At 40.8% G+C, this 576,716-nt stretch overlaps 1 protein-coding gene and 2 long non-coding RNA genes across 11 annotated transcripts; all 3 read left to right on the top strand.

Annotated features, from left to right (window-relative positions):
- The first annotated feature begins 91,931 nt into the window (after positions 1-91,931).
- Positions 91,932-389,142, top strand: MED13L (mediator complex subunit 13L). 8 transcript variants are annotated; one of them, XR_013366559.1, is made up of 33 exons: positions 91,932-92,088; positions 126,753-126,990; positions 243,031-243,115; positions 256,734-256,817; positions 327,997-328,142; positions 330,974-331,168; positions 331,563-331,751; positions 335,389-335,554; positions 337,442-337,546; positions 341,620-342,348; positions 343,344-343,569; positions 344,567-344,672; positions 344,983-345,107; positions 348,154-348,253; positions 353,266-353,486; positions 353,774-353,979; positions 357,481-358,418; positions 362,469-362,648; positions 363,267-363,490; positions 365,362-365,554; positions 366,219-366,645; positions 367,420-367,639; positions 368,823-369,011; positions 372,918-373,141; positions 373,335-373,477; positions 376,833-376,991; positions 378,315-378,491; positions 380,246-380,403; positions 382,825-382,986; positions 385,114-385,226; positions 385,796-385,831; positions 386,250-387,322; positions 387,647-389,142. XR_013366559.1 is itself a non-coding variant. In XM_077875776.1 (32 exons), exons 1-32 carry the CDS (start codon positions 92,017-92,019, stop codon positions 386,380-386,382), a joined length of 6,666 nt encoding a protein of 2,221 aa, XP_077731902.1. In that variant the 5' UTR covers positions 91,932-92,016; the 3' UTR covers positions 386,383-389,142. The 8 variants fall into 8 exon arrangements, 6 of the variants coding, with proteins under 6 accessions (XP_077731902.1, XP_077731901.1, XP_077731903.1 ...); XM_077875776.1 differs by having other exon boundaries at positions 353,269-353,486; positions 386,250-389,142; XM_077875775.1 differs by having other exon boundaries at positions 386,250-389,142.
- Positions 389,143-468,200: 79,058 nt separating this feature from the next.
- LOC144299496 (uncharacterized) lies at positions 468,201-472,123 on the top strand. Of its 2 annotated transcripts, XR_013366202.1 has the most exons (4): positions 468,201-468,540; positions 469,392-469,578; positions 470,709-470,874; positions 471,734-472,116. It is a non-coding gene; the product is annotated as an uncharacterized LOC144299496 (long non-coding RNA). The 2 variants fall into 2 exon arrangements; XR_013366201.1 differs by having other exon boundaries at positions 468,204-468,540; positions 470,709-472,123.
- Positions 472,124-510,750: 38,627 nt separating this feature from the next.
- Positions 510,751-576,372, top strand: LOC144299495 (uncharacterized). The gene is made up of 5 exons (XR_013366200.1): positions 510,751-510,869; positions 511,595-511,776; positions 526,405-526,648; positions 551,102-551,160; positions 575,804-576,372. It is a non-coding gene; the product is annotated as an uncharacterized LOC144299495 (long non-coding RNA).
- The last annotated feature ends 344 nt before the right edge of the window (positions 576,373-576,716 follow it).

Genomic DNA, 576,716 nt, shown 5'->3' with positions numbered 1-576,716 from the left:
ATGAATCATCACAATAATTTGCGTCTTTTGCGGTAGTAGGTGCACGGCTCCATTTCTCGCAGCGATGGTGAAGCCTGCCAAAATAAATTAACTTTCCCACATCAGTGACTCATTTGGCAGGAATAACAGCCTCGCGAACTGAATAGAGAATGAAGAGGGAGGAGGGCTATGGGGGGGGGGGGGGCTGGGAGAGGAGCTTTGTAATGACTCAAGATAGAAGAACCAGCTCCTTATTCTCTCTCTCCCTCTCTCTCTCTCTCTCTCTCTCTCTCTCTCTCTCTCGCCAAAAATGTAGCTCCAATGTTCACATTTAATCTTTGAAGTCTGGGAAATAGAGTCTCCAAGCTATTAAGCTGTTCTGGACAGAAGAAGCAAAGAAGGGAGGCAGCATTGTCTGTCCCTTGCTGAGTGGGTGGGAATTTGGGGCTCACCGTGGCCACACCGTGCAGGGCAGGTCAGGCCGGGGGTCTCAGGCCACCTCCCCCCCACACACCTCCCCGACCCTGGGTCGGTGCTGGGTGCTCCAGACACTTGCCCTGGCCCAGCCATTCTCACACCCTGCCCACACCTCCTCCAGTGGCTGGGGAAGCTTCAGGGCAGAGCGAGGAAAGATCAAAGACGGAGACCACGGGTCCTAGAAAGGAAGAGACTTAATTACCTCCTTCTTGTCCGCATGGGGGGTTTTACGAGGAGGCCTCCAGGAGGGGTTTGCCCGTCTCCTAGAAACCAGGCCAGAGGCAGTGAGCCTGGGATAAAAGAGACTGACGACAGACACAAAAAGGAACTTTTTCATCTCTGAAAATGATGATGTTCCCCCCAAAACAGGGCTCCAACGGTTCTGATGGGCTTGGTCTCCCGCTCAAGCTTTCTCTGGCTTCCCATTGGCTGGGGGATACAGTCCGTTTTAGAATATAATGGGTAAGAGCCTGGGCTTGGGGCCAGAGGGACGGGGTTGGACTCACTGCCTGGGAAGTTGACTTTGCTTTCCCAGCCGTTACTCTGTCAAGTGTTGTACTTGTTTGATACAAATGCTGCCCGTGATTTGTCATCATGGAACTTTGTTCCACAAACTGGGGGGTGGGGGGATTGTAAACAACAGAAATGTATGGTCTCATGGTTCCGGAGGCCAGAAGCTAGAAATTCAAGGGTTGGCGGGGTTGCTCCCTTCTGAGGGCAGTGGCGGGAAAGGTCTGTTCTAGGGCTGTCTTCTCCCGGCCTGTCTCTGTGAGTCTGTGTCTGTGTCCAAACCTACCCTTTCTAGAAGGACAGCAGTCATAATGGAGCAGGGCTCACCCTATTAACCTCAACTAAATGGATTATGCTTGCAAGGACCCTATCTCCACATATGGCCACATTTGAAGGTTCTGGGGCTTAGGACTTCACCCTATGAATCTGGGGAGGATAGAATTCAACCCATAAAGAATGGGTACATAGTAGAACCTATCTTGAAGGGTAGCTGCAAAGATTGAATGAGACAATGCATGCAACGGGCTTAGTCCAAAGCCTGGTGGGTTGTAAGTGTCCAAAAATAACATGACCTAAGATAATCATCATTATGGTCATAGACATGCTGGGTCAATTATCCAGTGACTCTTTCTGTCTTCTTCTTTCTATATTGATAAATTCTCCTGATGATGTTCAGGACAGCAACCTATCCAGACCCAGCAAATGGATCATAGATGCTTTTAAATTTTAATTAATTAATTAATTTTATTTTATTTTATTTTTTCTTGAGAGGCGCAGAGAGAGAGAGAGGCAGAGACACAGGCAGAGGGAGAAGCAGGCTCCTTGCAGGGAGCCTGATGTGGGATTCAATCCTGGGATGATGAGATCACACCCTGAGCCAAAGGCAGACTCTCAACTGCTGAGCCACCCAGGGGTCCCTTATTTATTTATTTATTTTAAAGATTTTATTTATTTATTTGAGAGAGAGAGAATGAGCAGGAAGAGGGGCTGAAAGGGAGGGAGAAGCAGGCTCCCTGCTAAGCAAGTGGCCTGGCATAGGACTCCATCCTAGGACCCTGGTATCATGACCTGAGCTGAAGGCAGATAGATGCTTAACAGACTGAGCCATCCAGGAGCCCCTAGATGTTTTTTTAAAGGACATTATTGTTCTTCTTTGTCAGTGATTGGTCTGAGGGTGGGCAGGTGACCCAGTTCTGGCCAAACAGATGTAAAAAGAAGTCCTGGAGGAGGGGGTGTGTCTTGGTAAGATTTTCCTTTCCCTAGGGAGAAAGAATTGCATGTGAACAACTCCTGTCTTTTCCTCCTATTCTGTATTTGGCAGTCATGGGAGGATGTGATACCTTGTGCCATGGCAGCTTTCTTGCAACCATGAGAACAGACATCATCAAAACTCCAAGGTTGATGGAATAAAAAATGAAAATAGCCTAGGGTCCTGGGTGACACTTTGAGCTCTGACTAGATAGGACCGTGTGCCCCTTAGCCCTTTGTTAAATAAGTAGTAAAGGTTCATATAGCTTAAGCCACGAGGAGTGGGTTTCTGGGATGTCCAATCTGTTACATAACTGATTATTATCAGGGCAAGCCAGCCTCCAAGGTAGCCTCCAGGGATCCCTGACTCTTGGGCACTCCTCTGTGAGTACTTGTGTAGTCCCTCTCTCAAGTTGAAAGTGCTGGCCTGCTATTCAATAGCATATTGTGGAAACGATGGACAGGACCATCCAAGGCTGAGTCCTCAATGACATTGTGGCCTCTGACTCATGCTCACTCTTGGATCACTCACCTGGTGGGAAGCCAGACAGTATGTCATGAGGACTCTCAAGCAGCCTTATGGGTAAGTCCATGTGGTAAAGAATGAGGCCTCCTGCCAACAGCTAGCACCGATTTGCCAGGCACTCGAGTGTGCCATCTTGGAAACAGGTCGTCCAGCCCCAGTCTAGCCTTCAGGCCACTACAGTCCCAGCTGACATCAGGACTGCAATGTCACCAGAGAAACTGAGCCAGAACCAGCCCTCCAAGCTGCTCCAGAATTAGTGACTCACAGAAACTGTGAGATATAAATGTTTATTATTATGAACCACTGAGTTTGGTGATGATTTGTTACATAGCATTAGGTCACTATATACCTATTATTTGAGACCATCTAAGGTCTGCCCCCATCTTACCTTCCTAGCCTTATTTCCCATAGTCCTTTCACCTATAGGGAAAGGATCAGTGTGATGCATACTCCTGATGGTCTTTCAGGCTCACTCTGCTTCCCTTCCCTGGAACACCCTCTCCCACATTCCAGCAAGTTCTATCCAGCTCATCCTTTCAAACCTTGTAGCTCAAATTTCTTCTTCATGAAGCTTTTATCAGTTCTCCTTGAAAGTGATTTCTCTTCTTTCTACACTTCTAGAGCAATTGATATGTATTTTTAGAACCAGTTAACATTTATTGGGCACCTACTGTGTTAGATACGGAGAGTACAAGTGCAAATAATGAATGGTATCCCTAAAATTGAAGATCTTATGTTTTTAAGTGGATGTTATAGTTATATATGTAGCTTTTTTCCTTAAGGAATCATAGTCCCTTGAGACCAGGTTCAGTAACTAATTCTAATCCTTACCCCCCCACCCCCCGCCAAGCTCTTAGCCATGAATATCTATCAAATGAATGACTATAAGAAATTTTAGTAGAGGCTTTAGTAGATAAACCCACGCAAAATGATTTAAGCAGTAAACAGTATTTATTAGGTCATAAATAAATTCCATAGGTAAAGCTTCAGGCAAGGCTGGATCTAGGAGCTCAATGTCATCAGTGCCTGGAATCTCTATTTCATGGGATTGTGTTGTTTCATTCTCACAAACATCACCTTCACAAGGTAGCCTTTAGCAGCTCCCAACCCTGAGACCAATGGACAGAACATCTCTTTCCCCTCTGATCTTATAAAAGTCTCAGGATTAACTCTGATTATCCCTGATTGAATCACACAGACATCCCTGAACTAATTCACTGTGGCTAGGGCAAATGCAGTGCTCTGGATGGTTAGACCTAAGTCACATATTCACCCTATATTAGCTATCTGTTGCTGCATAACAAATTACCCCCACACTCAGCAGTTTTTAAAAGAGATTATTTATTTATTTATTTATTTATTTATTTGAAAGAGAGAGCACACACACATGTGAGTGGGGGAGGGGCAGAGGGAGAAGGAGAGAGAGAATCCCAAACAGACTCTGCACTGAGCACGGAGCCTGACACAGGGCTCAATCTCACAACCCTAAGAGCATGACCTGAGCCTAAATCAACAGTCAGACGGTTGACTGACCTAGCCACCCAAGCACCCCCCAAACTTAGCAGTTTAAAACAATTCCCATTTATTATCTCATAGTTTCTGTGGGTCAGGAGTCCAGACACAGCTCAGTTGGGTCCTCTGCTTCACATTCTCTTACAAGACTTCTATCAAGGTGTTGGTCCTGGGTCTCCAGTCTCATCTGATGGCTCAACTGGGGAAGCATCCACTTTCAGACTTACTCCATGTTTGTTAGACTTACTCCATGTTTGTTGGCAGGATTTGGTTCCTTGCAGGATGCTGGACTAAGGGCTTTGAGTTCTCACTGGCTGTTACCCTGGCAGGAGGTAGCCCTTGGTTCCTTGCCACATGGGCTCTCCCACATGGCAGCTTACTTCCTCAAAGCGTGCAAGCTAAGAGAGCAACTGAGATAGTCTGCTGGCAAGACAGAAATCACAATCTATAATTTAATCACAGAGGTAACACCACAGAAGCCAGTCGATAGGTCCAGTCATACTCAGGAGGAAGGGATAAACCCAAGGTTGTAAACATCTAGCGAGAGGGATCCAGGGGGGTGGGGGGTGGGGGGGTCATTGTGGAAGATTCTCTACTACACACCTGTATTAGTCAGAGGTGAATGCTGGAGTTCCATTTTTCCTCAACTTTGCTAGTTTGAAAGTTTGTAAAAATGATTTCTGGGGTGCCTGGGTGGCTCAGTCAGTTGGGTGTCTGCCTTTGGCTCAGGTCATGATCCCAGAGAGTCTGCTTCTCCCTCTCCCTCTGCTACTCCCTCTACTTGTTCTCTCTCTCTCTCTCTCTCTCTCACTAATAGATAAAGAAAATCCTTAAAATACAATGGTTTCTAAGTGTGGTTTAGCTTGCATATTCCGAATAAGGGTTGTCGTAGGTCTCCTCCTATTTGTCTCATAACTGCATTTCTCTCTAACTGCTCTTTAACTGCTTAGTATTAGGTCAGCCTTTGAATCCCCAAACAAGATTATAAAATTCCCAGGAGCAAGGATCATGTCCCTGTAGGGCACACAGGCCGAGTCCTCTGCCCAGCTAAAGACTGAACAAATGGTATTAATAACCGACGAGTTTCAGGCTTTTCTGATGTTTGCTGAACTCATGGTTCTTTCACAAGAGGGACTTTAATCTACATAAAATATATATGTGTAACTGCAAGAAGCGGCAAACTGTACCAGGTTCATGGAACTCAGGAGAACTGCCTGTCAAGTCTGCGATGAATCAGGTAAATTTAACCCTGCACCTCATCACTGTGAAAAGAGTGGCTTGATTTGAAGGAGGTGGACAGGAATATTGTTTTGTTCTTGGGACAAATGAAAGATTAACTTTTCAGTCTTCTTTTAAAAATCCTCAAAGAGGTTCTAGAGCTGAAATTATTCTTAATTGGGCTAACTTAGCACTAGCTCCTGAATATTCGCACGAGTGGAATGAGATTTCAGCTGTTTTAAACCTTGAATTTGTCTTTCTCATCTTACTCTGCCAGGCTTCCCCAGTCCAAGGATTTTGCACCCTGCTCTCTGAATCGAAACGGAGGCCTTTTTTTTTTTTTTTTTTAAGATTTTATTTATTTATTCATGAGAGACATGGAGAGAGAGGCAGAGACACAGGCAGAGGGAGAAGCAGGCTCCCTACATGGAGCCCGATGTAGGACTCGATCCTGGATCCCAGGATCACGACATGAGCCAAATGCTCGGCCACTGAGCTGAAACAGAGGCCTTCTTCAAGGCTGAAGTCTCCAGTCTGACTGGCTTCTGCTTCTACTTACCAAACACAGGGCAGCAGCTGGAGGTTGGGTAGGCTGGGAAGGAATAACTTTCTGGGCTTTTTTTTTTTTTTTTTCCTGTCTCCAGCAGACGTGAAGATTTATCAGTACAGTGGAAGTGGCCTGAACTGGGATCAAATCCTGACCCTTCCACTCCCTCCCTAGCAGTTGACCTTGGGCAAAATCACTTAGCATTCCGAAGCCTCAATTGCTTCATCTGTTAAAAGGAGATTCTAATCTCTCCCACAAAGGTCATGATACCTGATGTGCAGATAAATGTTTTTTTTTTAAAGATTTTATTTATTTATTCATGAAAGACACACACAGAGAGAGAGGCAGAGACACAGGCAGAGGAAGAAGCAGGCTCCATGCAGGGAGTCTGACGTGGGACTCGATCTCTGGGTCCAGGATCACGCCCTGGGCCGAAGGCAGGAGCTAAACCACTGAGCCACCCAGGGATTCCCAGATAAATGTTTAATAACTGGCTCTTTGGAGGAAACCCCCGTTTGTAGCATTTGCCAGTTACTATGGTGTAAATATGGCCAATTTCAAGCTGCCAAGGTGAGGTCACAGAACAGAGCTGGGAAGAGATGCACAGTAGCATATGCCTCCGCATGGTATTATCACTATACAGGCACAATAGAAATAATCCCAAAAGCATAGATAATAGAAAACTGTAGTAAATTAATTGAGGAATTTTAAGTGTTTATTTCCTTTGTTTATAACGTATTTCATTGTAAGCTGATATAATTTCTTTTCAAAAATAATAGCTGTGCCTCCCTGCTCTCAAAAATCCTATACTTTGGGGCCATGGGATCGTAAGTTGAGATGGAGGAGACAAGCCTGTGGGTCACTCAAGTACTGTATCGTTTAATGAGAAGTATAGGGCCGGGAATGCAAAAATCAAACAGGCTTGTATTCAAACACTGTTCCCCCAGATGAGTGGCGAGGTCAGGCAGTTCACTCTCTCTGTAAAATAATCCTCTTGTGTAAAATAATTAATTTACGCTCATCCGTAAAATAATCCTCCTTTCTGTGGGTTATTGTCATGTCTAAATGAGATAACACGGGGAAAGTGTTTAGCACAGAGCCTGGTACATAGTAACAGCTCAATAAATGCCACATGCTTACATTCATGCGATAATGGCACTAATGGAGAAGTGTGACAGTCGCATTGGGAGCCTGGCAGAGGGACAAACTAAGGAGCTGGGTTCAAGCCAGGCATGAGGAAGCAGGCAGGGGCTGCAGCCGGAGCTGGAAAATTGGGAGTCGGTTTCCCTTGGGAAAAAAATAAAACTCAAACAGGAACCTGAGCCTGCCCCTTGCATTGGATCAAAGCCACTGTCTCTGAGGTGGGAACAAGGGACAGGAGGACAAATCAGGGGGCTTAAAAAATAAAAGCCAGTAAACTGATGGGAGGCACTGCTTGTTTTCTTCACACAGAGGCTGCTGTGGGGTCTCTGCCTAGAGAATTGTGAACTCATGGTGGGGAACCATGTAGGAACCACCTCCTCAGACCAAAGCTGAACTTCAGAAAAGATCGGTTGCTTGGATAAGGAACAGATCCGGTTACTCAACCCAACCTGTCCTTATCGCCAAAGACCCAGCTCAACGTCCTCTCAGGCTCAGACAGAAACAACAGGACTCTGGGTGGTGACCAGTTCCTGTCCTCAGAGCTGAATGTGGGGCGGGGGGAAGCGTGGACTCAGTCTCCAGTGCTCCTCCACCAGGAGACAACCTGGGTGGTGCCTATGGGAGCTTAATGGCACCTGTCTGGACAAGAGGAAGAGGCTGGCAGGTGTGGCTCCCTTGCAAAGGGCTAGGAAGATTCCCAGGCAGCCGTGTGCAGGCTGCAGCTCTTCCCGGCTGAATCGGGTTTTTCTTAAACCAGAAATTACCAGTTGTCGTTAACTGCAAAGATGCACCCAATCAGCCCATCAACTTGGCTGGCCACTTTTGATCTGCTCCCAGATGCAGCCCTGACTCGCATCCCTAACTTCCTCTTTCTGGGCTGCAAACAGATGTTAACAATAGCCAACCTTACTGAGTGCCAGGCCCTTTATCTGCAGACTCTCGACCCCACAGCAGTCTCTGAGATCAGCTTTATCCTATTATCCCCATTTCATCGGTGAGAAAACTGAGTTCCAGTAAGAGAACAGACCCATCCATAGTCACCCAGCTAACAAGTGGCCAGAGGCAGGATTTAAACTCAGATCTGTGAGCTCCACAGCGCCCGGCTCCTAGTGGCCGCCTCCGATGTCGTGTTCCCGGACACATTGCCCCTGGGGCGGCCAGGACTGGGGTGTGGAGGCTCTGCAAAACAGGGGAGGGCTTGCTCTGGGTTCACACATTCACTGGCTCCTGCCCCAGCCCTGCCCCTGGGACAGGACATGGTGCCCCCAGGGCAGGCCCGGGTGCTTATTGCCCACGCCAAGGTCAGGGCAGTTCCCAGACAGGAAGAACATTCTGGTCAAACCAGCTCTGACCAGAGTTCCTTTCTCCCAGTGTCCTTCCCTAGGGTTCTCTTCAGCTCTCTCCAGGCCTTGGGACTTGGGAGGCAGGCTTGGAAAAGGAAATTTCAGAGGCGCCCCGGACTCCTAGCCCTGGCGGCAGAGGGAGCCTTCCTCCTGTGTCCTCCACAGCTCTCCCCGACGGAGATGTCCCTCCGGGGTGAGCTCAGGGGTCCAGGCTCTGGGCACAGTCATCACACAGGCCCGGCTTTGAGCCCCGCCTTCACTTCCAACCACCTGGGGGATTTCGGACAATGAAAGTTCCCCTCTCTGAGCCATGGTTTCCCCATCTGGAAAATGGGACCAAGGATGCATGCTTTTAGGGTGTATTGGTTTCTTGTGGCTGCTCTAACAGATGGCCACAAACTGGATAACTAGAATAACAACAGTCGTTTCCTGCACAGTTCTGGAGGCCCCAAGTTCAAATTCAAGGTGTTGGCAGTGCGGCGCTTCCCTGAACACTCTAAGGGAAAAATCCTTCCTTGTGTCTCCCAGCATCTGGTGGCCCCAGGTGGCCCTGGCCCGTGGATCTTCACTGCGGTCTCTGCCTCTCCCTTCACATGGCCTTGTGGCTGTGTCTTCTAAGGACACTGTCATTGGATGCAGCGTGATATCAAATGGGGTCACATTCTGAGGTTCTGGGGCACACGAACCTGGTGGGGGGGGCACTACATAGAAACGGACCTGATCTCCCCTCTGCCCTATCCTACACCTCTTGGGGGCTGCGACAGCATTTAATTTTGTGTGTCAACTTGACAGGGCCACTGGATGCCCAGATGTTTGGTTCGACATTACTTCTGGGTGTGTCTGCGAGGGTGTTTAAGGATGAGATTAGCATTTGAATGGGGAGCCGCAGTAAAGCAGGTGGCCCTCCCCTCCCCCATGTGGGTGGGCCTCATTCACCTCCCCACTCCCCACCCCATATAAGAAGGGAACAAAAAACCGGGGAGAGTGGGAAGCATCCGTGTTCTCCTGCCCTTGGACTGGAGCTACACCTCCAGCTCTCCCGCTTGCAGATAGCAGATCGTGGGACTTCTCAGCCTCCGTAACTGCATGAGCCAATTTCTTATAATACCGTTCTTTTTCTCCCTCTCCTTCCCAATAGGTAGACAGATGGAGAGAGACAGAGATAGGTATACGTGGTATCTGTATCATATACTGTGTATCTATATCTAAGTGTCTATTTGTCTATACCATATATCTCCAATATATGTCAGATAGAGGATATCTATATAAAATCTAAATTATACAAAACTATCTAGATGGATACAATTATATATGTTTCTTTGGTTTTGTTTCTCTAGAGAACTCTGATTAATACAGAGGCTTTTTCCCCCGGGGAAAGAGAAGGGCTGCTTCCAAGAGCAGCGGACTCGGGCGGTGGCTAGAGGCCCGTCCCCCCCCCCAGGGCCAGCTCTCGGCATGGACAGGCTCTTCTCTCCCACTTCTGGCTAAGTGTGGGGGAGGATGAATCAAGGCCAGACTCTCCACTCGTCTGAACTGTTCTTTCCATGGAAATAAACTTTCCCAGAGAGGCACCCTGCCCCCTCGCTATTCTCTATCCAGAGCCTGAATTGACAGCCACGTCTCTCACGACTGGAGAGCCACCGCTGGCAGGAGCCTGGCACGTGGGGTGTCGCGTGGGGCCATCGCGACGATGGCAGTTTGCGGGGTGGGGGGTGGCGGGGAGAGCTGAGGGTTAGAGAGGACAGACCGCAGCCCAAGGGTACATGGGCCACAGACGTGGCTGTGTTTGAAGGTTACCCCGATTGCGGGGGACACCAGCCCTCGGCACAGACCGTTGGTGATGACACTTGCTCCGTGCCGGGCTGCGCAACAGGGATGTGCTCGGCGCATCCTCGTAGCCACCTTGCGAGGCTGTCGCCCCAGCCTCCAAACAGGGCTCAAACAGGCTAGAATCAAAGTTCAAAGAAGGGCAGTCCTGACTCCGTGATCCCGACTGTCTGTCGGAGTCAGGGTCAAACCTAAGGCTGCCCATCCCCCAAGGCCCTCCTTTCCCCTCCTGCAGACCCCTCTCTGATCTCAGACTTCTCCGTCTTCCTGATCCTTCCCTCTGTGGGGGCAGGTGTGGGAGGAAGGTTTCCCAGGAGGAGGGGGGCGGGGCAAGGGGCTATCTCCTTCATCTGGTCTTCATTCTGCAGAGAATGAGAAAGAGCCTGTGTGTGTGTGTGTGTGTGTGTGTGTGTAGGCAGGGGAGGGACAGGGATGGGGGCAGGCCGACATTCCTGGGGGGGTGGGCCAGGGCTGGTGTAGGCATCCATGCCTCCTCTCCCCCTCCTCCTCCCCAAGGATTCTAGTAGGCGGCCTGGGACGAATGAATGGAGCAAAGCGAGGTCGGCACGTCGCAGGGGGGTCAGCAGGCCGCGGGTCAGGGCCCTCGCCTCTGCCTCCCTGGGTTCCTGAGCGCCGAGGATTACAGCTTGGGCTTCTGCTGTTTAATCAGCTGGTAGCAATTTAACCATTACACCCCAGTGAGAGAATCCAAGACATTTCCTAGAGGAGGGGGAAAGGGAAAGGCTCAGATGGGAGGAATGCAGAAGAGAGGGGGGTAGAGACACAAACAGCTTTATTAAAAAGAAAAGTCAGTTGGGGGGGGGCATGATCTGTAATTGTATCTCAGCTTGAAATAAAACTCGCAGGCCTGGGTGGGTGGGGACGCAGATCCCCAGAGATGCTGGGGGGTTGAGGTGGAGAAGGTGGGTGCAGGCTGGGGGTGGGGGACAAGAGAGGAGCCTGGCAGTGGGATGTGGGCAGGGGTTTTGTCTCCTGCAATGAGGGGCGGTCTCAAGACCGGGAGAAGGCCCTGCGTCTTGCAAGCCTGGCTGGATGCGGGCGCGCCTCTGAAACCCAGAACAGCCAAGCAGTTGAGCGAGGATGGCCTCGCTTTGCACCACGGGCTTATTTGTAAGAATTTGGAAAATGAGATGGGTAGGTGAAGTAAGATTCTTTATAAAGTGCATTTTCATTCTTTAAAAAGCAAAAACCAAAAACTTCCCAGCTCACAGCCTTTATTCTGGGCCCCAGTGGCCTTAAGTGGCCACGTCTGAGCCAGGCTGACCTGGCTGCTGCACTCAGGCCCCCAAGCCAGGTGGGAGGGAGCCTCCCCAGGGGCCTGATGCAGAGCAGGGAAGGGCACCTGGAACAAAGCTTCTGGGCATAGAAAGAGCACCCACCTTGAAGTCTGATTTGACCCCCAGGGCTGGCTGAGTTAACTGTGGCAGGTTGCTAAGCCTCTCTGAACCTCCAGCCTTCCTCTCCATTTACAGGGGCTGGCTGGCACACGCTTTCTGCAGAGGGTCAGATGGTAAATACCTTTGCAGGCCATCCGGTCTCCGTGGCAGCTGTTCAGATTTTTTGCTGCAGCACGTGTAAGACAATGGTTATTCATAAATGAAGAAGTGTAGCTGCATCCAACAAAACTTTATTTACAAAAGTAGATAGCTGGCCCTGGGGCTGTGGTTTGCTTCCCCCATGGTTTAGAAAATAGGAATGAGGGGATGCCTGGGTGGCTCAGTGGTTAAGTATCTGCCTTTGGCTCAGGGCATGATCCTGAAGCCACGGGATCAAGTTGTGCATCGGGGTCCCTGCAGGGAGCCTGCTTCTCCTTCTGCCTGTGTCTCTGCCTCTCTGTGTTTCTCATGAATAAGTAAATAAAACCTTAAAAAAAAAAAAAAAAGAAAATAGGAATGAAGATGCCCATCTCCTGGGGTTCCAGTGAGAATGAAACAGTGGCATGTGGTAGCACATTGGCAGGGTCTGAAACACATTGGCTGATTGTCACCCAGGTGGGGTGAGGGAGACAGCTGAGACTTTTCTGACCAACAGACTTTCTACTAACTTTCCACACTGGGTGGTGCAACAATTAAGTCGGCAAATAAGCCACTAGTGGGAGAGTCTAACAGGACAAGGGCCTCAGTGCTGAGGACCTGGGCTTTGCAGGATGAATAGGAGTTTTCAAAAAGAGGATGTGGAGGAGAAAGAAGTAACTTTCTTTTTCTTTAAATTTTGTTCATTTATTTAAAGAGAGAGTGCACATGAGGAGGGGAAGGGGCAGAGGGAGAAGGAGAAGGTATTTCAAGCAGATTCTGTGCTGAGTGTAGAGCCCAACTTGGGGCTTGATCTCACAACCCAGAGATCATGACCTGAGCCGATATCAAGAGTCAGACACTTAACTGACTGGGCCACCCAGGCGCCCCCAAGAAGTGACATTTCTGCTCAGAGGAATAGCACATGCAGAGACACAGAGGCAGGAAGGTACAGGTTAGGCTGTGGGTATGGAGTAGGATTTGGATGAAAATGGAGAAGGAAAAAGGCAGATGTCAAAGATCAGGCTTTTCCCCATACTCTATCTTGGGTTAGGAACAGAGATGATTATTTCAGGCTGAAGGGGATGTTGGGGGCCTGACAACCAAAGGGCTTCTCAGCTCTTCCATTGGACTGTTCCTTTCCATTTGTTCTCCATGCCCTACAGTCCCCAGTGAGCGACTCTCCACTTCCTCCAGGCAGGGAGGCTGCAGGATATTCTGATTAAAATCAGACACAGGGATCCCTGGGTAGCTCAGTGGTTTAGCTCCTGCCTTTGGCCGAGAGCATGATCCTGGAGTCCCGGGATCGAGCCCCACGTCAGGCTCCCTACATGGAGCCTGCCTCTCCCTCTGCCTGTATCTATTCTTCTTTCTCCCTCTCTCTGTGTATCTCATGAATAAATAAATAAAATCTTAAATAATAATAATAAAATAAAATAAAATCACAGACACAGACATTAAACATTTGCTTGCCGTGTGGTCTTTGGTAAATGTCTTCACCTTTCTGGGTTTCTATTTCCCCCTACAAAATGGGGTTATAATCTTATAATGGACATCCGCTGGGGAATTAAATGGGATGATGAAGGACAATGCTTAACACAGGGCTTGTCTGGCACATAGCAAGCATGAATAAACAGAGGCATGTTCCCTCAGCCCCCACTGCCAAAGGCTCTAAATGAGCTACATGGGGGTACACTGGTGCCCAAGTCTGGAAGGTCTGGGTGGGGCCTTGGCCTTTCTCTCTGCCACTGGACATGGACTTCAGGCATTCAGCCCCACTCCCTTACTGCTAGGCTGGGGAATCCTATCTCTTATGCAAACTACGCTTTCCCAGCCCCATTTTCCAGATGAGGAGACTGAGGCCTAGTAGAGGGTCTAACGGACTTCCTCAGAATCAAACAACTATCACAGCATCTGGCAGAGCTGGTGTTTGGAACTAAGCAGAGGGCATTCCAAACCCCAGGCTCTTTGGGGGCCACACTGAGACCCCCTGCCTCCTAAGACCCCGCCTACCCAAAGATCCAAGCTGCCATCTTGGTAGGGTGCCCAACTATCTGGCTTTGTTCAGCAGGGAGGAGGTGTCAGGATGCCAGAATTCCAAGGCTAAACGGGCCAGGAGCCCTCCTCTGCATGCCAGGCCCCGGCCCTGAGCCCTGTCCCCCTCTCCCCAGCCCACCCTCGACAGTACCTGCTTCCCGCCCCGCATTCGGACTGCCTCCCCTGGGCGCAGAGCTGGACTGTGCAGCTCGAGCCCTCCACGGCCAGTGCTGGGACTCCCCGTCGGTTCCACAAAGTCAGCCTTTGTGAGATCACCTGAGGGCACGCTGCACTAAAATTAAAGCATTAGTTAAAATACATAAAACATGCACAGCGAAAGGGATGGAAACAGCTGAAATCGTATAATAAAACATGTCATTACAGCAGATTAGGATGAAAAATCGTTCTTGCATTAATGCCCCAAAGGTTGGCAAACTGAGAGTCCGTAAATATGTCAGGAAACGCACACACAGGCGCCCCAGCACCGAGATGTGCGTCCGGAGGAGTCTCAGAGGCAGTGGTGACAGCCCAAGGGGTAGCCTTCTATGCATTTCCTCCAGTGCACGGCCCCAGTTTCCAGCACATTCGGGACATAGCCTGAGGAAGGGGCAGGGGTTCTGAGATCTGCCGAGTGTAGCAGGGGCTCCGCAGTCTTCCATAAGTGTGTGTGTGTGTGGGGGGGGTCCCTGCGACGTGGAAACAGTCTGTACAAGATCAGCCTCCTGCCCCTTGCACGACCGCCTATCAGAGATCTATCTCCCTGGACACTGACCTGGGTTGGTGAGGCTCCCACCCGGGGCACCCGGGGTGCACATGACCCCGCAGGCTTGCTGCTAATGGGATCACAGTCTGTTTGCCATATTGGGGGTGGGAGGTAAGATTTCGGCAAGGCTAGGTGCAAGCCAACTTTTACCCACTGTTGCTCCCAGCTGGGGTTGGCTGTCACTTGCCTGCCCTTGGGACGCCCCTGGGGGAGGGAGCCTCAGTAGGGGACCAACCATCCCTGTTTGCCTGGAATTGTGCACCAAAGGCCCTACATCCTGGGGAACCTCAGGGTCCCAGGTGAACTGGGATGGCTGGTCCCCTCCAGCAAAGCCCCAGTCCTGTGGCTCTTTCAGGGTTGAATGTCCCTCGGTTACATTTTACATTTTTCAATTAAGGATGGGCAAAGCCATTGAAATCACATCAACTCATTCTTCAGTCTTTCTTTTCCCGCTGGGTGAAAAAAAAAAAAAAAAAGAACAGAACATATAACTCAGGTTATAGGAATTAGCAGAAAGATATGAATGGCGCATGTGTGTCACCAAGGGCCTACTGTCCACTGCCGATCAGCAAATTAGCCAATTGCTTCTGGGTTGATCTTTCTGGCGGGTCTTAGGGTCTGTTTTATTTAACTGACGGCATCTGTCTCTGATAGCAGGGCTCTCGGAGTGATAAATTGCATCCATATTTACTCTTCTTCCTAAAGCTAATTGTTGGGGGGGTTGTGTTTTAAATACCTTTTTGATGTGCTAAGAGCTCCCCGCGAGGTAAATAAACAGACCGTTAGGTTGAGCCTGGAAGCATCTGCAGAAGTGCAATCTCCTAATTTCTGGTAGTTAATGGACATTAACCTCTCAGGCTTTCCTCTCTCTGCTCACACCCTCATCCAGTAATCATTGTCATTACTTATAATAACATTTCACACTTGCAGGTCAGCTTGGCTTTCTAAGTGCTCTGGTCTCGCCTAATGAGTAGCTTTTGAATCTAAATAATGAAGTATTTGCCCTTCTCAGATTTCCACATCTAGGGCAGAGAATGCTCTTCTTCGACCTTTAGGTTGGAGCGTGTGCACATGCACAGACGCACGCACACGTACACACACATTCAAGGGCATGTATACTCACACCTGTGCACGCGTGCATGTCCGCACACCCGCTTCCTCACCAATGGACGCTAATATCACGTGTCACTTCCTTATCTTCAAGGTGCACTAATCATCATAGCTACCGGATTTTGAGTGCTTAAAATCTGCCCAGTGGCTGTGCTCAAGGCTTTCCACCGCAGCAGTGTGGAGTAGGCGGTCAGCCCATTCTACAGATGGAAAAACTGAGGGCCCGAGAGGTGCAGTGACTCCCTCAGGGTCACACGGTTGGTAAGTTACAAGGTACTCTTCCATGCTATGATGGTCACCAAGGCCTGCACCCTTGGCCACCACTGACCCAAATGACCCCGGCTGACGTGGGATCTTAGAATGCTCTTGCCCACTGTCCTCGTGCAAACTTGGGGAGAGAAGAGTATGGAGGAGCCCCTTCTTGCGGGTAGCATTTGGCAGCCACCAACCCCTTTACTAAAAGGAGCCAGAAATGGCACTGTTCCCTCCAGTCCCCTTGTGGCATTAGGGCCATCTGAACCTGGACCTCCCGTCTCCCAGATGGCTTCTCTTGTCCCTGCCTCCCTTTCCAGATGGAGACAGCACTACTCCCTCTTCCCAGCCAGGAAGGGGCAGAGTGGCACTGGGGCCCGTGCGAGGGCTGCCACCACCAGGTCAGGGCCACCGAGGGCCGCAAGTCCAGGCTCCTGTGCCTTCTAGCCCTAAGGAGACAAGACTGCGGTAAGCTCAGCATCCTTTCTCCTGGCAGCTTGAAGCTATTTGAGGCGTCAGACGTCCCCCGTTTGGTTTTGAGGCAAACGCCACTTGGCTATGGGAGGGGCCCCATTTTCAGCAAGTGTTCTAGCAGAATGCCAGAGACCAAAATTATATGCCTTCCCCTCACGGCTTAAAAAGCAGCCTTCAAGGGGGTTTTGCCCATGTATAATTCAAGAAGCGCCGGAGCTGGAAACTGCATACTCGGTTGGATTTTCCTTCCCAGGGAGGATCTTTGTCTCCAGCCACAATTGTTTAAAATTGCAGTGTCGCGTGCGTGGAACAGAATGGCCCTGACCCCTTGTTCAGGTGACACTTGTCAGGCCCTCCTCGTTGAGAAGCCTGCACGGGGACACACAGCTAAAAACCCGAGTGGCTTTGGTCTGCATCCAAAGTTCTTTATCTCTCTTTCTCTTTGTCCTTTTCAAGACCACAGAAGCGTGGAGGAAATAGCTCCCTGCTCTGCTGGAGTTTGGTGCTGAGCATCTTAGAGGCTCTGAGGACATCGTGCTGTCTGTGGACGGCAGTCTAACAGCCCACAGACTCTCAAACAACCAGCCTGAGTATTTATGTCACCCAGCCCCTACCAGATTAGCAGGCAAGGACGCTGGAGCCCTCCTACTCATGGCTTGCACCTTACAGACCTTGTCAGAGCTAGCTCTGCACCTAATCACAGTTTCCCTTACCAAGGCACATAATCACCCAGGGGTTGGCAGCTCTCCAGATTATTTCATGTCCTGGGTGTGGCAGGAGGGAGGACTCCAGGGGCAGGTGGATCAGGGTTCAAATCCCTGCCCGGCTACTCACGGGCTGTGTGTCCTCGAGCAAGTTGCCAAACCTCTCTGGGCCTTCTTTTGCTCGTAGATAACCTGGAGCTAATAATGACTGCCTGGTGATGTTATAAAGATTAAAGTGTTGCGTTCATAAATGCTCACCCACAATGCTCAGGGCCAGCTTCTCCGATGGGCACAGCAAGCACAGTGCCTGTGGCCGTGATACATTTAGGAACCCACAAAAACATTTCACCTCTTACAATAAGCAAGATGCACAGCTTTTTTTTTCTTAAGATTTTATTTATTTTTATTTATTCATGAGAGACACAGAGAAAGAAGAGGCGGAGACACAGGCAGAGGGAGAAGCAGGCTCCCTGCAAGGAGCCCAATGTGGGACTCGATCCCAGATCCCAGGATCACGCCCTGAGTTGAAGGCAGATGCTCAACCGCTTAGCCACCCAGGTGTCCCAGCAAGATGCATACCTTGACCACTCTGGTGGAAAGGTGAATATAACCGAGGCTGGATTGTATTCATCTTTATAACCACAGTCATCAAATATAATTTTTAGTATTTTTTTGTAGGGGAAAGGGCCCACTAAAGTCTTCATGCGGTCCTGCTAATATCTGCTCAGTACATTCTAATCATCTCCTATAAACCCCACTGCTCTCTATGGGTATGGTAATCCCCACCTGAGAGGCAAAGAGCTTGGGGCTTGGGGCTCAGGGAGGTTCAATGACTGTCAAAGCCACACTTCTGATAAGCCCTGTGCTCTTCTCGTTAAGTACCTGCTTTAGGTTAGAAGTCACCTTCATACAAGAAGGAACAGAAGTTAACCTGGTCCTGCCTTCCGTGGGGTCACAGGGGGAGCCTTTACCTAAAGGGAGTCTCAGAGCAGAAGTTAATGGTCCGGCCAGGGTCTTGGCCACATCCACTGGCTACCTGTGCTACTTACTCACTAAATTTCCTTAAATGAACTTGGTTCTTTATTTATCAAAATTAATGTATTTCAAAAGAAAAATGTCATCTCTCTACCACAAATGGAAAGCTGGGGTCCCTTGCCATGATTAAAAAAAAATGTACCTAAGTATTAAAATGTAAAATGTTCACTTATGGACCGCCCAAGATCATCTTGCATCAGGGCTGGGACCAGAGTGAGATAAGTGAGCATCAGGGTCGTGCAACTGAGGGTCGAAGATGTGTGAGTGAGGGTCAGGGTCATGGGAATGGGGGTCAAGGTCATTTAAGGGGGAGCAGGAGTCAAGTGAGTGAGGAGAAGATCCCTGTCTTTACTATAAGTGTTGATATACTTATTCCTCATGGATGTTTTTCATTAGCCTTAATTTTTACTATATTGCATTCAATATTTTATCTTGATTACTGAGTTTTTTGGCAACCACTTAAATGTTGGGTCAGAGGCAAGTGCCTCACCTGCTTCACCCCAGTCCTGGCCCTGTGTCGCATCTGGAAGGAATGTGTTCCGCTCTTGGAGTCCAAGGTCAGTGACTTCCCAGGCATCTTGGAGTAAGTCAGACCGAGCAAATGATGAGCGATGCTGGGGAGCTGCAGGCAGGGCTTGGAGATCAGTGTGGGCAGAGTGGTTGGCAAATGGATTTTGAGAACTATTTTCAAGGCCGAATTAACTTCCAGGCCTGGGGGGACCATTAACTTCTGCTCTTAGACTCCCCTTAATGGACTGAACGCTCACTCCCCACCCAAGGTAAACCTCCCGCCTCCTTCCTCCCTGGCTCGCCCTAGGCCTGGTGTTTATAAAGCCATTTGCACTCCCCAGAGAAGGAGAATGTATGGTGATTGTTTCATCATTAAGTTAACTCTGCAACAATTCAGACAGCACGGGCAGGGGGGTCAGGTGTATCCCCGTTCCTGTCCTCCTGCTGACTCACGAGTGTCTACTGTTTGTAAACACCACCCAACACCGTGAACAGGTGTAAGACCCGGCTGAGCGAGCCCAGGCTGGGGCTGGCGTGCAGAATTGCATCTTGAGTTTAGAGGGTTCTCAGGCTGCAAGTTCCAAACATTTCACAGGTCCTTTCTAGCAAAGCTAATTAACTTGCTGCTCCCCCCAGGCACCGGTGTAGAGCAAGGCATAAGAATTATTGATGTGACCGAGTTTCCTAACAGCTGGTGGGTTGGGGTGGCCTTCTTGTGCTGATCCGAGACGGTACCAGGACCTTGAACTGTGTACACACACGTACGAGTACAGACACACAACAGGCCTGAAATCCCACCAGGGGAAGTCATAAAGCTTGGGGGCGGGGGTGCGGACAGGGAGCTCTCTGAAATGTGCTATGAGGTGCAGCTCTCCTTGAAGGGGGACCCCCAAGACCGGGAGTGGATAATATCACATGGTTGAGGCGCATTCTCAAAGCTAGCGCCTGGGATGAACAGGACACCAAAGGGAAGCCAGGAAGGCTTAGGGGAGAGAGACGCTCAGAAAACATACAGCGAATGCGTCGAGAGTATAGGAGGCAGGGCGGTAGCACATTCGTTCATTGATTCAGCCAATATTTACTGAGTGCCTGCCATGTGCCAAGGGATTCATCAGTGAATGAGACAGACGACGTTACTACCCTGGTGGAGCTCATAGTCTAGTCATAAGCAATGAAACAACTCCTTATCTCAGCCTCGAAGGCCTTGTATGATCTGGCCCTGGCTTTTTCTCATCCTGTCACCCACCTCCAAACCATCAAGCTCCAGCCACTTGGCTTTCTTCTCATCTCTTGAACACACCAAACGTATTCCTACCCCAGGCCATTTGCATGTGCTGTTTCCTCTGCCTGAAGCACATTTTCCTTGGATTTTCTTACAACTCCTTCTCAACTTTCAGATCTTATAGGAAACATCACCTCCTCAGAGAGGCCTTCCCTGACCTCCCCATCTAAAGTGCCCTTCTCTTCTCTGTCACTGTCTAGCCTGCTGCCTTGTTTTATTTTCTTCTCAGTACTTACCACCCTCCTGGACAGCTATTTGTTTCTTAAGTTCGGTGCCTTTCTTCTCCATTTAAATGTGAGTTCCTTGAAAGTAGAGCCCTTGTTTAGATAAGGAAGCAAACAAAAAGTTAATAAGTGATTATGATTTGTGAAGCAGTGAGTAGCCGGTTGAGAGAGAATAGTGCTGACAGGTGTGGCCTGTTCAGCCAGGGGGTCACGGAAGGCCTCCCTTTCTAAAGGATGATATTTAAACCAGAGGCTGCCAGACAAGGAGGAGCCAGCCCAGGGAGTGGTTGGGGGCTGAGGAGGGGGGGGTCAGGCCGAGGGGCTGCGCACGTTGAAGATACCTCATTACCCCAAGATGGGTGAACAGTTGGCATTTCTCGAGGAACTGGAGACACCTCTATGGGTGGTCAGGCCTGGGGTTGAATCCTGGCTCTGCTGCCTCCCAGCTGTGTGATCTTTGGGCAAGTTCACTTCCTTCTCTGGGCCTTAATCTCCTCCTCTATAAAATGGAGATCGAAATGCCTTCCTTGAAACATGTCATAAAAAATATGTAAGATAATACATAGAGAGTCTGGTACATGGTAAGAGCTTAATTGGTGTTCATTGCTACCTCTCTTCTCTTCAAGAGGTTGCCAGGAGACACCCTGGGCTGCTGGGACCGGCCTCACTTAAGGGACGACCCACCTCATCCCCATGCCCTATGCCCGCGCCTTTGCCCTCCACAGCGTCTGAATCCACAGGCCTGGCCTCGCCCACTCCCACAGCCTGCCTGGCCCCCGGGGCCTTCGTCTGCAATCCCTCCCCGACAGCTGCCCAGAGACGGCGGTGGCTTGTCCTCCTTCAGCAGCTGAGCTGGGCGAGCCCCCAGAGCATCCAGGACCTGCGTCCTCACCATTACACCGGGCCGGGGTTTAGAGTCGGGAGGCTGTGGTTGTCCGGTATCAAAGACGCTCCACCTCCACCTTTCAGGTTCAAGACCCGGGAAGCAAGAGCATGGACAGACCCACTTTAAAGCTGAGACTGGGCCAGCAGGACCCCAGGAGCTAAGTTACCGAGCACCGCCGGGAAGCTGGGTTCACCCCTCATCAGGCGTGGCCTGACTCTGCCATCCAGGAACCCGGGGAAGGGAGCACCGCATTCCCCTTTTACAGATCAGCACAGTAGAACTGAGAAATGAAAGCACTTGCCCCAGATCCAGGAGCTGCTAAGACACGGAGTTTACAACCTGAGTGGGGGGGGGGGCAATATTAAAGATCTTGAATAACCCACACAGCACGGCCGCTGGGGGCCATGAACTCACGGCGTGGCGGTGAGCGCCCGCCAGCTGCCCAGCAGCCTCCGTGAGGCTGACTCCACTCCTGGAAACCAGGAGCTGTCCTGGGGAAGCCACCGTACTTGGGGTAAAAATGAGGGTGCTCCCTGCTGGCTCAGACAGCCTGGGAGCAGACCAGAGGATGGGCCCCAGCACCCCAGGGTAGAGAATATGTATGGAGACCAGAGGTCACCTCCACGAGGCCAGTTAGTACACTGCAAAGAAGCCGGAAAATCCCAGAAGCTTGGGCTAGAGACTGGAGGCAGCCAGACTGGAAGAACACAGCTTGGTGAATTCAAGACATACCACGGCAAATCCGAGAGCTCAGGGTGGTGGGCCCGTGGGCATTAAAGCAAGCGAGGTCTGAATATCTAGGCCAAGCTTCAGGCGTGGGAGCCCAGTCCAAATTCCTGCACATTATTCGGCCAACGCTCCTCTAATTCCATTCAGGATAGCAGCCCTTTGGTTGAACTGTCTGGACTTGAACCCAGATCCACTACCTGTTAGCTTTGCAGCCTCGACCAAGTTGCTTAACCTCTCTCTGTCTCAGTCTCCTCATCTATTAAATGTTACCGCAGGGGCACCCGAGTGGCTTAGTCGGTTCAGCATCCGACTCTTGGTTTCAACTCAGGTCTCTAGGTTGTGAGATTGAGCCCTGTGTTGGGCTCTGTGCTGAGTGCAGAGTCTGCTTGTCCCTCTCCCTCTGCTCCTCCCCCACTCTCTTTCTCAAATAAATAAATAAATGAAATCTGTAGAAACCAACCACAGGGGCGCCTGAGGTGTTTAGCCGAAGCATCTGCCTTCGGCTCAGGCCATGATCTCGGGGGTCCTGGGATCCAGCCCTGTATTGGACTCCTTGCTCAGTGGGGAATCTGCTTCTCTCTCCCCCTCCCTCCATCTGCTTGTGCTCTCTCTCTCAAATAAATAAATAAAATCTTAAAAACAACAACAAAATGTTATTGCAGTGATGATTACATACATTATACTTTTTAAGCTCTTTGAGCAGTAATCAATAAATAATTTTCCCAGGGTGTTTTATTTTTTTCCAAATATTTCATTTATTTATTTGGGTGGGGGAGAGAGACAGAGAGAGAGCACACATGAGCAGGAGGAGAGGGAGAAGCAGAATCCCTGCTGAGCAGGGAGCTCAATGTGAGGCCCGATTCCAGGACCCTGGGATCATGACCTGAGCTGAAGGCAGATGCTCAACCACTGAGCCATTCAGGTGCCCCCCAGGATGGTTTTATCGAACACTAATCACACCAAACTATTTGCTTTTTTTCCTGACGCTTTTACACCTTGTATTGGTTAGGAATTGTGCTTGGTTGTTAGTAGCAGAGAACGGAAATGATAGTGGTTTAAACAAGATAGGGGGTTATTTTCTTCTCACTGAAAAAGAAGTCCGGAGCTGGGCATGGTATGTCCCATCTTTATCTTGTTCACATTTCTGTTATCTTTAGTGCATGGTTTCCATTATCAAGGTCACAGAATTGCTGCTGCAACTCCAGCCATCATGTCTTTATTCCAGGCATGAAGAAGGAGGAAGAGGGAAAGGCAAAGGGTATCTCAATTGAGTCAGCCCCATTTTTAAGGAGCTTTCCTGGAAGCTCCACTCAACTACTTCCCACATACTATTAATCAGAAATAGCTTGGCAACAGAATCTACAAAGGAAGCTAGAAAATGTGGTCGTTTTAGTTAGTCTTTTGCCACTTCTAACAAAAATCAAAGTGTAATTGCTAAGGTAAAGGGAGTATAGATATTGAGTGGGCACCCAGCAGAATCTGCCTTTGCCCTGGATGTTTTGTGGACTTGACATATGCCCTTTCTATTAGAATCATGCTGATCTTTTGACACTTAGCTCAAATGCTACCACGTTCCCTGAAATCTTACATAGAATCCTCTTATCTGGCACACATCCCTTCCTACCTGCCGTGATTTCAACACAATAGCTAAGTTTGGCCACAGCACTGAAATGGGTCTAGTGCCATCGAGTAACCGAATTTTTAACGTTATTTAATTTTAATTAATTTAAATTTAAAAAAATTTAAAAACCTAATATTGCATTCAGTTACTGGAAAACTTTATGTTTGGAACAACTTGGATACATATATCTAATTTCTCAACTGTAAATTTTATGAAATCTAAATACAGAACCAATTATTTTCAATGAAAATTTGGCATCTGAATTAAGATGTGCTAACTTACACAGATTTCAAAAATGTAGTCCAAAAAAAAAAAAAAAAAAAGAAAGAAAGAAAGAAAGAAATGTACACTATCTCATTCATTTTTGTATTGATTAAATGTTAAAATGGTAATATTTGGGGTATAATGAATTAAATAAAATATTAAACTTCATTTCATGTGCTCCTTTTTTTTTAACTTTTTTTTTTAAGACTTTATTCATTCACTCACGAGAGACACAGACAGAGAGAGAGAGAGAGAGAGAGAGAGAGGCAGAGACACAGGCAGAGGGAGAAGCAGGCTCCATGCAGGGAGCCCAACATGGGACTTGATCCCAGGTCTCCAGGATCACGCCCTGGGCCAAGGGCGGCGCTAAACCGCTGAGCCACCCAGGGATCCCCCTCATGTGCTTCTTTTTCTCTTTTCAATATAGCTATTAGAAAAGTTTTAGGGCAGCCCGGGTAGCTCAGAGGTTTAGTGCCACCTTCAGCCCAGGGCATGATCCTGGAGACCCGAGATCGAGTCCCGCTTCCGAGTCCCCACAGGGAGCCTGCTTCTCCCTCTGCTTGTGTCTCTGCCTCTCTCTCTGTGTCTCTCATGAATAAATGAATAAAATCTAAAAAAAAGTTTTAGTTACATATGTGACTCACAGTATATATCTATTACTCATCTCTGCTTTCTACTTCAGTATTGGAGTCCATGTTAATATATCTGTCCCCCTGCTCTGTGTACATGTCTACATAAGAGCTGACACCCTACTAGAATTTATAGCTACTATGTACTGAGCACTTACTATGTGCTAGGCATAATGCTGGCTTTTTTTTTTAATTAAAAAAGTTTTAAAATAATTATAGATTCATAGGAAGTTTCAAAAATAAATAAATAAATAAATAAAAGACAAGGAGTATACCCTTCACCCAATTTTCCCCAGTGGAGACATCTTGCACAACTATAGCACAATATCCAAACCAGGAACTGGCATTGATACAATTTACTGATCTTTCATATTTCATGAGTTTGGACTTCATCGTTTGTGTACTTGTGTGTTAATGCTGTACAGTTTTATCACATGTGGATTTCTGCAATCACCATTGCAGTCAGGCCCCAGAACTGTGTTTTTTGTTTTTTTAAAGATGTATTTGTTTATTTGAGAGAGAGAAAGAGAGAGAGTAGGAGGAGGGGCAGAGGGAGAGGGAGAGAATCTCAAGCAGACTCCCCACTGAGCACTGAGCCTGACCTGGGGCTCGATCCCAGGACCCTGAGATCGTGACCTGAGCTGAAAGAAAAAGTCAGATGCTCAACTGACTGAGCCACCCAGGCGCCCCTGGACCCAGGACTGTTTGGTGGCCACAGGACTCCCTCATGCTACCCTTTTCATAGCCACAACTCCCCTCCCCTCAGTTCCTGGCAACCACTAATCTACTTTCCATTTGTTATTTTGAAAATGTTACATACATGAAATCATTCATACTTCTGAGATTTTTTTTCATTCACTTAGCATAACGCCCTTGAGATGTGTCGGAGTCATTTTATGTGTCAATAGTGCATTCTTTCCATGGCTGTGTAATATTTTGTGATATGGATGTACCACAGGGTTTTTCTTTTCCCACTCATCCTCCAGTTGAGGGGCATTTAGGTTGTTTCCAATTTGGGGTACTTACAAACAAAGCCACTGTAGATATTCACGTTACGGTTTTTGTATGCACATGGGTTTTTATTTCTCTGGGATAAAAGCCCATGAGCGCAATTGTGTGCTATGTGTTTTAATGCAACATCATTTCACTATATAATCTCTATTGCAATAGGCCACATGCTAAAGGGGAGAATATGGGCTTCGAAGAAACATGAGGATTTGGATCTTGATCTGTAGTGAGTACTGCTCTCAGTTCACTCATGTCATAAAATGGGTGTGTTTAACATAACTGTCGGGATTTGTGAGCTGAGAGATAAGCATATGCTATGGCCACACCTGGCATTGTGTGGCAGGTGGTAGGTACTCCACTAGTGCAGATTTCTTCCCCTGCATCCCCTGTGGTTCCTAGCACAGTGCCTAGAACATGGAAGGTGTCCGGAGGAAGATGGAGGTAGGAGGTGGGCCAAAGAACAGAGTCTAGCTGGGGTTTCAGAACAGGTGGGCAGGCTCACGGACTCTGCACACAGCCAGGATCTGGCCTAGAATGGAGGCCACCTGCTCTGGCTGGATTGGAATTCCTTCTTGGAGTGGCAGGTGGCAGGTGCATGCTGCTCAGTCAGCAGGTGCTTGTGGCTGGCAGTGTCAACAGTGGCTTAGAGTCATTGGTCACAACTGCAGTGAAGGCTTTCAGAGCCCCCCACTCCTACCCCTCTGCTGTGACTACTTTGAACCGGAGGTCCGGAGAAGAGAGCCCATCTCTTTTATGGTGGGTTATCTAGAATTAGCTTATGGTCATTCCTCCCTGAGCACTTACTATGCACCAGACATTGTGTATAAAGCCTCCACACAATACCAAGAGAGAGGGATTTCCATTGTCCCTGTGTTACAAATGAAAGAAGTAAGGGCCAGAGAGGTGATACTAGTTGCCTAGTTTCATATGCCCCAAATCTCCTTTATTTGATCCAATTACACTAGAATAACTAATCACCGCTTTCAGTCCCCTATATGCCATCACACCAACCCTCTCTCCCCCCCACCAACCAAGCAGATGAGCCAGTAAGAAACCACACAGGGAAGGGACTAGTGTAGCCCGAAACCCATTCTTGAGATTGTTTGCCCAGTGGTTGGATGTACAAGTGAACACTCTTACTGAGTCAACAGAATCTCAACTCAATCTGACATAAGAATGAAAATGTATTGGCTGCATTGACTAATATGTACAGGTAGCTAGTTTCAGGCACAGCTGGATCCAGATGCTCAAACAACATTGTCAGAAATCTACCTCTCTCTTTTAGCTCTTTTGGTCAGAGGCAGGTGGAGGAGGCAGTATTGGCCTCATTATTAAATACCCTTTTTCTTTGTAGGGGCAACATCGGTCACCAGCAGCATAGTGGTCCCAATGAGAAAATAAAGCATCTATTCCCAAAGCCTTGCCATCAAAGTCCCAGGATTGGCCATCACATGTGACATGCCCACTACTGATCCAATCCCTGTGTTGCCAGGAGAATGGAACACACCATTGGCTAGGCCTGGGACATGTGCCCCACCTCTAAAGTTGGGGGCAGAAGATCCCTCTCCATCCAAAGACTGATGGAAATGGTGGGATGATTCCCCAAAGTAAAAAAAAAAAAAATGGATATTCCCAGGAAAATGGTATCTGGTATCTGGGCAAACCAGACAGACAAAGCTGAGTGTCCCCCACCCCCAGCCCCATGTTTTTTTTTTTTTTTTTCTGTTCTAGCTTTGCCTGTGCCGATGTGGGGAGGAGAGATCCTCTGTTGTGCTATGTTGGAAAAATTCTCAGTGGCTTTTGGAGACAAAATAGTGTCATAGTTGCCTCCAGAGACTTCAAGGGCAATAGTTTGGGAAAGATAAGCATTCAGAGTATGTGAAACTCCAGGTTATTTTATCTCTATATAAGCTTTCTCTCTCCATTCAACAGACTTTCAGCTTTTCAGAGGTATTGAAATTGGGAGCCTCACATTGAGGGGGCCGTTGTCTGAAGCTCCCAAGTCAGGGGATTTGATTCTGTCTTTGCTCTGAGCCTGGCAGACAGAGGTAGGGAAAAGTCGGGAGGCCCCCAACTTGCTACGCCCGCGTGTCTTTGGCTGGGGGGTCCAGATCCTAGCCCAAGGCTTCCACCAGCCGGCTTGCACAGACTTTGGGCCAGCCTGGAGCTGCCCGGAAACCACTAAGCCCAAGAGGTTTGTGAGGTCCCCATAGCTCATCTGGAATTCACAGCTTCCCCCACCTCCACTCTCCGCACCCCCCCCCCCCCCCCCGGAATCATTTTGGTCCAAAACACCCTAAGTAATGGGCCGGACAGAGCAGCCACACGGAGAACAAAATGCTCTTTGGCCCTGAGCCCTCCTGCTCTGAATGTACGTGAACACGTTTCTTCTCCCACTAACAGGAAATGCAGGAAACCAGCACCAGCTGATTAAAAAAAAAAAAAAAAGTGGGAGCCCCCCCCCCCCCCCCCCCCCACCTCCACACACAAATAAAACCTTTTCAACTTGTCCAGAAACTTGCCCAAAGCACTCCTGGCCACGTTGGGGCGGGGCCCTTGTGACGTCACGCCCGCAACCAGCCAATGGGCAGGCGCTTCCGACTTCCTAATCTGCATGTTGCGGCCGCATTGGTTCAACTCCAGAGCCCTCGGCCCGGGGGTGGAGTCTTCGGGGGCGAGGTTGGCCGCGGCGGGCAGGGCCAAGGTCCGCTCCCGGCCTTCCTGCCCCGGGACGGCAGGTCCGGTCCGTGGCTCGATCAAGGAGGGGAAGGGGGGCTAACGTGGAGGTTATGAAGTCCAGGGGGCGCGGGCGGAGGAGACGTGGGCAATCCAGCAGGGACAGTGGCAGGACTTGGCCTGATGAGCTCTACTTTCCGGGCTTGACCCTGCCAACCCTCCCCCTGCCTCCCCCCAGTGATTCCGTTATCAGTTCTTTGTCTCCAACAGGGTCAGCTCTGAAATTTGGGTGAGGAGAAACCAGACGCAGGTTACTTGAATTATTATGGTTGATTTTTATCTTGTAGTGTGGCAGCTCAGGCATGTGGATTGGACACGCCAATGTGCGCACCACGACTGCATAGTTTAAGATCCTCAAATTAACAAGGGGGAAACCATTGAGTAACCTTACTTTCTCCTCTGAAGCTCAATTTTCTGAGAATGTCCTTTGTTGTTGTCTGAAAGGAGACTTGGGAGATTGAAGGAATTTGAAGCAGAGGGGTCTGTGTAGCCACTAGTGGCAATAAAAATGTCAGGAGATTGTGACATTAAAATATAGTCTGATTTCATTTATTTGGGTAGCACATAATTAGGGTTTGGCGTACATAACCTCAAAAAGCTTCCCTCTGTACCTTTGGCAGTATCGATAAAGATGGCATCTTTTGGAGCTCTGGTTTTCAACACCCAAGGTTTTGATGCAACAGGTCTGGGCAGAAATAAAGACATTTTCCACAATTGTTCCAAATGTTTCTGCCAGAGGAGGAGTACCCTTGAGAGGCTCTGCTTTGATTTTTAAATATTTACCTCCATGGTCTCTGCAAACCACTGAAATAGGGACGCCTGGGTGGCTCAGTGGTTGAGCATCAGCCTTTAGCTCAGGGCATGATCCTTGGGTGGGGGGAACCAAGTCCTACATCAGGCTCTCAGTGAGGAGTCTGCTTCTCCCTCTGCCAGTGTCTCTGCCCCCCTTTCTCTCTCTGTCTCATAAATAAATGAATAAAATCTAAAAAAAAAAAGAAAAAAGAAAAAAAAAACGCTGAAATATCTCAGCTAACTGAGGTATTTTAGCATGCAAACTTTATCTCTTTGGTTATCTCCTGTACCCAAAAGTTGTGCAGGAAGCTCTCCTCTAGACTTACATAGATTGAACTTGAAACTGGAGCCACCATAAGTATACAGAGAGGTGGGGCGACCACGATGATACGCCTTGAGGATCTCTTACCACAGGGCTTGTAATTGATTGAGAGCTTCAGTGCTGGCTTTGACATTCCCAGGTCTTGATTGAGCACAGCAGTGCTCCACCCAGGGCCCTGCCAGACATTCCTTAGACTTCACAGCGATCTAGGATGCTCCCACAAAATCTTCCTTTCCCCTCCTGAGAGTCTCAGGATGGTCCTCCTCACCTTGCCTGACTTCCTCATTTTTTTCTCACACAGGCCTTTCCCCTAACAAAATCCTTCTAGGTCACATTTGAGCCTCTGCTTCTAGCAGAATCGTGACTAACACAAAAGGGTTTGACATAGAAATTAAATTGGGTAACAAGTATAACAGGGATCCCATTTTTGGACTTTGTTTTACAGAGGAGACAGCTTCTCTTCTTGCACCCTGTCCACCTTATGTTCTGGGGGGAAGAATAGAATAAATGCCATCGCAAGAAAGCAGAGCATATGATGTGAGAGAAGCCCATCCAGACAGAAAGAGGAAGGGAAAACATTCTTGAGGACTTCAGGCATCATATGCGTAAAACATTTATGTTCTATTACTAAATAAGCCTTATGTGTTCTTTGGAGTAGACCCTCTACCACTTTCCCACTACTTTTCTTACCATTATACGTTTTTCCAGGTAATTAAATAATTTCTTTCCAAATAAATTCTATCATTTGAATCACTCTTTTAGACTTTCTTTCCTGACACAGTTCAAATTAGTGAGTTCAAATTTTCAGATGCCATGCTGTATTAGCTAAGAATATGTATGTAGGGGAGAGGGCGAAAAACGCCTTACTTTCTTGTGCTCATTTTGCTCTTTCCTCTGCAGCACTATCTTACTCCAGGGAACTCCATACTGTGAATGTCTCTTGGTGGTTTCTGGCCTCATGGAGACAAGAGTTCAACTTCCTTCTCATTTTTAGTTAGGATCAGATGGTTCTTTAAAAGCCCTATCCCCATCATCTTGGGGCAGGATTGGCAGTAATTGTGCTTTCAGTAATTCGGCAAACTCTCTCTTTTGGGCGAGAACAAGACTACATTCACTCTGGAGCAATACAGTGGTCCCCTTCCTTATCCGGGGTTTCACTTTCCATGGTTTTGGTTATCTGCGGTCAACCACAGTTTGGAAGCAGATGATCCTCCTGAGTATAGTCAGGTCAATAGTAGCCTAACGGCTATGTCACAATGCCCACGTCATTTACTTCACTTCTCTCCATCACGCAGGACTTTTATCATCTCATATCATCACGTCCTGTAGGTACAGGGCAAGAAGATATTTTGAGAGAGAAAGAGAAACTGCATTCACATAACTTTGGTTACAGTATATTGTTATAATCATCTTTTATTTTATTTTATTTTATTTTATTTTATTTTATTTTATTTTATTTATTTTTTTTTAAAGATTTTATTTATTTATTCATGATAGTCACACAGAGAGAGACAGAGAGGCAGAGACACAGGCAGAGGGAGAAGCAGGCTCCATGCACCGGGAGCCCGATGTGGGATTCGATCCCAGGTCTCCAGGATCACGCCCCGGGCCAAAGGCAGGCGCCAAACCGCTGCGCCACCCAGGGATCCCTCATCTTATTTTATTATTGGTTATTGTTTTTCATCTCTTACTGCATCTAATTTATAAATTAGGTTGTGTCATAGGTGTGTATGCACAGGATGAAACATAGTCTATCTAGGGTTTGGGACTCTCCATGGTCTCAAGCATCCACTGGGGGTCTTGGAATGTGTCCCCAGCAGATGAGCGAGGACCACCATACTGTTTTCGGGAGGGCAGATTTGATCAGGTCTTTCTCTGTGCAGACAGTACCTGGCTGACCCTCCAGAGCTTGGTTACTGGAGCAACTCGTGGTATTCAGAGTTGCTAACGGCAGGGCAAGCATCTCAGGCCATCAGTGCTTCCCCTCAGAGGAGGAAGTGGGTCTGGTTTCCAAGGTAGGGGACTTAGGGTCCGCAATCCCTTGAAGTTTCCAGCTGGAACCCATTTGGTGTCTGACAGTGTATTCTGCTCTCTCATTCTAGTTCTGACTATCCTTTGTTGGCGGGGAGGGAGGGGGGAGTGCCTGGTGGTACACAGAGCTCTTATACTTCTGTTATGCTCTTAACACACTGCCTGTTCACATGTCTGTCTCTCTGCGATGGTTTAGTGTAATGACTATCTCTAGGCTGCCATTACATCCCTAGTGGCTGGCATGTTGCTAACATGTAGTAGGTATTTGATAAATGTTGAATGAATGAAAGCTGCCAAGAGAGATCAGAGAATGCTTGTGTTAGACGATCCAGGTATAGACAGCTTGCTCTAGACCCTGAGGCCGGATGGATCCAGGAGAGAGAAAGCTAAGAAGGATAAGACCTAGGGTCCTCAATTTGGCCAAGTGTTAACCCAAGGCTGCCAAGGGTGATGTAATCAAAGGGATCGGCATGAACCATCATTGAGGAGGGAAGGCTGAGTTCAGTGACACAAATGTGGGTTAGAAAGTCAAGTGTGACCCATTGTCCAGGAGGGAACCGCGAGACCACACCCAGTGGTGTGGAATCATAAATCAATCTGAGGGTTAGTACACAGGTTGGAGCCAAGATACCTAGAGGACATTAGGAACAAAAGCCAAGCTAGCTAGGTCAAGACAAATGGCTCAGGACAAAGGCTATGAATGAGCTGACCGTGTCAGTGGTTCATTTGTATTGAGTGCTGGCCATGTGGCTGGGATGAGACCTGCCAGCTTAAAGGCACATGGCCAGGCCAGTCCCCATCAAACGTCTAAACATTGGAACAAGGCTGGGAACCAGACATCCCAGGCCCAGACCCATAGACCAGGAATCACCAGCCAGGTTGGGCACTTGAGATCCCTTTCAGGGGAAAGGGCCTATTAAATCAACATCCAAGTAAGCCCCAGACCCAGCCCAAAGAGAAGGGTCAACCAGTGGAGATCCAGGTAGACGAAAAGCACTAAAGTAAATACATAGCTGTTATCCCCGGAGAACCCAGATTTCAGACTGGGAACCTATTGTATACAGTTCATCCATCCTTCCAACTATCTAACCATCCAACCATCCAATCATTCATTCATTCATCCATCCATCCACCCATCCATTCATTCATTCATTTATATATTGGGTAAATGAGGATAATGTAGTGTCCCAGGATCTGGTACACTAACCTGGAAACCAAGTCCCTGGCATTGAGGTCCTGAAGTCTGTGCAGGGCCAGTCATAAACTAACTCATCGTTGGATCTTTGAAGTTATGGACTACCTCTAACTCAGAACAGTGCCCGGATGGGTTGGAAAATCTAAGCCAAGACTGACTTGTAGGTAGAGTTTTAAGTAAACCCCATTTCCATAGATTGGCTACTGCAGAAGAAGGATACCAGGCACACACACACACACACACACACACACACACACACACTCCCCTTGCTTCAAATATAGACAACTCTCGACTGCCAATGTATGGATTATCTACCTAATGATCCCAACACCTAGCAAACTTCTCCCCACTATCACTCAATCTGTGCAAAGTAATTTCTGTGTTAGCCAAAGAAGAACATAATTAGGAAGGTAAATTTGCGGAATTCAAATTACATAATGCATTCCAAAGTCAAATAGAAATCATTATGGATTAGCACAGATAGTAATGGGATCGAATCGGCAGGACTCGATCACTCATGCATTCAGGCGCTCGCTCAGCAAATGTTTATGCAGGGTGGAGGTGGGGGGAGAAGGGGCTACAGCACCTTGGAGTTTTAAGTCGGCCTTATCAGCTTGCCACCTTATTCTGAGAAGCAAGTGAACAAAGGGAAAAGATTGTAAAAATAACCTCAGGAGAGATAATCCAAGAAACACGATACCAAAACGTGTGCAGGAAGCTGTTGGGGGGGCGGGGGAGGCACATAGTGGAGTGAGAAGCCCAGATCTAGTCAGGTGTCAGGGGGTTTGAGTCCTTCCTGTCCCTGCTGAGACCTGTTTGTCTGGCCCTGACATGCCCCAGCCTTCCAGGTTGGATGGAGCCACTTGCTCATCGTCCAACTAACCTGTTGCCATGTTTCTGGCTTAGCAAAGGGAATTCAACTCTCCCATATTTCAGTCCTGGCCTCACTGGCAGGATGTGAAAGCTAAGTTGCTGAGCCTGCCTGGTAAGCTGACTCTGGACCCAAGACACCCATCACTTGGTGCTTTGGTTTGGTTCTCTTGGCTCTGAACAAAAGCCTGTCTATGATCAACCCTGCTCAACCAGTCAGGATTACCTCTGATGCTGTTTGTAACCAAAACCAGTGCAGTGGCTAAACACATAGGGTCTACTTTTTCATCAAATAAAGATTGTGCTGTTAGTCGAGTGGCTCAGTCACATCAGGAGCACTGTCTCTGAGAGTCTTTTGACCACTTGCTCATGACCACACCATGGCTGCCGCAGCTCCAGCCATCATTTTCCCAATTCAAGGCAAGAAGGTGAAGGCAGAGGCAATGCCAGCTGTGACCTCATTTGTCAAGAAAGCAAAAACCTTCTGCTCAGGTCTCATTGTCCAAAAGTGGATCACATGGCCAGATCGACATTAAGCCCTTCATGATCCAACTTCTGAGACTGGCACAGTGCTACCCAACAAAATTGCACATATTAAGAAGGAATGGAGGGGCGCCTGGGTGGCTCAGGCGGTTAAGCATCTACCTTTGGCTCAGGTCATGATCCCAGGGTCCTGAGATGGAGCCCATCAGGCTCCCGGCTCAGAGGGGAGCCTGCATCTCCCTCTCCCTCTGCTTCCAGCTCTCCCTGCTTGTGCTCTCTCTTTCTCTGACAAATATATAAATAAAATCTTAAAAACTAATAAGATGAAATGGATATTGGGTAAATTACTAACAGGGGCTACACAATTGTCAAAGCAGCTAAAAGGCAGGAGTCAGATTCTTGTCCCAGAGATATTCATTTATAAACATTACTAGGTTTACTGGGTGCTATAGGTGATACAGACTTCGTTTGATTGGGTGGGGAGTAGGTGAGAGGAAGAAGTTGGCAAGGCTAAATATGCATGACAATCTCTAGCTTTTACGGCTTCCAAATGTTTTGTGTATGTTGTTCGATTTTGTCCTGATAAACCCCGGAAGGTTGGGATGCAGAAACTGGAGCACACACAGCTTTAGGGACCTGCTGTGCCTCCCACAGCAGACAAGGCCCAGTTCCTCCACGGCGCCCACGTGGTGGATTGAAGAAGAAAGCCAAGAGCCTAGCAAGCCTTTGAACTACGATTAAGAGTGGCTGCCAGCTGCCCATGTAAGTCTGCCAAAAACACCGCGAGGGCCCTGTGCACTTTTCCCTTGTACTGCGATCCATGCCTGAGCCCCCTTTGCATCTGGGCCCTTCCTAGTTACCCTTCAAGGGCAATTCATAGTCTTCCTCCTCCAGGAAGCCTCTGAGATTGAACCTTTAGCCTAAACTAATCTGTCTTTCCCAGAGCTCCCTGCCTTGGGTGCCTAGCACTGCCCTCCACCCCCCACCCCAACCTTATTAAGCTCCTTGAGGACAGGATCCATGTCACTCTTATCTAGAACAGTGCTTGGAACTGAGATGGTGACACAGTTTTTTTGTTTTGTTTTGTTTTGTTTTGTTTTGTTTTGTTTTGTTTTGTTTTTGGTGACACAGTTTTGATTAAGCCTTTTTTTTTTCACTCTTAGAAAATGTCAGTGCCTTCAATGCCTGCAGGAGGGTCCCGATCACAACACGGCACCGAGCCCCTCACTCGGAATGAATGAGTGACGCTGATTAGGCCCTTTTGGAAAGCAAGAGGTTTGCTGCATTTTCAGGTGATTATGTTTGACCCATAGACAGTCTGGACCCCCAGGGAATAAGGACATGCCTGCAAGTACTCGGGTACTTCACACACCTGCTGGCCCCATACTAACAGCTATTGACTGGGACGATCTCGGGTCATCCAAGCCAGGTCCTTCATGTGCTTTGTCTCTTTAACCCTCCCAACCAGCCTGGACTGAGACATCCTTAGTTCTTTTATTCTTTTTGGAGACCTGATGTGACAGATCGAAGTGGATGGACCCAGGGACAAGAAAGACTGGGAAGGGGAGGGATGGGGAAGACTCTAAAAGGGTGCAGGGGAGTGGGCCCCAGAGGCTGAGATGGGGGGTGGGTGGGAGCCCAGGGAAGCTCCTCTGTGGGAACAGGTGGCTGAAGCAGGTGCCCGATAGTGGGTGGGGATTTCTAGAAAACTGCAGTGGGTGCAGAGGCAGAGCCACCAGGGAACAGCAGAGCCCTCAGGGTCTTGGGGTCACATATGAGGCATTCGCTGTTCAATATTTGCTTTTATTTCCCTGCATGGTTAATTATTGAAGTCAGGGTGTGATAAAGCCGCAGCCTTCTTGCCCAGAGAGCCGGGGTTATCTGTGCTTTTACAGCCCTGTCACACAGTAATGAAGCAGATAAGCTGCTAGGGGGTGGCTGCTCGGACCGTCATTAAAAACTGCTAAGAAATAGGGGCGAGACGGGGGTGCTCACTGTGGCAGAAAGAGACCAAGGTACCATGGGAGCAAAGTAGGGATCCGGGCTGATCTCATGGTCCGGGCTTGGGAACAAGCTCCTGGGGGGCCTGGCTCAGCTCTCCTGCTCCCCGCCTGCCACGGGGGGGAACCTAAATAACACCCCAAAGGGAGGCTTCCTCTAGGGCGCCAGCTGCCTTTCCTCAACCTGACCCCAAGTGTCAGGATATTCTCCCATCTTTTGTGGGAAGAAACAGCCTCACAGAGGCCAGCTGACTCCTTCTAAGCTCAAACTACTGCCTGTTGAGTTGTTGTTGTTGTTGTTGTTGTTTAAGATTTTATTTATTTATTCATGAGGGACACACACAAAGAGGCAGAGACACAGGCAGAGGGAGAAGCAGGCTCCCTGCGGGGAGCCCGATGTGGGACTCAATCCCAGGACCCCAGGATCATGACCCAGGCCGAAGGCAGATGCCCAACCACTGAGCCACCCAAGTGTCCCGCCTGATGGGTTGTGTCAATCATTTCCCACGTTTTCACTCAGGAGTTGGCAAATTATGGCCCGCGGGCCACCTTGGGACCCCACTGTGCTTTATGTTGTTGCCCATGAGCTGAGAAGGTCTTATACACTGGTAAGTGGTTGTGAGAAAATCAAAAGAATAATTACATAAAATTCAGACTTCAGGACCTGGAAATGAAGTTTTTAAACAGCTTCACTGAAGGACATCTGGGTGGCTCAGGGGTTGGACATTTGCCTTCGGCTTAGGGTGTGATCCTGGGCTGCCTGGATGGAGTCCCACATCGGGCTCCCTGCGTGGAGCCTGCTTCTCCCTCTGCCTGTGTCTCTGCCTCTCTCATGAATAAATAAATAAAATAAAATAATAAATAAACAGCTTCACTGAGATATACTAAATATATTGAAGATCTTTTGAAAGTGTACAATTCAGGGCTTTTTAATATGTTTCAAGGGGGTGCCAAAAAACTCAGTATCAAGATAAGTAATATCTTAATACGATACTTTTGAAAAATAAACATGAATGCTCCCTCAAATCTGTGGTGAATAAAAAATCAACATTTTATTTATTTATTTATATCAACATTAAAAAAATATTTTATTTATTTATTCATGAGAGACACACACAGAGAGAGAAGCAGAGACAGAGGCAGAGAGAGAAGCAGGCTCCATGCAGGGAGCCCGATGTGGGACTCCATCCTGGGACTTCAGGATCACACCCTAAGCCAAAGGCAGATGCTTGACCGCTGAGCTACCCAGGCGTTCCTGTATCAACATTTTAAATAAAGACAGGAACAGTAACAGTGCAGTGCCAAGCCATACTGGGGCCAGAGGGCCTCTCCCCCAAATCATTCTGATTCTGTGTTAAAATTAAATTATTTATTTATTTATTTATTAAGATTTTATTTATTTATTCATGAGAGACACAGAGAGAGGCAAAGACATAGGCAAAGGGAGAAGCAGGCTACCCATGAGGAGCCTGATGTGGGACTCAATCCCAGGACCTGAGCCAAAGGCAGACGCTCAACCACTGAGCCATCCAGGTGCCGCTAAAATTTTAATATTTGTCCATCATGGCTTTTCCCATTAATTTTTATTTCTTAAAATACAACACTAAAATATTTATCACGACTACTGAGTTTTCGGGTGTCGCCTTATATTTTGAACCCAAAACAAGTGCCTCACACCCCCACCTAAACCTCAGGTCTGAGAGCCCTGGGCTAGAGGAAGTAGCATTCAAGGTGGAGGCAGCATGACAAGGCAGGCCAGTAGCTGGGAGAGAACAATTTTGCTCAGAATCCTAGGACCTTGGTCACATTGTTTTTTTTTGTTTGTTTGTTTGTTTTGTTTTGTTTTTTTTTTACAAAGTTGACGGACCTTGATCACATTGTAAATGGCAAAATTTTCTTTTGTATTGGGAAAACATTAGGACAACATAAACAAAGATTTTACAAAAATACCTTGTTTCTGATTCTAGAAATAATAAATGGCTCTTGCCAAAAACAAACCCCACAGGAAAAAGAAAGTAAAATTCACCCCAAATCCCATCCCCCAGAGATAACTGTTTTAAGTGTCTTCAGTGTCCATCCTTCCTTCCAGATTATTCTCCACACATTTACAGAGATGGATCCATATTCAGTTTATGTAAATGAGATCACACCATGCGTGCTGTTCTGTGATGTGCCTTTTTGCTTGACAATATGTCATGAGCATCTTTCCATCTCAGTAAGTGCAGACCCACTACATCATTTTTAATGACTGTGTAGTACTCTGTCATAAAGATACAGCGGCTATACAACAAACTCCCAACCCACCAGCACGTGGCGGCTTCCAATAAGAAGGAACTCTTTTAAGAAAAGTAAATCATTTCCAATTAGTCCCAAACAACAGATTTCAGTTTTTGCCTTTTACCCTGTCTGTGCATGATGTATTTTTGCACGGGTGTGATCATCGTGAACATTCCATTTATATTCTACAAAGCTCAATATATTATAAACATTTCCTCAAGTTATTTTATGGTCTCCATCCAGTTTTCCCCTTACTGCAGTGCAGGGTCAGTGGACTTCACATAGTTTTTGTTTGCTTGTTTGTTTTAATAATCTTAAGAGTGCTTTTAAAAAAAATAAAAAATAAAATTCTTAGCTTGTTGGCCGTGTAAAAACAGTCCTTGGGTTAAATTCGGCCCCGTGGGTTTGCCAGCCTACAGGTCATTTTGCCATCTCTGTCCCTGGGCTGCAGGGAAGGTCTCTATGTATACAGCTTTTTCCTTCTTTTGAAACACTTCCTTTGGATAATTTCCCAGGAATGAGATTACCGGATAAATGGGCAGCAATGTTTTTATGGCTGCTAATATATATCTTGCTGTATTTTAAGATTGTGCCAACCAGCAATTTGGGAATATATAAGTTTCTTATAACCTCACCAGCACTTGGTATGATCAGTTTAAATTTATGCTAATTTAGTAGCCATAAAACGATACCTTGTTTTTATTTCTGTATCTGATTGTTCTCAAAGTAGGGAATGCTTTTCATGTGTTTGGTTGTTCTTTGTGAAGTTGGCTCTAGAGGACCCAAATGTTAGAATCAGCTGAAAAGCAGCTATCCTGAGCCCCTTTCTTCAGTTCAAAGATGAGATGCTCCTTTGGTTCAAATGCAAGTTTGCATGTAACTTCTCAGCGAGTCCTGCTGCATTAAAATGACAGAGAGAAGCCCAGTGAGGCCTTATCGCTCTGTGGCAGCAAAAAGGACTGGAAAGTAGGTCGAGGAATTAATCCTGCTGGTTCCAGTAATTAGAGCAGACAATGGGGTCGAAAGTTCAGGCTGAGCTGGGGAATGCAGCCGGAGTGTCTCTTACCAGGCCTGGGCACATTGCCCCCCCACCCCCCCACCCCGGCCTTCGGCACTGCCCCTGGACTAGGCCTCCCTATCATCATGACCATCCCCAAGTGCATTTTCTCCCCACCCCTTCTAATCTACAGAGCCATTTTTGGCCTTTCATCCCACGAGAAGTCAGATGGTCCCAGAGGCAGAAGCGATCCCAGTGACAGCCCTCCTGCCTTCCAAAGGAAACCCCCCAAGGTTACTTTCCTCCTCGAGCTTCAGCAACTGGTAGAAAGTGTTGGCTCTTCATCTCCAGTGGAGTCCAGAAACAATGAGAGATGCTCCTTTTCCTTTCCATGCAGGTTTGCACCAAGTCTTTAGCACATTCGGTGCATGAAAATGAAGAGCAGAGGGTTGGTAAGGTGGGACCCTGGCAGAAAGATCTCAAGTGTGAAGTCAGTGGGGAATTGAATGTAGAGTCCTGCTAACCTATTCTAAACAGGTTTTTTACATAAAGCACAGATAGCAATCTCAACTGGCTGCAGAAGCCACGGAAATAATGTGGCCAAGTGAAGGAAGCCATTGGGTGCATGACAATAGGGAGCAGTGGAGACCAAGGCGAACCAAAAAAAAAGTTCATTCCTGCCCAAAAGCATTTGCAGTCAATATTTTAAAAATCTTACTTCCGGCTCAACAAAACAAGTTTGCAAGGCTGAAGTTGACCCTGTAGGCACCCCAGCTTGTGAATTCCCAGAAGGGTCTGCAGCTTTTTCCATCCTTCCTCAGTGCCCCTCTGATAGACTCACTCTGACCCCACTATGAAAAAAGCCAAACCTTCTTCCCAAAGATTAGCTTGGGGTGGGCAGGTGGCACATGTCCAGATAATGATGTGAAGGCCCCTGCTAGATAGCACAGCTGTGGGCAAAGTTGAGAGCAGGTGGTCCAGTCTGAACATCCAGATTTGTAAGGAACAGAAATCTGCCCAGGCCCCATGGACAAGACAGGATTTATTAGAAAGACACAGTTCTTTAAGACGCTAAGGACAGGGAATCCATAAAGAACAGAGAAGCCTACTGAGAAAGGGAAAAGCCCCTGGGCAATATTCCTGGGCTGGGACAGAGGCAGCTTCTCAGACATAGGACCTGAGTACAGGCAGGGATCTTAAAATGGGTCTGTTTCATAGGATTTAGGAGCAGATACATCATTCAGTCTAACAAGCTTGAGACGTTGGCTATTTTAGACCGAGCATCCAATGAGCGCCTACCAGGAATACAACCTACCGCCGAGAACTATGCATACACACCCACCCATCTGTTTCCCCAAACTGCATGTATAATTCAACTTTCCACTAGGACCTCAGAAATGAGTTGATAGAGGCTCATTAATTAAGCTTAACGAGCTGTGTGTGGCCACCAATTAGGAGATATGTGAAGTGATTTCTCTTCCCTGGTGCTGAACCGGAGTCCCACAAAATGAGCCTGGGTGGTGAGTTGGAGAGAAAGCCCACCTTGTCTGATGCCAGGTCTTGTGTTTCCAGAGGGTTCGGACCGGGTTGAAGCTGGTGTCTGGGCAAGTATGATGCCCCAAATAGCTAAAGAGTGGGGATAAACCAGAAAGAGTTGCAAGCTGAGTCCTTCAAGAGGTGCATAATCAGCGATGGTGAATTTGTGGTGAGTCCATGGAGGTGTGAGTGGCATATGAACAGGAGTCCAAGCTGAAAGGTTGGAAACAGGGACAGTGGGAACAGAGTGAGGACAAAGAGCAAGGATGTTCCAGCCATGCCAACCTTCTTTCAACTTAACAGTGCCAAGTGCTTTCTACTTCGTATCTTTAGACATATGCTCCCCTGACCTAGAACACTCTACCTGATTCTTTGCATAGCTGAGTATTTCATAGGGTTTTTAGGCCTTGGCTCTCTTGTCATTCTTTTTGTAATGCCTTCAACAGTTGGTGTCCATTGATTTTATCCGCCCAACATCTGTACCAATTTTGGGGGGTAACAGCATCATTTTCAGTGTATCTGTCAGCTGTGCCATAGTAACAAATAGCCCCAAGTGTAGTGACTTACAACAACAAACATTGATTTCATGCTTGTTACATTTCAGCTGCTGTAGTTCTGCTCCATGTGCCTCTTACTCTGGGATACAGACTGAAGGAACAGCCGTGCTTTGGGACAATTTGGCTTGATGGCTGATGGAACACAGCAGGTGACAGATATCTCTTAAAGCTCTAGTTCAGATATGACATGTGACTATGAATCATATCTCCTGACATTCCATAGACCAAAACAAGTCTGTCAGGGATGGGGAACTACGTACCACCTCTGAGAGGCATGGCAGTTTCTGTATGTGAAGGATTTAAGATACCTCACTGGTTCCTGCTCCCCAGATACCCAGAGTTTCCCTGGTTCCTGGCCTTCCTGCACCTTGTCCAGTGTTTCCATTGCTTCCAGGAGCCACATCACATCTTTCCTACCAAATTCTAGCATTGTTTTCTGTTGCTTGCAAGCATAGAACCCTGACTGCCATGTTTACATCTCTGACTCCTGTGTTTAAACAGGGCTTCCCCTGCGATTCTCCAGGGGGGATAAAAAAATCTTCTTTGTTTTTTTATGCACCCAGATTTGTGTCATTGCTTTGCTGTTTACTTGTGTGAGGTCTTTTTCTGATACCAGACTGTAAGCTGAATGCAGGCAGGAAATGTGGCAGACTGGATTGTCACCGTAAGGCTCCAGAACTAAAATATGTCTGATATTTTTTAGTCTTGACAAATACTCATGAAATGTATGAAGGAGGTCTTAGGCATTTGGAGATCAGAACTGGAATTCTAATGTTCTTTGTGGATACTAGTTGTCTAATGTGTGTGGTGTGGATAACTCATTATGGTTTAAACGTGCAGAGTCAGTATTAACTCAGGGGCAGCCGGACATGTCAGGGCTCTTGATATGTGTGCATGATGGGGGCAGCTAAAGCACCCCAGAGAGGGGATTTCTGGATTTCCAGATCCTAAAACAGGGGCTTTCCATTTTTTTGGACCTCTGGCTCATGTAGGCAAATCCCAAAACCCTTCTTCTTGTCTTTCGCCCCGGTTTCTACTCTCTGATTTGTGCAGTGGGAGTTTTACACTGTTGGCAAACATGGAGCAGGAGCCAGACTTCCAAGAACACCGCGGCTGAGTTCTTGGTAAACCCTAGTAACATCCTAATTTTAGTTATGACTAGTAAATCGTAGTAACTCGCTTAGTAGTTTCCTAGAAAGTGGCACTTAGTCATGCATAAAGCTGGAAATCAATGAATGGATGTGTTAGTTGTTCATAAGAACCAGAGGCAGAGTAGCCTCTCAGGATTGGTTTGTGGCCTTTGGGTGGGAGCTGTAGACCCACTCAGTGGCCTACATGCAGGCCACGGACTGAGCACCACTCCACCACTGCGACCTGTAGGCAGCGGAGTTGGGGGGGGGGGGGAGCTTGGCCTCTGGAGTCACAGTGAGGGCCTGTGTATCCAAAGTAGAGCCAGAATTGTCCATAGAATGAATAAACAATACCTCCCACACCAAGGCATATGACTAGATGTTTTAGCGCTAGTACAGAGGGAAAAAATTCCTTTAAAAGCAGAGAAAAATTCAGAGTGGCTTTTTGTTGTTACGCCTTTTCTCAAACAGGGTCGGGAGCAGGTTGGTAAATTTTGGGGAGGTTTTGAAAAGGGCATCCTGGTGCTAAACATTGGGGTGGTTGAGCACGATTGCTGCAGGGGAAAAGCGTGGGGCTTGGTTTTGTGCCTCCCTTAGTGGTGGAAGCCATGGAGGACCAATTCATCCTCACCTTTCTGGACAGCCTGCAGCACCTCCCACCTGACACTGCTTCCTGAGCCTTGCACTCCCTTCCTCTGGACCAAGGCCAGCATGATACAGAGCGTTGGATTTGCATAAGCTAAATGCATGTCTGGTGTAACCCCGTCATAATAAGTTTTTAATATTATTCTTTAAAGTTGCATTAAAAAAAAAAAAAAGCCATCAGGAGTCCCTTACTCTCCACCTCTCAGCTCGGCCAAACTTCCTTTGCAAGCAGGACCTCCCACAGATGGCCCCCAGCAGCTCCAGCTCATATTCTACCGGCTTAGCAATCCTAGCAGGAAAAGAAAGCCTCTCTCCCCGTGGTTTCAGCCAAAAAATAGCTGCCATTCATTGAGTGCTTCTTCAGAGCCAAGCCCACCTCCTGAGCGCGTTCCAGGATTCTCTCATTTATTCCTCCCAGCGCCTCTGTGATATCGTTGCTATTATTATCATCCCACTTTAAAGAGAAGAGACTGAGGTTACGTAAACTAGCCCAAGGTCACAGAGCTCCTAAATGACAGAGCTGGGGCCGATGATCTTAATCACTGCACTCCATTGCCTGTGGCTGCCTCGGACTTTCCTGAAGTGATTCCCCAAATCTCTGGGACTGGGAAGGGCCCATACTTAGCCATGGCTATTGAGTATCTGCTCTGTTCCAGCTGCTTTATGGGTATTATCTCATTTTTGTCCCCATTGCCCAGATAAGGAAACTGAGGCTCAGAGAGGTTAGTTGACTTTCCCAAGCTTGTACAGACAGAAAGTAGAGAATTCGAGATTGGAACCCAAACCTGCTGGATTGTTAAAGCTCCTTGCTTAGGGCCTTGGTGCTGGGTGGTCCCTGTGCCTGAAACACCCTTCCCGAGGCACCTGTGTGTGACTCAGCCCTCTCTTTCCTCCAATCAGTTCTCAGTGAAGCCACTCCTAAGTAATCTGTTTAAATCTGCAACCTGCCCCTCCGCTTCTTCCTAACCCCCTTTGCCTGGCTTTACTTTTTCTTCTAGAGCATTTAGAACCTTTTAATACACTAGGTAATTTGCTTATTATGATTTATTACTTATTGTTTATCTTCCCCTTCTAGACAGTAAGCTTGATGAAGGCAAAGGATCTGGTCTATCCTGGCTTTCTAGAATAAGACCTTGCATAAGTAGGTGCTCAATAAATATTTGGTAAATGAATGGATGATGCTAAGACGTGAGTTCTGATAGATGGCAGGTCAAGAAATCATCCCAATGCCATGTCTTAAATTCCATACCAAGTCCTATCAGAGTGGACAAGAGCTTGGAGAGAGGCTAAGTGCATGTGGACCCAAGATGTCAGATGGCCTGTGACAGGCAGTAAAGCCAGGAGGGACCCAAGCCCCAAAGAGAGGAGCTTGGTTTTGTGCCTCCCCCAAAATCCACCCCGGAACAAGTTCAGTCCTCAGTTTTCCAGATGGCACTCAACATCTCCCACCTGACTCATTGCTTCCAGAGGATCACATTCACTTCCTCATCCAACTGGAGGTCAGGCTGCCAAATGCGGGTTGGAAAGTTAGAAAACAGAGTGAAGAGACTGTATCTTGTTCTGAGTCGGCTGTTGATCGGCCAACCTTAACAGGAACTGCAGAAAAGCTTCTCAAAGCCCACGAGTGGTGCTGGCCCTGGGACTTGAGGCAACCCCTGCCTCAGTTTCCTCTTCTGCAGATGAGCAAATGAATGTCAGTTATGAAGATCTGTATATGGTTGGGGTTCTGTGGTGACAAGGAATGTAAAGAGAGTCACTTGGGTAAAGAAATAAATTTTTGGAAGGTTGTGGTGTGGCTCTGGAATTAAAGAAGAAATGAGCCACCAGGTCTTGGGAAGAGGATAGACAGGAACGGACCTGTGGCTCTTGGCTTCAGGGACTTATGACAGATGACCACCAGATGACTCAGCAGGTGCCCACCCTCTACCCTCAAGATCCCAACTTCTAGACAAAATCTTTCACTGGTCTTGTTTGGGTGACACTCAAATGCAGGGTCAGTCAAGATAGGTTCTTTGAGTTCCTATCATGTCCCATGCTCTGTTCTAAGGCCCAAGGATACAGCCGTAAACAAGACAGACAAGATCTCTCCAGAGTAGCCTCATGGTGGGGAAGACAGATCATAATCACACAAACAAGTAATGGAATCTTAGGTCCTGACCAGTGCTATGTAGAAAATAAAATAGGGCAGACCAGGAAAAGCTTCATGGAAGGGGTGACATTTGTGACAACCTTGTAGGATTTCCATGGCAGAGAAGGAAAGAGGAATACTCTAGGCTTGAGAAGCAGTGGAGTTAATGCCACACAGGATAAAGTGCAGGGCACATCCTGGGAGTATAAATAAACCAAAGAGGAGAGTAGATGTGGAAGGAGGAAAACAGTATTGGTGTCACACCAAGTAGAGGCCCCAAGATCTAAGGAGTCTACATTTCACCTCCCAATTTAGGTGAATCAAGCAGACGGTGTTAGTTCACACAAAGTGGACTTCTCTTTCCCATTCCTTTGGAACTTGCCTTTCTCCTGCTAGAGTAATATTTTAGATTTACAATTCCGATAGGAATTCTCAAAGGAATGAGGGGTCCTACTCCCAGAAGAAGGAGGACCTTCTGGTAGAGTAGAAAAAGATAGGTCTCCTGTAATCAAAGCCATTCTTCAGTCAATAGCAAATACGTATTAAGCATCTACTTACTTATTATGGCATAATTATTACTTATTATGCCTGTGCCTGACATTGAGCCACGAGATCTTGGCTAGAATCTTCCCTACAAGGCCCTACTTCCCGCTAATGGACTCAGCTACTCACTGCTTGCCTTTAATTGTTTCAGTTCTTCAACTTCAGATCCCCAAAAGAAGTCTGGTTGTCTTGTGTTTTGAGTCCAACTATATTATAGGCCAGGCCCGGGTCCGTGAGGACCCATCCTGGGACACAAAACAGCTGACAGTAGCTCCCTACAGCAGGGTGGTTTCCATACAAAGGGAAGTTGGGTGGGATGGACTCCATGTCAACATAACCACTTAAAGTCATAAGCAAGGATTATTACGGCAGGTCAGCCCTATAATGTCCTTCAATGAAGCCAACATATTACTCCTGACTTGTGTCCAGTCATTTTATTGGTACTGGTTAGAGTCCTGTCCCAAGCTTGTGGACTCAGTCCCAGGGGCTGGGGAAAAAAGGTTACAAACTCTCCTGATGCAGATGGTAACAATGATAGGGATGCAAATTATTACAAGTTTTTACCACTGCGTTTGCATTAAACCATTTAAATACAATTAAATGATTTATCCCCTGTCCCCGTGTTCCTTTGCAGGGGATGGGAGGCACAATTAGCTAATGAGCAGTAATCTCTGAGGAAGAGGCATAATGACACAGAGTGGAGAACCAGAAACTCGTATGTTGCTGTGGTTTTGCACACTGGACCTGCCTTTCTAAAGAATGATTTGGCAATAGACATCAAACATTAAAAACACACCATCTCTTTGATCCAGGACTTCTAGGACTTTATCTGAAAGACATAATCAGAAATGTATGTGAAAATGTTCCCCCAAGGTGGCTCACTGTAGCATTAACATAATACTGAAAAATTAGAAGCAACCCAAATGTTCAACATTCAGGGATTAGTTGAGTAAATGATGGCACATCCAAAGATAGATTCCATGCAGTCCAAAACTACTGCATAGGAGCATTGTAATTGACATGAGCAGATGTGACATATGAAATAGCAGGTCATGAAACATTACGAACAATATGCCATTTTTATAAGGTTAATTTTGGAAAGCTTTGGGTGATAGGATAGCGTGGAGGAATAATAGAGCAGATAAGAGCAAGGGCTTTGAGGTCAGACACAGGAGTTCAATTCGCAGCTTCAACACTTATGCTGGGAGCCTCAGCCTCCTCATCTGTGAAATGGGGCTAAATAGTGCCTGGATAACAGCCGGGGCTCCGTACTTATCAAATAGATGTTTCTAATTAAAATGGTAGCAGATGGCATATGTGTGCGTGTCCGTGCACACATGCACACTCCCATGCTCACCTTGGTGCTTTCTGGATGCATTCAATTTTTTCTGAATTAGGCAGGTATTACTTTTGTAATTAGGAACAAAGTCATTAACATAAAAAGGAGAGGCAGAGAGGGACCCTGAGAATATTATTCAACATAAGAAATGTCATCAGGACAGAAGGAATGTCAACTGCGTGCTAATTTGCCATCTCTGTCTGCTCTCAGAGTTGTCTGTTTCAAATCATTCTGTGGCATTTCTGTTCCTCTTTTTTTTTTTAAGGACTTGAGGACTTGTTCCAAGAATTAAAAAAAAAAAAAAAGAAAGAAAAGAAAGAAAAACCCTCAAACTTCAAGCCATGTGGGTGAGCACAATTTGCAGAAAATATTTCCAAAATGTTGTAGCCGATATAAGCCATGTTTTAAACCTCAGCTATCCTAAGCAAATATCTAGATTATGCTTGCAAACCACAGGAAGTTCCTCTGCTTGGTAACACCTTGCTTGTTGGAGATAATTTAGAGAGAAGGATCCAAGGACGTTTATTGGTTTTGCCTGCCTGGCATTCACACCCCCACCCCACTTCCACCCCCACCCCCACCCCCACTCCCACCGCCACCCCCAGTCTGGCATCAGAATCTGGCCATTTCTCTGGGAAAATACCCTCCCCCTCATCCCCCACCCCCACCCCATCCTTGTGGTTCAAATGGGCCTGCCCCGGTCTAGGTTTTAGGAGTAGCCAGTGACCCAGCCCTGACTTAGACCAGGGCCACTATTCTGGCCACTGGGATTGGCTCAAGGATGGGCATGTGACCCAAGCTGGGCCAATCAGAGCCAAAGATCTTAACCCTGGGTTGGTTGGTCTTTTTGTTTTTTGACTTTCCTATTGAAGACTGGGTGCTTGCTTTCCCCTGGGAGGCTAAGCCAGTAGAATGTACCCAGGAACAGCCAGGAACAGCTTTCACAGCACTTAGGGGAAGCCTGCTTGAGAATGAAGGGAGCACAAAGGAAGAAAAGCCAGGAAATGGACAAAGTCAGTGTCCTGCTGACACCCTCTAAACATCAGCCATCCTAATGCCCGCAAACATTCCTTTCTCTTGGAGCCAGTTTGAGTTGGTTCTCTGTTGCTTGCCACTGAAAAAGTCCTGACTGTTACAGGAGGTCAGTGTGAAGTGGCAGATACATTCATGTCATTGTGAGTCCCCCCCAGTCTGTAGTGTTCACAGCATTTCAGGTGCTAATGACTCATTCAGGGTTTCTTAAGTAGAGCTCCTCCAGGACTGGCTGCAGAGAACACCTAAGAGCCCTTTGTAATTAGCTCATTAAAGGAACCCTGGCAAAGTGGTTGTCAACTTGCTTGAAAACAGTTGTCTTGAGTAGGCTAAGCCTTTCCCCAGCTACCTCGCAGAAGCACTTGGACTTCGCAGAGCATTTTTCAGAGAACAAATATAGACCCGCATTCCACCCCTGGCCCAATTAGTAGAATTCTCACGAAAATATTTAAGTAAGTCTTTATTTGTAATTCGTGCACACTATCAGAAACAGTAACACAAACAAAACATTGCAAAGAGGTTGTGTTTTCTATAGAGAGCAACCAGCCACTGTTACACATTATAATATACCCTGTAGATGCTGGTGAGGCTGTTTATTTTTCATTGTATCACTCTGCTTCCACTCCTTTTGGTGTTTACTAAGCTACAGATCGCCTCAAAATGTTGAGTTCACCAGGTTCCTTTTCCCTGTCAAAATGTTTTAAGGAACAGGCAATAATCTAAGAGGTCAATTCACCTCCAAATAAGTCTTCATTGCATGCCCAGTGGTTATAGGACAGGGTCAGGTCTGGAGGCGAAGGGAAGATGAGACAATCTAGTCCAAGTCTCTTGGGGATCATTGCCTGGTAGAGATAAGAGTGTGGTGTAGTATTGAGGGCCCTGTCTACCTGGGTTCAAATCCTGGTTCTGTCACTTTCTAGTTATGACCTTGGACAAGTTACTGAAGCTCTCTGGACCTCAGTGTTTTTCATCTGTGAAATGGGAATAATAATGCTAGGATCCACCAAATAGTTACATTAAGATGATTAAAAGAGTTAGTTATACATGAACTTCATAGAACAATACCTAGCTCTTAAGAAAAAAAAGTCCAAGTTGTCTTTCTTTCTTATTTTATGTCTTCATAGACTTCCTGCATAAGGTCTGGTGTTGATGATTTTCCAGTAATTCTCAGCTATATCTTAGAATCAAAAATCAGCATGTTTGGTGATAGTCACAAGTATCCCTCAAAAATTCTCCTAGGAAATAGCTAAACTAGTCATCCATAGATAATCTCTCAATGCAGTAGTTTCTGTCTAGCCAGTTGATCTCACACTGTTTTGGTTGAAAACAGGATGAAGCAATTTCCTTGAATTTAGGGGTCAGATTATATGAGAAATGATGATTTCTTGAACACTTGGAAAGTATTTATAAAGATTCGGCTCCTGCTCAGGGCAGCCAGGGGCCACACATGAAGAGAGGCTGATAATTCCTGTGATGACAAGGGATGAGCATTCTCAGGCCCTACACACACTCTCCTGGATATGCACATACCCTGTAGTCTGCTACAGAAACTACCTATATTTATTCTGTTCCTCTCTCTTTCACTCCAAGCACACATGACTGAATCCATGTACATTAAAGGTCTGTAGGCTGCAATTTCCCTATATTCAATTTGCTTGATAGTAAGACAGTTCAGAAATGTTAGATATTACGGCCCAGTCTAGCACCCGGGGTTCCCAACACACCTTTACCTTGGAAGTCCTTATTGTAAAAAGCATGAGATTGGTACTTCAAAGCCTCAGACTTGAGCTCAAAGCCTGGAACCACAGTCTACCGAGGTCACCGAGAGCGGCCTTGGGCCAGTCACTTTCTCTCCCAGCACCCATCTCTTCCTATGAAAAAAGAGGATCTTGGAAATATATACCACCCATGATTACTGAGAGAATGGAGATAAATTGTGTATAAATGTTAGGTTACATGAAATAATGAAAATGTTAGGTTACATGAAAGCATGAAAGTGCTTTCATGTATTATTCACTAACTCAACAAATGTAGTTGGGGACCAGGGTCCGGGGACGATGAGTCAGGCCCTAACCTCAGAAAACACCTAGCCACACAGGGAAATGTAGTAGTAACTGTGTAATGATGCTATGATGTGGCAAGTGTGATTGAGATTATTTTATACTACCTGCCAACACTCTGGTCTTTTTGAAGCTCTGAGTGAAATGATCTGTTTTGTTTTGATGGTTAGTTAATGCATGTTTGGGTAGCTCCTGTTTTGTGTTTTGGAAGAACAACACAGTTTGGGGTACGTATACATATACTTCCTGAATATCCATTTCCTTGCTAGCCACGATGTTGGGAGAACTGGCCGGTAGAAACAGTCTTTTTTGGTTCAGGGGAATAATTTTGAATAACTGCTTGTGATCAAATTAGACAGATTTGTTTCCCACTAGTAAACAGCCGCTAATAGTTACTGAACGTACGCTGGTGCATATTTTCTATTGAAAAGCAATATGGCTTGGCATCAAATAGGTCCCACCATTTACTGTGTAGTTTGTGGCAAGTTATTTAACCTGTCTGAGCCTCAGTGTCTCCTCTTGAAGTGGGACAGAAATAGTACTGGCTTCACAGCATCAACATGAGGATGCAGTAAACTGATCCGACTCCATGGGAAGTGTTCTAAAATGGCAGTTATCACCACTGGGTTCATAGAAAAAGCCTGGGCATGAGAGAGACTCTGTGCTGGGAAGACCTTTGTGACCTCTGCTGGACTCCTCAGGAGGCCAGTGGTGTTAAATTTAAGGGAGAGGTTAAGTTCTTATGTAAACATGGAAGGCAAAAATGGATGGAGTCAAATTACCTCTGCCCGTATGGTAGGGCTTATACGGTATTGTGTATGGACCATTTGGGTTTGAGAACCACTGAGTCCAACCATAGGTGGGAATAAAAGGAATGCTTGTCTAGAGTTGCCCAAGGATTCAAACCATTCTGTCTCTAAGGACAAGGGTCCAATGGAGGGCAATTTTGCCCTTCCAGGGGACATTTGGCAATGTCTAAACATTTTTGGTTGTCATAACTAAGGTGGGCTATGTGGCATCCAGTGAATAGAGGCCAGGAATATCGCTAAACATTCTGCAACACAAGGCAGTCCTCAACAACAAATAATGACCCAGCCTGGGGCACCTGGGTGGCTCAGTCAGTTAAGCCTCTGACTCTTGATCTCAGCTCAGATCTTGATTTCAGGGTCATGAGTTCAAGCCCTACGTTGGGTTTCACACTGGACACGGAGCCTACTTAAAAAAAAAAAAAAACTAATAAATAAATCCTACTGAGAAAAAAATTTTAATTAAAAAGAAAAAAGGAATTAGACAACTTAAAATGCCAGTAGTGCTGAGGTTGAGAAACCTTGCTATCAGGGAACTATCAAATCCACACTTAGAACTGAGAGATGAGTGGAGTCCTCTAGAATGTTTCTGCTTATCCTGGGGATTTAATGAGTTGCCATATGTAGGAGCCCTTAGTACAGGCCCTGGCACATAGTAGGTGCTTAATAAATGTTTCTTTCTTTCTTTCTTTTGACTTTATTTATTCATGAGAGACACACAGAGAGAGGCAGAGACATAGGCAGAGGGAGAAACAGGCTCCCTGCGGGGAGCCCGTTGCGAGACTTGATCCCAGGACTCCAGGATCATGACCTGAGCCAAAGGCAAGTGCTCAACCACTGAACCACCCAGGTGCCCCTGTTTGCTTGTTTTAAAGTTAGATCTTGCTTGATGGGGCCACCACATATACTCTGTTTCTGAGAAGCAGTGGAGAAGAGCTCTGCCACCTGCTTCCTGTCCTTCCAAGCTGGCACTTCCTGTTTTCTGCCCCATTCATCAGTGATGGATCTCCTGGTGGTATCTTCCATGACCCGGAGGCTCTAAAGCCAACATCAAATTCAGGTTGTAACTCCACTCTATCAATATTACCAACACTTTATAATTTGAATTCAAAATTAATGACTTCTCAACTCTACATAGAAAGCCTTCCTTTGCAACCATGTGATTTAAAAAAGGAGCTCTCATGAACTCAGACTCCAAATCCCCCTCCTAAATAAGCTGGATCTGAAATAGGAGTCCATGAGTTCAAAGCAAAGGAGGGGGAAGGTGGTTGGCACTTACATGCTAGGAAACTCTCAAGGACCACAAAGGCAAGAAAATTGCTTTTAAATGAAAGAAATATTTCCATTTCATTTCAACCCCTAATGTATCATATAACTCTAATATCATTCCCTGTCCAACTGAAATATTTGAATCCAAATAATTCTTAAGTCATTTGGACTCTATTCAAATGTGAATTCATCTCCTTAATCATCTCTGCCCTTATTTTTGAAATACAGACTAATATTGAAACTTAAGAGTCTACTCATGGATTTTTTTAACTTTAAGAGGAGTGTTTTATTTATTTATTTATTTATTTATTTATTTATTTAGTCACTGTTGCTTTCTTTCCCATCATTACGTATTCATCTTGAAGATCCTAAGTTTGTCTTTTTTCTATTTTTCATTTTCCTTCATTTAAATATTGTGGACAGCAAACAGACTGAATAATGATGAATATGATTAATACTCAGACTTAATAAGTCTTCTGAAAAAGACCTTTTTATTCCAAGGAGGAAGTATTATTTCAGCAGCATATGGTGTCGCAGTGACAGAGTCGAATGGAGGGTAACCAGATGGAAGGACATGGCATTTTCTGGCCAGGCTGACTCTGAGAGAGAGTCACTCATTTGGTATCCTATTCCAATAAATCCAGTATAGGAAGAGAAATTTCCCTCCAAAGTGTGTTTCTGTGTCATGTCTGTCTTGAGACCTTTCTTGAATCTAAATGCTATCTTGGAGTATCAGTGTGAAATGGAGTGAGAGGTGTTATGCTCAGATGTGCCCCGCCTTCTTGATGTTCTCCTTTTGCCTAGAACACTTACCATAGAAGACCATACCAGCAAACACACACTATTCATTCCTGGGTCTTGGGCAGACATTATCAATCAATCATAGCACTTTTTCCCCCCAAAGCCATGCATACAGCCCCTACCAATTGATTGCAGAGTAGACATGCAAGATTAAAAAAAAAAAATTTTCTGCCTCTACTAGGTAAAAAAAGATATGCTTAGAAGAGCTTTGGAATGTCACCACCATTGTATCCTTTTCCAGAAACCTCTTCAGCTCTCCAAATCCCATTTGCCCAAAGGTTGGAATAGAAGAGGGACAAGTTGGCTTTGCTTTCTACATAGCAATTTGGTTTGAAAATTTGTCTCTGAGTCTCTGAGTGTGCAGAAACAAACAAATTGAATGAATTCCCCTTCTTTCTTAATAGAACCCAAGGCCGTGGCTTTTAAGCAAGGTATAGCTTTATTTATTTGCAATTTATGTCTTGAAACCATGTAAAATTACATGCCTCCCTTCTTTCTTCCCTCCCCCCCAAAAAAACCCTTACAGCTACTGTTTTTTCTTCAAGTTCCTGGTGTTATTACTATGGGGACTTTTTTTTTCTTTTTTTCAAATAACTCCCTGATGCTACTTTATCCACAAGGCCTCAGCCTGAGATAGAATTTTAGAAACAATCTAGAACCAAAATTAATTCTACCATTTTATAATTTGCCCAGTCAGATAAAAAAAAAAAAAGTATATGATTTTCAAGTACTTTCTACACTTAAGACTAAAAACAGCAGTTTTTTTTTTTCTTTAAGCAAATGCAATTCTCTAGGTACTTACTGTAAGAGGATTTTAGTCATTGGAGACATTTAAAAAAAGATCTCAAGCAAGAATCTTTCTTCACATTTTTTTTCAAAAGGATATTTACTTTGGAAAATGCTACATTTAGAAAAATTGTGCCTTGGATGACAACTGGCCCACTAAGTTTTACTGTTTTTTTGAGGGGGAGAGTGGGGCGGAGGAGGTTGGAGGCTGTGTGAAGGCGGTTCTAGTCACCCACCAGCCAAGCACGGTTTTGGAGTTCATTTTCATTCATTTATTTCAATTCATTCATTCATTCATTCAATCCACAAACATGTTGAGGGTTTGCCATATACAGAACACTGTGCTAGACAATGGGATTCTAGCCAGGAGCAGAACACTTTCTTTGACCTCCCACCCTTCCCAACTGGGTACTGCCAGAGAATGACTCCTGATGTCAAGGCAGGAGTTCTCTTTAGGGGAATGTTGTCTCCCTAGACACTTGGGACAATGTCCAGAGACATTTTTGGTTGTCACAACTAGGGGGAGGGTGGTGCTGGCATTTAGTGGTAGGAGCCAGGATGCTGCTAACCATCCTACAATGAATGCACAGGACAGCCCCCACCACAAAGCCTCATCCAAGCCCAAAAGTCAAGAGTATGAAGGTCAGGAAACCTTGCCCTAAGGCATCCGAGATATGTAAAGAATTAACTTCTAGTTACTGGTTCTCATTAAGTACCATCCTTAGGGGAACTAAGAAAATAGTAGCTCAACTCATTTATTGTCAGGCTTTCTTCTCTCATGGAACCCTGACTGGGAACAGTTGGTACAATTGCTCTCAGGGTGCCGGCCATGAACCAGTAGCATCAGCATCACCTTGGGGGCTTGTTAGAAATGCAGAGTCTCAGGGTTTATACCAGATGAGTTGAATCAGCATCTGTATATTATGATCACTGGTGATTTGTGTGCACAGTACAGTTGGAGAATTGCTATTCTAATCAGATGTCAAATAGAAGTTTTAAGTGACGTTTTTTATAAGTGCTACTGTTAAGGGTGTCCCCCTAAATTCATGTGCAGAAATGCTAACCCATAATGTGAGGATATTTGGAGGGGAGGCTTTGGGGAGGTAATGAGGTCATAGGGTGGAGCCCTCAGGAATGGGATCAGTGCCCTTATAAAAGTGTCCCCAGAAGCTTCCTCACCCATCTACCATGTGAAGACAGAGCATCAAGACAGCTGTCTGAGAATCAGGAAGCAAGCCCTCACCAGACACAGAATCCTTGATCTTGGACTTCCTAGCCTCTACAACTGTGAGAAATAAATGTTTGCTGTCTGAGCCACCCAGTCTATGATATTTCTGTTATGGCAGCTGGAATGGACTAAGATAGCTAGGAAAGGAACCCAGTCCAAGGGGTCAGGGAAAACTTACATGAAAAATTGGCCTGTAAGTTGAGTCCTGGTTGAGAAGCAGCAATTGGCCGGGAAAAGATTGTTCCTGGCCGGGGGAACAGCATGAGGAAAGGCTCAGAAGCAGGAGGGAACTTGGTCAACTGGAGGGTCTGAAGGAAGATGTTTTGTGTCTAGAACCCAGTGAGCGAAGGGTAAGTGGCAATGAGAGTGGAGAGAGGAGCATGGCATGTGGGACTCGAGTCTAGGAGCAAGTGGGGAATGGTCAGCTGGGTTTGATTCCCAGACCCTTGGCTGGTGTGACCCTGGTAGGGATGCCATCCATGGCCATGGGACGGGATGTGGCTGATTCCACAGCCCTTCAGCGCCGTTTCCTAGGCAGTGGAGCCAACTGGTCAGACCAGGATCTGAATCCCGTGAATGATCGTTGTCCCCAGTGACCCAAGTCCACCATGAGACAGAGTGAGAACAATGCTGCTGGGGACAGAGTACTCCCTGACCCCTCTGACTTAAAGCTCCAGAGCCATTATGTCGATATATTTTTGTACAGATTTTGTAGTTTATTACACATTCTGGCAACGTTTAGATGCGATTTCAATGAGCCAGAATGTAGTACTGTAAACCTAAAACTGGATATCCCTTCAAGCTGTTAGAATCTGGCAGGAGAACTGCTCCCAATTACAAGCACAGTTTCCAACCTCACTGTTCCCGTCCTGAAAGCATTGAAAACAAAATCCATTTTTAATGAGGGACTACTAAACACTTTGCATTCTATTAATGTCCCCTTTGGGCTTCTAGGCTCTAGTATACCTTACACACAAGAAATGACCGCCACCGATGGCCAGGGCCCCGGGGTGTGCAAACATGGTGACCAATTGAACACGAATTAAGTCTTTCCTGCTCTCATCCTGTTTGATCCCTGTCAGCATGTGGACAGCCTATCAGGCTGGGTGGGGAATCAGGATGAGAGAAGTCATTTTATCACGTCGACATATACATTTGGCTGCCTGACTCCTCATCTCTAGCATATTACTAATCTTACAAGCCATCCATTATCCACTCGGTAACTGGCAAACGTGAACTTGGCTAACGTCAAAGCCGGATGATGAGATCCAAGTCAGAAGAAGTGGGAGAAAGAGAGAAAGTACAAAGATGAGCCAGACGGTTTTCCAACCTGTAAGAACATGCTGTATTTACCAGGCCGGGTACGCAATCCAAACTCTGTTCCCGTTGTTTGTCTTCTGCTCTGGGCCTGGGTTATGTTTGGTGCAAACAGGTCAGTGCCCCCCCCTTTCCCTTACTTCCATCTGATGATTGGCGTATTGTTTAGAGACGATGAGGGATGATCTTGTGCTCTGGAGGAAGTTGGCAAGAAAGTTTAATTCTATAAAAAGAAACGCGCGGTCAGGATACGGTTTCCTATTCTGAGTCAAGGCAGAGAAGAGAGTCAGAAATTCCAACCCAGAGGGTCAGGACCAGCTCCAGGACCTCTTGAATCACATCTGAAACATGTTCCCCATGCTCCTTTCTCCTCCCTGTTCTTACAACCAGCCAACTAGGATTACACAACTTGCACTAATTTTATTCCACATGTGGCTGTTTCTTATTAGAAGCCTGTACCTTATCTTTTCCTGTGCCATGTCATCTCTCCTGATTCAGGTGAATAATTCCATTTCTTAACAGGGGGATTCTGTTCACACTCTTGGCTGGATTTAAGGGGAAAAAAAAAGAAAGAAAGAAAGAAAGAAAGTACACTTAAACTTTTTCTTGCGCGGAGAGCCTTTCTTTATCTGTAACCCTGGGATCTTTCTTTCTCTGTCCGGACGGAGTCTTTCCTTCTCCATTCTGAAGGGCTCTACTCATCAGGACCCAATGGAAAAGCGAATGTTCGAGCCAATCAGCGGAAGGTCTCAGGTCACCCAATACCCAACAACTGTTTCTGGAGGGTTTTGTTTTCTCCCCCATCGGACCGGTACATTTTCTTTTTTAACTCAACTCACCAGATGTTTTGGCAGTGCAGAAACCTGGCTTTGCCGTCTTCCAAGTGGATGAAATAGGATCCAGATCACAGCACGTTGCCTCGGCTTCTCCCAACCAAGTACTTACTGGTTCTGGAGAATAATGTAAAGATCGAGTTCAGTTTTCTTTAGGTCCTGGGACTCTGGGATCCAGGTGTTGGCATTTTCTGGCCTTCCAGGCCTTAGAAGGTTTCCAGGGAAACCCCAGATTCATGAGTGTGCGTAGAGTTCCCCTCCTTTCTCCGTCACTTTTATTTTTCTGGCCGCGTATCAGAAATGGTAAAACTGCGCCCCCCGAGCCCCCGTGCGGGGGGGAAATGCAGGAGTGGCACACACGTGATTCAGGCACATCTGGAGAAAACCAGCTAGGCGATCCCCCTTTGGTGTTTGCAACTCCAGGACCCCCCCACCCTGGCCCCCGACAAAGGGGAAGGAGAGCTCCTTCGTCAGGCTCCCATCTCCCTCTGCCTCGTGCCCTGTTTTGCTTAGAACAAGCCCGAGCATGCCATGCCACCTCGCCAGGCCTTGCCAAAATCCACGAATGGCACAGAACACACATTAAACAGACGGAATGCAACATACATGTAAAGAAATAAGAGCTCTGCCAGGAAAGTTGGCAGCAGCTCTGGAATGCTTTAAACAGTGTGTGTGTGGGTAGAGCGAGCCCAGAGTCGGCTAGGGTGCCTCATTCTCAAGAGCTGTTTCTTTTACAGCCATGACCTGTTTTGCCAGTCAAAATAAATACAGTGTTAAATGCCCCCTTTTACTGGCTCCTGATACCTTGGCAATGCAGTTTGAAATATGACCTGCTCTCATTGGAAAAATGTCCTTTTAACTGAGTAGAAAGGATGTGCCCCTTCGAGGCAGTAAGTAGGGGGTTCATGGATGGTGGAGCCTCTGAACACAGACACACTCAAGAGGTAGGAGCGCAACAGCCGCGGAGTCGGTACTGCTTGTTCGTAAGTCACTGCCTCTAGAAGCTTCGTCGCAGGCACAGGGTGACTTTCAAGGTTCTCTATCACCTTGCCTTCAGCTAGGGACAGTAAAGTGGCAGCCCAGGATGGCTGCCTATTCCACAGGGACCCTTGAGGCAGCCAGGCCATTTCCTTCAGAAGGAAAAGAATAGTGATAACAAGGCACTGTCACAGGTTTACCCCACTTGGGCCATTTAGCTTTGTGGGTTCCCCATGGCCACAGGCCACTCTGTAAGCCCACCAGCATCCTGGCACGTGTGTAAGAAGCTAGATGGATTGATTTGCCCAGGAGAGAAATCACAGCAGCCGCTAATCAAGCATTTTCTGTAGACCAGGCACATCAGACATATCTTCTGAAGCATCCCCTTCTCTCAAGGCCTGAGATACCCCCTGCTTTGTACATGAAGAAACTGAAGCTTAGCGAGATCGGAGACCGCATGGCTAGTCCAGGACAGCACAGCTGTGAAAAGGGAAGCTGGAATTTGAACCCAGGCTCGTCTGCTCTCAGCAATCGGGCTGTAAGGGCCCCATGCTGGCTTCTACTGGATAGCACAATCACCTCCTTCATCCTCAGAACTGGTCAGCGGAGGCAAGGGGCTACATGCCCCACTCAAGATGTCACAGGATGGGTCAGTTTTTTTTGGGGTAACTACAAAAGATGTTCACAAACTGAGTGGCTTCGAACAACAGAAATTTATTCTCACACAATCCTGGGAAGGCCAGAAGTGTGAAAGCAGGGTGTTGGCAGGCCTGTGCAACCTCCAAAAACTCTAGAAGAGGATCCTTCCTTGTCTCTTCCAGCTCCGGTGGTTGCTGGCTTCCCTGGCTTGGGCCATATCCCTCCTGTCTCTGCCTCTGTCTTCACATGGCCTTCTTCCCTCTGTGTCCTCTCCCCTTCTCAGCTCTTCCAAGACACTTGTATTGGACATGGGGGCCCATTATAATTCAGGACAATCTTGTCCCAAAATCCTTAACTTCATTACGTCTTCAAAGATCCTCTTCCCAATAAGGTCACATACACCAGTTCCAGGGATTTGACTCTGAATATTTGCAGGGAGAAGGAGTGCATTTCTCAACCCACCGCTTAGGGAGATGATGAAGCAATTTATTCAATAAGGGTCTTTACTATTTTGCAGGCCTGCAAGATTTAGTATAAAATTTTGAAATATTTTTTCCACCCCATGTCTTCTTTCTTTTTTAATTGAACTTCGATTTGCCAACATATAGTATAACACGCAGCGCTCATCCCATCAAGTGCCCCCCTCAGTGCGCATCACTCCCATGTCTTCTTTTTAAAACAATGAGTATAGGGGCACTTGGCTGGCTCATTTGGTAGAGCACATGACTCTTAATCACAAGATCTTGAGTTCAAGCCTCACACTGGGCATGAAGCCTCCTTAAAAATAAATAAATAAATAAACAAATAAAACCATGATATGAACAATAACAACCAATGTCTAATAAACTCTTACCAAAGTTCTGGCACTTAGTGACATTGAGTGCTCACAGATATTCTGTAGTAGAGACACTGCTCTTTCCTTGCTGGACATGGTGGAAAAATAAAACTCTAAGGGGTTAAGGGATCTCACAGATCTCCAAAATCTCCCAGCCAGGAACCGGTAAGGGTAGGATTGGAACTCCAATCTGCCTGACTCTGGAGTCTGAGCTATTAGGTGGGATGCAAAACTGCTTTTTCTTGGAAATTTCGGACTTGGTTAAGAGGCTGTGGTTTGGAAGGAGGTGGAGGTATGGGGCGGTGGGACAATTTATGGCATGTTTAGCCAAGAGCTATTCTGGGGAAGCACATCCAGAAAGGCTGAAAACAGGCATTCTGATTGGGGAGGCAAACAACGAGATGGTTGATTGAGGACTACTGTCTTTTCTCTCTTGTGCCTGAGACTGGAGTCTTCCTGCAGAGACACAGGAAGTTGGAAGCAAATGAAAAAAGGCCTATTTTTATTGTTTTCCAGATTCTGGTTCAGTAACATCTGCCAATAGTTATATTCTTATTGCAGGGAAATGTTCACTTTTGTTGAGCAGCCGTATGACCCAGGAGACTGGGTAGAGCATGCAAGGCAAAATCAGCGCTGCTGGCTTGAGGATGGCTGGCTGTGAGTGGCAGGCGACTTCTGTTCCTGTAGTCTGGTGACCACATCTACTGATCCAGGCTCCCTGCCGCACGGGTTCCAGTTGCCTCTCCAGTCAGAGCCGCTGGTGGCTAGGTGTTGCAGGCATTATCTCATTTGAGTTTCTCAACAATCCTGTGAAGCCAGATCAGTAATGACCTGATCAAACGTTCAGGGAGGTGGAAGTCACTCCCCTGAATATGGCAAGTGGCAAGTACTGGGGTCTCTCCAGGTTGCCTGAGTCCAGAATCTAAGATAGTTGCTGCTGTGCTATTTTCTCTCCAAACCCATATACCAAAAATGCCTTTTCCACCCCCTGATGGAAAGGAAACGTACATAAGGTAAAGAAGAGATTCACTCATTCATTTGTTCACCTATTCATTCATCCATCTGTACATGTGTATCTCTGTCAGCACCACGTGCCAAGAAAGCTAGGAAACTCCCTTCCTGCACATATGTGCATCGGGTCCCTATGGCCAGCAGCTTGCTGGACTATGGGAATATGAAGTCACAGCCTCAGCCTCAAAGAGATGGAAAAGACAGGAAAGTGTAACAACCCATCCAGGAGAGTGTGGTAAATTATTGTAGAGATCTGGAAGGAGAGATCAAGAGAGAAGTGGAGGTCAGGAAGGCTTCCTGGAGGAGGAGACCCTTGAGTTGAGATCTGAAGGAGGAGGAGGATGGTGTCAGCGAGAGAAGGAAGGGCTGGCCCAAATTTTAGGCACTGCACAGACTCGTGGTTATGCCAGGTACAATATATGATTATCTTCATATGGATTGGTAAATAGCCAGTGGCAGGAGCCCACCCAGCATCCCTCCTCTTGACCCTCACTTCCCCATAATGCAGAGATGAAAGAGTTAGGGTACACCAGGAAGCGCCAGGACTCAGCCTCATTCCCACTGTTCAGTCCTTTTCAGTCAGTGCTGGTGCCACACTGGTTGTTACTTCTTGATTTTTCACCACTGGGCCGGGGAGCAGTTGAGTTAGGAAGCAGTACCACTAGAAAATAGGGAGCCACAGAAGTGCTGGAGGTAAGGATGGGAAACAGAACAGGCCCTCAGGGAAGGACCTTGTGTGACACATGACAAAAATAGACTTTAACTTGAAGGTAATATGAAACCCTTGTTTTTTTTTTTTTTTTTTGGCTTGTTGTTTTTTTTTATTAATGTGTTTATACATAGTGTAATGCATTCTTTTGAAGTCTACAGTTGAATGAGGGTTTTAAATTATTTATTTATTTATTTATTTATTTATTTATTTATTTATTTAAGAGAGACAGAGATAACAACAGAGATAGAGAGAGAGAGCAGGAGCCGGTAGGAGAGGGAGAAGCAGATTCCCCACTGAGCAGGGACCCTCCCCCACAATGCCAGGCTCTAGCCCAGGACCCTGGGATCATGACCTGAGCCAAAGGCAGACACTTAACTGACTGAGCCACCCAGGTGCCCCTACAGTTTGATGAGTTTTCACAAATGTTTACCCTCACAGGACCACCACTCCTACATTGATATAGAACATATCCGTTCCTCCAGAAAGTTCCCTCTGTCCCATCTATAGGAGGATTTTAGATAGGGGAGTTACATGGTTACACTTTGCATCTTTCAGTCTTGGATTAAGAAAAGTAGGGGCACCTGGGTGGCTCAGTTGGTTAAGCGTCTGCCTTTGGCTCAGGTCGTGATCCTGGGGTCCTGGGATGGAGCCCGGAGTCATGCTCCCTGCTCAGCAGAGAGCTTTCTTCTCCCTCCCCCTCTCCCTCTGCTGCTCCCCCTGCTTGTGCACCCTCTCTCTCAAATGAATGGATGAATAAATAAATACATAAATAAATATTTTAAAAAGAAAACTCTTTTGCTCATTTCCGGAGCCCTTTTTGTGGTGCACACTGTTCTGGCTGTAGAGAAGAGGGATGGGTATATTTGGGTAAAGAAAGGCAAAAGACAGTGGCATGTAGAGCTGGTTTCACAGGTGCTCAACCTATGCAGTCACTGGGGCTTGACATTTGGTTGAATGTTCTGCTGTTGCTACCTTGAAATTCTTAATTTTTGAACAAGGGAATCCATATTTTTATTTTGCGCCAGACTCCCCAAATAATGCAGTTGTGCCTGATGGATAAAGGGAATTAACAGGAAGCCCTGAGAGAGGGTATAGTGGGGGGGGGGTTGGGGGGGGGACAGTCTTAACAATCCTACAAAGAAGATCTTCTTGGGAGGAGTGCGGTAAGAAGCTAGGCAGGTAAAGAGTGAATGTCACAAGAAGGATCCGAACCCCCAAAGTTCTCTTTCGAGGGATAAGCACACCATGGTGGAGACATTTCCTATCTGCTGTTGTTCCTATAACTCTACCCACAGCACCAGTAAATGTATATGGGCCCAATTAATTACCATGACTAACACATCTGACAAGCCAAATATTAGCTCGAGAGAACTGAACACACTTACAAGTATTAAGTACAGATACAAATAATTAACAATAAGCTCACTGGCATTATTATCTTCTAATTAACCATAAAAAAAAATCACACCTTAATCCAGAACAAAATGAAAACAAAAGGAAAGTGAGACCCCTGCCAGTTCTAGAAAAGCAGGTGATATAAGGAAGAGAGATATGGCTTGGTGGATTTTAATTTGCACTAATGATGAATTTCATCAGCCTTCCTTGGCTGATAACAGAGCCAAAATAAGTGCCTTGGTCCCTGTTTCTCCCTGCTGAGGCCAGATGTCCGATGGGAAGGGTTTGGCAGAGGGCTTACAGGAGGCATCATTACCAGAGGTGGGAGGAGCGACATTGGCATTCCCCTGGAAAAATCCATCTTCATCAACCTCAGAAACGACCTCTCCTCTCGTCTCTAGGATTTGGAGCAAAGAGAAGGTGAGTTGAAAGGAGTCGATTGTCTCTCTGTGATTGGTTCTTCCTGAGAGAGGTTCTAGGTTGAGGGGTTCAGTCCAAGACCCAAAAATTAATACCTAGGCTGCAATGACAAACCCAGACAAGTATTTCCCAAACCAGGGAATCTAGAAACAAACATCTTTCTGACTGATGATCCTTTCCAGACCCTATGAGGAAGAGGCTCCTGCAATTATATGGAACACTCGGCCCTAAAAATCTCTATTTTGGTCTAAATGATGTGGCTTTGCTGCTGTGGGCTTCCCAGTTCTCTGGAAGATGCAGACATCCTTGTCTCCATTGTATTAAAGGCTCATTGCCTTTGGTGGCCTTAAAACTCATTGCAAATCACACAAGAACCCTAACAGCTTCTCTCTTGTTCACTTTCTTTCTAGCTTCTGATCAGTGCCTGCGGGGGAACATGCTATACTCACTTTATAATAATTGTGGCCATCATTACTCTGTACTAACTACCTGCAGGCTCTGTGATAAGAGCTTTTGCCACATTATCTTATTTAATACTCCCAATAGGAAATTGTGTTGGCTGTACCTTCAGAACACATTCAGAACCCAAGCATTTCTCGCCACCTCTACGCTACCACCCTGGTCCAAGGCCCCAACTCCTCTCACGTGGATTGCTGCAGCCTGCTCCCAACTGGTCTCCCTGCTGCTGCCCTTGTCTGTCTGTGGTCTATTTTCAACACAGCAGATTGAATGATGCTTTTGAAATATAAGTCAGCTCAGGTGAAAAACCGACAAGGGCTCCTTATCTCTCTCAGAATAAAATCTAGAGTCCTCACTGTGGCCCACAAAATCAGCCCCTCTATTCGCCCTCACATGCACTCTGGTCCAGGCACACTAGTCTCTTTGCTTCTATGTGAACACTCCTGCCCCAGGGCCTTTGCACTACCTCTTCCTCCCAGATAGCCACATGACTTCTCTTTCTTCCTTTAAGTCTTTGTTCAGATGTCACCTTTTAGTGAGGGTTATGTTGACCATGTCATTTAAAATGCAGGCCTGCTTTCAGCCTCCCTCTTCCACATTAAACTCATCATTATCTATTTACCTTATTATTACTTATTAGTATTGTTTATTGTCCATATCTCCCTACAAGGGCTAGGATTCTTGTCTATTTTTGCCAGGGCTAAAGAATTTATGTTAGGTGCATAATAAATATTTGTTGAATGAATAAATGATTCATGAACTATGCCCTATAATCAGTCCCATACTACAGAGGAAGAACGTGAGGGTCTCAGAAAGGTTAAGTGATTTTCCCAAGATAAGTTAGACCATGGCAGAGTTGGGACTTTAGCCCAAATCTTACTGCCCAGACTTGAAAGACATTATGCAGAAACTCAGGGGAGGTTTACCCTACACATTTCATGTTCTCTATCGTCCGGAGACTAGCTTCCTGGGGTGTTAAAAGCAAATCTTGATAAACAAATAATTACCATATAATCCCACAGCTCCACTCCTATGTATATGCCCCAAAGAAGTGAAAACAGTTGTTCAAAGAAAAATGTGTACAGGAACATTCATAGCAGCATTATTCATAAATCTAAAGGATTAAGCATCCAAACTGTCCATCAACTGATGAATGGATAAACAAGTTGTGGCATGTCCTTATGTTAGAATATTCTACAGCCATAAAGAGGACGGCAGTACTGCTTACAAGCTATAGCATGGATGAACCTTGGACATGTGATGATAAGTGAAAGAAGCCAGTCTCAGAGGGCCATGCTATGGTTCCATGTATACAAAATGTCTAGAATAGGCAAATCTACAGAGACAGAAAGGTTAGTGGTTTCCAGAGGTTGAGGGGGAAAGAAGGGATAGTAATGCTAATACACACCAGATTTCCTTTTAGGGTGATGCACTGATGGTTGCCTAACACTGTAAATACACCCCAATGCCACTGAATGGTATGTTTTTAAAATGATTAAAATGGTACATTTTATGTGAACATATTTTACTGCAATTTTTTAAAAAAGTAAATCTTTCTCTCTTTTTTAAAGATTTATTTATTTGAGAGAGGGAGAGAGAGGGAGAGGAAGTGAGTCCAAGTTGGGGGTTGGGGAGGGGCAGAGAGAGAGGGAGAAGCAGGCTCCTGGCTGGGCAGGGAGCTCTACATGGGGCTCCATCCCAGGACCCTGAGATCATGACCTGAGCTGAAGGCATCCACTCAACTGACTGAGCTGCCCACGCACCCCCAGAAAGTAAGTCTTTCAGTTCCAGCCTTGGTGAAACGATGTTTTGGTTTGGTTCTGGTTTGGTAGGCAGGCAAGTACCTAAGGATGAAACCCCTCTGTGGCAACTCTAGACTAGGAGGAGCTATGACTGATCTGTTTAAACTATGTAACAGACTTGCATCTGTGGCTTGATTAGATCGTTCAGACCATAGACTTGAACCCTGATCTTCTGCATCCTATGAAATAGTGACAAGCCTAGCATGGTGCTATTCAGATAAGTCAGGAAGCCAAGTCTTTATGTCCTTTTGCATTATCAAAGCCATATACCCTTGTTGTAAAAAAAAAAAAAAATCTAAATAATAAGAAGGTAAGTTTTCCCTTTTACTGCTATGGTTTCCACTCTGGGTGTAGCCACCACCATCTACAACCTGGCATGGATCCTTTCAGAACTTTCTCTACTCATGTACAAACATCTATATATAAATTAAATATGTGCATCTTTGTTGAAGGTGTTTTTTGCTGTTTTTTTGTTTTTGTCTGTTGGTTTTTTACAAAAATGTACTCCTACTATATATATTGGCCGTTTTTCACTCAATACCATATCTTAAGAATCTTTCCATATGAATATATACAGATTTATCTCTTTCTTCATGGCTACAGAGCGTGGAGACCATTGACACAATTAGTCTCCTCTTGTCAGGTAATTATCTTGCCTCCAATTTCTCACCATCACAAACCAGGTTGTGAGGAACATCCTGTTCATATATTCTTGCATACTTGGGGGAGTTTTTCTAGGGGAGAGATTTCTGGAAGTGAAATGGTTGGGTCAAAGCAAAAGCCTTTCTGTTCTGTGACTTTTTAGGAGCACATCAATTTGGAACACAAATGTGTATTGTCTCTGGCCTTAGGACAAAAAAAGCTAGAACTTCGAGCTTGAGGTCAGGCTTTGCTTAGCTCAGCTTCCCACCCTGCATCTTGTACTCGTAGCTATTCTCATTCATTTTATAGGCTTACTGTCTCCAGATTGACTCCAGCAGAGGGAAAAGAAATCAGGTCCTTCTGTGCCATTCTTCAAACATTTAGAGGAAATTGATTTTCCACATGGGCTGTAGCCAAGCGAGGGATGCGCCGGCACAGAAGTCCCTGCGACAGGCCATTACTATTAGCACTTGCAACAATTAGACTCAACCCAACTTGAGATATTTTATTAGCAAGTGTAATTCCTCATCAGGCTAATATTACAGATTGCCAAAAGCAGCAGCAATTCTAAAATAGGATTTACTTCGTAATCCCTTTTAAAGGGAAGAACTTGCAGAGACTTGAAGTGTCTGGAGAAAGAAAGCTTTTATTCTCCTGAGCAAGGGCAAAAGGCAGTTGGTCCAAGAAGCTCATTGCTTGCCTTGCCTTTCTGCTCTTAACCTTTGTTATGTTTTCTCCCATGGCATCAGCTGGGATGCTTTCACCTGCAAAGAAAGAAATGCAGTTCAGACTGGCCTCAATAATACAGCGATGTCATAGACCTCTTAAACCAGAAGTCCCGAGGTGAGGCAGGTTTAGGGTTGGTTGACTCCGCGTGTCAACAATGTCATCAGGAATCGGAGTTCTTTCCCAAAGCGGTTAAGAGCTCTGGCTCTGGAACCAGACCGTTTGGTAGTGAATCTCAAGTCCACCTTTTAAGAGCTGCGTGACCTTGGACAGATTACTTAACCTCTGGAAGCCTCAGTTTCCTCATCTGTGAAAAACAGGAGAATAATAGTAAAACCAACTCGCAGGGTTGTTGTGAGTGGGGAAACTTTCTCTATAAAGGACCCAATAGTAAATATTTTAGGCTTCGCTCTTGGCAGAGTAGTTGGCAGTCTCTTCAAATACTCTACTTGGCTGTTGTAGAATGAAAGCAGCCACAGACAATAGGTAAATGAGTAGGCATGGTTGTGTTCCAATAAAATTTTATTTATGGACTCTGAAAGTTGAATTTCATATAATTTTCTGTGTCCGGAAATATTACTGTTCTTTTGATTTTTATTCAACTGTTAAAAATGTAAAAACCATTCTTAGTTCATGGGCCACCCAAATGGGTGGGGTCACCCCACTGAGCTAAAAGCATATAATACATTTAGAATAGGAGTTGGCGGGCTCTAAAGGTTCAATAAATGTTTGCCACTGTTATTGCTGTAGTTATGACCATCATCCTCTCCCCACTCATCCCCTCTCCATGTTGGCTTCACTCCCAGTGTAGTAGCAAGACCGTTGCCTCAGTTCACTCAGAACTCAGGGAGTTCTCCAGAAGGAGAAGAAAGAACATGTCTTCCTATGATGATTTGTTAGGAGCAAGATCTCTCCCCACCTGTCTCACAGGTCCTCACAGGTAGCAGTGGACAGAATGGGGTCACATGTCCTCTGCCCAACCAATCACCGGCCAGGGGAGGGGTTATCCTTCTACAATCAGGCCCACTTCTGGAACTGGGGGTGGAGTCAGTTTGCCCTGAGTCACACACTGCACAGAGATTGGGTCAATGCCTGACCCAGACAGGACTTCTGTTAGGAGGTAGAGCTTGGATGCTGAGTAGGCAACGAGCCAAGCTTGCTACACCCACTCTTTCAAATCCCCGTGAATTTATCACAAGCAGAGGACCCGCTAATCCAGTTTATATATATCGTCTTATAACAAGAGCCAGCCTTTTGAAGATTTGGGCTGGAGAACATTGGCTCTGCTGACCTTTAAGTCTTTTTAAATAGCCACTGCGGTCATAACTCATTGGATCGTAAGAATTCCAAACAACTTTATAGCACTTTTGAGTTTACTACACACCCTCCCTGTCTGATGCCTCATTTGACCTTCACAGTTCTCTGAGGCAAGGATCATCGTGTTCATTTCACAGGAAAGAGGAGGAGTGACATGTCCAAGAGCACGTAGTTAAGCCTAGAAACTGGACTTCGAACTTCCCAGATTCCTGGCTCTTTTCCACCCTACCTCTTTGGGGTACTCCAAAAAATGTAGGTGAGAAGGCAACCGAAGGGATTTTACTGAAAGTCAATACAGCCCTAAAACCTGGGAAGACTTTTAGGTAAAATTTCATTATTTTCTTTGGAATGTCCACAACTCCTATATACTATGGAATCTCAGGAGATAATAATATCATAGCAATAATTATTCTGATGGAATACGAACATGCCTTTTTTTTTTTTTCTGATCTCAAAAGGGAAATGTCACAGTTCATGCGTCTCTTTATATTTAAGTCGTAATTGTAGGTGTGCCTTCTTACATTTAAGTCCTCGTTTTGGCTTGCTGACCTGCAAGATGAGAAGAGGGACTCCCCAAACAAAAGAAATTTGGTTGAGTGAACTGGCTTTATCCAAGTGAAGGAACATTATGCTTTAATGCTTATGGAAAAATTTTAATGTCTTGAGAGCCATCTTTGTTTTAAAGATTTTATTTTACTTTTTAAGTAATCTCTACCCCCAATGCAGAGCTCGAACTCATAGCCCTGAGATCAAGAGTCACATGCTTCACCAACTGAGCCAGCCAGGCATCCCCTTGAGAACAATCTTAAGATGTTGTTAAGGGATAAAATTAGGACACGAAATGACATACAGAGACAATATCAACTCTGTGTTAAAGATGATAGAAAAGATTGGCAATAAAGAAACCAAAGCATTAACTGAGTTGCCTTTGGGCAACGAAGTCATGAGTAGTTTTTTTCTTCCCAGCTTCTTTATATATTTTTCTATACTTTCCAGTCTTCCTACAATACTCATTTTTATGACCAAAGAAAAACATAAAGTAAAAGCCAGAGGAAGACTGGGTAGTTTTGCAGGCTAGGGTTTCTCATTATACAGACAGATCCTGGCAATGAGGGACTAAGTGAGGCAAACCAGGGCCATTTGCAGAGTGAAGGGATGAAAACTGTATCATGAAGAATGCTCCTCCTCCTGAGGTGACTGTGCAACCCCAGCAGAGCTGGCCAGCAGGAGAAAATGGACAGAATCCTTCAGATTTGTAGGGAGAAACTAACAGGCTGTGTGGCTTTGAGCAAATTAACCCCTCTGACCTTCAGTTGCTTCATCTGTTATAGGAGAATAATAAAGCTTAGTACTCCCATTTCAAATTCTTTCAATCATTTAATAATTTTTTTATTGAATACCTACTGTCTTAGGGTGTAGGGATGTAATAATGACCAAAGAGACAACGTTCATGCCCTCCAGCATGTAGTAAAGGGTTAGGGCTGGGAGTTGAGGTGCTTATTAGGGGAATAGCAAGTGCAAAGGTCCTGGGGTAGCCAAAGCTTGGCCCTTTATACCAGAGAGTAGTCTTACGTATCTGGAGTTTGGTGAGTAGATGGAGAATGGGAGCAGATGGGGAGAGGTGGCAGGGCCTAAGCTTTGGAGACCAGGACAAGAAACTTTGATTTCACTCTAAGTGTAATGGGAAGCCACTTAAGGGTTTTAGCCACAGACTAGCATGATCTGATTTAGAGTTTAGATCTTAAAAAAGCCACTTTGCTGCCATATAGAGGATGGATTGTAGGATTGTGTGAGACGATCAATACACAAAAGCACTTAACATTGGGTCTGGAACAAAGTAAGTGTCTTAATAAGTGGTAACTGTTTTTCATTATTATCATCGTTATCATTATTATTATTACTACTCTTTTGTCTGCCTAGAGCTGGCTCACAATTCTTGGACATTTGACTTCATGTAAAATTGACAAAGCATTCCAATGAGCCCATGAATTTTTCAGATTTGTTTTCCAGGTGTTTTCACATCCTCAGAGGGATGATGGTTGAAAGCCAAACTCAAGCTGATACCTGCAGCAGAAAAAAACAAACCAGTGGACACATTCCTGAATCCATGATTCTTTCATCCTTCAGGGGTAAGCTTTGGTTATCTTGTAGCTTAAAGAAGACCCTGGGTCTTGATTATAGGTTTCAATCTCTGCCAAAGTACTGGCTGTCCACAGGCCCTGTTGTGAAATCCAGTACATTTGGGTGTATTTAAAAATACCTCCCCTCCTGCCAACAGCCCCTTCCTTAAGACTCGGCTCAGAGATGACTTTTTCTGGGAAGTCACTGGTGACCTTGCTTGGTCACACCCCACACCAAGGCTGTGATCTCCTGTCTGTACTCTTGGAGCTTGGGTGAAGCCATAAATAGCATAACACTTAACCCCTCGACTGATGTGAATTTCTTCATCAAGGCTCTAAATCCCTGGAGCTGTGTGGGTTAATTCAATAGTCACTGGCCACGTGCAGCCCTTTAGATCTAGTTGAATTGAATGCAAATCAGATAAATTTTCAAATCTAGTCTCTCAGTTGCACTGGTCATATTTCAAGTCCTCAGTAGCCACCGGTGGGTATCGTATTGGGCAATGCAGACAGAGAATTATTTCTCTATTGAAGAAGGTTCTAGTGGACAGCACTGCCTCGAGGGGGGACAGGAATCATGTGTTATTTTTTCATTTAGGACTAGCAGGGTGCTTAAGACACAGTCTTGAGAGGCAAGCAGACACTAGTTCAAATCCCAGCTCCTAATCATACTGGCTGTGTGATCTCGGCCAAGTTCAATTTCTCAACGCTTACCCCGTGGTATGGTGGTGAAGCTTATATAAGTTAGTACCTAGGAAGGGCTTAAAACAGAGCCTAAACCCAACGTAACCCCCAAGGAAGTGTTAGCTACCCTCATCGTCATCCACAGTAAAACAGCCAGCACGTAGTAGGCCCTATTAAATGTTCACTGATTGTCTGAGTAAATGGATAAAAGAACAGCGGAATGAATGAATGAAGGGACCCTATTTCTCACTTCAATGAAAGCAGAATTGCCCTTGTGAAACCAGTAAGAATGGCACTTACTGCGTACCGGGCTCTGTTCTAAGTGCTTCACATAGTCCCCCAACAGCCCCGTGAGCAGGATAGTATTAAAAATGACCTCTTGGTGGGGGAGACTGAGGCTTCGAGGTAGGAGGTAAAAGCATACGAGGGGATGAGGATTTGAAGCAGCACCTCTCTGCCTTGGTGGAGATATGCTTCTAGACTGCTGGCTGCCACGATTGCTTCCAGTTCTGCTCTCTGGGAGGGGTGGGGGCCGGGGGTAAGGTGAGCCAGGGGTGGCGACGGGCGCAGCATCTTGCTTGCCCCTTGGGGATGGCCATGGCTCCCCATTAGGAGAACACACCTGCAGGGCGGAAGGCAGCCTGCTCGGGTTTCTCTCCCGTCCACAGAAAGGCTCCTGACCCTGGTTTCTCAGCTTCTTTTCTTCCCCCATCCATCCCCAGGGTACCCGCCCTCCGGCCATGCCCACCCCTCCCCACAACCCCACGCGCACCCCCGAGCCTTGGCGAAGCAGCAGACAAGGGCGCCTTTCTTCAAAGCGGTTCCCCTTCATCTCATAAACTCTCAGCCCTGGCCTGATTGGCTGTGCCGAAAAGGAGCCAGGCCCCCGCTCCAGTCCGCAGATACAAAGTGAGTTGTGTGCAGCTTGCCCACGTGAGACCGATCACAGGGGCCTGCCCCTCTTGGAAATCCCAGAGGACAAAATATCAGAGAGCCCCTAACCCAGGGACTGCCTGGTCACAGGATCCAAATTCTCTATGGCAAGACAAAGAAAAGCAGAGAGTTGGGCAAACCAAGACAATGAAGAGGCAGTGTGCACAAGATCACTTCTACCCCCGGAAGACTTGAAACACATTTAACCCTTTCTCCCTGAACCTTTTCCACTTCCAGCCCAACAGAGTCCGTGCACAGATGGGGCATGGAGCCCAGACGTGGAGAGAACGGTCCCCGTTGCAACCATTCCTGATGGTTCCTTTTGCCACTTTCGAGATCCTGCCTTTCCCATGAAGCATGATTCCAATGTTTCCCATTTTTAGGCACTAAAATTAGTCCAACTGTGCCTTCTAATTCTGTAGACACAACCCAGCTTTTGCAAATGTCCCTCTCTTCCATTTCTGGGTGAATTTTTGCATAGTACAGACTGCCAATTTTGTCGAGCAGTCTTGGGGGAAGATAGAAGTTTAAAATCATCTCACTGCTAACCATGAAACAAATGCTGTGAAGCCCAAAGTTCTGATTTAGAGAGAACACTGCACGTAGCAGCACTCTCAGGAGAAGAAAAAACACCAATGTCCTACATGGATCCCGGTGCTGACCGGCTCAGTAAGAATAAGGATGGTAATTTACTGAGCACTCACTAGGGAGTGAAGCAATCCCCAGGGGCTCTCATTTATTTGCCAGAATGTTACTTTCCTCTGAGGTGGATACAGATTAACCCCATTTTACAGATGAGCCAATTCAGGCCCAATGAGATTAAGTAACCTGCCTGAAGATGCAGCTAGAAATTGACCACGCAGAGATTTGCATGGGTTCGAACCCAGATCCCTCCGGCTACAAAGGCTGAATTCTCAACCTCGGGGCCCAGTGAGTGGTAGTCAGCAGTAGTTTTGTCATAAAATACAATGTATGGTTCTGCAGGAACAGAAAGATGCTTACAACCTACGAATGAAAACGCAGGCAACAAAGATTACATACTGTTTGTGGTTGTATTAAAAAAGGCTAGATAGATGCTAGATGGATAGGAGGTGGAATATTAGAACAATCTTTGCCAAAAGCTTGAGAGATTTCTCTTAGGAAATCTCCCCATTGGTGCTTTGCTTTGTTTTTCACATCTTCTTCGTGAAGCATGTATAACTTTTGCCATTAGGAAAGAAGTCTGTGTGTATGTGTGTGAGAGAGAGAGAGAAAAAGAGAGAGAGAGAGAGCTTTAAAAGCAAGAAGGAAAGAAGTTGGCAAAGTAGGCCAAGGAAGCTGGAATCTCAGTTATTTAAATCCTGTCCAAAATTGCAATTCGGAGAGTTCATAGTTACTCCAAAATGATGAATCAAAAGTCTTAAGCCACCTGCCCCCTGGACCAAGTGCAGCCAGGTGACAGTGACATTGAACCATATGCTTTGAGGTAGTGGGCGTTGAATTGAAGAGAAGGTGGAGGAGCTCACCGAAGCAAAGCTGAAGATTTTCTTCGTCACAGGCCCTCCCAAACCCTTGCGTGCGTTCGCAGCTCCTGAGCTCCAACGTTATCAAGAAATACCAGAGTCGTAGGGAGAAGGGGCAGAAAACCTTCCGCCTGGCCCCGAGGACAAATCCCTCCGAGTCTGGCAGGAGGCAGCCTCGCTGATTCCAGGCCTATATTTTTCATTTCTTGTTTTAACAGTCATAAACGCCTTCCGATGCCAAAGCAGAACACGACTTTAATCCAGATAAAATAAAATTCCTAAACTCTGCAAACTACACAGAGATTTACAAGCCAATTTTAAAAAGCAAGAGCCTTGGTTCCAAGAGTGGCACATTCCACGTGGCCGGTGCCGCTGGGGCGGCCCTGTGGGCCCTGCCTCCTGGGGACCAGGGGCCAGGCCACGCGGCTCGGCCCCGAAATCCACAGTCCCTTGGCAAAGAGAATGCAGGCAAACACTGCCCTTAATGTGGACTCTTCTCAGATCCCTGGGCTCTGGGGTCTCCTGGCTTTCAGGCGCCCTAATATGTTCCAGCTCCCCTCTCTCCGCCTCCCCCTCCACCCCCAGCTGTTGCAGAAAACCACAGTCAACCTCCCCTTCCCCTCAGCAGCCAAGTTTTCTCTAAGTAAACACAGAATGTAGCAGAAGATCAGCTCTGTTCCCTTCCCGACACTGTTAGGTTGGGTCAAGGCTGGCCTGGTACCAACCTGGAGAACTCAGGCTAGGGTGGGCTCCAGGCTAACCACGGGCTGGCTGCTGCTTGCTGAGCAAAGCCTTACTATGTGCTAAATGTTCAATGAATCCTTTAGATTCTATAAGGAGGGACCCTCTTATTCTGGATTTCACCTCCTTGCCTTCCAGCAGGTCCACTTGCCTTCAGGTAGGCTGCATCAGTGGGCTCCTGTGTACTCTGGCCTCTGATTAGGTTTGTCCAAGAAGAGAAGAGGCCCTGGCAGGAGATCTGGGGAAAGACAATGGGGTTGAGATATTAATCCCCCAAGCTTCCCCTTGCCTGTGCTGTGGGCTGGCTGTGCATCTTCCAAAAACCACTGCTCCTGATGGGTGATTTGCTCCAACAGCTCCTTTTTCCGGGTTCCAGGATTAACACATTCTTGCTCCTGCAGGCTCAGGGTCCGAGCAGCGCCTCCCTTTGCTAGACTCTGGGACTGCACTTTACCCTGCTGATCTTCCTAAACCCTGTTAATACCAATACATATAATCTCTAAATTAAACTCTGCTCAGATTGCCTAGGCTCAACGTGCCTTGTTTCCTGCCAGGCTCTCGACCCGTGCCATTCGAATCATCTCTGATTTATAGAGGAGGAAACCGAAGCTCAGAAAAAGTAAGTTACTTGTCCAGGAGTAGTTATCTGGGATCTGAATTTGGGTCAGCCTATCTTCAGAGTCCAAGCCCTTAACCTCTTCATGACTATATAAAAAATAAAATAAAACTAGCTTTTACTCAGTGTCTGCTGTGTGCCACACAGTGTCCTAAACACGTTATGCCTTTATTTCATGAGTCCTCACAAAGACCGCTGTAGGTAATACTTGCTATCCCTCTTTTACAGATGAGAAAACGGAGGCTCAGCTAGAGAACGTCACCTGCCAACAGCCACGAAGTCAGAGAGAGGGGCAGAGCTGGGGCATGAACCCAGGTCTGTTCCAGTCTTGTTACTGACCTCAGGTAACCTGCCTCCTGCAGAGGCTATGGACATGTTGGAAGCTGCAAGAGGGAATGAACCCACCATGTCCAAAGAGGAGCTTCGATGGTAGGGCTGGAGAAGCAGATTTGTTCATTAGACCCAGGAGACAGGCTTGAGTGGAAGAAAGCAGGTGGAACCAGGGTCTGGGGGATTGTAGAATGGAGGTGTGGTGCCAGGCCTGAGTGGAAAGGAGGTCAAGGCCTTTGCCAGGAGGAGGATGGGAAGCCTAGGATGCCTATGTGTCAGTGGTGGCTGGATGGAGCTTCAGTGAGGTCTGCTCCTGTTGACAAACATTTACTGAGTGCCTACTATGTGCCAAGCAAAGTGCTGGGCTCTGGGGCAATCTAGGTGGGGAGAGAGGGGCCATAAATAGGCCCACCCTGAGGAAGGACACTAGTTTGGTTTGGGGCTCAGGTGTGAGACCATTTGCCCAGCCCATTTATCATTCCTAGACACCTTATTATCAGAACTACACCCCTCACCACCGCTCCCCAACAAATCCCACTTCTCTGTGCTCTGGTATCCCACTAGAGTCCTTATGATACTTGACTCTTCACCTTTCTCCCCAGGCTCCAGCCCAGCAACCCATAAACAGGTCTCTGCTTGGTATCTGTTCTCTTGTTCATTTTAAAATACAGCCCTCAGCTCTCTATCTATCATCACCTCCTTTATAGCTTTATTAAGTTATAATTGATACACCATAATCTGCACATATTTAAACTGTGCAATTTGATAAGTTTTGACATATGTATAGACCCCTGAAACTGTCGCCACAATCGAGATCATGAATATAGGCTCATTCCCAAAGGTTTCCTCATCCCCCTTTATCATCCCCCTTCCTGACCCAGGCAACTGCAGACCTGCTTTCTGTCTCATTTATATATAAATGGAAACTTACAGAAGTCTGGCTTCTTTCACACAGCATAATTAATTTTAGATTCATCCAAGTTGTCCATCAATATTTCATTCCTTTGTATTGTTAAGTAGTAGTCTATTGTACGGATGTACCACAGTTTGTTGTTTCCTTCCTTCCTTCCTCCCTTCCTTTCTCCCTTCCATTTATCTATCCAACTATGTAGGTATCTATCTATATATCTATCATCTACGTATTGTTCATATATCTATTCATTTCTTTAGAAGTGAATCAATTTGTAAAGATGTTAGCATGGCATTTACATTTAATCACAAAAAGCATTTATATCGACCTACATGCCTGACTACAGAGAGGGATTAAATAAAGTGTGGTATACTCACACCATCATGGAAAAGAATGAGATCCTTCTACATAGTATTAGACCATACCTACCATATGGTGGCTGGTCTCAATGTGATGTCACCTTCCAAAGAATCACAAGTCCCCAAACGCCATGGCATTAGGAAATAACTGACTCTTTAATTGAAGTCTTTTGAGAAATCCTTAAGATCCAAAGGTTTCCTCATGAGTCCTAGCAGCTACTTTCCCAATACTTCCCCTTGCTTCCTCTAGACCTCAGCCTGGGTTATCTCTTGTCTCCAGGCATTCCTTCCTTCTTAATCCCACTTCTCCTATTTTAGCCCACTCTGTTCTACCCAGGGCGGCTTCAGGTCCACCCTGATGGAAGGGTGATGATGCTTAGTAATTTGGGGGTGGGGAGGGCAGATGGAGAGAGAGAGAATCTTAAGTAGGCTCCACACCTAGCACAGAGCCTACTTTAGGGCTCAGTCTCACAACCCTGAGAATATGATCTGAGCCAAAATCAAGAGTTGGATGCTCAACCAACTGAGCCACCCAGGTGCCCCTTTAATAATGTATTTTATTCCACATATATAAAAAATATATATGTCATGGGAAAATGGCTATTGCCATTCATTGCTGAGTGCAAAGAACAAGTTACAAAATCCTTATCACATTTGTAATAAGTCATCTAATTTGTTTCTTCTAAGTAGATTATGAAGTCCCTAAGTTCGGAGACTATAACTGTATTTTGTCCCTTGTATCTCCAATGCATGGTAGGTATCCTTTAAATAGATTGTTTTTACTGCTTAATTAGAGACTTGCCAACATGTTAGCGGTGGATATCACTGAGTGATGGGATCATACATCATTTTCACTTGCTCATTAATATTCATCTATATTGTTTGAATTTTTTATGAAGAGCTGTGTTTCTTTTCCTTTCCCTCTCTCTCTTATTTTATTTGTATTTTTTTTTTGGTATCATTTTTACAATCGGATAAAGCAGTAAAGGTTTAAAAATTTTTAATGTAAATGGAATGGTGGGAACTTGACGCATTTCCTTCTGGTAAGGAGGGGGACTTTTGATACCCATTAAATGACATCTGGATAATGCTGTGGTGGAAAAACCAAGCTTAAACATCATGCAATCACACCAATCCCTCAAGTTAGCAGGACCTTGATATTTACTTGGCACACACAGCCACAACATCAGGCCTTCCTGTAGCCTGCCTAGCAGACTGGTACCTAGTATGCTTGGGTTCCTCTCATTGGTTCCCACTGGCTTCCTTGGGATCTCATCAAAAGAGCCCCAAAATACAGAATCTAAGCTGGCTTGCTGTGATTGTCAGGAGGGCTATGTCATTCTTGGTTCATGGCTAATTTTCTTTAAAAAAAAAAGATTTTATTTATTTATTCATGAGAGACACACACAGAGAGAAGTAGAGACACAGGCAGAGGAAGAAGCAGGCTCCATGCAGAGAGCCCGATGTGGGACTTGATCCCAGGACCCTGGGATCACACCCTGAGCCAAAGTCAGACACTCAACCACTGAGCCACCCAGGTGTCCCCATGGCTAACTTTCTAATGTGCCCTGACACAGTTCTTGATTGGGTGGAGAGAAAAAGCATTCCTAGCACCTGGCTAGCATGGCCAAAGTGCCACCTCTTCCTGTTTCTTGGCTTTGCTACTTCTTTCTATCTATCTATCCATCCATCCCCCTATCCATCTACTACCTATCTGTCCATCCACCTACTCATCCACCTATCTATCTGGCCATCCGTCCATCTACCTGCCCCCTTATATCTATCTAATCTTCCATCGCCTATTAATCTATTGCTTTATTTATGATATTTTCCTCCTTTTTCTTTGACCATCCTTTATCTGTCCATTGATACCAGTGAAACCAGCAGATGTTAATTTCCTTCTAGAACTGGAAGAAGATGACTTTAATAGTAAGTGTGACTATCTATTAAAAACCTGTTAGTTACCAGACACCGTGTAAAGAAATCAGAAAGTGCTTAGCACATGGCCTGACACATACAAGTGCCATGGAAAAAACATTATTTTGAGTTCTTTCCTTTGTTAGTAGTTGTAATTACCGATCGTTGCTACTGCTTCAATAAAACCTCATTCATTCATGACAACTGGTACGAAGGGCAGGTTAAGAGATCTGTCTGTTAAAGGAACTGTTTAGAATCTTTAAACAAAATGAACTTTTATTTCTTTTGAGTACAGAGGAGAATTTGACAAAGGGTTCCTAAACAGTATTACTTCCTGTCTGCTCCAATCAACATTTAAAACTCATCTGGATTCCACAGGAATTTATTTGGCTAAGAGTGAGGTGCTAAAAGCCTTAAAAGAGTTTATTCTTTTAAAGACATGAAATATTTCTTGCACAATCTTCTTTATGGTCACTCTGGTAAACTTGCCTTCACAGGTAGAGCAAAGGTAAACTGCAGCTCAGGCCAGGTTGAATTATAACAAATTCCATTATTAGCACAGTTCAAATTAATGAGATTTTCCTTTGCTTTGGTTTCAAAAGAGGCTCACAGCCACTTAGTAACTTGAGACCTCTTGTGAACTCATTACTAGAATAGTTTTTAAAACACAGTTTGGTCTTTGGTTACCATAGGAAATTGCAAAGGCCCAATGACCGTGTTCCATTTTGGATTCAAGTTTTATGTTGGGCAATTCATTTAAGCTTTGATGATTTTTTAATTTAAAAAATTCCCTACCAATAGTAAAAAAAAAAAAAAAAAATCTATTAGCACACAGTGAACACATAAAAGAAATACTGACCAGTCGGGTTTATTATCTGAATTCTGTGCAAAAAAAAAAAAAAAAAAAAAAAAGAATGAAAGTAAACAAAATTTCCCAACTTTACAATATTTATCTTTAAGCTCATAGCAGCCACAGATGCAAAAGTTTGTCCTTGTGTTTTACGTCTGGCAACCTCCTAAATTAAGTTGGATTTGTCCCAAGGACCAAATAAGAAAATTAATTCATGAACTAGAGCCCTCCAGAATGTTCTTTCCTTTCATTTGGTTTAGTCACTTTTATAGTCCTTTCTTTCTTCGAAGTAATTTGGATTTGATTGCTTCTTTGTGAAATTCTAATGTCAAGACTGTGTCTAATTTCTGTTTTATGAAGAAATCTGGAAACTATACAAAGCAATGAATTGAGATGCAGAGTCAAATAAAATCTGTAATGTGATAACTCTATCAACTCTGCCTGGAAAGATGCTGTATTTCAATTAGATCTTGAGACATGTTCTTACATAAACTGACAGCATCGGATTGACAGTGTTCATCTTCCCAGAAAACACAATTTACAAGGACAGAGTGGTGAATTTGGTTCGGTATTCCAAAGATACATTGGGTGGCTTGGCCCACCCCAGCCTGAATCCAGATAGCATTTCAGAGACAGGCTCTCTTTTGGTATTAAATAAGAATCACAAACATATTAAAAATTCCCACCAAAAAAAAAAAAAAAAGGCATTTAAAATTTTAAGTCATAATAATAATACTTAGCATTTAAACAGTACTTTACATCTTCAAAGCACTCCATAAACATTGGTTCCAATTCTCCAGGCTTGTAGTAGTCTTTGATGTGGAGAAGAGCTCTGTGCACAGTGGAAGAGATAAAGCTCCATCCAGAAGAGCTGGGCCCAATTAGCTAATTGTAACACTTTCATTTCTTCCCCATTCGGTTTCATTTTTTTCCAACTACCTTTTGTTGTTCTCATTTAGAGTCCTCTCAGGGTCACCTATGCAGGTCTGCTGGTAGTATTCAGGCTTGCATCCAAACCCAGCCATAAGACCCTGCTGTATCCTCTACCCCAACTCACAGTGAAATACAAAAAACGGAACCAAATGTATTACATGTAGATTTACTTTGTTCTCAGAGTTTGCCTTTTCCATTTTTTAATGGAGTGAAATATCCTTTTGCTTATAAGACTGTAGGAAGTACTGTTTTTTAGATAGTAGATTTTAGTCTTTTTTTTTTTTTTTTGGTTCTTTCTTAGCAAAACAAGAGGTTGGCAGTCCTGTGTCAGTGTCCACCGTTCTTTCTGGAGATCGTTTATGAGATCAAAACATCAGGGCAGTCCTGGTTTTGCAGATCCTAAGACCTCAAGCAAGGTGGGTTTAACATTTATCCCAACTAGTAATATTTAGTGCAGGGAATGCTGTGGTGAGATGGACATTGTCCTGAAGCAGGTTATTTCCTCCATTCCACTCTTGGTGGAAGTATAACTTAGTATCACCTTCTGCAATATTGATAAAAGTTAGTAACTTTTGTCTTCTTTGACCAAGCAATTCTACTGCCAGAATTTTGTTTTAATGGGAAATTCACTTAAGTTTACAAAATAATATGCAAGCCCTTTGATGTACAGTATAGTGGAAATTTGTAGAGTACCAGAGGCCCACAGTAAGGGAATGGTGAAGTGTGAGAAACACCAGACAACATAATACATGCCACTCTCAGGCTAATGACATGGATCCCCGTGTCCTCCCATGGAGGGAGGTCTGTCAGGCTCATTCATTCAACACCCATTTCTTGAGCACCTACTATGTGCCAGGCACTGTTCTGGGCAGAGAATGCAATAGTGAACAAAGGAGACAGTATCCGTGCCCTCATAGAGCTTACATTCTGATGGGAAAGTTTTCACAAACAAATAAATACATATTATCAGGTAACAACATTGTTGTGAGGTTAGAAAAAAAAAAGCAAGGTGTATGGAAAAATTGCTTTGGCGATTTCTTATGAAGCTAAATATGTGTTTACCATATGGCCCAGCCATCCCACTCCTGGGATGTTACCCAAGAGAAATGAAAACTTATATTCACACCAAAACTTGTATGTGAATGTTTATAGTGCCTGGGTTTGTAATCACCCCAAACTGGAAACGACCTTAACATCCTTCAACTGATGAATGGATAAACAGACCATAGTATATCCATACAAAGAAATATTATACAATAATCAAAAGGAACGAACCACAGATTCATGCAACAACAGGGAGGAAACTCAGATGCGTTATTATACCTAATGAAGGAAACCAGACACAGAAGGCTATATACCCTATAATACCAGGTGTAGAACCTCCTGGAAAAGAAAAAGCATGTGGACAGGGAATAGATTAATCATTGCCAGGAACTGGCCCTGAAGGAAGGGGCTTTGGAAAGCTGGTGGAACTTGTAGATATTTACAATGGCTATGCTCACACAGTTGTACGTAGTATAAAATCTATTGTCAGAACTCAAAGAATTCCACTGAAAATGCTGAATTTTATGATACACAAACTGTACCTCAATCAACCTGATTAAAGAAAAAAATCAAGGTGCAAGAGCTATATATGGATTGATCTCATTTTTGTAAGTAATCAATAGGCTTGGGGAAAAAAAATTCTAGATAAATATCCAGGATGCCACATCGTTAACAGTAAGTTATCTGGGTTGGGGAAAGGGGGGGAGGTTTCATTTTCTAAATTACACATTTCTTTGATGTTTGAATATTTTATAGGTCACGTGTTACTTTCAAAATTAGAGGGAAAATTAAATTATGGTACAAAATATAGTCCTCTGTGCTGTCCAGGCTGCTGGGGAGAGGCGCAGAACTCACCTGAGAGACACTTGGGCTCTATGTTTAGGCCCTAATGCTGGCTCTGGGAGGGAGGCGGTTATCTGCTCACGCTGCTGGAGATGTGCTCTGACTTTGCAGAGCCCTTGAGAAGGCTGGGAGATTCCTTTCTCTTAGGCATGGGGCTTACTCCTCCTACAGATAAGGAAGTGCTACTGTCCCCTCTAGGCTGCTGCTGGGGGAACCCGCCTTCCAGGTCCCACAGGACAGATTTTTCGGGATGAGGCTGAATGAGGCTCAGAGCTAACATGGCCTTGATCCTCCTGCGCAGGAGAAGAGTGGCCTGTGGCCCTACGGTGATTTCACGCCTCTGATCCTAACAATTGATGCTTATAGACACTTGCACGGGGCCAGGCACTGGCCAGGGATTTACTACCTAGAATTATTTTGTAATTCCTTCATTTAACAAATATTTGACACCTGCCAACAATGATCTAGGTTCCTGGGGATCCTGTAGTGAACAAACGGAAAAAGAAAACTAACCTTGTCCTCATGGGGCTTTTATTCTAAATGGGGAAGGGGAGACGGCAGAAATGTATGAAAACAAATATATGTCAGGAGATTTTCTTCTCTTTCTTTCTTCTTTCTTTCTTTCTTTCTTTCTTTCTTTCTTTCTTTCTTTCTTTCTTTCTTTCTTTCTTTCTTTCTTTCTTTCTTTCTTTCTTTCTTTCTTTCTTTCTTTCTTTCTTTCTTCTTTCTTTCTTTCTTAGTAGGTTCCATGCTGGATACAGAGTCCAACACAAAGCTCAAAATCCCAACAGTGAGATCAAGACCTGAGTCGAGATCAAGAGTTGGACACTTAACTGACTGAGCCACCCAGGCACTCCTCTGTCAGGGGGTATTAGTTAAGAGACACTTAAACAGAGTGAGCAATGCACGAGAGATGGAGAGGAGCATATGGTTTAGGTGCAGTGGTCCTGAGAAGGCCTTTTTAATTTGGGGATATCTTTTTTTTCTTTTAAGATTTTATTTATTTATTCATGAGACACACAGAGAGAGAGAGAGAGAGAGAGAGAGAGAGAGAAGAGAGGCAGAGACACAGGCAGAGGGAGGAGCAGGCTCCATGCAGGAAGCCTGATGCGTGACTTGATCCCGGGACCAGGATCATGCCCTGAACCAAAGGCAGATGCTCAACCACTGAGCCACCCAGCTTCCCAATTTGGGGATATCTGATCTAATGAGAGAGACCCTGCAGCTGAGTGTACATGGAGAATGCTGGCAGGAGAGCAAGAAGCCAGGTCACACAGGTCTGCAGATGGGGGCAAAGTGTTTGGCTTTGAGTTTAAATGAGTTTGCAGCTACGGGAAGGCTGAGGGCAGAGGTATGATGGACTCAGCTCAGGTTTGACTAGGACCCCTCTGAGTGCTGTGTAGAAAAAAGGACATAGGGGGTCGGGACAAAGTGATGACAGCAACAAAGGACACAGGCTTAGGCTTGGGTGGTAACACATTCTGATATTTCTATGTCATTCCTCACTTTCCCCATCTGCAAAATAGGATAATAATAGTATCATATCTCCCTCATAGGGCTGTCAGAAGGATTAAAAATAAGCATGGTATAAGGTCATCCGGGTGTCATATTCGGTTAAGCATCCAGCTGTTAGTTTCAGCTCAGATCATGATCTCAGGGTTAGGAGATGGACCCCCATGTCAGAATGGAGACTGCTTCAGTTTCTCTCTCTCTCTCTCTTTCTGCCCCTCCTGCTCGTGCTCTCTCTCTAAAATAAATAAGTCTTTAAAAAATGTTTTTTAATAAAAATGAGCATAATATAAATTACCTGGTCCAATGCCTGGCACATGGGAAGAGCCCGATAAATATGTCCAGGCTTGTTGTTATTATTACCCGTCTCCCTGTGAGGCCGATTTAATTATACCCATGCCATGGATGAGAAGACTGAGTCTCAGAGGGGTGAGGCCACTTATGTAAGAACAGATGGCTGGGAAGTGGCAGAGCTGTGTTGTTCTAGGCCCCCCCAAGAACACTGGTGGGGAGGCATAATTGGCCAGTGAAAAAGACAGGAAGCTCAGAATAAGGGACAGAGGATATCTGAAGCATGGAGGAGCTCTGTAGCCTACTCTACAGGAGGAGGTAGTGACCGAGGTTCAAATCCTGCCTTGCCTTTCCAAGCTGTGTGACCTCAGGAAAGTCACTTCATCTCTCCAGGCCTCAATTGTCTGTGAAATGGGGCTGAGGCAAGATCCACCTCAAAAGAGAGTTGTGATGATTAGATGTCTGGCATAAAAGGAGGTCAATAAACACTCAGAAAACAGCATCCTCCCGAAAAGGTGGTGCGGGAAGGAGATGGGGTAACCAAGGATGTGGTTGGGGCATGTCTTGTCTGGCCTCCTTTGGATTGCACCACACAGCTCTGGTAGGAGATACAAGAAGAAAGCCTTTCGTCTGTTGGGATTTTGAGTGACTGATTAGATTATAATGAGCAGGCTCATCAGGGAGTGCATGCTATGTAAACAGTGACCTCTTCATAAAACCACAAATAGAAAACAATGCAAAATGTGCTTTGAGTTATTGCATGGTTAATGTGAAATAAAGTCTGCTCATTGGAAAATCATTTTAAAGATCTATTATTATTATTATTATTATTATTATTATTTTGAGCAAGGGGAATATTTACCCAGGTATTTTTGGTAGAATAAAGAAGGGGCTTCTCTGTTCAGTATCCGTTGTGAAATGCCGGTAGCAAATCCCCATAACACAACTCGCTAACATTTACAGAGGCTGTTGTGATTAAGTGGGAACCAAGCTACCGAAAAATCTACAACAAGAAGTCAGCAAAGTAAGATCAAGAGACTATAAAGTAAACAATATATAGAGAATGAAATGTAATTTATTTCCTTGGGGAAGCGATCTGTACCGGCAGCAGCAAGAGAGTGACTGTAGACGCACTCTATTTCCAGCCACGATAGACTATTGCAGTCAGCACATTTGAAAATTGAGAAATTGTGTACGCAATTTAAAAAACCAATTGATTACAACCCACCAGCATCATAAGAAGTGGGCAGCCCATTTGAAAAAGAAAAAACTGAGACTCAAGCAGGAGAGGTGAGTGGCTTGCTTCATCCTTGTTGAGAATCTACAACCCAGGCAACTGGAGAAACCCAGTGAGCCTGTCACTGGGGCCAAGTGGAGACAAAGGATGACTCAAATTTCACATGTGGCTTTTTTTTTTTTTTCCTCCAAATTGTCGTTTGAGAAGGACTGTGCTCTTTCCAAGGGTTGTTTCAAATAAAATGACCTGTTGCAGAAAGCAAGATCTGGCTCCAGGACAGGGACCCAGCAACAGGGGGACAGTACACTTGTGCTTGGGACTTCAAAGTGCCACAAAGTTCGGAAGGATGGGGTATGGTCCCTGGAGGACTGTGGCTCTTGTCTCATATGCCAGGACCTGGCTGTCAGTTCTCAAAAAGAGGTGTCACACAGGTGGGGTGGCCAGATTAGTTGCTGTCTCACTTACTCGGACCTCGGCTGGAGTCCCTGATTTAGGCCACCAGTGAAAAGACATTTGTCTTTCTTATAAAACCCCTAGACACTTGGGTCTGGCCCAGAGCTCAGAAAACAGAGAGGGTGAAATGCTGCTGGCAGAGTTGCCAGAGAAGTTGGCACCTCCCCTTCCAGAGCCCAGCCTGGTTCTGGGCCATCTGAGCAGCCTGCTTCTTCTGTGAACGTCCAGTCACGTTGGCACATCCCTGGAGAAAGGGTTCTGGAATCCACCTCAAGAACACACTCTTCTCTTTACAGTGGTTTTGTTCACTCTCAAACCGGAGTTGGCTGTTATATGGTGAGGCTGTTCGGATTTCAAGAGTATGCTGATATGTGTGTCCAGCCGGAGGAAATAGAATTTAATTTCATGTGATCTATGGCACCACCTGCCATGGCTGTATCCTACAACATGCAGGAAGCTTAGCGGAAGCCGGAAAGGTCGTGAATATGGTCACCTGTCTTGGGTCAAGTGGCAGGATCATCAAAGAAGAATACCAGAGGATGTTGTTCACATACTTCTTTATCGTTGGCTATTTGAAAGCAACTTATTATGGGCTGTTAAACTGATTAAAAAAATCGGAGTCACCAGAAGCAAGAGTCCTTTCCGTGTGTGCAAAAGGTGTGGGTAAAATGCCACTGAATGCACTTCATTTAAGCTTGTTAATATTTTTAACGACTCACATCATTGCTTAAATGATTCCTTTGGTGGGGCTCCTTGGAGTTGTCTCCTCCCACATTTCACAAAAGGGGCTCTGGACCTGAAGGATCCCCTGGGAGCTTTGGTTCTTAGTTAAGAGTAGCAGAAATTTCCTGACCAAGTCTGTCCAGCAGGTACCTCATGCTTTGTGTGTGGGGGCTCTTCAAATGCTACCCATGACTCTGAGAAGCAGATATGAGTGTGACCCTGCTTTAGGGATGAGGAAGCTGAGACAGAGAGAGGTTAAATCCTAGCCTCGGAGGTCAAGAGGGTCAGGGATAGAGCTAGGATTTGGACCAGGTTTTGTCCAACTATAAGATCCTTGGCCTCACTCACACCTCCAGCTGTGCTCCAAGCCAGCGACAGCTTTCACTTTATCCTCTGCCCTGTCTTAAGGGAGAGGTTGGAACAATTAGGAAATCCTTGGTGGTTATGAGCAAAGCTGTTATTGCCCAAGGCAGCTCAGCTTGATTGGTATAAGACCATTCTCTCAGAGGGAACTTAAAACCCCAAGTTAAAAATTGAATTATCAAAGCAAAGGAATGAAAAGGATAGGCCTGCCACACAGAAGTATCCATAAAGATCTTTATGGAGTGATGCCATGCATTGCCTCGTCCATACCAGGCGACAGTGGCCAAAGGCTGGCATTTGTCATCGAGCCAAGCCCCTTACAGGTTCTCCCTGGGCAGATTCAGTTCTTTTTCCTTTGAAGCTGCTGACTTAGTAGTCAGCACTCAAGAGGAAATGCAAGTGACCAAGACATCAAGCAGAAGAGCTACCTCACCAGAGTTTGGGGAAAGCAAATTCAAACAACAATGGCTCCATTTTTCACCATCAGGTTGGCAAAAATTGAAAAGGGTGGTCAGTGTCCAAATGCTGGCAAGATGGGGAGGAAGTAGACACTCTTCCCGTCTTGCTTGAGGGAGTGTGAATTGCCACAACCTTTTGGGGAAAGTCTTCCGGCTGTATTTATTAACAATAAAAATACGCATTTATTAACAATAAAAAAGCAATCTATTGTGGGGACTTTATTCTACAGAAATAAAAGTGTCAGTGCCTAAGGATATATGGATAAAGATATTTGCTCTGCCCTTATTTAGAGTAGGAAATCACTGGAAACCACCTGAATGTTCAGGGATAGGGGAATAATTGGATAAATTATGGTACAGGTGTTCTATGAAACATTATACAACTAATAAAAGAATGAGTTAGAGCTAGATATATAGGCCTGGAGGTATATTTGTGATACATTGTTAAGTGAAAAAAAGCAGATTGCAAAGTAATATATGTGACAATCCCATTTTCATAAAAAATTTAAAAAAATCCCTTAAGAAAAGTGTTTAAACTGTATGATTTGTTATGGGCATGGAGGGAGGACAGGAAGGATTCACAAAAATTTGGTAACTTTGGCCACCTCACTGGGGTAGAGAGGAGTATTCCCTTTTTCTCCATAAGCTCAAGTATTGTTTGACTTGCTCTAGCTAGCATTCTGGTACTTTTGTTATTTACAATAAAATAAATCCAACAAAGCTCATGTGATCTCCTTTGTACAGGGATGGACAAGTGACTATAATTGTTATAATTTATTGATCATTGCCTATGGGGCCACGCACTGTGCTAAGAACTTTCTCTGTGTGATCACCCTGGGAGGTCAATGCAGGAGAAGAAATGGGGGTCACGGGGGTTAAATGATCTGCTCAAGGCTGCACAGCTTGAGAACAGGGACTGGAACCCAGGTGTGTGTTACTCTGAAGCCACATTCTTAACTCCTACAAAATGCTCCCACCCTGCAGCTGTGGCAGCTTCCTGTGGTCTTTCTAATAGATGGTTCCTCCTCTGGTCATATTTTTGCTTCCATTTTCTCTCTGCCATTACATTTGGTAACCCTGAAAGGGAACTAACCTGTCATTCTCAGAGTAAGACCTGAGACTTGTATAGAGGGGAACATCTGGTTCCTGCCTGGGCCACAGGCATTGTCACCACCGGGGAAACTAAGTCATGAGAATGTCTCCGGTGAGCTCCCCACAGAGGGAACTGGGCTTAGCAGTCGGAGCACCAGGTGCCTTGTTGCTGCCTCCTCGTAGGTTGATAGGTCTTACAGGGCTGCTCAGTGGTGTATCTGAGGCTAGAACCCAGCTCCCCGGGGTTCTCATTCTGTACTCATGCTACTGGGGCAATCACACGCTACAATTCTGGCCTTCTCCCTTCCACTCTGGGACCTGGCTTTGACAGCCAAAGAAACCTCGGATGAAGTAGTTCTCCTTTGTCTCGTGTTATTTGCTTTTTTAATGTACTTTTATGGTGCCATTTGATTATCCTGTTTTCAATTTTATTGATTGATGTTTTTAACTTTTTGCACTGAATACGTAATAATATATGTTGAGTCAAAAAAAAAAAAAAAAAAGAAATTGTAAGCAGTACAACATGAACAGGAATTCCTCTCCCCACCCTAACTCCTCTTCCTTAGAGGCAACTGATATCACTAATGTCTCATGGAACCTTTCAGGAATATCTTAGTTAATGATCTATTTTTAAAAATTTTTATTTATTTTTAAGTAATCTCTTGAACTCACAACCCTGAGATCAAGTTGCACACCCTTCTATGTTCAGACTATGAGTATCATTGCCATGCCTGAGCCAGCCAGGTGCCCCAATAATCTATTTTTGAGATCATTCTATCACACATAGTGGTAACTCATTATTTTTAATGGCTGCATGGGATTTACATTATATTGGTAACAACTCCCCAAATGATGGACATGTAGATTGCTTCCAGTTTTTGCCCTGCAAACAGTAGTATAGTTCATGTCCTTGCACTACAGGTCTTTAAATATCTGTACAAGTATCTTTGTAGGATGAACTCCTAGACTTTCTAGGTCAAAGTGTATGTACATTATAATTTTGATAGTCTCTAAATTGACACCAAAGTTGTGGTGCTAATTTAGGTCTCCAGTGACATCGTGTAAGAGTTTTGCTTCCCTCCGTGTTCGCCTAAGCTTTTAAACTATTGTCAATATTGTTTTTAATTTCTGCTTTTCTTATGATGAGTGTTGTCATCTGCTTGGGCTGCTATTACAAATTACCATTCTGGCATAAGCAACAGAAATTTCTCACAGCGCTGGAGGCTGGGAAGTCCAAAATCAAGGGGCCAGCAGATTTGGTTCCTGATAAGAGCCCTCTTCCCCATTATGTCTTCACATGGCAGAGACAGATACAGAAAGACAGAGGGAACAGTCTCCCTCATGTCTCTTTTTATAAGGGCACTAACCCCATCGAGAAGGCTTCATTCTCATGACCTAATTACCTGTCAAAGGTTCCATCTTCCAGATACCATCACGTGGGGGATTAGATTTCCAACATATGTATTTTAGGGTGATACAAACATTCAGCCCATAGCAACGATGCTCATAGTCTGAACATCTTTTTACATATTTAAAAGCCATATGTCTTTCCTATTCTCTAAACGGCATGTCCTTTGCTCATTTTTCTATTAGGTTGCTCTGGGAGACTTTCTAAGAAGTTAAACCTACATATGTTGAAGAATGAGAATTTGGTGACCAAGTGTGTAGGATGAAGGCCTCCTGGGATGGAAATACATCTGGATGTGATGGACAATCTCACCATCTGTCTGCTTAGGCCCAAGTAACACCCTGCGTGTTGATAAAGTGCTTTGGTTTTCTTTTTTTTCCCCCCCTAACCATTTTAATCAAGAGTATCTTAATAGAAATGCACAACATTGGCCTGAGGGCAGTGGGTCAGCAATTAGGATCTCTTTTTGACAGATTAGGAAAAGAGGTTCAGAGAATTAAACTATGTTGGTCAAGATAACACAACCGAGGATGCCAAGGCCAATGGCAGGCATCTGCTCGTGGGACCTTCAGGTTTCAGGCTCGTGCTCCGGAGCCAAATAGACTGGGGTGTAAACTGGAGACCTTGGAGATGTCACCGCACTTCTGAGCCTTGGCTTATTAGACTAAGGATAGTAATAGTATCTTCTTTTTTGTGTTTGTTCTAAGGATTATATGAAATAACGTATGCACATTTATTATAACATGGTGTGTCAGTGGGTTTTAAGGTAGTGCCGGGCCATGGTAATACATACTATGCTGCTCATGGCTTTTGCTTTTAGCATCTTTTGTGGTAGTTCCAAAGCTCGATTCACATGTCTAAGACTTGTCTCTCGTATTTCACGCCATCTTTGCCCTGTTTTCGTCGGTCGGAGGATCCGGCTGAAACAGCTGGCTCTTCCAGGTTTGGGGGCCTGTGAGTGAAGAGTTGCTCTCCTCCCCACCTCTGCAGGGAGCAAACGCCTTGAGGGTTGGGAGCAGGCCTCCTCCTCAGACTGGCACTCCTCAGGGCTCCCAGACCATATGCTCTCAGGAAATGTTCCTTATTGAATGAATGAGGGAGGGTCTGCTCCCGACTCAGCCCTAGTACAGCGCCTGGCAGTTGCATTCCAGCACATGGCAAGAGGTCAGGAAACATTTACGCGTTGAATGAATAAACACACACAGCGCCTCGGAGTAAGGGCTCAAAAGGCATTTCTGGATTCGTTGCGCAGCGCCCGGTGCACAGAAAGCGCCAAGCGGCAGCCGCGGAGCTCCCTGGGCGAGGCTCGCGACACCCAGTGCGAGAGCTCGGACGCACGGTGCTCGGGTGCGGGGGTTCGAGTTCCGCCGCCGCTTCTTCCCCGCCGGGCGACCTCGGGCAAGTGACTCGGTCTCTTCGACTTCATCTCTTTGTGCTTCAGTTTTCTCATCTGCAAAACGCGGACGCCCGAGCGCGACCTCGCCGAGGCACTCCCGCAGCCCGGGGGACCGGCAGGCGAGCTCACCGCAGAGCCCCGCCAGGCCGCCCCGCCTGCGCCGCCCCGGGGGGCCCACGGCGGGGACCACGGGCGTTCCCGGGGCCCCGCGGTCGCGCCCCGCCGATCCGCGCCTCCGAGGGGGGCGGGGCACGGCGCCCACGCGGGGGCAGCCCACGGCAGCGGAGCCGCGCCGCCCGCGCTTCTTTCTCTCCCTCTCGCTGTCCCTCCCTCCCCCGGACGGAGGCTCCGGCCGCGCTCGGCTCAGCAGCGCCGCCCGCGAGCCGCCCTCCAGCCGCCGCCGCCGCCGCCGCCGCCGCCGCCGCCGCCGCGGCTGCAGCTCCAGCTCCGGGCCCCTCCCCCGCCCCCGCCCCCGCCCCCGCCCCCCCGCGCGGCCGGCGCCCGTCACGTGACGCGGCGCTAGCCAATGGCGGGCCGAGCCGCGGTCGGCGGCCGCCATTGCTGTCAGAGCGAGCGAGCCCGGGGAGGGAGGAGAAGCGAGGCTGACTGGGGAGGAGGGGGGGGTGGGGGAGGAAGAGGAAGGAGGGGACGTCGCTCGGCTGCCGGGGTCGCCCGCTGGCTTCGTCCGCACCCCCCCCTTCGCGAGTTCGCGCTCCGCGGCGGCGGCGGCTCCGAGGCGGCGGCGGCGGCTCCGGGGCTCGCCTCCCCTCACGCGCCGGCGGGGGCCGGGGGGAGTCGGTGGCTGGAGATAAACAAGGCGGCGGCGGCGGCGGCGGCGGTGGCGGCGGCGGCGGCGGCGGCGGCGGAGGCACAGGGAAGGCGGAGGCGGCGGCCGGCCGGGAGGCAGCGGCGGCCCTGAGAGGCGGGGAGGGCGCCGGGCCGCGCGGACAGCGCCCCCCGCCGCCGCCGGAGCCGCGCGAGCCGCCGCGGGAGCCGCCGCGGGAGCCGCCGCCGCCGCCGCCGCCCGAGCAGGAAGGAGCCGCGCGGCCGCCGCGGACCCCCCCGCCGGCCCGGGCCCGCCGCCCCCGGCGCGGCGTCGCCGCGGCGCCTCCCGCCCGCCGGCCCTCGCGCCCTCCTCCCCCGGCGGCGGCGGCCCGGCCGCCCCGCGCTCCCCGGCGAGGCGCCGCCGCCCGGCCCGGCCCGGCCTCGCCTCGGACGCCTCGCTCCGACATGCCCCGCTCTGGCGGCCGGGCTCGCGGAGGATCATGACTGCGGCAGCGAACTGGGTGGCGAACGGGGCGAGCCTGGAGGATTGTCACTCCAACCTCTTCTCGCTGGTGAGTAGCCGGGCGGCGGGGCGGGGGGCTGCGGCGGGGGGGCCCGACCTGCGCCGCCGACCAACTTTCTCCTCCCGCCGCCGGGACGTCGCCCCTCCCTCGCCGCTCCCCGCCGCCCGCCGCCCGCCGCCCGCCGCTTCTCCCCCTTTTGGATCGTCTCTCCCTCGCCTTGGATCCCGTCCAGTGTTTATTTGGCTCTTTAAAAATCATTTGTGAGCGCGGCGCTCGGCGTGGAATTTGCATGTGGAAGTCTCAAAGCTGCGGATTCTGGGTCGCACTTCGAACGCCCACCCTCTGTTGCCATCACACCCCCTTCCCCTCCCCTCTCTCCCCCCCCCTTTTTTACCCCTAAATGTGGAAGGCTTTGCCTTGTGCTGCCCGCGCCCGCGATAAGCAGCCTTTTCTCCCCCCCCCCGCCCGCCCCCCTTGCGGGATCGGCTGCCCGCCCGCCTTTCGAAATTTTTTTTTTAATTCCGTAATGACACCTGCAATTTCGCCCGAAAACAGTTGATTGAATGCGATTGTGTCAGTAAAGGACTCTTGCACCCGAAGCTCCTGCGATTGTAAACAGCGACGGCCGCCTGCCTCTCGGGGCTCCCTGCGCCGGAGAGCCGGAAAGCCATTGCACCGAGCCGACGGAAGGTGGAGGAGCCTTTTTCTTCCCTCTCTCCTCCTGTGTCTTTTAAAAACTGTTTTCTCTATCCTAACAACGAATCCACACACACACACAAAAGCAACAAGCTGGGCGGTTTGATAACATCGCTTTTATCTGCCTTCGCCTTTCTCGCGCTCTCTCTCTCTGATAATTGACAACTTTTCCCTCGGATTTGAATCGCCTGCCTTAATCTTGAAGCAGTTAGGGTGTCAATTGTTCTCCTGGAAGCCTGGCACCCGACGACGACGTCTAGATTCATCGAAATTAAAAATGTATAGGGCTCCAGCAACTTTCCTGGCGGTGGCACTGACATTTGGTGGTAAATGCCATCTTTGCTTTTTTATTGGGTCGTATTACCTAGCTCTGAAAACATTCACCTTGTTAAACCTGGCGTTTAGGCTAATAATTGCGGTGCGTGGTCTTTAAATATGTGCTTTGTGCATGAGTTACTGTATGTATAGCTATGTGCCCGGGAGACTACGAATTTGTTTAAATATTGAGCAAAGATTTGTAAACAGATGTAAGGCAATTATGTTTCAAGCGTAGAATATAATTGGAAAATTGGCTGAACGGTTTGTTTAATTTAGCTTTTAAAAAAACCCAACTTAAGTCATGTACCCTTTTTGAGGGGACTGCCTTTGGAGAGCATGCATTTTGGAAATTGTTTTCTGTAACCCCTGCAGTAGATAGAAGCATCATTTCCTTTTAATCCTTGTTTACAATTACACTGGATAAATAATTTAGTGTTCAAATTGTAATTAGTTACATTTAATTATGGGTAGGCATAGATGCTTTTTTTTTTTTCTCTTTGAGACTAGTGGAGAAATACACATTCTTGCCAACTTTTCAAATGGAAGTGTTATTTTATTAAATATTTCCTTATGCGGATAAAAAAACATCAAGACACGTGATTTTTACCTACAAAAAGACGGTGACATAATATCTGTACTTTAAAGTATAGATCAGGTCAGTCTTTTTTTTTTTTTCTTCCAACATTTTTATTTAGGTATTCAGTCTTAAAATTCAATTACAAGTTTCAGTTCTGCCTCTTCGTACTGTGATAATTTTCCCTTGATCTTTCGACATATAGGAATAGAATTCATTTTGCCACCTCTTTTCTCTCTCCCAGTATATCATTTAGTATCAGTCAGATTCAGAGACTTTAATAGATTAGCAAACATATTGATTAAGGGGTATTTAAAATGGTTTTTGTTTGGTGGCTGGTGACCACATTGACACTTTAACAGGTAATTAAAATAACCAAGTAGACCAATATTAGTGAGGAGAGAGGCCCGAAATTACCATATATCATTCAGACTGGTAATGGCTTGTGTATATGTGGCTAATTTATATACAGTAGATTTTGCAGACCAATGAAATTATACGTGTAGCCAGACTTTAGGATATATCATTTTTTTATCTTTTTTTTTTTTTTTTAACTCAAGGATGATAATGTTAAAGAGATAAGATGCTTGAGATTCTTTTGGAGAAACAAGCAATTTTATAGGAGAGGATTTTGTGTTTTATGACTGACTAAAGGTTTGTACTTTGGATATTTCTCTCCTCAGCCTTTTTAAACCAGGAATTGAGGGTTGTTGTTGTTTGTGTGTGTGTGTGTGTGTGTGTGTGTGTGTATAGTATTACTTATTAGGTGGCAACTTTGAAATAAAGAGCTGAGGAAATGCATGGGTTGACCTTTTTTATTTAACAACTGTAGAATGTCTACATTCTTTTGTGTATGAAGGGTGGATAAGGTGCTAATTTTTTTTTTTTTTAATTGAGAATCTTAAAAAGCTGATGATACTGTGAATTTTTGCTCATTCCAAATGAAGAGTTTCCTTGAAAAGCAAATACAGCAGGAACCTAGAATTTTAAAAATACGTTGTCTGAAGTACATTGTATAGAATAGTTAATTCCAAGGGAGATAAAATCATCTCCTGTTTAAAATAAAGCATGTATTACAAGGACTCTTATGTGCTTAATGATAGCATGTATTTTTCTTTTTGGCCTGCAATTTTCTGAGCAAAGTATTGTTTATAGAGAATTTACTTAGATACTCATATTAATGTGCATTGAAATATAAACTAGAGGTTAAACTACAGATCATTAGTTGGTACCACACTAATGATCCACCCACTTTCTATTACCTTGAAGGGTTCATTATGGCTTAACAAAAGTTGATTGTGCAATCAACTACCTTAAGATTTTTGTTCTTGTTTTGCTTTCTGATTTTCTACTGCATGGCATCAGATTTCCCAAATTGTCTGTTACCCCCCCCACCCCCATTTCCTAACGTGAAGAATGCCATTGTGTATGTATGATATGGGTGATTGCATGTTTCTTACTCTGCATTACTTACTGCTGCATTAAATGCATGCCTTGCTGTTACCTTTGTGAATCAAAACTGTTTTCTCATGCAGTCCATCACATTTCTGGGAAGACTCTTGTTACATATTCAGCCAGTTATGATTCAGTTAAGTGTGTTAAATCTGTCTTTTTGGAAAGTGTAACAGTCCACCCTATGGTGTGTCAGCTCACCCTTGAGGGAAGACATAATTTCCAGATAAAAATATATTTTTAGTTTTGTTTCTTTAGTCTTGTTTCTCTACTGTGATCATATGGAGGAAAGTGATTTTGTGTTCTTTAGCTAGATTTAAGTATATACTCTTTGAGGTGGGTTGGTCTAATTCTTAGGTATGTGTCTTCCACGTTTAGGTTGTTTTATTTGTTAGAATCTTCCTGACTATGGGATAATTGGGTGATGGTATCAAATTCTCTTCCCTGAATTGAAACACACATAGACATATAGTGCATACTTCCTATGAAGGACTGGACCATTAATTCTGTATATGAAGCTTTCAGGGAATCTGTTGTTGGTGACCTTTCTTTTTTTCTGAAGAGACTTTTTTTTTTTTTTTTTTTTTTTGCAGAGAGAGAAGATAGTTGTAAATATAGAAACTTTGAAATCTATTCTTTTAAGCTAGAACCAAATGGGGATGGCTATGAGTTGAAAATGAGGCAAAGGGAAGGATTTCTCTCATTTTCTCAAGTGTCAAAATACATGCACAGAGTGTTTTTTCATCCCAATTGACAATTTTAGTATTTAAACTTCAAGCATCTTTTTTTTCATGATGGTTTATTTTCTTTAATGAAAATATTCATAATTTGCTAATGTATGTTTTCTGTTTAGCATTTTGTTGTTAGTAGCACATGGTGTTACAGTATTTATATATTTTTAATAGCAATAATTGCCACCCGGTAATAGTTGCCATATTAACCTCCAATTGCTAGTAAATATTTTTAAGTACATAATAGACAGCAATTTAAGGCATAGTGTAGCAGTTTACTGGACCGTTTTAAAGAGCCATTTGTACGTGTGATGAGTTCATAATTTTAAAGAGAAAATAATGTACCTAAGACTTCCATGGTGCAAAATAATGTTGCTGTGTTACTGCTCTAAGTGCTCACTGAGAGGAAGTTAGGTTGGGACTCTCTTCTTTGTGAGAATAAAGGCCTGGGGTTGCCTTTAGGACTATAAGTGTTTATTGAGTTTATCCCAGGGGCTTATATAGCTTAGCATTTTCTTTGGAATGTTTTGCTCATGTTTTCATGGTTGTATTAGGTATTTATTTGGGGAAAAAATCTAAGGCATTCCTTTAAATAACATTAAGTTATAGTAGTGGATTATATTAGTTAGATATGTAAGAATGGATTCATCTTTTTTGTTCACTGGCTAATGTAGCCTTGTTAATTGTGAGTTAATTGTATTTATCAAACACTTTCGGAGATCTCCTCTACTCTTGAGAGTAACAAAGAGGATACTCTGTCACCAGTTTGTATTATATGCTATAAATTGAGACAACCATTTGCAAAAGATAAGTACATTCTATAGTTATGTTTGCCAGATTATTTAAAATTGAGTTGAAAAAGAAATTGAGTTGAAACTCAATGTAAATAGTAAAAAGATTGCTTATCTGGAAATTTTTTTTTTTTTTTTTTTTTTTTTTTAGTATGTGTGCTGCCGAATGAGCACTATCTGGATTTTTTTAATGAATAGTTAATACAGCTGTCAAAAGTTTGATTCAGGGATAGACTAGATATTTTTTCTGAAATGATTTGACTTATTTTTGATAGAAGAGAATAATAATAATGTTCCCTCTTTCAGTAGTAGAAGGTACTGATGTGTGTGTTTGTTTTTTTTCCTGGAAGTGGATGTTTATTTTTCATAGAAACTAGCCAGTGAAACTAGCCAGTGAGAGAGATTAAAGTTTAAGAAAATTAATAATATGATTGAATATTGGGTATTATTATTACTGAAGTGTGCTCTGCAGCTATATATTAAATTGAGAAAAAGAATTTCTGCAACATTGTTATTAGTGCCATTTGTTTAGAATGTATTGTGTGCTAATCTGCTCCAGAAGCTATTTGTGTTCTGTAGTGTTGGCCACCAGAATTTCTATTTTGTGTTTTTTTTTTTTTTTTAAAAACATTCGTATTTTGAGAAATAATATCTAATGCATTGCAAAGTGAGGTAGTTAGGTAGCCTAAAAATGTGCTGTGGGGTATAGTTAAAAAAAATTCTCTCTCTCACACACACATTTGTTTCGTAGGACTTGCTTAGAATTTTGGAATTAATGAATCAATATTTGTAATGTGTTCTTGGAGTTTAGAACTTTTTTTCCCTCTTGAATCATTTAACTTCTTTCTGATCCTGTTCAGATAATTTCCTTTTATAGTATGTGCTTTCATTGTTTATTTGAAAGATTTGAAGGTGTTAGCTTTGTTCTGTTGTGGGAATTCACTTCATTACATAGGGGAGACGATTTTCCATTAATCTCGGTAAATATTAACATAAACGAGGAATAGTAAATTCAGACTCATTTGCATGAATGAAATATGTATGCTTGCCCAATTTTTGTTTAGTATAAAGTCACTTATGTACATTGACATAGTTTTCTCTCTCTCCTTTAGTTGTTATAAAAGTTTTAAATTCAATTAAAATGTTGCGGTTGATGTTATTTCTGACAGTTCCCCCTACTCTATTATGATGTTTTATTCTTTAATTTAAAAAATCATTTGTGGTATAGATTAGATTTTATCCCCATAAATTGGCTCTCATAGTCTTCTTTTAAGAGTGCCTGTTTTGCTTGCATTTATGTTAGCATGCTTTTATGTTTGTTGGAATAGAGTTGTTTTCCTTTTTTGAACTAAGAAAATGTCTTTCAGAGTACATTTGGATTGTATTCTGGAAAAAAAGAAGAAAGATGACTTTTTATTTTTCTTTCTTTCTAGATGAGAATTAGGAGAATCAGTTGTGTCCAAGGGAAAATGTTATGTCATTGACCTCTCCATACTCTGGTTTATTATGTATATTTCTGAATGTTTATTTTCTTATTCTTGGTGAATTGTGGTAAAATCCTATTAAAACTGTAGTTTTACTACTGTGAAATAGCACAGAGCCCTGGTTGACAGCTTTCTACATTTTGTTAGTTTTTCCAGTGTGGTGAAATTCCATTACTGTTGAAGGAGCCTCCTGGGTTGATTGTATTAAAATTTCATTTGTGTCTTTATTTTGCATAGTTTAGATTTGTAACTTTAACTTAAAAAAATGGAAAGGGAAAAAAATGGCAAGGGAAGATAAAGAGAATTAGGTAAACTTGCAGGTAAATATTCTTTTCTTATTTCATCATTGGATCTCTTTATTATAATAAAGTCATAATTTGTCCTAAATCACTGCATCAATTGGATATATTTTAAGACATTTGATATTTAAATTTGAGGAAATGTTCTGTTTCAAATAAAATATAGGATTAATTGTGAATAAAATTTTTATAATATTGAGTGGAAATTTCAAAGATTGACCATCTAAAACGGTATATTGCATGAAAACTTGTGGATTTTTTTTTTTCTCTCAAAGAGCATTGATAAGTGTCTGAGGAAGTATTTTTGTGTAAGACACATGAAGCGTCCTCACAGAGTTCTACATTATTTCATTAAATAGGAAAGATGATTAAATCCATCTGGGCTTAATTTGAGAGCTAATAAGTAAAGTATTCAAAAGAGTATAATTGGTGTGAAAAAAACATTTTGTGTTGGCAATTCTTAATGATTGAATTTTAATGTCCTAAAGAGAAATAAGGAAAAACATATGGATATGTAACTCGGGAACCAGATCCTAGTTTATTTTTTTAAATTATTTTTTATTTTTTTGCATGTGTATATTTGTTTGGCACAATCCTACTCATCTTTTAAGTAGGTCAAATATCACCTCCTCCATGAAGCTTTCCCTAACTCTCACTGGCAGAACTAGTCACTCTTGCTCTGTAAATGTACCTTCTTTGTACCTGTGATAAGCACATGAGCTTCTGTAGGGCAGTGACCCTGCTACATCATCTTTGCCTTCTGTTTAATAGTTAGGCCCTCATTAACTATTTGTTAAATGAATGAATTACTGAACAACTATTCTCTATTTCCCAAGGGAGTTCTCATTGCTCATTTAGGTCCTGACCACAATTATGTTATTTTTCTTTGAATTTATTTAAATTTTTAGCTCAGTATTCTGAATATATATTTTCTAGCCTATATGTACTGTGGCTTGGTAATATTTTAGGTGAGTTCTAACCTTTTTTTTAAAGAAACTCACAACTGATCAAGAAATGTGTGCTTATCATACATCAAAGGAATAGGAATTCAGTTAGTTATTTCGTTTTCTGTAGTATAATAGGCAACCTATAGATTTTGGAACCTGTTAGAGATTTTATTTGGGGCTTGATCCAGAAGTCCTTCATTTTCATTCTTTAAGCTGTATGGTAGGGCTTTTGTTCAACCTTTAGTTTAGGATTACTTTTCATGAGCCCAGCATAATGGGCAGTAATGGGGAAAATTGAGTGGTATTCATATTTTTTATTAGTAACTAGTCAGATCGGGTTGGTTGCGTTGTGGTTATGTGCCTCAGTTTCTCCTAAAATAAACTTGATGGAAATATGGAGGGCAGGAAATATGAAAGATCATTTTGGATACCTTTTAAGGGAAGACTAGAGAATGTTCTTTAGTGACTTAACAAATTACAGCTCAAGTCAGAGAGTAGCCCTAGGCAGTTCACTAGGAAGTTGCAATGGCAAAATTAGTTGTTTTAAGTATGGCACTTTTGTTGTATTTGTACTTGTTTTAGGGGGAGCAGAAGATTAAGTTCTGTGTCTTTTGTCATAAATAAGCCATCATTGAGAAGAATAACTCGAATTTTATCTTTGGATGTTCAAATTTTCATTTGTATATGTGATTCACAGTTGTGTGGTGTATCTTTAATATGCTGAGTGATTTTGCTGTACCAACCCTAAGTTATGACTGGCTGAGCCTGGAAATTGAACTGTGGCTCTTCCTTGGGAGTTTAAGCGATTAATTCCTTGGCAGCTCCAGAGTGCTCTTTGAACTTTAAATAGTAGTTCTATTAACATTTTGAGATTTGTCTCAGGGAATGTCAGAAATAGTACTTAATAAATATCTTTTTCTTCTTAAAGACTAAATCATGTTTTAGTCTGACACACATGTCACAACCCTTACTATGTTTTTGAACAAAGTATATATTCTCAACTACTGGCTAATTTCTGTTTTCCATTTAATAATGCAACAGCATCTAAAATTATTTTTAGATATTGTTGAAGGAGTGAATTCCCCCACCCCCAACTGTAGGTTTTGCAATAGTCAGTGGAAAACTTAGTGGCCTAAGTTTTTATCCAGAGGTGTAGAATTTTACATATAGGTGTTGTTCAGTATTTTAAAATATTTTTTAAAAAGTTAATTTCTCAGTTTTTTCTCCCATGTAGAAAGTTATCCTTTGTTGCTACAAATGATGGTTAGCTTATTTTTGTTGTGTTGTACTTGATTACTTGTATTATTTATGGTAGCATTTTTATGGGAATGAACTTAAATTTATTGTCCCTGTTTAAAATGTCAGGAACACTTATCCTCTGACTGTGTAGTGTTGGCAATCAGAGCAGGCGCTCCAAAAACCCTTCTTGGCCCCAGGCAAGGGAAGTGAGGACAGCCTGGCACCTAGGCACTTTTCTAGGCATTGGAGAGAGGATTGCTATCAAAAGAGTGTTGAGAGGTGCAGATGTGTGTCCCATCCCCCGCCCCCCCCCCCCCGTCCCCTCCCCCCATGGGGAGAATTTTCCCTTTTTCCCTTCCCTTCCTCCCCACCCCCCTTCCCTTCCTGTTGGGATCAACTGCTGCTTCCTCTTTGATACACTTTAATCAAAACTTTGAGAATAGTGGCAGGTCCTGTGATGTCATCAGGAAAAGATTTTTGTATTTCTTTGTCTTTTAGCTCTTCCCTTACCTTTTTTCCTTCACTTACACCAGAGAGAAGCTTTCTACTTGCTATTCTGTGTGGTAAATGAGGACTTCTGAGCCATAGTGAAATGAAAAAGGGAATTGCGGGTGAGATTGGATGGAGTAGCCAATAAACTGGTATTTAAAAGTGTTAATTTCTTGTATGTTATGTTTGAGAAATTTAGGACTTACAGATTTCATTTGTGAATAATGTATATACATCAGTAGTGATTAAAATCTGGTTTGAACTTATAAAAGGGCTAATGCTTTGATGTGTGGGGAAAAAAGATCTACATGTATTATTTAATTTCTAAGATGCCATGTGCTGAGTGCAGGGGAGGAGCACCACTGACAGGTAGCATAGGACCTTGTAGCCAGAAACACTCAGAAGGGGTTTTAAACTGGATCTTGAAAGTTACTAGAGAGGAATGGAAAGGACATTCTTTGGAAGCTCAGTTGATAAGTCTGTCCTTGAGAATATTTACTGACTGGTATCTAGGAGAGCACTTCTGTTTTATGGTCTTGGTTCTTGGTTTCCTTTTAAAAAATTACAAAACATGTTGAAATCTGGGGTGCCTGGATGGCTCAGTCCGGTAAGCATCTGCCTTTGGCTCAGATCATGATCTCTGGGTCCTGGGATTGAGGCGCCTCCCCCCTCCCCGTTGGGTTCCCTTCTCTCTCTCCCTCTGTCTCCTGCTCCCCCTTGCTTATGCTCTCTCTTGCTCACTCACGTGTGTGCGCGCGCGTGCGCGCGCGTGTACGTGTGCTTTCTTTCTCTCAAATAAAATCTTAGAAAAAAGCTTATTGAAATCTAATTTTTGTTAGGTGGAAAATTTGAAGTGTGGGCAGGCCAATTTGGATTAAGAAATGGTGATGTTAAAATAATCAGTTTTCTAAAATAATTCAGTTCTGAACTTTAAAAAAAACAGTGCTGTATTACGCAAAATGCTAATGACTAAAGTGACAAATATTTCAGAAACTGGACAGACGTGAATCTTAAATGAGCAGATGGGATATGAAACTAAAAGCAGGAGATAATCCAAGACTATATAGAAACTATTATGAGAACTGAATTGAGGAAAAACAAGTGTGTTAAATGGTATTACATTTAATAATGTGTTTAAAAGCCTTTCTAGGATTGCTCTCTTACATAGACAAACTAGAATTGTTGAACTATGTAACTCATCCTTTAAATTTTGTGCATTTAAAACAAATTAGGTTTCAGTCCAGGATTACTTTTCATGAAGACTAGACATTTAAGTCATGAATATATGTTATATGTGCTTTTCAGTCTACTATAATTTGCTTTCTCTGCAATAAAGATAAAGAGGATAATCATGATTTTCGGAGACAGTCATAGTGGACCTTAAAAAGAAGAGGTGTAACGAGTGAAAGATGAGGAAATTTGCTATTTGGATGGCTGGGTACTTAATTGAAATCGTTATATTTGACTGTTGAGGGTAGACTCTGGATTTTGGTGGGTTGAAAAATGAATCAGTGGTACACTTTCAGCTGGAGAAGCTTGATCCAGGAAGCAAGCAGGGATTTGGGAGTGGGGATGGTAAGAGTTTGAAAGGTAGATTGAAAGAAATTTTTTAGAATCCAAGAGCCTCATTTGTGTTTGTGGGCTTAGGAGCAACAGTAGTGGAGGAGCATAAGGAAAGATGCAAGATAGAAGAAAAGTTGTTAGTTGATGAAAGGAGTCTGGCAAGAGTTGGTAGCAAGAACCCAGGCCATGGCTGGGGCCAGTGCTAGAAAAGAGTAAGACCCCTCAAATCAAAGATAAAAGGATATAAGATATGAGTAAGTGTGAAGGAAGGGCGGGGGCAGTCTCAGTTGTAGCCTGAGTGCTTTTCAAATTCAGAGATTAAATATATTGAGCTTGAGCGTAAATAAATTTAAAAGAGGGGATCCCTGGGTGGCTCAGCGGTTTGGCGCCTGCCTTTGGCCCAGGGCGCGATCCTGGAGTCCCGGGATCGAGTCCCGCGTCGGGCTCCCGGCATGGAGCCTGCTTCTCCCTCCTCCTGTGTCTCTGCCTCTCTCTCTCTCTATGTCTATCATAAAATAAATAAATAAATATTAAAAAAAAAAGAAGTAGCTAAAAATTTTGCATTTTACTTGATGTGCTTGTAATTAGTCTTTATTTTTTTATTTTCCGCTAATGGTCATTTTAAGTAGGTCAGATGTCATCTTCCTAAGTGTACACTTTAAAATTATAAAGCTAATTCTGAGCTAGTCATACTAGAATCGACATACATCTGCCCAAATGAGAAGGGCTCCTAGTAAGCCTCCTTGAAACATATCAAATACCAGTGCCATTGTCCATATATTTCTGGTCTTTTTCCTTTGAAATTGCTTTTAGAGTTTAGTCAGCCACTTTAGAAAATCTTATTTTAAAGGATGCTTCTTTGGTCAGTGCCTCCTCTTCTCTCTTTGTAATTTACTATGTTCTGCTTTTCGCTCCAAGTTGTTGCCAGTTTAGTACCTTATGATGGGGTTCTTACTAATGATGAGCAAAAACCCTAGGAAGAACTCTACTTTTGGCTATATGGCATTCATATGTTGTAGATGTGTGCTAAGAATTCCTGCCCTGCTTGTATACATCTGCCTCCCAGGTCCTGAGTCTGGTGGTTCAATGTATTTTGTTTTCAGACAGTTTCAGTGAAAATGAATTTAGTTGGTACTACATTAACTGGTAAGAGTGGATATTGGGACAAGTTAAGTAGACGTGAGATTTTTGCTTTTGGGGGATCAAAGCAAATTATCATAAGGGAGGAGTAGACTTGAGTAGAATTGTAAAGTTACATCTTGTCTGTCTAGCAAACATCAGATACCATCCTGAGGTCCATTTTTAGTGAGACTGAGGTAATCATTAAGAAAAGCCTTAGGATAAATACAAAAATATCCTGTTGAGATAATCTCTTACAATTTTAGCAGAAAGTTGGAGACCAAAGTTTTATACTGTTGGTCTACTCATTTGAGACTACCTAGTACGCTATCTTGTATCCCATAAATGCACTTTAGCAATTCTTCCACTGGTGAAGATTAGGGTAAATGGCACTTACATATATTTAGAATTTCAGTGTATTGTGGTCTGCCTTAGGGTTTAGTGGAGTGGAGCTGTAGAGGATATTTTAACTATAATAGTCATGCCTATATTAGTTATTTAAATTACAAGTTGGAGTGGCAAGTATTTTCTGGTTTTGGATTCGGGAATATAATGAATTTTTTCTCAGCTTTGTTTTTATGTTCTTCAGAGTACATGGATGAGTTTATTTATCATTCTCTTTGTAAGTTCTTTTCGCATTTAAAAAAAAAGGAATTGAGGGGTGCCTGGGTGACTCGGTTAAGCGGTTAAGCGTATGACTCTTGATTTCAGCTCAGGTTATAATCTCAGGTTTGTGAGATCAAGCCCCATACTGGGCTCCATGCTGGGTGTGGAGCCTACTTAAATTCTTTCCCTCTCCTTTTGTCCCTCCCTCTTCCCTCTAAAAAGAAAAAAAAAAAAAAAAAGAGAGAGAAAGAAAGGAATTGAAATTCTATCAAAAAATATGGTGTTATAATCGTAGATATTTTAGGAACATTTACTTTCATGATAATTATTCTCAACAACAGGCACATTTTAATTTTACAGATTTATAAAGCACCTGAGCAATATAACATTTAGAAGTTATATCAGCATAAATCTACATCCCAGCTGCTGAAGGCCATAAATATTTACTTTTCAAAATACACGTTCTTAACTAAACTTCAGTTACTAAAAACATTTTTTTTTTTTTACTAAAAACATTTTTAAAAGTATGTTGGTTTACATACAAAGTGTAATAAGTTGTGTGGATTGAGTCAAGTGTCCTGATTCCAAATAGATTAAACTCATTAGTTGTCTATAAATTACTTGAAAGAGATATGTACAAAATGATATTTTGTTGCTCTTTGGTGATACCATGGTGAAATTGAGTTTTGTAACCCAGACAGATGGTGCTATTCTTGAATCTGTGTGCAAGATCCTATAACATTTAATTCAACAGTGGAATAATTCTCATGAGAACTCATACTTTGATATGTATAAGCTAATAAACTGGCTTCTTTTTTTTTTTTTTTTTTTTTTAATTTATTTTTTATTATTGGTGTTCAATTTACTAACATACAGAATAACACCCAGTGCCCGTCACCCATTCACTCCCACCCCCCGCCCTCCTCCCCTTCTACCACCCCTAGTTCGTTTCCCAGAGTTAGGAGTCTTTATGTTCTGTCTCCCTTTCTGATATTTCCCACACATTTCTTCTCCCTTCCCTTATTTTCCCTTTCACTATTATTTATATTCCCCAAATGAATGAGAACATATAATGTTTGTCCTTCTCCGACTGACTTACTTCACTCAGCATAATACCCTCCAGTTCCATCCACGTTGAAGCAAATGGTGGGTATTTGTCATTTCTAATAGCTGAGTAATATTCCATTGTATACATAAACCACATCTTCTTTATCCACTCATCTTTCGTTGGACACCGAGGCTCCTTCCACAGTTTGGCTATCGTGGCCATTGCTGCTAGAAACATCGGGGTGCAGGTGTCCCGGCGTTTCATTGCATTTGTATCTTTGGGGTAAATCCCCAACAGTGCAATTGCTGGGTCGTAGGGCAGGTATATTTTTAACTGTTTGAGGAACCTCCACACAGTTTTCCAGAGTGGCTGCACCAGTTCACATTCCCACCAACAGTGTAAGAGGGTTCCCTTTTCTCCACATCCTCTCCAACATTTGTTGTTTCCTGCCTTGTTAATTTTTCCCATTCTCACTGGTGTGAGGTGGTATCTCATTGTGGTTTTGATTTGTATTTCCCTGATGGCAAGTGATGCAGAGCATTTTCTCATGTGCATGTTGGCCATGTCTATGTCTTCTTCTGTGAGATTTCTGTTCATGTCTTTTGCCCATTTCATGATTGGATTGTTTGTTTCTTTGGTGTTGAGTTTAATAAGTTCTTTATAGATCTTGGAAACTAGCCCTTTATCTGATATGTCATTTGCAAATATCTTCTCCCATTCTGTAGGTTGTCTTTGAGTTTTGTTGACTGTATCCTTTGCTGTGCAAAAGCTTCTTATCTTGATGAAGTCCCAATAGTTCATTTTTGCTTTTGTTTCTTTTGCCTTCGTGGATGTATCTTGCAAGAAGTTACTATGGCCGAGTTCAAAAAGGGTGTTGCCTGTGTTCTTCTCTAGGATTTTGATGGAATCTTGTCTCACATTTAGATCTTTCATCCATTTTGAGTTTATCTTGGTGTATGGTGAAAGAGAGTGGTCTAGTTTCATTCTTCTGCATGTGGATGTCCAATTTTCCCAGCACCATTTATTGAAGAGACTGTCTTTCTTCCAATGGATAGTCTTTCCTCCTTTATCGAATATTAGTTGCCCATAAAGTTCAGGGTCCACTAAACTGGCTTCTTTAATAAATTTATAAATTTGTTCTGAAAAAGAAGTATTTACTTAGGCAAGTTAATACTGGATCTGTTAAGATAAATAGCATGTTTTGGTAGTTTATCTGTTAATCTCAAGGAATATCTAAGATGGAAAATGAATGAAACTCACTAAGGTAGGCAGACACTTGTCTTCTAAAGGAGCTTTGATTTTGTTGCCAAACTTTCTCATGTGGTAGGTGTGATATACCTGACAAACTTATTAAGAACCCAAAAGAGCTGACTTGAACATTTCTCAGAAACTGAGAAATTTGGCAATCTGTGTTAGAATTCATTTTAGAAAATTGCTATTGATTTAGGTTCTTTGTGATCCACCTTACCTTTTTAGTATTGGAATTGAAAATAGAGGGCTCCTTGGTGGTTCAGTCAGTTAAGCATCTGTCTTTGGCTCAGGTCAAGATCCCAGGGTCCTGGTTTCGAATCCTATATTGGGCTCCCTGCTAAGAGCCTGCTTCTCCCTCTCCCTCTGCCTGCCATCCTGCCTACTTGTGTGTGCTCTGTCAAATAAGTAAATACTGTAAAAAAAAGAAAGTAGCAGTGTTTTAAACTGCTTAACCCAGTTTTAATAAATTATGTGGACAGAACTTTATTTGTAAAAGTTTGTTTTCAGTGGTAACTAAAATGAGATGAATAAGTTTGTCAGTTACATAAATAATAATACATAAGTTGTCCCAACATTTCTGGATGTCCTTGTCAATTATTCTTTCATTAGGTATACTTTTTATTTAATACCTAGTCTTTAATAGATGGGAGACAAGACTGAAAGGTGATGTTTGATGCCAGATTGGATGACATGAAGAACCTGGAAAGTTTGTTCCATCTGCTCTGGGAGAATGCCTGAAGGGTTTTAAGGAGGATAATGACATGATCAGATTTATGTTTCAGAGGGAAAACTCCTGTGGGCTCTGAGGTGTATAGATTGTAATAGGGAAAAACCAAAGGCAGAGAGAAGGCTCGTAGAGTAGGCTGGATGTGAGAAACCATTCAGGGATAGTAGGAGTGGAGAGAGAAATGACCAAGTGATACTTAGGAAGTACAACTGATAGGACTTGGTGACCAATACATGAGGAAACACATGGCAACAGATGTGTTCTTTCTTGGTTTTATGACATTTGCATTCTTATGTATGTAAAGCCAGGAGGAAGAGTGGGCAGCATCCATATGATAAGTTGTTAGCAGGAGACTTAGGCTTTGATCACAGGAGTGCATATGTGAAAGTATTCACTGAGCCTGGGTCCTTGCTGTTAAGTCCTACAGAACTCAAAAACAAAAATTTTTTTTTAAAGATTTTATTTATTCATGAGAGAGAGAGGCAGAGACACAGGCAGAGGCTGTGTCTCCCTGCGGGGAACCCGATTCAGGACTTGATCCCAGGACCCCGGGATCACACCCTGAGCTGAAGGCAGACGCTCAACTGCTGAGCCACCCAGGCGTCCCTCAAAAGAAGTTTTAAAGTTAATTATGGACAGGATCTTGGGGCAAAATGGCAGGAAATAGTGAAAATAAAGTAAAAACAAACATTGACATCTATAATCTGCTTGTTTTCAGAAAAGATTTGAGGGCAACCCGGGTGGCTCAGTGGTTTGGTGCCTGCCTTTAGCCCAGGGCGTGATTCTGGAGTCCGGGATCGAATCCTGCACGGAGCCTGCTTCTCCCTCTGCCTATGTTTCTGCCTGCCTCTCTCTCTCTCTCTCTCTCTCTCTGTCTCTCATGAATAAATAAATAAAATATTGAAAAAAAAAGATTTGAGGTGTGGGAAGAAGAAGGGAGAAGGCAAGGCCAGTGGGGTGGATGGAAAAGGGCCTTTGGAGAGGTATGGATGGTGATGATGGTGGTTGGAGGTAGAATTGGTATTTTGGAAGAGAAAAAGCTCATGAAACTTTGATGATCAGAAATGGGCATGAGAAACCCTGATAGGAAGAAAGAAAATGGAGGTGGGGGTACCCTAACAGCAGTGGGCTTATTACATAGCCCTTATTACATTAAGCCTTTGCTTCTAATAGTGGTAAGCTCGGGAAGCAGATTACATATTTTCCCTGCAAATCTGTTTTAGGATGTTTTCATTGAGTTTTTTATTTAAAGGTTTTGATTGCATCTCATACTGGTGATATTTTTGGTAGGAGGAGGAAATAGACTTTTAACCCTGTTTTTCTTGCCTTTGTGGAAATTGCCAATTTGTATAATGGATAGAATAGAGAAGATACTTGTAAAGACTCCAAACAGTGTGTGTCTTTGGTGCCTCTTCCTCATTCTAACTTTGAGTTCCTTTAAATTTTTATTCCAGTCATTCTATTTTTGTTCCCTCAGCACTTGGCTTTCTGATTGTACAATATTTTTATAGGTATTGAGACTGTGATTGTTATGTCATATCTTTACCTCACATTTTGGGAAAAAATTTCCCTTCCTCTGTCCTTCTCTGCCTGTCCCTCCATACCCCTCTCCTTTTTCAGCACATTCCTGGGCTCCCTGAGCTCTGGAGCCATCTGTGCCCATGCTGCACTTTTACTTGGCAGTGCCAGTTCTCAGTGAAAGCGCTAAAATGTACATATGCACTTCAGAACTCTTTGATGTAATCTCCTTGGTGTGGTGGGGATCCTCTCCTGTTGTTTTGAGTGCACTTACTGGCACAGCGTGTGCTATCCATTGTCAATTGGTTGTAATTCATTCAGCCTTCCCATGTGGGTAGATTTTTCACTTGGTTACCCTGAAGGTGGAGAGTTGGCTTTCTTGCAGTGTCATTTTTCTTTAATTTCTCTCCAAGTGAGGTAGTAACTAATGAAACACGAAATATTTCCAAGAAATGTAACTTCCAAGAAACTAAAACTATAAAAAATGAAAACAGCTAGTCTATTAGATCAGATTTACCCCAGCTCTTCCATTCTTGTTAATGTTCCCTTTTTGTGTACATAGAGGTAATCACAGTATAAATATAGTTCTTCATTCAGCTGAATTCACTAACACATTTTCCATGTGGTTACAGTTTTGTAGTTATAATTTTAAAAGAAAAGTTATTTATTTTATAAATTTAATAAAAAGTTACATAATTAGTTTCTTTTTTTTTTTTTTTTTTTACATAATTAGTTTCAAATTCAAACAACATTCAAGCAATAAAACCTGTGAAGGTTCTCTGCCCCCATGGGGAGGTAACTACCAGTAATCTAATTTTTGTCATTACAGATTTTGTGTTTTGCATATGTTTGTGTGTGTATATACATAAGCAGTTTTGAAATTTTTTATTAAATATGAGTACGTAAAAGTAGAATATATAAATCACCTATAAGGTAGAATTGTGATACAGTGAACACCCATGTGCCTAATACCCAGAGTAAGAAAAAGGACATTTTATCATTTGCATAGTCTTATGGTGCCCTTTCCTTTCCATTCTTTTTTCTCTTAAAGATTATCCTAAATTTTATGTTTATCTTTCTGTATTTTTTTTTATTATTAAGTAGGCTCCATGCCCAGCATGATGCTGAATGCAGGACTTTAATTCACGACTCTGAGATGGAGACCTGTGCTGAGATCAAGAGTCAGATGTTTACCAGACTGAGCCACCCAGGCGCCCCTATCTTTCTGTTTTTCTTTTCTTTTTTTTTCTTTTTTTATTTTTTAAGATTTTACTTATTTATTTGAGAGAGAAAGAGAACATGAGAGTGAGCAGGGAGTGGGGGTAGGGTTGAACCCCTTTTCCCCACTGCAGGAGAGGGAGAGGCAGAGGCAGAGTTTTTACTGAGCAGGGAGCCTGATGTAGGGCTCAGTCCCAGGACCCTCTTATCATGAGTCAAAGGCAGATGCTTAACTGACTGAGCCACCCAGATGCGCCCTTTGGATTTTTAAAAAGTTTTAATTATATATGTTTAGGATAAGTGTCTATATATAGTTTTACATGTTTTTGAACTTTTTGTAAGTAAAATATACTATTCTTTTGCAACTTTTTAAGTTTAATATTATGTTCTAACAATGTGTACTTATAGTTCACTCTTACGCTCATTTATGCATTCTGTTGATGATGGGTATATTTGTAGTTAAAAACTCATGAGGGATAATTCTCCAGCTTCTACTGTACCATGCTTTTTTGCTTAACATTGTCTGAAGATATTTTAAAGTAAGCAAATTTAGATATATCTCATTTTTTTCTATGTGTGTTTTTTAAAACAGTTGGTATTCTGCATTATAGGATGGGTGCACTATTGTTAGACCATCAGCTGTGAGAAACATTGGTTCACTTTTTTCCTGTAATAGTATAGTTACACTTTAAATTTTGATAGTTATAGCCATAAATTCTTAAAAAATGTGTCAGTTTACATTCCTATGGGCAATGTATAAATGTCCATTAATGAAACTTAAATTTTTTCTATTTTAAGAAATATCTCAGTGTTTTAATTTTCAGTTATTTCTAATGAAGTTATGAGCATCTTTTCATACATATGGATATGCATATTCTCTGATTTTTTTTTCTTATTTTTTGAATCATTTAATCTCTAAAAGCCCTTTTGTTTTTCTATTTAAATTTCTAGTCATTCACTAATAGGAATCTATATTTCATGTCAGATCTTTACATGTTATACACATTGTTAGAGCTTTTGCTGTTTCTAAAACTTCTTTTTAAATGCCTGAAACTGTCTAGCTGCTTGCCTGCTACATGCATTTTCTCATCAAGGTCCTGATGAGGTAGTACTATTCCCGTTTTTCATTAAAAAAAAAAAAAAAAAAAAGTGAGGGAAGAATGTTAAGTAATGTAACCAGTGTCACAAAGCCAGCAGGTGATGGAGTTGTTATTGACTTCAGAGCCTAAACACACTTAACCAGTATGTGTGTATTGTATGCTCTTCTTTCTTTTATCTATATTGCTGTAGGACTTCTATGAAGCTCCTCTTAGCTATTTTAAGCATTATTGGTTCTTTTCTGAGCCTTTTAAAAATTAACAGTGTAGACCATATAATATAGAGCAAGCATGAAGGTAGAAATCACTGGAGCATATAGATTTGCCTGAGATTAATGGAGTGATAATACAGTTTACTTTTTTTTTAAAGTTTCATCGGAGATTAATGGAGTAATAATGCAGCTTAAAATTTCTCCCCACAGATAGGGAGATAGATTTTTTTCCTCTTAGACTGCTTTATTCCAAATTGAGGAATCATTTGGCAAATGAAAAAAGATAGTTTATTGTTTTGATTGATGACTGGGGCAAGGTTTTAAAAACCAAGGTAACTGCGTAGTCTCAAAAAACAAACAAACAAACAAAAAAACCAAACAACCTTATTGGGTCACTTGTGTGGCTCAGTAGGTTAGACATCCACCTCTTGATTTAGACTCTAGTCATGATCTTAGGGTGGTAAGATGAAACCCACCTTGGCTGCACGCTGAGTGGGGAGTCTGCTGGAGATTCTGACCGCCGTCCCACATGCGTTTTCTCTCTTTCAAATAAATCTTTTAAAAAATGTGTCACCTCACTAAAAGTCTTTTACTTTTTAAGAATAAAAAAAGCTAGTTGCTGAAATGCTCACATCAAAAATGGCTTACTTTAGTACCATAATCACATGTTTGTTAAAAAACAGACAAATAGCTTAGACAAGATAGAAATTAATTTCTTTTTTATATGCAAGCAGTTTGGAGGCAGGCATTTAAGAACTGGTTTGGTTGCTTCTTAGTCACCGAGTGTCCCAGGCTTTTTCTTGTTAATCCATCATCTTTAGTTTATCACAAGTAATAGCATATTGTCTAAGATGATTGTTCAAACTCTAGTTATCATGGTGGCATTCTAGATTGGAAGGAGTTGGAAAGATTGAAAGGACATACCCCTCCTTTTTAAGGAAATTTCTTCAAAGTTCCTTATAACACTTCTGTCCATACTCAGGGAACTTTTAAGTGAGCACCTTGTTTGCTTTAGTAATACAGACTGTATGTTACTTCAGAGAAAGGAGCCATTCATTTTTGAGTAGCCAACTAAAAATGTCTGCTATATAGAGAAAATGATAGAGATTTCTGTTTATAGTCTGTTATTGCAGTTGGGCAAGAAATCATCCTAATGTCACTAATGAACTTCATTAAATAGTTCAGTTCCGGGATCCCTGGGTGGCTCTGCGGTTTAGCGCCTGTCTTTGGCCCAGGGCACGATCCTGGAGTCCCAGGATCGAGTCCCACATCGGGCTCCGGGCATGGAGCCTGCCTCTCCCTCCTCCTGTGTCTCTGCCTCTCTCTCTCTCTATGTCTATCATAAATAAATGAGTCTTTAAAAAAAAAAATAGTTCAGTTCCCAGAAATTTTCTAAGAGTTCTCTTAGTTAAGGTTAATAAATATACATCATTAACCAGTGTTCTGATGTACTTAGGCATAAGAGTAATTTTTTCAAAAACATTGCTTACTTTCTAAAAGAGATTCATAGTTTAAGAGATGCACAAGATGGTAAGATGGCATTTCGCTATATTAAAAATAGATTTTTTTGAGATTTTTTTTCGTGAATTCTGCCATTAATACATAAATTTTTGGTTATCTTTATAGAGGTATGATTTATATACCATGAAAACCCATTTTAACCAACTAAATACAGTTTCATGAGTTTTGAGAAGTGTATACCTATATGAAACCACTACTGAAATCAGAATAGAAAACATCTGTGATGTACCCCCATCTCCAGATAATCATTGTTCTTTTACTATAGATTCATTTTGCTTTTTTTAGATTTTTTTTAATCAATGGAATCATATAGAATACAGTGTTCTGTGCCAGGCTTCCTTTTGTTGCTTACGTGGGTTATTTTTGATTTTTTAATTTTAATTTTTTAAAAAGATTTATTTATTTATTCATATAGAGAGATTGGCAGAGACACAGGCAGAGGGAGAAGCAAGCTCCATGCGGGGAGCCCAATGTGGGACTCGATCCCGGGTCTCCAGGATCACACCCTGGGCTGCAGGCAGCACTAAACTGCTGCACCACCCGGGCTGCCCGGTTATTCTTTTTTAATGCTGAGTTGTAATCTCTTATGTTAATACACCACAGTTTGCTTACTCATTCATTTATTGGTGATTATGAACATTTATGTACTGGTTTTTTATGGAGCATATGTTTTTATTTCTGTGAATAGGAGCACAGTTGCTGAATCAATGTGGAAAACATAGAGTTTATAAAGAACTGTTGAATTTTTGAAATATGATTGTATCATTTTATATCTCCACTAGTTATATGAGATTTCTAATTGTGATTCTGAGGTAACATTGATTTTTCTCTCATGACCTCTTTCAGAAATTTTATAGTTTTAATTGTTAGGTTTAGGTCCATGATCCAGTGATCCATTTTGAGTTATTTTTCTTTTCTGCAATATCAGGAAGGGTGGTGTGTAGATACCTGGTTGTTCTAGCATCATTTGTTGAAAAGACTGCTTTTCTCATTGAATTACCTTGGCATCTCTGTCAAAAATCATTTGGATATATTGGATGTAAGTGTCTATGTTTACGCTTTATCTCTGGATTTTATATTCTGTTCCTTTGATCTTTATCCCTCTTATGCCAATATCACACTATTAAGATTAGTGAAATTTTATAGTATGTCTTGAAGTCTGGGCAAATTCTCCAACTTTGTTCTTTTTCAAAATTATTTTGGCTCTTCTAGGTACTTTCATTTCAATAGAAGTTTTAGAATCAGCCTGTCAATTTTTCAGAAAGGAGCCTGCAGGGACTTTATTGTGATTTCATTCAACCTATAGACCAAATTGGGAAGAATTGACATAGTAACAATTTTAGGTTTTCCAGTTCGTGAACATGATCTTGCTTCCATTTTTTTTTTTTTTTTTTTTTTTTTTTTTAGATCTTTAATTTCTGACAAGATTATTTTATAGTTTTTGGTATACTGGTCTGGAACATATGTTACCAAATTTATCTCTAAGTAGTTCATATTTTTCAGTGCTGTTTTAAGTGGCATTGTTTTAAAATATCATTTTCTACTTTTTCATGCTAGTGTGTAGAAATCCAGTTAAGTGTTGAATACTTATTGACATACTCAACTTTCCTAAACTCAGTTATTAGTTGTGATAGCTTTTTTGTACAGTCTTTAAAATTTTGTAAATGTGCATGATGATGATGTCTGTGAATAAAGATGGTTTTATATTTTCCTTTCCATTTCTATGCCTTCTACTTATTTTTCTTGCTTTATTGCATTGGCTAGTGCCTATAGTACAAAGTTGAATAGCACAGTATACTTCCTTGGTTTGTTATTGATCCTAGATGGGAAGTATTCAGTCTTCCATTGTTAGTTGTGATGTTAGCTGTAGTTTTTGAACCTATTTTTAATCTGGTTGACGAAGTTCCCTTTAATTCCTGGTTTACTTAGTTTTACCATGACTAGGTGTTGGTTTTGTTAAATGTTTTTTCTCTATTGTGATGGTTATAGGTTTTGTTCTCTTAATATTGAGGATTATATTAATGGATTTTTATTTTATTTATTTTATTTTTTTTATTTTTTTATTAATGGATTTTTAAACTGGTTCAAGTTACATTGATGGGCTTTTGAACTAATTCAGCTAAGCTTGAATTTCCAAGATATACCCCATGTGTGTGTTGTTAACCATTTTATGTATTGTTGGATTTGATTTGCTAATATTTTGTTAATATTTTAAAAATCTATGTTCATGAAAAATTAGCATGTGGATTTCTTTTCTTGCAATATCTTTGTCTTGGGTTGTAATGTTAGTCTCATAAATGATTTGAGAATTAGCTCCTCCTTTGTTTTCTGAAAGAATTTGTGCAGGATTGGTGGTATTTATAGAATTCACTAGTAAAGCCATCTTGCCTTGGAGAATACTTTGTAGGATGGTTTTAAATTATGAATTCCATTTCTTTAATAGATTTAGGGCTATTCATATTTTTAACTTTTTTGTTTTAGTTTGGTAATTATTTCAAAGAATATGTCCATTTAATGAGTAGCTGTATTTATTGGCATAAGGTTGTTTATAATAATTCTATTATCTTTTCATTGTCTTTAAAATATGAAATAATTTTTGTTTTCATTCCTGATATTAGTAATTTGACTATTTTTCTCTTTTGATTAACCTTGAGAAATTTATTTTATTGATTAAGAAAACAACAACAAGGGGCATCTGGGTGGCTTAGTTGGTTAAATGTCTGCCTTTGGCTCAGGTCATGATCCTAAGGTCCTGGGATCCTGTTCAGTGAGGAGTCTGTTTCTCCCTCTGCCACTCCCCTCTGCTTGGGCACTCTCTCTCAAATAAAGTCTTAAAAAAAAAAAAAAAAAAAAAAAAAACAGAAAAAACTCTCCAAACAAAAACAATAGCTTTTTACTTTATTGGTTTTCTCTATTGTTAGTATCTTTTATATTTCGTTCATTTCTTCTCTTTTCATTATTTTTTTTCTCAGTTTACATTTGGTTTAATTTATACTTTAGCTTCTGAAGGAAGAAGTTTGGAGCAATTTTATACCTTTTTAATATAAATATGTAAAGCTACAGATTTCTCTTTGAGTGCTGTTTTATTTGTACCCTGTATTTTTTCTGTGTATTTTGTTTTCATAATCCATCAGTTTAAAATCTTTTCTACTTTCCCTTGTGATTTCCTTTTTTTGTCTTACGTGTTGTTGAAAGGTATTTAATTTCCATATTTTTGTGGAGAAGAGCGAGTGTTCTAGATATTTTGTGACTTTCTAATTTTGTTCAGGGCACCTGGGTGGTTCAGTCAGTTAAGTGCCTGCTTTCAGCTCAGGTCATGATCTCATAGTACTGAGATCGTGCCCCAAATTGGGGGAGGGGGGGTCCCTGCTCAGTGGGGAGTCTGCTTGTGCCTTTCCCGCAGCTACTCCCCCTGCTTGTGCTCTCATTTTCTCTCAAATGAGTAAAATCTTAAAAAAACTAAAAAACTGTATCAGTATTTTATGGCACAGCATATGGTTTCTCTTGGTGACTTTCATGTGCATTTGAAAAACTTGTGTATTCTGTTGAGTGTGTTAGTATAATTTTCTTGGTAAATGTCAGATTGGTTATCTTGGTTGATGGTGCTCATGTTTTCTATGTACCTTATTGATTTTGTTTACTTTTTCTATCAGTTGATGAGAGGAAGCCTGCTGAATTATAATTCTGGATTTGTCTGTTTCTCCTTTTAGATATATCAGTTTTTGCTTCATATATTTTGAAGCCTGGTTGTTAGATGCCTGCACATTTGGGATATATGCCTTCTTGAAGAATTGACACTTCTCATTACAAAATTTCCCTCTTTATTCTTTTATAGTTCTCTTGGAGTCTACTTTGTTATTAATCTACCTATTTTAGCTCTCTTATTGTTTGTATTAGAATTTGTTTTTATAGTTAAAGTGCATTTCTTGTGGACAGTATATAGATGGGCCTTTTAAAACTTTACTTATTCTGAGAATTGATGTTTTTTACTTATAATAGACTATTTGTGTTTGATATAATTCTATTGATGATTGTGTTTAAGTCTATTATCTTGGTATTTTTCTCTATCCCATCGATTTTTGTTCCTTTTTTTCCCCTCTTATCTTGCCTGTTCTTGGATTATTTGATTTTTTTCTTATGATTCACTTTTATTTTGAATGTTGGCATCTTAAATATAATCTTTTACTTTTTAGGGACTGGTCAGGGATTTATAATATGCATCTTTTAAATTTTCACAGTTTTTAAGTATTATTAAATTTCATTTGTAATGTAAAAAACCTTAGAGCAGTATACCTACATTTTTCTCTTTCTGGGTTTTGTGCTACTGTTGTCGTATTTTTTTTCTATATCTGTATTCAATCTATGATGCATTATTTTTGTTGTAAAGAGTTAATTTGTCTTAAGGAAATTAAAAAATGAGAAAATAACTATTTTATATTCATATATTATCTACCTCAGGTACTCATTCTTCCGTATGGATCCAGATTTCCATCTGATATTTTCCTTGTATCTGAAGAACTTTTTTCAAAAGCATTCTAGTTGTATTTCTTTTTTTTTTAAATTTTTATTTATGATAGTCACAGAGAGAGAGAGAGATTGGCAGAGACATAGGCAGAGGGAGAAGCAGGCTCCATGCACCGGGAGCCCGACATGGGATTTGATCCTGGGTCTCCAGGATCGCACCCTGGGCCAAAGGCAGGCGCCAAACCGCTGCGCCACCCAGGGATCCCTCTAGTTGTATTTCTTATGGTGCAATTCCATTGGTTTCTGTTCATCTAAAAAGAAGTCTGTATTTTACCTTCACTTTTTGAAGGATTGTGTTTGATCTAGAATTCTAAATATGGACCTACCCTCCCCCCCTTCAGCATGTTCTGTTGTTTTCCTGGCTTGCATATTTTCTGTTGAGAAGTCTGTTGTAAATATTGTGTTTGTTTTCCCTTATTAAATGTGTCTTTTTTCCCTCTTGACAGCTTTTAAGATATTTTTTTTATCACTGATGATCAGAAATTTAATTTAGATTTTTTGTTTGTTTTGTTTTTTGTTTTGGGTTCACAGAATTCTTTGGGTCTAAGATGTATTGTTCTCACGACATTTGGAGACAATTTGGCTAGTTTTCAAAAACATTTTTTTTTTTAATTCTCCCTTCTGCCTTTGGATACTGGGACCCTGATTACCTGCATATTAGAGTGCTTGATAGTATTCTGCTTTTGACTTTATTAATTATTTCAATTTATAAAACCTCTCTGTTCTTCAACTTGTATAATTATATTGTATGTTGTCAACTTTCCTAACTTTTTTTTTTTTGGACTGTGCCTAATATTTACTGTCAGACTTATTTAGTGAGTTTTTAATTTTGTGTTTGGAAATTTTTATGCTTTTATATTTTTCATTTTTTAAGTTTGTTTTTTCCTTTAAATTCTTGACCATACTTAAAATAGCTGTTGTAAAATGATTTTTGATATCATCATCACTTTCGTGTCCGGGTTTCTTTTCACTGGTTTTTCTCCTGACTATCTATCTACATCTTTGAATGGTATTTTTTTATTGGCTGTTGGATTTGTGTTTATTATGTTGTTGAAAGTCTGAATTTCGGGATCCCTGGGTGGCGCAGCGGTTTAGCGCCTGCCTTTGGCCCAGGGCGCGATCCTGGAGGCCCGGGATTGAATCCCACGTCGGGCTCCGGGTGCATGGAGCCTGCTTCTCCCTCTGCCTGTGTCTCTCTGCCTCTCTCTCTCTCTCTGTGACTATCATAAATAAATAAAAAAAAAAAAAAAAAAGAAAAGAAAAAGAAGGTCTGGATTTCTTTCCTGAAAGAGCTGAATTTTGTTTTGGGTGGCAATTAAGTTACTTCTAGATGAAGTGATGGTGATAGTGATGATCATATTTTTGAGACTTGATTATTTTGGGTGGGTTAGAGCAGTCTTGATGCTAGCATATGCCTAGTTTCTTACTTTTGAGGCATGGCCCTTCTGTGGTCTCTATTGTCGAAGATGTTTTAACAGTGTTTTCACCCCGACTGTTTAGAACTAGACTGTCTCCCAGCTTAATGTGAGCTGTTAGAGTGATAGGTCTCTTACTAGAGATATCTTAACTATGAGATATCTGGAGTTATTTTTCCATAGAGCTTTCTGATAATCTGTTCTCATAAATTCCAGATGCCTCAGCCATTGCAGGGCCTACTTCATTTGTTTTCCTAGCTCTGTGCTACCTTTTTTGTCCAGTGTTTGAAAGTAATAGTTTCATATTTTTTGTCTAGTTGTTTATGGTAGAACAACATTTATGGTGCTGCTTATATTTTAAATGTCAAATTTGCTTGTGTGTATTATCCTAGTATCCTAGTTCAGGGGTCAGCGGACTTTTTTTTTTTTTTTTTTTTTAGGATCAGAGTAGTTATTTCAGGTTTGTGGGTTGTATTGTCTCAGTTGCAGCTACTCAGCTCTATAGTTGTAATGTGGAAAGAACAACAGACAACATGTAAATAAATGGACAAAGTTGTTTTACTTTACAATAAAGTTTTACTTTATTCATAAGAACAAAAAAAAGAAAAGAACAGTTGGCCAACCCATGGGGTATAGTTTTTTCAGCCCCTTGAACTAGTTGACTGAATACAAATGATATTAGGGGCAAAAAATCTTATAATTGGAAGGAAAGAGTCTGAGATTCATATTTAAGGTTTGAAAGGAATCTTACAAATCCTGTTGTTCAGACAACCCTTTGATGTTTGAAACCACATCCAGTATTAATAGCTTCTCCTTAACACCTCATATCTTCTGCTTCTCAGGGATCTCAGCCAGGGTGCCTTTCTTGAGAAACCTCTCACTGTTGTTGTTTTAATCATCAGTCCTCTGCTATCACTTGGGTCAGTGCTGAACAAATCTAATCCACCTTCCACATAGGAGTCTTTCATATAAATGAAGACTTTACAGATTTATTCAGAATGTTAACTCCATATTAAATTCATTCAGCTTAATTTAACTGTGCCTTTATTTTATTTTTTGCTACCATGTTTATTTGCTTGAAAGGTTTGAACATGAAGCCATATAACCTTCTAGCCATATGACATGTTTCCATTTCCTCACCAACCTTGACCTTCATATGTTAATTTGTTGTAGTTTATCTAGATTTCTCTCAAACTGGAGCTGGGAGCTGAAAGCAATATTGATTAGTGACTTGCTATGTAAGATCTGTTGTGTAGGATCTGCATACTCTGTTTATATTAACGTAGCTTAAGACGGCAGTAACTTTAAAGTAGTTATTTCACATTGTTTAATTATATTAAACTTAAATGTCAAAATCTTCGAGCTTTTTTCACTCATACTTCTGCTAAACCAGCTTCCCATTTTTTATCTTTATGTTTTTGAGTTAATATTGGTAAACAGGGCTATAAAGGAAATTACAATTTAGGAAAAAAGTTATTATGAATCATCAAAAATATACACGTTAGAGAACATCTTTGATATACAACTTTATTGTATGGAGAGTTATGTTGCATTTCTCACAATGTGGAAATAATATGTTAGATGGGAGTGACATGGGAGGCGCAGTGTCCTGTTGCCCTCAGCCCTTTTGCAGAGGAAATGAATCCTTGGCAAGCTGCTTAGGTATGGGTAGGAAGAATTGAGCAGACCTAGGTGAGAGGGAGCATGTAACGGGAAGTATGTCTTTGCTTAATTGAAGATTTTTTTATTTTGTTTTTGTTTTGTCTTAGAGAAGGAGAAGGGGGAGGGGTAAGAGGAGAGGGGGAAAAAAAGGAGAATATTAAGCGTGGAGCTCAATGTGGGGGCTCAATCTCATAATTGTAAGATCATGACCTGAGCCAAAATCAAGGGTCAGATGACCCTTTATTGAAGTTTTAGTATTCTAACAATGGAGAAAAGAAACAGCACCACAATATTGTAAGATGTGGCAAATAACCTTTTTGACTTTTTGCAACACAATTTATGGGATACTGAATTATTCTTAAGCTTAGAAATTTTGTAGAATCAATCTGTAAAATGGTACAAGTGGATTTTTAAAAAAGATTTTATTTATTTTTCATGAGAAAGAGAGGCAGAGGAGAAGCAGGCTCCCTCTGGGGTGCCCAGTGCGGCACTGGATCCTGATCCCCAGACTCCAGTATCATGCTAGGATCATGCCCAGAACCGAAGGCAGATGCTTAACTGCTGAGCCACACAGGCATCCCCAGAAGTGAATTCTTAATAAATATTAGTGACTTATTGGTGCACTAAATATATTTTATTATTACATTTTGGTAATTGTTTTTTTAAATTAGAAATGTATTCTTACATAGTTAAGAGTGCAAATGGTTCTGCAAGGCTTATATGAATAATATTCCTCTGTTCCTGGCCCCTATTTTACCTTTTCTAAAGGCAAACATTTTCATCCCCATTTGTTGATTATCTGAATTCTTATTTCAATGTTTCTAAATACTAAGCTTATAGTTACTTTTAAGGTTTTCAAAATCTGGACCTTTCGCTTTTTTTTTTTTTTAAAGATTTATTTATTTACTCATGAGAGACATGGACAGAGAGAGAGAGAGGCAGAGACATAGGTAGAGGGAGAACCACACTCCTCCCAGGGAGCCTGATGTGAGTCTCGATCCCGGATCCGGGGGAGATCACGACTTGAGCGAAGGCAGGCGCCCAACTGTTGAGCCACCCAGGTGTCCTGTAAATTGGGTTTTATCTCTCCTTTCTCCATAGCTAGGATTCAGTTTTTTAGGTTTTATAAATTTCTTTATCTCTTGGGCATCAGCTTCTTAGCTCTCAAAATCTTGGTGCTCTCATCTCCTCTTGTACCTACCATTCTGGTTTTATGATTTAAGGGAAAAACAAAACAAATTCTTTACTGATGTTTTAGAGGGATTTAAGACAGAGCAAAAGCAGATGTGTGTGTTTACCCTGGTGTCTTTACCTGGAGCTGATTAGTTATGTTTTAACAGAAGTTTTCTATTATCCCTGACTTTTTTCCTTTCTGTGACTCAAGTTGAGGGATGATTTAATATGTTTGCTGTATTTCCCTGTTGTACTAGCGTAGTAACCCTATCACAGGAGGTTGTGAGGTGAGGCAGATTTGGAATTTCCTAGTGCACTTAGGTTAGTCCCTGATGATCACAGCCGTCTTTTCTGCACACCTTCCTAGAATCCTTCTCAGGATTGATATTAAGGTAGTTGTTCTCTTGTTTGAGAAGTCTTTCGTTTACCTATTTCTTGAAAATCCAAATCTTCTGGCAGCTTTCCTATTCCTGCTGATAATTCTAAGGCATATAATTAAGAGTTCAGTCTCATTTACAAGTTGCCTTTGTGAGTGGGATGCAATTAGCCTGGGCCAGGAGACTTGAACTCATTTATAATATCTAGGTCAGCCATATCACTTTACAGGTCAGGAAGCTATGATTCCTGAGATGGAGTAGATTTCCTAATAACATATAGATAAGTAGTTGAAAAAGTGGGACTTGAACCTAGATCTTCTGCCCTCCAGCCAGTGTTCTTTCTATGGTACTACACCCTGAGTTCATTCATATCAAGGCCTGTTACTTTTGCTCTGTTTGATAACCACTAAATATAGTTTTAACTCTGAGGAGCCACATTGCAGGTATATACTGTTGGTGGTGTGGGTTCTGATTGTGATGGGTCAGTGCAAATAAATGACTTCCATTGGGAGAATTTATCAGCCCATTTCCTATGTATTGTGCCTAAAGAAAAGCACCTTAAGAATCAGTATAAATTTTCTTAAAATACATTCCTGCTGTTAGAAAGTGTATTTATCCTGATTCTGTTGTAATCTTTTAAATTCCAACCGTTCTGAGCTATAGCCGCCTTCTCTTTAGGCCAGGGCAGTCTCTACCAATTAAGTTCAATTTTCTGAGGATCTTGACTACTTATACAATAGATGCTAGCCATTGATGAGAAAATTTCCCTGCAATCCTGCAATCTTTCTTGCTTTTATTAGAATTGTTTTTTTTTTTTCTTGGTTTGTTATACATATCCTCTAAAAATTAGCTTGTGTAGATAGTCTTATAGTTATAGTGGTAATATATAAAAGAAGGCATATAATTATCTGAGTGAAATTTAAAAAGTCTCTTCTATTCATGGGATGGTGTGTGGGCACTCTTGTACTAGTTTTCTTAATACCTCAGGAAGACTAAAGAAAGATTCATGAACTTTCTTAAATTAGAAAGTATGGCCATGAGCTCTTGCCATTGCTAAATTGAGTTGATGACAGTTTCTTTGTACTATTTTATAATCCTCTAGGGCTAATTTTTACCATTAGCCTTATGAAGCAGCATGGCAGAGTGGGAAGGAATTTATTCTTTAAATGCAGTTATGCTTTTAATCCAGTTATATTTGGGATCTACCATTTGCTGCCTTTGTAGGTAGGGGAGAATTATTTAACCTTTCTGAGTCCTAATTTCTTTAGCTGTCTGTTTGTGAAGATTAGAAATTATATGTGAAGATCTTGGTATATTGTTTAATGTTAGAAATTACATACTGTTTGTAAATAGGTGATGGTTGTGGTTGTTACTACATATATCTATCTCTCTATATATGATTGTTACTATGTATATGTGCATGCTGGATTTATTCCTTGTATATTTTAATTTCATCCTTTTGATTTTATATTTTATTTATTTTTAGATTTTGTTTATTTGACAGAAGACCGAGTGTGCACACAAGTAGGCAGAGCAGGCAGGCAGAGAGGGAGAAGCAGACTCCCTGCTGAGCAGACAGCCCCACATGGGGCTCTATCCCAGGGCCCTGGGATCATGACCTGAGCCAAAGGCAGACACTTAACTGACCAAGCCACTCAGGTGCCCCTGATTTTATATTTTAAAAACTGATTTTATATTTAAGTGTAATTTTAAACTTAAATATAATTATGGATTGTCTTTGGCAGTGAGAAATAACTGCATTTTGGGATAACTTGCATCTAGAAATACTTTAAAGAGTTTCTTCATAATTTTGAAATTAAAGAATTTTAAGTCTTGGAAGATCTATGCTTTTGTCAGAAATTGGTCCATAGAAGTTTGTGTGGAGGGACACCCGGGTGGCTCAGTGGTTGAGTGTCAGTCTTTGGCCCAGGTTGTGATCCTGGGGTCCTGGGATCGAGTCCCACATTGGGCTCCCCGCAGGGAGCCTGCTTCTCCCTCTGCCTATGTCTCTGCCTCTCCCTGTGTCTCTCATGAATAAATAAATAAAATCTTTGGGGAAAAAAAGAGAAGTTTGTGTGGAATTGCTTCTTAACTATGAACATGATCATGGTATATGAGGACATCTATTAGTCTAAGTGAATATACGTCCAATATAGGGATTTCTTTTTTTTTTTTTTTTGGACAGTATTTCGGTATCACTACGTTGTCTTTGGTCTTATCAAACAATAATTCGAAGTTTAAAGCGAAGTCTTTGAACATTCACTTTATGCTTAGTTATCTCTGTTAGGCTTAAATGGTGTTTCATTGTTAATTTTCCAGTGAAGACTGGTATAATGATATTTAATTTTAGCTTTAAGGTAAAGGAACTAAATTGTTTTAAAATAATTGGACATTTTCCAGTTTTTCCAACTGAATGAGTTATGAAGTGATTAAGTTTGTAGGCTTGTTATGTCCCTTCTGAATTCTGTCACTTGCTAGAACAACTCCATAAAGAATATAGAGCAGATGGCCATGGCTTCCCTTTATCAAAACTGAGACCAGGGAAGCACTGATAGGAAGTTAGTGCTAGGATTAGGAAACCATTCTTCTGAATCAAAGCCAAATATTTTGTTTGCTGAACCATCCTGGATGTTACAGGTAAAAGTATTCTAGTGAGTAAATTGCTGTGCATAGATTTCTTGGGGACTGGCTCATCTGATGTTTAAATTTCTGATAGATCATAATTTTCTAACATTTCAAATATGGTTAATGTAAATATTAGTAATTTATATTTATTGGTATCTTTCATATCTTTCAAAGTTATTAGTCTTCTACTTTTCTGATTTCAACTGCCCCTTTTTAGTCTTTTTATTTAGTTTGTTTCTTTGACATTTATTTAAAAATTGAAGGTAGGTTTTCTGTTTAAAACACAGACATACATATACATTACTTTTGTTTGAAGAAATAAAGGAACTTGTGTGATAGAAAAATGCAAAAGGGATATGAACAAAGAGAAATGTACTATCATTACTAGTAATGATAGCAGTATCACTTATATTTTTTGCCATGTGCCAGGCATCATTATAAGTATTTTAAATACGTGCTTGTTTAATCAACTCTGTAAATACTGTTATTCTCATTTTCGTGGTGAGGTGACAGAGGGACAAAAGTTAAGGTAACTTACTAAGTACTTGCTACTTATAGCTAGTAAATATGGAGCTGGTGTTCAAACCTGAAGGCTGGCCCCAGGTTATATTTGGGATGAAATAGATGATAATGGTTTCCTCTAAGCTGAGAAAGGGCTGCATATTAGTACAGGGTCATACCATACTATTAAGTTGGCAGTTATTTAAACAACTATTGACAGAAATTGACTTGGGTGGGGAGGGGAGGGGAAGATGAGTAAGGATCCAGTGCCAGGGGACACATGGACTGTTTTGTCCAGAATTATGTTATGAATCCATTTTATTGTCACTTTTGAATACATAGTTGTAGTTTATAGCTATTTAAATAAGGAATTCATCTTTTGTGTTGAAACACCTTTGAATTTTAGTTCCTTAGACCTCTAAGGTTTAAGAAAATTTAAAATATAAACGTAGGTAATAGAATGAAGATCCAGGTTCTGCTCTCAGCTGGTTTAGTGTCTTTGTTTTATTTTATTTTTTTATTTTTAAAGATTATATTTATTTGTTCATGAGAGACACATAGAGAGGCAGAGACATAGGCAGAGGGAGAAGCAGGCTCCATGCGGGGAGCCTGATGTGGGAGTCAATCTCGGGACTCCAGGATCACACCCTGGGCCAAAGGCAGTTGCTCAACCACTGAGCCACCCAGGCGTCTCTAGTATCTATGCCTTAAAATGTATTTAGAAAACAAGACAAAACTACATTAGGGAATTGTTCTAGAAGCAAAGCTTTTCTGTGTGTTACATGCTAAAGAACATGCAGAAATTGCTGATACCTTGTGTCAGTTTCATTAGTAGCTTGCTTTGGTGTTAATAATGAAAGGCTATGAGGCTGTGTGCTCACCACTTTCCTGATTAAAGAGGATTCAAATTGTAGCTTCTGCATGGGAAGAAATTGAGATCCTTTGAAAGAAGTTCTTTCACTTTTACAAACTTATTTTTTAAACTCTTACCTGATTTCTAAATATAATTTATGAATCAAATAAGGATGAACAGCAAATAGTTTTATATGTAAGGACTTGATAGTAAATTTTTGGTAAAAATAGTTCAACTGGAAATAATCATCTGTTGTAATTTGGTATTTAATATAAAGAGCTATGTAGAAATCTTAATAGAAAGAAATGAGTTTTTTCTCCCTTTAAAAATCAAGGAAGAGGAGGGCAGCCCGGGTGGCTCAGTGGTTTAGGGCTGCCTTCGGCCCAGAGCCTGATCCTGGAGACCTGGGATCGAGTCCCATGTCCCGCTCCCTGCATGGAGCCTGCTTTTCCCTCTGCCTGTGTCTCTGCCCCGCCCCCACCCCCCCCCCCGTGTCTCTCATGAATAAATAAATAAAATCTTTAAAAAATATCAAGGAAGATTGACAAATGTTTTTCAGTGAGAGAAATCTTATGTGTAGTAATGTAAATATTGCAGATTTGGTTATCTGTATGGAAGCTTGTTTTTTGTGTTCTGTAAGAAGAAATATCAAAACCATTGTAATTTTCTTGTTTTCTTCCAGGCTGAACTCACGGGAATCAAATGGCGTAGGTACAATTTTGGAGGGCACGGGGACTGTGGACCCATAATTTCAGCCCCAGCCCAAGATGATCCGATCCTGTTAAGTTTCATCCGCTGTCTGCAAGCCAACTTGCTGTGTGTATGGCGTCGAGATGTCAAACCAGATTGCAAAGAGTTATGGATATTCTGGTGGGGTGACGAACCCAACCTAGTGGGTGTAATACATCATGAACTGCAGGGTAAGTGTTTTGTTTTTTCTTAAAAACTGTTAGCGTCATATATATATATATTTATATTAATTTCTTATATATATATAAGATATATATATTATTATATATATAAATAATAGTAAATTTCAAAAAGAATTTATTAAGACTTGCTGAGAAAAATCCAAGTGTTCAATGGGTGTCTCAAAAGGAACATCCTCACTCTTACTCTCTTCTTTCTACTCCCATATTTTCCCCCCCAAATTGTCTTGTTCTTTTCCAGTCATGCTGGGAACCAGAATCTGTGAACCACTGTTACTAAAGGAAATACTGTGCCTCCTGGGTGTTTTGGGGTGGAAATAAGGCAAGATCTACTGTTTTAAAATGATAGCGCATTGTGAGTAATAAGCAAGTCAATGAAATGAACAGAATTGTTTTTTCTTGAACTGTGGCTGTTTTGGTTCATTACCAGCTGAACTCTGGTGGAAAATTATAAAGTGATAACAAAATTTGTGTAAGCGTTATTGGACAAAATTATGAGATGACATTGGATAGTATTTTGAAGAAAGATTAATATAAAGAATCTGGTCTAATTTTGATATGGCAAGTTTTCCTTTGTTTTGTTCCTGTTTCTTATATAATTAGGTGATTCCAGGAGATACTTGCTTCAGTGTTACCTAATTTTTAACTACATATTACGTCTGATATCTGGAAACTTTGAATTAATGTAAGATTTCATAATTCTAAGCTACTTTTTATATTTACTACAGATTTATAGCAAGAGGAAATTTTATGAATATTCTTTGGATGTCTGGTCAGAATTTTTCACTTCTTTCCATCTAGTATGCTAAGAATTTTTCTAAATCAAAATTAATTACAATCTTTACTTAGGGTGGTGCATTAACTCTTTGATATCTGTCTCCTAGAGCCAACTTTTATTATGCCCAAACTACTCTATATTTTGTTAGTTTGTGGCTGAAAAAGTTCAGATAATGTTTGAAATGTTTTGTTAGTTGATATATTTAATATTTTTTTTAAAGGAAGGAAGAAAACTAACTTTCATATTTGAAGGTCTGTTCTAAGGTGTGTGAATTTGCCTAAAGGATTTCCTTTCAACTTTTGCTTGATACCTTCCTAGCTTTCCTTTGCAGCCATTTTATATCTGTGATATCCCTTGCCACAACAGCCAGAGGGCAGTAAACCACAGTGGACTAATTGAGCTGTTTACCTTATGGTCTATTTGTCTGTTCAAAGCAAACGTTCCCCCCATAGTTTGTAGAGTACTTGGTTTATAAATATAAGAACCCAGTCTGGGTAAGACTGCTTCCTTAGCTGGTTAATCAGCAGAATCTCAGAACATATATACTTATTAGCAAAGCTTATTTTATGTAGGTTAGTAGTGAATTCAGGTAAAATGAGTTTAACCACATCTGGATTCCATTTATCAGGATTTTAAAAATAAGATAACCCCAGAAGATAATTATAACATTTGTATTTGTCCATTTAAGTATCAAAACATATATTTTGTTCTAAAGTTTTTTCCCATGTAGAAGAGGGAATATAGCATTTTTGTTTGTTCACCTTTATTTTTTAAGATTATTTCTGATTCTTTTTTTTTTAAGATTTTATTTATTTATTCATGAGAGAGACAGAAGGAGAGAGGCAGAGACTTAGGCAGAGGGAGAGGCAGGCTCCAGGGAGCGCAATGCGGGTCTCAATCCCAGAACCCCAGGAGGCAGTCACTCAACTGCTGAGCCACCTAGGTATCCCAGATTATTTCTGATTCTTAATCTTCCATTTCTCTACCCCATATTGATACCTTATGTCTTAACTTTTTGGTCTGGTCTTTATTTTTTAGCAGCATAAATTACCACTTTATAATAATGATGAAACCAAGCCCAACTATTAATTAGACTTATTTACCTGGCGTGGGGGGTAAAGTTATTTGTCCATACCAACAAAGAAAATGATCAATGTTATTAGAAATAATTTATTTTATTATTTTATTATTTTATTTTTTTTAAATTTTTATTTATTTATGATAGTCACACACACAGAGAGAGAGAGGCAGAGACATAGGCAGAGGGAGAAGCAGGCTCCATGCACTGGAGCCCGACGTGGGATTCGATCCCGGGTCTCCAGGATCGTGCCCTAGGCCAAAGGCAGGCGCCAAATCGCTGTGCCACCCAGGGATCCCTAGAAATAATTTATTAAGTTACTGTGTTATTTCTCATGGACTGTGTTACCGAGTCAACAAAAAGATGTAGGCTATAAAATTTTTATAGTTGCTTTAGATTGTATGTATATTTCATTGATATATTAAGTATCCTTTTGGTAAAGAATAAGGAAAGAGTGACTTTTTTCTGAACTGTTTTTACAAATCACAGAAACACTACATTTTAATGAGAAAAGTAGAAAAACAGAACTGCCAAATGAAGAGAATAAAAATCCTGAAGTCTGAAACAGAATTTTAATATTTGGTATTTTTATGTGTAAGTGGAGTTGGTATCATACTGTTTTGCAACAGTCATTTTCACTTAATATATTGTGAATGTTTTCTCATGAGAGTGATTATTTTTTATTTTTAATTTCTTTCCTATTGAGTCTGAAAACAGTGTAAGCTGTTTGTTGTTCTCTTGTGTGCCACCAGGAAACTATTCCAGTGATGGAACAGTCATAACTTTGTTAAATATGTCTATTCTTTTTGATATGTCAGATTGGGGAATGTTACTGGATCAAAGCGTGTGAAGTATCCATCACTTAGTAAGAGTGGTTGAAAAGGGTAATTTTATGTGGTTCAACTTAATATCAGAAAGTACTTGAACTTATTTAGAAAAATGAATGGCATAAGGACAACTTTGTTTCAAGTGAGGGAGAATGTGTATGACAGGTGAGTGGTCATGAGAAAAAGATACAAAGGAAGTCTTTTAATTGGTAGTCATACAAATTGAGGATATCTTGGAATCTGTTTTGGTCTTTAAGTAAGAGTCATTTCATTTTAGGTAAAATAAATTTTAACAGAGCCCTGTAAACATTAAGCATGAAGATACCATTATTGTAACATTTTTTTGTGGGAACATCATGCTATTTCTTAAAATGCTTTTTAATTATGTTATTTGGTAGTTCCCTTTGTCTTTACGATGTACCCAAAATAGCATTCTACTAAGAAACCTCACAGTGCAATACAATACCAGAGCAACGTCTTTGATTTAATATGTAAAGTATCCTCATAGAGAATAATCCTGCAGGTTAGACACACAGTTTAGTTTTAAATTACTAGATTTTTTTGTTTAAATACTTAAAGTATCTATGAAATTGAACACTAAAATACATTTATAGGTTATCCACATCGCATGGATAAACGTATTTGGGCCCGTGTCAGAGAATTGCTATTTATCTTGTCTGGCATAGTAGTTCAGAGCATGGATGGGTTTGAATCCCTGCTTAGTTGCTTGCTGGCTGTGTATCGTTGATCAAGTAACTTATCCTTGCCTCACTTTCCTCACTGTAAACTTGGTATAAGGATAACAAAGGTTAAAGTTCTTAGAACAGCACAGAGAATAGTTTCTTGTCCTTGTCAGGAATTAGCCTGTACAAAGGACCTGTTGGCAGTGAACAAATAGTGTGAAGAACAGGTTTGTCTGGAGCTTAGGCTGTTAGTGAAATAGGAGAGACTGAAAGACTGCGAAGGTGGGCCATAATGAGTGTGCTGACGTAAGGATGTGGAATTTGCACTGAATTTGATTTTTGAGGAATTGTCATAGGTTTCTGATCAGGAAAGAAACATAATTAGGAAGATAATATACAAGATGAACATGAACAGGAAGGCAGTAATATTATAATAAATCATTTTATTCTAAATGGAGCTAGGAACTTAGACATTCTATTTAAGGTACAGATATATTTAAATTAAAAAATACCGATGATTACGTACTGAGCTTAATAGTCTTTGCCAATTTTATTATACATTTGCTCTTTTTGCTTGACTAAATTCTTTTGCACATTTTCAATTTGAATTTTAGAGATTAACATAATACACTAAACTAGCTTTTCCTCATCTACCAAACAAAATTATTTTACAAACAGAATCTTCTGGCCATTTTATCACTTATAGTCAGTGGTGGGAAAGACATGCTATCTTAAAGCACCAAAATGGTACAGTGGTCAAGTACAGACTTCTAGGAACTGAAGATGGCTTGATCCAAAACCTTAAAAGCCCCTGGCCCAGAAGGACAAGTATTACATACAGCCTAGTATGTGCTTAGTGATGCTTGTTGAATGAATGAATGAATGAAGCCCATCTTACATAGTTTTAACAGCATAGTATTGTACTCTCAGAAGGTTAACTTCTTTTTTTTTAGAAGGTTAACTTCTAATGAATACACTTAAAACTTTAACTTGATATTGTGAGGAGATTGAAACCTAATTAAAAGTAAGGCATTAAATATCCATTTTATTTTGTATATGTTTCATAAAGAAACCTAGCTGTAAATATGCATTGTCTATATTTTTAATTTTAAAATTTATAATTTATCTATAATTTTAAAATTTATCTATAATTTGTCTATAGTTTTAATATTTATCTGTACTATCCCTTCTGCTTTTGGCTATTACAAATAGACATATGTAAATTATAATAGGGATACATCTGTCTACCTCTAAAAAATGATTGCCCCAATATATTACTGGAAGCCTTAGGAATTGCCTTTACTGTCAGTGTAGAGGCAGATTGGCAGTTAATACCCTTCATTGTTGCATTTGTAGTCATAAGTTTTGCTTTTTTATTTTTCAGAGTACTGCCACCTATGCCAGGAGGTATGGGCAATTGCAAAAACAGCATTAGATATTAGAGAGCTAGGAAAAAGGGATCTGGTTTTCTAAAATAGTGACCAGTGTAAGATAATTAAGATACTCTATTACTGTTACTTATACATTCGAACTGATTGCAAGCCTCTGGATAAAGAAGTGGGCATTTTGTAAGGATGGAGGAAGGCTAAGGAGAAGAGAGTGGAGAGCCAGTTTGCTAGTATTGTAATCTGTATATATAGATTAAAATGTACAATCTGAAATGATGGGATTGATACAAACTTTGTTTAGCTGTTTCCAAGATAGAACCGAATTTCCCCTTCTCTCTTTTTTATTTCAAAAAATTTTTGCAGTTATACATACACTTAACTTTTTTTCTGGTTAAACCATTTGAAGGTAATTTCTAGACTTCATGAATCTTTACCCCTAAATACTTTATCATGTAACATCTGTGACAATGTAGGACATTTTTCAGTGATACTGATATAATTTTTTGTCCTGTCAAATTTTTCATATTCTGAATTTGTTTCCTCATGATTAGATTCAGGTTAAACATTTTTGGCAAGATAATTGAGTAGGTGATATGTACGTCTGTGACATCTTATCAGAGGCACATTATGTCAATTTGCCCCAATATTGATACTACTAAGTTTGATTACTTTGGTTTAAGGTAGTGACCACCAGATTTTTCCTGTGTAAAGATACACTTTTCTTTTTTGTAATTTTTAGGTAAATTTGGGGCAAAACTTTGAGAGGGTGAATATTACTTTTTTTAAAAAAGATTTTTAAATTCATTTGAGAGAGAGCATCAGCAGGATGGTGGGGGGAGAAGGAGAAACCGACTCACTGCTAAGCAGGAAGTCCAAGGTGGGGCTCGATTCCTGGATTCTAGGATCATTACCTGAGCTGAAGGCAAATGCTTAACTGACTGAGCCACCCAGGTGCCCCAAGACAGTGACTATTCTTTTCCCTAGCCCACTTTTCACTCTGGCTTGAGGAAGAATCTAACTTTTCAGCTATTTAAAAACAACAGAGATCAAATGAAGACGACATTCTTGAGTAACAGGAAAGGTAGGTAGGGGGGTAGAGGAGAGGAGAAGGAAGAAAAGCACAGGCGATCTAATCAAGTCAGATTATGACAGTAAAGTCAAACTGAAAATTAATAGCCTTAAGCTGAACACATTAAAAAGAAAAGTGTTGACCCTGAATTTTCTCAAATCATAATTAAGTATATAGGAATATACTACTATATCTTTCAGTCTGTGACTTTTCACTTGAATTTTGATTTTGGTTCTCTTTGACAAAATGAAAGGAAATGATTTCAGTCAACATTGTGAATGGCTTTATCCTCAATTGAAAAAAATTGCTTTTTGTGAAAGTAGTGATCCTTTTACATGTAAAATTGACAGGAATGAAATTATTTCTAAGTAAAATGCTGTTCAGTTTCAAAATTTCTTCTAAAGAGATTATCTGATTTCTTGACTTCCCCCCCCTGGTTAATTTTACATATATATTTTTTCATTATTGGTGGTCAGTTTATGATTCATTGAAATTAATCTCTGATTAAATTGGAAAGTAATTTTTTTGGATTTATTGTTTGGGTTTATTTTTCAAGTATAAGATTCTGCTGGTTTTGAAAGCAGGTGAATTTTTCTTCAGCATTCTAGATTTGTAGTATTTTACCTATCAACATTTATATGGCGATTTTATTATATGGCATTAGTAATTCTTGAGATTAATGTCACATTGCTGTGTTTCATACTTGTTATTTTATATTTGTTATGGATATATAGTATTTTCATATTTGTTTTTATGTATATAGTAATAGAAGAGTACCTTTGTATTTCATGAGAACAAGCACTTTTAGGGAAAACTCCTCATACTCAGTGGAAAATGGTAGCTAGTTCTAAATAGTTTATGAACTAAGTACTCCTGGTTTTCACTGGATCTAAATTATTTAAGTCTTGATACAAAATTTCTGACTTTTAAAATAGTTACAGCGTGTTCTGTTTCCTCAGGTGTAGTTTTAAAAGAATTGGTTTGCTAAAGCATAAAATAGTAATAGTTTTCATTGATGATTATCCAGATGATTCCAGAGCATATTTAACTGAAGTAATAGATTTAATAGAAAATCATAAGTTATATCCTTAAAAGAGAAAGTGGAATATTTATTAGTAGTTTTGTAAGCAATACATTTGTATTGTAAAGTTACGGTACAATTCGGAATTCTTTTATATGAAAAATAGAAAAAGATCTAATGGATTAGACAGAATTATTAAGCAAGACGTGCTTGCAATTGAGAGAACAAGCTAAAGTCTAACTGTGGAATGTAAATAAAATCGATGTGTTACCACAGGCAACTTGCTGAACCGTGTAATTAGCTTTTTCTATGAAAAATGAGACATTTATACTGAGATTGTGGTAAAATAGCATGTAAAGGGCTTATGTTCTAATGATATGAAAATTAAACAGTTGGTAAAAAATTATAATTTAAAGATTGCTGCTTCAGGGTAAAGTTTAATCAGTTGTTTTTTAGGGGGGAGGATTTATGTTTTGGTAAGTAAAGGCATTACAGTCCGATATTTTTGTATTGAAAAGAAGTCCCCTACTTGTATAAAGTAAACCTGAGTAAAACCTCTGCTAATGAGGGATTAAAGTCACCACTGGAACAAGTAGGATTGAAAATTAACCTGAAGTTAGAGAAACTGTTATTTGGTGTATTAGTTTTTTACTCCCTTTATTTGTAAGTAATTTTAGTGATGAATATATTGTGACTGATACAAAAGTATTTAGTAATTTTAAGGATAGCTTGTTTGATACCCACCTCCTTTGTATACATTTTATTTCAAAATCTTGTTTTTTAATAGAAAACTTACACATTCAGAAGAGGTTCTTGTACATTAAAGTGGTATAAAGATTTCTTTACCTTGTAATACAGTTGTTTCTTCTTCTTTTTTTTAAGATTTTATTTATTTATTCATGAAAGACAGAGAGGCAGAGACATAGAGGGAGAAACTGGCTCCTCGAAGGAAGGCTGATGTGTGGAACTCAATCCCTGAATTGAGATCACACCCTGAGCCAAAGGCAGCTGCTCAACCACTGAGCCACCCAGGGTCCCTACAATTTCCTTGTTTATCTCTTTTTTTAGGGAGGTTGACATAAGAATATAAATGTGGCAAATTGGAGAAAAAGTTTAACTCCTGGTAGAATTTAATAGCCTAATTAATTTCAGAAAAAATTACATATTTGAACATTAAACTTGAATGAAGTAGAGATATAAAATTATATATTCAGAGAACACCACCTTTTGCTGCAGAATTTACAAGCAAATTCATGACTGACATGAATTTACAAGCAATTTCATTGCTGACATTCAGAAAGCATCACGTCAGTTTTAAAGTTTACAGTATTTTATATAGGAGATGAAGTAGAAAGTCCCTCCAGTGAAATCGGGCTTCTAAGGAAGGAAGAAGGTGAGAATGGATCTCCTAGGTCATCACCTAGAGGACTCAGAGAATATCCTTTTCCATTTATGCTGTTGAATTAGCATAGGCAGAGGGAAGCTGAAGCTTAGAAAAAGCCTATGACTCCATCATATCCTTAGTTATAATGGAACCCAGACTCATATTTTGTATCTTTTAAAATCAAAACTGTTACTTGGTTGCAAAGCTGTATTGCAACATGAAACTGTATTGATTGTGCCATATAAATTGAGTCAATCAAATTTCCCAAACCATTTATTTATCATTTTTTATAGGATTTTATTTTTTAAGGATTTTATTTATTTATTCATGAGAAACAGAGAGAGGCAGAGACATAGGCAGAGGGAGAAGCAGGCTTCCTGTGGTGAGTCTGATGTAGGATTTGATCCCAGGACCGCAGGATCATGCCCTAAGCCAAAGGCGGATCTCAACTACTAAGCCACCCAGTGCCCCTCCCAAACCATTTAAAATAAGACCCACATAACTATTCCAATTCTGTTTATCTCAAGTCAGATCTATTTCCTGTACTTACAGAAAGAATGCTGGCTTGCATAATACTAGACAGAGGACCTTTTTTATTTTTAAATATTTTCTGTGAGACTTGGCAAATGTTGGGTTCCAATAATGTCAGCTCATAAACATTTAGTCTAGGTGTTCTTAACTGAGCATACACTACAGATAAAGGGAAAATAAGAATAGTTTGATAGTCATTAAAACTTGATGTGCATATATACCATTTGAATATTTAGACTTTATTTTTTTTTATTATTTTTTTTTTTTAATTTTTATTTATTTATGATAGTCACAGAGAGACAGAGAGAGAGGCAGAGACACAGGCAGAGGGAGAAGCAGGCTCCATGCACCGGGAACCCGATGTGGGATTCGATCCCGGGTCTCCGGGATCGCGCCCTGGGCCAAAGGCAGGCGCCAAACCGCTGCGCCACCCAGGGATCCCTGAATATTTAGACTTTATTATGAGATTAGCATTTGCTGTTATAAAATATCTTATTGAAGTAACTGAAAAGCTACAATTATGTTATCTGTTGTCATTAAGACGTCTTTCCCCTCCTCTTTTTATAGAACTATTATAGGTATGTATTTTGAAAAATCAGAAATCTACAGTAAAAGAACAGGTTAGTTATTAGGGGAAGCAAGAGGTGGTTGCTGAGGCTGCCATTTAGTTAAATTACATGGTTTCTGGTCCTGTTTAAAGTATGGTAGACTAAGCCAACTTATAGGTGTCTGTGCTTACCATTCATGAATAATTGTTTGAAAAAGTATTTATTTACAAATGGTTTCTGTTTTGTTTTATGATGTTTGAGCAAATGGCAGCTGGAACTTGGTATAGATTTACTCAGCCATGAGTACACTGGAGCTAAGATTTTTTTTCTTTTAAAAAATATTGTAATGGTAGAAATAATACATAAATTTGCTGCTGCTCCCCTATCCCAAAAGTTCCCAACAGCTTGGAAATCTGTTTTATGTATAAAGAATCATGAAATTAGAATCTGTTGCTCTGAGTATTTTGTGACTGATGCTGTCCTGATACTACCTGAAGAGACACTCATTGAATATCATTATGGCTAGCAAGTGTTCGATAATTTCCTTTTAAGCTCCATCTGTGTAAATATTTTTGAACAATTTTCTACAAGTACTGGGTCACATACCTATTTCTTATAAACCCGACATTGATAAAATACACTCTTTGTATAATTGGGTCTTGTTTTGATACTGGTTCTTTCATATTGTGATTTGGCAGTGAGTTCAACAGAATAAGCATTATCCTCTTGAGGCCCATCTAGGATTGAACTAAAGGGCTTCTACAACATCCACATGATCATACAATTAGTTCTTCTTCTTCTTCTTTTTTTTTTTCTTGGTGTAACTGAATATCAGCTGGTTGCCAGGGTATTGTGGTAGAATAATATCCTGCAGTTTGGAGTTAATCATGCAGCAGAACTGCCTTGATTAAAAAATAATAAGATAAAAATTGGATGAAGACAAGGTATCTTTGTTTTGAAAAAGATTACATGTATACAATGGTAAAGTGAAGGTTAGAGCATTCACAAATCTGTTTTTAGAAACTTCGTCTTCCTATTTAATATAGTATCAGATGCAAAATATCTTCCATTAAAAAAATACTTACGGCTTTGCTACCCTTGAGGGAGGTAAAACTTCTTGCTAATCTTGAAGGCTTACTTTTAATGCCATTAGAAAATCTACAAGTATCTGTGGAATGACTCCCTGAATCAGGAAGCGATAAGGAAGAACCTTGTCAAAATAAGGTTTCTTCATTGAGATTGTTCTATTTTTTTCACGGGTAATTGTGGACTTACTTAAAATAAGCAATTTTAATGTTTGCTCTTTATAAGAGGGCATGTTATTTACATTGAAATATATTTAGACTAAATTAGAAAAATTTAGATAACCCTCAGGTCAGTTTCAGGCACTATATTTTTAACTTACTTTAAAAGTTGCCTAATAATGGAATGGATGCCTGCCTTGACATCCTTGGAAAACCGATATACAACTCTGATTATTTAGGGGAGAAATAACATTTGTTGACAGTGACTCTATTATGGAAAGATCATGCCATTTACTGGTTTCATGAAGAGTATAACAAAGAGGGGCTCTTGATTTGAATAGCAGACATGGCTGGGACAATTATCCCCATTGCTAAAGCAAAGGCTTCAATTAACCAGAACTCAGTTATCCAGAGCCCTCAAACACATTTCAATGTACATCCCCCCCCCACCCCAACTCATCCTCAGTAAGCACACCATTTTATAAAAAAAAAAAAAAGGTTAAATGACTTAACCATAGTATTATCAGTGATTAGTCCAGATATGCATAAGATGGCAGTTTGATTCCCAGTATGGTTGAGGCAGTGAGCTAGAAGATCCTCAGGGGGCAAAAGCATTTTCATGGGATGTCCTGAAGCCACTACTGATTCAGCTCAGTTGACCACACATTATAATTTATAGTATTATGTAACAATGATAAAACAATATATGAGAGGATATTTTAAAATCATTCTTTGAGCTTTATAAACATAAAGTGTTATTACTAATCTTTAAATTTACAGTTAACACCATGTATTTATTCAACAGATTTTTATTGAGCCTGCATTCTGTTAGATGCTGTGCAAGATGCAGAAATAAATCAGAAACATACTCTGTTTTTTTAGAAGCTGACAAATAGGGGAAATAGCATTTGTACATAGAATATTAGTACAGTTGTCCTAAGAGAGACCACACAATATTTTTTCAGTTATACAGGAAGCAGGGCCTTGAGGAAGAGTTGATTCTTGAGCTGATCCTTAAAGAATGGGGTAGACTTTTGGTGTTTGGACATATGGCTGTGTTAGGGCAAACACACTTCATGTATATAGAATTGCAAGAATGTAGAGTAGGAACGTTTGAGATATCTGTTTGAGAAGAGTTAAAGATGAGAAGTTGATTGAAAATGGTGTTTTTATGCTTGATAGTGATGGAGCTTAAACCCTAGGGCAAGGAGTTTGGACTTCATAGGTAGTTGGGTTTTTTTTTTTAGGTTTTGAATAGGGTAGAGGGAAGGCTCTCTGTAGGCTGCATGGCAGGCAGGACCTGCATCTGACTGTTGCTTACCATTGTAGTTCTAGGACCAGCATAATTTCTGGCACGTATTTGTTGTGAAGAAATTAATGAGTAAATGAATGAATGCAGTGGAAGTTTGTATAAAGATTATCTGAAGTCCTCCCAGTATTTTGGATCACAGAGGAAAACAAGCTGTTGTTTGGAAGACTGTTTTAAAGAACACATATGATTGCATTTGAAACATTTTTTTTGATGCATTAGTTTCTTTTTAATTGTATATTTCAACGACAGTGAGACAGTGATACAGTTTTCTTCCTTTTTTGCAGTTGCTTATTTTTTATAGCCTACAGTTTAGTTTTAAAATTTTTATTAAAAATAATTGAGGAGGGGATCCCTGGGTGGCTCAGCGGTTTCGCGCCTGCCTTTGGCCCAGGACGCGATCCTGGAGTCCCGAGATCGAGTCCTGCGTTGGGCTCCTGGCATGGAGCCTGCTTCTCCCTCTGCCTCTCTCTCGCTCTCTGTGTCTATCATAAATGGATAAAAATGGATCTTTAGAAAGGAAAAAAAAAGAGAAAAAAATAATTGAGGAGCACCTGGGTGTTCAGTGGTTGAGCGTCTGCCTTTGGCTCAGGTTGTGATCCCAGAGTCCTGGGATCAAGTCCTGCATTGGACTCACACAGGGAACTTGCTTCTCCCTTTGCCTTTGTCTCTGCCTCTCTCTGTTTCTCATGAATAACTAAAATCTCAAAAAAATTGCATAATTTTCCATAAATTATTTCCATTAGTGTCATAGATAGCAAGTACTTTGGGGAGTTGGCAAAAAGCTTGTGTTCTAATTGTCTTGTAGAACAGAGGCTATGGGAGAATACTATGTATTGGGTAAAAGTGCTTAGTGGTATTTATGTGTGAGAAGCCCTGTTAACTTATAAATACATGGCTTGAATGACCTTGGGTGTCCTACATATGTTATAAATTGCTAGCTCAACACTAGAGTTGATATTTGCTACATAGAAAAGATTAGATAACATTGCTTTGCTGAGGCTCTCTCTGGGAACTGCCTGCTTTGCTTATAGAATCCATTTGACAGAAAACTTTCATTGAGCTTTCTTTCTCTCAATCCTAAAATCCTGAATTAATTGCTAACTTTTTACGATATCATGACTATAGACTACATGGTAAAATGAGACATAGTATATATGATTTGAGCAACCACTTTCAATGAGATCCTTAATAGACACTTTTTAGTGTTAGTATACATCTTTTCTACTGTTTAAATATAGCCTTTTGATTTCATCAAATACTCTAAGATAGCAAGTTAGTACGTGACAATTTCTGTAATTTTAAATGGCATTTTTCTAGGACTATAAACAAAATCGATCTATCTCCTCCAAAGATACTTGCAAATATACACATATACCTGCAGTAGCTTAAATTTCCTGTATCGGTTGAAACTTCCATTTGACAACACATGGAATGCAGCCATATCTCCCAGAGGATGCTTGAAGAGTCTTTCCATCAGTAGTGAATCACACTTTCTGTCAGGAACCATCTATCATTCTCTTTTTCCATTTGTGACTTTAGTTGGCATTCAGTGGAAGTATAGGTCATGGATTGTGGATAGGAGGGCCTATTCACCCTCACTCACATATCCAAAATGGAACAGAGGTCAGGAAGAAATTTACTACTCTTTCTTTATAGTCTACCTTTGAGAGGTAGAGACCATAAGATAAGAATGGTAAATTAGCTAAAAATAAGATTGAATGTTTATACCATGCCTCCTCCTGTAATACATGTCATTATAGATAGGTCATTTAAATTTGCTCGTCTTTTATTCTCATCTCTCATATGGGAATTATAGCTTTATTTTATGATACAGCATGAAGTGAATATGAAAAGCTCATATATTTAAATGCTGTGTAAATGCATTTCATAGTCATACTTTTTCTTTAATGAACCTCACTGTCAAACTATTTAAACCTTCATGAATTTATTTTACAATTAAGTTTTAGTCATAATTTCTACCTGTGGAAAAAAATTGAATTCTTTTTCACCTGGCATTGTCAATATTAATTAAATCATATATAGGCATTTGATTTTTAAAAAAGTAGTGTCTTGTAACTGATCATTTTCTGGCTTTGGTTGCACAAGGATGGTTGATAATATGTATGCCTTTGCTCCTCAAGGGATTTTAGAATAAAAAATTACAATTATGTCTCTTGTTATTTTATAGGATTGTGGTCTAATCCTTGAAAATTATAGTGAGTATATGGTATGTGTTAATTATCAATGGACCAGAGTGTTTTGGACTTTTTATTGATTGTTACATATACAGAATTATTAAGAATATTGGATTAACAAGGATTACTACTCCCATTCACGTTGCTTGCCATAATCCCATTTCCTGTTCTACATTTATTTTTTTTTTAATTGCAGAATAGTTTTTATTTATGCTTAAATTGTGCCTAATTTTATAGTACTAATAAACAGGGAATAAATGATAGCTTGAAATAGTTATATGTTGAAACTGGGAACCAGACAATAATCAAATATTTATAGTTCATTTGGTATGTGTTAGGCATCCTGCTGGGTGCTTGATGATCAATCTTGGAGTTGAAAGTAGTTTTGAATTTATTCTTTCTGAATCTCAACTTGAATGATTTACAAGGAAAAATTTCAGATTCTGCTGATTTCATTTTTGCACCTTGTTTTGTGTTTATTAAATTCATTTTCATTTAGTATATAGAACAGATTTAGCAGTTATGAAATATCAGCCTTTGCCATATTGAGACTGTTAATTTAACTAGTTGAACACTAGAGGGACTGCAGACTAATCACTGGCTTTTTAGTTCAATAGTATATTAGTTGGGATGCTTTATTTAAATAGTGGAACTGCAGAGTTTTTTCCAGCTTTTTAGTTTTCCCAAGGTTGGGTAATATGTCTCCAGCTTTACCTGGTCGCTTATTTGGTTAATTTTCAAGTGTATGGACTATAAAATTTAACCTCTGCCTGTCTACGTATATCAACACAAAAAACCTTTGGTTGGTTATGGGCTCTTTTTAGGCCTACTTATGTATTTAGATGGCCTGCTCAAAGGAGTGGGAAATCTGGGAGTAAGCTGTATAAATGATGAGTTCCCAGCCTTCTCTTAGAAATCTCTGAGTAGGGGAACAGAGCATTTGAGTGAAGTGAATGTTCATTGGAACCATATTTCAGATTATTTTATGGAGATTTTTTCAATGTTTTTGTGAATTTTGGTAATGAATTTTGTGAAAAGATTTATTAGTTTATAATAGCACTAGAAGGTAAAATAAGCTATACAATATAGTTTTAGTCTAGGTAGGTAGGGTTATAGATAATTTTGCTATTACACACAAAAGCTGTTTGGCAACTCAAGTTAATTGAATAAGAACTTTCTGGAATTAGGTCTTTAGGCATTAAAAAAGGTTGAACATTTCTTGAAAAAGAACATTTTACTCCCAAGAAATATTTTTGCCTGGAAATGGTGTAAATTTTAAATTACAAAAATTAAAGTTAATATGTATGCAATAGATGAGTGCTTCTGGAAGTTTGGTTTGGTGGTTATCTGGGGATTTTAATTGAGGTTACATTAGGAACACACAAAAAAAAAATGAGTCAATCTTTATATACCTCTTTGTAAAGAAGTCCCAAAGATCACTTAGAGATACATAGAATGAATGAGACGGATAGGGAAATCTTTATTTTCTTCTGAAATAAATTTATTTCTTCATTTTTATATATTGTAATATTAATCTATCTTAAGTTTGCCCCTAAGTAGTTTGTCATACTACTAGAACACTGGTAAAAATGACATCTGCCTTTACCTTTGTTTGCTAGATTTTTAAAACTATGGCAGAAATGTTATTACATAAAGGTAATTTAAATTTAATTCTTCATGTTTATGAGTAGGCACCTTCCACTTTATTTCATTCTCTTCGATTATATATTTCTAAAACTCAGTATAAATTAAAAATAAGTTCAATTATATATAGGAAAAGAAAAATTTAAATGCTCATCTCTTTATTACTGTTACTCTATCTGCTTCCAGAATATTTTGAACTAAAATCATTTGTGGAATTGGCTTTTATAATTTAAGTATCAGTTCACACTAACTTGTAAGAAATATGATGATAAAGTATATATTTGGTTAGATCACTTAAAAATTACATACACATCCAGTTCATTTGTGTTCCTGTTAGAGTTAAAAAGTCTTTAAACTCATCCTTTGTTGGTTTTGGATTTCTGAAACTAGTGAAGAAAATGTAAGTTACCACCAAGTTATAAATATAGTCAATTCTTTGGAAAAACCATCAGGTATTTTACTGCTAGTCTTAAATGCTTTGCATAATGTTAATAAGTCCTCTATTAAGTTACAGATTTTGTGTTGGATTATTTGGAGGCGAAATTTGATATTCGAGAGTGTTTTACAGCTTCATTCTTTTCTCAAAAGTATGGTCTTGATGTCACAAAAGACAAAATGCTGATGTGTTAAGTATGAAACTGTTTTCTGAAGATTGAATTTCTGGAAAATGCCAAAAAGTACACGGAGTACTGAACTGTGAATTCCAGAATTAGGATAAAGGCATGTTGGATATAAAAAGCATGTTTTTGTTGTAAATGTTGGCTAGTTGACATGATTATAATTGGCATTGCAGGAGTCATCTTCAGTTGTTTTGAATAGAGTAGAAACTGATCCTCACTTTGTTATATTTAAGGGGGAGTGGGCAGTAATTGCTCAGTGTTTTAGACAATAGACTTAAAGAGTTTTTACTTTATAGAGCTAGATAAAAGGTAAGGTTACTAGTAAGGAAAGTTAGGAAAAATAAAAAGCTTTTATTCTCTGTTACCACTTTTTACAAGTATTCTTTGAAGTCAGTTTGATCACTGAATGCCTTTGGGTTAGAATAAAATTCAAAACAACCTGACAAAGGTTTAATCAGAAAAAGGCTACTTAGTAGATAGCTAAGCTATTGCATCTCTGTGTGTTAAGGAATGCCTTCTATAACTTGGAAGAAGGAAGCATGGAATTCAGTTCAGCAGCATTCGCTGAGTGCTGTGCACTGGCTGGGAGTGAGTGGTCACTGCCTTCTGGGAGCTACAAGTATGTAATTAGTTGTTCAGTTTCCCAGAAATTTAATTAATGAAAATCTCAATTTAGGGCACCTTATTAGGATGCCTGGGTGGCTCAGTGATTGAGCGTCTGCCTTCAGTTCAGGGCATGATCCCAGAGTTCCAGGATCGAGTCCCATGTCAGGCTCCCTGCATGGAGCCTGCTTCTCTCTCTCTCTCTCTCTCTCTCTCTCTCATAAATAAGTAAAAAGAATTTAGGGCACCTTATTTTAGTAGAATTCTCAGGGTGCTTGTTCCAGTGGGTTCTTTTTACTCTTGCTGTGTCTTTTTGTCAGTTCAGTCTTCAGGTATTATTTATTGTGCTTTGGACATGGGCCAGATGATGTGCTGGGTGTTTGGCGTTCACCAATAAACTGGACAGCTCAGTTCTTAATCTCTCAGTTTGTCCTTTAGTGGGACAAGTAGATAAGTAAACAGGTAGGTACAAAACAGGGTGATAAATGCTCTGATAGGGGTCGTACTTTTCCTCTGTTAATGTTGGTTCCTTCTCCAGGTTGTTGTTCCTACTGTGACATCAAGGATTTGTTTCTTTAAAATGTTAAACTAAGGTTTTCTTGAGTTTTGTCTTTTGTAAGATGCCAGTACCTTGGGATGATAGAAAGATGAGCTAGATAAGTAAGGCATGCTTTAATGCTGATAAGTAAGACATGTTGGATATAAAAAGAGTTTGTTTATTGGGTGGGAGAAGGATGGTGGGACTTCATTAACCTTATATTTGAAACTCAAGGGGAACGTGTTATTGTTCAAGACAGTTAAATTTGTACAAAGTTTAAAAACAATTGCTTAGTAATTTATCTCTTCCTGCATCCCAAGGTAGTAAACTTTTTCTGTGTTGCACCCTTAATATCATAAGACAGTTGCTTATACAAGCTCAACTTTTCTCACTGGGCTCCTGCTTCTAATCCCAGTTTGTCACCTGCATCCAGGTAGGTGGGTGCCTAGGCGGTGTCTTAGTACTGCTCACATGCTTCCCTGTCTTTCCTGGACAGTTATAGCATTATAGGATAGAGCAGGCACTTCAACACAGTTGAATATAGGTCTTCAATTAATATTCTATCAAGCTTAAAGGGAAAGACTTCCCAACTTATCAGTTTTGTAAGAAAAAAAAGTATTAACATTTTCTTTATTGAGGGGAAGACAGTGGATTTTGCCCAAAGTGTTCTGTCCTTAATATTAATTTTGCTGTCATATATTATTATGGCATGCTTTTACATATTCCATATAGCAGACCTCCTTGCTAGTTAGATACATCTTGGTTGGGTATTTTCATTGTCAAACAGTAAGAGCATGTTGGTCTTTGCTACAATTACCATCTCTAAAAAACTAAATTTTTCTTGACCTGGCTGTAACCCTTATATTGAGTAGGATGTTTGTGAACATGGAACATAAGAGGAGGAATGAGCATGCATGGCTCCACGCTTCTTATATTGGCCAGTAAAGTGATGTTTCATAATTTTGTCCCCAGTATTTACTTCACCAATAAGTACGTGTTTAAACTTGATGTGCTTGAAGCAGTTTTTGCTATAGTTTTTACTTTTTCCAACTGCTTTGAGACCTTCCTTTACATAGCTTCCTTCTGGAAGCATCTATGTCGCCTTCTTCCCTGAGTTAAACATTGATTCTTAAACATCTAAGATTCAAGATCTTAGATGCCAGTGGAGTGATTACTATTAGTAACAATAATGCACTCTATCATGTCATCAGAACCATCGTGTAGATAGAGATAAGGTACTTTGGTAGCTTTATGAGTAGAGATGACCTGCAGCTGTTGGGATGAGGTAACTCTCATGGAGGAAGTAACATTTACAATGTTGCTTTAGAGAGCTGAACTAGGACATGTGGGCTTCAGGGGCAGGAAGGAGAAAAGGTGGTCTACTAAAAAAGTAACAGTAGAGAAGTACTGGTCACAGCTAAAATTTCAGCTTGGCTATGGTGAAGGGTGTGATAAAGAGAAGAGGAAAAAGTAAATTTGGAAAGGTAGTTTTAATCAGATTTTATGGGGGAGCTTGAATACTGAATTTAGGTGTTACCACTATTCAGTAGACCATTAATCTGGGCTACAACTGTTAAATAAATTGGAACAAGGGAGTGGTGAAAAGGAGAATATTAGGAGTCTGTTTCACCATTCTAGATGAGATACAGTGAAGACTATTAAACAGCTGTTTTGTATATTTTTAACCACATCTATTTTTTAAAAAAAGATTTTATTTATTTTAGAGAGAAGTGCACTAGAGCATGCACAAGTGTAAGTGGGGGGAGAGGGGCAGAAGGAGAGGGAGTGAAACTCAAGCCGACTCCCAGCTAAGCACAGAGTCCCACTGGGGGCTCCATCTCAGGACTCTGAGATGATGACCTGAACTGAAATCAACCCTTGGGCGCCTAACTGACTGAGCCAACCAGGGCCCCTCCATTTGGTTTTTCTTTTCAAGATTTTATTTATTTTTTCATGAGAGACCTAGAGAGAGGTAGAGACATAGGCAGAGGGAGAAGCAGGCTCCCCACAGAGAGCCTGATGTGGGACTCGATCCCAGGACCCCAGGATCAGGACCTAAGCCAAAGGCAGATCCTCAACCATGCAGCCACCAAGGCGTCCCCGGTTTTTTGATTCTTAAACTTTTGTGTGGAAGAATTAAATCCATTAAGTGTACTTGGAACAATTACTCTTTTCTACTCTCCTTATATACTAGGTATGAAAGATAAGATAACCTTTGATATTTTAATATAGATTTTGATAATTTGTAAAATTAAGGGTGTCTTGAAAACATTATTATATACTATTTAAAAGTGGTCACATAAGGCCAGATTGGTGAACTTGCTTACATTTTCAAGTCTGAATTTAGTTTATCAGTCCAATAAAAACATATATCTTTGGCGGTCCCTGGGTGGCTCAGTCGATTTAGTGTCCGACTTCTTGGGGTCCTGGGATTGAGCCCCATGTCTGTCTCCTGGCTCAGCAGGGAGTGTGCTGAAAATATTTGATGTAGCCTCACACCTTTGAAATAGAGTTGCAAAACTTTGTTTCCTCTTTCTATTTTCTTTTCTCCCTTTCCCACTCCCCCCTTCTCCCCCCCTTTTTTAAGGCTTTTTACAGTCTAAGGGAATATAAGGTAGATGCTTTCTTGGTAAGTAATTCCAGTTTCATTAAATGGCTCTTGATTCCCAGTACTGAGTTATTGCTTAACAAGATGAATCAGATGGTCCCAGAAACCATTTTTTTTTTCCTGGTTAACCATGATTACAACATATTGGCAGGATTTTTATTATATTTTGTAGTTGTTATTTAACCTGATCTGTTGATTAAAAAAAAAGTATCAGAACTTTGTGTCCAGTGGAGTGGTTTATATCACTAAGGAATCCTATACTTTGCTGTGTGACTTAATTGTATTTCTTTATTTTTTTTTTTAAAGATTTATTTATTTATTCATGAGAGATACAGACTAAGAGAGAGAGAGGCAGGCAGAGGGAAAAGCAGGCTCCTCGCAGGGAGCCCGATGCAGGACTCGATCCCGGATCCCAGGATCACGACCCAAGCTGAAGACAGGCGCCCAACTGCTGAGACACCCAGGCGTCCCTTAATTGTTCTTTTGAAGATACCTCAGTTTTTTTTTTTTTTACCCCCTGCAAGTGCTTTGTGTGTGAGGGGGTTGTTAGAAAGGGATTCTATACATGTTGGATGTAATTCTGTTTTGCTAGATTTGAACTTTAAATTCTGGGCTTATGAGCAAAGATTTCAGAAAGCATTTCTTGGCTTTTCTAACTTGTAACTAAATTAACTCTCCACCAAAAATATGTTCCTTGAAATAAAAGGATCTCTTATTTGGTAGTGATCATTATGTGTAGGTAAATCAGAAACATCAAACTTAGGAATTTGGAAGAATAAATTAAAAAATGTTAGAAAAGTAACTTTTGTACTCTAGGAAAAACTTGCAAATAATTTTAGTGTTTTTACTTTTTTTAACTTCCAAATATTTGCTCCTCCATACTTGCTTTTGCTTTTGTTTTGGAAGCAGTTCAAAGGTACAAACCCCTGGTTTGTTTTTATATAGCTGGGAGGTCTCCCCTCCCTCCCTTCCTGTTCTGCTTCCTGTCCTCTTTCCCACTCATCTGTTAGCCCATTGGTCCCTCCATCCTTGTGAAAAGGAATTGGTGGGAAGACATCCTCCTTGGTTTATTGAAGAAGAGTGGGAACTGAAGTTTATACTATAAAAATTCATCAGGCCATGCAAATGATGGGAGCAGTAGACTTTATGCTTCATTTATAAAGGGGTTTTTCTGCTAGCATTGGATTAGTTTTTAGTATTGAGACTACTATTGACAATAATAGTAGCTTATCTTCTTTTTAGGATGGCCATCTCTGATTGCCATAGCAACATCCCAGAAGACAGTCTGCTTGATCTAATGGCAACATGTCAAGGAGTTACCTTGAGCATAACTCTACTTTCTGAGATTGTACTGGGAGTTTTAGTTTCAGAAGGAAGGTGATAACATATGTGGTAATTCTATGTCCTTTCAGCTGTGTTTTGTTGTCTGTAAGGACTATGTATTTTTAGGAATCACTTGAAATCCCTGATATTATTTAGAGTTCATTGTTTTGTGTAAATAGATTATTAGGGTGGAGCATATTTGATTTTGTTTTTTATTTATGTGTTTTGCTCAGAATGTAGGTTAAAGGCTTTTTTTGGGTGTGTGTGTGTATGTGTGTGTGATATGAGTTGCAGGAGGTTAAGTTTGAAATGCTATATTTTATATTGGAGTAGATTTTATTTAACTTCCTCCATATATAGTATATTTGTGGAAGAATTTTAACTATTTATAGTTGTTTGACCTTAAAAAAACCTTCCAGTAGAAAGGTGAACTTACAAGAAATATTGTCATAGTATACTTGGATGAAAAGAAAAAAGAAAATGATGGGATTGAATTTTCTGAAACAGAAGTTTTGATGATTTTACACGAGAGAGAACCTATTATTCTTGAGTTATGTGTTTTCAAATAAAAATAATGGTATCGGGATCCCAGGGTGGCGCAGCGGTTTGGCGCCTGCCTTTGGCCCAGGGCGCGATCCTGGAGCCTGGGATAGAGTCCCACATCAGGCTCCTGGTGCATGGAGCCTGCTTCTCCCTCTGCCTGTGTCTCTGCCTCTCTCTCTCTCTCTCTCTCTCTCTCTCTCATAAATAAATAAATTAAAAAAAATAATGGTATCAATTATAATCATTTATACAAAGTACCTTAAACATATTAAACAATCACTAGCTTAATTTCATGGGTTTCTAAGAGGATGTTATTTGGAAACTTTATAATTTAATTATAGAGGTATAATAAGATTATCTGGTAGATTTGATCTCAGAGAAAATGTTATATATACATGTAACTTAATAAACACTTATAAAATGTTGTTTTTCATCACTGCAACTTCTTTCAGTAGTTCAGTCTTACGAATATGGTTGCAAAATTGTTAGAAAATGCTATCTAACAGAGCCATGTATAACAAAGTTTATAAACTATAATGAAAGATTAAAATATATGTGCAGTAGTATAATTGAGAAGGAAACTTTTTATGTTAGGGATGTTGGGATTGGCAGTTTGAGACCTTTGACTATTTTTATTTTTTTAAATTTTAGTGTTATTTAAGTTTTTTATTTTTAACAGTCTACACCCAGTGTAGGGCTCAAACTCACAACCCTGAGATCAGGAGTCACATGTTCCACCAACGGAGCCAGCCAAGCAATCTAGTAATTTTATTTGTTAAAAAGGTTAAATGGAGTCACATCTTGGAACTTTTTAGATTTCTTAATGTATTCTATTCTTTTGTCACTTATCTTTCTGGATTATCATACTTTTTTTTCCATAAAATTATTCCTAATTCCCAAATTTAACTGTCTCAGAGTATAAATCAGTTTTAGGGTATGCCTCTAAAGATTTATTTATTTTAGAGAGGGCAGGCAGAGAGAGGGCGAATGGGAGGGGCAGAGGGAGAGGGAGAGAATCTCAAGCACACTCCACATTGAACTTGGAGCCCATCGTGGGGCTTGATCTTAAGATCCATGAGATCATGACCTGAGCCAAAACCAAGAGTTGGACATTTAACTGTACCACCCAGGCACTCCTACATGGCTAATATTTAGAGATTTAGTTTAAGAGAAGTTTTTTTTTTTCCCCTTCTGTAAGTTCACACCTTCCCTACCCTGTGTAGCTCTTTAAGTTTTACCTGATAAAATGATATGTTGAGATCCTCAGTCACATGACATGTTTCAGGTGCTCAGTAGCCATATATGGCTAAGGGCTACCCTGATGGACAGTGCAGATAAAAACATTTCCATCACCATAGAAAGTTCTATTGGACAGGACTAGCTAGTGTAGAGACAGAACCAGCAATGGCTAGAAATGGCAGGAAGGCCATTTTGATGACATTGAGGCACTGAAAGTGTTCTAACAGAAGACCATTGAGCCAGGAATATAGTAGGATGTTTTCTTCATCTGGCTGGGGGCTTAAAAAGGATATCATGACATTTTCTTCTAGTTCTCCATTAGCCCTTTCTCCCTTCTTCCTTCCTTCTCTTCCTTGTCTTTTTTCCTTCTTTTTTACATGGCAGTGAATTTATTGATTATATTAGGAAAGTAGTTTTATCGATGGTTTCCCTAAGTTTTTCAAGTTGACAGCTTCATGTGGTAAACCTGAGAGTGCTTTTCAACATCTACTTTTCACAAGATTTATCTTGATCTCCTGATGACTTTCACTTTTAAATGCCATTCCACTTCCATTAGCTTTATTTAGAGGTTTCTGTATTCATGATTTTGCCAGTTTACATTTTTTCTAAACTCAGGCAGGACTTGCAGATGCTTATTTGTATAGTTCTGCTTGTATACTAAAATAAATGTGATAGCTTAATTGTACCAATTTTCGATTTTACAGTATTGGGTGGCTTTTTTAGTGTATTTGTGCAGTGAATGTTAGCTGTTCTACAGAACACAGGCATTTTCCTTGAAGGACATGTGGTTGGATTTTAGGCCTCTAAGATATCATTATAGAAACACCATGTGCGTATATGTTAGTTACCTTGTAAGATTGATTTTGGGCTGTTTAGTTTGTTATGGGATGATGTTGAGGAATTTTAGGAGATATGATACATATCCTATGAAATAAGGCAGTCCATTCAATAAACATTTATTAAATGGTCTCAGAGGTTTGGAGGAAGTAAGAATATTATTCATACCATTTGCTTAGTGGTTTTTGTGATTTCTTTTAGGAATGTAAATGTGGTTATCATTTCAAAGCTGTCTACTTGAAAGTAAAGTTCCAGACATGCAATCCAAGTTAAACTCTATTCTGAAATGATTTCACTGAAGATTCTGATCCTTTGAATATACTCTAGAGAATGTGTGCTGTTGCGGTGATTGGAAATCATTTTGAGGTGCTTTTGCTAACTAACCATGCTATGAGATTTGTTCTTTAGACTCGGCCTACCTACCTTAATGCTGTATTTCATGGAATGTAGAAGTTGCCACAGGAGGGGAAGATCTGGGAGTCTGACTTCAGTCAAATTGGCTTAGTATAGTTTGTGGCATTCGACTATATATAATGTTAGAAAAATTTAGGAGGGAAATGGTTAACTTTCTTAGAGCTTTTAGAAGAGTAATTCAGGAGGAAGGCTAATTTTAGTTTTAGCCATGGTTAAATGTTGTTATTATTGAGAGCCTAGATTATAGTTGAACCGTTTGGAAATTTTCTGGGTTTACCACAGTTTAAGGACTCTGTATCATTTGAGGAAGTATTGTCTTGGTTTTACTTTGGCCTTGGGACCATGTGAGTGGGTCTGGAACAAATCTCACTGTGGTAGGTTGGCTGTAATAGTTATCTGACCATTCCTTCAGCAGTGGATAGGAAGCAGTGAGGAGTAGGAAGAAAAATACTTAAGAAGGAGAGCATAGCAGAGAATAGTTGAGTTAAAATATGTAAACTGGGTGAAGAACAGTGATTTTTTAAAGATTTTTATTTATAAGAGCAGTGATTTTTGAGTGTTTTAAAAAAAGTGGGGTCATGGTTAGCTGGACAAGGCATCAGAAAAGAACAGAGACGGATAATGTGGCAGAGTTGTAGTAGTAAATCTTTTTTTTTTTTTTTTTCTTTTTAAACAAAGCTATGAGTTTCTAAAGGAAATAACCTAGCCTATATGATTTTTCAGTGGGTGGCTTAAAAATATTTCCTCACTGTGGCCTTAGAGTTCTTATTTAAACCAAAGTAGAAGTTTTTATTTATTTTTATTTTTATTTTTAATATTTATTTATTCATGAGAGACAGAGAGAGAGAGAAAGAGGCAGAGACACAGGCAGAGGGAGAAGCAGGCCCCGCGCAGGGAGCCCAACATGGGACTCGATTCCCGGCCTCCAGGATCACACCCTGGGCCGAAGGCGGCACCAAACCATCGAGCCACCAGGGCTGCCCAAAGTAGAAGTGTTTAAAGGATTGTTGAATGTTGAGGTATATCTCCTTTGTTTATAATTTTTCCTCAGGAATCAGAAACTTTAAAGCCTGTCCTCTCTGTAGTAATATACTTTCAGTATTTAAAGCCTATTGTGAATGAATACCTAAAATGTTGACGGTTTAAAAAACCATTAGGTTCTGAGCACTTCCTGTAAACATTGATAGTTCCTGCATAGGTACGTTTTATGAAGATGTAAATATATACACACACGTATATATTTATACACGTATTTATAGTTATATTAATTAGAATAGACAAAATACATTATGTGTTTTTTGGTAGGAGATTGACATTTCCATTTTTTGTATCACACTTTTACCAGATAATAATTATTATTATTTTCTGATGCTTTATTCTTCATATAGACTGTATGAATTAGTTCTGTTCCTTTTCCCTTATAATTAAAACATTCAAATTTTACTTGAGGTATTATTGAAATGACAGGTGTGATATGACAAGTATTTGAAGATAGTTTTCCAAAGACCTTTATATATGTTAACTTCACTGTATAGAGTGATAGTTAACTGTTCTCTAAAGATGACCTGCGAGTTTAAATTTTTGAATATTATTGTGAACTCCTGGATTTTATCACATTGTTTCACTCCATTATCGTTGTCCTTCTTAATGTTTAAATTATCTGATCCTTGGGCCAGTGGAAGCCTATTTAAGATGGCTTCTGAGTCCTTTTGACATGACTGAAGCAGTCTTTGAGGTCTTCCTTGTTTTTTGGCACAATGGGGTATTCCAAACTTATCTTGAACATTTTCTGCTCCAGATCTGTCATCAGCCATTTTGCCACACAATTCTGGTTCCTTTAAGTGGTTTGTAGCATTTAGAGACCATAATCTGAGTACTGGGGATTCTCTTTGCTATTTCTTAAACATTGTTTCTAGGCATTTTCAGTGAACAGATCTAGATACATGTCCTATCTCCACCCCCCCCATTTTTAAAGACAATACAGTAATTCATATTAATACTTAGTTCAGGTTCATGATCCCAGGGCTTTTACTTAATGCCATCTTTCTTCTATCTGTATCTTCTTTTTCCTGTGCCACTGCTGCTGTGCACTCCAGTCTCTCACTGGCTTTATCCCACATTATAAATACAGCAGTCCTAGAACAACACTACTATCAACATCCTGACTAAAAACAGGTCTTTTTGTGGTTAGGGTCTCTTATTGGAATAGATGTATTTTTATGGGTTTTTTTGGGTTGTTCTTTGTATATATCCTATTTATAGTCACTCAGAATAATTCCTCTCTGTGTAGTTTTGTCACCAGCTGGTTACATAGTGAGGTGCATTTGTTTAATTTTACTTTTGATTTTTTAAGGGGTTATATAAAAAGTTTGATCTTGTTTTATAATTATGTAAAATGTGATTCCAAAGTTAAATGTACAACACAAGGCATATTCAAAGAAGTCCAGCAAGAAATAATTTTCTTTTTTAATTTGGTTAATAGTGAGTTGTATGGAGGATGCTGATTTATTTTTGTTTTATATTTTTTGGAATATTTAAATAGGGACACATATACAGTTGTGCATCAGTACTTTTGTAATAACTTCCTTATTCTCTAGGTCTCCAGGTAATTAATAATAAAGAGAGGAATGTAAGTTAAAAAAAAAAGGACAGGCTGTCCTTGATAGCCCTTGACTTACCTAATTTTGCATCTCAGTATAATTTTTTCCCTTTCTGTAAGTTATATTCATCCCTCTTCAGTGATAGATGTTCATTCCTTAGACTGTTAAGTCTTTAATGTTTTGATATCAGTGATTTCTGTCTCCCTTAAGAAGTATAATTCCTTTTCTGCTCATTACAAGTAGTAGAGCTTGGTTCTGTTAGTTTGAGCTTAAGGTAAGTTTTTAGCTGTTCTGATGCTTTGGGAACTTTGGAAATATAATAATACCCAATGTGGCTAAATCTGCTGAAGGTAATACCCTAAAGGTTGGTGGCTTTCTTAATTTTCTCCAGCTTACCATTGCCCTTTTAAGTTTCATGTTTTCTTTTTTTTAAATTAATTAATTTATTTATTTATGATAGTCACACACACACACACACACACACAGAGAGAGAGAGAGAGAGGCAGAGACATAGGCAGAGGGAGAAGCAGGCTCCATGCACCGGGAGCCCGACGTGGGATTCGATCCCGGGTCTCCAGGATCGCGCCCTGGGCCAAAGGCAGGCGCTAAACCACTGCGCCACCCAGGGATCCCTAGTTTCATGTTTTCTTTCTGCAACCAAAAAACCTCACAAAAATGAAACAAAAAACCCGAGTTTTTAAGTTATGCAGTATATTTTAAAAGCTTCAAGGAAGAAAACATTGTATATGTACTAAATATATTTTTGAGGGGGGGTATTTAATGTGTATGGTTGTGATTATCCCAGTGATAAAGCTTATATTTTCTTAATGTTAGTGCTTTTTTCAGATTCCAGGATGGCAGAAGATAGATTTGAATTATGAAAGGACAAGATAGGAAAATAATTGGGGTCAATCTCAAATGGATTAGATCTGTGGCCATTTATCAAAACATACCTGTTTTTATAATTCTGTCTGTAACCCAGTTGCTTCTTAATGGAATTCCTAGTTCAGAGTTTCCTCCCTCCTTTGGCTAGAGAAAGTAGGGAAGGGGGGCGGGGGTGCCAGAGTGGATATGGCAAGTTAAAGGAGCTCTTCTTCTTAAAAGACCTTTCTTTGTTTTGGCGGATTTGTTGAGAAGGTGGTTATTTTGCGAGGTGGGTGGGGAGTGGCCATTTTTGCTTTTGTGGGTGGCATGAAGGAATCTAGTAATAGCCTATGCTAAATAACTGATGAGAAGAGACCTAGTCCTATCTGAGTGTCACTAAGTGAAAAGAAACTAGGGAAAAAGAAGAAAAGAATGACTTGGGGAAACCTTTTTTACAGCACATTCTTTTGAAGTGCCGTCTCCTTTTCCATGCATTATTGGAATACACATTAATTGACATTTGAAGGCTTGTGAGGCTGGAACTCTAGAACAAACTGATGAAGGTAAAGCCTGACTTCTTTCTTCCTTTGCTGGTATCTTTGCTATCTTCCATTACTGATTTTTCAGTTTTTTTAAAAAAATATTTTTATTAATTTATTTGGCAGAGAGAGCACCAGCAGGGGAAGTGGCAGGGAGAGGGAAAAGCCGGCTGAGCAGAGAACCCGATGTGGGGCTCAATGTGGGGCTCCATCCTAGGGTGTGAGGCTAGATCCCAGGGGATCAGCTTGTGACCTGAGCCCCTTAACCCGCAGGGCCACCCAGATGCTCCTGCTTTTTCAGTTCTAATTAAGCTTTGGCAGCAAAGTGAAACTCAACCTGTGTGTCCCAGGAGGCAAATCGCACGTGTAATTGGTACTGTAGGAGGGTGTGTGCAGTTAGAGGAAAGGACTGTCGTCCCTTTCTACTCACTGATAGTGTCCAAGTAAAGGAGTGGTATTTATGAATGAGTACCAGCTATGAGCTTCACCAGTAGCACACTGCTGCTTTTTCTGGTGATGATAAATTATTCCTGTCTCCCTTATCTTAGCCATTTCATATATTCTGAAAGGCATCACATCTTGTCCTCTGCCAGTCTCTTTTGGATTCTGGTGGGGTTACCTGTGAAAGTAAGATGGCAGATGGGATCCACATGCAAGATGAGTAAAGTTTAGGAGGAGGAGGAGGAGGAGCAGGAGCCGGGTGTGGGGCAATGTAGTATGTTGAAATAAAGTAGGAAGTAGGGGTAGAACAAAGGAAGATGCATAATGGAGAACATAAAGAGCAGACATGTAATGACCAGGGGATCTTACAGTGGAGAATGAGGCAAGGTTCTCTGTTAAAAGCCAGGGCAGCATTCAAACTCCTAGACACATACTAGAGGCAAGGTAACTGGTTAAAGGTTTATCATTTAGGAGTCAGAACACCTTCACTGAAAAAGAGGACTTTTGGGAGACTTTTTGAGCCATTTGTGGCATGGCTGCTGAGACAGCAGTCTTTCCTAGGTGGGAAAGTTCTTAGAGGTTCTTGCTAGGCAGTAGCTACTCCCACATGATAGGAAATGCAGAATGCAGTGATTCACTTTACATCTGGCAGCTCCTGACTCTTCAGTCACTGGTCTAAATCACAAGGAGGTTTTGGGTAACTGAGGTTTTGGTAAGTTCTCTTCTCTCTCAAAGTAGACAGGTTTCTAGATTGTGATCCCTAAAATCTGGATTGGTTTTGTATGCAGAAACTTTGAGTTAAGTTGACTTTTGGAAACAGATTGCTAGGTTATTGTGGTATAGTGTATTATTGACATTTGGAAGAGATGCATCTTGAAGTCTTCCAAAAGTCCTAGTTTTGCAAATACCATTATGACATAAAATTTTCCTTCATAAAATATTATTTTTGCCCTGCTGGTCCACTCACCAGAAATATTTTTGCAGATGGCTTTTTCTTGTTCTGACTAAACATATGGTCACTGGTTCCATTTATAATTCTGAGTGCTCCCCATTGACTGTCTTCCCTTATCCTTTTGGCTAACACTACTCATTCCTCAAGCCTCTTCACTTTTAGCAGTTGGCTGCTTTTATTTTTAAGTCCCATTTCTGATAAAAGTAAAACATTTACAACAATAGCTTCAGGAAAGTTACTGAAGTGTTTCTCTGGCAACGAGTAGAGAAAAATAAACAACAACAAAAAAATTGCAAACCCACCTGTGGGGCTCATTTGCAAGTGAAATGACTGCTCCCTTTTACCAATCTGTGTGCCAGCAGCTCACATTCTGGCCTCTGCAAAATTGCACTTATTACATTGCAGTGGCCCTTTCTTTAAACATCTCGAGTAGTTGAAACAAACTTCAAATGTGTCACTACTAAAGATCTTCTATATATTCTTCCTTTCATCTGTCAGTTTTCTTTGAAAAATAACTTAAAGCAACTTATTTGTATATGAATACTAACTTTACCAGTAATTGAGTTGTAGGGATGTTAGGATCCTAACCATATTAAATAAACTTCTTAAAAGAGGCATGGAGAAATTAAATAGGCAGTATTTCCATATCTGATTTTCTTGTCAGTTTTTTGGTATGACTTCCTTTTAGAACTTCATGAAGACAACATTTTATTTTATTTTATTTTTATTTATTTTTTTTTTTTATTTATTTTTTTATTTTTTTTTTTCTTGTTTTTTTTTTTTTTTTTTTTAATTTTTATTTATTTATGATAGTCACAGAGAGAGAGAGAGAGAGGCAGAGACACAGGCAGAGGGAGAAGCAGGCTCCATGCACTGGGAGCCCGACGTGGGATTCGATCCCGGGTCTCCAGGATCACGCCCTGGGCCAAAGGCAGGCGCTAAACCGCTGCACCACCCAGGGATCCCTATTTTATTTTTAAAGATTCATTCATTCATTCATTCATTCATTTATGATAGACATAGAGAGAGAGAGAGAGAGAGGCAGAGACACAGGAGGAGGGAGAAGCAGGCTCCATGCCAGGAGCCGGACGCAGGACTCAATCCCGGGACTCCAGGATCGTGCCCTGGGCCAAAGGCAGGCGCTATACCGCTGAGCCACCCAGGGATCCCCGAAGACAACATTTTAGATGTTAACCTTTATTCAAGGTGGGCATTTAATTCTGGGAATAAATGTAGTGGTATAATTATCTGACATCTTGCTTATGTGGAAACATATTTGATTCCCTTGGGTTTTTATTTCTTTTTCTTATTTGAAAATTTCATCAGTTTGTAAACAGCTACAGCTGTTGTCATGTGTTGGTATAAACCTTCTGTTATCCGTGTTTCCTACTTCCATCATATACGACCATTAGTGACTTGAGCAACGTGAATTTAATTTTCTGCCATAGAAGTAAGAAAGTGAGCATGATTGTTTGGACTTCTTATTAATGAAAGGCAAAGGTTTATTAGGTTTTCTTACACACTTTTAAAACTATAGTGAATTTCTAATGCTGTTTGTCTTTGAGGATATGTAGATAAATCTTACTACTACATTTGAAAACTATGGTTGTGTATATTTAATGCTTCAGCGGTATGATTGAAAATTCTTCTTGATATAGAAGAATTTTGAAATTTACAGTGTTTATTTTATAATTAAACTGTGAAGTAGGAATTCTTTGGCGGAATAAAATTATGTTCTTAAGTACCAAGGTTTTATCTTTCTCTTCCCCACCTCCCTTTTACCTTTTGTTGTCAAATACTTTAATATGTCTATAATTTTCAAATTACAAGGTTTCTTTCAAAGTTTGGTGTTAAATGTTATGTACCATAATGCTAAATATCTTTATTTTGTGGTTATAGGGGCTTACCATTTAATCATCCATCCACCCATCTGTCCTTGTTTGTGTGTTTTTTTTTCTTTTTTAAAAGATTTTATTTATTCATGAGAGACACAGAGAGGCAGAGACAAAGGGAGAGGGAGAAGCAGGCTCTCTGTAGGGGGAGCCTGATGTGGGACTCATCCCTGGATCCCAGGATCATGACCTGAGCCAAAGGCAGACTTGATCCAAAGGCAGATGCTCAAGCACTGAGCCACCCAGTTGCCCCTGTTTGTGTTGGTTTTGGAGATCCCTGTGCTGTAATGATTCACAGTTTAGTGGGGTCCTAGTAGTTATAATGTTAAGCTTTTAAGTCTTTGGCATTTTTAACTCATTTTTCTCAGTTCTGATGGAACGAATTAATGAATTTTAGTAAAAGTCTTAACATTATATAAAGAAATGTATCTATATCTTACCGACTCTTTGAATTATGTTGAAGCTCTTAATTAACTTTAACAGGTAGCAAGCACTACACCATGATGTATGTCTTACATGAAGTATCTCTTGCAGTATTGAATAGATGTAGACTGTTAGTTTATCTACAGCAAAGCCAGTTTCTTTCTTTCTTTTTTTTTTTTTTTTATTAAGATTATATTTATTCATGAGAGACAGAGAGAGAGAGAGAGAGGCAGGCAGAGACACAGGCAGAGAAGCAGGCTCCACACAGGAAGCCCGATGTGGGACTCGATCCCAGGACTCCAGGATCATGCCCTGGGCCAAAGGCAGTTGCTAAACTGCTGAGCCACCCAGGGATCCCCAAGCCAGTTTCTATAAAACAGATTTCACTTTACCATTAAATTCCATTTCAAATGATAGTCATAATCTTATAGAATGTTAGAACTTTAAGGACTATTTTGCACATCATTTGCAAGTTGTTGTAAGCAGGACCTACTTGTAAAACCAAATCTTAATGGAACCCTTATATGTGTTAAAAAACAAACTTAAATTGAGTAAATTTTAAAGATCTCATTGACTAATTCCATAAGTCGTGAATCAAGCAACATCCCATCTAGCAGATAGGAAGAAACTCTGTAGAGCTGTATAAAATGGAAGACTTTATAGACAGGAGGTTTCAGAGAAGGCAGTTATTCTAGCATATAACTGATTATTTCAGGAAGGTCACGTTTCTCTGGTGGTTGGCAGGATCCCTAAGCAGAATACCTCATTAGTGCCAACTGGTAGCCTGAGGTCGACTGGTTGGGATTACATTCCTGGGAGAGACTGAACTAGGTATTAAGCCTCAGTTTGGTGATGTGGGCTCAGCACCAGTGACTGCGTTTTGGGCTCTTTTATTAACATGTGATTTTACCTGACATGGAAAACCAAAGCATACATAAAACAATAAAACTACTACTCTTCTGCTTGAAGATGGTGTGAGGACCTTTGTCCTGACACCTGTCTGTGAGGCACTTTTGCAGAATCTAAGAGTTCAGAGGAATGTGGTTTGGAGCCACTGACGGTAGTCCAGCCCTCCCCAGTCCTCTGTCCCCACCCCCTTTTGGCATGTTAGTAAACTCAGACTAAAGGGCCTCTGTAGATTTCGGTGGAAAACAATCATTTTTAAAATTTTTATTTATTTTTTTAAAAGATTATTTATTTGTTTGAAAGAGAGCATGTGCACAGAGCAGGAGCAGAGGGCAGCCAGAGGCAGAGGGAGTCGCAGACTCCTCCACTGAGCAGGGAGCTTGATGCTGGGCTCCATCCCAGGATCCTGAGATCATGACCTGAGCCAAAGGCACTGCTCAACTGACTGAGCCACCCCAGGCACTTTTGGGGAAAACAGTCATGAAATCTGAAGTTTTAGCGAAGCCCTTTCCTCTTGTTTCCAGGTACTTAGTAGTAGGGTCTGGCAAGGACAGGAATGCTCTTGTAAAACTTTGTAATTTCTCTTTCATTCTTTTGTAAAATGTTCATGTACTTTGAAGAAATCTTCTGGCTTTCCATTTACTCCAAGCCTTTTGTGAGAAGGAACTTGAATTTTCTTAAGTACTAAAATGGCCTTATTGAGGAGGGAGGACATGAGTGAGTCTGTGGCAAGATGCTGGCTGTGAAGACCCAGGAGGCTGTGGGTGGTCAGGGCTTGGTGGCTTTTTGGGGGAAATTTAGGGGTTCCTTGTGCATCATGGCCTTGGGCTGTTCAGAAATGAGCAAACCAAGCACAGAGAGGTGAAGTAATTTGTCCAGAGTCATGCAGTTTGTTAGTGGTAGATCCAGAATTGCAACCTGATCTCTAGTAAGGCTGTGCTTTTCCCTTTTCCAATGTACTCTTTTACCTCTAGCTATTGTCTAGATACCTACAATATTTGAGCCATTGTTCTATTTCTCAAGTAGAGGGCATATCATCCTTAAATTCAAGACATAGGGCCTGTAATAGCTATTTTTCTTTATCTTAAAAAAAATCTTAAGCTGTGTAAAATGATTTTGCCTTGAACGGAGGGAACTGATATCTGCCAAACTCATTATTGAGCTTCTCCAGTCATTTATTTTCTTGAAATTGAAATGAAACTTTTTGAACACAGACTTACTGAATATGGATTTCAGAGCCATAATAATGCTTCTTGCCTCTGCAGATTTTGAATTGATCTGAGTTTGGCAGTGAATTATGTATGTGTTATTTCAGGAATTTTGCACATGCCCTGCTTTAAACCACTGATTATTTTTGTAAAATGCTGTTGTGTGAATTTGGCTCATTCCATTGACGCTGAACTCATCAGATGGCTATATTGTCTTCTAGGAATGTGACTTGAATTGATTAAATGGCACAGGCAACAACATCTGTTTTGTAAAACTAGTTTAGTTCCCTAAAACTTAAAAATTCAGATTTACACCTACAGATAAACCTTATTTCTCATATGCTGTAAAAAGATTTCCATGGAGTTTTGATGCTATGTTTTAATCTTATTAATATAATTCTTGTAACTTATTTTCTTATTGTGTTGTTCATTCAAGGAAAAGTAACATTAGGAATGTTGGAACATTATATTCTTAAATGAGTGGCTCTTAATTTCTTTAGATCATTTATCCATTTGAGATCTGCAGAAATTTTTGGATGATCTCCTAGGAAAAGTACCTGTGTACGTGCTTCTGAAGCTCTGCACACTTGCGGGGAGATGGAGCTCTTCAGGGCAGATCCTTGAAGTCCGTTACCCTGGCTGATGTTTTGTGCCTCACATGTGTTACTAAGTATGTTAATAATGCTGATGACTATGAACCAAAGTTAGCTTCTTTATGTATAGATTTTAGATTTATAGAATATTTGAGTCACTGTTTAAAAAATAAAGTATTTATGCTGTTGATCTGCATATGTATCCTTTTTTACTTCTGTTGTATTGTCTTTTTTAATTCTTTTTCCTCTTCTTTATGGTTTTTTCAGTGAAGGAAACATATCCATTTCAGGGTTTCTTGATTTATTATCCCAGCTCTTATTTGGATACATTTAATGACCAAAGTTTATAGATAGGTATATGGCATTAAAATAAAAATATGCCTATCAGATTTTATCATGTAGGTTCTTTCCTTTATGCTTTCTGTGTATGATATTTCCAAATGATATTTTCAGTTTGGAATAAAGTACTTTAGAGAACATGGAGACCTAGGTAGAGACAGACTCTCTCCTGTGACAAGTCTGGGGAGCTCGTTTATCAAGCCAGTGGGTATGCACTCTTACATTTAGTTAACCTAGTAGTCTTTGCATGGTTGGTTCTCTTGCAGTGTGGAGTCTTGCTGGTGGTTTCAAGGCTAGCATGTGTTTTTACTAGTGAATCTTGAGCATGAGTCTTCTTTTGTAACCTCCTTTCTTCAAATTGGATTTCTATTTTAAACTCAGAGGATGGGTCCATTTGCATGCCAGCCCCCCCTTTGAAATTATAATGACAACAATAGCTGTCATATCAACTATTGTGACAAGAACTTTTATTATATTTTCTGCCTCCAGCCTTTTATTTAAAAAATTTAACTTGCTGACTAGTGCTCATTTCATCAATTATCTTTAATCATTAAACCAATTCAAATTCATTGATAAAGAAATGGAGATTCAGTGAGGGTCCTGTCTTTGAAGTATGCTTAATAAGTATCAGTTGTGTTATCATAGGTTTTATCTACCAGAACTGTTTACTTGCTGTGTTTCTTTGCCTCTCAGTGGGCTGTTGGCTTTTTGAGGACAGTCTTCGTAAATACTCTTAGACTATTAATACTGTGCCTGCTAAATAATTCAGCAGTAGCTGAACTAATGCTAGTTGAATGAATTCCCAAGAATTTTACTATTTGGACCTGATAAGCAAGATTATTTGTCTTTATCCGTTCTCTTCATGCTTTAAATTCTCTGAACTTAAATGGTATGTTACTAATAAGTATGATAGTTTATTGTAAATATAACTGATATCTTGATTTAACTTCATTTGTGCAATCAATGTTGATGAGAAAGGTAGCTAAAATATATTAAATTGTTAACATTGTCAGAGGTACAGAAGTGCTTTGGAAATGTTGCATGGCTGCCATGTGACTGCCATTACTTTTTTCCTGGTCTCAGAAGGGAATGAGACATTTAAAAAAAAGGCAGAGGATTGTGTCACTTTATCAAATCTTATGTTGGTAAGTGAATTTCATCACATATGATTCTTTAAATAGGCTGCTTAGAATGTTTTCTCCTTTATTTGAATCATAATAGAGTATTTTGGCTCTCTGCTGATTTAAGTAATATTACCTGGAAAACACAGTCTTGGATAGAAAATGCTCATATCGCCTTGAACTTTCTCAGGAAAATAATTTTCTCTTCTAATTGATGCCTCTTTCTTACATGCTCTTTACTATATAAAGGTACTTGTTTTAGGGTAATTAGCTTCTTAAATGTTGACAGTGTGATATTAGAGCAGATAAATTTCCTTATTTGGGGGGATATAGGTGAGGGTAGGATTTGATACTGGACCAAAATATTTTCCTGTTACAGGTTTGAATTAAAAAATATTGTTTAATAAGTATGAAATTCCAGTCTTAAAATTTGATGACTGTTTAACCAAAAGGGAGCTGTTTTCCTCTAAGTGCTATAGGCCTCTAAGTGCTAACGCTTTTACATGCTTACTGAAAGTAGAAATTTAGGCATTTGATGAAAGTATTTTCTGATAGATGATGTTTGAAAGTCAGATGATCAGGTTCTGTAAGCCTCAAGGGTGACATGGTTTAAACTTTAGTACATCTGAGTGAGGACTTAGTGTGTTCTGCAGACGAGGATATTGTTAGAGGAAGCTGTTTGACATAAAGTGGGTGAAGCCTGTACTGCTTTTACGCTTTTATGTATCCTCGACTTTCTTAGGTAGAAATGGCTGAGATTGTGTTTGTACAATGTATTAAAAATCAAAATTTGCTTTGTTTAGAGGATAAAACCTGTTCTTGTGGCTAATACTGTATAAAATGGGTCAGCTGTCTCATGTAAAAGCTGATACAGGAGAGAAGATGGAAGAGATGAGAGGACAGACGGGATTGGAGAGGGAAGCAAATCCTGGGGATGGCTGGTTTTGGATGCTCAAAGCAGAGGAAGAACAGCAGATAGATAGTAGATGATGATGACTTCTCCGAATGGATCAGACAGTAACTTCTCTACTTTACAGGTCCAAGTCAGTGTATCAAACTGTAGATACATAAATTTTGGTGATTCTTAGGGGCAAGAAGGATGGGAATTAGAACCTAAAAAGAGTAGTGGATATTAACTTTGTGTAATTGTACTCTTAAAGTCATATGTTCCCTAGAATCTGTGTCTTTATCCAAGGCTCTAGCTGTAATTCATTTTACTAATTTTCTTAAAGCATGTTCATACATTCAGTTTTTATTGTTCATCAGACAGTTTTTGCATGCTTATTATGTAGAGAGCTGTGAGCTGTTAAGTGGTAAGAGCTATGATTGTAAGAGGCATTTGTTGAGGCCCTGCCTTTAAGGAGCTCTTAGTTTAGAGGAGATACTGGAGGCAGGATGATTGACACAAGAAAGAGGTTAGCTATCAAATTAAGTTATGGCAACAATAACTAACATTCAGAATGTTTTCCAGTTGAAACACTCTGTGCCCTCAACTCTATGAGTAAGGTTGTCAGACAAGTATCAATGTGCAGAGACAGGCCCAAACTTCTATGAGGTGTCCTAGGAGTGAAAGCAACTTATTCTATTTAATGGAAACTTTGTAAAAGTAGGTGGGACCTACTGCCTTTAAAGAAGACTAGGATTTTACTAGGAGGAAGGAAGGAAAAGCCATGTAAAGCAAACAGCGTAACATAAGAGAACTGTTTTTTGAGTATATGACATGCACAGGACATGTTGAATAGTCTTGGGTTACATGGACATAGAATTTTTTGTCAAGAGGGGAGGAAAGGACAGATTGAGGCCAGGCTGTGATAGAAGGTTGATAGTACATTTCACACCTGAGTAGGAAAAAAAAAATGAAGTGCCTGAAAAAGGTGTTGGTTTTGTTTATTTTTTTTACATTCATTAAAATGTTATTGGATTGTTGGTGTATGGAAGAAAAGTAACCCATAACAACTCATGTTTTGGTTATCTGCCATTCTTAAATAAACACTATTGATGGTATTTCTTATTGTTAATGAGTGTGTGATTTCATAGGCATTTTCTAAGTAAGTGTTCTCTTATGTAAAAATTTTCTATCAAAGCAATTACTTTTATGTGAACATGTTAATTTTTTTTTCTTTTGGCTTTTCATAAAAGAGGATGGATTGCTGGGTGGTAAATGCCAATTTGAAATGTTATGCTCCTTTGATTAAAAAATCATAAAGTGTTGCTTTCTAATTTTCATGATTTTAGCTAGCAGCTGGTGAACAACTGCTATTGAAGCAGTTGGAGCTCCCATTTTTGTCCCAGAAGAACATCTTACTGATGAAAATAGAGTAGTGGTTGTGCTAAATGACTGAAGAATGGACAAAGAGATAAAGCCAAGAACAGAGATAAGAGTTTCTTGTGGCAGCAAGCCAAAGACCTACTGACGTTTACAGATAACTGAAAATGCACGTGGTGTGTTTCTCTGCTGTCAGATAGGATGCTGCTTGAGCTGTGCTCGTTCATGAGGCCAGCCCTTCTGTGATGTACACAGTTTCATTTTTGCAGTTAGGCTGCATGTTCATGGCCGTCTTGTCATCCACTAGAGCTTACCGTGAGTTCAGGGATCACCTGTGTGGAGATTTGGATTTAAGTAGAGTGACTGTGCTGTTTAGTACCAGCAAAGGAGTATACTTTTTCTTGCAGGGACGGTGAACTGATGATCTGTCTATAGTGTGTGTTTTAGATTTGTGTGGTTATTATTTAAACTACTTTGTATCTTTGAAAGATTTCTAAAGTTACATATTCCCATCAGAATGATTAATATAGACGTTTGAAGCCAGATCTGCATAAACTTATATTTATGCACTTTTATTAATCTAGTATTTCCTGCCACAACACCTAAGTCTTGAACCAGTTGATTATCTTGACTAGTCCAGATAAAACTATGAGGAGTGCCTGGGTGGCTCAGTTTGTTGAGCCTCTGACTTTCGGTTTAGGCTCAGGTCATGGTCTCAGGGTCGTGATACCAAGCAATGCCTTGGCCTCTGTGCTCTGTGGGGAGGGGAGTGTGCTTGAGGATTCTCTCTCCCTCTGACCATCCACTCCCCTCTAAAATAAATAAATCTTTTTAAGACTTTATTTATTTATTTGGTAGAGAGTGAGCACAAGCAAGGGGAGCAGCAGGGACAAGGAGAAGCAGTACCCCTCCCCCTATCAGGGAGCCTGATGTTGGGCTGGATCCCAGGGTTCTGGGATCATGACCTGAGTGAGACAAAGGCAGGCGCTCAACTGACTGAGCCACCCAAGCACTCTAAAATAAATCAATCTTAAAAAAGGAAAACAAAACACTGTCAGTTCTTCAGTCATATAGATAGCGGAATTGCCAAAATGAGACTTAGAACTTGAGAGTTTAAGTGTAGCCTTCGTTGTCAGCATTCTTACTTTTCTGACTACTTTTTATTTTTTTTGACTACTTATTTTAAATTTAGAGAGAAAAGTTAATAGGCATTTTTGATTGAATACTTTATTGTTATAGCACTAGTTTTGCTTTTTGTTTATATATGTGATTTAACAAGAAATTTTTTTCTTTGTTGGGAATCCTGTAACTCAGTTCTATAATCTGCTACTCAGTTACTCTTCTACCCCAATCCCAAGTTTTATTACCACAATTTTGAAAAGAAAAGCACTCTCATCTCATGCCTCATTTCTCTGGGTATAGAAACTGAATTTCAAGGACTGTTGAGTTGCCGCTGAAGACTGGGCCAGACTTTTTTGTTAATTGCACCTTATTTACTGGCCCTCCATTTCAGTTTTACTCTGTGGAACCACCCAGAAGACCTCACTTATATGTGTTCTTTGGTAGCATGTGAACTATACAAGGTTAAGAAAAAAGCCATTCAAAATATAAGTTTAAAATTAGGTTAAAGTTGATAAGTTAGTGTTTTTTTTCCTTGCCACTTAAAAGTTAGATTATACATTAGAGTATTCATTTTGTGTAAATTTCTTACACTATCTATCTGGGTGATAGTTCATTCAGTGTAACTTTCTCTTTTCTGATATAAGGTTAATGTCTTGCCATTGCTTCTTTGCTTATTCTGAAACTGCTGTTAAACAAGGCATGGAACCTCATTCTCTGTCCTTTATAGTATGTATTTTAAAAAATTCTTTGTCTTTGCCATATCCTAGTTAAAATTCTTCATTATTATCTTCTAGTTCTTTGATTCCTTTTCATTTTTTCCAGTTTAAACTTTATCCCTTCTATTGAATTTTCAATTTTGTTACTTTTTAAAAAAAGATTTTATTTATTTATTCATAAGAGACCGAGAGAGACACAGAGACACAGGCAGAGGGAGAGGGAGAAGCAGGCTCCATGCAGGGAGCCCGACGCGGACCAGATCCCCGTTCTCCAGGATCACGCCCTGGGCTGAAGGTGGCGCTAAACTCCTGAGCCATCCGGGCTGCCCTCAATTTTATTACTTATTTTAAATCTCAAAAATTTGTTTTTTTGCTTTCTAAATGGATCTTCTCATTTCTACCTAATTTTCACTTTTGCTTGTTTCATGAGTTTTATCCTTTTATAAAAGAAATTTATTATTATTTTTTTTTTATAAAAGAAATTTAATAAATTTTCTTTTGTTTATCTTTTAGGAACTAGTAAACATACTATTTTCAGACATTTACCAGACTTTTCTGATTCTGTTTTTTTTTTTTGGAGAGATTTCATATTTCAGTTGCTGTATTTGTAGATTGTCTTTTTTACTAGTTTTCTTCATATGTCATGGTATAACCTGCCAAGTCCCCCACCCCCACATTCCCTTCTTATCTTGTGGTTTTGCAGGTGTTCTTAAGTGGCTTTCTCTACTGGGGCCCTCCATCCAAAACCAGATCTTAGATTGGCATGTTGGGGCACCTGTCCCCCCTCTGATATCTTTGTTCTATGGGCCAGGCAACTGGAAGATGGGGATCAGGCCTTAGTTTGTTATGTTGTGTATTTTCACTTTTCTAAGTACTCAGTTTAGAAGCCACACTTCCCATACACACAGCTTACTTAACCCCTGGGCAGCTGTTAGCAGTTCTTTTTCAGTTGATTTTGATTCTGGTATCTCATCCTGGGTGGGCCATTTTTATTCTTGTTCTCATGGGATCTGAAATCTAGGCTTCCACTGGTATGCTTCTAAAACCAGACCCAAGCAGGCTCACAGCTTCAGCCCCTCTTACTATTGTGTGTTTCTGTTTTATGGAGATGTTTGTCTTTTTCTTTTTTTTAAAGTGTAGCCATGCCTTTTGTTTTTTAATTAAAAAAATTTTTTTTCAGACATGCTTTTTAAATTTCTCTTTATTTTATCTATGATTGCTATGTATTTGGAACAAGGTAGGTTGTCAAAACAATTTATGATGTTATTGTGACTGGAAATTTTGAGTTTATCTTTGATTATGAGTAAATTAATTTTTAAAAAAGGAATGGTTCTAGCTTATTATATTCCCAGCTTTAACATTCCTTTGATTTTTTAAGCTATTTTTTAATATTCTGTAAGACATGTAAATTTTTGTCCTTGTGCAATTCAGCCCCAATTTTTTTTACTTTATGGAATATATACATATATATATATATATATATAAAAGGTTATTTATCTATTTATTTGTGATAGAGACCAAGCAAGCAGTAGCCAGGAGGGATGGGCAGGAGAGGAAGGCAAGCAGGCTCCCCACCAACTTGGGGCTCCATCCCAGGACCCTGAAATCCTGACCTGAGCCAAAGGTAGATAGATAACTCAACCAACTGAGAGCCTCCCAGGCTCCCCTGTGGGCTTCTTATTTTTGGAAAAAAAAAAAAAAAAAAAAGAAATACTTTTTAGTGTAGTGAAAGTGATTTTGATCAGATAGGTTGAAAATTTACAGATGAAGTAGTCTTAAATTGAATTATTTTTACCATCCCTCCTGATTAGGAATCATCCTGTACTGGGATGCCTGAGTGGCTCAGTGGTTGAGCCTCTGCCTTGGGCTCAGGGCGTGATCCCCTTGTCTTGAGATGTTGTCCTGCATCAGGCTCCCCACAAGGAGCCTGCTTCTCCCTCTATGTCTCTGCCTCTCTTTCTGTGTGTCTCTCATGAAAAAATACATAAAATCTTTTTTTTTTTTTTAAAAGGAGTCATCTTGTACTTAAAAAGAAATAGGGGTGTTGATACAGACAGGGTTTTTTTCCCTTCTCTTTCCCTTCCATTATTTCCTTCCTCTTCCCTTTTGTCATTTATATTTCGTTCTGTAAAAAAAAAAATGGAATGTGGAAAAGATTCCACTTTAGTATTCTTTTTTTGGTTCTGGTTATTTGAAGTCTTATAAGCTGTTGAAAGGCTAGAAAGTTCATACAAACTTAATGAAATTGGACTATGACAATATCTATTTGGTAATTATTTAAATAATCATCTTGTAATAGCTTCTCATTTGAGTTTACTATTACAGGTTTTTTTTTTTTTTTTTAATGAGATACTTGTCAAGTAATCATTTTCCTTGTGAATTGTATCTCTTCTTTGGATTTAGAGGCACTTTCTGATTGTCACTCCCACTATTCCCATGATGATATCCTTCTCTTGAGTAATAGACATGTGGTTTTCATTTCTTTGTGCCTTTTCCTTTCATTTTGGGGAATCTGGTTATAAGGTATTAGGAATTCTGCAGTTGTGAGGAGGAGCTTTTTTTTTTTTTTTGAGATTTCTAATTAATGCTGAATCCTCTTGACTAGATTTGATCATGTATTTAGATATATTACTTGAGAATTTTTTTGTAGAAATGTTGAAAACGAAGTATTAGATGGCTCACATTTCAAGTTATTTCTAAAACAATATATTAATATGTAGGCCTATTTTCAATTGATATTTGTGCTTATTTAAGACTAAAGTCTTAAAATCTTAGATCCTAGGCATTTTTTACTACATTGAAAAAATGCTTACGATTTTTTAAAAGTGAAATTAGTTTAAAAACTATTTTAGCATTGAAATATAGAAATAAGAGTCAGTTTTTCTTATTCTCATTACTTGTCACTGTCTTAGAAGTTTAAAAATCTTGAATTGTCCAACTTTCTGGATGGGCTTGTAACACAAGTTTAGTATTTTGGTGTATTCATGTCCCAAATATATATGATGTAATTAAGGAAGAACAATCCTGCATTCCTGAATAAGTCCTATGAAGTTATAGATGATAAAACCGTTTTCTTAGTGTTAAATTTTATTTTTCTCTTGTTAAATGTGTTTAAGTGATATTAACTTATAATTTTTGTTTCTGTTCTGGCTCATTTTATTTTTGCATTTGATTTCTGTTTTCTTCTTTTTTTTCCTTCCTTCCTTCACACTCAACATGGAGCTTGAACTTACAACCTCGAGACTGAGTCATATGCTCTACTGACTGAGCCAGCTAGATACCCCTTTTTATATTTTTGAAGCAAAAATAACTAATGTAGACATTAGACAGGTAGGTTTTCTCCAGCTCTGCTAGCATTTCTCAAATTTTGGTACACTTGTTTTAAAAAGTATTTTATTATACTCTGACATTTGGGAAGCAAGTGTGCCTGGCTACTAATGTCAGAGGTGGAGTCTCTTGACTGAAAGGAGGATGCAAAGGGGACTGATCTTATAAAAACGATAACCACAATTTTTCCATAGCCCTGTAGGTTCATTATTTTTTTGTGTCTGTGTTCTTTCATGAATTGTATTAGTATTGAACCTTTAAAATTTTTTTATTGTAATTATTTTTCTGCTTTTTTATCATTTGATTATTTCAGCATACCTATTTTAACCACTTTTTCTATTTCTTGCTGTTACTAACATAAAATGAAATATAATCTTAGGTAGGATAAAAATTATTAATACTTTGGTTATATTCTTCTCTCTTTTATCTTCTCTTTGATAGTCTCTTGTGATTTGAAATAATTGGACTTTTAAATTTTGATGCTATAGTACATTTAAATTAAACTTATGTTTGATTAGTGTTTCACCAGTGGGTCCTTGTTAGTACTACATTACAGTTTTAAACATTAGATAAATAGTGACTAGAGATAGGATTTTGTTTGAGGTAGTTTTTTTTTTTTTAAGATTTTATTTATTTATTCATGAGAGACACACAGAGAGAGGCAAAGACATAGGCAGAGGGAGAAGCAGGCTCCCCACAAGGAGTCCGAAGTGGGACTTGATCCAGGACCCTAGGATCATGTGCTGAGCCAAAGGCAGGCCTCAACTGCTGAGCCACCCAGGCGTCCCCCCTCCCTTTCTTTTTTCAAGATTTTATTTATTTATTTATGAGAGTCACAGAACAGAGTTAGGCAGAGACATAGGCAGAGGGAAAAGCAGGCTTCATGCAGGGAACCCGAGACTCCAGGATCATGCCCTGAGCCGAAGGCTGACTGACGCTCAACCGCTGAGTCACCCAGGTATCCCCTTGTTTGAGGTGGTTGATGGGAAATGACTGTTTTATAACTGAACTAAACTGATTTTCAAAGTAGCAGCAGAAGCATCCCAGGATAGGAAGGTCTCTCATATTTTCATTGACAAGGTCAAATTGCATTGTTTTCACATGTTCAAAACAGTACAGTAGGGCAGCCCCAGTGGCCCGGTGGCCCAGCGGTTTAGCACCACCTTCGGCCCGGGGTGTGATCCTGGAGACCTGGGATCAGGTCCCACGTTGGGCTCCCTGCATGGAGCCTGCTTCTCCCTCTACCTGTGTCTCTGCCTCTCTCTCTCTCTCTGTGTCTGTCATGAATAAATAAATAAAATCTTAAAAAAAAAAAAAAAGTACAGTATATCACAGTTTATTCTGAAATTAAAACAAGTGAACTTTTAAAAGCACGGAATGCAAAGGAGTACTTATTATATATACACACATAGTGTGTATGAGTTTTGGTGAATTGATTTAACATGGAGTATCAGACTGTTTGACATATTGCCCAAATGACTATGTTTGGATTGCTTCCTGAAAAAAATAAGACTTGAAGCTGTTTATGTAAGGCATATATTGTATGATAAACAGAAATGTACTTTTATTCAGATTTGATATAGTAATTTTTCTGTATTCATAAACTTCATACTTAAGAGAAACAATTGAAAATTATTTCAAAGTAATACTTATTCATGAATTCTCTGCAAATTTTGACAAACGTAAGCCCCCAAATTAATATCTATTCATCATAAGAACTCTATGAAAAATAGAAAATGGGGGAGTTTCCTTAGAAACTCTACAGAAACCTACACGTCACATCAGATTAAATAATGAAAGATTGGATTACTTTCCCACTAAGATCAGGAACAAGGTAAGCGTGTCTACTTTTACCATTCTTATTCAGTGTGATATTGAAGGTCTAGCCAGTGCAATAAGCAAGAAAAAGAAATAAAAGGTATACAGATCAGAAAGAAAGAAACAAGTGTCCATATTTGCAGATAAAATTCCAGGAAATCTACAAATACTCCACCAACAAAAAACCCCAGCAAGTCTAGAACTATTAAGTGGGTTTAGCAAGGTTACAGGATTACAAAATAAACATACAAAAATCATTTGTATTTCTGTATATTAGTGATGAACCTGGGGACAGCAAAATTGAAAATACAATACTATTTATAATTACTCAGAAAATACCTGTAAGATTGTAAACCTTACAAAACATGTGGAGGTCTCATATGCTGAAAATTCATACACTTTTTCAGTAATTGGTAGTAGAGTCATTAAACGACCATAGTCAAAAAAATCTTGACTAAGTCTTACACTTTCTATAAAAACAGACTCAAAATGATTTGCTTTGAATATAAGTTTAGATGGGGAGAAGGTGAGTAAAGTTAATATGGCTCTTAAAAGGGGAACATGAGGGTTCTTCGTAATGATGGAAATGTTCTTTGCCAAAACAATTTTATATGTATATGAATATATATGACAGTCTCTATGATCTAGGACTGAGTTAAGACCTCTTAGACCTGAAACTAAAAAAGGAACAGTTGATAAATTGATGATCAAAGTTGAAAACTTGTGCTCTGCAGAAATGCCCTTTGAGAGGGTGAAAAGAAAAACTGAAGTGGGAGAAAGTATTTATAAACCCTGTATCTGGGATCCCTGGGTGGCGCAGCGGTTTGGCGCCTGCCTTTGGCCCAGGGCGCGATCCTGGAGACCCGGGATTGAATCCCACATCAGGCTCCCGGTGCATGGAGCCTGCTTCTCCCTCGGCCTATGTCTCTGCCTCTCTCTCTCTCTCTGTGACTATCATAAATAAATAAAAATTGAAAAAAAAAATTTAAACCCTGTATCTAATGAAGAGCTAGTATCTAAAATATGTAAAGATTTCTCAAAGTTCAGTATAAAAACCTAAATAGTTCAATTAGAAAATGGCCAGAAGATGTGAAGAGATGAGTACATAAGGCAAAAACAAACACTTAAAGATATTCAACATTATTAGTCCATAAGGGAAATGCAGAATAAAATTGCAATCAGTTGTTAGTATGTACATGTCAAGGTGGCTGAAATAAAAAACAGCGACAATACCAAATGCAGGAGAAGGTATGGAGAAACTGGACCAATTATGTGTTGCTAGTGGGATGGTAAAATGGTATAGCTGCTATAGAAAACAGGGGCAGTTCTTAAAAAATCTAAACATGCAACTGCCATGCAACCCAGCAACTATACTCCTGGGCATTTATCCTAGATGAATGAAAATGTATATTCACACAGAAACTTGTACACCAGTATTTGTAGCATTTTTATTAATAAAAGCCCCAAATTAGAAACAACCCAGATGTCCTTTAACATGTGAAAGGTTAAAACTATAATAAATCCATACAATGTAATACCTACTAGTAATAAAAAGGACACATAACAGCCTGAATGAATCTCCAGAGAATTATACTGAGTGAAAAAGTGAATCCCAAAAGTTATATACTGTATGATTCCTTTTATACAACATTCTTGAAATAATTATAGGCATTGAGAACAGATTAGTGGTTACCAGGAATTTAGATAGGGAGGAGGGTGAGGAAAGTTAATATGGCTCTTAAAAGGGGAACATGGGGGATCCCTGGGTGGCTCAGCGGTTTAGCGCCTGCCTTCGGCCCAGGGCGTGATCCTGGAGTCCCGGGATCGAGTCCCACATCAGTCTCCCAGCATGGAGCCTGCTTCTCCTTCTGCTTGTGTCTCTGCCTCTCTCTCTGTCTGTGCGTCTGTCATGAATAAATAAATAAAATCTTAAAAAAAATGAGGGATTTTTGTAATGATATAAATGTTCTGTATCCTGGGAGGCACAAGACATTATCTTCTATCAATACTCTGATTATATCAATACCCTGATTTTGATACTGTGCTGTAGTTCTGCAAGCGGTTAGTATTGGGGGCCATTGAATAAAGGGTGCAGGAGAAATTTTGGTATTCTTACAACTGCATGTGAATATACAATTATCTCAAAATAAAATGCTTAATTAAAAATATAAGAATTTCCTTTCATTAGGTGAGGAGAAATGATTTATATTCTGTTTTACATAGCTTTTTGGCATCCATATAGTTTGCTGGCTATATAAAATGTAAACTCCAATCAAAGTCTATTTCCATAACTGTTCCCATCCTTTTAGAATTGTTGAAAATTGAGGCTTTTTGAACAATGTACCCCCTAATCTGATTCTAAGTTTTTATTCCCTTTACTTTTTTACTTAAAAACTTAAATATTTTTAAGCTACTCATAAAACATGGTTTTAGAAATGTGAAATTGATCTTCTTGTCCATAATATAATTAATTTCTTCATGTTTAGAATTTCTTTTCAGGACTAATACTAGCAGCTATAATAGATATGACAATGATTTTATAACTTGTTAATTATGTTATACAAAATGTAATACTGGTGAGGAGTTAGTAATATTGCACAGATTATTATAGTCCTGAAAAAACAGGAAAAAATCCAGTGAATGATAAAAGTTACAGTATTGTTGGTATTCTAAAATTCTGCAGGGATTTACATTGTAGCTAAAATCAACCTGATCTTCTTGCTGTGTTCAAGAGGCTTTTCATTGATTTCTGTTAAGAGGAAAATCCTTTTTTAACTTAGAAAAAGAAAAAGGGCAATACTCTCCAGGCCCTGTGGATTATTAAGATCTTTTAGCAGGCATTTGCTCTTTCTCTGGGAAATCGGCTGTTAAAGTCAGAAGGAACTCTTAATAGTTTACATGGTATTTGATTAAATGGAACAGTTGGATCAGTACAGATTCCAGATTTAAAGGAGCAGATATTCACCTCTATACGTCCCCTATGATTAGCATTGTTATGTTTTCTGTATTTTAGAGGTAAATTTTTAGCACATACTGTTTTGCATTATAAAATAAAAGATGTTAGAGGCTACCTGATAAATTGGTCTTTTTTTGAGAAAGACTTAAAAGATATCATTAAAATATAACTTACAAATAAGACAATATGTATCTAGCATTGTAGGATAGTTAATAGTTCTGAGGAGATAAAACCATGATACAGGAAGAAATGACAGTGATGGCTAACATTGGAGCATGATTTACGTGTTATGCGTTAGTCAAAGCACTTTTTTGGTATTAATTCATTTTATCAATATTAGTGTGAAGTACAGACTGTGCTGTGATTTCCTCTTCATTGATGGGGAAACCGAGGTCTGGAGAAGTGAAGTAATCTCTCAAAGGACACGTAAGTGGTAGAGAAGGGCATCTGGCTCCAGGGTGTATGGTTTTAACCAACATTTTATATTGACTTCCGAAGAGAAATAAGAGCATCTATAATAAAATGTGAAATGTGATTTCATAGGAAATAGGAGGCTGAAATCTGTGGGCCGGAGTCATTATGTCAGTTTTCCTAGAGAAAACAAAAAATTAAGACAAATGTGGTTAGGAAGGTGATAGCAGTCTAAGCATTGGATATTAATAAACATGCTGTATGTGGCCACTCAGTAATGTGATTGGAAGCTGAAAGTTTGGGAGAGCAATAAAAAAAAAAAAAAAAGACGGATTAAATTAGCGTAAGAATTTTTTAAAAAATATTTTATTTATTCATGAGAGACACACAGAGAGGCAGAGACATAAGAGAGGGAGAAGCAGGCTCCATGTAGGAAGGCCGATGTGGGACTCGATCCCGGAACCGCAGGATCATGCCCTGAGCTGAAGGCAGATGCTCAACCACTGAGCCACCCAGGCGTCCCTAGTGTAAGAATTTTGAATTGCGAAGTATGGACTTGGGAACACATTTTTTTGGCTGCTGTTGAAAAGAACAGATCTATCATACATGCACTGAATGTGGGCTCTTTGAACTATAGAGTCTATGATGAAGATTTTCACTGTATCTTTGCTCTTTCATCTGTCCTTCCATATTCTAAATTTTGTGATTAATTTTGCTACTGATAATCCAGAGGCAGGGTGGTTCACATAAGCTAGTATCACAAAGCTCACACTCTAGCACCAGCTTTTCTGCATTCTTCCTGTAATGAATGACCTTGTAATGGGTCATTTAATCATTTGAGGTTTGATTTCTTCAGCTTTATAATGGGCTTTGTATCACATGCCTAACTCAGGATTTCTGTGACAATTGAGTGAGACATTGATTTTAAGACTTTTATTGGGTTCATATATGTTATTCCTGAAAAAAACAATTAACTTTGCAATAAAACCACTAAATAGGAATGAAAACACAGGTATAGAAATCGAAGCTTTCTTTCCCCCCATGGGTTGAGTAGAAAGACTTTTTTTTTTTTTTTTTTTTTAGTAGAAAGACTTTGCTTCTTTCTTTCTTAAACCTGTATCTGATCTCTTCTGGTTTGGGGCTTTATGGATTACTGCTTGTTTTGGCTTAGCAGGTGTAATCTGCGCACAGGACATTCAGTCAAGTAGGGGAAAGAAGACATATTAAGATATGAGACTAAGAATAATGTTATATACAAAGTGAGGTTTTGTGAAATTGTTATAGCTATGCTATTATAATTCAGAAGAGAGATGATTACTGCTTGGGAAAAATAGGAAGGCTTTATGGAGGAAGTAGTATTTGAAAATGATAACCTTTGAAAGAAGAGTATGATGAGATGCTGAAGTGAAGAGATTTTTATTTCAGAAGGGAATACAATGAATAAAGTCATGGAAAGAAAGGCAAGTGTGTAACCAGCAAAATTTTTGTAATAAGTAGGCAGGACAAGGAGTTGATAGGTAATAGATCAAAGAGAATGGATGGAGCCAGATGACCATGGGCCTTGATTGGTATGCTAAAGAATTTTGGACTCTGCATGTTGTTAAATGTCATAATCAGCAGTCTTGTTGATTCTTCATTAGGTGTACCTAAGAACAATTTTGGTCTTGCAGAGATCTTTGAAACACCCTTGTAAGATTCATGTAGTAAGATTCAGGAATTAATTTGTGTTACAGTGATCATATGAGTCTTGTTATATTCATATTACAATTTGTTATATAGGTTTCTTATGTTTTAAAAAATAAGAGTCATTGCCTTTATCGATTCCTTTTGGTTACCCAATAATACTGCTTTCCACTGACTACTCTGTAGGAGAGTAAACATTTTGTAGTTTTTCATAGTTTAATTAAATTGAATGCTAGTTTTCACCAGTTATGAATTTTTACCATGAGATACTTTAAGAATAAAGATGTTCATATGTTAAAATTTCTTGGTGTACATTTATGATAAAATTTATGTGAGTTGCCACTGGCTGATAATACAAAACAAGTCTTTTGGATGTGCTTGCTGGCTTTTCATGATTCATTAACATTGGAGTCAATTCTGTGATGATATTCCTAAATGTATTCTTTTGAAACTCAAACACTGTATCCTTATGAGAAATCCTGCACAGTATTACTTCTAACTGGCATGGGTCATAAATATTTGGTAGTGATTGTCAGATAAGCCTTAGATAGTATTGAAACTTTAATAGGAATGACTTTTAGTTCTCTTGTAAAACTGAGAATGCCAATTCAAGTGATAAATAGTTAATGGTTTTTAGATATGTGATTTAAATCAAAATAATGGTTTTTATTGATTGTGTGTGTGTGTGTGTGTGTGTGTGTGAATATTTGACTTCAGAAAAGTAGTTCAAACCTGCAGCTTAGATAGAGGTCTGGTATAATTGACATCTCTGGGTAGTGTTCAGATTTCAAGTTGGATAAATGATTTATTGTTACTTTTACTGACATTTTGAATGTTTGCCACAGAATTTTTTCTTAAGCTGCATTTCTTTGAAGCCTAAAATTTTATTATTCTTATAGCTTACTGGAAAACCTCATTTCATTGATAGATTTGATTCAAAGTGAGACATTGGCTAGTTGCCACTTAGCTGAAAACATCTCTCTTCTTTGTTTTTTTTTTTTTTTTTCTCTTCTTTGTTAACACAAACTCCACATTTCCTGGAACTATAAGTTTTCATTTATGTACTTTTAAAAACTATTTTCCATACCATCCATGTTCTGTAACTAATTTACTTCTGTTAATTTTCATTATTTAATATTGAAATACAGTCTCATCCACCACGTTTACTGCAGATTGATTGTAATTATGTTAGAAGTTTAACTAAAGATGTGGCAACCTTACCAGAGGGCATTTGACTTTCTGAACATTGAATAGCCCTCTTCAGTGTGTTCTCTGTAGCTAATGAAGAGTACATTTGCTGAAACCCCATGTTTGTTTAATCAGTTCTTTGGACTCAGGACTGAAGCAGTGGCACAGCAAGGTTAGATTGTAGGCAGTAATCCTTCTTAAATGAGGCTTAAGGGGAGTTGGTATGGTGACTTGTAAACTATATTTGGAGTTTTGCTTCTACTCAGCGTAATGGCTTCTACTCAGTGTAATGTTACAAACCTGGGAATTTTGTTCTGACCCAGTTATCTGAAAGAACATTCTCTCAAATATTTGTTTAAGGAAGCCGTTATTTATTTTTTTGCTTCATCTTCTTTGCATACACATACACGTGCGTGCACACACTCTTTTTTTCTTATACAAGGAGAATTTATAACTCACTTAGGAAAATAACCTGAGGTGTTTTTTTTTCTTCCCCTTTCCTTACACTAAAAAAGTAGTGCTGTTTAATTTCACTGAATCCTATGAATTTTTAAACAGAAATAAAGTAAATTTTCAGAAATTGTGAATGGACTGGGATATTTGTCTTATAGTTGAAAAGTGACATTTCACCTTAATGGGTGTTTTGGTTCTGTTATAAAATTAACATAAGAGTTTCAGTACCAAAGTACATGTTTATTTATAAACACTAGGAATTGATAGTTCTGGAATTCATGTGGTGGTAAAAAATTTGCAATTTGATATTTTAAATTAAATGTTTTTTGGTGATACTTAGTCATTTTATTTGGTATGCTTTATGATACTGTTTTATACATTAACTTGATTTTATAGGTTAATTTAAAAATTAGCATTTTATTTTTTTATTTTGTTTTTTTAGAGAGAGAGGACACACACATGAATGACTTGGGGGGGTGGGATGGAGGGAGGAGAGAGAATCTTAAGGAGGATCCATGCCCAGTGTGGAGCCTGTTGTGGAGCTCCATCTCATGAGCCTGAGATTACAACCTGAGCTGAAATCAAGAGTTGGATGCTTAACCAATGGGGCCACACAGGCATCCTCCAAAATTTGCATTTTAAAATGTAGTCCACCAGTCTTGTATTTAAGTAACACTGAACTGAAGTAGTTGCTTATGGATGGTTTCATTTAAAAACTCTGTTATAAAAAAAAACCTCTCTTATAAAAAAAACTATTATAATATTTATTTGCGCATAGCATGGTTTGTCTGAATCTCAGAAGTTTTGGCACAGTTATAATCTATAGAACTTCTTTAACCACTGTGAATTTATTTCCACATATTTACTACATCCAATCCAAGTAGTAGTTATAAACTATTGTCAGTTATAGTCTCCTATTACTTTCAAATCCTCTGATCTTTTTAAAAGGTGGTTGTAATATATTTCAATCAGCTTTTCTTCCAACAAATTTTTGGTTACAGTTTTTCAGATTTGTAAACTATAGGAAATGCATTCAGTAATTCATTCATTTCTTCATTTGATGAACGTTCACTGCCTGCCTTCTGTGTGCCTTGCAGTGTAGTTACTAAAACAAAATCTTTAACCTCAGGAAGGTTAAAATCTCAAGAGGGGAGATAAACATACATATCTCTCTGTAGAAGTTGTAGTGTGCAGTATGTTAGGGTGATCAAAGTACTCTGAAAGTGCAGGAAATTAGGGTAGGTTGAGGGTGTGAAACTTTATAAAAGAGGCAGTCCTTGAATAATGACCCAGATCTCTAGGTGGGATGAGTAAACATGATGTTAGTTGAGGTCTGTTGGTTTCTATAATATACATTGGTTTTGTGGATCTCTAAGTTTTTGAGAAGGAAACTATATTTCTCTACTTCTCTTGTCTGCTTCTTAAAAAACTTGTTTTATATGTTGGGCATGATACAGTAGAAGATGAGAAATGGACAGTGCCAGAGAGGATGGGTAGAATTTGCTGAAGGTGCATTGTTCTTCAGTAAGCTAGTAAGCTAGTAAGCTATAGAAGATAGGAAAAAGTACAGAAGTGAGGGTTTGGCTTTAGATAAGAGCAAGGACATGTCATGTAGAGTAATGGGAAAGAAAGCAGATAGGTAGTAGATGTGGAATGTGGAATTTCTCTGTCATTGAAAAAGAAAGTAAGGTCATCACTTGAGAGCTAAGATGAAGAAGTGTCAGAGGTTTCTGGAGAGTATAGAAGAAAAGAGATATCTAGGAGAGTAGGAAAGTGATGGGCCTAGGGAAATGTGATTTTTCTGCACAGCGCCAAGGGAGTCCACTTAAGTTGTGATTTTGAGTTTAAGACTAGTTTGTGTGGGCTCTTGGGTGTTCTGTAGTCACATACGCGGCACAGATTCAGGCACTGATTTTCAGGTGGGGAGCTGGAATGAACAAGGGTTTTGCCAACCTATACAAGAAAATGAGGTGCAAGGGAGGTAAAGGTTTGTGCATAGCAGTGACTGCAGTGAGCAGCCATGGAGATTAAATTGGAGGAAGGCATGGGACTGAAGGATAGTGAAAGGTGGTGGGACTTGTGGGTTATAAACTCTGAGTTTCCCACTTCCCAGAAGTTCACTGGGTTATACGATTTTAGGTTCTAGCATAGGTAGGAGTATGTTTAAACATTCCTGTACCACCCCCCACCCCCACAAAAAAAAGTCTGTTTTGAGATTTTTCTAGTGTTTCTATTAAAACCATTATCTATAGAAGTGTAATTTTTCCCCCATTTTCTATCTCACAAACCTTATTTTACTTAAAACTATTTTTTTAGGGAAGTGATTGCTTTATAGTATAATTTGTGATGACGTGAGTGTATTTTGTATTCCTATTGTCTAAGTTGCCAGTGTCAGTTTCCAGTTGGATGAGGTACAGAGTAAATTTTGATTTAACACCTATTCTTCATATACAGAAGACCAAATACTTGAATGAGAAATTGTTTTTAAAGTTAGATTGTAACTTTTTTTTTTTTAAAAAGAAAGAATGTTTATAAATGATGTGTACAGATAAGATTTCAAGATGAATGTTTCTATTTAAGAAGGAACCGGGGCTCCTGGTGGGCTCAATGGGTAGAAAATGTGAATCTTGATCTTGGGATTTGTAAATTTGAGCCCCATGATGGGTATAGAGATTACTTAAAAATAAAGTCATTTTTTTTTTAAAGAGAAAACTCCAGGTTCTTTAGAAATTTCTTCCACATATAAATAATACATAGTAAGGTGGAGCTGTTAACAACAGCTGTCTTGATTAGTCCTTTAGATTTGATTAGTAATTTAGATATCTTTGTGTATTACTTTAAATAAAATTCTATTGGATCCACTAAATTAAGATTCTACCTTTTATGATACACAAATTGATGTAATAGTGAGCTGTGAGAGTTGGTGGAACCTGAGTCTTATAATAGTTGGTAGGAGGTAGAATCTGGGGGCTTTATTTATTTATAAAGATTTTATTTATTTTTTTGAGAGAGAGAGAGAAAGAGAGCACAAGCCAGGGCGAGAGGCAAAGGCCCAGGGAGAGGGAGAAACAGACTCCATACTGAGCAAGGAGCCTGATGCAATGCTTGATCCCAGGACTTTGGGATCATGACCTGAAATGAAGGCAGACTGAGCCAACCAGAAGTCTGTAGGCAATAACAAGTTTTAGACAAGGGAGTGACATGATCAGAGCTGTGTTTTAGCTGGATAACTTGGGAAGTAGTGAGAAGAATGGATCAGAGGCAACAGTGAGGATCAAATTTAATTTTGATGGGAAGCAAGATGAATAGATTTGAAGTTCATTCTTTTTTGACTTGACTTTGGGCACATCTAACCATTTGTTGTCTCCAGAAAATATTGTCATCCTTGCCATCTAGTAAGCCTTACTTTCTTGGCTTTGTGTGTTCTCCTCTTACTTGAGCTCCAGTGCACAGATAGCCAGTAATAGTAATAGTCTTCTGTTGTAAATGGCACCAGATGGAGCAGTGTGGTCACAAAAACTGGAGTGATATCCTTTCAATTGCTCCTGTTTATTATTAGCTAAGAACAATATGGAATGGAAAAAGCCACAAAGTAAGTTTCTTGGATTATAGAGATGCTCAGATAAAGGACATTGACAGTTAAGAGATGTGACAAGCATCTTACTTGTGCTTCTGATATGTCATTGGGATCTTAGGCAATTACTTAAACTTCTAATAGATATGGTCATAGTGTTTATTTTGCTGTTAATAAAGATAGATTCATGTTCTTCTCTTTGTGTTTTGGATACTTTTAAAATGAGATGGAAGTTGGTAATTTTTCCTTTTGATGACTGCTTAGCCTTTTATAGTTTTGTAGTTGAACTTAGCTCTAAATCTAACTTTAATTTTCAGGATTATCTAGTATATCGCTTTGTAGCTCAGTCTCAAAGAACAATTTGCTCTGCAAATCTTTAGGACTCTAATTCTTCCTAACTATGGAGAAACTGGAATTGTCAGATTGTATAAATTTAGGTTTCTGCAAATATTTTAATACAAAATAATCTGTTATCAGAGGTTTTGATTGAGAACCAAAGTACTATCATAGCCATCATAAACATAGCACAAATCTGTGGAACTAACTCAGAAAATTCTGTGACCCCTATTAAGAATTCTGTTTTGGGGGATCCCTGGGTGGCGCAGCGGTTTGGCGCCTGCCTTTGGCCCAGGGCGTGATCCTGGAGACCTGGGATCGAATCCCACGTCGGGCTCCTGGTGCATGGAGCCTGATTCTCCCTCTGCCTGTGTCTCTTCCTCTCTCTCTCTCTCTTTCTCACTGTGTGCCTATCATTAAAAAAAAAAAAAAAAAAAAAAAGAATTCTGTTTTGGGAATTCCAACAAAGGAATTACTTTTATAAAATTTAAGTTGGTGTTAGTAAATACTTACCTGACACTGACTTTCTTCTAAATATGATAATGAACTCTTAATATATTAGCTTTTTTCATATGACAGATTATCCTTTTTGTGTGTTTTTAATAACATAAAATTCGTTATATAGGGAGATAATAATGAAAGAGACCTATTAAATATATCAAGAGTGGTATGATTGGGTACCAAGTTAATATCAATATAGAAGGTAATTTTAAAATTATACTAAATATCATTAGTTGAGAAATTTTCATGTGAGATGATGGAGATTTCAGGCAAAGTGGTATTTCTAAGTACTTAATGCACAGAAGGAACAAGAATTACATTGGAAAGACTGAGTGACTATAAAAATGGGTGTAAATTATGTAAGAATTTATCTTTACATGAGAATTTATTTTTATAAGTGTTATGTTATAAATTTATCTTTATAAATGTTTAAGGTTTGAAAGATTGTGAATTGCTATGATGATTTTTAGAACTGCTTTCTTTCCAAGTGGTTTTCTGATTTTTTGTGAGTATAGACCTTGGCAAAAGTAATCTGTGGTAACAGAAATCGAGCTGGTAAATACACTTGCTGGGAGGTAATGCCTGGGAGAGGCCCTGGGTGGGAGGTGAGGGTTCTGAGTTTTGTGATGGTGGTGGTTTGCATGGGGGAGGGGGTGGCACTTGTTACACAGATGTGTTTACTTTGTGAAAGTTGAGTTTGTACCCTTATCATATGTGTACTTTTCTGTGTGTTTTCTGATACTTAAATAAACATTTACATTATTAAGAAAAACATAGTAGGAGCTAATATAACTGACTTGTTCCAAAACTTAAGAGTTTGAGGAATGCTGAGGGAATGTATGTTAGAAGGGTTTATCTAGCACTCTAGGCATTTAATTAATTAAACTCAAGAACTTTGCCCTCTTTATTCTCAGTTCTCAATCCATTATACATACCACAGGTCAGAACTACTGAGATAATTGATCCCCTACCTCTCTACCCCTTCCTGCCTTAATATTATTCTTTTTTCTTTTCTGGCAGAGGCAGTAGCTAGTATTTTCCTATGTGAAGACGTTTCTGTATTTCCATATACATAAGTTTTCACTTGTTTATCTCATGTGGTAGACTTCCACATTTACTTTGAAAACTCTAAGTTAAATTTGTTATCTGTTCAGATAGGTGTTGGTAACTAGTAACAACTGTTCCACAGAGACATCTCATAGAGATAAATATATTAAACAAGACTTGGATTAGAGAAACTAGTGCAGTCCACATGGCACCTGTAAGCAACAAAATTGCAGAGTCAAATACAGTTTGGACCTTAGGTTGCTTTGAGTCAAACCTATTCTCTTTCTTTATTCTAGTGAAGAAATAATCAATTTGTAGAAGATGTAGTATCTCTTTAGCTCCAACTCTAGCTTCTTACCTGGAGGAGGAATAGCTTTAATTATTTAAGTGAATTCAGTGTTTTTCTACTGATTTCTCTTTCCAGAGTTTGTCTTAGAATTATTAATCACTTTTAGTCAATTATGGTTGAATTTCTTGTATTTGTTCACCTTATCTAATCATAGAGAAGCCTTATATCTTAAATTATGTGGTGGCTTTTTCTAATTTGTATGCTTTAGCTGCTACTTTTACTACTTTGCCACTGGGAAACCTTTATTTCCTTAGATTATTTATTGTATTTTCTATTTATACTGTGTAGTACTTCTGTTAACCTTTGCCTGCAAAAGTGGAGTTGTAGTGTTCCCAAATTTCATATAAATGTTTGCAGTAGGCTGTCCTGGCCTGGCCATTCTTCCATTCTTACATTATAACATATTTATTTAATTGACTGCTTTTCCTTTTGATTTCTGTACTTAAAGCAAGTTAAGTTATATTGAAGTGTTTAATTTTATTAATTTGGTAAGATGGAAATGAAAATAGAATTGGTTATATGGTATTTTGTCTGTCAATCATTAGGCCAGTATTTAGAAATATTTACCAATTACACATTTCTCTATTTTGATACCTAACAAGAACATACTGTGTAAGGTAATTGAGGAAAGGAAATATAGTATGTTAAAGGTCCTAGATTTTCTTTCCTTGCAACCATGGTAAGGCAATAAGCTGTGAAACAGGGATATATGCATATTTTTCACTATAGCATATATATCTGTTATACCATATTTTAAAATACCTATGTCAGTATTCTGCCTCCTACCATGTCAGAGTTGGACTGCCATTTTTCTTTGCCTTTTTCTCTGGACGATAGTGACATAGTTTCTTGAGTTTGTTGGTCTCTTAGTTTGTAGTGGTTTTATTGATAAAAGTGATAATTATATTTGAAGAATAACTACATTCAGTGCTAATACCTAGCCAGGTTGTATTTAGCTGTTGATTTTTTTTTTTTTTTTTTTGCCATTGAAGTTTTAATTTTAAGGCCTTAGAGACGGAAAAAAAAATGATTTATTTATTTATTTCAGGGAGGGACAGAGGGAGAGAGAATCTGAAGCAGACTCTGCACTCAGAGTGGAGCCCAACATGGGGCTTGATCTCATAGCCCCTAGATCATGACCTGAACCTAAACCAGGAGTTAGATGTTCAGCCAGTTGCACCACCCAGGCATTAAGTCACTTTTGAAATGTGAGAAGTTTTTATTTTTAAAAAATTTTTAAAAAAATATTTTATTTATTCATGAGAGACACAGAGAGAGGCAGAGACATAGGCAGAGGGAGAAGCAGGCTCCATGCAGAGAGCCTGATGTGGGACTCCATCCCAGGACTCTGGGATCACGCCCTGAGCCAAAGGCAGGCGCTCAACTGCTGAGCCACCCAGGCCCCCCAAGAAGGAAGTTTTTAATTGAATATAAATCACTCTTGAATCTGTACCTTTTTCCCCCATGGGTAATAGTTTTTTTTTTCTTTTTTTTTTTTTCTTTTTTTTTAGGTTAAGGATCACTAGTTTGGCAAACTACTATTCCTCCTCCTCCTCCTCCTCCTCCTCCTCCTCCTCCCCCTCCCCCCTCCCCCCTCCCTCCCCCTCTCCCTCCCCCTCTCCCTCCCTCTCCCTCCCTCTCCCTCTCCCTCTCCCTCTCCCTCTCCCTCTCCCTCTTTTTAAAGTGCTTTTAGTGTGCCTTATACCTACATCCTAAGATGGACAAAACCTACTTACTGATCTCAATTATATCACAGTCTATAATATCTTCTCTGAAAGCTATTAGCTCCTGGTCTGATAGTGACACCTTTTGTCTGCTGTGGGGACTCAGAATAATACTTGGTTTTTGCCTTAAATGGGTTGAAAGGAAGCATATGCTGTAATGTGGGAATGCTTTCTCCTTGAAAGACACTGGGGCTGGAAAGATGGAACCGAATGTATACTGAAAACTTTATTCTGTGGCAGACAGTTTATGAGGCATGTTTATATATATGTTATCTCAGACTGTTCTGTACAATGATGCTGTAACACGTTCAGTTTTCTGAATCTGCTGAGGTGCTGATAAATGGATGAACTCACTGTCATAGAGATGCAAGGTAAGGCTCAGGATCATTCAGTTTTAAGGCGCTGAAGCCAGGTGTCTGGGGACATTTTGACTCCATCCTTTTTAGTATGCTTTTTTGCTTTGAATAGATGTTTAACATTCCAGATAAAGTGACTAGTGAGGAGTAGAAAGAGGCCTAGATTTTATAAAACGTACTTTCATTTTCTGTGGCCACTTACCGAAGACAGGAGGCTTCTCATTTCTAGAGAATGAAAACTGGAAGACGTCGTTTCAACTATATTTAATAGTCTAGGATATATGGCGAAAAGCATCTCTTTGGCAGTGACATCATGAGTGACCTGGAATGTAATAGCATTTTGCCGTGGCCTTTCTCAGAGTGAGGGAAGGGAATCACATGTGACTGTCATCTGATTGAATTTTTCACATCTGGAAACATGATTCTTTTATTTTAAAAAGGAAGACTTTGGCCTTTTTCTAGAGTAACTGACTAAAAGCAGTTACATAGAATTTTAACTTTTGCAAAATTTAGGCGTATGTGTTAAGGAGGGTTTATATATCCTAGTGGATCTTGATTGAGTTTTTTTGTGGCCCAGAAAGAAAGTCCATGGTTTTATGGCACAGGACTCTGCCTGTGGTTTGGTCTTATTTAACACTTGTTGATTTAGAAAGAATAACAGAAGTCTTAGGTAATGAGAAGGAAAGCATGTTTAAAAAGACTGCATAAAGCTGATTCTTTTCTTTTTCATACAGCTGAGAGGGACAGTCAGTATTTATATGGTTGAGCCAAGTTTCTAAAAGATTACCTTTGGTCTGTGTATCTGATCAACAGGGTAAAATGTAATGGGGATGAATGTGAAGCCCTGCATTAAGGTTTTTAAAAAGAAGATTGGCAGGTATAGATGGAGGAGATGGAGCTTGACTCAACTATGAATGAGAAAGAGCTGGGTATTTGGTATATGACTAATGAAGTTAAGTTGGAAGTATTGTGTAGTTTACCAGTTTTACTGCTCTGTCTTCATCAGAGATATCTGGGGTTATAAGCTCATTTTGGGAAGCTTCATTTTAAGAAGGACTTTGAACGGTGGAGCCATGACAGAAATGGTAGCTGGGATGAGGCTCAATCCGGGGACCATGTCATATGGGGAATGGTTATTAACAATTGGATATATTTCTCCTAGAGATGAAAAAAAGCATTGAGTTTTTGGAGACCCATAAAACAGTCTCCACTGTAGGCAGAAATTTATTTTGCACTATTCTATAAGAAGTGGATAAAACTTCTAGGATAGATTTAACTTGTGAAGAATTATTAGAGGTCTTTATAAATCCATTGTCTCACTAAGTAGGGAGTCTCCTTCTTTGCCGGTAAAAGAAATCTCTGGGAGAGAAGCCTTTTGGCTGTTCCAGGCAGGGCTTTCTAGTGGACATTTTGGATGCTTGCTCAACAATCCTTAGGCCATCAGTTTTCAAAGAATTGGTCTGCAGCCACAGAGGTAACAAGGGGTCCCTTTAGGCTCTATGTGAGTGGAAACAATTTTGTAATATTAAGACATTATTGGACGCCTGGGTGGCTCAGTCGGTAAGCATCTGCCTTTGGCTCAGGTCATGATCCTGGGGTCCTGGGATGGAGTCCCGTGACAGGCTCCCTGACCGGCAGTGGGATCTGCTTCTCTCTCTTCTCTCTCTGCCCCTGCTCATATGCTTTTTCTCTCAATCACTCTCTCTCAAATAAGTAAGTACATAAAATCTTAGAAAAAAAAAAAAGACATCATTCGCCTTTTTTCACCTTTTTACGCATTTACACTAATAGTGCAGAAGTGGTGGGTAAAAATGCTGATGCCTCAGCATGAATCAAGGCAGAGGAACTAGTTGTACTAGTAGTCATTGTATTCTTTACTACCACACACACAGGACTAAACCTTAGATTTCATTTAAGAACGTCCTTGACAAACAAGTGAAAATTATTCATTTTATTAAATCTTCGATCCTTTTGAGTACGTCTTTTAAAATTTTTTAAAATTAATTAATTAATTTATTTATTTATGATAGTCAGAGAGTGAGAGTGAGAGAGAGAGAGAAAGAGACACAGGCAGAGGGAGAAGCAGGCTCCATGTACTGGGAGCCCGATGTGGGATTCGATCCCGGGTCCCCAGGATCGCGCCCCGGGCCAAAGGCAGGCGCTAAACCGCTGTGCCACCCAGGGATCCCCACATGTCTTTTTAATATTCTGTGACAGAAAACAAAATAGCAAGTATATATATAAAGCACTTCTGCTGCATGTTGTGGTTATCTCAAGGAAGAACATTGGTACAATTAGGAGTTTTGTGTTGAGCCAGCCACATTTTTGGCAGATCACCATTTCTTCTTAAAAGAATGACTGATAAACTATGGTTCTTCAGACTTAGGTATTTGTATTTGGTAGGTATTTTCTCCAAAATGAATGAAGTGAGCTTGTCAGGGAAAACTGACAATATTTGTTGCTTATGATAAAATTTGTGATTTAATGTGAAAATTACATTTTTAAAAACTTGTATCAGTCACTGTGAGTTGATAGGTTTCCCAAACTTAATTTTCCTGATGAAATCATTGATGATATCAGTAAATGTGAGTTTTTGATATTATGTGGTAAAATTATATGGTATATCAGTAAATGTGAGTTTTTGATATTATATGGTAAAAATCTTCCATGTTAACATATGGAAGATCTTCTTAGTTCAGTGAACTGGAATTTCCCAGGTGATCAGCGTATGGTATTGCAAAGTTGTGCACAGGTGACAGATTCACTTGGCCTGCAGGCTAGATGATGGATTTCAGTGTGACAGAATATGCGAAGTTTACTGATGTAGTTTTTAGACTCAACAGTTCAACTAACATTTTGGAAACTGCCATTAATCAAGCTTTGGCATAGTACCTATGATTAACTGAAAGGGTTATTAAAATGCTCCTCTCTTCTCCAACTGCCTGTTTATTTGGAGCCAGATTTCCTTAGTGTACTTTAACCACGAAAGCACTTTGCAGGGTATTAAATGTAGAAACAGATATGGCAATCCATTTGTCTTCTATTTGGGCAGACATAAAAGTGTTTTGTAAAAAATGAAAATCAGTACCCCTCTTCTCACTATTTTTTACTTTGGAAAATATAGTTATTTTTCCTAAAAATGTTATTTATGATAAATTGTAATGGGCTTATTGTGTTTAAATGAATTAATAATACTAATTTTTAGTTTTAATTTCCAATGCAGTAAATATTGATAAATGCAACTAATATAAACAAAACCCTTTTGTAGTCATCTGGAATATTTAAGAATGTAAAGGGGTTCTGAAACCAAAACATTTGAGACCATTGTTTGAGATTAGCACCTTAGCTTTATAAAAGTTCCATGAATTTGCCCAGGGTTTGGTCCAGGGGACCTGGACCACTGGGGACTTGAGCCACTCACAAAGAAGTTGATGTATAATCCACAATGCTTGTTAATTAATTGACACAAGGGTATACATACCTTTACAGTGATTAGGGAACCTCCTTACTCTCCAGCATCTCTCTTTTATGGTGTCTTAGTACCTGAGAAACTAAGCTATAAGACAGAAGGTTGCTTGGTGAACACAGGATCAAAGGAGTTGGGTATGTTGGTGGCACTTTTTTTAAAAACAATATTTTATTTATTTATTCATGAGAGAGATACAGATAAAGGCAGAGACATAGGCAGAGGGAGAAGCAGGCTTCTCACAGGGAGCCCGATGTGGGACTCAATCCCCAGACCTGGGATCACACCCTGAGCCGAAGGCAGATATGCAACCGCTGAGCCACCCAGGTGTCCCTGTTTTTGGTACATTTCACTCAGGTTATGAATAAGTCTAATACTGTGGCCCTGATCTGAGTAGACAGTGCTTCTGTATTGTCCAGTATCTATTGTGTTTGTTGTTTCTGCTTTAGACAATGTCCCTTTTAATTCCTCTTAAAAGGGTTCCCCGGTGGCTCAGTGGCTTAGCACCTGCCTTCGGCCCGGGTGTGGTCCTAGAGTCCCAGGATTGAGCTCCACACTGGGCTGGGCTTCCTGCATGGAGCCTGCTTCTACCTCTGCCTCTTTCTTTCTCTGTCTCTCATGAATAAATAAATAAAAATCTTAAAAAAAAATTTCTCTTAAAAAATGTCACCCAGAGTACCATTGTCTCATAACTGATTCAATGCTTATAATAATTGTATATAAATATATATAATTTAGTAATGTTTCTCAAAGGCCAAACTCTGAATACTTTGATTGAATTCACCAGACATCTTAGTCCCGTCATACTCTGAGGACTTGTTTATTTATTTATTTATTTACTTATTAAGATTCATTTGAGAGAGAACAAGAGAACGCACGCGAGAGGGAGCATGCAGCAGTGGGGAGGGGCAGAGAAAGAAGGAGAGACAGTCTTAAGTAGACTCTGACCTGAGTGTGTAGTTCCACATGGACTGTCTCATGATCCTGAGATCACCAGCTGAGATGAAACCAAGATGCTTAATGGACTGCACCCCCCCCCCCACCTCATTTAGGCAAGCTTATTCCTTCTCATTAGCTTTCGTTTCAGAGGGTGTTTGTTTTCTTCTCCTCCTCCTCCCCTCCCTCCCTCCCTTCCCCTTCCCTTCCCCTCCTCTCCCCTCTCCTTTCCTCCCCTCTCTGCTTTGTCTGTAACACCTGGTGGGTTTCCATTTTGGATCATGGTATTTTAGTACGTGAGTATCTGTGTTATATATGCCTGGCATTTGCCTTTTCCTTCCTCATACAATTGTAAATGGGATTGACTCCTTAATTTCTCTTTCTTCAGTCTCATTGTTAGTGTATAGAAATGCCACTGACTTCTGGGCATTGATTTTGTATCCTGCCACGCTACCGAATTGCTGTATGAGTTCTAGTAATCTTGGGGTGGAGACTTTTGGGTTTTCTATGTAGAGTATCATGTCATCGGCGAAGAGAGAGAGTTTGACTTCTTCTTTGCCAATTTGAATGCCTTTAATGTCTTTTTGTTGTCTGATTGCTGAGGCTAGGACTTCCAGTACTATGTTGAATAGCAGTGGTGAGAGTGGACATCCCTGTCTTGTTCCTGATCTTAGGGGAAAGGCTCCCAGTGCTTCCCCATTGAGAATGATATTTGCTGTGGGCTTTTCATAGATGGCTTTTAAGATGTCGAGGAATGTTCCCTCTATCCCTACACTCTGAAGAGTTTTAATCAGGAATGGATGCTGTATTTTGTCAAATGCTTTCTCTGCATCCAATGAGAGGATCATATGGTTCTTGGTTTTTCTCTTGCTGATATGATGAATCACATTGATTGTTTTATGGGTGTTGAACCAGCCTTGTGTCCCAGGGATAAATCCTACTTGGTCATGGTGAATAATTTTCTTAATGTACTGTTGGATCCTATTGGCCAGTATCTTGTTGAGAATTTTTGCATCCATGTTCATCAGGGATATTGGTCTGTAATTCTCTTCCTTCCTCATACAACCATTGGTGGACTTGTTTAAACAGAGGATTGTCTTTTTAAGGCTGTTGAAGAAGAGAATTCTTATTTTAGTTTACGTCTTGCCCTGAATCACCCCTAAGTTCCAACTAAGATCATAGGAGTTTATAAAACAGGAACACTTCCAAGAAGTATCTTGCAGGATTAAATAGTTGTGCATGTAGAATTGGTTGGATTCTGTAGACTATGGGTTGCCCACATTTAAAACAGGTTCAGTTTTCTCATCCTTCTTTAATTCGAGGACTAGTTTTCTCATCACAAAGATTTGTGCCATTCATTTGTGTATTGAGTCATAAAAATACCAGGTACTATTCAAAGAGTTAAATGAAGAGGTGTGTTACTTCTGTTTAGTACTCTTACTTGTTCTCATGACTAATAAGTCTTTGTAACATTTAGGATTTTTTTTTTTTAAAAAAATGTATTTCAAATGTGAAAATGTCTAAAAAATATTCTTTTGAATAAACATCATTAAATAAACTTGTTTGTCAATTCATAAGGATTTTTATAAAGTACAGTCCATCAATTCCAGGCATGAAAAGCAGTATTCTAGCTATTAGCATGATCAATACATGTCAAAAGGAAATGCTAGCCGCAAAGCAATAATGAACAAGGAAGTCAAGAAAATAAAAAAATTAGGTGAGGAATGAACACACTGGAATATCTACATGGCAGTAACACAGTCTTTAATAAGGTAGTCAAGCTTAAATGGTTACCATTTGATATTTTATATTTGGCTCTCTCCACAGTAAATCGTATCTTAATGGAATACATAGACTGTGATGAATTGATCTCTTGACATCTCAAATGATCTCTACATAAAATAAGTACTTATAAGTGATGGCCTTTACTTAAAGTACAAGACTTTTAGAAGCATAAATATTTTTGGGGAAAAATTAAACTTCCAAATCTCTAAGTTGGCATAACTCTAACAAGGAAAAATGAATGTTGTAAAATATCTGCTGGGGTGTTGATTGTGACATTTTTTTTTTGTTGTTGATTGTGACATTTTTATAAAGTATTATATCCTTAATAGGCTGTCATCTAATCTACAATTTACTGAATTTTAAAAAATCAGTTGTTTAATTTGCCTGTATTTGAAGGATCATTTTCATGTATTAATCTCTTTCTTTTTGGCCAACAGTTTTATACCCTAGTATCTTTTTTATTCCAACAGTAAATATATTCTTTTCTATAAACCATTTATTCTCTTCAGGGAGTTTCTTTACTATCTGAGTTTTGTTTTCAGTCGATTCCCCTATCCATTTCTTTATCTTCATGAACTCCTCTTTTGTCTCTTTTTAGCAGTCTGGTTTTTAAAGACTTAACTCTAGAATACCCTGTTACTTTTGTGATGTAAATTTATGGGGTCATGTATGAAGAATTTTGTCTTCATTCTTGAAGTCAGCATATGAAAAATTTGATCCCTAAAGAGTACTTTTCACAAATTTCCAATTCAATGAGAATAAATTGTTGTGGGATTGCAACTGAAAATGTAGCAGTAAATTTTCCTGCTGAAAGATGCCTATTGATTTCTTTAAATCCCCTTCTTCACTCATTCATTCAACAGGTATTTATTGAGTGCTCAGTTTGTGCCAGTCACTGTACTACAAGCCCTGGGAAATACAGTGTTGAGTATAGATTTGGACTTAGGGCCTATGTATTTAGGCTGTGGGGGAGAGGGCAAGATGTTAATAAAATCACCTAAGTAAATGGAAAAAAAAAGTAGGTACAGCAATTGCGAACTGTACAGTACTGTATAGATAATATGGGGCTTAATGAAGGAAATCCGAGTTATCCGAGGAAGTGGTGTTTGAACTGAGATGTGACAGTAGAGCACACTTGAAGGAGGCAGAGAGAGGAGTGATGGTGTTATACAAGAGAGAAGATAGCAGCTCTTGGTGGCAGGAGGCTTGGTATAGTCCAGGCATGAAGTGCGGCTCTAGTGGAGAGAATGCCTGGGAGTATGGTATCAGACGAAGCAGATCTTCGTGTCATGTAGAGATAGATGAGGCATAGCCAGGCTACCAGTGGCTTTCCAGGGATGATAAGGGCTTGGGTCTTTATCTCAAGAACAAGGAGACGGAAACCATGTTACATATTTTTTTCTTGTTAAGATTTATTTGAGAAAGAGAGTGCTGCACACAAGTGTGCATGAGGGGAGAGGGAGTAGTAGACTCTCTGCTGAGCAGGGAGCCCAATATCGGGCTTGATCCTGGACCCTGACAGAGCCACCTAGGTGTCCCTCCACGTGACATATTTTAAGCAGAATAGGGGCTGGGTGGCTGGGGATTGAGATGGGAGCATTGTGGCCCTGTCAGGCTTCAGTGGGCAAGGTGGGCAGAAGTAGATGTGGCCAAAAGTGGGCATGGGCATTCTGGTCATGAAGCTCTTGTAGGAGTCCACAGAAATGATGGTGTCCTTGATATTGCTTTAAGCTTTTTCTCAGTCTTGCTCAGACATACCCTCAGAAGGGCCTTCTATCCTTTCTTGGGGACAACTTCTAGCATGTTCTCACTTCAGGAGTCTGGATGTCATTTATCCTAGAGTTTTCACACATCACCAGTGCAAAAGACTGCTGTGTTTCTTTGGATGATTAACATAGACCTTATAATCCAAAAGCAGGTTTGTGGAGGCTAGTATTTTAAAGCATGTATTGTAATGTGCTTTTAGAAGACTGATTCAAAAAACTGTAATTATGTGAATATCAGCCGATCTGTAATTGGTTTATGCTTCAGCTATATTTTTTGCTAGTCATTACTTTGGCAGTGAAAACTTCCAACATGAATGAATGACTAGAAAGTAAATGTAACTTGAAATATTTATTAGAGTAGACATAGTCTTTGAATTGTATATTGGCCATAGCCTACATTTAAGTCCTTTCAAATTGTTTGTTTACCTGGACTATAAATTTTGCTTCTTGGTATTTCTTTCTAACTAGCAACACTCTTAAAAATGTAAATTATGGTGGGTAATGTGACATTGATTAGCAGTTATTTATCAGCAATCTGTTGTCGTGTGTATACTGAAGCTATAGTAGAAAACTAGTGCCCTCTTCTTTGGCAAACATGACTAAGAGTGGGAAATAATGCCCGAAGCCTTTAGCTGAATAGCCATCTGTTTAGAGCGTCTGTTTTTAAATGTAGTGACTCATGTCACATCAGTCAGAAGAGGTTCCTGCAGCTGCAGCAGCCTCTGTTTTGGTTAAATAAATAAAAGGCATTTCTCTTTCATATTTTTATTGCTGTATTCCTAAATCACCTTTTTGTTGCAGGCTTTTGTTGTTGTTGTTGTTGTTGTGGTTGTTGTTGTTGAGGACATGAATTGTTTATAGACAAGTAGGGTCAGCTCATGAATTAATGATTTGAGATTATTTAAACATTTTCATGCAACCTCTGAAGTAATAAAGCTAAAACTGTGGGAGAAAACTATTATTTTTTTGATGCACTGTTTATGTGTCTTGGAACATAGTACTGATGGGAAAAGAATAACATGGATATGATGAAAGATTGTACTTGAGGAACAGCAAATCAGTACCTGGGGGGTAAGCAAGCCCAAAGCGTTTGAATGCAGTCATAGCTCATGAACCTGTAAGTGGACCTGTTTCTTTTCAAATAATGAAAAGTTTTCTGGTAAATACCACATAGATCAACTCTTAACCATTGAACCTTATTTTCCTTTATCTTCCAAGAAAATTTTCAGTTTTAATTCTTTTGATCTGATGCCTTTAGTGAATGAAAAATACCTTATCACATTACTATTTTGATAGTATAGCATTGGAAATATATAGTTATTGTGAATTAGATTTTTCCATTATAGAAAGGCTTGGCAGTTTGAAGATATTTAGTTTTTATTAGGGAACGGTCTGTTTCATAAAAATTTTATTTTTTTAATTATTTTTAAAGATTTTATTTATTTATTCATGAGAGACACAGAGAAAGGCAGAGGGAGAAGCAGGCTCCGTGCAGGGAGCCTGAGAAGCCTGAACTCGATCCCAGGTCTCCAGGATTACACCCTGGGCTGAAGGTGGCGCTAAACCGCTGAGCTACCTGGGCTGCCCTGTTTCATAAAAATTTTAAAATTAAGTTTCAATTTAATTCATTTCTAAGGAAATACTATGTGTTTGGTATGTGTGTAATTTTCTAATTAGAAGAACTTTACTATAAATTTTTATAAAAACCCTTCCCATGTATGTTTTAAAATTCACCTTATGAACAGTGGAGTTATTCCTGAATTTTTATTTTATAAAAAGAGAGATTTATGTCTTGGGCAAGATTTTTTGTTTAATTAATAAAGATGATATGTAATTAACCCATTGATTGTAAATACCTGCTTTGGGTGATTTCTGTTATGCCTAAACTTTTGTGGGTGTTTTGTTTGTTTGATTTTTTGCAAATATATTAGGCAGTTTTATATATATTTTGTTACTGTTGGAGAATTCTGAAATGTTATGTTTTGCATTAAAAAGGTGTCGATTTCTTTTTTTTTAAGGTGTTGATTTCTTAACGATCAGTTGAACTTGAATTTTCAACTGAAATGTTAAAGTATAATAAAAGAGAAAAGTAGATAAAAGTCATTTGGCCCAAAACTATAATATTTAAGGAATTATATATAAAAATTGATTGTTATGATAACAAATTGATCAAGTTGTGTTGTTTCCTTAAGAGGTTATTTGGAAGTGTGTGAGATTTTATTGGTTCTGAAGGACATCTCTTAGTGAATATATGTAGTGCTGATTCAAATCTTCTCAAAACATTGATTAAATAAATAATTGCTAGGTCAAGTTGAGACATGTGACAACATTGAAAATTCTGAGTTTTGGGCCTGAAGGATTGAACATAAAATGGCCCTTACCTTTGATAGAAAATGCATGGATAGAGTTTATATAACTATGCAGCCTTACCCATCCTCAACTGTTGTGTTAACTCATAACCATGTGGCTATGTCCATTTAGAACACTCTTGGAAGGATATTTCTTCTCATATGGGATCCTCACATTAACATATCCGTCATCAGTTTTACTCAAAACAGTGGATTAAGGATGAGTGGGTTAGAATGTGTGGTGAGTAAGGGGGAGAACTTGAGGGGAGAGTGGTTAGAAAGTAAGTGAATTTTGTGTTAAAATACTATCATTTAATATTCAGGCCATATATATATTTAAACATATGTAATTTTTTCTGAGAAGCCTTTCTGATACCACCAGTTTGGGTAAGCTGCCCCTCCTGTGTTTCTTGCTAGCTCCCTCCCATTGCTACTCCCACAATAGTTTTTAGTTGTTTGTATTGTAATTGTTTGTATCTGTCTCCCCTATAGCTTGTAGGGTCTTTTTTAAGGGAGGCATTGGTGTCTTACCATTAATCATCAGAATTTAGCACCTAGTAGATATTCATTCAGTAAACATTTACTGAATATAATTGCTTCATCTAGTTTCTAGATAAATATCTAGATTGATTATTTTTGGGAGCAGCAATGTGCATGCTTGTGTTAATGTAATCATGGTACAGAGAATTTGGGGGTTAATGAGGGGTCAGAACGTGTTTGAGGGATTATAATAGGTGTTTTCATACTTGTAGATTTTCACATCACACTCTTCTGAGGCTTTAGGTGCTGTCCAGAACTGCTCAAGCATTGGTAGTGGAGGGAGTTCAGTGCAGGTCTACTTTTATCCCTTTTCCGCTTGGGGCTTGATGTAGCCAGGTTTCTCCTTTAAAAATTTGCAAACTTAAGCGTTCAGTTTCCTCTGAGAGTTGAGAGCCAAGGCCCAACGAAGCTCAGTCTCTTTTTGTGAAGTGGCTGCCCTGGCTGCCCTTCTGGGGAGACTATTGCAGTGCTGGCAGACCATTGGAAGAATGAGGGTTGGTCCCTGTTGTTACACCTCCTGGTTCATATAAATTGTTTCATGTTCACTAAGCTTGTTTCATTCAGGAGCACTGAAAGGAAAAAAAGCATAGTGCTTGAAAAACCCTCTTGCTTAAAAATCAGCTGTTACTATTTTTTTTTTCCACTTTAAGTTAATGAACAGTTATTTGGGACTTCTATATGTCTTTGTGGAAAATTTGAAAATTTTCAATTTAATTGTAATGAAATTTGACCTGATGATATGTTGATGATTTGAATTGTAATGGAGTTGTTGGAAAACTTAGCTATAAAAATGGTGTAAGTTATTTCTTAGTTTATGTTATTTTTGTTAACTGCAAGTAGTGAAGTAATGTTTATGGAGAAGAAATCACAGAGTCTGCGTAACTGATTCCATATGGCCAGAAGCATGTATTGGGTCCTTAAATGGGACAAAAGGATGAAATTTTAATGAAACATACAATAATTGTCAGGGCCACATTAGCTCTTTATTATTTTACACTAATGCTTTGAAGTAAAGAACAGGATTTGGCACATTCATAATTCTTTCCTCTTGAGAATCAGTCAGGGTAATAATGTTCAAGGTTTAATTTAAAAATCAAGAGAAACTATTATTATGGAATTAAATAGATGCTGCCAATATGATCTGAAAATAACTATATATTTATATGTTTTCATAAACACAGTACAACCTTTCTAATTCTTTCCAGTTAAATATACCCCTGTGTATCTTTTTCACAGATGTCACCTTAGAAAACGATATCGACATTAGTTGTTTAGTGTTTTTTCTTTAAATCTCCAAAATTCAATTAAAAATTTAAAGTACATAGGAGTGTGAACTGTAAATTAAGAAATGATTAGGAGTCTGATTATATATAAAAGTAATAAGAGAGGAAGTTGTGTTGTGGTGTTATACAGACCTTACTATATTTAAAGTGGAGTTCAATTCCATCTTGCTTGGTTTTCTGTCCACTTGGTTAAAATGTATTCTGGCATTCTCTGGGCAGACAGCCAATACTAAAATAAACACTTAGTATTGGAATGGTTCTTGTAATGTCTACATAAACTCTGAGATTGGGATCTTCATAATCTCAGAGCCTCTACTTTGACTCTGTTGTATTCAATGAGACAGAGAAGAGAAATCATTTATTTCTTTTTTTTTCTTTTTTTCTTTTTTTCTTTTTTTTTCATTTATTTCTTTTTAAAGAAGCTTCCAAATAAATATTATACTATGGGTCTTTAATTCTTAATGTTGCCCTTCTTTTAAAACTTAGAAAAACTCTGTAAAGAGAACTTTTCCTAGGAAGTGGTGGGGTTTTTGTTGTTGAAGGAAGATGGAATTTAATGTGTGTTTTGGTATCTCAAGAGAAATGAGATATTAACAACTCTTGGTTGATGATTGACATGAACAATTTCTTCTTAAATTTCTGGGTTTGTTACAGGAAGAACGTTTACATCCAAATGAAGCACTGACTAGTTAAGTGGTCTTGGAAATGTTGCTTTAGCTTTCTGTGCTTCAGTGACCTCTGTGAAAAGAGAGTGTTAGTAGTATTTACCTCATAAAGTTATAGGAATTATTAGATAATACAAGGTATTTAAAGTGACTAATGTAGTAAATGTGTAGTATTTGTTAATCATTATTACCAACATTGTCAGAATGCTAGTCACATGAGCAGTAATTTTGATTCTTTATCTCTTCCTCTTCTTATTCCATTTCATCTCATTTATGTCAGCCACCCTGTTGATGTTAAATGTTCCTTTATTTGCAAATGCTAATCTTTTATGAACATACTGATTCAGAGTGCCTCTTGTATTCTTTTTCGGTTACTTTCAGATTCTCAGAGTTAAAATCATGCATTTGTTCAAATGCCAAATCCAGCTTAAATTTGCCTGTTGGTTTTGCACACATACACATATAATTATTGTTTATACTTTTGATGCTTTGATATTCATGTAATAAGGGGTTGTTGGTACTTGCAAATCTGGCCTGCAGTGTACAGCATTCTTTCCTTAACTTACTACCCTGAGGCTTGGTTTTGAATGAATGTCACTTCTCTCCCCTCAGATGCATTGAACTTAATTTTGTACTATTAAAGCTTTTTCTTAGGAATTGGAAATTTCCACATTTATTCAAATTTACTGCAGCCTTTAATTCAGTATTCTTTCATTAGTTAATATGGAGTAAAAAATGGCATCTTAATAAATGTATTCGTGTTATTTTATGTCTAAAATACGCTTCAGTGAAAAGCTATATAACTTATTTTTGTTGGGGAACATTTGTCATAGAGTTAGAGTGAGATTTAGTATCACTGCAAAAATAAAATTAAAGTGGACGAATTTGAACCGTAACTTATTGCAAAGAGTAATACAGACTTAAAAACTTGCAATTTTTTTTTGAGAAATAAAATCATGACAGTTCATAACAGAATGAAGAAAAATTCTTGTAATAGGTAAAAGTTTAGAAAAACCGTTCTAGAGTGAATTGTCTGTAGAAACAAATAATTGATGTACAGAAATTTTTCTATTGAGTTGAGTAAAAAATGAAGTGTAAACTTATTTGTATAATAATGAAAATATTTTAATTTCTATTTACTAACTTTAATTAATTAATTAATTAAAATATTTTATTTATTTATTCATGAGAGACACACACAGAGAGAGAGGCAGAGACACAAGCAGAGGGAGAAGCAGGCTCCATGCAGGAAGCCCTATGAGAGCCTCGATCATGGAACTCCGGGATCACTCTCTGAGACAAAGGCAGATGCTCAACTGCTGAGCCACCCAGGCGTTCCCTACCTTACTATTTTAATCATAAAATACATGTTACATAATCATAAATGTTTATATGTGTAGTTACATATCTTTGATCATTTTAAAATGAAAGAATAAGTACTGAGAACCAGTATATATATTTTTTTGTGTTTTGAAGGACAAAAAAAATTATGTCAATAGAATCAGTAAAAAATATTTCATGTGTCAACATTTTCAGTTTGTTGTTTAAGTAAGTGTGAACCAGACACTTGTTTAAGACCTTATGTGGCCACATGCTATTCTAAAAGTTAAATGCTTCCCAGTTCTGCCCACAGTACTGATAGGCTTGGATCAAAAAGTCCTGTTCAGAATGTGAATGTTTTCATGAGCAAATATGAAATGTACATATTGTGGCTGAACTGTGGTATGTTTGTTCCATCTAGTTTCTTGGCTTTCCTTCATTAAATTTAATTGGTTTAAAGTAGATAGGGATTTGGAAGTGTTCAGACCTGAAAAAGTGTATTGTTTTCCTAAAAATATTACTTTTAATAGTTGAGTGTTAATTTTTCTGTGGTTAGAATTAAGTATATCCTTTAATAGATTTTAAAAGGTAAAAGTCAGGAGTGTGTGTATTTTATGCTGTGTTGGTACTTTACACACTATTTTATTGAATTAGTAGTGTCTCAAGCATTATTGACACAGATTTTCCATTCTTTTTAAAAAGATTTTATTTATTTACTTGCAAGAGAGAGACAGTGACAGCATGAGCCAGGAGGAGAGGGAGAAATAGGCTCCTCACTGAGCAGGGAGTGCAACGTGGGGCTGGATCACAGGACCCTGGGATCATGACCCAGGCTGAAGGCAGAGGCCCAACCGACTGAGCCACCCAGGTGCCCCCAAATTTTCCATTCTTAAGTACACTAACACTTTAATTTTCTGAATTCCTCAGAAAATGAGTCATTCTAGACAGGTCTCTGGATAAGGTGAGTTTAAGCCCATGATAGGGGAAAAGAAACATTTTGTATGAAGCTACTTCTGTTACAAAAGGATTTCTCTTTCTAACTGTATACCGGCCAGAATTAGCTTTAAACAGTTTTTTATTGGATACGGGGAAGATGACTCTGGTTTATCATTGTTTTGTCACGGATTGGTTCTGGCAGTACCAGAGTCTCAGCGTCAGTCTTTCAACAGCTGTAGGGCACCATTTGGGAGAGGTTCTGCAATCCTATAATGAACAGCAGGGGTTTTGGGGACAGGCTTGGGTTCCAGTCCCATCCCTCCTGTATGTAGGTGTGTGATCTTTGTCAAACAACTAAATTTCATTTTCTTCATTTGCAAAGTGGAGAATTAGAGTCCTAATACTTCATTGAATATGAGGATTATGTGAATTAACACATGGGAATCCCTTAGCACAGCACTTAGCTCATAGAAAACTCTTAAGTATAAGCTGTTATGTTAATGTTGTCACTCTTTCTTCTACAGCAACAAGAACAATGCTCCAGGCAGCTAGGACTCTTGTTCTTGTTGTTATGTCTACTATTTATTTGTTTTCCTCTTCCTGACATTGATAGGTATATATGTATTAGAGCTTTTTCCATTTTCTATTTCTAACAAAGGGGTTATTTGTTTCTTTTTATCCGAATGTTGTCAGCTTAGAGAATGGAAGAACCTGTGAGCCATGGTGTGAGTAAAACTTAAGTGTGCTTACAGGCAAATATATTTCAAGCACATCAGGAAGACTTAAGGTAAATGTACTCTTTGCATATTTAAGGTAGAAAAATTTTCCATTTGGTTACAGAATTTCCTGCACTAAGGAGAACGGGTTAAAATAGAAGCAGATGTCTTTGGTCTGTTTATTTCAAGAAGGGAGAAATGCTTCCTTTCCTTGCAGGTGTCATTGAAATATTGACCATCATTTCTTCTAGGAGACTGAATTTAACTTGCTTTAGGCCTTCAAAAGTGTATACAATTCCTAGCTTTTAATTCTTTATTGTAGGGAATCACAGCAATTTCTGTTGTTAATGACATACATATCCAGTTATTCCTGTTAAAGAAATTGATTCCTTCTGGTCCTCTTCTCTGTTACTTATTTGTGATGGTAGAGGGTGGGGGATGTGGGGAAGGTGGGGGAATATGGTAGCCCTCAGTCCTGGAGTATATGCTCTGGTCTTCTCTTGCTGATGGAGGTGGCATAGTAGCTACCTTTTCCTTCCTATGTTCCATTTCGTGGCTTTTAGTTGCCATTGCAGTTTCTTGGCAAATATTGGACTGGAGAAAGGTGATTGATCTTTTTTTCATATACCCTGTTTTCTCCCACAGCAGTAAGTTCTGGGTACAGTAAGAAAATACAATTCTTTAACTAGGCTAGTCTACCTTCCAGCAGGAATATGAATAATAACTAACATATGTAATTACTGTGTAATGTCATTGTCCTAATTATGTTACATACTAATTTAATCTTGAACAAGTCTTTGAGCTTTGTATTGCAATTTTTTAACAGGAGAAGAGCTAAGATTGACACAGATTTAGTAACTTATCTGTGGCCTTTCCATACAGTATGTAACCTAGCTTGGAGTAGAATTCAGCTCTTAGAGAGTCACATTTTTAATTAAATTAAAAAAATTCTTTTTAACTTCTATTACAAAAAATGTGAAAAAAACTAGTAGAATATATTGAACACTCTGCATACATTTCACGTATATTTATGATTATAAGTTAATAATGTGTTACCATGCTTGCTTTATCAGATTTGCTCCTGAAAGTGGTTTTTTTTTTTTTTTTTTTTTTTTTTTAGATTTCATTTATTTATTTGTAGACACACAGAGAGGCAGAGACACAGGCAGAGGGAGAAGTAGGCTCCATGCAAGGAGCCTGATGTGGGACTCGATCCAAGGTCTCCAGGATCATGCCCCGGGCCAAAGACAGGCGCTAAACCGCTGAGCCACCCAGGCTGCCCGCTCCTGAAAATTTTAAAACAAGTCCTATAAAGCATGACATTACTTATGTCCGTATGCTTTTTTTTTTTTTTTTGTCATTATGCATCTTTAAAAAGTAAGGGGGCATTTTCGTATATAACTACACTCCACTGTTCACATATTTCATTTAGTTATTCCTCTTAACTTGGCTTTTGAATGTTGAACATTCAACATTCTTCTCCCCTCCTTCTCTTTTTCCATACCATTGGGCTTTTGAAAAGACTGGGTCCTGTGATTCCCAAATTCTTAGCCATGATACCTTTCTGCTTTCTGAGGAACCAAGCAAGGGAAGGGAAGTGGAGAGCAGAGGGCAAGTGAGTGGGAATCCTCCAAGGTGTACGAAGTGCACCAGACTGTGGCTTGAATTCTTTGAATGGGAGACCTAGGCTGGAAGTTGAACAAAAAAACTACCTGCAGACAGAATTTGACACTTTAATCACCTATTTCCAAACAAACCAAACCCCCACAAAACAGTATTTTCTTCTTACCTTTCTCTTGTTAGGATATGAACTATTGTTGCTATTAAAGTTTGTTTAGATATGCAAACAATAATATAATTATGCCAGAACATAATTATGCAAAAAAATAATTTCAGACATTGCAAAAATTACTTTTTATTCCCCTTTCATTCAGCTGGCATTTACTGAGTCTTTACTCTTTTCACAATTCTTCTGGGGCTTTGTAAGAATATTCTGTTCACAGCAAGTTTATAACTCAGTAGGGGATAGAGCTTCTGTGAAACAAAATACTTTACCATTTAAGTTGGAGTGTGCAGGTACTTCTGGTCAGGGCAAGTGAAACATGCCTGGGAGATGGTGAAAGGAGAGGGACCATTGCCATTCAAGTGCATATGGCAGTGGGAAGAGGTGATATTTGAGGGATCCAAAGAAGCAGAATTTGACACTTAAGGCACTTTGGGTGGGCTGAAGAAAATAAACAAAAGTGTAGAACTGAGGGCTGCCTGGATGGCTCAGTCGGTTGGGCGTCTCCCTTTGGCTCCTCAGGTCATGATTCCAGGGTCCTGAGATCTAGTCACATATCTGACTCCCCACTGAGACTGCCACTCACCCTGCTTATGCTCACTCTCTCTCTCTCTGTCAAATAAATAAATAATGTATTTTTTTAAAAAAGTGTAGATCTGAGAAAGCACAGGGAATAGAAGTTGTGTGTCAGTGTGTTCCAATGCCCTTAGATTAAGGAAGTGTCTTTCTAAAAAGACCTACGTTACATTTTACTTCCCTGTCTCTTATGTTTTTGTAACTATCCACTTTCACCCTTGGGAATATTAACGATAGACATGCATTGGTTTGCATGGGTCCCACAGCCACTATAGGCAGAAAGCATCATTTTACTTTCTGATATTATGGTTATGATAATTTTGGTTTTCTAAAATTTGCTGTAGCTTTGTTTTTGCAACTAGTTCTTCTGTCACATGGCCTTTTGTTGCTCAGGTTCAGCCATTCCATGGGATGTGTCACACTACATTTTCCTAAAGGCTATAGATAATATAGTTTTCACAATGTTTACTCCAGAATCAGTGTAACAAAGCAATCCCATTGTGTTTATTGTTAAGTTCTGTCCTAACCCTTGCTAATGGAGTCTCCATGATACTTCTAAAATAATTCTTTTCCTTCAAAGAAGCAATTTAAAAATAGGATGTGAAGAAGCATTTTCACTTAAGGCATTTAACAGTTCTGACACCTCTTAACTTAAGACATTTCTGATCTCTTCTTAATGACTTCTATATGAAAATTGGCTTCTTCATGAAGACCTATTATACACCTTTCTTTTGAATAACAATGTTATTACTAGACAGTTTTTTGATTCTGGTTGCAGCAAGCCTAGTTAAGATGAAGTTTAAGTTATGGGCCCAGTTTATTTTCTATGATGTTAATTTTCTTATTTTTTAATAATTTGGTGACGTGATAGACTTGCGGGGAGGAGGGTGTAGACAACGTTGAGTGATAATAGCAACTGACACATATTGGGTCCCTACTCTGGGTTGGTAGAGTGCCAAACGCTTTATGTATGCTAGTTCAAATTCTTAAAGGAGTAGTGGCAGATGAGACTAAGATGGATGTTTGGGCCTGTTCAGAGGAGGTTTGGAATGCCAGCCTGGTGAATTAAGGTTTTCTTATCTCACTCATTATAGAAATTTGTTTTACTAAATGATGACAATATCTAGATGTTAATAAGAAGGGTAGAAATGGCTTTATTTTTGCCTTCTTGAGTTTCTAAGACTTTGTTGTAATAATCTGAGGATGTTGATAGCTGGCTCTACTGAAAGTAAGGGTAAGATCTGGCCTTAGGCAGACACAAGTGTGAAGTTAATGTCCAGTGACATAGCCTGCATGGTCAGCCAGAACAAGAGGTTTGGCTTAGAGCTATACTGGTATAGCAGTCATCTCAATGTCAGCTCTTACTCCAATTAGGTCTTTGCAAAAATTTTTGCAGTTAGAGCCATTCTTTGACAGCTAAATCTCTCTATGTGTGCATTTGTTAAATAGATGTGTTTTTTGGTATATGATCCAATTGAAGGAATATGAATGAATGCATCCATTTATGTCTCTCCTATAGCCAGCAAATTTTAAAAATGTAACCATCAGAGGCCAAAATAAAAGAAATGTCATCTCTCTCTCCCCTTCCTGGCCCTTTCTCCTTTGAATGTTACCTTACCGTTCATTTACCAAATATTTTTTATTGCCAACTAGTTCATGCTCTTTGGGGGCCTGTAAAAGGAACCAAACATTTCCATTCACTCATCTTGAGCCACTCCATTCCCAATGTCTATTTTCTCTTAGCCTTTGTGTTAACTTCTTCTGCTTCAGTCATCTCTGTTGTCCCATCCCTCCTTAAGCTCTCTGTTTCCTTATTCTGATTATTACTTGTTCTTCCAGGTCTGATTAAATCATGGTGGGGGATTTGGCATCTTTAAAAACTGTGAGAAACTTCCATTATATATAACGGGTATCCGTCTTTAAGTTGCTTTCTTGTTCAGTCACAAACGAGTCGACTTTTTGGACATAATCTTCTTTAATGAAGCTAGCTCTCTTTGTCAAATGAGAATTAAAAAGTGATTTACAAATAGAACCACAGGTGTGTCAAACATTTATTGACTAAAACATGTGGAATCCTTTGTTAGGATTGTTGAGGGTATGTTTAACAATAGAATGTAATTGCTGAACTCTAGGCATCTCCTTCTGATAAGCCGATAATTTATTGGGGTGTAAGACTTACTGTATAAGCTAACTATTATGTATGACAAGATGTGGGAAATTCTGTAATTTAAATATAATCAAGAATGTCTTGACAAGTCAGGAAAGACAAATTAATTCCACTTGGAAAGATGAGAGAAAGGTTTCATGGAAAGCATGGCATAATAGTAGGCAGAGACAGGAGCAAGGTAGTCTATTCTGGGTACGTGGTGCAGTATATGAGCAAAGGTGTGAATATAGAGTTCATTCAGAGTCCCTAAAATGGCGAGTTTTAGTGGATAGGAACATTTAGATAGAAGGAGGTATGAACTGGGCAAAGAGGTGGGGCCAAAAAAGTACAATTCTAAGATCATTGGACTTTATTTTAGGCATTGAAAAATTTAAAAGATTTTATTTGATAGTGTGCATGGCCGCCAGCTCACAGGGGGATGTGTACATGGGAGAGGCAGAGGCAGAGAGGGAGAAACAGGCTCCTCACTGAGCAGGAACCCTGAGGTGGGCTTGATCCCAGGACCCCAAGGTCATGACCTGAGTTTAAGGCAGACCCTTAACCAACTGAGGCATCTAGGAGCCCTGAGGCAGTGAAAATTTTTAGACAAGGGGGTGACATGAACAGACCTGTGTTTTAGCTGGATAACTTGGGAAGTAGCGAGAAGAATGGATCAGACGCAACAGTGAGGATCAAATTGAATTTAAGTGGGAAGCAAGACGAATAGATTTGAAAGCATGGATATGGATTGGTGTCCATGGGTGGATGAACAGATAAAACATGGGGCATCTTTTTCTGTATTTCTTTGTGTATCTGTGCCTATGTATCTTCCCTTCTTTTCCTAAAAAGTACCTAAATTCTAGTACTTTTCCTTCCTATAACTTTTTTCCCCACAAGATAACAAAATAAAAAGAAGCTACTTTTATTTATTTATTTTTAATGCGAGTGGTTTTAGCTAGAAATGTAGAGCAGAGTTACTGAGCAGGCATAAACAAGCAAACAGGTTTTCAGTATACATTGTCAACTAGACCCATCACTTTTTTGCCAATTTGATCTTTAGATATGGAAAGCACTTTTTTGCCATTGACAAAAAGTTTTTCAGACTTCATTCCTTGTTTCACTGGTACTGAGCCACCTGCAGTAGCTCTCAATTTGTAGGAGAGAAATGGTCACATTTATGAAGTTTTACCAGCAGAAATTATGCAAATAATTTTCATGTGAGATATTGCTTAGTTCCATAAACATGTATTGAGTATTTGTTATTTTTAAAAAATAAAATAGAATCATGAGAGGAAAGTTGAAAGTTACTGGCTGGAGCACCTGGGTAGCTCAGTAGTTGAGCATCTGCCTTTGGCTCACAGGTCATGATCCCAGGGTCCTGGGATCGAGTCCTGCATAAGGCTCCCTGTAAGGATCCTGCTTCTCCCTCTGCCTATGTCTCTGCCTCTCTCTCTCTCTCTCTCTCTCTCTCTGTGTCTCTCATGAATAAATATCTTAAAAAAAAAAGTTACTGGCACACTGAGAAATCCAGGAAATGTTTGAGTTCCTTTAATACTTTTTTCTTTCTCTCCTAAACTTTCATGTAATTAAATACGTGAAGAAATGTGTATTATATGGATGAATAGAAATGAATGCTCTTCACACTGAATCATCCCTAGGAGCTTAAAAAAATTCATGTTTTAGCAGTTTAATAATCTCATGTTATCTAATACCAGTAATAGTAATAGGGTAGTATCTCAGATTAAGGAATAGGTTTTAATGATAAATTATTTTTTATGACTACAGAATTAGCACATGCTCACTATATTCTATCTGTAAGGTAACAAAATTGTAGTTTGGTATACTAAGGTGGGTTATTTTAAAGGCTAGAAAGAAAATTTTGGCATTTGTGTTTAGAATTTTATTCTTCTATCAAGGCTTAGATTTTGCATCTTGTCTGTTGAGTCTTTTATTAGCTAAGAAAAGATACGAAAAAGACTTTCATTATTATTTTTCATCCTTTAAGGTTAACCTACAACCTGTTTTTCCAACTTGCAGGGGAAGATTGAATGCTTATGTGCTTCCCTTAACCTCAACTCCCCTCTACCACTCTTCCCCCTACCCTCCCATTTTTAGATTTTGGTTTTGTTACTGTTACTTTGTGCCTTAGTAACAAGGATGATCCTCATATATGGTAAGGATAAAATTGTGTTATGGTAATTAGGGTATTTGTAATACCTTGCTATCAAATTTTCTGTAGAAGAGTTTTCAGTGCAGTTCAAGATTGTCTTCAGGTTGTTTAAAGGCCAAAAAGTGCTCTGTTGCCTGGAGGAATGTTTATAGGTATTGATATATTTCACCTTACCTTTTAGAATGGTTATTTTCAGCAAGGGTAGCAGTAGCAGTAAAGCAATTCCATTCCATATTTTATTGCCATTGATAAAAATGACTCATAATGTGAAGAGTCTGATAGGATACAACTATCTGGTATATCTCTTAGATATAACTATCTGGTATGTCTCTTAAGTTTCAAAGTCAGCATTATACCTATGCCATGAAGAAAACTGAGATGATAGATCTAATATAATGTTACCAAAAATTAGACAAGTGTAATGAAGTGAGGTACTGTTTTTTGGTGTGTGAATGATAAATGATAATTTGAGCTTCTGAAATAAAGCTGTTCTTTACATTTATAATAGGAAAAGCAAAAAAGTTGTTTCTGTTAAGTTCTTTGGCTGACTACCTTTAACTTCATTTTTGTCAGAACCTAACTATGGTACATACACTGCTTAACCACTCTTCTATAGTATAAGCTTTCTAAATAAGCACAGATTGCACTGATTTGTTGAGTAGTTAAATGTTGTTTAGTTAAATGGATATATGTTTTATCATCTCTAGGTATGGGCCCAGGGTTATAATTATTCTTATATCTCCAGTAATACCTTCTTGCACATAGTAGGCTTACTATAAGTATTTGAGAGGTAGGCATCTTTGTTGTAATAGATCTTTTGATACCTTTTGTCTATACCTAGACTACTGCTGTTTTTCTTGGACTTGGGGCTATTTAGAGAATTTTATCAAAATTTAAAGTAATTTTTTTGTTAGCAAAATTTTAAGCCTTTCTTGTCACGAATAGGAAAGAATTCAATTTTTCTTTGTTTTGTTTAGCTATTGTGGAAAACTTGGAATAGGCTGCTAACACACATTACTATTGTGTGGGGAATTTTAAAACTTTTTTTTTCTCAACAGGATTAGGCTAATAAAGTATTTGAAGCAGTTACTCAGGAGTTACTATATGCCATTTATTTTGAAAACCATGTAGCAGCAGGAGAGAGCATGGAATCTCTGGACTGGAAGGAACCTTTAAAGGTGAGATAGGCCAAGCATTCAACTGCCCTCCCTGGGGCAGTTGAAATCCACAAAATCCATCCTAGGTTATTTTTCAGTGAGTGACAAGGAAATTGTATGTACACTACCGTGTCCCTTCCTCAAGGATATATAGTGATGTGTTAAATGTTAAATGTCAGGATTCCTTGTTAAGGGGATTTCTATTTGCTATTTATATCTATCTTTGATCAGCATTGCCTTGTCTAACAATATACCAGTAGATATAGATAAATTAAACTTAACTGCCATGCCTTCTGGAGAGCTTTTGTTTTCTACGAGTTTGGCTATCTTGTTTGGTATCAGACAGATAATAATTTCTTGATCTGATGAATGTGATGTTGATAAGTCAATTTATTTAAATGGCCATATGAAGATAATGGGATCATAATATGAAGTTAGTGTACTGACAACAGAGACATGTGCCCTGCAATGCTATTTTGTTAGATACACAGAACATGGAATTACCTTTGTAAATAGTATGGAGATGAAGTAGATGGAGCATCCACAGGGCAGAAATATCACAGTGATGCTGTGAAGTGCAACTTGAAGCAGTTTAGCATAAGTGAGGTGTTAATGATTAGCAAATAATCTGTTAGATTTATTAGTACACTAAGTCAGAGTATTTATGTGCACAGACTACCACAGTCTTTCATGGAACATTTACTCTCTGCTGGAGATAGTTCTAGGTACCTTTAGATATTATCTCAGTTAATCTTTAAAAGCTTCTCCGTGTAGTAGTTGGAGCCATACAGAATATACATTCATAGTGGCTGTTAATTCATAGTGGAAGGTATAGTAGATGAGCTATTAGTTATATTAGCCAAATTGATTAACCATTAACATGGAGAATTGAGAATTTATATTTTAGTCCTCAGACCAAACTCAGTGTCATAATCACTCAGAATTTCAAAGAAGGAATCTGAAATGATTCTTAGAATTGGACTGTTGGGAGCCAAGTTCTTTGGGACAGTGGAGGGTAGGAGAAGGGGTATTTTCATGGACCAACTTTGCTTTCTCACACTGGATGAGGATGTGGCCTTGTTGATGCTAAAGTTGATCTGGGAATCGAAAGTTTATTGTCAAAAATTCCTGTAAATGGAATCATGGTGTGAGTACTCCCAAATGATACGTTAAACCATTGGGACAGTGGAATAGCAGGAATCTCTCAGCTTAGTTGGGAGCTTTCCTTGTGTGAGGCACATGGAAGGAAAAGCCAAGGAAAGATAAACTGCATATGTGCCTATTCTGTGGCCCCATATAGTCACCTGGCTTTTATTAAGTTCTATAGCATTGGCTAAATAATTGGGAATTTGAACGAAGTGTTTGTGTATGTCTTAACTAATTCTTAACTTGTTTTTATGAAGGTACAAATTGCTATGATTTTCTTTTTGCTTGGAAATAAGGGTTCATATACTTTATATGGTTTAGGATTTGTAACTTTAATATATCCCATTTATGAACATGAACAAAACTCATCAGGGCCTAGCCCTCTCTAGAGACGTGAACAGAAAGTAAATATTATCCGTTACTCTTCTCACCTTGCCCTGCAGTTGTTTGCTTGTTTTCATAGCAGTATATAGCAAGCACGGCAGTTATAAATCTATCTTAGACCAGAAAAAATCAATTAATGCACAATTTAATGGACATATTTTAGAAGAAAGGGGTAGCAGAGAAAAATAAGGGACGTGAGTCAACTCCCAAGAAATGTGGATTATAAAGTAGTATGAGCTGTTATGGACAACCTGGGAACCTAACTTAGGAGTTTCACATTGTGTCTGTAGGAGAACAAAGTTGTAAATTCCAGGTCAGTGATTTACAAATCAAAGTTTGAAACACAAACCCATTTTTTTTTTTAAGATTTTATTTATTTATTCATGAGAGAGACACACAGAGGAGCAAAGATGCACAGGCAGAGGGAGAAGCAGGCTCCCGAGCAGGAAACCTGATGTAGGACTGGATCATGGGACTCTGGGATCATGCCTGAGGCAAAGACAGAGGCTCAACTGCTGAGCCAGCCACCCAGGCGTCCTAACACAAACCCATTTGTAACTGAGATCTTTCTAAGCCAACTTTCAGGAAATAGAGGCATGCCTCAGTTTCCATGGTTTTGGTGATCGCTATTTCTTCTCAGTTAATTTGTGATCAAGAAATAATTTTGTGTTTTATTTCACTTGTTATGTACATATAATGTGGCATGATTTTTTCTGTGTACACTGATGTAGCAAATTAGCAATGTCCTCATTTAGTTTCACCCCAAGGAAGGAAGAAAAATATTCAGCATTTGTTAAATTCTAAAATTTCTCTTCATGCTCCTTGCCCTGCCCTCCTTCACTGCCCGCCAAGAACAACAAAACAGTAGAAAGCAAAGCAAAAACAAGAACCTTTTTCAAGCAATTTTGTAGCTTTGAAACCTGTATGAGTATGTGAAAAAATACTACCACATATTATAGTTAAGTTACAGTGGTGGCTTTTTCACGTGTGTGTTAAGTTTGGATATTTTCTAAGTCACTTTTACTAAGATTAAATATAATACTGATCATCCTGACGAAGGACAGGTGAGAATTTTGGAGGCATACTATATTCTGACAGTTTCTTGAGGTTCATTATTATTTGTATCTCTTGCTCAAATGTTTACTCTATGTAAACAGTAAAGAAAATAGATTAAAACTGAGCATTTCATAATCAGTGTTTAGCTACTGGTATAGTACAGAATTAAGCAGTCAACACCAATTTTAGAGTCATTCGGTGGAGAACAAACCTCTAATTCTTTCTATCTCTGGAGCCAGTAGTGCCTGAACCCACAAAGCTTGTCAGTAGATAAGATAAAATACAGCAGGCAATTTTGAATTCACCTGTTTGAGTATAAGGAAGAGCGTGACTGCTTATAATTCTAATACTTTAAAGATACTGTAAAAATGGTGCTTATTTAAAAAAAATAATTCTAGCATACTATGATGGCACTGTAATACATTTGACTTAAATTCACATTACTTTGAAATGTATGTTTTATAAAAGTGTCATTTCATTTTTATACACGTGAATTGTGCATGCTTGAACTTAAAAAGCAATAAATGAATAGTAATCTTGAACTTTTTATTTATTTACTTATTTTATTTTTAAAAAGATTTTTTTTTTTTTTTTTTTTTTTTTTTTTTATTAGAGACAGAGAGAGAGAGGCAGAGAGGCAGATACACAGGCAGAGGGAGAAGCAGGCTCCATGCAAGGATCCCGATGCGGGACTCGATCTCGCGTCTCCCGGATCAGGCCCTGGGCTGAAGGCGGTGCTAAACTGCTGAGCCACCCGGGCTGCCCAATCTTGAACTTTTTATAAAAGAGATTGTATTTATTTGAGAGAGAGCAAGCATGTGAATGAGAGGAGGAACTGAGGGAGAAGAACAAGCAGACTCAGAGCTGAGCATAAAGCCTGATGCAGGGCCTGATGCCACAATCCTGAGATTCATGACCTGAGCCAAAATCAAGAGGTGGATGTTCAGCCAACTGAGCCACTCAGGTGCCCCTTGAACTTTTAATATAATTTATTGTCTTGAATTATAAGGAGCTATAAAACCATTGTTACATGCTTGTTTGATAGTAGGAGTCATTTACTGACAGACGTTTGCCTGCCACTGCTTACTAGGCACTTTTTAAGGCATTGGAAGTACACATAGTGAAGTACACATAGTACACATTGTGAAGAAAACATAGTAAAATGTTGCTTGTTGTGGATTTTAAGTTCTAGTAGGGGAGATAGTAAAGAAGTAAACATATAAAATATAAAGTATGTTAGATACTGATTAGTGTTAGGGGGAAAAATGAAGCCATGAAGGAATTTGAAGTAGAGCGGTCATAGAAAGTCTCATGGATGAAGTCTCTCCATTTGAGCAGAGACCTGAAGGAGATTTGGGAAGAAAACGATGTGGACAGATATCTGTCAGAAGAGTGTGTTAGGAAGAGAAAACAGCAAATGCAAAGGCACTTGAGGTGGATGGTGCCTGTTGGTCTGATGAAGAACTACTAGTATGTCTGGTTGGAGTGAGCATGGGGAAGAGTAGTAAAGTGAAGTTGGGGTACAGTGAGTCTGAATATTATTCACAGAAGGTGCTGAAGACAGTGTACAGGCCTTTCTCTGAGTTGGGAAGGCACTGAAGAGTTCGGAGCAGAGGAATAAGTTGACCTTTTTTTTTTTTTTAACAGAATCTCTGGCTATGATGTGGAGAGTAGATAGATTGGGGGCAGGATGGGGAAGGCAAACACAGAAACAGGGAAACTGTTGTAATGATCTGGGTGAACACGAGTGGTGGCACGGACCATGGTGGCTGTGGTGAAGATGGTGAGAAGTGGTCATGTGATAGATAAAATTGTGAAGGAGGAGCTGACAACTTGGGTGTGAAATGTGAGAGTGCAAGGAGAAAGCAAAAATTTGAATACATTTATAGGAAATTGCCAATTCCATTTTGATATTGCTCAATTATTTTATTATAGAAATAACTTGAAAAATATGGATACAAAGATAATGTTATTTTAATGTTTTATTATTGTATTTTCAGTTCCTTTTGCACATTTTATATGTGAGGCTATTTGTGTAATCCCATTTATGGATCAGGTTTCTATATATGAGAATATAAAAAATCAATTTCAGGATTATAATACAGTGTACTGCTGCTGCCACCTAATGTTTATAGCTCTTCATTTATATAATTACACTAACTGGTTATGCATAGCTTTAATATTGGTTTGAAACAGAATGTTAACAGATTGAGGTTTATTTAATTGAATTTATATTAGGTTCCTTTTATGGACAGTTAATATGATAATTGAATTATCTAGAAATGAGGTTATAGATTGAAAATTAATTTTATTGGCACCTTGATCTTTGTATTGAATTCAGTTCAAGTAATATTTATTTGTTGTGCTCAGCCCTGTTGTGTCTCTGCCCTTCCTCATGATGATTATGGTCTAATGGGGATAGATTTTCAAAAAATAAACAAATAATGACATAATTAGCAGTTGAGAGAACCAGACAGGATAACAGATATACAGATTCTGTGGATAAAGAACTTGTAGTCAAACAAGGCAGATAAACATTTAAAAGTAATGAGATTAAATGCGAGGGCTATATCATTTTAGCCACTTTTCCTGTTGCTAAGGAATAATGCTAGCTAGAAACTTCTCTGAAACAACATGTTGCAAGAATAGTGTTAGTGATGTGATAGTTTTTCAAGGCAGTGCTGCTTTGGTTTTCTGCTGCTGCATGAGAGGCAGTTAATTTTAGCGATGACTACTTGTTATTGAAGGTTATGGTATTAGACCACTTTTAGTAATTGTTTGCTTTTCCTGGGTCCTTTTTTGTGATTAGGTGAGGATGTGATGGCTTGCTATCTCAAATGTGCCCTTTTCCAGGTGCCTGCTATATTATACTTTGTATTTCATGAGAGATGAAATAGTTTTTTGTTTACATGCATATGGAAGGTTCACTCATTTGTTAGTATAAAACTAGAGAACTACAGATGTTGCTAGGAGAAATAAGAACATTGTTAATGAACCCTGAAGATGGATTTAATAGACACTTACTGAGTATGCAGTGAGTGGGTCCCAAGGAATGTTCTGAGGCACTGGGGATATAGCCTTGAAACAAAGTAAGACAATCTTTGCCTTCATTAAGCTTATATTCATTCTAGTGGGCCATGGGAGACAGATAATAAATGTATAACTATATAGTATGTCAGGTGATGGTAAAAATGCTCTAGAGGAAAATAAAGCAGGATAACAAGGATAGAGTATGCTGGAAAGGGGAAGGGATACACTTTGTGCTCTCTTTATGCAAATTTTCCTTTTTATGATAATTTTGTTCCTAGATAAATTATTAAAAAGAAAGTATACTTAAAATTGTTCTAAAGGTCCCTTCTGCGTTAGAAACTAGAACAGTTTGCATCCATGTATTCATCTTGTAAATACTCAGCAAGCGTATTACCTTGTGCCAGGTAATGTATGAAGTAAAAGGGATAAAAGACATGTTTTCTACCCTTAAGGAATTTAAAATCAAATTGGGAAAATATTAAAAAAAAACCCACTTTATTGTAACTGTAGGAGAGTCATTTATCTTTTTTCTTAAAAGAAAGTGAGTATAATGAAACATTTTAGCTTTGACTTTAGATGACAAACTGTTTCACTTATGAACTGAGACCCCTTGGTGGGATTATAATGCTGACCACTGAAAAGCAGTATTTTCTCTAGAGATTGTGATCTCCTTCTTTGAAAAAAGGAGGATCTACATTGTGATGCATTATTTCCTGCTGAGTATAATTTAGAAAACCTACCAAGTTTTCATCAGTCATTTTTGAATCACCTTTATCTTTTAGTTTATGCAATCAGTAAGCTGTAGGACACTATATAAAGTTTTCAAACTTTGAAATGTTGGGAAATATGCTCTATGATGTTCTTAATTCATAGGGCCTTAGGTTAGTGGGAAAGCTTGGCATAGCATTGCGTTTCCGTTTTTCTGATGAGATCCTGGGGTCTCATCTACAGCCCTGTCTTTTCTTGACTCTTGTTACCACTAAGGTGGTAATGGTAGATTCAGAGAATACAGGAATATTTCTCAACTATATATGGTTTTGTGATATCCTCCATTAACCAAATGTCCTAATTGCTCTGAATTTCAGCAGTTTTAGTAAATAGGCATTTAAGGGTGGTTTGATTGGAAAACACTGGTTCTATCCTTTTTTTTTCTCAGATAGTAAAGCAAATATCTTATGGCAGAGGTTTTAGTTATCTTAAAATACCTTGAGCTGTAATACCTTAGAATTATTGGTTAAACAAAATAGAACAAGAAAAAAGCTAAAGAATAAAGCTTTCACATCTTTCACTGCTAGCTAATAACCTTCGTTTGGAATTTTCTGGTAGGTCACAATATGGCAGATGTCTTTTGAGGAATTATGACTTAACCCAGGTCAGACATGTGATAATTGAGCTCCCCAGATTTATCCTGATAGCTAAAGACAAATGTCTGGTATGGGAAGACAGTGGTTTAACTCACCACCCACCTCACTGAATCATAAAACTCTTAAGACTAGAAGCAACCAGTAAAAAGACTGTAGGTTTGGGAGAGTTCCAGCTTGGCCTCTGCAGCTCTTACAGAATAGAGCATTGAGAGAGAATTCCAGGGACCACCCAAGAGATCTTTGGTTCTTTCACTTTCTTTACAGTCTTTCCCCTGCCAGCCTTCCAGGTTATTACCCTTGTATTCTCCATCTAGCCTCTAATACCTAACACCATCAACAAACTCTGATGTGTTTAAAAAAAAAAAAGAAAAAAGAAAAAAAATCCTTAAAAATCATCGACATTATCATAGTGTTCTAAATCTAGGCTGATTAAATACCTGTAGAATTGGGACTGTGTTTTATAAAATTCATTTTGTGGAGTAATTAGGTCATTTTAGATTTTAACAACATAACATCTAAATAATGGCTTATTTTTATTTATGTCTGTAGAAAAGTGTGGCAACCAACATGTATTTGGGAGTTACCATAATCTTTAGGTAAGGAAGAGCTATATAAGGTGGTTTGTATTCTCAAGTATCTAGGTGGAGGCAGAATAGCATTGGGTGTAGTGTTTCTTGATCTTCAGCATATATAAGAAGGTACATGGGAAGCTTATTAATAGATTTTCAAGCCTATTTCTCTGTGATTTTAATGTAATTCGGGGTACCTGTGGATTTCCACCTAACTTTCACATCCCCTCTGATTCAGATATGAGGTTTCAAAGTCCCATGCTTTGATTAACACTAGTGTTACAAAATAGACCACACTTTTTGAATTTCAGCTTATTTGTTAGCTTAGTGGCCTTGAGAAAATTACATAATTCCTGTGACCTCATTTTCTTTATCTGTAAAATGGAGATTGTTATGGAGAGCGAATTTTGTTCTTGGAACAGATATGATCACTCAGCAAAGGAAAGCTTCTGCCATTGCCGGCATTCATCACCCCGCTGCCACCACCACAACTGTCAGGTTATCATCAGCTGTCTTAGCGACAGGAATGCACAAAATAGCTAGCAGTGTCAGGCAGCATGCCTAGGAATGGTGTCGACAGTATCTGGGAGTTTAGAGGTATGCACAGGAATTTGGGCTGGAATGATCTGGGATATTCATGAAGAGAGATGATACCTGAATTAGACTTTGAAGAATAACAAAGATTTAGCCAAAGTGAAGACAAAGTTGGTAGGAGAAGACTATTCCTCAAAACAGAATTATTTCAAAATAACTTACTTTTGGTTACTAAAGTTTTACTCTTGATGGTTCACCTTGGTTATCTTCTGATTTGCTAACTTAAAATAATAATGACATACATAGGTCATCTGGGATCTTAAGTTTAGTCTGGAAAATAAAATGTTGGTGAAAATGTGCATATAATATGTGTTACATGGTGTGAAAGTGAATTTATATTTGCCGTTGTTAATGGAAACACTTTATTATGATTTGAGGGAGTTGGACACCACTAATTTGGAATAAATACCTATGCTTCTAGCATATGTAATTATAAAACTGAAACAGGGCAGCCCAGATGGCTCAATGGTTTAGTGCTTACCTTCAGTCCAGGGTGTGATCCTGGAGCCCCGGGATCCAGCTCCGGGATCAAATCCCACATCGGGCTCCCTGCATGGAGCCTGCTTCTCCCTCTGCCTGTGTCTGCCCCTCTCTCTCTCTCTCTCTCTCTCTCTCTCTCTCTCTCATGAATAAATAAATAAAATCTTAAAAAAAAAATAAAACTGAAACAATTTTATAGGTTAAATGTCACTGTCAAAACTATATAACCAAAAATGCAGATAAACAGCACAGTATTTTATGCTACCTGATATTTACTTGAATGTAACTTTCTGCTCCTGGCAAGAATTTGATACTGTCTGCTTGGAAACAGATCTGCTAAATTTCGGCCGGTCTTTTCTACTGGGGAAGGTATGATGACTCAGTTCTTCCACTACTTCCGCGTTTGAACTGCTGTAAAACTTCCCTTTGCACAGCTTTCTGCAACTTTGCTTGGCCCTCATTTGGCATGAATGCAGCATATATAGGCCAAGTCTGTGTTGTTTTCTCTTTAGTCCTTGATGGGGGAACACACATGTAGATAGAGGCTTGTGCGCTGAAATTGTGTGGTGGCATTCAGTTAGGAGGCAGTTATTCTGATGATCCTAAAAAAGCATTAATTTAAAAAGATTACTTAACTTTATGAAAATACAAGATAATTTATATTTGTGTTGTGGAGAGCTTAAGTAGAGACTCAATTTGAAAAACACTGAGTCTCTGAATGGGTAGATCTAAAGGAACCATAGCATTTAGTTCAGTTTCCTCATTTAACATCTAGAACCACACTGCTGCCAAAGAGATCTTTGAAAAATTGTCCTACTTAAAGCCTTACAGCAGTTTCCTTGTACATTGAAAATAATTTCTAAATAACTCATGAAAGTGCATCAAACTCTGAATCATGTGTCTAGCCTTTGCCATTTGAGTTATCTCCTATACTTCCAGCCTCCTTCATGCTTTAAGGACTTGTACCTGCTGTTCTCCCTTTTTGGCCAGCTTTTTCCTCATGTCCTAATGAGCCTGGCTGTTTGATAGCATGAGGTCTTAGAACAAATGCTGCCTCCTTACAGTGGTCTTCCCCTTATCATTTGCTTCACTTATCCATTACTGTGTAATAGACCACACCAAACTTGGTAGTGTAAATGATAACTATTTTATTATACTCACATATTCTTTAGGTCAGTAACTTAGATGGGTATAGTAGCTATGGTTTGTCTTTGCACCATGATGTCTGAGGACTGAGCGGGGTAAATTCCTACAGTTGAATGGCTGAGTGCTAGAATCATCTGGAGTCTTCTTTACTCTTCTCTTTGACTCCAGGCTGAGGATAGCCCAAGGGCTGGGTTCAGCTGGGATTGTTGAATTGAGTCCCTGCTAGTCGATTTTCCATGTTGCTTGGGTTTCCTTTCAGTAGTAGACTTAATACCATGAACAAGGTAGAAGCCTTGTATAACTGAACCTTAGAGCGTACATGGCTTCACTTTCACCATGCTTATTTGGTTGATAACATTCACAAATCCTCCTAGCTTAGAGGGGAAGATATGATACAGACCCTACCTCTCACTCTCACTGTGGGAGGACTATCAAGAATTTAGGATCATGTTTTAAAACTGCCATATTATCTTACATGAAGTAGCATCTCAACCCCTATGTCCTTTAGCCTTTATAGCAGTAGTTGTTCATAGCATTTAATATGGATTGGAATAATTTGATAGAAATTGTTATTTTTATCTGCCTCTTCCAGCTAAAATGAAAGTTTTGTAAAAACAGGGACACATCTGCTTTGTTGACTGATGAATTTTTAGCCCCTGGAGCACTGCTTAGCACATCATAGCCACTCAGTAAACACTTGCAGAATGGATAAATACATGAACTAAAGGCCACATAGCAAGTTTTTGTTAGATCCGAGACCAACATCCTAGTATCCTGTTACAGCATAATATTTCTAATAAAATTTCCTATATTAATATGTAATTGTAAATTATAAATTTGCATTTTATTTCACTGAGTCTATCTTTGTTTATTTTGTGCTGAGTAATGAAATCATTTACCTTTACAGTGCAGTCTTTCCACTGTCAATATACATTTCCATCTTAATTATTTGTTACCCAGTAATAGATCATCCAGATTGTGTTACAGCAAAACTAGTATGAGGTACTTTAGTGGTTTTGTTTTAGTGAAAGAGGCACTGAATCTACTCTACCTGTGACAGGGTTGCACTGGATGAGCTACTTAGTGGCAAAAAACAACTATTTTATTAGTCCATGGACTCTGTGGGTCAGAACTTCAGACACAGCAGAGACTGTTTGTGCTCCAGGATGTCTCAGGGCTCCTCTGGAAAGACTCCAAGACTGTGAGTAACTCTGTGGCTAGGAAATTGTATTCTCTAGAATATGTCTTACTCATACAGCTGGTGGTTGATGCTGGCTGTTGGCAGGGACCTCAGCTGAGATTGTGGATTTGAACAACCACATGTGGCCTTTCCATGTGAATTGGGTTCCCTCAGAACCTGATGGTTGGAGTGTTCCAAGAAGCAAGGTGTGGAGACTGTCAGTTTTTGAAACTTTGAACCTGGAGATGGCATAGCGTCACACTGGCCAAATTTTGTTTGTTAAGGCAGTCATAGAGAGCTAACTAGATTCAAGGGAGAGGATATACATCCTGCCACTTGATAGGAAGAGTGACAAGGTCATAATATAAAGAGAACATGTAGGATGGGATATGTTGTGGCAGCCATCTTTGGAAAATGAACTGTGTCAAAGGGGATGAACTAGGGCCTACAGAGCTTGTCTGTCTATAGAGACATCTAATTAGACCAATCACTGTGATCACAGAAGCTCTTAAGGCCAGTTTTTGAGCCCAGTATTAATTGTAGTACCAATTTGAGCTACTCATGTTGCATCTAACTCTTCGCCACACATAGGCAATTTTCAGATTGTTAGAAGTTCCTATTTCTACTCTTGTTTAGATTGAACCTGTGCATTAGGAGTCCTACAGGCAGGAGGAGAGGGGAGGCCAGGATTGGGCTTTTGGCATTTTTGAATGACAGGATGCATATTGCAGGATAAAGTGCTAGGTTTTATGCATGTTCCTTGGAATTTGAAAATAAAGGCTGCTCATGTGATAAAGAAGAGAGAAGTATAGGAAGAAGAATAAACATTTTGGGGCCTGCCAGATATTGGTTCTGGTTTTGTTCAGTGGTCCTAATGGCCTCTTCTAGTTGGGGGAAATTTTGCTCTTTCACCTGTTTTTTTCTGTCCAATTACCAAGGATTCTTGTGTTTGTATCTTTATTATTGTCATTAGTAAATGAAATTTACTCATGGTTTTCAAGAACTTCTAGTTTTATTTTTTCCTAATCAAAGAATTGTAACTGCTGTATATACTAATTGAGTTCATCCTTTCCTCCCCACCTTACTCCCCTGCTCCAGTCTGTTTTTTCTTCCTCTCTTTAAGATCTACCTTTTAACTCAGGATTGGCAAGAATTGAAAATATAAAAAGAGCAGGCAGAGAAATGAGAAAACCACATTTCCATGAACAAATAGCATACTTAATTTGATTATAGGACATTAATTACAAGTGCTAATATTGTTAGAGTATCCTAAAACAGTTTATTAAAAGAAATCTTGTAATTTAGATTTAGAAAGTAGCATTACATTAGAGTTGCTTCAAAAATGGCCAATAACTTAAGTAAATTTGGTAGGACCCAGAGATGACAAGTAAAATAACATGACCATACTTAAAATGGTACTGAGATTTCTAAAATGTGATTGCATTGGTATTTTGAGTGCATATAGGCACACACACTTATATGTACACGCATAAATATGAAAAAAAAATTTTAACTGGAACCTAAAACCTAGAGAGTTTCATCTCTAAGCATCTGTTAAAGTTGACAGTTCTGTAAATCAGTGCCCAGCATAATGCAGTTTATTTGATGGGGATTTGTTAAGGAAGCATCATCAGTCTCATTTGTACTCCATAATATAGAAAAGCTATGAATATTTTTCTGACTTGCAGAGGGAATTAGCACACTTCTTATGTTTGTTAACAGAAGTTGCCTCTCCAGTTTCCTTTACAATTGGTGAACAATTAATTCACTGAATCTTTAGATGGCCATTCCTCTTTTTAGTAATATGTGCTTAACTGGTCCGCACTATATAGATTATATTTGATTATTTTGTATAAAATTTCCTTAAATAAACATTCCTTTTCCTTATAGTCTTTCCCTGTCCTCCAAAATAAACATTAGAATAGGAAGATTACAATTCCTGACTGTCTCTGTCAGTGATTCTCAACTAAGGTTGTGTGGGGGGATAAGGATGGGGATTTTTTCCCCCAGGGGACATTTGGCAATGTTTGGATATATTTTTTGGTTGTCACCACTAAGGGTAGGGTGCTACTGGCATCTAATTGGGTAGAGGCCAGGGATGCTACTAACCTCCTTTTATGCACAAGACAGCTCCCCTACAACAAAGAATTATTTCACCCAAAATGTCGATATTGACAGGTTGTGTAATTTGAAAACCAAGCCCATAATGGCTGTTGTACATATTTGTTTCTAGTTAACCTGGTCATGAAACCATCATAAGACCTTTGAGCAATACGTATTTGTTGTGTGTTTTTAAGTAAAAAATGCCACCTTAAAGATAAACATTTCCTTTGCTGTTTTTCTATTTAGTTCTTAGCTTGCCCAGTTTTAAATTTATTTTTTTTGAGAGTAGTATAGATACTTGCAGAGAGCTTATATTATACAATAATCCACGTATATTCAACACCTACAGACTGTCAAAGGACTGCATGCAGCTACTTACTGAATGCCAGGATTGCTTGCATTGTCTGTTGTAGGACTTCTGTAGTCACTAAATTATCAGTCCCCATACAGTACATCACAGGAAGTTGGCAGATACAATGATCCATCTGTTATCACACCCATCAAGTGCATTGGCTCACAGGGAAGCGGCTGCAGATTGGAGCTCAGTGTGTGAGAGAAGTAGTGAGATTCCAAGATGCTTATCATTCTTTCCAGAAAGTCCTTTCTGGCCTTTTGACGAGCTTGACTTGCTCATTTCTAAAACTGACTTTCAGTTTTTGATATCATTCCTTTTCATTAATATTTCCAGAAAAACTGGACATGTTATCAAAGATTTATTTCTCTGAGAATGAGATTTCAGAATATCATCTCCCTTTTTCCCCAGGGAAATTCTTGGTCAGATTGTCATAGAAAATGAGCAGTGGAAAATTGAAACTGCACAATCTGGAGTTTTATTTTTAAAATAGTTGTTCTTAACCTGAACCAAAGTAGAGCTAGTATAAAACATTTTTTTTGTGTTATTCCAATGTGGCCAATAATTTTTTTTTTTAAACATACATAAGTATGATCACCTTCAAAGGAAGAGGTTGTGATTTCCATAATTACTAAGAAATGTGTAGGCAGTTTCTTGTGAGTTTAAGAAACCTGTTTGTTTCCTGGAAAGTCATGGATATTTATGATAGCAAGATCATTTCTAGTCTCTGAGATCTTTTAGACAAAACCATTGATGCTGTGCTTAATGGTGCTTTCAAGTTTTGGTGACTACCCTGGAGGTAAATGGGCATGTGCTGATGCTTCCTATCTTGTGAATAGTCTTATTTATGCAGACTTTCTCCCTTGGCAAGGCATAATGTCTGGTTTGGGGCAGCAAAAATCCACTTCCAGATTACTGTCTGTGCATTATATGTCTTTGACTTAATTTAAGTTCACCTTCAAAAGGGCAAAATGGTTAGGGAAAAAAATTAAACAGGACAGCATATGCCTAATTGAAAATTAGAAGGGGCCTTGCCTTTTCCAGACTGAAGGATACAAAATGAATATGAATAGTGAATAGTCTAGTCAGTTTAAAAGAACCATTGTGTTTCAGTTTCTTCACTATTCACCTTCAGTTTTAAGCATCTTTGCTGAAAATGGAATTTTTAATAATCTGGCTCAGAATATAAATATAATATTTGGGTTATTCTGAAATAGATAAAATATGTCATGTAAATATTGTCTCTCAAATTGAGAATTTATTGATTTTCATATGTTTGTTACACTTGATTAAAAACACAAACTCACTTTTAGAAAATTTTGAGAAATGATCACAGAAATTTGATGTCCGTGAATAAGCCAGAGATAGTTGAGAATCTGGGGGGGAAGAATCATACAAAACACTAAAATGTACACAGAAATGATTCTACAGTAGTTTTCTTCCCCTGGCCCCAAGAGAAAAAATAAAAGGTTCTCCTGGGTCTTTGTTGATAATGGCTTTAGATAATTACATAGGGACTTTGGCTCTTCTGCACCTAATAGAATGGACTAAGTACTACATTTATTATACATACAATTATATCAATATATAAAACAAATATAACAATTTAATGTCACTCTGTTACTATGTAACTTTGTTATTCCAAATTTGATGAACATGACAGATAATCATAGAAGTTAGAGGACATTGTGAATTCTTAGTGAAAGAGGCCTCGTCAGTAATAATAGTAATAACCTATAAGTTGATAACTAGAATCATTTATGCCTAGAAAAGACAAAGAGCTCTTTTTCTAAATGTTGCTTATTAGGATAGAAGTTTTATAATTTAGAACTGTCTGACTTTAACACAAAACTGGTCGATTCACTAGTAACTGCTTTAAATTGTGATAGTTTACTGTCATTATTTTAAAGTGTTTTAATTTAATATAATTTTCTTGATTTTACCCTCAAGAATCCTTCTCTCTTAGTCATTATAATCTTGCTAATTATCATAGGTTGAAATAAGATCTTATTTTCATCACATCTTTTATCTATACATGTTTCTATAGAAATGTTTTTGTGCTTTAATTATGACCCTGTTAAGTTTCTATGGAAACAATAAAATCACAACTGAGAATATGTACAATGTTCCATAAACCATAAGTAGGAAAAAAGGTAAGTCTTCTATAGAAGGGTCTGTTTTGCTATTTTATAGTGTCAAAATTCTTAGACTCATACCTAATACCATGCTGCCTTGTCATGTATAATACTCATGTTTGAAAAGTTGAGTAACATTAAGTTGTCTTTGGATAGTAGTTTGCCTTTTGCTCCACTTTGAATGTTTTTCTTGAGGTCACCGTGATTTTCTTTGTGGAACGTCCTGTGCAGTATGGTAAGCACCCAAGTATTGACATTGCCCTTGCTTGCATGGAGGTGGCATTCTTGTGTGTGAGTGAAGAGATGGCCAGTAAATAAATGAAGAGCTTCTCATGGTCATGTGGTACAAAGAAGCTGATGAGAAAAAGCAAGTGGCTAGGAAAGGGGTACTTCAGATACAGGAGTAATAAGGAAAAGCAGCTGGGAGGAGATGACCTTAGAGTTGAGAGCTGAGAATACTCCAGCCACACAGACACTGGGGAAAGTCAGGGCAAAGACCTTGAGCTTGAGCTCACCTTGTTGGAGAAAGAGACAGAGAGGGCCAGTGCTGTTAAAACTGGAAAACCAGTAGGAGGTAGAAGAGATCACGGGAAATGTGATCAGATGGGACCTTGCAGCAGGTTATGGGAAGGACCTTAAACATGTTATTAATGCCACATGAAGCCTTTGGAGTAGGATTTTCAGCATTAGAATGCTATGGCTTGATTTAAGTCTAGAGAAGATCTTGTTGGCTCTCTCATGGAGAGTGAGTGGTCTCAAGGTGCCCCGAGTGAAAGCAGTGAGAGCTGTTAACAAGCTTTTTTGCTTCTTGAAGAAGCTGGAGTGTAAAAGAAACTCAACTCTGATATCTGTACTTTACAAGGTGTTAACATATGGACTTTTGTCCAAACAACATCTGTTTCATGTTTACTACATTTTGTCTTACGACTATTTTCTTTATTATCTGATAAACATTTGAATTGCTAAGTCATTGTTAGGGATAATATTGTCTTTGAAAATATGCAAATTTTAGGGTATTGTCATTGTAAGACTGACTTAAATTTAACATATAATTAAATTATATTCAGGTATTTATATTTAAAATATAGTATAAAAAGTTCAGATAAAAATTGTTACCAATTATAATTTTTGTTTATTCCATTACAAGATATTTGAACATGTATCTTAAAAGTTGTGATCATGGGAGAAAAATGTGATCATGGTATGTACAATTAAACTTTTAACCTCATATCATTCCATATATAGTTTTTTTTTTTTTTTTTAAGATTTTATTTATCTATGAGAGAGAGAGGCAGAGACACAGGCAGAGGGAGAAGCAGGCTCCAGGTAGGGAGCCTGACATGGGACTTGATCCCGGGTCTCCAGAGTGAGGCCCTGGGCTGAAGGCTGCAGTGGTAAACCGCTGAGCCACCCGGGCTGCCCTAGTTTTTGTTTTTGAAGCGTAGTTGAAAACAGGCTTTAAAATTGTGAGCTGTAATAGAGAATTGCATACAAAATAAATGAATTATTTTGCAGCAATCGTCTAATATATAGATCCCAAGAAATATCACAGGCACCACAAAGGTTTTCTGAGTTACTCCTTTAGTATCAAATCTCTCTCCATTTCCCTTAAGTGTCAAATGCTAATTAAAGTATCTTTTATTTTTTATTTTTTTTAAACACAGAGAGAGGCAGAGAGAGAGAGAGGCAGAGATACAGGCAGAGGGAGATGCAGACTCCATGCAGGGAGCCTGACGTGGGATTCGATCCTGGGTCTCCAGGATCATACCCTGGGCTTAAGGCAGCTCTAAACTGCTGAGCCACCCGGGCTGCCCCTAAAGTAGCTTTTAATTGTTATGCTTTTTAATAGCTGGTTTTTAAAATGTGGAAAGGAGAATCAATATGGGCAAACACCAGTTGATAAAGCAAATATTAATATCATGTATTCCAAAAGCTCATTATTTGGAAAATACGTATTTTTTTCACCTACGAAAAACCTTTTCTTAACTGGTGGATAATTTCAAAGGCTAGCTTGTAGAAAGCTGATTTTATCTGTTATACTTAACTCTAGTGTTGATTTGGGTTCGGGTTTTGTGATGAGAAAGAGTAGATTGGCTAGGAATTGATTCTATGAATATTTGAAATTTTCATAATCTATCTTGGAAGCACATTAACATTACTTTGTTAGCATTCTGCAGTTTGAGAGCTGGAAAGAACAGAGAAAGTAGAGATGTACTATAAAAGAAGCAGCAGAGCCAGGGAATTGTTAGCAGAGTGACCCAGGTGTTCTGGGTTTCTGGTTCTCTTTATTCCTTCTTTTTCCCATGGTTTCCAAGTTCTGTCTTCTTTGCATATTCATCATATTTGTTTATGTTTTCAAATGAAACCTCTGTAGAATTTCATTATTTACAATGAATAGAAACTGCAGCAATACTCATTGACACGTAGAGAGTTTCAAAAGGGCCAGAGACTTGCTGGGGCTCTTCCACAGGACATGGGCTCTTTCCCAAGACCCCAGGGAAAAAAACCACTGCTCTGTGTGATATTGAACCCACTCAGCCCTTCCCTGCTCCAGATTGTGCCTTATCCAGAATTACTGGGTCACCTCACCCTCCAGTCAAAATGCCATTCAGGCCAAGTTTAGAAGGAAAATAGGATTGAACTCAATCGCACCACTGTGTAAATAACTGATCTTCATTTCCCAAAGCACTTTCAGATTTTGTAATTGAATCACAGTACTGCAAAGGAATCTTGTAGTGTTGAACCACTTACATAAAGCGAAAATGTTGGCCATGTTGGGATATTTAGGTCATTTATAAATTTTTTGCTTAGGAGTTGGAAACTACTTAGCTTGTTAAAAGTTTTGGATAAAGACAGCCTTTTCCTGGATATCTTTCAGTTTAAAGTTTTGAGACGCTTTTATTGCTTTCCAATAGGTTGTTTTTGAATTAAAAAAAATAATTGATTTTGAGGATTTGAGGGGAGAATTATACATTCTCGCTTTTTAAAAAATTTTTTTTTTAATTTATTTATGATAGTCACACAGAGAGAGAGAGAGAGAGAGAGAGAGAGAGAGAGAGGCAGAGACATAGGCAGAGGGAGAAGCAGGCTCCATGCACTGGGAGCCCGACGTGGGATTGGATCCCGGAAAGGCAGGCGCCAAACCGCTGCGCCACCCAGGGATCCCTACATTCTCGCTTTTAAGATTCTTCTAAGAACCAGGTTAATATAATGGAAATTCATATGTAAACCAAGTTGTTTGTTAATGCAAAATGTTCTCATTATTAAGAATTAAGTTGAATTCTTTAATAAAATTTTTTTTGTAGTGACATGTTTGATATTGATGATTAATTTTATATCTCACAAACAAGACAGGGAACAGTCACAGAAGTGATTTCATTAGTTTTGGGAGAGTCATGACAATGAAGACTTGGACACTTTACAGTGTAGAAATAGTATAGATGGTATCTCCTGTTATAACTTCTTTTATTCCAGATGATAACAGTTTTAAACTTGTGTGATTCTAGCATAATGTAATGCATGTCAGACTTCTCTTCCAAACACACAGTGTTTAAATGCACATCAGAGCTCAGTGACTCACTATACCCACATAAAAAGATAGGCTGCATTTTTCTTAGTTTCTAACTTGGTGTGGTAGCACAGGTCAGAAAATTGTAAAATCCAGCAGCCAAAAATTGCTCAAGCATTTTGCTGTTTTACAAAAGTCATTTGTGCTATGTAACTGTTGTTTTTTAAAGCTATTTTAGTTCTTAAAGTTTTGTGAACCACACTTAACTTTTTCTATTTGCTTATTTTTGTTTCTTTAACTGTTACAAATTTTCACACATACAAATTATTTTGCTAGTTTTATAGCACATTGTTAGAATAAAATAGAGTAGTATTTTAGAAAGCTTAAGAAAGAGACCAACCATTAAAAAAATAATTATACAGAATCTACTAACATTGAGAAAATACTTTCTAGTAATTTGGTTTAACAGTAATCTTTAAAAAAATAAGTAAAAACAAAAACAAAATCCCAGTAATCTTTTTTTTTCTTAAAGATTTTATTCATTCATTCATGAGAAAGACAGAGAGAGAGAGAGAGAGAGAGAGAGAGAGAGGCAGAGACACAGGCAGAGGGAGAAGCAGGCTCCATGCAGGGAGCCCGATGCAGGACTTGATCCCAGGTCTCCAGGGTCAAGCCCTGGGCTGAAGGCGGCACTAAACCGCTGAGCTACCTGGGCTGCTTTTAATTCCTGGATAATATATATTTCTTCTGTTAGCCACCTAACTCTCATAAACAATAACCCAGCAATATATATGCATGAACCCACACAAGACTGCAGTTGTATGGGAATGTGGAGAAGTGGTTCACTTTTCAAAATCCTATAATAAGAAAATTAACTTTACATGTTTCAATATAATGTGGCTTTATGACTTTTTTTGACTTTAAATTTGGACTTTTATATCTGTAATTCAAACATTGGCCATGTGCAGTGATTGATGAGTTGGGGAAATGATAAAAAGATACAAAATAATTATTCTGCATTCCTGTTTTTAATAAAGAATACATTTTGTGTTTTGTTTTTTTAAACTGGCTTAAAATAGAAAGCAGGCTTTTTATTTTGGCCTAGTGCTTTATGTAAAGGGAAACAAATTACTTTGTAGTAAAGGTAAAATAATGGAAAAAGAGAAGAGGGTTAAATAGTTGAATTCTGTAGTCCTATGGTGAAAGAATTGGAAGGAAGGTGGGTAAATAATAATTATAGTTAAAATGACAAAAAAAATCTAAATTTTTGCCTCCAAAGAATTGAATACATAGATTGAGATTGTTTGGTAAGAGTCTATTCTAATTGCCATTGACTGTCTAGCTTAAATACTGGCGAAGTACCCACCAGGTCTCAGGGATATGGCATGGGGCCTGGTCTAGAGAAACCTTTGTGTAGTAAGTATTCATAGTAGTCATCTCCCCACCCCACCCCCTTTCTCTCTCTCTTTTTGGGCAGATGTTATTTTTGCTACATTTGCTATTTTAACCTGTCAGTTAAAAAATAATTACTATGTCAGTATGGCTGGCGGCTCATATAGGAAAAATATGCTGTCTCTTAATCAAAGGTGATTACAGTTTTTTCCTGTCTGTAAATGTGCTTGTTGTGTAACGAGAATGCATTAGTCTCAGCCTGATGTACGAAATGAAAGGCAGCAAGAAGCAGCACCATTGTTATCACTCCAGGCGTGTCTAATGAATCGTGTTTCCATGTTCTCTCGGTCACGCCGAAGAGTGCCCTCAGCCAGGGCTAAGCCTCCTGTAAAATGCTCTTTAAGATTATTGTAGCAAGAACAGAAATGCTGGGTGAGTGGGGGTTGGGAGAGAAAGCCAACCAGACAGCTGCATTTCAGTTACAGCTGCAAGGATTACTCACTGTAATAGCAGTGACAGACAACTGTTTGAGCTTTAGTGTAAAAGGCAATTTGGGGACGGCTTGCCCTGTCAGAATTTTAGTAGCAATATGTGTGTGTGCACGCGTGCACACGCACATGCATGTGCTCATGTGTGTTTGTGTATGTAAGTTCATAAAATGTTTATTTTGTAGTATTAATGATTTAATCTAAATGTTCTAACTGAACTGCATATCTAGATTTTTTTCTAAAAATTAATTCTATCTTGTTGTGCTTCCTGTTCTAAGATTGTTGATTTTTCTTGTAATTTCTGACCATGTAGCTCTTTTTAAAAGCATGTAGCTGTTCAATAAATAATAGTAGCCTTAATTAAAAAAAATCTTTTGCAAGCATAAAGTGGTACAGAAGGAAATAATCCAGCAACCAGAGATAACTTAATTTTGATGGCTGTCCTTCAGGCGTTATGTGTATTATATAACAAAATTAAGAGCATATTGATAGCTTTAAAGGATAAAAAGTAAGTTATTTAAAAAATCTCTGAAAGGAGTAGCAAATGGGGGCAAGTTTGGTTCTTAGAAGTCAGTACCAGCCATTGTGCACGATTTTTTTTTCCCTACTGTGTAGCTATTAAAGAAACATTGCAGCCTGACTGTTTTCTGTGGCAATTGTCTTTTGAAGGTCTTGTTCAATTTATCTAGAAATTTAGTTTTATGGTCTCCTTCAATTTAAAGTTTAGTAGCTTTATATGGAGTCCTGTGATCCATTGAAATGCTAACTTGGGTCATGTCTCAACTGCTACAATGCTGTGTAGAAACCATCATTAAAATTCTGGTTATCCTGCAACTGGCAGAGAAGTCATGCTGTTAGAGGTTCCTTAGTAAAACATTATACTATTAAAATTTTGAATCACAGATGGTAATAGCTACACTAGTGGTGAACATAGCATAACATAGAGAAATTGAACCACTTTGTTGTACACTTGAAACTAATGTAACATTGTGTGTCAACTACACTCAAATTTTAAAAAATTAGAAAAATTTTGAATCACAACTGTGCTTCTGTCCCATGAATATTAACAATATTTATAATCATTTAAAGTTACAAATAGGGTCAAAACAAATGGAGTATTTTGATCTATATTTTCTATCCCTAATTCTTATTTAATTGATTGACATTGGGAAAATTAAAATCCATTTTCAGTATAGATTTGTTAAGTGATACCAAATATTCTACACCCACAAGTAATTCAAGGAAATCAGAGCTCTAAGTAGGTTGAATTGATATAAGTAATAAGTCCATTTAGTTATTAATGACTTTAAATATAGATTTTACAAGGCAATCGATGGCAGTATAACTGATCATTCGTGTTTTATGTAATTGGATTTCTTATGGATATAATGCCATTTTCAGAATTAATGTAGCATTATGCTGCTTTGTTACTCAGTCTTTTTGTAAGTCAATTTTAAGAAAGTAGATACTTCAAAATTTATTTATCTTGAAAGCATTTCATTTGATGCAACCCATAAAATTGATAAATATTACATTATGATATCTGCTTAGTGCAATTCTTAGGTAGGGGATTTAATAATATAAAGCAGTTAAAAAAAACCTAGTATGCTTTATAAATTGCAGATAAGGGTCAAAAACAAAGGCAGTGGGCAAATTATAAATTCTGCATTCAGGGCTGTGCTATCTTTAGCAGTTTGTCACTGAAATCTACCTGGGAAGTAATCTCCTTGTTTCATGTGCTTTGCTTTAATCTATTTGTATTTCTGGAGTTTGGAGAAAAATTTGATTTTCAGTAATTTTAATGGTTGAAAAAGAAGTGCCATCCCTGAAAGAGTGCCCCTCCCCCCCCTCCAATATTTGCAGTGGCCAATGTGGTTACTGAACTCAATGTTCTGGATAATAGGTTTCATTAGTTTTGATGCCTGAGGTAAAAAAGCAGTAGGTGGGAATAAGAAGTGTTTTTGATGTCTAGACGTTCATTTCAGCTGTTGCTGCAATATGATACATTAAAAGGAAATATGTATCATAGCTCAGAGGAAATATGTATTCTTTGAAAGTAATTCTACTTTTAAACTGTGTAAGGCAGGGTGACCTAAATTCTAAACGCATGAGCTTGAATTTCTTCAAGGTTTTACAATTTTTATGCTCCTCCCTACCCAATTCCATTATCCCTCCTACTTTTCCCCCTTCAAGTAAAGTATGTCAGTTTTGCTTGTCGAATTGGAAGGGATATCTTTCCAAGATCTCTGCTGGGAAACACAAAATCATTGAAGTATATACTGCTTTGATATTTTGCCATATTGACTTTTTTCCTGAACCTTTTATATGGTTTTTTTTGTTTTTTTTTTTCAGAAAAGCTTATTAATTCTGCAAGGAGCCATGTTTCACAGAGTTAAAAGAAGTTATATTATAGTTTGTGAGGATTTTGAAAAATTATTTGGGCACTAAGTAGTAATTACTACTATTTAAATTTTCCTTTCTAAAACACTGTTTCCTACTCAAAGAAAAACATTTATATAGTACTTTTGCAGTTTAAATATTTGATTATGAGGATTACTATATTAAAAAAATGTTGAATAACAGCAATTTAAACACATTATGATTATAGTTTTTATAACTTAAGTAAGATAGCTTTAGTACCAAAATAGTTTTTCTTTGTAAATAGGCAGCTGTGGTACTACTTAGTTTTATTTTTCTGTTTTAGTTTGGCTATAATAGACCGCATAACAACAAGAGAATTTTTTTTTTTTTTAAAACAAGAGAATGTTTTAATTTAGGAATTCTTCGTTTTAATTGAATCTTGCCACTCATTTATTGTATACACATTTTAGGTCTTTTGGTGCTTTCTTTTTCAAGACTAACAAACTTTTAGTACAATTCTTCCATTACATCTAAGTAGATTTAGATGTAAGTCCCCTTGTAGGGACACCTGGGTGGCTCAGCGGTTGAGCGTTGTCCTTCGGCTCAGGGCGTGATCCCAGAGTACCAGGATCCAGTCCCACATTGGGCTCCCTGCATGGAATCTGCTTCTCCCTCTGCCTGTGTCTCTGCCTCTCTCTCTGTCTCTCATGAATAAATAAATAATTTTAAAAATCTAAACAAAAAAGTCTCCTGTAGAGATAGTCTTATTGCTACTTTATATTCTTAAGGAATTAATAAGCATTTATATGTAAACTGGAAAAATCAAAAGAATTCGGCTTTTTTTTTTTTTTTTAAATTTTAAAAATGGAGACAGCATACCCTGGGGAGATTGTAGGATTCATAAAGATGGGGTCTAGCATTTGCAAGCTTTCTTACAAATTTGGTGGACGCTTTTCTTCTAGGCCACCTTGGAAAGGAGATCAAGAATTAAGTAGTGAATGCATCTCCTGTCATTTATAGAAACTTAATTTAGACTACCCAATACCTAGTTCATGCCCCTCCCCTTACTTTATGAAATATTTAAATATCAAGCAAATGGAAAGTTGGTTTAAATTTCACTTTGGGAAGAAGATATCTTAGAAAAAACTAGCTTAAAAAGCTAAAATGTGCTTTTCTCTGATATTATCATGGAGTTGTATAAATAGATTGCAGAAGCAATTTCAATTTTGCTTAACATTTGAAAAAATTACTTGCAGTTATTTAGAAAACATTAAGTTGCAAATTGTGGATCCAGAGGGAAATTTGACTTGAATGTTGAAGTTTGCCTTTGTAACTGGTATTCAGAGTAAAAGGTGGATGGGATGGATTAACATAGCTCTAAGTGTGGTATAGTGGAAGGAGCATGGGTGTTAGAGTCCGAAAACTTGGGCTTGAATCTCATCTTTGCCACTAATCCTCTTAACTGGATATAAGGAGATTTTAGATTGAAGCCAAATCCAATGAAGTAAAGGTATGTGCACATAAAATACTAGGTCAATTCAACACATGTTTATGAATATCTGATATGTTCTAGTCACTTCAGCTATGAAAATAAATTGCTTCCTCTTGTGGAATTTTAACTAATGGACTAATTTTTATATTTACTGTTTATAAAAAGTAGATGTAAAATACATTTGATCCTGTTAGGTTCTGAATATAGTTACATATGACTCTAGATTCTTGGATTTATTAGTTGTGTGACCTTGGGAAGTTTAAGATTTTTAAGCCTTAGTTTTCTTATTTATAAAGTGGAGATTAGAATAAGCTGTATTGGTTGGAATTCTTAGTTGCAAATAAGAAAAGGAATTGATTAAAAGAATATTGAGTATTCACAGAACTGTTTGTCAATTTTAGGATCAGTGCTGCAGTATTGGTTTCATGAGAATAAATAGTGGTATCACCACTAAGCACTGGATGCTCCAGTACCTCTGCTACTTAAGCATCAAAAACTTGATCTTACAGCTGCTATTTCTAGTGGTGACAGAAATATCTCTCTGTGTCTACTTTCTTCTGTGTCACTTAGATCCAGAGCCAAAGGTGTAGTGCAGGAGCACCTAGTGGACTTCAGCATATATATATCCTTGTCCATATTGCAGGACAGGATGGAAGAAAGCGTCTGCTTTCAGCTCATTAGGGGTGACCATATTTGACACTCAGCATGGGATAGGCAATTCCCAGGGATAGGAAGAAGTCAGATACTGAGTGGGTACATGTCCTTTACTTTGTATCATAGTGTTGTGCTGAAAAAACATTCTCCCCATCGCTAGCCCCTATTGATAGGTAGTGCTTGATTTGAAGCTTGGCACACAAAATAAAGTCTCAGAAATTGAGAAAGATGGTTTCCTAGGTAGAAAGCCAACCTTGACTATCAGTTATTTTATCTTACTGTTATTTTAATATATTTTTTTAATGTTTGTTAGCTATGCTGCAAAGGATTCAAAGTTGTTATTGCCTTACAAGTGATTTTCAAAATCTATATTAGCTTTTTTGAGAGCATTCCTTTTTTCTGGCCTGATACTTGAGGCATAACATAGCCAAGAACTGTGGGCCAGTGTGTGTTGGCCAAATATCTATTATATTCCAAAAATGCTATTCTAGATTTAACTTATTTTGGCATTTTAGAGATTCATTGAAACATCTGCTGCTCTTGTATTTCTGGAAATTTTGCACATGAAGTAGATAAGAAAGCTTGGTCTGACTTTTGCTACTTTCCACAAGTATGCTTGCTGTATATAAACGGTAAATTAAAGGGGTAGCAAAATAAAATAATAAAAATCCTTAAATGCATGGCCTCAATTGATATTATTTATTAGAGGGATTATCCTTGATTACAGTTGTTGAGTTCCAATAAATTGACTACTCTTGAATCTTTATATGTAAGATGAAATTTAGATGTTCATATGAAGTCCAAATACTATGCCTTGTTAGTTACCTCTGCTGACTTATATTTTAAATTTTACTGGCTGACTTACAGTTTATAATTTTCTGTTGTTTCTTAAGCTTTGGTATACTTAAATAAGAGCTTAATGTAATCTGATTTATTTTATTTTGTGTTACTGCTTTCTTCTGGTGTTATTACATTGGTGCCTAAACTTTATATAAACTTATATAATATAAAGGAAGATATGAGAATTACCGTATAAAAAATAATATTGAGGGTATTTTTCAAATTTTCAGTATTTAAAAAAATTTTAGAGAAATGTTTTAGAGAAATTTTTGTTCTCGTTGTCTTATTTGCAATATTTAATATGACGTACATAATACAATTTATAGTAGATTGTCTTGTAGGGGTGGACCACTTTGGTATGTAGTCTCTTTTTTTAAAGATTTTATTTATTCATTCATGAGAGAGAGAGAGAGAGAGAGAGAATGAGAGAGAGACAGGCAGAGACACAGGCAGAGAGAAGCAGGCTCCATGCAGGGAGCTAGATGTGGGACTTGATCCCGGTCTCCAGGATCAAGCCCTGGGCCAAAGGCAAGGGCTCAACCGCTGAGCCACCCAGGCATCCCTGGTCTGTAGTTTCTTGTGGGTGAAACTGTTTTTTTGTGTTTTGTTTTTCTGCTTTAAATAATTTGTGAATGACGGGTTAAACAAATAAACTATATTGTTTGGATAAAAAAAAATCATGTTCAGTGTGCAGAAGTTTAGAGTAGGAGTCCTTCTGATTCATATTCTGTTCTCATTTTCAGCACTAAAAATATATAAGAAATCAATGTAAGTATATTTATAATGGCTTAGGTTCAGAAGCTGTGTCTAATAATGAAAAGAGTTTATGTAAAGCAGTAAAAGAGTTTAAGTTTTTTAGTGTATAGTTCTACAGGTTTTGCCAAATGTACACAGTTCCGTAACCACCATGACAAACAAGATGTAGAACAGCTCCATAATCCCTCAAATTTCCCATGTCCCTTTGTTATCAACCACTGCCATTCTAGGGATGGGAATGGGAATAAGAATCCATGGGGCAGTTTACATTACCTTAAATTTGCCTTTGTGAGAATGCTATATGAATGAATTCTAAAGCATGTGGCTTTCTGAGTATGATGGCTTTTTTCACTTAGTATAATGACATTCATTCATATTTTGAGTATATGAGTAGTTTTGTTTTGTTTTGTTTTGTTTTGTTTTGTTTTGTTTTCTTTTCTCTTCTCTTCTCTTCTCTTCTCTTCTCTTCTCTTCTTTTCTTTTCTTTTCTTTTCTTTTCTTTTCTTTTCTTTTCTTTTCTTTTCTTTTCTTTTCTTTTCTTTTCTTTTCTTTTCCTTTCCTTTCCTTTCCTTTCCTTTCCTTTCCTTTCCTTTCCTTTCCTTTCCTTTCCTTTCCTTTCTTTTCTTTTCTTCTTTTCTTTTCTTTCTTTTCTTTCTTCTTTTCCCCTCCCTCCCTCCCAAGACTTATTTATTTGAGAGAGAACCCACACGTTCCTGTGCCCATGAGCATGGGAGCAGGGCAGGGGCAGAGGGAAAGGGAGAGAGAGAATCCTCAAGCAGATTTCCTACTGAGCTCAGAGCCCTATACAGGGCTGATCCCAAGACTCTGAGATCATGACCTGAGCCGAAATCAAAAGATGGCCACTTAACCTTCGGAGCTACCCAGGAGCTCCCCCCTCCTTTATTTCTGAATAGTATCCCAGTGTGTATGGATTGTCTGCTGTTTGTTCTTTTCCCAGTTGAGGGACTTTTGGATGTTTTCCGGTTCCTGGCATTTTGGGAAAACAATAACAAACCAGCTCTAAATATTTGCTGCAATTTTCCATGTGGACACAAGTTTCTTATTTTACTTGAATACGCACGTGTGTGTATGCATGTGCACTCGAGCACAGACACCCCTAAGATGGATGATGCTAGACTGCATGGCAAGTGTATGTTTAACTGCAGAAAAAATTGCCAAAGTCAGCTTTTCCACAGTGACTGTACTATTTTTGCATTGTTATCAGCAGTATATGACCATTACAATTACTCTGTATGCTCATTAGCACTTTGTATTTTCAGTTTATCTTTTAAGCCATACTAAAGGGCTTTTCTGTAGCTGAACATAACTTTTCTGTGTTTTTTTGAAGAGCAGAAGAGTTTTTCATTTCGATGAAGCTCTGTTGAACAGTTTTTCATTCTGGATCATGCTTTTGGTGTCATATCTAAGAAATCTTTGCTAACCTAAGCTTATAAAAAGTTTCTCTTGTGTTTTTGAAATTTTATAGTTTTAGTTAGGTTTTACATTTCAGGGTTCATTTTTCTATATGATGTGACCTATAGTTTGAGCCTCATTTTTTTTGCATAGGGATATTCATTTATTTCAGTTCTAGTTGTTGAAAAGACTGTTCTTACTCCACTGAACTGCCTTTGCACCTTTTTTGGAAGCTGATTGATCATATATTTTTGGGTCAGTTTGTAGGCTATACTGTTTTGTTGATCTGTGTATCCTATCTCTAGTACCACACCATGTTGTCAATTCTAGTTCTATAGTGAATCTGGAAATCAGGTTATGTAAGTCTCCTAAGCTATATTTTTCTTTTGCCGCATTATTCTAGTTCCTTTGCTTTGTCATATAAATGCAATTTTTCTCATTCTCTAGAAAATCCTTTAGAGATTTTTTTTAATTATAATTGAGTTGACTCTATAGATCTGTTTTAGAAGAATTGATATCTTGACAATAATAACTTTTTCAGTCCATGATCAATATATACCTCTGCATTTATTTATGTCTCATTGATTGCATTCATCAGTGTTGTAGTTTTTAGCATTTAGATCTTGTACATAATTTGTAGGTTTTATATCCAAGGATTTCGTGTGTTTGGTGCTATTATAAGTGATAATCTTAAAAATGCAGTTTCTTATTCATTATAGTATATAGGAATAGGATTTTTTCTTTTTTGTTTCTGTTGACCCTATTCTGTGATCTAGTTAAACTCAGTTTTAGATCTACTGTTTTTTTGGTCGTTGTTGATTCTATAGGATTTTCTCATAGTCATGTCATCTGTGAATAGAGATGTTTTATTTCTTCTATTCCAATTAGTATGTCTGGTATTTTTTTTCCTGCCTTATTGTATTGGTTGATGACACCTCCACTAAAATTGGAACAGGAGTGGTGAAAGCAGACTTCCTTGCCTTGTTCTTGATAGTAGGGGAAAATAATCAGTCCATTATCATTAAATATATTAGTTGTAGGTTTTTGTGATTGTTCTTTTAAGAATTTTTTCAAACAAAAAAACCCAGTTCTTCAGTCTATTTTAAAATTGTTGAAATCATGATAAAATTATAATGATAAAAAATTGTAGTTGACATTGCTGAAACTTTTTTAGTATTCCACATTGCATGATTGGACAACTATAACACTTAAACATTTCAGTTAAAGTATTTCAGGACCATTTGAGGAAGAAATAGAGTTATGGTTGTTGACTGAGAACTTTGACAACTTCCATGAACGGCAGAGTACATACTTTAAATTATATCAAGAAGAACAAAAAGAAAAAAAAGCAGAGTGGTTGAAGCAGATGACACAATGTTGATAATTTGGGTTAGGAATTTATTGGATCTGTTTTTTTAAAGTATGATTGAAGATTTTTAATTAATATATATATATTTTAAAACAATGTGCAGAATAGATGTCACCAACTTGGAAGAAAACCTTAGAAGAGTGGGACTCTTTTCACAAATGCTGCATCACTAACACTCTTTATGACACAAAAGACTATTACATAGAAAAACACTGACACTAGTAACGAGTCAAAATGTGATTCAGAAGAGTCAACATCTAAATGCTGATGAAGTTTTAGGCATTTTTAACCTTTTCTGGGGTGGTGCTTATAATATGTTTTATGTATGTACAATAATGATATTTGAAAAAAAAATGTGAATAGGGTACCCGGTGGCTCAATGAGGTAAGCCTCCCACTCCTGGTTTTGGCTCAGGTTATAATCTCAGGATCATGGGATCCAGCCCTGCATTTGGTCTGTGCTCATTGGGAAGTCTGCTTCTTTCTTCCTCTGCCCCTCACCCTTGCTCACTCTCTTTCTCTAAAGCATATTTCAAGAAAAATAAAAACATGTCAATAAATGTAAAGGAGCTCTTTAAATAATTGCAAATTAAAAATCCTAAGTAATAAAAGCCATATTATAGTTTAATTGGCAGCTTACCTCCACTCCTTCACCTTCAGCAATATTTAAAAAAATCATGCTTCTTGAACTTGATAGTGTCTTATAGTCACTGAGACACATTAAAAAGGAAAATCAAATTAATATGAGGTGGTCCTTTTGTTGAAATGTTAGCTCTCTTTCTCACCCAGGAAAAGCTCTATCTAGAAGATAAATGTGTGAGAACACAGATTCAGGACATCCTCAGGATTGTAAAAACTTTTGCTTGTTTTGTCTTGAACAGAAGTAGTCTGTTGCTAGCAGGAATGTTTATTTGCTGTACTTTATTTCCATTTCTTTAGTGATAAATAATAAAATGTTTCTGACAGAGGTTGCTTTGGGAAAATTTGGTAAATCATTGTTAGCCACACAGGCAGGAAAACAAAAGCTTATCTGACATACTAAGAAAAAATATTATCCGGTTTTATCATTTAAAGGCGGTCCTTTAGATAAAATCCATGAATGTAAATACGCTTTTTCTAATTCTATGTGATTGGAGATAGATTTTGAGATGTCTGTTGGTGTGGTAAAAGCATTACAAATGCATTGTGGATTTAAAGTATATTTTAATTCTCAAAATTTTCTCTGGTGAGTGGTTTTGTCAAGATAAGTAAAAGGAAGTAAAATTTTCTTCTGCAAATGTCGTTTCCATCCTTCCAATTTTTTGTTATCTTGAACTGAACTAATATAATTTAAAAGGAAATTAGCTGTCTTCTGCAAGGCGTTTTATATCCTTTTATATATGAAAAGAATGTTAGGAATGCATGAGGCATTGTTAGTCTATTGGATTCTCTTGATGTTAGAGTTACTTGTGGCTCAGTGTTATATTTCTTTTTTTTTTTTTAATAAAGATTTTGTTTATTTATTTGAGAGAGAGAGAGTGTGAGAGAGGGGGCAAGGGGGGCGGGGCAGAGACACAAGCAGGCTCCATGCAGGGAGCCTGTTCCAGGACATGATCCCTGGACTCTAGGATCACGCCCTGGGCCGAAGGCAGGCACTAAACCGCTGAGCCACCCAGGGAACCCCTCAGTGCTGTATTTCCAAGGCAAATATGATATTTCCCAAAATGTCAAACTTAAATGAAATTATGAGTTTAGGAAATCTGATCTTAAATTAAGATTTTATTTCCTGGTATTTTTCCTAAAATTCCGTCCTTAAAGTCCTATTGAGATACTGCCTTTAGAACATATAAGGAAATTTGAATAACTGACATTTTTGAAGATTTTTTCCTTTTAGTTTTTCTCTAAAAATACAGAAGCTAACCTTAGCAATAGTTTGTGACATTTTGTTATCTTTAAATAGAATTTTAACAAAATTTGTCTTTGTTGTACTGTTAGGTAGAAAGATTAATTTGAGAATTTCAGATGATTTCAAATTTTGAAGAATCGGATTGTAAGGATTTTTAAAAAAATTTTTTTATTTATGATAGTCACACAGAGAGAGAGAGAGAGAGAGAGAGGCAGAGACATAGGCAGAGGGAGAAGCAGGCTCCATGCACCGGGAGCCCGACGCGGGATTCGATCCCGGATCTCCAGGATCGCGCCCTGGGCCAAAGGCAGGCGCTAAACCTCTGAGCCACCCAGGGATCCCCAGATTGTAAAGATTTTTACTGGAGAGGGGTTGTACCATGGTCATATTCCTGAAGACTTTAAAATTGAAACATGTTATTTCCTTCTGTATATAGGTATTCTATGACTTTGGGCAAGTATTTAACTTCTTTTCTCAGTTTCTGTGCAAGATAATTCATTTCAATGAGTTCATTAACTTTGCTTTAGAAAAATGTTTTGAAAGTTAATTTTTATTTGAATGCTCCTCTTACTGGTTCAATTTTTTTAGTTTTGTTTTGCTTTTTTTTCAGTTGTGGAAGAAGGACTCTGGGAAAATGGCCTTTCCTATGAATGTCGGACACTGCTCTTCAAAGCAATACACAATCTGTTAGAAAGGTAAGAGAAGGAATAGCATCACAGTTGTTTTGAGACACCCAGGTTTAATGCTGGATGTTCCCAGGCTTTCCTGTAATTCTCAAAATGCTTTTGCATACAATTTTATGAAGATAAAATTATATACATCTCATTTCTTTTATATTGATATGATTTCAACCTTAGAAGAAGTTTCAGGAATAGCATAAACAGCCTCATATATCCTTTTACTCAGATTCATCAATAGTTTTTCTTTTACCCAGTTTGCTTTGTAGTTTGTGTGATTGCCTACCTTTTTACTTCTAACCTGTGTATTTTAAACTTGTTTCCTGAGCCACTCAAGAGTCATTTGCACACTTGAGAGTGTTCTTTCTTTAACCCCTAAGTGTTTAGGTGTACATTTCCTGAGGACAGTGATATCCTCTCATGTAAACACTGTACAATTATGAAAATTAGGAAATCTAACATTTATAAAATGCCATTATCTGTAGTTCAGCTCCAATGTTATCACTGTCCCACTTATGTCCCTGATATCTTAAACCCCTTCCCCCCAAGATCTGATCCATGATCATACATTTTAGTTTTCATGTCTCTTTAAATTTAGAAGTGTTCTTTAGCCTTTCTTTTTCTTTCTTGACATTGTATGAGTTCAGGCCATATGTTTTATATAATGTCCCTCAATTTGAGATAGTTTCTTCATGATTAGATTTAGGTTATGCATTTTGTAGTAATACCATAGAAGTGATGTCATGTCCTCCTCAGTATATCAAAGCAGGAGGCCTATGATTTCAATGTCAGTGATATTAACATTGTTGATCACTTGTTTGGGGTGGTGTTCTGTCAGATTTCTACACTGTAAATTAATAAGTACTTGTGAACTGTGACCTTTGTTAATTCTTTGTAATTATTAAGTAATTTGTGACCAGATACAATGAGGTTGTGTAATTATCCCGTTACCACATTTTGACTCATGTGTTTTATCTTCTGTCATTTAAATCAGCATAGTTATGGCTGTAATGATAATTTTCAAATGCAATCATTCTTTCTACTTCCATTGTTGGACATTTTTTTTTTTTTTTGTAACGAAGAGCTTTTCATTTTCTTGTATGTACGTGTGTGTGTGTGTGTGTGTGTGTGTGTGTGTGTTTAAGATTTTATTTATTCATGAGAGACACAGAGAGAGAGAGGCAGAGAGAGAAGCAGGCTCCATGCAGGGAGCCCGACGTGGGACTCAATCCCGGAACTCCAGGATCAGGCCCTGGGCCAAAGGCAGGTGCCAGACCGCTGAGCCACCCAGGGATTCTTGTATGTGTGTTTTAATCTCCCTTTTAGCTATACAAATTTGGAGAAATGGATTTCTGTTTTGGTCAGTGGATTATAATTTATAATTTATTACCACCATCATTTATTTCAATTCATAAATTCTTCCAGATTTGGCCAGGGGGAGCCCCTTCATGATGGAGTCTATGGCTTTTGGACCTGTTGTCATTGTTCAAGTGCCTCCTTACTTTATGGCATAACAGTGTATTTCTGGCTCAGATAGTATTTTAAGGGGAAAAACAAATGATAAAGAATGGATTAATTAAGAACTCCTATGGAAAAAAAACCTTTTCACTTCTCTTTCTGAGTCTTTATTTGATACTCTCAGGTAATCAAAGCTGAAAGGACATTCTGGTACCGTTATCCAAGCTGCTAGTTATGGTAATGTCACTACCGTGTCAATGCTTAGAGGACCTAAGCTGTAGTTGATAAGTTGTCACCATTTAAGTCACTCAGAAAGATCTTTCCCACCAAATTTATCTTTTTCATTTTGGACTTCAGTTTCCACTTCTGTACTTGGAGTAGACCTAGAGGCCATCCATCTGTTACTAAGGCAGTATATTTTGGAAGCATTGATTTTGAAAGTTGAATCTCTTAAATATTTCAAATATTTGGTAATTCTCTCTCCCACTGCAAAACAAAACAAAGTACACACAAAGTCCCTTCAGGAAAATGTGGAAACTTGACTGTTTATATACTCTGATGCCATAACAAAACTCTTATTATCTGTACAATAATTAATGCATCTTTTAAAGAGTCCTTTTAATGTAAGTTTGTAATGTATGTAGAACAAAATACATTTTTAAAAAATAAAATGTTAATATGTGGTTGAACTGTATTCTTTTCAGTCTTTTGTGTTTTAAATGGGAGAAAATTAGAACAGAAAAACAGAGTGAACAAAAATGCAGATAATTCATTTATTCTTTGGTCATGAATTCTAGGTTTGTAATAAAAACTGAATTTCAGGGGGTGCCTGGGTATCTTAGTTGGTTGAGTGTCTACCCTCGGTTCAGGTTCTGATCCCTGGGTCCTGGGATTGAGCCCCTAGAGTCAGGCTTCCTGCTCAGCAGGGAGTCTGCTTCTTTCCCTGCTCCTGCTCTCTCTCTCCTTCTCAAATAAAATAAAATAAAATCTTGAAACAACAACAACTAAAGTTCAGGTTAATCTCAGTTATTATTTGTTTTTTTTTTTTTTTTTTTTTTTTTTTTTTTTTTTTTTTTTTTTTTTTTTTTTTTTTATTTTTTTATTGGTGTTCAATTTACTAACATACAGAATAATACCCAGTGCCCGTCACCCATTCACTCCCACCCCCCGCCCTCCTCCCCTTCTACCACCCCTAGTAATCTCAGTTATTATTTGATAGGAAAGTTAATTGTGACATATGCAGTATGTCATACGATAAATCGTCAGATAGTTCTGAAGAACTTTGGGTTAGATCTGGGTTTAATTTCATAGTCTGTTACTTGGACAGTTACCCTAACCTCACTAAGCCTGAGTAAACACCCTTTACATTAAGTACAGGATACTGTGTACCTTGAGTTCTTGTTGGATGATGTCTATGATGTGTGCCACATAATACTTAACCTATTATTACTGTTGAAGACTTGTTAATTCCTTTCCCCATAAATATATTCTGCATACTTTGATTTGGATCCTCTTATAAGACTTTATTTTGAAATAAAACAGTATTTAATTTAGAAAATAATTAATCATGTTATTAACTACATGATTAATAAATAAATTGTTATTTCCTACAATTAGAATGGAGAGGTTGAGATTTTTTTGAAAAATTGTAATAATTCCTTTGTCTTTCAAAATAACGTTTTCCTTTCACCAAAATTTAAGTAGCTGTGTTGTGTAAGTGAAAATTCTCCTGCTCTTGAGGCAAGGAATCATCTTAAATGGTTGTTTTTAGCTCTCTTTATTCATTGTCACTAGAATCTGGGTTGGCTAACACATGCTTGCCCTTTTGTTTGTCCCTAGCCTAGACCATTTGCTGTAACTTAGTTATCTGTTTACAACCCAAATTTATTGAAATACAGTTTACTGTCTTATTCCTGGCTACTTTCTATTATGTTTTTCCATTTCTATTCAGAAAGATCGACTGGGTTTCCCATTGCAGGTATTTTGAGTTTCTAGCATGAAAGCCAGAATTGAGGTTATTGAAGCAGATCATCAAGGAATGTATCACTGGCAGGGTGTTTGTGTTTCTCAAACTCTTTTTTCCTCCCAGTTCACATTTTAACAGCTTATACTACTGATTTATTATTTTTGCTTTTTGTATTTCTAAGCAAACGGATTTGTTTAATTAAAAGAGAGTCTCTCACTTACAGCTAAGTAGGAGTAATATAAATTGATCATTTTTCCAAAAGGCAGTAGTTGCTAATGTATACAGAATGGTGAGCTACTGCAGTCGTTTATTAAAAATAATTTCACTACAAAAAGATAACACTGTATAACTGTATAACACAAAAAGGTAGCACTGTATAACACAGAATAAGGTAATTTCATTTTTATTGCTATTGATTGGTGCTGAGGTAATACTATACTGATGTGTGTAGAATATTTTAAATTCGAAGGTAATAGGACTTTAAACATTTTACCTTTCATTATTCCTCCTCTAGCTCCTCAGTATTTGCATACACTGCATTGTATATGTCTAGTGTCATCTGTTCATTAAAAAACCAAAAACCTCACTGTTGATTATTCAAGAGTATTTTCCTTTAAGATGTCAGATAGAAGCTAACACATCTGGCTGTAATATCACATCTTTATAGGGACGCATATTGCTAGCAGTCCGTTTCTTCATTGCCTTCAGAGATGGAAGATCTTCTGCATCTCTGCTCTGCCAATTTTCAATATATGTCTTGGGCAAGTGACTTAAGCTTGCAGAGTGCTTGTTCTTTTTTTTTTTCCCATTTTAAAGTTTTATTTATTTGACACAGCACAAGCAGGCGGAAGCAGCAGGCAGAGGGAGAAGAAGAAGCAAGCTCCCCGCTGAGCAAGGAGCCTGCTGTGGGGCTTCATCCCAGGACCCTGGGATCACAACAAGCCAAAGGCAGATGTTTAACTGACTGAGCCACCCAGGTGCCCCAAAGAGCCCTTTGTTCTTTACCTATAAAGTGGTGAAGGATTGTTTTTGCTCAGTACAGTACCTTTCTCTCTCTCTGTCTCTCTCTTTTTAAAGATTTTATTTATTTATTGATGAGAGACACACAGAGAGAGGCAGAGACATAAGCAGAGAGAGAAGCAAGCTCCCTCCAGGGAGCCTGATGTAGGACTCTATCCCAGGACCCCTGGGATCACACACTGAGCCAAAGGCAGAGAGACACTTAACCACTGAGCCACCGACGCATCCCTACCATTCTCATTATCAGAGCTCAGTAAGTGAATAACTGCTGTTAGTATTAGCTAATAGCAATATCACTAATAATATTTCCAGAGTTGGACACAACATTAAGTCAGTTAGCCTTCACCTTGATTATTCTGGAATCCCATTCTGTAATGTCCTTTTTTATGTGGTCATCCCTCCTTTCCTTGAACACTCCTGGTTATTTGAGCTTGGATTCTGACAGGACAGCTTTCTAGAGGAGTTCTTTTCATCTTCAGAGAGATGTTAGAATGTTTAGTTAGTTAGATGTTAGAAAGTTCATTGTTGGGATCCCTGGGTGGCGCAGCGGTTTGGCGCCTGCCTTTGGCCCAGGGCGCGATCCTGGAGACCCTGGAGACCCCGGATTGAATCCCACATCGGGCTCCCGGTGCATGGAGCCTGCTTCTCCCTCTGCCTGTGTCTCTGCCTCTCTCTCTCTCTCTCTCTGTGACTATCATAAATAAAAATGAAAAAAAAGAAAGTTCATTGTTAGAAAGTCTTACGCTGAGTAGAAATCTGTTTCCCATAATGGTTTTTTAAAAAAATCTTAATCCTGTTCTTTCGGGTTCATATATAATTCATCTAATCCTCATGTGGTGGCCTGTTTAATATCTTGGTACCTAAGTTTTTTGTTTGTTTGGTTTATGGTTCTTATATAATATTGAATAAGCCCTGTGCCTCTGCCTTCTAGATATCCCTCTAGCCAGTCCCATTCTCTTCATTTTGACTGCCACTGGCCTGCTTTAAGACATATTAAGTATTTGATAAAGTTTTGCAATGACCTCTTCTATAGTCAGTTTAAGCTTAGTTATGCTGCAGTAAAAGAAGACCTGAAAGATCTTACTATCTTAATAACAATTGAAGTTTATTTCTTGCTCATGCTGTTTGCTTACTGTGTCATTTAAGAGTAATACTCCTTATATCCTCTTGCCTCCAGGCAAGAATCTTGTTGGTGGGGTAGCCCTGTCAGAGATTTGCTGGGCTCCTGATAGAGAGCAAAGAGTAATAATGGCAAAATGCATAATTAGCTCATTGAAGCCTCTGTTTACAAATGGTGTATGCTGTTTCTCTTCACGTTCCATTGGCTGAGAAATTTGCCACCAAACTTAAAATCAAATGGATGAGAAAGTATTCTCTCTCCATCTGTAGGAAGTACCCAAGTCACATGGCTGCACTTGATGTTAATGGGACAGGGAGATACAGCGCATATTTGGGAACAGATACAATCTACCTTACCACTTAATTGAGGTCTTCTCCCTTCTCATAATCTATCCTCCAAGCTGGTGTTGGTTATATTACTAAAATACAGATATGTTTCTAAAATGTAATTATGCATCTATTTATACACATCTTTAAAAACTTTGAGCTATATTGGCTTCTTTTGGTATATTCTTCATTTGTGATTTTTTAAATCAGAATTTTAGTATATGAAGTGTTTGGGTCTTTTAAGTTTTATTGGTTTAGATGATGCAATCACACTTATTTTTTCTCTTCTGAGACAGTAAGTATGCTTGTTATTTTCCTAATGATAGGTTGTCCCTTTTTGGCAAAGTACCTGGCAGGATAAAATACCATTAATTTTGTTTTTACTTATATAGGCTCTGCTGATTTTCCTGTCTTTTTCTGATAATGCCCCAATTTAGATAGTTTTCATCAGTCTCTGCAATTTAGTGGGATTTTGTTATGTATTGACAATAAACTTCTCAAAGGTTACACTTTGTGTTTCAAGTTTAGGCTGCCTCATCTTCACTAATGGAAAAGGACCTAGACTGTGGAGAGATTATGGAAAACTAAAACCTGTGATCTTTTGCGGGAGTTTCTTCATTTGGCATTTTTAATATTGCAGCCTTAGTGGCTATTACTCCTGTGGTATTGTAATTGGTATAGTTTTCATAGTATACTGTATCCTTCTTACCTAACTCTACCTCAGCGAAATAAATCATTGGGTTGGAGAGCTGTTAAAAAAGAAAAAAGCCAGGAAATATGTGCAGTTCATATCACCCAGAGTTTTAGTGCTGCCTCAGTGATTTGCATTACATGTGGGATTTAGGAAAATCTTGCTTTCATATAGCTTTGTAGAAATGCTTAAAATGTCTGGCATAATGCTGTCAAATTGGCATTAAATGTGGTAGTATATTTTAATTTTAATTGTCTTAAGTTTTTTAGAATAAAACACATAAGCTGATTTTGATAGAAAGGTATTTTTTTCTTCTAAAGTGCAGATCACTGCTTTGCACACAATAGAAGATTACATGGGTTTTTTTGAAGCTCTTATGCTCTATCCTGTCCATACTTACTTAGGGAGACTTTAATCTGTGAGTATTGGACGTTTGTAAAACATAATGGCCTTTCAGAGTAGTCCACTGGTGCTGCTTTCCTAATAGATTGCCAGCATAGTCACCCCATGGTAGTTTATAACACAGCTGTAAAATTGCCTTTGGCCCAGAGCTTCTTGGTTTGCCAAGAGTTGGTGTTTAGAGGGAAGATATTTATTTGAAAAAGTACAGTAAAAATAACATGGAGAAAGTTGGAATTATAATTATGATGGCAGTAGCATTATGTTTGGGTATTGTTAGCTTTCAGTGTCTCTGGTATTTGATTTAACAGAGGTGAACATCAGAGGGCAAGTGAGCACTGTCCTTGGATGTGCTGGTTCAAGAATTTAAAAATAATAAATATTTTTAAATAAGAATTTAAGAATAATAAATAGTTTAAATAAGAATTTAAGAATAATAAATAGTTTAAATAAGAATTTAAAAATAAATAAATATTTATAATATTTATTATAAAATAAATAAATTTTTAAATAATAAAAATTTAAAAATAATAAATTTTAGATGGTAAAAAACCATCTTCAGTAGAGCACTATGGTAGTAGGTACCGGCCTAGTTGAAGAAATGGTGATAGAAATTTGCAACATTGAGAGTCCTTGGGTATAATGTAATAGAGCAGGAAATGAGTAATCAATAAATTTCCATTTTATTGAGTTGTGGCAGTGTGCAGTTCTCTAAAGGAAGTAGAAAAGTGAGTTTTTAGAGCTAAGGCGCATATTCTTTTAAAGGAAGAATCACTATAAACATTACGGACACACGTGAATAAAACCATGTATCTACTTGTAAATTTCTAGAGAGAAACGTGTTCACTGTAAGACCAGTCAATTTATCTATTTAATATTTTTAGGACAGAGAAAGGGTTAAGACTTTAAAACATAAAAAATTTTGTGGCTAGACGATGGGATTGATTCAAACTAAAAGTTTGAAATTAGAGGAGAGATTCTTTGGAACAGCAATAGGATGGACGTTTTCAGATAAAGGGAGTCCTACAAAAACACCTAACCTTAAAGAGATTTTGGAAAGGATGGAAATGACAGCCATTACTTGGCCAGAGGAGACAGCATCCACTAAGGCACAGTAGAAACCCAAAATAATGAAGATAGAAGGGATCAGTTGAAAAAGGTTTCTTCAGCTTTTAAATTATAGGACTTTTATTTGGTTGGGAATTGGGAATAATTTCTAGGAAGGAGATAATTTTTAGGAAGGAGGGTTTTTTGCATGTGTGTTTGTTATAGATTGGAGTGGTGAGGTAAAGGCTTTGATGCTGGTGAGGAATTTCTGTTAGGAAATTATATAAAATTTAGTTTGAGCAGCTCCATAACCAGATAATAACACTTAAAGTGCATTTTGATTCAGAGTGTGGTAGAGAGACACTGTTCTTGGACTTTTTAATCTTTGAAAACTGTCACATCTGCATAATTTGAGGTGCACTGAAGGACCCAGAGCCAGTGGCCAGTGGCCAGTGGTCCCATAGGAAATAGCTTGCTGAGCTAGATTGTGGCTACTGCTGTGGCACTTGTAATCTTATACCAGATCTGCCATGGCTTTGGGATTAGAGATTGGGGCTTGCCAACTTTGAAGTTAAATTGGTCTTGTAGTTAATTAATTAGAGCCATATGGTGTGGCCCAGAAACACATGTGTGTATGTGTTTGTGTGTGTCTGTATGTATAAACACACACGGACACAAAACCTGATTTCATTTTCATTTTTCAGCGGCTGTTTTCTTCTTTGAAACATTGATTTTTGGGAGATAGGGGGGCAGGGAATTATTTTCTGAAGAGAAATACTTTCCTCAAATTATTGATTAAAGAATATTTTATAAATCTGGAATTGCATTGTGACGTGAACTTGCAACATAATATTATTCTACTTTACTGAATTATGTCATATCATAATAGTAAGGTGATTTTGAAAATTTCAATAATCATGACTGGAGGGATCCCTGGGTGGCGCAGCGGTTTGGCGCCTGCCTTTGGCCCAGGGCGCGATCCTGGAGACCCGGGATCGAATCCCACATCGGGCTCCTGGTGCATGGAGCCTGCTTCTCCCTCTGCCTGTGTCTCTGCCTCTCTCTCTTTCTCTCTGTGTGACTATCATAAATAAATAAAAATTAAAAAAAAAAATCATGACTGGAGTTCCCAAATGAACAACTAGAGTTAACTGACATTCTTTGCTCTATACGATGTTGGTTTGAAGCAAAGTTTTTGGTAAATGGAGTGTCTGATGGAGTTATATTTGTCAAGTTAAATATAAATTTTGTTCCTTAAAAATAATATAAAAGTTGTCAGAATATGAAAAGGGAAAATTATATTTCTCATGTTCTTTAGTTTTTATACTTTAGAATTATCTATATTAAAAAGATTTAATTCTGTTCAGGTATAATTAAAGTATATGGACAGTTGTACTAATCTTCCTAAACTTCTTTGGCATTTATGTGATTCCCTACATGTTGAGTATCTATTATGATTTTAGTGTGGAGTGAGAGCTGATGGGCTATAAAAAAGGTGAAATATGTAGATTTTATTTTCCATCCCAACATTGAGTGTCTCCACTAGCTGTGGACATAAACACACAAGAAAATTCAAATAATTGGATGAGGCTGCCCACGATTAGTGGTTGTGAACATGAATAATAACACTATTGTGAATAGGAAAATACTCCTTGTATGGAGTATTCATTTCTCAGCTGTTTATTGAGCACCTACTAGTATAGAGCATAACATAGCATATTACATAATAGGCATTGAAGTATTTGTTGAACATTGCCAGGAAATAGGATACTGTGTCTGCCCCCAGATTTCTCATAGTTTCTTGGGAAGAAAGAGCCATAGAAATGAATTATTACAGTTTGGTGATAAAAGTGCTGATTTGTAGATGTTAGAATGCTGTGCAGGCTATTCTGGGACAAGAAAAATGAACAGAATTAAATTTGAGGAGGATGGAATAGGGTGAGATGGGAGAGGGATTCCAGGCTGAAGCAGGTTAGTAAAGATCAGTGGTAGTGTTCTGTGTGGAAGTCCTCACTCTAGGATCTGCTTTCGAGGGCTCACCAACCCTGTGGAATTATATGCAGTGTTTTGCTCTTCTATGCATTTTTCAGGAGAAAGAGTCTATAATAACTTTGAGTGGATTTATTTATACAGTAGAATCATGACCCAAAAATGATTGAGAACCAAGGGCTTAGTCCCTCAGTATTAAGCTTGCTCTTGAGCCACCATGGTTCCAATTGTCAATCAGGTGGTAGAAGTGTCTTCCTCAGCAAAGACACAGCCCTCCTCTCTCATTTCCTCCTATAACCTAAAGTACAAAACACCATCTGGAAATACTTCCTGTATTAGTCCTGCAGGATCTGTCTCTTTCTTTCTCTTTTTGACTCTGTGTGTTAGAGAGAGAGAGTGTGAAAGAGAAATTGAGTGAAGTTTGTTTTTTGAGTCAACTGTAGTTAAGACTAGGGAGATTGACAAGTGTAAAAATTGATGGTGATAGTTGTTGAGTTCTTTTTACCCGTTTATTGAGTGAAAAGAAACTTCGTCCTCATACTTACTTACCCACCTTTACATCTAACCGAGCAGCTGATTCTCTCTTGACTTGAGGGTCAGTGCTACAGTACTCAGTGACTTCACTAATTTGATCCCAACCTTTTCTGGGGTTGTTGGTAACTTTGCTAACTCTCTGCTGTATCACTGCTGAACATGACATTTGAAGACTTTTTTTTTTTTATTGCCTGTCAAAGAAGTAGGATCTGTAGTGGGAACTCCAGGAGATTTGTTTTGTTTTTAAATTTTTAAAAATATTTTTATTTATTTATTCATGAGAGACAGAGAAGCAGAAACATAAGCAGGCTCCAGGCAGGGAGCCTGATGCAGACTCTATCCTGGGACTCCAGGATCACACCCTGGGCCGAAGGCAGGCACTCAACTGCTGAGCCACCCAGGCATCCCCACTCCAGGAGATTTGTTAGCATAGAGAGTTAGACTCTTAGGATTTTCATTAGCTTTTCACTCTTTGCCTTTGTACTTGAGTAGTCTTGGCTGTGTGCTATTCCTTTGCCCCCAACCCCTTGTTTGTACTGAAATGAAATAAGCAAATAGAATTTGTGGCTTTTACTTGATAGAAGCACAAGGGTTTTGAAATAAACTTTACACTTTCTTCTTTACTCAGGGATATTTTATCTATTTTTCTTTTCATATTATACTATCTAAAGCCTTGTTTTTTTTTTCTGTCCTTAAATTGTAAATTCATGTTGTTTTTCCTGTTATTAAATAAATGATTCTTTTGAATTTTGGCCTTAAGACGTATATGAGAGTATGAATACTTTATTTAAAGTGGTATTTATTAAGTGAGGACGTGTGTCAGTAGAAGACCACATTTAGTGTTGATGTGATTCTGTACTTGTTAGATGCCCCATTGCTTTCATGTTAGTTAATAAGCATTATCGATTTTTAAGAATACCTTCAACTTAATAAACAGCCCTTAGAGAATAAAGAAACATTAAATAGGCTCATCAATTACAGGATTCAAGTGGACTTTGAAAATGAGGAAGGAATTGGAGAAATGTGACAGCATGAGAGTTAATATATGTGATAAATGTTGTGGTCTTGTGTTCAGATATATACCTGGACTTACCACTCTACTATCAGTTAGCTGTGTGACTTTCTGTAGGTGACATTTTCTGTGCTTTAGCTACTTCATGTACAAAAATTGACATGTTTAACATCCATCTCATAATAGATATTATAGTAATTAAATGCTATACTGTGCCTGGTAATGAAATGTAGTCTTGGTAGTAGGGATTCTAGTGGTAGATATTGGTAGTATTATTGGGGGAAGGAACCTGTTACCAAACGCTAGAGTTTTTCAATGGAAATATCTTTCCATCTGTCCATCCATCCTGCCTGTTTGCCTGCCTGAAAAATACAGTTAAGTCTCTGAGCTAGGGTATAAACTGTGGAGATACTTTTTCAGTTTTGCTTCTTGAGTACTTCCATGTTATTGAGTATTCCACATTTTCTATTCTAACTTTAATGTAGTCACGTAGTCTTTAACCCTAAAAGCAAGTTAATTTATAATCTTAGGAAAACAGATTGAGTAGCTTTGAAAATGATTTTCTACATTGTGAACAAGGAAGATTGTAGAGATTCATTTTCAAAATAAAAGCAGTTGAAGCCAGTGATTTTTTTGATGCAGCAGTGCTCCAAATTGGCCTCTGCCCACAGGGATTTACATGTGGCCAGCAGAAACTATTGCCGTTTACTAACCCATCTAACCTGTAATGAGTTGGGTGAAAGCTTGTTTCCATCCTTCTTGATGGCAAAGAAATTACAGAGGCAAGAGCCATGTGCAGAATTGCCTGAATATTGAATAAAGAATTGCTATATAGCTCTTTTACAGGTAGATTGAAGAATTACATCCAACTTTCTGACAGTATTTCTTACAAAATATGTGTCATTTCATTGAATGATTTTAGGGATTACTGTATTTCATCAATTTCAAAATGTACATTTTCTCCCACATTTTTATATTTTAAAAATCAGGGATACTCCTTGCAAATGATGGCATCTTGGAATTGGCCAGATGGCAATTATGATATAGTTGTCATATGCCTGCACATGAGTGAACTTGGTCAGAGCTGTCTATATTGTTGTCACTTCAGTTGAATTGTGTGCATTTTTGGTATTATATGAGTTGAGTTCAATTACCATTAACATGTCTTCGGAAAGATTTACCCTATAATATGACATTGAAACATAATGTACATAATACAGCTTGGAAGCAGAAGTGAGGCACAACTTAGATATGAGGGAAGCTGATAATTGCCATTGAAGAAATGGCTTCCGTTCATTGTTTCCTGCCAAGCCATAGCCATGTGCTTCATCACACCTACAAAAGAAAATACCTGGAACGCCTGGGTGGCTCAGTGGTTGAGCATATATCTGCTTTTGGCTCAGGGTGTGATCCCGGGGTCCTGGGATCGAGTCCCATATTGTGCTCCCTGCATGGAGCTTGCTTCTCCCTTTGCCTACATCTCTGCCTCTTTCTCTGCCTCTCTCATGAATAAATAAGTAAAAAGTCTTCAAAAAAAAAAAAAAAAAAAAAGGAGAAAAATACCTAAGTAGAAGAGGTTCTGCAGTGCTTCTGTTTTCTGTTTCTGAGGTCTCTGCTAAAGCATTGCATGTCACATGTGAAGCCAGAAAGCCAGCATTAAAACTTGTGAAATGAGCATCACTAACTTGGAAGAATACCTTTGAGGTACTCCTAAGGAGTGCTGCCTATATCCCCAACATTCTTGATGACCCAAGAATTGAAATAGGGCAAAAGTGTGTTTGGATTTAAAGTAATTTGGAAGCTTAAGACATTTCAGGAATATATCAACCAGTTAATTGTGCATAATTTTTTACATGTGCAAGAATAATACATAATAGAAATTTATGCCCAAATTCAGAAAGTCCTTTCAGCACTTTATAACGTAAAAATTTAAAGTGAGAAGAAAACCTTTTTGAAAGTATAATTAGTGATGTTTTTATTTTTAATAGTATAGCTCATCTGCAATTATTTGATTCAGTGACTTGCTAATTTGTTATTGAAACTATAAATATAATTCTTGGTGTAATTATTGTAGGTGTCTAATGGATAAGAACTTCGTTAGGATTGGGAAGTGGTTTGTCCGACCCTATGAAAAAGATGAAAAACCAGTCAACAAAAGGTGAGTCTTATACTTTTAAAGTTTTCGTTCTTTTGCTTGACCACAACTATGTTGTAGGAAGTGGTGGAGGAAGCAGCTAATTTATTTTCCAATAATCTTAGTAATTTAGATGTGTTAAAATAGATTGCTGAATCACATTTTATTAAATATTTTCTTAAATTTTTGTAAAATATTGGAAATTGGACTAGAAAGATTATCAATGACCCATGTCTATCGAGCCCCTTCTTACTACACTATTTGGAATTTAAAATATTCTATTTTGTTATTTTTATTGTCCTTTTTAAAGTCTTTTTACCTGAAAGTGTTATATGTTGTAACTTTAAAAATAGTCAACTGAATTTAAATGCTGATAATTTTTATAGAATTGATTGATGCTCCTTAAAAGTTGGTGAATAGTTTTTTGAGATTTCTCAAACTAGGACTATGAATTACTTTCTGAACAATCCTAAACTTTTAACCATCATTTATTGTATGCATGGCTTTAAAAGCAGTCCTTTATACTGAGCAAGCATGCAATTTTAGATCAGTCAAACCAGGATCAAAAACCAAAGCCTTCAAAACCAAATATTTACTTCATTTACCTATGAACACAGCATAGACTTATTTGAGTCATAAGTTGATGGGTGATTATTTCATTTCTGAAGAGCAGCACACACAGTCTCAATTCTATTTTGCTGTGTGTGAACTTGCCCCAAGCTAAGGATTCCAGCTTTTGGCTGCAGATAAGAGCTGTTGAAGTGTGTTACATGGTAGCTCTAAGGTTGGTAGTTTTTAGGTAGTTTGCCACAATTTTGGTTGGCAGCTCTTGCCTATTTTGGAACTTTTACTTTCTTGTTTCTACCAGTGATTTACTTAACATTAGCAGCCTTCTCTCCAACCTGTATGTCTTAAAGCTTTGATGAAGTGATTGTGTTATCTCATTAACCAAGCCTGATTTATAAAAATTGGGATTTCATTTTTCAAATCAGATAAATTAGGGACTGGCATTATTATTATTATTGCCAAATCACCATCAACTTATTTAAAATAGTTTCCCTTTTTCTTAGTACATTTCAAATCCTTTAGGATTTATTATAAAAATTGTATTTAAATAGGAAGTAGGTGTTATGTATAACAAGGTTTGCCTGAAAAGGATAATAAAGCTTTTTAGGAGAGTAGTGGTGTGTATGGGTGTGTAAAAGTGGTTTTGTTTACAGATACCTTGATAGAAAGGAATTTTTTTCCTTTATTTATATTGATTTGGTCTAACTAATACATTTGTTCTGTGGACATGATATTAATGTTTCCTTATATTTACAGAGGATGTTGATTTTCTGAGTTAAGTTGGGCTTTCATGTTGATAAGCGAATGGTTGTATGTGGAGTTGCTTTGGCACAGTGATACTTACCTTTCATTCCTGTGTGCCTCCCTATGCTCAGTGTATATTCTGACAGCTGGCCAGATGCTGAACTAACAGAGCCAGTCCTAAAACTTTTGAACAGTAGGTATAAGCATTTGTATGATGATTTCACAGTAATTTAGAGGTGAAGGGGAAATGTGGAAATAAAATAGGGATTGAAAGAGTAGCAGTTAGTATTTTATTAGTAAAAACTAGTGTTTGAAGTCAAATGTAGTTACCAAATATGTTTTATATAACATTTATATATCTTTGCACTTCATTTACATCCCAGAGGTATTCCTAACTTCAGCAAATCAGATGTAAATAATACTTATATAGTATATTTAGATATTTGATTTGCAACTGGAAGGCTGTCGATTTCTGAGTAATGTAATTGAATTATCTTGTTATCTTTAGATTTTTTTTTTTACCCATGGTTGAATGTGGAACTCATTTTATTTTAGTATAGAAATGTTAATGATCTTGAAAAGCCATTTTGGGGGTATTGCAACAATTGCCAAAATTTTAAACTAAACACTCAATTTAAAAAAGTTGGCATTTGCTGGGGTGCCTGGGTAGCTCAGATGGTTAAGTGTCTGCCTTTGGCTCAGGTCATGATCTCCAGGTCCTGGGATGGGATGGAACCCTGCATTAGGCTCCCTGATCAGCCAGGACTCTGCTCCCCACTCCCCTTCAAATAAATGAAATAAAACCTGTTTTTAAAAGTTGGCATTTGCTATAATAAAATTTTGTTAGGTATGATGATTTTATCTAACTTTTATTCTCTGAATGGAAAATAGAGCCTCTTGGGATGCCTGGGTGGCTCAGCAGTTAAGCCGTTGCCTTCAGCCCAGGGCGTGATTCTGGAGACCTGGGATTGAGTCCTGCATTGGGCTCCCTGCATGGAGCCTGCTTCTCTCTGCCTATGTCTCTGCCTTCTCTCTCTCTCTCTCTCTCTCTCTCTCTCTCTGTGTCTCTCCTGAATAAATAAATAAAATCTTAAAAAACAAAAACAAACAAACAAAAAAACCAAGGAAAATAGAGCCTCTTGTTGAATGCTGAAAAGCTGAAAACAGAACCTTATAGTGGTCATTTTGGATGAACAGAGAGTGATGCTGTGGAGGAGTCCATTTAGATTTAGAAGATTGGGGATCACATCCCATGCCTCTCCTAAGAAGTTATTTGCTTTTGGTCAAGTTGTTTAGTTTTCCTGAGGTGAACTTTGTTTTTGGCTGTAGGTAAGTTGATTATAGTAATTACTACTACTACTAAAGGGTTATTGTGAAGATTAAATGAAATAATTTATGTGGCTAGTTTTATACTTTGGTTGAGAAAAAGCAAAAGTGCTAAACAAATTTTATGTACAAATTTGTATTTTTAGGAATGCTCTTATTTGATGCCATTAGATACAAATAAGAGAAATATAGTTTAAAGAATAGTATTCTAAGTATAAAGTTAAGTAGGTCTAGCATATAGATACTTTTGTTCAATAGAATAAAATATGATTTAACACGGCATATTTTATGGTGCTAAAATAATTCTAATAGTGTTGAAAATGAATATATTGATGAATAGATTTCATCTGTTGGATTAACAGCATATGATTTCTTGAACTGTAATTTCTCCCTGTATTGATAACAGCTAAATTTGTGGACTGTAATAGTTCATAATGTTTGATATGATATGATGGTTAGGATAATTTTAGAAAAATTGTTATATATGTATGTGTGTATCAATTTGAACAGGCAGATCCAAGAAGACAAATTTATTCATACTATTTTTTTCTTTATAAGTGACACATCTTTTGTTATTCATATCCTTAGGAATATAATAAGTGGGAAAGAAAACTTTGGCTTACTCCTAAAGAGTTGTGACAACTGACATAAAACATGTAAAGTTTCTGGGTTTCTAAAGTATGTTAAGCTTGAAAAAAACTTTTCCTACCATGATATGCTTAAAAAAACCAGTGTGTGTGGGGGGGGCAGCCCGGGTGGCTCAGCGGTTTGGTGCTGCCTTAGGCCCAGGGCCTGATCCTGGGGACTCAGGATCGAGTCCCACATTGGGCTCCCTCCATGGAGCCTGCTTCTCCCTCTGCCTGTGTCTCTGCCTCTCTCTCTGTGTCTCATGAATAAATAAATAAAATCTTAAAAAAAAAAAAAAAAAAACCAACCCAGTGGGGGCGCCTTGGTGGCTTAGTCAGTTTGGTGTCTCCCTTTAAGTTGGGTCCTGATCTCCGAATCTTGGGATTGAGCCCCACATTGGGCTCCCTGCTCAATGGGGAGCCTGCCACTTCCTCTCTTCTCTGTTGTTCCCCCTACTTGTGCTTGCTCTCACTCTCTGTCAAATAAATAAAATCTTAAAAAAAAACCCAAAACCCCAAACAGTCAAGGGACACCTGGGTGACTCAGTTGGTTAAGCATCTGCCTTTGGCTTGGGTCCTAATCTCAAGGTCTTGGAATTGAGCCCCATATCGGGCTCCCAGCGCAGTGAGGAGTCTCCTCCCTCTGTCCGTCCCCCACCTCGCTTCTGTTCTCTCTCTCAAATAAATATATATTTTTAAACCAGTGAAAAATTTATTCCTTCAAAATAATTTAGAAATTATTCATGGACATTCTATGTAGAAAGCCCACATTTGATTAATACAGAATTTGAAGTTTATACACTTTTTAAAAAAAGATTTTATCTATCTATCTATCTATCTATCTATCTATCTATCTATCTATCTATTTATTTATTTAATTTATTTATTTATTTATGATAGATATATATATATAGAGAGAGAGGCAGAGACACAGGCAGAGGGAGAAGCAGGCTCCATGCCGGGAGCCCGACGCGGAACTCGATCCTGGGACTCCAGGATCGCACCCCGGGCCAAAGGCAGGCGCTAAACCGCTGAGCCACCCAGGGATCCCCCACTTTGTTTTTTGAATGCTAATTTTAGCAAAATAATTGATTTCTCCCAGTAACAGTTTGGACCTTTGATTTTTTTTTTTCTGGTATCAGGTGTGTACAGTAGTTGAGTTAACATAAATATATACTTGCTAGAGCAATTTTTGAATTGATCAGTCATTTCTTCTCATGGGTAAACCTACCCGCTCTGGGATGATACTCTAAATAGCCTTATAATACTTTTAAATACTCTAATTACTTTTGTCTGTGTTGTTAACAGATATGCATGTGCAGGAGCTCACACACAATTGTTTAATGGCTTTTGTGTTGTTTTGTCTGTGTATCTTTTCTACTTTTAAGTCAGATATTATTTCTTTAATTTCTTTTTTTATGTTCCTATGCTACCGCACCTATATATTCAAGAAATACCCTTCCCTTTTGATTTTAGTAGAAAAAAAATAATTTTATATAACAAGATGAAATACTTTGATTTAGGAGAATATTTAAAGTACTTTAAAGCTTCCCTGTCCTCCCTTTCCTCTTCTCAGGGCTCTTCCTGTCCTCTTTCCTGTACTTTTTTTTATAGTGGCCCAGTTATGTTTCCATCTAGATGCACAGATGAAAAGGCAGGGAAAGGAATCTCTCATCTAGAGTATAAGCAGACATGTAAATAGGTACTTACAATGTGAGAGATAAATGGAGTCTCTTCCTGAAAAATGTCATTGGTGACATACCTTTTTATCAGTTTTTATCATAAATTTACTGTTTATAGGTGTGGCCTTTTGCCACGTATATTATAATGAGGGCTGGCTGATGGGAAATCCATAAAAGAATATTAATGGAACACTTTGGACTTATCTAATCATGCATCATAGTTTTACAGTTTTTTTTTTTAATCTATAAAATATGTAGTCATTTTCTGCTGGTTTATCTGATGGAAGGTATAGTAGAAGATACTCTGTATTTTGTCACTTGAATATATTTGAAAATTGCGTGCAAAGTGAGAAGAGGGATGCAGTTGAGTCTTGAGAAGCGGCGGCATTTGCAGGGAGGAATACATGAGGAGACTAAGAAAAGTAAATGAAAAATGAGAGCCAGGAGGGTTGGTGTCGCCAAAACCATAGATTTTTAAAGTTTCATAATTTGCCGTGGCTGCCATACAGGCCATGGAAAACACGTACTAAAAGGATGGATAGCTTTGGCAGTTATGTAGGCAAGATGACTATACCTTGAGCAGTTTCAGTGGAGTGGTAAATTTGAAGATACAGCAGCTTGAGTTATAAATGGGGGTTGAAATGAAGATACTGTGAGTGTAAGATTCTTGATATATTTGTCCAACTAACTGCAAAGGAAAAAATTGCTTCATCTAGGAAGGGAGGAGAGAAACATGTAAGATCCTATGATAAAACTTAGTGATACTGTCTGTGGTTTTAGACAGTGTCTTTTATGTATCATGCACTCTGTTTTGTTCACAAACATTATGCATAGAAGGATGTTTTTTTTTTTTTTAATTTTTATTTATTTATGATAGTCACACAGGGAGAGAGAGAGAGAGGCAGAGACACAGGCAGAGGGAGAAGCAGGCTCCATGCACCGGGAGCCCGACATGGGATTTGATCCCAGGTCTCCAGGATCGCGCCCTGGGCCAAAGGCAGGCGCCAAACCGCTGCGCGACCCAGGGATCCCCATAGAAGAATGTTAAATTGAAAGACTAGTTCAACCAGAGGTGACAGTGTTAACTATATGCAATTCATGTAGCTCTTTTACTTTTTCTTTCTTTTTCCTTAATAACCAAAACAATTATCACCATTTAAAAATTTTTGTTCTATTAGTGTTCTAAAAAGACTATAATGAAAACTTATATCTTCAACATTAGTAATTGATTTACATAGTTTAAAGTAAAATGTTTTCATATGTACTGCCTGCTTTCAAGAAAGGTTTTAAACACCTTAGAGTAAAATATATATACTTTGTTTTTTAATGTACTAGAGAGGTTGTATGAATATCATTACTGTAATTTCCTTTTCAATTCCTGCTAGTGGATTGAAACTAAGTTGGAAACAAGGCTCTCCTTGTTCACTAGACCATCCATCCAGAAATATGGATGGTCTTCCATTTACTATTTGACCTTTTAGCAGTGTTATTTCTAAAAGGTCTTTGAGTTTTCAGATTCCCTGATTTTCGGAAAACTGTAGAATTTAGACATGCTCCAAATTAGTCAGTTTGCTTGCCTGCCTGCCTCTCTGTGTATGTATCTATCTTTCCTTTTTCTCCCTGTATGTGTGTGTGTAGAGATGTATGTGTTTCCTTCTTCCTTTCTCTACCACCAGGAACATACTATTTTGAATTTATTTGGTTTTGTTGTTAAGCAGAAAGTGACTCCTCTATTTATCAATCTAAGGGATTTAATAATGCTCTTTGAGTGTATCTGAAAGTTTTAAAGGATGTTTTTGGACGGGGTTGGGGGTGGGGGTGTTAACTTCAGTAGTACTCTTCATAATCAGATTAGGAAAAGGGGAGAAGAAATTTTAGGTACCAAGGGGGAGTTAGTTTGAGGTGTTGTTTTAGGTTTATAACATCCCTGACCCCTTATTTTACCTTTGTTTGAGATGTCCTAGCTAAATGCTACTCCATTGTTAGGAAAAAAAGTCAAGAGAAGGGTCAGGACATGAATGAATAGAGATTCAAATGATAAAACCTTTGGTAGCATGAAGGAAGTATGTTCAATTTACTCCTACCTCTAGCCTCCTTTAGAATGTTGTTTATACTAAGTTTCTCTCTTCAAGTAAACTTTAGTGAATCTAAGCACTATAGAAGTGTATTGCACTATGTCAAATAACTAATTCTCATAGATTAATGAGTGATTATTCTGGAAATAAGCTGCATTTTAAGTTGAATGCTTATGTAATGTATCTCCTCCTTTGTAAAGTAGCTTAATTAAATTTACTTTGCTGAGATATCTTAGAATTTAGAAAAGGTGTAAAGTATATGTGTCTAGAAGGTCATTTCCACTCATAATTTCTCATAACATATCAATAGCATGTGGGAAATTTTATGGCAAGTTAAAAACAGGTCTAAGGGATATGACTGCTCCTGTTTTTATTATTATACTATTTTAAAAAATTTACATATCTATGTGTTTGTGTTTCTATTTATAAAATGACTTTGTTGGCTGCCCATGAAAGAGATGGGGGAACTTTTCTCCCCTCCCCTCTTTATTTTCTGATTTTATTTATTTATTCATGAGAGAGAGATGGCAAAGATATAGCAAGAGGGAGAAGCAGGCTCCCCACAGGGAGCCCGATGCAGGACTTGATCCCAGAACCCTGGGATCACTTCCTGAGTCAAAAGCAGATGCCCAAACCCTGAGCCACCCAGGCGTCCCTTGGCGGGGGGGGGTAAGGGGGGGGAGCATTTCTTAATTTTAAGTTGAAAATTCAGCTGCACTAAGTATAAATTAGTTCTTCAGAATGACTCAAAATATGAGAATCTGGCAATTATTTATGATTTCTTGTTATATCCTAGCATATATCTCTGGTACCTAAATTATTCTGAAAGATATAATAATAACTGATTTTCTATTATTAAATTATTTCCATTATTAAATTATAATATTTCTATTAGATTATTAAATCATTGATTTTCTGTTATTAAATTATTTTTATTTTTGCTATTAAATTATTAAATAAATAATCATTGATTGTCTATTAAATTATTTCTATTATTAAATTATTATTAAATTTCTATTATTAAGTTATCTTATGCTTTTTACCTCCATTGAATTTTTAATATAGTCAAGATTTAGTGAAAATCATTTCAGCATGGGCATAAGACAGATTATGAAGAAAGCACTAAGAGTAAAAATAATTGGTGAATATTTATTGTTTTCGATATAGTAATTTTCAGTTCTGTGATTTCCACTGGATCTTTTCTCTTGCTTCCATTTATCAGCTGAGATTTCCTATTTTGTTAATTCATTATGAGTATGTTTTCCTTTATGTCCCTAAGCATAATTATAATAATTACTGTAAAATTTGGGTACTAAATACAATATCTGTATTATATCCATTGGTTATCTTTTGTCTTCAAGATTTTGCTGTTTCTTCATCTATTGAATGATTTTGAATTATATATTGCGCATAGTAAATGATATAAAAACTCTGGATTCTGTTTAATTTCAGTGAAGAATGTTGATTTAGTTTAGTTTTTTTGTTTTGATTTGTTTTAAAGCAATAAACTTTATCTGAACTCCAACACAGGCTCACCTGTGGTGGGTAGCAATTGAAATCTTTCTACTTCTTTTAGTGTAGGGTTTCTCAACCTCAGCATAATTGACATTATGAGCCAGATGATGGTTTGTTGTGGATACTGTCCTGTGCACAGTAGGATGCCTAGCAGCATCCCTGGCCTCTACCTACAATGCCTGCAGTGCCTTCCTATTCAGTATAGCGACAACCCAGAATGTTTCCTGACATTGCCAGGTGTCCCCTGGGAGGCCATATCAGCCTTGGTTGAGAAACCACTGTTTTCTCTTAGCTGCACATAATTCAGGGGGTCTAAGAGAGATTTGGTCAGAATTTGATCTTGACTATATCTTCTTCCCAGACTTTACTTTCCATTTTCTGGCTACTTGATCTCTTTAAACTCAGTTGTCTGGTTCTTCAAAGCCAGTAACATTGGAGGTGGAGTTTGTATCAGTTTTAGTTTCCAGTTTTAGTCCATGTGATTCAGTTTGTGCCCTTGTTGAAAACTTCTTTTAAAGAAAGGGAAAGCTCACGCAAGTGCCATTCCTTCTTTTCAAGTGTAGACTCTTGTCCCCTCTCTAAGTTCTTGACTGCATTTGGTAACTTTATTAAAAACATTTATTTTAGCAGATTTTAATATTTTCTTCAACCAATAAGGTTGGTTATTATTTTTTGCAGGGAGAGTTGTTGATTTGGAAGGAGCTACCTTGTTATTACCTGAAGTAGAATAGAACCTAATGAATTATTTTAGGACCTAGAACTTCACAGTCCTTTATTACCCTGCTGTTACTTGTGCTTCACTTAGATTTGCATTGTTTGTCTATTAAAGATTGGATGGCTTAGCATCTGGGCCTGAATCACCTTGTAGGAGAATTTGATTGTAATATTTTAGTTAATTGATTATTGATTGAAATGACACCTGTTTTCTGAGTGATTCCAATAATTGAGTGTTGTAAATTGTTCCCAATTTATTAATGGCTTTTGTATTTTATGCTGTTTCAGAAGTATTCATGTTTTTTTTTTTTAGGCTCTTCCTCCAAATTTATAAGCACTAAATATCTTTTCTAAAATGTGAAGGCATAACAGTTCTTTATTATTTCTTTTCTAAGTTGACATTTATATAAAGCTTTGTCCCAAGTCACTTCTAAAAAATTTGTTTAAAGATTTTATTTTTATTTATTCATGAGAGAGAGAGAGGCAGAGACACAGGCAGAGGGAGAAGCAGACTCGATGCAAGGAGCGTGACATGGGACTTGATCCCGGGTCTCCAGGATTAGGCCCTGGGCTGAAGGTGGTGCTAAACCACTGAGCCACCCAGCTGCCCCCCAGTCACTTTTAAAACTTTACGGAAATGTCCTTGTTAATTTCCTTTAGGGAAAGAGAGAGCATAACAAATGAGACAGGACTGGAAGAGAAAAGGAAAGAGGAAGGTACCAAATTAAAGAAAGGGCCAAATGGTTCCTGTCTTTGAAAGCTATGAAGAGTGCTCTTAGTAAACTTTTGTGACAACGGTTTGTTTTGTGACAAACACTGAGAGTGCTCTTAGTAAACTTTTGTGACAATGGCATCCTACATTTGTGTAGGATGATGGCAGCAGGGGCAAAGCATTCCAGATTAGAGTTAGATTTCAGGACATTTTTCTTTCACCTTTAGGCAAGAATGTTCATTTCTGAAAAGAAGGTTAAGAATCCTATTTGAGGGGGGTCTAGGTGGCTCAGTGGTTCGGTGGCTGCCTTTAGCTCGGCTGGCTCCAGGTCGTGATCAAGTGCTGCATCGGGTTCCCTGCAGGGAGCCTGCTTCTCCCTCTCCCTCTCCCTATGTCTCTGCCTCTCTCTCTGTGTGTCTCATGAATAAATAAATAAAATCTTTTTTTTTTTTTTTAAAGAATCCTATTTGAAATTGTTATTTTTGGCTGATTTTATGTAATTTTCTAACATTTTCCCTTCATCATTTTAATGAAATGTAATTAAAAATGTTAAGATTGCATAAACAGATTTCACACTCCTTAAAACAACTAAGCCTAGGTTTGGTTTTGTGTGTGTGTGTGTGTGTGTGTGTGTGGTTTCTTTTCTTTTCTTTTTTTAGAATGGAGATTGTTTTTAAGATTGTTTAGGACTGAGTAAGATAACATAAATAAAGTGGCTGGTATAGAACCTAAGGTATGGTGCTGGTGGTTTTATTTATTTATTTTTAAATAGATTTTATTTATTAGAAAAAAAGAGTGTGTGTGTGTGGGGGGGGGGGAAGGAGCAGAGAGAGAAGGACAAGCTGACTGCACATTGAGCTCAGATCCTGAGATCATGACCTGAGCCAAAATCAAGAGTCCTATACACTTAACCAACGGAGCCACCCAGCACCCTGCTGTTGTTGTTTTAGTAGTGGTGGGCTGCCACTAGTAGTGGGAGAGGTGGTAGTAAGTAATTTGAAAAAAGCAAAGGATGAGTACAATTTTTTATGTTTCTTGTATGAGAGGAAGATTGCTATTCAAATATTTTTTATATATGTGATTCACATTAAATAAAATAAGTATTTCTATTATAAATCTTTTTATATATTGGCCATGTGCTATATAAAAATGGCATATCGTATATTGACTCTGCCCCTAAAATACTGATACAAGCTATTTTCTGTTTTTAAAGAATTTTTTTTTACATCATTTTTAAAGATCTAATTGAAATGCTCTCCATTCTGGTGTGAGTTTTAAAACAAGATACTTATTTGCATTGTAGTTCTCTTGCCGATCTTTTATATAAAATAATCAAAGGGGGAAAAATGGAGAGTAAATGATGTACTTTGTGGTCATTTGGCTTACCTCTGGTGTATTTGGAGTGTTCGAGAATATTATAAAAAAGCTTTTATTAAGTGTGGTTCTTAGAAAGTATTAAATGTGTATCTGAGAACCCATCCATTGAGCATGATCATATGTACTTCATTTAGGGTTTTATTAATAGTTGTATAAGGTTGAAGCATTATAGCTTAATATTTATGGCTAAAGAGTTTGGGAAGCCCTGGGTGCTAAGATACAATACTATGTATTATGGAGCCTCCTTGTCCTGATATTTGGTTTGTTGTTAGTCTACTGCATATCTGGGTCTTCTGACATCAGATTTCTCCTGGTTCTGCTCACTCTGCCTTATATCAACTTCTTTTTTTAAAATACATATTTTAAGCTTTTATTTAAATTTTAGTTCTTGTACAGACTACGTACAGACTGCTGAACTGCTGAATACAGTTCCTTCTGTCAGACTGCTTCTGATGTGCTGTCAGCTGTGTTCTGGATGTTATCCACACTTTATCTGGCATCCCTGCTCCCTAGCAGAAACCTTTTTTGTCCAGCCACGGTTGCCCTTCACAATCCCTACCATTGTCTAAACTCCATTTCTCTTTGTTACATGTTCCTTTTCCCCCACCTTTTCTGTCTCTCCTGGCATCTCAAGTTAACTTTGATCTCCCTTCTTTGAGCTGCTCCCCTGAGGCAACTCCCTTGGCATTTTACTTCTAAATTTATCAAGAATATGTTTTTACTTCTGTTCTTCTCTTGTGTTTTGGTTTTTAAAATTTTTTATTCTTTACTTGAATTTCTACTAAAGAAGATGAGAATTTAGTCTTCATTTTTTTTTGCCATTCCTGCATGATACCATCATTGACTCTATAGAACAATCACATTTATTTTGGTGTCCAGTATGCCTCGTTTTTTTCTTTTTATTCTACTCAACATCTGTTACAATTTCTAGTACAGAGTATTACAGTTTTGGTTGAACAGAATGGAACATACTTCTTTTTGTTGTAAATCTATTTAGTTTGCCCTAAGATCATAATACTGTTTATCATTTTATTTTTCCCCTTTCAGATCATTTGATATTATTTATAAACAAAGTTATTTTATATAAAATATGCATTAAAAGCAGATGACAGAACTTCCATAAAATTCACCCCTTTACACCAAGCATTTTCATAGGTTTGATTTTGGTCTCAGGTGTATGTGTAGTTATAAAGAGGCCTTTGGACTATAAAAGTACACTACAAGCATGGTAGTCTACTTTTGTTATTTTACTTATAAAAGAATTCTAAGTAGTGTCAAACCAACTGTCTCAAGTAGTAAGATGAGATAACTATGGGGAATAAAAGGAGGTGTAGCATAGGTGAAAAGGAACCCAGAGATGGATTCAGCAGTTACACTGAGTGGATGTGGAAAGAAGGAAGCTCCTTACAAACCACCAGTACTTCCAGAAGTTTCTTCCCATTTGGATCTTCTCCTTTGGCATCATTCAACACACCTAGAAACCTATTAATGCACTTGTTTTTACTATGCTTTTCTTCCCTACCATTCCTCACAAGGGTTCCAAAAAAGGGAGGGAAGTTTTTCCTATTTTTCCCCCCTTAAACACATTTATCAGTTTTGTAGCTTGAAGTGAAAACAGTGATACAGAAGAGAACATTTGACATGGGGTGAAAAATAATAGAAAACAGTAAGTGGGAGGTTGAAGGTAAAATAAATTGTTCTCTGTATTTTTAGTTTACTGGCCTAGTCTGTCACTAAAAGTTACTAATTATACAAATGTGGCCATTTGTTCTTTTGTCCTTGCCCTCTGTTTAATGAATAATACTGAAGTGTTTTCTTGGAGGGAATTTAATTCCATTTTACTCATTCACTTTTTAATTTCATTAATACTGCTTTTTTGAAGAATGTGTTCCCAGATTATCCCAAACATTAACAAAAAAGCTAGTTCATATACTACTGATTACAGAAAGATTGGGTGTATTTTTTAAAAATTGGAAAATACAGAAAAACACATAGAATTCTAAGGCAACTTAATTGTATTTGAACACATGGCTATTATGCCCTTTATTTGAATATGAGAGTATTGTAGAGGCTTTTTGGATACTTTATGTATTCTTATATAAACATCCTTCTGTAGTACTTGATTATTTACTGAAATCTTTAAAATTTAGCTTTTAAAAATATAGTTATTTCTAGAGATTCTGAAGGACAACTTCAGCATACCAAAATAAAATTTACAGAATGGTAAAATTGGGACTCTAATGCATATATAAAGTGAGCAAATGCCAGACATTTTAATCAACTCATTAATTAGGGAAGGGACAGGTAAGATGTTAAAACCAGTTCAAAGAACATTTGACTAGTTAGGTTTTTATAGAAAATTAATAAGTATTTCTGTAACTACAACTTAGTACTTTTTTGACCAAATAATGTACATAAATTGAAAGAATAAACTTTACTCTTAAATAATCATAACTGCTTATTAATAGGATGTGTGTGTTTTTTGGGTACTGTATAACTTTTCAAATCTTGGAATGAGATTGGACACCACTATTGATTTTACTTTATATTGCAGTCACACTGACAACCTGGTTTCACTAAGATTTGACTTTATTTTAGGGAACGTGATGCAGTCTAATGTTGAAACTGAGGACTACCTTCAGCTAGTAGTTTGCATAGTGCTCTGACAGATGTTGCTTGGTTTCCCCCTCTGCTAATTTAAAAATATCTCACTACATCCTTGTGAATTTGCTAGTTTTCCAGGGTGCTTTGGTACATAGTTGGGACACCAAAGCAGTACGTAATCCTTGGATGGTCATTTTCCCTGTATAATGTTGAAAGGACCACCTGTTTTCCTTTGGCCTTATGTCAAAGTTTTGAATGAAATTTCTTAACAAATACCCGTGAGAGCTTCTAATTAGAATTGTCAAATTTCTCTCCTTAAACTGCCTTCTGGATGGTGGTGGTGTCATTGATTGTCCTGGTAGACTCTCTACTTTGTGTTTATCCAAACACTGCCAAGCATGTTTGGCCTACTATTCTGGTAGGCCAGTTAATCATGCCCCTGTGATGCACTAGCTCTATAGTACAGCAGATTCTTGAACTTTTTGGTCTCAAAACACCTGTAAACGTTGAACACCTAAGAGAGCTTTTGTTTATATGGGTTATACTTATCAATATTTATTCTGAAGAATTAAGACTAAGAAAAAAAATTTGACTTAAAAAACAATAATAAATTCATTATATGTTAACATAAATAACGCTTTTTTAGCTAAAATAACAGTTTTCTAAAAGGAAAAAATATTTAGTTGGAAGAGTCACACTGTTGTGATCTTTTCTAATGTCTGGCTTAAGAGGAAACAGCTGTAGTCTTGTGTCTGCTTCTGCATGTAGTCTGTTGTGGCATCACATATCATGTAGCCTCTGGAAAACTCCATATTGTATTTGGAGAAAATCTGAGTGATAAAGATAAATAATATCTTCATTCTTTTCTGAAAATGGTTTTGACTTGCTGCCTGCTTGGAGTGGAGCTTCATTGTAGATGTGGTTTGTTCATATTTTAAATCTCTTAAGCAAAGGCAGGCAAACTTTTTCTGTGAAGTGGTAGGTAGTAAATATCCCCAGCGTTGCAGGGTATATGGTCTCTGTCAAAATTAGTCAATTCTGACATTGTACTGTGAAAATAGCCATATACAATATTTAAGGAAATGAACATAGATTGTTCCAGTAAAACTTTATTTGCAAAAACTAGGTGACCAGATAGAATTGCTTTGAGGCCTACCATTGCTGACCTCCGCCCTTAAGAAGAAAATTGCTGTCAAAAATAATAAATAAATAAATAAATAAATAAATAAATAAATAAATAAATAAATAAAATTGCTGTCCGGATAGGTTAAATGGTTAGTTCAGAACTACACAGCTAGAGTGGAGGATTCAAATCCAGACATTTCTAGTTTTATAACTTTACTTTTCTCAGTTTTTCATTCTGTCTTCAGTACTGAGGTTAATGGTTACACATTTAATGGTGATTATTGATTAAAAATAAAATTTTAGATAAAAATTCATTTAACTACAAAGTTGTATAGAGGCTAGCATTTAGAATCTCCCCAGCTACCCAAGAAATGATTGGGTGAGTATGAGTCTTTAGTATCATAAATCACATGCACAACAGAGCATTTTAAGTCTTGTGTTCATTCCCTACAGTGTACATATCTGAATGTGTCTAAGGAATTATTTTATCCTATTTAGCTTATTATTAAGAATGGCAAATACATGTATATAATGTAAAATTTTAACCGCACAAAAAGATGTTGGTAACAAAGTAAGGCTCTTCCCCATTCACACTGCCCCAGTTAGCCAGTTTCCTCTCCCACTGTTAAATCCTATTGGCAGTTTTTTTTATCTTCCCAAAGATTAATTTATGCAGATATGCACAAGTGTGTATGTATATATTTCCCTTTTCTATATAGATAGTATGTCATATAGTACATACACACACTCGACCCACTGGTCTATTGTTTTATTTTACTAGATTTATTTGTTTCAGTGGATGGTGATACTATGTTGAAGATCAGCCCAGGTACATGCATATAAGGACTATTAACTGTTTAAAAGCAAAAACATGCTTTATATTCTCTCCTAGTATTTGTTCAATCAGATTTACTGATTTCAGAATTTATTTTCTTTGTTGGCTATACTCTGTAAGTAGCTTTCTATCAGTAGTATAAGAGAAAGAGAGAAAAAAAGAAGGAAAGAAAGAGAAAGACCGACGGACCAACAGATCTTGCTTTGGCATTTGGTGGACATGAGTAAAATAACTTGACTAAGTCCTGCCAAAGAATGTAATATTATCAGGGAGGTGAGAAGCTAACCTTAAATCAGTGAAAGAGGAGTCTCTGTGTATGGTTGTAGTCTTGGGCTGTAAAGGAGGTATGACAATGAGAGCTGGGGGATTGAGTGCAGATTCTAGGGAAAAGGAAAGCTTCATGAAGCTAGATGGACTTCAACAAATCTAAAGTTGAGATATCTTGGTAGAATCCTGGAGAGGAAAAGGCAATGACAGACCTAACACAACGATGTTTCAAGGAAAAAGATCTGGCTGAGTAGAGAGGAGGGGAGTGTGCTTAGCAGTGATGGAAGATGAGAAGACAAACTTTATTTTTTTGGGGGAAGAGAAACCTCTAATAGAACCCCTCGAGTGATCACAGAGTTCCACTGACATTCTCTTATGTCCACTTCTCTCTGCCATAGGCCCAAGATGTAGAAGAGATGGTGCATTGGTTTGTAGGATCTGTATATGACTGAAGTTGTGTGCTTTTGCTAAGAATCACCTGCAGACTGTCTAGGTGTTCACCTGTGGTGGAGAGGTGCCTGAAGTAAAGGTTGCTCATAGGTAATAGACTGCCTTCTACCACAATGATAGATTGAGGTTTTTGTTCAGATATTTTGTGAACGAATGTGGCAAAGAGTATGCTGTTTGGGAATCCAAGGCATGTAGTGTCAGTACTGCAAGTTTGTAAAGTTCTAAAGTGATGAGGCTTAGAGTAAGTGTGATTGTTCATGAGCCTAGAGATGGAACATTGTTCTGGTAACAATTGAAGAATTAAAATAGTTGCCATTAAAAAAAAATTAAAATAGTTGCCATTAGAAGAATTGCAAAATTCCAGAGCCGCATCTAAGTATTGTCTTGACAAAGATTTTTTTAAGAGCTTAAAAAGAGAAAATCAGCTCAGATAATCAAACTTTCTGATGAATTAAAAATTCTTCTCCTGAAACCAATATTACATTATATGCTAACTAACTAGAATTTAAGTAAAAACTTAAAAAAAAAGAAAAAAAAAATCAAGCTTTCTTTTGAGGACCTGTTTAGAATTACCACTATATTATGGTGTTTCATGTATAACTTTTCTCCCTTTTGCTCTTGATTCTTTGCTTCTGCAGATTTTATTAACACAATCTTGGACTGTTTTTAGTTAGTGCCTTTTGTATTGTCTTATTTTGTCTCTTGCCAAGGATTTTAGCATTTGCAGTCTGTGGGCTTATTTCTCATGTTAATTTTTGTTTTTGAAGCTAGTGTGTGTATGTATCACATTATTGCAATTGAGATGTACCTAAACTTGATTATAACATTACCCTGAAAATCTTTGTTTTGCACACTGTTAACCTCTGTAGTCCCCCCCCCCACTTTTTAAAAAGATTTTATTTATTTATTCATGAGACAGAGACAGAGAGAGAGAGAGAGAGAGAGAGAGAGAGGCAGAGACACAGGCAGAGGGAGAAGCAGGCTCCATGCAGGGAGCCTGATGTAGGACTCGATCCCGGGTCTCCAGGATCATGCCCTGGACTGAAGGTGGTGCTAAACTGCTGAGCCACCTGGGTTGCCCTGTAAGTCCCTTTAATAGGTTTAATCATTTGGTATTTTCTTCAGATTTGAAGGGGCGCCCAAACTGGTGGTGCAGGTTTGGATCTGTACTGAAAGTCAAATTGAAATGGTAGAATCGAAAGCAAGCAAGTTAGAGACAGTCAGTAGCACAACATCAAAGCTGGAAGTAATGGGAGCTTATATGTGGCAATTGCGAGTAACATTAGTTGAGATACTGCACCAAATGCTTCCCATAAATTCTTTCCAGTCTTCACTATGTACCTGGAGTTTTGTGTTATTTTCTTTGGTTTTGAAGATGAGAAAATGGAGACCTGGAGAATCCTAGTAACAAGGAGTTAGAAGAAAGTTCTATAACTAAGACCACATGTTCTAGCAGCAGGGCAGGACCTGTATGCACACTGTTTCTTAGAGGTCCTTTGTGTCCTCTTCCTCACAGCAGCCCTGTAACAGTAGAGGTAGGGAGATACACAGTCCTAATTTTAGTTAAAGGAATGGAGATAGCTAGAGAGTTAAGGAACTTGTCCAAGGTCACACTGCCACCACAGGCAGAGCTAGATAAATCTTCCTCCAAGGATCTTGCCCTTAATCTTAGCAAACAAATAGGAATTTCCTCCCCAAAATGACAAAGTTAGAGAAAGATAAAATGTTAGAGGATTAATGTTAAGTGTGAAATAAAAATAATATTTTAAAAAGGGTGATTCAGGGCAGCCCGGGTGGCTCAGCCGTTTAGCGCCGCCTTCAGCCTAGGGCCTGATCCTGGGGACCTGGGATCAAGACCCACGTCCGGCTCCCTGCATGGAGCCTGCTTCTCCCTCTGCCTGTGTCTCTGCCTCTCTCTCTCTCTCTTTCTGTCTCTGTCTCTGTCTCTCTCTGTGTCTCTCATGAATAAATAAATAAAATCTTTTTTTAAAAACAAGAAAAGGATGATTTACTTTTTTACTCCTGGACTAGAAAGTCTAACTACAACAATGGGAAACTGCGGAGGCCAGATAGAGAAGAGTGCAGAGTCGCAGTGTTAGAGGCTTTGAAGGAGGCTCCTAATTATGCTTTTCTTTTATGAAACTTGATTGCACAATAAAGCCCCAAGTAGGGTATTTAAATGCATATTTAGAAGGAAGAAAGAGATTCCCATCCTGCACATTCTCTCAATTAATAGACGGTGGTCAAGGCACTTGCCCTCAGGGGCTGAGCTGGATGCTGCTCTGTCAAGGGCTCCCTTGTGGTAGTCATATGGTCAGCATCTTCCCTTAGAGCTGTCAAACTGGAAAACTTTAATGTAGTTAGATACCTCAAATCAATTTGAATCTGTGAGTCAGAGGAATAGAGACTAGGGGTACAAAGCAGTTTGAATTTTCTGTCTGCTTCTTAAAGGTTTGCATGAGTATTCAGGAACTGTTGGGTACCTAATAGTCAAAGGCCACAGTTTATTTGTGGTATTTAGCCAAACTTAGAATTACGAAGGAAAACAATGTTCTCTTCCCCTCTTTTATTCATTCGAGTGAAGTATAAGATAAAGGATTCCTTTAAAGCCCAAAAAGTGGTCATATCTTAAATGCTTAGGAAGACTGTGAGTTTTAATATTTAACAATATATTTTATTCAAGGGATGTGAAATAGGAGAAAACTACAACATAGGGATGGATACATTTTAATAATACGTTATGAGAAAGCTGCTTTGATAGCCACATGACCGTTATTGGTCACATAAAGCTGGGAAGAAAATATAATAACCTTATTTTTCTCTAAAATAGGATGATTGTTAGGCTACAAAAAATAATTTCATGTGTTCAGATCCATCATGAGGGAGATTAGTAATTGAATTAGTATTTAGAAATGGAAAGTATGACCCATCAATCAGTTAAGAAACAGAAGACAGGGGATCCCTGGGTGGCACAGCGGTTTGGCGTCTGCCTTTGGCCCAGGGCGCGATCCTGGAGACCCGGGATCGAATCCCACATTGGGCTCCTGGTGCATGGAGCCTGCTTCTCCCTCTGCCTGTGTCTCTGCCTCTCTCTCTCTCTCTTTCTCTCTCACTATCATAAATGAATAAAAATTAAAAAAAAAAAACTTAAAAAAAAAAAAGAAACAGAAGACAATATCATGACTCCAGCATAGTTGTAATTTATGAGATTGAGGGTAGGTTTTGCTTGTTTGTTTGTTTAATGACATGTATTTGAAAGAATTCTAATAAAAGAGGTCAAGTTCTGAATGTATATATTTATTTACCTTTCTTAGTAATTGATTTTGGGTTTTCATCAAGTTTATTTTTTATACCTGTTCTTTTTTTTTCAAGGGGTCAGACCTTTCTGGAACTCTGATAAATTTTTTTTTGGCTGTTAATTATTTTCATTATAGGGAAATTTAATTTGTACTCTCTTTACTTTTGTTCAGTTCCTGCCGTTCTTTCAGTGTTTGATGGATGCACTTGAGTGGCTGAATGAGAGAAGAGTAACCTAAGAGCAGTTAATGTAAAATTGAATCCAACAGTATGGTGACACAGGGAGCCATCTCATTCTTGTTCTCTTAAAACTGGGAACTCAAATACACTTCCCAAGGTCACAGGGCTACAGAGCCAGACTAGAAATCTTTCCTCTCCTTTTCTAGTTTATTATATTTTCTGCTACATACATTGTCCTCCATGTTTTAAGTGCTTGTGAGCTTTTAAAAATTGGTGTTTTAAATAAAATTATAAAAGCATGCCCATGAAAAAATTACGCAGTTTAAAAGGCAACTAAAATCCCTTCCTTGCTTCTATTGTTCCCTCTTGTTCCACTCGTAAGAGGTATTCACCATGAATGGTTTCTTATATGTATTCTTTCAGAAATTCTTTTATTCAGGAGATTCTAATATCTCTATCTATGCATTAGTAATTTTTCTTTACCATAAAATTAAGGAAAATTAAATTCCATTTTAATCCAACTTCTTAGTTTCCAAGTAAGACCTTTCAAACTACTAAGTACTACTTCTTAACAAAAGAATCTAGTTTGTTGTATTACTGGAGTTAGAAGGCCCTGTGAGGTAAGATAGTCTCTTCCTTACTTAGCTTTTTAAGTGAGAGGTTAAGTGATTTGCATAGAGCTCCACAGTCTTTAATTCCACTAAGTGGTTTCAGAGTTTAGGTTTCTCTTCTTCCCACTAATCCATACTGTCTCCTAGTTCATTTTATTGACTTCAAAGTGAAATGAGTATCACAAACAGGCATGTTTCATGTGTGTACTAAAGGAGCCCCTTAACAAAATATAATCCATGAACTAATACCCAGCAAGCAAAGCACATAGCAGATACTTAAATATTTGGATTGAAATAATTTAAACTAATTCTTTACCAGTTTGTCAAGAAAATGAAGGGCTGGGACTAGATCATGTATATGGACTTTCCACAATAAATGTCTATAATGGTTGTTTCATTCTGTCCTTGGAGAATCAAGCTGTTATCTTTTAGACTCATAAGCAGTTTTTCAGTGCCTGGTCCTGACTACATTTCCCAGCAGGCCTGGGGCCAGTTGGTGTCCCACCAACCCGGTTTGGTGCATCCTATTGCCATCAATTAATCCTGTTCCTCCTATTGCTTGTTGCAGTGGAAGAAAAATTTTAGAAATGTGGAAAGTTCCAAAATGGAACCAGGATTCATTAGACAATAGCCAGTGTGAATAAAAATCTAATGCTACATATTTCAGAACAGATCACAATTGTATTCTGCATACTTCAGTGAGCTAATTTATAAGCCAGTGCCTCTCAAGGAGGGAATATGAAGTTCTGGGTAGAAAGCTGGCCGGAATTTAAGTGATGATGCTATGGGATATGAAAGAGACAGAGCATGGCTCACATAAACTAATGTTTACTGGCCAAGACTCTACAGGAATCTATCTGCCCAGCAGCTTGACATACAATTTGATGTAGTGTATTAGTCAGCCATGGATACATAGACATTTGTGAAATTTATGGGAGTTGTAAGATATTATAAAATTCACCTGAAGAATTCTTGCTTTGTTTGAATGATACTCATGAAATATGATGAAAATATTCCCTGTGTTTAAGTAATGTGGTTAAAAATGTGTATAAAGGATCATTAACAAGAGTATCTGTAGAATAATAGGTCTGGTTATTCTTCGAACAGCAAATCAGCAACTTGCTTAGAAATCCATTTGAGCATATAATAAAAACCAGTGCTAGCTTGATTAACATTAAATCAAATAAGGTGTAGAAGCCAAAAGCTTTGCAAGTTACAGATTCTGAAGTGTAAGGAGTCATTCCCAGAACTAATGTGAATACTTAGTTACCACAGTATTAGAGTGCTCTTACTAATCTGATTTATTTGAGCTCACTGATTTGATTAAGAGTCAAAATGACAATAAAAGATACTTTCATTTTAAACATTGTTACTAGTTTAGAAAATTAGAAGTGTGAAAAGTATCTTTCTGTCCTATAAATTAGAGTCAAGTATAATCATATCAAATAAGCCTTTAGGTTTTATGGTAGAAAACCCTGAAAGATTCCATGAGACTGTTAAGGTGTGGGAGGAGGGAAGAACAGTTTATATGACTACTTATATTATTATTTTCCTTGCCTTTTATTGGCTGTACAGGGCTTGAATTTTGAGGTTGGCTATTGATGTCAGTACAGTGAAAGTGTAAATACCATTAAAATGGGTATTTATCTGAATAGTATTGCTTTTGCTTGAAAGTTCATTTTCAGAGGACTATACTTAGAAAAACAAAAGTTACTTTTCTGTTTCAGTTTGTAAGCATATCTGGAACCAAGCTGAAACATGTTATGCTTGAGTGATACCGATTGAGTGATTTGGTTGGTATGTGTCCTGTGGAAAAGAATGAATTTTAGTTCTGCATTTGTCAATTGGTAATATGTTTTTTAACCTATGATTCTCATTTTATTAAAATTTGTTTATATTGTTTTAAAAAAAATTTTAGTTGAATTCATTCTGTCATGTCTGTTGACTGAACTTAGTTTACATTAAGCATAAAAAGTAGAGAAAGCACTATTTAAAATAATTATTTAAAACTTTTCTAAGTGTAATTAATATTTCTCACCTATTTAAAGAATATTTCTTTCTTGAAGCACCTTGGCATTAATTACATTGGTTTATGAAATTTCATCTGTTTTCAGCATTGCAATAAAGAAATTGTCCTGATCCAAAAATTAGATGTCTCGAACTATATTGAAAAGTAAAGATGATACTGAGTTACTATAGATTCTTGTGTTCTTCACTATACTCCTGTGTTTTTCAGTTTTCTACAATGAACATATTACATTGTTAACCAGAAAAAACAGTACTGTCTTTAAAAAAATGTAAACATAAAATAATACTTAATTTTCTTCTGAATCAGTACACTTGAGGGGCACCTCTCTGCCTCATGTTGGTAGAACATGCTGTGCTCTTGATCTTGAGGTCCGGAGTTCAAGTCCCATGCTGGGTTTAGAGATTGCTTCAATAAGTCAACTTTAAAAAAGTACAATTGAGTACTTTCTCTTAAAAATTAGAACCTCTATTTTGCAATTGAAATTGAATGCTAAATGTTGATAGGATGAAAACATTTACTGCTACTTACATATATGTAAGATTCATTTAACAATGTTAAGAGAAATCCAGGCTCTTAGTGCTAGGAGAGTGATTTAAAATAGTTCATTAGTGATTTCTTTTTAGACTCCTGAAGCAGCAGTATTAATTTATATCTTTAGAGATTTCTGCACTATAGTAAGTTTTAACCTAGAAGTACTTAAGTGTTTTGTATGTCATCTTAATTAACATTGCAGCCCCTAGCCATCTTTGGACCTCTAGAGTGCTGCAGGCTCCTGTGCTAAGCTAGGCATTATTATCGTTTATCACTGTCCTTTATCCCAGGCAAGTGCTTTAGGGATTTGGAGAGGCACTTCAGTGTGGTACTTGAGAGCATGGGCTTCGTTTGAGGTGGTCAGACTGCCTGGGTTCCAGTCCTGCTTTGCCAGGAACTAGTGGTGTGACCTTGGGCAAGTAAAAGTTATTTAACCTCTTTGTTTCAGTTTGTCTGTAAAAGAGAGGTAATTATTATCTCTACTTCATAGGATTACCATGAGAATTAAATGAGTAGGTATTTATGAAGTGGTTGAAGGAATACCTGACATATCTTAGATTTGTCACTTGAACTTCTCATTTAGGCCTCATAATAATCTTTAGAAAGAAAGGACAGCATTCACATTTTACAGATGTTAAAAGTATAAAGCTCAGAGAGATTATATATTTTGCTTAAGGTTGCACAGCGAGAAATATGGATCTGGGATTTAAATTCTGGGCTGTCAGACTCCAAAATGTGTGTTGAGATCATAAGTTCCTATGTTATAATAGTCGTTGCACTTGGACATACCCTTGGCTATTTAATCTAGCCTTAAATGCATCATGTCAAGAGTGAGTGATGCTTTATGCTTTACAAAATTTGTTATATAGTCAAGTATCTGTAGAAAAATAATCAGACATGATTATAATGGGTAAAAAAAGATGTTTGTGGGGTTGCCTTACCTGTTTCTAAGATATTAAAAAATAAACGTTGTCTAAAATTTATGATACTTAAGTGCCTCCCCCCCCCCCAAAAAAAAAAAAAAAAAAACAGTTAAGATACGTAGTCCAGAGTAGAGTCAGCTGTATGTGAATATAACACATACCTGTTTGGGTGAAAGAACATCACTGGGAAAGGAAACATTCTAATAATTGTTCTTGGAAAAGTGTATATTAATATGGAAAAATCCTGAAAGTGATAATTTAAAGTATGTGCACTAAAGATGAATATGGAATGAAACATTCTCATTAAAAACACACACACCAGAATAATTTATCTTGGCTGTGTTTTAAAAAGCTTTAAAAAAATTTTTTTTGGGAAGCCCGGGTGGCTCAGCACCAGTTTAGCGCCTGCCTTCAGCCCAGGGTGTGATCCTGGAGTCCCGGGATCGAGTCCCACGTCAGGCTCCCTGCATGGAGCCTGCTTCTCCCTCTCCCTGTGCCTGTGTCTCTGCCTCTCTCTCTCTCTGTGTCTCTCATGAATAAGTAAATAAAATCTTAAAAAAAAAAAAACTTATTGAAGCAGTAATTATCTGTATTTCATTACATTACATTGCAAATCATTAATTTTTTCAAAAAGTATTTGAAAACTAGCAATACTACAAAAAGAACAACAGATTGATCATGATCAATATATAAGTGTAATATCCAGAAAATACTAAAACATAGTAATTACACCCTCCTATGGCTGATGAGTAAAACAGCCAGTAATATGAAGCAAAGACTCTTTCAGTCTGTCTTCATAAGAAACTTTACAAAAAGAGTGTTTTGTTCACCCTTTCTATTACTTAAAAAAAAATGCAGAGGAAAATAAATGGGAAGTACAAGTCTACATCTGTTAATGAAGCAAAAATAAGTAAAATGACAGAACCATGGATTGGTGACACTTAAGGGTAGCCTGTGCATTTATCCAATTGCTGCTGTGTAAGTGTCTGAAAGCGCGATCTGTCTGAACAGTGATATAGTGCCACACGATGAGACCTGTAAAGTCCATGTTCTTTCACCTAGTATCATACCATTTTTGACAAATGGTATTATGGAAGAAACTTATCCTTCAATTGTGTTTCTAGTGACATTATTTATGATTAACCAATAATGAACCCTTCCTAATTTTTAATAACTAAGCAAAAATGTTTGTTCAAATACAGATTTATGTTTTCATTACTGAAATTCCTTAAATAATATCTAAAATATGCTTCTGAGTGATTAAGAATACCAAACATGTGATTTTTACTCAATACAAAACAATTTATTAATACTGATAAAGGTTCGACAGATCTGCTTTCTTTAGCTGTACAGTGAAGGTGAGGCAAAATGATTCTTGACACTGATTCTGTGAAGTCTGTGGACCAAAGATTGCGAGAGGTGGTGGATTCTTGCAGTTATTTGTTGTAGCCATGGACTTGCTCCCCACTCCCTGTGCTCCTCTGGTAGATAACTGATGGTTGAGCATAGTTCCCAGTCTTTGTGTAGGATCTCAGTAAGTCAGTGGAGGTGGGCAGATGGGCAGGTAGGTGAATTACTGCCTGGTCCTATGATAGTTATTATTTATTTCTTAAAAAGACTTTCTAGTTTTATTGAGATATATTTGACATATTACCTAGTTTTTCTTTTGTGAAGCTAGTTAAATAAGGAACAAATGATATTCTTGTAGTTTTCTTTTTAGTAAGCTTCTTGTTCTTATTATGAAACTGTGTAAATCAACTATTAATACGTTAACATTTATTGATCACTTACCATATACTACTTTTCTAAGTGTTTTTCTCAGATTATTTAATACCAGTAATAGTCCCACTAGGTAATAGTTATCCTCGGTTTATGGATGTAAAACCTGAGTGCAGAGAGGTTAATTAAGTAGCTTGTGCAGTGTTAGACCATCAGCATGTTAGAGGGGGCCTGGCAGTGGCAGCAGGGTCTATCCTCATACCTTCTGCTCTACCATAGCTGCTGCTGCTTCTTTTTTTTTTTTTTTTTTTTAAAGATTTTATTTATTTATTCATGAGAGACACAGAGAGATACAGAGAGAGAGGCAGAGACACAGGCAGAGGGTGAAGCAGGCTCCATGCAGGGAGCCCGACGTGGGACTCGATCCCGGGACTCCAGGATCACACCCTGGGGCGAAGGCAGGCGACAAACCTCTGAGCCACCCAGGGATCCCCTCTACCACAGCTTCTCATACCTCCCTGCCCTGGACTTGGTGGGGTGGGGCCAGGGAGTGTTGGGCATGTTTGTTGAGACTGGGTTACCCGACAGGAATGTGGATCAGATAGGGCTTTGCCACTAGCCCAGGCAGTTCACGTAATGGTTGGCGGTGGGGAACTTAAGCCAACTGAAAACCCTCACGTGGACTTGATGGACTTGAAGAATGAAGGCAGCTAGGCTAAGCAGAATCTCTTAAAGGGCAAAGACAGAAGCTAGGGCTATTCTGAATAAGGGATGAGGCAAACAAGTCTTGGTTAGAAATATCACCTTTAATAGAGCTGTTCAGGATTCTACTACTAAGTTCCATGGTTATAAGTATTTAACCTAGGGACTGTTGCAGGAGGGGATATATCTAAGTCAGATGAGATAGAGCCTCTGTATTCTTTGGACCTTGAGTTTTTCTCACTTTTGGAAGGCAACACCTTTTTCATTCCTATAGACTAGGTCATGTCATCTGTGCTATATCTCTTGCGTGCCTTGGTTCCTGTGTCCAGGGCATTCCCCAGGTTATGATTAGAGCTCTCGGGTTGTGAACCTCAAATTGAGGCCTTGACTCTTTATCCTCATTAGCTTTTTGTATTTTGCAAACCTATGCTTTTTTAATGTGGGTCATCATGAATACATAAAGGGTGATGGCAGTCCTGGCATATGATTGTGCACAACAATAATAGGTATTATTTCAGGTTAGACTCTTAACAGTTCCAGGGAGAGACTGAGAGTCCTTAAAATGTAAATGAAGAGTTCAAATCCAAAACAGTGACGTTCTGAAAAGCATAGAGGAAAGTCAATTCAAGGTAGTAGATGGAATTCAGATTTCTTATTCTGAGAATAGCTGTTGCCATTCCTAAGGCAATAAACAGAGGCAGCAGGGGTCAGGAAACAAATTTATAGGCCAGTGATTCTGCTGTCCTGTTTACCACAAACATTGTCACTATCTTGCCGTCTACATTTGGTTTTATGCTAAGGTGGAATTCTTTAGTTGTTCATTTTGAAAATCCTAAACAGTATATCGGGAGTGTTTGTCTTTGAAAAATGTTAGTGAAAAATTTTAAGCATTTGTAAAGTGGTAATCTGCAAAACAGATTATCAGTATATTCTTATTTAAACTGCTGTCTGTTTTAAAAGCACTAATTAAGAAAACTGTGTCCTCTTAAAATAAGCCTTACTATTTTGGAGATTCTTTTGGCTTTGTATTGTCGACAGTAGGCTCTGCAGTCCCATTAGTATTGTCAGCTGTCAGAAGCATCTGAGGCCCAGAGAAACTCCCCAGTGTTAGATTAACAAAGCACTCCACCACCCTGAACCTGATATCAAATAAAGAGGGCAGTGTGCAATTTTTGGTGCAATTCCCTTACTTGATCTTCACTCAAATTTATAGGCAAAATGGATTTTGATCTGAGGGTTCATCCCATTTGTCAGTGATTGTGACATCTAACAGCAGCCTTGGTGAATAAGACTGGTTTTTAAGTCATATACTTTCAAGTATCGTCTTTCCATCTAACACCTCAGTTAATCTAAAGTGATTTAACAGATGAAATAAATACCCATGAATGATCCCTTTGTTGCCATTTATTGAGTCTTGCTGTGTTCTAAGCATTTACTAAAAGCTTTATATACATTTACTCAATCCACCATCTTAATCCTGTGATGTAATAACTGCTATGTTCGTTTTATAGATAAGAATACTGACAGGTCCATGGTGAGTGACAGGGTTAGTAATGCTATAGAACCAGAGTTGGTCTGCTCTAAAATCTGTGCCTTTTATCCCTACAGTTACATTATTCTACTCAAAAACTTTGGGGGAGGTATTTTATGAGAAATATTTGTCTTTTTCCATCTTGTTAGTTCCTCACGGATCATATTGATGTGATGTGTAATAAATGTAATAGAGGAGATGAAGCATCTACCTCATTCGGTAAACATTTATTGAGATCTAATATCCTTAATCTACCAGTTTCCTTCTTTTATCCTCTATTGAGATCAGGAATCTCCGGACCAGTATGCAAAAGACAATCTGTAAAAGTGAAAATAAATGTTACTTTGTATCTTTTTGCCTCTTCTTACTCAAAATAACTTGGTATATTCTTTAGAACATATAAAAGACATTTGTATTAGTCAATTACTAACTTTATTGGCTCTAAGATGTATTTTTGCCCCCCACATTTTAAATGTGGTTGCAGTTTCTTACATAAGAATTATAATTAGTGGTTTTTTTTCCTTTGCTTAGTGGTTGATAAAATGACACTATATCTATAATTGATATTTTTTTAGATTCAATGAAATAAAGAGGTACATGTAGAAAATTAGGAAAGTAAACAAGTAGATATATATTGGGGATGTGTATTCATTTATTTTTTAACTTATAGAAGTGTGTAAATCAAAATGGTTTTTTATTTTAATTTTATCTCCCTTGCTTAGAATCCTGTGTGTTATCAGGTGTGCTTTTGCAGATACAAGTGCTATCAAGTGCCTTTCCCCACAGCATATAGTTGCGGACCATATTAGACCTGTTGAGGCAGGTATGGTCCCACCTGATGATTAATAAAAAGTGTCACAGGGAGCTGTGTTGCATTAGTACTAGTTTCAGTGTTCTGCAGATTTCATTTGGCCTTGAAACCATCTGTTGAAATCATTCTTATAACATTTTGTCCCTGTTTATCTTCTAAATTCTCCTGAATTAATAATATTAGGCCACCAAGCATTCAAATACTGATTGAGGCTGATCTTCACACTGTAATGTTTTCCCATCTTAGAACATTTCCTCATCTCTTGATTATTGTTGATTGTTTCCAGTATTGCAAGGTTTATTTTGTCCTCCACAATTATTCCCACTGACAAACATTCTTTTTCTGATCACTTTCAATTGTTAAAATGATCTCTGCTTTTTTATGTTGATCATACATTTTTTATTTGCACTACTTTTCTATTTGTTAAACATGATAAGGTCAATCATCTTATTAAAACTCTTCAAAATGAAGCATAAAGCTGGCCAACTTTAGGGGATGGAGGAGCAGGTACTGGAGCAGCTGCATGTGACCACCAATGCCATCTGTTGGTAGCTATCTGGTAGAGTGGATTCTTTTGCTCCAGAGGTTTTTCTTTATGAGGAAAACTGAAAGCTTAAAGTTCAGAAGTAGGAGTTTTCTGAATTCTGTTACAGATGAAACTCTTGCATTATTTTCTAATGAGATTCTATATGTAATTAAAAATAAAGCTCTTAATATTGTTTATAGCCACAGTGTTAAAGGATTCTCATACATTTCTTTTTACCAGTATAGCAGTGTATAAAATAAAATCCTCACATAGTACTTAAAAATATTACACAAAGGGGTTAGAGTAAAGCGGTTGGTCTTTAGAAGAAAATATGACATTTACAACATCCTTCAGGTAAGGTGAATGATTTGAGTCCAGTTTTTTATTCTCTGAATCTCATGAAAATAAATCACTCATTTCTTGCTATTTACCTGTACTAGATCTAACAGAAATTAGTGTTCTTTGCATAGAATAAGTAGTTATCTTAGATCATAGACTTTGTTAAAGAAATATCCTTTTTTATTTTTATGTCTTAGCATTATGTGTGCACATTAGGGACATGTGCTTTTCACTATAGCTGCCCATGAGTCTTACCCAGAAGAGAATGGAAATTATGTGGGTGACTGAATCTGACATGAGGTAGCTTTTGAAAATGCCGTACTGCTCTTCTCTTCTCTCACCTTTCTTCTCCTTGTACCTTTACACCCCGATTCTATAGATTGCTGTATAGAGAGCTCCTTCACACACATGGCCGAGTGCTCTACTTGAGCAGAGAAGCTACAACTGCTGCATGATTTTCTGTACTGCAGTTGTTCGTTGCTGCAGTAGAGCAGCTGGCTTTGTTTTGCACCGTACTATTTTCCCCCCAAAACTGCCTGTGGCAATTTGTACTCATTCTTTATTACCCAAGGGTTTTGCAAGCAATAAAATAATGTATCTGACTACTTAATGGCCTAATGTGATTCCCTTTTCAGAGAAGCAGCAAAGTAGAAGACTCCTTTCACTTTTCCTCTTCGCTGACCATGCAATATTACGCCTGTTGGGACAGGGTTTTTTGATGTGCTGCCAGAATGCAGAAGGAGATTCTACTGTATTTTCTTCAGATTCTTATCAGCTGTTTATAAGTCAAGCTCAGATCTGGTCAGAAATGATATTAAATGATTTACATGTAATCTTGCCTTGTAGGGAAATTTAATTAATGTGATATCTTATATTTAACATAATTATAACATTGTATCTTCAGAGCAGATTGTAAAAGATAGATATGACACTGATGATGGGAGCAAAAATGCTTTTTTACTTTCTTGCTGTCCATTTATTATACTCTGCGTGCAGAACATGGGCATAGATTGTTTTTTCTTTTCTTTTCTTTTCTCTTTTCTTTTCTTTTCTTTTCTTTTCTTTTCTTTTCTTTTCTTTTCTTTTCTTTCTTTTTTTTAAGAGCCTACTATAATGCTAAGCATTGTGCTAGATGCAGTGGAGCTAACAGTGGGCAGGATTGACGTGGTCCCTGTCCTCACCCTCAGTACTTGATAGGACTCACATAGTGCTGAAGGAGTGAGAGGAGGAAGAACTTAAAAACAGGAGTTAGGGCTCTTCTGGCAGCTCAGTCCCATAGAAGGCTAACTTGTTCTCTTGTGTATGTAAGCAGTCTTCCTTGTCTGTCTTTGCCAAAGCAGACCTCTGGTTGACACAGTGAGTATGAGTGAGACTCTGGGAACACCCTTCTCAGTCTAAGATTTAATAACTGAACTGTTATAGAGCCTCTTCCCTCCCAAACATGGTTTTTCCCCCAGGCAGTCATACTCCAGACATCTGGGGTACCAGATTCCAAAGTTTTGAAGAGCAGAAAAGTTTCATGTTAACCTCTCCTCACAAGAAATAAGTACTAAACGGTGTTTATATTGTTGTTAGTAATATCAGAGCAGTACCACAGTTAATGGCACTAAGAGTGTGTGTGTTAGCACAATTTTAAAGCTTATATTTCAGTTTAAAAAAAAATTTTTTTTTTTTTTTCTCGGACGCCTGGGTGGCTCAGCGGTTTAGTGCCTACCTCCGGCCCAGGGCATAATCCTGGGGTTCTGGGATTGAGTCCCACATTGGGTTCCTTTTGTGGAGCCTGCCCCTCCCTTTGACTATACCTCTGCCTCTCTATCTCTCTGTGTCCCATGAATAAATAAATAAAATCTTTATTTTTTTTTAATAAATAAAATCTTAAATTTTTTTTTTCATGGTTGTAGTTGAAAAAGGCATTTGCCTGATAAGTCTTATTAGGCTCTGCTGATGTTAATTTATCGAGGTTAGTGAAAGTCCGTTGTAGAGGTATATGAAACTAGATTATTTATATGTTTGAAGGAAGAAGTGGCTTGGATAATCCAAAACAATGTTTAATTACAATGACTGTTTTTTCCTCCCTCACATTATAATTGATATATAATACTTGTATTACTTGTATTAGCCTACTGCTAATACAAAAAGTGGTTTACTGAGTCCTCTTCATGGCTACCCAGAACCCTACACGTTTTTTTTGCCTTCACTGGTGGGACTAGATGTGGACAGCAGACAGAAATGCCCGAGTTGAATAATGTCAGAAACAAGATGCTGTCCTGAAGGTCTAGCCATGAGTGATAGAGAAAGAATGGTCCACGTCCAGAGAAGGGTCTTCTGGGCTATATCCTTGGAGCCTACATTGGTAATCTTGAACTTCTATTGCTTTTCTCTCCTACTTCTACCTGTGGAAGTGTGTGTTATAACTCCAGCATTTGAAGGGTTTTTTTTTTTTTTCCTTTTTCCCTGCAGTTTAAGAAAAGACAAAGATTTGTCTAAGTATTTTATTTAAGATACTAATGTTTAGTATTACGGCAGTGATTTAGATTTATTACTTCTGTATTGTAATTTTTTAAATGTTAATTGTAAGAATACATAACAGATTTGAAGTGTAATTTCAAGCCTTTTACTTGGTGCCTCATTTATGTTTTTTTTGCTCCTCAATATTTTTTCTTCTGTTCTGTTATTCTGCTATCTTCCCCCAATATCAGTCAGTTACATTTAATATGTTTCATAGAATAAAAACATTTCCATGGTTTAAATTTTTTATTTTTATTTTTTATTTATTTATGATAGTCACAGAGAGAGAGAGAGAGAGAGAGAGAGAGAGAGGCAGAGTCATAGGCAGGGGGAGAAGCAGGCTCCAGGCAGAGGGAGAAGCAGGCTCCATGCACCGGGAGCCCGACGTGGGATTCGATCCCGGGTCTCCAGGATCGCGCCCTGGGCCAAAGGCAGGCGCCAAACCGCTGCGCCACCCAGGGATCCCACTTCCATGGTCTAAAAATCATTCTGCAGAGTAGAATTTTGGGAGGACATTGCCTGTGAAATCAAGCTTGTTTAAGCAGACTTGACATACAAATTTTAAGTTTTTATTCTATTACATCTATTTAATATAAACTTATAAATGGAAACTGTTTCATGTATCTTTCATATACATAACACCTTATTACTTCTTTAATAAGATTTGCATATACTTGTACCATATTATGATTTTTAATAATATATCTTCTTATATTTGTAGTCATGAGTTAATCTAATCTATTAAAAGGCATGAAAAATTGCTTGTGCTCTAGAATGTTAGTGAAGGGGTGAAGAAATATTTAAGAATACATAAATCGTGAATATGGGAGTCTGTATATCATTGTATACTCTATTTTGCTGTCATTGTTTTATAGTTAGTTGGCTAGATTGTAATAAGGAAAGGCTACTTCACCTTTTCTTTTCTTTTTTTTTAAAGATTTTATTTTATTTATTGATGAGAGACAGAGAGAGGCAGAGACATAGGCAGGGGGAGAAACAGGCTCCCTGTGGGGAGCCCGATGTAGGACTCCATCCCAGGACTCTGGGATCACGACCTAAGCCAAAGGCAGACGCCCAACCACTGAGCCACTCAGGTGCCCCTAATTCACCTTTCCTTATTGGGTGGTATTATTCTAACAGCAACATTGAATTAAGAACAGTTATTAGCAAGTTATCTCTGAAAGAAAAGTTTCCCATTTTATCTTTTGATAGACATTTGGAAGTTAAAAATAGCTATATAAACATTTTAAAAAATCAGCCTGTGGTCTGATTCTTTTCCAAGAGATTACAGAGTGAAAGATTTTATTGCCAGTTTTTACTGTAGCATTAACTTTCTTTTTACTTTTAATAATCTTTCAATTTTACTACATATACAGACTTTTGAGTATACTAATTACACAGACTTCTCTCCAGAGCATGTACGAGGGAAATACTATTTTTTAGTTTTAGAAGTTTAACATTGCTTAGGTTTAAAATAAACAACTGAAGGTATATTTTTTTTGTGTCTTCATCCTACTCTTAAAGTGAGAGATCGCATCAGCTGATAAAGATTTGTGTCTCCAATGGAAATGGCGGGTCTTCACCTCCTAACTGCAGTCTGATGCATTGCATTTAGAATCTGTTAAATAAAGAAATAATTGACAGTTTTCAGTTTAAGTGTGCTAGCTATTTCCTTTTCTTGATCAAGAAGAAAATATATTTCATGTTTTTTTGATTGGCTGTGATGGAATCTTTTTAGTATTTTAAGGAGTTTAAAACCTTTTCTATTCTAGATTTAGCCAGAAATAAGTAAGAAAAATAAATGAATTCTTGGTTGTTTGAATCCTGAACTGAATGATAAAGCTATTTTAGAGTGTACGAGATCCAAAAACATATGAAATAATACATTTTAATGAACTGAATCCTATTTATAAATGTACTAGATATAGATAGCTCAGTTATTTAAAATGAGCCTGTAAAAAGTTTCCTTTTGTAACCATCAGAGCTTTTTTTTTTTTTAAACCAAGCTTCTTCCCTAAATTTAGATATTTTGAATACCAAATATTTGAAAATCTGGGCATACTTTTGACCTCTGAAAGTCAACATTAATCATTGAAGGATGGGGCAGCCCAGGTGGCTCAGCAGTTTAGCGCCACCTTCAGCCCAGGGCCAGATCTTGGAGACCCGGGATTGAGTCCCACGTCGGGCTCCCTGCATAGGGCCTGCTTCTCCCTCTGCCTGTGTCACTGCCTCTCTCTCTCTCTCTCTCTCTCTCACACACACACACACGAATAAATAAATAAATAAAATCTTAAAAATATCATTGAAGGAAATGATCATATTTTGCCAGGTGGACATAAAGGTGTTGAAATTGACATTCAGACCTTCAATCTCCATGTGTAAACTGTTGTAGAGACTGTAATAAAGACCATTAGTCTGAGTCTGGGGTAGACCAGGCTTATCCAGCAGGAAAAGAGTAGTTACCAATATGTCGTAAACAGAATGCTAGATCCTCATTTATTAGATCATTGCACAGAAAACTCTCCCTGGAATTTAAGTGCTGATGACATGGCATTCTGGCATCAGTCAGATGGTATGCAACTCTGGATGGCATGTGGATATTGAACCATTTTCAGTGCAACTAATCAGCTCTACCCATAGACAAAATAAGAGACGTATTAGAGCTTTGGAATTTGGATGCTGGAGATTTGGCATCTCTTCTCAGGTTTACTGCTCCTGTGTTGTCATCCTTTAAAAGTATATTGTATCCTTCGTGTGGAATGTGCCTCTGCCATTTCAGGAGGATTATTAAATGTAATCTCTTTGGGACTCTTGTCTGCCTCATAGGGCTTTATTTTATAGGCTTGTGTGTTTGAGCAACTTGGAATAATCTACTAAGATAATTCCTTCAGGTGTTAGCTAACTTCATTTTCTGTTAAATGACTCCACTAGTTTTCTCCAGGGATTCTGCTGTTGGTCACTTTTGTTTCTGGTTTAACTTTGTTCCACATAGTTATATATTTAATTCTGGGGAGGGAAAAACCATTTTTATTCCTTCACCAGAATTATTTGACTGTTATGCCATTTATGTCATTTGTGAAGGAAATATGATAACCAAATACATGTAAATAACTGCAGTATATTCCAGATCTTAGATTTTAGTAAATCTGCCAAGTTAGAAAGACAAATTAAAGAGGTCTGTTAAGTTTTAAGGAAAGAAATAAAGATCAGAAACCAAAGCAGAATTTGTCATTTATCTCTAGTAATTCATTTCTCTAGGATCATTAAGTGCGATTTGAATTAGTACCCAAGATATTAATTTTATCCTGTAATTATGCAATCATTTAAGATTAGATAAAAAGTAATTTCTTAAAGAATGTTAGAGTCTTATCTGATGATGATTCTCTTACTCATTTCATTGCTACTTGGAGAATTCAAATAAAACAATTGTAGTTAGGTTGTGAGTTTCTCATCACCAGCAATAGTTGGAACTGATTCTTATTCTTAATGGTATATATATATACACACACACACACACACACACACACTATGGCTAGAAAATTATCTAAACACTATGGTATTCTATAGCGAGATTGTAGTTCTCTCCTTATGAAAGTCCTCAGAGCTATTCTGGGTATACTTAACTGTTTTCATGCCCTCTGTGACCCTAGAAAACCACTTCAAAAAACAGATACTTCTCCCTCAGATCCAGTTCTTTTGGGCTTGTATCTTATGTTGAGAACACTACTACCACTGCGTTATTATTATCATCATCGTTCCACCATCATAGCCACTGTGTATTCTGTATATACGTCTACAAATATATTCTCTCCTTTAAACCTAACAGTAATCCTTGGTTATAATAGGTCTCGTTGTACTGATTGTAGAAGTGAGGATAAAAATCAAGTAGCTTATTATGTAAGGTTTTACATTTAGTTAGTAATATAGCCAGATATCAAATTTGAGTATGATTCTAACACCCTTGCTTATAATTCCTGTGCTTACCACTCCTCTGTATTACTCAGAGTGTTATGTTAAGGGTCTTATTCTAACAAACATATCTTCTAGCTTCCAGCAGCTTCTAAATTGCCCACCAGATCTTGGTTTTAGTCCTTTGCTGTTGTTCTTTGATAATTGGAGCTCATGATTATATCTCAAGTATTTGGTGAAACTTATTAAAGTTGGCAAATTAGTATTTTGGGGAGTGATCATGGCATTTTCTAAGGCCCGTTCCCCCTCTAAAATCCATTAGTGCTGTGCTCCAACATTGGAAAGCCAACTGGAAACATTGTTAAAATATAGGTCTTCATAGGAGGGAATGCTGTTTTGTTGTTGTTGTGTTTTGGCTTTTGGGTTTTTGTTTTTAGAGAAAGTAGGGAGGGGGAGCAGAAGGAGAAGGACAAGCAGAGCCTACTGTAGGGGCTCAATCCCACAACCCTGAGGTTATGACCTGAGCCAAATCAAGAGTTGGATGCCTAACTAAATGTGCCACTGGGTGCCTCAGGAGGGAATTTTTTTTTTTTTTTTTTAAAGAACTAACTTCTTATGTGAATATATTTTGCCTCCTCAGTCTCAATGATAGTTGGGATCATAAATCTATGTTAACATATTCTCAGTTGCATGTTTTCTAGTTAACCAGTTTGCAAGTGGATATAAATAGTCCTATTCTTTTTGGAATTTTTAAAAGTCTTTTTATTGAAATATACATGTTTTGCCCATCAAAACTGTTTGGTTCCATCCACTTTCTTTTTTTCTTTTTAAGTTTTATTTATTTATTCATGAGAGACACACAGAGAAAGGCAGAGACACAGGCAGAGGGAGAAGCAGGCTCCATGCAGGAATCCCAATGTGGAACTCTTTCCTGGTACTCCGGGATCACGCCCTGAGCTGAAGGCAGACACTCAACCACTGAGCCACCCAGGTGTCCCTCCAGTCCACTTTCATGAAGTGAATACATTCTTAGTCTAGCACTCAGATCAAGAAATGAAACATTACCAGTATCCTAGAAGCCTCTTTTGTGTCTCCTCTTAGTCATTGCCTCCTGTCAAAAGAACCAATATCTCAATAGCATTACATGTAAACTAGTTAAGTTTTATATGTTTTTGAATTTTATTTAGATGGAACAGTATATGCTGTTTTGTGTCTGGCTCCTTTCTCCCAATGTTATATTTATGAGATTCATCTATGTTGTATTCAATTATAATTTGTTCATCCTTACTGCTATATAATCTGTGGTATGAATATACCACAATTAATTGACATTTGTTGACGGTTTGAAGCTACTGTGAATAATCCTTCTAAGAACATTCTTCTCCTTATTTTCTATTGGGTATATATTTAAGAGTAGAATTACTGAGTCATAGAGTAGTAAATACATATTCAGCTCTAATAGGTATTGTTCATCAGTTTTCCAAAATGGCAATTTAGACTTTCACCAGCAGTGTATGCAAAAAGTTTCTGTTGTTCTGTATCCTTGTCAGCATTGAGAATTGCCTATTTTAATTGTTTTAACCATTTTGGTACCCATGAACTTTTTACTAATGATTGTGTTACTTTACAAAAGTTTCAACTTGACAGAATCATGGATTTATGTGTCTATTTATTAATGGTAGTGTGAAAAGTATTCTTTTCTGATTACTTTTGAAAGCTAATCTTTAAAAAAAAAAGTCATGTACAAATGAAAAGTACTCAACATGCCTGGAAGCATGACAGTCTTGGAGGTCTGAATAGCTTATAATTACAGAGTATGCAGGTAGAGTGGTGGGGGTAGTATTGGGAAATTTTCACTGTTATTTGGTTGTTGTCTTAAATTGGATTTTATTATGAATATAGGTTGTTTTTTATTGAGGGTTTCCCACACATGAAACAAGGGAAAGACTATTTAGATGATGATGGAGATTTGATATTGTTTGAGTAGAATTTGGATACTACAGTTAGAGGACCAGAAAAAATAACAGGAAATGAGGTTAAGGTAACTAGACCTAAGACTTTTTTTTGGTGTATGTGTAATATGGTTGTTACATTTTAGTTGTAGAACTGTTTTTCAAATGAACTGTGTGACTGATTGCCATTTGCATTGACATGTGGTGGAGGGTGAGGTTGGAAAACCTTTCTCTGGTACACTGTGGGGGCATTGCTGAGAAACCCTTGCGCTTTGTGGAACACAGTTGCTAAATATCCATTCTAATTTAAAAGAAGAGGTGGATGTGATGAAGCACTGGGCTTGTGGACCAAGGATGAAGTTTGCCTTTTTTTTTTTATTTTTTAAGATTTTATTTATTTATTCATGACACACACACACACACACACACACACACACACACACACAGGTAGAGAGGTAGAGACACAGGCAGAGGGAGAAGCAGGCTCCATGCAGGGAGCCCGATGTGGAACTCGATCCTAGTACTCTGAGATCATGCCCTGAGCCTACGGAAGACACTCAACCACTGAGCCATCCAGGCATCCCGAAGTTTGCCTTTGTGCTCTACCTTTGCCTCTGTGACCCTCTTGAGTTTGTATTATCATCAAAATCAAGATACTAACATAATTGTAATGAACATTATAAAGGAAAAAGAGCTTCAGTGAGCTAGTGGAAAACCTTTTGCCTACAGTTATCAAAATAAAATGTGTCTTTTTGATGCCAGTTCAGGTAAGGTTATAAAGTTCAGTGCTGCTTTGAGAATGATCTTTCCTCAACCTGATCTAAATTTGAAACATGGTTCTGCACTTGGCAAACTGTGACCATGGGCAAGTTACTTCAACTCTCTGTATCTTTGTTTTCTCGTCACTTCACAGTAGAGATAACAATATAATACCTACTTCAGAGTTATTGTAAGAATCCTAGGAATTACTGGTATATGTAAAGCACTTAGTGACAGGCAAAGAAAGCACTCAATAAATGTTAGCTGCTAATTAGTATTTTCGTTCCTGCAATGTCTTCCTAACCTTTTAGTTTCCTAAAAATCCTTCAAGGCTCACCTTTAGTCCTATGTCCTCCACAAAGCCTCTTGATTCTCACAGCTAGAATCATCTCTTCTGAAATTTTATAGAAACTTATACCTTTCTTCTGGTATTTCTCTGTACTCTCTATTTTACTTACCAATAGCCATATTTCATATTTTCTCCTAGAATATAAGCTCCTTAACGATAAAGATTATGTTTTATTCATGTTTGTAACTCCCTAATCATGTGACATCTTTCCAAGAATTTAGAAGCCACCCAATAAAAAAGAATTTTTTTCTTTAATAAGAAATTCTAAAATTAGTACTGTAGATTTCTTGATTTCTTACATAGTGTCTGACACATGAAGAAAATGTTTTCTGTAAATCTTTCAGAAAGCTAGATATTTGCATAATAAATGGACTAATGGATTATTTAGCTTATTTTCTAGAAAACATCTTAGCTTCTTTAGCACTTTTGCAAGGTAGTAATGGTGAGGCTTACCTTACATTACTTATTACATTGACCATTGTTTTATGGAAATGTATTTGACATTCTCATTTAATCAAAATACATTAAACTCTTCAATTTTCATTTCTAAATTATTCTTGTAAATTCTTCCTTATTAATTTTCATAGCTGCTTAACTTCTATGTATCCAGTACCCTGTTTAACCCCTCCCTTATCCAAGCTTATAAGTGTGTCTAGGAGACTTGAGCTGTAATGGTAGGTTAAGCACAACAAGATTGGAATGGTTAACTTGTCAAAACCATGTAGTGCAAACCAGAGTCCAACACATGATTAGTGATTTTTGTTCTTAACTGGCTGACATTTAAGAGTGAATGATGCTTTCCAGCTTTTTTCCCCTACAAAGATCACAATTGATTTAACACCCTTTTAGAATGACATCAAGACATTTTTCTCAGTGGGTGATGAAGAATTAATTTCTGCAGCACAGCTTAGTAAAATCTTGGAGCAATTTCCCCATTAGTTAATGCCTTTAGGTTCTGTCTACTGCATAACCAAGTAGATGCCTCTCTGCATCCAAAATTGGATTTCTGACTCAGTAAGACCCACTTCCTAAGACCTAACAACACTCCCTCTCAACCTTTGCATTTCCTAATTACTTTCATCATCCTTATAATCTGACCTTTTGTCTCTCTGTCCTGTGTATCAGGCCATGTCTTTGAGGTAACAAAAGAAATCAGTCACACACAGCCTTGAATTCTAATCAGTACCCTCGAATGAGTCCTTGGTATCATGCAAGATGTTTACCCCAAGAAGCTGTCTTTCTGCTTCTTTGCTTTATGAAGTATATTTTTGGTAGTTAAGCACATAATATGTTTTAGACTTCAAAAACTGAAAACTGGCTACAGCTGCTGTTAAATTGAGGGTCAAGCTAGAATTTGAAGTTTTTGGCATGTGATTTCATAACATACACCTCTCTTGAAATGCTAAAAGCAGGTTATGGTTCACCTTATTCCTTGTCCTATCTTTTGATCTGTCTTCTCAGTAGCTACCTCTTTTAATATAATTGGTTGCCATTTATCCTTACTCTTTGCGGTTGACTTTTACTTCTCAGTGACAGAGTTAATTAATATCTAGGCTAATTAGAATTAATTTTTCATGTATGGTTTTATTTTTTTATTTTTTATTTTTTAAAGATTTATTTATTATTTATTCATGATAGACAGAGAGAGAGAGAGAGAGAGAGAGAGAGGGGCAGAGACACAGGAGGAGGGAGAAGCAGGCTCCATGCCGGGAGCCCGACGCGGGACTCAATCCCGGGACTCCAGGATCGCGCCCTGGGCCAAAGACAGGCGCTAAACCACTGAGCCACCCAGGGATCCCTCATGTATGATTTTAAAAGAGTCCATACAGACTATTTAATTATGGGAAAGTAAAAATATATTTCTAGTTTTAAAAAATTATTTAAATGAAATACTAATTAATTGCATTCTGTTATTGTATCTTAGCAAAATACATTTTCTAATTGAGGTAAAATTGGTGCTCAATTAGCAGTTTATAGAAATACTGAATTATAATGTTATACACCTAAAATATGCAAATCGATCACTATCATAAGTCTAGTTGCCCATCTATCACTGTACAGTTGAACCTCTTCGTCTCCTTCCCCTCTAGTAACCACCAGTCTGTTCTGAGTTTTTGTTTTGCTTTTTTTTTGTTTTTTTTTTTTTGATTCCTTATGTAAGTGAAATCATGCTTATATTTCTCCATCTGACTTATTTTATTGAGTATGAATAAAGGTCCATCCATAACCACAGATGGCAAGATTTTCTTCTTTTTTTAAGGCTTAGTAGTATTACATTGTGTGTGTGTGTATCCATATATATATATATATATATATATATATATATATCTTCTTTATTCATCCATGGATGGATACCTAAGTTGTTTCCATATCTGGGCTATTGTAAACAATGCTGCAATAAATTTAGGAGTGAATATATCTTTTTGATTTAGTGTTTTCATGTTCTTTGGATAAATTCCCTGAAGTGGAATAGCTGGATCATATGGTAGTTCTATTTTTAATTTTTTGAGGGATGTGTCTTCTGTTTCTTGATGTTAAAGTCTTATGTAATATTCATTTATGTTTTAATTCTGTTAGAACTGTTGATGATGTAGAAGAATCTACAACGCATTTCCTTAGGGTTTGATTTTATAAACACTGGCTTCTAATTTAGGTATTTTTGTGTATGTTTTATTCATATGGTTTTTGTACAATGTACATTTTAAAAGTTTATTGTTAAGTTTTTGAAAAATGAACATTTTTATTAAGTTTGAAGAATATATTAAGTTTGAATGATGTGTGTATATTGTTTTAAGAATGTGTATTTCTCTTAAACAGATGAATCTATAGATTATTTAACTACAAATGGAGCTTGCATAACTATTTAATAAAAAAAAAGAATTACTATCTTCAAAGTAGGATGTGCTCTTAATTCATGGAGAGAAGTCTTTAGTTAATTTTACTGCTTTTGTATTAGCCAGGCTTGGCTTCCTGCCACTGGTTATTAGAATGTCTCAGTAGTGTTTCTTTTTAATTTCCCATCCAGTAGATACATTTAGTTTATAAAGAACTTTTAGCATTGATGGTTTCTGTTCCATGTGTACACAGAGAAATTTTATAGCATGCAGATTTATCTAAAAAAATTTTGGCAAAATTGTCATTTCAATTTTCAGATTTTATGTCTATTCTCAATTATTTTCTAAATGTGTATACTGTCCTGGTCTGCTAAGGTACCAATATTAGGGAAGATTTCCACATCTTGTGTTGTGTAGGAGTCAAAATTTTAACTTCTATGAAGTTTTACCTGGAAGAATTTAGTTGCCAGTTATGGTTTGGGGCTTTAACAGAACATTTTAAAAGGCCAATATAATGAAAAATCTTCATGCTATCAAGATATTAAAATGAGGTTTACTGCAATATTTGATCTTTCAAAGAACTTCCAAATTTTTCTTGATTGCATTCAAAGAAATAGATCTTACATTGCAACCCAGTATACATGTGTTCATGTCTCTTCTTTCTTAAAACAAGCCTGAAAATCTCTTTGTTTTCTATTCTAAACATTTATTTTTAATTAAAAAATACTGATTGAAATCCACTAAACTGATTTCATAACCCTTACCATTTGAAAAATCCTGCCCTCAAATTTTATTCTCTAGGTATTTTTGTAATCAATATTTATTTTAGTTTATAAAATATAGTGGTAAACGAGGCTAAGTTTTCAGTTGGCTGGCCTTCCTTTATCATTTGAATATTTGAGGCAAAATAAAATGTCCATGTATGGGGATCCCTGGGTGGCTCAGCGGTTTAGCGCTTGCCTTTGGCCCGGGGCGCGATCCTGGAGTCCCGGAATCGAGTCTCACATCGGGCTCCCGGCATGGAGCCTACTTCTCCCTCCTCCTGTGTCTCTGCCTCTCTCTCTCTCTTTTTCTGTCTATCATAAATAAATAAATAAATCTTTAAAAAAAATGTCCATGTATGTATATTTTTAGATCCAGTACTTTACATATATAGTTACAACTGCCTGCTTTGAATATTTGTAAATCTTTAACGGAAAGCATTTATTTAGAAGTGTAAATTAGAGGTTTTGACAGTGTATGGAAAAGAACTCTCCACACTTCATTTACTTTTTCTTAACTCTGCAAGTGATTCATGTATCACTGTTTCTTTTGCTATGCCAACATTTTTAGTGCTTCCTTTAGAAAAAAGACTGATTTAAAAAGGTAGAAGATTTGTTGTTAATATTATAGAAAATTATATAATATATTCAAGAAGATTAGTGCTTTTTTGGTAATATAAAATGTAAATTTTAAATTTTAATTCATTTTAATTTCAGGCTTTTTGATCATGAGAAATATGTTCATCCATGATGGTGTATGAGCAGTTATCTTCACTTATGCTTTAACAGAAATGACTTCAAAGCTGAGCCTCTTCCAAAAGAGGCAGTCGCTAAGTGCCTAAAAATAACAATGGTTTTAGTTGTGTCTTTGTTTTAATCTAGAATAGAATGCCACTGAAAATAGTAACATTCTTCCAGGCAAAACCATGTTAAGTAATGTAACCTCTTTTTGTTAGCACCTATCTAGTTAAAGGTACTGGTCTGTATATGGAAATCAGAGACTTTTGTTTAATATTAAGACAAAAAACAAGTGGGTCATTTTCATTTTGCTAAAGAGCAAATGTCTCATTGTAGTATATATATACTTCCTTTGTAGTCAATAATTATGCAGGGTCTGATACTGAGTCGTTAGCTGTTTCCTTGGGAACAAGATTTAAGTAAAGATAATGCAAGAATACTAGAATATCATGTGTCTCCTCAGTTTTAAAAAACTATTAAAAGACACAATGATTTAAAAAATAGAAATCAGTAATGATAATGACTAACTTGATTCACTGCCCTTCCTTCCAGTTAAAAAGCCTAAGAAAAGGCTGCAAGATGTGGATAACTTAGCTCATTTTTCTGTGCTTTTTCAGACAGAAAAATAAGTTTTTCTGATATTTAAAAAGACAAAACTTTATTCTGGTCTATAGATTAGTTTATATCATAACTATTACCAATTAAAGAATGTTTCCAGATAGTAGTATTACCAGGGATACTTCTTGGTTTGTTTACCTGTAAAATGAATTTCCTTTCCATTTTAACTGTCATGTTCTGAACTTTTTAATATTTTAACTACTCCTTTCCCTGTACGTCATCACACACCCTCTTCCTCTTGCCCTCAACCTCATACTACCCCTGGTGTCTGACCAGATCCGTTGCAAATCTCAGAGTTACAGGTTCTAATTGATACAGTCTCTGGAGAGATTTTAATTCACTCTTTCTATCCAAGTTTCTAGTACTAGGAAAGGAATTCTGATTGGCAGAGTGGGTTAGGTTACCACCCCTGGTTCAGCCCACTGTGGTGTACAGTTAACTTCTGAGGAGTTGTCATCATAACTATTCCAGTTCTCAGTTTCCAGAGTGCAGCCTAGTACTGCTTTCATTAACCTTTGTGACTAGTGATAACCATGGATTTACTTGTTCTCTTCAAAATGTTTGTTCTCGTTTGTTTAAATGGTAATAAATGGGGTTTTAAATGGAACGATTAAAAGTAACATGTATCTCTGCAAGTATTACTCTTAACTAGAAGTTTTTCATAAAATCAAGTAAAAACTAACCTGAATAAAAACACACATTCAAAAAAAAAAAACCCACATATTCAGTAAATGCTGTAGGAAAGCTTCCCTTAACTTCTCTTGAAGAGAAAGCAAGAGGGAATACTGGGACTCTAACTTAACTTTTACATGTTTCAGATAGGATGTACAAGTTTACAGAGAGAAGGGAAAGGACAAGTGTTCTGGTAGTATTGAGGACTGAGGTTAGTTCAGGAGGACCTTGCTGGAGGGAGGAAGGAATGGGAAAAGGAATGCTGGTCAGAGACCCTCCATCTGTCTAGGTGGCTTTGGGAGAGTATCGTTGGGAACAGCTTTGAGATAGTGTCACATGAGTCCCTATTTCATTATTATCTTAATCTATTTTAATTTTGTGTTTTTAATCACTCACATTATTTTACCTTAAATTATATTGACTATCTGAAACATGTTGCTTATACCATATAGCTTACCTATGCAGATTTGTTGGGTATAGAAAACCCACTTATAAAACAAAATGAAAGCAATAGTATTTTTTTTTTTTTGCTATCCATAACATTTTCATATAAAGCTATAATACAGCTAACTTGATATTTATGTCTTAAATTTTTCATGTTCTTGTCAGGTGCTTAATTTGGATAGATGTCCTTCTTGGGTGTTGAGCAAAGAAAGTCACTATCTTTTTTTTTCTTCCTTTCCTTCCTTTCCTTCCCTTCCTTCCTTTCCTTCCCTTCCTTCCCTTTACCCTGTCCCTTTCTCTCTCTCTCCTTTCTTTTTCTTTCTTTCTTTCTTTCTTTCTTTCTTTCTTTCTTTCTTTCTTTCTTTCTTTCTTTCTTTCTTTCTTTCCTTCCTTCCTTCCTTCCTTCCTTCCTTCCTTCCTTCCTTCCTTCCTTCCTCTTTTGCTTTTTCTTTTTTCTCTTTTTCCTTTCCTTTCCTTTCCTTTCCTTTCCTTTCCTTTCCTTTCCTTTCCTTTCCTTTCCTTTCCTTTCCTTTCCTTTCCTTTCCTTTCCTTTCCTTTCCTTTCCTTTCCTTTCCTTTCCTTTCCTTTCCTTTCCTTTCCTTTCCTCTCTTTTCTTTTCTTTTCTTTTCTTTTCTTTTCTTTTCTTTTCTTTTCTTTTCTTTTCTTTTCTTTCTTCCAGATTTATTTATTTATTCATGAGAAAGAGAGAGAGAGAGGCAGAGACACAGGAAGAGGGAGAAGCAGGCTCCTCACAGGAGCCCGATGCGGCACTCGATCCCGGATCCTGGGATCATGACCTGAGCTGAAGGCAGCCGCCTGATCGCTGAGCCACCCAGGCGTCCCTTTTTTCTTTCTTTTAAAAAAGAAATTGTGGAAATGAAAAACACTCTATTGATTTCTACCGCTATTAAAATTTCTCTTATCAATTGATCTTTTATTTAATTATATGTCCATATTTTTACTAAATTTTATGTTAATTGCTAAAATGTTCTAATATATATAAAGTACCATTAGAGTTGTGTTTCATTCCATTTAACAAAGAAAATGACAATATAAATTAAAGGTATTAAATATCCAAAACTTCTTTTTAAATGGCCATTGCAGCTATTATTTTGGAAGGTAGTATTATCATATCCATTTGGCTTTGGATTTTGCATCTCAGTTTTAATTTTTGTGTGATTTTTTTTTTTAACTGGTTAGTAAAGGAGCATTCCAGTACCTTTCATGTTGATACTCAGCATGTTTGTATTTACTTGTTTTTTCACAGTGATTATTTAAAATTAACAGATTCAACTTTTGAAAATAAGAGAAAAATCAAGAATTCTTTCCTTTGTGTGAATGACTAAAAACCAGCCTATCATATTTTGACTTGGACATAGTATGTTAAAGAGTATATAGAGAATAATAAAACTGAATTTTAGTATTGGCTATACAAGTAAGATGCTATATAAGCCTGTTTTTCTTTTTTTTAAGGATGTCTTTTCCAGAATACGTTTTATATATTATTAGAAATGTCACCATTTATTCACCTAATTTTTACTAATTAATTACCTAGTATGTACCTAAAATACGTCGTTATTGGTGATTTGAAAAGCTAGTTTAAAACTTTGGACTTTTTGTTGCATTACTCATTTTTCTTTTTACTTGTAACTTGTCTGACTAAAAATGGCTGCTGATATAATAGCCACTCTAAATTGGATTCTATTTAGTAATCACAACGCTTACTGGATTATTTATCTGAAAATCTGGTGATGATCAAATTATAATAAGTGTGAGATGTCTAGAAGAACATTTCTCTTTTATATGAGCCTTTTCAAATAAGCTGTGATGCATGTTGTGGTCACACCATAGTTTTTAGTACTTGCTGTCCATAGATAAAAGAGCAATTAGTCACAAACCCACACAGCCTAGTAAAGGAAGAGAGAACCTATCAGGTTAGGAGTTCTTAAGAAGAACCTGAGATCCTCATTCAGAAGCTGAGTACAGTGTCTGCTGCAGGATGGTCAGAGGGAATTTTCCAGAGCAGCTCAGATGAGCACTGAGCCTGAGAGTGGAGCCCTTCAGGGATGTGGTGAAGCTTTCATTTGTTTTATCAGCCAGAGGGCATCAGTGCTACCTGAGCCCAGAACTGGGACAACTAGATTAAAAGCAGACAAGAGGAGGAAAGGAAAGATTACACCAGTTTCAAAATGAATGTGTCAGGCTTTTTATGATCTTGTTTTGAACACTATCCTAAACTGAATCCAGAAAGAGCATGTAGCATTTTCCCTCTTGGGATTCACCATCTGAGATGTACAATCCTGAAATATCGGAGTGCATTTTACCCAAACACGTACAGGAAATCCCCCCCCCCCCACCCCTGCATTAAATGCTGGGATTTGTGTATATTATAGTTTTGTAGTTAATCTGTAGGGTCTCTTACCAGCTCTATGTCTCTGTGTAACACTTTCAATTCTTGCTTAGTAAGGGGAAATGAGATAGGAGAGAGTGAATGAATCCACACAAACTTCTCTTATATAATCACTGTGAAATCAACACAAAGCAAACATACCCTGCTAATGGTAGCTTGTTAGCTGGTGACTTCGTATTCTGTGGACAAGATTTTTGACGAGCTTGGTCCATTTGTTTAATCTTCATAAGTGGTGGTCTATTCTGAGATTAAAAAAACAGACCAAAGACTTATACTCTTTCCAAGTGTTTCTCTGATACGATTGTTCTGGGGAACAGAGATATAACACTCAATATTTTTACACCTAATGATTTTTTGTAGGTCATGGTTGTCAACCAGATTCTCAAAGGTTGTCATAGTTCACACACTCAGAAATACTCTTTTGGTGTGACAGTGAAAGTAGTCAACCTTTTGAATTTCTGTCTTTAGATGCCATACATGTTTATGAGTTTGGATTACTACTTATAAGCATGGCCTCTCTTTTCATTCTTCTTCTCACTAGTATGACAGAGCTGATCCTAACCTTTTACCATTTGATATGTCTGGTTGGAGTCAAGTGAACACAGAGTTAATATTCTCTGTGTGCTTTCTTCCCTTTAGAATCATTTGAATTGGCAGAGCTTCTGGGTCAGCAGTGCATTCAAGTTATGCCAAGACAGACTACTTTTTTCAGTGCTGGATCTACATACAAAGTTGACCAGTTAAGATTTTTAAAAACACTTACTTGTAACCATTTGAAAAGTGCTTATGTTTGCTTTGAAATTTCTGAAGCTAAATCATGCATTTGTAATCCATGGTGTGGCCACTAGAATACAGAGTTGACTTACTCTTGGGGTGAATAAGATCCAGGAAAGAAAAAGAAGACCTTCTTTTGCTGTTGGTCAAAGTAAGGAGTAGTATTTAGTACAGTGTCGTCACTCACAGTCATTTGAACTCTCAGTGCTTTCTTGATCTATTCATTTAGAGAAAATATTCTTAAAACATGGACATCTGCTCTACATGCAGCGGTAAGAATCTTTAGATGATACCTAACTATTGCATCGAATTAACCCCATTTATTAGGCTTCAGAGTCATTCAAGGAAAAGGACACAGTTTTGTGGCAAGGTGCCAAACACATGCCAGTTTGAGTAAAATATTCACTATTCTGTTACTTTTCCCCCCTCTCCCACTGTTGGGGCATCATCAAGTCATCCTGCTGTTAGTTGGGATGGGAGAGAGGAATCTGACAGCAATGGAGGGAAATGTGTTGTATAGAATGGTTGTATTCCTGGATATATATTTTATACATAAAATAAGTATATCCGTGCATACATGCAATGGAGAGCTAGATGAAGGGTGCAGTCTGGGCTCCAGGTTTAACTTGCCTGTTTTAATTAAGAAAAAGATGGCACGTATAATGGTTATGCTAACATATTTTAGAGCATGCTCTACTTTCCATATGAGATTTCTCTGATACTGCATTTCTTTTTCTATTACCAAACATGATTAATGTGCCACATAGTGTTAACTGTGCTCTTTCCCTGAAGACATCAAATGGGAGGCAGCATGTAGAAGCTAAATTATTCGGAGAGGAGTCAGTGATTGATTTAAATATAAAAGGATTAATTGGTCCCTGAACCAGACTATTAAACTGTACTGTGATCTTGACTGGAAGTGAAAGAATTACAAGTGCATTGTAGAGAATAAATTAATACATTTTTCATGGCTTTAATCCTTTTTTCTGTATTGCTTATTGTGGTTTTTATGTACTGCACGCTATTGTGTGCTTAATTGATGCAGAGGGGATTCAGCCTATCATGATTAAATGGGTAGAGGGATAGACCTATCCATTGAGTTTTAAGATGGTAGTTCTTGCAGAGTAGCTGACAAAGGAGACCAGAGAAAGAATATTTCTAGGAATTCTTACCAATGATGACCTCAGGCACAGAAGTTAAGTATTTGTGAATAAGAAATTTAAAAGTTTATGTTGTGTGAGTATATTGTTCAAGATGAACATCAGCTAACGGTGGATGAATGCAGCCCTTTATCCTCAGCAGAATTGAATTGAAACTTCAGTTCTTGAGGGTAAACAGTGTAATGGCACCATACCCGAGGAGAATTTCTTCTTTTTATAACTATTTCTATTCAAACAGTATTGATTTTCTTTTTCATTCCAACTCACAGGCTGATACTTCAGGCTGACAGGATGCTGCTCTTGAAGGCTATCAGCCTCATGTTTCCTTTCCAGGGAGAATAAATTTCTGTTTATTCACCACTCTTATATTGCTGCTTTTATAAGTAGGTCTTCATATAAGTTCTGCTTTCAAACAGTAATCCTTGTAATAAAGGGAGAGCAGAAGAATTTGGTTTGGAAGACTGATTTAAGAATGCGTGCATTTGTGGCTTTACCAGCAATATACATTTCAAGTTTCAGAATAGGGTCTTCAAGGTACTTCTCTTTACTCTGTCTCAGTATACCTTCCCCTTATAATTTGATGTGCTTTGCCTTTCAGTATTCTATCTGCCTCTGAGTAATCAGTCCATGTGGGATATTTATAAATAGGTATGGCTTATATGGAAATTGAGATATGGAATCATTGGAATAATCTCAGGAGTGAAGGTACCATTTAAAGGTCATTCTGTCTCTCTCTTTCGGCATGCTTGGAGTTTCTGCCACCACACCTTCACAAATACCAAATTTATTACCCTTCTTATTAGCCCATATTTTCTTTAAACAACTCAGAAAGTCTATACTGAATTGAAGTGTATTTTTTTGTAGTGCCAGTTGCAGTGGTGCTTGGTCAATATGCCAGAGTTTTCTGGTATGCCATTGTGTTGTATTGACACATTGTGTTGTATTGACCATTGTATTACCACATTTTGTAATATTGACAATTGTGTTACCACATTTTGATCAGTGCATAAAATTGATATTTGCCACAATTGAGGATAGTACATAATATCCTCAACAATGATTATAAAACACCATGCTGAGCAAAATAGATTTCATGGCAGGGTGTACTTGCGTATAGCTTGTATAGGAATGATTATTTATATCTCTTCCCAAAGTTGTCTCATTTCTTGGTTAAATGTCTCTACTTCCTTCAATTGTTGTCATGTTGGCTGGTTATAAGTTCTTTGGTTATTCTCTTTTAAGTGTGGCATCCAGAATTAAACTGAATGCTCCTGGCTTAACATAGAACTGGAGCAGAGTTGATCATTTGTTTCCTTGATCTTAATTGGTGATTTTTAACATTTTCTGCCCCAGCTTATCTGATGTACAGGGTAAATGCTCCTTAGTAACAGTGGCTCCTCACTAAACGTGTAGTTTTAGGGGAGATGGGTTTGTCTGATTTGAATAGCAGCCTCCCATGGAGATTCTAGTTACTGTCCCATCTCCAAACACTGATGTTCTAAATACTCATCACCTAGTTCTGTTCTTGCATCTTATGATTGCCTTACCTCCTTTGCCAGTCACATTTAGATGCCTCCTGTTACTGGTTAAATCCCCACTAGTGGTTCTTTGGAAGTCCTGAACTTATATAAGCTGTGGTTGAATTTTAGGCTAACTAGATCCACATTTACCTCTGTTGAAAACGTTTTGAAAAATTTTCTATCAGCTGCAGCTGGATGTTCTTTCATTTAAGTAGCTGATTAATAATAATAAAAAGTCATACTACATCATATTCTTTGTCTCCTTCTTGCTACTTTCCTATGGGTGTAATCTTATAGCTAGCTGCTTAAAGCAGCTTTTGAAAAAGAAAGGTAGAACTATCTTGAAATAACAGTTGCAATAAATATTTATTCAGATATCTTATTAACAGGTATGTGCAGCTGATCATTTACAACAGGCTTCTTTAGAAATTTGATTTTAGAAATTCTAGTCTGTACATTTTTTGCAGAATACATTTGACTCTTCCTTAACTTTGGAATGGCCTGATTTTCTTGAGGCTAACTGATAAGTTAGAAGTCTTATGGTTATTTACAGATGTCCCCAAATTGATTTTTTCCTCATTCTTTTGCTTTTAGGTATTACTGAATTAGGACAGAATGATCTCTTTCTTCCCCTTTAAAAAATTCACTTCTTGATGTTTTGTTCACTAAATTTGAGTGGTAAGGTATAAACTCAAAATGCATTAGACTTTTTTTTTTTTTTTTTTTCAGGAAAATTGAGAACTTGATTTTGTTAAAATAATTGTCTTGGAGTCGCCTTGTTGGCTCAGTTGGTTAAGTGTCTGCCTTCAGCTCAGTTCATGATCTCAGGGTCCTGGGATCAAGCCCCATATCGTTCCCTGCTCAGTGGGGAGTCTGCTTCTCCCTCTGCCTATCCTCCATTTGTTCTCTCTCTCTCTTTCTCTCAAATAAGTAAAATCTTTAAAAAAATTTTTGTCTTGATTCAGTGAGTGAATGAACTTGAGAACTAACCTGATTGTTGATGGAAGTGGAAAATATGTACTGAATAAATGGGTATAAGACAGAATGAACATATGCTTTGATTATTGGAGAATGTAATGATAACCTCCAAGAAAAGGGGGAATCTTTTTTTTTTTTTTTAAAGGGTAGCCCGGGAGGCTCAGTGGTTTAGCGCCACCTTCTGCCCAGGGCATGATCCTGGAGACCTGGGATTGAGTCCCTCGTTGGGCTCCCTGCATGGAGCCTGTTTCTCCCTCTGCCTGTGTCTCTGCCTCTCTCTGTCTCTCATGAGTAAATAAATAAAATCTTAAAAAAAAAAAAAGAATAAGGGGGAAGTTGGCCCCTTATATTAGCATTTAGGAACAGGCTACCATAAGTGTTACTATGTGTTTTCTTTAAAATCTATGTGTTGGCTTAACTGTTTATTTTGTGTAAATTTTGTAATAGTCTAAAAAAATAAAGATAATGAATTAGTTTCTTTTGCTGCTGAGACAAATCACCACAAAGGTGATGGTTGTTATCTTCTATATATTTAGTATCTTTTCAGTTCTGGACATCAGAAGTCTGAAATAGGCCTCACCAGGCTAGAGTCATGATGTTGGCAGGCTCCAACTCCTTTCTAGACACTTTAGGGGAGAATCTCTTTTTTTGCCTTTTCCAGTTTCCCTTGGCTTGTGGCCCTTTTCTATTTTCAAAGCTAGCAGTGGTTATTTGAGTCTTTTCCACACTGTATGGCTCTGATGCTGACCCTTCTGCCTCCCCCTTCCTCATTTAAAGGCTTTGTAATTATATTGGGCCCTTGATAATCCAAAATAATTTATTTTAAGGTCAGTTGATTAGTGGTGTTAATCAATTCTCCCTTGCCATGCAGCATAAACTAGAGTTCTGGGGATCAGGACAGGAGCATCTTTGGGAAAACATTATTCTGTTTCTCACAGATTATAAGATAAATACTTGTGCTTTTGCAACTCAGATTTAACCTAAAATTCTGTATAATCCAAAATGTTAATGTTCTGCATTATTTTTTGATTGTGTATGTATAACTATATTGAAGCATAACATATAGTAAAAATGTACATTTGTTACAGTGTTTATAGCTCAATAAGTATTTCCAAATTGAGCACATTTATATAACCTGCACTCAGGTCAAGACATAGAACGTTACCAGCACCCTAAGACCTCTCTAATTCCCAAGCATAAGCACTATTCTAACAGCTTAGTTTAGTTTGTTTTTATATTTTATGTAAATAGAATCATACAGTATGTATTCTTTGGCTTGTCTTCTCTCATTCAACATTGTTTGTAATAGTCATTGAGGGTGTTGTGTGTAGTTGTAGGCCATTGATTCTGATTGCCGTTATTAGATTCTGTTGTGTGAATATTCCTTGATTTATTTATCCATCGTACTATTGATGGGAGTTTGGGTAGTTTCCAGTACTGATATATGTTTAAAATTAGTAAGTAAGATTTGGTCAGTGTCATTTGGAGAAAAAGTAGTATATCTGAAGGAGTCTTTTGTTCTTGAGTAAATGACCCCAGCCTGATCTTGAGTAAATGACTCCAGCCTGAGTCATTTCTTTTAAAAGAAAACCAGTGTCTAACATAACTGGTTAGTGACTAACCAGTAACTAACCCACTTTTGTTAGCATTATGAAAGGAAAAAAATCATTTTAGGTGGAAATCTCTGAATATAATGTAAAATAGATGTATAGTTGCTTCAAATTCAGATATTAATCAGAGTTGAAGGTATGATTGCTAATTAGAAAAACTGATATTTATTCAGATAATTTGATTCAAATAGTATTTTATAACTTCATTATTTGTTTTCAGTGAATTTTGTTGTTAAGTTTAGTGAATTCTACTTTTTAAAAAATAGTTTTAAAAGGAGAAAATATGAATTAGGTTAGTTTGACTCAGTTAAATTTACTAAACTTCAGATGGGAAGTGAATGTGTGTGTGTGTGTAGCTTTTATCACTAAAATAAACAAAAATTAAGAAAAATGCACCACTTTTTTTTTTTTGTCTCTTTACCTATTGTTAGGGAGAAATATCATTAAAAGATGTGCTTCACATATTGGCCTGCTGAAAACATGGTAGCTTGTGAAAGTTGCCTCAGCTATTACTGACTCTTGATGATAAAAGGAGATCCTCAGACAAAATCTTCTTTATATCTAAATCATTTGCAAATTGGTGCAAAAAGGTGAACACTCATAATTTTAAACAGTCATATATTTTGGCAGTGACCAGATGCTGATTGTATGTGATTGTCATTTAATGCCTGCATAACTACTGTGCACATTAGAATAGTTTGAAGAGTGGGTGTTTATTGGCTATCTTTGGTTCTGCACCAACTTTTAGGTGCTCCATCTTCAGGTGATATTTCCTGTATTTCTCGTTCCTTTAAGGAGATGCTTATGGCATCTTAAATTGAATAAATGCCATCTTTCAGGTTTACAGCACCTAATAACTCTGTGAGTTCCAGTATTTCCTCTTTCTTTTATATCCTCTCACATGAATTTTACTTCATTAGGAAAAATTGTTTTTAATTAAGAATCAAAGTTAATTCTGTTCAGAATTTAACATATTCCAAAACATTTGACTTCATGATATAAAATAGATTATCAGAGAAGTATGGAATCATCCTAGGTTTATTTTTCTATTGGTTTCAACTGTCAGATTTATTTTTCTTAGGTTAGGGGTAAGGGCGTTGGGATCACAAGCAGTGCTGGTGATTAGAAGCTGTACTATGTTTTGATTAAAGAAAAGAAAGACCTACCTTTTGGAGTAGGACTGTGGCATGGAAAGAGTATGGAAGAAAAATACTTGCTGATAACAGCATTCTACCAAATAAGTGTCAGCTCCAATTTTATTTTCTCTTTGCTGGGAAAACTGTGACCTCCTTTGAGTACTGGTGAGTGAGACATTTTGCAACAGGGCTGAATATAAAAGGCCCTGCTCTCTGGTAGGCTAATGCCAAATGTTGGAAAGCTTTAAAGAACTTGCCAAGCCACATGGAGCTGAGTATCAGCTGCTAGATCTGAAATAGTGTTATATAAAAAGGTGGACCACCCCCCTCCGGCCCTGTCTTGTTTATTGTAGGCATTGTCTTTTAAAAATATAACTGGTACCATTACTGTGAGTAGGGACACAGGATAATTTTATATTGTTGTGCATTTAATTTATATATCAGCTCTCATTAAATATATACTGTAACATAGCACTGTTGGTTCCTTAAGTAGACTTTGATTATGAGAGAAAAGGAGAATCTCAGTATGGATTTTTTTTTTTCCCTGCCTCATCATGTTTTAGAAGTATTTAAGGTATTTTATATATAATCAATATAATGAGACTGGAAAAACTCTTAAGGGTTGATACTCAGACACAATGGAAAGTAAAGTACATTAGTGGAATATGGAGAAATAATACTCTATGGAAGCAAAGAGACTACATACCTAGCACTGGTATTTGCTAACAGAATTGGGGTGGGGGGCGATGTTTGACCATGTAGGTGAAGCTCTACTTGCTGTTGTTCACCTGATGAATGGCAACATACTAGAATTCTCCTATGCTTTGAACTTTTTTTTTGGCAGGTCATTTCTCTTACTGTAAGCTGGGTGTGGGAATCTAGTTGATGTCAGGGGTCTGTCCCTGCATTTCGTTGGAGCTGGCAGTCACTCTACATGACTACCACTTAGGCTCCTCCTCAGGTAGCAGAATCTGTCACAGTGGTAGGTTGTTTGCATAGAAATAGAGGTAAGCACTCATGGTTTTAAGACGTTCTATACAAGTGTATTTTGTAGTTTGGGAAGATTCTATTTTAGCAGTAAGGAGTAATAGAGAAAGGCTAGGGTATGCCCTCAGGCAGAGAGGCAAAATAATATAGACAGCCTTAGCAGGGTACCTGGTGGGCTCAGTTGGCAGAGCATGCGACTCTTGACCTCAGAGTTGTGAGGTGGAGCCCCATGTTGGGTGTAGAGATTTCTTAAAAATAAAATCTTAAAAAAAAAAAAAAAGCCTTAGCTGTGTTCATATCAGTTGATCTTTTATTGTACTTAGCACTATATATAGTGCCTTCACAGTATTTAGTGAAAAAATGGTAGAAAAATTTATGTGGCTCTCCATTACCTCCCTCATTGCTCTACTCCACCCCCCTCACGTAAACTTTATTACTATCTTTTAAAGCAACCAAAAAATGGATAAAGGCTTCATATATATATATATATATATACACTTAAAAAAAGAGAATCCATGCATGTCTTAAAATGAGCAATAAAAGTACTTTGGTGGCTGTGAGTACCTAATAGAAATGTCAGTTTAATCTGTATTCTCTGCCAGGCACATTCCCATTGAATTTTCAGAGGGCTGTCCGGAGACTGCAACTGGATAATCTGGCCTAGTTTAGTAACCTCAAGAGAGATTTTTAATAAGATGACTTTCATAAGCCTTCTCAAATTTTGTGTTACGTTGGCTTCTGATTTTCAACCACATATCACTGACTAGAGTAGCTCATATGTCTATTTTGGCATCTTGAAAATTATCTTATACAGTTTGTATCATCAGGATGGGAACCCTCAAGCTATCTAGAAAGCCTTTGGATCAAGGATATATAGGGAATCATAGCCTCTGCACTGTCGCTTGCTTCTAGCAAGGGAGGTACTCAGGGAGAAACACTAAGTCCTTTAGGCCGCTAGGGCATTGTTTTACATTGATGTAAGATGTGCTGCTGGTTTGTTACCACTGTAGTGCCATAATGGTACCCTTGTGATCAGCAAGAATTAATGCACAGCACCAGTGCCAAATATACTGCCAGTGAACAACTTAGCTTTGAGGATGGAGGGGTAGAAAGGAAAAATCATAGAGCTTGCTAATTAAATTCGTGTGTGTGTGTGCACGCATATTTATAAGAATATACTTATTAGTATATGTGTGTATATATATATGAAGGAAAATTGTTCACTGAGGCAATTTTGTATTGTAATAATTTACTTGGTAACTTTTTCTTAGAAGTGTAATTTCATAAGATTATAATGGTAATTTGACAGTTATAATACAAGTACTCTCTCTCATTTAAAAAAAAAATTATGTGCCATAAACTTGACTGGACGTTTTCATTGCCTCTGTATCAAGTTTAACTTATAATTTAAAGGGGGAAGATATATGAAATAGTGAAAGCATCTCAGAGTATTATGAAATAATTATCTTGTTATTTGAATATTATAATGCCATCCTCTTTTAAAAAGGAGGAAAGTTAAGGCTTGCCTGATAAGAGAAAGGTCAGTATGCCACTATGCTAGTGAGCAAAAAATCTCAACGTAGTCTTTGTGAAAGCCACCAAAGTAAACAGTATGTTTTTAAGGAAAGGAAATGATAAAGTAACATTAGCAAAATATTCCCAAATGAGGATCTATAGAGTGAAACAAATTACTTCTGGCAAGAGATTCAGTTAATGACAGCTTGGAAAATTTTAAGATAAGTTCATAACACAGAAAGCATTTAGATAAGATTAAATGTGTTCTGCTTTGTGAATCTATTATCAAAACACTTTTATACCATGAAAAGAACAGGAGTTTATTAATATTCATAATGCATTTTGAAATCACGTGTAATACTTGCATTCTAAAAACTCAGTGTAAGAAGTAAAAAAAGATTTTTTTTTTTTAAGATTTAGAATATTCTCAGAATAAAATGATCTGTAATACTAGTCCTTCCCTTTTCACATTTTTGTGGGTCTTTTCCCAACTACAGAGGTGCAACCCCTCTTAATCCCCTGTGTTTCCTGACTAAGCAGTTTTAAAAGTTGACTTTTTCCCTATCATTGGAAATTATTATTATTATTTTTTAAAGATTTTATTTATTTATTCATGAGAGACAGAAAGAGAGAGACAGAAACACAGGCAGAGGGAGAAGCAGGCTCCCTCTGGGGAGCCTGATGTGGGACTCGATCCCAGAACTCTGGGATCACAACCTGAGCCGAAGGCAGACGCTAACCTCTGAGCCACCCAGATGCCCTCACTGGAAATTATGTACTGTTGCCTTCAATGAATAATTAAACATCCTCCCACTCTAAAAATATTCACTATATTCATCAGCTGTTCTGGTTCTCTTCAAGATGGAAACTTTCTGAAGAAAAGTAACTTAATCTTTGGTTATGGCCTAAAACTACATTCATTTAGTGACTGTGCTGTGTATTTTACACTGTACTAGGTAGATGGAGTACAGAGGGCTTAGGGAGCTTTCATTACAATGGGAGCGGACCATCAAAGTAAGTAACAGCAAATTATGACAGGTCCTCTGAAGGTGATGGAAGACTTGAACATACAAACTAATGTAGCAAGAGATGGTATGGGAAAGATAGACCACAACCACATTGCTTTCTCATTGGAATGTAGTTTCAGTTTTACTTACTGGGTCTCTGAGCATAGAACATTTTATCCAATTCTAACAGTAAGATGGGATATTTTATAAATAGTAAGAATACTTTTTTTTCCCCTAGACATCCCCTCATTCAATGGGTTCATGTCATTCTTGTATAAACTGATAATTCTTTAAGATTACACAGGGTACAAACCCATATAAGATATTACAATTGTAGGATGAGTTTTTTCTTTTTTAGATTTAATGTTAAAGTATAAAATTTTAACTGTGGTATCCTACTAGAACTTCTCCATCTTTATTTTGCTATACCTTTTAACATCTTTCGGATCTTGCTATGCGGGCCAGTACAGTAGTTTTATGTTAGTATTTTTGTTCTTTCTAAAATTTTTAAGTGCTTTGCTCAGGACACTATAATATTTCTGGTCTTGTTTATATCCTAGGGGCTGATTCTGGTCTTGTTTATTTCCATATCCCTAAATCTAGCGGAGTGTCTTACACAAGATGGGTAGATGTGCTTAGTAAATGTTTGTGATTAAATGAGTTTTTCTGATAGCATGCGTGCCAAAGGACGTAAGTACTCTGGGTAGCAGGGAAGAAAGAGGTCTATAGAAAGAGCTAATATGAGAAAGCTCTATAGAAAAAGTAGAAATGATGTCGGACTTTAAAAGATGGGAGTGGGAGATTATGTGGAGTTACAAGAATGTATGTGGAATATGCACAAAGCATTAGCTGTTCCAGACTTGTTGTCATTGAGAGTTTGTACATGGAAATAGGGTTTTGTTTTTTAAAAGGTTTTATGTATTCATGAGAGACAGAGAGAGAGGCAGAGACATAGGCAGAGGGAGATAGTCCTCAATCCCAGGACTCCGGGATCATGACCTGAGCCAAAGGCAGATGCCCCCAACCATTGGGCCACCCAGGTACCTGGAAATAGGGTTTTAAATACTACTTTAAAAGAAAAGTGGGTTGTAACAGAATAAGGAAAGCCTGGACACATGGCAGAGGGGTTTAGATTTTTCCTCTGGGCAGTGGGGGGTTATGACACGGGATTGAGTAGTATTGATTTTTATTACAAATGTGATTTAGGAGGATTGATTTGGTCATACTACTTAAGATGGATAATAGAGTAAAAGAACAGATTCTTTAATGGCATTTATAGAAGAGAATATCCTATTGACCTCTATGTCTAGTTCTTATTTATTTTGTGCTAGTCTATCTTCGAATCCAGAGAATATAAACTATCTTGGGTTCCAAAGAGGGTCACACTATATTATATTCTGAAGCTGTTAGTGCTATGCCCAGAGCAGACTCCTTCCACAAGAATGGTTAGAAAGATCATCAGAAATTCTCAAGGCTATGGGTAGATATCACAGCTAGAATATCACAGCTTTACACTCCCGTCTTCTGTATCTCATGACTCCGAATTCCAGGCATATTTCTTGAGTCTCCTAGCAAAATGCCAAAAAGTTTTAGAGGAAAAGTAGAAAGTATCACAAACTCAGTGAAACATTAAGGTGGCATCTGCCCATTCCAAATACCATGCTAAGTCCTGGGGTCCAAATAGATAGATAAAATATGATTTCTACCCTCACAAAGTCAGATGGACTAGATGTAAAACTTACAAATATGAAAGTGCTTTGAATGAGAGGCATATGGGGGCATTTAGCCTGTCTGAGACTTTAGGGGTGATTTCTTGGAAAAGATGAGTAGGAGTCAGATGAAGGATAGGGGAAATTTATTGTAGTCAAAAGAAAAGCATGGACAAAACCATCAACCTAAGAAGCAGCATGACATATGCAATAAGAAGTGTCCAGTCTTGAAGTAGACTGCTTGGTTAAGGCTAGAGGGGTGGCTCATGAAGTGAGTGTATACTAGAACTAACACTGAACATTTTCTTCTTAATACACTGATTGCCAAGAGGGAATGTTTGTATGTTTAGCTATTCAGCACTTAAACAGTAGAAGAGATTTCTCCAACATAGTTTCGATAGATAGATAGATAGATAGATAGATAGATAGATAGATAGATAGATAGAAAGAAAGAAAGAAGATAAATATATATGCTCTCATGATTCCTAGTTTAGAGAAATAGAAATATGTTCCCTAAAACTATAATGTCTAGGGAAGCTCCAAGGTGAGCTGGAGGTAGGAGTCTGCTGCTTTGATTACTCACAGACTGACATTGCCACCTTTACCCAGGGGTTAACCTTGAAAGAAGATATTCTGATGGTTTCTTTCCTAGTTTAATTCTGAAAGAAATAGGTCCTTAAAGCTTAGAATAAAGAGTTACAAACATCTGGTAAAATATTTGGAGATCTACTTACAACATAGGTGAAATACAGTAAAACAGTCAGAGGGAGAATGAGGGGGAGGGAGGAAAGACAAAGAGAAAGAATAAAATGAGAAGCATGGGGAGGCATGGAGTGGGGTGAGGAAGGGAAAGAGAGGGAGAAAGAACAACAGAGGGAAGAGAAGGGGGAGGGGAAGAGGAAGTTTGAGAGGATTTTTTTTAAAGATTTTATTTATTCATGAGAGACGGGAGTGGGGGTGGGGGTAGGTGGGGGGCAGAGGGAGAAGCAGGCTCCATGCAGGGAGCCTGATGCAAGATTCGATCCCAGGACTCCAGGATCACACCTGGGCCAAAGGCAGGTGCTAAACCGATGAGCCACCCAGGGATCCCTTTAAGAGGATTTTAAGCTTGAATTAGCTTCCATAAATCATGTTCTATATTTGAAGTAAGAATTAATCTCATATTTTGAAAATAGTTAATAAATTCCTGTGGTGTTCTTTATCTCATCAATAGTGTTTATTTAGGGCACTTTAAAATGACATTCTTGTGAATAACTTGCACAGATATATAGACCCAGTTATTTGTTAGTCATAAAATAATAACTCTAGCATTTATTTTACTTTTATTCAAAATTCTCACCTGTTGATTTTTAAAAGAAAACAAGTGGCAAATGCTAAAACTATAGAGCAAATCCCTATGAAATCCATAATAGCATTTTTCCAGTAGTGTAATTATAGTCTTGAATGTGATATTTATTTATTTACTTATTTATTTTAAAAATATTTTACTTGTTTATTCATGAGAGACAGAGAGGCAGAGACACACAGGCAGAGGGAGAAGCAGGCTCCCTGTGGGGAGCCCTATGTGGGACTCCATCCCAAGACCCTGGGCATCCCAACCTGAGCCAAAAGCAGATGCTCAACCACTGAGCCGCCCAGGTGCCCCTTGAATGTGACTTTTAAAAAGAAAACTCAGTCACACCTCTGAGACGAAGTTTCATAATAAACACACACACTGCCATGTAGTCTCCAGAAACAACTCCTTCTCCTATCCTATGAAATGTCTCTTCTCTTTCCTCTCCCTCTTCATTCTGCCCCCTTCTCTTCTCTTTTCTCCTGTCTTCCTCCCTCTCATTTCTTCCCGTCCTTCTTCTTTTCCTCTTTTCTTCTCTTCCTTCTTCCTTCCATCCCTGTCTCCCCCTTCATCTCATTCCCTTGCCAATGTCTATAGGGAGAATATAATGTAGAGGGAGCCTTAGAGTTCATAAGACTGTTTGTAGCTTCATGGTGCCTCTGAGCATGTGTTTGGTGTACCAGAGATAATATTAGTAAGTGGTGAGTACTGTAGGGGAAGAGGGGAGGAGAGTCCTGGTGAGTTGTACCTTTAAATTCTATGGTGAGGATAAGTCTTGCTGGGGAGGTGGCATTCAAACAAAACATGTAGAAAGTGAGGGAGAGAGCCCTATGGATAGCTGGGAGGAAGAGAATTCTAAGCAAGAGAACAGTAAGCTTCAGTGGTCCAGAGGAGGAATTGTGATTGGTTATTTGAGAGACAGCAGAGATTTTACTGGGCTGGAATGGAGAGAGAATAGAAGAGAGCAATAGGCAGTTTGTCCAGAAAGGTAACTGGGTTTGGGGGTTGAAATTTACTGGTTTTTTGGCTTTACACTGGAGCCATTAGAGGATGGTTTTGAGTTTCCTGTTTGATTTCATTAGTCTTTGTTTTTGAGTTGTTACAGTTGTTATTACTGTGGTTTAGTAATAAATCTTGGACTAGTAAGTTAAGTCTTTTGCTTTGTTTCAGAATTGCATTGACTATTCTTGGCCCTTTATTCTATATAAATTTTAGAATCAGCTTGTCGAAAAACTTATTGGGATATTGGTTGGAATTGCATTGAATTTATAGATCAATTTGGGGAGAATTGCAACCTTTATGATACTGATAATCATGTCTCGGAATATGATCCATCTTTTAAAATAATTTATATTATCTATATTCTTCAAACTGAATGTGTTCTGTAAATTTCTCCATAGAAGCCTAACATATCTTTTATTAATTTTATTTTCTGAGTACCTTTTGGTTTTCATTGCTGTTACTAATGGGCAATTTTTTCTATTGTATTTTGTGAACAGCATGTAGGAACACAGCTATTGCTGATCTTGTGTCTCCAACCTTAAGAAACTCTGTTGTTACTTCTATTAGTCATTGAAAAAAATCTGAGTAATATGTCATCTGCAAATAAAGATAGTGTTTACCTCTTCCTTTTTGATTTTTTACTTCTTTCTCTTATTGCGCTGACTTGGACATCTAGGCCAGTGTTGTATATAAAAGGAGATACCCTTGTCTTGGGCTTTTTAGTAGAGTATCCTCCTAAAGTTTCAGTATTAAACAAGATAATTACCTTATCTAAGTTAGATTAGTTCCTTTCAATTCCCAGTTTGCTGAAAGTTTATTTTTTATTTTTTATTTTTTATTTTATTTTATCTTTTTTTTTAAAGATTTTATTTATTTATTCATGAGAGACACAGAGAGAGAGGTAGAGACACAGGCAGAGGGAGAAGCAGGCTCCATGCAAAGAGCCCGACGTGGGACTTGATCCTGGATCTCCAGGATTACGTCCTGGGCTGAAGGCAAGCGCTAAACCACTGTGCCACCCAGGCTGCCCGAAAGTTTATTTTTTAAATAATGATTGTCGGATTTTAAAAATTTTAATAGATGCTTTTTCTCTGTGTGTTGAGATGGATTCTTTGATTTTTCTCCATCTGTTAATGTACATCTGTATTACATTAATAAACTTGCTGATGTTGCTAATCCATTGTTTTATTTCAACATAAACCCCATAGATCTCTGGATCACTTCTTAATTCGATTTCTTATTATTTAATTTAATAGTTTTGTGTCTGTGTTTGTGAGTGAAATTATTAGGTGTGACTTTCTCTTTTTGTAACTGAAGAGTATCTGGTTTTACTGTCAAAGCTATACAGGCCTGAAGAAAAGATTTGGGAGGCTTTCTCCTATTTATCCTTTGTTGAAATAATTTGAATAGAGAGACGGTTCCTTGAAAGTTTTATAAAACCTTCTAAGCTGATGTTGAATTGAGTAGGCATACTTCTTAGTTATTCTTTTCAAAATATTTTTTAAATCTTCTATTTTTATAGAAAATGATCCATTTCATGTGTTTCAGATTTACATATAGTTACATATAGTATTTTTATCATTCAAACATTCCTACTTTATCTATGGTTACTTCCCCTTCTGAGTTCCCATGATTGTTCCCTTGTGCCCCACCCCCATTGCATAGGCGTGTTCTCTCCTCCTTCCCCAGATCAGTCACGCTAGTGGTTTGTCCTTACTTTAGTTTGTTCAGAAAACAAGTTTGGATTTTGTTAATCCTTTCCATTGCTTTTCTTCTTCTTCTTCTTCCTTCTTCCTTCTTCCTTCTTCTTCTTTCTTTTCTTCTTCTCCTCCCCCTCCCCCTCCCCCTCCTCTTCCTCCTCCTCCTCCTCCGTGTGTTTTTGTCATTATTTTCATCTTTCTGTTTTTCATTGAGTTTTTTGCCCCCCCTTGTTTTTTTTATTTTTTATTTTTATTTACTTTTTGCCCCCCTTGTTAATCCTTTCCGCTGCTGCTGCTGTTGTTGTTGTTGTTGTTGTTGTTGTTCTTCTTCTTCTTCTTCTTCTTCTTCTCTTCTGTTTTATTAGTGTGTGTTTTTGTCATTATTTTCATCTTTCTGTTTTCATTGAGTTTTTTTGCCCCCCCCCCCACTTCTTGATTTGAATGCTTATCTCATTTTCAGATTTTTTTATAGGCCTATAGGAATATAAATTACTCTGTAAGCACTGTTTCTTGCAGATTTTGACATGTATTATTTTCATTGTTATTCAGTTTTAAATATTTTGTGATTTCCTTTGTAACCCATGATTTAGAGAGTGCATGTTAAAGTTTCCAGACAAAAGGATTTTATTTTAACCTTCTTATTTTTTTAAAGTTGATTTCTAACTAAATTGCACTGTGATTAGAGAAGGTATATAGTTTGTGTGGTATTAGATCTTTGAAATTTAGGACTTAACTTGTGTCCTAGTACCTAGTCCATTTTTTGTACATCTTACATGTGTTCTTGGAAAGAGAATAGATTATTTCTGGAAAGCCAGCATATATACTCAATTTTATATATTTTTGTCATTGCTGGGTTTTTTTGTTAGTTTTGTTTTATTTTCTTAATAATTTACTTATTTTATTAAGTACTGAGAAGAGTATGTTGAAATCTTAATTAATTGCAGATTTGTCAATTTCTCCTTGTTATTCTATCAAATTTTTTCCTTTTCATATTTTTAAGTTCTATGGCATACCATATGGCTGTGTACATACACATTCAAGATTGTTTAGATTTCTTGTTGAATTCTTTGTTTGTTATAATGTAATGATGAGCCTGTTTTAAAAATATTTTATTGTTTTATTTATTGTTATTTCTATACCAGCTTTATTTTTATTTGGATTCACCTGGCATATCATTTTCTCCCTTTCATTCTCATTCTGTAGGGTGGTTCTATTTTGTATGCCTTTTGTAAGCAGTATATAGGTGGATTTACTTTAGTTTTCAGCTACTCTGATGTATCTTTGTCTTTTTGATAGGCAAAGAATGAACAAATATACCTATCTTTCCAAATTTATCTTATACTAGTCTTTTTCATTTTCACAATAATGCAGCCACATTGCTTCTTTAGAAAGTTTTTTTTAAAATGCCAAGTGCAGGCAGCTCCAGTGGCTCAGCGGTTTAGCTCCGCCTTTGGCCCAGGGCGTGATCCTGGAGGCCCGGGGTCCAGTCCCACATCAGGCTCCCTGTGTGGAGCCTGCTTCTCCCTCTACCTGTGTGCCTCTGCCTCTGTCTCTGTCTCTGTGTCTCTCATGAATAAATGAATAAAATCTTTAAAAAAAAAATGCCAAATGCTGTCCAACTTAGTTCCTTTGCACATGTAATTGTGTCTTCTTGGAGTGGTCTTTACCGTGGCTACTGATTTTAAAAAGCAAGCCTCAGTTTATGTGCCCTCCCCCCCTTTTAAGATTTTATTTATTTATTTATTTATTTATTTATTTATTTATTTATTTATTTGAGAGAGAGAGAGAGAGAGAGAGAGGCAGGCAGAGACACAGGCAGAGGGAGAAGCAGGCTCCATGCAGGGAGCCTGACATGGGACTCCATCCCCCGACTCCAGGATCAGGCCCTGGGCTGAAGGCGGCGCTAAACCGCTGAGCCACCCGGGCTGCCCCCCTCCCTTTTCTTTAGAGAAGCTCTTTGACTCATCCCTTTCTAAGATAGCATCCCCATTATTTTTCTTGGTACCTGGTATCTTTTATAACACAAAAGTTATTTATTCATAAGCAAGTTGTTTATTGGTATGACTATAAATACTATTATACTATCCATTTTACTTACACATTGATTATTTGATATTAGTGAACAGGGAGGTAAGATACAGCAGTACCCCTAAAAGAGTAACATGGTCAAGAGAATGTCTTTAATGGCTGAGGAACCTGGAGCAAGTAAAGAGGAAGAAATAAAAACTGTTTATGAATGAATGGGAAAGAATTTGAGTATAGGAGTACCTTTACCAAGAAAAGGAAATAGGTAGTAGTCTTCCACGCCATCCTGGGAGAGGGTGAGATAAGTGTGACTGCAGATGTGTTTAATGTATAAAAGAGGTTAAATAAAGAATTGCTTGAATCAGACCTGATTTCACTGAATGAAGAGTGGAGAATAAATGGCGTTGACAAAGTGGTGGAATACTTGTCAAGAAGTGTGCCTTAAGAGAGCAGGGTGAGGGTCCAATTTTGATTTGATTGAGTAAAGTTACAGTGTGTCTGGTTCCCTATGTTCATTTGATAGTACCTTGTGGTCCATAGCATTAGGGGGTTAGTATAAATGATGCAGGGATGGATGTAGATTACATAGTGTGTGATCACACTGATGAGTGAGTGCATTCTATTGGGATGAGTGTAGCAGTGATTGAAGGTAGAATGTCATGAATGTACTATGAACACCACATTAAAAAGGGGGGAATGAACTCATCCAGCTGTACTCTGAGCTAGTGTGACTTTAAGCACAGTCTTCTCCCTGAATTAGAAAGGTGTTTAGCTTTATCATCTCTAAGGCCCTTTTCAATTTTCACTGATGAGAGTGTATGAAAAAGATGAAATTGAGTGAGTAATGATTTAGGTAAAAGTAGGTGATAGATGAGAAGAAGCAAGAACAGGTATGGAGTTTGTAATAAGTTTTACCTACTAACTCTGTAATAGCACTAACATAATGTATCTGTAATTGTTTTGTAAAGTCCCATATTTTCAGTGTTCATTCACATTATCTGATCTTTTACCTATAGAAAGGTTGGTAGGGATATAAATTAATATCCCCATTTACAGGCAACCTAGCTAGAACAAAGAACATTAAATTTCAAGTCAAATTCCAGTTGTTCTTCTAAGAATGGCATTGGCAGGCCAGACTTTTTTTTAGCCCTGTTTACTTTATCTGTAAAATGAGGAGGTTTGGCTTTTGTATCAGACTACCTGAATTTTTAGACAGGTGTCTAGATCAGAGAAATAAGACAGTTATATATCTGCATTTTATCAAGGATTTGACATAATCTTTCAGATTATCCTTTGTAGACAAGAAATAGTGAATGGGTGGCAGTACACTAGTGAATTTGTAATTTGGGAGTTATCTGATGAGATGACATAGGATTCTTTTCTCAGTTTTTTCCACCATTTTTAGCAATGACATGGGTAAAGATATTGACAGGTTGCTGATCAAATAGCCAGTACATTGGATAACAGAATCAGAATTAAAGATGATCTCAGCAGGCTTCAACTAAGAGCCAAATATGACAAGATGAAACACCATGGATTCCTCTAGTGCACGCTTCTAGTTGGGCCAGCAAGCACACTGCACAAGGATTGGAGGCAGGGGCTTCCTTTAGATCTTGCCTCCATTACTCTCTGTGTGACATATGGACCCACATTCAAAAGCATAAAAGAACATGAATTGTGAATTATCTTTCTCCCCCAGTCATGCCGTGTCATTCCCCAAAGGCAAATAGGATTATTAGGTTTTTAAAGTGTATCCTTCCATAGAAATTTTATGCCAGTGTAAGCAACTTGTGTGTGCATGTATTTCCCCCCCTCCAATTTTTTTTTTTTTTTAATTTATGGTAGTCACAGAGAGAGAGAGAGAGAGAGAGAGAGAGAGGCAGAGACACAGGCAGGAGAAGCAGGCTCCATGCACCAGGAGCCTGACGTGGGATTCGATCCCAGGTCTCCAGGATCGCGCCCTGGGCCAAAGGCAGGTGCTATACTGCTGCGCCACCCAGGGATCCCTCCCCCTCTGATTTTTATACATATGGGAGTGTATTAATTTTTTTTTAAAGTTTTATTTATTTATGATAGTCACAGAGAGAGAGAGAGAGAGGCGCAGAGACACAGGCAGAGGGAGAAACAGGCTCCATGCACCGGGAGCCCGACGTGGGACTCGATCCCGGGTCCCTAGGATCGCGCCCTGGGCCAAAGGCAGGTGCCAAACCGCTGCGCCACCCAGGGATCCTGGGAGTGTATTATTAACACTGTTTTTGTACCTTGTTTTTCCCCTCATATTTATGACTTTTTGTTGGAGGATTTCACCTGTCAGTGTGATCATTTTCTTTTAGCTAGTTGCACAGTATTACTTTGTAGGAATGAATCATAGATCATTGTTTAGTTAACCAGTTCTTTACTGATGGACATTTTGGCTGTTTTCAGTATTTAACTGTTACAAGCAATGCTGTAGTCAATAACTATACAATAGTTATATCTATGGGATAAAGTCTTAGAAGTGGTATTGCTAGGTTAAAGGGGAATTCTACTTTCTAATGTCACTGTCGTCATCCCTGCCTTCCTGTGTCATATAACCACAGAAAAAACAAAACTGTATAGTTGGAAAGGGATATAGGAACCATCAAGCTTAGTGGTTCCCAAAGTCGTGGTCCTTGGGCTGGGAGTAGTTGCAGCAGCACATGGGAACTTTGTACAAATGCATATTCTTGGGGCCCATGCTGGACCTCCTGAATCAGAACCTGTGAGAGCCCAGCAACTTGTGCTCACAGCTCATTTTACATATGAATGAGGAAACTGATTAGAAGGGTGAAGTAACTTAGCAGTTGTCTCAAGGTGTGACCTCTGACTTCTTTTTGAAACTCCTTTCTCATCATATTACCTCTTTCCCTCTTTGGAATTTCCAAACTGCCTGCTGTTCTTAACAACATCTAATCCTTGTGTCATGCCTCTCTCTTACTTTTTCTTTTCTCTCTGCCACTGAAATCCCATTTTCATTTGTTCTTGCTTTCTTGAAGCACTTGGATCTTCCAAATTGGAAAAATCCGTACATCTTAGCCTTCCTATGCTATTTTATTTCTGTTTCTGTATTAGTGTCTGGCTTTATTTGATGTACATTCATATCTGTCTTTTGTTAGCTTATACATATGCCCCTTCAGGGCAAGGATGATGTTTTATTTGTTGTCATTTTAGGCTTCTTGCACCTTCTTTACATTTACTAATTGGTAGGTAAATGTTGGTTGCATTTCTTTTCATGCATAGTTGGAAATCAGTGGAATAGAGAACATACTCTGTGTTACCTTCAATACCTGTAACTCTAACCAGTTTTCTTATAAATATGCTATTGACCACACAGGACAGTAGGTGTGAAAGGGATAAGTCAGCTCAAACGCCTCCACTGAAGTTTATAGATGGAAAATTAACCAATCTGTAGTCAGTAAACCTATATTTTGATTCTCTTATGATGTGTGTTGAAGCTATGTTTCTAATATCATTTTCATAAATTAAAGGATTATGCATTTTTACAGTTAATGGTATCTTATACCAGTATACATTTAAATTGCTATAAGTCATTTCCTCCTTGTAAACTTAGAAGTTTGGTGTCAAGGGGGTGTTTAAATTTTTCAAAATTCTTTTTTTTTTTTTTAAATTTTTATTTATTTATGATAGTCACGAGAGAGAGAGAGAGACTGGCAGAGACACAGGCAGAGGGAGAAGCAGGCTCCATGCACCGGGAGCCCGACGTGGGATTCGATCCCGGGTCTCCAGGAACGCGCCCTGGGCCAAAGGCAGGCGCCAAACCGCTGCGCCACCCAGGGATCCCAAATTTTTCAAAATTCTTATAAAATTTTAGTTACTATCTTAAGTTTACTCTGTTGTGCTAAATATCAAGACTAGGTATTTCCTATTGTTGAAACTTAACATTCCAGTAAAACACACCATTTTCTCAAGTTATCTTAACATACTTGTCAAGGAAGAATATAGATGCTTCCCTGTGTGATAAAGTGAAAGTTTTAACTTTTAGTTCACTTTTTCCTTAAAGCATTATAATTTTATACCTAAGCAAACTTTAATGTTTTTAGTAGTATTCAAAATGTAATTTATAATATTTTAGAGAAATTTTGAGAAGAATCACATCTTGGAGATGATTTTTTAAATGATAGTTGCCTGACCTACAGTGATTTTGGTTCATCAGGCAAGTATTCTTATGAGCTGTCTTGAGAAATGGAGATATTATCACTGGCTTAGGGCCAAAGTTAACAACTTTGAAAGAATGTGCTTCTGTAGTAATTTTGAAATTATTTTTCTCCAAGACACTTCATTTTTTATCAATTTTTAGCTAATTGTGTGGAAAATGGAGAAGTGGAATGCTTTAATAAAATTTTGTGATCAGAATTAAATTGTAAAAATTAAATATAACATCACCAGCCCATTTAGAGACTTGTATTACCTTAGCAGTTATACATTGGCGACTTGTGTACAACTGTATCTTTAATCGCTATTTTTAGATGAACAATTTTAACCATGTCAGTGTTGTAAGCTTGTAAATTTGATTTTATTGTTATGTCAAGCCAAACACAAGCAAAACTATTTAATCTTTGTCCTCAGAATCCATTAAAAGCCATTTCAGATACTAGTGCATGAGAAGGTAGAAAAATGTTATGATTCTTTTTCTGTCCTTAGGACTTTATAGTCAGCATAGGAGACTTTATGCAAATGAAACAGGAGGCAGTCTGCACAATAGCTTTCCAGTTTTCACAGTGCAGCATAACTATCTAGTATCTTTAATTTAGTTGGTCAGCAAGTTATTGTTACATTATTTGTTCAAATCAACTGGAAGTTTATGTTATTAATTCATCAGAGACAAGCTTTGCTGGGTGATTGATAAAGTAAAAGTGTATCCCATTTGTAATTCCTGTACCTAGCACTCATTTCCTATCAAAATATAGAGTTGAGTTTCTCATTGTTTCTTTTTTAGTGAGCATTTGTCCTGTGCATTCACATTCTTTCTTCATGGGGAAAGTAATGTATGTACAAGTGTGGAGATTGCCCAACACCAGCCAATTTATTTGATCAATGAGGAGCATATACACATGGCTCAGTCTTCACCTGCACCATTTCAAGGTAAGTAAACGGTGATGTCCCTGCCATCTACCTCTCTCCCACCAAGTGGATAGCCACCTTGCCCAGTAAGGTTTGCAGAATGAGATATTATCTTAAACTGGCATTTTAAAGCTAAGCCTATGCTTAACTTTAAGCTAATTAATAAGATAATTTAAGATAATTAATGCTAAGCATAAGGGTCAACTTCTGAGGAAGCAAGGGAAGACTAGCATTTCACAAAGAAAGCTTGCCAGTATTTTGCTGAAAGCTTAGAGCTTATCACGTGTACAACATGGTCTTAGGTGAAATTATACTAAGGAATAAACTGTAGACAATTGCCTTCAGAGCAAAAGAAGAGCTATAAGTATTTGAAAAATATAATCCAATGAGTAATTGACAAACCTTAAAAATTAGAAGTTTTCATTGTTTTGTTTGTTCCATGGTTTCAGGCATACAGTGACTTAACAGAAAATTACTGTTTTTGAAATTTCAACCAGAATCCTATTTCTAGAATTGTAGTTTCTTTAGTATTGTTAATATCGTTATTATTTCTTTTGAGACTATACTGATTGTAGGTATTTGGTTGTAATTTAACTTAATGTGTAAATTTTCATTAATTTTCAGCTAATCGCCTAGATATTGCCAAAATAACACCATATCCCTTTTTTTAAACCATGAATTCTAAATCTTTGGTTTTGTTTTTGGAATTCAGAGTTGTCTATAAATAGCTTTTTAAATTTTATAATATTTAACTGTAATAATATTAGATTGAATCATCTGGAAAAAATCATTTTTAGTTCAATTTAATTTATTACTAGAGATGTCTGGTTGAAATGGTCCTAGTATATATCACACAACATAATTTTTTAAAAACATTGATACTTTAACAGATTTAACTAAGTATTTTTATTGACATAACAGTTTGTCATTGAGTGGTTAGCCTCCATATTATTTATGATTGCTTTTTGATTTCCTACAAATGATTCTGATTTAATTTAATGAAAACATCTGTTCCTTGCCCTAAAGATACTTAAGCCATTTTTTTTAAAGGTAAAAAAGAATACTGAATCCTCATTTAACTGTGTCCTAATTATTACCTTTTTTTTAACCACCTCTCTTTGTAATACATTTTAAACTATGCACATTATCATTCTGTAATTTTGAGTGTTTGCTGTGTGAACTACTGTAAAATTCAAAACCCAATTCCCAAGCTGTGCACTTAGGAGTTGTACAGTATGTGGATATTGTGAATTACCAGAATTATTTAAATACTGTGTTTTGTTGACTATGAAGATGCTGAGGATCATCTAACTTCATTCTAGACTTTATTACTGAAAATAAAAGGAAGCATTTATGATAAGAACAGAAGGAATTCCTAGTCACGAGGGAAGGCAACTTACCTAAGTTGGGAAAGATAATATTAGCAATACCAGGTCTCCATAGACCAATTAATTTTAAGTCTTACTGCTTTGTTGCTAATGTCTCGAATCATAGAAGACTTTTATGAGATGTTATCCTGCTTATTTCCTAGGATTGGTCTGGAGAAGAGATATTCTTAGGGCAGTGTTGGCCTATAGATAATTATAGTGAACATAATTAACTATATTGGTGTAGAAATTTTCTAGAAGTATTAATACTTCTAGAACACAGTATTAATGTGTTCCATTCCAACCAACAGTGGTTGTGTTGGTTGGAATCAGTATTTTATTCTGTTTGGATCATTGAGAAACAGCAGAAAGGCACTAAGAAATATGTGATGTCTATAGTTATCACTGTCTGGAATGAAGTAATATGTCATCCACCCATTATAAAAAACAGAGCCATCCAAAAAAAGAACGTCTCATTTAATGACTATGCTGAGATTTTTTTTTTAGAAATTAGGATTCAGAAGGGATGCCTGGGTGGCTCAGTGGTTGAGCGTTTGCCTTTGGCTCAGGGTGTGATCCTGGAGTCCCGGGATCAAGTCCTACATCAGGCTCCCTGCATGGAGCCTGCTTCTCCCCCTGCCTGTGTCTCTGCCTCTCTCTCTCTCTGTGTCTCTCATGAATGAATAAATAAATAAAATCTTTAAAAAAAATAGGATTAAGAAAAAGTTTATCTCTGGAAAAGTGTTGTTTGGAAGGTTAGCCTTACCCCACGGATATGAACTGGCTGGGTTATGTGCAGCATCATGTTAACTACATTTTTGTGGCTAGCCTAGTGAAAATAACATCGAGTCAAACACTGAAAGAGAAAGATAGACTTTGAGTCCTTTACTTTGAGTATAATAAGTTTTATTTAAAGTTGTTTCATCAGTGGACTTCAAACAATTCGTAACTGAAATTATAACCAAGTAAGCATTATGTTTCACACTTCATACATCAAGGCCTTTTTGTTATTATAAGTTTTATTTATATATTGTTTTAAAAATTACAACAGATATTTAGGAAGTCTCAAATCCTGGAGTGTTCAAGTACTAGACAGGTTTTGGGGTATATGTATTGAATGGTTTTCTTTTGTTATAAAAGATTCAGTGTTTGCATTGTATAAGCTCATATCAAACAGGTTTTGTAGATGTTTTCATATATAGATAGTTTATATATTGTGTGTTGATACAGCTGTCTGATATTTTTTTTTTACCTCATCCATTTGATTTCCTTGAAAAATTGATGTGTGTTGAGAGGCATATAGATAAGAGGTACTAAAATGAGGAACTATTAAAAAAAATTAGACTTTATAAGGGGTCAGGAAATAGAAAGCGATATCCAGGAAGTGAGGCTGGGCTTGAGCCCAAATGACCATGTATGTAACATTATGCTTAAGCAGGAGTGATTATTCTGATCTGTAACATACGTTTCTCCTCCCTGCCTTAGTACTGGTAAGTCCTTATGGCTTAAATGGCACGCTCACAGGCCAAGCATACAAGATGTCAGACCCAGCCACCCGTAAGTTGATTGAGGAATGGCAGTATTTCTACCCAATGGTGCTGAAAAAGAAAGAAGAATTGAAAGAAGAAGAGGAGTTGGGATATGATGATGATTTCCCTGTGGCAGTTGAAGTAATTGTTGGTAAGAGAAAATATTTTGCCTGAAGAACTTTATTCTATCTTTTTCATCTTTCTTAATTTAAAAAGATAATCATTGAGATTCATCAAAAATAATCTCCATAATTTTCCCATCTTTTTTTTATTCTCTTGACACAGTGGTATATGCTGAGTAGTTTTCTTGCCTGAAGCACCAGTGGTCCCTGTATTCCAAACGCTATTATCATAATGTTGGAGCACATGTTTAAACAGCTATTAACTTAGGAAGGAATGGAGCTAGTCACTTTTGGCAGTACCTAATGAGCACCTCATTTTCATCATATGATAGCTTTGACTCTGACCACTAGAATAATAAAGTTGGCACCCTGGTGTGAACTTTTTCTCAGGCCTGGTTCTGTCCTTGCTCTCTTTCCTTACAGGTGGTGTTCGGTTGGTTTATCCTTCAGCATTTGTTTTGATCTCTCAGAATGACATCCCCGTTCCTCAGAGTGTTGCTGGTGCTGGAGGCCATATTACAGTGGGGCAGCAGGGACTTGGTAGTGGGAAGGACCCAAGTAACTGTGGGATGCCTCTTACCCCTCCCACGTCTCCAGAACAGGCTGTGATAGGTGAGTACGGTCCAGGAATATCTTGGTCGGGGAGATCACAGAAAACCACGCAGCTCCCTTGCCATGGAACAGATGAGCAAACACAGTGAAAAATGCCTTATGGAAGAGGTGGAGGTAGAGTGACATTTTGCAGAATAGAGAAGGAAAATTTTCAACAAACAATTGAAATGCTTTGGAATTGTAATTGTGCCGTATTAGACTGTACTCCAGTTAGACAGTGTAGTTGTTTCTCTTAAGTTCTATACATACAGCTCTTCCTTTACACACATGTGCGCATGTGCACACACAATCAGGACAAGGTATAGGCTGCTTTTTCTTTACTTAAACAAATGGAAACCACTAAATCAGAGAATGGCTTAAGTATTTGCCTAATTGACCATTGCCAGCCAGGGATAACTTTGAGATAATTCTTTCCTTGTTATATTATAGAGGCAGACTGGCATCCAGAAGCTCTCAGTAAATTGCTGTTCTGTCAGTAACCTGCCTACATTAATGCTATAAAGTATTAATTATACATGAAACTTTAAAAAATTTCCTTCATGAAAACACTCAGAAATTGTTTAAATTGGGAGCATTTTGACTTCTTTGGAGTAGTATATTTTCTGTATTAACTTGTTGTAGTTGACTTCATTTTAATTGGAAATCTAGTCACTAAGGAAAGGATATTCATCAGATGAGCTGAAGTGAGATTATTTATAGGCTTTTTAATGTAGGCCATTTTGGCAAAACCATCAGAGTAAATCAAGTCTTGGCTGCTGAACTGAAAACAGACTATCCAGCATGATACACAATCACGTGGCTATTTTCATGAGATTAGAGAAGACAGTATTTTAGAGCTTCTAGCATGGTGCTTGGCATATGGAGGGTATTCAATAAATGTTCATGGTTAAGCAGTATATTGGGGACAAGAAATAGACATTGTGATTGAGAGCACCTAATTTAGAAATCTGGCTATATAGCTTTTACTAGGTGAGTTGGCCTTATTAAATTCTCATACTTGGCCTGAGCCTCCATTTCCTTCTCTTAAATACTATGTACCTGACAGAGCTGTTACACATACTAGGTGAAGTACTTAACAGCACTCTGTAGGCAGGAAGCAGTATACAAATGGTGGCGTAAGCATTTAAAGCAGTACTCAAAACTCCAGCTTCAGCACACGATCGTGTTATCTAGAAGGACTTACTCAGAGACTGAGTGGAAGGCATAGAAATGGGCAGCAGGCAGCCTCCGTCTTTAGGACCATGCAGTTGCTAAGATGGGTGAAAAAAAGAGACATCCAGCTCTAATATGGTGGAGCAGAGAATTTGGATGATCCCCTGTGAAAGGATTTGCTCAGTTTTTAATAAAACGAAAACAAAAAAAAAAAAAAAAAGGAGAAAGAAAAAGCAGTCTTTTAAATAATCATCATAAAGATATACTGATACAGAGACTATAGCAATATTTTGAGAAGTTTTGATCACATTTCATATTAAAGTTTGGATTTTAAACAATTGCACTACATAAGTTATCAGTTTTTGTTTATCTGTTTAGCCTGGTACTTAGAGATATTTGTATTCAACTTAAAATTGAAAGCCTGCTGTATGCATGATGTCCTGGTGTCTAAGCAGTTCTGAATTTTAAATTTCACAATTCAAAAACACCAGGTTTTGTTTACAGTGGTTTTCAGCGTGGACTTCCTAACTATAGAGTTTCAAATTACTTCCCCTGTGACTATTCTGTGTATGTCATTGTGCTAAGCCCTAGGTAAATAAATCCCCTGATGCCTCTTCAGTCTCTAAAAACTAAATAAAATCAAATGGAATCTTTGTTGTAAAATGATTTTGTCTAAATTTTCATATCATGATACAATGAGTTCTATGTTAGGACTCTTAATGCTCAATCAGAGAGAATCCTGGTCAGCCTTGTCTTTCTGCAGTTGACTAACATTGAGCCATTGCCATGTTTTCCTAGATATAGGACATAATGGGTTCCCCTTTCCCCTAAAGTGGCCAAGAATCTCCTAGTTTAGCAGGGGATCTAGGAGGCCTAACTGGTTTTGGTGAAATCATTTATCCCTCATGTGGTTAGGTACCTCAGCTTGCATCTTCAGTTTATGGAGATAATTTTGAGTAACAATATTCAATACATATTTGATAGCAATGGAGTATAGGTCTTGTCTGATTCCCCATGAGGTATCACCCACATTTTAGTTAAGTCATTAAAAGCTACTGAAAGGCATTAACCCAACTTTATTCAGAAAAGACTATGCCTTATTTTCCCCACCCCTCTCATTTTTTGGTCATAAATTGATCCCATATGGTACCATGGACTTAGGATCTCTTTGGCTAAATTGTAAGATGTTTGGGAGCAGAGGGCTATGTGTTCTACTTCTGTTTATTTCTCCACTTATCCTAGATTTATAATAAGCATTTGAAAATCCATTGTAAAATTGAAATGAATTATTTTGTACCACAAACCAAGTCAGGGAACTTCTAAGATGAAAGATAGCAATGAAAGACCAAATTTTCTGTCTTCTTTATCTAATTTGTAATAAAATAATACTTTTTATAGGAAACAAGCACACTTCAGTTCCTTAGAATGTAAGCATTTTGATAATGTTTTTTTGTTTTTTTTTTTTAAATAGAGCTAAGCCTAACCATTCAGCTCATACAGTGGTTGTATTCCAGTGATATCAGGACTATTAAATTGTGGGATAAGGTTGTTTGTTTATTTTTCAGATAAGGGTGGAGATTTCCAGAGGGCTTAAAATTGATTATTTCTGTCAAGATGTTTTGTATGAGTTTTGTTGAGAATAAAACCACGGTATATTGATGAAGTCACATAGATGAAAGTAATTACATCAGAATTTAATACTGGAAATTGACTTCAATATTTGTCTTGTATGAGATAGAAGTAGTAAAATACTAATAACCAAAAAACAGTATTACCAGTAACTATAGTGATCCTAAAAGAAAGAAATGGATTATTTACCAACTAGTTGGAAAAGCTAAGTGGAGTTATATTAGAGAGAAACCAGTGAATGATCCTTTGATACAGAATGTCGAGACAACCTCTTTCAGTGTTTTAACACTGAGCTTTCATAAATAGTGTCAGGTATAAGGACAAACAGTTCCACATACAAATTTGAAATTTGACCTTGTTAAAAGCTTTGTGCTATTAAATCCTTTTTCCTACCTGGGCACTATGTGCAGTTGTTGCACAGCTTTTTAGCTAAATGTGCATAAAGCTCCCTCTGCTGTTTTGTTCGGCCTTGAAACCTTACTGCACCATGGATTTAAAAATTTAAATCAATCTATTCATGTTTATATCTTTAATACTATGATGTATGAGCCTTTACAAGTAAGTTGTCTCCAGTAGAGTCGGAATGCCTCTGGGTATGCCCTTGGGTTGTATGAGTGTGTGAGTGTTGATGTGATTAACTATTTTAGGGAGAACACAAAGAACCATACAAAGTGCCAGTACACACAATTTATGCTCATAGCTTCAGATAGTGTTGTTGCCAGCAGGTAGGGGCAGAGCTACATGAATAATATGAGTTTCAACAATCAAAACATTTCTGTTAAATAAGCTTGCAGTCTGTGTACTAGGAGATCTTTTCAGATAATTTTCACATTCCCAAATTGCCTTTCTTTTTCAGGGGAGAGTGGAGGTACGCAGAGTGCGGTCAGTCACCTAGGCTCCCAAGACGGGGGGATGATAACTATGCACAGTCCAAAGAGATCGGGGAAAATTCCTCCAAAACTCCACAATCATATGGTCCATCGAGTCTGGAAGGAATGCATCCTCAACAGAGCCCAGTCCAAGTATGACTTTTGCATTATGTCTGGTTTAGATCGTGGTTTAATAACACCATGTCTTTGATCACTACATGAGGAGTGTTGATTACATTGTACCATTGTGTGACCAAACCTGAGGGGTCATTGGATTGGTAGTTCATCTTTTTTCTTAATATAATAATGCAAAATTCAACCCAAGGATGTTAAAGATGTTTACTTTACTTGACTCAATTATCTAGGAAATTTTGAAATACCTTACCGGATTATCTCAAGATTGGCACAGTATTCATCTGACATTTTTTAGCACAGATGGCTTAGGACAGTAGTCAGTGGGTTTGGTTTTTCCTTCATATACCAATTAATGAATTTATGAATGTTTTCCATTTACAAAGGGAAATGACCTTCTTTGTTACATATTCTGTGACATGGGCCTTCTGTTTTAAATGACAATACAGTTCTGAACTGAACTGAGGCAGAGGGGTATTTACCAGCTGCTGTGCTTCTGTTGTTTGATTTGGGGAAGCCATATTCTTTTCTTCCCTTACTTGGCTTTGCTTCCTTCCTTTCCCCTCTACCTCTCCTCTTGCTCTCCCTCCCTGCCTTCCTTAACATATTTTTGGAAAAGAGGAAGAATTGATTCTAAGAAGAGACTGGTGGTGCTGATGATTTTAATTACATGAATGATAACAGATATTAGTCAATAAATACTATCCTGCTCACCAAGATTTATGTAAACTTATTTATCATCATATTTTCAATCTTTTTTGATATAACTGAGATGTCCCCTTTCTGGACTGAGGAAAGTAAACAAAGGAGTTTCAATCTCTATAACAGAATAAGTATGGACACCCTTGCCAATAACTGCTAAGAAGTCCACTTCAGTGACTACGACTTCGAGTTTTACAGACAGATAAAAAACCTGTCATGTGGATCTAACTTTTAGGAAATTCATTTGTTTCTCAGTGAATTGGTTCTAGAGTAGGCTGCTGAAGAAGATATAGTACATAAAATCTAAAATAATTGCAGTGGGAGATTGTATGTCATGTGCTAGAATTAAAAAGGTATCTCTAGTCACTTAAAAATTATCCTTTGCTCTAGAATAATTGGTACAGATGTTTTCACCTCTGTCTACAATGCTTAGATAATTTCCAAGTTAACATTTTCTTTTTCTTTTCCTTTCATTTACTGTCTTTGATATTTGTCACCAATAACCTCCACCAGCTCTAACAGCCGCTTGTGTATCAGCACAGAACAGGGTAGTGGGACACCCAGAAAGGCAAGGGAGGGTGGAGAGCAAGAGAAGTCCCTCTAGAGCCATCATTGGAGCACTTTGCAGTATCAGCTGTAGCAAAATTAGCAATACAGAAATACTGCCCAGTGTTTTTGTCAGTATGTAATAATGGACATCTGCTTTTTGCTACCAATTACTAGTGACAAGTAGGAGATAATTTTTTTTCTTGTCTTTAGTTCACATTACAAGCATAGAGTGCTGTTCTATGCTTAGACGGTAGTAAATATAGGAGTTTTAAGAATGGCACAGTGTCTCAGGGCATATAATTCACAGATGCTGTGAAAAGAAAATTTTAAAGGTTTAGGTTATTTCTGCAAAGTTTAGGTGACTTTTAAAAGCAACAATCAATAGTACCAGATAGTGTTTTAATTGCTCTATCACCCATGTTAAAATGTACATTAAACTTAAATAGAAATATTTTGAATCTTGCTTCTTCTAGTGCATAGAACAAGTTTGGTTCTTTTTCCTGCCCTTGGGTTGCTCTGAGTTATCTGTCAGCTAGATAACATTACTATGTGAAATGTATTCAGGTCTTTTAACCCTCCCCCCCACCCCCCCATCTACCATGGAGGTATGAATATTATCTCATGTTTACACAAGTCACATTTTTAACCTTTTTTTAGGAGGAGCCAAATGTCAACTCCAACTCTTGAAGAAGAGCCTGCTAATAATCCTGCTACTTGGGATTTTGTGGATCCAACCCAAAGAGTCAGCTGTTCTTGCTCTAGGTAGGTAGTAGAAAAAGCACAACAGGAGTCGGATAGAATGGTAGCAACTTTTGTGGGCTATCTCCTGGACTTCAGATCACTTCTTCCTCATCATTTTATTTTGTTTTGTTTTGTTTTGTTTGGGTTCAGTCTTCTTCCTCCTCTAGTATAGAAGGAAGAGATAGATCTTTTCTTAAATACAGATAGTAGTTTTATTGTTAGGACTCAGGAAGAGCATTATCAGACAACTGACCCTGTTATCTAATTGCTCCCACAAATTTCTTCACAGTAGCTATGCTCCCCTTTAAATGAGTTTATTTAAATATTCTTAATTTTAAAGTAGAGATAAATATTAAACAAGTAGGCCAGAGTTAATAGAATTTGAATTAAATAGACCTTCCATAGAGAATTTTTGTTGTTGATGCTGGTGTGTTTTGATGCTTGAGGTAGGTATTTGGTAACATCTGGCAAAAGCTAAAATGGTTGTTCATCCATTTAGATACTTGAACCCTAAATTGATTTTTGTAGAAAATTTTTGCTTTCCTGGATATTACCTTGACTTATCACTCCTTGTAGTGAAGAGTCATCTTGCCATGAGCTTTCATTAGGATTCTTAGATTTCTTTCTTTTTCTATTTTTTTAAAGATTTTATTATTTTTTTTCATGTGCATGAGAGAGTGTGGAGTGGGCACAGCCAGGGGTAGGAGCAGAGGGAGAGGGAGACAGAGAATCTTAAGCAAATTCCACGCTGAGCACGGAGGCTTACGTGGGGTTCCATCTCACGACCCTCATATCATGACCTGAGCTGAAATCAGTTGGATGCTTAACCTAACTGAGCCAACTAGTTGCCTCCAGGATTCTTAGATTTCGTAAGTATCCATGGGCCTTACCCCTAACTCAGTTGACTATTGAACATATAATGGTGAGTATTTACTTAAGGAGCAACTTAGAGTAGCTTCACTTCCAAAGTATGTATTTTCACATTTGATACTGCTCAACACTTAGAAAAAGTTCTGTTAATATAAAGTATATTCAGAAAATGCCCATTCATTTCCCTAGTTTAGATAGGGGTTCTTAATGTGGCATAAATAAGTTGGTTTTAGGGTAGGGAGATAGTCAAATGACCCCTGAGAATATATGCAAACTGTGTGTGTACCTGCATGCATGCGTGCATACACACACACACACACACACACACACACTCCTTCAGTAGTTTTGACACCATCTTCCCCTCCTCCCTAATGTTGATTATTTTTTATCAAGCTCTGCCTTTCTAGTCAGCTTTTTTTTTTTTTTTTTTTTGAGAGAGAGATGTTGTACCAGCCTAATGAAATGCACTATTGATTTTTTAAGGAGGATGTTTTTGAAGAAGTTATTTATTCATTAAGTATCCTCTCTGAGCATGTGAGAATCTGTCTCTAGTTTCAGGATGGGTGTGGTAAACCAGCTGAGTACCTGTTTTACTTCTGTTTCTAGGCCATTGTAAATTTTATGACAAAAAGCCTTTTCTTATTAACATTGATTTCTAAACAGCTCACAGCCAAGTTATGGGCCACCTTTACAAAATACCTAGGAGGAAAATGTCAATGTATTTATCTCTGCTTGTGCACTCATCTTATTTTTGCTCCTTTTTTACTTAATCTAATTTTTTTTCACCTGTTAATTATTCTTTTTGCTGATTTCTATGACATTTTTATTTGCTGCCTTCAATTATTTTTACCTGACATATAAGTAATACTTTTTCTTTTGTCCTCTGGACTCATTCCTCTGTTGCCTCACCAGGTTCTTATACCTCAGGTTTTTTTGTAGTTATGCATTTCATTCCATCAACTTCCAAATATTTATCTCTAGACCTGACTTCTCATATATATACTCTGGTCCTAAATTTTGGGGGGTGCTTTTTAGAAAAACCCTTAATATTGATGTGTGTTTTCTCACAAGTCAAGTATCCTGTTGTCATTTTTATCAGTTTTCCCCTTTCAGCGTAGAAACTACCATATATATTTTTTTCTTAATTTTATGTAGATAATTTTTTATTTTTGCATTTCACATTGAATTTCTTTGAAATATCTATGATAATCTATTTGCCTCATTCTTTTAGCCACTGTGTGTTTGTTTCTTTTCTTTTCTTTTCTTTTCTTTTCTTTTCTTTTCTTTTCTTTTCTTTTCTTTTCTTTTCTTTTCTTTTCTCTTTTCTTTTCTTTTCTTTTCTTTTCTTTCTTTCTTTCTTTCTTTCTTTCTTTCTTTCTTTCTTTCTTTCTTTCTTTTCTTTCTTTCTTTCTTTCTTTCTTTCTTTCTTTCTTTCTTTCTTTCTTTCTTGATTTTATTTATGTATTCATGAGAGAGGCAGAGACATAGGCAGAGGGAGAAGCAGGATCCTTGAAGAAGCCCGATGCGGGAATCGATTCTTGGACTCTCCAGGATCATGTCCTGAGCCAAAGGCAGATGCTTAGCCAGTGAGCCACCCTGGAGTCCCCAGTGTGTGTTTCTACACTAGTTGACCCTGCTTCTGGTTCCTTCCCATCATAGGGCTACCCATATAGTTAGCCTTTTGAGCCTGATTTCCTGCTACCTGCTTCACTGAAGCCTCTTACATGTACAGAGATGTGCGGTGATAGTCTGTTACTCACTGGTGTATCCCTAATTATAACCATTTGCAATATAGCTGAGTCATTAAATACAATTGAAAAAAATGACTTTATAAGATTGTCTGGTTTGCAAAAAGTCCTTACTTTGAAGAGGCTACCATAAAATATCTATTGAAGGATTGGTGTGGGTAAATGCTTTGAGAAAATCCAAATGAAAAAGTTTTATGTAAAGACAAGATATGAGTAGATATTTTCCAGTAAGACATTCAACTCTTACTGTGGTACTGTGCCTTGGAGGTTTAAAGCACAATTTTTACCTTATTGACAATAGCATTGTGCTGCTTAAACAACCTTCTTCAAAGTCAGATTTTTTTAAGAGTAGCAAAGATTTTAGCAGAAGTCTTCTCAGATTATCTACTGCAGGATTACCAAGCGCATTATGGAATGGTCCACTCTGCACACTATTTCATGGCCTTATAGGGCAGAGTGGCCATCCTGCTGTCCCACTAAACCATCCCATTATGCCACACAAATCCGTTTTACTGCCCACCAGGGCACCATTGAGTGCGATACAGCAGTAATTTAATGCCACCCTAGTGGCCTCAGAGAGTTACTGCTGCACCGGCAGGAGAGCTCACATTTTCCCTTGGTGGATTTATATATTGGGAGGAACTGGCTGACCTGCTGTATAACTTTGTTGCACAGATTAAATGTAGGCATCATCTGGTAGGCCTTTCCTGAGCAATATCTCACACCTGTGCTTGCCAAGAAGTGTGTTAAAATATGAGCAGACTTGCTACCCTGCTTAGTACAGATGCATTTGTCTACGTGTGTTGTTTTAGTATTCACTCACCATCTTTTTACTTCTAATTTTGTGAGTCTAGAAGATACAAAGATGTCTTTTATCCATAAGAATGTCATATAAGGTTTCTAGTCTGTTTATTCTGTTAAATATTTGTAGGATTGACACTCATTTTCTTGATTTCACTCTTTGGGGGAGAATTGCATAATTATTTTATTCCTAATTTGCAACACTACAAGCTGTTATAAACCCTTCTGTATTGAGTTAGTAGAGTGTTGTAAGATAAAAATCGAAGCTTTTTTTCCCTTCTCTTTCTTCGCAAATGATCTCATTATTCTTGGTTTTAAGATGCAGTGTGAATACATTAGCTGAGGCCCTTACCAAATTTGAAAGATTTGAGGATTTTTCAAATCAGTCTTTTGGTAGGGGTCAGCAATGTTAAGTCCATCTCTTACCTGCTTAACTTGTATGTGATCGATTCACCATTCTCCATCAGTGTTGCAGCCTTTAGTCCTTTTCAAAATAATGAACACCTAGAGTCCATTTCAGTATATTAGTGCATCTGGTGTGTGCTTAAAAGATACAACCTTGTCAGAGGCATCTCCTTCGTAATGTTATAATGATGCAGTAATGTTGTACTGTCATAATGATCCAGTTAGATTTCAAGTGTGTGTTTCTTGACCTTGTTTTAATTCTCATTTCAGGCATAAACTTTTAAAACGTTGTGCAGTAGGACCCAATCGACCTCCCGCAATATCTCAACCAGGGTTCAGTGCAGGACCGTCATCATCTTCATCTTTACCACCTCCTGCGTCTAAGCACAAAACAACAGAAAGACCGGAAAAGGGAGACAAATTGCAAAAGAGACCCTTGATACCATTTCACCATAGGCCCTCTGTGGCTGATGAGTTCTGTATGGAGCAGGATACACCAGGACAGAAGCTAGGGTTGGCAGGGATAGACTCCTCCTTAGAGGTGTCTAGCAGTAGGAAGTATGATAAACAAATGGCCGTGCCTTCCAGAAATACAAGCAAGCAAATGAATCTGAATCCTATGGATTCACCTCATTCCCCTATTTCCCCTCTGCCGCCAACACTCAGCCCTCAGCCACGAGGTCAGGAAACGGAGAGTTTGGACCCGCCCTCTGTCCCTGTGAACCCAGCCCTCTATGGAAATGGGCTAGAACTTCAGCAGTTGTCGACTCTGGATGACAGAACTGTCCTCGTAGGCCAAAGACTGCCTTTGATGGCAGAGGTCAGCGAGACAGCCTTATATTGTGGGGTTAGGCCCTCGAACCCCGAGTCGTCAGACAAGTGGTGGCACAGTTATCGCCTCCCCCCTATTGATGATGCTGAGTTCCGGCCCCCAGAACTCCAGGGTGACAGATGTGATGCCAAAATGGAGGTAAACTCAGAGAGCACTGCATTGCAAAGGTAAGGCAACTGTGGGTACCACCCATGTGATTGCCCACCGACCCCTTGGAGTCAGGGCTTTCCTCCTCATTTCCCCATGCTGACCCTTCAGAGCCAAAATGAAAGATGCTTTTCTTTGCCATTCCTAGACTCTGCATTTGGAAAATACTAAAAAATCAAATGTTTTTTGTCCTTCGTGAGGTTTCACACATGTTGTTATTTAAATATGTTGGCATATAAAGGTTTCATTGTGGCATTTAGGACACTGGTATTAATTTATTTTTGGCCTGCTGTTTGTTAGTCAAAGAATGGAGCTTTATGATACTTTCCATGTTGTGGTCAGTGTTTTCTTTTCTTTGTATGTCGACACTTTTAAGGAGGACTTTGCATGCATTCAGTTATATATCCTGCATCTAATAATAATACTATTTATAGTGCTGTTGAACTATGCATTATTCTTCATAATGTATTCAGACCATCTCAGTTAATCTTCACCGTGACCATATTACTATCTTATTTTCATAGCTGAGAAAGAAGCGAGGGTCAAGCAATTAGGAAATGACACAGATTAAACGTGGTTGGACCCAGGTAGTCTGTCCTTAGGGTCTGTCTGTGCTCTTAACTGGAATCTGTGGGCTCAGAAACAAAAGCATATTCTTCACAAAGACCTACTAAGTTTTATTTGTTAATATAATCTCTATAAGAACTTTTTTTTTTTTTTTTAAGATTTTGTTTATTCATGAGAGACACATTGAGAGAGAGAGAGAGGCAGAGACATAGGCAGAGGGAGAAGCAGGCTCCATGCAGGGAGCCCAGTGTGGTACTTGATCCTGAATCACGCCTTGAGCCTAAGGCAGACACACTTAACCACTGAGCCACCCAGGCATCCCAGGAACTTCTTTATAGAGATAAATTTTCTAAGTTTAAGTTTTCCAAATCTTTATAAATGCTTTAAAAAAAAAAATGAGTCTTTTTTACTTTATCTTGCTTAAATTGCCATTTATTTTCCCTTTTAGACTTTTAGCACAACCTAACAAACGGTTTAAAATCTGGCAAGAAAAGCAGCCCCAGATGCAGCCACTCCACTTCCTTGACCCATTGCCTCTATCTCAACAACCTGGAGACAGTTTGGGAGAAATCAATGATCCATACACCTTTGAGGATGGTGACATAAAATACATCTTTACAGCAAACAAGAAATGCAAACAAGGGACAGAGAAAGATTCCCTGAAAAAGAATAAGGTACCATTTAGCATAGAGAGCATCCAGCATGGTGTGGGTTTTTGATCTATGTCAGTACAACATGTGTGGGAAAACTTCTGAGGCAGAATGTTTGAGATAGTCTTGCCTGATTGCTCTGTCCCCATATTCATGCTCTTGGTACTATTGTATTGAACGATGTATTGTTCCTTTTTATGTCATGGCTCACCTTTGTTTAAAAGTCAGCTGAACATAAATGAAGCCTCATATTTTCCAGGCTATAGCTTGTACAGTGCATGTTTCCTCTCATATGCTAATTCTTGTTGGCCTATGCTCCCTGCTTATTTCTTTTTAATTATTCCAAAATATCCAAAATGTAAGGAAAAAAAATTGATAATATCTATTTATTGAGCGCTTAGTATGTTTACTGTATCAAGCGCTTTACCTATGTATCTATCTGAATTAATATCAACACTACTCCTAGATGTGTCAGTATTAATTTTACTGGTTTCGTTGTCATAAAAATGAGTACTGGGGGTGTCTGCTGTCTTTAGCCTTAAATTTTCAAACATTCTTAAATATTGGGCCATTTAAAGAGGTATTCTTGAGAATAGGGGAGATAAAACAATTGCAGGAGGCTTGTACAGTTCAGAAGAATGCTTCAGAGATTCCTTTATAGAGATCTATCTAGATCCAGAAAGCTTGAACCATAGTTCAGCCTCTAAAATGTTATATTAAAGGCAGCTTTTAACACCATGGCAGGTCTGTAATCAAATGCCACCAGTACTGGTTAGGTATAAAAGCCAGACTGACTCAGAATACTCAATAGGATTGGAGGGAAAGTATGGGAGTTTTGGGTTCTGTTTAAATTCAGGGAAAAAGACATATATTTTATTTCCCTTGGTTGCATAGACCATGGTTTATCATACTTGTGCTCATAACAAGTTCCATTCTACCCTCTAATTCTTTGTGTTCTCCCTCATATTCCACACTTTGGGTTGGTGTTCATGTGTTTTGTTTGGCTGAATTTATTATACAGTCAGAGGATGGATTTGGTACCAAGGATGTCACTACACCAGGTCATTCCACGCCGGTGCCTGATGGGAAAAATGCCATGTCTATTTTCAGTTCTGCTACTAAAACAGGTGTGTACAATGATTATTTGCCTCACTTGGATTGTTGCTAAAGTAAAATGCAAGGGAGATGCTTCTCAATTTAGATTATATTTTTACTGTAATAGCAATAATTTGATCCCATCTTTAAGTTTTCATAGTTTGTTTTTCAGTTACTTTCAAAACTGATAAACATATTTGGAAATAATTGTCTCTAAATTTAACTGAAAACGTAGGGAAAGAATTCACAGGCAGGTCTTGCTCATTGAGATCCATGCCCTCTCCTCACTCTTTCTCTCTAGATGAAGTTGCTCATTCTGCATTTTTGCCTTCTTTCCCACAGATGTCCGGCAGGATAATGCTGCTGGCAGAGCTGGCTCCAGTAGCCTTACACAGGTGACAGATCTGGCACCTTCCCTGCATGACTTAGACAACATCTTTGACAATTCCGATGATGACGAACTTGGGGTGAGTCTGCCACAGCTACCAAAACAGAAGACATGGAGGACTTAGGACTTAGGTCACTGTTGGAGTATTTCCTTATTGTTTGGTCTACGGAATTTGGGGGCCTCTAATTTTAGGTTCAGAATGTTCTACAGAAATGTTTGTATACTTTGAAAGGATTCTTAAAGTTGTCTGTGTAGTCTCTAACACTCCTTGGGTTCTGTTTGTTGATGGCTTTTTTTTTCTATTAGTTTATTCCTGTTGGAAACACTAAAATCTTTCACTTTCAGTTCTTCAATCCTAAATATCATGAGACTAGTAGAAGTGTAGTATGTAGTCCTTTTGGCTCACATTTTAAAATTAATGCCCCTATAAGTTTTTATTCATCTCATCAGTCAGAACATAATCTACATTTTGAGAGATAAACAAGTATGGTCTATACTTTTTAGGATGGGCACTATTGTAGGGAAAAAGGACTTACGTACATAGAAGTTAAATAACACAAGGTATGATGTGGTTAAAGCGACAGATAAGAATTATAATTCTTGGTAGAACAGCTGAGCAGAGTCAGAAAATTTATGTCCTCGTCCTCCTAACCACCTCTGTATTTTTGGGCAAGTAGAAGTTCCTGTTTATTTCTGGGGGACCTATCTTACTCATAGGCCCTCTCTCTGTCTTTTTTAAGATTTTATTTATTCATTCATGAGAGAGAGAGGCAGAGACACAGGCAGAGGGAGAAGCAGGCTCCATGAGACTCCATGCAGGGAGCCCAGTGTGGGACTTGATCCCAGGACTCCAGGATCACGCTCTGGGTTGAAGGCAGGCGCTAAACCACTGAGCCACCCAGGGATCCCTGATAGACCCTCTCTTAAAGGAAATAGGTTTATTAGTTTATTTTTCATTCACTTCTTTATTTCCCTTCCTTCCCTCCCTTTCATCAATTTCCCAGATATTTGTTAATCATTTGATGGTCATTTCTTTTGTGATGTGTACTTGAGGTTACAAGTATTATTATATTACTGCCCTTACACTTGAGGCACTCACAGACCTCTGGGAGAAATAGCATATTCATAATGTTTAAAATGTACTTAAAAATGTATATAAATAAATATACACATGCATGCTTATTACTGTGAGTGCAGTAATTGACCTGCGTCTAAAGATGCTGGATGTTCAAGTACAAAGTGACAGGTGAGCAGTGTTTAAGGCTTAAAGGTTAAGTAGGAATCAGAATTCTAAAGCTTGTTCTCAGTTTAAAATAAAATGGATCTGATTAACAGATATTATACACCATTAGTAATGTGAAGTACTTAGAAGATGATGAGATCATAATGGTCCCCAAGAATGGATTTGACTTTTAAAACGTGGAGAGACAGGGTTAATGAGAGGCAGGGGAGAGACTTTAGTTTGAGCCTGGAATGAGCCTTGGTTAAGCAACAAGAATGAACCAGCTGGGGAAGTTGGGGAGATAGTGACCAGACCATTGGTCTGCTCTCTGAGTAAGGAGTAAAGATAGACAAGGTTAGGCAGGTTTTGGCCACACTTATGGCTTTGGACTTCGAACTCTGCCTATATAACGTGTCCTCTATGAAGGCTGCTGAGTGTGAAACTGACCGAAAAGAAGCGATTCCTGGTTTTCATCAGTCTCATACACAGAAAGCATGAATACTGTGTGGTAACTTTTATTGAATTAAAACACAAGGACCTCCTCAATTCAGGCAGTTGGCTATGTGAAGAAAAAGGACATGGCAATGAGAAAAACTGTAATATAAGAAATTGTTGATACAGGCATTGGAGAGTCTCTTTAAACTTAACTATCTCCCTGAAGTCAGGTATTACTAGGATTGGTTTTAGTGATCCTTTGGGTTTGGTGAGATGCTTTGGTGGTGAAGGTGAGGATGAAATATGAAAAAACAAGGAATCAAAAAGAAGTAGAAAGGGAGGAATGAGAAAGGGCAAAAAACAAGCATTGCAGAGTAGCCTGGGGACTGTTCACAACTACCATCTCCAGTGATTGTTGTTTGCACTCAAGAGTCATTGTACTTATCTCTGTATAAATTATGTATTACTGTTGAACTAAATGAAGATATGTTTACTTTGTTTTTAGAATGTATTCTTAGTAACGTTAATATGTAAAGGAGGGTTGGATATTTTTAATCTAATTTCATTTCTCTGAAATGATTGTTTTTGCTTTACTCTGATTTCTAGCCTGGCATTTAATTAAGAGAATCGCTTACCTTAGAATCCTTTTGCTAATTCATCTTACTGATAACTGGTGTTGTGAGGTTCTTTGTCCAAGTTTTCATCTTAAATGTCTTTGAATTTAATTTTGCGTTTCAACCTTGTGACATGGAATAAGTATACATAAGTAAAAGGCCTTCTATTTGTGAGAATCTTTTTTTTTTCTTTTTTGCTGTTTTACCTTGCCACCAATTCATTGCGTTCTTAAAGATAATCTTGCCTATTAAAGGACTTAATTTATTTTGAATAACAAAGAAAAGCCCTCTCTACATATCTCTGTGGTTTTGTGTGATAAGGTTATTTTTTATGAAGATGAACAGTAACTGTGGAGGAGATAGGAGCTGAAGATTTTTTTTTTTTTTTTTTTTTTGTGGTGAAAAATAAAAGAATAATGCTTTGAGAGGGCTTGAGGTCACCTTTTGAAACTGCCTGCTTCCAAACAGAAGGAAAACCAGACTGATAGCCAATTACTCCTTGGAGTCACCACCCTAATTTAATTATTGTGTCCCTGAAACCACTTCCCTAATGACCTGGGAGGAAGATTTGCTTAAGGAATGTAAGTTGTGCTTTGATGGTGCAGTCTGCCCTTACCAGATCCATGCAAAGAAGACTCTGTCACTCTGGTTTTTATTCTTGATAAGCTTGTAGCCTTCTCCTTGGCTTCACTGTCTGCTGGTATTTTTAGAAGTTTACTTGTAAACACCATGTAAGGAAGCATCTTTCTTTTATTCCAAAATATCATTAGGCATATGTTAAGAAATAGTTTACTGCTGCTCTACTTATATTCAGATGTGTTGCCCTGTTTTAATAATAATAATCTTTTCTTAAGGCTGTATCACCTGCGCTGCGTTCATCAAAAATGCCTGCAGTTGGGGCAGAAGATCGACCTCTTGGGAAGGATGGAAGAGCTGCTGTTCCTTACCCACCAAGTAAGAAAAGGAAATTGAGCTTTGGCTTACTATTTATAACTTCTACAAAATGTTTTCATATTCAGTGATGTTTTATCTGAGATGCCTCTCTGTCCCTCCCTTTTTTTTTTTTTTTACGGCTTAGGAGGTCTGTCTTTACTATTAACAGAATATTAACTGTGAATTAAAACCTATTTAAGTTGGAATTTCTAAGATGGGGCAGGCAGCTAAGAGACCATTTTAGTTTGAATTCCTTTTGCTTTTGTTTTCAAATTAAGAATGAACTCTTCTGGTTAAAAATGTAGATAAATGTGTTTTATGTTTGTTTCTCTAACAGCCTTTTCCTAGTAGGATAAACGCTATACAGTGACTTTCATTTTTTTTTTTTTTATACAGTGACTTCCAAAGTGATATTCCACTATAAGAGTTTGTGTAAGATGTTTCAAAAAATTTAATTTACACAAGGATGATGATCATTTGTTTTTTTGTGGTTCTTTTTCTAATTCATTTTGAAGTTTGTGTTTCCTTTTGAGATCAGTTTATTGTGTATGACAGCAAGAAGAGAAATTTTTTTTAAAGTTACTCTTCATTGTAGGAAACTACATTATTCTACAAGAGAAAAGACAGTAGAAGCAGAAACATAATTCCATTGCAAATCATTCTTTAATACCATCTCATTAACTTCAGCTGGTAATGAGAACAAATTGAGGGGAAAAACCACTATGTCATAGGGATGAGTCAAAAAGTTTTATGAACCTATAAATGTGTGCTGATTTACTCAAATGTAGAAGTGTGAAGTATACAGAGATTGGATTTTGACAGCTTTAGTAGATCCATAGCTTTTTAAAATATGCAAAGCTTTCTCAAGCATGACATGTATGAAAATGAATAATGGTAGCCAGCCAGTTGCTGTAGTTTTTTTAATTAAACATTTTTCTTTTTTTATTACTCTGCTCTACAGATTTTGCAAACATAGAATTCACAGATTAAAAGAAACAATATTAAAATAGATACATATGGAATAGGTTAGATGAATGAATTTTTCCCCTTGTATTGAACCAGTTAATCCTCTGCCCTTTTTGACATTAAGTTATATGTTGTGATGTTAAATGTTAAAACATGACTTGTCCAAGGTTATTGGACTCACAATATTTGTACTCAGAAATCATTCTGTTAGTGTCCTTGCCCAGGAAAGTATATGGTATACTCTCTTCTTTATCTCATTTTTATTCAGAAAATAATTGTTTCAAAAAGAAGCAACTCAAAATGTTATGATAAAGTACAAGTTATAAAAATTAATTGATTAATTGAAAAATTAATTTGATAAATTTGATTAATTTATACTTACATATATAAGCTTTGGAAAGTATAGATACATAAGAGTAAATGGATCTTTCGTTGTGCACAAAGTATGCATGTGTAAATGTGTGTGTGTGTGTGTATGGACATGTATACAATATTTCCTCCCAAGACATGACAATGAAATAACATGGTAAGAAGTTCTCATCTCTGCAAGAGCTTTTTTGTACATTGAGGTAGAAAGACTGACATAAAATTTAGTGTCTAGAACAGCACCATCCAGTCTAATAGAAATACAGTGTGAGCTACAAATGAGAGCCATATAGCAGTCTTAAATTTTCTAGTAGTTACATTAAAGGAAGTAAAAAAGAACCATGTAAGATTAATTTAATTAGTATATTTACCTAATATAACCAATAGTGTCATTTTTTACATGTGATCAGTGTAAAAAATATTGGGATATTTGATAATTCTTTTTTTTTTTTTTGTGCTAACTCTTTAGAATCTGTTGTATATTTTATACACACAGCACATCTCAGTTTGGACGACGCTTGGCTTGAGTGCTCCATAGCCATATGTGGCTAATGGATACTGTATTTGACAGATTATGTCCATAATTATTCATTTGTGTATGTAGTAATGTAATAGTGAGAAAAGCAACACACAGTAATAACTAGATTTAATTTTGGCATCAAGTCTGTGTTAAGGTAGTATTGTGTTATAATAATATATACAATAATACACCTCAATTCCAGCCTATTCTGGTAGCTGTTCCCACCCTCACTTTAGCATTTTTAAGGATAAAAATTGAACAAACAAGCCATGGTTTTCTGTTTTGGAGAACTAGAATGTTTCTGTCATCTTTCTGACTTACCCTCTTTGACTGCAGTTCCTTTTCTCATCTCAAAACCTGTTTAGGGTCACATCCTGTCAGAAATTCCTTGTAACTTAACAGCAAAATCATCTTTTTCCAGCCAAACAAAAATGGGGAGGGCAGACCAATTATTATAGGCTTTATCACTTACTGAATGTTTAGATGTTACATGGTGAAGCATTCACGTGTGTGTACATTATGTTATTTAATGTGTACAAAAAAATATGAGGTAGATAGTATTGCCATTTTGCAGATGAGGAACTTGAAGTTTAGAGAGGTTAAGAGTTTCCTTAAGAATATCTGATAATGGGGTGCCTGGCTGGCTGAGTTGGTGGAACATGTGACTCTTGATCTTGGCATTGTGAGTTCGAACCCCATGTTGGGTGTAGAGATTACTTAAAAATAAAATCTTAAAAAAAAAAGTATCTGATAGAATAGTGAAGGCTACTTTCTGAAGTGAGTCTCTGGCAGGTGTAATCTTATTTTCCGTACTTTTTTTGTGTTCTCTTTTACCTTTGATAAAAAATATCAAGGTCGTGAAGGTGTTGAAAATTGAGATATACAAAAAAAAAAAAAAAAAAAAATTGAGATCTACAACTGTGTTAGGTAGCTTCAAAGAATTTGAGTATCCCCAGGTGAGAAATGTCTTTATTACGTTTCTCAGACAAAATTTAGTAGCTAATTTAATAAAATAATTTTTGGTAGTATTTTATACCATAGCCAGAATACTTACATGTAAAATAAAGGCTCTGTTTAAGTTCACTTGTCATTTTAACACAAAGAGAATTTGTACAGTTTATTTTCCAAGTATTTGCTTGAAGATTAAAATCTATAATGCAAATAGGAGTTTGAAGATTTTATGAAGCGGACTTAGAATTTAAAATGTTATACTTAAACATTAATTTTATATTAAAAATGACCCATAGCTGCTCTTTCTGTGACTTGGAAGAAGGAGTAGGGACTAAAAGATAAAGATGATGGATGTATTTCAAGTATAACCTAACTCAATATTAAAGTCTTCAGTCTTGTTTTATTTTTTCTCTTTTTTTTTTTTTTTTCTTCTTCAGTCTTGTTTTAAAGAAAATTACTGATCTGGTTGCTGCTACATTTGAAGACCTGTTTTTCCTCCTCAGACTCCAGTGGTTCTCTGGGAGTTTCTGGCTTGGCTTGTAGCCCTAGTTCTATGAATTGTTATGTTTCTTAATGGTAAAATACTGTCCTGGCAAGAGGGGCCTTGAAGATCTACTTGAGTTTTTCCCCCCACACCACACCCCCCCCCCCCCCCCCGTTTTCCTTTTCTTTCTCTTTTTCTTGGCGGCAGCAGGCACCATTTTGTTTAATGAAATCTTATACAGAATCCTACTGTAGGAAATAAATGGAAATGGAGCTTCTCTAAAGAGAGGGAAAGTTGGGATCTGAGATCCTGTCTGTTGGCCTCTTCCTTCCCTTGTCTTACAGATAAGCACCCGAGGCCAAGAGAGGGTAAAGTATTCCAGATTATCTTATTGTTTAACTGGGAAACATGGTAAAGATCATCTCATGCAGAGGTTCTCACCTTTTTTCTGCCTCCCATCTGGTGGAAGCCTCCCCCTGCCCCCGTAAACAAAGGAAAGAAACCAAGCCTGGTGAGAATCACACGTCTTTTCCAGCCATTTAGATGAAGGATCCAAGGCCTCCAGGGAGGAGTGACCTGCCCTGACTGTAGCAGCACTGAGCTCTGGAACTGTTCAGGGTCCTGCTGCTGATTCATACAGCACTGTCTCAGACTCCAGCCCAGGGCAGAGTGTGATGCAGTGGTTCTTTATTAATTTCTGATTCAGAGCTTGAGGTCATATCCTAGTCTATTCAGTGGTTACTGTTTGCCTCTTTCAATGCTGAAGTTTCTAGAAAGAGCAATGTGTTTGGAAACTGGGACATCCGATGCCATTCCAGAACACTGACTTACATTCATGGCTCCAAATGTATACATAAATTTGCTGTATAGGACACCCCCTAGTGGTCAAGCTTCCAACTTGCATCACATTACATCTGCTCTTGCTTTCAGAACCCCAGTTGCTTTCATGGGCCCCAGTTGATGATGATGATGGCTAACTTCCGGTATATTAAAATGCTCTTTTAAAAAAGGATTGAGAGTCACTGCTTTAAGTCTTTCTTAAAAGATACTTTTTTTTTTAACTAGTTGATTTTCAGTAAATTCTCTTTTGGTTCTAGGTAGGAATATTAAACCTATGAAGTTTCATTTTAATGTCCATATGGGCAGCATTTAATGTCAATGTGGAACCATTTCCCCAAAGAGCAGTGAATGTGGTGGATTTTTCAGACTAGCCAAGTAATCCTACTACATCTAAACCACCATTGTAGCTGCAAACAATTTTTTTTTTTAAGTATAAATGCCTGATGGATTTTCTGTGAAAAATTTGCTATAGGACATTTTCATGTAATTCTGAAATATTTCATACATATTTGTAAGCAGAGATAGAACTTTCAGCAAAGTTATTCCATTTAATTTCTTCCAGCTTCTACTTATTTCATCTCCTTATACTCTTCAGGCAGTCGTTTATTAGAAGAAATATGTAGGTTATATAAACTTTGTTCTCTTAATTAACGTGAAGTCAAATCATAAAGCATCAAGGGGATAGTGGTAAAGTTCTAGAAAAGGATAATTTTCTGCTGATGGCCACCTTCTTAGAGACTTCCATGATTAATACTGTTTGTAACTGATACAACCATTCAGTTAGCATTATTTCTGATGGCAGGTGGGGTGCCTGCCTACAAACTGGGATTTTTTAGAAGTCTTACCTGTTAAATATTGTCTCTCCTCTCCTCTCCTCTCCTCTCCTCTCCTTTCTTCTCCTCTCAGCAGTTGCAGACTTGCAAAGGATGTTCCCCACTCCTCCTTCTTTAGAACAGCACCCTGCATTTTCTCCTGTGATGAATTATAAAGATGGAATCAGTTCAGAGACAGTGACAGCATTAGGCATGATGGAGAGCCCTATGGTCAGTATGGTATCAACACAGCTCACTGAATTCAAAATGGAAGTAGAAGATGGATTAGGAAGTCCCAAGCCAGAGGAAGTAAAGGTAATTGCCAACATATTAATTTTACCAAGGCAGGGTGATTTTCAAGCAGATTCATATACATCTTCTTCAAAATAGTATATCTATATGCTGTATATACATAAATTTTTAAGAGGTACATTGCTTGGTATATTAATTATAATGTCTAGATTAATTTAAAATTTTGTCATTAACATTTTCTGCTGATTAGATGAGAGAAATACTCAATTCCACTCATTTTTGTTACTGTTGTTATATGTCTTTAGTTGTTCCACCAGCATTATCACCGGACTCTCCTTGTTTTCTCACAGGACTTTTCTTATGTGCACAAAGTTCCAACCTTTCAACCTTTGGTGGGATCCTCCATGTTTGCTCCACTGAAGATGTTGCCGAGCCAATGCCTGCTACCTCTGAAGATACCTGATGCCTGTCTGTTTCGGCCTTCATGGGCAATCCCTCCTAAAATTGAACAACTGCCCATGCCACCTGCAGCCATTTTCAATAGAGATGGCTACAAGTAGGTGCAGGGACCATGTCACGTTTCTTGCCCTATTAAGTGTGGTTTTGATCTTAGATAAGTATTTAAAATGATAACATCAGCATGTCATTTGAAACTTTCCTTTCTTGGACATTCGTGTTTTTGTGCACATTATTTTGTGTTGAAAATGTGCATATTTTCTAACTAAATTTCATGTATATGGATAAATTAAGGCTATTTGTATAGAGAACCATGGTGTTCATGCTAGTTTAGTATCATATCAGTGTCTACTACAGAATCAAGCAGTAGATTGGAGTTGATAATGTTATTTGGATAGTGGTGGTGTTTGATTTATATAGATTGTGGTTCCAAATACGCTTCCTTAAGACACTTTAAAATGAAGTGTTAACACAGAGACTTTCTCTCATGCTGACCCCACATCATATAAGAAAGCAGTAACAAGGGTGGTATGATACAGAAGAAGGAAGAAGAGGTGTTTATTGTAACGTGGGCACATTTAACTCTGTCAAAGAAGGGTAGTCTGTCAACAGTGTAGACTCAGTTTTCCCTATGATGAATAATTTCTTAATTAAACAATTTAAATGCTTTAAAATATAAGGCCATAAGCTCAATTTTCTGTCAGGACCAGGTAAACAAAATGTGGATGACATGGATTGGATAAAGCAAAAGACTTGGCACCACTGCTAGTCAGTGTTATCCTGAGGGACAGTAGGAAAGAGCAGGGTCTCTGATGGAACAGTTAAGATTATGCTTCACTTAAAGGGACTGTTTGCTATGCAGTTATAGTGCATTGTTCAGGCAAGAATGTGGGCAACTAGAGGTCTGCGTTTTTATGTAAATCTCCTTTTTAAAAAATTTTGGTAGTTAATTCAGAGTCACATTTTAGGAGCCAATAAGACAAATTCCTGATCCAGTCTGTGGGCTATAGTTGTGACATCACATAAAACCATCTTGATGAAACCAACTTTAATGTCATAAACAGGCTTTATGCTTACTTATGTAAAGTCAGTGTCAGAATGAAAAAGTGTGACAGCATGTAGGATAAAAGAACCCAGACTTGGGAGGGTACAGCCGTAATGTCACAGGACTCCAATCCTGCCTTTTTTGTTTACACCTGTGTATGGCCTTAAATGACTAGCTTACCTGAGTCTCTCCCTTCTTTAAAATGGTATGATCTGGCTCTGCTTCCCATACAAGATTTTTGAAAGGTTCTAATGGTTGTGGAAGTATTGTGGCAATAACAATTCGCCAGCAGGATGAACGAATGTGCTCAAAACTACCCTGGTGATGATCCCCTGGCTCCTTTTCTGCTGCCGTGCTCCAGTATTTAAGTAGGGACTAATATAGCACAGCAGAGCTCATAAGCCCAGAAGAGTTGCCACACCATTCTCAAACAATGCAGCAACTCCAGGAACCCATTTGACAGTTTAATTTCTTACACAAGCTCCTCAAAAAAGTGATGTGAGACTCTTTGCTGGATGATAATATAAATAATAAATAACTTAGATCATTGTTTAGATCTATTAAATCTATCACTTGCTATCCCAAAGATCTTTGGTATTCTAAACTGGTTCTGTTAAGAACTTTCTTTGATGAAAGAAATGTTTTGTATTTGCATCTTCCAGTATGGCATCCCCTGCCCTGATGTTGTAGCTGTGCACCTCTTGAGATGGGGCTAGTCGAGACCAAGACTGAATTTTTAGTTTTATTTAAGTTGATTTAAATTTAGCACATAAGGCTGGTGATAACCTTATTGGACAGCACAGTTCTAGACTATGTGAATTCCTTCTGCTGGGGTCTCTATCACCCTGGCCACCCCTTTGTCACACTCAGCACCCCAGCACTCACTTGCTTGACACCTGACATACTTGCTGTGAGCTAACTTTTCTTCCTCTTTTTTACTGTTGAATGCCTAGCATCTAGCATGAGGTTGGTATTCAGTTCGTTTTTATTGAATGGGAAAAATCAGGTTGGTATACAAACTAAACCATTCTTACTACCTAGGGAGCAATTTAATTATTTAGGTTTTCAGTTTAGTAGTTGTAGTTTCCTTTTCTGATCTGAACTGTATAATAATTTTAGGGTTTTGTCAAATAGGAAAATCTGAAAGGAGTCCAATTAGAGTAAAGATCATTATTACACACTTATTATTTTGGTCTCTGAGATAGCAGTGATTGCTAATCAAGTTTTCTGGGTCATTTTTTATCTGTACTCAAAGATACCACTGTGCCTCAGTTTTTCTTTTTAGTGCTTGATTTGGATTTTTAAGCTGGTAGTTTAGGCATAGCTAATTAAACATCACAAGAAAATTATTTGAAGAGCCATTACTTTATGACATTCTTCTTTCAAATTATAAGTGAATGAATATGCAGTTTATTGGAAGAACATTAGTTTAAGCACAGTATTAAGAGATTCCAAGAAAATATTAAGTATTAGATGAAATCAGTATTCTTTTGATACCTTCTAATTGGAAGGAATGGTCCATTGCTGTTTTACATGTACATTTAAGAATGTATATCAAAAAATTTTTTTACAATAATAGAATAGCAGAACATTATAGACCCTGTTTTGTTTTTTTTTGTGTGTGTGTGGCTAGTCCAAAAAGAAGTCATTACTTTTGAAAAAAAGATAGCACAATGTGATCAGTCTCTGGGGAACTAAAAATAATTGTGCTATAGGTAATGCATAGCATATTGAAAATTAAAAATGAATTAAAATTGTCTACTGCCCCACAGAAATCTGTTAGAGAAGTTTGGAAGCTATGATACAATATATGTACTATGCAGTTTATATAATTAATATTGAGGTCTCCTAGCTATGTATGTGATATTGGCATTAATTACAGTGTAGTAGTAGCTAGTGGGTTTCCTATAATTGAATTCCTTCATGGCCACTCGTCTATAAAAATGCAAGCCTAGACAGGACTGTGTTTTGAAAATTAGAAAAATTGCAAATGTTCCTATGTGTTTGATTGTAACTGCTTTAGAGTCATAAATGGATTATAGCCTCAGAGGACAAATACAGTGGTAGACTTTTAATTTTAAAAAATGACAAAAATGTAATTGCAAATTAGATGGAAATTTTACCCTATGGTCTTCTAGCTAACTTAGCATCTGAACTCATGTGTTAATGTTCCACTTAAGTTTTCAAAACTCATTGACCAAACCCAGCACCATGTTTTCTTTTTTGTTTGTTTTTTGTTTGTTTGTTTGTTTTTTTAGCACCATGTTTTCTTATAAAAACAGTAAAGTTCCCTTGAAAGATTAACATGAAGATTGCTTAGATGTGGAATAAGTAGAAGGAAAATGCTGTAGTGTGTTATTCTTCATGCCATGTTTCTTGCTTTCCCATGTACTTTACTGACTCCTTTGAATCCTTTTTTTTTTTTTTAAAGAAAAAATTGAATATACCTAGTGATAGCATGCATAAATGGTAAATGTGCAGGCCAGGTGGGGTAATAGTGTGTGTATTCCAGCATCTGTGACACGCACCTGTTCTCATTTGGTATTTCTGTTGCAGTAATGTGCCTAGCGTCGGGAGCCTAGCAGATCCAGACTATCTGAATACACCACAGATGAACACACCAGTGACGTTGAACAGCGCTGCCCCAGCCAGCAACAGTGGAGCAGGAGTTTTGCCATCTCCAGCAACCCCTCGCTTCTCCGTCCCCACACCACGAACCCCCAGGACCCCAAGAACTCCCAGAGGTGGGGGCACTGCCAGTGGTCAAGGGTCAGTTAAATATGATAGCACCGATCAGGGGTCACCAGCCTCTACCCCCTCTACCACACGGCCCCTTAACTCTGTGGAGCCTGCCACCATGCAGCCAATTCCTGAAGCCCACAGTCTCTATGTCACCCTGATTCTCTCAGATTCTGTGATGAATATCTTTAAAGACAGAAATTTTGACAGCTGTTGCATCTGTGCCTGCAACATGAACATCAAAGGGGCGGATGTTGGGCTTTACATCCCTGACTCTTCCAATGAGGACCAATATCGCTGTACCTGTGGGTTTAGTGCGATTATGAATCGTAAACTTGGCTATAATTCGGGACTCTTCCTGGAAGATGAGTTGGATATTTTTGGGAAGAATTCTGATATTGGTCAGGCTGCGGAGAGGCGCTTAATGATGTGTCAGACTACCTTCCTTCCTCAGATGGAAGGAGCCAGAAAATCCCAGGAGCCACCTATAAGCCTTCTCCTCCTCCTCCAGAATCAACATACACAACCTTTTGCTTCACTGAGTTTCCTGGACTATATTTCCTCTAACAGTCGTCAGACTCTTCCCTGTGTAAGCTGGAGTTATGACCGGGTACAAGCAGATAATAATGATTACTGGACGGAATGCTTTAATGCCTTGGAGCAGGGCCGACAGTATGTAGATAATCCCACAGGTGGAAAAGTAGATGAAGCTCTGGTGAGAAGTGCCACTGTACACTCTTGGCCTCATAGTAACGGTAGGTTTCCCAGAATACATATTTACTTTAAAAATTATCTTGGCATGATGGCAAATGATAAACTTTCTTTAGTTTGTTATATGACAGAAGTTTAAGTTTTATTTCTTAAAAAAAAAAAAAGAAAGTAAGATCTCTGTTGAAAATCTTCCTGAATTTAAGGATTGGAGCAAATGTTTTATATTGAAACATCTTTGAGGCAAGTAATTATTTTGTGAAGACTTCTATTAATTCCTATAGACAGTGCGGGGAAACCTACAACTGCTAAGTGTCAGCATCATCGGGAGTACACAGACGAATAGTTTGCACACGTTGCGTGTTTAAATTCACCCATTCTTCTAGATGAGTTGTCCGTGATACTTTCTCCATGAAACCTTCTACCCATTTACCGAGCATTTTCTCCTTCCTGTTTTTCCAGTATTTTGCATCTCTTATAACAATGATCACAGTTTACTTTGTGTTATGGTTCCTGAGGCACGTCACTGACTCTTCTATTATTAAAAGTTCCAGTTGACAAATATCTGTGATGTTGAGCTCTAAGCATGCCATGCAAGTTGCTTTTCCCTTCCCTTCTTCATTCACCATCTATACTGCGATGCATCCTGGGTGATAAAATGACTGAAAGAGACAAGATACCTCTCTGAGGGACTTCCAAATCTGTCCTGGAAAATGGACATCAGATTAAGCAAATAATAACACAGACTAGCATATTAGAAACCCATCATAAGCAATTAGAAAAAAAAACATGGAGTGGGAGGGCCTTCCTAGACTGGGGGTCAGGGAAGACCTCCTTGAAGAAGTAGTAACATTAGAGATCTCAGTGCCAGTACAGATTAACTGGCTAAAGAGGCTAGAGAGGGGATCTCTGGGTGGTGCAGCGGTTTGGCGCCTGCCTTTTGGCAATCCTGGAGACCCGGGATCGAGTCCCACGTCGGGCTCCTGGTGCATGGAGCCTGCTTCTCCCTCTGCCTGTGTCTCTGCCTCTCTCTCTCTCTGTGTGTGACTATCATAAATAAATAAAAATTTCAAAAAAAAAAAAAAAAAGAAGAGGCTAGAGAGCAAGGAATTGTATCCCAGACAGAAGGAACAGCAAGAGTGGTATAGAGTTGTATAGAGCTTGGTTCTTTCAAAGAACCGAATGACTCTGTCTCTCTCTCTCTCTCTCTCTCTCTCTCATTTTTTAAAGGGGGTTGGAACCTGGGTGGCTCAGTCGATTAAGCATCTGACTCTTGATTTCGGCTCAGGTCATGATCACAGGGTTGTGAGATTGAGCCCCAAGTCAGGCTCTGTGCTTGGTTTGGAATTTGCTCCAGATTCTTTGTCTTTCCCCTTCTCTGTTGCCCCCCCCCCCCCCAATAAATACATACATCTTCAAAGAACTGAAGGAAACTTGGAGCTGGCTAGATTCCCAAGAGCAATTTGAGACCTGCTGGGGCTGGGGTCTTTATCCCAAGAACCCTAATAAGTCATTGGTGGGTTTATGAAGAGGCATTGACATCTGATTTGTGTAAAGAAACCAGCTCTGAGTGCAGTGCGGACTGTGGATTTGGGAATAGCAGAATGGTGGAAAGACAAGGTTAGTGCAACTGCTCAAATGAGAAATAATAGCTGGTTTCTTATCTTAGCAAAGGGGATGGAAAAGAAGTAGAAACATAAGGTATGTTGAGAAAGTGGTAGGACTGCAGGGCTTAGTAGTGGGTTGGATTTCAGGGGTCAGAGCGAGATGTTAAGGAAGACACCCAGGTTTGTGATGTGTATACCTGGAGAGGTACTGATCATTCGAAGATAGGTGTACTGGAGGAAGGCTAGGTCTGGGGAGAAACTCTCCTAAGTTGAGTTTTGGAAATTTTAAAGATCTCTTCTTGAGATATCCAGGTAGAGATGTCAAGTAAACACTTGGGAGTTTATGGGCCTGCAGCTCAGGGGAAAGGGAGTAGTTGGCTTGTAGATAGTAAAGTCAGGCACAGAGGAGGAGGAAAGCTAGGATGACAAGATGGCTTGGGACAGAACTTTGCTGAATTCTGCTGTGTAACCAAGTTTTAAGAAAAAGAGTGGTCAGGAAGCATTAAAGCGCAGCTGAGCTTTTAAGAAGAGGATTAAGTATGTCTTTTGACCACAGTGAGGAGCTACTTCTGTAGACTACTTCACTAGAGGGATGGGAATAGGTTGGGCTGGAATGGTTGGTTACATGAATGAAACATGGAGCTTGCTCTGAACAGCTCTCAGCCTTGTAGGGGAGAAGGCTATATAAGCTTCTTAAATAACAGTTGGAAATCTAGAATGAGAAAGTATGCTTAGAGGACAGAGATCATTGGAGTGAGGGATGATAGGCACTTTTTTGAGTAGCCAGGCCCAGAGACTTCTCAGAGGTGAAGACTTGTAAGAAAGTATTCAAGGATTACACTCATTTCTGTAACTGCTGAGTTTTGAGCACTGTGCCTTGTACTTAGCAGGCCTCTAATTAATGTCTGCTGGATGCATTTATGAATTACAGAAAGTACAGTCTTTCCCCTCTAAAGAAATGTGGGTGATTATCTTGGGCGGTTCCTTTTACTAGATAGTAGCCTTCAGACAGAAAAGCAGTGAGTGGGTGGATCAGTACTGTCATCTTTGGATATGAAAAATAGCAGATTTTATCGCAGGGGAGGTGTGGGTTCCAAAGTCAGAAGCTTAACAGTATCAGACAGATAATGTAAATGAGTGAATGATGCTGGAGCAGATTTGCAAACAGCAGTGCCCTCACTACATCTTTCCGTGCACACGTTCCATTCTGTGTGCACAGGAATAGCCACAAGGGATGATGTCTGCTTTTATTTTTCTCTAACCTGTGATTCTCTTTGTCTGTCATTTTCCAACTGTTGATAGAGCCATGGTTACAAGAAGTACTTTTTTCTTTACTATAGGAAAAAAAGAAGCCCAGGTTTGAAGGTACAGGTGATCATCCCTGCTTCCTTCTCAGGTAGGCAGCAGAGCTGAGTGAGGAGGGCCTCTGAAGGGGGCAGTTGCTCCTTGGCTTCAGCGCTGCTGCTTATGCAAGAATGGGGCCTGCTGCTTGCCAGGTCTCCCAGTTTGTCAAGAGATGCTGGAAATTTACATTAGCTACTGGTGTTTGATTTAGGGATCACCTAGAGGTGTCTTAAGCACCCTGTGTTTCTTTAGTTGGTAGATAAATCTTAGATTTCCATCCATGCCCCTTTCCTAATCAGCTAGAGAAGGAAAGGTCTTTAGGTACGCAGCTGTGCAAGTTCACAGCTGATCACCTCAAACTTAATTAGCTCTTTCTTCAGATCTCTTTGAGAATTCAGTGAGCATTACAGACCTGTCTCCCTGGGAAAGAATATGCACATGTTCGTGTGTGCACAATTTTGCAGAGTTTGAGAGGTTTTTTCAAAGGTTCTATGTTAAGAGCCCCTCCTCTTAATAGGAAGGATGTTTCTTCTGAAACCTTGAATCCCACCTTCCTGTGTGGACAGCTGGCTTTCAGTACTGCTGTTGCTTTTGCCATGTTTTCTTGTGCCTCTGTCTGCCTGGAAGGTTATATTTCTCTCTGTGCACTTTGTATTTTGTGAAGATATTTTATATTACGAGCTTTTTTTAACAGTTGTGAAGAGCTTCTATTTAAGTTTTTCCTCCTACTCATTATTCATTCAAAACAGTGATATTTGTAAATAAAATAATAAATAAGAAACTTTTACAGCTCTCTTTTCCTATGAACAACCTTGGAAACAGGTTTGTATGATTTTAAAGAGTCAGGCTCATCTATCTTTTTACTTCTAATCTCCTATAGTTAACCTTTTATATATAGAGGAACCCATTTCTCCTTTTATTATTTCCACTAATAAATTATAAATTACTTTATAATAATAAGATAAGAAAATATCTTTTCTCTCCCCTGCTAGATCAAGCATTTTAGAATCTACTAAAAATAAAATCTACCACCAGTAATGTCTTTGTCACGGACTATAACTGAGGTCCAGAATGATGGCAGAGAGAAGAAGAGCATGCCGGTCCCCCTTTATGATCTCCATTCCTTTCATTTTCTTTCTTTTCCAGTGCTAGACATCAGCATGCTCTCCTCCCAAGATGTGGTCCGCATGCTGCTGTCCCTGCAGCCCTTTCTCCAAGACGCCATCCAAAAGAAGCGCACGGGCAGGACCTGGGAGAATATCCAGCATGTGCAGGGGCCGCTAACATGGCAGCAGTTCCACAAAATGGCGGGACGGGGCACCTATGGTAGAATCTCTTCCCTGTTTTAAATTTCTTCGTGATTTTTTTTGTTCCATAAAACCCAGCTTTAGTTACTGTCAAGTCCTTGCTTCACTGATAAAATAGAATCTTTTTCTTCATGGCTATTAAGGTTTATAATCTCTTTTCTTTCCTAAAGTCAGTTTGGAATTAAGTTTTCTAAGCATCCTTGGCAGAATCAAGGTCAATGAGGAAAATAATCCTTAAAGAGATTATTTGTTAGATTTTCCTCATTTTCCCGATCCTCATTGCATTTTCATCTGGATGAACATCTGAACTAGTTCTGTCAGCGTCTTCATAGTCAGGATTATAGTGCTTATTTTAAAGGAAATGGTGTAGTACTGCCTGGAAAACTAACTTTAACTTGTTCTCGTCTGCCTTCTGATCTTATTGGACCTTTATTAGAGCATTCTGACTCATTGAAATAAAGTTCTTCATCATGGGCCACGTAATTAGAGGGTTTGAAGAATACTTTTGAGAGTGATTCTGTTAACCTACAAGGAAATTTCTGATGCCAGAATTAAAACTAATGCAGCAAGAACTTCAAGGTCTCCAGCTTGTACAAAACAGACTCACGAGCCCTTCCTAATGGCCTTGTTGTTACAGGTTCAGAAGAATCTCCTGAGCCATTGCCCATTCCTACTCTGCTGGTAGGCTATGACAAGGACTTCCTCACCATCTCTCCATTCTCTTTGCCATTTTGGGAGAGGCTGTTGTTGGACCCATATGGGGGCCATCGTGATGTTGCCTATATTGTGGTCTGTCCAGAAAATGAGGCCTTGCTCGAAGGAGCCAAAACTTTCTTCAGGGACTTGAGTGCTGTATATGAGGTGAGAACGACATGAAAACCACTTTCGTGATGAGTCCTCAGGTGGTTTCTAGCTATGACCAAATTTTAAAGAACAAATATCTTCAAGGTAGATCTCAAAAGAAAATTTGCAAATAGCTGGAGGATGAAGGAGAGGATTAAATTGGCAAGTTTTCCTGGAAGTAAATTGCTTTATCATCTTGACTTAACATTTTGTTAGATTTAGAAGACTTTGCTCTACCTGCCTTACCACACATCTTACAGTTGAGCTATTTTTTCCCTCATTTTTGTGTTCAAGTTTAAAAGTATTGCTTACCAGGGAGTCTTCTGGCTGCTCAGAAGATGACCTTTACAAAAAGGAGGCACGTCTCTCTGGGGTGGGGCTGGGTTTGTAGAGGAGAGGAGGGTGGGGGAAGGGTCCTGAAAACAGTATAAAAGTGTTTAGCTTGAAGATTTCTGAATCAGAAGATAAGTTTAATGAATCATGTCTCTGTTGTATATTTAACACTACATCCTAGTACTAAAATTTTGAGACGCATTAATAATGTAATAACCATAATTTAAAGGCCAGTAGGTAATTTCATATGTTTAGTACATAAATTACTGTTACTTTTGAAAAATTAGAATCATGAGTATCTTTGAAGAGTGCCATATTTTTTCTGCCAAAGTATATGCACATTAAATATTTGTATCTTATACTTCTAATATCTTTATTTTTGGCAAGATTAAATGAAATTAGTATTTATGAAGAACTGTAACAGGCATATTATAAACATTACAAGAGTGTTAAATAAGATGCCAAGTTGAATTTAAAAAATATTTTGTAACAGAACATTTGCTATCTAGAAATGGATGGGCCTCCACGAAATAATAAACTTACATGTTGCTACAAAGAAATTAGGAGATGGTAATGTATGAGGTAATGGCATCAGTTAAGCCCCTAAAGGAACCCTTAGATACAGTGATTCTGTACAATGCCTGGCCCATGGATGTGTAATGCTGTTAAATCATAAGGACCATAACACAGAAAACTTGTCTAAGCAATTCTTTTTAAGGCTTGGTTCTTCTCTTGGATGAAACTTTCAACATGAGTTACGAAACATAAAAGGATTGCTGGATCTTTTTAGATCCTAATGACTTTATTAGGATTGCTCATTTGGTGGTAGTGCATACCTGGTTAAGAAGAGTGTGTGCTAGAGAACTTTGTAGGGGGTTGGTAAGCCTTCAGTTGTCAACTCTAATAACGGGTAACGTGGGCTCTTCTATTGGTAAATAGATAGTTAAGTAGCTTAACTTTTTACAGGTGTATTACATTAATTCTTTGCCATAAGTACCCATTTAATGTTCTGGAGATTAATAACAATCTCATTGTGCTTAAAACAACTATTTACTTTTTTAAAAAGTGATCAGCATATCTACTGCTTTAGTGGCCTCTGCTATTGGTGATCTCCAAATGTCTCTAACAGTGTAACAGATGGCCCATAAAATGTTAATGTTATCTTATGGGAAAACATTATGAGTAGGGATTACTTAAGAGGTTTTAGTGGACATATGTCACAGTCAGCCTTAGTAGGCAGGAATCTGGTTAATTCTTTATTTGACCATTAGCAATCAGGTAATGTTCAACAATCTTCCCTTGTGTGGAAGGAATTGGCTGGGGTGAAGAAACATTGGTTTTTCTTTAGATGGTCTAGTCCAGGTTTTGGAGAGACACATAGCAGTTTCAGCATACATTATAATTACCAGAAAGGACCAGTGTATAATGTTGGTTTGGTTGCTTGTGTTAACACTAAAAGAAAAAGCAAAGCACTTCCATGTGTATGATCAAGAATTTCCCCCACTAACAACAGGAGTGGTTCCTGTTGTAAATAACAATCTTGTTTGTGGTATCAGATGTGTAGGCTTGGGCAGCACAAGCCCATCTGCAAAGTGCTACGAGATGGGATCATGCGTGTGGGAAAGACCGTGGCACAGAAGCTGACTGATGAGCTTGTGAGTGAGTGGTTTAACCAGCCGTGGAGCAGTGAGGAGAATGACAATCATTCCAGACTCAAACTTTATGCGCAAGTTTGCCGCCATCACCTAGGTAAGTGGGAATTTATTTGGCAAAGTAGAATCTGAGAAGTAAAATAGCAAATTGCCCCCCTTTGGGAAACAGCATTATGTTGCTTTTTTTTTTCAGGTAATGTTAGTGTTCCATTACTGTATTTATTTAGGTCTGATTTCTGGGTTCTAGGTCATTAAATGCTAATTTTTATGTGCACACATATTTTTTAAAAGCAACTTAAAGTTGCCTAAAGAAGTCGTATCTAATTTACTCCACATTTTGAAAACCTAGCAGCAGGACTTGGTATTAACTGCTTAAGTTTAACCAGCGTTCCCAAGAGAATCTTAGAAGCTTTTAAAGCTCAGTACACATAGGAGCAGGTATACTGTGATGCCTGTAGAATATATGGCCTCTCAGTTTTCAGTGAAGGCATATAGAATCAGTCTGAAAGGAAAATGTTACAAAGGATTAATTATCTTTCTTTTTTCCAAATAAGCCTCTTCACCAGAATTTGTAATAAGTAGCTCCACTTTTATCTCCATGTTAGCAGAATATATAAGCATATATTCAAGTGCAGAGATAGCATTTTAGGTGTCATAATCAGAGTACTGCAGCCTAAAAGCATAATCTTTAAAAAAGTGACCGTCATGAATTTATGATTCAGTCTGACACTGATGTCATCTCTCTGCATGTACTCTTTCAGCACCTTATCTAGCCACTCTGCAGCTCGATAGCAACCTGTTGATACCACCTAAGTACCAGTCCTCACCAGCAGCAGCACCGGGACAAGCTACACCTGGGAATGCTGGGCCTCTAGCTTCAAATGCAGGATCGACAGTGTCCTCAGCTGGCAGTGCATTCAACCCCACCTCCAGCAGCAGTTCTGGGAACCCTGCAGCAAGTAGCTCCGCATCTGGTTCCTCTGTGCCACCCGTTTCATCGTCTGCTCCCGCTCCCGTTATTAACCAGATCAGCACTACCTCTTCCTCAGGATTCAGTGCTAGTGTTGTGGGGCAGAACCCCGGCACTGGGGCCAGTTCTGCAGATAGAACGCAAGGGAACCTAGGCTGTGTTGGAGACCCTGAGCCTGGGCAGAGCTCCTCCCAATCCTTGCAGGATGGACAAGAAAGGTACTGTGTGTGCCCATGGAGGCGGGTGGCTTCAGCTTGGACCCCTTGCCTACCTTCCGCACCCTTACCCTCCCATAGCCTCCCGAATCTCTTAATCTAGTGAAGGGCTCCATTTATTTTCTTCCAAAAGGAAATAACAACTTAGTCACTAGCTTTAGTGTTACGAAATGTGAAGACTTCTTATGAACTTACTATTACTAAACTTATTAACTTCATAGTAAGCTATTACTGTTAATCCTGCTATTATTATGGGAACATAATATATGGATAATAGCAATAGTAAGCTGTTATCACTAACATTAATAGTATTATAAAACATCTTTTTGGACTATAGCCCCAGGAAAAGAGGGAGTGGAAAAAGATCTCCCATTTAAAGGAGTGTATTACCATTTCTTTTTTTTTTTTTAAAGATTTTATTTATTCATGAGAGACACACAGAGAGAGAGAGAGAGAGAGAGAGAGAGAGAGGTAGAGACACAGGCAGAGAGAGAAGCAGGCTCCATGTAGGGAGCCTGACGTGGGACTCGATCCCGGGTCTCCAGGATCAGGCCCTGGGCTGAAGGCGGCGCTAAACCGCTAAGCCACCCGGGCTGCCCTGTATTACCATTTCCCACCTGTCCTGGTACTAAATGGCTTGGTTTGCCTTCATTTTGGTAATACACATATTAATGTTACATTTAATCTGTAATCATTGTCCAGGGGTGTGTTCTGGAACTGGTTATTTTGCATGACTTAAGTTTATTTTGTGCATCTCATAAGTGGCTCTTTCTGCAGTGTCACGGAACGAGAGAGAATAGGAATTCCCACTGAGCCTGACTCCGCGGACAGCCAGGCCTATCCCCCAGCTGTTGTCATTTACATGGTGGACCCCTTCACTTACACTGCAGACGAAGATTCCACTTCTGGAAACTTTTGGCTGTTGAGTTTGATGCGCTGCTACACAGAAATGCTGGATAATTTACCTGAGCATATGAGAAATTCTTTCATTCTCCAGGTAACTATTTGCAAATTTATCTTTAGCTTTTGTTGTTTTTTTTGGTGAAATAACAAGTCATGATTTTTTTTTAATTGGAATTACATGAGAACTATAAAGGGAAAGATACTCCTAATTATTCCTTTAACTTAAGTCACCATTGCATAGCATTTCGGTGTATTTCTAGCCTTTTTTGTATATGTTTACAGAGTTGAGATGCTACTTTTAGTATAATTTTTAGTCCTTTATACTTAACATTTTTCATGAATACTTTTGCAGGTTGTTAAAAATTCTCACAAGCATCATTTGTAATGACCACATGTTCTCCACATTTAATTATTGTGCTGTTAGATATTTAATTTGTTTCTAAATTTTTTCACATTTCGGGTCATTTCTTAAAGTGGATTCTTAGATACACTGATAGATAATGCCAGATTCTTTTCCAGAAAAGTTAGCCTATTTACATTCCCTTCAGCAGTCAGTGAGCATGCCTCTTTCACTATTGCCTTGCCAGCTTTTATAGTGTAATAATTTTACAAGATTTTGGTAACAGGTGAAAAATGATACCTTGGGTGTTTGGATTTTGATTTACTGTCACTTTCGCTAATGCCATCTTAACAGAATTAAAATACTGAAATTAAAGTTACCGGAATAGGTTGTTAATTGCTTTTCATTGTGAAGTTTGTGTCTCACATCCTTAGACAGTAATTCCAAAGTTACCATGCACACTATGTGTATATATGATAAAAAGGAGAACAATATTAAAAAGCAAGTTTTAAAATTTGGGAGCCTGGCAACAATAAATTGCCAAATTACCCCTGAAAAGGGAGCAGGGTAATTTCTAAGTGACTGTAATTTGGACTAACAAGATGACCCCTGTTCTTCAGGTGTTGGTGTATCTTTGTAATAGAGGATTTTATGTTATCTAAGGAATTAAGATTGAGTCAAATTATATTTGGCATCTTACATATTTTGCTTTATTTTATTTTATCTTATTTTAATTTTTAAATAATCTCTACACTCCATGTGGGGCCAGAACTCACAACCCCGAGTTCAAGAGTTGCCAGCTAGGCACCCCTTATATATTTTAAAACTAAAGCTCCTTGCCCTCATTCAGCAAAGACTTCATGCCATTTTGTTTTCTAGCTTTCTTGTTAGCACATTAGATCTCAGTTTCTAGTTTTGTTTGTGTTTGTATGTGTAGATTGTGCCTTGCCAGTACATGCTGCAGACAATGAAGGACGAACAAGTTTTCTACATTCAATACTTGAAGTCCATGGCATTTTCGGTGTACTGCCAATGCCGGCGACCTCTGCCCACACAGATCCACATTAAGTCCCTCACAGGATTTGGGCCTGCCGCCAGCATCGAGATGACCCTCAAGAACCCAGAGGTAGGTAGTAGCACAGCAGAAATTTCTAACAGTGCTTGTATACTGGGGATACAAGCCAGGAGAGTTGGGCTGCTGGGTTGGTCTTTCGCCTTTATTAAGAGTAGTAGATTTCTCTGATCCTTAATTTAAAATAGAGGAGATACTTATCTAAACTTGTAAAATTTTTTGAGAAAAGAAGCAAGCAAACTCTTGGCGTTTTTTTTTTTTTTTTTTTTTTAATGTAAGACCTAAGGCAACAGTACACTCATCACTTACTTACTGATGTTCGACTTTCCTATGATTATTTTGTTCTTTATTTTTGGAAGCTAACCCATGTATTAAATTCACTAACTTTCTTCCTTCTCCAGATCTTTTCTCTCTGGTACAGCAAATGCGTATGTGTTTTCTGATGCACATTTTTACAGGGGCTTGCTCTCTCTTCCCTTGTCTCAGTGCTTCTGATCTATAAATGAATGCTTTTTCTCTCCCATCTTCTTAAACCTACTTCCCACAGATATGTACCTCTAGGGGAATTTTAAAACACCAAACAAAAGTTGTACACTTCTTTTATTTTACTGATCACTTTATCCTGAAGATAGATGAACAGGGCACTTTTTAGAATTTTCAAAGACTTCAGCAATCAGTTCCCACAACTTTTATTGCATAAAAGATCACCCATTAATAAAAGCCAGCAAATTACCTCTTCACCATAAAAGAACTTAAAAATATCAAAAACTGCTCATTTTAGTTGGTAATGTTTTTCTAGAAAACTCCATGAAATGCTTCTCTTTTGAATAAATAACTTAGAAGTGGGAAAAAATGAGACATGTAGTTAATACTGCATTTGTTGTCTGTCACTTGATCCAGAAGAAGCTGCTTAGCCCACAAGCCACATTCATTCTGTGATTATGTACAATTTCTGTCTTTGGCAGTTTAGGTTGGTTTATTCTTTGGAGTTTTAATTTTTTTTCACTTTTGTAAACAGTTCATATATTTTTTGTTAGCTTTTTCTAGAATTAAAATAAATTTATTTCTTGTTAATTGTTTCTTCTTTTGTCTCCAGAAATTGAGTTATTACCTTTCTTTATAAACTTAGAATCTTTTAGTTCTTTACCTCTTGTGGTTATTCTGCAGTTCAGATGCAAGCAATTCTTATGCTTTGGTAAGAAATTATCACAATTTCAAATGGTAACTGATAGTGTTCTGCATTTTCATGGAGGGGAGTGAAGGCTGACTACCTAAGTAGTAAGACGTCCTAAGCCATTACCTAAAAGTTTTAAAGGTTATAACATACTGGCCGAATACTGTCAGTAGCTCATGAGATAAATGGATGAATTCTAGATGAAAATAAGGGGCAAAAATAGGCCTTTTTTTTCCATTTTGTTTTGAAACAGGAAGAAATAAATCATTTAACTTTATATTAAAAACAAAATCAAATATTACAAGTAATTCCCTAAGGTTTATAAAATTTTACATGTGTTATGGTAATAGTTAATTGCTAAATGTTGCTGCTCCCTCAGTCTGCAGCTAGAACATGGATGGCACTTTCATTCAGTAAATGCAGCCCGAGTGGTCTGCTGTGCACTAGGCACTATGTTAGATGCTGAGGATGCAGTGGTGGTGAGCATGATAGCCAGGCCTCTGCATCCAGGAATTCCAGATGTCTGCTGTGGCACAGTCTCATGCAAGCACATTTTACATGAGAAGGAATATATTTTAGTATTTGCCATGCAAGTATTAGGAGAAATCCTATTGTTGGTGCCCCTTTTGTTTTTCATAGAATATCTGGTACCTCAAAAACAGTTTTTTACCTCATGATTTATCACAGGCTATGTGTTGCATCCAAGATATTTGACATTTACCCTTTTACTTTTTGCTAAACTTTTCAGGCAGTCTCACTGGACTGTTTTGTTTTGTTTAAAAAGCTTTGCTGAGACAGAATTCGCATGTTATAATATCTACCCTCTTAAAAATTGCAGAATTTGATGGTTTTTAGTTTGTTCACAGAGTTGTGCAACTATCACTGCTGTCTCATTTTAGAACATTCTGTCAACGTGGAAAGAAACACCCTACCTATTAGCAACCACTCGTGCCCCTCCCCTCCCCCACCCTTGACAGCCACTAGGCTACCTTCTGTCTCTTAGTGGGGTGCAATTACCTATTTTGGACACTTCGTATAAGTGGATCACAGAATATGCGATCTCTTATGTTTGGCTTCTTTCATTTAGCATGTTTTCAAGGTCCATTCATATCAGAGCATGTATAGGATTTTATTTATTTTTATGGTTAAATGATATTCCATTGTATGGATATATACCACATTTTGTTGACTCATTCTTTAGTGGATGGACATTTGAGTTTTTCCACTTTTTAGCTATGAATAATACTGCTGTGAACATTTGTGCACAAATGTTTGTATTTAAAATGTTTTCTAAAAAAATAAAATAAAATAAAATAAAATGTTTTCTGTTCTCTTGGTAAATATATATGAGTAGACTTTCCAGGTATAGGGAGAATGAATGGATCGATGATAAGGTTATTAGCCTTGAGTCTTTGAGCACGTTATTGAGTATTTTTAGGCCTGTGTTTTGTGTCCCTAAAATGAAGGAATTGGATTAGACTCTTTCTCAAGTCTTTATTTTAGCTCTAAAATTCTGTAATTCCATTATTACTATTTTTTATGCCATATATCAGTATGTATGCATGTATAAATGTATGTGTGTTCATTGAGGGGTTGGCAGCTTTGGCTGTGGGTTCAATCCAGCTACAGCCTATGTTAGTATGACCTGGGTAGGAATAATTGCTACATTTTACTTGTAAGAAGAGAGACCCATTAAGCCTAAAATATTTACTCTCTCTCCTTTATGGAAGTTTGCTGACCCCTGCTGTAGGTATTAAATACTGAAATGTGTATAATAGCTGTAAACAATGATGACAACCAGTTTGTCACAGTTTAAAATATTTGTCTAATCGGAACAGCTAATGCTTTGATTTCTAAAATCATACACACACTAACGTATAATAAACATACTGAAAAGTAGCCAATCATAAGTATACTGCTTGGTGAATTTTCACTGAACACATTATGTAAGAAGCACAAGAAAGAAAACCTAAGAAGCATTGAGAAACTTTTTTCATGTTCCTTCTAGTCATTCTAACAGTAATCAATGTTCTGATTTAACAGCAACATACCTTGCCTGTTTTTGACTTTCATGTAAATTGAGTCATATAATTGGTATTTTCTATGTCTGGCTTCTTTCATCCACTGTCACAATTCATCTGTTCCGTTGCATGTAGTGGTAGTTTTTCATGTCTTTGCTGTTTAATATTCTGATTGTATAATAAGAACGCAGTTTATCTTCCATTTTACTGTTGGTGGGCATTTAGATTATTTTTTATTTGGAGCTGTTATAGTTAAAACTCTTATGAACATTCTTACACCTGTCCTTCAGTAAACATATGTCTTTGAATTGGATCAGAGGGTATGTGTGTGTTTGGCTTTAGCAGAGATTGTCACTTTTCCAAAGGGATTACATCACCAGCAGCGTATGAAAGTTCTCATTGCTCCACATTCTTACTGATACTTAGTGTTTTCTTTTTTATTTGACATTCTGGTAATATGTAGTGGTATTTCATTGTGGTATTAATTTCTGATTTCTTGATGACTAGTGAAGTGGTGCCAGTTTACTTTCTAAAATAGTAATTTCTTTTAATAAGGAAACACTAGCTTGATTGGGGTTCCCTAGCTGATGTCATTAAACAATCTTTTTGTTTTCTGTTTTATCATTAGTATTTATGTATGTAATATCTCTGGGGGGCAGACTGTTGTCATTACTCCCTATTGGTTTCAAGTGCTATTCTGGGTTTTGTTGTAAACATTGAGTTGGGTGGCTTTGTGTTGATAATGGACTTTTATTGTGATTTCAGCGACCCAGCCCAATCCAGCTTTATTCCCCTCCTTTTATATTGGCCCCAATCAAAGATAAGCAGACGGAGCTGGGAGAGACATTTGGGGAGGCGAGCCAGAAATACAACGTCCTCTTTGTGGGCTACTGTCTGTCTCATGACCAGCGCTGGCTTTTGGCTTCCTGCACTGACCTCCATGGGGAATTATTAGAAACTTGTATTGTAAATATCGCTTTACCAAACAGGTGAGGAGCCTCAGTGTTTATGCTGCATATAAATTGATACTATGCCTTTCCTCAGATAGGAGTCATTCTGATTTTCCTTCTAAATGCAGTAGGTGCCCCGGTGGTGGGTTCTTTGGAATTTTCTGGGTTTTATCTTACTAAGTGATAACTTTGACTCATTTGGGGCCCTTTTCCCTACTTCTTTCCTTTTTAGATCACGGAGGAGTAAAGTATCTGCACGTAAAATTGGACTACAGAAGTTATGGGAGTGGTGCATAGGAATTGTCCAGATGACATCTCTACCGTGGAGAGTTGTAATCGGCCGACTTGGGCGCCTAGGCCACGGGGAGCTTAAAGGTGAGGGATTCCTGAAGCAGTCAGTACAGGAAACAAAGGAAAAGTGTTGAGCTAATGTTCCTACCTGAGCCAATGGAGGAAATTGCAAAGTTGGTAGTAAGAATAAAGCAGATTTATATCTTCTGATTCTTTTATTTTTTAAATTATTTTTTTAAGATTTTATTTTTTCATGAGAGACACACAGAGAGAGGCAGAGACACAGACAGAGGGAGAAGCAGGCTCCATGCAGGGAGCCCGATGTGGGACTCGATTCCGGAACTCCAGGATCATGCCCTGGGCTGAAGGCAGGCACCAAGCCGCTGAGCCACCCAGGCGTCCCTCTTCTGATTCTTTTAAATGTAGTTTTATATGCTGTTTTTAAACATTTCATCATCAACAAAGCCATTTACCAAAGAAAATCTTAAATACTAAACCCCAATTATAAGACAGAAAAAAGAATGTTCTATTAATCTAAAATTGATACTAAATTAGAACTTCTAAGGCTTATTTATGTACTGAGTCAGTGAGATCAAGTCAGCTTTAACATGAAAATTCCAGTGAGAGATTATGGACAATAGAAGAAGTCATATATAAGAATAGACTTCAGTTTCTTTTATTTATTTTTGGTGATTGATGGTGATAGAGTTTGTATTTATTTTATGTTGGCACAAGAGCAAGATAATCCTGATTTGCAAGGACAAGTAGTTGCAAGTTGGGATGGTCTTTATTCACATTGCAACTCTCTGATGGTCTTCAGTCTGAAGGCTTAAGAGAGCAGACTTTTTAAGTTGAATTCCCAAATATACCTACCAACTGCTAATATTTCCCATCATAAATATAACAGCTACAAAGCACTAAAGTAGCTAACAACATAACTGACCACTGGCTTTGAGCCAAGCTCATTTGCTATCTTAGTGTAGCTACTTTACATGAGCAGTATGAATATTTCTAGATCATTTTTTAAGGCTTATTAATTAATGACACCTTTATAAAAAGTTTAATATGTACATTTGGATGGAAGAGGTTTCTTCCCCCACCCCCCCAAGGTCTACACAAAAACAAAGCATATGCCACAAATAAGCATGGTGTTTTGTTGTTGTTGTTTTAAGATTTTATTTATTTTTTCATGAGAGACACAGAGAGAGACAGAGAAACAGGCAGAGGGAGAAGCAGGCTGCCTGTAGGAAGCCCGATGTGGGACTGGATCCCGGGTGTGGGGATCATGCCCTGAGCCACCCAGATGTCCCAGCATGATGGTTTTGTGCATGCAAATATGTTAGAGCAGGTCAACAGACTTTCAACGTAAAGGGCCAGGTAATATTTTCAGCTCTGCAGACCAGTGTGTCCCTATTGCAGCCTCTCAATTCTGCCATTGTAAAGTCAAAGCAGCCACAGACAACACCTAAGTTGTATGTTTGGCTGTGTTCCAATAAAACTTTATTTACAAAAGCAAGTGGTGGGCAGGATTTGGCCTGCAGACCATAGTTTGCAGAACCCTTGCATTAGAGTGCATATATTGTTTCTTTGCATGAAATTTATATCAGGTATTTGTGGAATCTCTGAAATAAAACCCGATATGGATATAACTTGCATTGTAGCAAGTGCTCAAGTAAGTTAACTATTAGGGTTTAATAGTTGTTTATACATACATTACATTACATAAGTATTAAGTGTTTTCTTAGGGATCTATTATGTGCAAATTTTTTTTGACTAATTATACTGTAGGCTAATAGAAAATATTACCCTTTTCATTTTTTAAAGAATATCATACTTATAATGAATCTTGTATCAGTAGCCTGGAGGTCTGATGCATTGGGGGATTCATCATTTCATTTCTGTCAGAATTCCTGTCCTCTCTGTTGGTATGCCTTGTAGTCAGTCTTCCTCTTAAAGGGTTTAAGCTACTCTTAACCCCTGGGAAAAGTTGGAATATAATAGAAAAGAAGAAGAGGGGATAAAAATGTAGCCTACTAGTCTAGTCACTTGGTGTTTTGGACAATTATTAAGGCCACTGCCTTCCCTTGAATGATTTTTTTTTTTAAGCAGGAGCACCCCCTTCTTATCTCTTAAGGGAAAGGAATGCGAGTGGGACTGACCCATCAAAAGGTTGAGAGAAAACGTACTTTCAAGGGATAAGACACCCAGAGGAGCCTAGTGTACAGGAAATCAGTTTGACAATCTACATTTCATTCCTGTGGGAATCTGAGGTCTGTGCCGCATAGCATTGCTGTGGGACAGTATCATACATGAGCCTACAGATTTCAGAGTCAGCTTTGTAAAGTTTTGTTCTTTATCACCAGAATATTTGTGGTAAAATACAGATACCACCTTTCCTTTCTTAATTTGGTTTTATTTATTTTTATTTTTATTTTTTTTTCTTCTTTGGTTTTAAATCCAGAACTCATGCCTGTTTGATTTTTCTATGGCTTTACAAAATACATTCTTCATGTCTTGGCCACTTTTACTTCAGCCACTTCAGTTTGAATATTTTTAGGAATATGAAATATGAAAAAAATTCTTCCTTTTACAAATTCGTTAAGGGGAGAACAGTGTGTTTGAAAAACTTAGTGAAAGTAGAAACCTGTAGTGGGGGAATGGTCTTTCATCAGTGGGACAGGACATGGATAGCAGTGTGCTACTGCAGGAGTATGGCATGCTTCGTGTCTGTTGGGTTGGGAGTCAAAAGAGAAGACAAAGTACTTTTCCATTCCCAGAGTAACATAACCCTCTACAGTTCTCTGAGTAGACATAGTGCCTTTGTGTGGAGGCAGTAAACAAATATTAGAAAATTTGTGCTAGCGTTTTAATCTGGACAATTAGTGCTACATCATTTGGAGCACTTCACTCACACTCATTGTTTATCAGCTCTCTTGGGCCTTCTAAGAAGAATTCCCCTTGTTTCTGCAAGGCTTGCCTTTCATGGAAACAGCCAGCCTACAGCAGTAAACAAAACTGAGGTTTGCCTCCCAACTGTGCATTCTTCTAAAGAAAAGTGCTGATGTGGGGGCAGGGTGGGGGCAGGGTGGGGGGTGTGAAAGAACCATACCTGGAGAAAAAGGAGAAGAAAGAACAGACTGGCCTCATCATCAAAAAGCATATGAAGTGCCTAAATCTGTGTGGATCTGTGCTGGACTCTCCCAGCTCATTTCAGACATTATTTTAGTCTACAGAATAGTAGGCTTTTGTTTCTTTGTTAATGAAGTGTAAAAGAGGTCAAGTAACATTTTCTTTGTAGCAAGGAGTAGAACCTGTGTAAAGCCTTATTCCCTTTAGGTCCAATTCTGGAAATTCAATTACCGGGCAAATCTGGTAAGCTTAAACCTCCTATCAATATGAATTTCTAAAGACTGTGTATGACTCTCATACCTGATTTCAGATTGGAGTATCCTCCTTGGAGAATGTTCACTACAGACAATCAGCAAACGGCTCAAGGATGTGTGCCGGATGTGTGGAATCTCTGCCGCAGACTCTCCTTCAATCCTTAGTGCCTGCCTGGTTGCCATGGAGCCCCAGGGGTCCTTTGTAGTGATGCCAGGTAAGTCTCTTTTTGTCAGTTTCATTAATTAGGTATCACATCAGTTCAGCTCATTCAAACTTAAAGTCTATAGACAAATGTAGAATAGACCTTCATTATCTTTGTGAGAGAAAATTGTACTTGGGGACAAGAATGGAAAACCATTGGTCTCTTCAAGGGGAGAGGTTTGTGATTTTATTGTCTTGATGACCGTAACTTGGAAGAGAGCCTAAGTTCTGGGTATGACTGGCCAGTTCCCGTGGCCTGACCCTGATTGTTGTTAGTGTATGAGAATCACCCTCCAGAAACCACGAAAGTGGACACCACCATTGTGATACATATTTGAATATCCTTTTGAAGATAGATATTTGACACAAGCTCTAAGCAGCCTTGAGAGAATATTTTAAATCTTTCTGATGTGGTTGAGGATGAATGGTGAGACAAATAGAAGTAAAGTAGTTAGCATAGTATCTGGCCCAGAGGAAGCACTCAGTAAATGGGAGTGCCAGATAGATAGCCAAATGATTGTGGCCACAGAATTTTTAAAAAATTAACAACTAAGCCACTTTATAATTTATAACTAAGGAATTTTCTACCTTTTTAAGTCTGCTTTTATCTTCCAGATATGTCTCTGATCAAATGGGAGGTTCTGTCTACTTCCTCCCTATAAAAATCAGTAGTGTTGTGTGAGAATGAGCTTATTCATCATCAGTCCTATGAGAGGCATATGTCCTATGTTTGTTGGCCTTATTAGACCCTAGGTTAATTGTTGCCTGTACCACTTTGGCAAATTTCTTAAGTTCCCTGTTCTCGGTCTCATGATATGGGCATAATAGTTGTACCTCAAGGTAGGTATGATGACTGAATGAGATGATGTCAGTGAATACAGAGTTTAGCACAAAATCTGACATGTAGTAAGCATTCAATAAATGTTAGTTATAATAATTATTAGTTGAATGGTACCATTTCTACAGAATTGTATCATTTAGGAGAACAGTCCTTTATAAATTGTAAGCAACCACAGGTAGAAAGTGGGAGACTTATTCTTAGAACTGCTTCTTATAAAAATAATTAAAGCATATTGGTGGGCTCAGCCCAATTTTATCTTAACCTTTCCTGTGTGATATGAGACTTGGGTTATCACAGCTATGTGCTCTGAGTCTGTTTCTTTGAAGATATGTCAACACTTAGATGGAACTTTAAATGTGTATCCATTTTAGCAGTTGTATCAGACTCCTGTCTCTCCAGCTCAGGTCCTCCTGAAACTTTATTTCTGGAGTTGTTTACTGATGCACAGAAGGAACTGATACAATTCTTTCTTTCTCTTTCTTCTTTCATTTAAAGATGCTGTCACAATGGGCTCTGTTTTTGGCCGAAGTACCGCACTGAACATGCAGTCATCTCAACTGAATACCCCACAAGACGCTTCCTGTACGCACATCTTGGTGTTCCCAACATCATCAACCATCCAGGTGGCTCCAGCCAACTATCCCAATGAAGATGGGTTTAGCCCCAACAATGGTGAGTGTGGAGGGTTGTGTAGGGATAGAGCTCAGATTCTCCAGCAAGATGCAGAGCTAAAGTATGGACTCATGGGCTGCTGCATGTGTTTTAATAATCAACATATAAAATACAAAGAGGCGGGTGCCTGGGTGGCTCAGTGGTTGAGCATCTGCCTTTGGCTCAAACCATGATCCTGGGGTCCTGGGATCAAGTCCTGAGTCAGACTCCCTCTACCTACGTCTCTGCCTCTCTCTGTGTCTCTCATGGATAAATAAATACAATCTTTAAAAAAAAAAATAAAATACGAGTAGGGGATTGAAGATTGGTTAGAGAATCTGTTTGTTTTTGAAGATTCACATACCCAGTTACCAAGACCAAATAAATATTTTCCTCTCTTGAATAATTAATTTTCTACTGTTTTTCCCTAAAGGCAAAACAAACAAACAAACAAAAAAAACACCTGCTTGGTAGTGTCCTCCACATGGGTGCCACTCTTCAAGTAAATAGTAGCTGATCTGATTTGAGACATATGAAGACTCCTAAGCAATATGAAGGAGCTTCTGTCTTTAGCTAATCATTGGGAATCTAATTTGCTCTAAAACAACTCATTTGATTATTCTTTTTTTTTTATTTTAATTTTTATTTTTTTTATTCATGAGAGACAAAGAGAGAGGCACACAGGCAGAGGGAGAAGCAGGCTCCATGCAGGGAGCCCGACATGGGACTCGATCCAGGGTCCCCAGAATCACGCCCTGGGCCAAAGGCGGCACTAAACCGCTGAGCCACCCGGGCTGCCCTCATTTGATTATTCTTAATAGATGTTTTGGTTTGATTATCTGTTAAGGCATTTGTTGAGTAATGGTTATCTATAAACTGTTAAATACTTAGTATTATGTAGCCATTCACATTGCTTTTTGGAGATTTTTTTAATAGTTACCCGCATTTACCCCTGTTAAAGGGGGAGGGTAAAAGGATACCAGATTTTATATATAGTATGATCATAATGGAGTAATGATATAAGAAAAATTGTAGCAAAACATTCACAGTAATTGCATTCTGGGCAATTTCCAAATTTTCTGCTGTGTACCTTATATAATGTGGAAGAAGATTTCTTAATGAAAACACAATGCTTTTATCTGCTTTTGGAGTAGGCCTCCAGTTTCAGGGCAAGTTCACACCTATTAACATGTCTTAATTCAGCCTCCAGTATTTTAGATGCTAATTGGATGCATAGATGGTGTCTGCTCTTTTCTTGGATGGTGTCAGTTGTAACTTTGTGTGATAATTAAATTGCTGCTTTAGCTCTTTTGCCATCTTTTTTTTTTTTTTTTAGATTTTATCTATTCATGGGGTGGGGGGCAGACACAGGCAGAGGGAGTAGCAGGCTCCATGCAGGGAGCCTGACACGGGATCCCAGGTCTCCAGGATCACGCCCTGGGCTGAAGGCGGTGCTAAACCGCTGAGCCACCAGGGCTGCCCTCTTTTGCCATCTTTTTATGTGCTTTTGGAAGCTATACAGAGTGTGGAGTTTTGTTTTATGTTTTTATTTCTCCAATCTGTTAATACTTCACATTAGATCATTGAGAATACAAAATGAAAAAATAATTTTCAGCACCTTGCACCCAGTAGACACACATGAATAATAAATCTTACTAAGTTATTAACAGCGTGTGTTTTTGTAACATCATGGACTAACAAAATAGTATATATTGTTTAAGTTGTGGATGTGAGATATTTTTTAAATGTTTGTGTTTTTTCTCCTTCCTTTCTAGATGACATGTTTGTTGACCTTCCATTCCCAGATGATATGGACAATGATATTGGCATATTAATGACTGGGAACCTCCATTCCTCTCCCAACTCCTCCCCAGTTCCTTCCCCAGGCTCTCCTTCTGGAATTGGAGTGGGCTCTCACTTCCAGCACAGTCGGGTAAGGATGATTTGAAGTAGGTTGTTTAAAACAACCTCAGCCTTCAGGGAAAATAATCCTCTGGAAGTATAATCACCTTTTTCTGTCATGTACCTTTCTTCTAATGGTCTTGGTCCCTGGTACAAGAGAAATCAGTGTGGAAAAGTGACTCTGTAGTTGTTCTATTTTGAATGCAGGCGGGAATTAGAAATGGATTATTATTTCTGAAAATGTTCCTGATACATATGTTTTATCAGAAGAATAGTCCTATTACAGCAAGAAGGCTTTTTTGCAATGACTGTTTCCTAGCAAAAATTAGTTTTGGTTGCTTGCTGCTTCCTGGTTACTTATTTTTCATTTTTTGCCAAAATAGTTGCTTTTCAGGGGTTAGTTCAATAGGCTTGCTTACTTAACATGTAAAATAATTGTCTTAATTGAAGAACACATTATTGATGGTTGATTATTCTGAAGTAAGCCTTACTGTTCTTGTTTCATGTCATGGTGCCTTGATTTATATGTATTTTCAGTCTTTTGTGTAGCCAGGTTTCGAAATGGCAAGGGCCCACAGAATGTTCATTTTGGACAAGTGTCTAGGTTAATGCCCCAGTATTAAGGAAGAACACCAGAGCTGACAACCAGTTTCCTCTTTAAATATCCCAGGAATTTTGGAGGTGAATTAACAGGATCGAAGAGTTAAAGGTTCTGCTGTAGCTTGTGTTAACTTTGTTTTAAAGTAGATGATTCATACCTTATCACTCTTTTGTACCTTTTGTTTAAAATATTGTGAGATTGAGGGTTTAAGACATAGAAAAATGGCCATGTCTACTCTGTTAAACTGGGCAAGCACACACAACTCTGCTCACACTCATTTAGACAGAGCTGTAGTAAGAAGACTTAGTTTTCTGTCCATGGGGCTTTCATTGCCAGCCTGGAGTTCATGGAGGGACAGTCAAAGAGAAAGAAGATTAAAAATGTTAGTTAGCAGATAAAACCAGGGATGAGTGACTCAGTAGACTACATTCATGTAACTGCCTGTCCCCCAGTCCTCCTTTCTGAAGGAAGAGCATTTTAAATGTCTTTATTTTCTCCATAGTCATTTGTCAGTTCATGACAGTTTATTGGTTCTTTGGAGATTATTGTGATGGAAACCAAGAGCACAGATTTTATATCAGGTAGTTTCAATTTAGAATTTGAATTCTAGAGGCAAAGAACATAGCAAGCAAGAATGCATGCCCTGGAGTTTGATAGATGTAGCTCAGAGTTACAGCTGTATGACTTGTAGGTTGGTAATCTTGATCAAGTTACTTGACCTTTCTCAGCCTCAGTTATCTTATCTGTGAAATGGAAATAACAGTAATCACCTTTCAGTGCCCACGGTTGCACTAGCTTATCCAAAAACAAAGAATTGGTCTTTGAAGTGTCATGTGAGTTCTGTAGAAACAGAGCTTTGCTGTACTTTCTGCCTTTGTTGGAGCCTCAAGCCCTGATGTCTGTGATTGCATGTCAGAGTTTAAACAGCAGTGCTCTGCAGCTGGGCAGGTGGCCCTTTTCAATGTTGAACACCTGCAGCCTGGTGACCCCTGCAAGGCTTTCAGTAGTTCCTCTTTCAGAACCATTAAACATTCTTTGATACCCAATTAAGGCATTACAACAGGGGAAAGCATTTACTCAGGGTTGTAGTAAGTTTTTATTTTTTAACCAACTCAGATAATACAACTTGGTGTGATAGTTGACGATTATTTTTGTCCTCCCAACAGAAGGCCTTTGAAAACAAATGATTACTTTTTATTCCTTGCATAAAAGGTTATTTTCAGCTCTTAAAGCCAGCTAAAAGAATCAAAGATAAAGAAAATGTCAATTGCAGAAACCCGTCGTAAGGCTCTCACAAGGGTTTTATACTAAGGAGTTTGCTAAAAATTAAAAACAAGTCCTCTTCACCAGCAGATCTTACACTGCTGGGAGGTCAGTGACACTGTATCACATGGAGTGGTGCAGTGTTAGGTTTTCCTAACATCCATGTTGTTGACACTAGACTGTCGGGTACGCTCATGTATTTTGGTTGATTGCTGGTGAAAGAGCACCTGGGTGTGGGGGGTGGGTGCCTTCAGCTGCCAGAGGCCATTCTTTCCACCTTTAGTTTGATGTCTGATGCCATGGAACACATCTTACATTTAACAGAAAAGAAACCAGAGCAAATATATCTGTATTTGCTTGGCTGATTGAAATTAGTTTAGCTGGTACCATATTTCTCATCAGATGTCTGTGCATGCAGCGAACACCATGTTTCTCCTGTTGACCTTTCTCAGTCACCGGTGTTTTTGTGCAAAAAGCTGCCAGAAAGGGGTCCACAGTGTGTAGAGTGACTTGGTAAAAAGTTGATTTTCAAAGCTTTATTTGAAGTGATATAAATGCTGATCATGCTCTTGGGACTTTGTTTTTCAGAGTCAGGGTGAGCGTCTTCTCTCTAGAGAGGCACCCGAGGAGCTGAAGCAGCAGCCTCTGGCCCTTGGGTATTTTGTATCAACTGCCAAAGCAGAGAATCTCCCACAGTGGTTTTGGTCGTCGTGTCCCCAGGCTCAGAACCAGTGCCCCCTCTTCCTAAAGGTTGGTTTGGTGTCATATTTGAAGTTTGGGGGAGGAGTATAACTTAGACTTAAATTGGGGTTTGGTTAGAAACTTGTGTCTCAGTCCCCACAATCATACTGTGGTCCCTTTTTCTTTCACATCTGCTTCTACTCTGAGGGTATTTTAATTACAGTTGTGGTTGTGGGGTGGGGGTGGGCGGTGGGCGGTGGTTAGAACTCAGGAGAGGAACCCAAAGCCATGGCACAAAGGAAGCAATCACATTAACCTAAGTTGGAGACTTTGTGGGACCCACAGGGCATGCTGCCTTGCCACCCGTGAAGGTAAACTTAGGTGGAGGTGATCTGGATTGGCTGATCTCTTCCTCCCTTGCCACAGGCTTCATCTTTCTTCATTAGAGTAGGGCAAGAGGCAGCTAAATTTATGTTTACACACGCTCCTTCCTGTATCAGTCTTGGAACCCTTTAATACAAATTAAGGGTTAAAACAAAAGATCTCCTACTTCCAGTTTGCTTGAAAGAGCCTGGAATGAAATCCACGTTTCACCCACAGATTGGCAAGAAGCCAGAAGTTTGACAACATGCTCTTTTGGCAGGGCTGTTGGGAGATGGCCCTGGTGCCAGTAGGAAAGCCAAGTGACACAACCCCCCTCGCTTCCCTTTTGATGCTGCAGTTCCACCTCTGGAAATCTATTCAGAAGAAACAGGCAAAATAAAAAAAATGATAAATGTAAAAGATGGGAAACACTTGAACTGTCCATCAGTAAGGAACTGGTTGAATAAACCCGTACATCTGTTCAGTGGAGTGTTAATGTGAGGATTATTGTTATATAATCATTCTGTGGAGTGTAGATTACCTTGTAGTGATTGTGATAAGATGGGTGCGCGCGCGCACACACACACACACAGGCCTGCTCTGTTTTCAAAAAGAAACAGTGGAAGGGTTGGACCAGAAACAGTTGAAGCAATTTTCTTTAACTAATGGCTATGACATATTGTGAAATCAAGGAAGTTATATAAAATCCACGTCATCTTTATTTCAAATTAGACTTGTCAGGATGAACCTAGATTTATTTTTCCCTCTTAAGAAAGGTGTACACTTTTTTTTTTTTTTTTTAGCTCGGTCTACTGCAAAACTTAGGAGCAGTGACAGCATAGTATCCATAAACAACTCTCTTGCTACAGTTCTGGTTCTGAAATACCATTTATCATTTAAAAGAACCAGAGTCCCTTGGAATAAATGACTGATTATAGGTCTGAAGTAAGAAATATTCAGGATGAACCTTTGCTATGTTGTCCCACTGAAAAGCAAGGAAATTACTTAAGATAATTAGAGTTACTTCAAAGGACCCAGGAGCCAGCTGGAGGGTTCTCATTGCCCAAGGATGGGACAGTTTGAACATAAAGAACAGTGGTAGCAGGAGAATGAAACAAATACATGGGTTCATAATTGTGCTGAAAACCAGAACATTTTCTCAGTCACCTTTTGAAACTACTAGAACAGCAGCTTACTAAGTCGAAAACTAAAAAATAAAGAAGCATTTATATTAACTCTCACATACTATATTTCTCAGTTATTTAATAAAGTAAAAATTAGGTGAAAAAGTGATGGGGAACTTATTAAATGGAGCATGCTGGTAACCTGCTGAACACGGTGATCAATCCTACTTCAAGTGGGACAATAGACATTAGTTGCCTTTTGATGTGATGCAATAAGAAGGACATAGCACCAGTTAAGCAGTATTCTTGCACCCTTATCCCCTCCCTCTAGAAAGAAACTGAACCAGTTAGAGCCTCTAAATCTATGGATTTACAGAAGAAGTCAGTAGAGAATGTATTAACCCCACCACAAGGGGACAGTTAGCCATATCCAGACCCTGAGGCCTTCTAGAGATTAGGACTTCAAGAGGCAGGTCTTTGAATCATTTGAAATGCATTTATATTTGCAAAGCTAGCTTTTTTCCAACTCTAGGATATGGAGTTATTTGGGATCACATTGGAGTTACTGAGAGCCTAAAATTAAGGCTTCTGGAGGCTGTGGCTTCTAAAGACTCCAGAGGGTGTCTGCAACTAGCATACATTGGTCTTCCTTTTTTCTGCCCCATGGTTGAGGTTGTCAGAAAGGTAACTGTCTCTGTTCTTTTACCAGGCTTCACTGCATCACCACATTTCTGTAGCACAGACGGATGAACTTCTCCCTGCCAGGAATTCTCAGCGGGTTCCACATCCTCTTGACTCCAAAACCACATCTGATGTTTTAAGGTAGATACAGACATAGGCAACATAGCAGTACAGTGTGAAATAATCCTCCTTCACTTTTGTTTTTCCAAGGTGTATTTAATTAAAATGCAGAAAAGGTGCTACCTTTTGTGCTGTGGAGCACTGTCTGATTAGCCGCTGAGAGTTGCAGTCCCCCCATATGAGCACTGGACAGAGAGTATAGTATACTTTGTTAAATGGGATAGGTATGTGCAGTACAATTGCCCTTGCTTCCTATTTAAAGGAGGCATTTTATGGTGATGAAAATAGATCAGAATAGGGGGTGGATGGTTAGAAGACAGAGCCTAAAAGTTCAAGCGCTTGGTTTTGAAAGCATCTTTTTTACTTCTTCTGACATAAGTTATATAAATAAAATTAACTAGAACATAAATTCCATAGTTAGGAAGTATCTTCCAGAAGGATGCAGTAATTCTCTTGCACTGTAGCGGGCCACAAACATTCTTCAAGTACCTTGAGGAAATATGCCAGCTTTTTCTAGTGTTTACTAACTCTAAAATGATTTGGAAATTATAGTTAAGCAAGAACCTGATCAACATGATTTTGGCTTTCAGGGTCTCTAGTGCAGCACCGTCCAAGAGAAATACAATGTAAGCTACATTTCTAATGAAAATTTTTTTAGTAGCAACATTAAAATAGTAAAATAAATTGGTGAAGTTAAAATGTATCAATTATACCAAAAGTATATCAGAATAATATCAAGTATATGAAAAACAGTATCATTTCAGTAGTTAACATAAAAATATTCATGAACTATTTCACATGTTTTGTTTTTTAATATGAATTCCTTGAAATCCTGTTTTTATATGATAGCATATGTGATTCCATTTGTGGCCAGTAATGCAGGGCTAGGCAAAGCAGATGTGTGAGAAAAGTGCCACAGGGAAACCTGAGACAAGTGAAAGAATGACACAGGCCCTCCCTGCCAACTCCTGGAATGTTGACGTATAGAACCAGCCTTGCCTCTGCTGTGCTTCGTGCCCCTGACCTGTCTCTTCTCTCCGGCAGGTTTGTTTTGGAGCAGTACAACGCTCTATCCTGGCTCACGTGCAATCCGGCTACCCAGGACCGTACCTCCTGCCTTCCCGTCCACTTTGTGGTGCTCACTCAGTTGTACAATGCCATCATGAATATACTTTAATTGGAAAAGCACTTGTTCTCTCTGGCTCGGTTCCTCCTCCCTGCAGCCTCAGCCCAAGGAGCCTGCTACACTTTGCAAATGCCCCACATCCTCTTCTTGAGACCACTCTCCACAGTCCTGCACTGTGATTACTCCTCAGCAGGCACAGGTCATTTCTGCAGTGTTCATTCCCAGAGGGATTCATTGATACTTCTCTCATGGACCCGGAAACTTCCATAAGCAGTGACTTTTAGCCAGTGTTATGGTGTGTGCAGCCCCAAACCACTGGTCCGCAGGAAGTTTGTTGGTGGTGGTGGTGGTGGTTTTTAAGAGGGAAACAGAAGAGACAGTATCCTTTTGCACAAGAGTCTGTGTTTCCAGTCTCTGTTTAAAAACAAGGGCAGTTTAGCCCTTTTGGATATAATCCTCTAGTTATTGGTGTATGGCCTGTGGGTTACCCGAACTCCATAATCTGGGACTTCTTAAAAATAAGAACCAGCTCAAGTATATGATCTCATAATGGGGTTTCTGTCTCCCTAGTGCCCCCATCTAGATTGGCATGGATGCTTTGGTTGACTTCATACCTGTGTGTAGATACAAAAGGTCTGGAGACATCTTCATTTTGTTTATTTATTTTAAGTTGTTTTGTCATGTTTTTTTGTGACTTTCTTTTGATTTTTTTTTAATTCATGAGGACCAGGTACAGTAGCTGAAACCCAACTCAGATCCACCATAGGATTCTTTGACTACATACCTCTGTCCTAGAAGCCGGAAAAGGAGTGAAAACAGATTGGGGAGATAAGCCTAAAAAGTAATATATTCAAAACCACCCAGCAGTAGGCTTTATTAAGAACAAACTGGGTAAACATTCTGCCATGTTTCTTATTAAAAATGGCCAGCGTTTCATGAAGGATAACATTTTTATACAGAAGGCAGTCAAGCTCAACCCAGAGCCATGGAGGCAAGTACCTTCATTAGTTTTATATAGTCACAACGGAAATATATTTTCTAGTGAATTCTTATTGAAAGCCAGGTCTCTCCTCTCATTAGATCAAAAGGGACTCATGTACATATCATAATTGAAAGTGTTTGCTCATAAAATCAGTTATAAATATGGTGACTTTTTTCTGGACCATAGGAATATTATTTCAAAGAAATATTACAACTTAACCATTAAATTAGTACTTGAAGTTGAGCCTTTGTGGTGGGACTTTTTTAAAAAAAATATAATGCCTTTTTAAAGCATTAATGGCTAATTGAAGTATTTTATGACTCCTCATTCCAGGCCCCAGAGGGTTGTCTTTAAGACCCCGTTTCTGACCTTGACGTCGCAGCGTGTTTCTGTCTGAGGGCAGTGGGCGTGGGCTTGCCTCCCGCAAGCCACTCTGGTCAGGCTGTTGAGCTCTAGTCATCTGTGGAGAGAATCATGCAAATTTTAAAGTTCTTCCAAGAGACTTCCATATCCTGGTTATTAACAAAAAAAAAAAAAAAAAACAAACAAAAAAAGAAAAAAATGTAATAACTGATATGATTTTGTAAAAGTATTTTTCTTGAAATAATCTAACGTTTAAAACATTATATTAAAAAAAGTTGTGTGGTGGGAATATGTAAGCAGAGAAATAACTTGTAAATGGATAATTTTATTCTCTGTACCACCAATTGGGGGGGGGGGATGACTTTCACAATGTATAGGTTAAAAAAATCTGATATATCAAACCATTTGTATCTAATGTGTACAGTGTAAAATTGACTTTAAAAATATTGCAGTGCTATTTTTTCTTAATCAGAAAGGAAAAATTCTCAAGGCCTTTTGAAGAGCATAAGATGATGAAGATTGTAAACTTGTATAAAATTATCTTGGTGAGAAGACAAATTGTAAAGTAGATATTTGTAATCTTTTACCACTTTGGGGTTGCTTTTTTTCCCAGAATTCATCAGAACTTTGGATTTTTTTTTAATATGGGCTGTTTTTAATGCAGGGGCTTTTCTTCCCTAGAAATCCAATTCTAAGCAAAAAAAAAAAAAAAAAAAAAAGAAAAAACCCACAAAAAACAAAAAACCCCTACAAAAATTTAAAAAAAAAAAAAAAGGCAGCAAAGGGTAGTTTTCATCTGGTGTCTTTTATTTAAGTTTTTTAAGTTAAGAAAAGCTGGTGACATATTTATACGTTTTTGTGCAAAAATAAATGAATGGCAATAGATTTTAAAAAATCTTATTATGTACTTCTGTGTGAAAAAGTCTGTATAATATTTCCCTTAAATATGCATTATTTTACTTGTGAGTTTTTTACTGAATTAATCTGAAATGTACAAGCCCTGGATTTGCTACAGAGTGAGAAGTTATTTTATTTTTTTTTTATTTTTAATTTTGGAAATCCTGCAGAAATCAGAACTCTTACCATGGTTTGAACTAAAAAGGGGAAATGGGGAGGGGAAAGGGGTGGGATTGTCCAGCATGCTTGTATGTATATTTCAGAACCTTTTTTAAATGTAAAAGCTGTACATTTCTGGGAAGTTCTGAATTTCTTTTGTTTCCTTTTTTCCTTCAAGCATTTTGCAGTGAGCTTCTTTTATATATAGCAAACAATTTGAAAGAATACAAAAATATGTGAAGTTCATTTAAAACTACAGTATAGCGCTGGTACAGTACACTAAAGACTTTGATAAAAAGAAACAATACTAAAAGGCCTCCATTTTAAATGTCATTCATATATACCTTGTGAATGAGAGCTATATACTTTTACACACTTTTTTAGAGGAATAAATTATTGAATTACTGAAACTTTGAGTGGCTTTTTTCCCTCCCATCCTGCTTTATAACAAAATTATTTACACCTATTCAAAAGGTGTTTGTGTAATGGATTGAACATTCCTTGACTAGGAGTCAGGCTCTACCTTCCAGAGCAACACAGACATAGAATTTTATTGCCGTGACCACACTAACCAACAATTGTTCTCAGATGGTGTCCTCATGCGCCAGGGCACTAGTGCATTCCTAGATTAGTGTGTAGAGTCTGCGCGGGCACGCGGGCGCACACACACACCCCATTGGATTAGGAGTCCTGGTGTCCAGTTCTTTAACTGTCCTGAGTAGATCAGATCTGTGTTTCCCACAGATTGTGGTCAGTCTTAGAACAAATTATGAGTCTGTTTTCTACTTCCTTTCTCTTCACGGTCTGGGCCAGTTTCTTTTTGATGTTCCTTAGAAATAACAGAGCCCTCTTTGCTCTCTGCCCTATTCACAGGCTGTGATAATAGAATGCCACCTAAAACATGTATGAGCAGGGCGCTGGTTGACTGCACGGCAGCCACTATGCTGTTCCCCTCGGGTCCATCCAGTAGGAAAAACTACCTGCCCCTTAGGGGCAGAATCTCTTGCAAAAAATGGTAAAAACCTCAGGACTTGGCAGAGCTTATAGTAAAAGTTTGACTAAATCTCGAAAGACTTTGCTATTAACCTTCCTCCATCTATTTAGAAATACACATTGTTCTGAATTTAACATGGTCTGAACCTAGAGGTAAAGCTGTTGAGACTGCTCAGCCTTGGTTATTGTATCTGCAAATGAGGGAGGAGCAGGAGTCTATGAGAAATGCTCTGCAAATAGCACGCTGTGACCATGTTATCATAGTTGTACCATTGAAGAAGGCAAACAGGCCACATTGGGGTTAGAAGACCCTTCAGAAGGTCTCTGCCTCATCCATCACCATGGCCCTGTTTGTAATGCTGCTGGATGAAGGCAATATTAAAGAATCCCACATTTCCTGGCTCCATTGTAATCAGTCCTATGTCCCCTCAATCATCAGAATTAGATGGTGTTTTTACAAGTGTTCATTAGCTTAGATACTTGGCTCCTACATTGGGTGGGACTTGATCCAACAGTTTGTGAACATTGTTTTCATAACCACTGGCTGCACCAACCTGGTGACCATAGCTAAGTCTGTTCAAGGCAGGAAAAGTTATTTTTGCAAATCGGGTGGAGATAAGTCTGACCAGGCCTTCAGGAGCCATCAGCCTCTAGCCATTCACTTTGCTCCAATTCCCAGTACCACCGGTTAACCCTCACCCCAATGATGCCATAGCACCTTTTCATGTGTCTGCTATTCAGGAAGTTGGGGAGCAAGGAAATTTGTTCCCAACAGTTATCAAAGAGCCAACATATCTTTGGGTAAAAAAAAGTGCAGTTTGTCAATAGAAAGTTTTAAAAGCAGACTCCTCATAAGACTTAATGCTGAAGCCGGAGCCACATACTGGAAATTGCCTTTGCTGCTTGTCGTTTACACAAGCCATTACGTAAAGAACATTTGTTCTTTCGCTTTTGAATCTGCCACATGCTAAAATCCTATCAAAATTGCGATTTTAGTGTATCACTATGTTATCTTGGTGTTGCATGATTTGCTTGTTTACATCCCCTTGACAAAAAGGTCACTTAGTAATTATTTCATGCCATTAATTCCTAATGAGATGCCATTAGGAAATTTTGTTGTGCCAGGTAATTGTGTGGTTGTAACAATTGCCCTGGGCATCTTACCCCACGGGGAACCAGATTTACCCATCTTCTGCTACTTCCCTTGAAAATTTCAGGTCAAGTTTAAAAGATTTTTTTGACACTTCCTGCTTCTGGCTAGAACTCCAAAGTAATGAAGCAGGTAAGAAATAGAAGTTGATGAGGAAGAAAGTTCAATCTCCAGGACAGAGCATTGGTAAGACTGAAGTATTTTTTTTTTCCTCTGTAAAAGGTTATTTCCTCAATAAGCATTAGTTACCAGGTGATAGGAAGGCACAGAAAACACAGGGGTCAGTCTCTCTCTCTTTTTTTTTTAAACAAGCAGGGAAGTGAGAAAAGCACATTTTGTTTCAATAATCTGCTAAAAATTGCATCTGTCTGGGCTGTTACTCCGTACTGTTCATTTGTAGGTGTCAAAGCAAGTCTGTCTGAAGAGTGCTTAACGTCATCCCGCTACTCCAAACAGGCAAACATGTACAAATGAGCAGCACTTCTCATTGTGTCCTGGCTGTTGCTGCCTATTTTATGGCTTCATTGTCTTGTTAGCAGATTAGGCATGTTGCAATCTACCTGTTTAAGAAAGCCAGACAATATTCAGGAAAATCACCCATGCCAGAGCTAAGAGGAGAAGGCTAACGCAAGGAAAAATGTGTGCTCTGGGGGAAAATCAATTTAATTAAACATGTAAGATAGTCTTTGTCTTACTTAATTTGAGCTTGAACATCTTTCAAGAAACATTTCATAAGTTAGCTTCTCTTATTTAAATCTTTGTTCACTTAGAGGTCTTGATGTTCTTACTAATTTACACGCATTGTTTACATAAGTAACTTCCTGTCTGCTTTCACAAGCGTGAGTTCTCATTCCAGAAGACAGAATGTTCCGATAGTCATATATACACACATAGACCAATTTTTGTTCCTATTGATAGATCTCTTCACAAAGCTTATGGAGGTTATCTCCCTAATAAAGTCCCTTATTATGGACTTTAATAATATATCTAGGGAGGTCAAGTCGGCCTCACAGGATGAATTGATGACACCCCTTCCCCCCAGTCATTTTTTGTGACACAGGAGCATTGACCTTACATGACAACTCTGTTTGGCTGAGAGTAGGGAAATGTTAGCTGAACGTTGATTGTTGAAAGAGTGGAATCCACCTCAAAAATTGAAAATAATTCACAAGCTAATTCATCATATGTCGATGCCTTTGGGAAAGCAGAAAATATATATTAGAAAATATAGGAACTTCTTTTTTTTGTGGTTGATTTAGGTTTCCTATTTCATCTGAAAATTTTGGTAATTTGGAATTTTATAGGGAAAAAAATGAGTTTTCCCAATGCATTAGTATGCAACTGTGCAGAGCACTCCCTTAATTCTGAATGCATTGTTTTTGGTAACATACGCTCCTTCTCATTTCTAACAATATTGATGCAGGGTTTTTTTCCTTGATTTATTTTCTAGCAGTTTGCTGTTTTCTTAGTTTCTTAGTTTCGTTTGATTTTTTCCAAAGAAACAGCTCATGGATTTAACAATTCTATTTTTATCCTGGCTTTTATCTTGCTGTTCCTTCTCCCAGTATCCTTGAGAGTTTGTTTCATTTTCCTTGAATCTTAATTGCCTGCTTAGTTAATTTATTTTCACTTTTGATGACACAGGCATTGATAGCCTGGGGGCTTCTGGATGCATGTGGCCCTCCTCAGGTGATACGCTGAAGTCTTCACATGTATGCATTTTTCTGGGGAAAGGGTCTGTTGCATCCCATGTCTGACCCTGAACGGGTCTGTTGCATCCCATGTCTGACCCAGTAAGATGACTGATCTGGGACTGTGTTAGAGTTGATTGCATCCTGCGGGTTTTGATGTTTAATGTTTTCAATTTTATTTTTAGAATTTAATTCTTCGTTTCCCATTTTTTTTAATAAAGGAAAATTCTCTTTGGACTTCAAGTCTCTTGGACTCTAATTTTCTCTTACTACAATGTAATCTAGTAATGATTAGTCCTTGCAAACATTCTCTGGAACCTTCAAAACAAAGTGTGCCCTATTAAGCAGTGCTGTCTCATAAAAATACAGTGTGAGTCATAAATGTAATTTTATATTTTAGTAGCCACATAAAAAAGTAAAAAGGTGGAATTAATTTTAATAATATATCTTCTTTAACCTAATATATCCAAATTCTTATCTTTCAACATGAAATAATATAAAAATTGCCAATGAGATATTTAGCATTTTAATTTTTGCACCGAGTCTCCAAGATCCAGTTAATCATTGTACATTTACCACACATCTAAATCTAGAAGCTAAATTTCTATGGTTAGAGTAAAAGGCGGTTCTATCAAATAACGTTGCATTTAACAGAAAAAAAAAATTTGCACTGCGTCCCTTTGTTGTAAATTTTAATTGAATTTACAAATTAGTTTACAATTTACAAATTAGTTCCTCAGCTCTGCTCACTGCATCTCTGAGTGTTAGACACACAGGCATCTATTGGAAGTGGTGGCGCTAGGCATAAAGATTGGAAACCAATTCTATACTGAGTGTATTGTTTCTTCTATGCCCCTGTCAAGACCTCAGACTGTCCTAGGCGGGTAGCAGGAATTAAAATTTCCCACTGCAATTTTGGGCTGTCCTTTTTTCTTTTGTACTACATTACTGGTGCATAAAGGTTTATGATGTATTTTGTTATGTAATTTATCTCTGTATCATGACCCTTCGTAATACGTTTGCTTTAACTTCTCTTTTGATATTAATATTGCCACTCCTGTTTTCCTTTTATTAGAATCCTGGTGTTATATCTTTGACCAACCATTTATTTTGAACCTTTGTCATTTTGTGTTAGGTGTTCTTCATACACATTGTTGCATTTTATTTCTTAACAGAATAGTAATTTCATTTCAGTAGGGTGATTTTTTTACCATTTGCATTTCCTGTTCTATGTTTTGACTTGTCAGCCAATTCTTTTATGAAAATACACATATATATTTATTTGCTTTTACTTTTTTAGTTTTGCCTTTTTGTGTATGGACTCTGCCACTTACTTGCATCTCTTAAAACATTTTGGAAAGAAACCTTTGTTTTTGAATTCTATTAGTGATTACTGTATAACAGTCCACAAATATTCACGATGCTCTTACTCCATACGTCTCCATTAAAAGAAAATCCCCTCTTATCCACCATCCCACCTCCCGTCTCCCCCTCTCATGGGCGTGGAGCCTGTGCAGCCAGCAAACCCATTCCTTTCTTCAGCTGGGCGGGGAAGGGGTGGTCTGGTTCCGCGGCCAGCCAGTCTCCCTCAGCTTGCCTCCCCCAGGCTACCTGTGGGCTCTGCTCCTGCTGAGCTGCCCATCACATGAGCTCCTCATCCGGATCCTTCTCTGGGCAAGCCGGTCGGTGGTTTCCAGGAGCCAGTGAGCATTCAGATTCCCAGGCGACTCTGGCCCAGGGATCCGTGGACCGCGCTTTGAGAAACACTTGGCCAGTTCAACTTCCCCTGGGCTGACGGGCGGGCAGGTCGGTAAGTGGTCCCTTCGGCCGTCCACCGCCGTGACTGTCAGAACTCAGGAGGTTTTGTCTCCCAGTACTTTGGTTCGGTCATCTCCTCCTTCCCCGTGGCTGCCCGGATCCGTGGCTGGGACTCCCCGTCCGCCTGCTGGGCATGGCCCGGCCAGCCTGGCCTCCCGCTCTGTCCCCGCCCGGCGTCGCCCAAGGCCCGAACCTCCCTCCCTCCCTCCCTCTTCCCGCCCCGAGCCCCTCGCTCGCTCCGCGTCCTCAGAGTCCTTGGGCCTCCTTGGGGCTGGCCGATGGGACACTGCAAGCAACAGGACGGGCGTGGGCACAGCCCCAAGATGGACAGAACGTGCACGACCACACGGAGCGAGGGCCGCCGCCCGACGGAGGTGCTCGCGGGGCTGCGGGCTGCGGGGCCAGGGGCCGGGGGTGGGCGTCAGGGTTGCAGCAGCAGGTGTAGACGCGCCAAATGCCGAGCTCCGTCTGCAGGCCACACTCAAGAATTAGGGTCCTTGAAGAGCGCGGGACTGAGTTGTAAGCAAGTGTTTACAGGAGCGGACTGACCTGCTGGAACTACTCCTGAGCTGTGGGGGGGGGGGTGAGGGGGTGGCGGGGAGGGTCGTGCAGGCCCAGGGCCCAGGGGGCACGAGGAGGGAGAGCGGGAGGCCGTGTGGGGTGTTGAGACGGAGGAGGAGCAGACCCGGCTGAGGGATGAGGCGGGGATGCGGGGGGCCTCAGGGACCAGAGCTTTCCACCTCGGCAGCGGCCCAGGGTGGGGACTGGCGGCAGGGACAGAGGCAGCCCCGCGCCTGGGGAGGACCGCGGGGGAGGCGGGGGGCACAGCACAGACTGGCCCCAGCTCAGCTGCCACAGGGGCGGGCAGCGGGGGCCCCACTTGGTGGCTTTGTTTCCGGGTGGGGAGGCTGGCGGTGGGGGGGCCGCCTGGAGGCCGAATGCACGGGAGGCTTCAGGAGGGCCGCGGCCTAGGGCAGAGCCAGGCCAAGAGCGGGGTGACAGGCCGCGACCACCGCATGGGCCCGGCCTCTGCCCCCTGCCCCGGCTGGGGAGCACCCAGTGGGCCACCACCCGGGGGGCCCCGAGTCCAGAGCCGGAAACACGGATGTGGCCCTGTCCCTGCCTCTCAGAATCACCTGTCACGGTGGCCTCGGCGGCTCCTGGGAGGGCAGAGGGAGGGTGTCCCCCAGAAGGGGACCCCGGGGGGGCTAGTGGGCCTGTGGGAAAGGGCAGAGCCAACCCCGTCCGCTCTTCACCGACTCGCTCACCTGCCCTCACTCTTCTTCGCATGCCATTTAGAGACCACAATGGAGGTCAGGGAACCCAGTGGAAGTGGCTTCCACCTCCAAGCACTTGGATCCTCTGTGTCACCTCAGAGGTGGGCACCAACTGGGGATCCGCCCGGGACCGAACAACGCTCACATGACTCCAGTTGCCCCTCAGCGGGAGCCTTCGGGTCTTCCTGTCATACTAGGCCCTACCTGGATCTTGGACCCTGCCTGTCTGCACACAGCTGACATGTGCTGCACAAGCTGAGTCAAGAGCAGCCCCTTTCTGCTCTTACCTGGCCATTTTTCTAGAACTTTCTAAACCTAAAAGAGAAGGTCTGTTTGAGCCAAGTTCCCTCTCTGACATTTCCAGAATATTAATTTTGAGCCCAGATCTGCCCTCAGCAGAGTCCCGCTGCTGCTCGTGCTGTGCCTGTTTCCCCGTCAGGGAAGTGGGGATGTCATTCCCCTCCACCTGGTGCGGAGATTCAACGACCTGACGCACGCACAGTGTGCTACGCTGCACGGCACGCAGCCGGTGCCTCCATAGTGTCAGTTCTTGCCTTTTTGTCCTGAAGAGTCACGACAGGGCTTACTTGACCTCCCACGTGTTTGGCAAATAGGCATTTCAAACACGGATGAGGTGGAGTCGCTGATTGCTCGCCTGCACCGGCTCCCCCTTCCCAACCCCTCTCCTTCCAGATGTCCGGTGCAAGCCAAAGCTCTTGGGTTGCTCAGGGCCGATTGCTGTCTCTCGCCCTCCACGACCGGCCCATTCCTTTCAATCTCATGATCCCACCTTCAAAATGAACCCAGAAGCCGAGTCCTTCCTGCCACCACCCCACCCCGCCCCACTCCCACTGCCACGGGAGCCAAGTTCTCGCTCCGGGAACCTCTGGAGGTGCTGTCTCCGCGCCGAGCTCTGGGCGGCCCGTTCTGCACGCAGCTGCGGCGGCCTCTTGGTCACCCCCGAGCCGCCTCTGCTCCCCACCAACACGGAATAAAACCCAAATTGCGGCCTACACAGCCCGCCCCGCCCTGGCCCTTGTGCGCGTCTCCCTCGCTGCATTCCAGCTCCGCTGTCCCTCCTCACCGAGGCCCCCCAGCCACCGGCCAGCCGTCCCCAACCCCTTGTCCCTCCTTACTGTGCTTCTTTCATTTGTATGTCATCCCTCCTATTAGTCGGTAAGTTCCATCAAGGCAGGGATTGTGTCGCCAACGATAGAACCAGTGCCTCCCATATATGGAAGAAAGCCCACAAATATTTTGTCAATTCTGAAATAATTTGAGACATAGAGAAAAGTTGCAAAAGCAGTACGGCGCCTCCAGCACGCCCTCGCCCAGCTCCGCCTTTGTTATCAGCGGGCACAAGCACGGAATGAGTGCCCAGGGCTAAGAAATTCGCATCAGTATGTTACTCCGGATTGAACTCCAGACATCACTCAGAGTACGCACGACTTGCACCCATGCCCTCCTCCTGGCCTACCATCCGGGGCAGGATCCCATGCTGCTTGACTCATAACGTCCCCCCGCCGGCTCTGATCTGTGATAGTTTCTTGGTCTCTCCTTGTTTTGTGACCTTGACGCTTTGGCATTCCTCGTACCAGCATACTCTTTTTTTCTTCTTTTTTTTTTTTTTTTTTTTTTTTTTTTTTTAGTAGGATGTCCCTCCATCTGGATTAGTCTGAGGCTTCCTCATGGTTTGATAGAGGTTATGCATTTTGAGGCAAGAACACCACAGAAGTGCCCTTCCCAGCGCATCGTGTCAGTGGTAAAGGACGTCTCTCTTTCCTACTAAAAGGGACATTAACCTTAATTAAGACTGTGCCTTCTGGGTTTCTCCACTGCTACTATTTCCCCACTCAGATATTTTGGGTCAAGGAAGTTCTGCAGAAGATCGCAGAAACCCATAGTTGCTGTACGTCCAAGATTGCCCACCAGGGGGCGACCTTCACCGAAGAATCTTTATGGGCCTCAAAGCAGAGGTTTCCAAAGCAAGAGGTCAAGGCTGTGTGGGGCAGGTGGAGGGCTGGTCGGTCTCTCAGTCCACTCTCCCAGGGGAGCCCTTGCTGGGTGCACAGTCCCCGGGGATAGACTCCTAGATGGAAACTGGGGCCGGGTGAGGGGGTGAGGATGTATTTGGGGAGAGAGTGGTTAATGTTGCTTCAACTGGTTAGAAATTAAGAAGCCAGAGTAAAGGTCCTTCCTCTTGTCGCTCCTACCCCTTCCACAGACACCTTAGAAAAAGCCCAGGTAGGAAGGGCCCCTGAGCGTGAAACTAAGACTTAGGCTTGGCCCAGACCCCAGGGCAGTGGGGATATCATTCTTCTTTAATTAAACTTGATTCAGCTGTTGAAAACCAGTATAGATTTCTGTGGGGAACAAGAGAAACTTTCTGGGGTGAGGGATAGGTTTCTATTTGATTGAGATAATGTGATATTTGGCAAAACCCAAGGACTTCACACTTGAAACAGGTGGCACTTTAAAATTCTAATGATTTCGATAATTAAGGGACTCAATAATATGGGCCAAGGAAATCATTTTAAAAAATTACCTAATAATGCTTGATAAAAGGTAATCATTTAAATTTTTAATTGTGGTAAAACACATACGATGTAAAATCTCACCATCTTAAGCATTTTTAAGTAGCATTATTGACATTCACATTTTGGGGCATCTGCTTCCAGAACTTTTTCATCCTGCTAACCCAAACTCACCTTTCTCCTTCCCTGCCCAGCCCCTGGTGACCACCATTCTGATTTCTGTCTCTGTGGATTTGATCCCTCCAGGAACCTCATAGAAGTGGAATACCGTGCTGTCTTTGTCTTTTTGTGACTCGCCTCCTTTCACTTAGCATAATGTCCTTACGTTTAATCCATGTTCTAGCAGGTGGACGGGGTCCCCGTCCTTTATAAGGCTGAATAATATTCCATTGTTTGGATATACCACATTCTGTTTTCCCACGTTTTGTTTCACGGACACTTGGGTTGTTTCCACCCTTTAGCCATTGTGAATAGAGCTGCTATGAACATGGATGTATAAATATCTCTCCGAGACCCTGCTTTCAATTCTTTGGGGTACAGATCCAGAGATGGAATTGCTGGATCATTTGGTAACTCTATTTGTCATTTTTTGAGGCACCCCCGTACCGTTTTGCACAGTGGCTGCACCATAACATGTGTGTTTTTTGAAAAATTGTACCTCAATAAGCCCGATTTTAAAAGAAAGATTAAAAACCAGGACATGGTTGGTAATTCGTGTGGGGTAGAGGAGGGAGGCATCCTTTCTTCCTCAGCAGTTCACACGGCCAGAGCTTTGACGTATCCTCCCCACGTCCTTTGAGCTCCAGACTCATTTCTGGCTCTAATTTTACCCTCTGAGACCAACAGGAAGATTAATAGGCATTTTTTAATGGCTCCCAGGCCTATAGGCAACCCCCCCCCCCCAAATAAAAATAAACATCCCTGTCCTGGGCTAGCCCCACACATCTGCTTACTCTGCCTCCTGCCTCTTGTAGGCCTTTCTAGAATCGTACATCTTGGTTGGATGTTGACTCAGAGACAGTTGGCAATGAAACCTAACAGGCTGGCCACCCAGGCCCCTTCCATCCCAGCCAGGAAGACGGTGATTTCCAGAGCCGGACGGGCCTTCCTGAGACACAGCCTCCTCTGAGGATATAGGTCAGATGGCGAGAGAACATCTTGCTCTCTTCCTCTCAAGTAGAGAAGCCTCTGCATCCCCCCTCAGCCCCAGGCAAAGAAGCCCGACAGGTCACTTTTTCCAGGCTTGCAGCAAAGCTGCCCCCACCCCAGGGGATTCTTTGTTCAAGGCCTCCACAGCTTATGGAGGCTTAGGAGCTGAGGCCAGGATTCTCCTTATCAGTGATCTTGACCTTCCCATCTGACTTCCAAGTGTGGAAGAAAAAAACCAGTCCACTGAGGTGAGCCCCCAAATAATCTCTGTGCTTCTGCAAATTACTAACATGGTTTCTGCAGTTGAGGGGGGGGGGGGGGGTGGAGAGAAAACTCTGAATGTAGGGCAGGGTTTGCAAATGGGTGGCCCTTGGGCCTAATTTGACCTGTGGCCACATGTGCTGGGATTTGGGCCATGCGGTGTATTTTTTTTTATATATAAGTTTGAGTTCATAGCTAACATATTCAAATTTATTTCACCTTAAAAAAAAAAAAAGGCAGATTCCCAGCTTCTCTTCACCAATCATTCATATCTGGGAGCAAGTTGGTTTCCCCCTGGCATGGCCGGCACCCCACCCTTTGAGCAAGGCATGAGCTCTACAGCAGTAACCCTTACTCTGTGTTCCTTTACATTATCTGCCTGGCGCCGTAGTTGTATGTGTTTGTGAACCCTAATCTCTGACTCACACATTTTTCAGAGTTCAAAGAGCCTTTCGTGACTGTCTGGTCCAATGGTGTCAGCAAACTACAGCCTCAAGGTCAGATCTGGCCCACTGCCTACTTTTGTAAATAAAGTTTTATTGGAACACGACCATGCCCACTTGACTGGATTACATCTCCGGCGGCTTTCACGCTACAAGGACAGGATCTGGGAATTGCAAAAGAGCATGTGCACTTTCGCAAAGCTCAAGTATTTACTATTTGGCCCTTTGCGGAAAATTTTGCTGACCTCTGATCTGGTCACAACTTCTTTTGTTATGGATGAGCCACCTGAGGCCCTAGGCAGGGAGAGAGGGAGTGAGGTCATCCTCAGGCTGACACTGGACTCTGAGCCCAGAGCCCTGCCTGCTGGGTAGTAACCCCACCCCCACCCCGCACACCTCCAGGGCCACCCTGAGATCCTTGAGGAAGCCGCACCCCTGCCCTCCCCTGACAGGTATTCTGGATTCTGGATTCTATTGGCTGCTCCAGTGTCAGAAGCCACCAGGCCCTTCTCTTCGTCCTGCATCTCCTCCGCGAGCTGATGGTGCCGGGGTGTCTGGTTCCCATCACGGCTGACAATCGGCCCTCCGTACCCCGCCCGGGGCCCAGAGTTTGTCTGTAAACCCTGACATCATTAACACCCCATCAATCGCCTTGCCCTAGCAGGCTGGCGAGGCCTCCATCTGGAATTCGGCCCTGGCAGAGATCAAAGTCCGGCCGTCTGGAGCCCTGCCTTGGGGAAGAAGAGGAGGAGGGCCAGCTGGGGGCTCAGCTTTGTGCCCTCGTGGGCTGGGCCTGGGGTCTCATGGAGTCCTAGGACAGCTTGGTGCTGGCCCCCCTGGGCACCTCCGTCCCTTTGGGCAAGAGCTTTGCTGGCCTGGGCCTCAGTTACCAGATGTGTAAAATGGGGTTACAGGTCTTTCAGGGAGAAGCCAGTGGGTATGCATCTCTTACAAGTTGTGCAGTTGAATACAATGATATGATGTCTGAGATTTGCTTTAAAAAATACCTCTAGGGGAAATCATCATGTGGGGAGGGGGTTGGGGAGGGAGGGCAGAGGTCCCACGGGGTTGGCAAAGTGTCGAAGATTGCTAAATCCAGGTGTCCGGCAATACGCGGGGGTTGGTTAAGTTCTTCTCTCTACTCTTGCGTTGGAAAATTTTCATAATAAGGAGTGAGATTTAAAAGTCTGTCAAATTCTCTGGACATGTGTGGGACTGTTTTTCTTTCTCGCGCTTGTATTTCAATTTTGGGAGAAAGTGGTGTTTCCTGATTATAAGAAGATGTGTCACGCCCCTGCTTATCTCTCAAGTTCATGTTTATCTTGGGGAAGACCTACTGGAACTGGCCTCGGGGCGTGTGTTTGTGTGTGTATGTGTGTGTGTGTGCTTTCAGCTGCACACACCTTTCTTGAGGACCTGCTATATGCCAGCCCCCAAGAGTGCAGGGCTGTGAAATGAGGGCTTTCTCCTTATCCAGAGTGATCGCCTGACATTTCCCCTCCCTTCCCAGCAGCTATCCTCCCGAAGTGTGCCTTGAGATCCCTTTATGAGGTCAGAGGCAGAGGGCTGACCCCAGGCCCTTGCCACCTTCTCTGGGTCAAGGACATGCTTTAGACATCACTATTCTTGCTACTGCATTGCCTGTTGTGCCCATGTCCCCAGCAAGCCCTGGCCCACATTTAAGCTTGACCTCTGTCACCCCTTCCTGTCCTGTGTTGCAGGTACCTTTGCTATCAGGTTGCCAGATTTAGCACGTAAAAAACACAGGATATCCAGTTAAATTTGAACTTCAGATAATCAACAACTCATCGTCAGCATAAGTATATCCCATGCCATACTTGGGACATACTTATACCAAAAAGATACTCATTATTTAATGAAATTCGAATTAAATTAGGTGTTTTATATTATACCTGATAACCCCACCCTGCTGTCATTTATAATTAATTCACTCATTTGAGCACCTTTCAGATGCCTGGGACTTGCTGGAGATTGACTAGTTTAGTGCCTCTCTCTAAGAATCCTCCCTACTGTCCGGGAAATCCATAACTGCCAATAGGTGTTAGAAATAGACAACCAAGCAGAGTGTGTTGGGAGCATAATCTAACTGTAGTGCAGGCTGAGGACACCACTGATGGAGGCAGGGCTGGGCATGGTGGTGTGGACCATAAAGGCAGCTGTGGCTGATGAGGTCAGAGGCATCCCTGAAGCTATTTTCTATAGTTTACAGTGAGCAGCTGGCCAATGGCTCAAAGTTAATCAATCGAAGATTCCTTGAAAGTAAGCCTCTGTCAGTTTCTCAGCTGCTCACAGACTCAAAACATAGCTATCAGGTGCCACCATGGCCAGGGCACTCAGTTAGTAAACCAGACGAGGTCCCTGCCCTCACAGCACACATGATCTGTGAGGACCCATAAATAAGCAAGCTTACAGGTAAATGAATATATGGTGTCAGACAGGGATGAGTACAATGACAAAATGAAATGGCACAGTGGCAGGGTGAATGTGAGGTGGGGGTGATATTAGTCACCAACACTCGTGTTGCACCTGCTACTTCTATTACCTGTTACACCGTTGTAAAAGCTTGGTGTGTGTCAACTCCGATCATCTCCACAGCAGCCTGAGGAGGTGGGTGCCAGTACTGTCTCCACTGGCCATGGGAAGGCTCTGAGGCACAGAAAAGTCACATGATGTGCCCTTGAAGCCTCAGTATCACTGTCTGTAAAAGGGGGATTCATGGACTCCTGTGAGGATAAAAGTAATTTGTAAACCATGAAGAGTTTGGCACATGTGCCCTCTTGCACCTACCACGTGGGTGCATGCTACCTTTGCTAACAACTGGGCAGCATTTGAGAGCCTCAGTTTCTCCATTGAATGAAAGTGGGCCTGTCCCTTGTTGGACTGTGAAGTACCCCCAAGGTGGGCTCCCCACCTTATATTTCCTGGTTCTTTTGCAGCACCTGGACAAGCCCCTGGCACATAGCATCCCTGCTCCTTCCCCACTTGGCTCCCAGTCACAGAAAGGTCCCCTCTGAAGGAAACATCTTTGAGTACCTTTCACAGTATCTTCATCATCTGTGCTGATTATCTCCAGCCTGATGTCCTGCTCAATGAGGGGTAAACTGTTACTAGGCTCATTTGGCAGCTAAGGCCTGGGGTTTTCCTGACTCTGTTCCCCATCCTGTCAGATCCTCCATGGACTCAGGGCCAGGCAGAGGGCTGGGGAGACACTCGAGCATCCCCAAGAGTAACTTTGCCTTTTTTTGTGTGTGGCAATATCATGAACTACCTAACCAAAGACTCTGTGCTTACAAAATACCTAAAACCTCTGGATCATAAACAAAAACCATGCTTTCTGATCAGAGTCTAGCTTTCCTTGTACCATGACCTTTTGGGCAGTCCACAGAAACCTAGACTTCCCTTCTCAGAGTAATTTTCTTAAATGCTTTAAATAAAATACATAAGATTAATAAAGGAAACAATTATTTCAACATAATGTGCAAGTATTTTTAAAAAGTTCCAATATTGTAATATGTGAGTGCTTTAAATTAATGCATAAAACATTGGCAGAAGACTTAATTAACAACAACCATACCCTTGGAGTAAATAGAACAGGTGAAGAGTACATTAGTGAACTAGAAGAGAGGTGTGGCCAGAATGCTACCCAAAGAGATCAATAGACAGAAAATATTAGGAAAAAGAGTTTAGAATGAGTGTTTACACTAAAATTTTTAATTTGCCCCCTTGGCTTTGAGCTAATCGTGGATAATTGAATTAATCAACGTCTATCCTTTCCTTTCCAGCAATACAAAGACTTAGTACATTTAGAATGAGAAAGTCTCACAGGCATGCAATAGAAAAAATTTTAGTAGGAGAGAGCAGAGAAAATTGGATGGAGACAGTATTCAAAGAGTATTTTTTAAAACCTGATGAATGTCATGAATCCTCAGATCCACGATGGTTGACTATCCCCAAGCAGGATAAATAAGAATAAATCCATGTCATAACACAACTGTAGAACACAGAACCAAAGAAAATCTTGTCATCAATTGAAAAGAAAAAAATGCAGACAAAGGCCTGACTTCATGCTTCTCAAGAGCAACAACAGAAGATAAAAGTCACTATCTTCAAAGTGCAGAGAACACACTGACAACCCAGAATTCTATACCCAGTGAAACTATCAGTCAAGAAAGAGGGCTGAAATTGACATTTGCATATGAACAAAATGAAGGCTTTTTATCATCAACTGACATGCTAAAATAACCACCAATGTCTATACTTCAGGAAGAAGAAAACCAAGCACAAGAGGAGGAAGCATGGAATATGGGAAGAAGTGGTGAAAGGAAATTTATAAATATGTGGGTAAATTGAAATGCACTGATTTTATAAAACAACGAGTGTTTTTAAGGACATAAAACCATGTGGAAATAAATACTTTCAGAGGATAATCTGAATTTTTAAAACATGTACTAAGTCTTTGTATTGCTGAAGAGGAAGGGATAAACGTTGATTAACTCAATTATCCACAATTAGCTCAAAGCCAAGGAGATAAATTAAAAATTTTAGTATAGACACTAAAATAACTGGAACAGAGGGTACAGCTTCCCACTCATGAAGAATGAAAGGAGAAAATATAGGTCAATCCAGTAGAAGGCAGAAAGGGGAGAAAAAAAGATGCATAGAAGAAGCATGATAAGTGCAAAATAGGATGTTAGATACAGATACATCTAAATAGGTCAGTAAAACCAACAAGAAGCATTGTCTTATTGGATTAAGAACAAAAATGAAAATAATAGCCAACTACATACTGTTTATAAAAGACACAGCTAAACTAGTAAGTGAGAGAGTTAAGTAAGCACACAAAGACATAAGCCAGGTGAACACGAAGGGCAAGTTGGTACGACTATATTAATATCTTACCAGAAAAGACTTTATGGCAAAGAACACTGTCAGAAATAAAGAGGCTTACAATATAATGTTAAAAGACTTAATTTCCAGGAAGCTCTAATAATTTTAAACTTGCATGCACTTAACATATCCCCCAAATCCACAATTACCATGGAAGATTTTAACATGCCTTTCTCAGTAATTGAGAGCCATACATGAAGGAAGAACATAGAAGATTGGAACAACACAATTAACAACCCAGATCTAATGGACATGCATAGAACCCCACAATTAGAGACTACACATTGTTTTCAAGCACACGGACATTTACCACAATTAATGATAGGAGTCCTTTCTCCGGGAGAGGCAGAGGCGGAGGCGAAGGCAGGTGAAAACAGACCAAGTTTCAGGAGGGTGGGAGGGCCTGGTTAGAATCCTGCCTCTGGGGGCTTCACTCAGGCAGGGAGAGACTGATTCTTCCAGGGATATGATTATTTATAGGGTGGACATTGGAACTTTTTGCAGGGAGGAAAGGTGGCTTCTGGGGGAAGCCTGGACATATTTTCCTTCAGGAGCTTTTTCCTTGGGGTCAGGTCAGGATGCTTTTTCTAGATGGAACAGGTAGGGACGTCCCTTCTTTAAAAGGCATGGTGGAGAGGGGTTCTTCTCAGCCTCGGACCCATAGTTGACGGCCAGCAGGCTTCCTCCCCAGCCCGGCCTGGCCTCAGGCTCTGTCCACTGCCCTCAGCTGCTTTCCTCTCAAATTCGCTTGCCTCACAGAGGCAGATCCTGCTGTCTCTTGCCCAGCGCATACCCAAGTGCCATCCTGAGCTGCCCCGAGAGGCAAGGGTGCTGTCCTACATGGTCATCCTGCCTGAGCTCTTAGGACTTAGAAATGCCCAGCCCTGGTCCCTTCTGTTCTTTCAGGTCCACTCTGCCTAGCCAGGTGTTCTTCAGCCTTTACTGAGTGCCTACTGTATGCCAGGCACTGGGCTGGGAGTCCCCTTGGAGGTTCCCATCTAGTGGAAGACTAAGGATGGGGCTGTAGGAAACAGAACAAAAGCTAACCTGCTATAATCCATCAGTCATTTCCCGAGGGCCTACTGCGTGCCAAATGCTATTCACCTTTCGGTCTCTGCCTGTTTCCATCCCTCCACCCCTTGGCCCAACTATGTGCTAACTCCTGGTCTAGAGACTGGCCATGCAAAAAAGCTAACAAGCATAAGGCTGTAATCCAATATCCACGATTCATTCATTCACACATTTATTAATTCAGCAACTGGGTCCCAAGTGCTTTTATGGCCCGGGGGTTTGTGGGGAGCACACACTTTTAGGGAGAGTCTGAGAAGAGTTCCACCAAATATTACTGACACCTCTTCTAAGGAAACCACTCTCTGTGCATTCTCACTGGCTCTTTCCAGCATTGTGTAGCAGCTAGGAAGCCAGACTATGGAGCCTGACCGCTGGAGGTTTTTGAATCCAGGCTTTGCCACTTATTAGCCGAGTGAGCTCAGGCAAGTCACTCAACCTCTCTGTGCCTCAGTTCTCTCACCTATAAAGTGGGGGTGACAAAAGTCTCTCCTTCAAAGCTTCTTAAAGATTGAGTTAATATTTATAAAGTGCTTAGAATTGTTGCTAGCATAGAGAACGTGTTAATATAAATCTTTGTTAAATACATAAAACAGGGTGAGGAAGAGGTCATCTCCATTTTACAAATGGGAAAACTGAGGCCTGCAGGGGAGACTTGACCAGCATAAGTCTGTTTGTGCACTTCATACATTGATTTTTTCATACAGGAAATATCTGTTTTATGATCCTACACACATTATAAAATAGTAGAATATTGCCGAAGTCTTTGAACTTGAAAGTGATGCATTTATTAACTCCTTCCCCCATGAGATTATGATTTCTGGGAAGTTGGTGCTCAACCCTTCCAGATTTAATTTAAAAATACTCATGTTCACATATACATTTACTAGCTGCTGCTTTTGTTTCCTTATGAACGCATCACAGACATGATCCCATGCTGACACGGAGATCTGCCCTCTTCTTTAAGTGGCTCCCTTGCGTTCCCATGTATGGGACCACTGTAATCCTTCCAGGAGCCCCCAGTGGGGACAGGCATGACATCACATAATCTGCTATCAAAATCCAACTAGTAGGATGCCTGGGGGGCTCAGTGGTTGAGCATCTGCCTTAGGCTCAGGGCGTGATTCTGGGGTCCTGGGATCGAGTCCCACGTTGGGCTCCCCACAGGGAGCCTGCTTCTCCCTCTGCCTGTGTCTCTGCCTCTCTCTGCATTTCTTACGAATAAATAAAATAATAGAAATCTTTTTAAAAAGCCACCTAGTGACATATTATGTATGTTATCATATAATGCATTTATGTATAACATGCATGTAACATCCCTATTTCTGGACTATACAACTGACCAGTAGGGGTGTGCTGATCATCCCACACTGTGTCCATCTCCTCACTTCTGAGGAGGCAGAGGGATGAGTGAAATGAAATTTTCAGGCACTCCACACCGTGCAGCTTTTCTGTGGATCTCAATTTTTTCTTTAGACTTTTCTGTATAGATTTTTCAATGTGCATTTACTGAAGGAGCATATTTTGGAGAGGGGGCTGGCAGGAAGCGCCTGAAGGGAGGCCAGTGCTGTACTGGGGCTGGGGAGGGGACCATGAAGACCCTCTGTGCTTGCCCAGTACCCTCTGCCCACCCCTTTCCAGCACGGCATCACAGCCAAAGAAGGAAACCCTCTGCCAAGCACTAATGGATTTGAGGCGTCTTCATCTCAAGTGCACAAAAATTGGAGCTGTTTATTTTTCAAAAGGGTTGGGCGGGAGTGATAAGGCGAGGAGGAGGAAGGAGAGCAGGACAGAGGAAAGGAGGGGAAGGGGGAAGGGGAGGGGGAGGGCACATCTGAGATGGTTTGTAGTTAGTCCTCCTCACCAAAGGCAGTTTGCATTTGCCTTAAGTTGTTGGTGAAAAGTCAATGAGAAATACGGAGAATTCTAAGGAATATAGGAAGAGCAGCTGTAAAAAGCAGCTACTGCCCCGGGATAGAGACCCCAAGGAGAGCCCGAGATCTGCACCTTGTTAAGAAGGCATGGTCATGGGTCATCAGGTGGTGGAGAAGCTCCGTGGGGCCCTGTGGGCAGAACTTGCTGGAAATCTGCACACACACACACACACACACACACACACACACACACACACACCAGAGTGCCAGGAAAAGCCCTATTGGGAGGTGTGTCCTTGGAGGCACTCTGCTACAAAACCTCCTGGAGGGGGAGGCAGCACCTAACTGCCATTACCTGCAGGTGCCAGGCACTGGGGGGCGCTCTGGAGAGGCTGGGGAGCAACCCACCCGCACCAGGAAAGAGCCCTTCCTTTCCTTTTACAAAGTCTCTCCAGCTCTTTCTACTGGTAAAGCTCAATATCGTGCCTTCAGGCAAAGAAAAATATTTTAAGAGGCCCAGATTCCTCTTCACAGAGCAGGCAAAAAGGTTAATTTGGACCTAGAAGCAATACATCGCCTGCTCCTTTGACAGCATCACCTCCTCTTTGACGGCTCCGCATCCGTAGGTACCCTGCTACACACATTTTTATTTTATATACGATAACAGAACAGCATTGTATTCCTATCTTACAGGACACAGCCATGCTTCTCACCAATAAATTCTCATTCTTTTCTGCAAAACGAGGAGATGCACACTCCTGAGGGTCATGGCAGCTATAACTGGAGGTATAAATCATTCTGGAAGCCCAGTCACAGACCCGCTGAGCAGTCTGTTCCCTAAAGGCTATATTGCAATGCTGACTCCAAACAACTTGTCTATAAAATAAAAATGGAAAGCAGAAGAAAGAAGACAACGGTTAGCATTTAAAATCACACAAGAGTAAATATGGAAATCTTTATATATTAATAATAATGAATATACAGCATGTGAATATTTCTGGTGTATAGAATATTGCAGCCGGCAAATAGAAACTATGCAAAATCGTCACATCCTCGTTTCTGTAATCACAGTCCTGAGGTCATAATTGGTACTAGCACTTCCTTCTTACACCACTCATTCTGTATCCCTCTTCTTTTCTCTTGTTCTAAAGATTTGGCTTTTTATCTTAGAGTGAGCATGCAGGGGACAGAGAGAAAGGGAGAGAGAGAATCTCAAGCAGATTCTCTGCTGAATGGGGTTCGATCTCATGACCCTGAGATCATGACCTGAGCTGAAATCAAGAGTCTGACACTTAACCGACTGAGCCACCCAGGTGCCCCTGTAAGTCCCTATTCTTGGTCAGAAGTTCAGCTGGTGGGGGTTCTTTAGCTGGGACAGTGACCCAAATCTGCCTTTCTAAGGGATCTGGGTCCTCAACGATCCCAACATGATTTGCTTGCTGTGGTTTTGCACTAACTTCTACTAGTTGGTAGGGGAGTGTCAGAGGCACCCAGAGAAACCCTGGTTCCAGACGTTGCCCTTCTTGCCTCTGTTGTGTGCAAGCAACCCCATTCCCACTTGGTAATAGGGATCAATCCCTCCAGCCAGTAAATTCCTCTTTTTTTTGTCCCTGCTGGCTCAGTGGCATAAGGGATCCCCTGTACCCAGATGGTGGGGTCATCTTCCACTTCAGTAGAACCATTGTTGTATTGTCCCAGGCCCCAGCTGTGGGCAGCTGGTGCGGCAGCCTGACCCTCCTGCAGAGCCGCTCTTGTCCTGGTCCCTGCTTGAACCTGGCAGCCCCATGGGTAACTCTGTACATAGGTTGAAGTGGCTCACTTGGACGTGTTATATGCTGGCCCCAGAGTCCCAAACGGCCCACCGAGCATCATGTCTGTGTTTCGGTAGTAGGTGGCACGAACCACTGGAGCACCGGACCGTACACAGCCCTGGAGAATCTGCGACGCTCCGTGCTTCCCTTTCTGTGTCACTAGCTGGTTTGAGCTAAACCATTTATGTCACTCCTCAGCCTATTTCTTCATCTACGAGATGAAGAGTTTTGGTCAATATTTTACTCATTAATAAACATGTATTGAGCACCCCCAAGGTGTCAGGCTCTTTGCGAGGCAAGGGGAATTCATGGATGAACAGACTCTTTCCTTAAGAAAACATACAAACCCGGGATAGCACAAGAAAGTCCTCTTTGGTTTAGGCAGCCCAGACATTTTCACGTTTTATCTAGCCACAGAGACTTTCTTCTTCTTCTTTTTTTTAAAGATTTTATTCATTTATTCATGAAAGCTACACAGAGAGAGGCAGAGACACAGGTAGAGGGAGAAGCAGGCTCCCTGCTGGGAGCCCGATGCGGGACTCGATCCCAGGACCCCGGGATGATGCCCTGAGTCAAAGGCAGATGCTCAACCACTGAGCCATCCAGGTGCCCCAACACAGAGACTTTCTGTATAACACAGAGCATGGATCCCTGCACAAACCATAAAGTATTGCAAAAACAGTCATGAAGTATTTTAGATGTGCCGAAGAGTACGGAGAATAATATAAGGATTTTTCATGTGTCTCAGCTAGAGAGATAAAACACGCTGTTAAAAAATACAGTGAAGACCTTCGTGCAGGGCTCATTCCCTCCTCTCCTCTCTCCTGCTTCTGGAGAGAACCAGTGTCCCGTGTATCATTCTCATATCTATTTTAAATAATTTTATGACTTATGGATCCATAAACATTTATGCAGATGCATTTGAAGTTTTTATGAATAGTCTATTAGATGTTTTACTCACCACAGTACGTGGTGATATCCACGTTGATACGTGTAGCTTTGATCCATTCATATTTCAGTGCATGTAGTGGCCCATGATTTGAAAACACCACCATATGGTTATCCATGGTCCTATTGGTTACTTATTTTAAATAGTTTGCAAGTTTCTTTTTTAAAGATTTTATTTATTTATCATGAGAGACACACAGAGAGACGCAGAGACATAAGCAGAGGGAGAAGCGGGCTCCCTGTGGGGAACCCCATGTGGGACTCGATCCCAGGACCCCAGGGTCATGCCCCGAGCTTAACATCACTTATGATGTTTCTGTATTTCCACACTATTACAACCAATGTAGCAATGAACTTTCTTTGAACTTCTCTAGAAGTTTCTCCTAAGAGTGGAACTGGTGCATCAGAGAATGTTCATTTTTGACTTTCTACAGTCATGATTTAAGTCCAATGGCCATAAAAGTAAAATGTGTAACATGGTGCTTATGAGCTTTGTTAATTAAAGTGGATCGGAAATACTAAGTCATAAAGATGACCACAAGGAGGGTCACAAAATGTGGGCTGGGATTAGGACTGGCATAACAAGGTTGTAGAAGAGGCCTCCGGGTGGCTCAGCAGTTCAGCTGCCTTCAGACTTCGGCTCAGGTCATGATCCCGGGGTCCTGGGATCGAGTCCCACATCGGGCTCCCCACAGAGAGCCTGCTTCTCCCTCTGTCTCTGTCTCTGCCTCTCTCTCTGGGTCTCTCATGAGTAAATAAATAAAATCTTAAAAAAAAAAAAAAAAGGTTGTAGAAACCGACATTTGAAACTCTCAGCGGATCATGTGTGTCTGTTCTGTCCGGTTCGGCCAAGACTTAAAGGTTTTCAGGACGTGGGATTTCTGGTGATAAAACCAGGGGATCCCCAGGAACGTGGACAGCTGCCTGCTACATCCCTAGTGATCACACTGTTTGCTTTTGGGTGTGACCCTGACTGCCCGAGAACAAACAGGAATAGTTCTGAGGCAAAAGAAGAAAAAGGGAATGCAAAAATTGGGAGAAAAGCAAAAGCAATGATTTCAAACGAAGTGCTGCTCCGGATGCTCGCGTTATGGGCAATCACCGAGGCGCTCATCAAACGCACAGATTAACAGCCTCCGTCAGGCCTGGCCTCCTCAGCAGGAGGCCCCCCATCTCCAGGGAGCATCACGACACTGGAGGGATGTCAGAACACAGATGCTGGGCCCCACCCCAGAGGTGCAGATTCAGAATTTGCATTTCTAACGAGTCCCCAGGTGATAAAAATGCTGCTGCTCCAAGGCCACACTTTGAGAACCACGGGACCAGGAATTCCGATGCGTAGTCTCTTGGCTCACGCGTCCCTCCTCTGGAAAGGCCTCTCCAGGCAGGATGAATCCCCTGGCCTCCCGTCCTCACGTGCAAATGGAAATTACCTCCGGTGCAGCTTTTTATCTCACTAGATTGAAAGCATTCGTTTCAACACCAACCCGCCCCTTCCGCGATCTGTGCGAGGGCAGCTCGATCTTCGTGTGTCCCGGCCCAAACCGCAATGCTGGGCCACGGCTGGCGGCTGTTGCATCTTTTTTGGTTTATAAATCAAGGACTTGGGCAGCTGAGGAAGAGCCAATTCTGGACGATGCCGATGAGTGTGAGTTCCAGATGACGATGACGAAGAGGCGGATAGTGGTGGTGGGTCGCAGACCGCGTGTTCTCCACTCTCCTGTCTCAGGGCCAGGGGTGGACAATCATTACTAAGATGCATCCTCTGAGCTTAACCTGCCACCAAGATTCTCACCTCTCCGTAGAGGTCCAGCTCAGTATCCCAACTCGATCCCGCTGTGGCCTAATTTTTCACAGCGACAGAAAAATGGTGGGGATCGATTAAAATAATTTGTTCCTATGTTATATTTTGATATAGCCCATCTACTGGCTTCCGCTTGTCCCAGATTTCCATCATTAGAGATTCACTTGTTTGGGTTTGTCTCTGGTGGAGGAGGGGGAGCTTTCTCTAATTCTTCCCAGTCCGTGTAGATGCTCTTGCTAGATTAGGGCCATCTCAAGGAATATGTCTTTAACCTCACGTCCTTAATGCTTAGCACACTCCTTGGCGCATAATAGCTGCTCAAGAAGTGACTGTTGAATGAATGACTGGATTTTCAGACACCAATAGCAAACACGGCTGACCTGGAGTAGTGGAGAAAGCCCTGGACTGGGAGTTCACTACACTTGGCTGTCACTACCTTGCTCTGTAGGTAGGGCAAGTCCTCCCCCCCCTCCCCGCAGGTCTCAGTTCTCCCGTGGGAACTGGGGGAGTTTAATTAGAGGGTCTCATCCGGTCTCTGCCTACCTCATGCCACACCCACTATGTTCCAGCTACTGGCTTTTTCACTGTCTCTAGACAGCCAGGTGTCTTCCTACCGCAGGGCCTTTGCACGTGCTATTCCCATGCTTGGATTACTTACACCCTCTTTCCATGGAGGGGTTCCTGGCTTCTTTTAAGTCTCTCCCCACCCCCTGGTGTCCTTAGACAGGCGGGGACCCCCCCAGCTCGGTGTCGTGTATCTGGGGAAGGAATGATACGACTCGCGTCGTTGTCCTTACGTCTGAGTTTTCTGGCAGGGCGCACCCGGCAGGGCGCAGGGCCGCGAGCATCCCGAGCATCCCGAGCATCCCGGACACCGGCCCCGCGCAGAGGGCGCTCAAGGGTTCGCTGGTTCCCGCCGCAGGGCCTGGGCCGGCCGGCAGGTGTCGCCGCAGACCGGGGAGGCGCGGCGGGCGGGCCTCACCTGGCGGCCGCCCCACCTGGCGGCGCTCCCGCCCGCCCCCCCGCATTCCGCCAGCCCGGAGAGCCGCCCCGGCCGCGGGGGTGAGAGGCGGGAGGCGGCGTGGCCGCCGCAGCGCCAGGTGAGGCCCGCGAGCCCCGCCCCGCGCCGGGGCCAGGTGAGTCAGCGCCCGGGCGGCGGGGGGAGGGGGGGGCGCTCCTGGAAGCCCCGCGAGGGCGCCACCGCCGGCGGATCTCCCCTCCGTGCTCCAGGGAGCGGATCAGAGAGGTGAGGTCACGCCTCCGGGTCACGCAGCAGCCAGCCCGCAAGCTGCAGGACTGAGCGCTCACCCTCTGTGTCCCCTTGCTTGTCCGCAGAGTCCGGGGCTTCCCAGAGACCCCCTATAAAAAAAAAATAATTGTCATTTTATTGATTGATTGATTGATTGATTGATTGTGGCAAAATATACGTAACATAAGATTTGCCATTTTAAAGCGAACAATTCCGTGGCATTCATACATTCAGCGTTGTGCAACCAACACCTCTCTCTAGTTCCGGAACATTGTCATCACCCGAAAGCAAAACTCAGACCCATTAAGCAGCAATTTCCAACTCTTTCCTCACCCCTCGAGCCCCTGGCAACCGCTAATCTACTTTCCGTCTCTATGGATTTGCCTATTCTGGATATTTAATTTAATTTTATTTTTGGCTCAATACCTTCTTTCTATACCAGGTCATCTCAGGAATATCCTAGGAGGCCAGGAAATTGGAATCCGTAGACCAGCGGTTCCCAAACGTGGTGGCTGCATGTCGGGATCCCCTGGACACTTTAACAAAAAACACCCCCCTCCCCCCATCGCTGGCTCCCCCATTGACATTCTGATCTGATGGGGTTTCTAATGTGCACCAAGGTTTGCGAACCCCTGACCCCCGTCTTCGGAGCTTGTAGCTCACAGATCTCTGAGCATCCCTCTTCCAGATGGGGAAGCCCACGCCCAGAGAGGGGACATCTGGGCACTTGCTCTGGGTCACATAGAATGTGTGTTGAGTATTCTTGTGCTCCACTGACATCCCCTCCCCTCCTACCGCTTCTTTAGGGATTTGGTTTTGTCATTTGTAAAATGCGTGCCTTCGTGGTACCTGCATGATGCTTGCACCAACCGAAGGAGACTGTGCCTGTAAAGTGCCAGGCGTGCCTGGCTTACGGCTGCCTCATGTCAAGCGATATCCGTGTGTTGTTGGCCATGTTGTTCGGTCCCGGGGAGTGGCAGGGCATGCGGTGCCCGAAGACCCTGAGCTCACGGGGGACGAGGACTGGGATTCCTCCCTGCGCCCAGCGTTCAGTGCAGACCCTGACACTTCACTACACCTGCTTCCAGTGTGGCAAAGAGGCTATTTTCTGGAATTGCCAACTCCTCACTGCCTTTGCTCAGGCTGAGCCCCTTGCCAGGAGCGCCTCTTCTGCCTCCCCTGGCCCTGCCCACTCCTCAGGCCTGGGACACGGAGAGCTACAACATCTGGCCAGCGAGGAACAGTTGAGGGGTCCACCCTTTAGACAGTCGTGCGTGGTGTGTGTCTTGTATCTAGTACTTGGACCACATTGTTCTTTTATTTATTTATTTTAGAGAGAGATAGAGTGCGCACAAGTGGGAGAGGGTGAGAGAATCTGAAGCAGACTCTGCGCTGAGCATAGAGTCTACCTTGGGGCGCAGTCCCACAACCCAGAGATCATGACTTGAGCCCAAACCAAGAGTCAGACACCTGACCAACTGTGCCACCCCGGCGTCCCTACATTGTTTTTTTTAGGGACAGGATCCATGTCTGCTGTACCTCTCATGGTGTCAGGCAGGAGGCCAGACACAGTAGGTGTCTATTAAGTCCCACCTGAGGCCTCAACTGACGTTCCGCTCATGGGAGACTAGGGCACAGGATCCTCACGGCTTCTTCTGTTCCCTCTTCTCCACATGTGCATCCCAGGGCAGATCATGACGGGTCCCTCCTCCTTTCCCCTCTTTGTTCTTGCTAATAAAATCTCATTGTTTCAGGAGAATAAGGCGGCAGTGTCTACTCTCCAGGGAAGGTGGGCCCAGCCCAGGGGATGAATTATGGTCAGTCTCTAAGTAGCCGTAGTAAACCAGATCTCTTTGCCAGATCCTTGGCTGATGGGAAGCCACGTGACCCAGGCCTGGCCACTGGGACCCAGTGGCAACTCTGGGGGGGGGGGGGGAGCATTCTGGGAAATATCCCCTCCCTCCTCTCCCCATGACTTTTGGAGGCTGACAGGCAAGGGTTATGGCAGAGCTGAGCCCCTTGAATTGAGGTCAAGAGAATTGAGTAACATCAGCCTAGAACCTTGGCATCCCTGAGCTCCCAAACAGCCGTGGAAAGCTTGCCCTGAATGTGTTAGGTGGGACAATCAAGCCCTGTTGTTTAAGGTGATCCTGGTGCAATATTCTATTACTTGCAGCTGAGCGCATTCCCAACTCACACAACTCTCACCAGCATGGGGCCTTTCCGGCACAAAGACAGAAGGAAAGCCAGAGACCCAGGCTTGATTCCATGATTTCCTTTTTCTTAGCCCTTTATTCCAAGGTACCCTGGGGTTTATTAGCACTTGTAATAATCACACTGATAATGGCTAACGTTTTTAACGCCTCCTTGGCTCTTGTACTTTATGTAGATTGTCTTGTTGAATGCTCATACAACCTTGCAACATTTTTACAGAGGAAGAAACCAGGACTCAGGGAAGCTTAGAAGTCCTATTCTTGACAGCTTGGTCCTGTTTGTGGCAGACAAATCCTTGTTCCCCTGGCAGGTTGGCCTCCCTTGCGTCTGGAACACTCCAGCTGATTCTTATCATATTTTTTTTCCCAGGGTGCAATTCTTGCACACAGTAGGTGCTTGACAGAGACAAACATCCACTGTTTTTTATCACCAGCCCTTTCCCAGCAAATATATGCTGAACATCCCATGTGTTTAAGATGTGTGTGTGTGTGTGTGTGTGTGTGTGTGGGGTGGAGGTGGAGAAAATGGGACTTGTCTTCAGTAAAAGTAACAGCTACTGTTTATCAAGGGTTGGCTAAGTACTAGGCACCATATTTTACATACCTTTTTGTTTTCTTATTTTTGGTTTATTTAATACCCATAATAGCTCTGGGGAGGTTTTCAAGAAATCAAGCCTCTGTATAGTCAAATGACTTGCCTGAAGTCACCCAGAGTGGATTCGGCTCTGGGTGTGTCTGTCTGGAGCCTGTGTCTTGCTTAGCCTAGGGAAGGGAATGTGGACATGCCAACAGTCAATGCGTCTCTAACCAGGGGATGTTCCTTCCTCTTTCAGGGAAGCTTCACCGGGGTGGAGGTGCCAGAGCTGAGCCTGGAGGATGGGCAGGACTCCCAGAGTGGGGAAGGAACCACATTCCCCGGGGGGTGGAGGGCTCGGGCACATGTACAGAGATGGGACAGTGTGTTTCTTTGGGGGAGTGGAGTTTGTAACTAGAAAACCAGACCAGCCCGTTGGTTATGAGTTATCAACTAGAACGGTGGCTTCAGTCCTGGATGCCGCTGGCTCCTGAAGAATGTGGCCCAGGTGAGCGTGATTCTGCTGGCTCCTCCCAAGGAGACCTCTGTCCTGCTGCTGGCCTCCTGGGAGAGTGGAGGTGGCAGAGGCAGCTGTTCATCTGGGAGACTGGTTTCCTTCCAGTAGAATTCACTGAGCAACTACTATGTGCCGGGCGCGGCCCTGGCCTTTGCACGCTCCCAGTCTGGTGGGGAGACAGGCGTGAGGATGGTCCCCCAGGTCAGCATCATTACATATCATGTGTGCCAGGGAGTGAGCGCTTGCTCTGTGCTTTACAAACATTTAGCTCACTGACCTGCCAAACTCCTGGGGAGGAGTCCGGGCTCTCCTGCCTACACTCCGCGGGCGCTGGCAGTTGCCCGAAGCCACCTGACTTGCCTGAGCTCTGGGGGCTGGTAGGTGGCTTGGGTAAAAAGAAATTGCTGGGAGGCAAAAATCATTGAAAGTATTATCACTATTTACTTTTATTATTATTTTTATTTTTATTTTTATTTTTATTTTTATTTTTAGTTAGGAGACTCCACGCTCAACATGGGGTTTGAGCTCAAGATTCTGAGATGGAGTTGCAGGCTTCAGCGACTGAGCTAGTCAGGTGCCCCTTAAATATTTTATTTTATTTATTTATCTTTTTAAAGATGTATTTATTTGTTTGAGGGCGACAGGAGCAAAGGGAGAGGGAGAGTCTCCATCAGACTCCATGCTGGGCGCAGTCGCACACTCCACTCACGAGCCAGCAGGGCGCCCTGGCGCTGGTGCCAGCTAGGCCTGCATTAAGCAATTCCTAGACCCCATGTAATCCTCACGTACTCCATGACATAGTTTCTAGCTCCATTTTACAGATGAGGAAACTGAGGTCCACGGGGATGAATAGCCTGCCGAGGCCCCAAGCTCACAGCAGAAAAGCCAGGCTGTGCGCCCCGATCTTTCTGGCTTCAGGCCAGAGCGTCTCTACCACCACACACCGCGTTGCGTTGGAAAACCAGTTCTTTGGAAAACAAAACAGAACAGAATGAAAGAGCCCCTGAATTTTGTGTTTTTTGGTTTCTGTGATGTCTGCACTCCGGTCAGGGCTGATTTCAAGCTACCGACAGTTAAACAACCGACTCACAGAACTACTCTTGAACTATGAGCTTCCAGCACGAGGCCCTTTCAGAGGGGCGGGAAGGCCAGGGGCTTCAATGGCAGGAGGACCCTGCGTGGCTCCCCGAACGCTGCTTTGAGAAGTACGAAGTCACATGTTGCCCGGCCGAGACTTGCTGAGCCCTGTCTGTGAAATGGGTCTGACCACCCCTCGCCTCTCCTGTCTGTAGTTCTGGGCTTTAAAGCTCCCAGGAGGCTGGGCTCCACCGTGCTGGCAGGTAGACGTGTTCCCTTATGTGGGTCACTGTGGGGGAATTAGGCTGGGCTGGCGGGGGGCTGTCTGTTCTCCCTCCTCCTCCCCCTGAAAAGCTTTCAAGGTGATTAGTTTACATCATGAAGGGATCTTGTTACGGCTCCAGCAGGAGGGCCTCCAAATCTCCTACCTGAGATAAGAAGGCTGCCTCCTGTTTAATCTCTCAGCTTAGAGGCCATGTTTTAATATTTAAGAAATGGTTTCCAGGCTCAGGGGTGGGGTGGGCAGAGAGGTAGATGGCCTGGCCTAGTTGGGTTTTGACCGAGAGCATGTATCATTAAAAGGCCCCTTCTGCTCATCAGGCCTGTGGGGCCTGGAGTCCCAAGTCATTTCTGTAGGTTGGGTTTCACTCCTATCTGGAGCAGGGGGCACCTGACGAGGGCTCTGTATTTATGGGGAAACCCAAGCCTTGCGGGCTGTCTGCTGGCATAGCCCCAAGTCCAAGGGTGGACCAGTGCCAGTCCCTGCTCCTGACCCCAGACACAACAACCACTTTAGGCTCTGTCTCTTGGCTCCCTCCTCTTTCTCTCAGCTGCCTTATAACCCACAGGGCAGGACCTGTTGGGAATAAAAATGCTAGAAGGGAACACACACCGAGGGAGCCTCTAGCAGGTGCGTGCATTCTGAGTGAGCGACGCTGGCCATCTGGCTGAGATGGGTTTGGATTTTGTCTTTCTTTTGTGCTGTGTGTTCCAAGTCAGTCACTTAACCGCTCTGAGCTCCAATTTCTTCTGTGCAGTGGGAGATGTGGTGTCTGCTTCACATGGCAATTTTAAGACTTTAACAGGCCCTTAAAAGTGCCTGGGTTAAAAAAAAAAAAAAGTGCCTCACAGTAATAGTTAGTTTTATTTCATTTAAAAAATACATCCATTTAAGATAGAAGTATTCATCCTCACACTTGCTGGCTGGACCTCAGACCAGTAGCCAGGCCCTGCAGGGAGAAAGCAGGAAAAGTAGCCAGAGACCTACAGCCCTGCCTCCTGAATTCTTCTAGCTTTGCCCAGAAGAGTCAAGACTCGGATCAGTGCAGGTGCTGATCCCAGCGTTCCCCACGTTCACAGGGGAAAGCAGGTTCTCGGACAGCGATATGATGGAAATGATTGGCCGGAATAAATTGGATGAGGTTTTGCTTTAAGCTCTATCACCTACGAGTTCCCCAGATTACAGACTTTTATCAGGATGATAACTGCATGCAGTGTCATACGGCAAAATAAAAGGGTTTTTTTGTGTGTGCATTTTTAAAAAAAAAAAACCCACAAAAACATGGCTGTGTGTTTTTTTCCTATCCGTGTAAAGTGGCCACCTCTTCTCTCTGGGGAGAGAGGGTCTTTTGTTCTGTGACCATGTCCTTTTTATTTTTCCTTTGCTGATTGGCAGGTGTCCTTTCTCTTATGAAATGATAGTGATGATGGGTTTAAGGTTTTGAAAGTTAGTTTTGAACAGGTGGTGCATGTACAGGGTGCCCTGCCCGCCTCCCCGTCATCGGTACCTCTGCGTGTCAATCATGCCTGACCCCGTCTGGCTCGTGTGTGCTCATGGGTAAAAGGTGATACCATCCGCCCCACATCGCTCCTTTGGTGGGAGGTTGGGGGAAGAGGTGAGAAAGATCTTAGATTGGGGGATCCCTGGGTGGCTCAACAGTGTAGCACCGTCTTCAGCCCAGGACCTGATCCTGGAGACCCAGGATCGAGTCCCACATCGGGCTCCCTGCGTGGAGCCTGCTTCTCCCTCTGCCTGTGTCTCTGCCTCTCTGTCTCTCTCTCATGAGTAAATGAATAAAATCTTTAAAAAAAATCTTAGATGCCATTGAAATGTTATAATCGTATGCACGGTGCCCCCCATGTGTTATAATAGATTTGGTTGGGGCCCAGTGATGGGCCAAGGGCACTCATTGTAACATCGTTGCTATGGCGAAGCAGGGCCTTCTTTAGGATGATGCTGTTGCTCCTGCGGTTGACATCATCTTTGCGGTCCTTACGACAAGCTGGTTTCTGCGGTGGGTGTTTGCACCAGCCACTGAAATGACCTCTTTTGTTACCTGAGGGCATGGTTGTGAGCAGGCTGGTTACAGGCTGTGTGCTCTGTGGCCACAGAACACCTGGATCTCAAGACCAGACCCAGAAATGTGTGTTTGCTGATAATAATGCTCATTGCAGAAGGCAGACGCGCGTGGTGAGGCTTCCTGCCTCCATGCAGACGTCACTAGTGCATCGCTGCACCCTCCCGTGAGGTCAGACAGGACCTCAGAATCCCACTCAGCACGGCGCCCTAGGGAGGGACAAGGGAGGGGGACTGTGTTGGCAGCACTCTTATCATACCTCCATACACCGGTTCTCAGACTTCAGTATTTTCTAGATCAGTGTAATTTCTGAAAAATTAGAGGGACTAACATCAAGTCGTCAACTTCTTGTTTTGAGAGAGACTAAAAAAACAAAAAATCTGCCATTTTAAAATCACCATTTATTCTTTTTTTTTCTTAAGAAAGTACATTTATTAACACCAAAAAAGTTGGAAAGACAATTTCCAAATAAAGGACAATGAGCATGTTCAGTTTTATTTGAAAACGAAACTTTTTTTTCCTCATTGTTCTCATTTTGCTCCAGATGCATAAAATCTTCATTATGGGTTGACACCGGTTGGTGGCCCAAAGTGGGCAGAAAGAGATGCCTGCCTCCACGGTATACAGCGTATTCCATTTCCTCTCTGTAGAAATTACTTTCCATCTTAGAGTTTTGTGAGGACTCATTTCTATGGAGCCACAGATACTTCTGTAAAAATCATGATCATTACCTGCATGGATTGAAAACATATATATCTCCTTTCCTACTGGAAAGTTCACTAAAAAAGACAGCAAAGTAATCTTTAAGAGCACAAGCCTACAAGTTCAAAGAGAATGGGAGAGAAGAGATTAAATTATAAGAGGTCACGTCCTCTATTTTAGCTACTTCCTTGCTTACTTTGGACCCAAAGGCATGTCATCAAGAAATTTCAAAGTCTAGGGACGCCTGGGTGGCTCAGTGGTTGAGGGTCTGCCTTTGGCTCAGGGTATGATCCTGGAGACCCGGGATCGAGTCCTGCGTCAGGCTCCCTGCATGGAGCCTGCTTCTCCCTCTGCCTGTGTCTCTGCCTCTCTCTCTCTCTGTATGTCTCTCATGAATAAATAAATAAAATCTTTTTTTTTTTAAAAGAAATTTCAAAGTCTAGTGATCACATAGGACAGAGGTCAGCAAACTTTACCTAAAGGGCCAAATAGTAAATATTTTAGGCTTTGCAGGCCATATGGTTTCTGCTGCAACTATTCACCTCTGCCATTAGGGCAGGAAAGCAGCCATAGGCGTATGTGAACATATGAGTGTGGCTGTGCGCCAATAAAACTTTATTAGCAAAACCCAGCGTGGCCTTGTTGACGTTGAACTGCTGAAACCACCGTGACACTGACTCTGTCCTGATCTCTTGTCTACACCAGTGGGCCTCCAAATGTCTCTGCCCTCAGGATTACCATATCTTATCTTAGTCCTAGCACTAGCCTGAAGGTATCTCATTTAACTATCAATTTTCACGTCTGTTGTTTTAGGTCTATTTCCCCCTCAACAGAGCCTATGATGGGAACGTGATTCAAGTGATTTATTAAGAGGGTTCTCTCAGACGAGGAGTAAAGGAAACATGGTGAGACAGAGGGAAAAAAAGCTAAGCAGGAATATGATCTTCAGGATAGACAAACAGATCAATGGAACGGGATCCAGAATCCAGAAATAGAATCACACACATATAATTTTCAGCAAATGCCCCAGTTCCATTAAGAAAGGAAACTCTTTTCAAGCAACAACACTGAAAGAACTGGATAAATTTTGAAAATATTAACCTCAATGCTTACTTTGCTTGATGGACAAAAACGAATTCAAAAAGGCTTGTAGACCTAACTGTGAGAGGGGACCACAAACCTTTTAGAAGAAAAAAATTGGAGAGTATTTTAGTAATCTTGGGGGTACACTAAAGATTTATTAGAGAAGACACAAAATGCACTAACCATAAAAGAAAAAAAAAGATAAAGATACTTCATCAAAATTAAAACTCCTGCTTACCAAAAGACCCCATTCAAGATGAAAAGGCCAGCCACGATGCAGGAAAAAAAAAAAAATGCTTGTAAGAAATATACCTTGTGGACTTGTAGCCAGAATATATTGAAAACACCTGTAAATTGGGCACCTGGGTGGCTCAGTCAGTTAAGCATCTGCCTTTGGTCATGATCCTGGGGTCCTGGGATCCAGTCCCTTATTGGGATCCCTGCTCAGCAAGGAAGGTGTTACTCCCTCTGCCCCTTCCCCTGCTCATGCACGCATGCTTGCTCTCTCTTGCAAAAATAAATAAAATCTTTATTAAAAAAAAACCCACACCCATAAATAAAAAGACAATAAAATGAGCAAAAGACTTGAACAGACATTTGAGAAGAAAAGATCCAAGAATGACTTATAAGCCCAGGGAAGGGTGCTCAGCATCCAGTAAGTCATCAGGCAAATCCCAATTAAAACTACAGTGAGATATTTCGCACCCCCTAGAATGGTTAAAATAAAAAAGTCTGGCAACACTACGTGTGGGCAAGGATGTAGAGCTGCTGGAAAGCTCACACTGTTGGTGTAGAATGGTACAACCGCTTTGGAAACTGGAAGTTTCTTATAAGGTTATTATATGTCCAACCTTACGACCTGGTCATTCTATTGTTGGGTATTTACCCAGATGGGAACGTGTGTTCACAAAAAGTCACACGCAAGAAATTTTATAGCAGCTTTATCTACAGTAGCTAAAAGTTGGAAACAACTCCAATTTCCATCTACCGAAGGGTGGTTAAACAAATTGTTGCCAGCGTGGTGAGTGCTTTGCCATCTGGCCAACTGGAGAGAGTTACCCCAAGGGACCAGGGGCAGCCATAGATTTGAATTGAAAGAGGGGATTAGTACTGAGTCCCGTGAGGGTCTGGGGACTCAAGTCTCTGGACCCACAGAGCTCCGAGTGGCAGGGTTGGGATGGGAGGCACAGCTCCTCAGGCTGCCAGAGACTGATGGACAGAGCCACTGCCACCCTGTCTTCCTGCCATGAAAGTGTCAGCTCTCGGAGGTTGGTTGTCCTCTATCTTGTTTATCAGCGTGTCTTCAGTACCAACGTGCAGCCCGGCGCACATGTCCCGCTTGGTCAATACTGCTGGACCCATGGCCAGAAACTGGCTTGATGCTTTGTGAGGTTTGTCGAAGGAATATCAAACAATTCTAGTTTTCTTTAAGACATTTGATTTATCTAATGATTTGATTTATACTCATCATAGAGAATTTAAAATATACAGAAAGCAGAGAAGAAAAGTCAAGATCACTTGGATATAAGCGTATGTTAGCCAGAACTATACCATGAACTCGGTCTACACGAGTGGCTTTCGAGCAGCTTTCCGGAGCACTGGTGTTTCTGAGAAGGTGCCCCAGGAATTTGCTTGCAAGTAAGGGGGAGAATGTTATTTGCCCCAGAATAGGAATAATTTTCAAAGTTTTATTTGAATTTTATTTAGGGGACAAAATGGGTTTGCGACAAAAACATTAAAAGAGGTTGAAACCCACCAGTCTACACCGCGGAGCTGGCGGTTCTCATTCAGCTGACATCCAATTTCATATCACCATCAATAAATGGAGCAGATGTTCCGGACTCTACTACCACGCATGGCAGTTACTGGCACTTGACCAGCCCTCAGTGTAGACGCCCCTTCTCCTAAGAGCACCGCAGAGTTATGTGATAGGACAAAGGGAACCTTTTACTGCAAAAAACCAGATGTTGCCGACTGGAAAAGACCAGTGGTGGTTGAAAACAGAACCATGAATGAGTCATGTTCAATCATCTCAGACAAGCATAAAAGTATATAAAAGATTAGTGCAGAAGAGAATTTATACCAGGCTCTGTGCTGTCTGGGAACATGATTTAGATTAAAAGAGGAAAAAAAAAAATATCTCTGAGCCACCTGGAGCACCGTAGTCAGAAGGCTTTTAGGATTTGGATTTCAATATCCATCACCGTAAACTCTCAGATTATTTTTATTTTTTGAAAGCCATTTGGATGCCTATCAAAACAACGGGCCTGAACTAGACTTTGTGTGATTCTGATTCAGGCAGTATGTCACAGATGTGACCGCTCGCGTAACCACCAGCTCCCCAGCCTTGGGGTTCAAGCCTGCAGCTGTGTCTGCCACCGTCGTACATCCATCCTCTGCCCCTTTGATTTGGTGCGGAGGCCAAAATACAGGCGCCCTGTTCAACTGTGCTTGGGTGCGTCGCCTTCTTAGGGCAAACAATGCTGGGTGAGGGGCTGGGGACGGAGGATGCAGGAATGGTGACTTTGCCTGATGTCTGCATTTAGATTTGAAGAGCTACTTCGTTGACTTGAATCCTCCAACTAACAGTACTGCCTTCGGCTTCCTTTGGTTCTGGAGAGTGCCCTTGACTTCTCCTCCAGGAACCTGGTCATCACACAGCTTGACCTGGTGAAGGAGAAAAGCTTTTCACCAACACTTGGTAATCTCTAACTTTTTAGTAGGAGCCATTCTGGTCAGAATGGAGTAGTATCCCATTTTGGTTTTAATTGGCATTTCCCTGGTGACTAATGAGTTGAGCATATTTTTGTGTAGTTATTGGCCATTTGGAGACATTCTTTTGTGACCTGCCAGTGGCCCCAAATGTCCACACAAGTAGAATGGAACGTATCCGTGGAAAACTCTACGGCAATAAAATGGGAGGCCCAGGCCTTTATGCTCTTGCTTGATCAGTCATTAGATGTGGGTCGCCCTGTAGTTACGCATGTCTTTTTTTTCTGATGTTTTGACATCTGGAAGCTTGCGGACCCTGGGGAACTGCCCTTCTTCCCAGGAGTAGCCAATTCCCAGAGAGAGGAAACCAGCCACCTGTGACCTGGCCTTTCACATGCAAACCAAGTAGTCCAGAGCCCACATCCCAACCACCTCCTCCTCACCAGGCTCTCATGCTCTGGGCCACTGTCCACGCACCTTAATCACCCCAGGGCCCCGCACCCGACAGCCAGGGCCAGCCCCAGCCCCAGCTCCAGCTCCAGCCCCAGCCCCAGCCCCTAGGCCCCAGAGCCTGCCAGAGTAGTCAAACGAGCTCATCCTAAGCCTGCCTACCCTGCTTCACCCATTCCTTCCTGTGGAAACCACAGCAGAGGCTCTCACTCCTGTTTCTCCTGTTCCTGGTTCCTTCTCACCTGCCTGGGTGCTTCCCCGAGTGGCCCTGTGTGGCGCCCCCCCTCCTCCTCCCGGGATCTGTAACAAACCATCTTTTATTTTTTTAAAGATTTTATTTATTTATTCCTGAAAGACACAGAGAAATGCAGAGACACAGGCAGAGGGAGAAGCAGGCTCCCTGCGGGGAGCCCAATGTGGGACTCGATCCCGGGACTCCAGGATTACGCCCTGGGCCAAAGGCAGACGCTCAGCCACTGAGCCACCCGGCGGCCCGCAAACCATCTTTTCAGTGGCCCTCATTTCCTAATCTGTTGGCTCTACCATACCCTAACCTGTATTAAAACCTACATTTTAAAACCCACCCTGGGAAGGGTTGGGACCCTGGTGGAGGCCACTCTCTGCTTTGAGGGGCCATCTACCAACAGCACTCCCAGCGGCTGGCACAAGTCCTTCCTTGAATGGGGTGGTCGGTGTCCACCGCAGATTCCCCCCTCACATCAAGGTCTAAATAAGCCTTCATCCTAGGGCTGGAGGTGGGTGGGGTGAGTGAGGCATCCAGCACCCCTGAGACTGAGTACCACCTACATGTCGCCCCCTCGGGGCCTCTCTTGCTTCACCCCTGTCCCCATCATGCTTCTCTCTCCTCTCCTCTCCCAGCACCTACACAGATCCTGGGTCCCTCCTTTGTCCCAATCCCTGCACCCCCAGGGTTCTCTTCTCACTCAGGGTGAAAGCCCAAGACCTTCCTGTGCCCTGTGAAGCCCTATGAGATCTGGCCTCCATTGCCTGCCTGCCCTCCTCTCTCGGTGGCTTCCTCACTATTCCTCCACAGGCACATCCCACCCCAGGACATTTGCACTTCCATTGCCCTCTGCCTGGAATGCTCTTCCGCTAGGTCTGCCATCATCTCGCTCCTTTACTTTCCTCTGATCTTTGCTTGTCTACCATCCCTTCCTTGGCCACCTGCTCCCACATCCCAACACTTCCCCTCCCTGACACTTCCTATTCCTCTCCCTTGCTTTGTTTTTCTCCATCTAATGCACCATGCATCTTACTTATTATTTCATTTAATGTCTTTTTTCTTCACTTGAGTGTAAGTTCCAGGGGGAAAGGGAGGGATTTGGGTTTATTTTGTTCATTGCTGGAATCCACCTGCCAAAAACAATGCCAAGCACATGGTATCAGAAACTGATTTGCTGAATGAATACAGAGGCGCAGGTTCTGGGGGAGGTGTTCGGGTCTGCTCCTGCTGCTCCTGTGGGTAGACACTGGTTCAACACCCAGAGCACACGATTTAATTAAAGATGCATCTTAACATCACCATCCTGCTCACTCACGTCCCTCTGTCATGTGTCTCTCCCCTCCCTCTCTTCTTTTATATCCATTTTCTTTCCCCTTCCCGCTTTTTGGTACTTGATGGAATCACATTAAACTAATAAAGCTTTCATTACTTGATTGTACCCGTAATTACACACACTGAGAGCTGGGTTTGTTTTGATTTCCTGTGGACTTTTGGTCACTGATGCTTTTGAACACTTGCTTTTATTCTTTGGTGGCCACTTGACCCCCCCTCCCTCCCCATTTTAAAAAGGATGAAAAGCTTAGAAAAACATCAGAAATATCCTTTTATTTTTCCCTGCAAATTGATTTGGAGAGTGTTGTTTTGCTTTCCCTCCTGGAAATGGTGGGTGTTAAAAAAAACCCAAAACACAACCCAGAATCACACGTTTCTAAACTGGCCAGCAGGCCATGGATTCTGTACTGGGAAGGAGAAGTTACTATTGACTGGGAAGCTCTGAGGGCATCTGTACTAAAATGGGGGTTTGATACAGTCCCTTGGCCTCCACGGAGGCTGGGGAGGTTGGGTTAGAGAGGGGTGTCCCTACCTCGGCACTAGTGACACGGGGGCTGGACTCTTCTTGTGGGGGGCTGTCTGGGCATTGTAGGGTGGGGGCAGCATCCTGGCCACTAGTAACTGGACACTAATAGCACCTCCTCTCATTTGTGACTATCAAAAAAGTCTCCACACCTGGCTGAATGTCCCCAGGAGGGCACAAGGACCTCCGGTTGAGTGCCATTGGATTAGATCAAAACCTGTGTGACGCATGTTCATGGCAGCACTATTCACAGGAGCTACGAAATGGTTGCCCATCACTGATGAATGGGTACACAAAACGTGGTCTGACGTATGACACAGAGTATTAGCCACACAAAGGAATGAAGGATTGATACCTGCTATGCCCATGGACGAAACTTGAACACAACACGCTAAGTGAGAGAAGCCACTTGAAGAAGACATGAAAGATTACATCTCAAATGATTCTGCTTAATGTGAAATGTCCCAAATAGGTAAAGTCATAGGGCTGGAAAGTAGATTAGTGATTACTTGGGGTAGGAAGTGGGGACTGACTGTTTAATGTAAACAGGATTTCTATTCTATTTCTATTCTATTCTATTCTATTCTATTCTATTCTATTCTATTCTATTCTATTCTATTCTTCTATTCCATTCCATTCCATTCCATTCCATTCCATTCCATTCCATTCCATTCCATTCCATTCCATTCCATTCCATTTAAATTCCCACTAGTTAACATACAGGGTTATATTAGATTCAGGCATACAACACAGTGATTCAACGCTTCATACATCACCCAGTGCTCATCATAGCAAGTGCCCTCCTTCATCCCCATCAGCCCCCCTCCCACCCTCCCCCTCTGCTCTGATGACCATTAGTGTGTTCTCTATAGTTAAGACTGCTTCTTGCTTTGCCTCTCTCCCCCTCTTTTTTCCCTCTATGCTTTTTTTTATTTCTTCAATTTCACATTAGTGAGATCATATGGTATTTGTCTTTCTCTGACTTATTTCACTTAGCATTATGCTCCCTAGAAGCAGCCACATGGTTGCAAATAACAATATTTCACTCTTTTTTATAGCTGAGTGATATTCCATTGTATATATACACCACATCTTCTTTATCCATTCATCTATTGATGGATGCGAGCTGCTTCCATATCTTGGCTGTTGTAAATAATGCTGCTGCAAACATTGGGGTGCACATACCCCTTTGAATTCCTGTCGTCATAGTCTTTGGTTAAATCCCCAGGAGTGTGACTGCTAGGTTGTAGAGTAGTTTTAGTTTTAGTTTTTTGAGGAACTTCCATACTGTCTTCTGCAGTGGCTGCACCAGTTTGCATTAATGGGTATAGGGTTTCTTTTTGGGGGTGAAAAAGTTCTGGAACTAAATAGTGGTGATGGTCACTCAACATTGCCAACATGTTTAATGCCCCTGCATCGTGCACTTCAAAATGGTTAAAATGGTCAATTTTTTTGTTGTGTGTATTTTATTGCAATGAAATAAGAGCAACAGCTCACGTGAGCTGCTTTTACTGGTGTGTATGACAGCTATTCATACAATCAGGACGCTGAAGCGTAAGAGGAGGTTTGTGGTTTCGCCTGTCTGCCCCTCCTCCCTGCTAGGACACGAAGGGTGCTCCCACCCCCATCACCCTGTTCACCCCAATGGTAGGAGTTGCCAATTTGCATGAATCAGATTCGATACACTGATTGCAGAAATCTTTTCTGGGGATGGATATTTAAAAGGCATTATTTTGGCTATCTCTTGCTGTAAACCAAAGGCAGTGGCGTGAATAGTAACTGTTTAGTGGCCCATAACTCTGTGATTTGCTCAGCCTCTGTGGGGTGTTGGCTGGGGCCATTCATTGGACTGCACTCCACTGGGAGCTTGGCTGGTTCTGGAACGTCCAGAGTGGCTTCATGCACATACCTGGCCGCTGGTTGTGGCTCTTGACTGGGGGCGTCTCCCTTCCCCTGAGGCTCTGGAGCAGCGTCTCCACAGCATGGTGTCTGAATTCCAGGGGGATGAATGTGGAAGCCAATGTGACATCAGACCTGGCCTCTGCAGTCCCCAAAAGCCACCCCTACCATTTTTCACTAGTCAAGGCAAGTCACAAGGCAAGCCTGGATTCAAGTGGCGGGGCTATGAACTGTGCGTGTTGATGGGAAGAGCAGCAGAGTATTGCTGCCATGATTTCCAGCCCTCCACAGGGATTAAGATGTCAGCGGCTGTTCGAAGCCTGTTGCCATCATCTGGATGGGACATGATGCAGGCTTGGACAGGGCAGCCACAGTGGAGGGGGACAGTGGATGAATCTTTGATCAAACATGGCAATGCTGATGTGTAGGCTTGGGTCTAGAGGATGGAATAAATAGAAAAGCTTTTAGTCTGCTCTCAGTCTAGGGCTGTTGCAACCCAAGATTCTTCCTGGGTGGCCCAGCCATGATAACTAGGGCCCATATCCATCACACTTTCTATAAATGCGTAAGAGACACTCTGATGAGCAAAATGACTTCAGTAGTGAAATGTCCCGGCTGCACCAGCAGCAGATGGTACACTGGATAAAGAAGGTGCACTGTTATTTCTATTTGCATGGGACTAGAAGATACCTGAAGAGGCTCCACATTGTCCTAAAAGGTTTTTCCTGCTAACTATTCTGTAACTGTGGTTAACCTTGCTTCTCAAGGAAAGAGGGGGATGACGGTCAAAGTCGAGGATAGGAGGAAACTGGGAAAAGTTGCTCTCAGAGGTAAAGATGGAAGTCCCTCGGCAATGATCCTGTGGTCTAATAGCTTCACTTATGAGGGAGAAGCGGGTCAAGTCAGGCAATCTCAAGTTCTGGAAGAGGGTCTTTGGGACTGTCATCTTCCATCTCGCTCGGGTAAGCAGATGAGGGAACTGGTGTCCCAAGGCCACACAGGGAATTAGCTTCAGGACCAGGGCTAGAGCCCATGGCACTTGCTCCAGGCCTGACGATCCCAGAAGACCTAGCCTGCAAATAGGGATTGCAAACTCATGGCCCTCAAAGTTTTCTGGCCCCAGTCATGGTTTTGTTTTGCTTTATTTTGGTGAGGCCCATTGGGTTAGCTGCCTTCATTTAAGAAGGAGAATATTCCATGTGAGAATCTAGATTTCTAGGTCCTTTTAAAAAACTGGAGGAAGGAGCGAGGTACTCAAAGCTTCAAGGCTACTGTTGCGTGGAGCTGAGAAGTGGGTGTCCCTTTTAGAGGAGACAAGGTGCCAAGTGGTGGCTCTTCCACCAGGTCCTGGGGCCAGACAGTTGACCTGCCCTGTTTGGAGGAGTTTTTGACGGGTATCACAGACACTGAAGAAAGACCAGAGCTTCTCACTTTTTCATCTGTTTCGTTTGTTAACTCTTGAAGAGTTGCAATAAAAATAAGCTTGTCGGGAAACAAAATAATAAAGAAATAAAGAAATAAAGAAATAAAGAAATAACTTGCTGAGAATCCCAAGGGATCTTTAACATGTATGGGGATACATAGTAAATGTGGTGAAAACTTCACAGTGGTTTCTTAATCGATTGGGTGCAGGCAATTTGATGGAGAGACTAGAATGTTTTGGGTCACTGTGGGTTTGGTCCCACGGGAGGCAGGAGAGGCACCTGTTGACCTCCCCAAGAGTCTATTTTGTTGACTCTATTGTGATCGCTAAGTGTTGTGTCTGCCTGAGGTGATTCCATTTGACCTTGAAGACTCCCATCCATGTGTTCTTGGGCCAGTGTTGGTTGGGGTGAGGTTCTTAGACCACGTGTGGCAGAGGTACCTGTTACTACTTGTTTTCTGACACCCACTCCCTGACCCACCAAATGGAAACTTTGGATATGGGGCCTGGGAGTCTGCATTTGGATAAACTCCCCATTGACTTTCATCCAGGATGAAGCTGGGAGCCACTGTCCCAGGCCCTCATGTTTGCTAGATCCCTCAGTATTTCAGATCTAGGAGTATTGGGCCCCATCCTAGATATAGGTCTAGCTATACTTTCAAATTCTCGCTCCATGGCTGGTTGCCAGGGTGACCTCTTTCCTCTCTTGGGGACTCAGTATCTCTATCTGTAAAATGAGCCACTGATGTGCTGGCTGTTCTCCATTTGCCCCTTCCTGACCACCATAGCTCTCTGCTCTTTTCATCCTGCTCTGTGCTCTGGGAGGCTGACCTGTATGGACTATGTCACCAGGTTCCTTTGCCTTCCTCTTCCTGTTGGAATTGGACAGTGGAGATCTCTGCTGGGAGAGTGGAGGGCAGAAGGAGAGACCAACTGGGCTATTCTATTTCCCCAGCTCCTGTTGGGCAGCTCTTTTGCCATGGCCTAGTGCTCCCTTGCCTGGGGCCACTAACTCCCCTTCACTTGGCTGAAGGTGGTGATGGCTCCCCATGATTGCAGGCTGCGGAAATTTCAATATCCCTTACTGCTTCCTGCAATTCTGTTCAGACCTGTGTAGAGAGGCCCTTTATTAGATCCCCAGAACTTATCAATATTGCATTGTATACTTGAAAGTGGCTAAGAGATCTTAAATATTCTTACCAGAAAAAAAGAAAGGGGAACAACGTGACATGATAGAAGTGGTAGCTAACACTGCAGGGGTGATAAATCAGTCCATCCAACCCACACTTTGTATGCCTTACACTTGCATAACCTTACCTGCCAATTATATCTCAATAAAGCTGGAAATGGAAAAAAAAAATTAAAAACATGGTTATATGTCTAGAAAAAAAAGAGGCAGACCTTTTATTAACTATATGCCTCAATCAAACCCTTTGAATGTGCCACCTGCTTCTACCAGGACCCTGACTGCTACCGTAATACCACAGAGGCTTACGGAAGATCATGACACGTGGCCTGGCACTTAGCAAATGCTCATTCTACTCCTTGCTGTTATGATTACTTTGATGACAACTACTATTTTCGTTACTGTTATTTCCGTGTAACTAGAGTTACAGACTCTGCTAGTTGGGAATCGCCATGGCGATAAGACACAGAAGAGTACCTGGTCTGTATTTGTTCAGTGAATAAATGAATTTCTCCCGTCGAGGGCACCTTCACGCCTCCTGTCACTGGGAGCTCATAGATGGCAAAGGCAGCTTCTTGTCTCACTGGAAGACTTCATAAATTTTACCAGGAAGATGAGCAAACCCGGGGCTGGTCGTGGAGTAGGTTTTTTTACTGCGTATGGCTGGGTTGGGGAGGGGGACCGAGACAGGGTCACAAGGACACGGGGACCCTGCACCGAGACAAATTCTCCTCTTACCTTGCACAGCATAGGAGGAAAAAAAATCAGTCTCTGGTGCAGTCTCAATTAAAATCTCCAGAGTTTGGGCACCTGGGTGGCTCAGTGGTTTCGCACCTGCCTTCAGCCCAGGGCGTGATCCTAGAGTCCCAGGATCGAGTCCCGCATCAGGCTCCCTGCAGGGAGCCTGCTTTTCCCTCTGCCTGTGTCTCTGCCTCTCTCTCTCTCTCTCTCTCTCTCTCTCTGTGTCTCTCATGACTAAATAAATAAAATCTTAAAAAATAAAATAAAATAAAATCTCCAGAGTCCCCAGGACAGAAAGGTGTCTAGAGTTTTCTCTGTGGCCCGATTATTGCTTTATCCCAACATGACCCTGAGACCCTGATTTCCAACTAAAACTCACAGGAGACACTCTGATGAGCAAAATGACTTCTGTCCCAAAGTGATCGGCCCAAACCAGCAGCTGAGCTGGTAGGAGCTGGATAAGGAAGGATGCTGCGGGGCTGTGCTCACTCTCTCGGGGCCACGAGCCACTGGAAGAGGCTCTGTACTGGCCCGCAAGACTTTTACTGATCCCTTCGCTGCTCCTGTCTCGAGATCTATGCTGCAGATGCCGGGCCCAGTGGGGAAAATAAATAAATAAACACATCCATAAAATCAGACAACGCCGCCGGCTCGGCTGCCAGCTCCTGTGACCCCAGGTGCAAGGGTACAGCGCATCATCTTGCCTTTGGACCGCAATCAATGGAACAGGCAGGAAATGAGAGGAAATTAATTTTTCCCCCCCTCTCCTCCTTCCCTCCCCTGCCGTCCCTCCTGTTTTTACACAAGGGCCTTTTAAAATGTTGGTTACTCTCTGATTACAGCGCAATAGAGGTTCGAAACAGCCTCTTCTTGACTAAACTCCCTGTGCCCTTAACCAGAACGATTGGCCGGTTGCCTTGGTAATTGTCCTCATTCGCTGTGTAGAAGCCACAATTATGAAGGTTTTTCTGGGTACTGATCCTCTCAGTGCCTTTTTCTTAGAAGTTCACGAGAAGATGGGACAAAGGAGACCTAATAGATTTTATTGCTCTGGCTCCTTGGAGTACTCAGAGCCCATGACATGCGGGCATGAGCTGTGAGTGCCATTTAAATTGGCTGGCTTGGCCCGGAGAGAAAGCTTTCTGCTCAGGAGAGTGGCGAGGTTCTATTAGCTGGAGGGCCAGGGCGGGAGGATGAACTCACAGACCCGGCTCCTCTAGCTTGGCTCATAATGGAAACCCTAGATGGGCATCTGGGGCCGACGGCCGGGCCACTTAACCTTTCAGTGATAATCAAAGAGAATGGACATGTAACTGCTCTCTTGAAACTCCAGGATGATTCAGGTTCAAGGCAGGAGGGCTCCGTGGCTTGTTGAAAAACCCAAACTGGAAATGTTTGGGGCAGAGGCAGCATTCCCCACTCTAAAGAGCAACAGGACTCCATTAGCTGGGGTAATTGCAGAGAAGAAATGGAGGGAAGATGATGATTATGGAGACGATGATAATCACGGTCACTGTAATCATATCATTTAGTTGGAAAGGGTTCAAGATGCTCACATTCACTGCCTTAGCTGCTCCTTGCAATAGCCTGGGGGTTGTGGGCTCCTTCTCGTAAATGGGGAAACTGAGACATGGGGTAGCAAAGCAGCTTGTCCAGGATGGAAGGTGCCGGAGGTGGTATTCAAATACCAAGATCCCTGATTCCCAGAATCTTCCTACTGCACACAACCTCCTCTCACTAAAGGAAAATCAATTCTAAGCTTTGGGAGGGATAAGGTATAGACACCTTTGAGCTGCAGTATGTAGATCAGGTGTTCCAGGGGCTGATGTGCCTTCATTAGAAAGGCTTTGACTCTTGATGTGTCCCCACCTGGAACAAAAAAGATGTCTGAAAGGGGTCAAGTCCATGGCTATTTCATCGAGAGAGCCAACTCTGTGGGACTAGCAGTAGCTAGCTGTGTTAAGAAGGATTCTGAGTCTGCGTCTGGGTTTATTGAGAAAGAGTGCCATCTTGATTAGCAGTGTCTGCTATGAAGGAGGGATTGGGAAATCACGTGTGTGTCTTTTTTGAAGGCTTTTCAACTAACTCTGCTTGAAATTAATTCACCAGATTACATTTAAGACATAACTATCATTCAAAAACCCAAAATGATAACACAAGCTGGCTCCAGATTCATCCCACAATTTCCAGAAACCCTTCTATTTGGAAAAAAATTTCAAATTTACAGAAGAGTTTCAAGAATAGCAATAGCACAAAGAACATCCAAATGTCCTTTACCCATGGTTCCCTATTGTTAACATTTTGCTCTGTGTTTTCCTTTTCTCTCTCACATATATTTTTCCCCCTGAAACATCTGAGAATAAGTGGCACATATCATGGCCTTTTACCCCTAAGCATTTCAGTGTGTATTTCTAAAGAATAGAGATAGCCTCCTGCTACCACATTACAGTAGCAACTTCAGAAAATCTAACGTTAATACAAGACTTGCCCTTACCATCTCGGAGCCAGCTCTGTCAATGGACCCAACAATGTCCTTCTTAGCATTCTTCCAGGATCCAGTCCAGTAGGAGGTATTGCATTTAGCTGTCATGTTCCTTTAGCTTCTATTTATAATTCTGACATATTTGACATTCCCGTAATATAGAGAGATTTAAAATACCTGTCTGTGTATTTGATATTTTTGAGAACCGAATACAAGTGCTATGCTTGGTGCTGGGCTTTCCGGATAAATTTGACAATTCTTTCCCTAAGTAAGATAATATCAGAACAATAAAAGCTAAGAATTAGGAGCCTCTGGGTGGCTCAGTTGGTGAAGCATCTGCCTTCGGCTCAGGTCACGATCTCAGGGTCCTGAGATAGAGCCCTGAATCGGGCTCCTTGCTCAGCAGGGAGTCTGCTTCTCCCTCTCCCTCTACCACTCCCCCTGCTTGTGCTCTCTCTCTCTCTCTCACATGCTCTCTCTCAAATAAATTTAAAACAATCACTTTTTAAAAAAAGCTTTTACTGAATACATGTGATGTGCCAAGCACTTTACATGCATTATCTCATCTAAAGCTACAACGGTCCTGTGAGGTGTGGGCAGGATGATTGTTCTCATCCATGGAGAAGCCGAGGCTCAGAAATGTAAAATGGTTTGCCTGACATCACAGAAGTGGTAAATCGAGTCAAGATTTGATCTCAGGCAGATTGGCTTTAGAAAACTCACTTTCAGCCATTGCATTATTCTGTCTTTGAGAAATAAGTTCAACAGCATGGCAAAGATTGGGACTAGCATATAAATGATTAATTCATTGATTCATTGGCTTATTGATTAATTCATTGATTATTCATTCATTTGCTGTTTTATTCACTGATTCACAGATTAATTCATTAGCTGATTCATTCAACCATTTATTGATCGATCGATTGATTGATCCATCCATCCCTCTATTTTTTGAAGACTTCATTTATTTATTCATAAGAGACAGAGAAAGGCACACACAGAGAGAAGCAGAGACATAGGCAGAGGGAGAAGCAGGCTCCTGCTGGGAGCCCGATGTGGGACTCGATCCCAGGACCCTGGGGTCACTCCCTGAGCCCAAGGCACTCAACCGCTGAGCCGCTCAGGCATCCTCAACCATCTATTTATTCATGCCTCCTGTGATCAAGGCACTGTGCTGGGTTCTAGGGATATAACAGCGAAACAGAATAGATACAGTCTTCATTCTCATGAAACTTACTGTTCAAAGGAGAAAGACAGATAATAAAGTATAATCGTTGTTTAGAGTAAGTCAGGAAATCTAATCTCATGCAGAGGGTCAGGGAAGGTTCCCCTGACAAAGCAACATTTAAATAAAGTCCCAAGGCCTATGTGGGAGTTAGCTCAAAAGAGGGAGGGATTGCTTCATTATTGGAAAAAGCAAAGAGAGCTTCCTGGAGGAGGTTGCATTAGAGCTGGGATTTAAATTATGGATAGGATGTGAAGCTTCAGAGATGGGTGAAGCATTTCCTAGGTAGAGATAACAGCATAAGCAAAGGTGGGGCACTTGTAGGAGTGCATTAAGGAAAGTCTTGGGGGGTTGTCGGCACTAGATCTTTTGTTTCATTGACTTGGTCCCCAGAATGGGTACCATTTTTGGTACAGAGCCTATCCAGCTCTACTATGCATCTCTCAAGTCCAGAGGTGATTTCTCCTGAAAGCTGATTCCGCAAAAATGTATTGAGTGTCTACTTTGTGCCCGCTGCTCTTCTAGATACTGGGGTTATAAGAGTGAACCGAACGGAGCACAAGCCATGGCTTCATGGAGCTTGTATTCTGCAAACGTAACTTGTAATTTTAATTACAAACGTATTTATAATTTACAAATAAAGCACATTTTGAGGTTAGAAGCTCCCTCCATTGGGAGTACAGTTGTCCAGATAAAGTGGTAAACTCTTCACATCCCCATATAGGTGACCTGTGATCGAATCCGGAGCAACTCAGCCCCTCTCTGAGCCTCAGTTTCCTTATCTGTCAAATGCATGGGCTCAGTTAGACCCGTAAGACCATGCCAGCCCTGAAATTTTTGGATTCTACAAATCAGAAGAACAGACCCACCCTGGGAACCATAGGCGGCTGTGTCTGGGCGAACCTGGACATTTACTGCTTTTGTTCCTGTTCTCACAAGGGGCTCAGGGCCCTCCTGACAGTTCACCCCTAGAAGGTAATCAGAATTCTCTTTCTGTCCGCCTTGGTTTTCTGCTCTTTGACTTGCATCATAAATTATTCTTTCTCTAAATGGCAGGCGTAGGTAAGTTACCAAAAGGTCACTCAGAACCCCAATCAATCCCAGCTGCTTTAATTACTTTAGTGCTGTTCAGACTTTCGTGTGTGTGCGTGTGTGTGTGGTGTGGTGTGTGTGTGTGTATGTTGTAGCGACGCAGAGGAGAGGTTCAAGAACCCCTCTCTGCAAAAGGCGCTGGAATTTTCTTTAAGGAACAAAGTTAATTATGTTGGCTTTGTGGCCTTAAGAGAATCCACATCAAAATAGACCCCAGTACATGCATAAATAAAAGATAGCCCATTTGCTGGGGTGGCCTTGCCTTTGACAGGCTGATTGGCAAATCCTGGAGATGAACTACAGGATGAACCCCAGTGTAAAACTAAGATTAAAACCAGATAAAAAGAATCTATTTATTAAAACAGATCCCCCCCTTATTTTCCTATCCCAGAGCTTTGTCTCAAAGTTCCCACGGGGTTTCTGGATGTTGTGTTTCATCTTTAGTTAAGAATTTAGAGTCAATGTTTTGTGTGATGAATATAATTCTGCTCCCGTTCTGTTGGTCTCAGTGTGGCTGTCTCTGAGCTGGTGTGTGGGTGCCCAGAAATACATTTTTTTTCAGTCAGTGTTTTGGGGGAAAGTCAAATCTTAAAGGCTTGTGGAATGGGCAAGGCTTTGGGTGCTGTTTTCTTGCTTGTGAGGATCTAGAAGAATATATATGTAATAAATGATATGATAATAAATAGTAATAATAAAACAGTCATTTACTACCATGCTATAACAAAACCAATAATGCAAGCTAATTTTTGAGTGTGCTCACATGCATTGTACTTTGCACTTCTTGCCTCATTCAATTCTCACAACTCTTCTTACTCCAACTTGACATACTAGAAACTCAGACACAGAGAGGTTGTATCTTGTGCCCAAGGTCACCCAGCTGGGAAGGGGTAGGGCCATGGTCAGAACCTTGGCAGTCTAAACCAGCCAGTAGTAACCACTGGCTTTTCTCATGGCATACTGAGTCCCAGAATGATGGCAAATACATTGTATTTGAAACCTGAGGGGGCAGCCCAGGTGGCTCAGTGGTTTGGCGCCACCTTCAGCCCAGGGTGTGACCCTGGAGACCTGGGATCGAGTCCCACATTGGGCTCCCTGCATGGAGCCTGCTTCTCCCTCTGCCTGTGTCTCTGCCTCTCTCTGTGTGTCTCTCATGAATAGATGAATGAACTCTTTAAAAAAAAAACAAAACAAAGAACAAAACAAAACAAAAAAACCGTGAGGGGTCTTGTGGCAACACCAGGAAGCTGGTACGATTATTTTTCTGAATTTGCACATGAGGAGACAGGCTCAGAGAAGCTAGGTGACGTAGGTAAGGGCAAACAGCACAGTGGAGCTAGGGCTTCGCAGCCATTCCATCTGGATCTAGATCCAGGGTTGGTAAATTCATGGCCCAGGGCCAAATGTGGCCCATTGCCTGTTTTTGTAAATAAAGTTTTATTGGGACACAGCCGCACCCATCTGTGTATTGCCGATGGCTGTTTTGGTGCCGCAGTGTCCGAGCGGAACAATTGCCGCAGAGACTGTCTAGCCCACAGAGCTGAAAATATTTACCATTTGTTCTCTCCAGAAGTGTGTCATTTCCTGCTGCGGGCTCAGGGTTCTTAGCCACAGCGTCTCCCGCTGTTCCGCGAGGCCCGCTTCCCGAGGCTGCTGGTCCCCACGGCCTGGTCCCCACGGTCTGCTGCTGAGACGCAGCCTGGTCTTGGCCCCAGTAGAGAAAGGCACCTGTGACTTCCCGCCCTCCTGGCCGGGGGGGGGGGGGGGGGGGGGGCTGGGGAGATGCAGAACCCGGGGCTTCTAACTGCTCACGGAGCATGTATGTTTTAAAGGGTGACATGAATACAACTTAGAACATACGAAGGCCCGGGATCCTTGGAATTCCCTGGAAAACAATGCTTGTAAACTCTAATTTTAGCAGCAGACCCTTGTAAAAAATTCAGGCTCTGGCCATATCCTGGAACCTACTGATTCAGACTGTCTGTGGGTGAGTCCTGGGAATCTGCATTTTGACCAGCTCCCTGGGTGGTGCTGGTGGCCACCAGGGTTGGCGATGCTCTTGGCCCCCCAGGGGGATGGCGCATTGTCATTCTCCCCTGAACGATGGTAGCGCTGAGCCCCAATTAACTCACAGCCCCGTTTCGCCTTTGTTCTCTCTTTGATTCTTCCGCTCTCTGCCCTGGATTCTTTTTTTTTTTTGTATATTTTTTTATTGGAGTTCGATTTGCCAACATATAGCATATCACCCAGTGCTCAACCCGTCAAGTGCCCCCCTCAGTGCCCGTCACCAGTCACCCCAAGCCCCCTCCCGCCTCCCCTTCCACTACCCCCTGTTCGTTTCCCAGAGTTAGGAGTCTCTCATGTCCTGTCTCCCTTTCTGATATCTCCCACTCATTTTCTCTCCTTTCCCCTTTAATCCCTTTCACTATTTTTTATATTCCCCAAATGAACGAGACCATATAATGTTTGTCCTTCTCCGACTGACTTACTTCACTCAGCATAATACCCTCCAGTTCCATCCACATCGAAGCAAATGCTGGGTATTTGTCGTTTCTAATGGCTGAGGAATATTCCATTGTATACATAGACCACAGCTTCCTTATCCAGTCATCTTTCGATGGACCCCGAGGCTCCTTCCACAGTTTGGCTATTGTGGACATTGCTGCTAGAAACATTGGGGTGCGGGTGTCTCGGTCTTTCACTGCATCTGTATCTTTGGGGTAAATTCTCAGTAGTTCTGCCCTGGATTCTAATCAAACCTGAAGTTCCAGAAGCATTCCCTGTTCCCCTAAATGCATTGCCTCCCAGACTTGGCTGGCCACAAATACCCCAAAAGGATTTTTTTTAAACAAAGAAAAGCTGGGGGCTTCCTTGTTTTCACCAAAATGTGATTGCTAGTTTATTTTGGGGGGTGTGTTGCCTGTCAGGACCACTGCTGCCTGGTTTATGGGCCATTATCTGATCTATTTCTTTGTGAAGTATGTTCTACTGTCAGCTCCATTCTACAGATGAAGACACTGAGGTTCTGAGTGGTGAGTGCTTGCCCATGTCACACAGCTGTGTGGAGGCAGAGCTGGATGTAATTTAGTTATTCTTGGGGCTTTGCTTTCAACCACTGCTCTCCGTTACCTTCAGAGGTGGAGGGAGAGCCACTTGGTAGGCCTGCCCTGGACATCTGTGAGCTGCAGGGCAAGAGGACACAGGAGGGACGCCTGGGTGGCCCAGTGGTGGAGCATCTGCCTTCAGCTCGGGGCATGATCCTGGGGTCCTGGGACTGAGTCCTGCATCAGACTCCCCACAGGGAGCCTGCTTCTCCCTCTGCCTGTGTCTTTGCCTCTCTCTGTGTCTCTCATGAATAAATAAATAAAATCTTAAAAAAAAGAGAGGACACCAGGAGACCCACACACTGGATGCCCGAAATTTAAACATTACAATGCAAACTAACAAACTATTACATAAAAATGCATCCTGGATTCTAATCTTGACATATACCACACATGACAACAAAATAGAGAAATTTGTAATAGGGTGCTATTTAATGATTCAAAATCAGCAAACTATCAAAGATGACTGATTTTACTTTATTTATTTATTTTTTATTAATTAATTTATTTTTTATTGGAGTTCGATTTGCCAACATATAGCATATCACCCAGTGCTCATCCTGTCAAGTGCCCCCCTCAGTGCCCGTCACCCAGCCACCCCCACCCCCGGCCACCTCCCCTTCCACTACCCTTTGTTCATTTCCCAGAGTTAGGTGTCTCTCATGTTTTGTCACCCTCACTGATATTTTCACTCATTTTCTCGCCTTTCCCTTTCACTAATTTTTATATTCCCCAAATGAATGAGACCATATAATGTTTGTCCTTTTCCGATTGACTTATTTCACTCCAGGTCAAGACATGGTCTTCTGTTATGGGCTGCTGCTCTTTGGATGAGCAATCACATAAAGGCATATAGAATTCACAAGTTGCTGTATATTCATAATGTAAAAGTGTATTTTCTTCCTTTCATTTTAGCAAGATGACTATGTGGTCATAATCAATATTTTCAGATAATTTGTAATCTATTGGTGATACTACCAAATTAGGAATTTTTTTTTTCACCAGGCATGGTACTCCTTAGTTTTTCTCTGAAATGAAGTTTTGTTTTTCATTGGGGTATAATTTACATATAATAAAACTCAAATTCTAAATCGAACATTTCAATGAATTGTAAACAAATGTATAAAGTCATGTATTACCTTTATCAAGATTTTCATAGTTATTTAAAAATTAATTTCATATTGAAGAAACTTTGTTCTGTTAAGGTAATCATTACTGGAATTATTAATAAATGTTTTAAAGCAATCTTCATATTTGGAAATAAACCATGGATTTTAAATTTCATGTTTAAACTTTATAATTGAGTCACATATGGTAAATTACTGATATTGCAGAGAGTGCTGTGCACTTATTTGACTCTCTGTTTCTTCTCACCCCTCCTCCTGGTTCAGCCAATAGAATTTTCTTCTTATTATTATTAACCAACAGTATCCCCAGTGCTGAGAACAGTACTGGCAGAAAGTAGATGTTCAATAAATATTTGCTAGGTAAATAAATGTAATTTGGGCTCAAAGGTATTCTGAGTTCTATGTGATTCTGCTTTGTTCTCAAACAGGACGCAGGATTTTTAAAAAAATATATTTTATTATTTATTCATGAGAGACAGAGAGAGAGAGAGAAAGAGAGAGAGAGAGACAGAGAGAGAGAGAGGCAGAGACACAGGCAGAGGGAGAAACAGGCTCCCTGTGAGGAGCCCGATACAGGACTCCATCCCAGGACCCTGGGATCACGCCCTGAGCCAAAGGCAGACGCTCAACCACTGAGCCACCCAGGTGCCCCAGGATGCTGGATTTTATAAATGTATTTGTAAGCAAGGTTCAATCTGCCTTTAGGAGAGACAACACCTCAAATTAGATTATGAGGCACTTGCTTACCTGTCATGTGAAACCATGCCTCCTTTCAGTGCTCTTCACGGATAGGACATTGGATTTTCTGGTGCTTTCCAGCGGGTGGCCAACCTGGTCTGCTATATAGGAGGGGTCTTAAGGCAACAAGTCCTTTTGGGCTGAGGAGGCTGCATCCTCTTTGATGTGCCAGTAGTAAAGGCCACTGCAGAAGGTGGGGGCCATGCCAGCTAGTGTGGCACAAAGAGACTAAGGCAGTCCCCAGTGACCCCACCTTCTGGTAGTCACACTGGTGTGCAATCCCTTCCCCTTGAGTGTGGCCAGGATCTACGACTTGCTCCTAACAGAATATGGAATACAGCATGGGATGTTACTTCCATGGTTACATTGTATCAGGCTATGGTTACATTGTATCAGGCTGTAACTAGCCTCTCTCCCTAGGGGACTCTCCCTTGCTGGCTTTGATAAAGCCAGTTGCCATCCTGGGGAGGCCCATTTGACAAGGAACTGAGGTTGAGGATGTCTCATTGGCTAACGGATGGCCAGCTGGGAACCGAGGCTCTTAGAGCCCAACAGCCCAAAAGGAACTGGATCCTGCCAACAACATGAGTCCCTTAAATTATAAGCTTGGAAACAGGATGTTCCTCAACTTTCAGATGAGACCCCAACCTTGGCCAAACCTAGATTGTGGGCTGGTGGGAGACTCTGCAAGAGAGGAGCCCGCTAAACTCTGCCTGAATCCCTGATGCACAGAAATTGTGAGAGAGTAAGTACAACACGTTTTAAGGTGCTAAGTTCGTGGCGATTTGTTATGTAGCAATAGATAAGAAATACAGCCAAGGAGGAGGAAGGCCTCCTTTATATTGATTTAGACGCTCCACTTTATTGATGTTACTTTATGAACTCTGTATAACATTTAACAGCTCCGATAACTGGTTTCTCCTATTCACAGATTAAAAAAAAAAAAACAACAACAACCACCCAAGACTCATAATTTACGGGACTTGTACAAGATCACACAGTTTTAATATATAATTATATGTATCACAATTATAATATAATGTAATATAACGTAATGCAATGGAATAGATGTGATGCTTGGCACAGAGCTTGACACATATGAAGTACTTAGTAAAATGTTGGCGGCTTTTGTTATTATTATGGTTGTTACTGGAAAAAGAAGTGTTCTAGGGACCAGGAAACCAATAATCCCAGTCCATATTTGGGCAGGACGCTTTCCATCTGGGTCTCAGTTTCCACATTATAAAATGAGGGGAGTTTCTTCCTCGAAGATACTGGCCGACAAGCTTCTCTCCCATGGTGTTTCCTGCCAGCTAACAACCATTCGAGTGGTGAGTCATCCTCTCCCTTCTAGTTGGGCCACGTGTGTTACCCCCGTCTGACCAGTTCAGCCTGTTAGAGCTCCTCTCCCCCAAACTGCGAACTGCTGGGAAAAACAAACAAGGAACAAATACATCCTTTCCCTCCAGTCCGAGCTCCGTGAGCTCTCAGCCCCAGCCCCTCGATCACTCCCAGCTGCTGGGCTGGGGCTCTTTCCTCTCAGCATAGGGATGGGGCCAGCCTAGATTTAGAGACCCGGGTTCAAATCCTAACTCCACCACTTAACTAGCTGGATAACTTCTCCTCTTTGAGCCTCACCTATAACACGGGGAAGAGAGAGCGTACCCCTTTGGGTTGTTGTGTTAAAGGGGAGTATTGTGGACCGTGTTCCGCAGAAATACCCAGGGCACGGAAGGGATTTTAAAAGGCTCTGCTTGTTACGATTAAGTCCTCACGATTCCTCCTGGTTGGAATGAGACTTTGCTCTCGAGGACCACACGGGCTCCAGCACCAGGGCAGATTTTCATTTGATTTTACTGCCTCAGTTTCTCCAAGGCAGCAGCTTTTCCCAGAACATTTCCCCAAGGTCAAAGTGATTCAGCCAGTGCTTCCGATGGAGGGCGGGCACTCAAGGATCACTGGCCATCTCAGGTGGCAGAGAAAGATTGCTTCCTGGAGAAGATCACCTCTGACCAGTGGTTTTCTTCTCTTCTGGGACAGAGCACGTTGCTGGTGCATTTAGAAAACCATGTTCATCTTTGGAAACTTTGTTGATCCGAATCCCAGCTGACTGCCTTCCTGGGCCCTTGATTCTTGACCTTTTAAATGCCCTGGAGCCAGCCTGTCTGCTGCTAGTGTCCAAAGAGCCACTAATGGGTAAACAAGGCGTTCTGATAGAGGAGGGATTGGGCTGGCTGGATCTCATCAGAGAAGATTCTATCAGCCTCCGTACACACTTCTGCCCAAAATGATGCCCATAACCCTGAAGTTACAAGCGGGGGGCGGGAGGGGGATTTGTTCTCACCCCAAGGATATGGAGATGGAGCTGGAAGAGGACACAGAGAGTGTGTTGCGAGGGTGTGGGAAAGCCGTGGATGCATGTGCTGGGAGGCGAGGATACCCCTTTCTCGGCTCACCTGCTGTGCTCGGAGCCTCAGAGCAGCAGTCTGCAGCCACTGGAAGTGCAGGCAGTGATGAGCGTCTCTGAGCTATGTGGGGAGACTGTTTCCTGCCTCAGTGAGTGATTAGACCCTCCCAGGGAGTCCTCATCTCTTGGACTCTTCCTGCGTTCTGTAGAGTGCCCATAGCAACCTGTGCCCAGCAGGTGCTCAGTAAATGCTTCGTGGGTCTGAGTACTTCCATGTGGGGCCTGTTACAAAAGTCGGGCAAAAGTGTTCAGGAACACATCCCTCAACATTAGAGTCCAGCTCTGTTCATTCCATGGTCTTTATCAGGTCAAGTGCCTTCCAAGATTGGGGGCCAATTTTCCTTTCTACCCTCCTCCTACGTACCACCACGGATACAAGGCTCCCTCCGACCTGAGCACAAAGGTCGAGTAATTTGCAACTAGAATCCTGTGAATCCAGTTCTCAGAATCCTAGCTTGGAGTTTGGGGTTTACGAGCTGGAACAATGACAGGACGTTTCAGCAGCCACCCTCGGTCAGTAGGCCCTAAGGTAGTAGTTAAGAATCTGTGCTTGGAAGTCCAGAAAAACCTGAGTGCAGTTTCTGCTTTTCTCACCTCCTGCTCTCTGAGCCTCACCATCATCACTAGAAAGTGAGGATAATACGACCTTCCCTGGGAGATCACTGGGCGGGTTAAATGAGGTCATGGACGTTCGGTACCTGCCACAAAGTACACACCCCAAAGATGGTCGATCGCCTTCGGGGCGCCTGGGTGGCTCAGTCAGTGGAGGGTCTGACTCTTAATTTCGGCTCAGGTCATGATCTCGGGGTCCTGTGATTGAGCCCAACGTTGTGTTGGGCTCCGCACTCAGTGGGGGGTCTGTCTGGGATTCTCTACCTCTCCCCCTCCCTCCTCTTTCTCTCCCTCTCTAAATAAATAAATAAATAAATAAATAAATAAATAAATAAATAAATAAATTTAATAAAAGATGGTCACCCTGATTGCATTATTTTCATCTCTACTATCATCATCATCAATCATTATCACGAACTATTTCTTAGGATGATTCATTCTTCCAGGGTAGTGGCCCGGGGCATCTGGGAGTGCTTCCTGGAAGAAGGGATCCCAACCTGGGATGGGGCATCTGAGGGGCAAACCTCAAGCCCTTCTCCGCCACGAGGCTCTAGGTCAGGCCTAGGGTAACGCAGTGGCGCTCAGGCTCCCGAAACAGATGCCAGGACGAGGGTGCTGATATGCACGGGGCATCGAGCCTGTTGCTGGGACTTAGGCTAATTATATCTGGCAGCTCATTGCCCCCGGAGCCGTGCCTGCCCACGGGAGGACGGATCCCGTTTCTGTCTCCTGAGTAAGCTGACTCGGGCCATCTTCAGAGTTCTCTCTGTCCCACCCCCTGCACTTTGGCAGCTGCGCGTGGACGGGGTGGGGGCGGGCAGCGGAGGGGAGGCTGTGGCTGTGGGGGCCTTTCGTGTGGGAAGGCGTCCCTGAGCTCCTGGAAACACCCCCTGGATTTGGAAATAGAAAGATCAGGAATGTTCAGCTGTTTGTGGGTCATTCTGACCTCCTCCCAGGTCAGGTCACACATGTGCTCCTCGCGGCCACACACGCCAGCAGAAATTAGATACCAGACGCCGCGCTCCCACTCCTCGCCCTGGTTCTCGGCTCCGCTCCACCTCCGCTCACCAGGTCGCTCCCGACACAAGCGCCCGGTCCCTGTCTCTCCCTTTCTGCTGGGGACGGAAGGCGAGGGTCACTCACCTGCGGACACGCCTTCCACGCTTCCCTCTTGCTCAGGCGGAGTTCCTCAGCCTCCGAGGCTCTGCGTGACCTGGCCCAGCCCACCTTTCCAGCCCCCTGTCCCTCTCTTTCCACAGCCACAGTGTCCCCCCCGCGGGCCATAGACCCTGCTCTTCTGTCCTCTTCACAGGACTCGCTCCTCTCTTCCTTCCCATCCCAGGTTGGGATCCCTTCTTCCAGGAAGCACTCCCGGATGCCCCAAGGCTGCGAGCACTGCCCTTGTGTGTGCTCCCCCAGGGATGTCGCTGCCAAGGTGACTTTGCCACTGCCTGTCTGCTCACCTGTGTCCTCCGCGAGACTCAGAGCCGGGACCCTGTGTGGCTATAGAGCTTGCTTATGGGCTTCTGTGTCGGGTCCTCCCCTTCACACACTTACCTTCAGCCGTGATCAGAACTATCATTCTTGGTCACAAACTTGAGATAAAGTGGGGGCATCGGAGTCCCAGATTTTGAGCTGCCTGAGCAGCCAGGTATCTTCCGTGTGTCCCTCCAAATCCTCTCCATCACTGCACAGACCTGTGCCCTCTGGCCTCCTGGGGGCTTGACCAAGGGGATCAAGAGGAGGATCAAGGGGATCAAGGGGATCAAGGGGAGCCGTGCCTTCATGAAATTACCCCCTTCGGGTGTGTTACCTGTTCCGGGGGTGTGGGGGAATGATGCAGGTAACAAAAATGATACACCTGACAAACTCTGACACGCTCTGATGTGGCCTGACTGATGGATCATGCGACCCGGCGCTGGGCGTAATTATTAGGGTTACTATTGATAGAACTGATGTAAGGATCCCAGCTGCCAGCACCAGTTTCCGAGTGAATTGGTCTGTATCCACTATCTCCCTTCATTTCACAAGTCCACAAACTGGGGGTTTCCTCGTTTCCTCGATGTGAGAAACAGGACACCCTGATCGAGTGAGCACAGTGGGGTACAATCCAGGCTAGCCTCTTTCTCTCTCCTTTCCTTGTCCACAACCACCCGCGAGGAGGTGGCATATCTTTGAACCCATTTTACAGATGAATAGACTGAGGCAAAGCAATTTGATGATCCCAGGACCACCCAGGGAGTCGGAGATGGAGGTGAGGATTCCAATCCACATCCATCTGACCCAAAGCCTGGGCCTTCACTACTCGTGCCCTGGACCTCCCTTCAGGGTGAGCCTCATGGAGACACAGGCTGTTCCTACAATGCCTGCTGGTCATGTGAAGGATGAGAGGAGCACTCTGTTGACAGGGAGGACGATGTGTCCAGGTTGCCTCGGACCTAGGGCCCAGGGAGACGTCTCTCTTCTCCTTCTCCTCCTCTGCCCGACTGCAGGACCAGTGTGCATGTCACCCCCAGACGGAGGCTCTCACCCCTACAGCTGGGTGGATCCAGGGGAGACTTTGCCAGTGCCCAAAGGCAGGTGGACTTTGGAGCCTGGCTTGGGGTAGTCCTGGGGACACTGCTTGGTTTGAGTTTCTATAAACGTTCCAGAAACTTGTGGTAGCCACCAGAACGAGCTTGCAGCCCTTTACCAACAGGGAGCATGACTCCCCCAGGGCTCCGGCTGCTGCTCTGACATCCAGGGATGTTTGGGGAGGTCTGGCTTCCCCACGGGCTGCCCCAGGCAATGACTGAGTGAGGAGGGATACTGAGGCAGGTCTGTTCCCGGGAGACACAGGGTCCTCTGCCAGTGACTCTGCTCTAAGGCTCCCCAGGGGTTTCGCTGACCTTTCCTGAGGCCACACGGTGGTCCAGCTTTGACCCAGGCTTTCCCCACTCAGACGTGATTCTCAAGCCCCCTAGCCATGGTGGCTCACACAGACAGCCCCCCGTGGAGATCCTTTACCAACGGTGCTGCGATGGTGTCTGCTTGTCAGAGGACGTGGACTAACCTACACACAGGCACACCGCCCCAGAATCGGGGTGGGGGGTGGGGTTCACAAGTCCCAGGGGAGCCACAGCAGCTGTACTGGGGGCCAGAGGAACGGGAGTGGGACTCTGGTGGGAGGCTGGGGTCTTCCCAAGTTCCTCTATGCCATTTTCTTTCTTTTCTTTTTTCTCTTTTTTTAGATTTTATTTATTTATGAGACACACACAGAGAGACAGAGAGAGAGAGGGAGGCAGAGACCCAGGCAGACGGAGGAGCAGACTCCCCGCAGGGAGCCCGAGTGGGACCTGATCCCAGAACCCAGGGATCATACCCTGAACCAAAGGCAGTCACTCAACTGCTGAGCCACCCAGGCCCCCCCCGCCCCGTGCCATTTTCAAAGAGAGAAAAGCTCCCTCCAGACTCCTGTGGGTAAGAGGAGTGCTGTGTAGAGGGCTCAGAGCTTCCCAAGGTCTCTGTGGAGGACGGCAGCGCGACCTTGCCTACAGTGTGCCACGCGTGGGTTCCCTGACCTGTCCGGTGCTCATGCCCCTGACCTGTGAACTGGGTAAGAATCCTTCCATCCTCAAAGGGTGTTCGGAGCAGGAAACAGAGCAGGTGTGTAATGGACTTTGCGTATCGTCTGGCAAACAATTTCCCTGATACATGGTGACAATATGGGGTCCCAACTTCTGAAAACTTGTTCACATCCCTCAAAAGTCTATAGATTCACAACTTTCCTTCCCTGAAGCTAGGAATGGATTGAGCTTGACGGCAAGGGCTTTTTGAATGGTCATAACCCTCCTGAACCCTAGAAATGTTGTCACAGGTGGGGTCGAGAAAGCTTGGTTTCAGATTCTGGTGCCACAGCTGCTTCTGCGAGGAATGTTGAGCAGGTGACGCGGCAACTCTGCACCTCAGTTTGTTCATCTGTAAAATGGGCCTAAGGATAGGATCTACTTCGTGAGGTTGGTGGGGGTGTGAATACAGAGTTTAGCCCAGTGCCTGGAACACAGTGAGGGTTCAGTAATGAACAGCAGTGTCTATAACCCTAACTATTATTGTCATTGCTATTAATAATCTTCTGAGCTTAATGCAGCTCTGATCCCTGCACCTGAGTCTTTGGACTTTGGGGGTAGAATTTGAGTGGACGTCCAGGCTGATCTGGGGCCAGGTTACCTGTCTTTGGCTCCGCCCTCCAGCGGTCCCTGTTCTCATCTCCTCAGCCAGCGAAGGGGAGGAACCACGCCTTGTTCAGCCTCCTGAACATCTGAGAGATGTTCTCCCTGCCACCCCCTCATTTTTCTGTGAAATGGGAACATCTGCTCATTCCAAGCACCCAGGGATGCCTGGCCATCAGTGAGAGGCTCTGAAAAAAAATTAATTAACAACGTGGGGTCAGGAACAGGTAGGGTTAGGGAACGGGTCAGCCCTCAGCAAATATAAAATGCTAAATAATAAATAGCTTTTATCCATTTGCTTAAATCACTCCTCATATTGATTTGGCTTAATGAGGCCACAGAGCCTCAAATGAACCAAGACATATGTTCTCAATTTCATCACTTGAGAAATTTCATCATGGTTCAAAACAGGCAGAAAGTCTTTGAGTCTAATTTTGAGACCTTCCCTGACCATTATTGGTTTTAAGAGATCTGGGAGTTGCTTTGTCTTTATTTTGAATTACACTTCTCATCACTCTTTGATTTATTTTTTCTTGTACAAGTTGTTAGACACAAATCTAGGTACTCCCTGATTTGTGTGGAAGGGAGAAAGAAGAAGGAATGATTGCTCCGGCACACTGTGATCTCGGAATACTTGCTGTGTGCCAGGCACGGCGCCAACAGTTTCCGATGGATCATTTCATTTAATTCTCTCTAGCAGCCTGTGAGGTGGGTACAATGACTCCCAATGGGCCTAGACCCTAGTTATGAACCATAATTGGCTTAATTTCCCAGATTTCTTTGCAGCTGGGAGGGTATGGGACTCAAGTCTGTCCAAAAGGTCGACGGCATGAGATTCTGGGAAAACTATTTATTCTTCCAGAAGAAGAGGGGACAGATAGAGCACTTTCTTCGTCCACTTTTTTCCTGCCTTGGATTTGGATGTGATGGCTGGAGCTGTGGCAGCTGTTTTCGGCAGCTACTGAACCAGAACATGTAGTTGACCATTTCCAGAATCTTTGTTATGTAAGACAAATGAATTCCTATTAAATTAAGTCACCGCAGTGAGATACTCTATTACCCGAAGCTGAATGCATTCCTAATGGATGAGAGGATGATTCCAAACCTTTCACTCAAATGCAAAATAAAGTCCTGATACTTATAGGCTAAAACTGACTCAGTCCCTCTTCCCTCACAGACTTGAAGACCTTTTATTCATGCCAGAATGAAACATGAATGTACCCATTTTGAAAGATGGTAGTGCAGAGGAATGAGGAGCAAGGATTCACCATTCAAAATTTCAAAGTGGATCCAAGAGCCTTGAAGTACACACTGTGGCTTCCCTTTAGAGACCGCGCGCTGTCTCTCACTGGCTTACCACACCATCCATAGTCCTCAGAAGGATGAAAGAGCCATATTGATGCTGCCAGAACCCTAGCCAGTGGTTCCAGAGAGTCTAGAGGGTTGAAACCCAGCACTTAAGGCTTCCATGCTCTTCTTCTGGCCTGAAAATTTATGCCACAGCTCAGAAATCCTGGAATTTATTGAACGGTGATTTATGACTATCAGAGGTGCTTATGCAGTAAAGTTGCTTACATCTTCATGACGATGGCAGATCCCGCTCAGAGCCTCCAAATGGCCAACATTCCGAATATTGTCTGTGTACACACATCCATCAATGCTCAAGCAGGGACTTTATGCTGACAGAGAGTGTCGTTGAGAGCGAGGGGGTAGGAAGGAAGACTTACCAGGAAATGTCAAGATATTTTCTTCCCCAAAGGAAACCACCAAGTCATTAATTCCAAATGTTGAATATAGTGGAGCTTTCTCTAACAAAGGGGCTGACTTATAGTTAGCCTTTCAAGCTTGACTCTACGCATTTTCAGCATCTCTCACTTGTTCAAAACCCATTTTAACTCAATTTTGTTAGCTATAAATATCTTGATCCAAGACATAATTCCATCATCATAAGACACTTTATTTTCAGATTTGAGATTTCCTTTTGTGTTTTTCCCCCTAAGGCTTTATTTGCCTTTCATTTCAATGAAGATGGTTCTTACATTGCTTTTTTTTCCCAGGCTCCTTTAGCCATTCCATTTCTTTTTTGTGCTATTGTCAGAAGTTTCCTGTTCTTTCTAGTCATTAAAAAAAAAAAAAAAACTAATTCTTATTAGTCTTTACCTATGCTAGACACTATTGTAATATCTTTACATGTATTGATTCAGTTAATCCTCTAAACACCCTTTGGAGTAAGTACAGTTATTTATCTCCATTTTACAGAAGAGAAAACTGAAGCACAGAGAGGTTAGCTAACTTACCCAAGGACACACAACAAATACACAACCAGGCTAAGAATCAAACTGGGCAGTTTTGTTACACTTTCAATGAAGGTTCTCCTTCTACCCCTTTCTCTTTGCCTGGCTCATTCTTGCTCATTGGTTTCTTTGAGGACCTTTCTTGGCACCCCCACAGTGTGATCTAGATGCGCCAGCTCTGTGTGTATATTACCGTACACTGCAATAGCTGATTTCCTTGTCTGTCTCCCCCATCAGACTGCAAGCCCTTTATATAATATATACCCATAGTAAAACAAGTATTAGAAACACCAAAAAGTATGAAGTATAAAAAAGAAAACAAAGAACACTCCAAGTCTTTGGTAACATCTAGGCATCTCTCCTATTTAGAAATTTTTATATATGGAATATAATAGAAATAATATGTATATAATATGTAAGTAATCTATGAAATTTCTCTTATATATTATATATAATTATAAACTTCTATATTATATAAAGCTTATATAAAACTTGTACGAACAGGGCAGCCCCAGTGGCCCAGTGGTTTAGTTTAGGGCCACCTTCAGCCCAGGGTGTGATTCTGGAGACCCGGAATCGATTCCTACATCGGGCTCCCTGCATGGAGCCTGCTTCTCCCTCTGCCTGTGTCTCTGCCCCCCTCTCTCTCTCTGTCTGTCATGAATAAATAAATAAAATCTTAAAAAAACTTGTACAAACATATATAATAAATTATAATGTATTATAATTGTATTGTAATATTTATGTATAACATAGAAAATTATATTATTTTTATATTTTATATATTTATAATATAAAATATATTAGCTATTATATATGAGAAGTATCTTTAACATATAGGATATATTATATATGATAGATAACATAAAATTTACCATTTTGACTATTTTTAAGTTGCAATTCAGTGACATGAAGAACATTCACAGTGTTGTGCAGCCGCCACCCCCATTCATCTCCAGAACTTTCCATCATCCCAAACTGAAACTCTTTCTTCACTAAACACATCAAGACCCCACTTTCTTTTCCCCAGCTTCTGGTGACCTCCGTTCATTCAATTTTCTGTCTCCATAAATGTGCCTGTTTTAGATCTCTCATTTAAGGGGATTTATACAGTATTCATCCTTTTGTGACGGGCTTCTTTCACTTAACATCATGTCTTCCAGGTTCATCCCTATTGTAGCAGGACTTGCCTTTTACAGATGAAAAATATTCCATTGTATGGACAGACCACATTTTGTTTATCCATTCATCTGTCAAAGGACACATTTTACCTTTTGGCTACTGTGGATGCTGCTGCTCAGGACGTTGGTGTATGATGGTCCGTTTGGGTCTCTGTCTTCACTTTTGTTGGGCAATACCTGGCAGTGGACTTGTGGCATCGGATGGTGATCACACGTTTCACTCTTTGGGGAACCAGCCAACTATTTTCCCCAGTGGGTGCACCATTTTACACTCCCACTGGCAATGCACGAGGCTTCCCATTTCTCTACATTCTCATCAACGCTTGTTTTATTTTGTTTTGTTTCTGACGGTAGCCATCCTAGTGGGTGTGACGAGGTAGCTGACTTGTGGTTTGGGTTGACCTTTCCCTCTTGACTGATGACGATGAACATGTTTTCATGCATTGATTGGCTATTTGTGTATCTTCTTTGGAGAATTGTCTACCCAAATCTGTTCTGTAAACACTTTAAAAATCAAAGCACAATTTAAATACAGTAGGCTTTTCCAATTTTAGTGAATAGTTTTATGATCTTTCCTTGTGTCCTCCACCTCCAGATGTCCCTTGGCTTGTGGCTGTATCTCTGCCTCTGCCTTCACACGGCCTCTTCCTTGATCAAATCTCCTCTTCTTCCTCTTAGGAGGACACTGTCATTGGATTTAGGACCCACCCTAATGCAGGATGACCTCACCTGGATCCTTGCCTTAATCACATCTGCAAAGACCCCATTTCCAAGTAAGGTCATAGTCATAGGTGTTGCCAGTTAAGACTTGGACATATATTTTGGGGGACACAACTCAACCCACTACACAGCTCCATAATCAATGTATAGAACCATCCTGGGACACCTGGATGGCTCAGTGGTTGAGCGTCTGCCTTTGGCTAAGGGCGTGATCCTGGGCTCCTGGGATTGAGTCCCGCATCGGGTTCCCCTCTGCTTCTCCCTCTGCCTATGTCACTGTCTTTCTCTCTGTGTCTCTCATGAATAAATAAATAAAATATTAAAAAAAAAGATATAGAACCATCCTATTAATCCTCCCCAAGTTATTTTTGTTTTTCAATCAAAAAAATAAAAATGGGGCCATAGTGTCCTCACTGTGTTATAACCTGTTTCATCCTTTTGATGATAGATTAAACACCCACCTTTTGCATATCAATGAATTCAGATCAAAGTGATCTCTCATCATTTAAAAGAAATGCATATGATAGGAGTTTATGGATGGACTAGCTCATGTTATCCTGGACTTGAACCCTCAGAGCCCAGCCGAATGCCTAGTGCCTAGTTGTGCTGGGTCCGTGTCTGTCAAGTGGCTACATGAAGGGGTGAGCTTCCAGGGAGCCTCGAGGATGCTGCTGGTGGCTCTGACAGGCCTGGGCTCGCAGCACTTTCACACCGCCTGTCCTTTCTAGGTGCCACTTGCCTCCCTGGTCCCACATCGGACCAAAAGGATTTGCTCCACTGGCCTTACTCTAGAAACCTCCAGGCATTTTGTAGCCGACTGCTTGGGAGATCAGAGGTGTGTTTTTCCCCACTTTGGCCTCTCCCCCTTTGAGGGTTTTCATTCCAGAGAGGGCTAAGTCAACTCTCTCCAGGTTTTATAAGCTGATAGAACAGGGCTGTCAAATGCTTTTTATGGGAGAAGAAACAGGAAGATGGTTTGTTTTGCAGACAGAGGATTATTGAGTAATTACATTTTTATAGAGCTGTTGTGGGGCAAATCATGGCCCTGCTGTCTCCTTTGATGCCAAAAGGCAGACGGCCCCATAAAGATCAGAACAAGCGAAGGTGAAAGGGGTCAGGGACAGAGCTGCCCTTTCGGGGAATACCCTCCTCTTGCCATGTGTCTTGGTTCGTCATATTCATATCAACCTCTCCTGACTCTTTTCCCAGTGCATAGAGAAAAGGAGAGACAGAGAAAAGGTATTCCCTGGGAGGGCCACCCTGGAGGGCGACATTGTTGTTTATTCTCCTTCTTTTATTGACTCATTCAGTCATTCACCGACCCATTCATTAATTCACTCCTTTATCCATTCATTCATTGAGACACACATTCAAGGGCTTGGGTACTGGCTCAGAGGCCTGGTATACTCACATATTTCCACACCCTCCCACCCCAAGGCTCCATTTATCTGTTCACTGATCACATATAATTGGGAGCCCACAATGTGTCATAGGCTACGGCTATGATGGTGAGCATGACCAGAGCCATGAGAGACATTTGCAACTGATAGTCGCCCCTATATAAAATGTGAGATGGCACAGTGATAAGCACTGGCATGTGCAATTTGGGTAGGGGAGAGGCACAGGAGAGCCCCCAACCAGGCATGCGAGCTTCTCAGAGAAGCCTTCCCTGGTGACTGGGATCTAAAGGGTGAGAAGGAGCTGTCTAGCCAAGAAGTGGTGATGATGAGGATGGTGGGGAGAGAACATTTCAAGCCAAGCGACAAAGCCTTGCCCAGGCTCCATGGAAGGAGAGCTTGTGAAGCTTCCAAAAAAGCAGTGGTGCCCAAGCCAGCCTGGCTCTTGGACAAGCCCCATCCCGGATGTGTTGCCCAGAGCCATGGCCAGGAAATCCCTGTTCAGACCCTGTTTTTGGCTCCATTTCAAAGCCAGCCTCCCTCTGCAGAAACAAAATGTGCCACCGGGCTACCATCTCAGACCCGGCCATCCATTCAGGAAAGCCCTGTAGGCGCAGGCCTGGGAGCCTCAGGCAGGCCGCCAGCACGGTGGCCCGGAGGGGGCCTTTCTTTCTGCCCTGGCAGGTTCCAGAAAGCTGTTCATTGCTACTCCTTTTCCTGCGAGGTTAGGAACCAGGCTGAGGGTCTGGTTTTTTACTGGTCCCATCTGGAGACAAGTGTTTCAAATCAAGTCTTCCCCTTCTCTCGTTTAAAGATGGCGGCCTCTTCTGGAGGCTCCCTGTCCCCCATGCTGGTTTCCGGCTGCGAGACAAGTACCTTCATAAATGACTATTTATTTGGCCTCCCAGCCCTTCTGTGTGTGTTTGGTTTCCTGCTGCAACCTCCAGCCAGAGTCCCGAGGTGTCTTTCTTAAAGGGGTGGAGGAGATGCAGGCCCTTTCTGGTTTTCCTTCTGTTTATTTGCTGTGAGCTGTCAATGCTCCACAAGGCGGCTTCCCCCTGGGGAGGAAAAACCTTTCCAAAGTCCTTCCCTCTTTCTGTCAGCTACAGGCCCTCCCGGGGCCCCCAGAGCCACGGGCTGGGACTGAGGGGGGTGTCCCAGCCCCCGCTGCCTGGACCCCTAGAGTTTGGGGGCTGGAGACTGAGGCAGCGGTGGCTCCGCGATCTTATCTATGTTTTTGAAAGGATCCGTGGGTTGCAGAAATGATGAAATCTTGCCTTCCTGAGTCACGAAGCAGCACTTTTATTGCTCTCCCTTCACAGGTGCAAAACTGAGGCATGGAAAGCTTAAGTAATATGCTCGGGCCCCAGCGAGGGAGGGGCAGAACCAGGACTGGATCCCAGTCGTCTAGTGCCAGAGCCTGCGGTCAGGCACCACCACCTCCAGGAAGCCTCCCCTGTGCTCTCCCAAGCTGGAGGGGACGCCCTTATGGGTCTAACCTTTCTGCACTTCCATTTTCTCTGAAATGGGAATGATAGAACTATTCTTGCCCTATTTAATGCACAGAGCTGCTGGCAAAACCAAATGAGATAAGCTGCAAAATAAATCATCGTATTAATGAATATTGTTATAAAAACTAGTTCCTATTTATTGTGAGAGCACTCAATGGAAACAAAGTCCTGCTGTGGGCTCTCAGTCACCAAACAACTCCACAGCATAGGTGATGTTATTATCCTATAGGGCCTGGGGCAGAGAAGACGATCAAGAACCTTGGAGTGAATTTGTAGAGATGATTCGGTATGATTCTTTTATTTTTGTCCCCTGAGGCATTAGGAGTTCCTTTATCAGTTGCCTCATCTCCAATGGATATTTAGTACCATAAGAATTTGTGAGCCACCCCGTCCGTCCCCCTCCCTCCAGGAAGCAATAAGTTACCTGTCTTCTCTGCTTCCTTCCAGAGGTAGTCTATGCAAATAATGCATGCAAAGAATTCACATAGCCCCAAATATTTGTAATGCAAATAATATCCTTCTATACCCTCTTGCTTATTTCATTTAACAGTATGTCTCAGAGATGATTTCATTAACGATACATAAGGACTACTTTGTTCTTTTCAAGAGTTCCTTGGTATTCTTTCCTATGGCTGGTTCATGATTTTTATCTTTTGCTGTGAGCCAGCGCTGTGCTGTTATTGCGTGGAGGATATTGGTTGGGTAAACATCCAGAAGAGGACCTGCTGTAGTCCCTCCTTATCCACAGTTTCCCTTTCCATGGGTTCAGTTACTCGTGGTCAACCACCGTCTGGAAGCAGGTGATCTTGACAATACATCAGAAGGTCACTAGCGGCTTAGCGCTGTCACAATGCCTATGACGTTCATGTATCTCATCTTATCATGTAGGGATTTTATCATCTCACATCATCACGAGAAGAAGGGTGAGTACACTACATTAAGATATTTTGAGAGAGGGGTGTCTGGGTGGCTCATTTGGTTAAGCATCCTACTTAGGCTCAGGTCATGATCTCGAGGTCCTGGGACTGAGCCCCCACATTGGCTCCCTGCTCAGTGGGGAGTCTGCTTGTCCCTTTGCCCCTCCTTCCACTCATGTTCTATCCTAAAAAAGATAAATAAATATATATATATATATATATATATATATATATTTAAAGATTTTCTTTATTTATTCATGAGATAAACAGAGAGAGGCAGAGACACAGGCGGAGGGAGAAGCAGGCTCCATTCAGAGAGGACTGTGGGACTTGATCCCGGGTCTCCAGGATCACAACCTGAGCCAAAGGCAGAAGCTCAACCACTGAGCCCCTCAGGTGCCCAATAAAATATTTTTTAAAAAAGATATTTTGAGAGGGAGAGAGCGAGCACATTCATACAACTTTTATTATATTGCTAATAATTGTTCTATTATTAGTTATTATTGCTAATCTCTTACTGTGCCTAATTTATAAATTAAACTTTATCATAGGTATGTATCTATAGGAAAAAAGTATATGGAGTTCAGTACTACCTGTGGTCTCAGGCACCCACTGGAGGTCTTGGAATGTCTGCCCCACAGATAAAGGGGGAAGGGACTACTATACACATACATTTCAATTTTGGATAAACATTGCCAAATTGCATTTCCTGTGTTGTATCAATTTATACCATCCATCAGTAACAAATGAGAGAGCTTGTTTGTCTATAAGCTTAAAATATAGTGCTTTATCAAACTTAAAAAATATCATACCATGAGATCTTGTTATACCTACTGCTTTTGCGATATGCTTATTTTTGACTTAACATTAATTTACAGACATTTTTCTGTTTCAAGAAATATTTTCCAACAAAATAATTTTTAGTTGCTCTACAATATTCCATTGTGTGGACATACCATAGTTTATTCTATTAGGTCTCTATCATCAGATCTTTAGTTTTTTAAGAACTGAAAAAGACTAATCAATTTGACTATTAAAATTGAGAATTTTGCTCATCAACAGACACTTAAAAAGGATAAAATCATATTATAAACTGGGAGAAAATACAATGCCCATAAATAAGAAAGGAGAGTATTATCGAGTGTATGGAAAAAGTTTCTAGAAATCAAGAAGCATAGCTCAACAGCCCAATAGAAAAATGGGCAAAGAAAAAAAAAAAGAAAAATGCGCAAAGTACATGAACAGAGCTTTGAAGTGAGGAAACATTTGTGGCTGATAAAATTATGAAGAGATATTGAGCATCATAAATGATGAGGCAAATCAAGACCGGCCTAGGATACTACTTTCCACTCATTTGTTTGGCAAAAATTAAAAAAGAAAAAAATCTGATAAGCCAAGGCTTAGAAAGGATGTCAAGTGCAAAGGGAATTCAAATTGGTACATCCACTTTGGAAAAAGAGTTTTGTGTTATGTCTTTGTGATGGAAAGTCACACATCCTCTGTCTAGCCATTTTTCTCTTGAATATATATCCAAGAAAAATAAGAACGTACCCAGTGCTGCTGCTTGTAATGACAGCAGGAAACGTACTCAATGCCCATTGGCGATAGAGTAAATAAAGTGAAGGTATTTTCAAACAAGGAAACACAACACAGAAGCCAAAAACTGTGGTGAACTTAGACACAGTGACACAGTTGGCACCTGCCCTACCTCTGACCGTTCGTTGTGCCCCCGCTGGAGCCCCTTTGTCACCTCTATTGTTGCCTGGGAGACCCCTCGAAGTAGCACCCCTTAGGAGGAGAGCCCAGCCTCGGACTGAGGGGAGTTGGTATATGAACTCCTCAGCTCCCTTGCTGCCTGGGCAAGGTGACTCTGAAGTGTGTGTTGGATACACCCTGCGCTTCCCTGGAGTGAGCAAGCTGCAGCTGCCCACAGGGGTGGTTGGTTGAATAATGCACTTTAAAAAAAAAAAAATTGAGGCAATATTCACACAACAAACAAGCCATTTTAAAGTGAGTGGTATTTGGGGCATTCGCAGTGTTGTCCAACACTACCTCTTTCTAGTCCCAAAACATTTTCATTATTCCCAAGGGATATCCATATGCATTAAGCTGTGGCACCCCAGATGATCAGCTTTTATTAGCTGTCTCCCCTTCCACTGAGGTCTGAATGCTTGTGTACCTTCCCAAGTTCATATGTTGAAACCTAACCACTCCCCCCACCCCTTCACATCCCCACCCCTGGCTGCTCCAAGGTGATGGTATTAGAAGGTGGGAACTTTGGGAGGTGATGAGGTCTTGGGGTGGGGGCAAGGCTCTCATGGATGGGATTGGTGTCCTTCCTCACCAGGAAGAAGCCAGACCACTTTGATCTTGGACTTCACAGTCTGTAGAACTGTGAGACGCGGGACACCAGGGTGGCTAAGCAGTTGAGTGTCTACCTTCGGCTCAGGACATGATCCCAAGATCCTAGGATCGAGTCCCACATCGGGCTCCTCACAGGGAGCCTGCTTCTCCCTCTGCCTATATCTCTGCCTCTGTCTCTGTGTCTCTCATGAATAAATAAATAAAATCTTAAAAAAAAAAAGAACTGTGAGAAACACATTTCTGTTGTGTATGAAATATGTAATTCATTATATATGTGGGTAAATATTTTTTACATATACATGATGATACATGATTATATATTTTTCTGCCTACAAAAACATTTGTAAAGAACTTACCCAATGTTGTTAATGGCGTTTTGTCTATGTGATGGATTATGAAGTGCCCCTTTTCTCATTTATGTATATCTATATGGATTGAATATTTTTAGCTAGTAAAACCAATACAGAGCCAAAAATTCTGTATTACTTAAATCTCTGCAGTGGTGGCAATTTCTCTTACTTGTGTCACTGTGCTAGATTCTGCAAGTGTATCCCTGACCATTCTCTCCTCGGTCCAGAGGAGTGAGTGAACCCACATCATCCTTTAAATCATGTTGCTTTCATTCCACTGAATCCTCCTTTGATCACCAATGACTCTTCCTCCCCATCTTAAAAGCCCTTTGAAAAAGCATGTTTGCTTTCTGCTGGCTTCTTTTTCTACTCTCTTGGCCAAGTCTAGGTCCTTTGGTCTATAGTTGCTGTCTCTTTCTTTCTTTTTTAAAAGACCAATTGCTGTGAAGTACGATGTTCATCGTGATATAGATGAATGCCAAAGGCATGGTCGACCAGTGTGTAATTGGATGACAGGGTCATGGGAGATGGTGCACGGTGAGAAATTTTCTGTCTCTGACATTAGAAAACCTGGAGATGTAGCGATTGTAGAAAATTGGAAGCATGAGTGGCAACCAGAGAACAAAAGGAAAATAAATCTTGGCTTGGGCCATGTGGCTGTTCTTCCTCACCTGGAGCGTCCTGCCTGGAGTGATTTCTTTACATGTCTCTTGGCACATGGTTACTCTTCTGGCTTGACTTTGAAACAGGTTTAATGGTAAGGAAATGAGACACAATTGTGTGTCTTTTTTTCCCCTATTATTCTGGTAAAATATATATAACATAAAATTTAACGTTTTAATGGTCTTGAGTATATAGTTTGGTAGCATTGAGTATATTCACAATGTGCAACCACCAACACCATCCACCTCCAGAACTTTCCCATCATCCCAAACTGAAATTCTATTCCCCTTAAACACCGACTTCTTGGTTTTCCCTCCCCCAGCCCCTGGCAACCACCACTACCCGCTGTCTCCATAAATTTGACTATTCTGGGTCATGTAAGTGCCATCATGCAGTATTTGTCCTTTTGTATTTGTCTTAGTTCACTTAGTATAATGTCTTCAAGGTATATCCACACTGTAGCATATATTAAAATTTCTGTACTTTTTAGAAAGGTTAGTGAATATTTCATTGTATGTAGATACCACATTTGGTTTATCTGGGCATCTGCTGATGAGCATTTGGGTTCTTTCCACCTTGGGGCTGTCACGAATAATGTTGCTAGAAACACGGATGTACATACATCTGTTTGAGTCCCTGCTTTCCATTCCTTTGGGCATCTATCCACAAGTGGAATGGCTGGATCAAATGATAGTTCTATGTTCAATTTCATGAGAAGCCATCACACCGCTTCCCACAGTGGCTGCACCATCATCCAGTCTCACCAGTGACAAAGCAGGAGGGCTCCAGTTTCTCTACGTCTTTACCAACACTTGTTATTTTTTCTTTTCCTTTATTTTTTTAATTTAAAAAACTTTTGATAGTAGCCATCCTAATGGGCATGATGTGGTATCTCCTTGTGGTTTGGGTTTGTATCACTTTTGTGTTGAATGCAGTCTGGGAATCTTTCTTCCTGAGGGTGTGGTTCTAGGCATCTTTTTCAGAACTCGGGAACGTGAAAATTGAGTTACAGATAAAATGTACTTTTTTAGGACTTTCCATCACAGACTGATAGGTATGCAAATTTCTTGCCTCGTTTAGGAAATTCTTTTCTCTCTACTTTAAAGCGTACAAAATTTTTTTGAAAGCCTCTTCTTTTTCTTGATTTCTTTTTTTTTTTTTTTTGGTGTAAAAGTTGGAATAGAAAGTACTTTTTCTGTGTGTGCAAAGAATAAAAGAAATATATATCTCTGATTTCCTGATGTCTTTCTTTGAAAAATTTTCCCAGTCCAGCTTCTGACACCTGTTTAATTGTACTAGGAGGACTGATTAGAAGCAGTTGTAAATTCTCAGTCTGTTTAGCACAGTTGACCTTTGAACATCATAGGAGTTAGGGGTGCCAACATTCTGCACTATCAAAAATCTGCATTTCACTTTTGACTCCCCCCATCAAGTATAACTACTAATAGCCTACTGGTGATTAAAAGCCTTACCAATAATAAAAACAATTAACACATATTTTGTATCTTATGGGTAGTATATGCTATATTCTTACAGTAAAGTAAGCCAGAGAAAAGAAAATGTTATTTAGAAAATCATAAGGAAGAGAAAACACATTTATAGTCTTGTGCTGTATTTACTGGAAAAAGAATCTGTGTACAAGTGAACCCATGTAGTTTAAACCTATGTTGTTCCAGGGCCAACTATAATTCTTTAAAACGTGCCCACTCACCACACCACTGTAACATGGTCTTGCCAAAAATAAACCATCTTCGAATTAATTAAGTCTCTAAATTCAACTGTAATTTGCAGGAAATATGGAGGACAGTGCTACATGTTAAAATGGCACCATGAGGGAACACCTGCAAAATTGATTTTGCATATTCCCCAGAACAAACAACCTGTGCCGGGCAGAACAACGGCTCCAGAATATTTCTACATCCAAATCTCTGGAACTTGTGAATATAGTAAGTAACCTGGCAAGAGAGAATAAGAGAGCAGGTGAGATTAAGGTTGCTAAGCAGCTGACCTTGAGATGGGGGAGATTCTCCTGGGTTACCTGGGTGGGTTCAGTGTCATAAGTGAAAGAGGGAGGGAGAATCCATTTCAGTGATGTGATGTACGAAAGAGTTGACAGGCCATCGCTGGCTTTGAAGATGAGGAAGAAGGTCGTGAGCCAAGTGACCGCCATGAGCTTGGAAAAGGCAAGCAAACAGATTCTCCCCTAGACCTTCCAGAAGGAGCACAGCCCTGGGAACAATCTTGATCTTAACCCATTGAGACCCGAGCCAGATATCTGGTCTCTGAACTGTAAGCTACTGCATTTGTGTTGTTTTAAGGCAATATTTGTGGTCATTTGTTTACAGCAAATGACTTGTGTACTTCAACAACAAAAAAAGCATGTTAGGAATGGAGACTGTAGGGGCGCCTGGGTGGCTCAGTCAAGATCCCAGGGTCCTGGGATTGAGCCCCACATTCGGCTCCCTGCTCAGTGGGAGTCTGCTTCTCCCTCTGTTTCTGTTCCTCTCCCTGGCTCATGTGCGCTCTCTCTCTCTCTCTCTCTCGCTCTTGCTCTCGCTCTTAAATAAATAAATAAATAAATAAATAAAATCTTTTTTAAAAAATGGAGTCTGTAGCTAGCACAGTGCCTCCCCATGACGGTGGCCCTGGAGATCAGCCGTAGGCATACCAATGGCTTCCTGTGTCCTGCCTCTGCTTGAGGGTCCCCTCCACCTGCCTAGAAGGTAGGTGGGAAGCACTGGGGTGTTAATGGCCAGGAGCAACCTTCGATGTAGAGGGGACATGGGAGGCGGTGGGCGGAAGCTCCCATTGTTACCATCGGGTGGGCAGTTCTGAAGTGTGTGCTACAGTGTCTTGGAGGTCCCCTAGGGTACCAAGTCCAGCTGCCCAAATGGCTACGGTTTATTAATGTGCACTTTACTGGCTCCTGTACCTTCTTTGGGTTATTTTTGTGCTACCTCACCATGCTTACTGGGGTCACCTCCAAAATCAATTGTTTGTACCCAAATCTTTGTCTCTGGGTCTGCTTTTCCAGGAACTCATACAAGCACAGAGGGTAACCCAGAGATTGAGAGAGATTTAAGAGACACATCAGCTTATCACAGTCTATGCCTTGAATTACCTGGACCTTATCTGGATCCTGATTCAAACATGTTTAAAAGTCTTGAAAACAAAACAAAAGAAAAAGCAAAACCCCAACAATGCCATGAATGACATATAAGCAGAAATCTGAACACCAGGTTGGACATTTGAAAATATTAAGAAATTATTGTTAAGTTGTTAAATTTGGGGGTGTGATAATGGCGTTTTGGTTATATTAAAGTAAGAAGTTCTTACCATTTAGAGGTACGTTTTGGAATAATTATGAGTGAATTGATAGTGGGTCTGACGTTTGGGATTTGCTTCAAGATAATGCAAGAGATGAAGAAAAAAGAAAGTGTGTGTATGTGGAGCAGGAATAGCTCTGAGCCGATAACCGTCGAAGCTAGGAGATGCACAGAGGGGGCTCCTTTCACTACTGACTTTGCCTACTTTGATAGATGCTAGAAATTTCCAGAATTACAAAATGCCCACTCAAATTAGGTTAGAGTTAATTGTTGAGCAATTGTGACTAAAGGCATGGGCTTTGGGATCACATCAGCCTGGGTGAGTCTGACCCTCACTGATTCAGATGGTCGATTCTATGTGGGGCTAAGACAAGGGAGGTGGGGTGGAGAGAGAAATTGGGAGGGAGGTAATACAGGCAAAGAAAGTGCTTCATGAGTAAAGACACAGAAGTGACAACAGATGGGAAGAACAAGGCCTGAGGCAGGGAGACTGGATTTGAGTCTGAGTCAAGGTCATGCATAATTAATAAATATAGATAATTTAAATATATGTGATATATATAATTTATATACAAATCTATAACTTAAAACTATAAATTCTAATTATATTTATAAATATGTATATAGATTATTTAAATGTAAATGTATATTACGTGTTATTTATATATTTATCATTAAATACAATAAAATAATTAAATATAGAGAAACAGAGAGAGAGAGAACGGAACAGTGAAAGAGATTTTAAGGAATTGGCTCATGTGGTCTTGGGCACTGATGATTCAGTTTTTAGGGCAGGCCAGCAGGCTGGCTGGAGATGCAAGGAAGAGTTGCTCTTGCAGCTCGAGTCTGAAGGTAGCCTGGAGCCTAATTTCTCCTCCCTGGAGAGGGACCTCAATCTTTTATTTATTTTTTTAAAGGACTTCACCTGATTGGGTGAGGCCCACCCACATTATGGCGATTAATCTATTTTAATCAGTCTACTGATTTATTTTATTTATTTTTTTATTTTTTATTTTTTTTAGTCTACTGATTTAAATGTCAATCTCATCACAATGACATCTAGACTGATGTTTGACCGAATGTCTGGGTACCACGACGTCACCAAGTTGATACGTAAAATTAACCTCCACGGGGCCATGTTGTACTCCAGACAAGATGCGCTAATAGTTGTAACCAAGGCATGGGCAGTGAAAATGTAGAGGTGGGGGCAGATGCGAGCACTGCTGAGGTAGTAGAATTGACAGCACTGGGTGGGGGACGGATGAGTAGACTCCGTTTCTAGTATGGGTTTTGGGGGAGATTGTGGTGATATTTAGCAAGATGGGAAGAAAGATGAGTCTAGGTTACTCCCAGGCTATTTCAGAGCAGCTGCTGTGTTCCTGGCACTGTGCTGGGTTCTTGGGATACGCAGCTCTGGAGGTCAGAAACGGGCTCACTGCACTGAAATCAAGGTGCCAGCAGGACCGTGTTCCTTCTGGAGATTCCAGGGGACAATCCGTTTCCTTGCCTATTCCAGCTTCTTGAGGCTGCACGACCCCCTTTTGCTTTCAAAGCAGCAATGGCTGGTGGGGTCTTTTTCACATCATATGACTCTGACACTGCCTCTCCTCCCTCCTTCCCTCTCCTCCCCCCACTGATTACATTGGGCCCACCCAGATAAACCAGGATAATCTCCCTACCTTACGCTCAGCTGAGCAGCAAGCTGAATTCCATCGGCTACCAGGAGTCCTCCTTGCATGTAACATAACATATTCATAGGTTCTGGGGCTTAGGATGTGGACATCTTTAGGGGTGCCTACCATACTCTCCAGTTTTCTTGTTGTTGCAATAAAATCTGCAGTTATGATGTGTGCGGTAGGAAGAGAAAAGGAGGGAAGAAGGAAGGACCCACAGTGTGTAGGAAGAAATTTCCTCCATAGATCATACCAGAATGGTGAGAGTCGTTGCCTAAAGCATCCACCTTGACCTGAAGGTTCCATTTCACTCTGGCTTCCCAAACCTGAGAATGGATCGTCCTTGGAATGTACTGGATATGTATGAATCAGTGTCTGGGGGTTATTTTCCCACTTGGTCCATCAGCTGCTGATGGATGAGCTTGGTTCCTCTTCCAGGGGAGATGCTGGGATGATGCTCATGTGATGGTGGTGCAGGGGGGTGAGGGCTCCCTTCCCCCCACTACCCTCCTTAGTGAAACGGAGCCCAACCTGTGCCTGATTTGCAGCTCCTTTCCTTGACTCTCTCTTGCTCGTCTTCTCTTTTCAAAACTCAGAAAAGAGAAAGAAGAGCATATCAGGGTGTGTGGTGGTAGGTGGTTAATTAAGGACACAGGTTTCAGATAAAGTAACAGCGGAGCTCCCAGCCCCACTGCGCCACTCAAGAGCTGTGTGACCTTAGCAGGTCACCTACCTCCAGCCCCACCTCCTCGTCTGTAGTTTGGGTGTGGCACCCACCAGTTGCTTGGATTGGAAGAGGTAGCCGTTTGCAAAGCCCTATGCGCATATAGTAGGTGCTCAATAAATTCTCATTCTTCTTACTGTTGTGTTATTGAAATTACCTACTTCACAGCCCAGCTTAAAATTTACCTCCTCAATGGGGAATGCTTTCCTGGGACCCTATTTCTGACCACAACTGGACTCTGCATTGTCCTAGAACAGTCAGTCTGTGCTCCATCGTTGCAGCCTGGAGGACATTTCTGACTTGGCAAGTTCCTGGGCAGCAGGGACCGAGCTTGCTGATGTAGGTCTAGGACTTGCACCCGGCAGGTGTTGGGCAAAGTCCTGGAGAGAATTTGTGGCCAGCTGCATGGCTTGTGAGCCTGGCTCACCAGAAGTCTCTTTCTCATGTTTTCCACATTATAAGAGTGAGAGATGATGGAAACAGGGCTTTGGGCCCCTCAGCCCTTTTATCGGGAGACTCCCACTTTGTCTGAAGCACCCCAGGTATATTTAGCATTACCCCAATTAATACCCAGCTACCAGAATAACCTCTAAACATAACCCTGGCCATCTCACTCCCTTGCCCCGAGGCTCCTCTACACCCATAGGATAACCTCAAGCTCATTAACCCTGACACGCAGGGTCCTCCCTGACCAGTCACCCAGCCAGTGTCACCTCTCCCTCTTCCCACCTCTCTTCTTCCCCCAGAAGTCTTGGTTTCCTTGAATGCACCATTTCCTCACTCACCTCTGGAAGCTCTCTGGCTGAAGCTCCCTGCCTTTTGCACTGTTCCCTCCCAGTCTTTGGCCAACTCCAATCACTTTTAAGCTTCAACCTAAACCTCACCTCCTCCTGGACGCCTTCCATGATACCTCCATGCTAGGTGCTCCTGCTCTGCCCTCCAGATGGCCCTGAGCGCTCTCTTTCCCAGAGCTCACTGCATCTCATGACAACAGCCTCATCCTTGTCTGTCTCCCAGGGACCCAGGTGGCTCCTGCAGGTGGAGACTGGGTCTCTTTCATTTGCTGCTGTGGCCTGCGGTAGTTTCTTGGGACTGCTATAACAAAACACCACAAAAACCAGGTGGCCTAGAGCAACAGAAATGCATTCTCTCACGGTTCAAGAGGCCAGACGTCTAAAACCAGGGTGTCAGCAGGGCTGGTTCTTCTCGCCAGCTCCAGGGAGACTCTGTTCCGGGCCCTCCCCCAGCTCCTGGCGTTGCCTCGATCCTTGGCATTTCTCGGCTTGTGGCTGCATCACCCCGATCCTGGCCTCTGTCATCACATGGCCCCTTTCCCTGCCTGTCCCCTCCTCTTCTTATAAAGACGCCCCGGCCTCCCAAACCCAGTAGATTCCAATTTAACTCGGTTAGGTTACATCTGCAAAGACCCTACTTCCAAACAAGGTTACGTTCACTGGTGCCAGCGCTGAGGATTTGGGCTTATCCTTCTGGGTGACAAAATGCAACCCAGGACAGTGCCTCCCACATCTACTCATCGTGCGTCTTTGATGAACCAATGACGGCAGAGAGAAAGGTGCGCGACCAGGACTCCCAGTTTCTGCAGGAAAAGCCCACCCTCGGTGTTGGTAGGTGAAAGGCTCAGGCTCACAGCCTCCCCCTCTGCACCGGGTGCTGCTCGGGGAGCAGGGGGCCTTGGTGGCCGGCGGGGACCCTGGGCAGCAGCCCCCGCCCCCACCGGCCGGCCGCGCTGCGGTGGGGCCCGGGGCACCGCTTTATGAGTTGTGATCCACTGTGGTTAATTCCCTTAATCTAGACTTGCTCGTCCACAAAGCCCAGGCCTCAAGTATTGGATTTCCCTGATCAAAGGGCAGCGTGCGGGGGGCGGCGCGGGGGGCTGGCGAGGCTCGTAAACGGCGGCCTGCGGGGATGGGCCGGTCGATGGCCCGGCGGCCCGTGAAATACGACTGGCTGCTTCTGGCTGCTTCTGGGATTTACGGCTGGGCCTGCGTCCGCGCTGCTTAATGCATTGACCTTTGCCATCTAGCAATTCGGGAACTGGCGCTGGTGGGGCCAGGAGCTAATTCCGTGGATTAAAGCAGAAGGAGCCCCCAGTGCCTGGAAGTGTCAGGGACACTTGAAGCTCCAGCCAAATGTCCCTGGCCATCCCCCTCGCCCAGGCTGAGCGGGCTTGGGCTCTTCTCCTGCACCCCCCCACCCTCCCACCCGAAGAGAGGAAGAAGTGCCTTTGGCCAGACACAGTTTCCCTGCCTCCTCTGGCCTCTAGTTACTTAACTACTCCCTCTTCTGAGCTCCATGGTGCGGCCCATCTGTTTCTTCCCCCTGGGATGCTCTTCCTTCTGCACCCTTGCCTTGGATGTCTCACCTCCTCCGGGGAGCCTTCCTGACCCCCAAATCTTGCTAATGTCCTTGCCGCGACCCTGAGGTGGCCTCGAAATTGTCATTGTGATTTTTCTAGGCTTGCCACCCAGCAGACTGTAAGTTGCTTAAAGGCAGGAGGTGGATTGTTGCCCAAATCACCCAGACACAGAGCCAGGGCCGTGGCCCACACTTGATGGATATTTATCGCGTGAACGAATCAAGAGAAGCCCAGTGACAACGGAGGGTGCAGCTGACAGTTTCTGGTGATGCTATAATTGCATTTGGTATGTTGAGTCTTTTGACCAACCTTCCTCTGTCTGTGACTTGGTTTCTTCTCGAGTAAGTTGGGAATAAGGAGAGTGCTAAGCACACAGTGCTGTCATCAGTGCATTCATTCAACAACGTTTGTTGAGGGCTTACAGTGTGCAGGCGCTGATCTAGGCGCTGGGGGCGTAGCAGTGAGCAAAACAAAGATCACTGCCCTGGTGGGTTGGTGACATCCTTGGAGGGGGAGGGATCATAGAGGAGCTGGTCAAGGAGAAAAAATACCAGAAGTGGGATATGAAGTGTTAGGATAAGGGTGGGTTGGAATTTTGGAAGTACTAGGAAGAGAGACAAGCAGCTTTCTGGAGGAGAGCACTGGAGACAGGGGAGCAGCCAGTGCAAAGGTCCTGGGGCAGGAGTCTGCCTCCTGTGCTTGTGGAAGAGCATGGAGGCTGGTAGAATGTAAAGGAGTGAATGAGCTGGGAGGAGGGAAGGAATGAAGGCAGAGGGGTAACTGAGGCTAAAATGAGTTAATGCATATGAATCAGCACAGTGATGAACATTACCTCAGTCCATTCACACTAGAGAGTTCTTTGCAACTGTTAAAAGCAACAAGGTGGATTTGCATGGGCTGAAATAGGTAGGTCTCCAAGGCATGTTTTTAAATGGGAAAACACATTTTAGAAATACATACATATATATTAAAAATATTGTATTTCATAGTATTTAAAAAATTAAATGAGGGGCACCTGGGTGGCTCAGTTGGTAAGCATCTGCCTTCAGCTCAGGTCATGATCCTGGAATTCTGGGATCAAGCCCCACATCGGGCTCCCTGCTCAGCGAGGAGTCTGCTTCTCCCTCTCCCTCTGCCCCTTCCCCTGCTCATGCTCTCTCTCTGTCTCAAATGAAAACATAAAATCTTTAAAAAATTAAATTAGTGCATCTATGCATGCAGTATAAATGCACAAGAGAACATCTGGAAAGATACGTACTAAAATATTAATGGTTTCCACATCCGGAGAGGAGATAGGACTGGGGATGGAAAGGGTATCCTGAACTATTTCACTTTTTATGCATCTTTGCATTGGGTAAGGTTTTTACAACCACCACATTCTTGGATGTTGCTTGAGTGATACATTTATTTTTGAAGGTTTCAATACTCCTTTGTGGAAGAGCACAAGGTGGTCCAAAGGGCCCAGTGACCCACCTACCTACCCTGGAATTCCAACGACGTGTGCATTTCATGGGGAGCTAGCCAGAGTCATGGGATCATGAATCAGGGCCCTTGGAACTCTTCAGAAGTACCAGAGTGCTTGGTAAGCGCTGGTGTTGTGCTATTTGGGTTTATAAATCCTGACTTCTGGTAAGTCTTAATAAGCCATGCAGCAGCTCCTGGACAGAGTTCTTAGTTGAAAAGTACAGACCAAAAACCTATGGCATTTCACATCTTTTGCCCATGAGAACCAAACAGAGACTGGAATTTTGTGATTAATTCAAGGTCCACCAGAAACCTAGGGGGACTGGTTCTCTGGGAGCCAACAATGTTTATTTCAGGGAAAGCTGTGCTTACAGATTTGGGCAAGGTTATCCTAGGGAATCAGGCCAGAAAAGAGCACGTCAGCATGGTAGGATGTAGAGAGCTCAATACCCTATAAAGCTTGAGGCTCGTGTTTCATCTTTGGGGAGGGCTTGGGGTGTTCTCTTTGGTAGTTTCCTAGTGTTGGCCCCATCTTTCTCTTGCTAGAAGCCTCCAGAGTGGAAAGACAGGGCCTACCCTCAGCCCCAGGGTTGGACCCTGACTGGCTCAAGTCACATTAACTAGCCCCATTCCTCTTAGGAGTGATTGTATCAGGTTGAGTGTGTATCTAAAACTGTCAGATCTGAGCTAGAACCTCTTGTGACTGCAAGAATGCCCAGCCTTCGGATGAAGGGGACACTAGGTAAGGCAGAGTCAGAGAAGGAAAGAGACTGGATCCTGATGACAACACTGAACACCTAGATCAAGCTGCTCCTGAATCTTTCCTTTCTGCTATGTGTGTGATTTTTTAAAATAGAGGCTGACAGTGAGGTAGGAAACCATGAAAAGATATGCAGAAAACATCAGGATATTGCTAAGCGATTAAGCAAATGTGAAAAGGCTGGATACTGTATGAGTCCAACTATCTGTCATTTTAGAAAAGGCAAAGCTATGAAGACAGTAAAAGGACCAGTCATTGACAGGAGGCAGAGGGAAGCAGTAGCAGAGCACAGAGGATTTTCAGGGCCCTGAAACTATCTGCATGACACTGTAGTGGTGGATACACCTCATTATATATTTGTTAAAGCCTGTAGGATATACGCTGCCAAGTATGAGCCCTAATACAAACTACCGGCTTTTATTAATATCAGTTCATTACTTGCAACAAATGTACCGCACTAATGCAAGAGGTTAATAACAGAGTAAACCGAGGTGGGGTGTATGGGGGGGGGGCATGGGTACGCGTGGCATGGAGAACTCTGTACTTCCTGCACAACTTCTCTGGAAATCTCAAATAAAATAAAGATTATTACCAAAAAATAATAATAATAAAAAAGGCAGGAGCTGTGTTTGCTGTGTTTTTTGAAAATGTTGTTGATTACAGGTAGGACCTTTTTGGGAGTTGGTGACAGCCACACCCTCCAGAATGGGATGGAGCCCACTGTCTGCATAGCTAGGCACTAGAGTCATGATCTGCAAGGTCTATAGGTTTTGATCCTACACTGCTCTTGGTAAGATTGCCAGTGCCTGTATACCTATTTAGGTGCAACTGCGTACATGAACAACAGTGTTCATTTATTAGGTTCTGTCCTCATATCCCTCTAATAGCAAAACTTGTGAAGGGTTTGTGTGCAGGTAGTTTACCTGGATGGGATCCCAGGTAGCAAGAGTGAAGGAGTAGGCGAATGGGGAGACGGGACAGAGGCAAAGTCAACATAATGATGTGTTTGTGAGTGGATTGTCCGTGAGGACAACTGGGCTTGATTTTGTCACTGGGCATCATCTGTCCAGAGGCTTAGAAGCTGGGATATTTCTCCATCTGTGCCTGCAACCCATCAGGAGTTACCTCCTAGACCATCAACACCCCTGCCCTTCCAGCTATGCTTTGCAGGGGTGCAGCAAGCTCTCCAGAAGTCGGCCAAGGCCCTGGGGCACAAAGCAGAAAGCTTCCAGGACTGAATGGAAGGTGGGGTGCTGGCAATGAAGACTCATATTGCACACAACCACTTGTCACAGTTGCAGCTGCAACTGAGCACGTCACAGGCATGGAACTTAGGGAACCAGAATATCTGCCACATTGCAAATGCACGGCAGGTGGAGCACAGCATGTGCGCAAGATGGGAACTTCCATTAGCATGGCATACAAAAGCAAGCGTAGCTCCAAGTCTTGCTGGTTTTCTGGCTCCCTGGGGGATCAACTTGTGTGCCTTCGAGCTTGTGCACCCCACTTCGGAGATCTGCTCCATAGAACACTGTCCACTTCTGCTATTCTACAACAGCTATGTTGGCTAAGCAGAAGCCATTTTTTTTTTCTTTTGGGGATTCACTGGCTATTTTAAATAGGAACGAGATACCACTGCATACCTATTAGGATGGTGCAAATCCAGAATATTGACACCGCCAAATGCTGGTGAGGACGTAGAGCAACAGGAATCCGTTCCCTGCTGGTGGAGATGAACGATGTCATAGCCACTTCGGAAGGCAGTTTATCAGTTCCTTATAAAACTGAACACATTCTTACCGTACGATCCAGCAATCCTACTCCTTGGTATTTACCCAAAGGAGTTGAACACTTCGGTCCATACTAAAACCTACACACAGAGGTTTATAGCAGCTTTATTTATAATTGCCCATGCTTGGAAGTGACCAAGATGTCTTTCAGGAAAAGGAAAGGATAAATAAACTGTGGTCTGTCCACACAATGGAAGAGTATTCAGCGCTAAAAGGAGATGAGCTATCAAGCCATGAAAAGGCACGGATAAAGCTTCACTGCATAGGAATAAGTGAAAGAAGCCAACCTGAAAAGGCTGCTTTCTGTATGATTCTAATCATAGAACACTCTGGAAAAGGCAACCCTATGGAGACAGTAAATAGATGAGTGGTGGCCAGGCATTGAGGCTTTGGGGGGCAGGGAGGGATGCAGAGGCGGAGCACAGACCATTTTCAGCACAGCGAAGTCCCCCTGTACGATACTACGATGGTGAACACATGTCATTATGCATTTGTCCAAACTCTTAGAACATACACCACCAAGAGCGAGCACATGGCAGGGGAATGTAAAGTATGGCCCCTGGGTGATGATGACGTGTCCATGCAGGCTGGTGGATTGTAACACACGTACCCTCCTGTGGGAGGTGTTGGTAACGGAGGAGGCCATGCCTGCCTAGGGGCGATGGGTACATAGGAAATGTCTGCACTTTCTGGTCAATTTTCTGTGAACTTAATATCGCTCTGAAGAACAAATCTATCAAGCCAACACTAAATATCAGAATCTTTCCTATAAGCATCTCAATTTCTCAGTCACCTTAAAAAGTTAGGAGATGAGGCTCCTGGGTGGCTCAGCGGTTGAGCATCTCCCTTTGGCTCGGGGCGTGATCCTGGGGTCCTGAGATCGAGTCCTGCATCAGGCTCCCCACAGGGAGCCTGCTTCTCCCTTTGCCTGTGTCTCTGCCTCTCATTCCGGCTCTCTCATGAATAAATAAATAAAAATCTTAATAATAATAAAAAAAGACTAGGAGATGTAGCCGCACTGGGCTCATGTCCTGATTGACAGCAAATGGCAGAAAGGGAGGCGAGGTGACCCTTTCCGATGGGGCATGTGGCTTCTCGTTTGCCACAGTCCCCACTGCTCCAGTTTGTCTGTTTATTAAGGATTCACACTCAGATATTTGTTTTCATTGGTTTGTGTTGCTCACACAGCATTGTCAGAGGAGGACACACAGGAAAGGGTCCAGGGTGCAGGGCAGGGCAGTGTCACCGTGGGCAGGAGGACTGGACGGAAACTCCCAGGCTCCACGCTCTCTTTCCTCAGTGGACCAGTGTGCTTGGGCTGGGTTCAGCGGGACCTGCTGCACGTAGGCCTCCAGGAGGGGGACTCTGTGCCCTGGGGTTCTACAGAGTTACAGAGAAGAGCTGGCTGGTTATGGACAGATGGGGTCTTCCAGGTGTAGGGACAGAGCTGCTGGAGAGAGAAGCGTCCTGATCTCAGATGATCTCACTTAGGGGAGCTTGCATCCAGGACGACCTGTGCTGCCCAGTACAGCACGGCCTGCCACAGGTGGCTACGGAGCCACCTGAAGTGTGGGTAGTCCAAGCTGAGATGCGCCCTGGGTGTCACACACACACTCGCTTTCAAAGACTTACAAATGACACCACACAGAGACTATCGGATATTACTTAGGTTGATTGCATGTTGAAGGGATACCATTCCTCCTCTACGTATAAGATGCTTTGGTGCCGAAAGCTGTTCATGGAGACAGGCTGTACAGGCGGCTGCTAGAATGGAGTGAGATAAAATTGGTAGAAGACTTGCAGACTGTAGGTGCACGAAAAGTGTTTGTTAGTTTGAAATAAAGGATTGTACACACCCATGGGTTTGAAAAAAAAATGAAACCTTCCTATTTATAGAGTAGTGAGTATGCGCCAAGCGCTTTACACAGACCATCTCATTCAATTCTTCTACTGTTCCTAGGAGACTAGAAACATCCCTGTTTTATAAATGAGATACAGAGACGTTAAGTAAGTTGCCTAAGGTCACACAGCTGGTAAGCAGCAGAGATAGGATTTGAACCCAGGTATGCACAGCCTTCCCATACATCCTTCCGGTTTATCTTGGGATGATGAGTCAAGGGGTATTGGGGGGCAATGTACTATTTTCTCGATTTGGTCTTTATCTGGTTTCCAAGTGGCAGGTGGTATAATCCAGATTAGTTTAGATACACCTTTATACGAATAAGTTAGGAAGCGTTCATCCCCACTCTGGGTCTGTGATAGTGGTCGGTGACATTCTCAGAGGAAAGTTCTCTAAGGTTACAAAAGCTGGGCCAGCAGCTTCCTTACTCTCTTCTCTGGGCTGTGGCCTGGAGGACTCTACATGGCAACAGAGCTGAGCTCCATGTACAGAGCCGGTTTGGGTATCTGCTATCCTGCTTCTAGGGCTCAAGTGTAGGCAAAGCTCCTAAAGAGAGAGCCCAGACCCCACGGGCTCCAAACCCTCTGGGTTTCTTGGAGATAGTTTGATGCACTAGCTCAGACTCAGCTTCCCCTCTGACCTCACACAAGGCCCTGGATGGAGTAATGGGGAGGCCTTGGACTTTTAAGCCACAAAGACAGCGTTGAAATGCCAGCCCTGCCACCCTGCCACTTACCAGGGGTCCCACCAATGACCTGATCTTTCTGGCCTTCTGTTCTCTTGCCTGTAAATGGGTTAACAGTAATTTTTACTTGACTAAGGACTTTTAAGGGTGTTGTATTTCTCATATTTTCTGAAGTTTTACACACCACCGATGTCTATTATTCCTTCAAAAAATATTGGAGTGCCAACTATGGCCTGAGCACCACTCAGGTGCAGAGGACATAGCGGTGAATAAGGCAGACCGCTCAGGGGATGCACCTTCTGGTTTTGAGAGCAGGACAGGAAAGAAGCAGTAAGTACCATAAAGTCAATTAAAGCAGGATTAGGAGACTCTTTTACAAATAGTGATGAAAGGCCTCTCTGATAAGGCGACATTTGGGGAGAGACAGGTAGGAAGTGAGGGAGCGAGGCATGTAAATATGGGAGCAAGGGTGTTCCAGACACAGAAGTGCAGCTATGCTGTGCCTATTCAGAGAACATCAGGGAGGCTGACATGGCTCAAGCAGATTGGGTGAAGGAGAGGGGGTAGAAAATGAAGTCGGAAAGGTCAAGGGCACCTGATCCTGCAGTAGACCATGGTAGGAACTTTGGATTCCACTCTGAGCAAGAAGGGGGCTGTGGGAGGGTTTTGCACAGCGGAGGGACCTGATCTGACTTAGATTTTATGAGGCCACCTCTAGTGGCTGTGCTGAGGCTGGACTGAAGGGAGCAAAGGTGGAGGAAGAGGACATAGCGGATAATTGCACTAATAATATACATCAGATTATTAACGATGCTTTAGGGAAACAAAAAAAAACCCCACTGTATTGATTGTATGCATCTGTTTTAATGCATATTTGGATTTCAGACCTTTTTCTGAGAATCAAAGAAATATGACAGTTACAGTTTTAATTGAAAGGGTCTGTACTGGGAACTCAGTGTTTTTTCCCTTTGCTTCCAAGTTTGATCTGCACTGGTGCTGATCATAGTAGGTTTCCGTAGCCTCACTGGAATGCATTACAGAGCACGTCTTTATTCACATGCATTAACTTATTTGATCTGTTGAGAGAGATTTCAGAAACTAGATTATTACAGTTTTGTGACTGGCAATAGGAGGCATGCTCAGTGATGTATTCCTGAATACGGGATTCTGGTTAATCCAACATTTTGTGGACTGAGCTTCATGCTTTACGACATTCAGGGAGGACACTTTAAGTCTAATGAAGGCAGGATGGGAACTGAACCTTAAAGAACCTGTTTGGCCCTGCAGAATTTTCTAGGTCCTCACTACTCCCTGCAAATGTCTGAGGACCAGCGGCATTGGCATCACTTGGGACTTTGTAAGAATGCATAGTCTCAGGTGTTGACCAGATCTCCATTTTAACAAGATCCTCAGGAGATGTCTATGGTTTTTGACAACACGAGAAGTACAGGTTCAGTTTGAGGGATTTGCCCTAGATTAATGGTTCTCAACCCTGGCTGTGCATTAGTAACCTTGTGGAAGACAGATGCTGAGATGCTCCGCATAAGCCTTGCCTCCTGGTATTTACACCCAGGGTGTAATTCCCTCCCTGTGAGCATGGGGGAGGACGTGTGACTTGCACATGGCAAGAAGATGGGACGTCATGTCTATGCTAGGTTACATAAGATCTAACTTCTGTCTCACTAGCAGGCTCTCTCCCTTGCTAGCTTCTGTGATGCAAGGGGCCAGGCTGGGAAGGCCCATGTGGGCAAAAAACCAAAGGTGGCCTTCTGCCAACAGCCATCAAGAAATTGGAACGACATCAGAGTTTCAGGAGAGTGGATCTTTCCCCAGCTGAGCCTTCAGATGTGACCCCCGCTCCAGCCAAAGCCTTGATTGTTGCCTTGTGAAAGATGCTGGAGCAGAAAGAAGCTCCAGCTGAGTCATGTCCAGATTCCTGACCCCCTAAAACATGAGATAATAAATGTGTGTTGTTTCGAGCTCCTTCCATTGTGGCAATTTGTTATACCGCAGCAGAAAATCTTAAAAAGAGAACAAACACAAGAACAGCTACAGTTCAGCATCCAAGGTCATCTTCTGGCAATTAAATTGGTGTCTCCAGGGGTTGGTCCCAGCAATGGTATTTAAGAGACTCTCCCCATATGATGTTGATGCACAGCTGAGGCTGAGGAGCCCTGCCCCAGACACTGCTGTTGGAAAGCTGTCTCCAATGATTATAGGTTCACTGTGTGCCCTCCCCCTGCCTCCCTACCCCAATCTGTGGTCACTTGAGCTTTCCGATTGCTCACACCTGGGCTAGCGAGAATAGAATTTTTTCTCCAGTTTTCTTCCACTTGTCTCACTCTGGCATGAGGGGGTTCTGGTAGCCTTTCTGTCAGGAAGACAAAACCTTTGGGAAGATGACATTGCTGCCACGATGTGTGATGCTGTCATCCAACCATCCAACCATCCAACCATCCATCCATCCATCCTTGGGAAAGGACCCTAATGCAGAGTCTGGGGCCGAAGAGGCTGGAGCCTCCATCCGCTGGGCCTTTGAAATCAGAGCTTTCATATCATATTCACACATCTGAAACAAATCAGAGGAGGAAGGACAGACACAAGGTAATGGCTCAGATGGACTCTGGCAGAATGGATGTCCTGAGGACAGATGAGAGAAGGCCTACAGTGACTTTCCTGTGTCTTAATGGGTCAGGCTGTTTTCCAGAGTGGGCCAGTCTGCCACCATCACCCAGTCGAGATATCGGGAACACAACCTGGGACACCCCCAGCCAGCTGCTTTACGACTTGGCCTGCCACTCCCCTGGCTTATCCCGGGTCATGTTTTCCAAAGATAAGCAGTTAAGGGGCATGTCGGAGACAGGGGATTTATGGCCTAGAAACTCGACTTCCCTGCCCTAGGTGGCTGTCCCCTGACCTCGCCTGGGGCTTCCAAGACTGACCTGTGGAAGAATAATGTTTATAAGAGGATTTCCAGGAAGCCAGGTCAAGGGGAGGGGGGTGGTCCACACCTGAGAACCATGCAATCTTGAGAACTTGAAAATCTTGAAAAGAGCTTGAGCATTAACCAGTGGTGCTCTTGCACAAAATGCTGTAAGAATGTAGGATCCAACAGCCTAGGTTTCAAAGGCTGGCTCTGTCACTTGGGCAAGTGGCTTAATGAGCCACATCGTTCTCACCTGTAAAATGGGGAGACTAAGAACACTTAAGCGAGCTGCAATGTATGTCAGTGCCGCTCACAGCAGCATGGTATCTGAAAAGAATAAGTTCTCAACAAAATCTATTGCCCCACTTTTTCCTGTCACAGCTGGGGGCACGGGAGTTGAGGTGTCCAATGGGGGTACAATATCCTGGGGATTCTCCTGCAGAGTGGAGGGGGGCACACAAAATATCCCAGCAGAAGTCTGCCTGTCTGCTGGCTGATAACCTGTGTGAACAGACTTTTCCACACATTCAAGGATCTATACATTCTTTTCCCCAGGAACCAATGGCTCAATCACGGATAGTTTCTTTCCTGTTGTCCCAAAGCTTGTTTATTAAGGGTCTTTTCAAAATGGCCAGGTGCCTTGTCTTGTGACTGCACAGGACTTTTGTTTTCATGAGGCAAGTTCTTGCACACGAAGCCTCATCATTCGGCATCGTGGGGACCCTGCCCAGCAAGGTGTGAGAGTAAGACTCAGGACGAGGACTATCATCACGACAGCACAGCACAGGCTGACCTGGGGCTACACCGGGGGCCTCACTGGGGTTTTTCCTGCACTTCCCATGGCAGTCTGGGCGAGCTTTTCACAAAACAGTGGTTTTAATGTTTTGTTTGTTTGTTTATTTGTTTGTTTTACAAAATGAGGAATGGAGGCTCAGAGAGTAAAGGTCAACACAGCCAGGACTCTAGATCCAGAGACGAGAATGCAGTATGGCTCCTGATCCATAACCAGTGACTTCCTACAAATGAAATTCCTGATAACCATGAATTATTATTCCTCCTTTGCCACTTGAGAGTGCAGACCCCAGGTGCCAGGTCCTGGAAGCTCCTCCTGGAAAGGTCCTCAGTTTGGGAGCGTGGACTTAGTGGGATGGTGTCCCCATGAGACCGAGGATGGCCCCAGAGTGGCAGGTGGAGGCAGCAGAAATTAGCACCGGTTTGGGAGCCAGGAAAGGGGAGTCCCAGTCCTGGCTTTCGCACTTGTGAGCCCTGTTTCGGAAAACCCTTTGGGTTTTCGTGGTCTCAGTTACCCTTTGTAAAATGGGGATGACAATACTTAACCTTGAAAGCTGGAAGGGAACCATACCTGGAAAAGCCAAGTGCTATTTAGATGCAAATGATGATATTATTCTGGCCTAACCAGTTGTCCTGGGAACTGTGCTCAGGTCATGCACACTGACCCATCCTCACCTTATTCCAACTCCCTTTCCAAACACTCCTTGTTGTCTTTTGGTTTGTGGAAGAAAGCAAACAAAGCAAAAGCCCCAGACTTCAAGTTAAAGCACTTTAAGGACTTTCTTTGCTGCTTGAACAGATGACTTAATCTCCTTGACCTGGGTTTCCTACCTGGGAATGGGATAAGCCAGTCTCACGGGTGTGTGGAGGGTGCTGAGCGAGTCAATCCATGCAGAGCACTTGTACAGTGCCTGACACCAAGGATGTGCTCAAGACATGTTAGTTCTGTTATTAAAGATTAATGTTTCCCAAGTCTTAGGGGACTCACCCCTGCCCTCTTCCATTTCTCCACTCCCCTTCTCCCTCTGTCCTCCAGCAAAACTCCCTGTAACCACAGGGCCTTTGCACAGCTGCCTGGAAACCTCTCCATTCCCCTGCTGGCCTGATTAACTCCTCCTCCTTTTCTTTAGCCTTCTACAATCTATCCCCTCTCCTGAACTCCATGTGCAGATGCCTCTGTAAACACTCTTATCATGCTGTTAACTTCCCTTAGGTCTACTCATTTATGATTTTTTTTTTAAAGATTTTATTTATTTATTCATGGAAGACACAGAGAGAGAGGCAGAGACACAGGCAGAGGGAGAAGCAGGCTCCATGCAGGGAACCTGATGTGGGCCTTGATCCCGGGTCTCCAGGATCACATCCTGGGCTGAAGGCGGCGCTAACCCGCTGAGCCACCAGGGCTGCCCTCATTTATGATTTGAAATAATGTATTTATCTGTATGGTAAATAGATCTGTTAGTTCTGTGATGGAGAATTGTATATTCTCCCTTTTTATGTTTCCAGAGCCTAGAACCACTCCTGACACATAAAGATGCTCAATAACTATTGAAAGAATGAATAAAGGAACATATAAAGTGATCTTTCTGCTTGGGTCTGAGGGTACAATGGAGCTTGTGAAGTCCCTGCATCCTGTTTCTCAACAGAACAGTACGATTAGCTTGAGGTCACTGGTGAGATTTATGAGTGCCCCACAACTCCTGGTGCAATTCTGGGAAGCAAGGGCCGTGTCCTCAGGCCACTTTCCCACGGCTCTGGGGTAGGAGGAAGTTGCCCACAGTGTTCTCCTCCTTTGTGGTCCAGAAAAATCTTTGGATGATGGGTGGATGCCCTAGGAGAGATGCCAAAGAGAATGTCTGGGGGCTGACTGGGATGGAGGGAGACGAGAAAGGATGGGTCCCTTTATATCTTTCTTCCACAGTCAGAGAAGCCCGTGGTTAGTACTGATGTTTCCAGCTGACCCAATAAAAATAAGAAAAACAAAAACAAAAACAAAACCCCCTGGAGACCATATAAATGCTTCTTGTATGCCTAGAACGGTGCCTGGCCCACAGAAGGGTGTGGCAATGAATGAAATGAATGAATGAATACCAGGCATTGTATTAAGCACGATCCACACAGAATTTCATTTTATCCTCAGAACAGTCTTGCAAGGGAGGCTCTATTATTGTTACTCCCATTTTATAGAAAAGCAAACAGGTTAGAGAGATGCACTGTTGTGTTTCAGGTACTCTTAGTATTAGAAGGAATGTGATCTCTCTCTCTCTCTCTCTCTCTCTCTCTCTCTACCTCTCTGCATTTCTCCTGCCTGTGTCTGGGATCCCTGACTTCACCATGTCATCTGGAATCTTCTCTACTTTTTTCCTGCTTCTCCCAGCCCCCACCCGATGCCTGGGGCACGTTGGTGAGGATGGCATGTTGTACCTTGGACATTTGTTTCAGGGTGTGGGGATAATCTGTTTGGGGATCAAATTGACAGGCTTGTTGGACTGTTAGTGACAACAGCTACTGTTTACTGAGCCCTACCCTGAGTACATCCTCTTCCCAAATCTCCCTGTCCTCCCTGGGAGGGAGGTGTTGTCTTTGGACCCATTTTAAAAATGAGAAACAGAGGCTTACAGAGGAGAAATGAAGCGGCTTGCCTGGCATCACATCTGTGCTAGTTTCGAGGACAGCGAACATCAGTGGCTTAAGACAAAAGAAATTCATTCTTTTAGTTCAGGAGGCAGGGAATCTGGAATCAAGCTGTCAGCAGGATGGGCCACGCGCCCTCCGGAGGGTCTGGGGAGGATCCTTTCTCATGTCTTCAGCTTCCGGTGGCTCCTGGTGTTCAGTCTCTGCCTCCGTCTTCCTCTGGTTTCTCTGTATCTCCTCTCTTTTCTGTCTCACATAAGGACGCCCATCAAAGGATATGGAGCCCTCCCAATCCAGGTTGACCTCAACTCGAGATGCTTACATTAATAACCTCTGCAAAGACCCTTATTCCAAACAGGGCCACATTCTGAGGTCCCAGGTAGACATATCTCTTGAGGGCTGGGGCGCTATTTAACCCACTACAAGGTCTGCCAAGTGCCGGAGCAGAGAATTAACACCAGACTGGACACACTCCAAAGCCCATGCATTAAACTGACACATGATACTTAGAACATTCACAAAAGTAGTGAGCTTTCTTTAACTTATTAGGGACCCATGGTTCTTGACTTTGGGCATCACAGGATATTGAGTCTCATCAAAAGAGATTCATAATTTTCAAACAAAGAGAAGAAACTCGACTTTGTGTCTAGAGATCTCTTCCCCGCCCCCTCCTTGCCACCACACACCACTGGACTGGCCACCAGGTGTGTCTGAGCTGTCTCTGCCTCCCTACCATCACATCTTTCACACCTCCAGTGCGTCCTCGTGCCCTACCCTGTGACCCAGATGGAAGCCGTTATGGTGGCATTTTAGGCTGGAGCACAGGGGAATATTGTGATTACCTCTCATGGGGAATGTTTAGTCTACAAGCCATTGTCATTTGCAGGATGCACAGAAGGAAATTAGAAGAGCCTCCACACTGTTTTCCACAATGGTTGCACCAATTTGCATTCCCACCATCCATGCCCTTGAGTCTCCTTCCTTCCACATCCTGACCAACACCTGTTAGCTCTTGTCTTTTTGATAATGGCCATTCTGCCAAGGTGTGAGGTGATATCACCTGTGGCTTCAATTTGCATTTCCCCATCATTAGTGATATGAGCATCTTTTCAGATATCTACTGGCTTTTTGTATGCTTTTTTGGAGAAATGTCTATCCTGGTCTTTTGCCCAGATTTTAATTGGGCTATTTTTTTGTTTGTTTGTTTGTTTGTTTTTGTACTGTCAAGTTTTTGACTTTCTTACATATTTTAGATACTGATCTCTTATCAGGTATATGGTTTACACATTATTTTCTCCCATTCTAAATTTTCAATTATGCAAGATGAGTAAGCTCTGGAAATCTCATAGTTAACATTGTATAATTGAAATTTGTGAAGAGTAGATCTCAAGTGTCCTCAACACACACGCATTCAAGCAGTTGGGAGGTGATGGGTATGCTAATTAGCTTGATTATGGTGATTGTTTTACAATGTATATGTCTATCAAGATGTTAAATTATATGCCTTAAATATATACAATTTCTATTTGTGTATACGAAAAAGGAAATTAGTGTAAGAATGAGAGATTTGTGCCAACCCTGGGGCCTGGCAGGCTTCGTCAGCCATACAAAAATTTGACTTAAGAGTTGGTGGGATGTTGGGGACTTTGGGAAAGAGGCAGGTGAGATCTTCCACTTTGGCATTCTGCTTAGGTGATGGATTTACATTGTGGATTTTTTGCCTTTATGATCTTAGAACCTTTTCTTGTATCTACCTTCCTAATAGCCCTGAAAGAAGACAGAAACAAATACCAGCCAGGAATAAAAGAGCAGGAGCGTGGGAGCGGTCAAACAGGATATTCAGAGTCCAGAATAAATTGAAGGTTGGCTGATTCTCAAGTTCTTATGCACAATTGACCCAAACGCAGTCCCTCTTGGAAGAAGAGGGTCAAAACCTGTCTTGTGTTCTTTTCTGTTGTAAGGCGCTATGATTAAAAATCAGGCTCAGGAATCAGAGCTGAATCAGAAACCCAGGCTGCTTCTCATTTACTGGCTGTGCAACCTTTGGCAAGTGTCTTAAGGCTGCTGAGCCTCAGTTTTGGAATCTGTACAAAGTGAATATTAACATCAGGCTTATTGTGGGTATTCGATGAACTGCCAGGGATAGACTGCTCAGCCCAGTGCCTGGTGCAGAGATAACACTCAAAAAATGTCCGTTCTGTTGCTTGTCCCTGCCTTGTCCACCAGTCAGCCAAGCCATCGTTCCCTGATTTCTTCTCAGATCCCAGTGAGGTGGTGATTCATGCTCCTTCTCCCACCCAAATAGGGCAGCTGGCTCAATTTCCCGGTACTCTGTGTCCCTGGGCTCTGATCCCATCGTGAGATTGTCACCCTGTTCCCACCTCACCGTGCAGCAAGCAGCCTTTTCTCTGCTTGTTTGTTCTTTCCTGTTTGCTGAGAGTTGATGTCATTAGTTTAATACCGGCTCCCAGACATTAGGCTCTGCGTCTCTGTAACTTGCTCTGTGTTTATACTACAAGGATGCTTAATAGTGTTTGGTGACGACGGTGTACTACAAATGACAGCTGAGTCAAGAATGCTTTCCCACTGGCCTGAATCAGCCAAGGGAGGGCTTTAACCATCATTCTTACCGCAAACAGATGTTTAGCACATAATAGATGCTAGGTGGGAGGGATGTAAAGATGATGAGGATAGGTTTCTATCTTGTTTGTTTATCTGTAGAATCTGAGCTTTTGGAGGTCAGGGACCATGTTTTGAGCCCTGTCACAAAGTCCAGTGCTTAACAAAGTGTCTGGCACATAATGAGTGGCAAATACGTATTTGTTTTTTTCACTGTTCACTGTTCATTTGAGAATTATTTTTGAACTACCTACAGTATATGAGCCTTTGTGCTAGGTTTTGGGAATACAACAGTAAACAGTAAAAACATAAACAGTAAAAAAAGGCAGTCTTTTTTTAGGGGGGGTATGACAGATGTGTAAATGAGTAATTAAATTCACAGTGGCAAGTCCTAAAGTAGAAGGGCAATGGCACACATAGAATACTTAGTCAGTGCTCCTCTCATATATAAACATTTGATCTAGGTTTTTTTTTTTTTTAAGATTTTGTTTATTCATGAGAGACACATAGAGAGGCAGAGACACAGGCAGAGGAAGAAGACATCTCCCCTGAGGGAGCCTGATGTGGGACTTGATCCTAGGATCCCAGGACTAGAACCTGAGCTCAAGGCAGATGCTCAACTGCTGAGCCACCCAGGCATCCCTTGAGCTAGGTTTTGATGGAGAAGTGGGAGTCTACCAGATGGAGAAGGTGGTTCCATGCAGAGGACCAACATGTAGAACCTGGTGTTTTATGGAATAGCAAATGGCCTGTTATGACCAGAGCTCACAAGATGAGTGAGGGAATGAATCTGGAAAGATAATTTTAAGGCAAAAGGTAGCAATGAACGGATTTACATGGAATGCCTTAGTCAGATTTGTGTTTTCTAAAGACTGCTGTAGAGGTAGAATGGAGGATGGGTTGGGGATTTTTAACAGAAGCTTCTCTTGGTGGACATGGTGGAAAAACTCAGAGCCAGAAGACCTTCCGTATCCAATGGAACCTAACTTTCTGACTTGTAGCTTTTGTCAATAGTGTAAATAATCCCACTATGGCTGATTTCAAGCTATCAGCATGGTGTCACCAAATGCAAAGTTGGAAAGAGATGTGTATCATTTTTTTGTGAACCTTTTTGTGAACACGGTAGAAAATATCAGAGCCAAAATATTTCCCTGTGTCCCTTATAGAGCAGGCTCTATAGGGATAATGTTGGGGAAAGCTATGGAAGATGTACACAGGTAGCCCAAATGTGAGGTGGTATGTAGAGGGTACACCAACATTCAATCCACTCTTTTTCCATAAGCATTACCCGTGCAAGGGTTTGTCCTTCTAGACGTACGGTTTGGATGGGATTATCTGACACCCTGCTCCAAGCACCAGTAAGTGCAAGCAATGAGTGAATCCCCTCCCCAGACTCCAGTCATCGGCTCAGGGATGCGTATTTAGCTAATCAGAACCTGTGATATGAAGAAGATGCTTATTTGGGTTTCTGATAAAGACAGATTTTTTTTTTATCCTTTCCAAGGGAGCCACCAGAGGAGATCCTCCTTCTTCCTCAGAATGAGCAACCATGTCACTAACAGAAAGGAAGCTCCCAGAGCATGAGAAGGCACTGTATGAAAGTTCAAATCTAACACTTTCCAAGACAGAGTGGAGAGATGGAGAGAAGCTGGGTGCTTGTTTTAACTCCTGGGTATTTCTTTTAATTTACCTCATCTGATACGGATATTTTGGTTGTGTGGACCAATAAGTCTCCACTTTTGGTTAAGCCTATGTGTCAGTTGAGTTTCTATTCTTTCCAGCTGATGGTATGATCCTCACTTTTCACCGACAACCACTACCACCTTTATGACCCACTTAACTTATGAAATGACCAACTCTGAATGCACAGCCTGTCGAAAAGGCAGATCAAGCAACTACAACCTTGAGAAGATTTGAATAGTGCACCTTGTTATTGGGTAGACAAGGCTGTGAATCCACCCTAGTGGCATTCTAGAAGACATGGATTGGGTTTCAATGGCATTATTATTTACACATAGATGTGTAAGCATTTGCTATGTGTTACACCCTGTTCTAGGGGTTCAAGATGTAGCAGAGAACAAAAATCTGGTTTCCTAAAGTGGACACACCTTCCTATCTATTTGCTGGTTGAACTCCAGGCAACTATCTCAAGTGAGCAGGGGATATCTGATGGCCTTCTTTGCAGAAGAGGAAAAGCAAGGCTTAGAGAAGTAATTTACTGAGTAATTACTGAGTAATTTACTGAGGTCTCCAGCTTGTATGTGGTAGAACAGTGTCAAGAATCCAGGTCTCTAGACTTCTTTTGTGGTGTCCCTTCATTACAGCTGGCAACTGTGACCTTTTACCTATAAGCACACCCAGAATCCTCTTGTCCTTTCTTTTCTGAGCACATTGTTTATGTTGGATCTTTTCTGCTTGCCTCTCCATCTCCACTCCTCATCTTTCTTTGTGTCCTCTGCCTAAGTAGCTGACCTATGTGGATGGAATCAGTAGGCTCCTTTGCCCTCTGTCTTCTGGCTGGGTTTGACCAGTGGTGTCCCTGGAAGGAGATGGGAGGGAGGAAGGAGAAGGAGATTGCTATACTTATTCCATTGCCTCCCTCCCTTCTGTGTTGCCTTGGTCTGTCTGTGTCCTTGGACTCAAGGTTGCTACTTCTAACCAGGAAGCCCTTGCTACCCGACTCCCTTTCCTTGGGTCTGGTAACCACCTATGTGTTTTCCTCTCAGCCCCAGGAATGTACGTACCATTAGGCTTTTCAGCACTTAAGTCATGAGTTGCAGAGAACAAGAAGGGGTAGAGTACAGTGACAATGTCTGTACCTGAGAAGGAATTGCAGACCGGGGCTCCAGGGGATGACGTGAAGAACAGGCCATGTGACCTGGGTGACCACTGGGGCAAGGAGGATGGAAACACCCTTGAAACAGATCTGAACCCAATTTACAGCCTGGAGCTCAGAATCACAATCTAGAGCCTAAAGTCCATCCTAGCTCAGCTGGGCACAATCAGTTTACAGATCTGTGAGCATGAGAATAGCCAGTTGTTCTTATAATCCAGTGAATTTGGGGACAGTTTGTTATGCAGCATTGTTGTGTCCTTGCTGACTAATACAGATGGCTGGGGTCACTTGGGTGATGGCTCTCATATGCAGCACTGTTGGATCATCACCCCTTGGTGTTTGCTAAAACAGTCAACTTTCCCATTGCAATGTTTCTAGCATAGTCATGGGACTGCCCACGAGCCTCATGCAGAATTTTAACCCTGTTCTTTCTTTTCCTGATAACTTCTGTACACCATGGTGGATGGGCCTTATGAGCATGTCATTGGGAACAAGACCTATGGGGCAATGAATTAAAGAGCAGGAAGTCCTTCCCCTCCCACTTTTCACTCCCCTTTTCTGCTCCCCATTAAGCCATGAAAGTTAGCATACCTCAGAGCTTTGAGTGACTCAGAATTCATTTGGGAGAAGGATACATGGATGGTGACATGTGGAAGAAGTTACTTATCCAACATGGATGATGTCATTGAAATGGAGGAAGGCAGAAGCCCGCCAAACCAGTAAGGGACATTTCCTCTAGGAAACAGCGTGCCCTGATGTATGGAGTGTTTGACTGTGTTCGGCACGAACACAACTTAGCTTTTCTTTTTATGAAAGCAATAAGCATTTATAAAATTCCACCTCTTCCACCCTTCACCTAACTTATGAGCCCTTTAGCTATAACCTTCTTGTGACCCGCAGCTTATATAGACCCAAGTCATTTAAAACTCAATCCAAAGTGAAACACGTTTCAGCCATGGTAAAATTAATTCCCTCACTCACCATTGGTCTGGACCTCATGGGGGAATCTGTGGCTTGAGGGGGGCTGGGGAACAGCAAAGAAGGAGAGTTTTGTGAATAGAAAGAGGCTTCTAACAGGAAAGATATTTATAAAGCTGCATTTGGGTACTGTTCAGTTTGGAAGGAATTTGTTATAATGGCAATATATAAATCTTTGAATGGCCTCATAAATCATAGCGTCAGGCCCAGCCAATCAGAAGCCATGAAAACCTGGCGCTTTGGAGCACTCAATCGTTACTAGAAAGATCCTGTGTGGCTCCTTGGAAGTGGAATCGGAAAATCTGGCTACATTTGGGGGTGTGTGGAATGTCTTGAATTACTTCTCAAACATTTTAGATTTGATAAAACCCAAGACACGGCTTTTCCAGCCCCACTTCCCTTCTTCTCCACCTCCAATAATTATTAAACCCATGTGTACATCAAGAGAGGCTTAATCCATGTGTTTCTGATTCATTTACACTTAACTCATCAAAATATTGTTTTTAAAGGGCTGTTTGTTGTCCAAAAAGCCTTTTCCCCTAAAGCTTGAAAGCTTAACTTCGCAGAAGCAGGAAGCTGCTTTTTGCCAAGAGTAAATGGGTGAGAAGTCCAAAGGGCTCGGGGTTTTGAAGTATGTGTAACGAATGTTCAAACAGGTTCTGAGCGGAGCCAAGTCTACTTTTCTATCTCTGAGAAATCTCAAGAGAGCCGTGGGGTGGAAGTTTCAAGGAACATCATCTCTTCTCAAACCCCATGAAATTGCATTCCAATGAGAATCAGGGCCAAACCAACCAGAAATACAAGATGCAGGGATGGGGGAGACTGAGGACAGTGACCCTGTGAAATGAGAACAGATATGCCTTGAATGTTAGGAAAAAAGCCACATGTCTTATGTCACAGCAAAGTCACTAATGGTGCTTTTTTGTAGTGTTGTCTGACTGAAGGGCTGACATCATTGGGTTCTTACCCTGCTTCAGGCAGGGGTGTCCACACTTGCCATGTGTAAGGACTCACCTGACACCCTGATGAAGGTGGTACTATGAGTATCTCTATTTTACAGAGGAGGAAACTGAGTCATGGAAAAGTTGACTTCCTCTTTGGATAGGAAAAAATGAGGTGGGGTTTCAAACCCAGTTCATCAGCCTCTAAGACCTTTCTTAGAGGTCCTCTTTCTTTGTGTCCCTACACTGTGTGTGGCTTGTTTGTGACTGTTTCATTCATTAAACAGATGTGGATGGAGATCCTGCTACATGTTGGTCACTGGAGATTCTATATAAAGGAAGCGGTATAGTCCCTATCCCCGTGGAATGTAATTTGATGGTGGCAGACACACACATCAAGCAAAATGATCAATTTGAGCTCTGAGAAGTGCGCAGGTGTAATAAGGATGACTTGACTTGGGGTGGGGGGTGGGAGCAAGGTATACTTGATCTGGGGAATCAGGGAAGACAGTCTTGTGTATGTGACATTTTCATTCCAGGTTAGAGGATGGTATTATGAGTTGAATTGTGTCTGCCCTCACTCCCCCAATTTATGTTGAAATCCTAACCCCCAGAACCTCAGGAAGTGACTTTACTTGGAGATTGGATGATTGTGGATGTAATTTGTTAAGATGAAGTCATCCTGAAGACCCCTAGTCCAATATGACTGGTGTCCTTAGAAGAAGGAGAAATTTGAAGACAGACAAGCACACAGGGAGAACATCATGTGAGCATGAAGGCAGAGATTGTGGTGCTGCATCTACAGGCCAAAGCATGCCAGATATTGGCAGCAAACCACCAGATGCTGGGAGGGAGGCATAGACCTAGTACCTTCAGAAGGAACATGGCTCTGTCCACATCTTGATCGTGAATGTCTAGCAGCTAGAATGGTGAGACAGCCCAAGAAGTGGGTTTTAGTTGCTCAGTTTGTAGTGCTTTGTGATGGACACTCTAGCGAACTCATGCAGGTGGGAAGGTGTTAGTCAAGTGAAGAGGGATGGGAGGGAAGATTGAGTGAAAAGGAAGAGAAATCCAGAAAGAAGAGTGGGCATGTTCCAAAGCCCTGAGTGGGGAAGGAGCTTGATGCATGTTGGGATGTGGAACCAGGGGGGTGGAGAGGGAACAGGTGAAGATGGGGCAGATGGAAACCAGACTCTGGCATCTCTAATACGTAATGTGGCATCCATACTGGGGAATTGTGAAGGCTTTAACCAGCAAAGGGCCTTACGTAGGGAGGGACATGACTGGGTGTGAGCATTAGAAACAGTGCTCTGGCTACTGTGTGGAGGTTGAACTTGGGTGACAGTATGCAAGGATGGATGTAGAATTATTTGAACCTACTGTGGTTGCTCCCAGGAGTTTCAGCTAAAGTGTTCAGCTTGGTTGTCCCTAAAAGGCCATTTTCATCAAACCATTTCTCTACCCAGAGACATTTATTCACTCATGAAGTTGTCTTTTCCTTTTAATATGCTGGGTTCGGAAACCTCACTGTCCAATATGGTAGCTGCATGTGGCTTTTGAGATGAAAATGAAATAAAATTAAATATTTAATTCCTCCGTCTCAGCGAGATCAAATGTGCCTGAGACACATCATTGTGGAAAGTTTTATTGGACTGCCCTAACCCAGGGAAGCAGAGGAATAAGAGACCATCTCTACTTTGCTTTTAGATCAGTAACAAAATCTCAGGTGTTGGATTTTATGGACCAGTAAGAATTTCTAAAAATAGGTTAAGAGACTGGAAAGTCAACTTAGAGAACTGGAGAAGGTATTTGCAGTGCTCGTGGCAGAGAAGGGGCTCTGTGCAGAACAAATAAAGAACTCTCCCCAGATCAGAACACAACTTGAACAGGCACTTTCCAAAGGAGAGCGTCCAGAGAGTCAATATGTTTGTGAAGAGGTGCTCAATCTTATCAGTAGTCAGAATGCCAATTAAAGCCACAATAAGATACTACTCACATCCACCAGAGTGGCTCAGATTAAAAAGACTCTCAATACTAAGTGTTGGTGAGGATGTGGAGTGACTGTTGCTTTCATAACGGCTGGAGAGGTTGTCATGGGCACAGCCTCTTTGGAAGGGAGTTTAGTATTATCCACTAAAGATGGGGTGGCCATATCATTTATTATTCAAACTGGTTTACTTTGGGAAGCAAAGGGAGTTGGTTAAATGGCTCAACAGGCATTGATGAGGACTTATCCTAAGGGTATATAGCTGACCTAACCAAAGTTGAATGTATTTATACCTATGATTCAGGATTGCCACACCTCAGTGTGTGTGTGTGTGTGTGTGTGTGTGTGTGTGTATCAGCAGGAATGTATACCTGAGTGACAAAATGCATGTACAATGTGTTCCTAGCAGCACTATTGGTAATAGCTCCAAACCAGCAACAACTAGAATTGCCCATCATGCAGTGGAATACTGTATCAACAAAAATCAACGAGCTTGTGTTAGATACAACAATGTGGGTGAATATCAGAAACATGTTGGACAAAACCAAACCCAAGGTACAAAAGAACATAATTCCATTCAGAAAACTGAAAACAGGAGTATTATATCAGAAATCAGGCTGGGAGTTTCCTTTGGAGAGGAGGGACCTGCCAATGAAAAACAAGGGACATGAGGGAAACTTCTGGGATGCTGGTGATATTTGATTTTTTGAGCTGAATGGTGGTTACGTAGGTGTTCATTTTATGACAATTCTGTTGTAGAGCCTCCTTTTGGGCTCTTTTCTCTGTGTGTGCCATATTGTATAATTAGAGATTAAAGCAAAAATATTATCTGGGGCTTGTCATAGAGATGTTAGGTTTTTATTTTGCCTAACAAATGAATTTAAAAGAATGATGGTTACCTTCCTTCCTATAAAACCAGCACTTTATGAAGGAAAAATAATTAGACACCAAAGTAGAAGGGACATAATTTCCAAATTAAGGGAAGTTCTGTGAATTGGATAGGTTTTGTGTTTTGAAGAACTTACTAGATTGATGTTACTTTAATTGTTTCACAGAGGGCTGATAAAAACTTCAACACAGTCTGGCATTTGGAAATCTTATTAGTAGTCAGAATGCCAATTAGTGGCTATTGGCTTAGTGGGGCCTATTCACTGGCTCCTCATCACTTTCACAGGGTTTCCAACGTCTCTTCTTTGGAACTGAAGATGTCTTATGAAATAAATCAGGGAAGTGCTGGAGGTTAAACAAAGACCAACAGGTTTTCTTGCTGCCGGACTTATCAGAGCCTTTACTATTGCTCACTTTGACTCCAGGAGATGCATAGAAAATGCAGCACTTCCCAATCTTGTTTGCTGATAGAACCATGATTCGGTTGAACAGGGACAGGTGATCCAGGCAACATACTTTGGAGACTCTAAGAGAACATATGTAGCCCACAAAGCTTAAAATATTTATTATCTGGACCTTTACAGAAAAAGTTTGTTGACTCCTAGCCTAAGAGGATGTGGTCTTAACTCTTAAAGTTCAAAACTTTCCAGAATCTGGCCCTCTCCAATCTGCTTTTCAGTGTTATCTTTCTGTATCAGTCTCCTGTGTATGATACATCTGCTTCAGTCACGTGCATTCAGCAAAACTCTTCTGCTCTGTGCCTTTCCTTAAGCTATTCTCCTTGGCTGGACAGAGGGACCCCCTTTTCACCCCTGTCCCTTTCTCATTTCACAACCCTGGCTCAAGAGCCTTCTTCTCCGGGAAGCCTTTCCTGATTTTTCATCTCCATTCGACTCAGGACATCAGCTTCCTGAATCTCTCATTGCTCTTGCATTGAGTTCTTTAACGGTGGTTCCTGCATATGCTACTTAGGGATAAATTGATTAGAACAGAAAGCCCAGATTTTGTGTGCGTAAACAAGTTAGGTATTGATTTCTCTCTTTTGGAAATCCAGAGGTGAGCAGACAAGATTGAGCCTGCTGCTTTGCCATGGAAGCTTCCACTTCCAAAGTGACCTCATAGCCCAGTATGGATGCTTTGGGCCAAGCCATCATATCCTCATTCCAGCCAGCTAAAAAGTGAAGGTGTTTTGCCTTATATCCTTTTGACTAGAACTCAGAAATTAGTTACATGATTATACCTTGGTATGAGGAAGTTGAGAACTGTAGCCTCTCCACACCGACCCCAGGCATCACGTGTCTAAGGCTAGGGAGGACAACTGACCATGCGTTCCATGCACTGTGAGCTCTTCTGACTGTGTCCGCTTCAGCTCTGAGCCCTAGCATATCACCTGCAGTAACAACACTAGTTTTGCTTTGAGGGAGCCACCCTTCTCCCAAGGGTAGAATGCCAACTGAAGTGCTGTCTTCCCTTAGTTGTGGGCTGAGGGTGAGACTCAGGAAGATCAGCCAGGCTCTCCAGAAAACTGAAGTCTTGGGTGGATGCAAAACTAAATAGGGTTGGAGCTGATTTGTCCAGACTGCAGTGCCTTGAAGAGTGCCACCACCAGCTCCTGGCCCTGGCCGCGGTGCCCTGCTTCTTGTCTTTTTGGAGGCATTTCTTCAGGGTGTGTGGGCCACCCAGTAACTTTCCAAGAATGTCCTGTTTTGCTTACATTGCCCAGAGTTGGCATTTGTTGCTCATAGCTGAGAAAATCCTAAAGGAATACTCTTGTGTCATCAGGGCTGAAGAGTGGATGAATGGAATCAATCAGTCTGAATCATAAAGCGCTCCCCACGCCGGCCTCAGATGACTGTCGTGTTTGACCTGGTTCAGGACACGGATGATTTACATGACATGAGGCGCCATTCAAAGAGGAGGGAACCACTGAGCTCACAGGGTTTTAGATGTCACAACCCCAAGTCCCCTGGCCTAGGAGGGTCTCGTGTTTTACTTTCTTGTCAGATTCATAAATCTGAGATGAAGAAGGTAAAAAAAAAAACAAACAAAACAAAACAAAACTAAGTAAACTCCCTGGAGACTCCTGCCAGGTATTTCCCTGGGATGGATTATTTATCTTTGGATGCTCATTGGTCGGGATCTTTGCAGACGTTGCCTCTGCTATTAAACATGCTTATTTCTGGACCATCAGAGTCACCTTAGAGTGTGAGACCATCAGGCAAACCTGTTAAAACCTGGAACTCTCAAATATTAGACAGTCACCCTCACCTTTCCTAATGTGGAGTAAGGTCAGCAGTGTCTCTGCAGACCTTCCTGCCTTGCCCGGCCAACACCAATGTCACTCCATCCTAGTCCCTGCAGGCTTTCGAGAAATTCAGGCAAATGCCAACTCATGAGCATTTAACTTATGATAAGTGGGAGTGAACCAACCAACTTATGGTTGGTGGGAGTGAATATGCATTTTACCATAGAAGCAATACCCGTGCAGAGTGAGAGGCATAGAAGGATCTCGTCACACACATAACAATTCCCATATATATCTTTATAGAGACATGAATATATATGGAAGTGTGTATGTGTGAGTGTAATTATATATAAATATATAATATATAATGAAATATAATAGTATATGATTTATTATATATATGTTAGAAGAACATACACCAAATTGTTAATTTTTGTATGATGGGATAGTGAGCGATTTCTCTTTCCACCATTTTTATTTACATTAAAAATGTTTTCCCTTCAATGAACATGATTAGTTGTATAATTAATCAACAAATAATTACATACCTATGAACAGATAAATATATTTTCTAAAGGTATTGCATGGGGATCCCTGGGTGGCGCAGCGGTTTGGCGCCTGCCTTTGGCCCAGGGCGCGATCCTGGAGATCTGGGATCGAATCCCACATCAGGCTCCCGGTGCATGGAGCCTGCTTCTCCCTCTGCCTATGTCTCTGCCCCTCTCTCTCTCTGTGACTATCATAAATTAATAAAAAATTAAAAAAAATAAAGGTATTGCATGTCGCAGATCAGCACTCTTAATAATTTAACTGCAGTGGTTTTAGAATTAATATTTACAAACCAACCCAAACAATGATTTTACGAGTAAGCTTATTTAAAGGACAGCTTCTGAGTATAGCATTAGATGGGAACTACATGAATGCAGGGGTGTTTTTGACTGTGTATGATATTGTGGGTATTTAGCATATAATAAAGAAGGCAGGCAGGCAGGAGGGGAAGAAGGGACCATGTGGCACGGTGGAGGGAGATTCGAAGATGGAGTGAGCATGTTAGGCTTTTAACCTGACCTCCGTCTTGACCAAGGTGTGTGGCCTTGAGCAAGTCATCTCCCCCTTGGGCCTTGGCTTTCCCATCTATAAAATGAGAAGAGAGAACCAAACTGTTCTAGATCAGGGGTTGGCACACTCTGATCTGCGGGCCCATTCTGGCCCTCTACTTGTTTTTATCAATAAAGATTTATCAGAACAACCCATGTTCATATCTTTACATATTGTCTATGGCTGCTTTCAGGCTACACTGGCAGAGTTGCGTAGTTGGAAAGTCTACACTATTTACTGTCTGACCCCTGACAGGCGTTTGCTGATCCCTGGTTTGGAGGACTCTCAAGTGAATATGCATGAGAATCCGTATTGCCTACTGTTTGGTTCTCTCTGTTGAATAGGGTTTGTCTTTTGTCATGGGGAGGGAAGGTGGTACGGGACTGCCTATGAACTTCTGTGAGCCACCTTGGTGTATGGGCTTATGTCCTCACTCTCCTGACTGCTGCTAGAGGATGAGCAGAGTTGACTCATCAGGGAGGAGGAATCTGAGGGGTGGAGACAGAAGAATCTGCCTTTCAGGTGATGCTCCTCCTGTTAGAAGATTGCCTGAGTAATTCGTTGTCCTGTCAGCATCTTTAAACGATCTGTAAAATAGATACTCAGAGCCTTCCTGTCCAGTCTCTTACGCCAGCTTATGGAAGGTTCTGAACAGTGTCCTTCATTGATCCTTGGAAACATTTTTCCTTCCTGTGTAAAATCATCACCATCATTTTCCTGAAGACGATCAGGCCATGCCTATTCTGCATGTGTGTGTTTTTCCCTCTGTTGGAGTCTCCTTGCTCTTGGGGTGTGGGGGCTCCTGAATTATAAATTATATTCTTTTCTTTGCCTTTTAATTTGATCCATGGAGGCTGAAACCTTTTCGACTGACCCCTGCACTTTCCCCACTCTGGGCTTTGCAGGCAAGACAGTTCTAATTTTCTGGGCAGATGACCCCTTGCTACACCAGCTGTGTGCCTCATCACATTCCAGAGCCTTCTCCCCACCAAACATAGCACCAATTCAGAAGTATCCACAATTTGATTCCTTGGGAAAGACCGACCTCTGGTTCTGAAGGCCTGGAGACCCTGAGGCAGGGGGTTACCAGTGCTGGTAACTGACCCCCTTCCTGGGACATTGCAAGAGCTTATTACCAAGGACCCACTCAGCTCCCACTGAAGCACACCAGCCACGCCTCAGTGTACTGCTTGGTCTTGCATCCCCAGGGGAAGCTGTCCCCACTTGACTCCGATTTCTGGGATGAGCTGAACACAAAACAAAGACCAAGCATTTCTGAGTTTCCTCCCTTCTGAGCCTTTCTGACTGATAAGCCTTTTCCAGATCCAAATCTTTTTCCTGAACCTTGCCTCTGCTGCCCAACAGCCGCTACGTTTCTCTGCAGCTGTTAGGGGAAGTTGGTTTGCGTGCAAGACAAGGGAGGGGGTGATGTGGTTGTGTTTTGCATATGACTCCACGTCTTTTAATGTCTTTCTTCTGAGGATGAAATAAAATGATGGGTACCAAGTGTTTTGTAGAGCAGTGAGTCTTGATGTACAACGTTCACATGGATCTGTTAAGATGCAAGTCCTGATGCTCTAGGTCTGGGTGGGGCCGGGGCTTCTGCATTTTTGAGAAGCTCCCAGGTGATGCTGCTGCTGCTGGTCTGAGAATCCCACTTTGAATAACAAGGTGAGGTAACGTAACAAGGCTTGAATAAATGGCATCTGACCAGATAAATGTTGGCCCCACTTACAAGTACACCAGACCCTCAGTAGCCCCTGATAGTGACAAGATGTGGGGCAGGGATCTAAAGCCGCATCTGCTGAAGCAGCCTGTGACAGTGCACGCGGGACTTCTGGTATACTTACATTATTTTTTTTAAGATTTATTTATTTGATTTTGTTATTTATTTGATTCTCTCTAGAAGTGGTGGCAGGGGGGGGATTCAGTGGGAGAGATAGAGACAGTATCTCAAGCCGACTCCACACTGAGCACAGAACCTGATGCTGGGCTCCATCCCACCACTGTGAGATCATGACTGAGCCAAAATCAAGAGTTGGATGCTAGACCAACTGTGCCACACAGCGCCCCTGGGTATTCTTAGATTATTGAGGATGGCCTATGGCTGGAAGGTGAGTGGTTCTTCTGTTCAAGCAACAGATAGTTACTGAGTGCTACTCCTCCTTCAAGCACAGTGATAATTCTAAGTTTTGGCTGAAGAGGTTTTAATATGACCTCATCTCTGTCTCGGGGTGTTTGTGTCTGTGTCTCCTATCTGAAAGGCTCTTGTTGTATGGCCCGTGCTGGCCTTTTAGGTCTCAGATCAAATGTCACCTCTTCTTAGAGACCAGTCCTGACCATCTAATCAAAAGTACCCCTGCCATAGCTCTCCACCATGTCACCCTATTTACTTCCGAACCTTTATTGATCTTCAAAATGGTTTTGTCCATTTCTTTTTTTTTAATCTTTATTTATTTATGATAGAGAGAGAGAGAAAGAGCGAGGCAGAGACACAGGAAGAGGGAGAAGCAGGCTCCATGCCGGGAGCCTGATGTGGGACTCGATCCCGGGACTCCGGGATCGCGCCCTGGGCCAAAGGCAGGCGCTGAACCGCTGAGCCACCCAGGGATCCCCCAGGTTTTGTCCATTTCTTGACTGTCTGTCTCTCCCCACTAGAACATCAGCCCCTTGAGAACAGGACTTGCTAGTCCTTGTTTACTGGGCATAATACCAGGTATATGGTGGGCCCTCAATAGATGCTTGTTGAATGAATGAATGACCCAGAAGAAAGATATACTAAACAAGGTTAACAGGGATAATGTTTAACTGACTTCAGTAATTCATTAGGACCACGCATACCCAGCAGGGTTTACAAAGCATCTACTGATGCAGTTATGAGGAATTACTCTTACTTGGCGAGTAAAAGCTGCTCCCATTAAGACCTCTGTGGTACATCGGTATTAGCCGAGTATTAGCTAATATGTTTAATTGAAAGCCACAAAACCAGATACATTTGGTGCCATATCAAAACACCACAGACTGGGTGGATTAAACATTAGAAAATTTATTTCTCACAGTTCTGGAGGCTAGAAGTCCAACATCAAAGTGCCCGCAGGGTTGGTTTCTTGTGAGACCTCCTTCTTTGGCTTCCAGATAGCCACCTGCTCATTGTGTCCTCACATGGCCTTTTCCCTATGAGTGTGGACAGAAAGACAGAGAGACACACTTCCTTTTCTTATAAGGTCACCAGCCCATGCTTACAACCTCATTTAGCCTTACTTTCTTAAGGGGGCTTATCTCCAAATACAGTCACATTGAGGGTTGGGGCTTCATCATAGGAATCGGGGAGGGGGGCACAATCCATAACACCTATTTTTAAGAGATTTTGACTTAGGCAAACTCAAGCTAAATGGGCTCATGATAAAAATATAAGGGGAATCCAGGACAGCTTCTTGGTGGAAGGGGCCCTGGGTCCTCAGAAGCTAGTGTGTGATTTATAGTCCACTGTTCCACAAAGCTGTGCATGTGTATTGTACAACTTGATGAGTTTAGACTTGAGTATCCTCCTAACCTCTTTATTTTTATTTTATTATTTTACTTTTTATGATAAGAACACCAATTCAAGATCTTCTCTTGCAACAAAATTTTAAGCATGCAATACACTGTTCGGTCTAATCACTATGGTGTATGGAAAATCTCTAGGACATAATCACCTTGTAGATCTGAAAATGTGTACTCTGAGGACAGTTTCCCTGTTTCCCCTTCCCCAAGCTCCCGGTGACCACCATTGTACGTCCACTTCTAGGATTTTGACTATTTTAGATTCCTGATGTAAGTGAGATCTTTTGAGTCCAGCTTATTTCATTTTGCACAATGGCCTCCAGGTTCATTCATATTGTCACTAATGGCAAACTTTCCTTCGTTTTTAAGGCTGAATAACGTACATCATATATATGGATATGCTGCATTCTCTTTACCCATTCATCTGTGGATGGACGTTTAGGTTCCTCTGTCTTGGTTATGCGAATAATGCTGCAACGAATGTGGGAGTGAAGACATCTCTTTGAGATCCCAACTTCAATTCATTTGGATAAATATCCAGGAGTGGGATTGCTGGATTGTATGGTGTTTGCATTTTTAATTTCTGAGGAACTGCGGTTTTCCATCATAGCTGCACCAATTTACATCCCCGCCAACAGTACACGAGGGTTCTCTTCTCTCCATATCCTCGCCAACGCTTAACTCTTGTCTTTTTGATGATAGCCATCCTAACAGGTGTGAAGTGACACATCACTGTGGTTTTGATTCACATTTCCCTGATGATGAGTGAGGTTGAGCACCTTCTCATATATGTGCTGACCACCTGTATGTCTTCTCTGGAGAAATGTCTATTCAGATCCTTTGCTTATTGGGTTGTTTTTTGCTATGGAGTGGTAGGAGTTCCTTACACAATTTGGATATCAACCCTTTACCAGATACACAGTTTGCAAATATTTTCTCTCATTCTATGGGTTGCCTCTTCACATGGTTGATTTTTTCCTTTGCTGTGCAGGAGCTTTTTAGTTTGATGTGGATCCTTTTTTTTTTTTTCTTCTGTTGCCTGTGTTTTGTCTTGCTTCTAATTGCATTCTTCTTCACCTCCAGTAGTCCATTATTTTTCCCCTTTCACAAGTCTTATCACCTGTTACCTTAATGGCTTTCTTTAAAAAAAAAATCTCTAAGCTCCCAGGGGCAGGGAGTTTGCACAGGACATTTTCCATGATGCTCACTGCTGCAATTCCAGAGTCTCAAGGCACCCGGTGATTTTTTTTTTCCTGGCTTACGTGTAATCCCGTGTTATAATAGAGGGGTGCATTTAGAAATTCCAGAGCTTAGGGAACTATCTTGATTCCTTTCATTTGGGAAACCAACGAATATTCATCGAGTGTTTATCATGTGCTGGGCACTTGTCAGGCTTTGGGGACACAGCAGTAACAAGAGAGACAAGGTCCCTGCCCTCATGAGGTTGCCTTCTACTGAGGAGAGAGGGATGATACACTCAACAAAGCAAATTAATTACAAAGAGAATTTTAGATAGTGACAAGTTCCCTCAAGAAAGTTCAACAGAATCACGTAGAAGAGAGTCGGCACACCGGATTTATTAGAGGAGTGAATGTATGCGTGAATGAATGAATAGAAACTATACACAAGGCTTTCCTGATTGGGGATTCCACTTAAGCAATCTATCCACATGCTGCAGGACAATCATCCACGCTCCCTACGTTCCCACAAACTAGTGCTGCTTTTTTAAGTATTCACCTTGTGTTGAATATTAATACCAGCCAAGTGAGTATCCTAAGTATAAAGCTGGATTAAATCTCACAAACCGAACACATCCAGATCAAGAAGCAGAACGTTATCAGCACTTTCACAACCCCCCTTGTGCTCCTTTCTCACCATTATTAACCCCATCCTGACCTGCAGCATTTGCTGGGTTTTAAACCCGTAGGCTTATCGAGATTGGAGTGGAAGGCTAAACAGCATGACTTCCCATTTGCAGTGCACGCTTTTGCAAATAGAGGACCGCAACCTGGGACATCTCCCCGAGTAACAGGCATCGGCTCTGTGCCGGCAAACGTGCTAGTGGGCACCTGTCTCCTCTCCTAACAGCAGCGTCAGCAGCTATACTCTCTCCTTTTAGTTCTAGCCGACAGCTTTTGGCAGATTAGGAATTCCAAGGATACTTCTGGACACCAACTGCCTCAGCACTCATGGTAAACCTTTCCACATGCAGGCTGCATGAGCATCAGGGAGCCAATGGAAATATTTTGCTCTCGGTTGATATCATTAAACATCTTCCCCTCTCTGCTGCTTTTGTTTTATTTTAAAATCCTGACTCAAATCTGTTTTGCCAGGTTTGAGTAGAGATGCAGGAGGATGTTCGAATCAAGTCCCCCACCTCTCTGGGAAAAATTCGGGAGTGTTATGTCAAAGGCCACATGACTAGTTTGTTTCTGGGGAGGGTTGGAAATGAGTTTCTTAGGATCTACCTTCCTGCCCAGAAGGGCTCAGGCCCTGCCCTCAAGTCTTAGCCAGAAGCCCTGGGGTTAATCTTCCTAAATGACAATTAACAGGTGGGACATCTTGAAATCCCTGCGGCAAGACCTCTAGGCCTATAAATCTGCAATGGGACCAATGCTCTGAATTCTTAATCAAGCCTGTTTCCTTTATTAATCTCCAAGAGCGGCAGTGATTTATAAGACGGGCTTCCATTTGGTCCAGAAAATGAAATTCATTTCACAAACTCCAAATCAATTGGCCACGATACTTTCCTATTTCATGCTCTGCGTCACACTGATCTCTTAACTTGATTGTTCTATTACTAAGAATTCACTTAAAAGCCTCTGCTGTGTCTCTTTGCCTCACAAAAACAATATTAGCCCCGGCACACTGATCACTATGGATGCTGAGATGGAGGCTTTCAGACACTTCAATTAAAAAGGGACAGGGGATGAGCTGCAAAAGAGGGAGAGGTTCACAGAAATTTGAATCACCCTGTGCTGAGAACTGATGGAGACCCGAGGGGTGGTGGGGAGCCCATTCAAATGTGGGTTTCTGGGTGCCACCCAAGCCCTGCTGAATCAGTCCCTCTGGGAATGGGAAAATGCTTTTCTTGAGAACCCTACACAGGAAGTCCAAGATTCTAGGGACAGAGGGATCTTGTCAGGTAAGTAAAGCCAGCTTGTGTGGTCATTCAACAAATGTTCGCAGAGCACCTCCTATGTGCCAGGCACTGTGGTAGGTGCCTGGAATACATCAGTGAACAACTAGACAAGAATCTCTAGCTTCATGGACATGGTGACCACTTAATCATGGAAAAAAAATTATTATTGACACTCATCTGAATTATTAGCACTCATATGAATATGCATAAGGATATCTTCTCTGGTCCTCAGCATGGCTCTAAGTAGTGGGGAGTGCTGCCCCTCTCTTAGAGATAGGAACATAGGGACTAGAAAAGTCAAGTTACCCAAGGTCGATACAGAGAAGAAGTGGAGCAGAGAGCTGAACTAGCCTGCTGCATGCCTGGACCGGCTTCCGGGCTTAAAGCGGGGATGGTATAGGACAAAGCACACGGCCAGTTCTTCTGTTCAAGCAACTAACAGTTAACTAAGCATCTGCTATGAATAGGCCCCTTCCTCAGAGGTGGGGACCCAAGAGTGGGCGAGATACCACGTCCTGCAGATGAGAGAGGCACATGAAGGCATAAAGGAAGTGCTAAGGGCTGCAGTGCGGTTCGCACGGGTTGCTCAGGGGTGCACCTGGCTGGGGCTTCTGGCCAGGGCTTTGGGTGGGGGGTCTACAAAGGATTCGCGGAGGAGGTGCGCACATGGGAGCTGGCTGGGCCGTGGGAATGGCGTGGGCAGTGGGGAACCGTGTGTGCAGTGGTTCTCACGTTTTCGGCCTGGCTGGAGGGGCCGCTGGTTGATGAAGCAGGAGAGGAAGCAGAGGCCAAGTCCTGGAGAGCCCCGCCAGTTGCTAAGGAGTCTGGACCTTCTTGAGGGCATTTGGAAGACATTGAGTAGTTTGAGAGTTTCAGACTTCAATCTCAGAAAGAACCTTCGTGTCCGAATGGATTCTGTAGAAAACGAGTTTAGGTGGAGTGAGAAGACCACTTGGGCAGGCAGGTCAGAGGCGATGGGAAGAAACGCGCCCCAGGGCTGTCTCAGCAACCCCACACCTGAGTCTGTCCAGAGGTGGAGACGGTCGGGAAACTGCTCTTCAGGGAAATGGTACGAGGGTACCCCTCAGCGGGGATGTAGCCATCTGATACGAATTAGTCACACTTGAGAGTGGCTTCCAGGAGGCAAGAGCCAGGACGAGGCAGGCGCTGCTGGTTCCATGATGTAGATCCTGGTAGCCGGGAGCCTTGTCTGTGCTAATAATCTCCAGATCATTTGGGCCGTATACACGCATTACCCAGCCAATGGCCCACTCGGCTGGGGCAAGAGGCCACGGGCCAGGAGCACGCCACATCCCTTGTGGGGTTTGTCGGATTCAGGGTATTTTTGCTGGTAGCAGGGGGAAGTGAAGAGCAGGGATGTGTAGGCAGAACGAGTGTTGGCCCCGCTAATGGGTGCCGCCTGGTGACCTTTGGGTGATAATGGTGTCAGGCACACGATAAAGATGTGATGGCAGGAAACACCCTATGTTTACAGAGCAATTTTCTCAGCATGGGTTCAAAGTGCAAAGTGCCTGTGTTAATTTGGAAATCCTCAGAGCAGCTCAGAAATGTGAGAGCATGTCTATAATAGCCGGGGTGCTATTGCTGGAGGTCTGAGTGCCGCAGTGTGTCACGTCGTGGTCGTCATCGCTATCAACCTCAGCGTCACCATCGTCACCATCATCTTCGTCGCCTTCCCTCCACTCCTTGGAATCTCCTGTGGGCCAAACTGTGCTGATATCATTTCCTATGCCTGTATCCTCACAGTGGCCACAAGGCTCTGCAGGATCTGACCCTTTGAATCTTCTCTGCGTCCCACCCTATTCACTCTCCAGCCTCAGTGACCTACCTCCTTGCTGCATTTGACTGTATTGGACATGCTGCCACCTCAGGACCTTTGCACGGGCTATTCTCTCTGACTCCCCCCCCCCACACTCTCACTCACCTTCTTCAAGTCCCTGCTCAAATATCTCCTTCTCGGGGAGACTCACCCTGACCACCTTATTTAATACTGGACCATTTTTCTCTCTCCCATACTCCTAATCCTGCTACTTTGTTCTACTTTCCTTCCAGAGAGCTTATCTTCTAACACTCAAAATAATTTATGTCTTTCTTAATGTTTATTATCTGTTTCCCCTTATGGGCATATGAACTTTCGGAGAATATAAACTCCATAATGATGGAGAATTTTATTGGTTTTGTTGCTTTTTATATTCCCCAGTGCTGAGCACCATATTGAGAAGGTATAGGTATGCGCAGTTGATTATATGACTAATCTAATCCATAGAGTAATTCTATAAGGTAGAGGTTAGTTAGCCTCCTTTTATAGAGGAGGAAACTGAGGTTCATCCATTATCTCCAGGTGACATAGGAGAGTGGCTGGATTTGAACATAGTTCTGATTCCAAAGAAGCCCCTGCCTACCGCTCTTTGTTGGGTTGAATCAAGGGAGGGGCATTGGGAAATCATTTAGCTAAGCCTAAAGTTACTTCTTGATATGAAGAAAGAGATTAATCTTTCTGGAACCCTACCTGCATGTTTCCTATAGAGTCAAGCCTCTTCTCATTAGCAGCTGGTTTTTGATGTACCATGTGAGACATGGTGAAGCCACTTGTGTTGGAAAAATCTCGAAGGATCAGTATATTTCAGAATATCAGGAAGTGGGGTAAAACTCCAGGAGGAGATAAACCTGTCTAGATGACCTCTTATGGGAATCACTGAAATCCTTCCTGCCTCTGCTCACCATCACTGAGATCTAGAACTTTCCATGTGGGAATCTAGAACACTTTGCTGTACTGACCTTATTGATGAGGTTTATAGGGACCCTTTGTTTCCCCTGACTTCTCTTTGAAGGACCTCCTCTGCTCACAAGTCACACGGCTTGGGTAGGGCTCAAGTCACACCTGCTCCCATCAGATCCAAAGCTGGGCATGAGACTAGGTCTGGCCTATGGGGGCGATCCATCCCTCGGCCCAGGTGACTGGTGGTGAGACACAAATGGGTCTAATGAGAATCTGCTCTGGGACTTTTTGCTGGAGCCCTCGAGAAAGAGTGATTCTGTTTTCCAGCAGGGAAATCCCATCCATTACCACCTGTCTGTGAGTTTAGCCCTCCTGGGTGGGAGCAGGGTGAAGCATTTTCCAAGCCTGTGCACAGTAAAAAGTTAGGGGAGTAAAGGAGCAATGGCAGTCCAGTCTGGGCCTTTGCATTTCTTCCTGTTCTTCCATCCTATGGGGCTGAGCGTTGATATGCTGCTGACCAGCAGCCGAGAATAGCCTGGCGCTGATCCCAGAGGCTGTCCTCCCCCATCAAGGACTCGGAGGACAGAACAATCTATGCCCTGTAGCAGTAGGTTTTCCACCTCGCACCTGATAAGCTGGAGCTGAATTTAACGAAAGCCCATCAGATGGGACACATTTTCAGGAATAAGACGCTCCTCTCGGTCCCACTGGAGGGTGATGGAGACACTGGTGGACTTAATGCATTGCTGGCCCAGACCCAGGCTCTGGCAGTCCATTCCTCTCAAATTCCTCTGTAATCAGCTAAATTAGCCCATTGATAGAGCAGCTCATCAAGGGGCAGCTTGGAGGAGGGAGTGATGGACGGTCACCTTTTCAAGGAGCTCTGGGCTGGGGGATAAATGGCCTATTTACTCATGAGGTTGCAATTGAGTGCTCTCCCTAGGTCAATAATTTTTCCTTTCTTGCCCTCACTCTTCCTGGTCCTGGGCAGAAAAGAGGCCCATGCCACATCAGGTCTGACTCCTTCCTGAGCTGGAGAGCAAAGCTGGTGCTTAACCCCCTCATTGCTGCCTGAGCACAGATGTTCTCTTAGGAGGGAGATCTCACCTTTATAAATACGTCCCATGCCTGATGGTAACGGGAGAGACCTCCCCACAATTATCCCACAGGATAGACAGAGTTGTGAATACATAGGTCCCTATAAAATCTCTCCTATTACGGGGTACTCCCATAAATATTTTATTTAGAGTAGCAAAGTCCTATTTGGGAATGATTTGAAATTCAAGGCTGGTTCTCTGTGGGGTTCCCACATTCACGTGTCAGAACCAGAGAGATGTGAGGGTGATTCCAGGAGCTATGACTCAGAACTGCCAGTGTTTGATGTCATGCAAACAAGCCTTCTTACGCTCACTTTACAAACAGCTCTATAAGCAGTGATGTCGTAGAGATCGCAAATAGACAATTACAGGATAAAGAGGGGAAAACATAGCTGTCTCAACTGTCCCCACATTACAAGCGCCAGTACCTGTGGCCCAGGACCACATTTCCAGGGATGGGCACAGGATGTGCGTTTCTAAGCAACATATGTAGGAGTGAACGTGACATGAATTGGAACATCATGCAAGATCGTACCGAAAAGTGGCTTTCTTAGGACAAAGATGTAGGCAAAGAATTTGAAGTAAAGTGTTCCCTGATCTGTATGAGTGAGAGAAAGTAGATTCCCTACCTCAGCGTTCTTTTACGATATATGTCATTTTAAAATATGTCAAGTTTAATAAATTTTATATGATAAGTAAATATGTGACTCCTTCATCTAGTTTCTTAAAGTCTGGAAGCTCAATTAATGTATATAGGACTTTTAAAGATTGCTTTTAGATCTTCTCAACGGGAAAAGCGTGGATCACCTTAGATGTTGGAGCCATCTTCTATTTGGACGTGTCTTACATTCAGATGCATGTCAGAGGATCTTGGGTATTTCTGAGGGCCCAGGGGTAGTTTCTGGAGAGATCTGGATAATTTTTCTTGTGGTGTTAGCTTTAAACGTGTTTAACCTTTCCTACTGTTTTAAATGCACTTGGAAAAGCAAGCTAGAAAAAAGAACGCATGTTTGTTTTAGGATAGCATTTCCCAAAGTGAACTCCGTTCTGGGATATGCTTCATAAGAAAATAGTTCCATGATCAAATAAGTTTGGGCCATGCTGCACTCAATTGCACTCTCTTTGACATATCAAAAGCTCTGGTAAGTCCTGCAATAAGGGAACCTACGAATCAAAAAGAATTTAACCTAGGACTCCCTAAATTTATCATACTTTGAAAGTCTTTTCTTACAAAACACTTATTACCATCACACAAAACAAAACAGAGTGGTATCCAAGAAACAATTCAGGAAACCCTGAACTAGGGGTACCAAAATTTCAAGGGGGGGGGACTCACAAAATATGAAAGAAATTGCATGATTCATTGGTGATATTTAGATAGTTGAGGGCGTCTAGGTATTTAACTGACCACAGTCAAAGTCTATCTCTTTCCCTCTGACAGAGTCTGCAGGCTGTTACCGTGTGCTCCGTGGTAGACTTGGACTCAAATTCTGGCCTTGCTGCTAAGTCCTGTGTGCTCTTGGGCAGGTGTCTTCCCCTCTCTGAGCCTCAGTTACCTCCTTTGTAAAAAAAGGGAACCAATAAGTACTCTCCTTAAAGGATTTCTATGGAAGTTGAAATGAGATGGTGCAGAAGTAGCTAGCATCGTGCCCGACACTCCTAAGTGCCCAGGCAATGATCTCCACTATTTGCTGCAATATTTCCTCTCAAAGCCCGTGAACTTTGTTGGCTTGTTCACGTGGCTCAGCTTCATTTGTTCAGGTTTCTGGAATTGAGCTGAGAAAAGAGAATGTGGGATTTAGTAAATTTGGGCAGATTTTACTGTCAAGGTATATATCTGGGAGAATGCAAATGACCTCCTGATTCCTACCTGAGAGAATCAGGGAGACTCACTTCCTGTTCTCCACTCCACACGGGGAGACCCGCCCCAGGAGTGTGGCCGCATCATAACTAGCTCACCAGAAATGAGACTGTTGGAAAGTTCAGAATTCATGGGATTCCTTTTAGGAGAGAGGTCAGCTTTGTTCATTAAAACACACACACACAGCACTTCATTGTATTTTAATGACAAGAGTCAAATGCACACATTGTAGAAATTCAGATATGTATGTGTTTGCTGTGCACGGTGAGAACCTTCCTTTCATCAGTGTTATTCTCCGGAGGTGAACTTTGCCAGGTTTGTTTCCTTGTGGGTCTTTCCTATATAAAGGCAAACAACAATGACAACAATAATAACAAGAAGCATTTTTTTTTCAGTGCTTAATATGTGTCAAGCAAATGAAAATGTTTTCCACGTACTCTCACTTCACTTCTACATCACTGTGGATGTAGGAACTACAGTTTCACCTTATTTTAAGGTGAGGCAATTGGCATTCAGAGAGGTTAAGAAAACCCAAGATCACAGTTAGCCACTAGTGGGGCTGGAATGTGAACTCCAGTTTGTTCAATGAGGGTCTGCATCCTTAATCATTAACACACACACACACATACAGGCATGCACCCTCATCTCCAACCCACAATTTCTTTTTTTTTTAAGATTTTATTTATTTATTTATGAGAGACCCAGAGAGAGAGAGAGAGAGAGAGGTAGAGAGAGAAGCAGGCTCCATGCAGGAAGCCTGATGTGGGACTTGATCCTGGGACTCTGGGATCAGGCCCCGGGCCAAAGGTAGATACACAACCACTGAGCCACCCAGGTGTCCCCACAATTTCTATCACCGTATAGGATCACATTATCCCCAGTGGTCTGCAACTCTTCTTTTTTTCCTTAACAGTACATCATGAACACCCTTCCTTGACAGGACCTATAGCTCTCACTGCTTCAACATCTAAGCAAGATTCCATTATGGGGATGAACATAATTTATTTAACCAGTTCCCTGCTGATGGACATTTGTCCATTTGCAACTCTGTACTGTCCCTCCTCGGCCCCAGAAGGGCTGGGCTTCCTCCAGCTCTCGGGCTTTAAGAGGAGACTCAGCAGAGTGTCTCCATCAATCTAAGCGAGTGGTCTTTAAAAATACATAACCCAAAAAATAAGGCTCCATTAAACAAACTTATAAAATATGAATGGGTTGCTTACCCTGCCCCTTGTCCAAGAACATAAGGGTCATCCCCTTGCACCTTAGGAAGGTGAGGCTTCTAGGGTCTCTCTGTGTATTTACAAGAGGGGTGTCACCCTGCCGAGGTGCTGGGGCTTGAGTCCAGTGAGACTGTGAACCTCAAATGGGAAAGGAGGTAATTTGCTGAGCTACGAAGCACAGCTAAAACGTGCCTAAGTGTGTGTAGGTGCATATGTGTGTTCATGCGCGCATGTGTCAAATCACACACTAACCCAAAATGTGTTCAGATTAGCTCTTAGTGAAGCGGTGGATTGACCAGACACCTGTGCAGAGGCAGGGTCCTTATGGTTAAGGCTGTGGACATGAAGCCAGCCTGCTTGGTTTGGAGGCCGTGTGCCAGCTTTGTAATCTTGGGCAAGTCACTCAATCTCTCTGTCTCAGCTTTCTCGTCTAGAAAATGAGAGCAGTGACACTCCCTACCCTGCAGGATGATTGTGAGGATCGAATGAGTTCAACAGGTACAGCAGTAAGCACCTGCATGCAGGTAGTATTACACCTGGGGTGGTTGGTATTGGACTTAGATTTGCGTACGCCATTTAAAATCTTTCAGAATTACGCAGCTAACACACGGTCAGCGCAAAAGCAGGATTGATTAGGAAAGTAAGACACCACACCTTTGCTCCCTCAATCACCTGGAGCTCCACCATCTAGGAAAAGCCACTGTGAACATTTTGGTTTGTAACATTCTAAACATTTTCCTCTGTGGGTATATGGTTTTTCTTTTGCACACCCACACGTGCACTCATACCCACACGCTTACATTAGATATATGATGTCATTATATAAAACTTCTAGCTCAGGTACTCCTTTATAACTCATTTTTTTTTCACCTCAAACATTATCAACACGCCCACTGTGTTCTTTTGTTAGGGCTCCCATCACAAAGCAGCACAGACTGGGTGGCTTAAACAAGGGAAATGTATTTTCACAATTCTGGAGACTGGCAGTCTGAGATCGGGGTGTGAGCAGGGTGTGAGCTTCTGAAGCCTTTCGCCCTGGCTTGTGGATGGCCTTCTTCCCCGTGTCCTCACATGGTCTTCCCTCTGTGTGCATCTGTGTCCTACTCCTCTTCTTGTAGGGACACTAGTCATATTAGATTAGGACCTAATGAACTCATTTTAACGTAATCACTTCTGCAGAGATTGTCTCTAAACACTGTCGTATTCTCAGGTACAGGGGCTTAGGACCTCAACATATGAATTTTGAGATGATACCACCCAGCTCATAATACCCATTATTGGGTCATTGATCACAAATACACAGGGATCCCAAGTACATATTATCTGTGTGAAGACTGGTCAGCTGGTATTGGTTGGGTGGAAAGGTCAGTGTTCAGAAGGGTTCTGAGGTCCTCTCTGAGCACACTGGAAAAGATGAAGCTAATGCCTGCTGTAAGTGAAAGCCTAGGGAGTGCTGCTACACTTGCAGTGGATTGTCCTTTGGGCTGAACCCAACGTGAGCTGACCTGCTTTATGGTTTGGTTTTACCCCATCACATCACAGAGAGCCATGCAGTGTGGTAGCCACATCCAAAATGTGACTTTGCCCACAGCGGTTCCTCTCATTCTCACCACTAGAGTGATAATGATGGTTGAGGATAGATGGACGTGGTCGGGTCCACGGCGCTGACAGTCCTGGCCAGGTATCTCTCAGCTCTGAAGAATCACCTGCAACTGGCCAGACTGGTCCCCCCACTTCCCCTGCTGAAATGACCCCATTGCTTTGAGATCATTTGACAATGGGGGCCAATGCTTATTCTGCTGTAGCATTGGTAAATGAGGTCTGCTTTGGGGCAAAGAAATAAGACTGGCTCACAATTTCTTTTTTGAGAGACCTTAATTCGTCAATAGTTCTTATTACATTCTTCCAGTGATTTGGGGAAGTGCAAGAAATAACTTGTGGAAATAAAGCCTTCTGTATCATTAATTTCTTCCTTCCTTTCGTATCTTTTAATTCAACAGATATTTATTGAGAGCTTAACGTACAAAGCATTATAACCCATTTAAGAAATGCAGGAAATGAAACAGAGGAAAGGTTAGGACCTTTCTCGTACTTGATGGTTAGTCCATTTTTCTTGACTCCCATCTCATTAATCTTTTTCTTCCTCTCTTGTGCAGAAACGTTGCTATCTCAGAGACATGAGGAAGATCCTGGCTCTGTGAAGAGTGAAACAACATATAAGCAATCAGGGGAAGGTCCTAGTGATCAAATTTAGTTCCCTTATTACTCAGATGGTGAAATGGAACTTGCAAGAAATTAAATAATTTGTCAAGGTCATACAAGTAGTTGTTGGCAGAGGGTGAGCAGGGAGTTAAGCATCCTCATTCTCACCTTTATCTCACTCTTGTGCACCCCAATTATGACTCTCTTGGTCTCTGGAAAGTCCCAAATGCATAGAAAATCAGATCTCATTTCATTAGCATTTGTAAAGAGGAGTTACATTCGGATTCTCTCCACCTAAAGGAAATTGCCAGACATTCACCTGAAATGCTTGCACGTGGTTTTTCAGAAGGGCTGAAGGACTTTGCTAACTTACCTATGAAGGAGCATCTGGTTCACCTTGTCTCCATTCTTATTGGATGTAGCCGTTCACACTAAGAACAAACCACAGACACTAAGCTTTTCCTAATTCCATAGAGGGAAAATGGCATTGGAGTTGTTTCCATTCTTACTCTTGATTTACAGCGTGGTTAGGTATTTTCTGATATGTTAATTGCCTATAGATATTTATTCTGTTTTGGGTTGCATATGCATATGTTTTTTGCACATTTTCCTATCATAGGATTTTAATTTTTCTTATTTATTTGTAAGTATACTTTGTGTAGGAATTTTAATAGCTATTTTTAAAATTAAAATGTTAACCTTCTAGATGCTGCAAATATTCAGCATAGATTTTTGCACATGATCAAGAGAATTTTTAAAAATTTAATCTTTTCTATCCAAATGGTTATTCCACCAACTTTCTCCTAATTTTGCATATTTTGCCCATTTTTTCTTGAATAGACCCTTTGGAGTTTTGGACTTCTAAATCTCAACTTCTTTTTTTTCCTCCTCTTTTCTTCTTTATTAATAGTTCTTTGTATCTTCCTGTGGGTTTTTGTTGTTGTTGTTGTTGTTGTTGTTCTTTTCTAACTTCCCGGATTGATGCTCAGCTCACTTACTTGTATCCTTTTAAACACAACGATGGTAACATTTAATACTATGACTTGTGCTTCTAATTACAGCTTTGGGCACATCCCTTTCGATGTTAAAAATACCCAGTATCCTCATCACTGTTATTTTTCTTGTTGTAATTGTCGGTTTTGTTTCAAATTATTTGGGAGCATGGCTTTAAATTTCTAAGTGGTCAAGGTTTTAAAAAACACTTAGAGTAATTTCTAGTTTTATCACCTTGTGGTCAGACAATCCAATTCTGAGTCATTGTTCATTGCTTGACGTCCTGAGCTCAGATGCTCACCTATCTGACACAGGTCTGAGAATGCCTCTGCTCTTTGGGAGCTTAAAGTCAGAAAAGCCCTTTGACCCAGGATGGATTTGAAACTGCTGAAATCCCCAGAGGGTTCCTGTCTGTAGTATGGATTATAGGGATGGTTGTTGAGAAGAGCAGGGTTAGAAGGGTTAGAAGCTTCAGAATCTGCTTTTTTAATCTCTCTGCTCCATATATATTTTAAATCTGGAAGGTACCTGGTGATATCAGAGGCTAGAATTTTCTCTCTTTAGGTAGACTGAAGTCTAAAAGATATGGAACATAATGTTCCCTCTCTGCAGGGATCCAGGGTTGAAAGCTACTCATGCTCCTTCATTCAGAGAGAGTTCCAGAACTGAATATATTCCTTGGAGATCTTAATATACCTTGTATGGGTTCCCACTATATTCTAAAAGAACTGTTGGTACAGTTGATTACTGGCTACCCATAAAATTGAGTTTTAAGAAGGAGCCTAGCTAGTTGGCTGAACCTACTTTCTAAATTCACTGGAAATGCATGTTGTTGAACCATGGATTTTCATTTGAAGAAAAAAGTGTTGCCCATTATAGACTCCACTTAAAAAAATACAGCAAGGGAGAGATTTTTATTTCCATATGGATTATGTTAAGGGATGTGTGTGTGTATGTGTACACATACATAAGAAAGAGAAATGGCCCTATTATGGGAAGCCTCATTAAAGAGGCCTGGAAAAGGTTAGTCCATTTGCAGACTATACATCTTAATCTCCCCACACAGCATAGGAACCTGGAAGGCGAGAGAGAATCTACGGCCAGAGAGACCTTGGCTTTAGTCCAAGTGCTGGATCAAGTAGACCTTGCCTTTTCCCGCCGGCTACCCCTCATTAGCACTCTATATTAACCTAGAGAAACAGTTCTCCCAAGGGGCTCCAGGAAATGGGAGGACATGCAAGCCAGTTCAGAGTGGGGGAGACCCAAGTCTCCCCTCTGGTTGCTGCTCATTTGCTGGCAGGTGCATCTGGGGATTGGGCCCCTAAATGTTGGGGAGAGGAAGCCAGGAGCGTGCTATAGCTTAAAGCAGTGCTGATAGGTTGAGCGGCCTTTCACCTGTTGCTGGCTGGTTCTCATCTGTGTTAACAGCTTCCAACTGGCCTCATTATTTGAGAAACTGGAAGCCTTTGGACAAGGGCCCTAAGCTGGTTCTGCACATGCCCCCAGATCCTCTCAAGGCACTTTTAAGTTTCCATGTTGCAATGCAGAGGCGTGGGAAGGAGGCATGAGCTGGCTTCTGGCTGGAGGCTTTACCCAAAGTGCAACCTGTGACTGGTTACTCACGCTTCCCACCCTCAGTTTCCCTATGTGAAATGTGTGTGTGTGTGTGTGTGTGTGTGTGTTGGGGGGTATGTGGGAGGTGGAAACAGCAATTCCACTTACTTCTAAAGTCATAAGGATTAAGGAGAGAAGGAAGACAGCAAATTTTTATTTTCATTTATTTTGTATATGGTGTGTCAGGCTTTGGACTGGTGCTTTCATGGAGATGCTCAGAACATTACTCCTTCTTTATCCTCTGCAGTGCAGCTTCCCCTCTCCCTTGTCCCCTTCTCCATCTTCCCACCTAGTCTGTACCAGGCATTCCTGCCACCGTTACTCAGCCCCTGGCTCTCCAAAGCGTGACCCATTGACCAGCACCATTGGTGTCACCCAGAAGCTTGTTAGAAATGCAGAGTCTCTGGCCCTGCCCCAGATCTACTGAATTAGACACTGCATTTTAACCAGATCCCCAGGTGACTCCTGTGCAAGGTGAGGTTATTGGTGCTGCCCAACAGACTCTTCTTCACTGGGTGTGTGTATTTGTAACATCTGGGAAGCTCTCATTGAGTAACTTCTGGGCATTCTCATCAACAAAAGGAGACACTGAATGTGCCATTCATAAAGGTTGAGGCACAAAGGGGACCCAGTTCTGGATACACATGTTCTCTCTTTGTCACTACTCTTTCAAGTTTTTCATGTATATCTGAGTACATCAAGAGGAAAGACTGTACTTGGAGCCTCTATGTCCTTAACACCTTGTAAAAAGTACCTGAATATGCAGGCAATAGCAGAGTAGCTGCCCAAGGCAAGGTTAAAAATGTTTCTGGCAACTGAAGACAATTAAATCCAGGGAAAGTGAGAGGGAGTCACCGGGAGTGTTTGAGCCTGAGAGTCCTACATCCAGATGTTTTCCTAAATATCTGGTCTTCCTAGTTAAAAGTAAGCTCCTTGACAGAGCAAAGCTATATTCAAAGCTTCAGCCTCCAGCCCCTAGGGATGCACAATATGTGGCCCAATATTTATTGCCTCAACCTGGATTTTAGAACCTGAGAGCGGAGGGTATCATTGAGATACTCAAGGATAAGAAACACATTGCAAACATGCTCCTCTTTACCTGTGCCCAGGGCAGACATCACTAATCAATTACCACACTCTCCTACAAGGAGCCCAGACTTGGATCCAGCACTGTAGACTGTTGCCAGCTGATCAGAACTACCTTGGCCTGCATCAGCGTAGTTGGCCTGAGTCCAGATCTGTGTGCCAGATTTGCTGTCTATTGGGTCAGTTCCTGAACAGTCCAGTTGAATGTTCCCACAAACTAAGAATTGGTAATGGTTATGGATTTAATGAGGATGATAAAATGTGATTTTGGTAAGAGAGCAAACTTACTCCTTGAGTATGAAATTGGAGGCAAGAACTCTCTCAAATAATTGATTCTGCCAGGAGAGATGCAACACTGGACCTGTCCTTCTTGTTATTCCAACACCCAGCATCTTAATTTTCTTCAGGAAAAACCCAACTTAAGAGTTCAACTTAAGCAGCTCAGGTGGGATAGATAGATACCACCTCTCTGGTCCAGAGGCTAGCACGTGACCGACCAGTCAGAGTGTTCCATCCTTCTGACATCCCTTCTGCCCCTCAGGGGGTATGTGACCCAAGCCATGTGTGTTAGACTACCTGACAAGGTTTAGTCCCAACTTGAAGAGGGTCAAGAGTAAGTCTTTGACTTGGTGGCAGGTTGCTGGCCCTGGGATGAGTGACTTGCCCCCTGGGCTAGGTCATGCTTCAGTGCTTACCATTAAAGAAATAGGAACTTTTTGCGTAGGTGGACATGCTTGTACTTACTTGGGTAGTGGAAACTACCGGCCAACCTATGCATCTCACCAGCTACTTCTTATTTAACATGTGTCCACATGTTTTATTTTATTAGTCTAGTTTTTTTTAAAGATGCTGCATCCTACAAGATCCACAGATGGATGCTAAGACAAGCAGGTCAAAGTTTGAGAAGCCAGATATTTGTGTAATCTCAACTATTGTATCTCAAGATATTTATTAATTACAAACAGGTGAATAGTAACTTTATAGTGGAGAACCATGGCAGACAGCTTATTAACCATGTGACCAAAGTTAATGTCATTAGTACTTAGACAGCTCATCTTACACCGCTTGTCATGATGGGCTGAGAAGGATACCATGTTATTTCTGGGGCATTTTTTGCCTCAGATGCAAAACCTCCATCCAATCATGAGAAAAATCAGTAAGTCCAAAGGGAGGAATTTTCTACCAAAAAAATCCAGCTGGTTCTCTCTAAAAGTGTCACAAAAAGGTACCTCACTAGCGCAGTAGGTAATGTGTCAGTCTCATAGAAGTGTCACAAAAGATCAAGACAGACAATGGGATTGTCACATATTGAGGAAGATTAAAGAGGTATGTTAACTAAACATCATGTGGAATCCTGGTTGGATCCTGGGATGGAAAAAAAGACAATGAAAAGCTAGAGAAATCCAGATAAAGTCAATAGATTCATTGATAGTATTGTATGAATGTTAACTTTCTGGTTTTGACCATTATACTTTGGTCATGTAACATGTTAGCATTTGAAGCTGGGTGAAGGGTATATGGGAACTCTCTGTACTATTTTTTTACCACTTTTCTGTGAGTCTGAAGTTATTTAAAAATAAAAAGTTAAAGGAAAAAAACCCTGATGCTGCATTTTTATTTATTTGTAAGCCAAGAAGGTAGAACACTGGCATTTTCACACACTGCTGGTGAGGTGACAAATCGAGAAATATATAGAGAGGGTTAGCATTATATATCAAAAGCCTTAAACATGAGAACTCCTTTGACCTAGCAGTCACACCTTTAGAAATTGACTAAAAAAATAATAAAACTCAACAGAACAAAACAAAACAACAAACAGGACAAGGATGCAAAATACGGACCAAGATGTTCACTGCTGTGTTGTTTATAACACTGAACAATTGGAAACAGACTTAAAATAATGGGTAGCTATTCAGAAAAATGAGGTAAATGTGTTTATATTGCTAGGGAGAGATGCCTATCTATTTAAGTGAAAAATGTAGGCAACAAAGTATGCATAGTGTAATCTTATTTATCTAAAAAAAGAAAAAGCCATAAAAAGGCTGGAAGCACACATCAAACTGGCAACCACAGATTTCTATGGGAGGTGAGATTAAGGGGACATTTAAATTTTCTCTATATTTGAATCATAACAGTCATCATATATATAATATTATAATGTATCATAATATATTATGTATGTATTATATGTATACTATATGTCAAGGGAAAAATGAAGATATGCATTTTTGAACAACAGACACATGGACATCTATGAGGAATATAAGAAGTCAGCCTCTCCCTTTGCTCCCCCTGTCAGTGGGGTTTTCCATGTGTGGTTCCAGACTTATCAAGCCCTTATCTGCCTGCAGCAGCTGGAGTGGCGAACCCTGCCAATGGCAGGTCATAAGCCTATTAGCAAACCTGCAGAATTGCAGGTGTTTTTGTTGACTGTGAACTCAGAGTAAAGGTGAAGGTGTGGGTCCGTCTGGGTAATCTCCAGGCAGGAAGTGATCTGGCCCCCTTGAGGTGGGCTTCTGAAAGTTTGAGACCTCCAGTGGGGACTCAAGACTCAGAGTGGGGAAGGAGGAGGGAATTCAGATGGTAAGAAAGGAAGCAGAAGAGAGTCCCTTGTGAACCTGGGAAGGACCTGGGAAGGACCACCACCTGACTCCTACTGTCTATGGAGAGATGGTGAATAGGGACTTTGGGGGAAAGATGAACTGATGGGGTGGGGGTGGAATTCAGTAGTAGGGCCAACAGCCACCTATAGCCAGAGACATGGAGAATGTACAGAGAAAGAGCTGTCAATCTGATGTTTGGGCAAGTCATGTAATCTCTTTAAGCCTCAGTTTCTCCATCTGTAAAATGGTCATACCATCTATGTGTGGTTGTCATGATGTAAAATGTAATAATGTAGAGGCAGCACTTAGCTCCGTGCCTGGCATCTAGAAAGTGCTCCCAAATGGTACTTATGATGAACATTTCTGTTACTGGGCATCTTCCCTTTGGTCTTTTCTCACGGCCCCAACCAACTTGGGCCCCTGCCTTGCCTTATCTATGGTTTGTACTAAATACTTTGACCCACAATTACATGTCACCTTCAATGGTTTCGTAAGTGTTCTGTACATGGTTTCCTCATATCTATGCCCTTCTCTCTGATTTGAGACTTCTCTCTGATTCGAAACCCAATATTCCACGTTAACTGCCAGATACAGCAGTGAGCATAGTGAAATAGCTTGGCCAGTAATAATGTCATAAATCGGTTAGAATTTGTCAGTTTCTGGGCCTTTCTAGGTGGGGTGCTGTTGGTCTGACTTCCAAGCTGGAATCAAATGCCTTCTTAAAATCAGAAAAGTTCTTAAATTTCTCTCCAGAACAATCCCTTAAAGGCAAAAGTGGGGAAGACCCAGATTTTCTGGGTAGTAACAGTGTATATAGAGGCCCTTGTTGATAATTTGAACACAAAATTATGAATGAGAAATTCCTAGGGCCTGGCAAGGAGCGTGTGTGTGTGTGTGTGTGTGTGTGTGTGTGTGTGTCCATATACAACAGTGCCATCCAGGATATGTCCAAGAATTGGAGTCATAGAGAGAAGTACCTCTGTGTGTAGTCTGGATGTTTGTCTATTCACTCACGAAAGTGTTAAAAACAGCTAAAGAGTGCAGCTTCGGTCCTTGTCTCTGCCTTCCTCATTTCTCTGGAATCACTTGTCTACTTCAAAGGGCCTGTGGAAAGTCCTCTCTTCCTGGCCCCAGGCTAGGAGTGGAGCACACGGAACAGAAGGAGGTGTTAACGCTGCTGCTGGCCTCACAGAGCCCACGGCCTAGTAGGGAGATGTGGGGAGACGGGTGCCCCAAGGGGCAATGACAGTGCAGGGTGATCCTCGCCCGGAGGATCAGGGTGGGGGGGGGGTGCGCATCTAACCTGATGGTGAGAGTGAGTGCTTTCCAGGCTGAGATATGATGACAAGTTGCTGCCTGGAGAAGGTGAGGGTGGGGTGGGCAGGAGAGGTGCCCCAGGTGGGTGGGGACTGGAGACCTGAGCAAGGGGAACCTGCTGGGGGCTCCACAGTGGGGCAGGGAGGGGGAATCGACGATCCCTCCTGGGATTGGCCTGCTTGCCCCCACCTCTGCCCTTTCTGTTCTCTTTCCTCTGCCCTGACACCTCTTCCCACCCCGTCCACCCCAAATCTCAGAGGGAGAGCTGGAACACTCACTCGGGCAGTCAACAGTGACGCTCAGTGAAAGGGACACCGTGCCTTAAGCACAGAGCACAGCTTGACGCTCATTCTCCACGTGAGCCAAGGAAGAAGCGAGACAGGAAAGACTCCACACCTTAGCTCAGGCTGTGCCCCCCACCCCCACCTGAAGGCCATGAGCTGCTTTGGATTCAGAGTTGTCCCCACCTTTAGGGTAAAGGTCACTGCCTATGTGAAGCCTTCAATTCTTTGATTTCCAAGATGGAACTAACTTGCTGTTCCCCCAGCCACCCTTAGCCCCTCCAAGCCCTTGTACCTGCGTTTTAGCACTTAAAAGTCATTCAGCTGTGCACGGCAATAGTAGAGTGTGGCTGTCAGGAGCTTGGGCCTGGGAGTCAGACTCGGGAGGGGTCCAATGCCAGCTCTATCTCTGATTTGCTGTGTGACCTTGGCCTGGTTACCTGACTCCTCTGAGCCACACTTTCCCCAGATGTTAAACAGACCAAATTTTGTAGAGATGTGGCACACATAAGGCATTGGGTGCAATGCTTGGCATACAGCCACCGCCAGAGCATTAGGAACAGCCACCAACCAGGGGTTTCCCTACCTCCTCTCTCACTGTGGGCCTCCTGAGGACAGGTCCCATCTCTTCTTCGCTGCTGCATTATAATAAGTGCCGGTTAATACTTAAACTGAAGCAAGCCTGGAGACTGCCTTCTCTACCCAGAACGGATTCCTCAGCAGCCTCCCTGGGGTCCTGCCATGGATTCCTTATTTCTTCTTTCAGTGAACTATTTATTGAATATGAGGCTCCAAGGGATTTGGGAGTATACAAGCCCAGCCACATAGAGATTATAGCTTATGGGGGAAAGGCTGGTATTAAAACAAGGACCCAAGCAATTATTTAAATATTATTGTGATAAGTTCCAGGAGGTATAGGCAAAGAGACCATCAAAGTATATGAAAGGGGCCCTTGATCCACTCTGGGAAGGGGGTGGCCAGTAAAGGGTTCCCAAGGAAGGGAAGTCAGAGGAATCCGGAAGATGCGTAGGAGTTACATGAGGGAAGGACTTTCAAGGCAGAGGGAATGGCTTGTGCAAAGATCCCCGGGTAGACCTGAGCAGAGAATGTTAGTGAAAATGAAGGAAGGCCAATAATGTGGCCAGAGTTCAAGGCCAAAGACAACATGGGAGGGGTAGGATCAGAGAAGTAGACAGGAACAAGACCCTTTTGGCCATGGTGAGAAATCTGGACTTTATTTTGGGGATGATGGTCCCGAAAGAGCACTGGGGCCCGAATGGGCACTCGGGTGCCTTCAGAACCCCCGAGAATGCTGGAATGCCCCTGGCCCCTCTCCCACCTGGGGCTTATCAGAGAAATGTCTCAAGCATGGGAATTCCCACGTAAGGCCCAGGATGTGGCCAGCTCATCACCCGGTCCCCTGCAATGGCACGAACCAAGGAGGCATGGAGAGGGGGAGCAGAGGTGGGAAAATGACCGAGAATGGTGGGGATTTCCACAACTTCCTTCACACACCACGGGTAGGCCGAACCAGCAACGAGGACATTGTAGAGCAGCAGAGGCAGTGAGATTCACTTAAATCCCTGCCATGTGCTGGACAAGTTACTGAACTTGTCTAAACCTCAGTTTTCACCTCTGTAAAATGGGTATAAGAAGAGGGAGCATCTCATGGGACTTTTAGGAAATTACCTGAGATAATACAAATGTTTAGCACAATGTGGTGCTCAGCCTGTGCCCAGTTACTCCCCCAGCCAGGAGATGCTATCCCCCCTCCGAGAAAAACCCAAAAACATCAGGCCGTGGTTGGCTACTGTGTCACCTCCCTGTTGTTGCTGTTGATGTTTTACCTGTAAGCATCTTTTGCATTTCTATTAGTTAAACGTTTGGGAGAGTATCTTTTTAAGCTTGGAACATGGAAGAAGAGTCTCCATAGCGGTTGTGTGTGGCTTCAGATCCCACTGGTGTGGAATCCTTTCCTTCCTAGCAAAGCTCCTCTTGCACCCTCAGTAACGTTCTCTACTCAGTCCCGTCCATGGCTTAGGCCCATGCTGCCTCCACCTGAAATACCCTTTCCGTCTCCTCTGGTCCAAATTCCATTAGTCTTTAGGACTCACTTCAATCACACCACCTTCCTGAACCCTCTAAATGTTCTACTCATCTATGCTTTCTTCAAAGCCTTATACATCTGTAATTTTATTCTTTCAATTTTGTCTGTCTTACTTTCTTTACTTGATCGTTGAGGTCAGAAAGAGGAGTCCTTCCTCATAGCTGCAAAATGGCTACAAGGGACCCAGACCTCACATCCTCTCAGCTTCATTATCCAGAGGAAAAGAGTTTTGAGCTTCACTGGCCGGATTTGGGTCAAATTTTATCTATGAACCAATCATGGTACCCACAGGATGCACAGGGTGATTAGGTTAGATTGGTGATTGGCAAAATTGTTCTTAGAGGGCCAGTTAGTAAATATTTTAGGCTGTAGATCATATGATCTCCACTGCAACTATAAACTCTGCTGTTATGTTAGAGCATGAAAAAAGTCACAGGCCATAGGAAAATGAATGGCCATGGCTGTATCTCAATCAAATTTATTTACAAAAGCAAGTGACTGACTCATGGGCTGTAGTTTGCTGACTCCTGGCTAAGACCAATTAAAGCCCCATGCTTGCAGCGAGATGAACCCAAACCAGATAGTCTGAGTGTGTGAAGAGTGAAATTCAGGGTGCTATTTTACCACAGGAAAAGGCAGGAAAAAAGCAACATATTGGCTACAAGGATCATTGTCAAGTAAGGGTCTCCAAGCCATCAATCGATCTCATTCAGTGTGTTTAAGTAGTAAGAAGGGAACCAAGTTTGTGGGCTTAGAGAACTGCCTTATTCCCAAGGGCTCCTCCATACTTCACGGGGAGGGGGCAGTTGGCTGGAAAACGCTCTCATTTATGTATACCCTCTAGCTTTCCAACACACTTTCAAATTTATGATTTCAAGGTCATAAAGGCCAAGTGCAGAAGAAGGTCAAGCACGGGATTATCCTCATTTTTTACAGATGTGGAGACTTAACTTCTAGGTGTGAAATGGAAGTCTTGAAGCAAGAAACAGTACATTTTAAATACTGGTCATAGAAGATGAGTAGCCATCCTACAAATACCCATACGTACCTCTGTACCACTGCTTCCCGCCCATCCTCATGGCAGACATCATTAATCCATCACTGCACTCTTTCCCACTGAGCTTGGAGGGTGTCTCCGAATCCATACCATAACAGGGCTAGAGGCAGCCACCCACATTTGCTCTGGGTTAGCACATAAGAGAAAACACAATTGTTGATTTGAGTTGATCATGTAGTGCTCGTGGAATTACCAAGTTACTCAATGCTCTCACTTGTGGCTGTTATTTCAGTGCTTACTATCTACCTGGAGTCATGCTCATCTCATTTCTTTTTCAGAAGAATTCTGGGTAGGTGTCACAGATTCCCTAGTGCCCTTTTCACATCTACTCCAGTCCATTCTGATTTCAGCCTCATTGTGGTGGACAGTTCCCTGTGAACTCAGACACACCTCACGGTGACAATCGCAAGGAGTGACTCTATTTTGGCATTTGTCCCAGGGCCTTCTCTGATGTCCTGAGAGCCTGCTAGGTGGTACTCAGGCTCTGTGGAGAAGTGCAGGGACTTAACCAATGGATGATGAGAGTCACTGAAGAAAAACCACAGCCTCCTATACCCCGGGGTATAGTTCTGAGATGCATTCTGTATGCTTCTCAGGAGGTCCCTGCAAAATCAAGACGCTATTGCCTATGGCAGAAACCATGATAACACACTCACAAAAATGGCTTTTCTCCCTTTCTTCATTTGCTCACTCCTGCTTCTTGGGATTGCTTTTCCAATAAGTTTGTGCACGCAAGTTTGTGACTTAGGCTCTGTTTTTCAAGAGAATGCCCAGAACGACTAGGACAATTAGGACACCAGCTAGGTCAACCATGAGTCTCCATTTTATCTATCAGAAAACCAACTCCAGCCATTCAGGGGACTTCTCCAAGGTCACACAGCTGGTTTTTCTGATCCTAGACTTCATGTTCTTATCCGCCAGGCAGTACTGCTCTACCAACAGGACTTCAGATCACAGATGGGCACCAAGCAATAGTGTTCTCGTACATTCAGTGCTACATTTTGGTTGGTGAGAGAAGCTAATTGGATTTGACAGAGAGGAAGAGAGACAGTTTTCTCTCCTAAAAATAGCCTTGTTTTTAGTCATCCCGTTCAGGAACAACCATGCTCACCCAGGGAAACACTACCAATGTTTCAGAATTTCTAGGTAATTAAAGCACTCCACTAAGTCAAATCCCATGAGAAGAGTATGGCAGAGATAAGCACTTGAAAGCCCACAAAAAGGAAATTCCAGGGTCCTGGAATTGAGCCCTGCATTGAGCTCCCTGCTCAGCGGGGAGTCTGCTTCTGTCTCTCTCTGCCCTTTCCCTCTGCTCATGCTCACTTTGTCTCAAATAAATAAATAAAACAAAATATTTTTAAAAACCATACAAATCCCAACCATCATGAACATGGTCTCATGATCTCCTTTTGATCCTCAAAACGACCCTAGGAGGCAGGCTCAGCAGATATTATTCCCACTTGATGCATGACAAAGCTGGGGCTGGGGACAGGGAATGACTTGCCCAAGGATTGCTGGTAAATGACAGAGCTAGGAATGCTATCAAAATGTCCCCTTTCCTGGTTCAGCCACTAACCAAGATATTATGTCCTCACTTTATTTTTATTTAAAGTTTTATTTATTTATTCATGAGAGACACACAGAGAGAGGCAGGGACATAGGCAGAGGGAGAAGCAGGGTCCCTGTGGGGAGCCTGATGTGGGACTCGATCCCAGGACCCCAGGATTACGACCTGAGCCAAAGACAGACACTCAGCTACTGAGCCACCCACGTGCCCCTACGTCTTCACTTTAAATACCATCACAGAAGTGCTAACGTTTACTGATTCTCACTGAGTGCCAGCCCCGACTCTAGGCATTTCACGTATGTAGTCTCATCTATCCCCCCACCATGACCCAGTGAGGCATGTTTATTTGTAATCCAATTTTACAAATGAGGAATATGAACCTCAGAGAGGATAAGCCACTATCCAAGGCCACTGAGTTCTTAGGTGGCAAATTTAGGATTTAAAGAGCCTTCCCTGAACTCCATGGAATGGATCCTCCAGCAGGAAGGATTTTCTGTTACCAGAGAAGAGAAAAAGAAATATAAGACTGACAAGACAATAATATCGTGTGCAGATGCTTAACTCTGGTGGGGAAGGGGAATCAAGGAAGCTTCCGGAAGAGGTAACATCTGTTCTGAGGGCTAAATGAGAGTGAGGCAGCCAATGAATGAACAGAGGGCACTGGGATGAGGCTGCTCCAAGCAAAGGGGCAGCAGACTCTGATGCCCCAGGGGCTAGGCGTGCTGCAATCATTTTGATACACCCATGGGATGGGTTAGAAAGAAGCAGGTAAAAGAAATGGACCCAAAGAGGCCAGACGATGAAATGCTTTGTATACCACAATGAGGCCTTTGGACTTGAGCTTGTAGGCAATGGGGAGCCACTGAAGGGTGTAGGCAGGGAGACATGATCAAATCTCTGGTTTAGGAAGATGGTTTTGGGAAAACTGTCTTGGTCACTCACAGCTGCATCCTGAGTGCCTACAACAGCAGTTGGCACGTAGTAGGTATTCGATACATAGCCCCTGAACAGCTAGCCTGAGTACAGATTGCTATGAGAAAAATAGAAGGACCGACTGACTCCTGATATGTTTTAGTCTCATTCTTGACTCTGGAACAAACCTGGAGCCAACCTGGAGTCGGCCTGGAAGCCAACCTGGAAGCCAAGGTTATTAGAATCTCTGTCTCTCTCCTCCAGGATAAAAAGTAACACTGAGCCTAGGTTTAGAAATGCTTTCAGATTGGGGTTCAAAGCAGTGTGACAAGAATACCACTTGTTATCTTTCTCATCCTCTCTGCTTTCAAAAGCCTCTGGCCTGCTTTATTCGTATCCATCAGAGACCCTCATTTTCTTAGCTTCACCTTTGCGTTAACAGGTGGCCTGACCTACTTGCCCTCTGCACACAGGGGTGTTGATTCTTGGAGGTGAAGGGAGCCAACTGGATGCCTGGCCTCTGCCCTGGGAATAGCCCCCACTCTCTCGAGATCAAACTACCTATAAGCCTTGGAGTTGCAGAAAGGAGACATTCCTTGTGTAGCAGGATGTGCCTGGGGTTAGTTCAGGAACTTTTTTTTAAGGTTTTATTTATTTATTCATGAGAGACACAGAGAGAGAGAGAGGCAGAGACACAGGCAGAGGGAGAAGCAGGCTTCATGCAGGGAGCCTGATGTGGGACTCGATCCCAGGACTCCAGGATCATGACCTGAGCCAAAGGCAGATGCTCAACCCCTGTGCCACCCACGCGTCCCTAACTCCAGAACTTATAGGGTCAGGCAACCCCCTTGACAAATAAGAGCAGGAAGAGGGGAGAGAAAAAGCTATAGAAAGTGCTGACATCCAAGCCTATGTGTCATTGAGGTGGGGCACAGTCTACTCTAACAGATAAACCTTAAAGTTACACAAAATGAGTTCAAATCTCCAGGCTCTGGCAATTATTGTGTGGCAAATTAATTGCTCTATGCCTTTACCTTCTAGCACAGTTGTGTGTATGAAGGCCAAAGGGCTTCAATAAGTGGTAATTACTGCCATAATAATTATTATTAATGTTTTTGGGGGTTGAGATGGGTGGTCAGGAAGGGATGCCAAGAAGAGATCTTAAGACAGACTCCTGGTGTTAGGGTTGGACTAGAGGTGATCTGACCCAATTATTTCATTTTACAGATGGGGAAACTGAGGCCCAACAGATGGCCGAGCCTGGGGTTAGTTACGTGAGGCACTGAGGAACTGCAAAGAGGAGACCTTTGCAGGAGACTGCGTCTGGAGCCAGTTAGCCCCGCCAAAAGCTTTCAGAAATTACAAGGCCACAAAAATGCTTTTTGGCTTGAAGCATCCAAATGGGCCCCACCCATCTTGCTTAGAGTCGGGCCTCCTTCTTCTCACTACTGGACCCTGTGTTGCCAGCCTGGTGAGTATGAATCTCTCTCTCTCTCTTTTTAAAAATAATTTGTTCTTGAAATTATTTAGAATGACTGGGTCTTTTTGTATGGGAATTAGAGCTTTGAAAGTCTTGGTTTATGGCATGACCTTTCCCTACTACTCATAAGATGTCTTCCTCCCTCCCTCCCTCCCTCCCTCCCTCCCTTCCTTCCTTCCTTCCTTCCTTCCTTCCTTCCTTCCTTCCTTCCTTCCCTCTTTCCTTCCTTCCCACTTTCCTTCCCTTCTTCCCTCCCCCACTTCCTCCCTCCTTCCCTCCCTCCCCTCTTCCAACACTGCAGCATTCAGGGCATTGTGCTAGGCACTGTGCCAAGGGCGGGGTCAAAGAATCACTGGTTTGCACGTTTACAGCATTTCTCAAGTTCATCTTATGTGCCTGGCCTTGTGCCAAGGACCCTGGGCACTCAGGATGCAGCAGGAAACAAAACAGCCTTCGTTTCTGTGCGCATGGCACGTGCCTTCTAGTATTTCCCATTTTAGAAATTGTACATTTAGTCTGAGTTGGTTGTTCTCAGTGAGAAAGGCTGGTGTGGGGCAAGGTGGGCAGGGCCCAAACACGGTGAGGGGCTTGGAGTTCATTGTGAGGGCAGGGGGCAACCACTGAGGGGTTTCTAGCAGGCGAGGGTCACACTCAGACTCATGTTTGGGAGCGGCGGTGATTTCTTCCCCCACCAGACTAACCTGTGTCTCTTGAAGCATCAGGTATTTCTCCCTTGTTGCAGTGATCACAATAGAAAAGAAATAATTAATGGTGTAATTGTTAAATTTAGCTTTTTGTGGGAGGTTATAATCTCCAGGTGGACAGGGCTGGGTTGGTCTTGTTCGTTTTTATGCCTCCGGCATGCAGGACAGTGCCTGGCACATAGTATGCACAATAAATAAATATTGGGTGAATTACAAAATGAGGGATAGAGAGAATAAAGGGGCTGATGGAGGAGGGGTGGTGAAGGACAAGGGAGGGAATGAATGAATGAACCAACAGGTGAATGAATGAAATTGCTGGCTGCAGTGTTTGGACCGTGATCAGACAAAGAGGCCTAAATCCAGCTGATACCATCTGGGTTTTGCAGGGTAAACCCTCCTCTGGCGTAGTCTCTTAATGGCCTTTTCAGCAGGCATAGGCCTTATGAATCATTTATTGGTCTTGCTCCATGTCAAGTGGAAAATCATTTTCATCACTGTGTCTACTCTGATCAATTGCTCCTGGCTGTGTCGCTAGAGCTCCGTGTTTGAGGAGCTGTGGGAGGACGCTGGGGCCCTGTGAACTCTGGAATCTGTTTGCAATGTCTGCCAGGAGACCTTAGGGGAAAGAGCATCACCTGTGCTTCCTCTTGGTTAGCTTTGGGCCCTGGTGGCAGATGTCCCCTGGCAGTAAAGCTCCTTTGAATCCTAAAACCAATTTCTCTCTCATTATTAGGAGAACTCACTGCTCTTTGGGGACGTGGCTGACCTAAAATATCAATTCTGCTCTCCCTACTTGGAGTGAACTATGTGAATTTTTCTCCTCTCTCATCCTCCTCCTTCCCTCCAACCCTGGTTTCTCCCGGGCTTCATCACGAGCCCCTTGAGGCACTACTTAGTCCCAACTGGGAAACTAAATGGACAGATTCAGTAGGTTATTTTGCCTCTTGGGCTGAAACCAGAGAGTAAATCAACTCCCCTAGGGAGAATTTCTCAAAGTGCACTGTGGGGCCAGTGGCAATAGGATCAGTGGGAGCTACTGGTTAAAAAGCAGCTTTGTGGAACTTACCTTCCTTCCTTACCTCTCAGTTAAACACCAGGCAGGTGGCATCATCCCTAAAAGGCAGTGAATGGGGTCTGGTGAGGACAGTGATTTCCTCAGCGTTGTAAAATGAGCCAGGGGTGGAGAGGAGGCCGACATGACCTACAGTTCCCAGTTCCCTTCAGCCAAATCCTGTTCCACTTATTTTTAGCTTGGAGTGGTGGAAGAGGCGATGGGTCAGCACTGGGGCCATGGATTTCTGATTTCAGCTACGCCGGTTATTAGTATATAACTCGGGGGCCTCAGTTTCCCCAGCTGTAAACTGAGTCAGTTAACACCATCACCACCATGCCCTTCCCTGTTAGAATCATCACGGCCACCATCATGACAATCGCCATTGGCATCATCTTCACCACCGTCTTCACCATGACCACCACCATCTTCACCGTTGTGGCCACCGCCTGCCATCATTCCCACCGTCCCCATTCGCCCCACCTCCTCCACCCTCATCCCTATCCTGGTAGCACTCACTGAGCGTGCTGTGTGCTCAGGCCCTCTGCCTAAAGCCCACCACGACCCTGTGAGGCAGGTGGGTACGTCTCTATCCGGGATACAGACGCACCTCATGTTATTGCGCTTCGCCTATTGCGCTTGGCAGATACAGTATTTTCTACAAGTTGAAGGTTTGTGGTCACCCTGCCTCGAGTGGGTCTATTGGCCCCATTTTCCCAGCAGCCTCTGCTCACTTTGTGTTACTTTTTGGTAATTCTCGCAATATTTCAGACTTCTTCGTTATCGTTACCCTTGTTGTGGTGCTCTGTGATGGGAGATTATCACTCGCTGGAAGCTCAGACGATGGTTAGCTTTTTTTTTTTGCAATAAAGTGGTTTAAAAAAATTAAGCGATGCACATTTTTTTTTAGGATGTAAAGCTATTGCACATTTAATATACTACAGTACAGCATAAAAGTAACTTTTACATGCACTGGAAAACCAAAACATTCATTTGGCTCTTTATGGCGATGTTTGCTTTGTGGCAGCCGTCTGGAACCAGGCCTGTGACATCTCTGCTGTCTGCTGTGCTGTTGTCCTGATTTTCCAGGCGAGGACACAGGGGCTCAGGGAGCTCGAAGCCCCACTTTCCCAGGGAGTGGTAGAGCCTGAGTCACACCCAGGCTGCTTTTGCTCTTCGCAAGCAAACTCATGAAACTGCTCCAAATGATCTCTTAAGAGATCCAGATTTTTATTTATTTATTTATTTATATTTATTTATTTATTTATTTATTTATTTTTAAAGATTTTATTTATTTATTTATTCATGAGAGACACACACACACACAGAGAGGCAGAAACACAGCAGAGGGAGAAGCAGGCTCCATGCAGGGAGCCCAATGTAGGACTTGAACCCCGGGACCCTAGGATCGCGCCCTGGGCTGAAAGCAGGCACCAGACCGCTGAGCCACCCAGGGATCCCCAAGAGATCCAGATTTTAAATCCATCCCAGAATTTAGAATTACTAGTGTCTTTTTCAGCTTGGGGATCTCTCTGGGTACAGACAGACAGAACACTGGATGGTTTCTTAAGAATGTGTTTCTTGCTTGAGTGAGGAGTGTTGGATGATAAGGTTATTTTATGGGACCCATTGTTGGAGAACCTCCTTGACTTTGAGGTAAACTGAAGCCCAGAGAGACACACCTTGTCCACCAACACACAGCAAACTAAGGTCAGTCTTAGAAGAAATTCAGGTTTCCCCAGGCAGGAAGAAAATTGGCAACCAGTCCCCTCACTAGTTTTCCCTATGCTCACAAGGGCAAGGAATTGGAAGGCAGGGTTTGACATCAAGAGTCTGGGTTCAGGGATCCCTGGGTGGCACAGCGGTTTGGCGCCTGCCTTTGGCCCAGGGCGCGATCCTGGAGACCCGGGATCGAATCCCACGTCGGGCTCCCGGTGCATGGAGCCTGCTTCTCCCTCTGCCTGTGTCTCTGCCTCTCTCTCTCTCTCTCTGTGACTATCATAAATAAATAAAAATTAAAAAAAAAAAAAGAGTCTGGGTTCAAAATCTTGCTATTTTCTTTGCTATTGTATGGTCTTGGTTGGCAAGTGGTTGTACTCTCTGGGCCTGTTTTGTGACCTATAAAATGGGGAGCATAGTGCCTTCCTCATTATGGGACTATAAGCATAAAATAAGGTATACAAGGTACTTACTTAACATGGGACCTAGGATGTAGGAAATACTTGCTATACCACGATTACATTATTACAATGCACTGTAGTTTATAAATACGTGTCACATAGAACATAGTGTGACTATATCTCATATTAAATTAATTACTGCTCACAGCTTCCCCCCTCTGCCCACCATTTTTTTTTCTCCAAGATACCATTCCATTGGGAAGAAAAAGGCAAATACAAAATGCAATGAATCCAAAATTCTTGCTTTAACAAGGCCTGCAGATTTTCAGTGCAACAAGGTAAACTGCTGAAATTGTGTCATGAGCCACCTCAAGATGTTCCCTGCCTTACATCTGTGTGCGGCTGAGAAATTGACTTTTTCCCTCCTAGCCAAATTATTAATTAGTTGCCTTATTGACTAATTTCTAAGCACTCAGTCAAATTAGGTAACCCATCCAATTTGAACGGGAGAACAGCAAAAAGCTTTAATTCATCCATTTTTCAATTGGGTGCATGTCATTGTCTGGAAACAAGGCCTCAAAACTCCACTCGAGCGTGGAAAACCCAGGGACGGTGAATTTTGAGAAGTCTTATCTTCATTTCTTCATTTCTTCGTGTACTTGATTTCCTATAATCCCAGTTTTAAGATGGGTAAGAGTGAGCTTGAAAAGCTATGACCTCTTCCAGGATTAAATATTCACTGTTGCGTGCCTCCTGTGACTTGGGTACTTTTGCTGATTAGGAATCATTATTAGGCACTTTTTACGCCGTTCTCCTGTACATTCTTTGTTATCCAGACCCACGAGATGTCAGGAGTGGAAGGGGCTGTCCTCGTGTTGTGTTTCAATCACAGTGTTTTTCATATAGCTGCTTGCTTTTAAGATCCTCATCTTCTCTGATGTTTTCTAGGATGGAAGGCAGTGAATATTGCTGTTGTTTTTACAAAGGTAGGGATATTAAGGTACGGAAAGTCTTAGCTGTTTCTGAAGAGTGACAAACACTTCCCCAACCCCTCGTATTGGCAGAGATCCTAAAACAAGCCTTTGAGAGTGAAACAAAGACCAAACGTCTACTGGCTTGTCGACCTGGCTCAGAGGCAGGTACTTTTCTCTTTCCCTTCTGGGTAGTACCGAACTACCAGTCTACGCATCGGAAGGAGCCCATGAGTCCCCTCTTTTGCCCATCGGAGTAGGGTGGCCCAAGTAGGGAGGCCCAAACCCCAGCACCTTCTTTGAAAATCCTCCTGGGGGAATCAAAACAAACACATCATGGCAAGCGGGCTTTCCATCTGGGGAGGACTGCCTGGCACCACCCTTCCATTTCAAACGTGCTTTTGATTTGCCTTTATTGGCTAGTGAAAAGAATCATTTACTAGTCAAGAGCCAGGCAGTGACAAAGGAATTCAGGTAAATTAGTTTCAGTTCTTACGTAGACAGTCCTCCTCCTTTGGAATTTGAGCTTTAGAAAATAAAGCCTTCTTACCACTGATTTCCTTCACCCCCCCTCCCTTAAGCCTTTTAAAAAGGATTTTTCTTCCCTTTTAAATCTCTTCAAGAAAGAGTTTCTTTTCTTTCATACAGAGGGGTTGAGGGAATTAAATTCACCAAAATATCCTAACATCGGTGGATGCAGAAAATTCAATGAAATCCAAATTAGGTGCATTAAAAAAAAAAAAAAGTTATTTTGCCGGGATCCTTAAAATATGCAGACATACACCAAGAGAGAGCTTCAAAGCCCATTTTAATAACTAACTACTTAGCAGCTCAAAGCATCCACTCCCAGCCCCTTTCGCCCCAGCCCCAGATACTTAAAATGCAGTTAAAGTTTAAGTTTTTAGTCCCTGAAAATATCAACAGTCACTTGTACAGAAGCAGCGTGCAGCGTCCATAAAATCTACAAGCCTGGTTTTCCATTACGCCGCTGTAATTAACAATCCAGTAGTAAATTAATGATCTGGAATCTACAAATGGTGCGGAACTGGGGAGCCGAAATATTTAGAAAGGGCTCCTGACGGTGTGCTGGGCTCTAGAATCTGAGTTTGTAACTGGAACTTTCATAAAGGTGCAATTCCCTGAATGTTAATGTTTTTCCGGGTGTATTGACAAATAAGGGGGATCCCTCACCTCCGGTTCTCCACTTTTGCATTCTATCTATCATTTCCTTTTCATTTGCTCTGTATTCTTGGTGGTTTCCCTCCGCTCAGAAACCCCACGATTCTATGATTTTTTTTTCCTCTCTTGGTAAGTTCTTTTTTTGCTGAAAAAGGAATTGTTTCCCCAGAAAACATTCAGTCACCGGGGCTAAAATGCAATATATACATTTCAGGTGAGACGAAACATGTACCAGCAAAGATAAAAAATATATATATATACGTGGAGAAACAAAAGGAAAAAAAAAAGGCAACCCTCGCAAGGCTGCCTAATGTTTAAATAACAATTTGGTGTTTAGACATGAGAGGTTGGCAGTCAGGAAATTTGAGGTTCCCGCAGACATTCTGGGCTCTTAAATCTGTTGTCAGTAAAGAGGCACAATGGTGTGAATTTTTAGCAGAACATCAGTTGGACTTCGAATTTCCTGGGTTTTTGTTGGATCGTATCACAGTGAAACATTATATTCTTCCCCCCCCAAATATATATCTAATTTCCTTTACAGAGGGCAAAAAAAAAAAAAAAAAATTTTTCCCACCAGGGTACAAGAAAACACGCATTATCTTTCCCAATGGGGCATTATCTATTATTGGGTATTTTGAGAGCTAAAAACATGTACAAAAATAATGTTCCAGACCCGTTTATTGTGTTTTGTCAGATAAAAAAAGCTGATTTTGATTTATTATTTCATGTAGATATTATGTAGACGTCCGTGTTTGACATTTCCTGAGAAATATTTCCGTTTCTGAGGTCTCTAAAAAAAAAAAAAAAAAAAAAAACCCTGCATATTTTAAAAGACTTTAGGTTCCTTTTCTGTGTGTGTATATTTGGTGGCAGATGAGGGGGAGGTGCTTTCTAAAGCCCTTCATGTTGAAAATGTTTATTAACTTAAAAGAATTTACTGGGAAATTATGAACTTTATAAAAGACAGACATTTCTTGAGAGTCAATTGCTTCCAATAATCCCTTTTTTTAAAGCCATTTTTTCCAGTCTTTCTTCCTATAATTACCGAATGTTTTAAATGTAATTATACCTTGACGTATCTCGTGATTTAAAATGGACCTTTGAGAATGATAGTAAAGTGGTTTTGCATTTCGTAGGTCAATAAAATCAAAAGCAGTTAAAAAAAATAAGTATACAACTGGATTTGTTATTCTTTCAAAATCAGTCATACATATAGACCTTTTCCGAGGGTGGGGGGGAGCGAGAGGTGGGTGAAATTTCAGATTGGAACGAAGTTATAACCCACATCAGGAAAATCGGCCCTTTAATGAAAGAAATGAAAAAGACTTAATCACCCAAGCCCCTCCAAAGTGACACTTCAAATTACATCAGAACTCTACCCAGTAAGGCAAAATGAGAGTCTTTCATCTGAAAAATGAAATACCTAATGATTTCAATGAGTTCTTACCTCCCTAAATTTGAGATCTGCCTAGAGCTTGGATTTCTTTTAGATCTAGAAAAATATTTTGGGAAATGACTCTCTTCTCTTGTTTTCTACTCCCTTCACCAAACCACCTTACCCTTTTTTTTTTACATGAAGATAATTTGTTTTCTCTGGAAGAGTGGGGTGACGGTGGGAGAAGAGCAATGTAGTTACAGAAAAATACCAAATGGCATTTCCTAGCTATCTGAGAATATTAACGTTTGAGTGGGTCAGACCTGCCCAGGGGCAGAAGGCATAACTTAAGATCATTTTTCTCAGCTGAGTTTTAATGATTGAATGGATTTGTCTGAAGAAAAAAAAAAAAGAAAAGAAAAGAAAAGAAAATGATTTAAATGTAGGAAGAGAGCCTAATGAACTAGTTAACATTCTTAGTATCAGGAAAGTCTAACCCATTCATAAATAAACAATTTTAAACCGCCTTTTTACCCACATGCATACACTCTCTCTTTCAGCTCCCTTTAGCAATTTGGAGTACAGGAGATTAAAGTCTTTTGGAAATTTCCAAGGTCAGACCTCAACTAAAATAGGATTAAGGGGGTAAGGGGGAAGGAAAAAAAAAAAAAAACACACACCAAGAGAAGGGTTTTATTCCCTCCTGCCCCCTCCTCCTTAACTATCTGAAATAAATCGGAAGTTATTTCTCGAAATCCTCCTTTCCCCTGGCCAGAGGCAGCTCTTCAAAAGGTTCTGAGATTGTTTAAAATTTTTCCAATCCCCTTCTGCCCCCCTCCCTTCCCTCCCCATTGTAAGAAAAACAAGTAAAGAGTGGGGACGTTGGTCGGAGCTGGAAGTTAGGGTCCCTTGCAGGCAGTACTCCAGGGGGCACTGTGACATCAGGAACTTGGCCTGGGAGGGACTGCTAGTTTGAGGGTTGCCGAAAAGAAGACAAAGTCTCCCAACTTTGCAGCCCCTTTCTCTTTAGAGTACCAAGCCAGTATTCCAACAAAGGAAATGAAAAGGGAAACTGTGTTTCCCTTCTTTCTGTGTTTTATACGTAATGTTTAATTGCTGCATCAAGGACAGACACAGCTTTGAATAGGAGAACATACAGGGATTAAACAGCTCGGTAAATGTTTGTCCCTATTTCTTTCCCTCCCCTCCCTCCCTCCTTCCTTTCCTTCCTTCCTTCCTTCCTTCCTTCCTTCCTTCCTTCCTTCCTTCCTTCCTTCCTTCTTTCCATCCTTTTTCCCTCCCTCCTCTCTTTTTCACCCCCCTACGATTACTTCTTTCTTTCTTTCTTTCTTTCTTTCTTTCTTTCTTTCTTTCTTTCTTTCTTTCTTTCTTTCTTTCTTTCTTCTTTCTCATTTTCCCTTCTGTCACCTTCCTGCCTTTCTCTGCCTTTTTGGGATGCCTCTCTACACATAAACAACAAAAACCACAACATCTTTCGATCTACCTTGGTTGCATTTCTTCGTGTTCTTAATTTGATCCATTCCTCTTAAAAGTCTTCCTAGGCGCTGCTTGCCTGTTCATTCATCAGATTTGAGCAAGGAGCAAGCCCTCTCAGTACATTTTGATAGATCTTAACAGTAATTATGCAGCAACTTCAAAGCAAAACTGTTTGTGTGCTTTTCCCCTGTCTTTTTCTCTATCTTCTGCGCAGGCTCTCTCTTTCTCAATCCTAACCCCACTAAATCCAAACAAAAAATCCTTTTCAAACAGGGCAGAAAATTGGGTTGAAGTTAGCAGCTGGTATTTCAAATGTACGATGATTGCAGAAACCTCCCCAAATTTCTGGCGTTGGGTGGGGGGGGGGGTGCGGGGGGGGGGAGAGGGGAAAAAAAATGAAAGAACCCTGTAAAGAAATAGAACTTCTTTTTTAAAAGAGAAAAGAAATAGAACTTCTTACTTGACGAGTTTCAATTAAAAATGCTATTTGATCATGCCTCAAAATTTCAACATGTTAGACCAGGGACCATGAATAATATGCAATAGCAGAGAAAGAGAGAGACTCAGACATACATTTAATTCGGATCTGCCAGTATGGAATCGGGTGCTGACATAGCCTGGTTCCTAAAGTGAATGATTTGGTCCCAGCAAACTCGTGCCTTTGGAAGGGCTATTTTACCGCAAAGAGCAAACATTTTAAATAAAATCTTTACATCTTAAAACATTAAAAAAAAAAAAACACAAAACACGAAACCAAAAACAAACCCACCCAATTCTGCCTTTGTGTCTGCCTTTAAATAATCAGGACCCAGTTTCCAGGTTTCAAGAGGAAAAAAAAAAAAAAAAAACACAACCCATTCATTCAATAACATAATGAACAGCAAAGTTGGATGTTTCATTGACGAAATGTTTTCCAGGGATTTTGACTTTATTATAAATGAGGGTTATCTCAGGAACTAAAAATACTTGAAAGGAAGGAAATGAACGAAGGAGCTGAAAATACTAGGAACTATTAACAAATCCTCCTTTTGCAGAGAGGACTGAAGCTTGTGGGTGCCTCTGAAAGCCTGAGCAAAGCACAAAGAAAAGAAACCATTAGAATCCCAAGGACTTGTTCAGTGTAGAAAGCTTGTGGACGTCCAGCCAGAGCACAGGCCTTCTCCAGGGCAGGCCCTTCTAAGCACGGGGACCGCGGCATGGACAGTCTCCCATAGATCTGTCTAAACGTATGTAGGTGATCATTGAGGAAAACTTCCATAGGGTGCAGTTAGAGCAAGAATATCTGACTTTCGTGTGTCATCTCGACATGCTTCCTGGAGAACGTTACAAAAAAAATGCGTCATGGGTTCTTTTGAAGAAACGTGTCCCCTACCCTCTGTCAATTCTGCGAGCCTACAGTCTGAACCCCAAAGGGATATAGGACAAGGGAGCCGAAAGCAGCACAGTTTGTTTTCTGTCTCAGGATAGGCAACATTCTTTAAAAAGGAGAAGCTCCAGTATTTTCTCTGTGTTTTACTAGGCTCCAAAAATGTAATAATCTGGAGAAAAGAAATAAGCCCGTAAGATCTTAAGTAAAGAATTCTTATTTTTCACATGAAACATATCAACATAATCCCCCAAATATATGTTCGTCGGTTGCATTCTTGCTCCTTTGGAAACAGGCTCATTCATTTCAGTTTTATTTTATTCCTATATATATATATTTTATTATTATTATTATTATTATTATTATTATTATTATTATTATTATTATTATGCCTTTGTTGTGTTAAGCTCTCATAAACTTGCTAGGGGGCCATAAATCCCTTTGCAAATTATGATACACTGATTTAGGGGTCCTGATTACGAGTGTGTAAAACCAAAGTTCCCAAGACTTTATTATTATCATTCACCAGTATAACACTGTAACAACAACAACCACGACGATAATAAAAGCAATTATAAGCAGAACCAATCTCTCCCAGATTCCTGATTATGTCTTTAAATGCTTCAAAAAAAAAAGGTTAAAGAGAAGGAGGCTTTACTTCTAAATGCCTATTACAAATAATAGGATATTAATAGTCATAACCGTTTGTTCTCATGCCTGAAGCTACTATCAAATTCTTCTGGCAGTTTTGAAATGGGGGGACATTTAGTGGTTTGGGCAATGCACGAAGCTGTCTTATAAAAATGGCCAGCAGATGGCACTCCACCCCTGGTTACTGTGGTTGGGACTTTTTTTTTTTTTTTTTTTTTTGGGTGCTGTTCTTGGTCTTCTGGAGGAGGGTGTGGACAGGCACTTTGGGGCTGATTCTGGGTAGTCAACAATACCATCAAGAGACTTTGAGAAGGAGGAAATGAGTCCAGCTGAGGAGCTGTCTTTGGAGGTTGTGGGGCTGGCTTGCTTTTTTTCCGTGTGGGAGTCTTTTGGCCTGCCACCACGGAGCAGAAAACAAGACTGTGACTTTGTAGGATTATCCAAATCCTTGCAGGCATTCGGGGAAAAAATGGATTCTTTGATTAGTGGTGTCATTACAACACCTTCCCGTACCCTGTGGTAATGAAAGGCATTTTGGTTTTTCTCAAACCTTTTTAACCAACATTTTTGGCTAAAAAAGGAAAAAAAAAAAAAAAAAAAAAGCAAAGACAAAGCAAGATAGACCATGAACACAGAGTGAAATGATCTGAATCAAAACGAGAGGCATGAATTATCAAAGGATTTTTCTTGACCACTTCTCAGTGAGCAGCAAGGCAGGGAAGCGCGATCTAGATCCCCCAATACTGTGATTTGTGGGTCAGCTGATGCCTAAGGAGTCATTGTTACAGAGCATTTTAAATTGGACAGTCATCCAGATCTGAGGGGTATTTGGCCACCATACTCTGGGGAGAAAGGGAAGAAAAGGAAGTTTTCATTTTCGTGGAGGCTCCAAGGTTTTCATAACATAGCTTCCAAATGCAGTTTAAAAAAAAAAACAAAAAAAAAAAACCTCAAGAAATTGGAACTTGGCCAATCAGAGCCAAAGAGGCAAATAACCAGGAAACAATGGCTATCAGGAATGTATTAGCAACAGAAATAACACAGCTTCTTCACGATACATCCTGGAGTCACTGTAAACCAGGTCTTTGTCTTGTCTGCATTTGCTGAGGCCCCACATTTCTGTAAGACAGAAACCTCTATTTTTGTTTATCTGACCTACTATTTTAGGATTACAAAATCTGAGTGAGAAAAGACGGTGGTCTCACACAAACCATCATTCAAGAAGGGAACGGACTCCTCTGCAGGAGTAATAATTGCCGGTGGTTGGTACTTTGTGGACACCGGGAGCCATGCTCGGTGCCTGGTGTATATCATCTCATTTAATCTTCACGAAACTTCCCAAGAGGGGTCTGTGACTATCCCACGTTACAGACAAACCTCAGAGGGGTTAGTGCACTTGCCCAAGATCACACAGCCTGCAAGGTTCGAAGACAGAATTCAAACACCAGGCAGAGTGAGCTTCAAACTAAAATAGCTAAACATGGTTTTCAAGCATACATTTTGAGGCAAGAAAGCATTCTTTCTATTAATGAAGAAAACCTGCTGAGCCAGAAGTCCCTCGCACTTTTCTTAGAATTATGGCCTGGAGAAGAGAGGTTTGAGATACAGTGAGAGCAGAAGTGGAAACTTCCTGCCCTTGAGGCTCCATGCAGGTGGGGACATGGCAACTCCCAGAGAGAAGAAAGATTCCGAAGTCCATTTACCTGGTAAGTACCACAGGTCAGAGCAAGCGAAGGGTAGCAAGGACCTTTCCTGGGACTCTGAAATTTAGAGGGAAAGGACACTCCTGGTTTTTAAGTCTTTGCCACCTGGTTCCCACTGCCTGTTTTTACTCAAGCTCTGGCTCTTTAGCAGTTGCTGGGCAGAAAGACAGAACCCAAAGCCAAGGAAAGCGAGCACTTCTTCCAAGAATCTCTACTTTCCCACCTTCTGTGCCTTTTTTTCTCACACCTACCTTCTCCATGACCTGGAAGGCTCGTTCCCAGTGGATTAATTGGAAGGCGACATCTGCTGTTCAGGCTGTGGGGCAAAGGCAGTGCTTAGCGAGCTGTGAGCAGTCCAGTTGGGCTGGCATTGCCTTGTAGGGACAAGTTTATCCCCTGGTTCCCTGTTGGGACCACGATGGGGGACATTTGGTCTTCCATGCATCCTGGGGCACCTGCAGGATCATGGTCAGTACTCTGCAGTTCAGCCATTTGTTTTTAAAAGATTTTATTTATTTAATCATGAGAGAGACACACACACATAGAGGCAGAGGGAGAAGCAGGCTCCCTGTGGTGAGCCCGATGTGGACCCGATCTCTAGGACCCCAGGATTATGCTCTGAGCCAAAGGCAGATGCTCAATCAGTGAACCACCCAGGTGTCTCATGCAGTTTAACCATTTGAATGAGGAAAAATCATTCTCCCTGTACTTTCTTCTGTGTACTTTCTCCTTGGATGCTATGCTACCTCCGCCACCCTACCCCATTCATTGATACTTATCCTGTTCCCTCAACAACTGTTCACGGAGGGCCTATTCTATGCCAGAGGGCCTCAGATTCACAGCATTCAGGATGGTGAAGGGGATGGAGAAATAAAGGGGCATTTACAATAGGGTGCCAGTGCTGGAGGGCATACACTGTGATAGTGCTGGAGAGAGCACTTAATTCAGTTCTTGCAGTAGGTCTGGAGGGGTGGAGCAAGGTAGGCTTCCTGGGGGAGGTGACGTGCAAGACCTGACACTGAGTAGAATTAATGGAGTGAAGATGACAAAGGGACACAGAGGATGTTTCAGGCATGGGGAAGAGAACATTGAAAGGAGCTCATGGGGAAGGGAGGAAGCAGGATGCTGGAAGCGGCAGATAAGTTACTTGACTGGGGCCCACGAGGGGCAGAGTTGAGGTCAGAGAGTATGCAGAATTGAGGTCTGTGAGCCACGCATTTTCCAGATGGCAATGGGGAGCTATGGAAGAGTTTAGGGCGAAGGGTCGACCCAACCAACTCCAGCTCTGTGTCCGTGGATTGGAAGAATCATGTTTTCCAAAGGAACATCATCCTTCCAAAACATAGATGCCATCTCCGCTTCACAGTGACTGTCGCCCCAGGCTCTAGGATGCAGGGACTCAAAGAGAAGAAGGCACAGAATCTCTGTGCCAACTGAGTTGTAAACGGTCAAACCAAAGCAGAACACAAGGGCCGGTATGCCCATCCCAGGAGCTGCAAACATCAGGAAGAAATACAACAAACCCAGCGACACAGTATCTTACAGATCGTTCTTGGTACTGTTTTGGGGAGGGGAAGCTAGATCTCAATGAGAAATGACTTTTGGCAGTTCACAGCGAACAGCCCACGCAGACAAAAGAAACAGATTTTTAAAGACACAGATTAAAAAAAAAAAAAAAAAAAAAAAGACATGGAGGCTGTTTTTTTTTTTTTTTTTTTCTTTTTTTCCTCCCCAAAAAGGACCTTCTACCACAAGCATCTTTTTTACAAAGGGAAAACATCTTGCATGTTGTGACCGATTTCCCGTCTGCCCGGCTGTCCTTCTTCCATGGAAGTAATTGGGGGAGAAAGGTCTGCGGAGCATACGCTTTGATGTTTGGAGGAGGGGGGCACCTTTTCAACAAATGTCCGCCGCAGACACAGTGATTGAGAAAGGCACATCCGTTTTGGAAAATGCCTGCTAATTAAATGAATGTTTTCAACTGGAAAGCATGTCTGAGCTGTTAAGATACATCCCTGATGAAGTTGGAAGGAATGCTTTAGATGTTGGCCTGAGATGGGTGTTTCACATACCTTGGCCTCTTCGGGTCTCTGATACTACTACATCTTATTCATTCACTCATTCACCCACTCATTGGGCAAATGTTTGTGGAGCCCCTCCGTGCCAGGCACTGTGGTAGGCGTATTCAGCTGAGAGCGGAGCTTGTCTTCTAGTGCACAAGACAGAGCTTCGTTAAGAAGCTTTTTGTATCAAATGTTCTTACCACTACACCTGAATCCAGAAGGGCCTCAGTTGGGTCTTTGGAGGCCAGCAGACATGGGTCCCAGTCCAGTCTCCCTTGTTTATGACCCATGGGACCTTGGGCAATGGCTTAGCACCTTCCGGGCTCAGTCTTTCCATCTTGGAAATGGTCCTAATGATGGGGCCTGTTTTCTAGGGAGAGAGTGAATAGCACATGAGATGGGGCATGGAAAATGCTTAGTTAAGCATTTGATCCATAGCAAGATCTTGACACATGCCAGTGTGTCAAGCCACATGCAAGTGTGTCATGATACGCCATAAGGCTTATTATGAAGATCAAGGACCTCAAAGTACTTTTATTTTTTTAAAGATTTTATTTACTTATTTATTCATGAGACACAGAGAGAGAGACAGGCAGAAACATAGGCAGAGGGAGGAGCCATTGCCCTGCGGGGAGCCTGATGTGGGACTCAATGCCAGGACCCTGGGATCACGATCTGAGTCGAAGGTAGATACCCAACCACTGAGCCACCGAGGTGTCCCTCAAAGTACTTTTAAAGCGTAAACGTATACTCATTGTGGAGAAAAATCTAACAGCTATAGAAGTCCCTCAAAAAAAAAAAAAAAAAAGTGGAGGTTGTTCCCTTCCCCTACAGCCAGTGCCACCTATATATTAATGAAGGCTGCAAGTCACTGCCAGCCCCATGTGGCCTCAGCATGAGAGGGGAATTAAGTCCTACTGACTTAATACTCTACAAAGTCCAGGGTAGATAGATCTTCACACGCAGCTGCATCCAGAGATCAAAGCACAGTCAGCTTCTGTTTCTCTTACGGTCCCCATGGCGTCTTCAGAGTTGGGTTCTCCTTAGGCAGGTTCACCCTCCTGGCCTTAAAGATGACCCCAAGGGACCTCCAGACTCACCTCCTACCAAAGGAAAGAAGTGTCCTTGCTTCTTGATCAACGCAAGGCCCTGGCTTGACTCTGATTGGCTGGCTTGGGTCCTGAGCAGCCTGGTCCACTGGGCGGGGAGGGATGGGGAAGCTGCGCTCTTATTGTCCAGGTCTGGGTCACATGCCCATCAGGCCAGCTGAGGAGGGCCGGTGGAATCGACCCATCCAAATCACCTGGACTGAAAGAGGGAGCATAGAAATTAGCTGGGGTTACCTGGAAATGGAGTCGCATGTTGCCAAGACGTGTAGATGCTGATCGCGGACATCCCAGAGGCTGTAACTTTTGGTGACACTCTGGTGTGTGCACTTGTGAACTTTTTCTTTATGTGGATATCTTTTTAAATTCCTATCTAATGTGTGTGCCTATCTACATATGATAATAGTCTATGCATCTGTACATTTTCACATATATTCCCCAAACGGGAAACTTGTCTTATTCATTTAACAAATGTGTAGTTATATCATGGCCATCTTGGTACATTTGGGCAAATTGTGTTAATTTTTCTTAAATTGTGTTAATTTAAATAAGATTTTTAAAACTCAAAGAATCCTTGAGCTCATTTGGCCAAAGTGCCTCCATTTAACAGATGGAGAAACTAAGGTCCTCAGGTGAAAGAATCTTGTTCAAGGGCATTAAACGACTCTATTCTGCCCCTGAAGCTGCGTGACTGTCTTCCTCTTTAAGCTACTTTCTAGTGACCTCCATGAGCTCTGGGCAGCTGGGGTCCATAAGGGAGCCTCACACAAGAAGTATCGAGTGCAGGAGAGGAGGAAAGCTGAGTTTTTCTTTAAAGAGAGTTTTTTGAGTGTCTGTGCCTTGCCTTAGTTGACTTTTATTGCATACTGAGAGTTGGATCTAGCTGGTATTCTGGGGATGGTAAATATTGGACAAGAGAGTCTTTGATGAGCCTGGAAGTAAATGATAATTACTGGTAAGCTCACGGTAAGAAAAAAATCTGTGTGTGTGTGTGTGTGTGTGTGTGTGTGTGTGTGTATCTCCAAACTGATTTAACTGTGGGGGATGAGTAATCAGGCACACAAGTCTATAAAGAGCTTCTTTAAAGAGTCTATAAAGAACTTCCCTAACTAGGAGTTCACTGCCCTGAATTTTATTAATGGAAGAAGGGCTCATTATACCATTAGTTGTATGTGGCCATTTAAATTAAAATTAATTAGAATTAAAAATTCACTTTCTTAGCTCCACTAGCCTCATTTCCAGTGATCAGCAGCCACATGTGGGAGGTGGAGACCATGGTAAACAGCACAGATATGGAGCTTTTTTCTCTGATCACAGAAAGGGCTGTGGGGCAGTGTTGCCGTAGGTCAGTATTTCGTAAAATAGCATCCGCCTCTCCACTTGCATCTGAACCATCTGGTAAGAGGGCGCTTGGTGAGAGGAAGATTTCTGGGCTCCGTGCCAGGCAGATTGCACCAGAAGTTATTTGGAGGTGGGCTGGGAATCTGCATTTTGAAAAAATACATCTCCCTGATGTTTTGAATGTACATTTAAGTCTGAGAAGCACAAGAAAGACAGAAAAGGATAAAGACACTGGGGGTAACAAGAAATAGGCTAAAAGTGTTTGACGGGACCCATTGCCTGTCACAGAATAATCAGGGATGACAGTCAATTGGGTCTACAAGGCAATGGATGATTCATATCTGAGGTCATCACTCCATTGTCAGGGAAGCCTTCAAGGACACACTCATTATGAAAAGTTCCTTTGAAGGATCTGCTAGGTGGGCTCAGGGGAGATAGCATCATGAAATTGCAAAGGAGGACCCAATCAATGGTGTATGCCCTTTCCCTCCAAAGTTTCCATGCAACCCGTCACTGTTGTGCATGCTTTTCTGTCCTCATGTCTAACAATGAAAACCGTCTCACCCTGAATCCACAGGGTTGTATATAAATTTTGTATGTGCAGTTCCTTGGTGTCACTTTTGTTTCCTTTTCAAGTTATAGCACGAAACACTACTTTATAAAATATTCTGTAGCAATGATCCCTTAGATGTTCTCCATGAGATTTGATCCAAAGGAGAAACCGTCTTTCTAGCGGTGTTGGGTTTATCCACCCATCATCTCATTGCCCCTGCTCTACCCTTTCTTCCTCCTCTCACACCATTCCTCTCCGGGGTGGTTGTTTGCTCCTCTCAGTTGCTGGAACTCATCCCATTCTTTGCACATTCTGTTCCCTCAGCCTGGAACAGTCTTCTCCTATCCATGGGAGAGTAGGCTTCTCATGGCCACTCTCATCATCTCGCAGGCGTCTCTGCAGATAACTTGTCTTCAGAGAAGTTTTCCCCACCAGCTCATCTAGGTAGGGTTTCCCCTACCTCCTTGTTTCCTGTCCCTGAGCCTGGCTCTCACTTTTGTTGCTTTGGGAATAAGAAAAAGGTGAATTTTAAGAGCCACAGAGATCGATTTACAACAATGAAGGCAGAGAGGGATGTAGAACAGCAAGTGGACAGAAGCAGAAAAGAGAGGAAGACAAAGCCAGGGAGAAAGCACAGAAACAGAATGAGCAACAGGGGGCACGAAGAGATGGAAAGTTAGAGAACCCCCCAACACCTACTAGAGAGGGCCAAAGATGAACGTGGCACCCTGCTGAGTGAAATAAGTCAATCTGTTTTCTGAAAGGTACTGCTCCTCTGAAAGTTCGACTTTTTATGATTTACAGGAAAATGAAATGTAAGTCCTCGCGACTGATGGACGAACTGGCTTCGTCTGGAGCTGGGCTTTCCGAGAGGGTAGCTGCTCAGCCCGGGAGGCTGCTCAGATCAAAGGGACGTGTGTCTTAAATGCAAATAAAGCACCAGGCTGGATTTTGAAGATTTAGGGGTGGGGGGGGGGAAGAAGCTGTAACATAGCTCATTGATAACTTTTACATTGATTACATGTTGAAAGTGATAGCATTGAGGGCATATTGAATTAAGTAAAATCAAAATTAACCTTCTTTCCTTCCTTCCTTCCTTCCTTCCTTCCTTCCTTCCTTCCTTCCTTCCTTCCTTCCTTCTCTCTCTCTCTTCTTTCTCTCTCTTACTTTCTTTTTTTTAATGTGGCTACTAGAAAATTTAAAATAATGGATGTGGTCTGTGTTGTTTTTCTGTTGGCTAGTGCTATCCTAGATCCTCGCCCTGTCCAGGTCCCATGACTGTGGCTAGACATTTATGCACAAGACTGTGAAAAAGACAGAGCAAGTGTCCCTCCCTTCTCTCTGGAGTGAAGCCTCTATTCGTCCCCCTGTCCCTTCCCTACGTCTCCTGTGATCGGAGGAGCCCCATCTGTGGCTTGTCTAGGTTTGCTCATTAAGTGGCAGTGTGTACAAAGCCCCTTTGAGGCCACCCTTCCTGTCACCCAGCCCGGGGCCTTGGGCGTGGACTATTCAGGGCCAGGCAGCCTTTTCTTGGAAGCGCTGAGCTGCCTCTTGGAACAGCCACTCACCAGGTGATTCTTTGCGGCTCCCAGTTCCTAAGAACTTCTTTCGAAAGCAGAAATGTTTCAAGTGAGTTTGGACAGACAAGTGTATTTACTGGAACAAATATTTTGCTCTTTGTCATCCCTCGATTATATCTGGCTACACTTTTCTCTCTGAACTGAGTCGAGAGAGAACGAGTTCATTTAAAGCTTGAAAATATTCATCTTCTCTTTCATTCTGGCCCTGTCTTCCTCTCAACAGCAATGTTCGTGCTTGGCTCAGAGCCTGCTTCTTCCACTTGTGCACACTTTCTCTCCTTGGTTTGTTTTCCAGAACAATTTCGCTTCCCTTTGGCCTGTGTTCGACTCTGGTTTCTATAAATCAGTCTATCTTATGATGATGATGATAATGATGATGATGATGATGATATGGCATGGGGAAGTACTTTCACATAACTTGATCATTTGATGGGTATATGGGATCTTTGAGGTGGGGTTGGGAAAAAGAGCTTTGTGTGCAGTCACCACAGAATGAGTGCTACTCTGGAGTATATTCAGCGTGAAGAGCTTTTCCAAATTCATGTCACTTAATATGTCCCATAGCTTCATCAAGCAGATGCCATCCCCTCAGAACAAACTGAGGCTCAGAGCAATGAAATATCTCCCCCCCGCCCCACGGTCTTGCAGCTAGCCAGTGATGGAGCACAGATTTGGGTCTAGGTCTCTGGACTCTAAAGTCTATGCTTTTTGAACTTGGCCACAGCAACTTCTTGCAAGATACATCCATGAAGGCAAGAGATACAAAAGCAAAAATGAACTATTGGGACTTCATCAAGATAAGAATCTTCTACACAGCAAAAGAAACAGTCAACAAAACTAAAAGACAACCTACGGAATGGGAGAAGATATTTGCAAATGACCTATCAGTTAAAGGACTAGTATCCAAGATCTATAAAGAACTTATTAAACTCAACAGCAAAGAAACAAACAATCCAATCATGGAATGGGCAAAAGACATGAAGAGAAATCTCACAGAGGAAGACATAGACATGGCCAACATGCACATGAGAAAATGCTCTGCATCACTTGCCATCAGGGAAATACAAATCCAAACCACAATGAGATACCACCTCACACCAGGGAGAATGGGGAAAATTAACAAGACAGGAAACAACAAATGTTGGAGAGGATGTGGAGAAAGGGGACCCTCTTACACTGCTGGTGGGAATGTGAACTGGTGCAGCCACTCTGGAAAACTGTGTGGAAGTTCCTCAAAGATTTAAAAATAGATGTGCCCTTCGACCCAGCTGTTGCACTGCTGGGGATTTACCCCAAAGATAAAGATACAGATGCAGTGAAATGCCAGGACACCTACACCCCAATGTTTCTAGCAGCAATGTCTACAATAGCCAAACTGTGGAAGGAGCCTTGGTGTCCATCGAAAGATGAATGGATAAAGAAGCTGTGGTCTATGTATACAATGGAGTATTACTCAGCCATTAGAAATGACAAATACCCCCTATTTGCTCCGATGTGGATGGACATGGAGGGAATTTTGCTGAGGGAAATAAGTCAATCAGAAAAGGACAAACGTTATATAGTCTCATTCATTTGGGGAATATAAAAATTAGTGAAAGGGAATAAAGGGAAATGAGAGAAAATGAGTGAAAATATCAGTGAGAGTGACAAAACATGAGAGATATCTAACTCTGGGAAATGAACAAGGAGTAGTGGAAGGAGAGGTGGGCGGGGGGGGTTGGGGTGACTGGGTGATGGGCATGAGGGGGGCACTTGGTGGGATGAGCACTGGGTGTTATGCTATATGTTGGCAAATTGAACTCCAATAAAAAATTTTAAAAAAATAAAGCAAATAATTTAAATATGAAAAATAAATAAATAAAGTCTGTGCTTTTAACAATTCATGTCCTCCATGTGTTCATACCAGGACCACAAGTAAGGACACGGTAGCACAAAGAGTTTAAGACTTGTAATTGTTCAGGTTCAGGTGTTAGCAAACCCAACTGAAATTGGATTTCACACAAAAGGAAATGCAATATAACTGAAAGCTTGACAATGTGGGTGAGGGGGTTCAGGCAAGTGTTGATCTAGGAGCTCAGTGTTTTTAAAGAATGTGATCTTACCGTTTTAAATTTCTCAGTCACTCAGCAAACACTCATTAGTACTGACTGCTAACCCAACACTGTGCTAGATTCTGGATATGGATAAGATCTGGTCCCAGCCAGGGAGGCCTCGGCTCCTAAAGAGTCTGATAGTTGGAACAAAATCCCAATAGAGCTTGGTATCTGTTCTCTCTCTCTCTCTCTCTCTCTCTCTCTCTCTCGCCCTGTTTTAGATACTTTAACACTACATTACAGATACAATTGAGTGTTCTGGTGAACCCCTCCATCCTTCCCTAATATGTAGAAGAGATATAAATGGACCTACTCTGGATGCACTGTGTTTAGAAGCTTGTAATCTTATTCATTTGGCCCCTACCAAGTGTTCAGGGCCCCCTCTGCGCTAATGTGGTGGTTTTTGAGGAATTCCATGTGGTTTTCTGTGGTCTATGAAGCAAAATTTTAAAACTAGTTTTTTAATTATTAACTTTTTTATTAGACTATAACGTACATGCAGAAGAAATGCACATATCATAAAGCAGGATTCAGTGAATTTTCACAAAACAATCCTTGGAAACAATACCCAGATCAAGAAATAGAACATTCCAGTCCCTTCCCTGGTCTTGACCATGCCAACAAGAATGGTGTGTTCTGCTTTCAACACCATAGATTACTTTCGCTTGTTTTCTACTGTATCCAAATAGAATCATATAGTGTGTACTCTACTGGGCATAGCATCTTGAATTCGATATTATGTTTGCAAGACTTCTGCTTTAGTTTTCATGGCAGTTTAATAGTTCATCTTATGACTATCCCATAATTCATTTAATTGATCTTGTATTGTTAGAAGTAATTAGGCTGTTTGTAACTTTTGCTTCAATGTTTTCTTTTTCTTTTTGTTTTATTTATTGGGAATCAATGCATTTGCCCAAAGCAATGATAGAGTATTGATTAGACTGTATAGCTTGGAAGCTTGAAAGCAACAGAACCAACCCTGGCTTGCTCCAGACAGTGGTGGGTTCATCAGAGATGCTCAGAGAACTGAAAAGAAGGCTGAGGAGTCAGGCGAGAAGACGTGGTGGGCAGTCATGCCATCCTACCAGGTAGTATCTGGCAATACACAGCGACAATCCACCGAAGGGAAATTGGAGTGGGAAGAGGCTGGATGGTCAAAAACCAATGTCCCTTCTGGTGCACCTTTTAACTCTGCAGGAACCTGGGGTTGAAAGAGATGTTTGGGGGAAGAAAGTTCCTCCCAGTAGCCTGGAAACACCATATGGACTGGCTTACCAATTTCTAAGACTGCCCCTGGGTTGTCTCACTGTGGCATGTTCCAGGATGGAGATATTGGGTAGGCAGGATTTCTCAAACTTTTCTTCTCCAGGAACTCCATGTGTATCACAGGAGTGTGACAGGAATCTCAGATGGGCCTGAGGGTATTGTTTTCTATTTGTCTTCAAAACCTTTATTTTGGCTTTATTTTTAAAATATGTGTGAGCTTTGCATTCCACTCCATGTATATCCATAGTTTGTATACCATAACAATAACTATGTCCTCTAAATTCTCAAATAAGTGGATACTATAGGACCCTGTTACTCAAAGTGTGGTATGTGCACCAGCAGCCTGAGCATCACTTAGGGCCTGTGAGAAGCTCAGAGTCTCAGCATTTTAACACAATCCCTAGTTGATTCACGTGCTTATGAAAGTTTGAGTAGCACTGCATTATGATTCATTCATTCATTCTTTCACTCAGCAAACATAGATAAGATGCCCATCACATTTATAGCTCAGCTTAATGCTTGGAGGAAAGGATGACGGTGACAGAAATGATGATGATAAGTGAACACTTAAATAGCCAAGTGTTGGGATGCCTGGGTGGCACAGTAGGTTAAGCGTCCAACTCTTGGTTTCAGCTCAAATTGTGATCTCAGGTTGTGAGATCAAGCCCTGCGTTAGGCTCACACTCAGTGCAGAGTCTGCTTGAGATTCTTTCTCCCTCTCGCCCTCACCCTGCTTACACAGACTCTCTCTAAAATAAATAAATACGTCTTAAAAAGTAGTGAGACATTATTTTAAGCTCCTTATATGTGTTTGCTCATCTAACCATCATCATGAACTGTCCTTGGAGACAAATTCCACCATATTCTCCATTTTACAGATAAGGAAACTGAGGCAGGGAAAATTGGTTAACTTACCCAAGATGATGCATCAGAGCTTAGATTCAAACCCATGAAGCCCAGCTCTGGAGTTCTTGTCTTTCATCATTATGTTCTAGATAAGACAGGGATCTACCCTAGAAGACCATGGCCACTGCCATTGCAGGGTTACTTTTCCCTACAAAATTCCTAGGATCTTCTATCTAAAATACATATCCTGTTCTGAGCTTCGCACATCTAATTGTTTTTCTTCAGTGATTTGTTGGGGACCCAGCTAGGCATTGTTCTGTGGATTCATTCTCTGAGGATGATGACAGCCCACCCTCAACCACTCACACCTCTGCTTTTCTACACAAGCTCCTTCTGCCTGGAGATCCCAGGTCTCCCTCTACCTCTGATCCCTTGATGGGACCTCTTGTGACTTTATGCTCATCCTCATTGCACTGTGTTTTTCTCTTTGGGTCCTCTCATTCTTCTCTTCTTGCCTGGCACTTACTACATCTTTTCAAATACCACCCAAGTCTGTAAACCTCTTGTTAACTTACATGCACATGCACACACCCATGTTCACTCATATGTACATGCAGATGCATGTGCACTTCTAATTCATTCATAGCATCCTACTTACTCACATACTTACACTATTGACACACACACATAACACACATCCATCTATCCAATACACATTCACTGACATACCACTCATTCACATACACACTCAAACATGTATAGAAACACACAACCCTATACACTTTCCTTGACAAATTCACTCAAACACAGATTTGTACACTCACACACACCAGCAGATTCTCTATCATAGACACATATCGGGGCCTTGTTGGCTGCCATTCATAAAGAACTTTGCAATGATGTCAGAGAGGAAAAGTTCAAATGAAAATCAGATCCGGTAATTACAGGATTTTCTACACGCACATTTTTTTTTTTCCAGGGCTGGACTTGAAAATGAAAGAGGCCCAGGAGATGAGAGCCTTTCCTGGGGGTTGGGAAGTAAGTAAAAAAACCACATTTAAGGGAGTGAGAAAAACTCCCTAAACTGTTCTTAAGAAATGCTTGATGAAGAAGAGAACTGGAGACATAACTTTGTTGTCAACCATTAGGTTTGATGTTTGCGTTGTTGAGTGGTGACATTTTGTGGGTTTTTCAAGGACAAAGCCAAAGTCTTTCCCTTTTAAGGCCTTGTTTCATCTAGGGCAAAACTCTGATTATCATCCAGATCAATTCCTTTTTGCAAACATCTCAAGTATCTAATATGTACTGAACATTGGATAAGCCACTTGGAGTACACAGATAACTAAGGGATGTCTACAATGGTAGGGGAAATAGGTAAGTATAAGCCAGATGAACTAGTTGCAAGGGGTTGAAAACTAGCTGAAGCTAGTAAGGGTGTCTGGCTTCAAACACTGCTGGATCCAGGAGCTCAGAGAGATAGTTATCACATAATCACACTAAAGGGGTGACACTCTCAGATGTGATCACTTGGGCTGCAGGATGGGGAATAGACTGGGACAAGAGTAGAAGCTGGAAGGCCAGTTTCAAAGGGAGGCCACTACAGTGGTCCAGGGAGAAACACATGGTGGCTTGAGCTAGGTGTGAAGCTAGAAATAAGTGAATGGATATGGGAAACAGAGATGAGAAAAAGTGCAAACACTTGGTAGTGGAGGATGGCAGGTGCAGGGGTAAGGAATAGGGAAGTACCAAGAGTAATTTGTAAGTTCCTGACTACCCATCTGGCTAGCTGGCTGAGATAGGTTATTTCTCTTACCTTAGCCAAGAGAGATGGGTATAAAAATTCTGAATTAGAAATCACAGTCTTTTCTTTTTCTTCACTGTTGTAATATAACTGACAAATAAAAATGTAATATATTTAAAACATACAATGTGATGATTTGATACATGGACACATTGTGAAAGGATCCCCACTACTGAGTTAATAAGCACATTCATCACCTCATGTATTCCCCCCCCCCTTTTTTTTTGTGGTGAGAACTCTTAAGTTCTACTCTCTTAGTAAATTTCAATTATACAACAGAGCAGGGATCCCTGGGTGGCGCAGCGGTTTGGCGCCTGCCTTTGGCCCAGGGCGCGATCCTGGAGACCCGGGATCGAATCCCACGTCGGGCTCCCGGTGCATGGAGCCTGCTTCTCCCTCTGCCTGTGTCTCTGCCTCTCTCTCTCTCTCTCTCTGTTACTATCATAAGTAAATCAAAATTAAAAAATAAAAACTGTTATTATACAACAGAGCATTATCAAATATAGTCACTGTGTCATATGTTAAATCCTCAGACCTGATTCATCTCATAACTGAAAGTTTGTAACTTTTTAGCCAGTGTCTCTATTTTCCCCACCCCAACCCCTGGCAACCACCATTTTATCCAATATGGGTTCAACTGTTTTTAATTAAAAAGATTTTTTTAGATTCTGCATATTAAGTGAGATCATGCAGTACTTATCTTTGTCTGGATTCTTTCACTTAGCAGAATGCTTTCCAGGTTCATCCATGTGATTGTAAATGGCAGGATTTTCTTCTTTTCTAAGGCTGAATGATATTTTATTTCAGGTATACACCACATTTTATTTATCCATTCACCCATTGATGTGCATTTAGGTTGTTTCCATGTCTCGGCCATTGTGAATAATGTTGCAATGAACACAGGACATTGGATATCTCTTTGGGAGAGTGACTTCATTTTCTTCCTATATATATGCAGAAGCAGGATTGCTGGATTGTAGGGTGGTTCTATTTTTAATTTTTTGAAGAAACTCCGTATTATTTTCTACAGTGGCTGCACCAGTTTGCACTCCCACCAACAGCACCCCAAGGTCCTCTTTTTTCCACATCCTTACCAACTCGTGGTATTTTCTGTTTCTTGATAACAGCCATCCTAACAGGTGTGATGTGATATCTCACTGTGGTTTTGATTTTCATTTCCCTAATGATGAGTGATATGGAGTACCTTTTCATATATCTAATGGTCATCTGTATGTCTTCTTTAGGAAAAAAAATGTCTATTCCAGTCCATTTTGTAATTGGGTTTTTTATTGATTAACTAATTAATTCTTATTTTTGCTACCAAGTTGTAGGAATTCCTTGTATATTTTGGATATTATCCAATAAGTGGTTGCCAAATATTTTCTCCCATTCTGTAAGTTGTTTTTTCATTTTGTTGGTTATTTCTAAGTGTCCATCCAACCAGGAAGTGTATAATCTCTACATCAGGGGGGCAGTTTTGTTTTATTTTTTCAGGAAATCCCCACAGGAGTCATGAGAGTCAAGGATGAGGGAAATTATGCTAACAGAGTGGTATTAGTCATAGTAGCAACGGTAACAGTGGGAGGCATCATATAGCTGCTAGGAGCACAGGATCTACATACAGCCAGCCTACCTACTTGCATTCAAGTCTCAGTACAGTCTCTTACTAGGTAGTTGACCTTGGGCAAATGACTCTCCTCTCCTGTTGCTTCGCTTCCTCATCTTTAAAATGGGGTGGAGTTGCCAATCTCAGATAATTGTCCCAAAGATTAAATGAGACAATACATGCAAAATGTCTAAACTCACATGTACATATAGTAAGCACTCAATAAAGATGAGTTATAGTCATTATTATCATGTACACCTTTCTCACAGATGGTGTGGTGTGGTGATAGTGGAGGTCACCCTAGCTGCTCATTTTTCTTGACCTTGATATGAAAGACTTTTGCATTTCCCCACCACTTGGAATTAGGAATAACCATGGCCAAATGATTTACTTTGGCCACAACATGTAAGTAGAAATGATGTGTCACTTCTCAGTGGAAGTTTTATTTCATATATTATTATTTCTAAGTATGTATGTATATATGTATGTATGTATGTATGTATGTATTTATTTATTTATTTGAGAGAGAGAGTAAGTAGAAGAAGGGAGAGGGACAAGCAGACTCCGAACTGAGCAAGGAGCCCTATATGGGGCTTGATCCCATGACACTGAGATCATGACCTGAGCCAGAATCAAGAGTTGGATGCTTAATCAACTGGGTCACCCAGGAACTCCTAGGTGGAAGTTTAAAGCCAGTACGCAAATTATCACATCTATCGTCCTCTCTGACGTGGTGACCTGCAAGATTCTGGATGTTGGCTACTTTGTCAGTCCAGTACCAGAATGAGAACATAAGGAACAGAGTCCTCGGGATCCCTGGGTGGCGCAGCGGTTTAGTGCCTGCCTTTGGCCCAGGGTGCAATCCTGGAGACCCGGGATCGAATCCCACGTCGGGCTCCCAGTGCATAGAGCCTGCTTCTCCCTTTGCCTATGTCTCTGCCTCTCTCTCTCTGTGTGTGACTATCATTAAAAAATTAAAAAAAAAAAAAAAAAGGAACAGAGTCCTCAGCTGACCTGTGATAAAAAATATCCTGTGAATGGAAAATAAAGCTTGGCTGTTTTAAGGTCCTGAAACTGGGGCCTGTTTGTTACTGCAGCAAAATCCATCCTATCTTGACTGACACAATGATGGGCACTAGAAACCAAACCATAGGAACCTTTGTTCTTCAAATAAATATTTCAGAGGTTCATACCTCCATCACATTTTACAATGATCCTATTATATAGGTCCAAATAAAGATGAGGGGGGAAACTTCCTTAGCTTTCGGAAAGAAATTCTACTTAGCTTTGAAATACTCTGAAGTGGATTCTTACTGAAAAAAAAAAAAAACTGGGCTTGATGGAAAGTGCACAGCTTTCATATATAATGAAAATGGAAGTGGGTATCACAGCATATGTGAAAAGGAAATTTATGAAAACCACAGAATGTTTTAAGAGGTTAAAGGTAAAAGCAAATGGGCTTATTATGTATCAGTTAAATAAACGTGGGCTTCTTGAACCAGAATGGGAGAAGATCTGGTCATCATCCAACTTTTCAGAGATATATTTAAAATATGACATTAGGTGCATGTGGAGGTTTTGCTTCTGTCACCATCCTAAACATAATGTCTAAGAGCAGAGACTTACTTAGAGACCAGACCGAGAAACAAATGTCTCAGAAAATTGAAATCAAACCCAGGATTCCAGGAGGGTTTGTGGATCTTAAAAAACTAGGGATTTAATCCTAATCACGATCTATGAGGTCTTTCTTCCCTCTCAATTTCAGAAATGTACTTAATGCTGCACATATTTACTACAGGCCTTGGAGATGATGTCTTTTGGGCATGAGACACTCCCAATCCTCTTTCTTGACAGAAAGTATTTTGGGGTGTGTGATTAACATAGGAATTAATTTCTAGGCTTTTGTGGCTTGGTTGCTGATGTCATCTGGTAACAGTGGAACAGATTCACAGTCTGCCGGGCACTCATGTAGGCTTGGCTGTGTTTTGCATGCCATGTCAGTGGGAATATGATTTCCTGGAGTACATGTATGCAGAGCCATGGTATTAAGTGACCATAATAGTAAAGAGCCCTGCTTTGGCAAGGGACACTTTGATTAATAAAGGCTTACATATCCTGTCTCTGTAACTAGATTCTTAGGGTAGAAGCCATGCAGTTTTTGTGAGAAGGCAGATCTGAGTTTAAATCCTGTTTTTACCACTTCCTAGCGAGGTGAACTTTAACCTCATGAGTGTCAGCTTCCTCATATGCAAAATGAAGAAGATGATGAAACCAATCTCCCGAGGTTTCTTGTCGGGATTCAAATCCCTTAGCTCAGTTTCTGATAAATAATAAGAGGACAATATAACGTATATTTACATTCTGTATACACCGTAGGGAGATGCAAAGAGCCTTGCAACACAAGTCCCAGCTTCAAACCCAAGTTTGGTTGCTGATTAGCTTGGAGGGGTCACTCCAGTCTTACCTTGGTGGTCTTTAAAAATGTGCTTTGTGACACCAGTCTTTGGTCTGTCCCTGCTTGGGTTTGTGGTATAATGTGATCATCTAGGTGATATCCTAAATATTTATCAATCCGTGTAGCATGGGGATGGACCAACTGGAACAGATGCTGGACAGATGCTGGCTCGAGCAAGTAGGATGGCCACTCTGAATATCTGCCCTGGGTGAAGGCATTCTGTAAAACATGAGACATGGCCCAGATGCAAAGGATCCATCCCTATTGTAGTTAATCCATGGGTAAAGTGAAGATGGACATGGTTTCTACAAATAATAGATATCTTGTAATATGGGCACCTCAGAAAGGGCTGAGTCAATCAAGACTCTCAGTCGAAAGCAACAGAATTCTGACTCAGTGGGATAAAGTGAAAAGGAACTTGTAAGCTTAACTTACTGGAAAAAAAAATCAGTTGATAGATTTGAATTTAGGTGTGGCTGCATCCAAAGGCTCAAATGATAGATTAGAAGCTTAGTTTTATACTATTTACTCTTCATTCCTTCTTCCCTTTGCATGGACTCCAACCTTAGGTAGGTTTTCCCTTCATATTACCCTGACAAGATGGCACCAACACTGCCAGGTTCATATACTATTCTCCTAGCTTGAAGTACACCAGAAAGGGAGCTCCTCTTTTCCCAATAGACCCAAAAAAAGACCTAGAATTACTTCCTTTACTGCCTATCAATTGTCACTTGCCCATCTCTGAACCAATCCCTATCTATTGGGATGCATGGCTTTGCTTGGCAGTGTCTGCTTCACATGTGTACTGCAGAGGTGAGAGTCTTTAACCACATGGACTGGGGGGAGAGGTACATTCCCACTGAAGGGACAAGTGGATACCAACCAAGCTAAAGCAACAGCTGTCCATTACCATGGTGTAATGCAAAGGAGTTAGGGAACTACAAGATTGTATTGTCCTTTTCAGTCTTGGCCATTCCCCATTCGTCATGAATCCATGGCCCTCAGATTAAAACAAAGACTGTTGTGTCTGAATTCCTTCCTCTAAGAATTCAGCTAGTCTACAAGGCTCTGCTTCCATTCATTAATACATGAGAACATGGATTTGTCATCCCACTTCCTTCTTGACCACAGAGGACAGCCTGGAGAAGATGCTTCAGGGTCGGGCATTGGTGGGATGTGGTGGCTGATGTCATATGGGTTTGACCTGCTCTTTAAGACTGTATTTGCAAAGCTTTGGAATCATAAAGGAAAGGAAAAACCACAACGTGATCATCCAGGCATTTCTTTCTTGCCTCTTATTTTTCCTCAAAGCTGTGGTACTTCGAGGGAAATTTAATCCTTATGTTTCTGTTTAATTTGTAGTATACTTAGGTCATCAAAATGGAGCCTATAAAGAGCCATTTGATGTCCAGGAAGAATTATGAGCTTGTATATAAGCATCTTAAAATGTGTGTGTGCTCATGCATTTGTGTGTGAGTGAATGTGTGTATGTACGTTAGCGCTTGAGATTTACCCCTTCAAAGCTCTGTGTTCCATTAGGTATGAACTCATCAGAAAATCAAGTTCAAGCCTCAAAGGTAGATAGAAAGATGTATAGAGAGACTTTACTTCTTTTCTTTTTCAGAACTACATAAAGAATAATAGAAGCATTATGCATGCTTCCTTAGGCCAGACAATCAAAGGTTGGGTGTCACTTCCAATGACAATTTTGGGTAGATTTTTCTAGATTCATTGTCTGTATTTTCTCACCTCCCACTCTTAACTCTCTCCAGTCCAGCTTACATCCCCACTTTTCCACCCATGCCCATCTCCATACTGTCCTTGAACACCTCCATGACATTGCTAAGTAAAATGGGTATGCCCATCATACTTGACCATCCAATGGATAGTTTTCTTTCTCAGGTGATGTTACCTCTCAGCAGCATATGACATGAACAAATGCACTTCTCTCTTGATACAGCTCCTCATTTGGTTTGAATAATTTCATGATTTCCCACTAAACTCCTGATTTACCTGACCTCTCTGCTCACTGCTCCTCCATCACCCTTGCCTTATCCTCCTCCTCAACACTGCCTTTAGGTATTGGAGGTCCTCTGGCCTCAGTCCCTATATTCTCTCCTGAGGTGACTTCATCCACTCCTGTGGATTCAAAGCCATCTCTGTACTAGTGGTTCCTAAATTTATATCTGTCTCCCAGGCAGCTGCTTTGAGCTCCAGGGAATATAACCAAATGGCTCTACACATGTCCACATGGGTATCTCAAAGGCACAAGAGCCATAGCACATTTAGGATTGAAGTCATCACCTTCGATCCTGATCCTCTCAGTCTGTTTGTTCCTTGGTGTTCTTGCCTTCGTGGAAGACACATTTTAGAATCTTATTCTTTTGTCTGTCTTTCATCGCCACCTTAGTCCTAGTTACCACCATTTACCACCAGCACCATTACCACCATTTCATGTCCAGGGTGTCCCATTCTCATGCTTTCTCTGCAGGTATGGCTGTCTTTTAAAGCACTAATGATGGGGGCACATGGGTGGCTCAGTGGTTGGTTGAGCCTTCAGCTCAGGGCATGGTCCTGGAGTGCCAGGATTGAGTAGCACATCAGGCTCCTCTCAAGGACCCTACTTCTCCCTCTGCCTATGTCTTGGCCTCTCTCTCTCTGTGTCTCTCATGAACAAATGAATAAAATCTTAAAAAAAAAATAAAGCACTAATGACATCTTGACATGCCGCCTCTCATGGAAGAGCTGTCAATGGTTTCCCATTGTGCTTAGGACAAAAATGAAGATCTTTCACAGTGTTTACCCTGTCCCCTTTGCATCCTGGGCTGCAGCCATTCTGGGTTCTTTTCCTTAAAATTGCCATCCTCTTCCTACAATGGGCATTTTGCACGTGCTGTTCCATCTGTCTAGAATCCTCCTCCCCCGCCCCCCGCCATGTACCTAGGTAACTCCTAGTCATCATTCTGACCTTATTGTAAGGGTCACCACTCTGGGGAAATGTCCCTTGACCTTATGTCCTAGGGCAGATGACTCTGTTTTCTGTATCCATAAAATTGTGCTCCTTTCCCTTTGAACATTTATCTTGGCTTACAATTATATTTTAATATATATGTATGAAATATGTTATCTCATATAGGACACTTGTATTTGAGGTATTAGATCATATCTTGATTTAATATTACATATAGAGAACATATTTTCATATATAACATATATATGTTAATATTTCTCATTAGACTTCGAGAACAGAAATCATGCTTGTCTTAATAGTCACTATATTTTCAGTATAGCACATTTTGGGACATATAATAGGTATTTCAAATTAGTTGAGGTTCATCAGTCTGGTGGCTTTGAAAATGCACCACTCAGATCTCCTGCTATGGGACATATTGGCTGATGGCCCCAGTTGCCTTCCCTCTGAATCCATCACCACATTTGCATAGAGATCATGCTTCCCCTGGACTGTCTCAGCCAGTAACAGCCCTTTCAAGGGAAAATGATGAAGGTCTATTCCTGTGGAATGTGTGACTCCTCTAATAGGAGGTTTGAGGACTTGTCATTGGCCTGGCCAAAATATATTGGAAATGAGCTGCAGTCCAAGACTCTTCTTACCTCATTCTGCTCCCTTTGTTCTCTCTTTGTTTCCATGGGTGCGAGACCTGCATCATGGTCTGAAGAATCACTGATTTTTCCTGCTCCCTCTCCTTCCTTTTTCAGGCATTTCCCTAGTAAATCTCTTGCAGGTCTACTCTTATTATAGTGTCTACATTTTTGGAGGACCCAAATGAACACAGTTCATACCAAGAGTGATCCAAGAAAGCAGACCGTAAGATGAGGATTTGGGATTGGCCCTCTCACAGCCTAGAAGACAAAGAGGACTCCCTCTCAAGAGGGATGTGAGTCACCGATAGTCCTTGATGCAAGGTGGCAGTCCAATTGCTGAAGATTTCATATGTGGTGACCAATATACCAGTGGAGGAGACATCATTGGAGATTTGAAAGATATGGAGGGGCAATGCTTTCTACAACAGTGGAGTTGGGTGGTTACTGAGTTACACTGATGCTCTGAAAAGGAATAATGAGAATCTGACTGTCAGTAACAAACAGTTGAAGGCTAAGTGTGAGAGTCAAGGAGTCCTTTTGGTACCTTACAAGGAGGACTGTATTTCCTGCAGTGTTTGAGAAAACCTAACCAGATATCAGACTAAGATTCTGGTAGAGTAGCAGAGCTCCAGAAAGGTTTCAGTGCTCAGCTGTGGCAAATCTTTTCCAATAATACCAGGGTCACCACTGGGAAGATCTAGGTTTCTGACATATGGGAGAGAGACATCTAGATGGATGTCCCTGAATATTTAGGCTCTCTAGACTTTGAATCCCCAGAGCTTGAAGAGTTGGCTGGCCCCTTTCTAGGAAGTGCCTGAAATTCCTCCAGGCTGGAAGATGCAGACATCTCGCCCTTGCATGATGTCTGCCACTGTCTCCTTCCCTAAGCTTCTTCAAAATGGAGATGAAGCTGGGACCCTTATTTCATCTGCTCAGCTACTATGGGCAGGTCTCGGGGCTCAGAGGCCTGGGGGAATAGATGTCCCATCCCCACCCGAGCAGTGTTACTCACCTACCTCCTCTCCTGAATGACAGGTCAATAGTGAGGGTTCAGACCCAGCATAGCCTGGGGAGAATAATGGAGGAAGAACTCAAGCTTGGTTATGGGTGAGTAGGTGAGAAAACAAAGAACTGGAAAGATTAGGTGATGTGTCAAAATCATCAAAAGGTGTGTTAGAGTTGACTTTTACTTAACTATAATATAAATCACAAAGACGGCTCTTCCTTTTACCTGGTTAGTTGCAGTGCTAAAGAGTAACTCAGAGTATATAATCCCAGCTGTCCTGGTCATCACTGTCATCATTACCAAGTCATGTTTGGCACTAGAATGCTAACTTACCTATTGAAAGAGCAGTCTGTATCAAGCCCTGTGATAAGCATTAGAACTGGCTTCATGCTTACTGCTTACAACAGCCCTGTGGGTTGTATGTGAATACTCTCTCCAGCTTCAGAAATGGAAATTGGGAATTAGAGACAAAGCATTTGCCCAACCCCACCGTGTTGACAGGCAGCAGAACGAAGATGAAACTGAAAGTCTGCCACTGGGGGTTGGAATTCTTGCCCGTGATGCTACTTCTATGAACAGACTGGAATTCTAATAAGCCCACAATATTTCAGATACTCTGTTTTTAAATTAAACCTAGCAGGAGAAAAATGACCAAATACTTTTCCCACTCCACAAATACAAACATAGCCAAGTACCTGTCAAACATTGGAAGTGTAGCCCTAACAGCCTCCCCAGCCCTCTGGTTTGACGGGATGGGCCTACCAATACTCTCATTGTTTTAGTTGGAGAAACTGAGTCTCAGGCCCCTTGAGGAGCCTGTGGGTGTTGTTGGGGCCATCACTCAGGCCTGAGGCGTCTCTGTCAGGGTTTTATTGAGCAGAGCTGCCTGCCGCCATATGCATTTAAATAATGAACAAGGATCAATACCTGTCTCTGTTCTTGTCCACATTCCCTTGATGATGGCTCAAGAACAGGAGGCCAGATTCACCACGAAACTTCAGCCTGCAGTGGAAGCTCATTATAGCCTTGCTGGAGCTAAATTTTCCTCATTGAGAACCACGAGAGACATTAAAAGGGATGATAGGAGAGGTCAGAGGGAATTCACCGGGATCTAAATCTTGAATGCCAGTGAGCTAATGCGGCTAGTTTCCATAAACAGACATCCATCCATCAACAAATGTTTATTCAATAGTCAACATCAACCCAGCTATGAGGCAGGATAGCCCAGTAGTTAAAGCGTGCTCTGGATCCAGGCAGATCTGAGGTCAAATTCCATTTCTGCCATTTACTAGCTGTGGGAATTTGGGCAGGTCCTTTTGCTTTCATCTTTTCTCCTCTCTCTTCGTTCTTCACAAATTTATGTAGGTATAGCCCAGAAAAAGTAGTGTTTATAGTGCATAATGTTCAGTGATTACATTATATATATGTAATATATATATCACATTCGTGTGTATAACCACTATTCAGATCAGGAGATAGCACCCCATAATATTCCCTCATGCTGCTTCCAGACCTATTCTCCCACCAAGAGGCAATCATTACCCTGACTTCCATCTTCCATTGGTTAGTCTTTGAAATTCTCGTACACGGCGCTACACAGAATAGACTCTTCTAGATGTGGTTCATTTCACTCAGTACAATATCTGTGAGTTTCATCTGTGTTGCTGTGCGTGTGTAGCAATAGTTTATCTCCTATTTCGACAGGGTATTCCATTGTATGAATATAGCACCACGTACTCATTCATTCTTCTGTTGATATGTGTTTGTAAATAAACATGTTAGGAACATTTCTGTGCTTTTCTTGTGACATGTGCTGTCACTTCTCCTGGGGACATAGTCAGGAGTGGAGTGGATAGGCCATTTTGCTTCTGTGTTTGGAGCTTCAGTTTCCTTATTTAATCTTCTTAGATTAAATGAGGTACGTGGCCTAACGTATATTAATCACTCCGTAATTGTAAGAATTATTCTCATTACGAGTTTTCATGCGACAAGCTTGGAGTATCCTCTTTTGACCTAACTGCTTCTCAGAAACAGTGAGAATTCTTTGATCCAGGACCCAGAGTGACTGTGAGGTTGGTTTGAGCAGCCAGGTGTTTGTGTGGGTTCTGCATGGAAAGTTGAGGTATGGCTTCATTTCCCTCACTTCCCACCTGCCCAAGGCCACAGTGGGTTCCTCCCACCCATTCTCACTAAGGGAGCACTTCTTCACCATTGACTTTATTTCATCAGATCACAGAGAGAGCCAATGCTTTGCTACCTCCCTTCAGCCAGCTAGGGCAACAGACCATGGTCTCCAAAGATGAGTTCTTTTTGTAGCTTTGTTTTCTTTTTTGAAATCGCTGCCCTAAAACAATACGTAGATTAGCCAAGTGAGATTCTAAAAGAATCAAGACACTGATGCCAAAGGAATTTGGAGTGTCCTCTTGGCCTCAACAGCTAAGAACAGGGCACGTGAGAGTCCCTGGGACCTTCCCTCCCCGCCGGGCCATGGCCATGCCCTTGAGTCTACATGAGCAGAAACTCGGGCAGACCTAAACGGATTGTGGTTGGAGTCAGAAGACAGCCTCGGAGATGTAATAAATCAAGGACGATTGTAAAGGTGCTTTGTGTTCTAGGATGTTGAAACATCTCTCTCTGCCTAATGGAACCTTCCCCAAGGCGCTATTAACTGTAGGCATAGGTTAACATGAAGAACCACTCTCTGCCCCATCCCCTTTTTCTTCTGCAAATAATGGAATAATATTTCATCTCCAAAAATAGCCTGTTGGGCTTGGAACATGTTCCTTTTCCCTCCCAGGGCTCCACGGGATTATTGGATTATGAAGCAAAGGGTTTTTTCAGGCTTGTTGGCATGGCTACCTGGTGTCAGAGGACAGAATGCCAATGTTAGCTGAAGTGCATGGACTCTCTCAGCTTTAATAGTATCAGACACCAAAGTTCCAGGCACTGTGCTGGGTGTGTTTGTGGTCTCAACTTATCCTTCCAATGACCTTATTATAAAACAAAGTCTCCCTTTCCCCTTTTCACTTTGACATAAAGAAGCAAGTGGGTCATCACCCTAGACCATGCAGTAGGAAGAAGGTAGGTGAGAATTCCACAGGCCATGCCTTCCATAGGGAAAATATGTCATTGGCAAATGGTGGTTACCATGGCTGAAGTTTAAATTTGGGATTCCTGAGATTTCCCACTGACATCTACTTACTTTCCTAAAAAGAACTATATGGTGCCCCTTCCATCTAAGCCAATGTCTGACAAAATCGAAGCTTGGTAGCTGTGGCCAAACTAACCTTCACCCAGCACTCCGCAAAATAAAATGGTGCTTCCCCCAGCCTGCTTTGTGTGTTCCTTCCCAGATGAAGAATTGACCTCTTCTCCTGATTTCCCACTTGATGGTAGAGATCTATTGCTTTGACCATCCTGCCTTCTGGACAGCCCTTCTCTGCTCCGTGCAGGAGCAGGAAATACGACGGCTTTTAGTACCAAAAAGGTATTTACACACTGTTGTAGTAATATTGTATCTCTTTATAAAATGGACTTCTCCAAAAGCAAATTAAAATAGGTTCCTCAGGTGACCCAAATGAAAACCACTATTTCCATGTTTCATTAAATCAAACTACAGAATGCAATTAAAAATATTTTACATTAAAATCTTGGCTTTGTATGTCTTTTAGAAGGTTAATACCTGGGGATGGAAATTACTAGTGATTTCTGGTTTTGTTTTTATTTCTCAAACCATTAGACCATGCAATACATATAAAAATAGAATTATAAACACATTTATGTCCAGAAGTCACTCTATTCCACAGTATATTAGAACACATTGACATTTTCCATATCATATTCTTTTATCTTAAATTTTACAGTATATTAAGCTCATAAAAGACTTCAAAGACTCCTTCCCTATTCGGCCTGGCTATTTAGGGCATCTCTATCCCCTTGGATGTGGTGGATTGATTCAGGGCAAACATGTGAGTCCTCTGCTGAGATTGGGGGAATGCTGGGATGCGGTGGGTTTCCCTTCTTTAGAAATTATGAGCTTCTCTAGGAATAATCTAAGCCTGGTGTTGTTAAGAGCCATCTTTTGTTTTATGTCAATTAGACCCAGAAGAAATGTGAAAGTAATGGAGGAGGAAAGAAGGTACGAGAGATGGAGACAGAGAGACAGAGATAGAAAAAGACAGAGAGGAATCTAAGGAAATATTCTAATAGAACTTTGGGTTCAGCTAGGCCTAAAGCTTCTCTCTTGGTTATCTGGGGCACCCACGGAGATGTGCCGCTCAAGTCTCTCCTCTGTGAGTATCAAGTTGGAAGCCTCAAACGTGTGCAACTTGGGTTCCTTTGTCCTTCAGAAGTATCTACTCCTTCAGAGTAGATCTCCTGACTGCCTGACCCTGTCTTGGCTTCTGTTTTCTGTAGGAACAGGGAAAAACACACCAACCAGTACATTCCATTTTTGCTTAAGCTCATTTGAATTGGCTCTCTGTCATTTGCAACCCAAGGAATCCTATTACAGAAGTGGGATTGAGTATGTAAAGCTGCTTGGGAAGCCATAGGTCCTGGAGAGCTATTGGTTACACTTACTATTATTCTCGAGATTGTCTACGAGAGTTATATGACAAGTTAAGAGTAACTCCTCTACAGGGGGCCTTGTGCCTCCCTAGGAAAGTCTAGAGGGTGGAAAAGCCATGGAGGGTAGTGAGATGGTGGATGGGGCTCAACACACAGTTCAGTATTTCCTGGGACCATCTAGACGGTTGATGTTTAAATCCAAGTCTCTCATCCTGTGTCCATCCTGGAGTTGAAATCCGAGTTTTTTGGCAATTGGTGCTTGGATAGCTCTCAGGCACTGGTGGTGCTTGGAGAGCTCTCAGCCACTGGGAATTCTACTGGTCTAAAGGGGCAGCATATCATTCTTCCCCAGCCCTCTATTTTTCCCCTATGTAATGTTCCTCAGCTTAAGGAATGCCCTACAGTGAATCCAGTAGTTTAGGACAAAAATCTGGGAATCATTCTTGGTTCCTTCCTCTCCTCTCTCCCTCCCCATTCCATCAATCGCAATTTCCCCTTTATGAAAAGACTCATTACCTTCTTTCCTGCCCCCTAAGTAAGGCACAGAGCGCATTAGCCTCTGCCTGCCCCGTGGAAGTTACTCCCAAACATTAACTGTTCATTTCCATTCCCATTACCCCCAAATCTGGCATCATATAGACTTTCATAAGTCAATAATCAGCTTTTAAAAAATTACTAAGAGATTGTTTATTTTAATGAAATTCAGAAGGTGGCTTATCCCCCCATGTTCTCTCAGGAAGAGACCCCCCTTCCTCTCTTACCCAGAACAAAAGGAACAACGCTTGGAGAGAAATCAACTTCACATGCCCGAGCACTGCTTCGTCAACCTTGGAAGGTCACAAGCAATGTAATTCTAAAACTCACCAGGAGACTGGCATTGGGTCACCAACTGAGTCTTTTGCCAAATTAAGTAGGATTTTATTTTATCTTATTTTATTTATTAAAAAGATTTAATTTGTTTATTCATGAGAGACAGAGAGAGGCAGAGACACAGGCAGAGGGAGAAGCAGGCTCCCTGCAGGGAGCCCGAGGTGGGACTTGATCCCAGGACCCGGAGATCACACCCTGAGCCAAAGGCAGATGGTCAACCACTGAGCCACCCAGGTGCCCCTTAAGTAGGATTTTCAACACCGCTGTCTGCAAGAGCTAGCTGTCTGCAAGCTGTAAATGTGCTCCTTGGTCAAAATGGTGACTGTAAAGTTTCAGTCCTGAGGTCGAGTTGCTTTGGTAGAAAGATCCGTCCAGACTTTCAGTCCTCTTCTACCCCCATCACAGTCCAGCTTGGTGCCGCACGGGTCGCTTAACCTCTTGTGCCCTCTGTCCTTTCCCTTTTGCATCCTCCTTCCTGGCGGCTGTGTTTCCCTCCCTTTCTCTGATTTTGGCATCAGAAAGGTTTCCTCCTACCCTCTCCTCTGATTGCCCAGGAAATAGAAGCCTGTCGTCCAGAGGCCAAGGATCAGTGGACCCGGGGCACCTGAACTGCCTGACATCCTTTTGCTGGCAGAAGAAGGAGAGGAGAGGCTGGCAAGCACTGGCCACTCAGGGCCCGTGCAAAAGAGGCAATCTTTTCAAAACAGTAGGTATAGAAAAAACAGGATCTTTAGAATAAAGGACAATCCTGGGTATTGACTCCATTCTCCTCTGTGAACAGCTAGTGACATTTCCTTTCCTTTTCAGTTTGTCATCGGCTGGTGCAAGCCTAGGGGTCCTCTAGTTAGCTTCCTCCAGGTGATTTTTGCCTCTCTTTCCAGGCACCCCAAACCCCCAGAGAACAAAACCCTTCCAAAGCCACTGAATGACTTTCCTCTTTGTGGGAGGCAGGGAGGCAAGCGGCTCAGACTCGGTCTGTCTCCCCTTCTTGTTCCATCACTCCTCTGTACTGGAGCTCCGGGGGAGCCCTTGGTCATAGGAGGATCCCCACCATGTGTATAGGAACCGTGTAGGGAAACGAGAAGTCCACTTCTCTGAGGGGTTTCCTGACCCAAAGACAGAACACAGATCTCAAAGATATGACAAGAAACGGGACTGAATCACTTGAATCTGTTTGGACTTGTCAGCTCACCGGAGTTACACTGTGACTTCAGTCCTCCACTGCCCCCCCAAACCGCTTCTGCCACCTTTTTCCTGGGACAGCCAATCATGCCCTAATGCACAGCATCTTTTTACATTTTTTAATTTATTTTTTTACAATAAAAATGACATCTTCATTTTAAGCTCCCTGGACTTCTTCTTTTCTCTGGAAGGAACTACTACCCTGCTGACTCTGAGATGGTGAGCTGCCACCTTGCATCTAGTAAAAGTGTTCGGTGTGTGTGTGGAGAGGATAAGGCTCTGCAGTGACCTGGGGTTTCATAACTTGATAATATACTTCTTGAGATCTTAATGGTGGTGGCCACTGTACATGGATGATTGTAGTTCACCCCTATGACAAACATGAAGGCAGGCAGCATTAGCCATATGTTACAGGTAAGGACACTGAGGATCACAGAGGTTCAGGTTCGTTCCCAGGGGCACTCAGCTGATAAGTGGTAGAGCCAGGTCCAAACCCGTGGTCCAAGACCCATGTGCTTCCTGCAGACATCACGATGTGATTGCCCTTCCGAGCAATGTCTGTTACCTCTTCTTGTCTAACTTACATCTGGTTGGACTAAGACTCGGGCCCAGATGACGTAAAGGAAGCTGTGCAGTGGAGAGGCGGGGAAACTTCCTACTTCGGTGGGAGGTTACATATGGGGTCACGCTTTGAGTTTCATCCCCATGACATTTGCTTATGGATCCAACCATCCTTCTTCTCAACTAAACTCTTCCTCATCTCCAGAATTTAGAGTTTGTTCAGATAAGGCCTTCAGGGCTGCTGGTGGTGATGGTGGTGGCAGTATCGGTTGTACCCACATTCTCCCCATTTCACAGATGAGAAAACTGAGGCACACGGGGTTTGCCCAGGTGGTGAGGGCAAGATGCAGGATTTGTATTTGAGATGCAGGGAAGATGCTGAATCTGTGTGCTTCAGCAAGGATCGGAGTGATGAGAAGGCTGTAGAGAGAGCATTGGCGGTATCGGGGATGCCGCTGGTGGGGGATTTTCCCTGCTTCCAAAGGTTGCCCTTGACCACGTGTCTGGGGGCGGGTGGTGATTCTGGGGCCAATGCCATCACCCCAGCAGGGATGTTTATAGACGGGGATGTCTCCTCCCCTCCCAGGAGGGTGTGCTCCTTACACCCTTTGGGCTCCAAGAACCCAGTTCCAAACGTATCAGCAACTTCAAAAAGAAAAACAAAAACAACTCAAGCTCAGTCTCTTAGGAAACAACAACAAGAAAAAAAGGCAACAAGAAACCTCTCCCATCCATCTGTAACCAAATATATTTTGTGCTTGGTTTCCTTGGGCGGCCTTCTCTTAACAGCTTCTAATTCACAGAGACACAAAACATAAAACAATTTAAGGCATTGGCACACTCAACTCGGCAAGGCGGTTTATTCCCAGGGGAGCGTTTTTGGCAAGGGCCTTCCGACGTCGGCTTAGCTGGAGGCTGGGAGGCTCACGGGACGAAGGAAGGAAGGTGTTTTGCTTGTGCTGTTCCCTGAGTGCCAAGCTGAGAGGTATTTGAGCTAAGTGGCTGACCTGATCATTATCCAGTGGGTAATTACAGCCAGTTGTGGAGGAAGGGCCGTGCAGAGGCCTAAACGGCCTCCACGCCAGCTGGGAAGAGCCTCACCCGGGGATGGATTTATGGCTGGCGGTGCAGAGTGGGACGTGGGCTTCGGCTTGGGCGTCAGGGAGGGCAGCAGCTTCTCCCTCCTTCTCTGCCTCTCTCTCTCTCTCCCTTTAATCTCGACTTCAGAAGGGAAGGAGTTGGTCATTAATTCATTTGGATTTGGAATCTGGGCTTTTTCATGTGAGAGAGGCAGGAACCACGAGGATTTTGTCTCAAGTATATGGTGTTCAGTTAATATTTACTGAGTGAAACGAGTGCATCCATAAACGAGTGTTAATATACTAGAAGCTAATATTTACTGAACGCTTCCGGTGTGCCAAAGCCCCATTATAAATCCTTTGCTTGTACTGTGCAATGGATTCCCATTATTACCCAGGTTTTACAGATAAGGAAACCGAGGCAGAGAGGTGGGTGATTTACCTAAGGTCACACAGCTGGAGGGTCCGAGTGGGTTTTCAGGCCTACGAAGCCAACCACACGCTGTATTCTGGAGGGAGGGATGGATGGATGGATGGATGGATGGATGGATGGATGGATGGAAGCCCTACATCGGAATAATAGGTGACTTTGGGAGAAATTCAAGTCCGTTCCACCTGTTTTCAGTGGACAAGGGAAGCTTCTAAAGAAGCCTAGGTTTAAGCAGCGAGTTTGTGGCAAAACCAGGTTTTCTGACATATCTGCCAAAGTGCCTGCAACCTCTCCCTTGTGCCTTCAAAAAGGCTCTAAGCCTTAGACGACTGAATCTTCACCAGGCTTGGGTACCCAGAGGGAAGCAGAGACACAGACCTGACCCCAAGGAGGGTGGCCAAGCATCCCCGTTGGCCCAGGACTGAGAAGTTTCCCAGAGCATGCTTAAACTGGGAGGAGGGCACGTGGGCACCTGGGCCGAGTTGGCCCCCGCCGCATTTGTGTTACGAAAACTCTGACAAATATGTAACACCTATCGGAGCCCGTGTAATGTAAAGCCTTTCAGGAATGCCACCCAATGCAGGGGGCGGGGGCTGGGCTCTGGCGTCAGACAGACGTGGTGTGGGATCTTACCTGCTCCACTGCCTTAGCAGCAAGTTGCCTTGGGCACGTTACTGTCCTCTCTGAACCTCAGTGTCATCTTCTATAAAGTAGGGATGACACTTAACTCTACTTCGGGGGGTTGTGGTGAGGTTGGAATGGGACAGTGAGATATAAGGTAAGCCACTCTGCAAGTGTGCTCTATACTGTCGAAGGTACCCTAAGGACACACAGAATTGGGCCCCTAACGGGCTCTCACCACGTAATTCTAGCTACAGGTCACGGCAGGCTCTAAAGCAACGCTCAGCTGGCTGCCAGCTCATCTTCCCTACCAGGCATGCTTTTCTGTGTCCCTCCCCAGGCTTGCAGACTCAAAGGCACACAGGGCCAGGCATGAACTGAACCCGCTATGCCCGGATTCTCCCCCTGTGGGGTTAGCACAACAACCCCATGGAGGAGTGATTGATGATTCTTATCCCCAGTTTTCAGATAAATAAACTGAGACCCAGGAAGGTAGAGAGAGACCTGCCCAAGGTCACTCACATAATAAGTGGGAGAGGCAAGATCTGAACCCGGGCAGCAGTCTGTCTCTGGGCCCTTGAGCACGAGACTGCTCGCCGTTTCCTGACTGCCTTGAATCCCATTAAACTCATTCCTTCTTATTTTGCATTTCAGTTTTTCCCCTCTGTTTTCCAGTTTTTACAATTTTATTTTACAGTTCCTGAAACAACACCGGGTGAATGTCCTTCGGGCTAAACCAGGGTTTCTCAGCCTTGGCACCCTGGACATTTTGGGGTGGGCGAGGCTTTGTTGTGGTGGCTTGTACGGAGGCCCGGTGCTGTGCACTGAGGATGGTGAGCAGCATCCCTGGCTCCCACCCACTAGGTGCCAATAGCACCCTCTCCCCATGAGCCGTGACTACCCAATTTATCTCCAGACCTCACCAAGGGTCCCTTGGGTGGGAGGAGCAAAATTGCTCCCAATTGAGAACCATTGATCCACACCTTCGTATTTTGAAGTGATCATCTCCTGGGTCCCAGTGTGTGTGCTATTTTTTTTTTTTTTTAAGATTCTTGATACATAAGGCCAAACTGTCTTCCCCAAAGATGTGCCAGTTTATAAGACTGCCTGCCGTGCACAAGAATGCTGTTCCTGACGTGTGTACCAATGACCAGTACTACCCAATGCGTTCTTAGGGAATCCCTGAGAAGTACTTACAGGTTTCTGGGTCTGCAAGAATGGAGAAGTGCTAGTAGATGACCCAGAGCCACCACTCCAAGTAGGGGAATCTGAGGCCAGAAGGGGCAGTGCCTTGCCGCAGGTCACACAGGGGATGAGCCATCCAGCTGGGGTCCTTGAGCGTTGGTGAAGAGCACCTGGTACCCGTAAGCTGGCACCCTGGACAATGGCCTCAATCATTCCAAATTAGAATGCTTCCTTGAGGCAAATGTTATTTCCAGGATTTTCCTCCCAGGTGGTGTGCGATTCCATAAAATTTTTTTTTTTTATTGTGCTGGCTGTGGATAAAGGCAGTGCTTTGGTGGTGGGGCAGGGAGTGATGTATTCTGGGGAGTTGAGGAGCCGGTAAAAGTTTATGGGCTTGCAGCCTGCCACGGACCGGGTTTATTGTCCTTTGTAAATTCTCTGCCATTTTTCCCCCTTTGAAGTCAGGAGCAATGGAGTCCGTGGCCTAATTGATACAGGATGGGAAGAGGCTGGGGATGCTCACAAGAGATAGGGCTGGCATGTTCCTGCAACTGCCCGCTGTTCGGTTCATGAGCTCCTCAGAGGGGATGATCTGTGGATCCAGCTCCACTTAGAATAAGCCCAAGTGCCTCCGGAGGACCTTCATGCCCCGGCCTGCACTAGCTCTTGGGCTTCGTCTCCCACCTCTCCTCTTGGGCTCAACATGCTGCAGCCATGAAGGCCACCTCTCCTTGCCTTGCCTATATCTGTTGCCACAGGGCCTTTGCATCTGCTGTTTCCCTCTGCCTGGGACTCCCTTTCTCAAGTTCTTTTCACAGCTAACTCCTTTGATTTTGTAAGGCTTCTGCTCATCTACCACCAACTCCTTGCTTTAAGGAGAGTCTCCCCTGCTCCAGTCACAATTTATCATATGGAGTTAACCCGTCTCCTTTTTTATACTCATTATGTGAAATGTCCTTATGTGTTTACTTGTGCATGACCTGGTCTCTCTACTGAGGACGGGGACCTTGCCTGTCTGGTTTGCAGACTTACTTCTGGTAGCTGGAACAATGAGCATAGAAAAAATACTCATTCGGGAGGGAGCACCTCCTGTAAGACTGGGAGAGACATGATCAAAGCAGGGAAATAACATATGGGCACATACAATACCCACAAGGAAGCAAATACAGGTGGTGTTGGATGCGAGACATGCTATGACCATTCTGCGGAGGGCCCTGGGGGCCCTGAGACATTTTCCTGTAGGAGGTGGTGTTTGAACTGGACCTTCAAGAATGCAGAGAGTTTACATGAATGGGAAGGAGTGGGTGAAGCATTTCACTCAGTGGGAAAGGCTAAGGTTTGCTCTGGAGATGGACACACAACCGTCTGGTCAAGGAGACAGTAGCAGCAGATGACATGCAACATTATGTGTATGTGTTTGTGTGTTGGATGGATTTTGGGACTTGAGTCTCACGTGAGGATTTGCATGGTGCATGACATGGGGCTTAAGGGCATGAGATATCTGGACTTAGATGCAGCTGAGGTTTAAATCTGAGTCCTTGGCCAAGTTACTTAGCCTTTCTGGGGCTCAACTTTCCTCATCTTGAAAATGGGGCTCCATCATATACAATACCGCATAGAGGTTCTATAAGGATTCAATGAGTAGTACACATAAAATGCTTAGGAATGGGATGAATAGGGCCAAAAAATGTTAGTGATCATAGTTAACGTCAATAATATCACCTAAATTAATAGGGCATTTTAACTACCACTACTGTAAATACAGGTCTATTGGCTTCTCATTTCACAGATGGGAAAACTGAGGGCAAAAGTCACCGGTGGCTTGCTCAATGTCCCAAATTTGTTCAACGGCAGGGATCTGAACCTCTCTGCGCCCCCCTTCTCCCTGTCTCCATCTGGACTCTTGTGCCCACAGCTCCAGATCTTGCCTCTCATGGAGTTCTGTCCATAGTCATGGGATGGCCATCCCCAGGCAACATTTGACCACTTCACCTTGCTCAGACACTCCTCAGGTTGGAAGGTGACCTGTGACTTTTTTTTATCTCTCTCGGCAATGCCCCAATCTCCTCCCCATTCTTTTAGGAGATTTTGGTAGTGACTTTGCATTCCTTTTGTGCTACTTTGTGGCCCAGCACTGGGCCCTTCCCATCCCTTGTAGGATGCAGATGCTGCTTGTCACTCCCCATGACCTGGATCCATTAGACCTTCCCAGCTCATCTCTTGCCACGCCCAAGATGCGACCCTCCACACACCTCACCCCTTCTCACCTCTGCGCCTTTGCTCACGCCCTGCTCAGGGACTAGTAACCCCTCCCTGCTCTTTGCCTGGCCACTACCACTCTTGAAGACTCAGCCCCACGCAGGGCAGGGCTTACTTCTCTCCTCAGGCTTCCTCAGCACAGGGCTCACGCACTCCACTCATATCATGGACCCAAGAGTCTTTCTCTGAGCCCCGGGCGGAGACCAGACCTTATTTGTCTATTTTGGAATCCTCTATACTTAGCCTTGTATCTGTTACAGAGTAGGAACTCAGGTAGTTTGTAAACAAGTGAATGAATGAACGAACACGTGAATAAATTGAGAATAATATCCCCAAACCCATTCAAAGACCATGAGCTTGGAAAAAACATCAAGATCTGTGCCTAGCTCTGGGTTTGCTGAGCCTCAGCAGCACATGGCACATTCACTCAAGGTGGACCTGGCTTCCAGGAGAGGCTAATAACAAAAGGACTCCCAAGATAACCCAGAACAAGGAGGTCCTCCAAAGGCTCCTTTTTTCTCTCTTGTGCTCATAGGAGGTGCCTCATCAATGTCTGTTGAGTGAGTTACTAAATGTAGGCATGGATGAGGGCAGCCATACATTAGAACTGTGGGCTCCCCGAGTCAAGAGACTGGTTTGTGGTCCATCTAGCGTGCCCAGCTTCAGGAAAGTGCTCGGTATGCAGGGGGCCCTTGGATTCCGGGAGTCAGGGAAACTTCCATCGGCCCCTGCACCGATCAACCCACACCCGTAGCCCGAGCATCATAGAGAACACAACTGCCCTTCATACTCCACAGTCGGGGTTTTCTCTGCCTTTGCAAAGTTCTTTTCACTCCTGTGGTCTGAAGCCAGTTCCTTAACATTGTGTAAACATGGTTTGGTGCGGTTTGAAAATGTATTTTAAAAATGTCACTAATTACCCCATGGCCTGTAACCACTCTTTCAGGGCCGTAATTGGCCTGTCATGTAAATACCTAATTAGGGGTCTTGGAAAATGGGGCGGATGGGAGGACCTGGCCTCCCAAGGCCCCCTGGCTGCTTCTCCCTCTCTGGGCCCCGGGGGAGACACCGGGGTCCCCTGCGTCAGTGGCCGGAGGAGGAGGGACGCACTCAGGCTGCAGCAGGGGCCAGTGCTCTGTGGCCCCCTGGCCAGGGCTGGGGCCTGCTCGCATCCGCACGCAGGGAATTCTCAAGCTACCAAGCTTAATGGGAACCAACTGCCCCAACCCCTCCTCCACCCTCCATGCCCAGGGAATGTGCTCATTTCAACTCAAATGACTCACAGATGTGTCTCTGGCTCCCCACTTTCCTTTTCTCCCCAAATAGCCGGGCTTGCAGTGGATCTGCCCTTACGGTAAGAACATCTATGTCTGAGTCAGGGCAGACCAGGGGAGGCTGGCAAACTCGCAGGTGAACCCATTTCAAGGATTCAACACAACATGCCACACACACCACATGTTCTTCCTTCTTGACGCCTCAAAGGACAAGGGATGATGTTTTGTTTGCTCTGGATAAAAACAGCTTTTCATCCCAGACAAGATTTTGGGCACCAACTTTTATCTGCCTCCTTGGAGATTTCTTTTTTATGACTTCCCATCTGTGTGCAAAGGGCAGAAGTATATCGATTGCATCTGGTCAGACAGTAGCCATTATTTCAGAGATGTGGCAGGAAAATGAGCAATGTCCACGTCCCTTGAGCTTGTTCGGCTTCAAAGCTTTTCCCTGTAACCAGACCCCTGGCTGGATGGTGGGGTGATCTTCAGGAGCTTGGGGGTTGCCTAGGCCTGTGAAGGGCCGGGCGCCGCAGATCCCAGCTGTGCTGATGTGAGCAACAGATGCTTTGCGTCGTCTCTTCGAGGTCATTCTCTGTGCACTTGAGATGATTTGCTGTTCCTTGTCCTTGTCTGTTCTTTGGGAGGCCAGAGCAGGGGCCTGGGTGACAGCAAGAAGTGGTCAGGTCCCAGATTAGAAGATGCTCCTTGGTTGTAAGGTGAGGGGGTGGGTACCAGTTACCAAGTGTCTACCAGGTGCCCATATAATGTGGAGGTTTATGGGGCAGGAAGGCGAGCAAGCATTAAATGACAGACCTGCCTCTACTGAGCTTCGCGAGCTTGGTCCAGCCTTTTATCCTTCCCAGCCACAGTGTTCTTATCTAGAAAATGGGTATGGTAATGGACTAGCAAGGGATTTGGTAGAAGGATGGAATGAGACCAGGGTCTAGCTCCAAGTGGAGCCCTCCACGAGTGGTCCTGATGACTTACTGGTCTGTCTTCTCATCTGTAAAATGGGGAAACAGCATCTACTTCATTGGATTGAGGGAAGTTTAAATAATTTATGTGTGTAAAGCACTTAGCACAGTGCCTGACAAACTCTTAGGGGTCAATATTTCATCATTACTTTGGCAACTCATGGTTTACTATTACCTTCTTCTCACTTAAATATTTTCTCCATTAGCAGGCTTGGAAATTGTTGCACAGGGGAATTAAGTGACTTGCTCAAGGTGATGCAGCCAGGAAGCAGCAGAGCTGGAACTGAACTCCAGGTACACGTGATTCTGAGTCAGAGGCCCTGTCCTCCCGCTTGTGTTCACTCAGGAGGGGCTGAGGCTGTGTGGGCAAGCCATGGTCACAAGGAACTTTCCTGGGCCTCAGTCGCAAGAAAAGAGGCAAATGCCTAAGGAAAGAGCACAATTCCTGGAAATATTAAGTGTGTGAAGATTTTGTGTGGCCAGGAGCGTGATGTATATATACAAGGGCAGGGAGGAAGGAGACATGTGGGAAAAGGACACGTATTTTTGTTTATTGCACTGAAAAGAAGCCAAAATGATGAATTCATGCTTCTGATATTTTCATTTCTTTTGGTGGACATTTCTTTTGCTTCCATGACGATAAAACAATTTATGAAGGTGACGTGTCAACGCTTTTCATCATAGTGCCAATAAAGAACACCTAGTGGATTATCTTTCCTTGGATGTCTTTAAAAGAGGCTTTTCTCATGGTGGGGCAATACTAGTTGTTCAGTAAATGATGACTCAATTGAGTGTGATATTTTATAATCATCAAATTAGCACATAATGTTAACAAAAATTTGGAAATTGAGAAAAATAAAAGAGTTCTTTAGAAATGACTCACTCACAGTTCTCATTCCCAAACATAACTCTTAACATTTTAGTGTGTTTTCATTTGAGTGTTTTTCTTTAATAGTTTAAAAAAAAAAAGCCCACATGACTTTAATGATACTATAAAGGTAATATTGCCTCCTGCCTTTTCCTGCGGTATGTTTAACATGGCCCTTTCTGTATCATTGTGTAGGTTTTTCTGAACCAATGTGTAGGAACTCATCGAAGGTGGGATGCACCGAAGTTGAT

This window comes from Canis aureus, chromosome 27, assembly GCF_053574225.1.
Source record: "Canis aureus isolate CA01 chromosome 27, VMU_Caureus_v.1.0, whole genome shotgun sequence".
NCBI classification, from domain to species: domain Eukaryota; kingdom Metazoa; phylum Chordata; class Mammalia; order Carnivora; family Canidae; genus Canis; species Canis aureus.
Note: the sequence above shows the minus strand (reverse complement) of the source record. Positions and strands in the feature narration are given on the sequence as shown.

Excerpts from the sequence above, each read along its gene's own strand:
- MED13L (XM_077875775.1), top strand. The coding sequence starts at position 92,017 with ATGACTGCGGCAGCGAACTGGGTGGCGAACGGGGCGAGCCTGGAGGAT. Across the intron at positions 343,570-344,566 it reads ATTCCCTGAAAAAGAATAAG|TCAGAGGATGGATTTGGTAC; the intron begins GTACCATTTAGC and ends TTTATTATACAG. Across the intron at positions 363,491-365,361 it reads ACTTGAGTGCTGTATATGAG|ATGTGTAGGCTTGGGCAGCA; the intron begins GTGAGAACGACA and ends TTGTGGTATCAG.